This window comes from Orcinus orca, chromosome 14, assembly GCF_937001465.1.
Source record: "Orcinus orca chromosome 14, mOrcOrc1.1, whole genome shotgun sequence".
Taxonomy (NCBI): domain Eukaryota; kingdom Metazoa; phylum Chordata; class Mammalia; order Artiodactyla; family Delphinidae; genus Orcinus; species Orcinus orca.
This window is the reverse complement of record NC_064572.1, coordinates 28910031-29405347: the sequence shown is the minus strand read 5'-3', so window position 1 is coordinate 29405347 and position 495317 is coordinate 28910031. Positions and strand designations below refer to the sequence as shown.

Here is a 495317-nt window from a genome sequence, read left to right as displayed (position 1 = left end):
CAGTATTATTTATAATGGCCAAGATATGGAAGCAACACAAGTGTCCATCAACAGATGAATGAATAAAGATGTGAAATTTTATACAGATATATATATACACACATACACACACCACGCACCCAATGGAATACTACTCAGCCATAAAAAAGAAGGAAATTTTGCCATTTGCAGCAACATGGATGACCTTGGAGTGTATTATGCTAAGTGAAAAAAGGCAGACAGAGAAAGACAAACACTGTACGATATCGCTTATATGCAGAATCTAAAATATAAACAAACTAGTAAATGTAACAAAAAAGAAGCAGGCTCACAGATACAGAGAACAAACTAGTAGTTACCAGTGGGGAGAGGAAAGGGGGAGGGACAAGACAGGGGCAGCGGATTATGAGATACAAACTACTATGGATAAAATAAATAAGCTACAAGGCTGTATTGTACAACACAGGGAATACAGCCAACATTTTATAATAACTATAAATGGAGTATAACCTTTAAAAATTGTGAATCACTATGTTGTACACCTGAAACATATAATAGTGTACATCAACTATACCTCAATTTTAAAAAAGCAATGAAAAAATTGTTTTTTTATTTCTCATCACTCATTTTAGACTCATCTTCCCACTTTACACCACATAGACCTACATTGATGCCAACCTGATCAAAGCAATGTGTTAATAACGCAGGCAAAGGTCTCAGTTCTAGCCAAATGAGGGGAACAGGTAAAGTAGCTCTAATGAGGCCCAGAGAGGTGACACCATGTGTTCAGGTCACACAGAAAAACAGGCTTGAATTCTGAAGAGGAAACTCTTCATCATAACCCCCTGCTCCAGCCCCAGCCCCTTAGTTCCTCTTAAAGCCACAAGTGCAATTGTATTTTTCCAGGTAAGCTGAGTCTGAGAGGGGCACCTTAGGGTCCTGTCTCCACACCTGCGGCCTGGCCCCTCCTGCAATATTCATCTGGTTCTTATCAATGTTTCATCTGCTTTCTATCCCATATCACCCCTGCTACTGTCTTCTCATATTCGAGCTTGGGATCATGAAAAATAGATGTGTTCACTCCACCCGCTTTTTCCCAGGTTTGGGCCTTAACAGGAAGTGATCTGTTCAAATGTTCTCCCAATCATCTGGATTCCCTGCCCTCCCTCCCCCACCAGCACCCCCTGCCCCAGCTGGGCTCAGCAAAGGATACTAAATGTATTGATACCTTGCTTCTGGACCCGGCTTTCAACTTTTCAAAGCACACTTCTGCACGCTGTTTATATTCCGGGCAGGCAGGAGAGCCATCTTTGAACACTAAGCTCAGAGACGCTAACCCACTTGCCCAAGGCCACACAGAAAACTTTAATGATGGTGAAGGGGCAGGAGTCAGCTCTGATGGTTGCCATCCTCTGACCTCTTGGTTTGGAGTGTCCCTGCACCCTGTTAGCTGCATCCGCTAACAGGACGGGCTCCTGAGGCCCGAGCCCTTTCCTTTTTATCACATGATAGAAACAGTAATGTCTAGGAGGGAGAGAGGAGGCCGGAGGAAGCTGAGGCCGATTACTCAGCTTTCATTACATCGTGCCCCTCCTCAGAGATTTTCGGTGGCTCCCCGCTGGCCATGAAGTAAACGCTGAACCCTTCAGTTTCTCAGGGAAGCCCCTTTGCAAAACCACCTTTCCACCCTCTCTCCCTCCTCCCCACTCCAGTAGTCATACTGGGAGGTTCACCTTTCCAGGTCCCCTGTCTGCACTGCCTCCCCTTGACCGGAACTGCCCCGTCCCTGCTGGTCTCTCTTTTCTTCCTAATCTAGGCCAGTGATTCTCCAACCAACCAAGGGTTCTGAGCAGAAAACCTCCTGATGCCTGGGTCCTGCCCCCAGAGAGCCTGCTTCAATTGGTCTGGGATGGAGCCTGGGCCTCAGTGTCTTAACCTCCAAGACACTTGGCAAACTAAGTTTGTATAAACGATAAAACACTTCGCCCGCAATCTGCCTCAGAATTAACCTCACCAGGGCAGGGAGGAGAAGTTTTAAAAGCTTGATTTTGCATCTAATTTAAGTATCACCTCTTACCCTGAAAGCTGGTGAGCTTGTTATCCAGAGCTGGGGAGACAGCTTGCCTCAGAATGACTGGGCCGGCCTTCCCCTCTGGCTGCCTTTCCTTCTCTTCAGGTCTGTGGGCAACAGGAGGGGTCTCCCCACTGCTCCCAGTGTTTTCCTGTTTTCCTGTCACTCCCCCACCAGGCTGCAAACTCCTCCCGGCAAAAGGTCGTATATTTTACTGCACCTCCCAGCACGCAGCAAGTGCCCACCACACAACAGGTGCTCAATAAAGCTGAACCAATGACAGATGTGGTCCAAGCCCAGCAAGTGACTTACCGGTGTCCTTGAGGGAGCTGGTGGCAGACCTGGGCCTGAGACCCAGCTGCTCTGATTCCCAGACGTGCTCCCCACACTCCCCATACCCTCTTCTTCTCCCTACTATCTTCTCCCATCTGCTGTGAATCCACTCCACGAAGCCCAGAATTAGGAAAGATACAGGTTCATTCCCAAGAGACATCAGTACCCTGCTGTTTGCTGACGCTAGGGACCCCAAAGGCCTTCAAGACCAAGGCAGGCCACTCTCCTCATCCAATCCTGAGGACCAACCCCAAAGCACTAAAACTATTCAGATAAACCCAGCTCCACCTGCACCTTCATTCAAGGGGGAGGCACAGGTCCTTTTCATTTCTGACAACTCTAGAACAGTGGTTCTCAATGTGTGGGCCTCACACTAACAATATTGGTACCACTTGGAAACATCTTTAAAATGCAAACTCTCCAGCCTTACCCCTGACCTACTGAATCAGAAACTCTGGGGATGGGGCCCAGCAATCATGGTTTAACAAGCCTTCCAGGTGATTCTAATGTATGTTAAAGGCTTGAGAACCACAGTTCTAGAAGCAGCAGCAAGATCAGGGCCGTATAAAAACCTTCACGCCGAGCCTTAGCTGGATTGCCAGACGCGCCTGCTGACTGCCGCCATGCCTCCTCAAGGCCTAGCAGAACGCTTGCGGGACACATCTCCACTCACGCAACTCCAGACCAAAGCAGGCCTCCAGTGAGGGGTTAAAGAGATCTATGTGAAGCCAGTAACCCCCTTGGCCCATGGCCATGGGCAAGGAATACTGCCTGGACTGGGAGGTGGCCATACCTGGCTGGGTCTGGAGGGGACTCCTGACTCTAGGAGAGCCATGATCTAGGGAACACATGCACACTGGTGACTGATGAAGATGAAGGTCTGATTGAAGGCTTGGACCGCCGGACTTGGTATCCTGATTGCAGGGCTGAAGGTTGCCTCTCCAGGTGATGTGCTTGCTTTGGGCTGGGAGAAGATAACTGGCCTGTGACTGGCTATGCCTCTCTGACTTGGGTTTGAGTTAAGGGCTGTGTGGGAACTCTCAGAGCCAGCCTGACCTCAGCGTGGTGTTATCTAGCGGCCAGTGCTCAGGGTGGGAGGCCGCTGGCCTGGGTATACATCCTGGATCCTGCCTCTGCCAGCACTCTGCCCCCACCCCCTTCCTGCTTCAGTTGGACAGGGCCTGGCAACCTTCCCCAGGGGAAGAAGTTCTCAGGCAGTCCTGGCTAGAGGAGAGAGAGTAGATCTGGTGCTCAGCCCAGCAGCCTAGTTAGGGGACTCCTGACACTTAGGTGGAAAGAACTGGTGGGGTGAGAAGCCCTCAGGGCACAGCTGTGCACGGTTTCTACCTGACGAAGAGTGGAATCGGGGGGAGAAGGGAAGCTGAAGCTTGGGCCAGCACCTGTGGCCTGGGCTGGACGGGAACCTGATGTTGGCCTTGGAGTGTGGCTGGAACAGACGCACCATGATAGAGGGAGTGGCTGCTGAGTGCAGTACCTGGTCAGCCCTGGCCTCCAGGTGCTTGGGGAAGACTAATCTCCTATGGAGGCCTGGGCTTGAGTTCCTGGGCTGGGCAGACCCTGGGTGGTTGGCTGGGGAAAGAGGCAGTCTTTGCCTTAGTGGGCCAAATGAGACTGATGCTCCCAGATCCTGCATCTCTGCTCTTGGGAGGGCTGCCTTGAGCTGCTGCTTCAGATGTCCAGGTAATGTAACAGGCAGGATCCCAGAGGAGGACACTGTTGCACTCAGATCACATGCTTTGGGCCCAGCTGTTAGACCTGAGGGCCTTCTTTGAGCAGGGCTGGGTTTTGGGAAGGAGACAAGGGGCTCTAAGTAACTGCCTGCCTTGCTAGGGAGCCAATGGCCAGGTGGCCGTGAAATCCCCTAGCAGCCTCTGTTTCACCTGAACCCCTGGGGTCTGTCGGGAGAATCTCAACCTAGCATCAGTCTGGCTTGGTCTGTGGCTCAGGAAGGAGCCGACGGGTGAAAGCTCGGTGCCTGTGTGCTTGACACAAAGGGCCCTGCAGAGGCCCAGGTCCTGCGTGCAGCCTCCTGTGCGGGACCCCCAGTCTTGCACAATCTGCTATTCCAAAATCCAGGTAGGCAGAACCTTCTTATCCTGTCTTCAGGTGCCACCTGGGGAAAACGAGCTTGTGGCCAGTGGGGCCCCGAAGCTTGGAAGCCTGTACTAGTGGCCTGAGGCTTTCCTTATGTCTGGGCTGAAGTCAGGAAACATCACCTCAGCTGGATACACTCAAGACCTGCTCAGACAGGTTCTTAAGCTGTGGCTCCCGGTGAAGGAACTAGAACCAGAGGGCCTGGTAGAGGGGAGGCCAGGCCACAGGATCCCTCATGCGGATACCTTACTGTTGCCTTAGCAATGCTCTGTCACTGCCCTGGGCCATGATGTTTGTATATGCCTCCTTGGCAGGAGAGCCCTCAAACACCAGGTGGGGTTCTCTGTCCCCTACCCCAATTGTCCCCAGCACAGAGCAGGCCCTCTGACTCTGGGGAAGTTGTAAATGGTTCTAGATTCCCCGGGCATAACATGTGAACCAGCTGTGGCTGGGTGGGAAAGGACTTGGGAAAACTCACAAGCTGGGCTGATGGTCTTAAGCAGAACTTAGGTGACCTGGCCCCCTCCAACCAGTGAGCCGTGTGGTGGGAACACATCCTTCTCACTACCCCACTGGGCCTCCGAGGTTCCCTCATCCATGTAGTGGGATCCTGGCTCTACGATGGGTGCCAGTGCCAAGGATGAATGGGATGGGTCCTACTCTGCCTTGAGGCCTTTAGTCTAGCAGGAGAGGCTCCTGTGAGGAGAGACCAGACACTGGCTGATCCCTGGGGGCAGGGAGGGCCAACGTGGCCCTGCCTCACTGAGTGGGGAGGGGGTGGGTAGTAGTAGGAATACAGGCTGCAGGTGGGAAAAGGGTCTTCTCTCCATCACAGCAACGCAGGATGTTACTGTCCCCCTCTTTGAGGAGAGGCCAGGCCATGTTAGATATGAGACTGAGGGCTGAGGTCAAGCTGAGGAGGCTGGAGTCACTCTCCCTTGAGCAAGAACTAAGGGCTACGAGAGTGGGTGGACCGTACGTGTAAAGGACAAGATACCATGATAGGCTGGAGTGCGGCTTCCACCAAACTAAATGGAAGCAGCTGGTCTGGTCAAACGGTATGGGGTGTTGTGCAGGCACCCCTCCCCAGCTGGCTGTGGAGCAGCCTCAGTTGGGCTGCCCTGTCCCTTCCAGGTCTCCGGCCAGCAGCTAGGGCCCCGAGGGCTGGGAGGGAAGCAATTCTGGCACCACCACCTCCTGTCATCTCTGCAGCTGTGACAAGGAGTTGGGGTGCTCCTATCATAGCCCAGGACAAGCTCCTCGGACCATTGTGTGGTTGTGATGGGCCCTCGCTCAGGGGTCTGGATGCTGTCCCCACTGCAGAGCCAGGGTCCCCAGCTTTCCCTCTGTACTTGGAGAGCCACCCTCCTAGCTCCCTTCTCTGGAAGGCCACCTCCTCAGAGCCTGGCCTCACTCCTCTACCCACACTCACTGTAGAGTGAGTGTGACTCTGGTCTGATGTGACATGGCTTCCTCTAGCTTTTGACTCTAGTCTAAGAAGACTCTGAAGTGTAAGACTATCAGAGCCGACTCTTGCAGAGCTTGATTTCCTTACCTCTCCCTTCTCTATGGGCCTCTTCATTCTGTCCTCAATATCTCTAGACCTTGAGAGTTCGCTTCAGACATTACTGCCTCTAAGACTCCTTCGTCATAGCCATTGGTTTGTCCAACTTGCACATCTTGGCTTTTTTTTTTTTACCTACTTTTGACCTTTCCTTCTGGGAGGTTTTTCATTCCAGACTCCAAATAAGTTTGCTTGTTCCTTAGCTAAGTCCAGTCTCTTAGACATATCCTTCATTTTAACTATCTTCATGCCTAGGTGAACACTTAATAGAACAGACCAAAGACTTTAACGGTATTGTTTCTACCTCTGCAATCTGATGCAGTTAACTGTCTTGAAATAGTCGCATTCCTAACGTCTCACTTGGCTTGAGCTCATTATCCCTGGAGGTATTGGCTATTTCCAGCAATACCTATGCAGGGAGGCCAGACACCAGTCCTCAAAGGGCTCACTGAGCTCAGGGTGGGAGGGAAGATGAGCTCTAGGGTGAAGCACTTGGATGCTGAGAAAGCAGCTAATCACTCTTGACTCCACAAAAGGCTTTCTTAGGGCAGAGCCTGCCCTTGCCCGCCAGCCATAAGGGGCAATAGAACAGTCAAACTGTAAACCCCCAGCCATGGGGGAGAGAGTAGCAGAGGGGGGATGGTCCCTTGCCAAGCAGTTCCCCACCGATTCTTCCTTAGCCCGTGGATTCTGCCAGGTCCTGATTTTATTCCTGGAGACACCTGGCCTAGAAAATTGAGTTGCTGCAGGTATGACACAAGCTCCCTCCCAGAGTAATAGTGGAGAAGCAGAAAAAGGATTCCAACTACCTTGATTCCGAACTCCTCCACAGACACCAGTCTGCCTCCTATTCTGGAAGAGCCACACCCTCTCCAGGTCACATCAGCCCCCACCCTGTGGCTGCCCGGGTCTTCGGTTAGCTTATTCTTCCTGGGCCTGATCCTGATGGAGGGAGCTAGCCACTGGGAACACCACTGTAAGAGCAGGAACTTGACCCAATCCCTGTATCTCCCAAAGAGCTCAATAAAGGGTATCAGTTGATTACAAATTTAACTGCGCTGGTTCTGGCAGTCCTAACAAATAGCAGCTAAACAAATAATAATGTACTAAGTCCACTGTGGAGTTCCTAGGTCTTTGTTTTCCTGTACTGTCCTTTTAACGGTGTTTTTGGAAAGTACTGCTTGCTTTCCCTGCCTCACTGGGAAGGCTCTCTGCCCTTGATCATAATGCCAGTCTTTTCCTGGCTCTCTTCTTTACTTTTTCTGATGTCTTAGGTCACTGGAGTGTTTGAGAAGCTGTGAGGACAACCAGCCCCACTCCTGGTGTCATTTCCTGGTCAAAGACAGGTGGTGGGCCAATGGCAAAACCCAGGGCACAGTATAAGGACTTGCCTGTACAACTCTTCCTTGGAAGATCCAAAGTCCTTTTTGCAGGATCCAAAGGACTAAACTGCCTTTACTGCTGTGGCAGGCTTTCAGTCCTCTGTGTTAAAAGACATGAGGTTTGTTATAGTGTTTAATCCTGGGGTGGAAAGTAGCTCTAGTAACTGACTACTTGAATATGCAGCTCAACCTCACCCACGGTTTGCTGTGCTCCAACTAGGTTCTTATAGCTTTGCTTACACGTTCCTACCGCTTCCTCTGAATCTTGGCTTTTCTGACTATACCTTTCCTGGGGACTTCACTCCTTCTACGTATTTGGGATTCCATCTGGAATCACTTGCCTTCTGGCCAAATTCAGTATTTACTGTGAGTCTGCTGGTGACATTTCCAGCTTTGTCTTAATATCTTTATTTCATCTTTAAGTTTAGAAGGATGTCTTTGCCAGTAGAGCTCTGGGTTTACTCCTGCCCTATACACTGTCAAATGTTCCAACTACCTCTTGGCTTCTCTCACTCTGGGAAGTCAGCTGTGATCCTTAATACGGTTCTTGGCTGATTTTGGGGGGGATTTATACCACTTGCCAAAATTGACATGCCTACATTCTTAATCTACTTAGCTTGAAGTTTGTACTTCTTAGACATCTGGGCTTGTCTTATTTGGGAAATTCCTGGCCACCTTAACTTCTGTCCCTTTCTCTCTTCCTCATGAGTTTGACTATGCTTGACACGATCCCACAAGTCCCTGCCGTATGGATGAAAGGAAGTGACTTGAGTCATGAAGGTGGTTAATGACCCCTGGATCTTGCTAATAAACCTGTTACCCTGAGAAAGGAGGATGGTCAATGTCCTCCAGGGCTGGAGGCTACAATACTGGGGAGGACAGACAGGAAGCATGGCTGTGAGCTGGGGGAGCTGCTTTGGGAATTGGAGGAGACTGTTACCCAGCAGGTGTCTCCCAGTGTAGGACAGCATGGAGGAAGAGGGGTAGGGTCTAGGCCAGGTGCCAGTGTCTCTGGAGACTATGGAAGGATTGATCCCCTATCTGCCTGTTTCTCCACCTAACAACTCCAAGGGAACAGGTAGGACTCAGTCTTGCCATGGAGAAGGAAGGTCAAGGCTAGTTTAACTAGACCTTGTGGGCTTTTTCCTGATGCTGCTGGGGAAGGGGGCAGAGATGATCAGTGAATAAGATCAGAAAGACACCCTAGATCAAGTCAGGGTAGACTAATAGAAAAAGTTTGCAAGCAGTATGAACATCCCTGGTCCCTATTGGTGGGTACCTGTGTCTGTCACAGAAGATGTTCCTATTCCCCAGTCCCTTCTAGGCTTGGGTTACATTAAGCACTCGCCCTCACGCTTACATGTATACTAGGCACTGCCTGGACCTCCTGGTCCTGTTCCTGAACCCCACATCACAGCACCTTGATGCCTACTCAAAAGACCTGGGTCCCTTAGCTTCTCTCAGTTCTGTCTCTTCTCAATCCCTGGGGGAGAAAAATCATTTGTTTTTTTGTAAAAAGACTGAGCTCTAACTTCCAGTGGTACTGAAACTTTCATTCTGAATTCTCACCTGGTTTCTCCTGACTCTTCAGGATGACTAGCTTTTAAAGTCAGATCAGGGACTTCCCTGGTGGTGCAGTGGTTAAGACTCTGAGCTCCCAATGCAGGGGGCCCGGGTTTGAACTTGATCAGGGAACTAGATCCCACATGCATGCTGCAACTAAGGAGCCCACCTGCCACAACTAAGACCTGGCAGAACCAAAAAAAACCCCAAAACAGTCAGATCACAGATGAGTCTAAGATGCTGCCCTACTGACAAGGGCAAACTCCTGTTGCGGAGCATGGGTGTTGACTTGGGTAGGGAATCCAGGTTAAACTCGGCCAACTAAGACTTCTGGCACCACTCCTGGTGACTCTTGACTGTCTAGCCTGATCTTGCTTCCACAAGAGGCTATGGGAAGTAGTAGCATAAGGTCTATCCGGGGCCATCTTGGACAGGCAGGGCTTGGAGCAGAAGAGTTACTTGGCTTATGTGGGGATAACTGCAATGGCTTTCTAAAATGCAGCAGGGCCTTCCATACTTCAGCTTGCAGGGGATGAAGCTTCAAAAATGGACTGACAAGGCTAAGGCGGCTGGCCACCTAGAATATGCTCCCGTGTAAGAGTTCTCACGACGGAGAGGAGCAGATCTATGTTTCTAACAGCTCATCGCCTTCAAGAGCTCTTAGGGCATCAGAACATGCTGGAAACTGGGCAGCAGCATAGGATACTAGGAAATCAAGAACATGCTGCAACTATGGGGAAAGTGACAAGGACATGGATCCAGGGCCTGCGTACCTCCTGTGCCAAGAAAGAAGGCTGGCAGAGAGGCTAGCACTGACCTGAGCCAGAACCCAGGCTTGGCAGTGTAAACCCAGCCTGGTTCCCAGGTGCAGCCAGCGAGGTAGTGATCTCTGGAGGACAGGGGAAGGCTCTGCTGTTCTGCCCATTGTCCGCAGGCAGGACTTGGAGGCCTCGGGGACAGAGAATCTGATGCACAGTTAGTTGGTCCAGGAAGCTTCTTACTCAGAATACTTGCTTCTGGATCTATGGGGGAAAAGACTAACTGAAGACCTGCTGGTCAGGGATCTCAGTAAATTTTTCTTTTTCCTCATTGCATTTGAGAAGCTTACGTTGACATATCTTCAAGTTCTCATTCCTATCCTCAGCAGTATGTGATCTACTGATGAGCCCATCAAAGGCATTCTTAACTTCTATCAGTGTGTTTGATCTCTATCATTTCCTCTTAGACCTTTCTAGAATTTCCATCTTATGTTACCCCTCTGTTCCTGCATATTGCCTTTTTCTATCTGAGCCCTTGACATATTAATTAGTTATTTTAAGTTTCCTATCTGATAATTCCAAACTCTGAATCTGATTCTAGTGCTTTCTCTCCCTCCAGACTGCTGAGCAATGACTTAAGCTCCTCACATGATAGAGCTGGTTTTCACCTGAATAACTCTCTTCAGCTGGGCATGGAACATCCCTGCATGCTGCGTTCTCACCCTGGGTTGCATGGACCTTTAAGTAGCGTAAAGGACCCTAAGTGCTCCAGGCTGTCTTTGGGCCTCCTGGGGGTGGAGCCTCCCTTTCAAGCCTGAGACAGAGCTGTAATTGTACGTGTGATAGTCGGGAAAGGCGGGGCTCGCTCCTTCCCCAGCCCCAGTGTAGACTGCAGGCTCTAACTTGGGCACACCAGAGTTAAGACTATTGGAGCCCCAATAGTGCTTGGCTTGTTCCTAAGGTGGAGGCTCCCCACTGGGGCAGCCGAGCTGTCCACCCCCCAAAGCCTCCCCCACCCTGACTCTGTAGAGTGCCTGGCTCCTTTGTTCCCCTTACTTTTAAGAGAACTTTTGGATATGTTTTTGCCCATGACCTTTTGTTTGGGATTAAAACCTCTCAGGTCAGTGTAGGGAAGATCGTCTCTCTCTTGGATAGAGCTGGCCTCAGGTCGGTTTATTCAGAGGACGTGGTGTTCCCTGCTGACCCTGTTTACCTGAGTTCTGGGTGAGACGTGAAGCAAGGTACCAAATTAGTAACTCCAGGGACTCTGACTCGAGTTGAATTTAAAGGCAGGTGAGTTCATGAACATGTAGAAGGCCAGTTCTTGCCCATGGTACATATGAATTTGGTTTGGGGTCTTGTTACTACAAACTAAGTGGCCTGATCTGGATTATTCCTGCTATGTCAAAACTTGATGTCTAGCACTTCCTAGACTCCTATAGAAGCTTCAGGAATGTGTGGCCATCATAAGGACATCAAATGCCAAACTGATCTGAGACAACATATGGCTTTGGAAAGCTGGGTCAGAGTTTGCAGTGTGTGCTGTGAATCTAGAAGAACTCTTACCCAGAGCTGATGAGGGGGGCTGGTGTGGGCCCCAGGCAGGGCTGTCTGGCTTGCGTTTAGCTCATGGGCTACCCCAGCAGCAGCACTTGAGATTTGCAGGCATTCCCACCCCATTCTGGTGCAGGGTGGGGACAGAACTAGAAGCTCACATCTGGGGGAAACTCCTATGCTAGGGAGAGGGAGCTTATCTGGGAAACGGTGGTTAGTGTGCTGACCTACATGAATGACATTACGCTCCTGTCCCAGTCAGACTTCTGAGACTTAGCCACACTTCTGCTGAGAGTCGAGGCAGTCCTAGTGGCAGGGCAGGCATCCATTGCTGATCACATCTTTGCCTATGCTATGAAGAACCAATGGCCTCTCAATGCCTCGTGTCTGGGGTCTAAGTGGTCTCCCTGGACACAGGTGCATTGCACGTTACTAAGTACAACCGCTCCTCACAGCTGGCAGTGTTCCTACCTCATCTCCATCAGAATGCAGACTTGACAGTGAACGATGATCACCCTAACATTGTATTTCTGATTAGTAAAACTGTATAAATCATTCTCTCCCTTTCCTGAACTACCAATTGATGCATTTAATCTCCCATTGGCATTCTCCTCCCATTGGTAGGAGTTCCCTGTGTCTTACAGATGTCCCTTGTCACTTTCTAGTGCTGATCTCCTTTCCAGTCACTAGTCTAGTTCTGATATGAAAAAACAAGCCTAAATATTTCTGCTCAGTCCTTCTCTAGTCTCATCCCATTATGACTTGTGATTTGGGTATTAATGATTTCTTACCCTCAAGGTTGAACATTATCCCTTTTTCTACTCTAACACTTAGTTTAGACTTTTTTTTTTTTTTTTTGCACTACGCGGGCCTCTCACCACTGTGGCCTCTCCCATTGCGGGGCTCCGGACGCGCAGGCTCAGCGGCCATGGCTCACAGGCCCAGCTGCTCGGCGGCATGTGGGATCTTCCCAGACCGGGGCACGAACACGTGTCCCCTGCATCGGCAGGCAGACTCCCAACCACTGCGCCACCAGGGAAGCCCAGTTTAGACATTTTGAACAGACATAAAAGTGGGAAATTCTAACTTCTGCAGTTGTACTTGCAGAACCACTGCTGGTGGTATTACTCCTTCTATCCTGACCATAATCACTGCTGTGGTCAAATGCTGGGCTTCCAATCTCCTGGCCTCAGATTAGACATCAGTGACCTTGTAGACTCTCCTGAATTCTCTACAGTCTCGAGAATATTAAATCTATGCTTCCCTGACCTCTCTGAAATATCATCTTTGGGCTACATATTTGCTTTTGTTTCTGAACTTTAAGAACTTCCTGGGTATTCTAGGGGCTACAACAATCTTAACTAGACATGTAATCCATCTGTAGTGAGGGATATATAAATCTGACTTCTCAAAGCCAACTTCTGGGGATACTTTGCTGTGTCCAAACATCTAAAAATGATGGCTCCTTCTGTCATATCTATGCCTTCTCACTGATGTTCCATGAACATAGGAGGCTACAACATCTGTAACTTGCAGAGTGGAGTAAAAGGTGATATGGAATTGAATCCGCCTTTTTAAATCAATGCCATAGTATCAAGACCAAACACCCAGTCTCGTGGAGAAAGTCTGATCCGTTGGTTTCTTTGAGATGTACTTGTTACGTTCACTGTCAGTCACTAAGTCTTTTTTAAGCAAGTCTTAATTCCTACCACCTGACCTGTCAATTCAAGTAAGCTAGTCTTGTAAGTAACTAGCGTAGCTAACTTTTGGAATTAACACTTAAGCTGAAAATACAGTTGTGCTAGTGAATAAGGCTGCAGGGGCAGTGATATGACAGTATCTCCCCTGCCTGTCTGCTCATTCACATGTGGTGTCTCCACACCTGCTTAATGACTGAATCTTCACTTTGGAAATGGTTAGTGAGGAGAGGCTTAGGGGAAACCACAAGAGACCACTTAATGGCAAATGAAGGCAGCCGGATTAGCTAAGCATGTTGAGCTTTGGGCTTACAACTCCTTCCAGCCTGAATTGCCTCTTGCCAGGTTTTTGTTCTTTAAGTTTAAATGGCCTTACTTTGGATTTGGCTTATGGTCACATTTTCAAATGCAATATTCTGCCTGCCTGGGTTTGGGTGAGATCTTATACTATCTTCTAGAGGTGAAAATTAGATACTATATCTAATGCAATACATTGCTAATATCGGAGCAGGCTTAGAATTGTTCCATGGTTTTTTCCTCTTAGAAAAGAGGTCAGCAACCCTTTCTACAAAGGTCCAGGTAGTAAATACTTTAGGTTTTGTGGGCTAAGAGGCCAAATGGAGGATATTATAGAGGTACTAATGACAAAACTTCGTAAGACTTAGTTATAGAAGTAAAAATTGAATAGGTCATACGAGTTTACTAATAAAGGAAATAGCTTGTTCTCTGAGAAATCTGTGGTTCAAAGTTAGTGTTCACCGTCAGATCACAAAAGGTGACTTTTCAGTGCTGATCTACAACGAAACAAGGCATCTAATTTTGGAAAATCTTTAGAAAGGTGCTGCCAAATACTAAATTTCCTCAGTAGACCTGTATTATAAGACAGCACCTGATTAGCTTTAACTGCTACCAATAAAAGCATCAGGCAAACTCCTAGGAGTAGCGTTCAGGGCACGGTTGATAGGCAGTAAAGACAGGGATAGAGAGAAAGGGCCACACATACCATTGAAGGACCCAAATGAACTGACATAGGCAGTGTGCAAATATCACTTATTAGGTTGACTATAATGAAGACAACAAGCGTTGAGGTAGAGAAACTGGAACTTGCATACACTGTTGGTGAGAATATAAAATAGTACAACTGCTGTTAGCTTGGCAGTTTGTCAATGTTAAAACAGTTGCTACATGACTAGAAAGCATCCATATGTCTGACCATGAGGTGCAATGTTCTCACACTTGCCTTCCCATCTATTGGCCACAAATGAGAAGGTGGGTGGTAGGGATGGGAGAAAATGATCAAGATGCACTATACTGCTCCATCCAGGAGGCTCTTTGCTCCGTCTTTCCTAGAGGCTTGGGCATATGCCTTACACCCTTACATGTTTTGTTAGGAGGTACTTTACTCTTACGTTGGGGGAAGGGGGATAGGATCTTACTGCTGGAGGTAGACAGGGCAATAGGTACTTAGATGAAAGAGCCAGACTTGAGCTCAGCCACTTTGACCTTAACTCAGACAAGGCTGTGTTAATCTTCTGCTGGAGATCAGGGATGGGCTGTGACATTCTAGATCTGTTGCAGGAAAGCTTCCTCCCCCACCAATAAGGGACAACAAAAGGACTTGGGAAGATGTATAATTGGCTATCGTGTCCTAGTGGCCTAGAAACAGATGGCTGAATAGTCCTACTTCCAAAAATATCTGTCCCTTAAACTTTATATAAATACCTTAGTATTTCTCAGACAGGGAGTTGGAGCGGGAACCCTAACAATACTACTCACACCTAAACAAAACTAGGGTATCAATTATACTGAGTTCACATTTTACCAGTCTAGTTCATTCTAGTTTTAATGGGACCTAGAATCTAATGGTTGGAATCTTATGTCTCAACATATTTCTTTCCCTAATTCTTTTTTGTTTTAATTTTATTTTTTTATACAGCAGGTTCTTATTAGTCATCAATTTTATACACATCAGTGTTTACATGTCAATCCCAATCGCCCAGTTCATCACACCACCACCCCCATCCCCCGGCTGCTTGCCCCCCTTGGTGTCCATACGTTTGTTCTCTACATCTGTGTCTCAATTTCTGCCCTGCAAACCGGTTCATCTGTACCATTTTTCTAGGTTCCACATATATGCGTTAATATACGATATTTGTTTTTCTCTTCTGACTTACTTCACTCTGTATGACAGTCTCTACATCCATTCACGTCTCAACAAATGACCCAAATTTGTTCCTTTTTATGGCTGAGTAATATTCCATTGTATATATGTACCACATCTTCTTTATCCATTCATCTGTCAATGGGCATTTAGGTTGCTTCCATGACCTGGCTGTTGTAAATAGTGCGGCAATGAACATTGAGGTGCATGTGTCTGTGAATTATGGTTTTCTCTAGATATATGCCCAGTAGTGGGATTGCTGGATCATATGATAATTTTATTTTTGGTTTTTTAAGGAACCTCCATGCTGTTCTCCATAGTGGCTGTATCAATTTACATTCCTACCAACAGTGCAAGAGGGTTCCCTTTCCTCCACACCCTCTCCAGCATTTGTTGTTTGTAGATTTTCTGATGATGCCCATTCTAACTGGTGTGAGGTGGTACCTCATTGTAGTTTTGATTTGCATTTCTCTAATAATTAGTGATGTTGAGCAGCTCTTCATGTGCTTCTTGGCCATTTGTATGTCTTCTTTGGAGAAATGTCTATTTAGGTCTTCTGCCCATTTTTCGATTGGGTTGTTTGTTTTTTTAATAGTGAGCTGCATGAGCTGTTTATATATATTGGAGATTAATCCTTTGTCAGTTGATTCATTTGAAAATATTTTCTCCCATTCTGAGGGTTGTCTTTTCGTCTTGTTTATGGTTTCCTTTGCTGTGCAAAAGCTTTGAAGTTTCATTAGGTCCCATTTGTTTATTTTTGTTTTTATTTCCATTACGAGGTGGATCAAAAAGGATCTTGCTGTGATTTATGTCAAAGAGTGTTTTTCCTATGTTTTCCTCAAGAGTTTTATAGTGTCCGGTCTTACATTTAGGTCTCTAATCCATTTTGAGTTTAATTTTGTGTATGGTGTTAGGGAGTGTTCTAATTTCATTCTTTTACATGTAGCTTGTCCAGTTTTCCCAGCACCACTTATTGAAGAGACTGTCTTTTTCCATTGTATATCCTTGCCTCCTTTGTCATAGATTACTTGACCATAGGTGCGTGGGTTTATCTCTGGGCTTTCTATCTTGTTCCACTGATCTATGTTTCTGTTTTTGTGCCAGTACTGTATTGTCTTGATTACTGTAGCTTTGTAGTATAGTCTGAAATCAGGGAGTCTGATTCCTCCAGCTCCGTTTTTTTTCCCACAAGACTGCTTTGGCTATTCGGGGTCTTTTGTGTCTCCATACAAATTTTAAGATTTTTTGTTCTAGTTCTGTAAAAAATGCCATTGGTAATTTGATAGGGATTGCATTGAATCTGTAGATTGCTTTGGGTAGTATAGTCATTTTCACAATATTGATTCTTCCAATCCAAGAACATGGTATATCTCTCCAACTGTTGGTATCATCTTTAATTTCTTTCATCAGTGTCTTATAGTTTTCCACATACAGGTCTTTTGTCTCCCTAGGTGAGTTTATTCCTAGGTATTTTATTCCTTTTGTTGAAATGGTAAATGGAAGTGTTTCCTTAATTTCTCTTTCAGATTTTTCATCAGTAGTGTATAGGAATGCACAAGATTTCTGTGCGTTAATTTTGTATCCTGCAACTTTACCAAATTCATTGATTAGCTCTAGTAGTTTTCTGGTGGCATCTTTAGGATTCTCTATGTATAGTATCATGTCATCTGCAAACAGTGACAGTTTTACTTCTTCTTTTCCAATTTGTATTCCTTTTCTTTTTCTTCTCTGATTGCCGTGGCTAGGACTTCCAAAACTATGTTGAAAAATAGTGGTGAGAGTGGACATCCTTGTCTTGTTCCTGATCTTAGAGGAAATGCTTTCAGTTTTTCACCATTGAGAATGATGTTTGCTGTGGGTTTGTCGTATATGGCCTTTATTATGTTGAGGTAGGTTCCCTCTATGCCCAGTTTCTGGAGTTTTTTATCATAAATCGGTGTTGAATTTGCCAAAAGCTTTTTCTGCATCAATTGAGATGATCATATGGTTTTTCTCCTTCGATTTGTTCATATGGTGTATCACACTGTTTGATTTGTGTATATTGAAGAATCCTTGCATCCCTGGGATAAATCCCACTTGATCATGGTGTATGATCCTTTTAATGTGTTGTTGGATTCTGTTTGCTAGTATTTTGTTGAGGATTTTTGCATCTATATTCATCAGTGATATTGGTCTGTAATTTTCTTTTTCTGTAGTATCTTTGTCTGGTTTTGGTATCAGGGTGATGGTGGCCTCACAGCATGAGTTTGAGAGTGTTCCTTCCTCTGCAATTTTTGGAAGAGTTTGAGAAGGACGGGTGTTAGCTCTTCTCTAAATGTTTGACAGAATTCACCTGTGAAGCCATCTGGTCCTGGACTTTTGTTTGTTGAAAGATTTTTAATCAGTTTCAATTTCATTACTTGTGATTGGCCTGTTCCTATTTTCTATTTCTTCCTGGTTCAGTCTCAGAAGGTTATACCTCTGTAAGAATTTGTCCATTTCTTCCAGATTGTCCATTTTATTGGCATAGAGTTGCTTGTAGTAGTCTCTTAGGATGCTTTGTATTTCTGAGGTGTCTGTTGTAACTTCTCCTTTTTCATTGCTAACTTTATTGATTTGAGTACTCTCCCTCTTTTTCTTGATGAGTCTGGCTAATGGTTTATAAATTTTGTTTATCTTCTCAAAGAACCAGCTTTTAGTTTTATTGATCTTTGCTATCGTTTTCTTTGTTTCTATTTCATTTATTTCTGCTCTGATCTTTATGATTTCTTTCCTTTTGCTAACTTTGGGTTTTGTTTGTTCTTCTTTATCTAGTCCCTTTAGGTGCAAGGTTAGATTGTTTATTTGAGATTTTTCTTGTTTCTTGAGGTAGGCTTGTATAGCTATAAACTTCCCTCTTAGAACTGCTTTTGCTGCATCCCATAGGTTTTGGATCATCGTGCTTTCATTGTCATTTGTCTCTAGGTATTCTTTGATTTCCTCTTTGATTTCTTCTTCAGTGATCTCTTGGTTATTTAGTAACATATTGTTTAGCCTCCATGTGTTTGTGTTTTTTATGTTTTTTTCCCTGTACTTCATTTCTAATCTCATAGCGTTGTGGTCAGAAAAGATGCTTGATATGATTTCAATTTTCTTAAATTTACTGAGGCTTGATTTGTGACCCAAGATGTGATCTATCCTGGAGAATGTTCTGTGTGCACTTGAGAAGAAAGTGTAATCTGCTGTTTTTGGATGGAATGTCCTATAAATATCAATTAAATCTATCTGGTAAAGCTTCTGTTTCCTTACTTATTTTCATTTTGGATGATCTGTCCATTGGTGTAAGTGAGGTGTTAAAGTCCCCCACTATTATTATGTTACTGTTGATTTCCTCTTTTAGAGCTGTTAACAGTTGCCTTATGCATTGAGGTGCTCCTATGTTGGGTGTATATATATTTATAATTGCTATATCATCTTCTTGGATTGATCCCTTGATCATTATGTAGTGTCCTTCCTTGTCTCTTGTAACATTCTTTTTTTTTTTGCGGTACACGGGCCTCTCACTGTTGTGGCCTCTCCCGTTGCGGAGCGCAGGCTCCAGACGCGCAGGCTCAGTGGCCATGGCTCACTGGCCCAGCTGCTCCGTGGCCCGTGGGATCCTCCCGGACCGGGGCATGAACCTGTGTCCCCTGCATCGGCAGGCAGACTCTCAACCACTGCACCACCAGGGAAGCCCCCATTCTTTATTTTAAAGTCTATTTTATCTGATATGAGTATTGCTACTCCAGCTTTCTTTTGATTTCCATTTGCATAGAATATCTTTTTCCATCCCCTCACTTTCAGTCTGTATGTGTCCCTAGGTCTGAACTGGGTATCTTGTAGACAGCATATATATGGGTCTTATTTTTGTATCCATTCAGCAAGCATGTGTCTTTTGGTTGGAGCATTTAATCCATTCACATTTGAGGTAATTATCGAGATGTATGTTCCTATGACCATTTTCTTAATTGTTTTGGGTTTGTTTTTGTAGGTCCTTTTCTTCTCTTGTGTTTCCCACTTAGAGAAGTTCCTTTAGCATTTGTTGTAGAGCTGGTTTGGTGGTGCTGAATTCTCTTAGCTTTTGCTTGTCTGTAAAGCTTTTGATTTCTCCATCGAATCTGAATGAGATCCTTGCCGGGTAGAGTCATCTTGGTGGTAGGTTCTTCCTTTTCATCACTTTAAGTATATCATGCCACTCCCTTCTGGCTTGTAGAGTTTCTGCTGAGAAATCAGCTGTTAACCTTATGGGAGTTCCCTTGTATGTTATTTGTCGTTTTTCCCTTGCTGCTTTCAATAATTTTTCTGTCTTTAATTTTTGCCAGTTTGATTACTATGTGTTTGGTGTGTTTCTCCTTGTTTCCCTAATTCTTAAGAGTCTCTTGTCCTACAGAATCACCCACATCTGGGAATCTAACTGCATCTCTGGTTTACCTTAAGTTCTCCTCTTTCCTGTTTCCTGTCAAGTCTGTGGTTGGCTCTAAAAGATGTTTCAAGTTTACTTCCTGGCAAGACTACCTCTTATGTAGCTGTGTAGTAGCATCAAGAGGTATATACCCTCTACCGTTTTCTTGTTGAGATTAACAGCCACGTGACTATCACCTCGTTCCACTTACTAGCATGCTGCCAAGTTGCAATCCCTATCATTTACCTCTAAAGGACCATCCTTTTAGAAAAGGCATCAGAAACACATGATTCTTTCTCTCTATCTCTTCCCATAACTTAACCATGAATGATTTTATTAAATTGTTAGCTAATGATAGAAACAGAATGGAACATCTTCATGGAGGTCAGATTAAGAATATAGCATCGTCTATTGGAGACGATTGTTCTGTAGCAACTAGAATGCATAGCATTACAGGTGCTTAAAAGTGAGTTCAAAAAACAGGTTCTATACAAATCTGTAAAGCAGTGTTAGTATGTATAGGTCAAAGCTGTCTGGGAGCATAACTGTTGGCGTTTGATAAAATAGGCAAGAGGTTGAAACCTGACCAAAAGAATACTGTCAGGAAACAGAACAGAACCTTGACACTGGCTTTCTAGAAGTTCTTATGATCCATGCCAAGAAAACAGAGCCAGTTCTAAGGCACCAGGGACATTTTGGTACTGACTCCTAAAGGCACTTAACTTCACACTTGTACTGATCAGATCAAACAAGCAGTCTCTCTTAAAAAGATCCTACGGATGCATATCCATAAAACACAAGTCTCTTAATAGCATAGATTCCATGATGGTTAAAACCTCTTCAAAGAAGATTTAGTGTGGTATATTAAAGATCCTTGGCTTTGGGAAGATGTCAGACTTCTTAAACACACACCTTCAGAGTATACACTTGTGGTAGAGATTGCTAGTGTTTCCAGCATGCGTGTTCCCACCTGGCTACCAAGCTTGACCAGCTCTTAGCCTCCCTTACATCTAGCTATGGTCGTGGGGCAAGTTCTAGCCAGTAGAACATGACAAGAAATGCACGTCACTTGTAAGTCTGGCCCATAATTTTCCCACGATCTTTTTCTTCCCCATATCCACCGGTTTAATGGAGACGACTCCAGCGAGGGTCAAGCCACAATATGCAAGAAGCCCCAGTCCCTGAACAGGAACAAGAGAGGTCAACCAGGAGCACCCACATTGAGTAGTGATGTGATGTGAGAAACCTCTCAGCCACTGAAGCTGAGCTCTGTGAAAACGCCAGGTGTTACTAATACAACCTGCCATGCCGTTGAACATGAAATGCTGCTTACTTTGTTTTCCTAACTTTCTAAGCTGACCATCTCAGTCTTAAACATTAGTGGTTAAAAGCAAATTGGATATCTTAAAGGGGGAATTCTAGTCACTAGGTAGTTTCAGGCTGAGACACAATCCATGTAGAAGTGTCCAACTGGGTCAAGTACACTTGTGGGAGAAGGCTAGGTAGGGAAGTGATGTAGCAATTGTTAGCTGCCTTGCTCCATCTGAAGCAGGAAAGCAAGCTGAACTGTGATGGTCCAACTCGTACCCATCAGCCATTTCAAAGTTGTAGTACCCCTGCGTGCAAAGTGGTCATGGAACTGTGGGTAAGAGAGCCCCATGGCTTCCCAAAGTTAGCTCTCTAATAAGTAGAAGTCACACATTATAACTTAAACTGCTTGTGAAGACTGAGTAAACAATCTCACAAAGCTGACTACACGGAATATCAGTACCCTGGACTTCGAGACTCTGACTCCCTCTTAGTGGTCACACAGCCTGACTCTTACGGAAACTCTTTGCTTTTTGTAAGAGTATGCCTTGACCTATAGTTTCATTTTACTTTGGATATGGCTTCTATGAGCATCCTTGGAATGCTGGAATATGGAAAACACACATGAAGAAATGTGCACAAACCCAGTATACAGCTGGATGAACTTCCAAAGTAAACGCTCATCTAACTAGCAGTTAGAGCAAAAATTACTGCTAGCATCCCCAGAAGCTCCCTAAGATCGTCTCTTAAGGGACAGGTAAAAAATATCCCTGGTAAATAACCAAGGTAAACTATCCAAGATAAAGTCTTGCCCATTTCTTTTCCTGGTATCATGCCCAGGTGTTTTGGGGAATACTCACTTCATAGAACTAACGCTGATGGAGCTCATGTGCCAGGTGTTAACTAGCATCTGAATGCAATTTACATGCTAGAGTGAATAGTAAGCAATTGAAATGTCTAACAGCTTATTCTCTACTCCTTTAAGGTAGAAAGTATAACTACTTCACACATGAAAACTGAGGTGGTGTGTCAGATGTTTTAAAGACTAAACTAACATCCCAGGGATCGTAAACACATGTATATCTACCACTTTTACAGTTAGAGAAACTGAAGTACAAAGGTTACTTACCAAGAGTTGCTCCTCTCTCCCCCATCAAGGGCCAAATCCTGCAATTTCCACGGAACTGCACTATTCTTACATTCTGTAGAGGGAAGCTCTTAGTCATGAAATGACTGAGAACCTGTAATGAAAAAGACAAGTCAACCAGGTGTGTCTTCCTGGTTACTCAGGACTAAGTATAAAACTAAGGAATCCTGCTAGCTGGCATAGTCTCTCTAAACTGAGAGTAACCAAAATAATGCCCTAACCGTAAGTACTTTTTAAGAAAAAAATAGTATCTTTTTTTTTTTACATCTTTATTGCAGTATAATTGCTTTACAATGGTGTGTTAGTTTCTGCTTTATAACAAAGTGAATCAGTTAGACATATACATATGTTCCCATATCTCTTCCCTCTTGCGTCTCCCTCCCTCCCACCCTCCCTATCCCACCCCTCTAGGTGGTCACAAAGCACCAAGCTGATCTCCCTGTGCTATGCGGCTGCTTCCCACTAGCTATTTTACGTTTGGTAGTGTATATATGTCCATGCCACTGTCTCGCTTTGTCACAGCTTACCCTTCCCCCTCCCCATATCCTCAAGTCCATCCTCTAGTAGGTCTGTCTTTATTCCTGTTTTACCCCTAGGTTCTTCATGACATTTTTTTTCTTAAATTCCATATATATGTGTTAGCATACGGTATTTGTCTTTCTCTTTCTGACTTACTTCACTCTGTATGACAGACTCTAGGTCCATCCACCTCACTACAAATAGCTCAATTTTGTTTCTTTTTATGGCTGAGTAATATTCCATTGTATATACATGCCACATCTTCTTTATCCATTCATCCGATGATGGACACTTAGGTTGTTTCCATCTCCGGGAATACCTATAGCTTTTACTTGGTATGACTGAAAGTACCGAAAACAAAACTGCTGTGCTCTACTTAGTTTTGGAATGGTCTTTTATCTTGACCCTTGAGCCAATTTTGTATAACTCTCTAGTTTGGGAAACTAGAAAAATACTTGTTTGGATATTAACAGTGACTAATGCTGATTTGGATATTAATAATGACTATCATGTGCAGACATATTTGTCCCCTTCCTAATGTTTTTCTTAACCCAGCAGTTCAGTGATTTAAACCGTGTGCCAGTTTAGAAGGAACAGCTCCTGAGACTGCCTTCTGAATAGGAAATCTAAGCAAAGAAGGAAGCGCCTACTCTTTGATTCAATGATGCTCAGCTGGAGATCTTCCTGTCTGAGCTGCTGAATTTGCCCCTACTTCAGAGGCACAGTTAAGATACAGGCTGTGCAACCAGCCTGAACAGGAATGAATGGCTAACTGCAGTTTGAAAAAACAGTCCATTTAGTGTCTCCTCTATACCAGCTCACAAAGCGGTTGTCACCACAGGGGAACTCCAAGTGGAGGGCCCAGAGAAAGTGTCATCTGTCACCCTCCTGTGGCCAGCAGGGTGGAAGGCAGCGGTTCTGGGTGTGAGCCCGGAGGCCCTGGAGCTCCTTGGGGTCCTTCACTTTTCTTGAGGCAAGAAAGTGCCCTGGTTATCCTCTTGTGGTGGCTTGTGTCAGCTGGAAGCTTCTCAAGTTTGTCTATCCCGAACATCTTGCCTTCCGTGTAAGGGTGTTTGCAGGCAGGCCATGGATGTTTTTCTTCCCATGGTTTCTAGGGTCTGTCCAGCAAGAAAGTGCAGGTGACTACTGAGTGTCTTCAGGGTACAGGGTTGACAGATCAAATGCAGGATCTGGGGCATGATCAGACTAAAACACTAGCTGCTGTCTGTCTGAAACTCAAACTACCAGACTTTCCCTCGTAAGTCTGGTAACTCTAGCAGGGGGACATCCCCCCTGTTACCACTAGCCACCTGACACTTAGGCTTCTGTGTGGCCCTTGGAAGTTAGAAGGCAGCTGCCTCAGCCTCCTACACTCCCTACAACTCCTCCCCATGTGGGTCAGGTGACACTTAAGGCTGCAGTAGGTACTACAACTGCACTAGCCCTTTAGTGGGAGTAACACCCTCAGCTTTCTACTTCTACTTTGTAGAAATGTACTTTGCTGTAACCATCTTGATCTTGGTAGGAACACTTTGACTAGAGAAATCACACTGGTAGAGCGGCTTAGACTTCTAACTTTATGCCATGGATGTCCAGTTCACTCTAAGCTGCTAGCACAATCCCGTGGAATTCCGGATACACAAAATTGGCTGGGGTCGAAGGATGTACAGGAGTTCCCTCCCTTTTCTCCAGTTTTGCTTTCTGTGGTTTCAGTTAACTGTTTTCAACTATGGTCTGAAACTTACATGGGAAATTCTGGAACAAAGCAATGTATAAGTTAAGCTGCATGTTTTGTGTAGCATGATCACGTCCCAAGCGTGACTCGTCTTTGTCCAGCATTTCCCACCAGTCATTCGGTAACCTCTTTGTTATCAGGTGAACTATTGGGCTATCACAGTGCCTGTGTTCAAGTAACACTTATTTTAATAACGGCCCCAAAGAGCATGAGTAGCGATGCTGGCATTCAGATATGCCAAAGAAGCCATAAAATGTTTAAGTGAAAAGGTGAACGTTCTTTACTTAAATCCTATGCTGAGGTTAATAATCTATGGTAAGAAAGAATCTTCTCTCTGTGAAATTGTGAAGGAGAAAAATTCATGGTAGTCTTGTTGTCGAACCTCTAATTGCAAAAGCAATGGCCATAGTACATGGTAAGTGCCTAAGATGGACAAGACATTAAATTTGTATAATACATTGAGAGACCATACTCACAACTTTCTGACAGCATACTAAAATTCATAACTTACTGTGCTAATGGATTATCTTATTGGTGTATATATAGGAAAAAACAGTGTATATAGGGTTCAGTACTAATTCAGTCTCAAGCGTCCACTGGGGAACTTGGAACGTATCCGTGGATAAGGTGTGCAGACAACTGTCTTTATGCCTCGGCAGTCCTCAAGCTGTACCCTCTTGAGAACATGGGGCTTTGCAGTCTTGAGTGTGTTGTCCAACCGCTCCCCCGTCCCCAACCTCGGTTACTTGGTAAAGTGGACACACTTGGCTAGCTCTAAGCCCACCAAGGCCTTCAGGTTCTAGGATAGCCTTGGGTCTGATGGTAGGGAGTCTTTCCTGATTCCTCTGGAGTCCTGCCCATTTTGTCTGAGCCTCTCATGCTCAGGAACAGAAGTTCAATTGAAAACATAGATCGTTTCAGTCTTGCCTCTTTGAATTTTACAAGAACTTATAGTACTTAAAGACTCAAGCATTGGCGAGTTATCTGCGATACAAGTAGCAGTAATTTGTGTCTACTTCTGTAGACTAATCTGGAATAGTCAATCATATAGCCCATCTATTAGACTCTCAGGTTTCTTATTTTGGGCTGTTATAAAATGCTGGGGACTGAGTGAGGCTGGTTATATAGGTAGTGGCACTTGTCTGCCTGAGAGGTTCCTCCCAAAGTATTGGGGGTGCTCTCCTAGTAGTCTAGGAAAGAGCAGGTATGAGGTAGATCCCCGAGATCAGAGGGAGGCCTCTGCTGACATCTACCACTGTGGTCAGGTGTTCAGGGTTGATTACATTTGCTTGGAGTTGCTACCTGGGAGTGATGGGGAAGTAGGTGGGATAAGGGCAGATCTTATCTCCTGAGATCTACAGTGTACTCTGTTCTTTATATTTTCTAACTCTTTGTTAAAAGCTTGAAACGTCACACTCTGTGCATCTGTCTTGCTCCCAAGTCCTTGGATCATCTTTATGATTGTTACTCTGAACTCCTCAGGTAGATTGCCCCTCTCCACAGCACTTAGCTGCTTTCTTCTGGGGTTTTATCTTGTTCCTTTGTCTGGAACGTATTCCTCTGTCTCACTGTGTAAATTTCTATTTTTATTTTTATGTATATGGAAGGTTATGTTTCTCCACTTTGGAGAAGCGGCCCTCTGTAGGGGATGTCCTATATGTCCCAGCATATATGTCCTATATGTCCCAACATGTATGTCCTATATGTTCACTCCCCTCTCATCACCCTAAGAGCCAGGGACCAGCTAGTCCCAGGCCAGGTTCTGATGTGTTTGCAGACTCAGTTACACAGGCTAAGGGATTGTAGTTTTCTTGCTTCTGGTGGGTGAGGCTGGTCTAGAGGCTTATGCAGGCTTCCTGGTGGGAGGGGCCAGGGCCCACCCACTGGTGGGCAGGGCTGTGTCAAGGGGTGTGTAGGCTCAGGAAGTCTTTAGGCAGCCTGACCACTAATGGGTGGTGGGACTGTGTTCCTGCCCGGTTGGTGGTTTGGTTTGAGGCTGAGGCTTTCTAGCACTAGAGCCTACAGGCTGTTGGGTAGGGCCAGGTCTTGGTGCCAAAATGTCGCTCTCTCCAGGAGAGCTCATGCCGATGAATACTCTGATACCTCTGCCACCAGAGACTCTCCGAGACCAGCAGGTAGGTCTGGCCCAGGCTCCTATGAGGTCACTGCTTTTGCCCTGGGTCCTGGTGCATGTGAAATTTCGTGTGCGCCCTCCAAGCGTGGAGTCTCTGTTTCCCCCTGTCCTGTGGAGCTCCTGCAATCAAGCCACACTGGCCTTCAAAGATAAATGCTCTGGGGGTTCCTCCAAATGCCAGACCCCCAGCCTGGGGAGCCTGATGTGAGGCTCAGAAGTCTCACTCCTGTGGGAAGACTTCTGTCATATAATTATTCTTCAGTTTGTGGGTCACCCAGCCAGGGGTGGGGGAGGGTACAGGATTTGATTATCTCATGAGTGTGCCCCTCCTAATGTCTCACTGTGGTTTCTTTATGTCTTTGGATGTAGAAGACCTTTTTTGGTAGGTTCCAGTCTTCTATCGATGCTTGTTTAGCAGTTGTGATTTTTTGGTGTGCTTGTGAGAGGAGGTGAGCTAAAGGTCCTTCTACTCCACCATCCTGTCCCTTCGAGAATATCCAGTGTACTCGGAACTGAAGGGGGTACAGGGGCCCATCAGCTAAAGAATGCCCTGCCTCAGCCAGGCAAGGTACAAACCACATTTGGATGTGGCCCAGTGTGTGCTCGTGATGTCTTGGGGCATGAACATCTAAGGACTCCTGCAGGTCCAGGATACCTGCTCTGGGGCCCACTTATACCTCTTAGGTGACCTTCAGCTCTACCATTTTTCAGAGGAGCAGGAAGGAAGAAGTTCCTGATTTGGAGGCTGTATAGGAAGTATGATTGGGTAGAAAATGATGCTTCCATGTGATGTCAGAGGTACTTGCATTTGAGGCTAGCCTTTCCTGGGCCTGGGTGGAGTTGAAGGCCCTGTATCCTCTAGCATGGAATCCCACAATAATTCCATGCTGCTTTGTGTCCCAGAGTGTGTAGAGAAGGAAACTCCTCTTTCATAAGAGAACATAGTAGGTCTTCTTATAGTACATAGTAGGTCTTTCCATAGTACAGAGTTTTCTTGTGGCACTTTACTAAAGATTGAATACTTTTCACAAGTTTGTATATAATCCTAAGAACCAAAATCTTTCCTACCTATTAAATGTCACCCTTCACATGAAAGCATAAGAGATGCTTGGTTCTGTTTAATTTCAGAAACTTTAGACAAGGTTACAGAAGAAACTAACACAACTGTTGCTGTACATACTTTCAGGCTCAGTCCTAAGCCTACTCAAGTACATGACTCCCCTTAAATGGGATCTCAAGCATCCAGCTGCTACTTCTCTCAGTTATAATGATTTTAGCCGTGTTGGTGGAATTGGTAGTATTACCCATGGTGTATCTCACTACTTATGACTGGATGGATGGCCTGGGAACTAGCTGGCTGTGAGCCTCCCCTGGGCTGAACAATCCTGGAAATTCTCTCTTAGAGTCTTTCTGAGGCTGGCTATTCAGGGGTCCCAGTGCTGTAAGTCTCTGAGCATGTAGCTTGAACCTGTGGTCTATGTTGGGGGCCCTTCATCCTGGGTACCTATCGCCCTTAGGATGCAGGCACATGTCAAGCTGGGCTCTTCCGTTGCTTGTGGCTAGATTTTATGCCATGCAGTACTTGTTCTCAAAGCATTCTAGGATCTCTCACTTAACAAGTAGTACCATTCTACCCAATGGCTGCAGAAGATGGATTCTGGTACTCTTACCACATTCTGATTCTGATTCTGCTTTAAGTCTAACCTCAGAGTCCTTTCCTACTCTAACACCTCTTATCCATCCCTCCCTACCTGGGATGGCTTTTCCTATCAACTAGAGGACAGCATTATGGTGTAGCAACCACCCATAGTCAAAAAGCAGCTTGTAGCATCCTTGCTGTGCCCAGAGTCTAGTCTTCCAATGAGGGCTTGTTTCTGATCTGACCTTTCGACACCTGATAGGGTCAGCTGTATCTAACCATACATAAAAAATGGCCAAGAACACATGGGTTTGGCCAGCACTGGTCCTGAGACCTAAAGCTTGACTTTCTTTCCATATCTAGGCATATGGGAAGGATCTTGGTTTAGAAAGAGGTCTGGGCTACTTCAGACACTGAAATATCAGTGTGAAGGTTCTTGATAGCCTGTGGTCCCGTATTAGAGCCTGGTGGGGCCCCTGTAAATAAGACAATCTCTCCTAGATGTACTGTTTCTCTTTATGGTTTCTCTTCTGATGGCTGTCTGTGGCTAAACGGGCAGGCTTACACGATTCTGAGGGCCTCCTTCACCCTAGAAGATTGGAAAATTACTAGAACCCAGCAGCTGGAGAGTCTCCCTGAAGCTGGCTGCCGTCTTGCAGGTGCCAGGCAGAGAAGCTAAGGTCTGAGGTCATTGCTGTGGCTTTGCGTTCTCTGGCACCAGTAGTCCTTGGTGTGAAGGTATGAGCCATGTTAGGACCTTCTAGCCCATCCCTAGATCTAAGGCTGTGTATATGGAACTTGGTTACATCTAAGATCTGCCATGACTGCTTTTTCTTTTTCTTTCTTTTTTTTTTTTTTACTAGGGACACTACCTCTAAGTCCCTGGCAGCTATAAGTGGGACATCCTGGGTGTCTCTGCTTCTGCCCCAGCTCCTGCCCTGCCCTGCCCTATACTGAGGTTAGAGAGAGGCGCTTTACCTGGTCTAAGTCCTATTCTTCCTCCCTGGGACGTCCATCTCTGATCTTTAGAGAACCAGGACAGTGGCACTTGTAGCCAATGGCATCAGGAGAATTAGAACCTCAATCTGCCCCTTACTTGGCTGACAACAGGACCTGTCTACTCCTCCAAGGAAACCTCTCCCAGGTTCTGATAAGACGGTTTCTTGATCTTCCAAATATGGAGTTCTTCTTGGGACCTAGACCCCATTTAAACATGCCGTGATATTTATAGAATGGGCTCTTGGCATCTGTGGTCTCTCAGAAAAAAAGTCAGGTTCAAGGCCTGGCTTCTCCACTACCACTACTCCATACCCAGGAGGCTGGCCAGTGCCCTGGCTGAGGGATAGGTATAAGCAGAGCTTCTACTTGCTGTCCCGGACTTTTTCCTGGCTGACCGTGACAGGCACTCTCCCTTGCTTCTTGGGTCATTTCCCACCAATTTGAGCTTGAATTTGGAAGATAACATGACTGCTAAGCTATGGTGACAGGTTTCTGCCAGGACACCTAGAGGAATTTGGTTCTAGCTAGCCCTTTGAAACGTTCCTTAACTACTTTGCTGTAGGTCTTGCCTCAAAACTGAGGCAGGGCTGCAGGACACACTAGGAGTTGGAGGCAGAACTGGGATTCTGGGGGAGCGAGTCCCTTAAACTGGGAAAGGGGCATTCAAGGATCATGCTTTAATGTCCTTCTCAGGGGCCAGATATAGAAGGCTGGCAAGAGAGGAGCTGAAACTAGCCCTTGGTGGGGAGCCAGTTATATAGAGAGATGGGGGTAAGACTGAGGTCTTTTGCCAAGCCTGCTTCATAGCCAAGAACAGAACTTTTGTGCTGTTCCAAGACAAGACCCTCTGCCCTACTTGGGAGCCCTATAGCAACCAGATAATGAAAAAGGAGCTTAATTCTAGATACTTTCCCTAAACTTGGAGTGGATCCATTAGTCAGCTTGATCATAGACAGCTCTTAGGTGAGGTGGTGTATGGAAAGATGTCTGTCTGGTTTAGGTGTTAGGATAATACTGGCCTCGGCCTTAGTATTCCCTCTGCTTCTATCGTAAAGATTATAGAGAACTGACCTCACTTCCTTAAATGTTTAGTATCCGTAGTGATGCCTCCTCTTTCACTTTCAGATACTAACTTGTCTTCTCTTAGCCTGGCTAGGAGTTTACTTTCTTGATCTTAAAAAACGAGCTTTTGGTTTCACTAGATATTTTTTCCCGCTTCGTTGATTTCCTGTTACCAATTTAAGATTTTTGCTAATTCTTCACTAACTTTGGACTTAACTTGCTCTTTCATTTAAGTTCTTACCTTAGGAAGCAAGATTTTTAGATCTTTATGCATTCAATGCTGCAATTTTCCCTCTAAGTACTGCTTTTCACTACAACACATTTTAATAAATTGTCTTTTCATCTAGTTAAATAGTTCTTTGACCTCTGTTACTTAGATGTATGTGCATGACCTCTGTTACTTAAAAGTATGCGCAATCTCCTAGCATTTCAGGGTCTTGCAGCTATGTGTTACCGACTTCCAGCTTAATTCCATTGTAGTCTGAGAGCAGAGATTATGATTTCTATTTTTAAATTTGTTAAGGTGTCTTACGGTCAGTTATGGCCAAAACGTGGTCTATCTTGGTGAATGTTCCATGTGAGCCTGAGAAACATATCTGCTGTTATTTAATGAGGTAGCCTAGACATGTCCTTTTATAGCCAGTTGATACGGATTGAGTTCAACTATGCCTTAACTAACTTTCTGCTTCCTGCATCTATGTTCTGAGAAAGGTGTTGGTCTCCAACTATAATAGTGGATTCATCAGCTTTCTGCCTCATGTAGTTTGACAATGTTAGGCTTATGCACGTTAAGAATTGTTATGCCTTCTTGAAGAGTTGACCCTTTCATGTAAAGCCCTTCTTTATCCCTCATAACTTTCCTTACTTTGAAGTTCTGACTGAATAGCTACTCTTGCTCGCTTCTGACTAGTTTTAGCATGGTATATCTTTGTCTACTCCTATGTCTTAAAGTTTCTTGTAGATAACCTATGGCTGGGTCATGTGTTTTGATCCACTGTGATCTCTTATTTGGTACATTTAGACCACTGACAGTCAATGTAACTGATTAGATTAATATCTACCACATTATTACTGTTTACTATTAGTTGCCCTTGTTCTTTTCCAATTCTTGTCTTCCACTCTTGTGCCTTCTGTGGTTTTAATTGAGTGTCTCATGATGCTAGTTGCTCTCCATAAAATACCAGTTATACTTCAGCTTTTTAGTGGTTGCCCTTGTCAGCCTGATCATAGGCAGCTCTTAGGTAAGCTAGTCTAAGTCCACTTGCAAATAACACTATATGGGTAATGAGTACTTTATAAACCCAAATTCCTTTGCATCCCTTGTATCTCTGTCAGACTTATATATTATTCACAAGTAAATTATGTATACATAAGCATACATAATCAAATTGTTACAAATAAACTCATATTACAATAAGAAACCAACCTTCACTTCCCATTCTTCTCTGTCAATATAACGACAGATCTGAGTCTCTGACCTATATCTTTTGAAAGAACGTCCAACATTTCTTGCAAGACAGGTCTATTGGCAACAAGTTCGATTTGAGTCTTCACTTCTGAGGGGTATTTCTGTGGAATACAGCATTCTACAGTTCTCAACATCTCAAATACTATACTCTCCTTCTTTGTATAGTTTGAGAAGTAGGATGCGGTTCTTTGTTTCTATATAAGGTGTCTTTTCTTGCTGCTTTCAGGAATTTTACTCTTCTGTAACTCAAAGTATAGCTTGTCATTTCCCCTGCTCAGTGCTCTGAACTTCCTAGATCTGTGGTTTGGTGTCTAACATCAATGTGGGGATATTTTCAGTCACTATTGCCTCAAACACCTCTTTCCTCTGGTAGTCGCATCATGTGTATGTTACACCTTGCCCCCAGTCCTTACATATCCTAAAAAAGTTTTTATTCTACTTGTCCTTTTGGTTTTTGAGGATTCTATTGATAGATCCTGTAACTTGCTTCTTCCCCAGCCATGTCCAGTTTAAGCACATCAAAGGCCTTATTCATTCCTGTTTTGTAGTTTTTTCTTTAGTGTTTTCTTAGGATTTCCATCTGATTACATAACCACCTGTTCTTTTTTAAAATGTATTTATTTATTTATTTTTGGCTGCACTGGGTCTTCATTGCTGTGCGCAGGCTTCCTCTAGTTGCGGCGCACGGAGGCTACTCTTTGCTGCAGTGCATGGGCTTCTCAGTGTGGTGGCTCCTTTTGTTGCGGAGCACAGGCTCTAGGGCCGTGGGCTTCAGTAGTTGTGGCACGCGGGCTCAGTAGCTGTGGCTTGCGGGCTCTAGAGTGCAGGCTCAGTAGTTGTGGTGCATGGGCTTAGTTGCTCCGAGGCATGTGGGATCTTCCCAGACCAGGGCTCGAACCTGTGTCCCCTGCCTTGGCAGGTGGATTCTTAACCACTGAGCCACCACGGAAGTCCATGACCATCTGTTCTTACAGGCGCTCTACTTTATCCATTAGAGCCCTTGGCATATTAATCACAGTTAAATTTCCGGTCTAATTCCAACACTCCTGCAATGTCTGGTTCTGATGTCTGCTTTCTCCTGAATGTTTTCTGCCTTCCAGTATGCCTTGTAACTTTTTCTCGATAGCCAAACAAGGTATACTAGGTACAAGGAACTGCTGTAGATAGGTCTTCAGTAACTTGGTAGTAAAGTGCAGAGGGAAGGGTTCTGTAGTCCTGTGAAACTTTTTCTCTTAGTGAAGTTGTCCAGAGGCATAGGCTCACAATTATCTTTCCTTTTTTCCTCCCCCCTTAGGTGGGAAAGGCTGGCTAGAGTGGGCTGGAGTTGAGTATTTCCCCTTCCCCAAGTCAGCTAGGCTCTCATACCCTAGCAGGTGAGGGCCTAGTTAACTAGTTTCCCCTGAGGGTAGGCCTTGTTAAGAAGAGTGCACTGGCATATTTCACAAAGGTTTCTTCTCCCTTTCTGCCAGAGCCAGATGTCTTTCCTCTATTCAGTGGGGGAGCCTGGTAGAGTTCTTGGAGGGAAATGCCACAATACTGTGGGCCCCCCATGACTGTGTCCCCCTGGAGCATTTAACTCACAGGGCTGTCTGCACTAAGCCTCCAGCAACTTAACAGTTACACTTGAGGTTGTCCTACTCCAGCACTGGTTCTCATGGCAGGCTCAGCTCCTGAGTCTCTGCTGCGGTAAACTGTGGCTCCTTGTATTAATCTGTCTCCCCAGTCCTGGGACACAGCGCTTTGTCCTATGTCCTCCCTTCTTATGGGTCCAAGAACATTTTACAGTCTTCTCAGCTTAACCTGTCAGGACAGTGGCAACTTCCAAGCTTTTTACATGTAAAACCAGAAACTAGAAGTTGACTATACTTTACTTGGCTGTGAGTGACCATATACCTTGGGGTGGTCTGTCCCTGTTCCCCCATCACCTACATAAGGAAGGAATGTTTCAGGAGATAAGTCTAAAGCTTTCAGAGCTTCTGTTGTTTAGGTACTGTCCTTAAAAACAGACCTGGAATTATGGCAGTGACAGGCTAAGCATGTGGCTCATGGAGGCCAGTTGTACAAAGAACTCGAAAGCATGACATGGCCTAAAATCTCCTCCTCTAGGGTCACTATTTCCTCTCCCTCTGTCATGAGGGTTTCCTATGGATTTGTTTTTTCGTGACACAATGACATCTACCTCTTCCCTAGAAGCTTTGTCTTGAGGTAGAATTGACCAAATGATAAAACATACACCATGACTTCTACTGTAATCATCACAGCTTACCACATCCATCACCTCACATAGTTGCCATCTTTGAGAACACACTGTACTGTATACTGGAAATTCACTGGGAGAGCTAATCTTAAGCTGATTTCTTACCAGCACTTCTCCCTGCCGTTCCCCTGCTGATTGTGGGGTCCATCCCACCAGACTCTTCTCCTTGGCTGGCAACATATGCTTCTGTTCTCTACTTTCTGTGTTTCAGTGGTCCCAGAGATGCAACTTCTCGGTATTTTCTTCACTTGGACTGGCCTCTAGGCTGCCCCATCCCAGGTCCTGTAATCTGTTGCCTCCAAAGCATCTGACCCTCTGTCCTTAGCTCTGCCTAGGTCAGTCCAGCTGTAGCTCTTCTTGGTTAGGTTGGCATGTTTCCCAAGCTGTCTTTCCTTGTGCTGGCCATGGGATCTACTGCACTGGGATCTAGGATTTTGTGAGGTCCTTGATGTGTTCTAGAACCATTTTATGCACAGTTGCTCACTCTTCACTTTCTCTTGGTATAACTGCAGCCTTCTGCAGAACTAGATGTATCAGTATCTCAACCAGATTCACGACCACTGAGGACTACTGGCATTCCCCAGTGTGATCTCAGGTTCCCATCACTTTGGTCCTTCCAACAGACAAGTAAGCCCAAGAACATATCTTCTTGCTATATTTTCTCCTTACCCTGGACTTGGAGGCCTATGGGAACAAGACCAGCTCTAAAGTAGAGCTGGGGGGTTAGAGCAGAAGCTTCAGCAGGTCAGTGACTGCTCAGCAGTACAGCATGCTATTAGGTGAGTGAAGGACACTTCTGCTATTGAGGCCCTGAAGGTACTGAGTGAGTGGAGAGGGCTCCAGGAGCCCTGTCAGTCCTCCAGGGCATCTCACGTAAAATGGGAAAGTCACTTGGCTGTGCTAGTGTCAACTCAGGTAGGGTATCCTTGGGACTCTCATAGGCTTCTGAGATGCCAATATCTCTGGGACACCTAACTTTTAGGTAAGTCTTTTAGCATCTTCAGAAAGGCAGAAACATGGAAACTCCTAGATATGGGGCTTGACAAGAAAGGGTCATATGTATCCAGTTACAGGCATCTTCTGCCTCTAGGAGAAAAAGTTTCAGGTTTGCCTTCTTGTTGAGAGATGAGTTGGTATCCTGGGCCCCAGATAGACTGGACCGACCTGGAGATATGTCACATAGATCCCTATGTGTTCCTAAAGAAGACAGCCATCACTGGCTTTGCCTCAGGCTAGGGACTTGCCCATGTCTGCCAGACTGTTTTATGTGCCCTGATGTCTTCGTCTTCCATGTATGCTCCCTAGAGTATATGTTCAGAGGTAAAATACAACTGGATATTGGAACCTGGGACTTGAGGCATGAGGATGAGGCTTAGCTTGCAGTATCTCTAGTCTGCTAAGTACAGGGTGATTCTTTCCTGTGGTCAGTTTCTTTTAGACCCAAACCTGTTTTTTCTTGTAGAAACCTGGCACCCCTGTCCCTGGGACTTGAGGCATCAAGATGGAGTGTAGCGTGCATTGCTTCTCTGGTCTGCTGAGCCCAGGATGATCCTTTCCTATGGTCCAACTTCTCTGTTGGATCTAAAGCCTGGTTTCTTAAACTGTAGAAACCTGGGAACCCCTATCCCTGTCACTGGCACTTGTGGCATCAGGATGGAGTATAGCTTAGATTGCTTACCTCTAGTCTGCCGAGCACAGGTCTGATCCTTTCCTGTGGTCCAACACTTCTGCTGGATCTAATAAAACCTGGCTTCTTTTGTGGAAACCTGTAGAAACTTGGGACCCCTATTCCTGGGACTTGAGGCTTGACGATGGAGTGTAGCTTGGACTGCTCCTCTGGTCTGCTAAGCACAGGTCTGATCCTTTCCTGTGGTCCAATCTATCTGCTGGATCTAAAACCTGGTTTCTCTTGTAGAAACCTAGCACCTCTGTTCCTGAGACTTGAGGCATGAGGATGAGGTATAGATTGGATTGCTTCTCTGGTCTGCTGAGCCCAGGATTATGCTTTCCTGTGGTCCAGTTTCTTTTACACTAAAACCTGTTTTTTCACGTAGAAACCTGGCACCCCTGTCCCTTGTGGCCTTAGGATGAGATGTAGCTTGTATTGCTCCTCTGGTCTTCTGAGCACAGGTCTGATCCTTCAGTGTGATCTCTAGTCCTGTGGATGGTTATCTGTGATTCTCAATGTAGAATTTTGCTTTCCATAGAGCATTTCACAATATGTATAGAAAAGGCCCTTGGCACAGTCTGTCAGGATAGACTGTTGGTACACGTGCTTAGTTTCTTTGCTTCACACCTACATATGTGGCCAGTTGCCGGGCAGGCAGGTGTGGATGTGAATACAACTCTAACAACTTTCACTGACTTCCAGGATATATGTGAGAATCGTCTTAATCATGAGATCTTCACGCTTTCATCTGTGCTCTAACCTGAGAATGAGATTTAAATTCAGAGCATAGGTATGCCCCTGGGCCACCACTTCTCCCTGAAGTTGAGCTGACAGGTACAGGAGGCATACTAGATCATAAATTGTTTAGAAACTGCTGATACTACAAGGCCAGTGGCCAGAGATCTAGATGTGATGGCATGTACTTTTCTAGGCATCTCTGGTCTCTGGACAATGGACTTGGCCTAATAGTCCTAGGGCTAAGTGGCAAGGGATCTTAGGAAGCAGTGTAAAGTGTTCTTCCTGATATATCTCCCTCTCTGGCAGAACCTGGGTGGGCCAAGCAGTACAACCCCTGGAGGACCTAAGCATGACTCGAATGGTCTCATGGGAAGAGATTAGGTTTTCTTGGACTATGCTGGCAGGTCAGGGGTCTAGACTTGAGGATGCAGAAGGACTGACTCAGCTGGGGTGGCTAGCTTCCTTGGGAACACCTTGGAAGGTTTATACTTACCATCCATTAAAGGCAGCCTTCATCTTCATGGATGTTGCCTGAAAGCTAAGGCAGGAGAGCAGGACCTCCTAGGAGACAGGTAGCAGCACTGGGATTCTGATGGGAGTGCTGTCTGTGTGAGTTGGCAACTAGGACAAATCCAGACTCTTGCTGTAGCCCTGCAGAGTGCCATTGCAGGAGGATTTACAAAGTCTGGTGAGTCACTAGAGGGGACTTATGCTAAATGAGGTAAGAGTCCCATGGTATCAAGGGAGATAGCTGTGTAGAGCCATGGCCAGGAATGGGACCTGGGGCTGTCCGACTGATAGGGACTTACATAGGTACATACAAGACACTTCCTGGGTCTATGGAGAGGAAAACTCTATTTCTAAAAATCCTTTCAAGCTTGGCTGTTGGGTCCATTGGTCATCCTGGTTGAGGTGAAATATCATGGGAGTTTCCTCTAATACCTGAAGGACTCTTCTAGAATCAGCATCTAGGGATGATACAGATGTGTTATTTGGGATCCTTAAAGTCCAATCCAATCTCTTCTCTTTGAAAGACTCTTACCTATCTTAGGTAAAACACACAATACACTTGGATATGCAGCTATGTGGGGCTAAGTGACTGGCTTATGAGGGCCAGTTGTATGTCATCTCTAGCTGGTCTGCAATGTTACTTCCTCCTGGGTTGTTTCTTTCCTGTCACAGATGCTGTCACTGAGCTGTTGAGTCTCCTAGCAGGTGAGTTCTCCTTGCTGGGAGCCCTTGAAGAAAGCTCTGTTCTCTGTCTGTGACTCAGGGTGTTCTTCACTCTGGGACCCTCCTACCCACAGTCTGCTGCCCTGTGAAATGGGTCCTTTTGGACTATTGTCCTAGTTCTCACCCTTCTGACTGACTCTAGAATTTCTGGGGCCATCAGCTGGTTTGGGATAGCTCTGTATTGGTATTTCCCCTTATTAATGCTTGGTTGTTGTTTCAACTAGGCAGCCTCATCACTGCTTCCCACGAGCTAGATGCAGGCTCTTGGTTAGGTAGGTTAGTGCGACTGTCCTTGGTCCTGCCTGACCCCCACGTAGTGCCGTGGCAGGTGCTCCCCAGCACTGTCAAAATTAGTCTTTTCTCTTGTTCTGACCTGGCTCAGGTTCAGGTTGGGTTCTTACCTAGTCTCTTAAGACCCTGTTGTCCTTAGCTTCTACCATTGTTCCCCGGGACCTTATTCCTGCTGAATATGCATATGTAGTAAGGAGCTCCATCTCAAGAGAAACATCTTGTACTTTGAGTTGTGTAGCACTTCCTGTGATTGCTTTTTCCACTATCTTGACCACTATCTCAAGAACGTAGTAAATGGCTCTTCCCATACTAGAAACATCTTTACCATGACGAGCACATATAAATGGTCAATTTCAAGAAGTGTACTGGTTACTATAGGCATTCAATAATCACGTACTAGTACAATGAAAGAAAACAGGATGCGACCCTTTCCACGTAGAACATATAACTCCAGATCTAGTCCTAAATCTAATTCATAAATTCAATCTTTTTTTCAGTAATCACAATATTTACTGTTACTCTCTCCACCTTTCAGAATCAGGACACAACTTGGAGCTTGCCTCCGTCTTGGATAATATGTGCTTCACATCAGCAGTGGCTGAGCCGCTGTGAATAATGACATTTCCACATAAACTCAATATCTTAAATTAGGACCTTATTTTGTGGTAGTATAGTACAATATGTACATGTTAGCAATATGAAGTCCTTGAATTGACAGTTGACATTGTCTGTTGGCACTGTTCCCAGTGATGGGATAAACATACTTAAACAACGGGTTTAACAGCTACACTTGAGGTTGTCCTACTCCAGCAATGTCTTTAATGGGTTTCATCTACTTTGATCATTGTCATTGACTAAAGAGATGGCCTGGAAGCTGGTCACAGGCATCACTCATCCTGGAAGAGTCCTAGGATCGGGTGTTGAGGTACCTAAAGGGCTTTTATCTAGTTCTCTTGTCATAAGACCTGACAGAACTTCCTTTCACTTCCACTGGGAGTTTTACCTCTTTTCTTCCTGGGGGTAACTATTCTCTGCAATGTATCAATGCAGGAGACAATCTAGGCATCCTTGCTACTTCTGTTCTGGAGCCTTGCTCTTTAGTCTGTCTTTCTGTAGGGTAGTGTTTTCCTGTTCTTTTCTATCTGAGGCCTTGATTTTCAACAACTGAGAACAGAAATGGTAGTGGCAGCCATTCACATGAAAACGGGCAGGTATATGCTATGCTCAGCTGAGCATGGGACATGGCCTTTCTCCAGGAGAGTCTTTCCTTGGTCCTGATTGGTCTCCTAGACTTTTTGAACATGGCATTGTACATACCCTTTTTCTTAGGGTCTGAGACTCTACCTAAACACTTGTCCATCTATAAAGAACAGACCCTTCGTCAAAAAGGCTGTTGGATATGGCAACTAGACATGACATTTCTGGCTGACAGAGATATATAAACCTTTATTACTTGTTGCCATGGTCAACATTACCCGTCCTTGCTTAACTGGATCTTGTCTGCTCTTTTCATTCCTAAGTACAAGTATGTCCCCAGGCCCTCCCTTCCACTGAATTGACCTCACAGGACTAGTAGGGACCACTAGACCTGACCAGGGCCTTGGAGGTCAGAGATGACCTGCCCTGATGTCTTCCAGTTGACTCTGATTTCTACTGGGCCTCCTAAGCGGACAGTTGGCTTTAGTTTCCTGGGCTCATGGAGCAAGGAAATCATACAAATAGTATCTGTCTCTGGCAGAGTTTGAGGTCTGCCTAGCAGCAAAGTCCAGGTGGCTCATGGCTTGACTTGGATTTTCTGTACCAGATGGTGAGGGCCTCAGGCTATATGGGCATGTAAAGGACTTGTGCTTAAAGCTGCTGACCAGGTCATGGCACCTGGTCACTTGATATGGAGGCACTGAACTTACCAATGGGTGAGTTCTGATTTAGGTTTCTCTACCACAGACTGCACTACGTGGAAACAGAGGTAGAGGCACCACTGGGATTCTAAGCATGGTCTGGATCAATCTGTATCTGTGAGACAGTGACTAACCAAAGATCTTGCATTGGCTCTTCCTAGGAACCAGGGCATAAAGGCTGCTAGGAGAAAAGCTGGCATTGGCCCTCAGAGTGTACTCGTGCAAACAGAAGAAACTAGCAGGCTCAGTGAGCCCTAGGGTGGGAACTTAGCTCTGGCAAAGCCTAGTTCATGGCCAAGAGCAGGTGTTCCTGAACCTCACCCTGATGAGAACCTATTGTTTATATGTATATATGACCCCTTCCTCATCCAGGACTGTCTTAGTTCTGAATCTAATGGGATTTAATTCTGGATACCTTAAGCATGGTTACTGTCTGCTGGTCTGAGCATGGCCTATGGGAGTAAGCATGCTTTATCATACCCAATAAAAACTCTGCTTCAGGATACCCCTAAAATAAATGCTAAGATGACAGACCAAAGGGGCATCATGGTCTTGGAAGTAGTGCTTAATGTCAGGGAAATACATGGAATTCAACTCTACATGGCAGTATGAGTGGGTACATGGTCATAGTGATTACATGGTCAATGAATCCAGACATAGAAGAGCATGGAAGCCATGTAGGGTACTTTGTAGACATTCATAATGGTGCTGATAGCTTACTTCCATTACTATAAAATGTCTCATGTGCATATATTAATGGGTCATCCTGTCTCTTACCTACAAGGTCTTACCTGATTCACATTATACATACACCTAGTGTTTTTGTTATATGATACTGGGCTGTGGCCACCATATCTTTCCTCGCTGTTCTCCCAGGAATGAACACTAATTGCCCCTGTCACCACAAACACCAAGAACATCCTTATACATGTGGCCTTAGCTACCTGTAGGGAAAACCTTTTGGGTTTTACCCCAGGAACAAAACTGCTTAATTCGACTAAATGATAGCAGATGGTTCTCCAGAACGACCATCCCAGTAAACACTGCCATGGCAACGCATGAGTATTTCTGTATTCCTACATCCCTGTCAATATTTCATGTAATCCAGCTCTCCGGCACTTGCTAGTTTAATGGGCATGAAGGGATCTCATAGTATCATTTGCATTTCTGAGTTTGGACATTCTTATGATAGGGTCTTGGGTATCCTTGACTTTGCCTTTTTTGGAGTTTCCATAGGTCTCATATTTAAGGGATTCTTATTCAAAGAGAATAGTCCCTCATTGGTTTTATATTACATTCTAACTTGTTTTGATAACTTTGTTCTCAGTATCTTCTATTGAAGAGAAATTTGATCAACCTCAAGTCTTGCCTTATGGTTTATGCTATTAGGATCTAACAAAATTGTTTCCTATCCCAAAGTCACATAACCTGTTTTCTTCTATTATATTAGGTCTCTAATCAGTCTAGGCACCATTATAAAAATATGGCTAAAGAGCTTTCTAAAAGACTTGAAACATACAGTGGTATTGTATTCAGCTATCTTTCTCACTAGAGTAAACTGGTTTTCCCCCATACCATTTAAACAAGTTTATCCTTTACCATTAACCTGTGGTAGCGACTTTGTCATAGTTCCTTTGCACACTTGGGCCTTGCTCCTCTGTCCTTGTGCAAATACCATGCTGCCTCTCACTACAGCAATCTATTGCTAGGGCAAGTCCCCTTTATACTTTAAAGTTGACTTAGCTATTTGTAGACACTCTTCTCCATATAGGTTTTAGAGTAAACGTATTCTTCAAATTAAGGATTTGGGATTACTTTGAATTTATAAAACGAATTTAGAGAGAACCAAAATCCTTAATTCTTTTATAGAACATGGACTATTCATTCACTCAGAACCTTATTAGAACCTTAAGTTAATTCCTAGAAACCTTATAGTTAAGTACATTCCCTCTTCCTGGCTTGCTAAATTAAATCCTAAACAGGTGTAAACTACCTTTCTTGCTAGAAGAAAAAGCACTTGACTTTTTTTTCTTCCTTGTATTAACACGGTAAAACACCTTTAGACTTCTGAATCTGAACTCTTTTTTTCCTGGGATAAAACCTACTTGATCGCATAATCTTACGTACACCATTGGATTCAGTTAACTAACTTTTCAGTCTTTTGCATCCATAGTTATAGGTGGAATGGGCCTGTGACTTTTCTGGCTGGGAACTAAATCTGATACTACATAGCAATAAAATCATTCTTCCACAGAGTGCTCCAAAATAAGTTATACCTTTGAATGCCCAGAACATATTCAAGCTAGGAAAGAAGGCTGTCTGACTCCTCACACTGGCCCAGAGGCATTTGCCCACCGTGGTGGGCTACTGGTCAGCAGAGCTGGTGTTTCCACGCTGGCCTGCCTGAAGCCACTTTGGGGGTTGTCTAGCCAGTGAACATCTGCAGTATTATCTCCAGAGAGCTAAGTCAGTTCTTCACGTTCATGCAGATGTAGCAAGCTTGAACTTGTGGGATCATTTGAGAATTTAATGTCAAGTCTTCAGCTTTAGTCAAAAAAGATGTACCACATTTTTCCAGACTCTCCTGTATTTACAATAACTCAGTTGTTATGAGAAGGAGCACATTACTCCAGAAAGACAAGCAAAAATGTCTTTCAGAGATCACTACTGCAGTGGTCTAGTACTTACGCAGATATTTCTCTATGTATGAAATGGGACCAAACCTGAATACAATCTTATAATTCTTTCAGTCATCTATCTTCACATCAGTAAGAGCTCATTGAACTCATATTTCAGATTTTTCCATTGACCCCAACGTTCCCTACAACCTGTCCAAACAGTTCTCAATCCTACCATGCCTTGTCTGGTTATACATCTAGTTTCAATCTAGTATAGTCCCTTCTGATCTTTAAGAGACCAGGTAAGTTCTAGGACATCCCACATTCTAGATTGGTTTGGTAGCTGCCTTTTACTGTTCTCTAGCTTGTACTTCTATCTTTTGTATATCCTGGAACTTAGAACTTGCATCTAAATGTTTGAGGTTTAGTGTAATGTTGAACTCAAATTTATTTTGGGTAACACTCCATGTTGTATCGTCAGAAGATGCGATTAGTGAATTTAAGTGGTTTAAGGTGGCAGTCTGATGCCTCATGTCTCTCTCCTTGTGATTAGGAAGAAATTCAATGTGTCATCACTTCAGCATTAGACAGACATTCAACGTCCTGCCGCCACATATTAGCTATCCTGACACACACTGACAGTCCTTGCCTGGATCTGGGATGCTGTACTTAGAGGCAATGCTGCCCTCAGTCTCCTCTGCAGAGGGTTTGATACACTGGCAGACGGAGCTCCAACCTGGTCCTCCTGGGTGTCCACCACTCGTTTTCTCCCACCTCCTGGGATTGATGCAGCTGTTTCACATGACGGTACCTCTGTTCCAACAGCGAGTTTTCTCAGATTTGCTCTTTACTAGCAGAGACCTTGTGAGGACCTAGTTAACTTTCAGTAGCTTCTCTTTAAAGAGCTTTTGTGTTCTCACTGAAAGGTTCCCAGGGGTGTTATCCTGGGGAAAGCAGGCACTTTGAAATAGATGGGAGCTTACAGTCGGTTGTGCTAGTGAACACCCTCTAAGCGTGCGTGAGCCCTTCACACTGCAGCATCACCTTGGGCAGCGGATATGGTAATGAATGGGAGGAAGGCCTCTGCCCTCCAGGTGAATGAGGCTGTATGGACTTCACAGGCTGCTACGACGAGCATGCCACTGAGACTAGGGTCAGGCGAACTGCTGGAGGCAGACCTTAGAATCTTACTCAGACCTCCTGTGGCTTATGCGGGTCTGACGCTGACAGCACCCATGAGGCATCCAAGGCTGACCCTTTTGACCCCACCTTCACGTTCTGATGTTGTGGTAAGAACCGCAGTCATGGAGATTGCTGAGAGCAGATGCTCCTGGAAGACGAGGTAGCATCTTAGACTATGCCAAAGCCTCTGGTAGGCCTTGCCCTGATGGTGACTTTGTGCCCAAAGGGACGGATTGACTTTTTGAGCCATCCATATTCATGGCTGTTCCTGAATGTTGCTGGCCCCCAAAGGTCCTTCTGTGCTAATATGTTTAGTAATAAAGGTAACAGTAAAATTCAACATGTGAGGCCACTGCTGGCATCTATCCTCCACTGGCCAGGGAGGGGGATGGGACAAGGGCTGTTCTCATTCAAAGAATTCTTCAGCCAGTGTGGTAGTGATGCTGTTTCTGTTAGTGTAACACGCAGTGACTGTGACAGGCACTGGGCATCTTGCTGTCAGTTATGTTCAGTGACTCTCTGCCCTCTTTCCCTGTCGCCGTGCACCAAAAGTCACGAGTACCTCACTGACGTGATGGAAGAGGAAATGATGTCACTTCTGTTCCAGGGCATTAGAGGGGTAGGTGTGCTTTCCCCATGTTCTTGTGTGGAGGTGACCCTGAACCTGCCATTCCTGGGCCTGTACTAAGAAGAGAGCCTTGCACAAACCACCTTACTCTCATGAGACTTGAGCCAGACGTAAACCTTTGTGTCAAGCCATCTAGAACTGAGTTACGAGACCATAACTTAGCATTACCTGGACTGATGCATGTACCCCATGGACTGGGAAATACTCTCCCAACCAACTCCATCACTGCCCATCTCTGCCTCAGCTGTGACAGCCATTGCTGCTCCTGGGGCAAATCCAGATCTCCAGAGCTGTCACCCTAGGGCCCAGGCTGCGTTCAGAGCTCAAACGCCTTGCTGTTCCCTCTACTTCTGGTAAGATACCATGTGATCTTGTTCTCCCAAGGGCTCACTTCTTACTTCTTTAGGCCACCCCCTGGAAGAGAGTTCAGACTGTCTCTACTCTGGTACAAACTGAAGCTAGAACACCACTGATTTTTTTTCCATAGAATTCTCAAGCTAGTAAGAGAACTCTTTTCCTACACTTAGCAGATGAAGATGACATCTTATTAGAAAGTACAAAACTAGATCTTGGACTAGAACTTTAAAGGGAAGCATTTGAACATTCTACCACAAGAATACATGAAACAAAAACAGTGGGAAACCAAAACTCAGTATCCACTTCATGTTTTGGTGTTGCTGCTTCTACTCTTCTGCAGCATATGGGGCTTTAGCCAGGTGTTGATCTGGTTCTCTGGCACTTACATAGACTTGTGGACTCTTCCAATCATAGAAGCTCAAACCGATCTGTTGCCCATTTGTATTGGTGGCTTGACCTTATCAGGGGTGAAGACTCTAAATCTCTCCTAGCTTGCCACTGGGTCTCTTTCTATCCCCCTGGCCCACCTGTAAGCTGGCAGAGGTGCTTTCCTGGGGAGAATTCCTGAGACTCAGAGTGGCTGAGGTTTGATAAGCCTACCAAGGGGTAGGCTTCTGCTGCCCCAGAGGCCACCCTAGGCCAGTACAAAGCAGCCTAGGAGGTAAGGAATTGCAGTGAGGCTCCTGGGGTTATCACTTGGGGACCTCGCTGGCCTAGAAGACATGGCAGCCTGCAGGGTCAGGGATACGTGCTGGGCTCTTGCCTCATTCTTCCTACCCTGTGTGCGGAGCCCTGCTCCCTCAGCATGTCTTCTGTGGCCTGTGGGGACAGCTTTTCACTCTTCTCCTTTGACTCTGTTATTTACCCCAGGTGCGGGGGGCCGGGGGGTGGGGGGCAGGAGAGGACACAGTAGGGGAGCCTCTGGACACCTGGTTCTCTGCCCTGCTCTGTATGTATGGGAGCCAATTGTCCTGGTCCTTCTGGCCTTTTCCAGGTAGCATTTCCTGACACCCCCTGAATCTGAGTTACCTGACTGGTGACCTGCTCAGTAGTACAGAGCAGGGTGTCTGAATACTTTTCTCTACTGTATGTTCTTCTGGGCTCCTTTCTTCTAGTAACTCCCAGGCTAAGGGAGCTGGGCAGCCTGGGTGGGTTCCCAGGGCTCAAGCCTGCTCAAATATTGTCAGTTTATCATCCCTTGCTTCCATTAAAGTCAGGTTTGACAGTTATCATCCAGGGGGGCTCCAACTCCTGAGTGGATCTTGAGGCTGTCGAGGGTGTCGAGGGCATAGGTAAGGTCTGAGGCTACCCAGCAGGTACCTGGCCACAGGCATAGTTCTGGAAGTCTTCACAAGGAGTCTGTTTACTAAGTTGTCAGCTCTTCTATAGTTCTGGCTGTAGAGTCAAGGCAGCAAGAATTGGACAGGTCCATCTAGAAACTTCCATCTGGAAGTCAGCTGGCAGCCCTGGATTCTGGAAGATGCCTTCCATTACAGGTGCTTCTGACTAAAAGACAAGGAGCCTGTCCCGGGGTTGGAGATGAACAGGAGAGAAGCTGGAGCTGATATTAGCTAAAAACCGCATTAAGTCAATGGCACACAGGGATCTGAGGGGAGAAGGAGCTACAGCCCCACAGCAAAAAAAGGAAAAAAAAAAGAAAGAAAAAGGCAGCATTGGGGGCTATGAAGAAGAGACTCAAGGCTGGCCTGGGATAAGGACTGAATGTACAAACAAGTCCAGAGGCATCGCCACCTGCTTCCCACCACTTTTATATATACCTGACACCTCAGGTGCCATGTCTGAGAATAAGACTTGGCCTGATTGGGAGGCCTGACATGCTAATCTCTCTGGGGACTAAACATGGTATATAGTAGAATAATTATATTTATCTTGAATGACTACATTTGCAGTTGGCTTATTGGGGGTGGGGTGGTATAGTGCTGACTGGGGAAGATGAACTGAGTTCAAGGGATTCCCTAGTGTCCCTGTTAGGCCTCGAGGATGGCCCCAAACCAACTAGGTAGGATTCATAAACACGTTCTAATTGTTCACCTGTGGCCACACCATGGTACCTCTAAGCCAGCTGCCCATTGGACTCCTATAGCTCTGAGGCCCCAGCTCACTTAAGAAATAGAAAATTTCCCGAAGTCCAGGTAGAACACTATGGGATGCAGAGAAACTAAAGGTGGTATTGGGGAAGGAGCTGTCTTAGTCTCCTTAGACCCCAGGACTCCCTGGAAGATAGGGCTGGATGCTCAAGTGCCTAGTCTTGTAAGTTTATTTGAAGAAATGAGGACAGAGTATATTGTAGCAATTCCATAATTTCCAAGTGTTTCTCAGTCAGTGCCTTGTCAGAATTGGGTTGCTAACTGTTTTTGACTTAAGGTTAAAGGTATCTAGGCATATGGATTCCAGATAAAAAACTGGTATGACCCCAACTTGGAAAAGATGGCCAGGGTTGACAATAGAGACTTCAGCCAGCGTCAGACCTTGCTGGGACTCTTAGGCTGAGTTGAAGACTCCATTGTGTGCCCTTGGAAAGTCAGGATCCCATAAAAGGGATTTAAGCAAGGGCAGGAGGCTGGTGACTAGATCAGACCATCTTTAAAAATAACTCAGGCCTACAGACAAAAGCCTGGCTGGGACTTCGGCATGAAGTGCTAGTGACCTCTTAGAAAGTTGTAGCTCCTCAGGTGAGAGGGTGGGGGTGAGGGAAACGGGTCTGGGGAGTCAGAGTGAAACAGATGGGTTCAAGAAATTCTTAGGAGATAGAACCAGGTTAAAGGAGAGAAGCAGAAAAAAAGCTTTTGGTCATCTAGTGGTTGTCTTTAGGTCCACAGTGTGACATCACCTGAGACATCCTTCTAGTTCCTTAGAGGCAAAAACAAATTAGACTACAAGTCGAGAAGCAGGACTAAGAAGGAATCCTGTAAACTCTGTCACTTCTGCTGTCCAGGGTTTATAGCTGGAGACAGAGCAATAGAGATGACGACAGAAGTGTCCGTAAGGGATAAGCTACTTGTAGGCTACTGGAGGCCTTAGGAAGAATATCAAGATAGGGGTGGACTATCAGATTGGGGCAGACAAAGTGAGATGGAGAATGGGCTGTTCAGTTGAGGGTTTTTCTTTTTTTTTTTAAATCTAATTAGAGAAGGTCAGAACGTAGAGATGGATTCTAAATTCTAGAGAAACTAGACTCTAACTATGGAAAGTGTCCAGCAGCACATAAGCTGAAGATAGTGAATGATGTCTGATAAAATAAGTCTCCCGAGAAAAAAGTGTTTGCATTCACCTTTCCCTTCTGTCTCTCTTGTTCAGTTCCTGTCACTGTGTTAATTGTATAGAGGGTCTAGTTAGAAGCTGGCTGCTGACCTTACTCCATGGAAGCCTTCTAGGATCTGCCTCAGTGGCTACCTGAGGCCAGGGAAGGATGCCACAGGCTGAGGAAGGTATCCCCAGGATGCCTGGGAACCACCTTGGATATCCCCTTCAGTTTACCTCCCAGGTGTGTGGCTCCCTGACAGCCAAGGTATGGGGAGAACTTGCTTGTTCTAGAATCTAGATGGAAAACAGGGCCTTATTTCAGTTGTGGTTCAGGACTCGACCCAATGGCTTTTCTTGCTCATTTCCCATCTCTCCAGAATTAACTGCAGCAGGTAGTGGCATCTGGGGACCCCAGCTATGAGCGTCCTGGCTCCTGACCCACTCAATGCTGTACGTGGAAACTTGTCTTCAGAGCCTGCTTCCTGGTTCTATCAAACTTGTTCGCCTTCCCTTCTACCTGGGGCCTCTGTTCCTGCCAACCATGGAAACGAGGGTAATGGCGGCCACAGCTCTTCGCATCCGGGCACTCTGCCTGCTTGTGTGTTGTCTCCCAGCTATGCCAGGCACTGGAACTTGCCTGGTGAGGTCCATTAGGGTCCCAGCTGGGCTGCTGGTTTCTCTTCAAAGCTGTTTTGCTTCTCCTGCCTCTGAGCCCTAATTTTCACCTATTGCAGTTTGCTCATAATCCAGTGGATGGGGCAGTCTGAGGTCTAAATCTGCCTAATATAATCCCAGTTTTCCCTTCACCCTAGTCATGTGGGTCAGGTTCTGGCTGATAGTAATAAATGTGGCTGGAACTTGTCCGGGCCCACCCCTCCGCTAGATTCACTTATGTAAGTAAGTCTTTCTCCTTCCTGCCTCTTTTCCCAGGTCATTTCTCCTAAGAACTCTTGGCCCCAGCAGTTACTTTAGAATTCTTACGTGGGGAGGGCTTGTCATATTTGTCACGCAGCTGTGTATGTGGACTATCAACCTAAGCAGAAGACCGTGCACACGGCATGCCTGGTGTTAGCAGAAATCACGAGGAGGCCAAAGCCCCCTTAATACTGTTGCTTCTTGGTCCCATTAGAGAAGATGGGACCTCAAGGATACCCCTTGAATAGGGGTCTTCTAGATCACAGCAGACAAGCACTTCGTCCTCCCTTGGACAGAGACCAGAATTGGCCCATGGCCTGGTCACCATTGTCCTGCCATAGTTATCCCAGGAGCTGTTCTGTCCTGCCTTACTCTGCTTAGGATCTGTCCTTAGAACAGCCAAGGTCACTTATGAAGCCTCCTTAAACATCTGTCCCACAGACCTTCCACGTCTGTCACCCTAGAACACATCACCTAGGGTCCTGCCTGTCTCTTCGACATGAGAAACTTCCTGGGGGGTCTCTCTTCTATTAAAAACTCCACACACACTACTGGACATCAGCTTTGTCATGGCCTGGGATGTAAGAGAGCCCAGTCTCTGACTTTACGGAGCTCAGTGTAATGAATGACAGGTCACAGTAGTATGTGACATCCCTGGGCTGTGCCAGGTAAAGCCTACACTTGGCATGGGAAGCTTACCAGGAAGCTCTGACTCTGATTCAGAGCTCAGAATTGCATTTCTCCCCAGGGAAGAGCATCTCTTAGCAGAGGTCCTGTGCAGAAGTTAGGGCTGCAGGCACCTTGCAAAGCTTCTTTCGGGGCTGGGTGCCCCCCCCCGCTGAGCTGATTAGAAGCAGGTGTACTGAGGTACCCACTGGCTCACAGGGCTGTGTCTGCTCGACAAATGCACATTGTATATGGCAGGATCTCTCTCAGAGGGGAAACATGGCTTAGGTTTTCATCTTCTACACAGCCTTGCTGGTTCCCCTCCATTCTCTCCCATACATACTTCCCCTTTGAACTTGCCCTTGGGTTGCTAGAGGTCCATCCAGCGTAGGTTTCTGGATCCCGCCTGCTTTGGGTAGGAGCCCTGACCCTTGGATCAAGCCTTGGGCTGCCTTCCTGTACCTCAGTGTTCTCTCTATACCAGGGCCCATCCCGATTCCCTGTTGCCCATGAGGTATGTTCTCCAGGGCCTCTCATCTTTCTCTTCCACCCTCCTCTCTTGGTCCTCAGACTTGCCTAACATTCTCTTTGTGGCCCAGTACCTGGGCTGTTGACTATGTCCTACCTGTTGCCTCTGACCTTTTGGTGTGGCTGCTGCCCCTCAGGCTGCTCTGGCCCCCTTGTTGGCGGTCTACACCTCTGGCTTTGCTGCCAGCACCTGTCCTATGATGGTATAGACCTCAGGACTCCTGCTTGAACGAGGGTCTCTGTTCATGGGTGAGTCCAATGTACTAGTTTCACATCTAGACAGCTTTCCTTTCTATCCAAGAGTGAGACTGAACTTCCCTAAATTTGCAGGAAGGGAAAGTTGTAGCCTTGCTGGGGGCACTGGCTCTCCAGGAGTGGCGTGTGACTCTTTCTTGTGCCCCTGGATTAGGCAGTGCCTGGGGCCCTAGCAGCTGGGTCTCTTGGCCTGAGCTGGCAAGGGAGGCTAAGGCCAGATGTAGAGGGTGCTGGGCTAGTATGGCGGCTGGTCTTGGCCCAGACTCTAAGGGTGTCCTAAGCACATCACGCATAGTCGGGGCAGCGGGTACAGACTGGTATCCCTTCGAGTCTTATACCCTCCCCACCCTTTCCATATCTCCAAAGGAATGGTCTTGGAAGTATAAGAGAACAGACGCTGGGAATGCTGAGCATGGATCTACTTCCAGGTACAAGCTGGCTTGCCTCTGGCCTTCTAGACTCGCATCCCCAGGAAGCAAGCATCACAGGCCTGGAGAGGCCTGGGGAGACAAGACCTCCACACACTTCTTGCAATTCTAGCCCTAGGATGTGCTGAGGCTGAGGTAGAAACAACGACCCAAGCAGGAAGGCATCAGCGGAGTGTAGGTGATAAGCAGAAGGAAGGGATGATATATCTGGGATCTGTCTGGACCCAGGCAGCATTTCTGGGGATGGGAGAATTTGCTCACAACTGGCAGAAACTGGAGAAGGGAGGGCAAGAGGCTGAGAGGGTACCAATATACTAGAAGTTCTAAGTTTCCTATATAGGTCCGAGGTCTGGCTGAGCATGGAACAGAACACAGGATAATAGAATCAGCATAATCCATGGTTGCTAGAGTGAAACTCACCTTGGAGGGCTTGAGCCAGGGGGCTCTCGTGGCCAAGACTGGGCCAGTCAGGTCTATCTAAGCATCTCATGTTCCCCAGCAGAGATTTGCTGAAGTACTTGGTGTCCTAGTCATACTTCCAAGCACTAAAATGTAATAGTCTAGGAGGTGGAAATAGGCTACCAGCATTAGACCTTTGTAGAGAGAAGTCTCGAGGCATTTCTCCTGGGTGCTATGGCCTCCTGACCTCTCTACCTCTGCACAGGGAGATCAGTGCTGCTTAGAAACTCTGCTCTGATACAGTGAAATCCTAACAGTGGGGGTCTAGAGCAGGGACTTTTTCTAGCAAAGGGCAGCTCTAAGTGTAAGCCTGTCCAGGCCGTCACTCACTCCTGGCTTCAGTACCACCTGAAATCAGGCTGAGGCCACAAGTACAATAACCCTCAAACACAGGGGTGCCTTTCTCCAACCTGAGGCTTTCAGAGGGGAGAAGTGGGTATGTGGGGAGGGTAAGCAGGAGGCAAGAGATTGGGGCTGGGAGAACCAACCCTCTACGGCGGCCAGACCCAAGGATGGTGACCAAGATGGTGGAAGGAGGTGCTGCCATCTTCAGCTTGTATACCCCCAACTTGTGGACTTTCTTTGGAACCCAGTAAAGATCACTGGGTGGACTAATCTGGCCTGAAACACTGGCAGCGATGAGAAGGCACCAGAAGCAGAATTTCCTAGAAGTTTTGTAGAAGGTGTTTTAAGTCAACAGTCTATGTTTGAACTAGAACTTGTATCAGTAGCTGAGCTCGAATCGAAGCTGGAGACCACTGGCTTGGATGCGGGCCCCTGGTCCACGTGCTGGCAAAGCTCAATACATCAGTTTGACCTAGTGGTCGTCCTGCAGCTGGTTGTAGCATCAGGATGCCAAACGATCATTAGATTCCACAGTCACTACCATGGAGCAGCCAAAAGATCTTCCCAGCAGGCGTGAAACTGCCACACGAGAACCAGGGATCTCTTCCTTTATTTCTTCCTGGGAGCATCAACCTTCCCTGTGAGTGGCTCCTGACTTTGTTCTTCCGGTAGAATCTAGGACAAGCAAGCGACTGAACAAGTAGAGTTCAAGCAAACTCTGTACCCATCCGACCAGGCTGGTGTACATAATGGCTGAGGCCATCAGGCCCTAGACAGATGTGCTGAGAAGGCCAAGCCACGTCCGCCCACGGGACTAGCAGCCCTAGTGTGGGTTCGCACCTGACCACACACACGGCTCCTGACCCCTCTGAGAACCTGCAGTAGTTTCACATAGACTGTGGACCTGGTGCTAAAGCCAGACTCTGACACTCAACAGAAGTGGCTTCTCACCTGTGGCCCAAAGCTTTCCCTGTGTCCTTATTACAGCTCACGGACGTCTATTCAGGTAAAGAATTCCATCTGTACACTGGAATTTGGGTCTCTGTATATATCTAACTGGTCTGCCCTGACCTCCATCATACATTGTCTTCCATTCACCATATGTAAGGTCCCAAGGGCACCCAGTAGCATCACTAGGGGCTGGAGTCTTGCGCTAAAAAGACAGAAGACCATCTCAGCACAAATATCACCATGGTGGGAGGCTTGGACTCAATATCCAAGACCACTGCTCTGACCTCTGCTTTACCGGTATAGGTTCCAGAATTCTTGGGAACATGGAAGGAAGACTTGGGCCAAAGCCAATGTGAAGGACAGAAAAATCTAGCAATTGTGTTTGGCTAGAGGCCAAGAATGAGTAGATCAGGGCCCGGACTACACGAGCCACCTGTTCCCCATCCACGAACGCATGCCTGGAGGGCATGAGCCAGCATACCGTAGCCTCCAGTTGCAGGAGGCCATGTGAACCCATGGCCTGGGGTGGGGAGAGATGGGACCCGGGAGTAGCAGATAACATATCACGTAGCCCTGCTTCTGCACTAGCACGGGGCCGTGGCAAAAGGATTGCAGATGGAATGGGAAGCGCTATGGTCACGAAGGGCAGGGGTGAAGGGGAATGAACATTGTAGTCTGGATCACTGGGTATCATCCTAACCAGGCTGTTAATAGCACTTTCTTTTCTCGCTTACCCTGTTTTCTGCCCAGAGCCAGGCACTGCCCTGGCACCCTGGTGATGGTGGCCTTGCAGCCCAGGCCCTAGGCATGGAAGCTGCCTTCTGATGGTGGCTGTGATTTGGCTTCAGGGATGTTCCCTCGGTGGCTCTATGGACAAAGGCATTCTCAAGGGCAAAAAAACCAGTAGGACAGCATCTGTCTGAAGCCTGGACTGTGGCCCTCCCTGAGGAGTGGCAGAGACGGCAAGGGACTTCCATCCTGTGCGAACAGGTGAGAGCCAAACCTGGGGAAGTCAGGGTTGTGTGGATGAACCTAGCCATGCTGGCTGACTCTGACCACCTCTTGTCTGAGTACTTCTGCCTGTACCTGGATTTTTACCATTTTGGTCCTAGAGGGAAGCAGCACCCACTTGTCATTACGGAAGCAAACTCGGATACCCCCTCTTGCAGGTAGAATGTAGACATGGGACCAAGGCTCCATTGATGTGCCCTCCCTGGATTTGGAATAGAAGCCAATGAGGCGAAGCTTCAAGGACTCTGGATGATAACCTTCTCTCTGCTAACTGTGACAAATGCAACAAGATCAGGTTCCAGGCAGCACTGGAGATGGCCACATCTGTCACATCAGCAGTGTTGGCTAGAGCATCTAGTACTCAGTGGTGGGGCTGGGGTGTCCTCACCAGACAGGTCTGCTGTGTGCCAGACTCCAGCTCTCCTGAGGATCCTGCAGGCGACTCCCAGTCTTCATGAGTTCCTTTTTCTGCTTGTCTGAGTCCCTCTGCCTGTACCTGCATTTTTACCGTTTTGGTCCCAGTGGGAAGCAGCACCCACTTGCCATTATGGAAGCAAACTCGGATACCCGCTCTTGACTTATAACCAAGAACCCTGCCTGAGAGAACTGCAAGCTGGGCTGGCTGGCAAAGTTTTTGTTTTTGTTGCCTTATAACCAAGAACCTTGCCTGAGAGAACTGCTAGCTGGGCTGGCTGGCAAAGAACTAGACCTTAAAGGAAATGGACTGCATTCTGGCCCAGTTGGGGCTGAAGGCGGTGATAATGCAGCTGGTATGAAGCTATGAGAGTCTCACAGCCTGTGGCATGTGGAAACAGAACAGTGGCTGAGAACAATGGGCTTTAAGCTGACAAGCGACCACTCAGCTTGGTCTTGTCACATCTTTCATGCTGCTCAAAGGGAGTGGTCTGTCACCCAGAGCCGTGCTTCAGTGGACACACTGCTGCTGGGCCTTCCTTACATCCTTTCGGTAAGAAGCATTACACTCGGTGGGCTGCTTTTGGTTTCTGAAGACAGCATATGCCATATTTGTTCCGGTTTCAGTGGTGACCTAAAAAGGCTGGCTTTGAGTGGCGCCCAGAGCAGGATGTAGCTCTGCCCCTTGGCTCCCAGGACCCAGAAGAATGTTGGTGTACAAGTGTCTGTAGCAAATCAGGATGCATTATGGAACTCCTGGCAAGCCCTGACAGGGGCATCCACTGAGATTCTCCTGAGGTTTTAAGGCAAAGTGAGGCTGCCTTCTGCAAGTTACTGTTCTTGAAGTAGCACTTGACTTGCTATTTGGTCCCTGGTAGAAAGTGGATACTGTCTACACAAACCAGCTGTGATGTACCCAGCCGTCACTGGGCATGCCCAGTGGTTCATCAAATGGAAGTTCTACATAAGAGCAGGTCCAGGTAGGTCTTAAGAACACATGTAAATTACACGAGTAGTTGGTTAACATAACGAGTACACATGCCACCTATCCCTCGATCCATCCTTATCTCATGGAGCGAAACCTAAATACAAGTCTAGATAGTATACCAGTATCAGCTGGATAGACTGCTATAGTGTTCTAGCCCCACTCAAGGTGACCCTGAAGGACCACAGAAAAGGAAGCCTTTCTGACAGGCAGGACTTTGGGCAGGCCATTTTATCTCTTGCCTGGAAGGGCACATGGTCTAAAAAATCTACACAGACCTGTAAAGGTTAAGGCGATGACTGCCAGTCATGGACTTGGGAGCAAGATTATATGATTAGCGACAAGGAGGCTTAGGGAAGAAGTACACAGGTAAAATTCTGTGGCGCTATCCCTTGCGAACGCTCACAAAGGCCCCACTCTGGAGACGGCTCTCAGTTACATGAGCTAGGTGGTCTGCCCTCTGACTGGTCAGCCTCCTTCCTCAGGCACCCCAGTGCTTGCTGGACTCATGAATGAAGTGGTATGGGGGCAAGATCGAGGCCATGCATGGATCAACTTCTCATATGGACTGAACTATGAGAAGTTCAGATACTGAGACCAACTTGCCAGCAACAATGACGCTGAGCCCCCCGATAAAGTACATAAACCTGGGAAAGCAGTCAGCTACCTGATGGAGGGTTCCCTTCACTGGACTCATATAGAGCTATCTGCCATCACCAGAACAGATAAATCCAAGGAATTATACCTTTCCCTGCCCACCCAGTATATTAAAAGCATCCACGAACTTGAATATCCTCCATCCATCTGATGAAGGTGCATCTGATGAAGGAACTAGTTTCTTGGCGTAAATCAATAGGCCGAAGCCCATGGAATCCTCTGGTGTTCACATGCATCCCACCTCCCAGAAGCAGCTAGCCTTACAGGACTGTGGAATAGTCCATGGAAACTTCCATCATTGTGCTACCTCGGATTCACTGCCTGGGAGGTTGCAATACTATCAGAAGCTGTGGTATATGTTCTAAACCAGAGACTAATGGGGTGGTGGTTCCCTCATAGCCAGACTGCTGGGATCCAGTTACTGAATGGTGGAAAAGAAGGTGGCGCCTCCCACTGTAACAAAGGTTCTATTCATTAAATTTCCCCTTCCTAGGTTTCTGGCCTCTGCTAGGTTAGAAGCGTTAGTAGTTAAAAAAGAAAGGATCTTAACAGAGAATACAAATATCGTTGAACTAGAGGTAGAGACAAGCTCTAGTCATTTCTCTGCTACTTTGAACAGCAAAGGTGGGCTGGGGGCAGGCTTACAATGTTGGCTGGGGTGATCTTCTCTAAGAAAACAAGATCACTCGATGCAATAGAGGCAGGGGGTGTGCAGGCACAATCCAGGCAATCCCCTGCCAAAGCGCCTTGTGCTCGGGTGGGTTAGCAGGACCACAGCAGCTCCTACTAGCAGGGCCACCAACAATATGGTTCTCAGTAATGAAGGTCTGGATCATCCCTCCATCTAAATAACTCAATCAGCTGAAGTTTCCTGAAGGCAAAGGGAACAAGGAAGTCTGTCTTGGAAGATGGGTCACAAGTAACCATGGCCTTGTTCTAGTAAAATGTCCTTACGATGATCGTAGTGACTTATATTTCCCCCCTTCTGTAAGGGGGACAGTTGACACTTTAGTCCATAGGTCACAATATGACAGGACTGGGATAAAACTGAGTATCACCTTATATTGGATTACAGTAGAATATAGCTGACTTGGATACTCCCCTTGCTAGGGGGACCAGAGAATGGGTATCTAATAATTGTATCACACTTCCTTAAAGTATAGGAAGAGTGGATGTTGGCGTTAGGTACCAAAAAGGGGTGGACTGAAGTGAACATTTAAGGATGACTTGCTGTGAACTTGGCCCTCTGTCTAGATATTTGCCCTTTGGATATGTCAGTGTCTTATATGAAACTATAATTTCCCTCAGCTAATCTTATAGCTCATGCCTGAAGGTGAAAGCAGTGGGATCTTGAAGCAGTTCTAGGCTGTGATTTTTTTGGGGGTGGGGTGGGGAGGAAGGAGTGTTCTGGCTGATCCCTGTTATCTGACGGAGTCATTACACGGGCTATATATTCTAATTTTTGGCTTAAATTAGTGTTTCTGATCAATACAGCCATTGTGTGACAACACTGAAGATACTCTAATGCGTGTTCTTTGGCCTTGGTTAAGGCACTACCCCAGGCTGAAGGCCCAGCCTGTCCCTTTAAGCCTGTATGACCTGTCACAGCTCCTACCTTTTCAAAGCCAGCTCCTCTTCATTTGCTGTCTAATCTTGATACCTACACACAGGCAGCATCTGTCAGAGCATGGTTAGATCTGCTCATGAGCCTTCCTTTATGGGAAAGTGGTCTTAACTGGTCTTGGAAGGTCTAAGAAAGCTATCTTCAGTAACCCTTGTCCTGCTGACCTCACACCCTGGTTATGCTCGGAACCCCTCTTGACCACCAGGCTCAGTGCCCTGACTGCCCTTCACTTCTATCCTAGAGAAACTCCACCAGGAGTTAAACCAAACCAATGTCCCTCTTGCCCCTGATTGTTCTGTGTCTCTAACTCCTCTGACCCAGAGGCCTTATTCTCACCTGTGCTTTGCCTGCATGGCTCAGAGCTTGGGTGCAAGAGGCTCAACCCTTCAACCCTTTTCCAAACCCAGAGGAGAGGAATGGTCTGATCCTGTCCTTTGCCTTGACATCTTCCTTCTAGGGCTCCTGGGGGCTGTAAGCAGCTTGAGCTGTAAGAATCAGTACCTTTCCTTCCCTCCATCCCTCTCATGAGCACCAGGACCCCACCAGGCTTGTCCCCCTCTCACTCTAGCAAGGGTTTGCTTACTCTCTAAGTACCTATTTAGGTTTGTGGGATGTGGATGGATTTGACATCACCCCTCTTCTTAAGGACCTCAGTACGAGGTGGGGGTAAAAGGCCCCTGACTGAATTTAATAGCAGGTGTGAACCGGATGTGCCAGACGTGGAGTAAAGGCTAAGAATAAGAATCGTTTTTGTAGACCAGGAAGCGGAGAGTCATACATAAGTCCCCCATCTACCACTGCCTCTGTCTACCCTGGATTGCTGCAGAAGCATCCTAGTTGGTCTCTAGGTTTCCATTCCACACCCCCATTCACTCTCAATATTTCAAGTAAAACTGTTCCAAGCACACACCAACACAGTTTTTCCCAACAGAGCCCATGGCTCCTAGTAGAAATTCACATGCTCTGTTCAATAGGGCCGTGGTTAACTCCACTGACTGCTGTTACTTCCAGAAGCCGCTCCGATGCATTTATACGTTGCTGGGCTGTTCCCTTTGCCCAGAACTCCAAGGCAGCCCTGATGCCCAGGAGGCAGCAGCAGTGTCCAGCATGTGCTGGGCATGAAGGTGGGAAGGACTCAGTCTCCTCATTCAGATTGAAAATACGCTGACTGGCAGATACTTTTCTCACCCCCCTGTCCCCAGTCCCAACAGAAACTCTTCCTGGGCCACCAAGGTGCTGCGAAGTATCTGCCATGCCACTTGGTGACCTTTCTAGGGTGGCAAGGAAGGAAATGTAGGGCTTATCAAGGGATGACCACACTAACTAAGGTTTACTGGGCACTCAGGGTGCTTCTGAGTGCTTCACAGGCATTAACTCACTGAGTCGTCACGCTAACACCATAGAAGGTGCTGTTGTCTCATTTTATAAATGAGGAAAAAGGCCTGGAAGAGTTAAGTAATTTGCTTAAGTTTATATGGCTGGGAAGTGGCAGAAGCAAGATATGATCTTAGACTGTCTAGGTCTAGGGTACTGGGGTTCTCGGAGAAACAGAACCAATAGGATATATATAGATCCTTATTATAAAGAATTGGCTCACATGATTATGGAGGTTGAAGAGTCCCATGATCTGCCACCTGGAGACTCGGGAATGCTGTTGGTAGAGTCGCAGCCCAAACTTCAATCCCTGAGAAGCAGCAGCAGGTGCTGCTGATGTCAGTCCTGGTCTGAGTCGAGGGCCTAAGCACAAGAAGATGGATGTCTCAGGTCAGGTGGAGAGCAGAGTAGCCCTTTTTGTTCTATCTAGGCCCTCAGGGGGTGGAATGATGCCCACTATAATTGATGAGGGAGATCTTTACTCAGTTTACCTATTCAAGTGTTAATCTCTTGCAGAGACACCTTCACGAATACACCCAGAAACAATGTTTTAACAGCTCTCTGGGCATCCCTTAGCCTGGTCAAGTTGGTACAGAATTAATCATCATAGGTGTATACGTTTTTCCCCAGTGAAAACAATTCAAACATAGCCCAGCTGACAGACTTTTACAGGGAACGTCGATACACTATTAACATTTCACTAAGCTTGTTTTTAACACTTATCTGTGCATTCCCATCTTATATATACTTTTCATTTTGGCTGTGTCGGGTCTTATTTGTGGCACATGGGATCTTTAGTTGCGGCAGGCAAACTCTTAGTTGCGGCACGTGGGATCTAGTTCCCTGACCAGGCTTCGAACCCAGGCCCCTGGCATTGGGAGCGTGGAGTCCTAGCCACCGGGCCACCAGGGAAGTCCCCCATCTTATTTTTGATGTGTTTAAAAATAAGTTGTGCATATTTGTGTGCTTCCCCGAAGTACCTGAGCACGGGTAGTTAAGGTTTGATTTTTTCACTTGACAGAACACTGGCATGAGCTCATTTTCAACCAGCTTGCTCTGCTGCTTCTGTATACGGCACGAAACCGACCAGGCCATCCTACAGTTGTCATTTTGTGACAGTTTACTGAACTGCCGTGTGTGAGAGGATCAGGTCTTATGAAGGTGGATAAAACTCCCTGCTAAAGGAGTTCACACTGAATGCAAAACTGAGCAGCACGCAGTGAGAGGAATGTGCAAGTACAATGGAGGCACGGGATGTATGAAGCTGTCCACACAGAGGGAAAATCAGGGAAGGCTTCACAGAGGAGGTGCTGGGTAGAAATTCGAAGCAAGACTTTGGCAACCAGCCAGGGATGGCTCCTCAGGTGGAAGGCACGGCATGTGTGAAGGCAGGGAGATGTGAACTGGGGTGGCTTACACAGCTGTAGGCAGAGCATAGGATGGGCATAACGGGTGTTAACTCTCCTACTTCTGCAGTGACAAATGACCACAAACTTGGTTTAAAACAAAAATTAATTTTCTACGGCCCTAGATGTCAGAAGTCTGTAATTGTTCTGTCTGGGCTAAAACAAAGGTGTTGGTGGGGCCACTCCCCCAGAGGAGAATCCGTTTCCTTGCCTTTTCCAGTGTCTAGTCTTCCTGCATTCCTTGGCTTGTGGCATCCTATCTTCAAGGACAGCAATGGCTGGTGCAGCCTTTCTCACGTTGCACATGTCTGACACCGCCTCCACTGTCACATCTTCTCTGTCTTGCTAGTCTCTTTGTAAGGACCCTTGTGATTATACTGGGCCCTCTGGGATAATCTAGGATAATCTCTCCATCTCAGATCCTTAAATTAATCTCATTTGCCACGTGCCTTTTGCCGTGTGAGATAACAGTCATAGGTCCCGGGGATTGGGATGTGGACATCTTTGGAGGAGCATTATTCTGTGAGCCAGTGGGGGACTGGGTGGCCCGGACCATCAGGGCTATGGGAGCTGAGCTTGGCCCGACGCTTCTAAGGGGGAACAGCCTTGGATGGACTTGACTTGCTAGAGGAAGGGCTGGGTTGAGCGTGGAGTGCGGAGAAGGGGCAGTCCAAGCCTGGCCATGGTCTTCTCTACCTGTCAGCTCGGTGCAGAGGAGAAGCCCAGGAGGAATTTGCAAAATGAATAAAAAGTGAGGTGCGTCTGTCTGGCTGCCAGATGGTGGAGAAACAGCCTCTCTGGTGAGCCAAGGTCAACCTGGGAGGGAGCCGTGGACCACGGCAGGAGGGTGACTCTCCTGGGAGACCCTAGCGTAATGCCCCCTCTCCACACAGCGTGAGGATTAAGACAAGCCTATTACTGTTTCCTTGTCACTCTATCACCCATCTAATGGCCGTCAATAGTAGCTGAATGAGAATTGATGGGGAGAAGGATTTAATTAACCCGGTGTCAGCAGCTGCAGGCCACCCTTTGTGTGTTAATAGAGCGGCTGCTGGTCCTCTCCCACGCTTTGCTGGGAGCCCAAGGCCAGCGGAGCAACTGTGCATGTCAAGCCGAGGTGGCCAGGCAGAGGGGAAGCGGGGGCTCAGCCTGGGCCAGCTGCTCCCCTCCTCCGAGAGCAGGCGGTCACCTTGTCAGCCTGACCGTGCCACCTGGCTCTGCTCTCTTGTCTGGAGATCTGAGCAGGGCGAGGTTGAGGGCCCAGAGCCCACTACAACTCTCCCCCGCCCCCAGCCTGAAGACAGGCATGCCGCCGGCCCAGCCTCGCTTCCAGGTTCCCCCGGCTCCCGCCCTTTCTTGCTGGCCTCCCAGAAGGATGTGCCTTCCTCACATCTCTCTGCCCACTCTTTCGTTTCCTGGGCTCCACAGGCCACCCAGGCCGACAGCCTGCCCCTGGGGTACAGCCTCCCATCCTACTGCCCACCCACCCCCTCCTTAGCTGCCTCCATGTGCCAGCCTAACCCTCGGCCATGTACGAGCAGAGAGCAGGCCCACTGCTACCTCATGGGCCAGGGGACCCGGTGGGGAGTGGTGCCAGGAGGCCTCAGGACGCGGCCCCGCTCAGTTGCCCACCTTTGTGTGCAGCAGACCCCACCTTCTCCTGCTGTAAAATGGGATCTTGGACAAGTGGTAATCCAGGTGGGCAGCTAGTAGCTGGGGCCGACCATCTGGGCTTCTCTGATGCTGTGTCCTGAGACACTGTCCTGAGACACTGTGTCCTGAGACACTGTGTCCTGAGACGGCGTCCCACCGTGGGGAATTGGTAATGAGGAGACACGAAGGGGAGGACTCAGTGCTTTATACTCTTCTAAGTGGTAATGTCCATGGGGACAGGACTCTGTTGCCTCCACTACGGCTGTGTGCCCAACACACAGTAGGAGCTCTGTCAGTATTTGTTGAGGGGAAACTGTGCTTGGGCCTGCTCTAGGCACTGAACGTGGAGGGCCTAGCCCCTCAGGAAGACCTGGACAGTGGTCGTGGCCCAGATGACACCGGCTGCCTGGCAAAGAGTCTATTCCAGCGACCCCCAGCTTCCCACTCATTGTTCTGCCCCTCCATGGTCTGTGACCTTGGGCAATCACTTTAGCACTGGGAGTTCCAGTCTGTGGGCACAAAAATTCTCTCTCACAGGTGTGACACTGGACTCAATGAAAGTGGACCGGGCCCAGGACACGTGCTTGGTCGGTGTTCACCACCTGTTCCCTGGACCCGGTACCCACACAATACCCACCCCTAGCTTTGATGGGGAGGGAGTTTTGGAGCCTGGAATCCAGAGGCCCCCCCAGACTCTGTCTCCGAGAACCCCAGATCACTCCTGATGAGCGAGGATTGTCTCAGCCTGGGTATCACAGCAGGGAATATCTGGGTACTGACTTTGAGAGGTGCCTGAGGGTTGACAGACTAATAAATACAGACATTTTCTCCCACCTTCCCTTGTCACTCCAGTCCTGGGCTGGAGACCTCTTTAGGTTGAGACAGGCAGGTCCACGGTTCCCACTGGCCACCTCTTCTTAGAACGGCAGGTCACCGAGGAGGGCCCACATCTGCTGGGGGCAGGCGTGCGGGCAGCAGCTACCCGACTGAACAGGCCACAAGCCACCCAAGCGTCCCATCTGGCAGTCTCCATTCTCGCTTCACACCTCCACTGCCTTTCATTTTCAGCTCTGATTGGTTTTCTTGTTATAACACATACCCCAGGCCCCGTCTTTGACCCGGGTGATGGATTCAGCCGCTCCCTGGGACTCCAGCTGTCCGGTGCTGCTGGGGGTGCTGGGAGAGACGGTGGAGGAAATTACCCTTCAGGTTCCAGGCTCAGCCAGGGTGGGGGGCGCCCTCCCCAGAGCCAGGAGGCAGCTTGAGGCTGAGCACAATGGCGGGCGGGGTGGTGGTGGCGGTGGGGAGGAATGTCAGGCTCTGTCATGGGAAATGGACTGTCCCTCTCTGGGCCTCCAGTTTCCCTTCTAAACAAGGCAGTCTGGTGGTTGTGGAGTGCGCAACTCTAAGACGTGGGAAGTCTGAGTCCTCGGACAAATGGGACATTGATTTTCCTTCATGCTTCTGGATGTACCTGCTCCAAGCGTCTGCCTGTGCTGGCTAGGCCTCCAGAGAGAACCAACCAAAAACTAGCAGTACATGGTCCTTGCCCTGCTGGACCTGGAGTGGGAGCAGGGCAGAGGAGGGGCCACAGGATGACCAGAGCCTTCTTCCTCTGAAGGGTTGAAGGGAGGCAAGGGTGTACCACGTGTGTAAAATCCTTCCTAGACCTGCAGCCCTCAGGACCCAAATGGAGCCCCCCACCCAGGATCTTGTCACAGAAAATCATAGATGACAGGTTGAGGGTGGCTGTACCCCAGCCATGTGGATGGGGTAGTTCCAGCCATCAGATGTTTGGGGTGCCCAGTGCTCAATAGCTATTTGGAAACATCTGGACATTTGGCTGAAATTTCACTTTTCAGACAGGTGTCTGTCGGCCAAGACGACGGAGAAGGGAGACCCTGAGCTCACGTCCTCCCACGAGCACACCAAAATCACAACTCTCTGCAGAACAACCATCAATGAAAAAGACTGGAACCGACCAGAAGAGATCTTCTACAACTAAAGACATGAAGAAGGAACCACAACGAGAGGGGTAGGAGGGGCGGACTCGTGATATAATCAAGTCCCATAACCCCAGGGGGTGAGCGACCCACAGACTGGAGAATAATTAGGTTGCAGAGGTTCTCCTACAGGAGTTAGAGTTCTGAGCCCTACGTCAGGCTCCCCAGCCTGGGGGTGGGGGGCGGGCGTGTCTGGAACCAGGAAGACAAGCCCCCAGAGCATCTGGCTTTGAAGGCCAGTGGGGCTTAATTGCGGGAGACTCACAGGACTGGGGGAAACAGAGAGTCCACTCTTGGAGGACGCACACAAACTCTCACATGCACCGGGACCCAGGGCAAAAGCAGTTATTTGATAGGCGCCTGGGCCGGACCTACCTGCTGGTCTCGGAGAGCCTCCTGGGGAAGGGGTGCGGTGCAGGGCAGTACAGTGCCGACACTGGCGGCAGCCATTTTGGGGAGCTTGTTCCGGTCACGAAGCTGGTGGGCGGGGCCATTGCGCGGGGCGGGCTCCTCCCTCGCTCGTTAGCGTTGGACCGGCCCCGCCCAACAGCCTCAGGCGCCAGTGTTCAGACGCCTCAGGCCGAAGCAGCTGCTTGGCCACACCTGTCAGCATACAGGCTGCCTACAGACTAGAGAGCCCACGCCCGCCTCAGGACGTGGCCCTAGACACGGCCCAGCCCACCAGCCGGCCAAATATTTACGGTGTTTCCCTGAGAGGTGGGTACTTGCGAGAGTGTTTCTCACAGGTGAGCTGGGCCCGACCTGGATCTCAGGGATGAGGGCCTGGCCATGAGAGCTATGTGGCCATGCAGGGGGGCTCCTGACAACTCCAAGCGACCGAGGAGGGAGCAGCCAGCCCCTTGTCTCACGTCAGTCTGAAGGACAGGTGGCATCCTCTTCTGCACGAGTCGGCAGCTGCCCTGAGCAGCCTCCGTTCAAAACCCACTTCTTTGTGGGGGGCTGGGGCTGGACGGGGCCCTGGGACAGAGGAATGAGTTCGAGGACCTGGCCTTCGAGGCCCGTTCTGCGCCTTCCAGCTGTGGGGCTTCTGAGCCTCATTTAATTCATCCTTCAGGTTGGAATGATGTCGATGCATCATGCGCAGGGTGGTTGTAAAAGTGCTGTGTAAACTGTAAGAGGCAATTTGGACGTTTGATTCTTTTCAGAACCTCAGGCAGCAGAGCAGGGGTCTCACCTCGGGTCTAGCTGACTCCCTGCTGCAGGGCCTCTAGGGGAACCTGTGATAATCATCACAGCCAAGTGTCCTGAGCCCTCACATGTGCCAGGGGCTAAGCTCAGGAGCGGGGATGCCAGCGAACCGTCCGGTTGCTGCTTCCTAGGGCCTTGGAGAGAGACGTGCTCTTGGAGTCGTGGAACCGTGGGTGCCTCAGGCTTGGAAGGCGGTCGCCTGCCCCTTAGCACGGCTGCCCCTTAGTCATACAAAATACAGGCCATCCCTAGGCCCGGCCCCTCAACCCTTCTCTTCTAGGAAAAGGCATTCTTCCCTGCCTCCCACCGTGATCCTGGGGCACTTGTGTACATCCTGTCAGAAATCTTTGGTTTCTGACCAAGTCAATAGAAAATGGCTAAAATCAGAAAGAAATAGCTGCGAAAGCATTTCATCTGGAAAGATGAAAGAACGACCTGAAGGGACAACTCGAAGCATTATACGTGGCAGCCTCTGGGCAGCTGGACTGAGGGCTGAGGCTCAAGGACAAGGCTGTCCTCAGCACAGCCGATCGGTACTGATTGTTTAACTTCAACAAAAATGAAAAATCGTTTTTTTAAACAAAACTTCTTGCCTAACCCGAATCCCTCCCACTGCACAGGAAGACCATCTCCTGTTAGCCTGTCCTTGGAATAAATTGGGGTGGGCAGTGGCTTTGGGGGGCTCCTCAGAGACTTGGCTGACAGTGTGGGGCGTCGTCACTCCTCTGAGCTTGGAGCTATCAGGGCAGAAGAGTTTTCTTTATCCCGTAGGCCCCAAATCCTGATCAGCACAAATAAGGTGGAAGCCCAGAGCTCTAGGATCTTCAGATCCCACACCACCACCTGGCTTCAGTCCTGGCTCGCCATGGACCAGCTCGCTCACCTTGGGTGAGTTACATAACCTCTCAGCGCTGCCTCGGTCTCCTCCCCTTGGGCTAACACTACCAGGTCCCAGTGTTTCCAGAGGCTTGAACGACACACAGAGCCGGGCATGTGGTAGGCTCGTAATACATGCAGACCATTTTTTATTTGGATTTTGGAATTGCGGAAGTGTATAAAATGCGAGGTTATTAGATGCTGGATGCAGAAGAAATCTGAAAGATCATCATTTTGTGTAGAGAAAACTGAGGTTCTGAAAGCTTGAGGCAAAGGAGTCAAGGAAGAACCTGGAAAGATCCTCAGCACCCTTCCCCCCAGCTCACAGGTTGTGGGGGGGGCACTGGGAAGTCACTTCAGAGCTGGGAGCAGACCTGGGTCTGAAGGGACAGGAGCAGAGAGGGAGGGTGGGAGTGAGGGAAGGAAGCAGGAAGCAGAGGCCAGCGGAGGATGCAAATGATGGTGGGAGATAAGGCAGCTGGGCTGCCCTTCCACTGAAAGGGCACTCTGGGCTGCTGAGTGTGGCAGGAAGTGGCTGTGTGGCCGGAAGTGACTGGAGGTGGTGTGTGTTGGGCATGTGAAATGCAGGGCCAGAAGCTAGCTGGGCAAATGGGACCTTCCTCAGTGGCCATGTCCTCAAACATATCTGTGAGGGTGATGGGGGTCAGGAGCCCCAAGGCCGGCATGGTGGACTGAGCGTGTGCCCAGGTAGCTGTGCCTGGGGGTGACTTGGGGAATCTGTGGTGTTTGGTTCCTGTGACCAGGTAATTCTGAAGGTCGTGATGTACCCTGGACACTAACCTTTTCTGTAGCCCCGACAGTGTCATATGATGTGAGTAGCCCACAGCCACAGAAAGGGGTGCCTGAAGGGACAGAAGATCAAGTTTTTTCAGAAGTCAGCTCCCCTCCCAGCCTACCCCGCCCCAAGGCCTCCCCAGTCCAGGCTCTGCTCAGGGAGGGTCTGGGCCCTGCTTCTCCTGAGGAATTCAGAATTCCTAAAAATGGGACCTCGTGCCAGCTGTTGGGGACCTCTTCTCTGTGACTGAGCTAGCACCAGGCCCTGAAATGTTTTGGGGACTCCCAAGACTGGGGTAAGGAGGAGAGGGTATGTCTAAGAAGCACAGTGGGGGGGGGGGGTCCAGGATTTCTACCCCGTAGGGATTTAGGGATGGCAACCTAGCAGGGATGGGTACTGGGGCTTATCTAGAAGCTGCTTTTGCATTTGAAAGTGACCTTGAACTTTGGTAGAATCCAAAGCTACAGCAAAGCGATCTGTTCCAGCCTTGCACCTGAGCCAGAAGGTGGCCAGGGAGCTCCCAGCTCAGGCATGGATCTCTGACTTCTGAGCTGTCTGCTGTTTAGAGAATTCTTCTCTTTGAGCCTCAGTTTTCCTCCTTGTCAATGTACCAGCTGGATCTCATTCAGCCAGCTGGAGCCAAAAGGCATCCATCTGCTCTCTCTTCTCAGGACAGCCCTGCCATGGTTAGTGTCAGTAGCTTGTCCTTTTGGGTTTTCTTCAGGTGAATGTCCTGATCTTGGAACCACCGCCCGCCCCCATGAGGGCAGCATGGAGCCCAGCGGAACCAGTCCCTGCAGGGTCCCAAGACTTTTCTTCCAAACCAGGCACATCTGGAATTTGTCTGTCTTTTTCCACATAAATTACTGCTTTTAACCCGTATCTCTCCCAGGCTCTACTTATTCACAACATTGCCCCACCCCCCCCAACCAAAAAAGCACAGCATTTTACATTTACCCCTCTTAACGCTGTTTCAAGCTGGCAATATCTTTTTGTATCTTGATTCCAATGTCCCACTGTATTTTCTCTCCCAGCCTGAGTTCTCTGTAAATCTGATAAGTGGCCTTCTGTGCCTTTATCCAAGCCACTGATAAAAGCATTAAACAAGACATGGTCAAGTTCAGAGAAAGCTCTGTAGCCTCTAGAGTGCCCTCCAATTTGATATTGATTAATTAATTCATCTCTTTGGATATAGTTCAACCAGCTATGGATCTGGCTCACATCCTGTCCACAGGGAAATCCTGAGAGACTTTATCAAACGCCCTACCCAGAAGTCTTAGGTCTACAGTAATCTTCTGATTCATCTGTCCAGGACCCTGACAAACATGGGAACTGAGTAGGTTTAGCATGACGTCCTGGGGAACCCATGCCAGCTCCTGATGCCCGCACACCCTTTGATAATTGACCCCAAATTACCTGCTTAATGGTCAGTTCTACAATTTTACTTGGAGCTAGCATAAAATTAATTTGTCTAACATTTCTGGAATCTTTCTCTTCTTTGGAAAACTGGGACATTTATTGACCTCCTTTTGCCCCTCCTTAGTTTTCCATGATTTTTCAAGGATTGCTGTTTCAGCTTCTGTAAACATATCTGCTGGTTCTTCCAGAAACTTCAAAGATAACTGGTACATACTAGAAGGCAAACTTGTTTAAAGCAGCTAGCTGCCTGGAAACCATAGGGAAAAAGTCCTCGCATTTGGCTATATAAACGTTTAAAAACATATCTATGGAAAAAAAGACCTCTCCAAAGTAAAAGCCAATTACAAAACTGTTTGCCACAAATATGACAAGACTAATTTTTCTGTCATACAAAAAGGTCTTAAAAATCAATAAGAAAAAGAGAAAAATGAGTAGAGGATTTAAACAGGCAGTTTATAGAAGCGAGAAATACAAAAGGCTAATAAACATGAAAATGTGCTCAATCTCTCACCATTAATGCAAAACAAGGTTAAATCTGTATATTATTAGATCAGCAAAAATTAAAATTTGATAAAACCCAGTGCTAGCGAGGACATGGAGAAATGGGCACTCACATATGTGGTTGGTGAAAGTATAAGTTGCTGCAATATGTTTGAAGGATAGTTTAATAATATCTATCAAAATATTAAATGCATATGTCTTTGCCTTTAGGGATTTGATCACATAACTGCAGGTGTTCACCAACAGCCTGTGTCAGGCTCCTGATCATTCTTCTTGTTGGAGAAGGACACCAGACAAGACTCAAGGGTCCTCCTTTCTCCTGGTTTAACTGTACTGCCTGGACTTTCCAGTGGTTATAAGTCCTGCTGTTGCCTTCATTTTTTTTTTTTTCTATTATTTGCATGAAGTTCTTTTCCCCCAGTTTATCTTCATTCAGAAACTATCCTATGAACTACAGGTTCATTTCAAACCTATTGTTTTCTTGTTTGGGCTATGTTTCTCCTTCCATCCTCTGCCTGGGTCCCTGGTAAACCCTAATTGACACTTTAGAAGCCGTTCCTTTTCTTCCTTGATGTCAACAGTTTTCATGGATCAGAATCAGGGCATGGGATGTGGGACCACATCCATCTTGGCTCAAAGTTTTCATCTCCGCCTTCCTGAAACCCAGGATAGCTTTATTCAGCACACACCCAGTGAGAACCAATGTGATAGGGAGCTAGGGTGGAGATTAAACAGGAAGCCAGCCCTCAAAGGACTCCACCAGGAGCAGAGTATATGTGATGACTTGTAATGCAGATTTTTTAAAACTTCATTGTGTCCAAAGTCCCAACATAGCCTGGACTTTCCTGGCAGACATTGGAGTCTTGTAGGAGGTAGAGGGGCAAGGAAAATGGATCGTCTGGCCTGCTTCCCCTATCCTACCCTTGATCTGATTATACTGCTGTGGAGATAGCATTTGAAAGGAAAGGGTGTTCCAATTCTACTTCTTGGGCAACCTCAGGGCACAAAGGGAGGGTAATTTGTAGGAACACGATTGTTCCTTTTCAGTTGGGGGTTAGAAAACAAGAGTCATTAAAAGCTCTCTGAGCTTGGGAGAAAGCGTGTGTGCATGCATGTGTGCATGCATGTATCCCACATGTGAGGAAGTTGCATGTGAGAATGAGGACGGAAAGCACGTGCACCCTCATGAAGCAGCAGTGTGGAGGGTGATGTAGGAATGTGGAGAGAGTTTGGGTCCCTTCCCCCACTGGCATCAAAATTGTAGTAACCGTAGATTAAGTGCTGCTGACCCCAGGGGACAAGCAGCTCTGTTTCCAAGGGAACCACACGGCTCAATCAAGGACCCTGAAAGGGAGGGTGAGCCAAGATGCAGCAGCCCTTCAACCTTCCAGAGCAGCAGTCTGTACAGCGGAGCCCTCAGCCCTGCTTCAGCCTGCTGAGGGACCCTGGGCAAGTCACTTAACATGGCCTGGTTCCTTTGCAGGCCCTTGATCTTAGGAGAGGTAGGCAGGTGGCTAAGGTACTTGGCTATCCACCTGCCCCCTCCCTGCCCCTCATGGACTCTGAATGACCTTGGGATAGTCCCTTTGCTTCTCTGGGCTTGGCTTCCCCATCAGCACAATGAAAGCATTGGACAAAGAGTCTCTAATGATACACCCCCCGCCCCCCCCCCCCCGCGCGAATTCTATGACTTTCTCCTGAGACCACTCCCCTCTCCTGACACATCCAGACACCCTGGCCCAAAGTGTGAGGGGAATGGAGGACCCAGGGAAGCCATCCTCCCTGTCCCTCTGCCCCTACCAAATAGCTCCAGCCGTGCCATCTCCATAGCAACTGATGCCTCCCCATCTTTAGGGAGTGAGTGGGGAATTCAAGAGGCTGATTGTGTTTTTATCAGCAGCTTCAAACAGGAGCAGAGATGGGAGTTGAATCTCAGGAGGGGCTCTGAGCTGAGGAGAAGGTGCGAAGGGCCACCTCAGCCCACAGCCCTTCAGTGGGGCCACTGGAAAGTCAGGAGCTGAGCCCCACTGCTGTTCAGGACATCCTGGCACATGGGTTGGTCCAACCTCCACAGAACCCAGCATAAGGCAGCCCAGACTCTCATGATCAGATGAGAAAGACATGGATGTGCCATGGGGTGGAAAACCTTGCAGTCAGGCTGGCTGGTTTCACTCTCCAGCTCTTCCAGGTCAGTGGCTCTCAACCCTGGCTACACATTAGAACCACTAGGAGCGCTTTTAAAAATGCCCAGGTCTGCCCCCCAGGACATCCTGGGATGGGATCCGTGCTTCAGTATTTAACATGTTCCCCCAGAGACTTCTGTTTCTAGCCATAAAGGTGTAATGGGAACTGAATTTACCTTTTTATTTTAAACAACCAGAAATCTGGACAACACACAGGATACGATGGTTTTCTGACATTGAACAACTGGCAGGACAGGACTGTAATTGCTTAGAGAAAGGAAACAAACAAGATGAGTCCCACAATTTCGCTAGCTTACCACTCTGGATTGAGGAAACAGAGATGGAAGTTAGGAGAGACCAAGGTAGCTAGAATTTGTGGGGAAGGGTACTGGAGAGGTGAGAACTGCAAAGAGAGAAGAGTTCCAGAGCACAGCAGACAGGTCCTTTTGGGTCTTTGGCTAAGAACTCACCTGAGCACATGTGAAAAAAACCACCAGGAAAAGAACTACTAGAGAGCAACAGACTGAACAATTTCCAGAGCTCCAACACGCCTGGGAATTGTTCTTGTTCACCCCAGTCAGAGTGGGAAAACCTTGTAGTACAGGAGACATCAGCTAGAGTCCCCAGAAGTATGTCCTGAATAGTAGGGCTAAATTATCTCTAGAACAAAAGGTGCTCTGGAATCACCCTAAAAAAAGGTAAAATAACAAGCCTTGAAAGGATCCAACTATTTTTTTTAAAGATTTATTTATTATTTTTAAAATTTTATTTTTGGCTGAATCGCGTCTTAGTTGCAGCACGTGGGATCTTCGTTGAGGCATGCAGGATCTTTCGTTGTGGCGCATGGGCTTCTCTCTGGTTGCGGCGTGCAGGTTTTTTCTCTTCTCTAGTTGTGGTGCGCAGGCTCCAGGGTGTGTGGGCTCTGTAGTTGTGCCACGTGGGTTCCAGAGTGTGTGGGCTCTGTAGTTTGCAGCACACAGGCTCTAGTTGAGGCACATAAACTCAGTAGTTGTGGCACATGGGCTTAGTTGTCCCATGGCATATGGGATCTCAGTTCCCCAACCAGGGATCGAACCAGCGTCCCCTGCATTGCAAGGTGGATTCTTCACCACTGGACCACCAGGGAAGTCCCGCGACGCAACTATTTTCAAATAACTTGTGTTCCAGAACAAAGCCTAAAAATATTTATGGGAACACATAAATATCTAGTCCCCAACAAGGTACAATTCACAATGTCTGGCATCCAACCAAAAGTTACCGGATGTATTAATTTTCTATTGCTGCCATAACAAATAAGCATAAACTTAGTGGCTTCAAACAACACCCAATTATTATCTTACAGTTTCTGGGTCAGAAGTCCAGGCACAGCACAGCTCATCAGGGCACTCTGGTTATGGTCTCACAAGGCTGAGATCAAGGAGCCAGTTTGCTTAGCTCTCCTCTGGATCATCTTCCCAGCTTAACCTCAGCTCTTGTGGTTGTAGGCCTGAGGTCCCATTTCTAGGCTGGTTGTCAGCTAGGGGCTGCCCTGAGCTCCTTGAGGCTTTCCCACATTCCTTGTCACGATACCCACTCTACCTACACATCAGCAATGGTACGTCAAGTTACACTCATGCTCTGAATCTCCCTGATTTCCTATTCTGCCTCTGCTTTAAGGACCCATGTGATTATGTCACGCTCACCCTAGATAATACAGTATAATCTTCCTATCTTAAGGTCAAATGATTAGTAAAGTTAATTACATCTGCGAAGTACTTTTTTTTCTATGTAAGGTAGTATATCCACAGCTTTCTAGATTAGAGCATAGGGTGTTCTTAGGGCCATAATTTTGCCAGGTATGCAAAGAAGCAGGAAAATATCCATTCTGGGCGAAAAACTCAAACATTAGAAATAGACCAGAAATGAGAGAGATGCTCGAATTAGTGGACAAGGATGTTAAAACAACTATTATGGATATGCTTCCTATGTTCAAGAAAATAGAAGAAATTATGACTGTGATGCAGAGAGAAATAGAAGATATATTGATAACAAGCACTCAAGTGGAATTTTTAGAAATGAAAAATTTAGTATCTAAATTACACTGTATTTTCAATATCTGGAAATACATTGGATGGGATTCACCACAGATTAGAGCAGAAGAAAAGACAGTAAACTTGAAGACACAGGAATAAGAATGATCCAAATTGAAGTACACAGAGAGGAAAAAAAAAATAGAAAAAAAATACGTAAAACTGTGGGACATTTTCAACCAATCCAATGAGTCACACACACACACAAAAAAAGGAGACAAATATTTTTTTGAACAAATAATGACCAAAACCTTTCCAAATTTGCTGAAAACTGTAAACCCACAGATCCAAGAAGCTCAATGAACCCACAGCAGGAGAAACAAAGAAAACCACAGCAGGACACAATGCAATAAAATTGCTGAAACCAGTGATAAAATAAAAAATTTAAAAGCAGCCATAAGAAAAAGACACATATAGAGGAACATAGAAATGGTAATAGACTTCTTGTGAGACATTATTCAGTCCAGAAGATAATGAAATAATGTCTTTAAATACTAAAAGAGAAATTATCAACCTAGAATTTAATACCCAGAAAAAAATTTGTTTTTGAAAATGAAAATAAAATTAAACCTTTTGGTCCCGTGAGAGCTAAGAAAATTCATCATCAGCAAACATCCACTACAAGAAACATTAAAGGAAATTGTGCAAGGAGGAAATAATACCCGGTTGAAATTTGGATAGAAATAGAGAAATCAAGAGTGGTGGAAATGCAGAAATGTGAATAAATATAAAAGACATTTTAAAAATACTTTTTGATCTCTTTAAAATATAATTGACTTAAAATATTTTACAGCTTGCCATTTGTGACAATATAGATAGACGTAGAGGGTATGATGCTTAGTGAAATAAGTCAGACAGAGAAAGACAAACACTGTACGATTTCACTTATATGTGGAATCTAAAAAACAAAGGAACAAACATGACGAAACAAAAACAGTCATAGATACAGAGAACAAATAGGTGGTTGCCAGGGGGAGGGGGTGGGAGAGAAGAGAAATAGGTGAGGGAGATTGAAGTACAAATTTTTAGTTACAAAATCAATGTCATGGAGATGAATTGTACAGTGTGGGGAATATAGTCAATAATTGTTATATCTTTGTATGGTGACAGGTGGAAACTAGACTTATCATAGTGATCATTTGAATTGTATAGAAATATTGAATCACTATGTTGTGTATCACGAACTAACATAGTGTTGTAGGTCAATTATACTTCAGAAACCAATCAACCAACCAAACTCATAGAAAAAGAGATCAGATTTGTGGTTACCAGAGGTGGGGAAGTTGGGGGAAGGGGAATTGGAGGAAGGCAGTCAGAAGGTACAAACGTCCAGTCACATGATAAGTAAGTACTAGAGATGTAATGTACAACATGATAAAAATAACACTGCTGTACATTATATAGGAAGGTTGTTAAGAGAGTAAACCCTAAGAGTTCTCATCACAAGGAAAAAGAAACTTTTTTTATTTCTTTAATGTTGTATCTACATGAGGTGATGAATGTTCACTAAACTAATTGTAGTCATTTCATGATGTGTGTAAGTCAAATTATTATACTGTATACCTTAAACTTATATAGTGCTGTACATCAATTATATCTCAATAAAACTGGAAGAAAAAATATTTTACAGCTTTATTGAAATACAATTCACACACAGTACTACACATATTTAAAGTATTTGATAAGTTTTGACACATGTACACACCAGTGAAACCATCACCACAAATAAATTCAACATATCCCTCATCTCAAAAAGTTTCCTTGTGCTTCTTTGTAATCCCTTCTTTCCACATCTCCCCACATCACTACCTAAGCAGGTTAGTAAACACTAATCTGCTTTATGTCAATATAGATTAGTTTGCAGTTTCTATAGTTTTATAAATATGGAATCATGCAGTATGTATTCTTTTGTGACTGGCTTTTACTACTTTTTATTGTTAAGCAGTATCCCATTGTTTGAATACACCAAGATGTGTTGATCCATTCACCTGTTGAGGAATGTTTGGATGTTTGAATTGTTTCTATTTTGGGACTATTACAAGTCTGCTATAAATATGTATGTACATGTTTTTGTATGGACATATGTAATGTGTTGGGTAAATACCTAAAAGAGGAATGGCCGGATTAAATTACCAGTGTACATTTAACAACCAGATAAACTACCAAATTCTTTTCCAAAATGCTTGTACATTTTGTATAACCACCAACAATGTATGTGAGTTCTAGTTCTTCCAAATCCTCATCAACATTTTGTATAATCAGTCTTTTTAATGTTGGACATTCTGATAGGTATGAAGTGGCACTTAATTTGTATTTCCCTAATGACTATTAATGTTGAACATCATTTCATGTGCTCATTTGCTATTTGGATATCTTCCTTAGTAAGGTATCTGTTTCACAAATATCTTCTGCAAATTTTATATTGGATTGTTTGTTTTCATATTATTGAATTTCAAGATCTCTTTATACATTCTGGATACAAATTCTTTATTAGTTATATACTTTGCAAAGATTTCTCCAAGTGTGTCTGTCCCTTGTCTATTTATTCTCTTAAGTGTAAGAACAGACATTTTTAATTTTGATGAAGTCCAGTTTATCAATTTGTTCTCTTGTGGCTCATGCTTTTGGTACCACATCTACCAAATCTTTGCTTAACTGAAGGTAACAAAGATTTTCTTCTCAGTTTTCTTCTAGAAGTGCTATAATTTTAGGCTTTACATTTTGTTACATGATTCATTTTGAGTTAACTTTTGTATGTGATATTTATATATGATATTATATGAATCAAAGTTCTTTTTATTTTTGCATATGAATATCCAATTGTTCCAGTACCACTTCTTCAAAAGAACATCCTTTCTCCACTAAATTGCCTTTGTGCCTTAGTAAAAAATCAGTTATCCATATATGAGTGTTCTATTTCTGATCTCTCTATTCTGTTCTACTGAACTACTGTCTGTCTTTACTCCAATTCCATGATATTTTAGTAATAGATTTTAGAATCAAATTGTGCTTTTTCTTCAAATAAATGAGATTGGATCTTGATTGGGATTTCATGCAACCAATGGAACAATTTGGGGAGAATTGATGTCTTAATGATGTTGAATCTTCTGATTCATGAAAATGGTACGTCCCTCCATTATTTGGTTCTTCTTTAATTTATCTGAGAAAGGTTCTTTTGTACAGGAATTGTAAATATTTTATTAAATCTATTCCAGAATATTCAGTATTGAATATTTTCCTTTCTATTGTAAATAGTATTTAAAATTTTGAATTTCAAATGATTTATTCCTAGTGTACAGAAACACGATACATTTTTATATCCTGTGACCATGTCAGTTATCAATTCTAGTAGCTTTTTTTTCATCCCTTAGGATTTCCTTCTTAGACATGATCATGTCATCTGTGAAGAAGACAGTTTTAACTTCTCCAATCTGTATACCTTCTTTTATTCTTGCCTGCTCACACTGGCTAGGACCTCCATTACAATGTTCAGTAGAAGTGGTGAGAGTGGACATCCTTACTTTGTTTCCAGTATTAAGAGGAAGGATTCAGTCTTTCACCATTAAATGTGATGTTAGCTGTTGGTTTTTCATAAATACCCTTTATCAGATTGAGGAAGTTTCCTTCTATTCCTAGTTTGCTGAGAATTTTCTTTTTAAAATTATGAATGAGTATTTAATTTCCTCAAATGCCTTTTCTATATCTGTTAAGATGATCCTATGGTTTTTCTTTTTCAGTCTATTAAGCTGGTGAAATACGTTGATTTTTGAAAGCTAAAACGACTTTGAATTTTTGGAATAAGCTACACTAGTCATGTTGTACTACCTTTTTCATATGTTGCTGGATTTACTTCACTAGTGTTTTATTAAGGCATTTTGCTTTTTGTTGTTGTAGAATATTGGACTGTAGGTTTTCTTTTTTTTTTTTTTTGCGGTACTTGGGCCTCTCACCATTGTGGCCTCTCCCGTTCCGGAGCACAGGCTCTGGACGCGCAGGCTCAGCGGCCATGGCTCACGGGCCCAGCCGCTCCGCGGCATGTGGAATCTTCCTGGACCGGGGCACGAACCCGCGTCCCCTGCATCGGCAGGTGGACTCTCAACCACTGCACCACCCGGGAAGCCCCCGGTTTTCTTTCTTATAATGCCTTTGATTTTGATATCAGGGTAATGCTTGCCCCACAAAAGTAATTGAGATGTATTCCCTCCTCTTCTACTTTCTGGAAGAGTTTCTGTAGAACTGTTATTATTTTCTTCATAGATGTTTAGTAGAATTCACCAGTGAAGCCACCTGGGCCTGGAGTTTTCTTTATGGAAAGGAATTCAACTGCTTTCATAGATATAGGGTAATTCAGGGTGTCTATTTCTTCTTACGTGAGCTTTGGTAGATCATTCATTGTAGGACTTGAATCATTTCTACTTAATTGTGACTTGTCTTATGAGCCAGAGTATGGTCTATCTTTATAAATGTTTTATGTTCACTTGCAAAGAATTGATATTCTGCTATTGTTTGTTGGAGTGTTCTGCAAGTGTCATTCAGGTCAATTTGGTTGGTAGGGTTGTTAAAAATCTACTATGTCCTTAATGATTTTCTGCCTACTTTTCCCTCTATTATTGAGAAAGGAGTATTGACTGTTTCAACTATAATTGTGGATTTCTCTATTTCTCCTTCCAGTTCTAACAGTTTTTGCTTCTTGTATCTTGAAGTTCTGTTATTAAGGGCATAATGTTTAGCATTGTTAGTTACTTCTCCTTAATTGACTCATTTATCATTTTAAATGAAGTTCTTTATCTTAGGTAATATTCTTTGTTCTGAGATATTTGTTTGATATTAAAATAGCCACTACAGCTTTCTTTTGTTTACTGTTAGCATGTTATATTTTTTAACCTTTTACACTTAATTGTCTTTACAGTTAAAGTGCATTTCTTGTAGGCAGCATATAATTGAGCTTTGCTTTTTTATCCACTCTGATGAACTCTGCCTTTTAATTGGGGTGTTTTGACCATGTACATTTAATGTAGTTATTGATATGGTTATTTACTAAACCTTTTATCTATTCTTTCTTTTTTCTTCCTTTTTTTTTGATTTATTGAGTATTTTTTATGAGTCCGTTTTATCCTTGGCTTGTTTGTTATATATCACTCTTCGTTTTATTATTGTAGTGTTTGCTTTAGGGTTTATAGTTACCTCTTTAACTTATCACAGTCTACCTTCAAGTAATATACCACTACATACATATTACAAGAATCTTACAATTATACATGTCTATTTCTCTCTTCCTGGCCCTTGTGCTATTGTAGTCATGCATTTTACACAATATATTATCATTTTGTTCAAACAATAAATTATCTTTTAAAGATATTCACATAATTAAAAGCTTTAAAATATTTGTATTAATGTAGTTACCAGTTCCAGTGCTCTTTTTTTCCTTTGTGTAGTTCCATATTTCTATCTGGTGTCATGCTCCTTCTGTCTGAAGAATGTCCTTTGACATTTCTTGGAGTGCAAATCTGCTGGCAGTGAGTTGTTTCAGCCTTTGAGTATCTGTAAATGTATTCATCTTGTTTTCATTTTTAAACGGTATTTTCACTGAGCATAGAATTTTAGGTTGAGAATTTTTTCCCAGTAATTAAAAAGTTGTATTTTTGCTTTAAGTATTCTGACAAGAAATCTGCAATATTATTCTTACCTTTTTTCTTCTCTAAAGTGTCTTTTTTCCTCTGATAAGATTTTCTTCTTATTACTGATTTTGAGCAATTTGATTATGATATGCCTTGGGGTCATTCTCTTCATGTTTCTTGTGCTTGGAATTCATTGCATTTCTTGGATTCATGGGTTAATAGTTTTCATCAAATTCAAAAAAAGTTTTGGCTACTATTTCTTCAAGTACTTTTTCTCTTCTCTCCACCCCCCAACTCTCCTCTCCTTTGGAGATTCCAATTACTTATACTGTATCAGTCTCCTTGAAGTCTCACAGTTCAATGATGCTCTGGTATAAAAAAAATTTTTTTCTATGTGTTTTATTTTGGATAGTTTCTAGTGCTATGCCTTCAAATTCACTAATATTTTCTTCTGCCATGTCTAGTCTGTCATTAATTCCATCTCAGACACTTGAGATTTTTCATCTCAGACATTGTAGCTTTCAATTCTAGATGTTCATTTTTTAAAAAACTATTATCTATGTATCTACTTAACTTTTTGGACATATGGAATATAGTTATAATGACAGTTTTAATGTCCTTGTCTGCCAATTTTAACATCTGTTGTCAGTTCTGGGTTTGGTTCAGTTCACTGATTATTTTCCTCAATATGGATCATGTTTTTCTTCTTTTTTGTATGGCTGGTAATCTTTAACTGGATCTCAGACACTGAATTTTACCTTGTTCAGTCCTGGCTATTTTTACATTCCTGTAAATATTCTTGGTTTTTTTCCCCCCCTCTTTGGGATGATGAAGCTGAATTACTTGGAAAGAATTGATCCTTTTGAATCTTTTTTTTATGACTTGTTAGGCAGATCTGGAGAAGTACTCTCTAGGGCTCATTATTTCCCATTATTGAGGCAAGAGCTTCCTGTGTATTCTACCCAATAACCCATGAATTATTAGCTTTTCCATTCTGACAGTGGGAAGAGGCACTATCTCTGGCTCTGTGTGAGCTTTGGGCACTGTTTCCTAATCTTTTTATGGAGTTTTTATTCCCCCAGCCATGGGTAATTTCTTCACATACATGCACTTATTCATACTCTGCTGAATTTTTACAAGGGCGCCTCTGTAGATTTCCAGGGTTCTCTCTCTCTGCAACATTTTCCTTTTTGCTATTCTAACTTGAGAATCTGAGCTGCCTGTATCTCTCCAGATGCTTAGCTTTACCCCCTCAACCTGAGGAATCCACTAGGCTCCACCTGGATTCCTCCTCCCTGCATTGAGGCCTAAAAACTCTTTCAAGGCAGTAAGCTGCAGCAATTGCAGGGCTCACTTGGTTTATTCCCTGTTTCCCATTCTCCTTAATTGCCCGGTGTCTAGTGTCTTTGAAAGTTTTGCTTCTTACATTGTGTCTGTTTTAAAAAATTACTGTGTTGGATGGGAGGGTAAATCTGATCCCTGTTACTCCTTCTTGGGCCTATAATTGACTATTTCAAGATAAAATAATAATAATGTATTTGAGGTTTAAAATGTATGTATAAGTAACATGTATGGTGACAATACACAAAGGATGTGAGAGGAGAACTGGAAGTATACAGTTATAAGGTTTTTACTGTATATGTGAGGTGGCATAGTGTTACTTGAAGGTAGACTTTGATAAGTTAAATGTGTAATGTAAACCCTAGAGCAACTAAGAAAAAAAATTAACAAAAAAGCAAAGCTAACAAAAGAAATTACAAATAAAAACCCACATAGGACAGATTTTAAAAAATAGCAGGATGGTAAGTTTAAACCAGTGATATAAATAATTACACTAAATGTAAAATCATCTAAATACTCTAGTTAAAAGACAGAAATTTGAAGACAGGGTAAAAAGGCAAGATCCAACTATATGTCATCTATAAGAAGCCTATTTTATATGTGATAGGTTAAAAGTAAAAAAATGGACAAATATATACAGTGCAAAGCTTAATTCAAAGAAATTTCAAGTGATTATATCATACAAAGTAGACTTCAGAACAAGGAATATCACCAGGGACAAAGAGACATTTCATGATGATAAATGCGTCAATTAATCAAAAAGACATTACAGTCCTAAATGTGTATGCACTGAACATCAGAGCTTCAAAATATATGAAACAAAAACTGATAGAACTAAAAAAAGAAATAGGCAAATTTACAGTTATAGTTGGAGATTTCAACATTCCTCTCAGTCCAGAGGAATGTTGACAGAACAAGTACACAAAAAATCGGTAAGAATAGAGAAGAATTCAACAACACTACCAATCAACTTGACCTAATTGACATTTATGGAACACTCCATCCAACAGCAGCAGGATGTACATTCTTTTCAAGTGCTCATGGAACATTTACCAAGATAGAGCATATTCTGGGCCACAGAATAATTCATATTCTCTGAATACAACAGAAATAAATTTGAAATCAGCAACAAAAAGATATCTGGAAAATACCCAAATATTTGTTAATTAAATGGCATATTCTTAAATAAACAATGGACCAAAGAAGAAATCACAAGGGAAATCAGAAGATGTTTACATTGGATGAAAACGAAAACAAAACATATCTAAGAGTGTGGGGTGCATCTCAAGCAGTGCTTAGAAATTTATAGCATTAAATGATTGTATTAGAAGATGAAGAAAGCTCTTAAATCAATTATTTAAGTTACACCTCAAGAAAGTAGAAGAAGAAGAGCAAATTAAAATCAAAAGTAACCAGTAAAAGAGAAATAATAAAGAGGAGAAATTTTTAAAAATAGAAAAAGGGTGGGGTGGAAGGGAGATTGAGAGAGAATGAGAGACAGAGAGAGACCGTGAGAGAGGCTGACTTCAAAAGCTGGTTCTTTGAAAATATCAATAAAGTTGGCAAACCTCCAGCCATATTTTTAAAAATTTATTTATTTATTTGGCTGCGTTTTGTCTTCGTTGTTGCGCACCGGCTTTCTGTAGTTGCGGCGAGTGGGGGCTACTCTTTGTTGAGGTGCGTAGGCTGCTCATTGTGGTGGCCTCTCCCATTGCGGAGCATGGGCTCTAGGTATGCGGGCTTCAGTAGTTGTGGTACACGGGCTCAGCAGTTGTGGCTCGTGGGCTCTAGAGAGCAGGCTCAGCAATTGTGGTACACGGGCCCAGTTGCTCCTTGGCATGTGGGATCTTCCCGGACCAGGGCTTGAACCCGTGTCCCCTGTGTTGGCAGGCAGATTCTCAACCACTGTGCCACCAGGGAAGTCCAACCTCCAGCCATATTAATGAGGGGAAAAAAAGGAGAGAGAGAGAAGACACAGATAACTGAAATCAGGAATAAAAGAAGGACTATTAAAATAGATTCTGTAGATATTAAAAGGAAAATATAAGAATATTATAAACAAAGTTCAACCAGTAAATTTGACAACTAGATGAAATGAGCGAAATAGTTGAAATGCACAAACTACCAAAGCTCACTCCAGAAGAAATAAAAATTCTGAATAGCCTTTAACCTATTTTTTACTGAGCTATAATTCATATAACAAAATTTCACATAACACAAAATTCACCATCTTAAAGTGTACAGTTCAGAGATTTTTAGCATATTCACAAGGTTGTGTAACCATCACCTCTATCTAATTCCAGACTATTTGCATCACCCCAGAAAGAAACCCCATACCCATTCATAGTCACTCTCCATTCCCTTCTCCCTCAACCCCTGACAATATTAATCTATTTTCTGTCTGTGGAGTTGCCAGTTCTGGACGTTTCATATAAATGAAATCATACAATATATGACCTTTTGTGACTGACTCCTTTCACTAGGCATAATTGTTCAGGATTCATCCATGTTTTACCATGTATCAGTACTTCATTCTTGATTATAGCTGGATAACATTCCATTTTATGGACATACCACATTTTGTTGACGGACATTTAGGGTGTTTCCACTTTTTACTATTATGAATAGTGCTTCACTGAACATTCTTTTACAAGTTTTTGTGTGAACATATATTTTCACTTTTGGTTACATACCTAGGAGTGGAATTGCTGGGTTGTATGGTAACCCATTTTTAACTTTTCCAGGAACTGTCAAACTGTTTTCCACAGCAGCTGCAGTATTCTACATTTCTACTAGCAGTGTCTGAGGGTTCCAGTTTCTCCACATTCTTGCCAAGATTTGCTGTTTCCTTTGTTCTTTCTTTTTTTAAAAAAAAGAGCCATCTGGGACTTCCCTGGTAGTGCAGTGGTTAAGAATCCACCTGCCAATGCAGGGGACACGGGTTTGAGCCCTGGTCTGGGAAGATCCCACATGCCGCAGAGCAACTAAGCCCTTGTACCACAACTACTGAGCCTGCGCTCTAGAGCCCGTGAACCATAACTGCTGAAGCCCGTGGGCCTAGAGCCCATGCTCCACGACAAGAAAAGCCACCGCAATGAGAAGCCCATGCACCACACGAAGAGTAGCCCCTGCTCACCGCAACTAGAGAAAGCCCGTGCACAGCAACAAAGACCCAACGCTGCCATAAACAAACAAACAAATAAATAAATAAGCGAGCCATCCTAGTGGGTGTGAAGTTATATCTCATTGTAGTTTTGATTTGCATTTCCCTAATGACTAGTAATGTTGAATATCTTTTCATATGCTTATTGGCCATTTGTTTATCTTTGGAGATGTGTCTGTTCAAATCCTTTGCCCATTTAACAAAATAGATTGTCTTTTGTTTTTGTTTTTGTTTTTGCGGTATGCGGGCCTCTCACTGCTGTGGCCTCTCCCGTTGCGGAGCACAGGCTCCGGACGCGCAGGCTCAGCGGCCATGGCTCACGGGCCCAGCCGCTCCGCAGCATGTGGGATCTTCCCGGACCGGGGCATGAACCCGTGTCCCCTGCATCGGCAGGTGGACTCTCAACCACTGCACCACCAGGGAAGCCCTAGATTGTCTTTTTATTGTTGAGCTGTAATAATTTTTTACGTATTCTGGACGCCACACCCTTATGAGGTGTATGATTTGCAAATACTTCCTCCCATTTTATGGCCTGTCTTTTCACTTTCTTGATAGTGTCTCTTGATGCACAAAAGTTTGTCATTCTGATAAATTCCAATTTATTTTCTTTGTTTGTGCTTTTGGTGTCATAACTAAGAAACTGTTGCCTAATCCGAGGTCAATCACACCTATGTTTCACTCTAAAATTCCTATAATTTTAGCTCTTACATTTAAGTTTTTGATGCATTTTGAGTTAACTTTTGTGTATGGCGTAAGATGGGGTTCATTCATTATTTTCCATGTGGATATCCAGTTGTCCCAGCACCATTTGAAAAGACTGTTATTTTCCAGTTGAGCGGTGTTCATACCCTTGTTGAAAATCAATTGACCACAGATATGTGAGTTTATTTCTGGACCCTCAATTATATTCTATTGATCTATATGTATATCCTATGCCAGTACCACATGGTCTTGATTATTGTAGCTTTGTAGTAAGATTTGAAATTAGAAAGTGTGAGCCCTCCAATTTTGTTTTTCTTTAGCAACTGTGTGTTGACTTTTCTGAGTCCCTTACATTTCCATGTGAATTTTAGGATCAGCTTGTTCATTTCTGGAAAAAAAAAAAAAAAAGGCAGTTTGAATCTTGATAGAAATTGCATTGAATCTGTAGATCAGTTTGGAGAACGTTGACATCTTAACAATATTGTCTTCCAATTCATGAACGTGGGATATCTTTTCATTTATTTAGGTTTTCTTTAATTTGTTTCAGCATTTTTTTGTCATTTTCAGTGTACAAGTCTTGTACTTCTTTGACTAAATTTATTCCCAAGTACTTTATTCTTTTTGATGCTATTGTAAATGGAGTTTTCTTAACTTTCTGATCAGTCTTTGCTAGTATACAGAAATACAGTTGATTTGTGTATATGGATCTTGTATCCTACATCTTTGCTAATGTCACTTATTAGCTCTAACAGTGTGAGGGGAGGATTCTTTAGGGTGTTTTGTATATAAAACCATATAATCTGCAAATGGAGATAGTTGTATATTTCCCTTTTTAATCTGGATGAATTTTATGTCTTTTATGGTCTAATTTCCCTGGGTAGACTCTCCAGTAAAATGTTGAAAAGAAGCAATGAAAGTGGACGTCCTTGTTTTGTTCCTTGGGATCCACATCTATATATCTATATCTATATCTATCTATCTATCTATCTATCTATCTATCTATCTATCTATCTATATATATTTTTTTGGCGGTATGCGGGCCTCTCACTGTTGTGGCCTCTCCCGTTGCGGAGCACAGGCTCCGGACACGCAGACTCAGCGGCCATAGCTTATGGGCCCAGCCGCTTCACGGCATGCGGGATCTTCCCGGACCGGGACACGAACCCGTGTCCCCTGCATCGGCAGGCAGACTCTCAACCACTGCGCCACCAGGGAAGCCCCACATCTATATTTTAAAAATTAATTATGTAGTTAAAAACATTCCCATAAAAAATTCCAGGTCTCTGATGGCTTAACTGATTAATTATATCAAACTTTTAAGAACAAAATAATAACAACTCTACAGAAGTTCTTCCAGAAAATAGAAGAGACGGGAACACTTCTCAATTCCTTTTACGAGGCAAGCATTACTCCAAAACCAAAAACCAAAGATATTATAAGAGAGAAAAGCTACAGTCCAATATCCCATGTCAACAAAAAGCAAACAAAAATATTAGTGAACTGAATCTAGTAATAATTGAAAAGTTAATACACCGGGACTAGGTGGAGTTTATATCAAGAATACAAAGTTGAGATCATGTCTGCATTTTCTCCAGGGGCAGAAAGCTCTAAAGAGAAGAGTGCTCGGCCAGGGAAGAGAGATCAAGATCCGGTTACCTTGGACAGATCACTTCCCTTTCCTGTGCATTAGTGTTCTCATCTACAAAATGAGGATAAGGAGGATTCCTGCACAGCATACCTAATATAGAGAGAAAAGAAAAGGTGAGTGTGAAATCATTTGGGAGCTGTTGGCTGCTGACACACACTGCCACTATCTTGCCTGCCCCTGTCTCTCCACCACATGGTCTGCTGATTTCTATTCTTGGCACACACTGTCCTCCGGAGCTCTCAGCTCAGGCCCAGATCCACAGTGAGTGCTCAGCAGATCCTTGTGGCCTGATGGTGGTTTTACAGTCATCTGGCCTCCCTTTCACATTTCTCTCCTTACTGGTTCCTGAAGGTGTATAAGAACAAGGAACCCCGTCCAAGGTGTGCTAAGTGGAGGGGAAGAGTTGCAAACAAGGATAGTTTGTGGGACGCTGCTCTGGAATGCACATTCCTGGGCCTCACATCCTTGGGCATCAGGCACCCGTGAATCTCCTGGGATCCCCCATAGTTTGTTCCCGGGACAGTTGACCCCCTCTGAACTGGGACCTGTCCTTAGGTACATGGCGATGGTCCCAGAGACAAGAGGGGTCTTTTCAATTCCAGCTTCCTCTGAAGGGGGAGGACTCAGGTGTGAGGCAGGATTACAATAGCCCTGGACTCTTGGAGCCTGAGTGCTGGCTCGCCCCGACCTAGCACTGGCAGCGAGACCTCATTCCTGCTGCATGAATGGTTAATCTAACAACATACGGCCTGTTACATGTTTATTCCTTGGCTCCTTCAGTTCCACCACGTGACGTGTGACTCCCCTGGCATATGCAGTCACTCTCTGAATTCATTTTCCTCCCTCAGTGTATCAGTGTTGCCCCTTTGGAACATGCTGTTAATTCCCCCAGCCTATGTTATCTCTCTTCTGGCATGCGTTTCTACATGTGCATCATCAAATTAACTGGCCTTGCATTCATCGCAATCCCCTGGCACTAACTGCTATTTCTGGAATTCCTGGGGACACCCCTGGCATGAGCTGGCATTCACTGGGGCACAGGGAAACATTCTCTGGGCACGTACATGCTCACTCAGTATAAACTGGATAAGGGGTGAAGTATCTTTTCTAGCTCTCATTCCACATGGAAACTGAGAGGCATTGTCCCCATGGCTTTTTCAACGTCCTGAGGAGCAGTTGGCATTGGAGTTCATTTGGCTATCATATTCTTCGCTGCAGTGATGTTTGCATCCTTCTCAAGCCTAATATGGCTAAAACAGAACTTTTGATCCTGGTCTCCAAAACCTGTACCCCATCTCAGTAAGTGTCACCATCATCTATTCACTTACTTAAGCCCAAAACACAGGTATCATCCTTGATTCCTCCTTTTCCTTCATTCCCCACATTCAATCCCCAATGACTTCCATGTTTCCAAATCCAGTGATCACTTTTCTATCCAAATCTGTATTAGCTTCCTGTAGCTGCTGTGACAAATGACCACCAACTTGGTGACTTAAAATGACAGAAATTTATCCTCTTACAGTTCTGGCGGTCAGAAATCTAAAATCAATTCCACTGGGCCAAAATCAGGATGTTAGCAGGGCCATACTCCCTCTGGAGGCCTTAGGCGAGAACCCCTTCCTTGACTCTTCCAGCTTCTGGTGGTGGCTGCTGGCATTCCCTGGCTTGTGACGCGTCCCTCCAAGCTCGGCCTCTCTGGTCATGTTGCCTTCTCTTCTGTCTATGTCAGATTTCCCTCCGCTTCCCTTTATGAGGACACATACATTTGGGGCCCACCCAGATAATCCAGGGAGATCATTCCATCTCAAGATCCTTGATTTAATCACACCTGGAAAGGCTCCCATCCTTTACCATGTAAGGTCACATTCACAGGTTCTAGAGATTAAAGTGTGGACATCTTGGGGCAGGGAGCATAATTCAGCCTGCCACACCATCTTCCTCCACAGTTAGCCCCTGTCTTTGAAGCTTTTTCTTCTCTTGGTTTCCATGCAACTCCTCCCTCATTGGCCATTCCTTCCCAGTTGCCTTTATTTGAAGACTCTACAAGCAGAATTTCTACCATCTGCTCAGTTGCTTAGGCTGAAAACCCATGAGTCATTCTTGATTCCACTTTCCCCTTATGCCCTTCCACAGCCAACCCATCAGCCAGTCCTGTTGGCTCAGCCTCTAAAATGTAGCCCAATTCTTCCGTCTTCACTTCTCCCCAACTCACTTCTGTCTGCACTGCCGCCATCTGTCCCTGTAGCCCAAACCACCCTCCTCCCTCACCTGAAACAGACTATGTGGCTAAAGGAATGTACCAGAAGCTCCAAGTACCCACTGAACAGTCCTCTCAGCCTCTCTCTGTTGCCAGGCATGATTGCAGTGAACATTTCTAGCATGGTTTCCACTGAGAGTGTCTTAGCTCAGTTACACACTGTGATTTTTGCTTCTGCACTTCTCTGATGCCACACAGGGCTTCTCTGATGCCTCAGTGTGGGACACCAGCAGAGGTCTGCATAGCATGGAACATGTGCAGCCTGGAAGCATGGCAGGGGGGAGTCAACACCCCCAGGCCAATAGGGGGATAGGAGTCAATGTAGAAATGCTTCTCCCTGTGGACCATCATGTGGAAAATTCCGAAAGGCATTCAGTGTCCTCCTCAGAAGGTCCCAGTGGGATAAGCTCTGGTTTTATATGGGTGGGAATAACTCAGTAATGCACCCTTGTATTGGCTTTTTCTCCTTCCCTTTTTTACTCTCCCTCGTCCTTCATCCTTGATACCTAGGATCACCTTCCAAATAAACTGCCCGCACGTGAGTCCTTACTTCAGGTCCTGCATTTGAGTGGAACCCAGGCAAAAACAGTAAACTTTACAGAAAGCAAATTTGATCATCCATGATGCCAGGCCCTTCTCCCACTCCCCTCAAAACCTTTCAATAGCTCCTCAGTGTTCTTGTGCTAATGATGAAACTCTATGACTGACAAGAATCTGAAAGTTTTGTCCCTACCTGACTCTTCAGTCCCATTTTGCCACTCCCACCCCAGCCTCACTTGCCTCCTTTAAGTGTCCTTCCCTCTCTGGAATTCCTCCCTCCTCAGGCCTGTTGCATAAGCAGGTGCTTCTTGGGGCTCTCTTCCCTCCCTGCTCCTCTTCTGGATGACTCCAGCTTATTCCTCACCTCTCAGCTCAAATATCACCTTCTCAGGGATCTCCCTTACCTACAGACTAGCCAACACCCCCCATTGTGCATTCTTTTTGTGTGTGTGTGGCATGTGGGATCCTCCTGGACCGGGGCACGATGCCATGTCCCCTGCATCAGCAGGCGGACTCTCAACCACTGCGCCACCAGGGAAGCCCAATTGTGCATTCTTTTAGCATACCTTTGGGTAACTTTCCTTCTTGGAAATGTTTGTTATGCTTGCAGTTTTCCTTTTATTTGTGTTATTATCTGACTAATGTCTGTCTCCCTCATTTAGATGATATCCAAGAGGATAGAGACTGTGAATTTTTGTTCCCTAGTTATCCTCAAGGCCACACCCAGTGCACGGCACACACCATAGTCGTTCAATATTTGTTGAGTAAATGAATGAATGAATAAATTAAAGCATAGTTATTCCACAATGCTCAAAGTATACATAGTGCACATTTCTTTATTCTTTCTGAACAAAGTAAACTCAGCTTCAGCACCCACTAAGCAGTATCAGTAACTCTCCAGGCTTCTCCTAGGCCTTAGTCTGAACAAATGCCCCAGGCTTAGAGTCCTGGACAGGTCCTGATGCTTGCTAGGTGTAGGGAGTCACACCTCCCCTCTGTTCCTCCGTGTTCAGCCTTGACTGAGTGTACAATCCATTCCTCTAATCGAGGCACCACCCCTTCCCTGCCAGCTCACAAGGACCTTCACCTTGCCATTCAGTGACAGTCTTCACAGCCACCCAGATAGCCAGCCCATTGGGTGTCTTACTTCCTGGGAACGGGCTTGGGTCTACACACCCTCCCTTCCCAAGAAGCCTGAAATGCTGTTCTTTTCACAAGCTACAGAGGCTCAATAACACTCAGGTGCCAGGTTGTTCTGCTCTTCTCAGTTCCAACATACCTTTTTCCTTCCCGCTCCCCTTTTCCTTATCAAAAGATCTGGTAGTCCCAAGGTCACAGTCAAAACCTAGACCCTCAAAGGAGCTTGTTTTCCTTTACTCAGGGTTGGTGCGTGGTATAAAAATACAGTGGTCTGTGGTAGGGGTGGGGTGGGCAAGCTTTCTGCTTTCAAGGTTATCCTTTCCTAAGGATGGATGGAATAATATTAAAGCACCTACAATATTGAATTCCTAATGACTCAGCCTGTTACATCTGTGCACAATTGTAGGTGGTTCACAGATCTCTTCAAGTCCCACTGTGCTTCATGACTACATTTTTTGGCACCTTCCTTGCTATGTTGCTGTCCGCGGTGCTGAAGCCTCCTTAGGATGAAAGGTGAGGTAATTTCTCCTATTCTTTCATTCCTATCCAACCTTTTCCAAGACTCATACTTTTTATCACTTGATAATTTTAATGAAAGGTTTTTTTTTAAATGTTGCAGCAGAAAAAGAATCATGCCTCTTACTTCCCAATGTATGTAGCTGATTCTTGTACTTTTGGCAATTCTATCATGTTTCCAAAGATTAAATTTTTTTTAAATTGAAGTGCAGTTGATTTACAATGTTGTGTTAGTTTCAGGTGTACAGCAAAGTGATTCAGTTATACATATATATGTATCTATTCTTTGTCAGATTCTTTTCCCTTATAGGTTATTACAAAATATTGAGTAGAGTTCCCTGTGCTATACAGTGGGTCCTTGTTGGTTCCCTATTTTATGTATAGTAGTGCGTATATGTTAACCCCAAACTCCTAATTTATCCCTTCCCCCATGCTTTCCCTTTGGTAGCCATAGGTGTGTTTTCTTTCTGGGATGCTAGGGGAGGGTTGAGGCTCTGCCCCATCTGTGCCCCGTTTACCAGTATCAGTGTGTTTGGGAGAGATGCTGAGACTTGGGTGTGGGAGGCACTGCACACTTGGCCAGTATGAAGCATGACTGATTTCATTCATTTTCTTGAGCAAAATGCTGAGTATATCCCATCTATTGGTTGCCTGAGCTAGAGACCTCTGAGTCATCTTCAGCCCCTCCATCATTCTCACCCCCACAGCCTGCAAGACACCAAGCCTAGTTCAGAACTGTGTTCATGCCCTTCTTTCTACCACTGTGGCCTTTGATCAGACCCTCATTTCTGAATCACAGCTTCTCCTGGGTCTCCTGCCTCCACATTATGCCTGCTAATCAACCCTCCACACCAGTTGGAGGGCTCCCAATTGTACTCAAGCGACAAGTCCAAACAGTTTAGCATGGTCTCTCAAAAATCACCACACTCTGTCCCTCCTCCGTGCCTTTGTGAATGTGGTACCTCCCACCTTCACTCTCTTCACTCCACTGGCCGGCAAGCCCCTCCACAGTCTTCCATGCCCAGTTCAAATGGCCCTTCTTCCCTGGAGCCTTTACTGACCTCTGTGCATCTCTGGGCTCCCACAGGTCCACAGCCCCACACCACCCAGCTTCTCTATCCTCCTCTCTCAGGGCCAGGATTTTGGCAGCTGCACCTTTCTATCCCAGACTCTTCACACCAAGCCCAACAAATGATAGGCGCTCAATGAGAATTTTCTGGATGCATAGTTGGTTGGTGGCTTTTGTCTGTCTTATTGGCTGAACCTCCCTCAGAGATCAACATCTCCCATTTCTACCCACCAACCATTTTGGAACCTTCTCCTGCCCTCTCTCCCTTTCACTTTAATTCATTTAATTCATGTGCTCAAGATCACATAGCAGGTGTCATTCACCTCTCATCTCCTGGCTTTCAGAAGCCTGAAGCCTATGTTTGCATTACCTCCCAACCCCCTTCAGTTTCTCTCTCTGAATAAGAGGGTTTCAGTCCCTTTTGCTTTCTCGTAGGTTACTTTATTCAAGAGTGATGCTTTGTTTTAATATAGGAGTCTGTGACCAGAGAGGGTAAGATACCCATAGAGTTCACAAGGCCTAGAGACTAAAAATACTCTTTCCCAGGCCAATGCTCTGGTCCCCCCACCTCTCCTTCTCCTGGCAGCCAGGAGCTAAGATCTCTGAGCATCTGCCCAAACCTCAGCCTGCCTAAAATATTCCATGAACCAAGCTCAGGATTAGGAAACTAAGAAAATATTTACCTCATACACAAAGGAGAAGAAAATCCCCCCCGCCACACCCCCAGTTGGAAGTGATTCCTGATATCTCCCTGCAGGTGTGTCTCATTCACTCAGACTATAAAACTATAAAACTATGAGCCTGAAAGCACTTTTCCCCTAGGGCAGGGGAAGGACAAGACACTGCTAAGGGTGGAAGGCAGGAAGATAGTGGGACCTCAGAATTCTCCAGACTCCTATCATATGTCTGTGTGGGAGGGTAGTATTCCTCTCATGTTATGGGTTTGGGATTTGAGATGGGAACTCTGTGTGGATGTAGGGGCCAGATGTGCGTATAATGAAGGGAGAAGGAGATGTTACAGATGTAGGGTGCAGCACTACAGGAGTGAGGAAAGGGGACGCTTTCCAAAGCAATGGAGAGTTAGTGAGGTGGGGCAAAGGTTCCTGTTGCATAAGGAAGAATGGAATGTCCTAGACATGGGATCAGAATTTTAGGTATGGGTAGAGGGGAGCTTTCTGGGTACATGTATTGGGAACAGAATTCTAAATGTGGGATATTTGTGGAGAGGGCAGAATTCTAGGTGTGATGGATAGGGGTACAATGGTCTGTATACCTGTGTTTGGGCGTCTCTGTATATGTGAATGTATGTATATGAGTGTGTGTGTGTGTGTGTGTGTGTGTGTGTGTGTGTGTGTGTGTGTGTGTGTGTGTGTGTGTGTGTGTGTGTGTGTGGCTTGAGGGTCACATCGACCAGGAAGTGGGCTGGCCAGCAGTGTGGAATACTGAAACAGGTGAGTGCTAAGATAGGAAATGTTTAAGAGGGGGCAGAGGGTAGTGCTCATGGCAGAAGTTTGCTGCCCCGAGAACATGAGATCATCCTGGGGCAGCTCCCTTCCCACATTGCTCTCTGTGCCCTGTCCATGGCTCTGCACACCTCTAACAGCGGGATACCAGGCAATCTCTCAGCTTGTACTATGTTCCCATTCTGGCAACTTGCTTTTTTGAGATAAAGAGTAAGTCCTTCCCAGGATGTGTTTTAGAAACCCAAGTAAATAAGATGACCCCAGGAAGGGAGTGACTCCAGGGGAGCCCAGGGGGAGTGCCCCAGGAACATTGTGGGTGGGGCTTGAGAGGAACAAAGACACTGAGGTCCCAAGGCCAGAGATGATGGCCTCCTAGAAATGGACCTTAAAGGACCAGTGGGATTTGAGGGAGTGTGTTTTGGGGGAGGTGTAGTATAGCAAAGGTGTGAGGAGTGAGGAGGCTGAGATGTGGTCTAGGGCCAGTGGAGAGGCCAAATCAGCTACAACATATGGTTTGGATGAGCATGCGGGGATTGCAAACTCATGACTGACAGAGCCAGGTAGGTGATGTAAGTGAGTAAAGCGGGCCAGCTTCAAGATGAAATTAGGAAAAGTAGGGATGGATAAATGGAAAGAGTACCCAAAACAGCCAAGGGCATTCAAGACAAAAACAAAACAAATCAAAACATGGGCAAGCCAAAAGAAATGAGGTCCATGGGCTACCAGTTTGCGACCCTAGGAGAGCAGCAAGTGTTTTGACTGACCAATGGTGTATGGCAAAAGCCTTGAGTGCCCAGCCAAGCTGAAGAAGGGAATTCTGCAATAATGCAGAAACAGGAGATTGCCAAAGGATCACAGGGTAACAGTGGTTTCTGAATGGGGCATGCCTCAACTTTCCCCTACAAGAAGCTAACGATTTACTGTCGGCTCAGCAGAGTTGGCCTTGGACCCATATTTTGCTTGCTAGATGACCTAATCTTCCTCCCCATCAAGGCCGTCCAGCTTGAGGAACCCTCAGCAAAGCGCCCCTCCCCAGCTGCCTCCCAAGCTGGTCTTGCTTTGTGTACAGATCTGTCATCTCCCAGCCCTCTACAACACTCCAGCATGCATTTCAGAGCTGGCCCGGCTTCCACCTGCTTCCTTCAGGCTTGGTCCTTTGGGGTGTGATCCCCCTCCCACCGCTTCCCAGAGTCACCTAATCCCTTTTCATTACCCTCTGGCGAGGTAGGCAGAAGAGGGCTACAGGCACCCCAGCTCCCATTGTCTGTGCTCCTTGAAACGTTTAAAGGGATTAGGGGCTGGGGGCTGGGTGCAGGTTGCCTTCAGAGATGTGTGTTCAGTGGTGGAGAAGATGAGATTCCGTTTTCTTCCATCCCGCCCGTCCAGAAGGGCTGGTGAGTGCAAGATAGATGGCGTGGATAAGGGAGCATCCAATTAATTCCAATTTAAACCCAATTTGGTCTCCTTTATAATTAGAATAGCAGGCATGTTTTAATAGTGGATTATCTCTCCCAGGCAGTCGTTTGTCATCCCTTTCTCTGCACTGGGTCTTCTGGACCACCCCATCTGAGTGGGGGAGATGAAGCTGGGGGAGCAGGGCACGGAACTGGATGGGAGATCAGTGGGCAAAGGTGCACAGAAGAGGGGTGACTGCAGAGAATCATGCCCCACTTCAGCCCAGGTCTCACCTAACAGAGTCCTGCTCTGTGCCTCAGTCTCCCTGTCCATAAAATGGGAGAGGGGTGCGTTAGTTAGCCTTCTTTGACAAACACAGGAGAGAACGGAGAAGGCACTGATGGTAGATCTAGAAGGTGAGGCCATAGGGTTCAGAAGGAGAGTCAGAGACATAGGTACTGCTGTGTGACCTTGGGTGAATCAGCGACCTCTCTGTGCTTCAGTCTTCTCACCTGGCAAATGGGGACAATGAAAATGATCATCATAATAGAAAATGTCATTTGATAATAATGTCTTAAAATGGCCTCACAGCTAAGTGTTTTCAAGTGAACTCTCACACAGAAGGCTTTCCAGTTTCTCTCCCTGCCCCATTCCCTACAGAGGCCCTTTGGGGACACACTAGTCAAAAACCACAGTCAGAAAACAGGACATTGATGGCCCCAGCATGGCTCTGCAGAGGCTCAGGAGGTTCAGTGGGACTTCAGTTATGATCCTGAGGATTCCAAAGCCCTCCTGGGAAAAACGAAGTCCCCCTGGCAATTGCAGAGTTAATATATTGAGTTTGAGTTGAGTCACTCAGGTGGGCTGCCTGGGCCAGCTGCCACTCACCTGTCCCAGGGGTGTGAGACCTTTGTTGTCTGGTGAGTACATCTCTAGTCCATGTCTCTTTGGGCCCTGGACCCCACCCCTCAAATTGATCAGGTAGTCATCATCATTATGGCCACTGACAGGTAGGGAAACTAGTGTCAGAAAAGAAAAGGTGATGTTTAGGGCCAGCTTGTTCATAGAGGCCTTTCCCCATTTTTCAGAGGATGCACCTCAGGCAGCCAGCTGCAGCCCTGGACTACTGGCTTGTGGCTCTTTCCCTGGGGCTGGCCTCTGTCTGCAGGGGTCAGAGCCTGCTCCATGCAACAGGGGGCCCCTGGCCCACAAACCCAGCCTGCCACACTCTCCCTGCCTTCCCCTCAGCCCCAGGACCTCAGCTTCTGCCTGTGGCCTCACAAATCCTCCCAGGGACGTCTGGGTAATTAGGAACTTCTTCATTTACGGCTGACACTTTTCATTACCTAGAGTGAACGCACACTTATTCCCTCCCCACTGCCCAGGCAAGGCTGTTCCTCCTGTTGGCAGGATTAATGGGCCAGGTTGGGACTGGTGCCTCCCCCCACAGGCAGCCGCCCTTGCCTCTAGATGCTAGAGCCCGTGGCACTGGCTCTCTCCCTCTCTCAGGGTGGGTCAGTGTGCTTGGCACCTCTGCACTAAACCCACATAGCCACCCTCCGGCCCTCTTATTGCCCTCTCTTTACACACGGAGGAGGCTCAAAGAAGTTAAAACACTTTCCTAAGGTCACAAAGCTGGGGGGCGAAAAAAATCTAGGTTCCTCACCACTCACCTCCCCAAAGCCCTACGCACATATATACACACAGTTCACTGCATCAAAGAATTTGAGAACCCCTGGTTATATAACTAAATGCAAAGGGAAAGCCAAAATACCTGATTCGGGAACAGCTGACCTGCCCTCAGCATCTGCACGAGGGCCCCCTCACAAGGGGCCAAGTCACACCAGTACAGGACTGAGTCTCAGATTTCCCCAAGACAGGGGCTAGCAGGGCCCCTGAGCTACAGGGCTCTTCATTGTCACTTCCCAGGCAACCTGGCTCGGTGAGGTCTTCATTTCTGTTTCTGACCTGTCAACTACATTTTGGTGCCTGGAAACAAAGGGTGGGGCTGGATGACCCATGAAATCTCCCTCCCCATGAGGACTCTTAGACTAAACTACAGGAAGTTCCTAAATTTGGGGAGAGGGCTGTTGGGGAGTGAAGAAAGGGGTCTTAACCTGCCAAAGCCTCAGTAAGGCTGGAAAAACAAGGCTCTTGCCAGAAAAGGTTTTTCTGTCCTGAGGGAATTGCGTAACAGCAGGATAGTTTATTTATATATACAAATATATGTATGAATGTATGTGTGTATATAAACACACATATATATATATACACTTTGTGATATTTGTGCGAACTTCACACACAGCATGAAAGCTTAAAGCTGACAAGTGAAATTTAGTTAGCACGGCGTCTCTTATTCCCGGTTTATTACTTCACCAGGGACTCATGCAGGCTGCGGGACTGGAGAGCTGGTGGCAGGGAGAGAGCCGGCGACCCAGGCACCAGTTGAATTATGAGTCGCAATTTATAAACCATTCTGTGCTGTGGATTTCAACAATATTTATGCCATCTGACCCCTCTCGTTTCAAAATTTGGTTTCGTTTATGGGGAGGAGAAAGGGACATTATAAATGTGTTTTAGAGCTGGGCCCTTGGCTACAGCAGGAGGTTGGCCTGCAGACCTGGGAGTAGATTGACACCCTCTCCCTGGCCTCTCCCTTCACACACCCTAGTGGCCCTGACAGTGGCCCTAAGAAGCTCAGTCCATTTTGTTGGAGAAGACAGGGGTAAAGACTTCATCATATTTTTAAGGGCAAGATGCAAAAGAAGGATAAAAGAAAACTACCATTTGTTGGCCTCCTGCTATGTACCAGGCACTGTGTGGGAGGACTTTCTTCCTAACAGGGCTAAGAAAGAAGCATCTGTATTCCCCCACTGAAAGCTGGGGAAGTCGAGGCCCAGAGAGATGTATTATTTGTTTCTAGAGGCAGCACAGCATAATGGTTAACAGCGTGGAGTTTGGAGCCAGGCCACTGAGGTTCCAACAATGTGTGTGACATTGGGCAAGTGACTAGGTCTTGCTGAGTCTCAGTTTTCTCCAAGTGGGGGAAAAAAACCCCAAAAAACAGGATAATGCATGACAATGTGTGGGAGGGACATTTAGAAAGATTCAATGCATGCTAACTGCAGGTATCCCCTGCTCTTCAAGAGTTTGCTTTACACCACTTTGCTTTTACAAAGGACTTACATTAATACCTGTTTCTGTTAACCAAAAGAAGTCCAAAGAGGATTTTTGTTTTATGGGAAAAAGGAGGACAGTGAAAATAGTGTTTGCTTTTGCCAATGCCGTTATGGAGGCAGTGCACCCCGAGCAGAGAGAGTGGCCCTGCCAGGCTCCTTCCTGGGGACCACACTCAGCATCTCAGCATCAAGCCCCAGAGCTCTGAACTGTGAGTGTGAGCATCTGTGCTTTCTCTTCATTTATTTTGTGCATCTGTTAGCAAGAGGTGTCCTAAGGTAGTTGCTTCTTCGCTTTTTGCTGGTTCACCTTATGAAAGTTTTCATAGGAACGCTCTACTTTCTGATAGCGGGGGAAACCTGTATTTCTTGAGATTATTATAGTTGGTAAAGCAAATGGATTTGCAACCAGGTTTGTGAGGTCCAGAAACCCCAGAATTCTTTCACCCCATCACCCTGCCTGTTGAGCTGAGTGACTAACTCAAGCCAGGGAAGGTATCGCCAGGGAGTCCAGCCCCAAGCTTCCAGCTTCTCTCCCCTTGGGGTCATTACCCAGGCATCCCTTTCACCTTGCCTCTTACCAGATGCACGTGTGTGTGTGTGTGTGTGTGTGTGTGTGTGTGTGTGTGTGTGTGTATGGGGGGAGGTGGGGATCTCAACTTGCCCCTGCACAGGTTCCCCAAAACCCAGTGAGGCCTAGGGTCTGCAGGACACAGTGAGTCTAGACCAGTCTGCCATCAAATAATTTGGGGCACCCTAGGTCAGTCACAGCTGCACAGGTTTCTCCCCTGCAGACCTTCTCTGTAAAGGCTCCAGCCTTTATACACCCTGAGGCATGTGTGGCTCTGTGAAAAGGGTTATATGGTTTGAAGTGTTTCCTAACCTATTGACCAGGGGTGTTTGGGGGGAAGGAACTGCTAAAACATGTTTATATTAACAGGTACAGAACTGGGAAACACTGGCCTGGTGGATGAGCTGTTTCTTGGGCAATCCCTGCTTTGTGCATCACTTGCTTATGACTTTGGAAACCCCACTTGACCTCTTGTGACTCGTAGGGCATCCCCTGGGTGTATATGGGTCAGATAGAGCAGAGAACAGAGGACACCAAACAGAGAAGACAGTGTCAGAGCCACATAGCAGACTTATGATCAAGTATCCTGGGATCAGCTGAGCACAGACCACCCTGTGTCCTTGGCAAGTACATTCCCCTCCCTGGACCTCAATTTCCCCTCCTGTTAGATCTGATGATCTTGAAGGGTCCTCTAAGTCAGGCTTTGTGCACTTGAGATGTCTGCAGGGCAGAAGGAGTCCCGACTCCTCTGGGACTGTCTAATCTAGCTTCCTCTAGCCCCACCCGCTGCTTCCCCCAACCTACCTCCACCCCAGGGAGAATGACAAAGGAGCCAACAGACCGACCCAGGCTTAATGTAGCTGGAGCAAATTAATAATTGATGCATAAAGAGACAAGATCTGCCTCAGAGGGATGTAAGGAAGTGGGGGTGGAGAGCAAGAGGAGGGGTCAGGGCACATGAAGGAGGCCACTGCTGCTCAGGCCAGGGCTGGGAGCAGAGTGGGCTCTTGTGGCCACGTGACACAGACCAGACACCTGGATGGTGGCTTCCCTGGGGCCCTTGTCAGGCTCTATCCAGTAAGACCTGAAGATGTGGCTCTGGGGCAGAGCCCTGCCTTGGCTGTCAGTGAGGAGAGGGTGTTAGGGAGGTCTGACTTGGGATGGCGGGGGGCGAGTGTTAGGAGCTGTGTCTGCTTTGTTAGGACCTGGGCTGGTTGAAACCTGGTCCTGCCCCATGGATTCTTCAAGTTGGGTGAACCTGGCCTGATGTCACCAGCACATGGAGCAATGGAAAGCAGATGGGCTCAGGGGATCCTTGGGGTAAGGCTGGCCTGGGGTGCCCAGGCTGCCCCTGGATGGCTGCCCGTCTCCCTGGCCTGGGGAGTCTGAAGTCCTGGGCTAGCCTTGACCTTGCCAGATGACCGAGGCTAATCTCTTGTCCCTCTGGGCCTGCAGCATGTGGGGGGTGGAGCAGATGATCACAAGGTTCTTCAGGCTTGTTCACAGCAGCCATCCCAGGTAAATGCAGGTGGAGGGTGCGGGGGAGCAGCAGAGCCTGGCCCATCCCAGAAGGTCCCCTCTCAGCCAACACTCAAGCCACCTTCCTCCTTGGTGCGGGCTGGGGGAGCCTTTGGGAGCTGGTGAGCTCTCACATGCTCAACACCCTTGCTCCCAGGATCCCGGGAGTGAAGGGGTTGTCAGGACGCATCGGCCCCAGCCCCAGGCTGTCACTATCAGACAAATCAGCACAACACAGGAAGAGGCCCTGCATTCATTCCCTGCGTTGCATCACCTGCCCTTGTGAATGTGTGCAACCTGCCTGTGGCGGCAAGCAGAGCCTCTCCTTGCTCCGCCTGCCCTCCCCGGGGCCCCTGCTGCCCCTCTGTGTGAGGCACCCAGGACAGTTCTACCATCCTCATGGTTAGGCCATATGACAGTCAGATCCACCCGGCGGGGATGGAAGGAGTCTGCCAGGCTGAGAGGAGACGGGAGGCCAACAGCCAGCAGTAGTGTTTGCCTGGCTGGCCAGGCAGGTGGCCTGGGCCAGGAAGGTGATGCTCATCATGGCTGCCATTAACTAGGCCCTACTGTGTGCTGACAGGATGCCAGAGGATATGGATCACCTCGTTTCATCACAAGCACCCCAAAAGGTGAACATTATCTTTCCCATCTTATGTGATGCAATGGAGACTCTGAGAGGCCAACTTGTCCAGGTTGGTAAGGTAGAGGCCAGGATCTGTCCGGTGGGAAGCCCTGTCCGTCTGATTCTAGAGCTTGTGTTCTTAACTACTAGATAGGCTACCTCTTTCACCCTCTCATTCAACATACGATCATGCATTATATAACCATTTCTTAATGTCTGTTCCACATATATTTGTGCGCTCAAGTCTATAGATTAGAATCTGGGGTTGTTAGGAAGCCCTGATGCCCAGGCATTCAAAGGAAAGGAAACAGCATGTGCAAAGGTCCATAGGTGAGAGGATGCACAGCCCTTTCAGAGAAAGGAAAGGTGCCCTCTATGGTTGGAGCCTTGAATTAGAAGCAGGAGGTGATGAGAAGGAAGTTACAGTGACTCATAGGCCATAGCAAAGAGCTTGAACTTCATCTTCAGTGGTTAGGATGTCATTGAAGGGTTTTAAATAAGAAGGGGACATAACTGGGATGATGTTTTGGAAAGATCTCTTTAGCTCTCATGTGCTGCATGGGTTGAAAGAGAGAGGGAACAGCGGAAAAGCTGGAGCTGGATGGCATTCATTGAGTGAAGATGACAAGGACCTGCACTAGGGGTGTGGTCGTGGAGGTGACAAGTGAGGACAGACATTTAGTGAGTGATATATGCACTTCATGCTTGTTTGGCTGGGGAGCAGGAGGGAAAGTCATGGGTGACCCCTAGGACTCTGCTCTGGGTACCAGACTGGTGGTACATGCAGTTAGTGTACTTCAGAAAAGGAGAAGCTGTGGGCACTTTGGGACTGGTGGCATTGCAGTCCCTGAGGGACCTCCAGACAGAGGTGTCTGCCTGCCACCCAGTATATGGGGTCGGAAGCTGAAGAGAGAGAGGCCGGAGCTGCAGATGGAGACTTAGAAGGCAGCAGCCTAACGATGGATGGTGAAGCTGGTAGTAGATGGCTTCGCCAAAGAGGAGGGCAAGCGAGAGAGAGAAGAGGAGAAAGTTTGGCCTGGAATCTTGAGAAGAATCGTGGGGTGAGCAGATAGAAGGAGGCTGAGAAATCTTGGGCATCCATGCAGTCAGGCAAAAACCCTGCTGAACCCCCAGCCAGGGCTCGAGTGAGGACCAGGACTTTTCTTTTCTTTTTTTGGCCAAGCCATGTGGCATGCGAGACCTTAGTTCCCCGACCAGGGATGGAACCCATGCACCCTGCAGTGGAAGCACAGAGTCTTAACCACTGGACCACGAAGGAAGTCCCAGGGATGTTGTTCTTAATGCAGGTGGGATTGTCCTAACCAGGGTGGGAGGCAGTTCATGTGCCTCTGCCTCCCCCACCAGATGGAACCTCAGCCCCTCTGACTCCAGAGGGTCCACTGACTCTCCTCACTGGCCCCATGAGGACGCAGGGTGCAACTGAGCCCAGGGCCACCATGAATTCCCCAGGGGAGAGGCAGGGGGAGGACGTGTCCAGCAGAGGGGTCAGCCTGAGGGAAGAACAGGGACAAGAGGAGCCCGGCGCTGGGCGGTGCCAACATCTCCCTGGATTTGGGAGCTAGGATTCTTTTGCTGCAGCTGGAGAGCAGGGCCAGTGGCCTTAGTTCACTGTTGTTTTCTGCAAGCCCAGAGACCACCCCAGAAGGTGGTGCTGAGTCAGCTTATGGACAGTTGCTTGGGGAGCCCGTAGCAGAACTGCCCAGGCCTGCCCGCCAGGCTTCCTTGGAGGTCCCGGCATTCAGGGCCACACATGCTGTTGACAGGGCTCTGCCTCCCCTGTGCCCAGAGCAGCCAGGAGTGCGGGAGTCTCCACACCTCAAGAGTGGCCCTGGGATAAACATGCAGGCTCCCTCGCTCCCCTGTGGGAAAATTCCAGGTCCATTCCACACCATCTCTCAGGGGGACCCTGCGAGGCGGCTGCAGTTGTGAGAGCAGTGACCTGCCTCTCCACGCGCTCTTTCACGGGGCTCTCCCACCCCTTCCTGCCTCCCCTCTGTCCTTTCAGATGGTGTTTCCTGGGGCTGTAACCTAAACAAACCACTTGCACTCAGATCTTTGTCCCAGAGTCCACGCTGGGGAGACCTTGCAGTAGGACAGAGCCTGAGCTTCGCGCCTCTGCAGGGTCTCTGAGGCTCCTGCCCGCACCCCTGCCTGCCCAGGTGCCTTGTGCCTATTGCCTCGGTTCCCCCTTTTGCTTTCCTTCCTGCTCCTTGAGCTTGCTCCCTGTAGGGCGCCTCAGGGGCCCCTGGAAATAACAGGCAGAACGTGAGAGCCGGGGGCTTGGAGAAGCTTGTCACTGGCTGAGTGCCTGGGAGCTGGGCTGGGTGGAATGGCAGAGTCGCTGTGGTAGTTAATGCCGGCTGATTGCAGAGGCGCGAGTAGGGCTGGAGGAGGAGTAGCAATTAACTGCTGCGGTGACAGCCAGACAGGGCTGCTAAATGGGCCCGTTAGAGGGCATTAGTGAAACGCCAGGATGGTGGCCTGAGCAGAGACGCACAATAGCTCCCTTGATGGCTCACTGGGGCTGGGCCTGGGGCTGGGGGAGGTTTACCTGAGACACATCAGGGAGGTGTGCCCCAAGGTGAGAGCCACTTTAAAAGGGGAGTGCCCCTTTCCACACAGCCTCTGGAGGTGGGGTGCCTGTCTAAGGTCATTGACAACCAGCCAGCAGATAATGGCTTTAATGGGGCCATAGACAGAGAGCACTTAACGTGCTTCCCAGAGCGGTCCCAGCCATTAGCTCATTAGCTGAAGGCTCTGAAGCCCATTTCACAGATGGGGGAGGGGAAGGAAAGACAAAGTGTTGTGTTAATGGTTAACCACATGGTTCTTTATCCAAAACCCTGCCTCTCTGGCCTCACCCCTGGGACTCTTATGCCCCTTGAGACTTGGGACTGGGTTTTATTCATCATTGTATCTCCAGGATTTGGTGTTAGGCCTGGCACAGAGCAGGAGCTTTTAAGTGGTTATTGAGGAAGAAGATGAGGACCCAGCGGCAGCTGTGACCCCCAGCCCAGGCTCCCCAGTGCCTTGGTCACATGGGGTGGTGGTCATGGAGTCCAGCAGACGTGGGCTGGAATGCTGGTTGCATCACTAACTGTGTGGTGTCTGCTAAGTTATGTAACCTCCCAGAGCCTTGATTTCCGCATCTATGGAACGGGGATAATAATAGGACCTGTTCATGGAGCATCATGAGGGATAAATGAGACATCCTGTGCAAAGAATGTAGAGGGTACTTAGCTCAAAGGTGTGCTGGAAATGGTGTGGTGGTTTGCTTTCATCATTACCCATTTATTCGGTGAGTGACGTCAGGAATACTGGTCTAAACAACAGCAGCTGTGGTTGCCGGGAGGTGACCCAGGGCTGGACTTGCAGAGGCCGCAGGAAAAGAGCAGGGGAAAACCCCAATGGAAAACCCAGACCAGCCTTATAGCAAACTTTCGGAGCCTGGGGTTCTCCTCTAGACATGCCAGGGGTGGGGCTCAATAACCTCTGAGGGCACTTGGGGCTCTCAGAGCCTCATGGCTGTCCAGGGAAGGGCTATTGTGTGACACAGGCAGGGCTGGCACTGCTGGGGAGCAGGCCCAGGAAGGGGACAGCCCAGAGGAGCATATCTGCACAAGAGTGGGCCTGAGCCTGGGCTGATAGCTGTCAGTGGTTCTAAGAACATCCCCTGCTGACACCGTGTGCCCAGCCCATCCATCCCCAGGCGGAGCAGTGGGGGTTTGGGGACAGGGGCACCAGTTCAGAGAGAGGGCCCTGCCTTGTCCTCAGCTGTACCCACTGGAAGGGGGCTGCCTGGCTAGGGAGGTGGGGAGGGTGTGGAGGGTGTGCTATCTTGCCGCAGTTGGGTTGGGGTTACAGCAAGAGCACCTCTCCCTCTGGGAGCCCAGCCCCCAGCTCCGCCGCCTTGCCCAACTCCAGAAGGAGCCACTCAGGCTCTGAACATAGAGGGGACCCACCAACCCCTTACTAATCTCCTCTTCTTCCTCTGCACCCATCATTGAGTGCTGCCTGCATCTGGGGAAATAGAGATAGGCAGTCTCTCCTGTACACAGAAGGGGAAACCAAGGCAGAGGAAAGCTGAGTGACTTGCATTCTCCTGATAGTCTGTGGTTCTGTGGAGCTGAGGAGGGAAAAGCACATAGATGAATAAGGCATGTCCTTGAGAACAGAGTCAAGTGCACCCGTGCCCCACAGTTTCACTCACACTCTACCTTCCTGCATCTCTTCTCATCTGACCCTTTTAGCAGCCCTAGGGAGAAGGCAGGACAGAATTAATAGGCCCGTTTTATAGATGAGGAAATTGAGGCCCAGAGAGAGGCCACACTGCACTGAATGCTTTCATTGAACACTTTATTTTTAATGAAAATCAAGAATATAAAACCACAAAGATAATATCTCAAATGCCCTGGGGCTTAAAGAGGGAGTTGTTGTTTTTATTGGTATTTGACTGCCTTCCAAGGTTGTGGAGTTTCCAGAATTTGTCAGCGCAGGGTCAGGCCCTGGGCAGGCCTCGGTGGCTCCTCTGCAGTGGCTCTGGCAACCATGGGCCTGTTTAGGAGCCAGCAGTGGGATGAGGGGTTGGGGCACCCTGCTGGGCTGGCCCCACGTGACTCGACATGCCTTCCTGCTGTCTGACCCCTAAGACCAAGGGGCAGGTGCTGGAGCTCCCCAGTCACCGTGTGGCTCTGCCACCTTCCCCTGCTGGAGCTGGTTCATCTTGCCTGCTGTGGGGTGGTCCCATCTCATCCCCCAAAGCCCCCTCCCCACCTCCCTCTGGGCAGGTTGTAATAGCACCCTGTGGTTGTCCAGGGCAGGCCACACCTGGCACCCTGCAGGCCACGATTCCCACCTTGCTTTGATGCCATTTGAGCAAAGGAGTCTACTGTGCTTGAGGCAACATGCCCACCCACCCTCAGATTTCTCACCTGCCTCCTAGTCCCACGGTCTGGCAGTCTCCTATCCCTGAGCACCTAATTCCCCCATCCCCGCTAACGAAGGGTGCGATGCAATAGCACTTAATCCTAGAGTTGCCGTGAGATTTGGAAGGAGTGCAGGTAAAGCTCTTCACCTGTGCTGGTCCAGGGGGAGTTCTGGGGGAAGGGTGGCCGTGTGTGTTGTTCCTTGTCATTAGCATTATCATGCTGGGCCAAGGCACCGGAAAGTCCCCTCCACCCACCTTAGCCACCCTTCCCAGCCTGCAGACTGAGGTAGTTCCGCATCTGCCTGCTCCTCCAGGCGCTGAGGCCTGTAAGCCAGGGGAAAGGCATGGATTTTGGAGTGTCCCCACCACATAGCCCAGAGCGGGAGCTGAAGAAGTGAGTATGGAATAAATGAACATCGAGCTTCCTCCAGCTCTCAATTGCGCTGCTCTGCATATGTCAGGCCCAGTGCTGCATGTTTGTAGTCATTACCTCATTTATTCCTCATGGTAGCTCTGCACTTTACAGGTGAAGAAACAAGCTTGGAGAAGCCAAGCCACTTGCCGTAGCAGTCAGGCTCTAGCGAGGAAAAGAAAAGGGCCCTCAAGTGTTTACAACAGGGAATCTGTTTCACAGGTGATGCAGGAGCTGAGAGGCCAAACAGGATGTGCAGCAATGCAGGGATAAGAGGTGGCACGAGGCTGCTGCCATCCTAGGCTGCGGGGACACAGGGAGAGGCTGGGGGCTCACAGGCATGTCCTGCAGGAGCTGGAGTCACAGAGAGGGCGGGAGCAATACCCTGGGCTTTCCTGCCTCCTGCCCTCAGCCTCCACCAGTGCCTCCCATTGGCCCCTCGGGTCCGAAGGCCGCTGAGCCAGGGCCTGGGAGACACAGCCCGCAGGAGCCAGTCCCCCTGAGACACAGAGCAAAGCCTGAGGGACGGTTCTCAGGACGAATAAGGCCAGTGCACTTCCAACCAGTCGCAGGGTAAGAAGTGGGGCTCTCTCTGCTCCAGGCCGGTCTCACTCCCATGGGGCTCTGGACTACCTGCTCTCTCCCACCTAGACTCTGCCCTTCCTGATTGCCCCCACCATCCCCCACGCCCCTATCCCCAGAGGACCAGCCCTGTGCGCACCACTAGCCCTGCGACCTCAGGATCCAGGGTCCCAGCAGGCCCTCTTCTCTTCACTATCCACACTCTCTTCCTAGATCACCTCACCCAGGTTGGTTTTAAAGACCAACCACTTGCTGATGGCTTCCACATTTCTACCTGCAGCCTAGCCATGCCAGTTGGCTCCACACTTGTTCCATAATGCCTGCCCAGTGTATTCACGTGGATAGATAACCACGCAGGCATCTCAGTCCATCATGGTCGAAACAGAACTCTCTTTGTACCCCTAACCACCCAAAATCTTATCGGCAGTTCCTCCCCTCTCCCTCCCCGCTGCATCCAATCTGTGGCTCATCTCTTGAATTTATCCCCAAACCATCCTCTTACCTCCATTGTCACTGCCTTCATCCCAGGCCAGGCCATTGCCATCTCCCCTCTTGACCGTTGGAATAACCTACTCATGGTGTCTCCACTTATATCTATTCAGACGGTGGACAGAATTATCTTTGTAAAACTTGAGTCAGGGTATGTCACCCCATCCTTAACATCCTCCCCTAGCTTCTCACTGCATCTAGAACAAAATCCAAACTCTTCACAGGGACCTGTTAGGCTCTCCTGGATCTGGGCACTGCCTGCCTCTGCTAACTGGCCCCCTCGCCCCCTTGCTTATGGGCTCCAGACACAGAGGCCTTCTTGTGTCCCCTGAACATGTCCCATTCATTCCTGTTCAGGGCTTTCCTCTGCCAGGAGTGCTCTGCCCAGGTTCTCAGGCCTGTCCTGGCCCCAGTCTAAAGGAGCTTCCCGTCCCCAAGGACATAACTCTACTCCCCACATGACAGATGTACATTTCATGAGGATGGGTTTGCCCATCTTGTTTCCAGTTATATCTTCAGCACACAGTAGGCACTCAGTCCATATTTGTTAAGTGAATGAAAGATACCATTGTGAGAAAACTGAGTCCCCAAAGAGGGCTGCTGTTTGGTGATGGTTACAGAGCTGGGGGCAGCTGACCCATCCAGGACCCATCCCCAGGGCCTGCCCTGTCTCCACCTTGTCTGAAGGGGCTGGGGATGTTGGCTGGCTCTGTGAGCTGAGAGGAAGGGCTGGGGGACAGGAGGCCTGACAGGCCCACTGATGTACCCATAGACCCTCCCTCCTCCTGCCTGTCTGCCCGTGATGGATGCTCAGCTCTGAGATTTTTTTTCCTTTATTCCTCCTCTCTCTCTCTTTCTCCCCACTGGGTCTTTTTAGGTGGTAATTACAGCCGAAGTGGACAATCTGTCTTTTTATTTTTAGGCTTTCATGCTCAGACACCAGGCCCTGGACAGCAAGTGCTGCCTGGAAATAGGTATCTGAGACCCAAGCGGGGCTCTGCTGGGGCTGCTGGTGAGCAGGGGTGATGGGGGTGGTGTGAGGTGTTGATGTGCACACCCCTGCAACAGGCTGGGGCGTGGGAAGAGAGCCAGGAGACCTGGGTCTGGCTACTTCTGCTCTGTAACCCTGGGCAAGTCCCTGGCCCTCTCTGGGCCTCACCTTCCGGCCTGGCACAATGGTGAGCTCCACCGGCCCTGAGGTTTCCAGGGCGGAGGGCCCCAGGCTGGCCGGGAGGGACTTTCCTGGCATCACTGTGCTGAGAGATAACGGGAAGGATGAGCCAGCCCCAGAGAGACACCTGGACGGGGGCTATCCTGCCAATGAGTGATGGTCCTGCGTATTGTCAGAGTTTTCCTCTCCCTCTCTGTTTCTTCCTGTGGCCCTCCTTTCTCATTGTCCTCAGTTATATCTGGCTCATCCTTCCTCCTCAGGCTGCCCTCTCTCTGCTCCTGTGTTCGTTTAGGGCTCAGGGGACCAAACCATTGCCTGCACAGGCTGACAAACAGGAGGCTCCAGTTGCAGGGCCTCTGGCTCCAACAGGCTCAGCTGTTTCCTCTAGGTGCCCCCGCCACAGCCCAGCTGGGCTGACCTTCTCCTCCCCTGCCGGCTGCATCGGTGACCATATCCTCAGGGGTTCATCCAGATCTCCACTCACTCAGTCACTTACTTATCTAAAAAATGTTCAGTGGGTGCCAGACACTAAAGATGTGCCCTGAAAATATGAGGAACTTTCTTTCTAGTTGGAAGAAGCAGACCACAAACTTGTAACCAAATAGAGAAGTTGTAGATAAAGTTGAGTGCCATGAAGACAAAATAAAAAGCGAATGGTAGGGCTTCCCTGGTGGCACAGTGGTTGAGAGTCCGCCTGCCGATGCAGGGGACACGGGTTCGTGCCCCAGTCCAGGAAGATCCCACATGCCGCGGAGTGGCTGGGCCCGTGAGCCATGGCCACTGGGCCTGCGCGTCCGGAGCCTGTGCTCCGCAACGGGAGAGGCCACAACCATGAGAGGCCCGCGTACCGCAAAAAAAAAAAAAAAAAAAAAGCGAATGGCATAAGAGACGGGCAGGGGTTGGCTGCTTCTGACCGTGTGGTCAGAGAATGCGGACATTTGAGCTGAGGCCTGCTGGACAGAAGGAGGGTGCCTTAGGAAGATTGGGCCCCTGCTAACTGCTGGAGAACGGGCGTGGGCCCCCCAGGGGCTGGGCTCTGGTGAAAGGGGCCAGCTGCCAGCTCAGGCCATCAGGAACTTGGCTTCCATCAGTCTTCCCTCTGACCTGAGGGGGCCCTGGGTGCCTTAGGAGGAATCTGAGTTCAAGTCCAAGACCTCACACAGCCGAGTCCTCCCAGAACCAGCTGACTCCTGGACAGTCAGATCCCAGCCTGTGATGGTGGCTCTTCCCTCTTTGCTCTTTGGGGACCATGTTTGGAATCCTGGAGGACTGAGCTAGAAAGCTGCATGCAGACGAGTCCAGCCTGTGTGGACAGGGCTGGACATGGCCTAGGTCACACAACCTGTTGGTAACAGAGCGGGGACCATGCAGGTCTCCGGCCCCACAGGCTCCCTGCCTTCTGCGAACATAGGCTTAGGAACATGGAAAGGGAAGGGTTGTGAGGGATACAATTCCAGGCTGCCTTCACCTCCATGAGGAGTTGGTGGCCTATTCTCCCAGCTCGGCCCAAGGGCAACGAGGACATTAGAGGTCTTTGAGGCCAGAGTGGTGGAAAAGAGGCTGGGAGATTGGGGGTGGGGCATAGTCCAACAGCCCCAGGCCGGCTCTATCGTGAGGAGAGGAGCCGCAGCCATCCCCAAGCCCCAGCTGCAGGGCTGAGTCAGAACTTCTCTCTCAGGCAAGTCCTCAGACCTCAGGCAGGGATTGGGGCAGCTGCCTCTTAGCAAGAGAAAACAGCCCATCCTGGGGGCTCAGCTAGGGGAATCCTAGGCGAGGTGGCTCCTGAATCTCCTGCCTGGAGTGTGTTGGGGGTGGAGGCCCAACTGGGCCGCCTATAGGCTGGTACTGCCCAGGTATCTGGGAAGCTTAGGGAAGGAGGCCTCTTTGCTCATGGCAAGCACTCCTCTCTGCACACCACAATGACAGGGACCATATATCCAGTGCCCTCGTTCTGCTAGGCAAGCAATAATAGAGCAAAGAGTTATGGGGCCCGCACCATGTGCCAAGTACTACTCTAAGCAATTTACAGGTGATAACCCTGTTAATTCACAAAACCTATGATGCTCCTGTTTTACAGATGAGTAAACTGAGGCACAGAGCTGTAAAATCACTCGTGCAAGGTTGCAGAGCTGTAAGTGGTAGAGCCAGGATTTGAGCCCAGAGAGCCAGTCACTAGTCCCTCCCCTGTTTCCCCACTGCCTCAAGACTCAGTGCTGCAGCCACACACCCTGAGGGTAAGAGAAGGCACCTTCGTAGCATCATAGCATGAAACATACAGTGAAGCAGCTTCTGCCAGCACCCTCATTCCTGGGGTCCCAGGGCAACCCCTGGAGGAGGGTGGGGTTAGGCTCCCATGGCCCTGCCTGCTGGACGGGCAGAGCGATTGGCTGGACCCTCCGTCCTCCTTTGCTGCTGCGGATTCTGGCTCTGGCTCACAGCGCCCAGCTTTTGGTTGGCTTCCTTCCAAGTTCTTTTATTAATTCCCTCACTCTCCAGCAAGAGAACTTTAATTAGCCAGGCCCCTTTATCTATATAAATGCAAACGGATGGCGCTCACGGTGGGGCAGGGACGTAAAAGGGGAGCTGGGCCAGCGGGTTGCCTAGGGCAGAGGAAGTGACAACTATGCCTTCCCAGCAACCAAAAATATGACTTTAATATCGTGTGCACGTGCGTGTGTGTGTGTGTGTGTGTGTATTCCGGGAGGATGGGTGGTCCACAGAGCCATGGCTGTGGGCGCTCTGTGTGCTGACACTTCATGATGGGAGGAGAGGTTTCCAGAGCTGGGCTGCTTCTGCTTTCCTGGAACGTCTACATCTCCCTTACGTAGGTGCCCACTCATCGGCACTCCCCTCCCTCCCATCCTGCCCCAGGAAGACAGGGAATGCACGACAAAGCACCTTGTTCAAGAAGGTCACTTTCAATTTCAAGGACTTCTACCAGGGCTAGGGGCAGGGGGATGAGCCGATGGCAGCTGACATCCTGATCCAGCCCTGAGAGGCTCAGTATCAGAGAACAGGTCCCAAGGATGCACCTCTGTCTTGCTTACCTGTGGACCCCCAAAGGTCAAACCTTTCTCACTGAGTCTTGAGGTGGAGGGGACACAGGCAGTTAGGAGCGCTGACTCTAGTGACAGCCTGTTGAGGCTTAAATCCCAGCTCTGCTCCTTATAGCTGTGCCACCTTGGGTAAACTGTTTTACAGCGTGGTGCCTCAGTTTACTCATCTGCAAAAAGAAAGCATTATGGGTTGCAAGGATTAATGGGGTTATCACACTTAAAATGCTTAGGAAAGTACCTGGCACACGGTGAGGGCCCCATAACTCTTTGCTCTATTACTGCCTACTGGCAGGATGAGGGAACAGGATGTAAGGTCCCTGTGTGGTTGACTCATTTATGTCGTAGTTGAGATCATGGTAGATGGTGATGGTGAGGGAGAGCATGACAATGGTAATAATAAGAATGACAGCATTTCTTGTTATGATGGCTGACATTTACTTATCACGGGCTGGGCACTGTTCTAAGCACTTTCTCTTTGTCATCTCATTCAGAACCAAGGCGTGTCTAGCTGGGGAGACAGGACTCGTATGATGAGAGGTCTGATGATAAACAGAAATGTTGTGAGTGGAGGAGACAGACAGAGGAGGGGACAGCTCAGTGGGCCGGGGTGATCCAGGACGGGTTCCCTGGAGAGGGAGGGGGCTGCGGCCAGCCCGCTCCATTCTTTCCAGAGAGCTGTATTAACTTGGGGCTTCCTAGGTGAAGGGAAGAGGGGAAAGCATAGGGAAGTTCCTTCTAATAGCCAGAACTTCTTACAAGGTGACAGACTGCCTTTGGTGGAACACATTTCTTGTCATGGGAAGCAGGCGGGCAAAGCCTAAGATAACACAGGTGAGAGATGTTCTGGAGGAGGTTTCTGAACTGGGTGTGGCGGAGGAAGTTGATAGGATGTGAGTTGTATGCCCCTTCTCACTCTAGGAGTCTACCTGTCCAACCGTGCTTACAGGCACACGCACACATACATGCACTGCAGGCTAGTACTGCCCAGGTATCCAGGAAGCCCAGGGAAGGAGGCTTATTTTGCTCATGCCAAGGCCCTCTCTCTGCACATCACAACCACACAAGGACCTTACACCCAGTGCTTTCATCCTACCAGGCATGCAATAATAAAGAGTTATGGGGCCCTCATTTTAAGGATAACAATCTTAATCCTTGTAAACTATGATGCTCCCATTTTACAGATGAGTATACTGAGTGGTTAAAATAACTTGCCCAAGGTCACACAGCTATGAGTAGTGGAGCCAGGATACAAACCCAGGCAGCCTGTCACTAGAATCCGTGCTCCTAACTGCCTTTAACACACACCACCACCACCATCGTCATTATCACCATCTCACACGGTATTTCTCTGCTCTTGGCATCAGTCAAACCTATCCTTCATCGTAGGAGGCAAAGGATGAGAAAGGCAGTAAGAAGACAGCAACTGGGTAGGGGAAGTGGCGAGAGGAGACCTGTGTCATCCTGGGGATGTTGTGTCCAGGACAGGAACAGGCTGTGAGATCAAATCCTGGCACTTAGCAGCCGTGGGACCTCAGGCAAGCCTCTTTCCCTGTCTGTCTTAGTCGTCCGGCTGTGAAATGGTGAAGATCTGATGCACAGGGTATCAGACGGGCCCAGCATATGCAGAGGGGGACCCCTCAACAGTCTCTGTGAAGTAGAGTCTGAGTCACAGGATTTTCTGGGGAAGTGAGTTCCCCTTCGCTCCTCCTCTTGCACCCCATCTGGGCCACAGAGAGGGGCTAGCAGGGTGCTGGCCCTCAGCCACCCAGCCTAGTGGAGCCCAGGAAGAGGCACCAGGGTCCCAGGCCTGGAGCGTGGTGGCCCAGCAGATGCAGAAAACTCTCGTGTCATGGCAGCTTTTCCAAGCAGAGCCCAAGAGCGGCAAACTCTATTCTTAGCCATCAACCCATCATGTGGAGAGAAGCGTGTCATTAGTGGGGAGGGAGGGAGGAGCTGCCAGATTTAACCCTGCAAGGGCCAGAGAGCCACAAAGAACTGGAGGAGAGGGCTTCCCTGGTGGCGCAGTGGTTGAGAGTCCGCCTGCTGATGCAGGGGACACGGGTTCGTGCCACGGTCTAGGAGGATCCCACATGCCGCGGAGCGGCTGGGCCTGTGAGCCATGGCCCCTGAGCCTGCATGTCCGGAGCCTGTGCTCCACAACAGGGAGAGGCCACAACAGTGAGAGGCCTACGTACTGCAAAAAAAAAAAAAAAAAAAAAAGAACTGGAGGAGAAACTCCTTGTAGCTGGGCAGGGGAGCAGGTTGGAAATTTAAGTTGGAGTCAAAGGAGCATCCCATAAGGGGCACCCTGGATGGACACTCACTGGACAGATGCAATAACCAAGGCCCCAAGGAGAACTTGCAGGTGAGGTAGGTGGCCCTAAGAGGAGAGGGGCTGAGAATTCCATCCGCTGTTACGGTTTCCTGAAGCAGACAGTCTAAGAGATTATGTGAAGAGCCCTGCAGGAATCAGGAGACCAAACCTATTCTCATCTCTACCACAAATATGTGTGGCTCGGGATAAGTCACAGCCCTTCTCTGGCCCTTGGACTACATCTGAGGCGTTCAACTCAATGATCCCTATACTCTGGCATTTTGTGACATGAACCCAAGTGGGGTCAGAGCTGAGAACATCACCCAAGACTCTGGTCAAACCTCTCACAGGGCCTGAGGGCGGCCAAGTCATTTTCTTGCCCACTAGAACCCTATGGTTGTAACAGGACATTTATCCCAGGTTCTTAGTTCATCCCGATGTGCCCTATGTACACTATTCTCTTAATGTAATTTGTCAGCAGATCTAGCCACAAGGGACTGGGACACAGGTTAGACTAGTTTGACGGCATTGAATGGGGCAAAGCTAGATGTGAAGGGGAGGGAAAGTCCCAGAGGAGCTGTGGGTAGCCTGAGTGCTTCCCACCTGGGTGGGAAGCAAGGGGACATCCTGGAAGGCGGACTCCTGCACTGACTCGTGCCTTGGGGGAGCCAGACATCCAAACACGCTTGCTCCCTGTGTGGCCTTCTGCCTCCTCTTTTCAACCTCCCTCCTCTGTGCCCCTAGCTTGGTCTTGCCTCCTCAGCCGAGCTGTAAGCTCCAGGAGGGCAGGCAGCCTGCCCTCTCCTCCTCCCGCCAGGGGCCATGCCGGGCACAGCTAGTGCTTGCTCAGGGCTGGGCTCCTTGTCCTGCCAAGCCCGCCCTGAGGCCACCCTCCGCCTGCTCGTTCCCGCCTGCCTGGCCCCTTGCCCCTCAGCCCCGCTGTGCTCTCTGCAGACCACTCATTTCCTTTCTAATTAATCACTGCTGGTCTCCAGCCATGTCCTTCCCTCTCCAGCTCATTTGCCTAAAGAAATGAGTTGCTTTGTTGAGGAGAGGCGAATGCTTCCCGGGCTGCAGAGGCATGGGGGCCAGGGGCTTTTCTGAGGCTCCCCGGGACCAAGAGGAGGGAGCACTCCTGCAGGGAGAGCAGCCTCAGTTTCCCCATGTAGATCAGAACAAGCAGTTCCCCATGCGCCCTGCAAGAAGAAAGTGCTTGGAGGCCCTAGTGGGGGTGGGAAGGAAAAGGTGGTGAGTGCCAGGCCTTCTGCATACCCCTGCCCCACCGGACTGCAGCAGCTAGGATGCGGCCGTGCTGTTTCATGAAGCTAATGAGCTTTGGATCCCCAAACTGGAGGACAGAACTTGTCAGCTGGCCTCTCGCGAACAGCAGATATGGAAACCCCATGGTTCAGGACATGACTCGTCATGTCATGAGGGGAGAAACAGGAAGGAGACAGTATTGGAGGGTTCTCAGTGGGTGAGGCTGCAGGGGGGAGAGGGGCTCCACCATGGAGGGGCTCCTGGGCTTCTGACGCTGCCCATAGAATTGTGGGGTGAGCTAAGCTTTCGGCTGTCGCCCTCCCTTCTATCCAGACCCACTGGACCCCTCCAAGTACAGCACTTGCCCGTGGGGACCAGGTCAGGCATGGTTCCCGGGGTGGGCTTGACTCCATCCAGCAACTGACAGGGCTTGAGGTCAGACAGGCGTGGGTTCAAACCCATACCAGCTGCACAGTACAGGACAGGGCAATGTCTCTGAGCCTCAGTTTTGCCATCTAAAGAATGGAGTTAACAGTAGCCCCAGTCTCTCAGTGTTGTTAGAGAAATAGCAAAGGTCCTGCAGATAGAGCACTCAGCATAGCGCCTGGCACACAGTAAGTACCCTGTAAATAAAATATTAGCTATGATTTATTATCATTATCAGAATCTCCTCCTTCAGTATTGGGATGCAAGCAATTGAGAGAAGCAGCATTACAGGGGAGCCTTGAGTTGACTCACTTATTTTTCAAAGTAAATTATGTACAAACTGCTATTCTGTTATTGCTGGTGAGTGTGGCACTAAGACCCCCCCTGACTGATGGAGACCCGGTGTGGGGTCCAGAACCGGGGCTGAGGGACCCACCAGCTGTCCCAGGCCACCAGACACCCAGGGGTCATGAGCTGCAGAGAGGAAACTCCATCTGTCAGTCCTGGAATTCAGTCTTGTGAAAGCCGTGCCCTCGCCAGGGGCCTGTGTCGTATTGGCCATCCCAGCTGGGCCTGTGCTAGAGCAAGCTGTGCTGGAAGACCCCAGTCCCCAGCTGGGAGGCCACCAGCCACACTCCCTGTTCTGAGCCTGAGGTGCCCCCTCTGCCCCCCACTTACTGCCTAAGTTTGAGTCTCAGGGAACAGCCTGGGTCCCCAGTGGCTCGGGGCTGAGTTAAGGTAAGCAGAGAACCTCAGAGGCTCTGGACTTAGACCAGGAGACATTCAAGCAGACAGATTCCTGCTGAGGAAAGTTGCATCTCCCAGGCCACTGCCCATGAGGAGCTTCTGAAGCTGCAGAAAGAGCAGTGCTCGGGGTCGGGGTTCTGCGGCGGGACTGGCACTCTCCCTCCTTGCTCTGCTTGTTATTACCTCCACCCTGGAAGGAAGAACTGGACTAGAGTTCCCCGTGATTTAAGATCCCGTCCGAAAAGCCGTAGCAGCAAAGGCTGAGAGAGGAGGGGCGGCAGATTTGAGGTGGAGACAGCTGGCCTGACAGGCCCTGGCTTTCCTGCCTGTGAAATGGAACTGTTCTCTTCCTTCCTCTGGTGTGCTCTAAGGTAGGGGATGACATGGGGACTTCAGGAACCCTGCCAGCCCTGGCTTCTATGTACTAGGTGACCCTGGGGTGCTGACAGGTGAGACCCCGGCTGGGCTGGGATTCTCTCTGGGGAGAAACCTGGAAGACACAGCCTGGGATGCAGCAGGTTCGGGCTTGAGAAGGAGAGTGTGGGTTACCGGCTCCAAAAAGCAACCTTACGAAAAAACAAAATTAAGATTTACGCAGCACTTAAAACACAGTTACAAAACACAGTAACATCTAGTATTTCATTAAATCAATCCAACTTCTTCACAGGCTCTTATCACTCCTTGCTTACAGGTGAGAAAACTGATGCTTGAAGAGGTTAGGTGCATTCCCCAGAATAGGGAGGACCTTCCTGGCTTTACCATTTTGCCAGAGGTCTAGCTGAGAGAGACCTCAGGACCATCCTAGGCAGTTAGATATGATAGCAGGGCTGCCACATACAGCTGGGCAGGTTGTTTACTGCACAAAAGTGCCCAGTTGAAGGGGTGATAATGGGGCAGGAATCCAGCCTCACTCTGCTCACCAAGCCACACTCTCCAACATGGGGCTGTATCTGCCCAGAGCACAAAGCAACCACATGGGCCAGTGGCACCATGAGTGGACTGCACTGTGGGCTGCTCCCAGCCTCAGTTTCCTGAATTGAAACACAAGGCTAATCCTCCATCTTCCAAGCTCCCCATCTCTCAGGGGAAATGAGGTCAGTGAGTGGTTGAGAAAATCAATACACTACAAGTGCTTTGAGCTCCTTGGAGATAAGCTTCTTGACAAAGAGGGAGGTGATTAAAGGCAAGAGCGCTTTCTCCGTGGCACTGATATGGATCCTTGCAGAGTGGGTCAGGATGTCTGGGATGGGTGTGGGTGTGACAGATGCTGGCCTGTGGACACTGGCTTCTGCAGCCATCCCTCCCTTGTGCCTCCCTGGTTTCTGAGCTCACTGTGTCTCTCCCAGTGACTTACACGCTGTGGGAGATCAATATACATTTGTTCTCACTGAATTGAATTGTCTGTATATTCCTATCATCACTTCTCCACTCTGCTTCCTCTACAAAAATGCAGTAACCTACTAAACATGCCCAACACTGGACTGGGAATCTGAAAACTGGGTTCAAAACATTCTCTGCCACCAATATACTGCTACCTCTGAACTCTGCCCCTCCCGGGACCTCAGTTTCCCATGTGCAAAGCAAGGCATTGGATAAGATAAGATGGCCAGTGGGGCTCCCTCCCTCACAATGCAGTCTGCAGCTGTGGATGTACATGCATCTACACAGAGCCCCCTCTTTAGTCTCTGAAGGCAGCCAAGATAAAACGGAGCCTAATCCGCACCAGGGAGATGGGTCCTCTGCCCGAGGGGCAGCGGGCACAAATTGGGCCGTCATGTTGCATTACTTCCGCCAAGTTGGGCCCCACCATCTCACCTCCATCCCCCGGCGAACAGGGACAGTAACGGGCAGACAACGTGGTGGGGGCAGGAGGCCCATGCTGCCACCAGGCCCCCTGACTCCACCATCAAAGGTGACAGGCAAGGGAGGGGGCCCAGCCAGAGAGGATTTTTAATGACCCCAAATCCTGGCAACTCATTATGTCTCTGATAAGGCAGTGGGAGCTGTCACTCCGAGATGTAGCCAAGGAGGCTCCCTAGAGAAATTTTGCCGCCTTCTCGCTAATCTTCTTATAAACATTGTTATTTATTTTTTCTTATTTTATCCGACATGTGTCAAGCAGCCCCTGCTAAGCCTGTGACATCTCCAGGGAGGTTGGAGGACGTTTGAGGATGGCCTGTCGCTCCCCCTCCTCCCCCGGCTCTGCTCCTTCCCCAACCCTCAGCAGCACAGCCCACCCCCACCCCCCCCCCCCCCCCCCCCGTAGGCCTGTTCTCTGGCCGGCCAAGGTTCTGCCCCAGGCAGGCAGCTTTGCAATACCCGCAGGAGCTGGTTCTGGGCTAGGAGACCCTGGACATCTGGGAGCTGGTCATCAGTTAGGAGATTGCAGGCTGTGCCAACTGGGGCTGCTTCCAAGGAGGAGAGGAAGGGCTGCATGCCACTGCTGGCATCTGGGGTACCACACAGTTGTGCTGGGAAGCCCGCGGGCTCACTCTGAATGTGTCTGGTTAACACCCAGGTAGCAATCACTGCATCTGCCACTGATTACGACTCTGTACCAGGCACTGTGCTCGGTGTCCTTCACACATTAATGCTAACACTCTCCTTCACTCCTCACAGTAAAGGCGCTGTGAGGTTGGTACTAGCAACAGTCCTATTTTTAGGGGAGGAAACTGAGGCCCAGGGAGGTTAAACCACTTGCTCAAGGTCGTTCAGGCAGGAAGGGCAGTCTAGGAATTTGAACTCTGGTGCCCAGATGCAGAGCTAGTACAGTGCTCACCCACACTTTCCATGGGTGGCTTCCTTTGAATGCTCCTATGATCCTGGGAGAGAGGCAAAGCCAGGAATTTCCTCCACATTGCACAGATAAACAAACAGGCTCAGAGAGGGCACGTGACTTGCCTAGAGCCCCAGCACCAGGACAGGAACCCAGGTCTCTGGCTTCTGGTTCAGAGTTCTTTCTGGAAGACCTCAGGACAGCTTCTCCTGGATTTTGTCCTATGTTCTGGGGTGCTGAGATCCGGGGGGGCTGGAGCAATGCTGGGGTATGGAGAGAAGACCATAGAACTTCCACAGGGCACAAGGAAGAGCCCAGAAGTTCTGGGAGACCCCTCTCAACTGTAGTTCCTGGCACACATTTGTGATAAGGCTTTTGGATCACTCACAATGGATTACTATAAAGCAGGCTATAAAAAATGGATACAGCACTATTTTTAGTAACTATATAGTTATATGTGTGCATATGTATGCAATATATCTATATATTGCAGAGGGAACAAGAGGTTGAATTTGCTGCTTTCAGAATAGCCTAACTTAAGGCCAATGTTTTAACATTCCATGTCTGGGGGATCCTGAATCCGGAACAAGGCATATGGTTTTTAAAAAATTTTTAAATAACTTTGGTAGCACAGAGAGTTCCTACGACACTTCACCCACCTCTCTCTTATGCTAACAATGTCAACATCTTGCTTAACTTCAAATTTCACCAGTTTTTCTATTGGTAAAAGCTGGAGTTTCATCACATTACATCAGGGTACATGACACACGACATCAACAGGACTTCTCACTGGTGAGGTTAACCTTGATCATAGGTTCAGGTGGTGTCTGCCAGGTTTCTCCACTGCTGTGTTATTTTTTCCCTCTCCATATTCTATCCTTAGAAGCAAGTCTCTAAGTGCAACCCTCACTCAAGAAGAGAGGAATTGAGATCCACCCCCTGAACATCAATGCATTTGTGGACATATGTTAAAACCACCATAGTAATTAATAAATTTTGGGGGGGTGGGGAGCTACTTTGAGGCTATGCACATGTCCTATTTCTCCTTAAAGTTTTGCCAACTAATGTTAGCATCCATGGCTGGGTCCAGCCTGCAGCAATTCCTACCTTGATGTCCTAATGGTGATTTTCTGCTTTACTCACTCCTTCTACTCTAATAGCTGGAATTCAATATTTTTGTTGTTATTTACCGTGTTGCTCAAATTGTTCCAGCTTTAGCTGTTGGAAGCTCTTGCAGTTTGACCCTTCTCTTCTCTTGACATGGCCCTATCAGGTTTTTGTGTTTCGTTTTTTGGCAGATTTATTTTTTTTTTTAAGATATAAGTCTGTTGTGACTTTTTGGATTTTTTTGGGGGGTGGTGTTTGTTGTTTTTAACACTATCTTTCTGGCACCACAAAATGCTCCAGGATCGTTTTAACTTTTCTTGGCCCAGCCCTAGAATCAGCCATTTCTTCAAGGATCCCAGTCCCTTTTACTGGAAAATGTTATTAGTAAACAAGAGTTGGGTTCTAGGAAACACACATTTTTGATGTCAACTTTTTCATGAATAAAGCATCCGGAACTTGATATCTGGAAATGAATTGGCATCCTGCATAACTCAGGGGTCGTTAACACACTGCAATTGTATATGCTTATGTAACGTGCCTGGACTGCCATGTCTCCCTTGAGTCTCACCTGTAGAATAACCTTGAAAGGTCCTTGTGAGGGTGAAGGATGTTACTCTGGGTTCAAATCCATACCACTGTTTTGATGGTATATAGCCTGATCTCCAGCTAGCCTCTCTATAAACACTCACTTTTCATCCACATGGTCAGGATGTACAAGACAAAGAGTTTGACACGTCTCCCAAAATGTCGATGAACCATCTGGGAAATATTAAATTGCGATTTAATGATTCTTCTCAGGTTTTACTCAATTATAAATTTAATATTCTTGACATTTTCCTTCATTCCTATGGAACCTCTGAGACTCCAGAGACAGGGGAGAGAGCCCCAGAAACAACGGTGTGATTGCAAAGGCGCTAAGGCGGGCAAAGTGCCTCACCTCTCTTGCTAGCTTCCCACGCATCAAACGGGAACAATGAAAACAAATGAGAGAGTGATGAGAAAATGTAATAGAAATCGTTCTGAATCATTACTGTACTGTTTGCATGACATGAAGAGCTCAGCCTCAGGATCCAGACAGACCTGGGTTCAAAACCTGGCTCCATCACCACCACCTGTATAATGGGCAAGTGGGCTCACTTCTCTGGGCCTCAGTCATTTTGTCTGTAAAATGGAGTACCAGTTCCTACCTCAGGGGGTTGTCATGGGATCAAATGAGATCATCACAGTCAAGTGATTAGCACAGATCCTGACTGATACTTAATGACCATTAGTAATAATAGTAACAGCCACACTTAACAGTAAGAACAGAGTCCCAGTGACCAGTCAGTGGGAATGTGATCCGGGTCATATTGCATGAATTTACGATCAAAACAGGCATGAAATTTAAGTATTTGTCATTCATATTTTTTAAATGCACTTTATCTTTTAGAGCAGTTTTCAGTTAACAGCAAAATTGAGCAGAGGTTAGAGTGACTTCCCACATACCCACTGCCTACTCCCCAGCCTCCCCCACTATCAAAATCCCTCACCAGAGTGGCACATCTGTTAGAACTGATGAACCTACATTGACACATCACCTCTGAAAGTTCATAATTTACATTAGGACTCACTCTTGGTGTTGTGCATTCTACAAGTTTTGACAAATGTATAATGACATGTATCCACCATTATAGTGTCATACAGAATATTTTCACTGCCCTAAAAATCCTCTGTGCTTTGCCTATTCATCTCTCCTTCCCCACCCCCAAATCCCTGGCAACCATTGATCCTTTCATTGTCTCCATAGTTTTGCTTTTTCTAGAATGTCATGTAGTTGGAATCATACAGTCCGTAGCCTTGTCAGATTGGCTTCCTTCACTTAGAAATATGCATTTAAGTTTCCTCCATGTCTTGTTATGGCTTGGTAGATTTCTTTTTAGCACTGAATAATATTCCATTCCAAACTGAATGTACCACAGTTTATTTATCCATATACTTACTGAAGATATCTTGGTTGCTTCCAAGTTTTGGTAATTATGAATAAGGCTGCTATAAACATCTGTGTGCAAATTTTTGTGCAGACCTAGTTTTCAACCCCTTTGGGTAAATACCAAAGAGTGCAGTTGCTGGGTGGTATATGGTAAGAGTATATTCAGTTTCGTAAGAAACTACCAAACAGTCTTCCAAAATAGCTGTACCATTTTGCAATCCTACCCGCAGTGAATGAGAGTTCCTGTTGCTCTACATCCTCACCAGCAACTAGTGTCGTCAATGTTCTGGATTTTGGTCATTGTAATAGATGTATACTGATATCTTACTGTTGTTCTGCTTTGCAATTCCCTGATGACATATGATGTGGAGCATCTTTTCATGTGTTTATTTGCCATCTGTATATCTTCTTTTTTCTTTTTTAATTAATTAATTAAATTTTGGCTGTGTTGGGTCTTCATTGCTGTGCACGGGCTTTCTCTAGTTGCGGCAAGCGGGGGTTACTCTTCATTGCGGTGCACAGGCTTCTCATTGCGGTGGCTTCTCTCGTTGCGGAGCACAGACTCTAGGCACGTGGGCTTCATTAGTTGTGGCATGCGGGCTCAGTAGTTGTGGCACACAGGCTTTTGTTGCTCCGTGGCATGTGGGATCTTCCCGGACCAGGGCTCGAACCCATGTCCCCTGCATTAGCACGTGGATTCTTAACCACTGCGCCGCCAGGGAAGCCCTGTATATGTTCTCGATGAAGGTCTTTTCAGGTCTTTTGCCCTCTTTTTAAATCAGGTTGTTTGTTTTCTTATTGTTGAGTTGTAAGAGTTATTTGTATATTTTGGAAAATCAGATATGTCTTTTGCAAATATTTTCTCCCAGTCTGTGGTTTTCCTTCTCAGTCTCTTGACAGTGTCTTTCATAGAGCTGAAGTTTTTAATTTTAATGAAGTCCAGCTTATCAATTATTTCTTTCATAGGTTATGCCTTTAGTGTAGTATCTAAAAAGTCATCACCATACCTAAGGTCATTCAGATTTTCTGAATGTTTTTATGTTATTTTTTAGGAGTTTTAGAGTTTTGCATTTTACATTTAGGTCTGTGATCCATGTTGTGTTAATTTTTGTGAACTGTGTAAGGTTAGACTCATTTTTTGCATGGGGATGTCCTGTTGTTCCAGCTCCGTTTGTTGAAAAGCCTATCTTTGCTCCATTCACATGTATTTTTACCTTGAGTTTTTCAAAGGACACCCCTGCATGGAGTCCCCCACGTCCCCCAAACACTCCCCTCATCCACGGCACTATTCCAGTAGGGAGAGGCCCTTTGGAGAGAGACCTTGGGCCTGACCACCAGAGCCCTGATTGGGGAGGACCCTTCAACCAGGCATCCGCTCAAGGTCAGGGACGGGGGCAACCTGCTGGGCCAGGAGACCGGTTTGGGGGAATGTGGTTCTCAGTGCAGGGCTCCTGAGGGGTGACTAGTCTCCAGGTTGGAAGGAGGAGGTCTGACCAAGGGGGCCTCATGGTAGGGGAGATGGCAGCCTCAGGCCTCCATGGAGATTAGGAGCAGAGCCCAGGGCTGGCCGACTCCACAACCAGGCCCGCAGAGACATTCGCACACGCTCACCTTCCCAGGAACCTGGATAGCTGCTTATCATACCACACCAGGCCCAATCAATTAAACTCTCCCATTGCCACCTCCCCTCCTGGGTTTAATTTGGGGCATCCAGCACATCAGCAGGCTGGAGGCGAGGATTTCTGCTCTGTGCAGGTCTCAAGAGTTTGGTGAGGAGGCAGGTTCTGTGGACACGGGGCTGCATCCTCCTGCCCCCGGCCAGCACCGTGGGCTGGCAGCACCTCAGGGCTTTGTTCCTGAGGCCCGGGTGCATGTTTCTCCATCAGAGGGCTCAGTGTCTTGGTCCTCTGAGCATGAGGTGGGGACCCCAGCCTGCCCCCCAACCCTGTGGCTTGGGGCTGGGAAGAATGGCTCCTGGAGACCCAGGCCTCCCTCCTCCCTTTCAGTGCCTGTCTCCTATATAGAGGAGCTAGGCTCACTCATGGCATGTTCACCACCGCGAGCTGGGCACAGTGCCGGCCCCTTCCCAGCCATGGGGCCTCATTTCATCCCAAAACAAGCCCACAGAGCTGGCGTCACCATTCATTCTACAGATGTGAAGCCCAGGAAGGTGATTCAGCAGGGTGGACAGGGCCACTTGCCAGCTCAGAACATGTCGTTGAGGCGTCTCGAGCCTCAGTTTCCTTACCTGTAAAATGGGACTAATCATACCTCCCTCACTGGGCTGCTGCGAGACATACATTAGTTAATGGAGATGAACACGGTTGCAGCTTGCATTAAATGGTGGCTTGAATTACTGTCACTGCAGTGGCTGCCCTGGGGTCTGAACCAGGAACATCTGGCTCTGAAGCTCAGGCTCTTTCCTCTACCCACACTCCTGGCCCCCAGTAGACAGCTAGAGCAGGTCCTAAAAATGGGCTTCCAGGCTTCCTTGGGAGATGAGCAACCTGTGGGAGTGTGTGTACCTTTCAGGAGAGAGCAGAAAGCTGGGAGAGGAGCAGGATGGGAAGCCTACTGCTGCGGTCCTGTCCTCCTGCCAGTCATGTTTCTCTGCATCGTTCTCTCACGTGGGCAAGGGCCAAGCCCAGAGAGAGCTGGGGACCAGGCCAAGGTGACACAGTGGGCTCCTAGGGCCCAGGCGGGTCCTTCCAGAGGAGCCATCCTCTGCATGAGCAAAGGCCTCATGTCTGCTGCTCTGTAACCACTGAGCACACCGTGTGCTTGTCCATTGGGTTGGACAGAGTGTCTCCAGGGCATGAAATTCATTTTCTTTATGTCATGGAGGATTGACTGCTTGGCTGAAATCCAACAAATCGTAGCAATTAGAGAAACAAGCATAGCCATGGCTCTGTTGTCTGTGTGGCACACACTAACACACACTCAGTCACACACTCACAGCCTTGCACACTCACATACATACACGAATTCACACACACACCCTCCCAGTCTTGCCTGCACAAGCATACTCACCCACATAATCTCATTCATTCACATTCACTTGTAGTTTCTCACACTCACATGCATTCACACTCATCGTCTTGCACACACACTTGTACTTGCTCTTGTTCACACATTCACAGTTTCACACTTGTGTGCACATCCTCATACATTAACGTAAATCACACACTTCCACACTCTCACACTTCACACGGCTCTTGGACTCCCAGTTCTGCAACATCAGTGATGCTCTCCCAAACACGGGAAGGTCCAAGCAGAAGCGACTGCCCATTCCCCTCCCCAGATCTCATCATTTGCCTGAATCCTTCCAAGCCCAGCTGCAGACTTGCCTTCCCCAGGAAGGCTCCCGACTTCACCCCTTCCCACTAGCCTGCTGGGCCCTCTCCTTCCTCTCTGGGCTCCTCTAAAGTTAACAGCAGCATATTTCTCTGTTCTTGTCTGGCAGCCAGTGTTTGCTGAGCACCTATTATGTGCCTGCCATGGTGGGTCCCATGGTCTGTTCCACTGGATGGAGAGAGCCCCTTGAGGGCAGGGAGGATGTCACACCATCTGTGCCCGAGCACTTAGGAGGGGCCTGGGCACTCTACCTGTGCAGAGTAGATGAAGGCGTGCCTCCCAGGGTCCTGTTGGCCAGTGTGCTTCCAGCGACAAAGCATTTCCCAAAACTAGCTCTTCCTCCTGCCATTCCCTCCTCCTAGCGCACCCTTCCCATACACGCCCATCTCCCCCTGCACATTTATGCAGGTCTGGCCCAAGTGCCATCTCCCCTGGGAGGGCTTTGCTCAGTCGACTCCCAGAGACAGTCTGCTCTGCCTGTCTCCCCACGGGACCCCCCGGCACCTCAAGGACAGGACTAGGTGTCCACAGAGCCCTATACAGAGCAGCTTCAATCAGGTTTTGAGTTGAGCGCTCCAAGTTGTGCTTTCTCAGTGGAAAAGGCTTTCTCTCCAGAGTGATGAGAGCCAGCCACAGCCTCAGTCCTCCCTCTTCGCTAAAGCCCAGGTCCCCACGGATGTTGCAGTTTTCAGAGATGGGACAGTCTCTTGCCCGGGGCTTGAGACTCCACCCACTTCTTCCTTCCTATCTCTTTGAATGTCACTTTCTTCAGGAGGCCTTCTCTGCTCCCCAGAATCTATTTAGGTGCCCTGCTCTGGGGTCCCCAGCCCCCATCATGGCTCTGTCCTGCTCTAGTATAATTTCCTGTTTGCATCTGTTGTCTCAGCCTGTGTGCACCACAGAGAAAGATGTTTTGTCTGTCCTCATCCCTGTCACAACTCCAGGGCCCAGCATGTACTCAGTACACAGCAGGCATTCAATAAATGCTGTGGGAAGGGAGGGAGGAGCAAAATATCCACTGGCTTGTCTTCCCCTCCATGGTCTTACAGACAGTAAAGGTGAAGGGAATCCTGGTTTTCCCTTTCTACAATGCAACCCCTCCTGGGTGAGGGTCCACCTTGGGCCTATGAGTCTCATCCCTTCTTTGGAACCTTCATTCCCTCACCAGATATCTCCTGCCCCCAGCACTTTCTCTAGTGCCTGAGTGTCCCCAGCTTGGTCATCTGTGCTGTAGGCCACATTACCCAGAGGCTATGCCCGGAGGTAAGGAGGACAAACCAACCCCACACCTGGGAGACCCCTGACCTGGGGAGAGCTGGCTCCAGCTAATTCCCAGATTCCCAGGCCGTTGCCACCCAGTGACAGTGCTGCATCTGCTTCCTTTGATAACCTGGGCTCTTGGTGGAGACAGTTGGAGCCTCTTTAAGCACTGTCCAGGGAAAGGAAGACAGAGCTGGCCTCTTTGCCTCTGAGCACAGGGAGGCTAGAGAAGACAGCTCTCACCCCTTCCTGGGTCTGTGAAGCTGCCAAAGGGGATGATGGGAACTGGGGGGGTAAGAGGCCACTGTGTCCTGATGGCATAGTCTGGGGCACATGGTCTGGCCCAGATCGGAGTCCTGGCTCTGAGTCTCCCTCAGTGTGTGACCCTGACTGAGTCAGGTAACTGTGCATCTCCTTGGCATGGTGCCCATTGCAATTGCCTCTGCCGGAGTGTCTCCCTCCCTCGCAATTCAAAAGGTGGAAACTTTCTCCATTCTTTGAGCCTGAGGACGAACGCCACTTCCTCCAGGGAGACTTCTCTGATTATCCCAATTGCCATAATTTCTTCCTCCACTGAGCTCTCAGAAGCTCTTCTCTGTGGGGCTTACATATGGCTCTACCCATACTTTGGTCTTGCAAAGAGGTACTCATGGCTGGGAAGATTGTAACCTGAACAACTCTAGGGGGTGCCTTTCACATTGCAGCTTATATAAGCGGCACCCTTGGGAGCTGTGCAGTGCCAAACCTGTGCGACTCTACATGGCAGGCCTCCTGGGTCCTGCCTCTAAGGACTGTGCCGAGGATCCCATGGGATTCTGAGCCTGGGCTCAGTAGGACAGACGAGGGTGCTCCTTTTCTTCTGCTCAACTTGCTTTCCTTCTCCAGCTACTCCCTTTCCTCAGGTGATCTCACTCAGGCCCATGGCTTAAAATACCATTTCTAAGGTGATGACTCACTCTCAAATTGACGTCTGTAGCCCTAACCTCTGCCCCGAGCTCCAAATTCATATCTCCAAGTGTCTGCTGGGAATCTACACCTAGAGGCATCACAGGCATTGCAAATTTAATTCGGCCAAGCCAACCCTTGATCCCTGCCACACACCTGTCCTCTCATTCTTCTCCGTTTCAGTACACCATCAACCCTCTGGCTGAAATCCTCAGAGCTATCCTTGATTCCCCCTTTCCTTCACCCTCTACAGCTAGCCCATCAGCTTGTCCTGTCACCCAGCTTACAGAATACGTCCTGGATCCATCTCCAGATCTCTGCTGCCTCTGCCATCACCTACTTACTCCAAGCCACCATCATCTCTCCCCTGTCTTATGGGGTTCCCTCAAGAGCAGAGCACAAGAGAAGGATTTGGGTACACGCAGGTCATTCATGTGGGAGATGAGGCAGGAAAGAGGAGAAGCCAATCCAGGGTGTCCTGCTGCTGCTGCCACTGCGGAGCGCCGTGGCCAGCCCTACCCTCAGGAGAGTCTCTCCAAAGGACAGCAGCCTGGGACATTTGATTATTGACTTGCATCCCCATTGATAGACATTCATGGCAGGAACAGACTGCCCTCCTGCCGCTCACAGACCCCAGGGCTAAAGGGGCCACTCCTCTTAGGCTAGGGTCTGACAGCAAGGGGATGGACCAGATGACCTCTGTAAGCCCCCTTTAACACAAGAATGCTACGCGTCCCACAGTGCCAGGAGAATGGTGCCCATTGGCCTAAATGGAGGCACTCAGCCAGGATATCTCAGGGAGCAGAAATCCCTCGTGAGTACTGAGTCAGGCTCCTGATGGCCCATTCCTGTCTCCAGACGCCTCCTTATAACTGACCTGCATCCTGCTTGCTGCCTCCTGAGTCCACTTTCTCTTTGTGTTTTGTCACTGGCTATGAGAACGGTGGGTGGGCATTTTCCTCAAAACAACCCCCAAAGTCCCCCGCCCCATCTGTAGATCTCTGAAGCTGTTTGGTCATAGCAGTGGATGGCCATCCCATCTACCCATCACCGACTACAGTAGTTTCTTACTGCAGCACCAGTTCAATCCTGCTATTTCCTGAAAAATTAAGGCCCAGGAGACAGTGTTCCCACAGCCAAAAAGTCTGAGGACACCTTGGGAAGATGCAGTGCCTCCTGGTCCCTCTCCTGGGTGCATCTAGGTGATGCAGAGAGCAGGCCAGGCGGGCAGAACTTGGCATTGACAAATGGCCCAGCCTCCCCACAACCCGCACTTTCCCTCGCCCCAATAGCTATTGACAGCTGGGGCACTTGAGTTTTTCTCTTCTCTCTGTCGGCTCTTTTAATTGAAAAATATAAAGAAAACGCCTATCGATTCTGTGTAACTGATAAGCTGTTCACTCCCCAGCCTTTTTAATCAGGAGCTGAGCCTGGCTTAAAGCCCTAGGGGAGAGAAGGGCTGGGAAAGGAGGAGCACAATTTGCGCTCCGGGGGGCTCCCCACCCATGCCAACAAACTTGTGCAGAGCCTCCAGGACTAGGGATAAACGAACAATTTAGGAGCCTTCTCCTTCCTAAGGATGTTTGCTGCTCCTGATTTTTGAAGCATATAATTATCCCCAACATTTACACAACACTTCGCATTTACAAAGCAATTTCCATTTGTAAAGCATTTCCACATTTATTGTCTTCTTTGATCAGGCTGTTTACTTCAGGGGGCAACTGGTCCAGGAGTCCTCCCTCCACTTACCAAGGTGTGCATCCAGGCCATGGAAACCCTGCTCCCCACAGTCCTGGGAAGCAACCTGAGCAGAGATTGCGGTCCCATTTTACAGATGAGGACATTGAGGTTCAGAGACATTGTAATCGCCCAAGGTTACACAGCAAGTAAGCAGTCAGAAATTGGTCAGGGTGAGAACTCTGATCCCCTCCAAGTGTTCTGCTCCTTAGAAATGAGCAGTTACCTGGTTGTCAAGGTATATGGGGCTTACCTGTCAGCCTCCTGCTCACTGTGAATCCCAGTAAGACTTAAAGAAGAGCTTCCTAAGAAAAAGGCAGTAATATGCTAACCAGAAGATTTTCCCTTCCTCAGAGAGCGCTCATCTCAGGCTACAGCCTGACAGCATGGGGAGGGACCAGACGACCTCTGTAAGCCCCTTTAAGCACAAAAAGGCTATGACTCCCAGAGTGCCAGGAGAGTGGATGCCCGTCAGCCTAAACGGAGGCACCTCAGCCTCCCTGTCTTCTGCTTGGCACACCAAGACATGAGCCATAGCGGGTGCAGGGAAATTTATTGCATCATCAATATTTAATATCTCTTGGGAGGTGGCATCAGCAAAATTGCCTGGCCTGGCAGAGCCATCTAGGTGGACAGTGGGATAGGCTCTTCATCTCCTGGACACCCCAACCTTCCCACACAGGGAACAGGTGAAATGCATGGGCTCCTGGATGAGGCATCTACGTGGCGGAGGGTGACACGTTCCTCCAGCGCCTGTGTGCTGGCCTGGGGGGGCTTCCTCCCTGTGACTCTTCACCTGGTCCAGAGTCTAGCAGGGCTAGAGGCTGGTGATTATTCGCTGGGCCTGGGACTTGGGGTCTCCAACTGTTCTGAAATGCCAGATTGAGTGTGGTCTGGTTGACAGTGCTGTGTGACAGACTGGGGTCCCAGACCACATGGCAGTTAGTCACTTCTCAGACAGATCATCTCAGGACTCAGGTGTCACCAACGTTAGTCTGAGCCCAAGAGAAACTTGGCAGGTGGCGGGAAGACATAAACTAAGGCAGGGAGTAAATGCCTCGTGGCCACCCTGCCTGGCCACACGGCTCCTCTTCATTAGCCACGTGAGTGAGCTTCTCTGGGCCTCAGTTTCCTTCTCTGTAAAATGGGGGTTATAGTCTCTGCCTCAGATTTGTTGTAAAAATTGAAAAGCGTTCCACTTGGTGTGTGCATGGCCCAGGAGGGGCCCAATCCACCTTCAGTTCCAGCCTCTCGCCTCTGCCCCAGGGGAAGGGGAGGACCCAAGGCACACCGGGAGCATGTGGCAGGGCGGGGCTGCTGTACAAGAAAGGGAAGAAAATGGATGTGAATGAACCTGTAGGTTTCTGGCTCTCTGGGTGCCTCATTTAATCGCCATCATTGATAGCTGGGGAAACTAAGTTCAGAGAGACTGTGATGTGTCCAAGCTGAAATCCGACCTTATGACCGTTTGGCTCTTTTTTGTGTGTCCTTAAACTGCTCCCGGTCTGGGTGAGCCTGGGACAACTGAGGCAGTGGCAGAGGCAGTCCCTGCAGCCATACAGGCTGACTCCAGGGAGCATCCCAGAGTCTGTCTGTCCCAGAGAGGACTCCTCTCCCCATGAGCCTCTGGTCCTGCCTGGGGCATGGTACCCACCCCCAGTTTGACCAGCACACCATGGATCTCCATCAGGAACAAAGGCCTGAAGTGCAGGAAGTCCTCTGGTACCCAGGAAGTAGCTCCCACGTCCCTCAGGGGGACCAGAAGGACTATTCCTGGATGCTGTTTCAATAGCAAGAAGAACCCTAGCCTTGGTCCTGGGTGGCTGTGTGACTTTGGGCAAGTTGCCTCTGCTCTCTGGGCCTCCGTTTCCTCATCTCTAAAGAAAAGGGCTGGGCTGGATTATTAGCACATTCTCTTATGTGACAAGCTTCCTGGAGAGCATAGCATGGTCTCTGCCCACAGGGAGTTCCATCCGGTAGCGGAGATCCCAAATGAACTGACTGTGATTATGCTACGATGCCGCATGTGACGAGCTGGGAACAAGTGTGACCCAGGGTCGTCCAGACAAGTGGTTCCCAGCCCAGCCTGCAGGGCCAGGCAAGGCCAATGAAGCAGGGCAGCTGCTGGAGAAGATGCAACATTTTGGAGCCTTGGTGTGACTCAGCCAGACAAGAAGGGGGCAGCCAGGACATACAGGTAGCTGTCAGGATGGGGTCCTCTAGCAGTTCTGGATCCCAAGGTGAAAGGGTCAAGCAGCGAGTCTGGGAGGGGTCAGAAGTGGTGTTTAAGGCAAAGGGAATAGCAGACAAGGGACTTGAGATCAAGTCTGGGGTGAGAGCCAGTGTGGCTTAAACTCATCTTGCTGGAGGGTGGGAATGACTGTGGTGTGCAGGGTAGAAAGAGGGTGGAGCTGTGCAGAGAGGAGTCTGTCATAACAAATTACTGCAGACTGGTGGTTTAGAACAACAGAAATGTACTCTCTCACCGTTCTAGAAGTCAGAAGTCCGAAATCCAGGTGTTAGCAGGGCAGTGCTCCTTTTGAAGGCCTCTGTGGAGGATCCTTCTTCGCTTCCTCCAGCTGCTGGTGGCTGCCTACAATCCTTGGCATCCCTTGGCTTATAGCCGCATCACTTCGATCTCTGCCTCCACTGTCACGTGATGTCTCCCTGTGTGTCCATGCTTCACCCAAATTTCCCTCTTCTTTAAGACATCAGTCATTGGATTACGACACACTCTAATCCAGGATAACTTCATTTTAATGGATTTTATCTGCAAACACTCTGTTTCCAAATATGGAATCATTCCCAGGTGTCGGGTGTACATGAATTTTGAGGAGACACCAGTACAGGAGGGCGGGCAGGAGCTGACCTGAGCCTATTTGAAAAGTGCAGGGCTTGGCAGGAATGGCTGGGATGGTGGATTGGAGCTTTATTGGGCCTTTGGGGCCCACTATTAGCAGGTAGTTTGCCTGTCTGTGTAACTTCCGGTAAGTGTAGGAAAAACTGAGCGATGGGCCAACTGGGCCAGAAAAGTGTGAAATTCCGCCTGCAGAGCTAGGTGGTGAGAGGCAAATACAGCATCCAGGAGCCCTCGTTCTAATCCTGCCCTCAGCTGCTTCTTTGTGTGACCCTGGGGAAGTGACTTTCCCTCTCTGAGCCTCACCTTCCTCACATGAGACACGAGGGCTGGGCCTGGCTGACCTCTGCAGGCCCTTACAAAGTGTGGAAATTTGTATTTTAAATCTGATCCTCCCCAGGATAAAGGAGTCAACCCCAGGGATGCTGGGGACCCCCCTGAGGCTGGCACTAGGAGATGACCACTTACTCTGGAAAAAGCTGGCCACTTGTCAGCCCCTGACTTGGGTAGAAAGTCCTCCTCCCCCACCCCCGCCATGACACACAGCCAAGGTCATTGTTTCATTTTTAGAGAGAAATCAGGGTGTCTGCTGTGGCTGAGTGATGCAGACGAGGGGTGGATGGTGGGGGCATGAAAGGCAGCCACAGAGATGGATATTGTGCTTCTCCTGGCAACCCTGGCTCTGCAGCTCCTGGGCTAGGGCGCTTGAGAGACGCCGTCCCCAGTCAACACAATGATAAATATACCCTGGCTTGGCCTGCCGGCACTGAGGGCAGAGTAGGGAGCCACATGACGACACGGGCACTCTGCAACACCCCATATTCATGTCCTCCCAGGAGGCTGGTCCAGTCTCTCCACCTTGAGGTGTCATGCCCTACCCTGCTGCTGGCCACCACTGGGGTCTGTGGGTAGCCAGTGGGGCAAGGCCAGTTGCCAAGACTCCCAAAGCCAGAAGCCCCTTGATTCTGAGTGTATATGGACACATGTGTGCATGTGTACACACACACACGTGCCTGAGTACAGGGTCATGTGCAATATCGCACATTTATAATATACAGACACACCCCCATCAACCCCCATTCACAGGTGTCTACACTAATATGTGGACATACACCAAGTCCCCCAACCATGGGTTCCCACCACCCCCAGGCCCAGTCACTGGTCAAGGCAGGCACGGCTCCATGTGGCCCCGAGTACATGCCCAGGAAACGAGGCTGTCATCCCCCCACCTACCGCTGGGAGATGGAGCCTGGCGTAGGCTCTGACCCCTCTGTGCTCAGGAAAAGTGTGCAGCTTGTTTCTTGGCTCTGCGCTGCCCCTTACCCCATGCAGGGCACACCACCAGGACCTAACGTGCCTCATTGCCATTTTGGTACTCATGCAAGCAACCCTGAGTTAAGAATTTGGGCACAAGTGGTTTATTTGGGAGGTGATCCCAGGAGACTTGGTGAGGGAGCGAGGGGTGAGGCAGGGAGGGAGGAAAGGGGCTGAAGTGTGTGTTCATGATGGGTTTGTGCTGGGAGCCTGATTCCACCCAGATACTTCTGGAAGACTGGGAAGCACACACCTCAGAACTGCTGTCCTTCTCAAGGGGTAAGGGTGCCAAGGTATCTATCCGTTGGTTCCCATCCCTCATTGCTTGAGGATGATCAGCTCCACGAATATCTGTCCTGCTCCCCTCAAGGGCCAAGCACGCTCCTCAACCAAAGAGCTCCTTCCAGAAGAGACACTGTGCATGGGCAACCCCGCCAGGGCTGTAGTGACTGCTGGGGAGGAGTGAGGGGGCATCCAACAGCCACCTGTCCCGTCCTACCCTGGCTGTGTGAATATCCATGTATAAGCTGTGCGCACACACGCAAACTCACACACAAACTCACACGCTCACACACACATATGCACCCATCCTAGTGGTTCTCCCCACCTTGGTCCTCTCTGCTCCTGCGCACCTGGTCACTATGTGGCCCACAGAAGTAGGGGACCTGGGCCTTCCATCACCCAGGCTGCCCCCCTTCTCCTGGCTCTAGGAACCCCCATCCCCAAAGCCCCTCTGCACTGCTGTCCTCTACCAGGCTCTCGGGTTTCAGCACCTGGCTTCAGCCCAATCTATCAGCCGCAATCTGGGCTTTGAAGCGGGAGACTCCCCAGACAGACAAAGGGGCGACTGCAAGGGGGGCCCTGGGGTGCCAGCCCAGGTGTGCGACGATTATCTTGGGGGCCTAATCAAGGTGCCTTGTCCCCAGCTTGGCTGGTGAATGACAGCTGCCCGAGCCCCTCCCACCACTCCCCTTGCTGGCTGCCAGGACAGCGACAGACACCTGTTAGACCCCAGACCCCTTCCCTCCCCTGCCTGGCTTCCTTTTGTACCAGCACAAAGGGGGACAAAGCCAGGCCCCACCTGGAGAGGGGGAGGCCCCAGGGCTCCCACTTCTCAGCTGTGGCCGTCTCTGCCTGTGAATGCCAGAATTTTGTAATGAGCTGGGAGGGGGGGCCCACAGAGAGACTGACAGGCAGACGGCAGCCCAGGATAAGCAACAGGACCAGGAGAGGACCCATCCCGGACAGCTGCCCAGACGAGGTGCCCCTGGGGGTGAGGGTACACAAGACAAAGACGCAGAGATGGGTACTGCTCCACCCTCCCCAGGGACCCTGTTAAGATCTCCTTTGTCCCCAGAGCCCATTAGGGGAGCAGGACCAGAACCAGCCCCATCTTTTACAGAAGTTGGGGAGAAAGAAAGCTCAGAGTAGTTGAGGGAGCCAGCCATATTCACACCAGCCCTGGTCCCCAAAGCCAGACCCTCAGTGCCTGGCTGGGCCGCCTCCCACAGACACCCGTCTTAGAGTGTACGGCAGGCTGCCCTCTACAGGGCGGGCACATGGATGTGGGGAGCGGGTGAGTTTAGCAGCAGCTGGAGCACACTGGCCCAAGCTGACCTCGAGCTGCCTCCTGTCTCCTGGCCAGTCACCTTCCCTCGAGGTTCAGGGGCAGCCAGGCCATCACCTCCCCTTCCTCTTCTTCCCTCTTCCAAACTGTTTCTGAACGCGCTACATGGCAGGGCTGTGACTCCCACATACAGTGTGTGCGGTGGGGTTGTGCAACATGGTGGCCCTCAGCTTTTCCTCGGAGGCTGGGGGAGAGGGAAGGAACAAGTGCGGAGCAGGTGGGGAGAGAGACAGAGAGACAGAGATCATCTTGGCCTCAGATCCCTCCTGGAAAAGAGTTAGAGGAACATGAGTGGGACAGAAACAGAGAGAAGCCCAAGTAGAAGGTGACAATCCTGGAGAGAGACCAGTCCACTGGACTCCTCAGTTTCCAGGCTATTAAGATGAGCAATAAGCCTCCCTAGGACCATCCTTCAGAGATGGGGGGAGAGGGGCTGCGACAGGAGAGAACACATTATTCTCAGCTAAAGAAAGACTCATTACTTTGCACCACCCTTTGGCTGGTATTGAATATACCATCGCTCCCCTCTTAACAAATGGCTTCTTGGGGGTTTAATTAACTTCTTGGTACCCTCAGGCAGGCAGCCTGGCCTCCACCACTGGGCAAAGCCTGAGTCAGCCATGTTGAATGCCAGAGACGGCCTTCAGGAGAGGCAGCTCCTGCCAAAGTGGAGGGGACAAGACGAGGACCAGTGCCCTGCTTGACCCGACTCCCTGCCCATGTTACAGATGGGAGGACTGAGGCCTTGAGGGGAGAAAGCAACTTGGGCAGCTTGCTCACGGTTACACAGTAAGATGGGGGCATAGCCAGGCCTAGCATTCAAGCCCTGAGCAAGCAGGAGGAGGCTTAACCTTCCAGAGCCTTACCCATGCCTTCTCATCATAAGGTGATTAAACCGCAATGTGTACACAGCACAGAGTGATTCTGTAATTACTGGTTTAACTTGATCAAGACTCAAGGCAAGTTGGCCTGAGACTAACAAGTTGGCCTGAGACTAAGTCCTTTCAGATCATCATTCTCATCTTTGTAAATAATCATCAAGCCCTTGTGATGTGTCAGATGCTGTGCTAAGCCCTTTCATGTATTATCTCATTTAATCCTTACAACACTCCCAGGAGGCTATCCCCACTTTTCAGATGAGGAAACTGAGGCTCAGAGAGATAAGTAACACCCAAAGGTCACCTTGCCTGAACTCCTAGGCTATACTGCCTCTCTAGAGAAGAACCCATGTCATTGGACCCAATCTTTGCACTGAAGGGGAAGCTGAGAACCTGCCCAAGGTCACTCAGGTCAGAAGTGGACTCATCGCTTCTGATTCTCTGCCCAGTGAAAGCCCTTGCAAGCATACCACGTAGCCCATCCTCTGCTTCATTCCACACTTCCCCTGCCCTTAGCCTCCTTTCCCTCTGGAGGGGCTGGGCCCCTGGCTTCATGAGCCACACTGAGAAGCCCCAGTGAGCAAAGGGCGAATCCGGGCTCAGGAGCCAGACCCAGGTTGAAATCCTGCTCTGCAGTTTTGCGCTGTGGTCCTCAAGCAAGTCTCTCCCTCTTAGCGGAGCCTCGGTTTCTTCATCTGGCAAATTAAAGCATACCTCACAAGACATTTGTTAGAATTAACTATGAGTTTAAAGCAGTTAGGCCAGTGTCTGACACATCGTGGAATGCACTCATAGCAGAATCACTGGGTAAGGGAATCCCTACCTCCCTCCGGCACCCAGCAACTGCAGTAGCTCATCCCCCACCCACAGGGCTGTCACCAGCCCCCTCCCCCATTTGAATTGGGGCAGAGAAGCCCTGGAGGATACTAGATGCCAGAACAGAGCCCTCCCTGCCTAGGGGGAGCAGGAAGACCGCCACTTGGGCTGTGGGCTAATTAATTGTAGTGGGCTGACAGCAGAGATGGGCTGAGCTTTTTGCCGACGAGTTCAGAGCAATGATGGAATAATGGGCTCTAATGCACTGGTCTTCTCCGGGGACCTGTCTTTCATCCCCAACAAAACTAATTAATGACAGCAATAAATAAAGCAGGCCAGCCTGCACTGCCCGGAGCAGCCAGGACTCTTGGAGAAAAGCCTGTTGCTCCCAGCCCAGGGAGTGCTGAAGCCCAGGGTCCTCTGTGCAGGTGGGGTGAGGGCCATATGATGTCTTGTGCGTTGGGGCAGGAGGGATCAGGCCCAAGAGGTCCACTCCATCCCAGGCTGAAAATTGGGCAGCTGTGAGTTCTAATCCCAGGTTAGCCAACACGTTGCTGTGTGACTTTGCCAGGTTGTGCCACATCTCTGAGCTTGGGACATTAACCCCATGTGGATAAAGTGTGTGTAGCCTATAAGCCAGGGAGAGTCACATTTCCTTTTATGGCTTAGAAAGTGGGATAAGGCCAGGCACATCACAGGAAGGATGTCCCACTCATCGGTCTCAAGTCAGTGAATGCTGTAACACAGAAAGCAGCTACGCCAGTGATTTTAAGCTTTTAGCATGGATCAGAATCCCTGCAAGCCTCGATGAGACCCAGACTATGGCCTTCCCCCAGAGTTTCGGAGCCAGTGGCTCCTGAGAATTTGCCTTTTCAATAAGTTTCCAGGGGATGTTGAGGCTGCTGGTCAGGGACCCCACTCTGAGAAGCTGTACTCTAGACTGAATGCCGAAGGCTTCAGTTCTCACCCTGTCTCTGCTTCTGGCTAGCTTGGGGTCCCTCACTTCCCCTCTCGGGGTCTCAGTTTCTCCATCTGTACATGTGAGTGTGTGTGTGTAGGGAGACTGACCTCTTATGACTCTGGGGTCTCTGCTCTGCCTTTGGAGGCAGCTCGAGACCTCCCACATGGCCTGTGACATCAGAGCCAACCTCTGTGCATGTCTCAGTCCTCTTGGGCTGAACTGGCTCAAAGCAGAGGGGGAGCACAAAAGAACCAGCATCTTTTCAGGAGCCCCCACCCCGATTTATACTGAACCACATGCCCCCAGGAGATGGCAGCCCCCCTTGTCAGTGTGGGAATCCCTGTTTCTCAGCACATCCCCACCTAGTGGCCCCTACCTCTTCTTGCACACCTCCACTAACGGGGAGCTCATTTAGTCCCATGACGCGCATTTCATTCTAAGGTCATAAGAAAGGGGTTTTTTTTTGTTTTTTCATTTGTTTTTAGTGCAAGTTCAAAATCTGCCTCCCCGTGATGGATTCCCTCGACCACTCCCTCCTGGGTCTCAGTTTCCTCAAAGGTCCCTTTCATCTTTGATATTAGAACGCCTGCATTGGAGACTAGTCTCTACGACTCATTGCTTGGGGACTTTGGGAAAGCCAGTGTGAGCTCTGAGCCCCCGTTTCTCCCTCTGTAGGATGGGCAAAAATGAGATAAAGAGGTGAGAATACAGAGCTCGTGTAAATGCAAGAGGTTCCAATCACTATAGTGTGGTGACATGGCCCTCTCGGAGTTTGGCTGGGAATCCCATTTCCAGGTCAGCTGACTTTTCCTGAGGCCTTTCTGTCTGCAGGTGAGAATGAGCTACAGCCTCCTCCCTGTATATGGGACATTTTTAACCTTAAGTTACCCCCTCTCTGCGGGACTTGCCCCCGACTCCCTTGGGCCTGTGGCCAGTGCTCTGGGGCGACGCTCCATGGAGTCTTCCACCAGCAGCGCTGGAGGCAGAGGCCAGCGGCCTGGGATGTTGCACACAGTGACGTGAGTCCTGGCTGCACTTCCCTGCGCAGCAGCACCTCGGGCCTGGCCCAGGATCTCACCTGTGTCTGAGCCGCGTAGCAGGTCCAACAGAAACTCCACCCTCCTCTCTACACGGTCGGGGTTCTACCTTCAGGCAGAAGAAGTACACACCTACTGAGCAGAGATGGGATCTACTGAATGGACACTGGGCATCACAGAATCTCTGGGAAGGGCTGGAAGACACAGTGCCAGACTGTAGGCTGAACCACCATGCCACCGAGCCAGTTTGAGGAGGGCACTGCCACAGAGCACAGGAGGTCACCCAGTGCTCTGCTTCCAGGCCCACAGGACTGTGTCTTGCTGCCTACTGCCTGAGCCACCCCAGACGCTCACGTAGCTGCCCTGCGGCCCCACCTAACACCAGAATGGTGTTCCTAGAGTCTTGCTTAATTGCATCGTGGCCCACCTCATTGGCAGACCTCAGCTAATGGGTCTGTGCCTGAGCTGCAAGAGAGGCTGGGAAAGTGACAAGCTGGGATTTTCACCTTCTATAACAGCAGATAAGCTCTGCCTTCCACCAGGAGTGGGAAATCTTCCAAACAGAAAGAAGGTTCAGATCTGGGCCGGGAAAAGCATGCTAGTGGCCACTCCCATTCAGTGCAACCCACCTTTGGCAAGCATAGATGTGCAGCAAGGTCACGGGCAGGATGCAGATAAAAATAACAGCTCACCCTGAGCACGTGCTATGGTCCAGCCTCTCTTCTAAGGGCTTGTCATGGATCATCTCATTGAGGCCTCTCAGTATCCTTAAAAGGAAAGTACTTTTATTATTATAACCATCCCCACTGTTTCACCAACAAGAGAACAAAACCAGAGAGGTTGCCCGTGGTTGGGCAACTAGCGAGAAGCAGACCCCAGGCTTGAGCTCCACTGTTTGGCTCCTGGGCTTGTGTTCCTGGCGCTCTCTGCTCTTCCCCTCTGTCTCACACAAGGGAGACCCAGCCACCATCCTCAGGAAGCAGGAGAAGCACACACCGCTGAATACAAGGCAGATGGAATACAAGGCAATGGACTGGAACCACTGAGCAGCCAGGGACTTGGGTGTAGAGAGTGTAGGGTTGCTGTGCAAATTTAATAACATGGAGGATGTAAAATGCCTAGTGTGGGTCATGGCACACAGAAAGTCTTTTTAAAAGTGCCAGCTACCATCATCACCATCACCACCGTCATGGTTATCATCTTCATCATCACTGCCACCATCCTCACCGTCATCATCACTACCACCACTGATGCCTTTGTTCATTCTGGCCCTTCCTCCTGGACCACCCTTCACTGCCTTCTCATTTACGAAGGGGTGTAACTGAGCATGAGGCCTACTCATCCTCCGTGGCCCAGCTCAAATGCAGCCTCCTGCATATAGCTTCCCTGATACCCACAGTCAAGGACTGCAGGAAGCCTCCCAGTGCCCCCAACTGCCGTGCGCGCATGTGTGTGTGTATGTGTGTGTGTGTGTGTCCTCTTCTCGCTTACACCGAACTACAAAACTCTCCAGTTCACCAGCCCCTGCTTCCCTCTCACACTGTCTTTCCCTTCATCTACCCCCAACTTCTCTGAGCCACTTTCTGGGTAACTTGGCCTCCAGCACAGATGATCAAATGGGGTACACTCAGGCTTCTGAGAAAGTGCTGGGGTTACCCACTCCTACCTCTCTGGACCCCATTAGCTGCCTCATAATCTAGGCCCTTCCCAAAGTCACCATCTACCAAGTTTAATCCACACGGCAATTCATCCTGTCCTAGATAAAGGCACAGGCCGGAGGCCTCGCCTCTGGTTTTGAGTCAGGATTCTGTCACTTTCTGGGCATGTGTCCCTGAATGAGTCACTCTCTCTTTGGGAGTTTGAGTTGTCCCTCCATCCACAGGCTGTGTAGGTGCAGGGATGGAAGATTTCTCTGTCCCTTTCTGAGTCTCAGCGTAGGTAGGAGAGGGGTTTGGTCCTTGCTCACATGGCCCTCCTCCCTTCTAAACTATAGGTGTTGTGTGGTGCGTAGAGGGTCCTTTAAGGTGGCTTTGCACAGGTCAGGCCTCCTTCTTGCCCACAGTGCCAGCAGCAGCCTCTCATCTGTTCGCAGTGGCTGGCTGGGCTGGGGGCTGAGGCAGGCCCCATGCGAGGGGCACTTGGCCCTGTCTCAGCTGAAAGGCTCAGAGCAAGGGGCTCCCAGCCCTGTTGCCTTCAGCTGAGAGTCTCAGAGCTCTTGGCCCAACACCCCAAGGGGAGGGATATTTACGGTTTAATAACTGGCCTATTGATTCTCATTTATTTGCCGCCAGCGGGGCTTACCCAAGAAGTGAAGGCGAAAGGGCTGTGTTTGTAAATAAGTCTCCAGTTGGCCCCATCACTCAGCCTGCCAGGCTTGCTTCTGACCAGGGAGATGAGCTGGGTTAATATAGCACAGTGCCCTCTGCTTCGCCGAGCTCTGACAGGCAGCCGCAGGGACACCAGCCCATCCAGGCCAGCCCCTGGGGCCCACCTGAGCCCAAGTCCCTTCCCTGTGCCCTTCATAGTTAGCAATGCACTTCCATATCTTTGATCTCTTTGGCTGTCTCCTTTGAAGGAGGAAGAGCAGGCTTAGTAGCCCACTTAACAGATGAGAACACTGAGACTGACAGAGGTGATATACTTTATTTGAGGACACGCTGCCAGGAAAGGGTGGGTGAGGCAGGATTGCAACTCGAGCAGTGTTGGCTGGCTGACTCTCTTAGTTAGCTATTGCTATGTAACAAACCAGCCCAACATTTAGTAGCTTAAAATAAGAACTTATTTCTCATGAGTCTCCAGGTGTCCTGAGTCTCTGAGTTTAGCTGATCTGAACTAAGCTTGACCAACATGGCTGGGCTCAGTCTGTGGTGAGGATCCACTTGGGCTTCTGCTGTAGGGCAGCCTCAGCCCAGACACCTGGGCTCTGCTCTGTGTGTCTCTTGTATCCGTCTTGCTGGCTGGCCTGGGTTTGTTCTCATGGAGGTGGCAGGAGTCCAAGAGAAGAAGCAGGGCCGAATGAGCATTTTAACTGGCCTCGGCTTGTGTCAAGTTGGTTACTACCCCACTGGCCAGAGCAGGTCACTGTTGGAGAGCGCTACTTAAAGCCATAGTTACAGCAAGGCATGACAAATTCAGGCCACTGACACCATCAGTCTGCTGCACTGCCCCAAGAGCATTGTACTTTCCACAGTTTTCCAGCATTCTGCCCCTTTCCCTTGCAAAGAATTGAAGCCTTGAACAAGGAGGGAATCCCGTGGTCTCTCTCCAAGTCTGGGTAGCAGGGCCAGCCCTCTTGAGAAGCATGACGGTTGGTCTGGGCAGCACCAGAATGAAGAACTGAGACCTAAAGGTTTGGGCTTAAGACATGGAGGGACTTTCCAAGGACCAAGGCTGTCCCACAATAGAAAAGCCTCCTTAGGTAGTGAGCTCCCAGTCACCGGGAATGTGTAAGCACGGATCAGATGCTGACTGCGTGGCTGCAGGAGGGATCCTGCCTCCAGTGAGACTAGATGCAGCCCAGGCAAGCTCCAGGCTCCCTTCTAGCTCCACAAATTTAGAAGTATATAAAAGAGTGGGCCAAGCACTGCCGACCCACAGCTGAGGAATGCTGCTATCCAGCCTCTACAGTCTCTCCCAGTCTGGCCCCAAACGTAGCGGGTCCCAAGTACCAATCCAGAGCAGAGTTGTTTTCTAGTAGCAAAAAATCACGAGAGACAGAGAAATCTCCCCTCCAGCCCCATGGGAAAAAGGGGAGAGGGAAACCTGGAGCAGAGAGACCCCCAGCCAGCCCCAGAGAGGCGGCCTGGCAAAGGGAAGAGTGTGGACTCTGGAGTCAGACACACCTGGTCAGAACTGCCCTCAGGTCAGTGCTCATTTCTCCCAGCCTCTTGCCCGCATCTGTAAAGGGATAACGCTGCCGTGCTGGATGGTTGTGGGGGTTACCTGAGACAATGTAAATGGAACTTCCATGGAAGTGAAACATAGATTCAGCAACGATATTTCTTCTTTTCTTTTTGGGTCATGGCAGATAAGAGCATGAGCTGACATGAAATCTGTGTTTCCTAAGGGCTAGTGTAGCTACTTGCCCCTGCCCCTCCCTGCTTGTCCAGAGGGGACAGCTGACGCCTGGGTCTGGGTGGGAGGATGTGGAGTCCCCAGGGGAAGGAGCTCCTGGTCAGGACACCCCCTCTCACACCTCCCACCCCCCATCCAGCAGTCAAAGCAGGGATGCCTGAGCAGCAGGCCCAGGGCTGACTGGAACACCTCACCAACCGCCTGCCCCCTCCTCCAATTCCGGCCTCCGCGTAAGCGCCCCTTCTCTGTGGCGGGAACCTCATTAATGGAGAGAGAGGAGGGGAGAGGGAAGGGGAGAGCAGTCAACTGACGGCCTTTTCCACTTTCTGGAGCCTTGGGAGTTTTCTCAGATAATAATAGTAACAGAACGTCACCTTTGGGCAGAGCCTCGGCGTTCTCCCCAAGGCTGTGTGGCCTTTAGTGGAGCGGGCTCAGGGCGGAGAGGTGCAGCTGTCCCGCGGCGGCGTGGCTGGCTGACCGCCTGACCACAGTCACCCGGCCCACTGACCCACTGACACAGGCAGTGACGGACAGACACAGTGAGCGTCCGACGGACAGACTCGAGGGTTGGCTGCTAGTGAATGGATGACACACATATGGATTGACTGACGGAAGGCTGTCTCGTGGACTCACCGACTGATACAGCATCTGGCAGGCTCACGGGCTGCCTAACTGCCCATCTCACTGGCTCTGCACTAACAAACCCACCACCTGACTATTCTGCCTGACAGACTCAGGGATTCCCCGACTAAGCATTGTCTCCCCAGCTAACTGGCCGACAGAGAATGTCCATCTGACACACTGATTGCCGGGCTGACTGTCTTATCACTGACTGTCCTATGACTGACTCACACTCTCACTCATTGACATTATGATTGACCAGCTACCTGACTGACTACCAGTCGACATGCTGATGCCTGGCCACTCCACGTCCCAGCGGGCCTTTCACACTAACCCTCACAGCAATAGGCAGCAGACGCACTGATTGACAGTAGGGTTGACCTAGTCATAATTAATGGACTGCCTGACAGCAATGACTAAAATATTGCCAGACTGACCACCATACTAACAGCCCAATTTGCTGGCTGACTTTAAAGCAGACAGGCAGCCCACTCAGTAATAGTCGGCCCGACTTGCTAGCTTGATGGACTGACCCACTGCTTGACAATTGTGCTGCTGCTTGGCTGACCCTGGAACTGACAGCTGGCTAACCATCAACACGGCCACAGCCTGCTGTGCTGACTGACAGGCCCAGTGGGCTGACAGGCTTCATGGTTGATGGGGGAGAGCATTTTTAGGAATCCTTTTGGGTTCTTTGCTCTTTCTCCTCCCTTATCTCCCAGCTCAGCTTTTTCACCTCACACTCTTTTTAAATTTTATTTTTTTATTTTCTGCATGCTTCATACATACAAAGGAATATAGATAACATACACAAAAACCGAAAGAATGAAAATGAAATGAACATCGGTGTGCGCCCCTTAGCTCCAGGGCTGGAACAGTGGCCCTCCACCTGCTGCACAACAAAACTACCAGGGGAGCTTTTGACAAATGTCCATGCCTTAGCTGCACCCCCAGAGATGCTCAGTTAACTGGCCTGGCATCACTGTTTTTTTCCCAGCTTTATTTTGATATAATTGACAAATAAGGATTGTATATATTTAAGGTGTACAACACGATGATTCATATACATTGTGAAATATTGCCATAATCAATCCAATTAACATCTCTCTCACCTAACAGTTACCATTTGTGTGTGTGTGGTAAGAACACGTAAGATCCACTCTCTAAGCAAATTTCAAGTATACAATACAGTATTACTAACTATAGTCACCATGTAGTACATTAGATCTTCAGAACTTATCCATCCTGCATGACTGAACTTTGTACCCTTTGACAAATATCTCCCCATTCCCCCCTCCCTGCCCCTGCGCCTCTGGAAACCACCAACTAGAAACCACTCTCTGTTTCTATGAGTTGGACTCTTTTAGATTCCACATATAAATGAGATCAGGCATTATTTGTCTTTCTGTGTCTGGTTTATTTTACTTAGTGTAATGTCCTTCAGGTTCATCCCTGTTGTCTCAAATGGCAGGATTTTCTTCTTTTTAAGGCTGAATAGTATTCCACCATATAGATACAGATATAGATCACATCTTCGTTATGCATTTACCTGTCAATAGACACTTTGGTTATTTCCATACTGCATATGGAATATTTCCATATTCACAGTATTACTGTGCTAATACTGCAGTGAACATGGGAGTGCAGGTATCTCTTGGAGATCTTGATATTATTTCCTCTGGATATATAAACAGAAGTGGGATTGCTGAATCCTACGGTAGCTCTATTTTTAGTGTTTTGAGAAACCTCCATGCTGTTTTCAATAATGGCTGCACCAACTTACATCAGTGCTTTGGAGAAGCTCCTGAGGGAGTCTGATGTTTTGACAGGGTCGAGTGACCCTGGGCTAGACCATCATGGTTACTGGGCTTGGCTTCACTACCTGAAGTGTGGTCCGGCCCTGCAGCATCCGCCTCACCTGGAGGCTTGTAGGAAATGCAGCCCCTCAGCCCCCACCAGAAACCCTCTGAATGAGTATCTTCTTGTTAACAAGACTCCAGGGGGATCCCGTGTGCACATCAATGTATGAGAATCCCTGCCTTACATGGTCCCTACATCCTCCTCCCCAGCTGCTCTCCCTTCCCCCCACCAGAGGTCTCCAGCCTGCTCCTGCCCTTCTTTGTGGTTTCACCTGAACCATCATGTTTAATTTGTCTGCTTTGGTTCTTTATATCAGTGAGATCACTCTGCACATATTCTCCTGCAATATTTTCTTTTTTTTGCCCTTCATTTTATTTTAAATTTTTTTATTTATTTTAATTTTTGGCCGCGCCACGTGGCATGCGATTTATCCTCTCCCTGTGCCCACAGCCTTCTCCTCCTCTCTTTGCCCCCGCCTCCGTCTTCCCCAGGGAGCAGAATAGCAGAGCCTCTTCAGTAGCTGCTGCTTCCCACACTGGGGCCACCATGCTTCCCTGAGGACAGGTATCTGGGATGTGTCATTTACCCTCTCTGCCTCTTCTCTTCCCTTCTCCTCTGTCTTGGCAGCCCAGGCAGCTGCCAATGGAGGAGGAGTGTCTGGATTTTCCTGGCTCCAGCCTGGCCTCAGGCAGAGGGACTGATGGGAGTTTGAGGGACTTGGGGGCTGATAAGGGGAAAAGACTGTATTAGTCGGGATTCTCCAGAGAAACAGAACCAGTAGGATATAGATATAGATATAAAAAGAGAGTTATTATAGGAATTGGCTCATGTGGTTATGGAGGCCGAGAAGTCCTACAATCTACTGCCTGAAAATTAGAAAACCAGGAGAGTTGGTGGCACAATTCAGTCAGAGCTCGGAGGCCTGCAAAGGGGGACTGCTGGTGAAAGTCCGAAGGCCTGAGAGCCAGGAACTCTGATGTCCAAGGGCAGGAAAGATGGATGTCCCAGCTCAAGAAGAAAGAGACAAAATGCACACTTTCTCCACCTTTTGTTCTATTTAGGCCCTCAAAAGATAGGATGGGGCTTCCCTGGTGGTGCAGTGGTTGAGAGTCTGCCTGGCGATGCAGGGGACACGGGTTCATGCCCCGGTCTGGGAAGATCCCACATGCCGCGGAGAGGCTGGGCCAGTGAGCCATGGCCGCTGAGCCTGCGTGTGCAGAGCCTGTGCTCCGCAACGGGAGAGGCCACAACAGTGAGAGGCCCGTGTACCACAAAAAAAAAAAAAAAAAAAAAAAGATAGGATGATGTCTGCCCACATTGGTGAGGGTGATCCTCTTTATGCAGTCTCCTGATTCAAATGTTAAGCTCCTCTGTAAACACCCTCAACGATGCCCCAGAAACACTGTTTTACTGGCTATCTGAACGTCTCTTAGCCCAGTCAAGTTGACACATAAAATTAAGCCTCACAACTGCATAACCATGAAGAGCAGTAACACAGGCTCTATTGAATGGTACTCGAACAGGGTTGCAAGAGAAGGGAAACCCTTCACAGCATGAGACCGTCCAAAGTTTGTGGCAAGGGGACCGCCATCCAGAGGCGAAGAGGACGAGGGAACTCCTGGGGAGAAAGGGGGGCAGGAGGGAGGGCTTCTGGTGTCTGGGTGCTGTCACTCCGTAGCAAGACGGGGACTCTCTGGGTCGGAGAACTCTGTTCTGTCAGTGGCCAGCCGCTGTGGGGTAGGCAAAGCTAGTTAGGCAGGGCCTAAATAGTTAAAAATCTGCTCATCTGGGCTACTTTTTAAACTGCTGGATGTGTAACAATTTGAGATGAGCACTGGCAGTCTTTTGAGCTAGCAGGTCTCGGCCTGCAGGGAAGAGATAAATAACCTAGGGGCCAGTCCACGGAGGTCATCTTTGGCTCATTTATATATATATATAGCAAGGACTCCAGGAGACAGAGCCAGATGAAGGCCTCTTTAGTCTAGAACCCACAGCCCCTACCAGGTTCAGGGTGGGTCTGAGATGAGTCACACAGCCTGACAAGCCTCCATTTGCATTGGTGTAAAAATAGTTAGTAAGAAGCAGCATGCACAGTATTCCCTCCTTTCGCTGCAAACACCTCCTCTGCACCAGGTCCTGTGCTGGTTCCCGTGTCTGCCTCCTGAGGCCCTGGGACCACTGGGCACCATCCAGGGCTGCAAGCGGAGCCCTGAGGGGCTCTACCAGCCTACTCCCTCCTACAGCCCCCCTGAAACCTCTACTGGTCTCCGCTCACTTACAGCCCACGACCTTCTCAAGGGTTGTCCGTGAAAATGCCCTTTCCAGAAAGGCATCAAGGCGGAATGGGAAGGAACTTGGGAGTCAGTTGTCCAGTGTCAGCAACAGCAAACACGAATGGAGCATTTACCACGTAACAGATACCACATCAAGCATTTCCTCCAAACATGGTCTCCATAACAAACTTCAACTGAATTAAGTCCTATTCTATGTATATATAGGGATGTGTGTGTATTTGAACACAGAAGGTAGCATGCTATGCATGCATTCTGCACCTTGATTTTTTTTCTCTCAACAATGTACCTTGTAGATTATTCCTTATTTGTCACATATAGAGCGTTCCAGTGTATGGCTGTACTGTAATTTAGCAAACAAACCTCTCTTGATGGAGATTTAGATTTCTTCCAATATGGCTTTTACTCGGTTCATTTTTTGGAAAAATTCCTAGAAGTTGAACCTCAGCGTCACTTTAAGTAACTCAAGGAATTGGAGCCACTGGGGTGGGATCCAGGTGGGAAGGAAACTCAGACTGTGGTTCTTGGAGGAGGAAGAGATGAGAAAGAAGGGGGGGGCGGCGCTGAGAGGGGAGGGAGGAGGGAGAGAGGAAGAGCGGATGGAGGGGTCCCATTTCCGGAGGCAGCAGGATGGAGCCGGGGCTGGGCAGAGCTGTGGGCTCCATCCCCAGGGATGCTCTTGGGCTGTACCGGTGGATGGCATCAAGGAAGCAGTGGTGGAAGGCATCTGTCCTATGTACGTTTCCATCTTCCCAAAGTCTGTTCCAAATTGCCCTGCTTTACCTCTCCCTGTACCTCCTCCCCCTGCAACCCTCCCGCTGCCCCCCGCTACCCTCAGCCTGGGAAAATCCAGTCAGTTAATGAAAGCAGCAGATTGCTTAGAGATGAAGGGTGAGGGATGGAGACAGTTTGGGGGCCTGATATTTCCCTCATATGCAATAATCTGGTGATGAGATCTTTTCCCTTTCCTGGAGCCTTTATTAATATTAGCTCCTAATGCATAATTAGCTGGCAAGCCCAGGGGGCTGATGCTTGGGTCCCCACCCTCTCTCCTCTCCCCTGGGACGGACCACCTGCTCCCCGGGGCCCCAGGAGGGCAGAGGCGCTGGTGGAGGAGGTAGGGCTGGCTCTTCTCACATGGGTGGAGCCATTCTGGTGGTCTGGGCTTCTGAGCTTCTAGCCTCCTGCTGACCTTGAGCGTTTCACTGCCCTCCATAACCCCAGAGGGCCAGAGTCTGCTGGGACCCATGGAGTCCAGGGCCAGGCTGGGGTTCTGCTGGAGGAGCTAGCATCAGACTCAGCTGGGTTGCCCTTCCCTTTCAGCTCTCTTGACTATTGAAGTGGTCATCGTGTGGTTGTGGGGCTGTGACCAGCACAGCTGGGTGGCTGTGAACTCTGGCTGGCCCACATCTCTGCAGGGTCACTGCCACCATATCCTCCTGACTCTGACCACTAGAAGCTTCTCAGGCCTGGGAAAGGGCTGGGGAACAGCCAGGTCCTGTCCTCTTCCCTGGTTGCAGGAGGCTTGTCCCTCTAGGCCAGAGCTTCAACTCTGCGGAGGAGTTGTTCTGCGGTGGTGGGCTGGGTTGCCTTTGGCAACTGACTTGCCTTCTCTGGTCTCGGCTTCCTGAGCAGGACAGTAAGGATGCCCCTGGGACTCCTCCCCTGCTGCTTTATGTTCTGAGTCTGGTGCAGGTGTCAGGAGTGCCAGAGTTGGCAAAAACAAAGTCTGAGTACATGAAAGACCATGGACAGGAGGGTTTTGAGCGTCCCACTCCCCTGGATCCCAACATTAACTGCCAGGAGCTGCACTGGCTGAGTCCTGGCTTGTGGTAGGATAAATAGGAAGTTTGCACCTCATTATTCCCTCCCTCCCACCAAGCTCCCACCTGCCACAGGGCCTTTGCACATGCTGTTCCCCCCCGCCTGGAATGATCTTCTCTCCACCCCTTTTTCCTACTCTTCCTTCAGAACTCAGCCCAAGAATCATTTCCTTCAGGAAGCCTTGCCTGACTTCCCCATTGAGGTCAAATTTATGGCGGCCCATATGTCTCTTTCACAGTGCTTCTGAGTCAGTAAAATCGGGGCACAAAAATGTGACTGTATTTTTCTGTAACTAAGCCTAATTTCTGCTCTAAGCCCCCATTCTGCCAGGAATCTGAAACGTAATATGCGGCAGTTCAGGGTCCTTCTGCTTGCCCTGGCATTCTGTCACAATCCAGGGAGGGCCTGGATGTCGGGGAATGGAGGGTGGGTCCCCCAGTGCTTCAGTGTCAGGGAAGGACTGTCGTCTGTCCACTTCTCACATCCTCATTCCAGTGCCATCTCAGCCTCTGCCACCCCTACCATGGTCATTGCATCACAACAGCCTGAGCCCATGGCCCTTCCAGGCCCACTGCCACTTCCCACGCTGCCCTGGAGACTCCACACAGACATTTCTTTTGCTCCATGTGATGCCAGGCAGAGGGAAATTTGGGGGTCCCACCAGGTGGCTAGGGGGAAGGGCAGGCACAGATCCTCTCTGCCCTGGGAGTTCTCACACGAAGTGGGGGTAGGAGAGGCAGGGAAGCAGCAGCAGGACCTGTCCTTGGGGACCCAGCGATTCCTGTCTTGCCCTTTCACTCTCCTCCCCTCCTCCTTGCCAGGCGTGGAGACTCTTGGAGTCTGGGGAGAAGGTGGGGCGCCATCTAGCAAAGGTCTCCAGCTACACCTGTAACGTGCTGCTTCTGCCCCAAGTCGTTCAGGAATTGACTTTGTTCTGTTGCATCATCCTGGTGGTCAAGGAGGGGGAGGGAAGGGGGAAACCAGAAACACAAGGGAGAGATCAGCCATGTTAAGCACATAGAGGCAGAAGAGCTTAGTGATTACATTAAGTGGGGGTTCTGGAGTCAGACGGCCTGGGTTCCAATCCTGCTCTGCTGCCTGCTAGCTGTGCTGCCTCAGGCACGTTACTTCACCTCTCTGGTCTTCGGTTTCCTCTTCCATAGACACCGACAGTGTTTGCCATAGTCAAGACTAAACAAGGTAATACGTACAGAGTGCTTGGCACAGTGCCTGGCATGTAGGAAACTCTCAGAGATCATTGTTACTCCCCGCTGCCCCCTCAGATAAAACTGCAATGTTTGATGAGCATTTCATTAACGTCTGTCTCCCCTGTCACACTGCAGGCTCCAGGAGGGTAGGCACAGCGTTGCTTTGTTGGGTTGCTTGCTGGTTTGGGGGTCACAGTTGTGTAGCCCCAGTGCTGATACTCTGTGGATCCTGCTGTGCCTATTTGCCTCCCTGCCAGCTCTGCACACGCCTGACCATGACCTTGCCCACCATCCTGTTCATGTCTCTTCCAGGAAGCTTTCCCTGATACTCTCATTTAGATAAATCTTCCCCCACCAACACCCCCCCCCGGGTCCCCACAGCCCCCATTGAAAGTGTGGCTCCACCATCCATACCCAGAGCAAACCCCATGAGACCAGGAGCCCCATCCAGCTCACCCCTGTCTCCCGGACTGGATCCAGCTGAGGAGCTCCAAGTAAAGCTGACCTTTTCCCTTTATTTGAGCCCCACAATAGCTCAGAGAAGAAGACAAAGCAGATCCTATCCCCATGTTGTGGGTAGAACTAATTCTCAGGGAGATTAAGTGACTTGCTCAATATCACACAGCTGCCGGGGGCGGGCGTGCAGGTTGGGCTGAGTTCCTGGGGGTCTACCCTTTGCACATCTCCATCACCCCTCACCTTCCTCAGCCTTCACCATGATGGCAATCGGATGCTGAAGGCCCTGGGAGGAGAAGGGACTCATCAAGTCCGCACAGCAAGCCTGTGTCAGAGCCCTGGGATTGGGGCCACCAGGAGTCAGGAGCCCCAAAGGCTCTGTCCTTAGCTTTGAGACCATGATCTCAGGGTCCCGGCTGGACCTCCCCTCTCTGGGCAACCAGGAGCCAGGATGCAGTTTCAAGCCAGGACCTCAGTCCCACGATGGGCCAGCCTACCTGCTCTTTGCCGCTGGACTGAAAGGCAGCTCACGCTGCCCCCTGGCTAGGCTGACCTAGATCAGCAGAAAATAACTTGCTGCAGGAAAAATCATCCAGATGCACCACCGGCTCCCTGCCCTGTCCCCTAAGCACAGCCACTGAGCCCAGCCTGGGCCCAGGCCCTCAACTCGGTGGGAGCTGGGAGCACAAAGAGGACGAAAACCCCTGTGTGGGGACCATGGCCTGAAATGGGAGGCACACCTTTCCTGTCTCTCCTGGAGCCATGAAACTGTCATTTAGTCTCATTTCGCCCTCACAGTAACCAGGAGGTGGGCATTATTGGCCCCGTTTTTCTGAGGACAAACCTAAGGCCCAGAGAGGTGAAGTGATTCAACTGAGCTCACACAGCAAGTAAAGGGCAAGAACAATGCTGGTCTGGCTGTCTCCAGAGTGGGTGCTGGTTTCATGGTCTGCACTGTGCCTCCGAAGGTTCTGGAAGTCCTGCTTAGGCCCCCTTCCTCTAGGAGAGCCTGAGCCCTGGCCTCACGGAGACTTGGCCTCCTTGGGCACCTGCAACCTTGGTTTTATCTCCTGCCTGCCCCCATACTCACTCTGCCTGCTAGGCTAGGGGCTCAGGCTCTGCACTCCAACAGCCCGCTGATGGATCCTAGCTCCACTCCTTAGGAACTGATTTGGGCCAGTGACAGCCTCAGTTTTCTCATCTGTAAAATAGGACTAATAAAAGCCCCCCCCCCCCACTTCCTGGGTTGTTGCAATGTGGCTGTGCGGTGACTTGCAGAGCCACCGAGGGGTACAGTGAGTGCTGGTTGCTACTGTTGGCACTCTTCTCATGGTGGTGAGCTGGCTTTAAAGCAAGGTGACTGGTATCCAGGGACTCCCCAGTCATTTCCCCTTTCCCGCCCCTTCCCAGCTGGACTGCAACTTCCTTGCATCAGGGCTGTGCCCCCCACATCCCAGCCCCATGTTGAATCTTCTCAGCTGGCATTCATCGAGTTGGCGGGTGGTGCTGGCCGCCTTTGGGGGAAGGGAGGGATGCCAATGGCTGGAGTGGGAGGGGAGCCGTGTCCACAGCAATCTCCTCCCCCTGGTCTGATAAGGGAGTTCTGGTTGTTGAGTAAGGAATGCACAAATGAATGAGCAGATGGTGGGAACTCTGGGCCCAGTGGTGGGTGGGGTGATTCTAGAAACCAGACTGGTCAGCTGGACTGCTTCCCAGTGAATATTACCCAATAAACTCTCTGGCTGGCTTTGGACAAGCCATCTACTGATGTTAGGGCAGAGGCTTTGCATGACACTTCGGCAGATGGCTGGCAGTTACCCACTTGCATACCTCCTGTGATGGGGAGCTCCTTTTCACCTCCCTGGCAAGCAGCCCTTTTTATCCTGGACACTCAGACAGTATGGGAGGTCTTATTTAGCTTAAGCTAAATCAGCTCCTTGTCACTTCCATCCTGTGCTCTTAGCTTTGCCCTTGGAGCCACCCCGGACGTAGCTGTCCTTTCTCCCACACATCTTCCTTCAGCTGGGTAAAGAGCTTGGGGTCTGGGCCCGAGTGCATGAGTGTGATTCCTGTATCAGACACTTCCTAGCAGCATGGCCTTAAGTCAGCCATCTTTCCTCTCTAAGCCTCAGTTTCATCTCCCACAAAATGCATATTTAAAAAAAAAGACTCTTCAAAGAATGTTCTAGGCTCAGGAGCTCCTCAATACCAGATTTCCTTCACTATATGTGAGAGGGAGTGACAGAAGCTGGCCTCAACCTACCAGGACCCTGCCACCCCTTTTTCAGAGGGCAATGGGGAGCCATGGAATGCTTTAGAGCAGGGGCGTGGGCTGCCATGAGGCGATCTCCATCTGTCACTTCACCAGACTCTCAGTCAGGGATAGAGGGGCTCAGATGGGGCAAGAGTCCTGTGATCAGGGGCTCAGAGGAGACTTCCTTGAAAGTCTGAGGGGACCCAGAGCTCGCTGATGTTGGCATGGCTCCTGGATGCTGCACACCCCAGGGCAGCTCTGTCTTTAGTGTCGAATGCCGTCTGTATCTGCTTCCTGGTGAAAGGCAGAGTCATCTCCAATCCCAGCCACACCAGTGTGTCCAGCAGGTGTCCAGCCAGTGGCCCATGAGCCACCTCCTCCCGAGAGCTTGGAGATGACAGGCCAAGAGCCCAGCAGTGGGCAGGGCAAGGCTGGGCAGAAACCCCTTTGTAGCCTCCCGGGGTGAGGCAAGACCCAGCTCCCGAGGGGATTCTATTCCAGACAATCAAAGACTTCTTTTGTTCACAGAGGATCAGAAGGAAAGAGAAGGACCAAGGTACACATCCTGCATTTCCTGGCTGAAGCCAGATCCTGGATACCTGGGTCTCAGTCCTAGCTTTCAGTGACATTCAGCAGGTCGCTTAATTTCTGAGCTTCGGTTTCTATATCTATGTCATCTCTACATCTATCATCTCTATCTATCTATCGATCTATCTATCTGATTAAAAGCCCTTATTTATCTCGAGGGATTATTATTAGCATCCAATAGGAGAATAGATTGAAACTGTAAAGCCCTTTACCTGTAAATGGAGTTATAATTACTGTGCATTTGTATATGGAGAGAGTTGCAGTTAGCATTTCAGTGAGACGCAGGGTCTTGGGGAATGCCCTCCTCTCTCTGAGCCTCAGTTTCCCTGCCTCCACAGATGCTCTCTGGGGCTCACCCAGCTCCAAAACGCCAGGCGGTGGATTCCTCCATGGGAAAATGGACGTGCTGACAGACCCCTCTGTGTCTGCAACATGATCTCCTGTCTCCGGGGAAGCAGGCTCCCTGCCGGCGCTGCTGGTGATTAATACGCCCTTAGTGGGGCTCCTGACCCGCTGTCAGGCACATCAAGGTAAGTGCCCATCCGCAGGCTGAGGGCTCCGTTGATGAATAAATAATAACAGCAGTGAAGTAATGGGATCGGGGAGGCCGCTTAGGATAATGGAGCGACAGACGACGTGGCATCGAGCCCCAGGGACCAGAGCTGCCGGATGAGCTGGCAGGAGGCGTGGCAGGAACACGGTGTGTGCACATGCCAGCAACGGTCTGTCTGCTGACCGTGACGGCGATAACCCCCTGGCTGGTCCCGGGTGACTCTGCGGCACAGTGGTTCATGTTACAGCCACGAGTGCGGGCTTTGGGGGCACACAGACCTGGTGCCCCTCTGCCTGGCTGAGCCATGGTTGGTTTCTGCATTTGCACAATGGACACGATAAGGGGGTGGGGTGGGAGTGAGGAGGGCTGTGAGGTGTTCACACGCACTAGTGCATCGTGAGCCCCTGCTAGTGCTGGCGTCGCTGTCCCCAGAGTGATTGTACTCCATTCAGCTCGCTGAATCCTTAACTCAGAACTGTCCTGTGAACCAGCCAGGGCAGGGATGGTGTGCATCCTGCTTTGGGCCCAGCTACCTGCTGGTGTCTTAGGTGAGACTAGGGTGTCAGTCCATGTCCCAGAGGATCTCACAGTCAAGAGGGAGGGGTGGGTGAGACAAAGGGTGGGTCCTCAAAATAGACCCCTAAATGAGAACCACGAGATATCACTATATACTTGCACAGCCCATAAAGCCAACCCTACTTTTTGTGTTGGCAAGGATGTGGGTCACCTGGAACTCACACATTGCTGGTGAAAATGTAAAATGGTATAACCACTTCACAAAAGGTGTGACAATTTCTCCTAAGTCCAAACATATAACTGTCCTTGACCCAGCAATTCCACCCCTAAACATTAGCCAAGAGAAACAAAAACACTTGTCTACACAAAGACTTGTACATAGCTTTGCTTATAATGGCCAAAGCCTAAAAACAACCCAAACGTCTACTGATAGGTAAAGGGATCAATACATGGAAGTATATCCATGCATTGGAATACTACAAAGCTACCAATACATGAAACAACACTGATCGATCTCCGAGATAATATGCCAAGTGAAAGAATCCGGACACAAAAGAGTACATGCTGCATGATGTCATTGACGTGAAATCCTAGAAAAGGGAAGTCTAGTCACTAGTGACAGAAAGAAGATCAGAGTCGGCTTTCTGGGGCCAGGTTAGGGTGGGGAGACTGACTGCAAAGAGCAAAGGGGACTTTCTGGGGTAATAGAAATAGTCTCTATCTGGACTGTAGTAGTGGTTACATGAGTGTGCACATTTGTCAAAACTCATAGAACCCTACCTTATTGTGGGTGCATTTTATTGTCTATAAATTTTACTTCCAAAAAGTTGACCGAAAACCAAATCCAAACAAAAACACAAGCACCAAAAAAAAAAAAAAAAAAATTACCAACCAGAGCAATCCAAACAGCTGGCACTCCCCAAAGAGCATGTGACCTCAAAGAATGGCCAGCTAGAAGCTGCCATTTAGCATGAGGTTAGTGGCTGGCTTAGAGGGAGGGAGAGACTGTTCCCTCTCTGAGTGGGCTAAGCCATGGCACCATGGGGCACGGCCCCTTCCTGAGCTCTGGTAGAAGGGAAGGCCCGCCTCATGGGCCAGTCTGCTGCTCCCTCCCCTCCAGCTAAGGACCGGTCAGCTCAGGGCTGCCAGTAGCCCACACAACTTCTTCATGAAAATTCGAAAAGGCTCCTCAGCTGAGGTCTGAGTTTGGCAAGATGATGGTGCCGTTGTGCAAAGAAAAAGACTCCCCTTCCTCCAAGCAGACACAGCTCCTTCCCGCTTGGTGAGCAGAGCGTGGACTGGATTTCAGCCCCCACCTGCCCCATGGTTCAGGTTTTTGTACCTGACTCTGCCTGGAGACTTCGGGCTGAGCCACCATCCTGGAAACTACTCTGTACTGTCTCCCCTTGAGCAAACCCCTGCCCATCTCTGGGCCTCAGTTTCTGCATTTGTCAAATGTGACCAAACAGTTGTGGAGATAGATCTAATGAGATGAGAGAAGGGAAGTTGCTTTGCAAAGTATGATATGCTTGACAAATGCCAGTGTCTCTCTAGCCCGTTGGATGGATGGGTGGGTGGGTGGATGGATGGATAGATGGATGGATGGATGGATGGATGGATGGATGGATAGATGAACAGACAGATGGATGGATGCGGAATGGGTGGGTGGATGGATAAATGGACAGATAGATGACAAGATAATCTCTAAATTCTAGTTCTAGGTTCTCTATGCTCTCTGGGGCAGTCAAAGGCAGAGAGTAAGATTTGGGGCCCATATATCAGTGTCTTCTGACCTCCCTTTTGGTGCCCCCCACCACTGCCTCCATTCCCAAATATGTCAATCCCTGTCTCATGACCATTTGGACTCCAAATGCCTTGGGCAGTCCCCCTACTCAGGCTGGTGGAAAGAGTTTGGCATGTGAATTGCAGGGGTTGAAGAAATAAGTCTGCTCCTCTCCTGACCAGGGCGCCTCTTTGATGGGGTGGAGGGCCCTGGCTAAGGAGCTTCCTTTTCTAGGCTCTGCTCTATAATGAGATACTGATTATTCTTGCCCCTTAGTCTCTTTCTTGGATGGACAGAGATGAGACAATTAAAAGGCGTGTTCCCAGCCACCCTGGAGAGATTCAATGAATAATAACAGACTTCCAGCTGCAGTCTGGCTCAGATCTTGGGAACAGCCAGCTCCAAAAAGGCTTACAGGGCCCAGTGGAATGACTTCATTTTCTGGAGGACAATGGCCAGGAGAGAGCAGAGGGCTGGCCCTCCCCTTAATAGGCGGGGTGCTGAGTGTCTCCTACCGGAGGGGCCACTGTTCTCCGGCTCACACAGCCTGCTGCCCGGTGTCAGGCTGGAAGAGTCGGGGCAGGGGATACAGAGAGTAGGGACTCTGTAGTCAGGAAGAGCATGGCCACATCCTAGCTCTAGCGCTGCCCAAGCTGTGCGGCCTCGGGATGAGTCTGAGCCTCTCTGACCTCCTGTTTCTGCACGTGTGAGATGGGGTGAAGACGAAGTGAACTTCGCAGGCCCACCCCACCTGAGCACTGGTGAGATGCTGTTGTCTGTCTGGAAGAAGCCCATTTCGTGCTTCTCAGTGTCACAGGAGTGAAACCAGAAGGGAGAAGTAGCTCACCCATGGTCACTGGGCCCTGGAACTCAGGTCTCAGGACTCCCCAGCTGGAATCTTTGTCTGATAGAGCCCCCTCATCCTTGTACGCTCTGCCCATGTGCCTGTCCTTGGGAGAGTTCCTGAGCCCCTAGCCTAGGTGAAGTCCCTCTGCCCCATCCTGCATGGATGCTGGAGCACATCTCATATGAACTTAAGTTTGTCTTGAACATCCGTGTTCCAGGAAACGGGGCGTTCCGCCAAGGGTATTTTGGAGGTATCCCCCGTGCTTAGCGCAGTGCCTGTGCCTAATACATACTACCTGAACTAGATTGAGCTGTGCTTTGCAATGCCCCCACTCCCAGCCTTTCAGCTCCCAAGGGTGGGGCAGGAGTTCCTGCCCTGGAGGGTGGGGCAGAGGAGTGGTCGGAAGTGCCTGCAGGCAGGCCGGGGACTTCCAGGCGGAGGTGATCAAGCCCCAGCCCTAACTCTAGCTCTGCCCAGGCTGCACTGGTACCCAGTGACCAGCCAGCCGGTGTGCTTGCTGGGAAGTGCAAAAATAACTGCACGCCAGAGTCCATGGCAGCAAGGTGAAGACAGATGGAGAGCAGGGAGAGCGATGAGCTAATTAGAGGAGGTGAGTGATGAGCTGATGCCAGGTGTTTACTTAGTGAGCAGGAGTCTGGGGGCTGAGGACAGGCCTGTGCATCAGTCTCACTCTGGCACATGGCTGGGGCTCCAGCCTCCCCCGCCTCTGTCTCTGCCCTGGGCTAGGGGGACGACTTCCTGAGGCCCCTGTGGCTCGGGGAACTGGCCGGGGAACTAAGCCCCTTTCCACTGAGGCCAAGCATCCCGGGGCTCATCTCCCATCAACTCCTATCTCCTCCTTCCTCACCCTGTTCCTCATCTCCTGGGCCCAGGCCTCCAGGGTAGAGGAAAGAACACTGTGCTGAGCGTCCAGAGTCCTTGATTTCAGCCCTCTGTCAGGCTTCAGCCAACACAGCATTTGACAGCTTGCCAAGGTCATGCAAACAAAACTACATCAGGCCCCAGACCCTGCTCATGTTAGGCAGATCAGAGACAACAATCTCCATTTCAGAGACCGGGAACGTTCAGGCCCAGACAGCACGTGAAGGGGCTGGGATACAAACCTGGGTCTTCTGACTCCTAGGTCAGTGATTTTTCCTCATCTGAGCACTGCTGCCACATTGCCTATCCCCTCGGGGCCTCAGTTTCCCCATTTGCACAAAAGAGGGTTTCCTGAAGGAACATCAGCTCCCCTCGCCGTGCCTGTCACCAACTCCTCAACGATGTGGCCCAGAAGAGCCATGGCTGTCAAGAAGGGCAGGGCCACAGCTCATCCCATAGGTCCATCCGTAACTTTTTCCCAGACTTCCTGGTACCCAGTCATCCAATCTTGCACCTTCTGTGACCTTGATCAACCAGCTAAGCTATTTGCCACTGCCCAAGAGTCCATGTATATGTGTATGACAGGCTGTCTCCCTCCTACAGAGTGGATGGCCACGTGCACCGCATGCAGATCTGCCCATGGGAGGATTTGCCCTCAACACTGTCCTTCAGGCCCGCTGAGTGGGGCTGTAGTGCAGGGCTAGCACTGACTTACTGCACTGATCTGAGTTTTTCCTAGCTCTATCAGTTGCGCTTACAGATTGCTATATGCAAACGTAAGTCTGAGTTGAGAGAAATGCATTTTTGATGCCATGGAAGTTTGGGCCACCTTGTCATGTAATTTCTTGGGCATCTTAGGACGTGTGATGCTCCTGCAAGCCAGAGGATTCACCACCTCACTTGGCAGCCATGAGCTCCTGTGGCTGACTGACGAGTGACCCAGCTCCAGGTGCCTTCCTCGGGCTTGGCTGGCTTTCTAAGGCCAGTCTGCCACTTAGTCTGGGTTCTCCTGGAAACAAAACCTGGGGCAAGTCTTGCTTGGAGGTGGTTTGGGGGAAGGTGGTCCCAGGGAGCAGGTGGAAGGAACAGAATGAGCAAACCAGGGAAGGAGGGAGATGATAAATGCTGTGTTATCAGATTGGCAACTGCTACAGATGATTGGGGCTCCATCTGAGAAGCCTTATGAGATGGTTCACAACTGTCTCAGAGTGCAATAAACGCAGGGAATATTTATCCATCAGCTCCCAACTCCCAGCAGTCACAGGTTGCCCTACATGTGTTAACTGCCCCTTAAACACACACATGCACACACGCACACACACACGCGGTTGCACATGCAGGAGTGCCACATGGGTTTTTGCGGGTATCCCATGCATGGCGAGTGGCCTTGCTCATACCTGGAGTAAGGGGGTCATTGCAGGTTGCACCTGGGGGAAGCTGGCCAAACTTGTGCAGAACAGGTCACCCCAGCAGTGGCTGGAGCAAGAGGTATGCTGAGTGAATCAAGGTGTGTACACAGGAGCCTGCTTCAAGGTGTGAAGGCAGAACTCAAACTAGACATTTTCAGGGCGAACAAAGGCTGGGGAGCTGCCAATCGACCTCAGCCTGCAACCCCAGGCCTTCCTGGGGCTCTCCACCCCCAGTGACCATGACATCTCCGTGCAAAGATGCTCCAAGAGTTACTCATGAGTAGGGGGAGGATAGCCGGAGGCTGACCAGAGGGTCTGCGCTCACCCTGGCGTAGGGGTGGGGGATCATAGTGAAGCCCATGGGGAGGGACCTGTGTCTGTCGTGAAAAATGGTCTTCTTGTACCTGTCTCGCCATAATGAATGGAGCCTGGTCAGGAGCTTCTACTGAGGCCTGCACACATCAGCCATGAAGCCAGGAGACGCCTAGAAAGGCTTTCCCGTCTGCCGAAGCAGACCTGTCCTGCTGGCGTAATTAAGCTGCACTAAAGGAGTGAGCCCACGGCTCACTGTGAGGCAGGCTCTCAGGACTGCTGGGGCCCAGGGAGGATGCCTGGGCTACTCCCTGCTGTCCCCACACCAGCATCCCCTGATTCATTGCCCCTGCCCGGCCTGGGCCACACTGGCAGTTCCTGGTGGGGAGGGGAAGCAGTGAGGACCCCAGGGCGTCTTGGGTGTGGCCCAGAAAGCCCACAGCAACCCCTGCCTCAGCTCTGATAAACCTGGATGGGAAATTCTTTTTCATTCTAGCCTAAATGTGCCCATGGCATCTCTGGCACAGAACCCAGAGAGTCCGATTTTTGTTCTGTTGTTTTTAGGATAGAATGAGTCTCAGGCCCACAACCTTTGCTCCTGACCCTCCTGGGAAATGAGGGCATTGGGGGCAGATCTTGGCTCCCGGAGGACCCGATAAACTCCAGCCCTCTCAGACATGCAGAAGCAGCCACGTGCTCAGCCATTCAGGCTTCTAGGAGCAAAGGGCCTTGGGGGCGACAGACTGGTGTACAAATCTGGGTTCTGAGAGGCCCTGATCCAGTGCTGCACTTCCCTGAGTTTCCATCTTCTCAGCTGTGATGGGTATGAACACAAGTGTCTCACAAGGTTGTCACCAGAAGGAGAGCTCAGGTATGAACAGTGCCGGGCACTCAGTGAATGATGGTCATTACTATGATAACGGATGGAGATAGCAGGACGGGGCTATCCTGCTGGCCAGAGAACGATGTCCAAGGCCCACAGCTGAGAAGAGAGGTCAGAAAGGGCCCACATTCTGACACCAGAGAAACTGCAGCGGGGAACCAGCTCCCGAAGGGCCCTCCATGACATGCCGGGGCAGCAGACGCACCACCACTACCACCACCAATGGCAGAGGAGATGGCGATCTAGAAAGAAAGGGGGTGTTTTCCCTCCCAGATACCAAAAATGCAGAGGACTAGACTAATATTGAATTAAATGGGAGCTGCAGGTTTTAAATGAACAGAACTGGCTTTCAAACAGCAGGAGTGAGGCTATTTAACAATCAAGTCAGAAGGATGTGGTTAATGGAGCTCGCTACTCCGGGCTGGGGTGTAACGGAGCACAGTTATTGGGGAAAAAATTAAACCATTCCATGTTCCTATCCTTATGAGCTGAGACTCTTCACCAAACATCATTATCATCATTTATTAATTAATGAATCAGTATATTCAAGTCCCTGCTAGGAACCATCCCTTTATCTGGTGCGCTGAGGATGTATAGTCAGGGAACTTGGCCCAGGCATCTCCCAGCTCCCCGTCTACCTGGGGAGGGGATCTAGCCCTGTGCCCTCAGATAGAGGCCAGGCAGGCTGGGTGCATGAGTGTCCTTAAAGAGTGACGGGCCAAGGACCCCCACCAGAGTGGCTTCCTCTGGTGCTAAAAGCCAGAGGCCCAACAGAAGAATGATGCGGGCAGTAAAGGGCCAGATCTGCAGCCACTTCCAGCTTGGCGATGGGAGGTGTGGCTGAGCTGGGCGGGTCCCCATATCTCCATGGTCCCTGGTTCAAGCACCTTAGGTGGAGCTGGTCATGGCAGTGAATTCAGCCCCTGGCTTAGTCCTGCCTCTCTCTCTCTCTCTGTCTCTCAGCCTCCAGAAGTAGGATGGTGGGTGGGCATCTCTCCAAATTCATGGAAGCCAGGGTCTGTCTCTGTCCTACCTCCCGTTCCTGCCTCATAGCCCCTCCAGAACAGGGCCATTGCCTCACCTCCAGCCACTGCCAGCTGACCATCCATCACTCCCTGCCACAGTCAGTGGGTGTCAGGTGGTTTAATTCATAACAATGCACTTACCTTCCTGTAGGAAAATGGTGCCTGGGAGCTACTCTTGGCCTAAATTGACCTCAACTCTAGTTCTATCTGTACTACTGACTGGCTCTGTGACCTTGGCAAGTCACTTTGTCACTGGGCCTCAGTTTCCCCATCTGGCCCATGAGATTGAACTAAGTAACCTCTAAATTCCTTTCCAGAGTTGAGCTGTCCCCACCCAGGGACCCTCAAAAACAAACAGCAGGAACAATTCTCTCCCTTCTCTACAATGTCAGCTCCACCAGGGGACAGGGACCTGTGTCTGTCTTGGACAAGACATTCCAGGGTCCTAAGGGCCTAGAACAATGCCTGGCACATAACTGTCACTTAAGAAATATTTGTCCAGTGAATGGACAACTAAACGACTACTGTTTACTAAGTGCATGTTACAAGCCAGAGGCTGGGCTAAATGCTTACATGTACAATCTGAAGACAGGCTATTGGAGGGGGTGAGAACTGGGGGGGAGGTCCGCTGGGAGCCTCGACCTTACTTCCTCCTGCTTCTCACCACCCCTAGCCTAATGAACCCAGACAGAGACTGTGAATGGCCCACAGTAACTCCCTTTAGAGTTTGGAGAGTCCTGCAGCTGAAGTGTCCGTCCTAAGTCAGCATTAAATCTTCTTTGTTTCCCTTCAATTTCATTTTTCTTGTTTAATGCTCAGCGAAAGGAAAAAGTTCCACTTTGTATCAGATATTATATAACCAGAAATCCTATTATATTCTCCCAAGAACACTGTAACAAAGTCATAAGGCAGAAGACAAACTGGGAAAAATATTTGCAACAAATATGAGAAACAAAGAGTTAATAGTCTTACTAGAAAGAGCTCTTCAAATCACTGGGAAAAAAACAAGAATTCAGGGCTTCCCTGGTGGCGCAGTGGTTGAGAGTCCGCCTGCCAATGCAGGGGACACGGGTTCGTGCCCCGATCCGGGAGGATCCCACATGCCGCGGAGCGGCTGGGCCCGTGGGCCATGGCCGCTGAGGCTGTGCGTCCGGAGCCTGTGCTCCGCAATGGGAGAGGCCACAACAGTGAGAGGCCCACGTACCACAAAAAAAAAAAAAAAAAAAAAACAAGAATTCAAAGACTGATGGCCAATAGACTAGAAGGAAATTTAAAGAAATCATCAGCTCCACTAATAATCCAAGAAACACAAATTCAAAAAATAATAAGATGCAATTTATCACTTAGCAAACTGGCAAAGAGTCTCTAAACCCAATGTTGGTTGGATGTCAGGAAAATATCATCGTGATGGAACATTGTGGGTATGAGTGAAAACTGGCACATACTTCCAGAGAGTAACTGAACAGGAAGATCTGAAGATCTTTGAAATGTGCACACTTTTTAACCCAGTGATCCTATTCCTAAGTATTTATCCAAAGAAATGCCTTAAGGATGCTTATGTAAATGCTGATGAAGAGTTATTAATAAATGCCTGGTTTTTCGACAATGAAGGATTAGTCAAATGAATCATGGGACCTCCCTACACTGGAATACGATGACCCATGAGGAATGATGTATAGATGTTCACATCTTTAGGCCATCTTTAAAAAGACTCAAGAAATTGGTAACAATGGGGGGCCCCTTTGAAGGAGAATAAGGACTGGAGGGACAGGGATGGGAAGGAAATTTATTTTTCATTCAATCCTCTTTTGTGTTGTTTGAATTATTTATGTGCATATATTAACCATTAAAAATAAAATCAATTAAGGTTTAAAAGACAAAATGATGTATAAATATATTTTTGTCAGGAAAATAATTAAAATAGACTTTGGACAGCTATCCACAATAATAACCATGGCAATTGCTGGGAAGGGAACTCCCACACTTTCCCATGCTTTGGCCCTTCCTCCCACTGCCTTTCCTCTGTTACATCCCATAATGGAAGAGGAGTTTCTACCAGGAATGGTCCAAGCCCAGGATTTGAGGGGCCACCCTCACTAGAGGGCAAGTTCATGGCACTGAAAAGCGCTAGTGTGTGAATCCACTGTTCTGCTTCCTTCATTCCTGTCCCAGCTTCAGAAGATAGGCTGGTCCTGCCCTGAAGAGACAGCTATCTCAGATTTCAGAGGGAAGGAGCAGAAAGCCCCTCTAAGTCTTCCAGGCCTGGTTCTTCATCCCAACCCTTATCAGAATCCCAGATCTATTAATAAATTTATGAGTAGAGTAGCAGTTGGAGTCCCATCCAGCTGTTGTTTCTGAGACATGACTTTCTTGGTCAGGAACTCTGCATGGAGCATGGGTGAGGGGATAACGACCTGGGAATTTCTGCATGCCTGGCTCTATCTGGTATCATAATACACCAGAAACTTCACTTGGAACTCAGAATAATTCTCTCTGGGTAGTGGGACTATAGGATATTTTAATTTTCATGTTTCAGCTAATCTGCATTTCCTAATCTTTCCATTATTTAGTAATTTAAAAATACTTTCCCCACCCCCCGAAAAGGAATAGCAACCCCCTCTTGGACAGCCTTACTGAAGACAGGGCCTTGGCAATGTTTTTTACGAGATAGACACCTGCCCCCAAAACTTCCTTTTTAATCAGGTCATCGAATTCTCCTAAGAAGTCTTTTGTGGACATCAAATTGCCTCCATGCTTGCAGGGGATTAGGAAATGCCAGTTCTGATCCCAGGGGATTGGTTTTTGGAAGAACCATGATTCTGAAGTGCAGAGGGACTGTGAGAGAGGGCATTCGAGTCAACACATATTAATGCCTGATATTTGTACAGCATTCTGGGATTTACAGAGAGCGTCCACATCCATTATCCCCTTTGATCCTCCCAGAAACCCTGGGAGAGGCAGGGAAAGGAATTATTAATAGTCCCATTTGACTCATGGGGAAACTGAGGCACAGAGAGGTTAATTGCCCATGACAGTAGAGCCAGACCATAAATGCAAGTCATCTGGCTCTGCATCCCACACCCTTACACTAGATTCTTCCCCAAGTTTGAACCACAGTTTCCCCATCTAACAAATGGGGGAAAAAATAACCTACTGCCCTAGGTAGCTAGGATTAATTGAGTTAATACATGGCGTGTCTGAAGTCCGTGTCTGGCATACAGCAAGTGTTGACTAAATTAACTGTTATGAAAAGTGGCGCATAACAGGTTTGTGTCACACCAAGTCCTAGGCTCACTCTACCAGTCTGACTCCTGCACATTTGCTGAGAGCCACCTCTGCAAAGGGCTCTTGGAAGGGAGAGCACTAAATGAGATAGAGGGGCTGCCTGCATAGGGGTTTGCCCTCTAGAAGGACAGAGAGACAGGGACACACTCCAGCCCAATGACAAGGCATAACCATGGCTTTGAGATCTCAGGGAAGGGGGCTTTATTCTTCCTCCAGTGGAAGCATTCTGGGAAGACTTCCTAGGGGAGGTGCTGGGGCTCCTGGCTGATGTGGCCCTGCAGGACGAGGATTGGGTTCCAAACTGGGATGTGCAGAGTGGCCTGACAGAGACTGTTTATTTCTGGCCATTGTAAGGACGCCCCATCCTCCCCACCCAGCACAAACCAGGTGGCAGGCTGGTGTAGTGACAGAGAATCTATGTGGCCAGATAGAGAGGACAGGAAAGGCACAAGTAGCCTCTCCCTGCCCCCTCCCGCCCCAACCTCTGCCTGCACAGCAAGCTTTCCAAAGTCAGGGCTCCCGTTTGAAACCACTCAGTGCAGAGAAAGGACAACGAACTGGTGGAGTCTGCCTTCCCCTTCCTATGTCCTCGCACCCCGTTGCTGCCGCCTCACCACAGGCACTCTGTGCCACCACCCTTCAGGACTGGCTCTCAGGAAAGACTCCAAAGAGCAGAGTGCCCACACCCCTTGTAAGTGACTGCTGAGGAGTCTTTAGATCTGGGGAGACACACAAGCCACCCTTAATCACCCCAAGGTCGCTGCTCCTCTGTGAAGCCCAGAGTAGCACCCCATCCGGCTTGCTGTGTGTGACCTTGAGGAAGTCAGCCAACCTCACCCGCAGGGTGTATGGGAAGGACCCATTTCACTCCTGTTGTCCTGGCTTGACAAGTACCCCCTGCCTGTTACAGAACTCTCCTGGGTTGGATGATAAAGTATAGGGTCTTCCTGTGCTACCCGGGAAGCGGGACTAGTCAGGCTACAGTGCCTCTTGGGGATCCAACAAGATAACTCATGTGAAGGTACTTTGTGCTTTGTCAGCTGTGATACGTTCTGTCATGTAAGGGATGAAAGATCAGTATTTTTTAAAAATCACTGTTTTAATACCTTGAAAAGGGGTGCTTTTAATAGGATGAGTACTAAGTTTCCTTTGGCTTTGTAATTCTGCTGGCACATTTTCCTTCACAAGAATATTCTATGCTCTGTGGTCAGTCCTACTGGCAACTCCTTCATACTTCAGGCAAAGCTAGACAAAATGCCCTAGAAGCAAAGACTCCACCACGTGCCCTAGGACCTAAGAGGCTGTCATCTAGCCACAGCTGCATATTTTTCAATGGCCTTGCAGACAAATTCCCAAACCTACTAGCATGTGGCATGTGAAAGTCCCAGTTCCCCTCACCAGGGCTTCCTGCTGGAGCCAGCTCCCCCAACTGTTAAATTTTCAGAAATTTTGAGAGCCAACTGACCTTAGGCTGATAGCAGGAAATGGGCCATGGTGAGACATTTACACCATGTAAATCAGTAAATACTGCAAAGCAGGGCTTTTTTTCTTCTTTTCTCTTTCCTTTTCTCTCTTTTATTTTTTTCCTAGAGAGCCAGTTGTTAAATATTTAGCAGCACACCACTGCTGAAGGCTTACAAAATTTAGCAGTCAGTGAGGAGACGCTAAGAAGAAGGTCCCCTTTTAATCCCAAGGCTAACATGTGTGCTGCCTCATTTCATTTCCTCTCCTGATTTCTTTCCAGCCCTGGGCCAGTGAGGCCCAGGAGATCCCCTTTTGCTGTAGGATCAGGAGGAAGGAAACTGCAGTTTGATGTAAACATGATGCCTACCTGCAGTTTGGGAACTTTCCAGGGCTCGGAGTCCTGAATTAATGGGCCAGGCGTCTGGAGTGCCCCGTGTCTGGCTCGCTGACCTTTCCTCAGCTCTCCTGCCTGCCCATGTGTCCGCACTATCCAAGATTTGCAGTGCGTGTCTGCAGATGCAACCCCTCAAACGAATGAGCCTGGGTGTGGGCGCTGGGGCATTTCCTCCCCGTATGCAAAGCTTGGGCAGCCACAGCTGCAGCCCACACCCCACTACCGCCCCACGCATGGCCCCGGCCCTGGAGAGAAGGCGCACTGGGCGGAAGGTGAGGAGACCCTGGTTCTGTTCCCATCTCTGCCAAGGCCTCACCTTCTTGGGGACTGCGTCTGCCCTTCTGTAAAACAAGAGGAATGAGGAGACACTTTTACTCTCTCGGCAGTTCCTCTTGGAGACAGCACTGTATTTAGCTGGAAAAAATATGTTGGTCTGCCCCTTGGGGTGAGGAATGAGACTCCGAGGAACAGGTTAATGGTACAAACTGTGGCCACAGAACTGCCTTCCCATGGAGCCTGGGTCCTGTCCGTGAGTCCCCCGTCTGTGAGTCTCCCGTGCTGTGGTGTGTTGTGCCTGTTGGTGGAGCTGAATTGGGCGGGGCAGGGCTTGGGTGAGGCTAAAAGCTCTCCATGATTAGGGGTGGAAATGCCAGGTCTTGGCGGAAATGCAGGGGGCGAGGCAGGCTTTTGGGGAGGAAGCTCAGGGGCTGACCCTGCATGGGGAAAAGAGGAGATAAAGACAAACCGTGGGACCCAGTAGTGCCAAGACAGAGGAGGGCCTTTGGGGAGAGAAGACGTAGGTAATGCGACTTTTCTTTTAAATTTCTATTGAAATGTAACACGTGAAGAGAAAACCCACAAATCACACGGTTATAGCCCGATGGATCTTCACATGGTGAAGACACTGTAGAGCTAATTCCAGATCAAGATACAGAACATGACAAGCACCCAGAAGCCCCTGCGGCCCCTCCCAATTAACTCCTGCCCTCTGAGACACCACTGTCCTGGTGGCTAGCACCAGATTGGTTCTGCCTGTTTTCACCATTGCATAAGCGAACGCACAATGTGCTCTTACCTCTGGCTTCTTTCACCCCACATTCTGTCTGGGAGATTCAGCCTTGTTGTTGCGCGTAGCTGCAGTTTTATCATCGTCATTGCTATAGAGCATCGGTCCCCAACCTTTTTGGCGCCAGGAACTGGTTTCATGGAAGACAGTTTTTCGCGGTAACGCGAGCGATGGGGGGGACGCGGAGCTGCAGGTGAAGCTTCGCTTGCTTTCCCGCCGCTCACCTCCTGCTGTGTGGCCCGGTTCCTAACAGGACTGGTAGCGGTCCCCGGCCCAGGGGTTGGAGACCCCTGCTGTAGAGTATTGCATGGGATGGACAGTCCACAGTTCACTTAACTATTCTACATGGAAGGACATTTGGTAGTTTCCATTTTTGACAGCTTAGTGCCACTCTGAACAGTCTTTGTTTGAACACATGTACACGTTTCTGTGGGGTATACACCCAGGGGTGGAATTGCTGGACCCGTGCGTGCCCGTGTTGAGCTTCAGTAGATACCGCAGAACAGTTTTCTAATGTAGCCGTTCAAGTTCACAGCCCACCAGCCGGGAGGGAGAGAGCCAGCTGCTCCACATTCCAGCCCACACTGGTATTGCCTATCTCTTTGGTTAGAGTCATGCTGGTAGGTCCCAGGGAGTGACTTCTGTCACCTCTGTAACATCTCCAGGGAAGTCCATGTTGCTCACTAGTGCAACACTTGGACAAGGGGTTTTTTGGGGGGAAGTCAAAGGGATGCCGTGCTCAGCCTAAATGGGCCATCGAGGGAAGACAGAGGGTGTTCTCGTGGAGGCAGAAGAGGGAGCTGACCTCTGCAGTCCAGAAGGGAGCTGGTTCCATGACCCCCTACCACTCTCAAAGGGCCCAGAACTTCCTGCCCAGCTCACAGTTCGGCTCTCAGAAAACTGTCCCCTGTCTGCCTTAACTCCCACCCAGTCTGAGTTATCGCCTCTCTGTATCTCTTGCCCCCTCCTCGTTACCCCCAGTCCCCTCCAGGACTCCCAGCCCACTTCCCACCCACTAGACTGCACCAACCCTCTCCCCACTATCAATCTCCCACATAATTTATGGGAGCCATCAAAGTTAATTAATGCTGTAGTTACAGAGCCATCCCAATGTAATTATTGTGTAATTGGATTATAACTTAGGTAATTTCCCACAAAGCACCTATTGGTTATGCAAGAAAGCCAGGGATTTTTACCCAGTGATGGATGGGGGTATCAGAGCCAGATGGGGAAACTGGGAGACTATGGGAGGCTGGGGGATGCCACCATGAGGAGGGCACAGCCTGTGGGCCTAGGTGCCCTGTCCGAGCCTGGGAGTGAGAAAAGCAGGTCTCCGAGGACGGTTCCTGCCCTCTGAGCCTCAGGCCTTCCATGTGCATAACTGGCTTGGGCCAAGCCACAGCCTCCTCCCCACTCCTGGATGCTTCTGCCTCCACCTAACAGATAATTTCCAGCTAGTCCCACTCAGCACCACTCTGAGCTCTCGGTTCATTCAGTCTGAACTGCCCAAGTCGCCTGCCCCACCCCAGCCCCAGGAGCAGGGGGGTATATTTTCGTACCGCAGAACTCTCTCCCCAGCCACCGGGCCACAATGGATTGGACAGCCAGTTAGCAACAGGTGGCCCCAGGTGGCCCCTCTACCCATGTGGTAACTCCCAGGCCTGCTGCGCCCACAGCTTCTCTCTGTAGGTGTATAACCTCTCCTCCTTCTGCCCCTCAGGCCGCCATGGAAATACTTCCACGGTGGATAGCCAGGTATTACATCACCCTTGTCGCCTTTCCTTAGCCCACACTGTTCCCACTAAACTCCCCTCAAATAACCCCTAGGCATGTGCCGTCTGTTTCCTGCAAGAACCCCAACTTACGGGGGCTCCCCACCACTGCCCTGAGGACATCATCCCTCCCCACTCCTGCAGCCCAGCCTCACCCACTGAGGATCTGAAGTGGAGAGAGTGTCTCCCTGGTGGCTTGGATCTTGGCTCCCCTCCTGACCGTCCCTACCTAGAGTGAGAAGAGGAAAGATTTACCCCCTCCAGTGTCTGACAGTGAGTGTCTGGAATTGTCCTTCCTCCAAGACTTGACACAAAAGGGGCTACTGGGAAGGGGGTTGGATGTGAGCACTAACCATGCTTCCTCTTATTCTCTGCAAATGTAAAATAGCGCGTATAAAACGCTCAGCCCAGTTCCTGGTGCACGATAAGCAATAGCTAGTGTTATTGGGCCTATTCAAGTGGAATCCTGGCCTCTGTCATGGCCACAGATATCCTCATGCAGACCTCATTCCTTGGGGCAGCCCAAGTGAGCCTCTGTCCCTTTTCCCCGGGATCCTGGCTCTGCTAGGGGCAGGCTCACTTTGCAGGGCTCTTCTCACTACATGCTGTTAGCCCTGCGCATGTGCAAGGAAGATACGGGACCTGCCTGCATGGAGCGTCTATCCTTGAACTCAGTGTGGCCACTTCTCCAGAGACTCTTTCTTTCCACAGGCATTTACTGAGCAACCTCTGTGTGCCAGGCTGTGTACCGGGTACTCAGATAGAGCAGAGAACAAGACCGACAGAGTTCCATCCCTCAAAGCAACAGATGCTACATGTGTGGTGGTCACAGGATGGTGACTGATATGTGGTAACATCTACACTGTGACCTGGAGGGTGAATAGGAGTTTTGGGAACCATCCAAGTCTGCCCACCCTGAAAGGTATATATTTCTCCAGTAACTACTTCCTACTGTGTGCCCATCCTGTACACACAGATGAGTTCAAAAAGTGTCCTGTCCTCCAGGCACTCCTGTCGCCAGCTGCTCATAACTGAGCCAGCTGAAGCCTGCTGAGAGTTGGGGCTGGACATGCTTAAAGAATGGAGCATTCCCTGTGGGCTTCCCGGAGGATGCTGAGATTTGAAAGGTAATGGGTAGTGACCAGGCCAAAAGGATTCCATTTGGCACTCCCTGATCCACCAGGGGGATTCCCTGTGGGTTCTATGAGCACAATCTGGAAGGAGCCCCTGGGGTGCTGGCTGGGCGAGTGACCACCAGAGGCTGGATGCAGTCTAGCCTAGCACTTCCTGTTCCACGGGCTAGAGTCCAGTAAGGGCCACGTGGACCTGCCATGCCAGAGTTCAGTTGGTGTTCTCTGCGCGTGCAGCACACACACCGTCAGACCTGGTCCTCCTCGTGTGGGCACCTGCCGTAAATGTGTTAGCTCCCACCAGGTGTGTTCAACCAGTGAATTTCTAGGCTCTGCTTCCAATCCAGTCTTTACTAGGCTTTCTGGTACATTTGAGTTATTTTCTCTTTCCAGAAACAACATGCCTTGATATTGTTCTATTGAAGTGCAGAGCCTCCATGGGTAGTGTTTACGCGGTTATATTTAGATATATTTAGATACGGCATGTCTCTGTCCCCATCTTTCTCATGTCAGCTTCCCGCCAAGCACAGCCTGAGGCAGGGATTCAGGAGCACAAGATTACAGAGGGGATGCTTCTTCAGGAAAACCCGCGTGAGGGGCTGGAGCAGGATAGGAGGGGGAGGGAAGGGTCTCAGGGAAGGACTGGTCTGGCCTGACTGGGAGGCTCTGGAGAGTAAATCATCTCTCAGCAAAGTTATCCTGCCTGAGGCAGAGGCCAGGCTCCTGTCCTCCCGTGGGAAGGCACTGGAAAGAGGCACTGGAAGGAGGAGGGGCTGTTGCCTTCCCAGCTCTGTCATCAGCAGTCCTGGCTGGCCCTCGGAAGTCTCTGGAGTTGTAGGCGCTGGTCACAGAACAGCAGCTGGGAAAGAGGTGGGCCTTTGGACACAGGGGCCCTGGGTGGGCCCAACAGCACTTTCTATAGCATTTTGTCACCACACCGGGCCCCTTTAATCATTTTCTTCCCATGTGCCTGAAAGATTTTAACTGTCCATCCCTCTACAAAAAACAACAAAAACAAAAACAATTCCAGCCTCTAGTCTGGAGCCAGCACAGAGTGGAAACATGTAAACTCTGTAGAAAGAGAACGAATGCAAAAAGAAAATGTGAATGCACCAGCTGTGCCCTCTGAGCGCCCACAAGAAACCCCTGGTTTCTGGCTGAGTTGCCTGCAAGTCCCTCCTCTGCTGAGGGTCTGGGAGGGGAGTGCCAGTGGGAAGAGCTAGGCCTGGGGTCTGGTGTTCGGTCAGCAACTGCATGATTCAGGGCAGGTCGCATCCTGTATCTGGGGCTCACAAAACTCAGAGGGGAGGTGTGGCTGACCCGTCCTGCACTGTAGGAGTCAGGACGAGGCAGGCCCAGACTGGGTCTGGCCCAAGGCCCCCAGAGGTGGCAGGCAGGTACCCCTGTAGCCCAGCAACACCCATACTGCTCACAGCCCAAGGAGTCGGAGAAGGGGGCTAAAGCACTCGGGGGTGCTGAGGACCATGGTCTCCCGGCTGGGCCCTGGCCTCCAAGCCACTCCTGATACACCCTCTGTACCAGACAGTGACCACTCCCTGGTCCTGCAAGGACTGGGGAATGGGGGTGCTGGGAACACCCCCAGATAACCCCCAGCACTCAACGCACCCACAGCTGCAACCTCGCTCCCCGTGGGTGATGCTGAGCCCAGACCCAGGGCGTACAGAGATGTCCAGAAGGTGTGGAGGGGAGAGCCTGGGGTTTCAGTAGGGGGGTCCACCACATTTCTGTGCACATCCGTGTGTAAGGCACTGTGCTGGCTGCAGAGTGACAGGGAGGAATGGTACCTCGTGCGGCCTTCATGGAGTCCTCAGTTTAATTAGGGAATAATATATCCATTATACAGCTCCATATGGTTTACCAAGGCCCTTCACACACACACACACACACTATCTTTGAAATCCTTTCCACATCATTCAAATGGAGGACTCTTATCCCCATTTTATAGATGAGGAAAACTGAGGCCCGTAGCTTCAAGGTCACCCAGTGAATAAGTAGCACAGACTAGACTCAGAATCAGACCTCCAGACGTTAAATGCTCATGCTTTGCGCTGAGCCACACTGAAATAAGAATTAATGAGGCTGGTGTCTTGGAGGCAGTGAAACAGTATCATAAATAACCGCAGGGGCCCTAAGCTTTCTTTTTTCATAATGGTTTTAGCAAAGTCAGAGGCATATGGAGCATGCTGTTTTGCAACTTGCTTTCTTTATTCCTTAACAGTATCTTGTGAACATTTCCCCATGTCGTTAAATATTCTTTTACTGGGCCATCATTTTTAATGGCTGTATGGTATTCCATCACATGAATGCGCCATAATTTATTTAACCAATCTGTCTGTTGGAACTTTAAGCTATTTCTAGTTTTTTGCCGTCATAAACAAGGTTGTGATGAGCATCCTTGTACATAAATCTTTGCACCCATTTCAAATTGCATCCTTAGGCCAGAAAGGATACATTCTTTATAAAAGGTTTTGATGTCTATTACCACATTTCCTGAGGTTGTTCATTTTCCCTCATCCTCAAAGATGGTTTTTTTAAAAAAAGAAACTAACAAAATGAAATTTTAAAAACCACAAAATTTGCATCGTTGACCCAAATCAGTAGGTAATCAGTTGTATGACTTTGGCAGGTCACCTCCCCTCCCTGGTCCTCTGCAAAGCCATGTATGAAATGAGGGGTTAGACAAGCTGGTCCCTACATTTCCTTCTGATTCCCTCCTTCACATAGGACACAGGGAGAGCCCCAGACTGCTCAGCTCACAGGAGAGAGCAGGCCCTGAGGGCTTCCTAGAGGAGGCAGGGCCTGAACCAGCCCTGAGAGATGCATAGATATTAGGAAGAGGGCATGGAAGGAAGAGTGAGTCCAGGTGGGGTCCCGGAATCCTCTGCTCTGCTGAGCTTGGAGATGGACTCGTGGAATCTTGTGTCCATTTCAGGGGCCAGCCAGAATGTCTGCTGCACAGTCTTCCCGGACAGCAGGTCCCAGTTATCCAGCACAAAGGACAGGAGAGATTTTAGGGACATCCGGACCTCACGGACTGATGCATGAATAACACAGGGCCTCCACCAGCTTCCTCTGTTGCCCTTCAAGGGAGTAAAACTCCTGTCTTTGGAAGCAGGTAAGCAGAGATTAGTACCTGTGAGCAGGGATCCTGCCCTCAGGGAGGGGGTGGAACCAGGTGGCACCAAGCACTGTAACTTTCTGGTTCTAATAATTGAGACTTTGGCCAACTGATATCACCTCATTATGCCCCAATTTCCAAGCTGAAGAGCTGGAGTAACACACACCACATTCATTCACTGAAGCATTCACTAGCTGGCCAGATGAGTCCCTGCTTGGTGCTGGGCACTGCGCTAGATGCCAGGCATTCAACAGGGAGTGGACAGTAAGCTCTCCCAGAGCTGACAGTCTAGCGGGAGACAGGGACTAGAGAAATGATCACTAAATGAACAAACAGATACGTACAAATTCGGACAGGGATTCTAAAGAAGTACAAGAGCTATAAGAATATGAAATGGGGAGTATGAAATGATTCAGCCTCTGGAGAGAATTGGAAAAAGTTTTCCAGAAGAAGTGACATATATGATGAGATATAAAGAATAAGGGGTGAGTGGATGAAATCTGGGGAGAAGGGAAAGGCATTCCAGGCAGAGGGAATAGCATGTAAAAGGCCCTGTGGCAGGAGGGAGCGTGGAACCATTGAGGTCTTCCCAAGCCAGTGGCTGGCACACAGAGCACAAAGGGAGAGAGGAACCGGTTTGTGGAGAGGCTGCCGGGGCATACAGGCAGATAGCCACGGAAGGGCTGTGAGCAGGGACAGGTACCCTAGCCAGCCAAGCTCACGGTGGAGAAAGAACAGGAGGAGGGGAGACCAGGGGAGTAGAAGCTGGGAACATATTCCGTGATTCTCACTTGCTCGGGTGTGCAGCCAGGGGGTTGAGTCTGCACAGGTGACACTATAGGGGCACAGCTCCTCCTCCTTCCTGGAGCCCCAAGGAGCTGGAAACAGCTGCTTCACCACGTGGGCTGGGGACCAGGGGTCTGAAGGGAAAAGGGTCAGCCTTCGCTTTACTCATCACTCAGCTTGTGGCAGGGAGTCGGGGACAGACCAGGGTCCCAACATGGACCAGCTGTCATACTGCTGTCACCTGGGGACCTTTCATGTAGGATAAGACTACCACTGGCCTTGGCCAGACAGTACACACACACACACACACACACACACACACACACACACACACACACACACACACACACACACACACATGCTTGCTTGCTTCCCTTGCTTGCACATGCAAAGGGAGCTTTTGCAAAATTGTCACTGAAGGCCATGGGTGACTTTTCAGCCCAGCTCAAGTGAAGAAACAGTCTTCCACCCCTATGTGCTGAGTTCTGACCTGAGGGAGAGACACATGGGTGCAGCTCAGGGGCCTGGACAGCATCCAGTTCCCGAGCTTGAACTTCCAACAACGTCCTTAACCCTCACCACGACACCAGCAGGATTAGGTGCCCCAGTGTGGCAGATGGGGAAACTGAGGCCTGGGGTGGCGGGGACACAACTTGCTCAAGGCCACACAGCCAGCAAGTAGAGAAGGTTGCTTCAACCCAGGCCTGTCAGCCACCCAGTCCAGGGCTCATCAGATTAAGCCCAGCTGCTGATGGGGACACACAGGAAAGGACTACAGGACTCGAATCAAACGAGAGAGGGTGAGAGCTGACAGCTGGTTTGGGGGTGAAAACCCTGGGCTGGGAATGGATAGAGCTGGGCTCCCTCCCTGACTTACTCACTGACCTTGTCTAATCAGTCACACAGCAGCTCTCTGCCTCAGTTTACTCATTGGTACATTAGGCTGTAAAACCTTGCACCCACAAGGAGGGGTGAGGATCATGGAGGGAGTATGTTTCGAATGAAAACAAAAACCTGGTACAAGCAGTGGATGGTGTTGTCATCGTCATTATTAATGTCATTAATAATAATGCCTGTAATAAATCGTGAGGCTGCCAGATCACGTGCTAAGTAAAAGGGTGACTACTAATTTCCCCTTACACTTGTCTGGCGCTCTGGGCTCCTCCAGGCTTCTCCCATCCATCATCCTTTTAATTATCCCACAGCCCGCCTTCCACCCTCTGAGGGAGGCCCGGGGTAGGGGCTGCAGGAGGCCAGGCCTCAGGGATCAGTCAGTGCCACCCCCTGTAATAGATGCAAAGCTGAGGCCAGGGAGGGAGGGACTCACCCAGGATCACCCAGAAAGGGGGAGGAGGAGCTGGGACTGGGGCCCAGCTTCCTGATTCTGAATGCAAGCTGCCCATCCCCACTCCCACCCCGCCCCACCCCCGTTCATCCAGAAGAATCGGTACCTTCAGCCTGGGCTCTGGTGGAGACAGAGGCCGTGCTGTCCAGCTCTGCAGGCCTCGCTCCGATCACTCTTGTTTCTCCCCCCATCCTCCCCACTCCGTCCATTCCCAGGTTCAGACTTTGTTAGTACCCCTCCCTGCATCCAGCATCCCCCCACAGACATAACCCCCCCCCGACAGTCTTCCCCAGTAGACTCCCCTGTCAGAGGCTCGCAGTGGTCTCCCAGATCCCAAACTCCTAGGCCTTCGTGATCAGCGGTCAGACCCTAACTAGCACGCTCTGCCCCACCCAGACCCAGTTCTCCAGCCAGAAGGCGACACTCACTTTTCTCCAAGTTCGCTCGGTTTACCTGCCTCCACACCTTTCCCTTGCAGTCCCCTGCCTGGAAGCCAGCCCCTCATCTCTGTGGTCTGAAATCTTTCCCAAGTCCTCCCAATGCCTCTTCCTCCAGACTTGCCCATTTCCCCACACAGATCCCCACATAGACAGGTGGCCCCTGCACTGTGAACCCCCAGGGCTCTTGTTCTTTCTTCTCTGCTGGCACCTCCATTTCAGATCTGGTTTTTGCTGAATGTGTCTAGTCCCCACTCCACCCTCCTTACACACCACCCACCTCTTCCAGGCTGGGAGCTTTTTGAGAGAGGAGTTTTATCCAGTCCAGGGAGTCTCATTCAGGAACTCATACACCAAAGGGACTCAACAACTATCTGTTGCATCAAAACTGCGTTCAACAATCCCCACACCCAGCAATGTTACTCTCAGGCACACACCCAGCAGAAATGTGTGCATATGGTCTCCAAAATCTCTGTTCTTGTATATTCCAAGCAACAGTATGCAGTAGCTTAAAACTGGAAACAAGTCACATGTCCATGAATGAAGAATAGATACACTGTGAAATAGTATACAGCAGGAAAAATGAATGAAATACTGCCATACACAGCAGGCTCACGTGAGTGTCAGAATGCTGGGACAGAGGCAAGACATAGATGAGAACACATTATATGATTCCAGTTATATAAAGTCCTAAATCAGCCTAAACTAAGATGACAGAAGCCGGAATAGTGGCACACTTTGTGGGGAAGGAAAGCAGAAGGGGAAATTTGGGGGTGGTGGAACCATACACTTTCTTCAACTGGGTGCTGGTTTTTAAAAATTGAATTGAATGATGTCAAGCAAATTACCTGACCTCTGAGACTTTTGTTTTTCCAAATGTTAAAGGGACATGATGCCCACCCCAGCTCCCTCCAGCTATCCCAAGGCTGTATGAGAATGCTCTGGGGGGTGCCCCAAAACCTGAGAAGGGTCCCGGGAAACCTCCACCTTTCTCTGGACCTGAGATCCTCAGAGGGCTCCCAACACAAACCAGTCGACCTTGGTATTGTTTGTTCTGGGCAGGCAGCTGGTGCAGCTCCATCTGGCCTCAGACGGGCAGATGTTTGCTGGCAAATGACCTGGTGGCAGAGACACTTCACAGCTGCCTCCACTCTCTGGTTCAGAGGAACACTGATGTTTCACAACCTGCAGTCGAAGGGAGGGGATGGAAATGCCCTGATTTGTAGCGTCTGCCAGCTTCCCTGGTGTAAATACTCCCACCATGGCTGATTTCAAGCTGCCAACATAACATCACAGAACAGGTGTGAGGAAGACATAGGCACAGTTGGTTCTGTGCTGGGCACCATGTGAGACATCGTATATGTGTGATTCCATCTAATACTCGCCACAGTCCTATGACATAGTTACCACTAGCCCCACATTACAGGTGCAGAAACTGCGGTCAGAGAGGTTGAGTACTTGCCCAAGGTCCACAGCTAAGAAGTGCAGCTGTACTTTCTAAGAAGTACAGGGATTCTGACCCCCGGAGCCTAGGCTCTCCCCCACCACCAGGCTGGCTCACCAAGTTGCCTCCTTGCCAAGGCTGCTCTGCCAGGGGTCCAGGGGCCTGGTTCCTCTAGGGCCGTTCTCCCCACAGCTCACTCTCAGCCTCCCAGTTCTAGGACTTTGCTCTCCCAGAAGGGGGGCTTGGGGAGAAGGAGGAACCATCAGTGAGATTCTCTGACTGGGACCCCTCTGAACCAGCCCTGCCCCCAGCAGCCTAGCCTCTAGCGCCAGTGCCCCTGAGGAGCCCGCGCCCATCCATAATCCCCTTGTGACCAACCTGGTTAATTCCCCTGCACTCACACCTCGGGTGGACCACAGGTCACAGGCCTTTTCTGCCCCCTTCCCCTCTCACCCTAGACCCCCAGGGAGGGGACTTGTGAGAGCCTGAGAACTATCAGGGCTCACAGCTGAGAGCTGAACGCGTCCCCTGGGGAAGTTCCCAGGCTCTCAAGAATCCCTAGAGAGCCACTGCCCCCAGAAACTGAAACTTGGTTCCAGCTGCAAGTGACAAAGAAAATAATCACTCACCGGGGTAGTGAACTCACTCAGTCTACCTGCCTACTCCTGGATCTGGGGCCAGTCGCCTGAGAAAACTATTCTTTTTTTTTAGCATTTTTTTAAACATCTTTATTGGAGTATAATTGCTTTACAATGGTGTGTTAGTTTCTGCTTTATAACACAGTGAATCAGCTATACATATACATATATCCCCAAATGTCCTCCCTCTTGCGTCTCCCTCCCACCCTCCCTATCCCACCCCTCTAGGTGGTCACAAAGCACTGAGCTGATCTCCCTGTGCTATGCGGCTGCTTCCCACTCGCTGTTTTACATTTGGTGGTGTATATATGTCCATGCTACTCTCTCACTTGAGAAAACTATTCTTGGGTTGGGGAAGGAAACATGAAGCCAAGGGCTGACCACGAGCTCCCCCTCCCACCCTGTCTCCATGGCCTCATCCCCTTGAACCCCAGCCCCTTCCCCCTCAGCCAGGGCCAGGGAGGCAGGATGTGATGAGGGTACTTAAGGGCCAAAGCCAGGTTTAGGACCAGGAGTTCTGTGCTTCCAATCCAGGGCACCAAACAATCAGCCTGGAGGCACACAGCTGATTGTAAAATAAAAGTGATGTCCCTCATTTGGGTAGCTAACCTTGTCAGTGTGAAAAACAATAACAATGCAGTAGTCACACTTTCCAAGTCCTACTGTGAGCCAGGCCCTTCACACCCTTCTAATCATCCCTGCTAATCCTCACAGACTACAGGATGGGTATTCAGTGCCATTTGGCCAAAGAGGAGCCTGAGGCAAAGAGGGTGAGGTCCCCAGCCTCGGGGAAAGTGCACCGCCTGTGTTCCTTTCTGGTCTCCGCTGTGCCCTCAGGCAACCTCAGCCTTTGTCTAGCTACTCACAAGAACCATGAGAGGGGCAGAGCTGGCATCGGGGAGACTGAGGCACCGGCCCAAGCTCTCCTGGCAGGTCAGGAGCAGAGCCAAAACGGCTACCTCGGCTTCCTGGCCCCCGAGAGTGACCTCTCTGCCCACACGTAGGAGTGGATGGGGTTTTGTTGTTCCTGGAGAGGCTGGACCTTCATTACAGAAGCCAACGGTTTAAAAGGGAACCAGCATTGTGCTGGCTTCACAGACAAGTGCTTTGGGAGTCACTCAGCGCAACCACCTCTCACAGGGACATGGGGATGTCAAGCACAGAGCCCTTGCTCATGCGTTGTAAAGTTTGATCCAAGCCAGGCAGGGATTTTTTTACCCATTTTACAGATAAGGAGCCTGAGGCTCTGAATGGTGGTATGTGGTTCTCTGAACAACAAATATCCCATATGCAGCCCTAAGAAGAGGCGTGTTTGCAGGCAGCCTGATGACAACTGTCACAGGGCCACGTGCATCTGAATGCCCTTGGTCCAAAAGGCACTAATGAGCTGGGGGGCAGGGTAGGCACTTGGGCACGGCCAAGTTCTCCGGGTCAGGGCTGACGCCAGGATGTGAATGAGCTGAGGTGTGCAGGGAACCCCAGGAAGCTGCGGCTGGGAGGCCACCGCCAGGCCTCTCTCCCAGCACACTAATTGGAGCTGAGCTGGGTCAGAGGGGCCATGGGGCCCCACCAGAGCTGATGTGTGGAGCCAGGCATGGGGTGAGCAGCCTTTGTCTCGCCTTTAGGCCTGTTGTCTCTGACCTCAGAGCAGAGACTTGCATGAGGTTGCCCCTGGGGGCCTGGAATCTGAGCTAATGAGGCAACTTCTGGGCCAGGCCAGTCCACTGTTAATAGTATACCAGGGTGACAGGTGCAAACCAGGACTGTTCCAACGAAATAAGAGGCACAGTCACCCGCCTGTACAATCAGCTTTGTCCCCATTTAAAAGACAAACCAAGGGTCAGAGAGATTGCAACTTGCCCAGAGGCCGAGGGGGCCAGAGGCAGGACACAGAACCAAGTCAGATCTGACTCCAGTTTTGCTCCTGCCCCTGGTAGACCCTCAGCCCTTGCTTGCGTAGTAATATCTCTCATTGATCACCACTCACCCCAGGCCAGACACTGTGTGAGCACTTTACAGTCATTAACTCATTAAATTCTCATAATCAGCTTAAGAAATGGGACAACTAGCACCCCCTTTAAAGATGAGGAAATGGGGCACAGGAGGGCTAATTAATTTGCCTACAGTCACACAGCTCAGAATGTTAGAGCAGGGAGGACAAACCCAGACAGTCCAGGAAGTGCATGAAGGAGGCTGATGTGGGAGACCCAGAGCCAGGCCACCTGGGAAACATGCCACTGTGAGGTGTGGTGGAGGTAGGGGAAGAGTGGGTGACACAAGGAAAAGTGTTAATCTTGGAGGACTTCCTAAAAGAGGCAGCCATCTTCTAAAGGAGGAGCCGGTGTGGAAGGCCACAGCACAACCTCCAAGCTCAGCCGCCTCTCTCCTCCCAGTACTTCCAGGCCCCCAGCAGCTTGCAGAAAAATGCATGTTCCAGGTTTGGCATCCAAACCTGGAGGGTCGAGATCTTGTGTTTCCACAGCAACCGTATCCTTAACAGCATCCAATAAGGACATTATTTGGCTGCAGTGAGCACACATGATCTTTTGATTACCGCTGAAGGTATCAAGAGGCAGCCCTCTCCAAGGGGCCCCACCCCTCCTTGGGAAAATGGATGTTGCCCCCCAAAAAGTGGGCAGGATGATAAAGGAGGAAGAGTACTCACACAAGAGAGGGAGAAGTGGGGGAAAAAAATCAATGTTTGCATTAATGGAGTTGCCTGTTCAGCGTTTCTCCTCTTTTATAGATTGAGATAACGTGCTCGTCAGGGATATCTTCATTTCCCAGGGCAAAGAAATTAATTACACACTAATGTTGTGATTCAAAAATTAATTTGTACTACCATCTCAAATATGTCGTTATTAATCAATTGACAGTGTCGGACTGCCTGGCAGAGGTGTCCATTACGGTCTGGGATGCTCAGGCTGACCTGGGGCTAGACTCACAGGCTGGGGTTGGAGGTCACAGGCCTGAAAGGAGGGCCTGTGTATGGTGTGGAAAGAGCACTTGACCAGGACTGGGGTGGCTCTGGGCAAGTCCTCGGAGTCTCAAGTCTCCTGTCTGCACACCAGGAGGTTTGGACTTGAGCGGTATTTCTCAAACCTCTCGTAACTGCAGAGTTTCTTCAATATAACAGTAAGCAGAATCCAGCATCCGCGACACATGTGCTGGGGCCCAGAGCCCCTTGGCTCTGCCCCCGACTCTCCCTGGTTATAGTTCCCAAGCTCTGCAGAGCACAGTTTGAAACCCTTGGGGTTTCCCCATCACTTTACAGAGGGGGAAACTGAGTCCCAGAGAGAGAGAGAATTGACCAAGACTGCCCAGCAAAGGAAGACGGGGATTCCCTAGGGATTTCATACCCCCGAGGATGGCACGTCCCTAACCTTTCTGGTGGCACAGTGCCACCAGGAATTTTCTTTTAATTAATTAATTAATTAATTTTTGGCTGCGTTGGGTCTTCGTTGCTGCATGCGGGCTTTCTCTAGTTGTGGCGAGAGGGGTCTACTCTTTGTTGTGGTGCACGGGCTTCTCATTGCAGTGGCTTCTCTTGTTGCGGAGCATGGGCTCTAGGCATGTGGGCTTCAGTAGCTGTGACTCATGGGCTCTAGAGTGCAGGCTCAGTAGTTGTGGCGCACGGGCTTAGTTGCTCCACGGAATGTGGGATCTTCCTGGACCAGGGCTCGAACCCGTGTCCCCTGCATTGGTAGGCAGATTCTTAACCACTGCGCCACCAGGGAAGTACCTGGATGGCACCTTGCTAAATCAGGAGTGGGTCTCACTAGAATCTGGAGGCTGGACAGGATGACTCTCAGGTGCTGTAAAGTCAGAGGATGCTACGAGTCAGAAGTGGAAGCAGCAAGTGAACTGGCTAGGAAATAGCAGAGTTGAAGATGGTTTTCCAGATGATTTGTGGTCCTCGGGAGAAGCAGTGAAAAGAGCTGCATGGTGGAGGAGCTACTTCCCCCCATCCTGGCCTCGCCCCTGCTGGCAGGGAAGGAGCCTTGTGCTCTTTTAACAAACCAACATTTATTGAGCATCTACTGTGTGCCAGCCATCTCCCACCTGTCATTCATCTTAGGCTTCAGCACCACCCCATTAACAGGTGAGGAAACTGAGGCCCAGAGAGGGAAAGGACCCCTCAGAGTCAGCAAGCCTGGCACAGGGCCCAGGGTGCCTGGAAGCAAGGGAGCTGCAGAGCAGGTATGAAAAGGGATGGGGAGAAGAAAGAGAATGTTCAGCTTGGTTTCCCTGGTGACGCTGACTGCCCACAGCCACTGTCACCCAAGGCAAATAATAATTATAATCCACAACATCGATAGACACTCACAGCAGCTCTCCATGCCCAGGGCAGGGGGAGGGGACGAGGCAGTCTGCTTAGGCTTTGAAGGCAGCAGTGCTGTGCCCTAGCCCCAGCTCTGCCCACTGTGGAACTTTGGGCAAGTGAGCCCCTATCCCTTCATCAGTAAAGTGAGTTAAGCCCCTCAGGTTTGGTGTTGGGTTGGTTCGGGTAGAGCTGGGTGGGTTTGAGCGTAAAAGATGGATTTAAGCTACAATGAATGCCAATGGAGGGTGGTGAGCTTGTTGAGTTGGGTTGAGTTTGGACTGAATTGGACAGGAGAGTTGCCCCTGAGTGAGAAGTCTTGGGAGCTCAATTTATGTTTATGGAGCCATAGCAGCCCTGGGGACCTCATGTGTCTGGTTCCCTGTTCCTTACTCAGTGCCTATTACAACAGAACTAGGCTCAACCCCAGGGAAAGTAAGACGTGATTAAATGTGTGTTGCTTCAACTGCCTTGGGAAACCTCTGGTAATCCTCCCCGTGAAGCCCCCTCAAACTGCACAGGGCTTGGCTCCTCTGTCTATCCAGTCATGTCCCCTCTGCTTCCTGAGGGTCCCCCTTAAACGATCACACCTGGCAGCTGAGGGACCGATGGGAAATGGTTTGCCAAGGATGGAGGGTACTAGGTATCATGGGGACTAGTGGCAGGACTTTGGGGCCAGGTCAGAACAATGGTAAGATAGATGAGTGAAGACCACTGTGGGCTGGGGTATTCTCTCTTCTGCACGTTTCAACACATACCTGTCCTGGGGGCCCAGTATTTAGAAACTTGGGGAAGTCTATCTAATCCAATCCTTAGTTCCTGCTACATGTAGTCCCCCTCATGATGATGTTGCCTTTCCAGAGGAGCCTTCTGGATGTGATGCTCTAATGCCAAGATATGAGCTCTTTGGGGGTCTCTGTCTCCTTGGTAGTCTAGGAAGGGGTGAGACATTTTGAAAATTCAAGGACTTTTCGTCCCCATCAAGTCACAAAGTGAAGGGAACTGCTCACGCCCTCTAAGTCAAAGCCAGCCTCAGGTTTGGGGATGTGCCCCCAACATCATGCCATGGTTATGAGAAGTTACCTCAGGGAAGGGTTATCTCTAGAACCCATTTACCTCTATGTACAATGTGGCCTCTCCACATGGTTAGCTTGGGCTTCCTCACGACATGGCAGTCTCGGCATACTCACATTTCTTACATGGCAGCTCATGGCTCCAAGAAATCAAGGTAGGAGCTGTCCATGCTTTTTTTTTTTAGTTGGAGTAAAATTGCTTTACAGTGTTGTGTTAGTTTCTGCTGTACAATGAAGTGAATCAGCTATATATATACCTATATCCCCTCCCTCAGGGACCTCCCTCCCTCCCCCTGCTCCTACCCATATAGGTCGTCACAGAGCACCAAGCTGTGCTATACAGCAGGTTCCCACTAGCTATCTATTTTACACGTGGTAGTGTATTTATGTCAAACCTAATTTCCCAATTTGTCCCACCCTCCTCTTCCCCCGCTGTATCCACATGTCTGTTCTCTACATCTACGTCTTTATTCCTGCCCTGCAAATAGGTTCATCTGTACCATTTTTCTAGATTCCACACATATGTGTTAATATACGATATTTGTTTTTCTCTTTCTGGCTTACTTCACTCTGTATGACAGACTCTAGGTCCATCCACATCTCTACAAATGACCCAATTTTGTTTGTTCCTTTTTATGACTGAGTAATACTCCATTGTATGTATGTACCACATCTTCTTTATCCTTTCATCTATCATTGGATATTTAGGATGTTTCCACATCCTGGCTATTGGAAATAATGCTGCAATGAACATTGGGATACATGTGTCCTTTTGAATTATGGTTTTCTCAGGGTATATGCACAATAGTGGGTGTGCTGGGTCATATAGTAGTTCTACTTTTTGTTTTTTAAGGAACCTCCACACTGTTTTCCATAGTGGCTGTATCAATTTACATTCCCACCAACAGTACAAAAGGGTTCCCTTTTCTCCACACCCTCTCCAGCATTTATTGTTTGTAGATTTTAAAATATTTATTTATTTATTTATTTTGACTGTGTCGGGTCTTTGTTGCTGCACTTAGACTTTCTCTAGTTGCAGCGAGCAAGGGCTACTCTTCGTTGTGGTACATGGGCTTCTCATTGTGGTGGCTTCCCTTGTTGTGGAGCATGGGCTCTAGGCACGCAGCCTTCAGTAGTTGTGGCACACTGGCTCAGTAGTTGTGGTGCACAGGCTTAGTTGCTCTGTGGCATGTGGGATCTTCCCTTACCAGGGCTCAAACCCATGTCTCCTGCATTGGCAGGCAGATTCTTAACCACTGCGCCACCAGGGAAGCCCTTCTCCTGGGCGTTCTTGAGCCCTTCTTCCCACTACTATGGATCCAGATAGGTCCTGGCTATGCATACTTTCATTTAGTCCATCCTCACCTCTAAGCCAGGCAGGTTAAGAAAGGTGGCACATTTCACTTGTGTTGTGTGACCTTGGGTAAGTCAGTAACCCCCTCTGGGCCTCAGCTGAATAAGGCAGTCAGAAAGTTCTTGAAGGCCCTGGAGCTCAGTCTATGACCTTGTACACCCTGTTTTGGGAATGCCCTTGCCTTATTCTAATCTCACCCAACAGCAGAGCAAAGCAAGCCGGACCTGCAGGGGAAGAGGGGAGACCAGGCTGTGACCTGGTGGGCTGCGGGAGGTGAGAGTGGCAGCCTGCTCCCCACCTTCCAGCACAAACCCGCCACTAATGAGGCCTGTCTTTGGAGTAATTAGCCACAATCCCAGCGCAGTGCATTAGGCAGACAAGGCCTTGGTGCAGTTGTGACTCCCAGGTCACAGGAGCCCAGGGCTTTGAGCACTGCATTACAGCGGGGGATGAGTCCTAATGTCACTTAATTACCCCAGACAGCCTCAGAAGTAATCGAGCCTGGATGGGCTGGCAGGAACGGGTGCAGACGTCCAGAGGAGGCTGATGTGTTTATAATGATGCCACTTTGCAAGACAAATCTGGTCTTAGCGGGCTGAAGATGAGGAGGACGGGGTGAGGGTGGGAGGGAAGAGGCTGCAGTGGCATCGAAACGAGGGCCCCTTCATTCCCCAAACCCTAGGAAATGTTGACCCTAGATTGGCTGGATGTCTCCATTCATCTGCCTGAGGCAGCAGGAATTTGGGGGGATGGGAGGCGTCTTTACTTCCTATCCTTCATTCAAGAGCTGTAAGGGTCACTGGCAGGAGGAGAGCTGAAGACAGAGTACTGGCAGGGGGTCAATGGACGCTTCAGAGAGAGTGGAAGTGGTACCCTCAAGGATGCTGTAGATGAGTTTGAAAGAAAGCCCCAGGGGCAGGAAGACAAGCTCTAAAATACAAATCTGGACCCTGAGCTTCAAGGGCACACTCTCAGGACAGAGCTCAATGTGTGTCCTTCCAGAGGCCAGAGACCCAGTGAGGCAGGAACCTGGGGTCTCTGAAAGGTCCTTGAAAGCAGGGACCATGTCTGCTTTGCTCACCTTCATATTCCCAGCACCTAGCACAGGGCCTGGCCATAGTAAGTGCTTAAGAAATATATGTCATCATGAATAAGTGAACGAATGCCACTCACCCACTTGTCTCCTTGGGCTAGTCATTTCCCTGGCTGGACCCCAGTGTCCTCATCAAGGAAATAGAGCTAATGATTCCCAGATCACCTCCTGGGGCTCCAGTGGCACCGGCCAGGTGAGCTAATGACCACCAGAGCACTTTGAATGAGAGGGAGCCCCTAACAGAGGTGAAGGAAGCCACCACAGCTGGGGACTGCTCTCTCTCCCGTCTCTTCAGCCAAACCCCACAGGCCCATCTCAGGCCAGACTGACCACCTGGACCAGTGGAAAGTGAAGTTCCCAGTGACTAAGACTGTGGTAAAACTGCTCTGAGCTCAGAGAGGCCAAGGACTCACTTGCCCTTTTCTCCTTCAATCTCTCTCTCCTTCTTGGGCCTGTCTTGTCCCCCACACATCAGGAAAGCGGGCCTCTGGCATCTCGAGTAGTCACGCTTCCAATAATTTCAGGAATGGCTGCCATGGAAGAGACAGTTCTCTGAGGAGGTTCTCCCTGAATAATAATGGAGGGGGTGATGCTGTTCCAGTGGGGGCTTGTGCAGGGTTTAGTTCCACATGCCAAGTAGAAAGTGCTACTATAAAAGGCATTTGGGTTAATGCTTCCCATAGGTTATTAGACAGACAGGAGCGGGCTTGGAAGACAACCTGCCCTCGTGGGGTGTAGGCCGATGGCTTGGGCTGCAGTGTGAGGAGGAAGAGAAGGGGCAGACAGATCATCAGGGCCTCCAGTTCTGGGCAAGAAGTTGGGACCATACCCTCCCACCCACCCTCAGCAGGTGAGGACAGAATCATCTTTTCCTCTTCTCCCTCTCCCGGACCACCTGGGACACCTGGCTTGCTGTGTGAATTTGGTCAATTCACTACTCTTCCCTGGGTCTGTACATCTCCACTTAGACAATAAGCAGTCTGGACTATATTGTTGCTCTGTCCCTTCTAACTTTGACATTCATCTACCTGTCACACAAAGGGGGCTATGGGAGGCACTGGCTCTCCCGGGGATCCCTGTCATTGCACCCCAGAGCCCACACATCTCCTCCCTGGGGACCCAGCAGTCACTGTGACCCACAATGACACTGAGGGACGTGCTGCTCTCTACCCTGCCCAATGGGCCATGTGCCAACACCTGCCTTCTCCCCATGAGCCATCCGTCGCTGTCTCTGCGCGTCGGTGGGAAGACAGCTTCATTAGCTTCTCCAGAGCCGCCCATCCCCTGGTGCAGAGACAGTGAAGCCCTCCCACCCACATCAGGCTGGGAGGGCTCGGAGCCCTAAGAGCAGTTTCTAAAGGGCCATCCTGCTGTCCCTGCTCCCTGTATAGTTCTCCTGCCTGAGGTCATGGGCATTTTCCACAAGGCAGGAGGCACCAGCCCCTCAGGATGTATCCCCAGCAGCTGTCTCACCACCGGTCACCATGCCTGGAGTCCCACCATTTAGATGGGTCACAGAGGCACTTCCGCCTCCACAAGTCTATTACGATGCAAACACCTCCAGCATGAGGAGGAAGAGTGCAGGACAGGAGCCAAGCATTGAAGGGGCTCCTTTCTCTGCTAGGTGACCTGGGCAACTGGTTTCCATCTCCTGGGCATCAGTTTTCCCATCTTTAAGTGAAGGAGTTGATCTAGAATCTAGATCATCTCCAAGCCTCTTCACATCCGATATTATGAGGTGACATGGGGGAACCCTGGGGTCCTGAAAAGATGCCAGTATTTCTGGGGGAAAGGCAGTGCTCTAGCCCACTCCCTCTGTAGGAACTGAGGCCACAAAACATATGGCTCAGGTTTGTGAGACAAAATCATGTCAGTTAATGAGCATGGCTCTCCCCTCTAAGCCACTTCTTGCCAGGTGGTCCCCAAATAGCACTTCCAGTTACCAGTCATGGCCTCAGGGACTCTACCAAGCAGTGGGCAGAGCGTCACACACCAGTGCCTTGGTGTCTGGGCTGATAATAGACGCAGGAAGGAGAGTGATTTCTTCCAAAGGGTCTCCTAGACCCACAGGAAATGATTCTGCCTTCCCTACTGAAATGGAGAAGGGATGCATGATGTCCACTTTTGGGCCATCTTGAGTTCCTCATGGGTTTCATGGAGCAAAGAGAGTCACCTCTCTTTTCTTCCCACCTTTCCACCTGCTTGTTCACCTCAACAGATGGAAGCCCTTTGGTTTTCAGAGGGCAGGGGGAGAGGCAACTCATCTGTATTGCAACAGTGTACAAGCACATTCCTATCTCCACAAACAAAATCACGGTGGACCCTCCAAGGTTGAGTTCCAAAGAAAGAGCCTCTCTCCATGGAACAGTCTGGGCTGTCCCAGTGGGGTGGGTGAATAGGAAGCTCCCTGAAAGGTTCCTAAGATTAAAACTGATGCAGCCATGATAACTGTGAGGATGTTGGGTCAACTCCCAAAGGCTCTGAGCAAACAGGGAGATGAAGACTTGTGTACATGATCTGGCATGTCTCCGCCACCTCAGGGGAAAGGAGGCAGGGTCCTGTGTCTACATGAATGCAACCTTGCCCACTGAGGCCGACGTGGAGTGAGAGCCCCAGAAGGATTCTCTCTCAGAGAAGGGGACACAAGCCTCAGCTAACTCTTCCTTCATTGATGATCTTGAAAGACCAATAGTGGTTTTATTAAAAGTGCTTGGTGGGTCAAAGTACCACAAGTAGTCACCCATGACCCATTCACACAGTCATGAGAAACTCCAGCGAGCCACTGATCGCTGACTCAGAGCGTAAGTCTGAGTCAGCATATGGCCCTGTAGAGCCATATGAGACATAGGCCCGCTCTCAAGTCTCTGACACAAAAGGCTGGAATCACACTAAGTGTAAGGCTATGGTTGCTTAATGAGGGGCCCAGAGAGTCAGCTCTTTCAGAGATTAAGAAAGGAGAGAGCCAGAGGAGAGGGTCAAGCTGTGGGGATGGCCAAGTCTCAGGGGAGAAAAAGAAGCTTGTGTCTGGGAATGGAAAGAAGCCTCTTCTGGCTGGAATGAGGATAGTGTGAGGAAGTAGAAAGGGATCAGAGAGGGCCTTCAGGGCCTGGTCAAGGAATTTACAACTTGATCCTATAAGCAGAGGGAATCTATTAAAGACTTTTAGTAGCAGAAAGGGCTAGAGCTTGGAGGGCCCTAAGGGGACACCTAATCCAGCTCTTCATGTTACAGGTGGGAAGCCTGAGACCCAGAGAAGGGAAGGACGTGCTTCAAATCATCCAAGGTGTTTAGAACCAGGGCCAGGCATGGTAAATTTAAGCCACTGTTCACTCTGTGCTGGAAGTAATTGTGTTCTATGCCAAGAAGGAGCACTCCTGCCACTCCAGCCCTGAGATCTCTGACCCCTCTGGCACTAGTGGATGCTTCCAGCAGTATACAGGTCATGTACAGCTCCCAGCCACCCAGCCTCCCCCTGGAGCCACAGGGTGCAGTGGGATTTCAGCACCACTCTGATCGTGGACAGTTCCCACCCGCGAGCTTCCCACTAGGTTGTTTGTAGGTGCTTTCAGCTTCAGACAGCTCCTGGCCATTCAGTTTCCCTGCCAAGAAGCCCTAGAGAAGAGGTGAGGAAGCAGCGGGGAGAGAGGCTGTTGTGTTGACTTCTATTATCAGGGGGCCCAGATGTAAAGTGAATGCCTGTGATATTTATCCCTGTCATCGCTAATAATAAATGGCCTGATTTGTCAAGTGAGGACAGATTCAAATATGTCAATTAAGAAGAGAAAAAAGCCCAGCTGTATGGTATTTATCTGCTGTGCAGATGCTTGGTAGAGAAAAGGACTCCAGATCTGGGGCCTCCATGTCCCTGCCCCTACCCTGCTTTCACTTCCCTTCCACCTCCCCTCCCCTGCCTCACCTTCTTCATCCCCCTCTCTTCTGCCTCTCTCTTTCCCCCATGTTTTTTCCCCACATTTTACTGCACCTTTTTTCTCCCTTTTCCTCTTTTCTTCTCTCCTCTCTCTTTTTCCCTTCTCCTCTCAATTCTCACCCCTCCCTCTCCCAGCCCACTGGATGATTCACCTTTCACTGTTACTCTTTTGCTTACCGATACCTTCTCTTTGCCTCCTCCACTACATTCCTGAATCTCCTCTCCCAGGTCCCCCTCCCCTGAGCCTCTGGCTGCTACGGCCCTCGTCCTTCCAAACTGGCCTCCTTCGTAATCTCAGTTCACAAAGCATATTCTGGATTCAGAGTGTTAAGTGGATGTAAGCCATAGGAGAAAAAGGGGAAAAGCCACAGATCTGAAGGTTTTTACCTAAACTACAAAGTGAGCCAACCTTATAGAGGTTTATGCATTGAAAAATAATAAAATAAAATATCAGGGAATCAGTTTGACTGGGTCCCTGAATACAGATTAAAACTGAAAACTAGCACCCACACCTAAGCAAAATCTTCTCAATACTGTATTCCCTGGCCCTGAACCAGTCATGTCTGAGACCTGGGATTCCATGATACAGGACTTTCTCAGGAGGCTGAGGGGCTCTAAATAGCACTAAGAATCCTCCTTCTATATCTTGGATCTCTTCAATTAAGAAGTCACAGAGAAATACCCCCAGGGTGCAAACCAGCCCTGCAAGGGCTATGGTATTCTAAGTGGGGTCCAGGAAGGATGGCAAATTTGTCCACTTTGGTACTTTTTATGGGACCAAGGGAGCTCAGAGAGAGTGATGATGCATCAGCCTGGTATTCTCCACCCCCTGGCATTGTGGGAAACTGTTGGCCTCTTCTAGAGAATACGTCCCACCCAGACATCCCAAGCTGGGGCATGAGCTCTTTCCTGTCTCTGCCCCCACTAGGCCTGTAACCTTCCTTCTCTGAGCAAAAGTGAAAATGGTTCCCTGAATGGTTCTCTGGAAATGGGTCTAGAGCTACTTGTGTAAGCAGAGAACCCTCTTTCTAGGCCGCCATCCCCAGCCCTATATCCTCTCCAGCCCACTGTGATCTCCCATTGCAGAACACCAAGACTGACCTGGGGCTAGAGCTGGGTTCACTCTGGCTGGGATCAAAGGCTAGATCCCAGCCAATCCCAGGGTGGGTCTATCTATGGTCAGGGAGATGGGGGAGCCACATGGCTTCCAGCAGACCACTAGTGTTGCCTACCTGGCCAGAGCCAGCTTCCCTGGGCCTCACTGACGGGGTGTGGACAGGAGGCCCTTTAGCCACATCCTGAGAGGTCCCTGCATCCATAGGGAAATGAGGAAACCTGTCCCCAGTTGGCTATAACTCTTCCCAGATAACCACACCACCTCTTGGTTTAATAACTGCCAATCCCATCTTCCTCCTTCCCATCCTCTGAGAGCCAGCTGAGAGGATCCCCCACTGATGTCCCTGAGCAAGAAATTCAAGCCCCTCTTCCAAGGCCCAGGGTTTCCTAGGTACCCTTCTTCTTCTCTAGCTGCCTGCCCCAGAGGTCCGGCTGAACCATCCTCGTTGTGGCATTGACGACATCTGTGGCTTCTCCAGTGGCTGTGATTACTAAGACCCTTAGAAAAAGCCTAGGGTCAGGAGTCAAGTCACCTGGCTGTAGTCCCAGTTCTCTGCCACTGGTAAAGACTTTGGATGGTGATTTGTAGTTTTCAAAACAGTTCCATATTCATGACCTTTTTTCCCCTCATAATCTTATTTAATTCTTAAACGACCCTAGCTGGAGACAGAGACAATTTGGTTTTAGTCCCGCATTCCAGGTGAGGAATCTGACATTCATTCTGGAGCCTGTATTAGAATCCAGGCTCCTTGCCCAGTGTTCCTTCCTCTGCTCCACATCTTCAAAGTCAGCTTCAGGGACAGTCTAAAGATAATAAAATGATGACAAGATAATGTCTGAAGCTGATCTTTGAGTTTTTGAGGAGACAACAGGTGTCATGGACAAAGAAGTGATTGTCACAGCCAGTAGCTACATTAACAGATATATAAGGTCACTTGCCAATGGCTCAATTTGAGCTCACAAAGTCCAGGAGTGCTATGGGGATCTGCTCTTTCACTCCCAAGAAGAACATGGGCCACTAAAACTTGCTCTGGCCTGGTAAGATGCAGTGTTTTCTGCAAGGCTTTTCTTGTCCCTCCCTTATTTATGTATCACTGGAATAATAATAATATAATAATGATAATAAACATTTATCTGGCACGTAATGTACTCAAGGCACTGGGCTAAATATATCCCATTCATTGTTTACTGATAACGACAATCCCATGTATAGGTACTATTATCTCCCCTTTTTCAGAGAAGACATCTGTGGGGTGATGTCTTCTCTGATGTTCAAGGGGGTTAAGTAATTTGCCCAAGGACACAACTTATAAATGGCAATCAGCTCTTGAACTCAGATCAATTTCTCCAAAGCTGGAGCTTAGGACCAAATTTTCCCCTCCCTCCTGTCCTGAGAGAAAGCAAGCCCCCAGGCTGATGTCTTGGTGAAGGTGAACATGGAGGCAGTTCTTCCATCAGCGGCTGACCCTGGGATCTGTTCAACCAGGCAGTTGATGACTGAGGTTTAGTGGAAACTAACCTCTGCCCTCCTTTCTAGGAAGTTCTCCCTGCTCAGCCCCGGCAGCAGATGCTGTTGGTGCCCCATCCATATGCTGTCATCCTTACCATTTCAGAGCACATTGGCCCAACTGCCAACTGCCAGCATCTTCATTTCTTTGCCTGAGGATTTCTCTCACAGCTGGGGTCCTCTTTGTTGACTGTGTAGGGAAGACCAGATATGCCAGGGAATTGATGTCTCCTGGGAGCAGCCCTCAGCCAATGACTGATGGGAGCTGGTGGATAAACACCCCAGCTCCCTCCCTCCTTGGGTGGTCCAGCACTGGAGCGTGATCTCTTCCAGCTCTCAGAGCTCCCCAGCTCCACTCACCTACATGGTAACTGGCTCAAAAGTGGTCCCACTGCCTTTCTTTTCCTACTAGCGTTCCTGCATTTAAATACTTGCTTCAGGCTCGGCTTCTGGAGGAACCCAAACTAACCCCCCTCATCCCCACTCTCAGCAGTGTCCTTGGTACCCAGAACAGGAAAGTGGCAGGGTGATCTGATCAGGGTGCAGATGCCATTTTCCTACTCAGATCCCCCAGTGGCTCCCCAGTGCCCTTCAGATGAGGTCCAGAGTCCATAAGCTGGCACGCGATGCCCTGTGTGCTCTGAGCCCAGTCACCTAACTGTTGGGCCCCCTTCTTCCTACTAGGCTTCAGTCTAGTAGTTTCACACTTGCAGAATTCTACCCACACAGCTCCCTCCACATGTCTGGCCCATCTCACAGTCCTACCCCTCTACCTGGTGAACATCAATTCATTTTTCAAGACTTCACTCAAGGGTAACTTCCTCTAAGGAAGTCATCCCTGACCACCTCCCTCAGGAAAGTGATCCGTCCTGTCAGGGAGCCTCCAACAGACCTGAGCCTGCCTCTATCCCAACCCCCGTGATCCATCGTGGAATTATCTGTCTACGGGGCCTTCTCCCCACTAAGTGTTGAGCTCCTTGAGGGCAGCAACCAGTCCAAACTCATCTTTAGTTGTCAGGCCAGCCCCCAAATAAATGTATGTTGAATGAATGACAGTCTGTCTGTGAGATGAGAGGAGGAAGGACAGAGAGAAGGCAGCTCAGGTGGTTGGCTGCTGGACCTTACAGTGCAGGCTGTGTCTGGTTCCACGATGGTCTCAGACCTGTCTCTGCCAGGCTCCAGTAGCCTGACAACTGGGCCTAGTGAGTCACATAGGGCGCTCTGTCTTCCTTTCCCTCAACCCTACCTGCCCTGGCCAGTCAGCCAACATCTAAACTGTGGTCTCCTCTGTACCCATCCCACCCCAGGTGATCAATGGAGATGGTCTGATATTCTGGAAAGAGCACTGACCTAAACTGAAGACCACTTGGGAGCTTGAGCAAGTCACTTAGCCTCTGTTTTCTCATCTTAAGCTCAATTTTCCCAACTGTGATGGGGGACAATACAAGTATCTCCCTCCCAGGGCTCTGTAAGCATTCAAGATGATAACCACAGAAGGGCCTGGCACACCTCTTAGAAGGCGGCTGGTGCTCTCCAGAAGTGACTGTGTGGGATACGGGAGCTGTGGGTTGCATCGGGCATCAGAAGGGACTGCTGCCAATTTTAGCCCAGTCACTCTGTTTCACAGACAAGCAAACTCAGGCCCAGAGAGCGGTCACAGAGCCTGTCAGGGACAGACCTGCGGGTCTGAGCTCCTGGGCTGTGTTCTTCCCATTGCACCAAATGGCTTCCTTACAGCCATTGCTGTTTACCTAAAATAGTTTAAAATCGGGAATTCCCTGGTGGTCCAGTGGTTAGAACTCAGTGCTTTCATGGCCGAGGGCCCAGGTTCGATCCCTGATCAGGGAACTAAGATCCCACAAACTGCATGGCGTGGCCAAAAAAAAAAGTTTTTTTTTAACCTCTTTTTGGGACTTCCCTGGCAGTCCAGTGGTTAAAACTCCACGCTTCCACTGCAGGGGGCATGGGTTCGCTCCCTGGTCAGGGAACTGAGATCACACATGCTGCACGGCATGGCCAAACAATTAAAAACAATTTTAAAAATTAAAAAATCTCTTCTTTTCCCACCTGTTCCCAGGGGTGGGGGAGGGAGGTCCTTGCACAGAGTTTACTGAAGTTTCCCCAACAACCTAACTACCCTAACCCTGGCAAGCCTTCCCCACACCTGCCTGCCCACGCCTTCATCAGCAAAGATCTATCCACTCCCCAGGTGTTGAACTCCGGGGCTGCAAGGCTGAGGGGTCTGAGAGGGGATGGAGGGCTGGGGGAGTCTCTCTGCCACAGTTCCCTCCCCAGACCTCAGGGTCTCTCAGCAAGAAGTAAACGTCTGCCGACCTCCCATGATGCCCTGAGCTCAGTGCTAAGCTTTGGGGATCCAGAGCCAACCCTGTCACTATCTGCACCCCAAGATGCTCAGGGACGGGATAAGGAGGGCAAGCAAGCAAAGAAAGACCTCTTTGTGTGAGAGCAAACACTCCTCAAGGCAAACACCAGAAATGAGGTAGCGTGGGCAGCAATGGGCCGGGGCTGAGCTCTTGCAGGCGTGCCTCCCTTTAGGACCGCAGTCCACTTACCATCTCAGAATAGTCTTATCTCCACCAACACATCTGAACACCACAGGGCCCAGCAGGGAACCCCAGATCTTCCAGGGAATGTCTGCAATGGGATGGACTTGCAGAGGGAAGCCCACTTGTGGAGAAGGAAGTAGGGGACCATGCTCTCCCCTCCCCCAACCTTCTCCCTCCCTCCCATCCTCCACCGCCCCAGCTCCTGCCCCCTCCCCCTCTTTAATTGTTCTATTAATAACTTGTGATACCATTAGCTTTTGCTGTCACCAGCACTGACAACTCAGAAGCCCCCGAGAGCTGTCTGCAAAGACACAATAAAGGAGAACTCTTAATTAACACCTTCCTTAACTAAATAAATTAATTTTATGCGGTCGTGATGTCAGTGATATGACTTGCTGATGACTGAGGCAACTTGGACAGACGTGGCAAGGGCTGCAGGGCAGGCACGCCTTGTTAAACTCTGCAGGGCATCAGTGAGCAGCAGGGCCATGGATGTGAGTGCCTGGGGATGGTATCCCGTGCAGGGAACACAGGACCAGGCAGCAGTCAGGCAATCGTGCGGTAGCGCGCCAGATGGGAAGTCAGAGACTTTTGCTGTTTTGCCTCTTTGCCTCTACCTCCTGAGTGGCCTTGGGCAAGCTTCTTAGCTTCTCTGGGCCTCTATTTTCCTTATCTGTAAAATGAGCATCATCTCTTGGCATGCCTGTTTCTTCACGTCTCTGTGAAGATGATTAAAGGGTGCTGGAAAGGAAGGAGTTTTATAAACTGTAAGTTGCTGTGCACATGTGGAAATCATGATGCCATCCCCTTCAGCTGCTGGAGAGTCAGTGCTAGCGGGGCAGTTCTCCTGCACTTCCCGTCACAATGCATACACAGGAAGAAATTGTCCTGGGTCCCTGGGCAGCCTTGAGGTTCCCTGAGAACACCTTTGGGACAGGGAAGACACCTCGAAGGCCAATGCCCTCAGAAAACCTCCTGTATCCACCCACTCAGCTGACTGCTGCTTAGAGCAAATGAGGCCAGGGCAGCAGAGCTGCTCCTAGCAACTCCCATCAAAGAGAAAATATGCTGCGGCCCCAGGCTGACCCTGTCCCTACTTGAGGGAGCCTCCGATCCAGCCTTGGGCTGAAGTCCTAAAATCAGCCCCAGGCCCGACCTCTACTCTGACTCTGTCTGAGAACTCAGCCCAGCTCTGCCCAGGCCCTGACCAAGTTCTTCACTGAGGATCCAGTGTGAGCCCCCAGCCATTGCTAGAGCCAGCCCCTGACTCCAAGCCCTGGCCAAGCCCCCAATCCAGCCTGCTCTGGACCCCCTAGTCCCAGTGCCTGCCCATGTGCTGGCACTGTGCCAGGCCCGGGATTTCCTCCTCCCCAACCCCTCAGGATCTTGCTATGTTCTAACCTGTGTCAACCTTGCCCTGGGGGAGGGGGAGAGGCCCCCAATTCCCCTGTGGTTCCCACTGCAGGCACCTTCTACAAAAGGCAGAGCCCTCTTGTCCACTCTATCCCCCCAACACTTGTATGTCATTAGCCATTCTCCCCAGTGAGCACCATTCCCAGGGATCTGAGCACAGAGATATCAAGCTGTTCACCTAGGGCCATACAGCACAGCCATGACCGAGCAAGCACTGAGGTTGTCACCCAGAGATTTCCCTCTGAGAGGGAGGAAGAGTTCACTGTCCTCGCCTTCCTGAGCTGGGGGATCAGAGTTCTAATTCATTCACTCAGCCCTTTATTCACTCAGCAAATATTTACTGAGTACCTACCACATGTCAGGCACACTGTGGGAGAGAGGGGTCCAAACAGACATGGCCCTGCTCTCATGAGGCTAACAGGCTGAGCAAAGACCCTTGGGAACTGCACCAAACTTTTCACAGTTGCTGCTTCACTTACACGTACACACACGTACACACACACACACACACACAAACACACACACACACACACACACACACAGCAGGCTGGCAAAGTAAGGACACACCTTGAAAGGAACATGCTGACCTCAGGGAGCTCCTCCAGCGACTTACTGGGCACAGGGGCTGGGGGAGGATGTCTCTGTCCATCTGTGATGCTACCAGGAAGAGGCCCTTGTTGATGGCTGTGGGAACACAGAGTGCTGTATTAGTAATCAGGTCCACGCAAAGAGGGGATGAGCAATGATGTCATTTCCCCAAGTACGAGAGCTGACCCAGAGTGGCCCTGCCCAGAGCCCGCATCTCTAAGGCCATGAAAGAATAGCTGTGAGCCGAAGCTGGGCTGAGGCTGCAGAGCTCCCTCCAGCCCCTCCCACCCGTGGGGCTCTGAGCCCCCGCAGGATGTCACAGAGGCTGAGGCCAGAAGCCCAAGGCTGGGTGTGCCTGGCTTGTAACATCAACGGATTGAAGAACCTCACTGCCTTGGCTTCTTGGCGTTGCGGAGTGCTTGAGCTCAGGTCCGCCTTTCAGCACGTCCACCTCAGTCCAGCTCTCCTGACTTCCTAGAAGCCTCCTCAGACTTGAAGTAGTTCCTGGAATGCAGCAGACCCAAGCTTGAGTCCCAGTTGTGTGTGAGAGCCACGTGACCTTGGATGAGTCACCTGACCTTGGGCACGACAGTGTCCCAAACCAGGAGATGGGGCTAATAGTGCCCTCTCACAAGGCTGTGCTGACGTTAGAGAATGTCACTGTGCTTGGCTCAGGACTGGGACACAGTGGCTGCCCAGCCATTCGATGTACCTACTAAGTTGGTATGTACCTCCTTGGGGAACAATAACATGCCCTGCATAGACTGACCCTACCCGGCTCCTGGTGGCCCCTTTGCCTGCAACCATCACCAGGGTCTGGGCCTGAGTTCAGCCTTCTCTGTTCCTTCTCCTGTGCCTCCACATTTTGGACTCCTGGACTGTTGGCCTAATTCATCCAAAGGAATGACTTCCTAATGGTGGAATTATGGACATCAGGGCATCTCTGTAAGATGGGGATTTGGGTAAAAGGGACTTCTTTTTTTTTTTTTTTTTTTTAATACAGCATGTTCTTATTAGTTATCTATTTTATACATATTAGTGTATACATGTCAATCCCAATCTCCTAATTCATACCACCACCACCCCCACCACTTTCCCCCCTTGGTGTCCATACGTTTGTTCTCTACATCTGTGTCTCTATTTCTTCCCTGAAGACCAGTTCATCTGTACCATTTTTCTAGATTCCACACATATGTGTTAATATACGATATTTGTTTTCCTCTTTCTGACTTACTTCACTCTGTATGACAGTCTCTAGGTCCATCCACGTCTCAACAAATGACCCAGTTTCTTTCAAAAGGGCCTTCTTAACACCCTTCCAATCACACCCTATGGGCTACCATGCTTCCCTTCAGGGTAAAACTTTTCCTACACAGAACCCTGGACCTGCTTTGGAACCCGAAGCCTGCTCTTCAACAGGGGGCTTAACCAAAGCAGCTGGGACAGCTGTGGTTTTAAGGATAACTCCTGAGCCCAGAGAAGGGAGGAGTGGAGGGATGGATTTGGGGGTCTTCCTGGAGACTGGGATCTGAAATCAATCTGGCAGTTAACAGGCAAGGTGTGAAGTGGCTGCTGGATTCCAGGCTCCCCCATACCTCCCAGGATCGTCTCCTTTCCTGGAGGAGGGCCTCTGCTGCCTCTGTGCTACCTCCGCCCCCTGCCTCGTGGGGTCCTGGCGACAGCTTCTGAGGAGTCCAGCTGGCTGCACCTCTTTCAGGGCCTTGTCACCTCTGCAGGGCCACAGGAGGGAGCCCGGCCAGCAGGGCTGGGCCAGGGAGCAGAAGGACCCTCCCCAGGCCCACAGCACAGCGTGGGGGCAGCCTGGGCTCCTGGGCATCTCCCTGGCCAGATAAAGGGCAGCCTCTAGGGGCCCTTTCCAGCCCCACCACCTCTATCTCCACACCTAGGTAGGGAGGAGGATGTAGCAGGGGCGTCCAGGGACGCTGAATTTCCTGAGGGCCAGTACAGCGGGAACAGAGGGCTGTCCTACATACTCCGCCCGCTCTGCCGACCAAGCCTGCGGGACTCTGGCAGTCGGGGTGATTTAGCTCAGCGTCCCCCGAACCAGCCTCCACTCCAGCCCTCCCACACCTGGAGAAGAGAGTGGTTCATGGGAATTGCCTAAAAGAAGAAGGTGTGGGATTTCAGAGAAGTGGCGCTGTCCCAGGAGAGCCATGGCAGTGCCTTAAGAAAGCTCAGGACAATGGGGGCTTTGTTTCCCCTCTGCCCCTCTCCTGTGCTGTGTGATTCTCCTCCCCTCCCTGGGCCTCCGAGCCTGCCACTTCTTAATTAGTTTCCCCTCCTGGCCCCTGCTCCTAGAGTTTAGCCCCCTTCTGGCAGAGGCCAGTGGCAGCAGCCGTGGCGCCTTGACCTGGGGAGAGACAGGAAGGGAGCCTTCCTCTTCTTCGGGGCCCGTAGTTCAGATTTGAGCTCGATTATCCAATTCCTCCTTCCTTACCTCCTCCCTGCTTCCCCCTCCTCCTCTCCCTCCACGCGCCCCACCCAGTGAAGGATAGAATCCTTCTAACACAGCTAACTGTGCCCTCTGCCAGATGGCATACAGGTGGTCCGATTGAATTGCTCCATCCATCTATCCAGCCAGCCAGCCACCCTCCCCCCAATCCTCCACACCCATCCATCCATCTATCCATTCAGCACACCCTCTGCCCTTGGGGCCAGACCAGGGTCCAGGCATACCAGAAAGAATCCAACAGAGCCTCTGTCTCCAGGGAGCCACAGGCCAACTGCCCTGGGACAGAGCAGGGTAGGCAAGGCCCCAAAGCACCAGCATCTACTCTTCCCAAAGAGACAAGGGTGAAGGCAACTTAGTCACCCAGGGAGTGACTCGGGCAGCCCCTCTACCCACCATTCAGGAGGCCAAGCAGAAGGATCCTTGGAGGTCATTCAGGACAAGTCCCCCCACTGGACAGAAGGAAAGCGGCCAAGTGAAGAGATAGCTTGAGCCGAGGTCGGGGATAGGAGAAGTATGTCAGTGCATGGTGCCTGAGGGCAGGCAGGGGACACAATGGCCCGGCTATAGAGCCTTGCAAGTGCGGGTAGGAGGTGGTCGCCCACGTTGCTGTCACCCGCATTCCATCACCAGCTCCTCTCTGCCCTGCATGGCATGTAGGAGTCACCCCAGACCCACTGATCTGCACCTCTTCCTTGCTCTCCAGGAGGACCCTCTCTCTGGCCAATTGGCTGGCAGCCGATAGATGCATTCACAACCTCCATTACATCTCCATTGCCCAAATTTCTCTCCCTCATTTTTCTTGCTAAAAGGCAGTTTTTAAAAATGAGTCCCTGAGCTCAGCCCTTTCCAGCCTCGTTAATTTCATGCCCCACCTCATTTGTTCAGGGGACCTACTTTCCCCTTGCCCGCCGCCGCCTTCCTCCCGCCAGCTATATTGGGATCTCTGCTCTGTCCTCGGTAACCTTGCGCGCCTCTCAGAGTTCTGTGGGTGTTTTTTTCTGCCAAGGAGCTCTGGACTCAAGGAGCCACAGAGGTCATCCAACTCCCTCCTCATGCCCCAAACTGGAATCCCTTTCCTGCACCCCCTGCCCAAGGTTACCCCATCCCAGTTGCATTCCTCCAGGGACAGGCTGCTTACTGTCTACGAGACAGCCTGTGCCAGTGCAGGACAGCTCTAACTGGGCCCAAGTTCTTCCTGAAACATGGAATGGACCTGACACTCCTTGACGTTCCCCTAATTCCTTTCGGGTGTTTTGTCCCAGTCAAGTTTCCCAGATGATACCATCAGCCCCCAAGAGCAGAGATCATGTCATGAATTTCTTGGGTGTCCCTTGGACCACATATTCTTTGGGTACCTCGGATGTGCAAGAAGTATGACAAAGCAGCATCCTTTGCTTGCCTTACTGCCAGTGACAGGACTCTCACAGCTGTCCCTGTGCCCCCAGCAGCCAATGGGGGACACTGCTGACCTAGAGACTTCCACATTTGAGCTGAAAATTACCTCTTGACTCTCCCCAGCTCTGGAGCTAGCTCTGCCTTCAGGAGTTGCCCTGGGCAGGTAGAATTCCTCTTGCTTGAAGGGACAGACTTTCAGACATTTGAGAGCAATCATCATGTTCCCCTCCAACTCCAGAATTCCTTCAGTCATCCTGCCCCCAGCTCGGTGTTTGTGGCCCGGGCACCACCACTGCCCTCCAGGGGACATATAGCAGTTTGTTCGTGCCCGTCCAAGGAAGAAGGCCCTGGGCCGTGGTCTGAGCAGAGCTGGCAGATGCCACCTGTTAATGCAGCATGAGCCCTAGAGCTTTGACAGCTGCTGCTGGCACTGTTGTCTCCTGTGCCCCCGCTTCCTCCCCCAGAAGAGCCAGGCACTGAGCAGCAAGCCCACTGTTCATCTCAGGGGTGCATAGCAGGCAGGACTCAGGGCCCTCTCTCACCCATGAACCTCCAAAGGCATCTATGCCTGCTGTCTCCACCCCTCACCTTCCCCTCACTCCTCACCCCTGCAGTCAGGCCGTGCCCACACACACACGGAGCTGCTCTGACCAGGGTCACCAGCAGCTTCCCAATTGTCACCCTGGGCCCCTTTACAGCAACTGACGTTGCTACCCCTCCTCATTGCTTTGGGGAGGCACAGCCCTCTTCTAATCCTCCACCACCTCCCAAGCAACCCTTGTCCCTGTCAGCCACTCTGGCTCCCTCTCCACTCCTTCAGTGCAGATCCTCCACCCTCAACCCGCCTTTCTCACCCTGCACTCGCTCTAACTCATTCCATGGCTGCGGAGGGCCTCTAGGCGGGCCATTCCCCAGCCGACATTTCTAGCATCCCCTGAACTACGAACAGAACTTCCACCACTCTTTGGAATCCTGCTTCTCCTTCGAGATAGGGCCCTGACTCCCTGTTCCAGGAAGCCTTACCCAATGTCCCCGTCAAGCTGTAATGGTCCTGCCCACACCCACCAGATGGCACTGATTGGACCGGGAGTGAACACGTGGCAGCCTGGGGCAGATCACGTGGTCTATCATCAAGGGCGGCCCAGTGGGGCGGTAGCCCCAGACAAGGCTCTTTGGGATTTGGATTGAGGCTGTGGCCAGAGCTAGAGCAAGAGTCTAGAGCAAGACAGATGAACAGGTAAGCGGGACCGGGAGATGGGAGAGGGGAGGAAGATGGAGAGACCACCGAGGGAGAAGCAGCCGGAGCTGTGGGCCCCCGGCTCCGCCTGACCTTCCTCCCAGTGGGCCCCTGGATCTATGGCCCTTTGGAGGAGCCTCTGGCCTTTGTGAGTAAAATGTTCTGGTGCCCCCAGCAGGTGAAAGCCCGCCCTCCTGCAGGCTCCTACACAACCTTTGCGTGTCACATTTCTAGTGCATCTCGTAGCCTCTGAGGGGAGATCTGGTTTCCTTCCTGGTTTCTGCGCAACCTTGGACCAGTCACCTCCACTCTCCCACCTTGTTTCCTCCTGCATTTTAAAGAGGCTTAAAGTTTGGGGTCAGGGATGTGGAACTGAGAGCGCCCAGCCGCTGCCGGGAACAGGCTGTGAGGTGGGGAGCAGGGCCCCCTGGCACCACCGCAGGGCTCGGTCGGAGGGGACAGGGCGTGGGTGCCCTGCTGACCCACCTCCCCACCCTGCTGCTCCCCAAAATCTCTGAGTCCCACCTGTGCTGCAGAGCAAAGCGTCTCCAGCAATTCTTCATCCTGACCTGTCATCTCTCTCTGTTGCTTCCCCACCTTCCCTGGGAAGGTAGCTCTGGGGATGGGGGTGGGGTGGATGTGTGTGTGCATGAGGGTGTGAAGGCATGGAGGGCTATAAAGGTGCACGGGAGTGTCTGAAGGGGTGGATGTGTGGCTGAAGGGGATGTGGGCGCCTGGAGGTGGGTGTGGGTGGGTGCAGAGCCGGATGTGGAAGCCATGAGGGAATTTGCATATCGCTCAGTGTGTGTGTGATGAACAAGACTGTGGGTCCACCCCCCGCTAAGTTGCGTAAGAATCAGGCCTGTGATAGGGTGTTCGTGTTAAGAATCAGCCCCTGCATCCCCTGAGGTGTCAGAGCTACAGATCCTGCCAGCCGGGCCACACAGCAAATGGCAGGAAGGGAGGACTTGCTCCCACCCCCATGAGGACACCAAGGCTCAGGGAGAGGCAGTGGTTTATGCAAGGTCAGTGGTGAGGTCAACACAGGGTCTGAGCTTCCTGGCTCCTTCCCGGGGCCATCTGCTGCCACCCCGCCTCTGCCGAGCGCCAGGCCACACGGAGGGCTGAAGCCCAGCTATGGTGAGCTTCGGGGCCCCAGCCCAGCCCCACTGAGGACTGACACCTGAATGGCAGCTCCGTTTCTCCAAAGGGGCCTGGGGGCCTCCACACTCTAGGTCTGCCCTCCAGCTGTAAAGAGCAGACTTGAACAGGGGGAGTCTCCCACCTCAGCCCACCCCAGTCTGCACCCTCTCCACCTCCGCCTTGCAGGGAGCAGGCAAGCCGGGGCAGGAGGAAGCCGGCAGGTGACAGACAGTGGCCAGGGGCCTGGCTGGGGACAGCCTGACAGACAGCTGGGGCAGACAACACCCAGGAAACTGGTGGAGGGCAGGTCCCTCATCTCTCTGCCCACCTGCCAGAGAAAGAGGAACAGAGAGAGTCTTTCCTGATTTTAGCCCTGAGAGTCCCACATCCTTGGAAATCCCTTAGTCTTGGGCAAACTAAGTTGATAACCCCCGTCTAGCTTCCTGGCAGACTCTTTCAGTGGCTTCCGTGTATGCCGGCGCCAGGCTGGAACCAAAGAGGATGAGGAAGAGTCTTAGAGGCCATCCAGCTTAATCGCCTTGCCCCTCAGCTCATTCTTACAGCCTCTGCTTGAATGCCCCCAGCTCTGGGGAGCTCACCACATCAGGCAGCTTGTTTGTTATGGAGCACCCCTGATGTGCTGGATAAAACAGAGGGGCCTAGAAGGCATTGGCTGGAGAAAACATGACCCAGATGCCCCCCGGAGTGGGGGTGAGCTCAGCCTCAAGGGTCTGAAGGGTGGTGACCTAGGAAAAAGGGGCAGGCGCTGCAGGGGCAGGCACAGGGGCAGCCTGTGCAAAGACAAGCTCAGTGCTTTGGGGATGGGGTTGAGGCAGGGGAAGGGGAGGGGGAGAAACAGCCACAGAAAGGCACCTGTTGGCCTCCTATCCAGAGAACTTTCTAGCACCCCACCAGACTTCACCTGCCAGCCTGTCACACTCCTGCCTGAGCCCTAGACCGAGACAGCCCTCTCCCTCCTGCGTTGCATTCCTGGTCTCCTCCAGGCTGCCGTAAACCTGTCTTGTAGAAATCGATGGAAGGCCCGGCCACAAAAGACTTCTTGGGCCTCCTCTCCGGTCACATGTGGGTCCTGGAGAAAGCGGGAGGGGGCAAGATGCTGGCACTCAGCGGCTCCGTAAATCTATCAAAGATATTTTTTTTATCACTTCCCGACATTCCTCTGTAAAAGCCACTCAGCTGCGTTTACAAATTATAGAATTCATTTGATGTCAGGGACCTGGCTAATGGCCTGAGCAAATCCAGCAGGAGCAGACGGGGGCCCTCCCAGTACTGCTCCTGTCTGGCTGTGCAACTCTTGGCGACCGAGTCACCGTGTTTTAGCCTCTGCCTCTCTGTAAAATGGGGATGCAGAGGGCTGTGAGGATTAGTGAGATCACGACCCACATGCCCAGCTCAAGGCGTGGCAAGAGTGAGCCCTCAGTAAAGAATGGTGGTGATGACCTGCATTGGAGCCTGTTTGGAGCCCAGGGTTGGGAAAGGGCAATGGGTGCAGAGCCCAAGGCCTGGGGTTCCCTGCCCCCAACCTGTACCTGCCCGCCAGGCAGGCCCTCTTATATCTCAGGGCACCCTCTGGAAGCAACAGGTCTTATGCTTACAGAGGGATTATCATCTTCCTCCCCCGCTTCCCCTCCACCTCTTCTTTCTCCTCTTGTCACACTGCAAGCTCTAGGTCCTCTCCCCTGTAGAATCGTTGAGCCTTCCCATATCAAGACTGTTCTAGCCCTTAGAAGTTCAAACCCTGCATGAACTGATTGGTTGAGGTTTCCTGGATCCTAGGTTAAGAAGGATTCTGTGGCTGCTTCCAGTTGATTAGTGATGTCTGCCTTGCCCCTTGGAGAGTGTGGGGTAGCCCCGAGAATGGCCTCATGCCTTGCCATCCTTTCAAGTTCCAAGCACCTTATCCTGTAGATGAAGAAGCTGATATTCCAGAAGGGGAAGACTTAGGACTGGGGAGTTGAGAAAGGGGGGCGTACTATTTCTTAAGCACCCGCTGTGTGCTACATGCCAGCCTCTATGTCCATACACCATCACACTGGACCCTCCCAGCAACCCCAGCCGTTTGACAAAAGCCCTGAGGTTACAGCAGCCGCCCAGCAAGCTGGTGGTGTCATGGCTTCCAGGAGCCATCGTACCAGATCCCAGGGTCTCAAAGATACAACCAGGATCGGATCCTCGGAGCAGAGAGGGCTGGAGGTGCGGGGTGCAGGTGGAATGGTGCTGCAGCAGGCTGCGGGAGCTCACAGTGTGGGGATGAATCATCTCGGGGTGGAAGCTTCCTCTGGCAGGAGTCTCTATCATTTGAGAGGTGAAACAGAGTAAATTATTGGTAGTACTGGAAACACCAATCGTCCTCTGATTTGAGCAATGCTGGGAACTTTTCTGAGAGCTTTCACATCTGTGACATAGTTCAAGCTGCTGGCAGGCCCTGGAAAGGCGGACGATGGTGGCTCAGCCTGTCCCATTTCATAAAGGCAGAAAGGCACCTCAGGGAGGGAATCTGACCCCACATCCCTAGCTCCAGGCCTAGCACATGGTGCCATTGGCCTCCTCCCTCTGGCTGGGAAAGCTGGGACCAGGAATTTCCGGGGACATTTTCCCACGCTTCTTAGCTTAGCTTCTGCAGCAAGGGAGTCACTGTCTCGCCCCCTTTCCTCTCTCCTCATCCTCTTTTATCCTGACCTACTCTGTGCGGGCACTGTACCAGCGGCGGCGTTACACACACAGCATCTCACTTCATCCCACAAGAGCCACGTGGTGGGGGGGGTACGCTCTCATTAGCCCCAGAGGACTTGAGGCTTCAATGCCAAGACTGTGACTGCAAAAGTTTGCTCTTCCAGCTACAAGCCTCTGCCGCCTTCAGCTTTCCTGCCCTCCACCCCGTATCAAGTGAATTCTGGCCAAATTTTGGCACAGAAACACCCACGGGGAAAAGAAAGTCCTTGCTCAGTTTCCTCAGCTGACAATGGGCGTGATGATAAAAGGACCTCCCTCCTTGGGTCATTGAACAAAATGGGATCAGGGATATGAAACCGAACCTGACACAAATAAGCAGCTTTGTTATTGTATCGGCCTTGCTGCCGCTGCTTCTGCTGTGTTGATATAACACAAGACGACAAAAAGGTCTTGAGAACCTCAACCGTGCTGTATCCAAGGCAGGAACCAAGGGGGCTGGGCTGCTACCGAGAGGACTGGGGAGAATCAGGGCTCAGGAGAGGCAGAAAGATAAAGGACTGTTGAGTTTTTCCATTTTTAGGCAGGATTTTGTGGGAGTGAAGCATGCGAGGGTGGCTCGGGGCTGGGACCAGACCAGGGCTGGATTCCAAGCATCTCCGGGCAGTCCCAAGTGGCCCTGTCTCTGAGCTGTGACCAGACCAGCACCCCCAGGACCCCATCTCCCTGCAGTGTCATCTCCTTGGTTTGTGAACCCAGCCAAGCCTCAGGCTTCTATCAAGCACCTTTGCAGCACCTCCTTCTGAGCAGGAGTGACGCAGGGAAAGGCCTGCAATAGAGCAAACGACCAGGTCTAGTCCCAGCTGGGCTGGGTTCCAGGCCAGTTCCCTCACTTCCCGGCAAGGACCCAGCACACAGTGCGCCCGCCATAAAGATTCTGATGAATGCGTGCGTGCATGAATGGGTGAGAGCGAATGAAGCACCCTGGCCTCTCTGTTCCTTCATCTATAAAATGGGGCAGCAACAACTATGCCACAAGGTTGTTATACAGTCCAGAAGCGATACACATATAACACTCCCCACAGAGGGCTCACTGAGTGCCCGATAAGCAGAAGCTATCGTTACAAGGAGAGCCCTTTGCCCTCCCGGAGATTACGAGCTAATTGCCTCTCCATGGTCAGCCTTCACCCCCAACTTCTGAATGAACCACAGGTCAGCCCTGAAACTCAATCACTGTCTAATAAAATCCAGGGGCTTTGTGCACATACACAACACACACACACACACACACACACACACACACAAACACACACACTATTGGGAGCTGATGTTACAGAAACCCAGGATGGCCTGGATTTGAAAAATTCTGCATACATTTCTGAGTTTCGTCTCAGAAAATGAAGGCCTCATGTGTGACACTGATCAATATAAATATAAATGTCCACCAGCCTGGCCAGCGTGCACTGTGAAGCAGGTCACAGTGGTGGCAGCCCCCGGAGCGTGCCAGCTCACCATCTCCACCTGCAGCCCCACCTCACCCCAGGAAGAGCTGGGGAGGCTGGGAAGGGAAGGGGGCTCTCCCGTGTGCTCATGCCCCAGCCAAACCAGTGGCCCCACGAGAAAGGAGCTGGGGTGTCAGATCTGATCCCTTCTTGGGGCCAGCCTGGCTGGTTCTCAGCATCACAGAGACCTCTGGGTTCTGGGCAGACGTGGACTAGGGGTGCTTCTGGCCCCAGGTCTGGGCCATGCTGCATCACCAGGGACCCAAAGCAGCCCCTCTTGGGAACTCTGTGTCTCCAGATCCCTTCAGGGAACCCGCACCCTTCCCTCGACGCGTCTTCTCCTTTGGCAAACTTTCATCACGGGTCTGCGCTGTGCCAGGCAGAGGGGCCCAGGAGCGAACCGATCGCTTCGGTCCTCCCTGTGAGGCCAACAGCCCCACCAGGTCCCTGCCCAAATCAACTCCAGTGCTGCTCAGGCCTCTGGGGGTGCGCACAGTGCATGGGGGGGTAAACGCGGCCTCATCTGGGTGATCTGTGGTATGAGATGGGTGGATGACCCCAGTAGACATGGGGGTGGAGATGTGCAGAAACAGCCTGTGCCAAGGCCTGGAGGTGGAAGAGTACGGAAGGAAAGTCATGTGCTAGGGGCAGGGGCGGCAACCCACCCCAGGTTCCCAGCTCCCCGGGTCCCCTCACCCCATATCCCTGTCCACCACATCCACACATGGAATTTCTTCTTCACACGTGCACCCCCTTGCAGATCAACCCCTGCCACCGGTGCCTGGGGCTGCTCCCAGGCCAGCATGCAGCAGGTGTGGTGTGATTTCGAGTCCCGGTTTAGACCTACCCGGAAGCTCCACGTGAGACTTCCTGGGCTCCCACCTGCCCCCACGCACACAAAAGCCACAGGCCAAGGGAGCCTGCCATCCGTGCCAGCACCTGTGACTCCAAGCAACTTTGCACAAACTGTGGCATCTCCAAAGCCATGACGCTTGTGGTGTGACCAGCAACTCACTGAACTTGGCAGTGGACAAGGGCTATGATGGGAAGAGTCTGTCGAGAGCTGAGTCTCAGCACCTCATAGTTCACCCCCAAAAGAGATGAGACAGGCACTTGAGGCCTAGGAGTTAGAGCCTGGGGGCCAGGGCAAGGCAGGTTATGCTCCAGGCCCCAGCTCTTTGCAGCCTGACCCGAGGCCCCATCGCCCCATCCTCCAGGCAGGCCGCCCTCTTCTCTCCATGCCCCTGGTTGCCCTTATCCCCATTAGAGGCTGAACCAAGGACCTCATTCATCCTCAAGGGCCTGGGAACCTGGGCTTAGACCACTCTGCCCCAGGGAAGCTGGCCCAGGGAGAGTCACGGTGAGCAATTCAAGATGAGTCCAGGGCCACTACCTCCGGTAACAATCCTGCCTCTCACTAGAAAAGAGAGCCTTGCTTCTCTGGTTTGAGAGACAGAGACAGAGAAAGACAGGGAAGGGGGGACCTGGAGGCAAAGAGACGAAGAGAGAAATAAATGTAGTGTCATCACTCACTACTTGTCTGTATCCCTAAAAGGTCTCTCATCCATCTTGCCCTGCACGGCACCCAGAAGAGACAGCGACCCACTGCAGGGCCAGTGAATGTTTGTTAAATGAAGGAAGGAGAAAATCACCAAGCAAAGGATGAAGAGTAAGAGGAAAAGGTAAGCCGCAGGTCGAGAAAGCAGCTCAGTCAGTCTCTCTGTCCCTTGCTTTCCTTTGTATTTTGTTGGTGAGGGTCGCGGGTGATGTGTGACAGGCCTGGCCTTTCTAACCCAGGACGTCAGGTGTCCCTGGTGAAAGGGGAAGCCCGATGCTGAGTTCCTTTCTCTCCTACTTCCCACCCACCCAGGCTACCCCAGCACTCACACCCCCAGCCCAAACTCCACCCAGCCGGGGGCCACACCCACTTGCTCCTCTCCCCGGCCTGGACAGCAGAGGGTCCCCAGGCACCGAGGAAGCCAGGGCAGCACACGGCCCAGTCCTCCGGGTGGCTCTACGCCACCGTGTGCCGACAGAAAGAAAGCATCCACGTGTGCGTGTATGACTTAGGGCTTTAATCTCCCTGATAGAAGGCCTTTAAAGATTATTTCAGGGATGAAAAAAAATAATCCTGGGTAATGAATCACAGCCTTAAGAAGCTGATAAGCAGCAAGGAAGCTGGCGGGGCCTGAGTTCCTGATTTAATTAAAGTCTTACAGATACTCCCTGAAACAAAATCCATTGTAGCCATCAAGGTAATAAAAAGACTGCAGGTTCCTTTAAACTAACTCACCTGCCTCATGAATCTTCTTCCCGGCGAGGAGGGCTGATGAGGACAGCTCTTCAGGCACCAGGCTGCGTCACTGCAGATGGCCTAGTCTAGGGCCTGCTGGGGACTCCTGGGGACACAAGGTGCCTCATGGAGCCCGAGAGCTAGAGCAGATCAGAGACTGGAGGACACGCTCAGTCGGGAGCAGGACACTGTGTGGCCTTGGGTCACTCACTGCCCCTCTCTGGGACTCAGTTTCCACATCTTCCATCGTGGGAGCAGGAGATGAGGCTGGTCGCCAGGAGGCATCCCTGAGCTGGCCTTCTGAGTCCTGAGCCCCCTGTTCCCCAGGGAGGTGAGGAGAGACAGACGGTGTCTCCACATGGACGTTCCCTCCTCTGGACCTGCCCACAGAACGGGCCTCCCTCAGCCCTTGTTTCCCCCTCCCCTTCCCTGATCGTTATGGCGCCACTCATGCGCACGACTACCCGGTGAAGGTGCAGTTGCCAACACTCCGAGCCACCCCAGCCCTCTGAACACCCCAGTCCAGTGAGGGGGCAAGTGGAGTGTATGTGTCCAGCCAGAATGGTGGGCACAGCCCTCAGCGCAGGCAGGAATGGTGGATGCCATCTGGCTCCACCACCAGGCTCTGCAAAGGCTCCAGAAAGAAGCTAGGTGGGCTGGAACTAGAAAGACGGAATTAGAGCCCATGAGAATGTGAGGACGGTGGCTGGTAGCCTCTATGTCCTCAGAGCCTAGCCAGTCCTCAAGGAGTGACTCAGAGATGTGGGCGGATAGATGGATGGGTGGATGGATGGGTGGACAGATAGATGGAGAAGCATCCGGGGGAAGGTGACTGTGACCTAAGCTGGGTCTGGCCCACCTTGTGTCAGCTCTCTCTCTGACAGCCCTCAGCCCTGTGCTCAGTGCGGATGTGTGAAATGACTGGGCTTGTCCCCCAGGATGGCCGGTGCCACAGGGCCAGGGTTGCCAGACAAATTTGAATTTCAGATTAATGATGAATAATTTTTAGCATAATTATGTCCCAAATAGTGTATTTATTTGCTACATCTGGCAACCCTACACAAGTTGTCCCCTGCTCTCTGTGCCTGGCACAGAGCCGTCCCATAGAGAGGCTCCCACATGGGCAGTGTGGACAGCAAGTTTCTCATTCATGGCCTCCCCTCTGGGCCCCAAGGCCCCCGAGGCCTCCGTCTGGACTGGAGATGGTGGGTGGGTAAGGAGAGACGATTCCACCAAAAAACAGCGGGCTGGGATGAGGCAGCTCTGAGCCCAGTCCCCTCAGGGGGAAAGCCCCCCAGCCCAGGCTTGGGGCTGCAGGTGGGGCTCCTGGAAGCTGGCTGCCACCTAGCGGCCAGTGTCAGAATTGCAGGCCATGGTGTCCAGAGAAGATAAGGCCGGTCAAGGCCCACATAAAATGGTCTCTTTCCACAAGGTTAGGATGATTACTCACCTGACAGAAAAGGAAACTGAAGCCCAAGGTCACCCCCAAACCTAAATCCATGTTCAGACCCCAGCGTGGACATAACCTAGTCTGCACCTCCGGGTCCGCCCCTCTCCTACTCGTAGCCACTAAGTGACCCCCAAGGCCTGCCCTGTCATGTCCGTCTCCTGCTCATCAACCTTAAATGGCTCCCAGTGGAATGAAGCAACCCCTGTCTGTGCTGACATCCAGAGCCCTCTACAACGCAGCCCAAACTTCATTTCCCGGACCTTCTCTCTGCCTTTCCAAACCCTCCCCTGCTCTGCCTCCCCGCAGCCCTCCTCTCCCTCCTTCCCCCCGGGAGGCCTACGACCTCGAGCTCAGAAGTCATTGTGCCGCCTCCCCTTCAACGCTGAGGCTGTGTTTTCTGGAGGAAGAGAAGATAGGGAGAGGTGAAGGTGGGGGGAGCTTGGGGAGGCAGCCTGAGGACGGGGGAGCGGGCCCAGAGGTGGGGTGCGTGCTATGAGCCGAGACTGAAGGGTCAGGCAGGGGTAAGACCCTGTTGACCTCACAGGCCTCTGGAGGCGGTCAGGATTTTATCCTGAGGGCTACCAGGAGCCCCTCTTCTGTGGGAGCTGGGGGTGAGCCCACCCATTCCTAACTCTGGCCAAACAGGGGGAATGATGGGTGAATGAGACACCAGAAACAGAAACACTAGGTCAGGCTGGTGATTTGGGTGCAAAAAGTCCCACCCATAAAGACAAGGCTCAGATGGCCTGTCTCTCCACGGTCCCCAGGTGCTGCTCTGTCCTGCACAACTGGTGGGTGTAGAGACCCCTGTGCCAGCCCTGGCCGGCCCAGACAACACGGGAGAAGGGCCTTTGTTGTGGCCTCGATAGCAGTGCTGGCCTTCCCAGAGGCAGGGGATGAATCGAAGGATCTCAGCCTGGAGTGGACCCAACTCTCACATGGACCAGAGTGTTTCCAGACCCATCCATCCTAGGAAGTGATCTGGGGTTGCCAGGAGGGCACCCAGTGAGTGAGGGAGCTGTTTTCAAGGGGGCCATGTGAGGCAAGGCTTCCTGGAAGAGGGGTTGAGGAGAGAGTCTTGCACGTAGAGGGAGTGGCAGAAGCAAGGCTGGAGTGGGTCCAGGAATTGCAAGTTGCAGGCAGACAGGGGCGGCATCTGCCTGGCGTACACAGCACCCACCCTCAGGAGGGGCTCAGGAACTAGGTACTAAAGGACGAATGGAATGAGTGGATTAGATTGGAGGAAGGTGGGAAGGACAGATGTGCCCAATGGGGAAGATGGCTGAGGGGTGTCCCTAACTCAAGGTATGGGTAGCACTTTGAGGTCAGCACTGGCCTTCTCAGTGGTATCAGGGGCAATGATGCTGCTGTCGCTGTATCTGGCCAGCACGATGTGGCGGCACCCACAGGGCACACCTGCTGGAGGGAATTCTCTCCCAGCAGGCCTAGCAGAGCCCCAAGAAAGCAGGCCCTCAGTCTGGGGCAGAAGGGAAGTTACCAAGAGAGGGGACACAGTAGCTCTGGCCTTGGTGCCCCGGGGGAGGCAGAGGAAGTTGGACCAAGGGCAGAGGGAGGTCACGTGGACAGGCATTCTGAGAGGTGCCACAGAGTCTAGGAAGAACTGGCATCAAAGCTAGGGGCACCTGGGACTCTGTCCTGACTCTTCTCCTCTCAGAGCCTCAGTTGCCTCATCTGTCAACTGGAGAGATGATCCTCCATGCCCCCAAACCCTGCGTGGCCCGGGGTGATGTTGGCTGGCACAGAGCTGTGCGTGAATGCCAGGCCTCCTTGAGGGTATGGTTCCTGGTGAGGCTGCGGATGGAGTCAAGTCTTAAATGAGGTCCCCACCTTCCTTCTGCAGGAAGAGTCGGGAAGGTCAGGGAGCCCTCCTCTTGCCTGTCCTCCGCAGAGCCCACCATGGCCCCGCTGTCCCTCAGCTGCCCAGCCCAGTCCTGCCTGCCCCCCACAGGAGGTGGCCGGGCCTCCCCCTCACCCACGAGCCCAGGAGGAGGCTGGCTCTGGTCCTCCTGAGGCCCTTTGAGGTGACTGCTCCCCACCGAGCTCCAAGTTCATTGTTGACCTCTGGTCGTTCTCATTTATCAGAAGGAAAACTGAGGGCCGCTTTCCCACCACTGAAAACTGGGACCAGAGCTCTTATCCTTGTGCTTGTCTCCAGGAGAGGAATGAGGACCCCCTCAGGCCCTGCAGGTGAGTCTGGAACAAGTCCCCGGGGTAGCCCAGAACCCACAGGTTATGCTGGAATACATGTGTCAGCCCAGGCTAGCCTGGAGCTCGCTCACAGCTTAGCCCAGACTCACCTATTAACCCAGAGTACACACATTAGCCAGGGTTAGCCCAGAGACACTTGGTAGCCCAGAGTACTTGGGTTGGCTTGGAACACCCGCTAGCCCAGGATAGCCCAGAATCAGGGTCAGTTCAGGACACACACGTTAGCCCAGGTTAGTCCATAACATGTAGGTTTCCTTGGCACACCCAGGACAGATGAAAACGAACAGAATGTTCAAAACAATGATTTTCAAAAATTTTTTTAAACCTTCCTTCAAATGAAATCTCACCCAGAACCAGCGTAAAGAACAGATAAAGTGGAGCTGCGTGTTGGAGGGGGATGGGGCCCAGGCAGTGGTGTGCTGGTAAACGTGCAGCTCAGCATGCAGGGAACCACTCTGCCTTGGACCACTCGTCGATTTCCCTGGTGTCAGTACTACCGTCGTGGCCGATTTCAGGGCACCAACCTCTAGGCCCTGACTGGGGAGCTGGGGAGAGATGCTGATCATCGTATCCGGAAGCCAGGTGACCAGCGCCGGCACCGCAGAGGCCCGCTCGGCCTCCCAGACTCCCCATGACCCCGAGGCTCTCCGTTCAGGGACGCCCAGCGCCAAGACACAGAGGTCGCCCCACGTGTGTGGGTTTACTAGGTAGCGTCAGGCTTCTGAAACCTGAGCAGAACTCAGAAAAATGCCTCCTGGCCCCGGCAAGCGTGGGGCAGGTGGGAATTGGAGTCAGTGGAGAAGTCTGGCCCCTAGAATTTCCCATGTGACGTGGATCAAGTCCTGTCTGCCCTCTGGGTCTCGGTCTCCCCATCTGAGCAATGAGACTGGGACCTCTAAGGGGCCCCACCCTGACTCTGACCCTGGAAGTCAGCCGAGCTCGCCTCTGCCACTTCCCACCTCCGCCCCCTCCCCAAGCCTTGGCAGCAGCGCCCAGGCATGGAGTCACTGTCCCTCAACCCCAAGCACACCTGTCGTCAGCCAGGCGGCATCAGAGGGGGCGTGCGGACTAATCACACGGGGCGCGAGTCCTCCTTTGTCAGAGCTGAGTCCTACCCGTGGTGCAGGTGGCAGCCCCTCACGGTGCCCGGCCCCATCGATAGGTGTTGCTCCAAGGAGCGACAGAAGGGGCTCCTCACAAGCACCCGCAGGACTGGAGGGGCCCAACCTATGCCTTTATATTTTAATTAAAATTTTTTATGATTATGAAATGTTTTGAACAATCAAAAAAGGACATTTAGCCACCACCTGGATCTAACTGATGTTAATATCCCGCCAGGTTGCCCCCACTGCGACATGCCTCTGCTGCCTCTGAGCGTGCTCAGTGCCCCTCTCCCAGGGCCCCTCCCTTCTCACACGACTGCAGCGGGGCTGGGGTGCCTGACATCTCCCCTCCCAGGTAGAGGCTCCCCGAGGGCAGGAGTGGCTTCTCGGTGCACCTGCATTGTGCTCCTGTCACACGCTCATCTGGCATCTCATCTATCCTTATAACCACCCGGTGAGACACAGGGGATGAAAGACTCATTCTCCCCATTTCACAGAAGAGGAAGCTGAGGCATAGAGGTTAAGAGATTTACCTGAGAGCACATAACATAGTGGCAGCAGGTCAGCACTAGACCTAGGTCTGTCCCTGAAACAAATGTTCTCTTCCCCATCATTCCCTTGGCGCCCCCTCCTGTTCCCCTCCCCTCAGGGCTTCCAGGAGGGGCTATCATAACCATGCTGTGTCAATAGGTATAAACTGGGACCGTTGCAGGCAAACTGGGCTATGCCTCCATCCTACCTTTGAAAACCTACTACAAGAGTTGATTGAGAACCAGCATCGTGTGAGGTATAGGGCGGCTGTGACAAAGAAGACACCATCCTTCCCCAGAGATGCACACAGAAGCCAGGTGCCCCTCAGCATACATTTATTGCCTCCAATGGGCTACGGGCTCTGATGTATACAAAACACAGGGGATATTAACTATGGAGCAGGGAGCAAGAAGGGCCAACTTCCTAGAGGAGGTGGAGTTTGACTTAGGTCTTGAAAAGCAAGCCCCAGTGAGGCGGAGAAGAGGGGGAGATTCCACCTGTCAGAGGGCACCCCACATTCAAAGGCTCAGTGGTGGCAAGGCGAGGGGTTCTGAGAGGACGGGAAGTGGGTGATGAAGATAGAAAAGCACATTTCCTGTGCATATAACCAATAGATTAATCAAATCCAGAATTTTAAAAGGAAGAAAGAAAAAAATCTCCACATCAAGAAAAACACAGACAGCCCAATAAAAAAAACACTGGCAAAAGACTTAGTGCACAAAAGACGATCTCTGGCTATCCAATAAGCATGTGAAAAGTTTTCAACCTCATCAATCATTAGGGAAATGCAAATTAAAGCTGCATTTAAATGCCATCATTCTCCCACCAAAATGGCTAAAATGAAAAAGGAATGATAACTCCCAGGGTTGACAAGAATGTGGAACTACCAGAAGGCTCATACATTGCTGGTGGGAGTGTTAATTGGTTCAGCCCCTTGGGACACTGTTTGGCAGTATTTACTGAAACTAAACACACGCCTGTGTGATGATCTAACTTCCACTCACAGGTATTTATTTACCCAAGAGAAATGAAAGCCAATGACCGCCATGGATGTGTACAAAAATGGACATCACAGCCAAAAACTGAAAACAACTCTAATGTCCATCTACTGGAGAGTGGAGAAATAATTGATGACATGCCCATTCAGTGAAATACTACACAGCAATGACAAAGAACTAATTCCTGATACAGGCAACTGTGTGTCTGGACCTCACGGATGACGCTGAATGCAAGGCAGACAGAAGGACTGTATGCTGTGTGCTCCCATTTAAACGAAGCTCGAGGATAGATGAAATTAACTTTGGGAATTAAAGTCTGAATACTGGTTACCTCCAGGGAGATTATTGACTGGAAAAGGGACACAGGGAACCTGCTGGGCTGTTGGAATTGTTCTGTATGTCAATCAATGGGACATTTACATGGTGTATACACATGCAGAAATCCACCGAACTACACATTTAAGATTTGAGCAATTTATACTAAGAAACGCTCCAGGGCTCCCCTGGTGGCGCAGTGGTTGAGAATCTGCCTGCCAATGCAGGGCACACGGGTTCGAGCCCTGGTCTGAGAAGATCCCACATGCCACGGAGCAACTGGGCCCGTGAGCCACAGTTGCTGAGCCTGCGCGTCTGGAGCCTGTGCTCCGCAGAGAACAAGAGAGGCAGCGATAGTGAGAGGCCCGCGCACCGCGATGAAGAGTGGCCCCCGCTTGCCACAACTAGGGAAAGCCCTCACACAGAAACGAAGACCCAACACAGCCATAAATAAATGAATTAAAAAAATAAAAATAAAAAAAAAAGAAATGCTCCAATAAAATGCTCTTTTTTAATCTTTCCAGATGAAGATGGAGAATGGAGTGGAGAGGGCAGGGGAGAGCCAGGACAGCCACTTGGGAGGCTTTTGCGACATCCCAGGTGAGAGAGCATATGAGCAAACCAGCAGGAAACAGATGCCAGGTGTGGGCTTAGGCAGTCACGCTGCAAGAGGCCAGAGGAAGAAGTCAGCGGCGTGGGCAGGTGGGGGAGGCTTCTGGAAGGAGAAAAAGGACAAGTAGGCAGAGGCAAGGATTCCTTGGGGCCCTGAAACATTTCAACACACCAAGGCGTCATCTAGAATGGGCTCCCCCTCCTATCCCATCCCAGCTCTCTGAGCAGTCTTGGGCGGGGTGGGGTGATTTGAGCTCCCTGCCCCTGGCGGAGTTCAGCAAGAATAAGCAGCCCCATTTGTTGAGCTTTCTGATGTCCGCAGAAGGCCCTATGCCGAGGGCTTTACAGGAGCTCTCTCATCAAGTCTGTGAAGGGTGCTTTGTTCTTCCTATTTTACAGACGTGCACTGAGGCTGGGAGAATTGAGTCGAGGCCCCAGGATCCCAGTCTGTTAGCCTAACCCTGTTAACCATCATGACACACCAGAGGTAGATGACAGCTTTTCAGGGACAACTTGGCAGGGTTACAGCATGGTGGAACCAACTGGGCACAAGTGAGCTGGGAGAATGGGGCTTGGGAATTTGTACCTTCTCAGGGCTGCCCAGGAGTCCTGGGCACGTCCAAGTTGGGGAATGAGCAGGTTGGATGACTGTGGCAGTAACCCTGAACCCAGCTGGGAAGAAGAGGGAGCCTTGGAAGGTGCCGGGCACTGTCCTCAGCCCCACAATGGCCCTCTGAGGTGAGAACTATTATTCCCATTTTACAGATGAGGAGATGGAAGCTCAGGGTGGTCAGCCAGGGAATGGCAAAGCCGCCAGCCCTGCAGTCCCCAAGCCTGGCCTGTCACGCTCGACTCTACACCTCCCCCCGGGTCCTGGGCACTGGAGAGTTTGGCATTGCCCAGTGGATGGGGCAGAGATGACCAATCCTGAGGGACTCAGAGAATGAGCAAGGGAGGAGAGAGAAAGAATCAGAGACACAGAGAAACTGAGAAAGCTATAGAGAGAGGCAGAGCAGGTGGGGTGGCAGAAGGTGTCAGGGTGGGAGACGGAACAGGTATTCGCCAGTGGCTGTGAACTCATGAGACAGATGCTGCTGACACAGGCTTGTGGGGCAGGTGCCTGTGCCCGCCTGCCCTCCTGCACCCGCTCGGTGCCCACCTTGTTCTTGGTGGCTAGAGCTATACATGGGGGGAGGGTCAGCAGAGTCCAGGCTGGACTCTTCCTGGGAGCCTGCCACCCAGACTGTGTGACCTCGGGCCTCAGTGTTCTTATCTGGGCAATGGGCCTCAAGGACCCTGCCAGGTCCATCAGGCTCTGAGCTACCAAGGCTTGTCCCCTGCACACAGTCCCACTCCTGCAAAGATGCCACTCTGCAGAGCCCCACCCCTTGCCCAGCCTCCTGGCTCCCTGTGGGAAATGTGGCCAACTTGGGCCACAAGGGTCTCCATCTTCCTCTCCAAAGGACAGGACCAAAGGCTGCCTGCCTGCAGCATCTCTGTCCCCCAGGGTCCTTCCTGTTCCCCTGACGCAGACCTTTTCTTCCAGCTCTGGGGAGGAGGGAGGTGTCTTGTGACTGACTGGAGGGGCTGATGTGGCAATAGTGGGGGGAGAATGCCACGGGAACAACATCATTGTTGTTCATCATCAACATCATTGTCACCCCTCCTAAAACTGGCTGGGCTCAAGCCAAGAAGTTCTGCCACTTAGGAGCCGTGTGGCCTGCGGCAGGTAACTCAACCTTTCCTGAGTTGCTCATCTCTAAGGTAGGGATGAGGCTGCCCACTTTCCAAAGCTGGAATGAGGACTGGCTGACCCTGGAAGTGTGAGAATCCCCCAGCCCAGTGCCTAGCACTCGTGGCATAAGAACAGCTCCCTGGGCACAAGAGGAAGGACGACCGAGGAGTTAGAAGTGACCTCAGATAATGCTGACTCCAAACTTTACTTACATCCCGAAAGATGGAGGCCGGGAGAAGGCAGCTGGGAGGAAGGCCACACGGTCCCCCTGGCCAGAGCTCCCTGGTCAGGGAGGGGTGAGGAGCGTGGAGGTCATTTAAAGTCACTCCTGCCTCTTCTGCAGACACAGCAAATGCCTGCTCCACGATGGCATCTGGAGATGCCAGGCAAGACTGGGCACGGGGAGCACGCCACAGGCCTCCGGAACCACGGCTCCATTTAGAGGACAAAAGAACAGCCTTCCCGGGGCGCTGGGCGGGGCATCTGCAGGAGGAGGTGCTGCTGAGCTGGGGCCGGGGCTCACTCTGCCCGCTGTCCAGTGAGGCCCCGTCTCTCTGGCAGAGGCTCTGGGCTTGATTAAGCTGTCACTGCCACTTGCGTTGTCACTTCTGATAGAGTCCAAAAGGGACAAAGGTCACAAGAAGCACAGGTCCCTGAATCAGGCTGCCCTGATATCAGCAGCCTCCCTGGGTCTCTAGTGCCCGTCAGCCGCCCTGCAGGTGCCCGGCCCAGCCCCTGCCCGGCTCACTCCACGGAGGGGGGCGCTGCTTACAGCCCCTGTTTAATGAAATCAATAAACTACCAATGCAAATCTGGCTGAAGGCCAGCTCTTCATGGTGCTCGACGCTGAGGGGAGGACTGAATTAACAGCTGCGGCAGGAGAACAGAGGAGGCGAGGAGAGACGGAGGGAGAGGAGGGAGAAGAGGAAGGCCAGCCTGGGAGGAGCTCAGAAGCAGGGAAGTGTCTGGCCCCCAGACCTGTTCTCTGGACCACATCATGACCCATATCTCAGAACCCCAGCACCCTGTTCCCGCCTTCAGCCTTTCCCTCCCCCTTCCTGCCAACATGGCTTCAGGAAAGGTTCTACTCTCAGTCATTTGTACCATAGTGAGAACTTGAAGCTGGACTAACCTGCAGAGGTGCCCTGATCCCGCTTCATTTTGGGGATGAGGTAGCAAGGCTCAGAGACCGGGTGCCCCAGGCATCCCTTCTGAGCCCCAGTCCTGTAGCCTGGTCTGTATGCTGCTTGGCCTCCCCAGGCCTAGGGCTTGCTCTCCTTACCCTCACAGGATGGGAAGGATGTCAAAGTATCTGACTTGGTAGAAAAGCAAGGCGTGTACTAGTGCCACGCAGGCCAGGGCAGGCTGCCAGAGCAGTTCTGCGGGTCCCTCTCTTCAGTGTCTTAGGGTCTGGGCAGAGTGAGACCCCAGCAAGGGCCCAGGCACACAGCTCGGCTCACCCTCTATTCTGCATTCCTTGTGAGACCTGGTTGTCTGGAATGGACAGGCTGTGTGGCCTGGGGTCAACCCCTGACCTTCTCTGGGCCTCATTTTCTCCATCTGGATCACAAGGGGCTCAGAACTAATGGCCTGTAAGTGGCTTTCTAACTCACCCTCTGCATCAGCGTCCATAAGAGGAGACCTGCCTCTTTGACCAGCCTGGGGACAGGCCTGAGCTGAGACCACCTATGTTTGGAACCAGAGCCACTCCAGCCACCACCAACCTGCTGGGTGGGCTGGGCCCTGGGGTCCAGCCATGAACCCCACGCTCCTTCCATTTTCCCATCAGTAAAATGGGGATAATGACAGGTGTGGCTCCCACATGTGGGAGGACGTTGCACTAATGAATGTTCCCAGAGTCTCAGATGAGAAAAAGAGGAGCATCTACAGGGGCCAGGGAGGCAGCCTAGGGGTCCCGAAGCCTGGCTGGATGCTGGGCCCTGCCCCACCGGTCTAAGAAACACCCCTCAGCAATACAGCAACGTCTAGTGCCCAGCAAAGACCTTTCCAGAACTCACTCCCTCTGGGATCTTGAGAAAATGCTTTCCCACTTTGGGCCCCCCAGGTCTCTCCTCTGTAAATGGCTCTGATGCCCTATGACTTATTTCCCAGCTCCAGGGAAAATGACAGCATTTTACTCACTGCCCCTCCATCTGTCTAGGGTTTGTTGAGTCTTCACGTGTGCCTAGCACTATGAGGGACACAGAGAAAGCATGGGCAGGGTGCCTGCTATCAAGAACTCATGTCTCCCCTGGGTAGACAGAGGGTAAAGAAATGAGAGAAGTTTAGTGTCAACACGTGCGCAATTGTTAAGATAAATGGCCACATGGCCCAGGTGCATCTGCAGGGAAGCAAACTTGAGGGACTAGTCTTCTCTTCCCTGACCCTGGCAGACATCACTAATCAATCACACACCTCTTTCCAGCTGCGCCTGGATGTAGCCTCCCCAGTCCTTGTGTCCTCATGCTCCAGACAGCCCCCAGCCTGGCCACTGGCGTTAGCAAGCAAATGGGGATCACCTCCCCAGAGGTCTAAGGGTTATGGCTGGGCTGGCCACAGGAGGTTTCCTGAAGGCAGAGGTCTTCACCTAGGCCTTGAAAGAGGAATCTGGATAGTTGAAAGGAAAGGAGAGGTGCTCCGGGTGGCAGGAGCACTGTGAGTGGAGATCTGGAGAGGAAAATCCACACAGCATATTCAAGGACAGTGGGGTCAGCTGCCAAAGGGGAGAGCTGCCTGGAGTGCAGAGTGAGGCAAAGTGGGAAGTGGGTGGCGTGCCCAAAGTCAAGCCAGGTCCACCTCTCTCCCAGGTCTGGTTAGTTGGGCTCGTGGCCCCGTTGCCTTTTGCACCCACTCCCTGGAGGGGCCTGGGATAAGCCAGGTGGTGGTGGCCATGTCTGTCAAACTCCCGGGTGACAAGGAAATTTGCAACCTCGTTAAAATGACGTGTTACTGCCCATTCTGAGTTGCAGGGTAGATGCCTGAGATGCATAAACCATCTCCACCAGCCCGGCTCCATGGGTGATTTACAGCCGCGTCCAGCCCAGTCCAGCCCGGGCCCAGGGGCAGCCCACAGCACAGGGAGAGGTGTCTTCCGTCACTGCACACCAGGGACCAGGTGCAGAATGGCCAACTCAGACACCAGCCATTTCCCGGGCTTCTAGAACCCCAGGATGCAGGAGGCGCACAGGCCAAGGACAGGTAAACAATCCAACCCCTTTCCCTTCCCCTGGAGCCTCTCCCTAGAAGACAACTCTCCACTCACACTTTCTTTTGGAGCCTACCTTAGCTTTCACCTCTATCAGGGAGCCCACTAGGATTTACCCCTAAGACCCAACTGACTGCACAGAGCTGCAGGAGGCCTATTTTTAGTTCCTACCCAAGGCTAATATGCAGAGGGACTTGGGCAAGCCACCCCTGTACCCAGGCCTTGGTTTCTCTGTCTGTCACCAAGGGAGGCAGACAAGAGAATCTATAGGCCTCCAGCTCTAAGATCTGGCCCATTATTTCTGAATGGAGGAGTCTGGTTGCCTGGCTGGCCTAGGGCCACTGGGTCATCTGGAGTCCATCCACCTTGTCCTGCCGCACTCAGAGCCTAGCCCAGGTGCTGACTGGCAACCCAAGGAGGGTCAGAGACCCAGAACTTTTGATCACCACAGCTGGAGGGGCCTTCAAAGACCATTGGTCCAAACCCTGCCTTACCCAGGTGGGCAGTAGAGGCCCAGAGAGGGCAATGACTTGCCCAAGATCACACAGCAAGCCACCCACAGCCAGGACTCATAACTTGGTTGGGGTCTTGCTTGGTGATGTGGTTCATGGGTACAAAGGCTGTGCTTACTGTTCCATCGCTGCCACTCACAGGGAGGTCCCTGGGTGAGGGCAGAGGGGCTCACTGACCCTGATGGGGGACAACGAAGAAACAGAAGAAATGGCCCCCACCTGCCAAGAACCTCCAGTTAAGATAAAGAGGAAGAGATTCCAGTGGGAAATGGGAGCCAGAGAGAGCACCTCCCATCTAAATCTCTCCCCACCAGCTTCCCACTGCCTGTCATTCCACCATAAGTGAAGTGTCCCTTTGGGTTAAAAACTGCCCTCTTTAGAGGAAGTTACAACGTAATTTCCTAGCATCTCAGTATAAACAAATCTGTCAGAAGTCTCTCTGGGGCGATAGAGGGCTGAGATCAAATAAGGGATCCAAAGAGACACACTCCTGCTTCCCTTTGGGGCGTGGAGAAAAGTTCCTAGAATTCTCTCCCCACAGGCAACCCTGTGACCTCATGTGCTAGCTTACAGCTTACCCCAGCACACGTGTGCGCACACACACACACACACACACCACGGCCAAGACCAGAGGGAAAGCGTCAGCCTAGCAAAGCCCTTCTCAGCATCAGAGCAGGCTTTCTTGTTTGGGGGTTGGGGGGGCTGCCTGACCCTGGAGGCACCCAAGCCGAGGCGGTAGAATGATGAGAGGGGACTTTCCCATCCCAGAGAGACTCAGACATTTGGTCACTCACCCCCTCCTTCTCCCTTCACCGCGGGGCTGGCTGGCTGTGTACATTCACAAATGTCCCTTCTGTGCGCCACCTCAGCCCTCCCACCAGGGCTCCAGCACTCAGCGGTGTTCTCTGAATGGCCAGAGGACACGGGATGTGGCAGGGGTGGCCCCTCTCAGGGGCTGGTAGCCCCGCTTGCCACGAAGCTCCAGGGCCCACAGAGCCCCCATCCATCAGGTCACAGCCCACTGCTCGGCTGCTAGCCCTGGGTTGCAGGCTCCCTAGCCAGCCCTTGTTAGGATCATGAATGGGTATGGCCTTTGACCAGGAAAATGACAGCCTCAAAAGGCCTTCACTCAAAAGGAAGTCTCCCACTGGCCCTCTGGAGATTCGCTCTGTCAGGGGACAGGGGACCTGGCCGGCACCTCTCTCTCTCTCTTTCTCGCTTTCTCTCTCTCTCTCTCTCTCTGTCTCTCTCTCTCTCTGTCTCTCTCTCTCTCTGTCTCTCTCTCTCTCTCTCTCTCTCTTCTTTCTCTCTCTCTCTCTCTCTCTCCTCTCTCTCTCTCTCTCTTTCTCTCTCTCTCTGTCTCTGTCTCTGTCTCTGTCTCTGTCTCTCTCTCTCTCCATTTCCTGAGCGTGCAGCCCTCTCTCCTGGCTCTCTGCTTCTCTAAACTCTGAATTTCTCTCCATCGCTCTGTCTTTGTTTCATTCTCTGCCAGTCTCTCCCTCCGGGTCTCTTTCTGTATCTCTCATCTCCTCTCTCTCTCATCCTCTATCCCTCTGCGTCTGTGTGTCTTCTTTCCCTCGTTCCCCCACCGCCTCCCTGCTCCCCTCTCCCTGGCTGCACCCCAGCCGCCCAGCCCCACAGAGCTTTGCACTCAGAAGTGTGTGCTGAGTGCCGTTGAGAGCTGACATAACTATCACTGGCTCCGAGGCAGAGCCCACCTGGGCAGCCCCCTCCTGCTATTTCCCCATATTTCAACACCTGGATTTTAAACATCTCCTGGGTGCTCAGCCCTGAGCCAGACCCTCAGTCGGGGAGGGGAGGGGAGAGGCAGCTCAGATGGCCAGGGAAAGCCACGCTGAGCCGGACGCTGTCCCAGGCACTTTCCATATGTTTTCCTGGGTCATCCTCAAATATCCAAGGTGGGTTTTAATTTTCCCATTTTATGTACAAGGAAACTGAGCCCCAGACTCAGCATAGCCCAGGGACCATCTTGGCCGGGATGAGGGGATCTCCAAGCAAAGACCACCCAATGGAGGGGTGCTGCACTGGGAAAACGAGGTCCAGGTCTAGTACCCTCGACGTGCTCAGCCATTAGCTGGGTAGGCAGCCTGGGAGAGGAAGGCTGGGTGAGATGCCGCAGCAGGTCCTGAAGATGCAGTGCCGGGAGTGGTGCGCCAACCATGTCCCTCACAGGGACATGTGACCGGTGCACCTCTGTGGCCACTACGCTGGCCTGTTGGGGCAGAGCCCTTCTGGGTGTTGGCAGATCCCCCACACACAGAGGAAGGGGTCTCCTCCTTTGCCTCAGCCCCTCCTGGGCAGCCCCAGCACGTACTCAGCATCCTTATCTCCTCCCCAAAATGGGACAGTGGTGTTGGCCCAAAGGCAGTGTTGCCGGCTGGGGCGGGATGGCCTGACTCAGAGCAGGACCCCGGCTCCCAGGCCTGCCCTGTGCCTCAGGCCCGTGCTCGCCCAGGTCCCACAGGAGCCCCGAGTCCACCAGATGCCCAGAGACTCATCACTGTGGACCACAAGGTGGGCTCCGGGTCCCTGGTCCCCCTCAAGTTATCCCCAGCCATAGCTTCCCGTGGTGCATGCGCAGATGGGTCTCTACCTGGGGGCAACCACCTGGCGTGAGGGGTGGCAGCGGGCACCGGGAGCCCCCCAGCTCCCCCAGGGCCAGGCTCTTTGCCCTGAATCGTCGGGGAGGGAGCAGCGTGGGGGCCTTCAGACTGTCGAGGGTAAGTGGGCAGAGGTGTTTAGCTAAACAAAGGCTCTCACGCAGCCGAATGTGTGTGACACGCCCCCCACCCATCATCCAGAATGGCAGGAGCCGTCCCAGAATGGAATGGACTTACGGGAGTGAGCGCCCTGTGGGCAGAGGCATTCAGCACACGCGGGGACACCCCATCCTGAAAACCAGCGGCCACTCCCAGAGTGCCCAGGACATGCAAGACAGCTCCCAGGACGGTCCTGAGCAACAGGGAAACCTGGCTCTCCACTTCCTCACTGTCAATCACTTAACCCCTCTGCCTCAGTTTCCTCATCTCTAGACGGTGATAATAATACTAACGTGTCATAAACTTGTTTTAAGGATTAAATGAGTACCTGTACCTTGATGAGAACAGTACCCGGCACCAAGTAAGCCCTCCCTAAACATGGGCTATTGTCATCATCATTGTTGTAGCTATGAGGAGGAGGTGGATGGATGGATGGATGGATGAAAGAAGGAAGGGAGGGAGAGAGGGAAGAAGGAAGGAAGGATGGGTGGGTGGATGGATGGAATGAAGGCAGCATGAATCCCCAAGTCAGAAAGTCCTAGAAGATGGACAGAGCATGAGTCCAGTTTGGGACAGGCTGCATTTCAAGTGCCTCTGCAAGGCTTCGCATCCAAAGTGTCAGGGCAGCTGAAGATACATGCTGAAGCCCAGCAGTGTGGTGTGGGCCGAGGGTGTGGGGATTCTCAGCCACAGGGCGGGAGGGAGCCTAGGAAAGGGTCAGGGAGTGGGACGGGGGTGAACTGGGACAAGAAGCCAGGGTAGCGGGCCAGTCAGGACCCTTGCAGTTACAAGTACCAAAAAACAAACTCCAGGGCTTCCCTGGTGGCGCAGTGGTTGAGAGTCCGCCTGCCGACGCAGGGGACACGGGTTCGTGCCCTGGTCCGGGAGGATCCCGCATGCCGCGGAGAGGCTGGGCCCGTGAGTCATGGCCGCTGAGCCTGCGCGTCCGGAGACTGTGCTCCGCAATGGGAGAGGCCATGGTGGTGAGAGGCCCACATACCTCAAAAAAAAAAAAAAAAAAAAAAACTCCAAATGGCTTTAGGAAAAAAATATACATTGGCTCATGTGATGGAAACATCAGAAACAGTTGGGTCCAGGTGCTCAGTTGAGGGCTTGGGACTCTCTTCTCCTTCCATCATGTGCTTCTGTTTTCCTCCCCCTTGACGTCTTCCTCCCCCTTGACGTCTTCCTCAGGCAGCCTCTTCCTGTGGCGGCCAAGGCACCCTGGCAGTTCCCACTGGACATCCCACATTCCTGCCACGAGGAAAGACCCTCCTTCCCGGTCCAGGTAAAACCCAGGATGGGCTCCCACTGGCCAGGCCTGGTCACACATGTGTCTCTGAAGCCCAGAGCTGGATCAGACCTACTCAAACGACAGGGACTGAGACGAGGTAAGGGGTGGGAGGGGTCCAAGGAAAATCCGCGTGTTGGTGGCCAAAGAAGGTGGGCGGGCGCTGGGCAGAGACCTCCACAGCTGCCTGCTTCACCGCCACCACCAGCAGCTAACAGCAGGGATGGAGTGGCACCCACAAAGCTTGTCTAGAAGAGGGGGAGGAGACCTAGAAGCATTCAAAGTCTTAGACACCAAGAAAAGACCAGGTTTCCAGAAGGAGGGAGTGATCACTGTGTCAGCTGCTGCCACAAAGGGGCCTCTAGATTAGCCACCAGCAGTCAAGTGTGACGGTGACAAGACGGGGCACTACCCGAGAACTGCTCCCACCCAGGAGAAGCCTTGGGGGGTGGGGGGCCCTAGGAGGGGGGAGCAGTTAGTTGGGGGGAGAAGGACAGAGCGCTGGGAGGCAGAGGCCGAGAGGACAGGACAGGAGGGCTGCGGGGAGGGCAGAACAGGCGGGGACCCTGGGAGGAGGGCCGGAGAAGAAATGAGACAAAGAAAAAGGAGAGGAGAAAAACACCCTGCCTGCGCCCTTCCTCCCCTCCCACAATGCTGAAAGTTAAAAATAGGCTGTGTGGTGAAAGGCAGACAGAATGAGAGCAGTCGTCTAAAGAGAGAGGAGGTAAAGGAGCTGGGGACCCCAGGAAAGTCCCCGCAGGCCTCAGCGAGGATGAGAGGAAGACAGCGGCAGGGAAGACGGAGGCGGCTGCATCTCCCCACAGGCAGAGACCCGAGCCTCACGTTCACACATTCGGTCCAGGTTGGAGGGGCTGAGCCCTGCGGGAGGGCTGCCCGGTCATAATGCCCGCCCGGCTCACTGAGCCCAGGGTCTGGACATCCACAGCTGGCAGGATGGGAATTACAACCCCACTTGGCAGGTGAGGCAACTGAGGCTCAGAGAGTCTCCCGGCAGGCCTACTGGCTCCTGGGCTCCACCAAGAGGACTTGGCCATAGAGGATGTTCGGTGGGACCCCGGGTTTAGAATTACAGCTGCAGGGGCCCTGGGTGCCCTCCCGGTGCTGGCACCTGGCATCAAGGTGGGCAGAGAGGAAGGGCGGTGGGCAAGCCAGCAGGCGATCTGGCCATGTACCCCATGATACCTCACCCCTTCCTGCCCTGGCAGCTCTGGTGAGGAAACTGAGGCCCAGAGAGGGCAAGCTCTCTGCCCAGCTGCTCACTTCACCAGCGGCAGAAGTAGGTGCTGAGAACCGGAAGATCCTTCTGTTCCCAACCCAGCCCTTCCCTAACCAGCTGGGTGGCCAGGTTATACCCCCCTTCCCAGAGCTTCAGCTCTCATCACCCCATGCCCTTCCTGCCTGCCTCCTGGGCACGCCCATGGAGGGACTAATTAGTCGTTGGTTTGAGGAGGCAAAGCACCACATAAACACAGAGGGTTATTAGCCCTCAGAGCCCGAGAGGAAGACCAGCTAGGAGCTGCCTCCATGCTGACTGGGCTGGTTTCCCTGCCTGACTTTAGGGCGGCATTACTTTTGTTAGCAGACAGCGTGATTATTGGATGCTGTTAATAATCTCTTACGTTTGTAGATGGCCTTTCTTCCAAGGATCTTAAAGCTCTTCTGTATTTAGCTTCCCCTTGCTGCCAGGAAGTCAATACCACAGCATGGAGGAACATTGATCTCCATGTTTTTATGAGGCACAGAGAGGTTAGTCCCCTTTCCCAGGGCCACACAGCAAATCAGCAACAGAGCTGGAGTCAGTATTCACAGTCTTCAGAGGCCCAGGAAGGAACCATGTTCTGGACACTCACTGATACTCTCAGCCTCTCTCTGGCCAGCTCAGAACAGGCCCACCCCTTACATTTGTCTAGTGTTTTCTTTCAGATTTGACCCCCTTGATCAAGGCAGGGCAGTAGAATTATTACCATCGTTCAGGTGAAAACACAAAGGCTTAGAGAAGTGAAGTGACTTACTCAGGATCACACAGCAATGGGCAGAGAGAGGACTTGAATCCAGGTCTCTGGACTCCCCATCCAGTGCTCTAACCAGGGCAGCAGCTGCCCACATCCACCCCAAAGCTGAGCTGGGAGTGTCCAGGGGGAGCACTGAAGTGGGTCCGATACCTAGAGGGGGAGAAAGATGCTATCCTGTTAGTCCTTCCTGCAGGAGGAGGGGGAGGGGGCTGAGCCAGAGGCAGCGGGGGCAGCTGTCTCCCTCCCTCGACCTACAGGTGCTTCTGAAGGAGGACAGAGAGGGGGAGATCCTCAGTGGCCTGGTGACCAGGCAGATGGCTCCCCTCTCTGTGCCCTATTCCACAATTGCTATATGAGGATGGGGTTGGGCTAGGTGGGCCCTAAGGATCCCCAGGTTCTGAAGTTGCAGGGGCTTCTAAGAGCCCAAGGTCTGCCAGCAGGGTCCAGCCCCGCAGAGCCCCACCAGGATCTTTGGGTGGGGGGCAAGCCTGCCCAGCTCCTCCCATGTCTGGGTGGCCCACTGTAAAGGGAAGAACCCAAGCAGTAAAGCAGAAGACCTGGGCCCTGGCCCACTGTACCACCAGCAGGCAGTGACCTTGGGCAAGTCCCTCACCTGTGGTCATCTATGTCATCTATCTCTTCATCTACTGAACAAATAAGGCAGCACCCTAATGTCCCTGTGGCCCTGGGGCAGCCATGACTGAGGCTCCTGGGGGAGCAGCCCTGACGATTCAGGCTGGTTTGGGCGTACAGGAGTCTGATTCAGACATCGATAAACATGGATTGCCTGGTCTCCCTGGGCCACCAGACTACAGAGAGACACCAGTTAGGCTGTGTTCATCTTCCTTCAAGCCACTGGCCCCAGAGCTCCAGCCCAGGGTGCACAGGCCTTGGGCGGCTTATAGGTCAGGAGGGTTCGCTCCTCGCAGGCCCCAGCTCTGGACCACACTGGCAGCCAAAATCTCTGGTTAATGAAGACAGGTGGGCTTCCCTGGGATGCAGGGCAGGTAGGAGGTAGGAGGGCTGGGACTAGTGGAACTGTTAAATGGGCAGGAGCTGCACGGAAGGGTGATTATCATGAGGAAACGGAACTAACGTGGGGAAGACGATCCTCAGGCCTCCTCCTGAGAAACCTGTCCATGGAGTAGGTGGGGCTGCAGCCCCAGAGGGCGGCCGTGCAGGGTCTCTGGGTGGACGCACCCAGCCCCCTCTACCCACCTGACCTTGGGGTGGGAAGGAAGAGCAGATCTCGGCCCCAGAATCCAGAGGCAACGGAGGAATAAAGCTAGCCACGCCCTCGTCATCACCAGGCAGGGTACTTCGGAGTTTGCCTGTGAGTTTCCAGAGATGACCTCCCTGGAGCGTCACAGCCACTCCATGAGGCAGGCACCACGCATCACTTCATAGCTGGAGAAACCGGGGCCCAGAAAGGGCCCGAGACTCACACCGTGTCAGCCAGAGTGGGCCTGACCATGGGCTCACTAACCTCCAGCCCCGGAGGCTCCCCACACACCTGGCTTTCCGATCTGCAATCTGAGGTAGGCAAGAGCTCTGTGTGCCCGTTGCTCCCAACGGCAAGCCCTCCTGATGGCTGCCGCCCAGGAAGAGGGATGCTCCATGGACGCCCCAGTGCCCTCTGTCACCCACCCTGATAACACACAGGGACTCTGTGGGGTGGCGGGTGGGGAGGGAAGTATGGGGGAAGAGTGACCTTTACCTAAGGATGTGTCATAAGGTCAACCAGAAGTGACTGTGGCAGCATCAGTGACCTGGGTATGGGATGAAATCAAAGAATGGCTATTAACTTTGTTCAGATGTGAACACGGTAGTGCAATTAGGTATTCTTAAAGCGTCCCTAACTTTTAGACATGTATCCCAAAATAGTTATATATGAAATGATATGTGATTTGCTTCAAAGTAATCTGAGTGGGCAGCGGGGGGGTCGGGCCAGAGCGGACATGAGCTCGGCAAATTGTTCACTGTTGAGCTGGGTGGTGAGTCTGTGAGGGTCATTATCCTAGCTCCCTGCTTTTGTGTGTGTTTGAAATCTTCTCTCATAAAAAGGTTTTTATTTAATCTGGAGGGAGAAAAGATGAAAAAATGGAAGAATGTGATCATTGTTGGAAGGCACATGGGGGTTCATTATATGACGTTACTTTGGTATATATTTGAAAATTTTCATAATGAAAACTTTTTTTTTTTTAAGAAAATTCTGTCTCATCCTCCCTGTTGCCCCAGGATGGAGCTTCTTAGTACAGCTCCAGGGCCCTCCAAGAGTGCTTCCCACAGCTGCACCACGCCTTGCTGGTCCCAGCACCCCTGCCCCTTGTACCTGACGCTCCAGGACCTGGGACTGCCGTCAGCAACCAGACACTGCCATCTCTGCCACACCTCATGCGTCGTGCTCTGTCCCCTTGGGATGGCATGTCTCCCAACCCTGGCAGCCAAGAGGGCAACTTCTCATCTTGGTTCAGCTCAAGAGTCGCCTCCTTCAGGAAGCTGGGCTACTTCTCCGGCCTCCACCCTAGCGGAACTGACCACGGCTGTCTTGCAGTCCCCACAGTCCATGTGGCCTGGGACACTGCAACGGGTGGGGTTTGTCTTAGTGCCCTCAGAGCCCAGCACGAAGCCTGAGGCTCAGTAAATGTCCACTGACATTTGAAAGGTCTCACCTAATATAGGACTTCACCTGGCTGCCTAAAACCCAAAGAATGGGTATCGTTTCCTGAGGTCGTCCTGCCCCCTGTTGTTAGAAAGAAACGTTGCAGGGGTGGCTGGAAGCAAAACTGATCCCCTCCGCACTACCCCAGTCCAAGTTCAGCATCCCACTTGCCCTCCCCCGCATTATTGAGCAGAGCTCTGAACTAGGCTGTAGGAGGGAAGCCCACCACAGAAACATGCAGAGCCTGTCGCCATCAGCCTCTCCCAACCCCTCCAAGCCCAGCTTTTACAGGGCTCCCATGGCAGCCTCTTTGAGGACTCCTCTTAGGAACAGGCCACACCTGGACTCAGGCCACCTGACCTTTGCTCAGGCTGCCTTCTCTGCCTGAAGGGCCCATACCCCCCCCCCCCGCCACCCCCCCCCCACACACACACCCTGTCTCTGCCTGGCCAATTCCTAGTGAATCTTCAAGGCATCCACTTCACCATCACCCACATGTGGAGTTACTCTGAGTCACTCTATTGCAGCCCGGCCACATCCCTCTAAGGTAGCACTTGTCACCGGCATTAGTGGTGTGACCATATCCTTCTCTAGACCAAAGGGTCTTTGAAAGAAGACACTGGGTCTCAGTATGGCAGAGACTCGTTAAGAACTGAACTGTTTGGTTTCTACTACTGTAGCCAAAAACTCCCTTCTGTCCTTGGGAAGGACTCATCTTATCTAGATGACAGGTTTTGTCCCCATAAAGAAGAAACTAGGACTTTCTATATCTAATGTCTAAACCTGTGCTATCCAATATGGTAGCCATTGGTCACACGTGGCCCTTAGACAATTGAATGTGTCTAAGCCCTCGCCCATCATTGAGAACTTCTGCTCAGATGGCTGGAGCCATCCCAGAATGGAGTGGACTTAAGGGAGTGAGCGCCCTGTGGCTCACTGGCCAGCACACCCTGGGGGACACCTCATCCTGAAAACCAGCGGCCACTTCCGATAGTACCCAGGACCCCTGGGTTGCTCCTAACCTGTCTTTCATGCTTCATTTTATTTGATAACATTTACTAAGTGCCCGTCTGAGCCAGGTGCTCAGCTGACCTGGGATGTGATGGCAAAAGACCAACTATCCCCTGGGGGAGAAAACTGCTGTTGTCACCACCATCCCAACTGAGAACCCCTAAGGGGACAGACTGGGGGAGGAGCTCCCAGAGTATATACTGCCCTTCCAGTCATTTGGGCGTGAAGAGCCTCCACCACATTCTAAATTCATTTGAGAATATTTTAAGTGACACTGCTTGCTTCCCAAGGATGTGAAGCATTTGATACCTGCAACCATCCCCTCAACATCTCCTTCCCTGCCTTCCTGGCACTTGGCACAGTGCTTGGTTTGTGGAAATCAAACAAATACAGGGAGGAAGGAAAGGAGGGAGGGAGGGAGGGAGGGGAATTTGCCCTCAATTAGCATGCAACTGGAGAGACAGTGCATGAAAACAGACACAGGGACCAGAATTATGGATTCGTAAAAGCTTAGATTTGGAAGGGAGGTAAGGGCCATCTGCTCAAAAGCTCTGCTCACACAGCAGTCCCCACAGCAGCCCTACAGGGTCAGTGCATTCAACTACTGCCATCCAGGTACACAGAGCCTTCGGCTCTTAAGGAAGGCCCATCCTGTCCCATATGGGACAGGCGTGACTGCTTCAAAGTTCTTCTAAGCCACAGAAAAATATCAGAACTAAATAAAGAGCTCACCAGCATGGCTGGAGGCAAGATAGCATCAAAATTCACACCTCTCCTATACACCCAGCAATAGCCAATTAGAAATGTAATGGGGGTGGGAGGAGTCAAGACGGCGGTGGGGGAAGACGCAGAGTTCGTGTCTCCCCGCAACTAGGGCGCCTGGGGACGCAGGTGGGGGACCCCGACGTCCAAGGAAATGGAAAGAACCCCCAAGCGAACCAGTAGGACGTGGAGGGACTGAGGGGGGAGGAGAAGTGGAGGCCAGAGAGGACCTGCGCCACTGAGGGGTGGCTGAGATGGGGGAAGTGTTCCCATGCCTGGAGGGACCCTCAGGGGCTCGGATCAAGGGGGAGCAGGCCCAGCGTTTCCCCTGCCCAGTCGGCAGGGGAAGTCAGCCTGGTCCTAGCCCTCAGAGGACCCCTCTGGGCCGGGTTGGTCCTGGGGATGTAGGAGGGAGGCCAGGAGAAAAGAGAGAGGCAGGTGGGAGGGGCTCTCCGAACCGGAGGAGCCAGAGAGGAGCAGAGGGCTTTGCCCCGCCCATTCGAACTCGGGAAGCCTGCTGGGCTCCCAGGTGGGGTCCTCCACCCTCTGAGACCACAGGTGGGAGGCACACCTGGGCCCCTTCTGTTCTGTTGAGCCTAAGCCCCACTCCCTCCACCCCCCAGGGCCTTTTGCAGCCCTGTGGGTCCTCAGCATAGGCCCCGCCCACCACCCAAACTTTGTCCCTGCTTAGGTCCCACCCTCCACAGCCAAGGCCTTTTCCACCTTTTTTTTTTTTCTCCTCCTCTTTTTTACTATTGTGGTTCTGTTTTACCTTCCAGTTGTTATTTCATCTATATTTTTATTTTTATGTTTTTTCTAACATATTTTTTAGTTTCCTAGTCTATTTTTATTTTTTACTTTGTTATTCTCCTTTTTTATTTTTTGCCACCCTGCGCAGCTTGTGGGATCTCGGTTCACAAGCTGGGGGTCCAGCCGAAGTTCCTTTGGTGGGACCTCCAAGTCCAAACCACTGCACTAATAGAGAACCTCAGACCCCAGAGAATATTCATTAGAGTGAGGTCTCCCAGAGGTCCTCATCTCAGCACCAAGACCCAGCTCTACGCAACAGCCTACAAACTCCAGTGTTGGAGGCCTCAGGCCAAACAACCAGCAAGACAGGAACAAAATCCCACTCATAAAAAAAAGGAAAAAAAAATGAGATGGCAAAAAAAATACGTCACAGATGAAAGAGGAATGTAAAAACCTACAAGACCAAATAAATGAAAAGGAAATAGGCAATCTACCTGAAAAAGATTTCAGAGTAATGATAGTAAAGATGATCCAGAATCTCAGAAATAGAATGGAGGCACGGATTGAGAAAATACAAGAAATGTTTAACAAAGATCTAGAAGAACTAAAGACCAAAGAAACAGATGAACAACACAATAACTGAAATGAAAAATACACTAGAAGGAATCAATAACAGAATAACTGAGGCAGAAGAACGAATAAGTGAGCTGGAAGACAGAATGGTGGAAATAACTGCCAAGGAGGAAAATAAAGATCAAAAGAGTGAAAGGAATTGAAGACAATCTCAGAGACCTCTGGGACAACACTAAACACACCAACATTCGAATTGTAGGGGTTCCAGAGGAAGAAGAGAAAAAGAAAGGGACTGAGAAAATATTTGAAGAGATTATAGTGGAAAACTTCCCTAATATGGGAAAGGAAATAGTCACCCAAGTCCAAGAAACACAGAGAGTCCCATACAGGATAAACCCTAGGAGAAACCCACCAAGACACATATTAATCAGACTAACAAAAATTAAATTCAAAGAAAAAATATTAAAAGCAGCAAGGGAAGAACAAAAAATAACATACAAAGGAATCCCCATAAGGTTATCAGCTGATTTTTCAATAGAAACTCTGCAGGCCAGAAGGGAGTGACAAGATATACTTAAAGTGATGAAAGAGAAAAACCTACAACGAAGATTACCCAGCAAGGATCTCATTCAGATTCCACAGAGAAATCAAAACATTTTCAGACAAACAAAAGCTAAGAGTATTCAGCACCACCAAACCAGCTTTACAACAAATGCTAAAGAAACTTCTCTAGGTGGGAAACACAAGAGAAGAAAAAGACCCACAAAAACAAACTCAAAACACTTAAGAAAATGGAAATAGGAATATACATATTGATAATAACCTGGAATGTAAATGGATTAAATGTCCCAACCAAAAGACACAGACTGGCTGGATACAAAAACAAGACCCAAATATATGCTGTCTACAAGAGACCCACTTCAGACCTAGGGACACATACAGACTGAACATGAAGGGGTGGAAAAAGATATTCCATGCAAATGGAAATCAAAAGAAAGCTGGAGTAGCAATACTCGTATCAGATAAAATAGACTTTAAAATAAAGACTGTTGCAAGAGATAAGGAAGGACACTACATAATGATCAAGGGATCAATCCAAGAAGATGATATAACAATTATAAATGTTTATGCACCTGACATAGGAGCACCTCAATACATAAGGCAAATGCTAATAACCATGAAAGGGGAAATTGACAGTAATGCAATAATAGTAGGGGACTTTAACACCCCACTTACACCAATGGACAGATCATCCAAACAGAAAATAAATAAGGAAACACAAGCTTTAAATGACACAATAGACCAGATAGATTTAATTGTTATTTATAGAACATTCCACCCAAAAGTGGCAGAATGCACTTTCTTCTCAAAAGCACACAGAACCTTCTCCAGGATAGACCACATCTTGGGTCACAAATCAAGCCTCAGAAAATTTAAGAAAATTGAAGTCATATCAAACATCTTTTCTGTCCACAATGCTATGAGATTGGAAATCAATTACAGGAAAAAAATTGTAAAAACCACAAATACATGGAGGCTAAACAGTGCGCTACTAAATAACCAAGAGATCACTGAAGAAATCAAAGAACAAATTTTAAAAATACATAGAAATAAATGACAATGAAAACACAATGACCCAAAATCTATAGGACACAGCAAAAACAGTTCTAAGAGGGAAGTTTATAGCATTTCAATCTCACCTCAAAAAGAAAAATCTCAAATAAACAATCTAACCCTACACTTAAAGCAACTAGAGAAAGAAGAACAAAGAAAACCCGAAGTCAGTAGAAGGAAAGAAATCATAAAGGTCAGAGCAGAAATAAATGAGATAGAAACAAAGAAAACAATAGCAAAGATCAATAAAACTAAAAGCTCATTCTTTGAGAAGATAAACAAAATTGATAAACCCTTGGCCAGACTCATCAGGAGAAAATGGGAGAGGACGCAAACCAATAAAATTAGAAATGAAAAAGGAGAAATCACAACTGACACCACAGAAATACAAAGGATTTTAAGACACTACTACAAAACAACTATATGCCAATAAAATGGACAACCACGAAGAAATGGACAAATTCTTGGAAAGGTACAATTTTCCAAGACTGAACCAGGAAGGATTAGAAAATATAAACAGACCTATCACAACTAATGAAATTGAAACTGCAATTAAAAATCTTCCAACAAACAAAAGTCCAGGACCAGATGGCTTCACAGGTGAAGTCTATCAAACATTTAGAGAAGAGCTAACACCGATCCTTCTCAAACTTCCAAAAAATCTCAGAGAGAGGAACACTCCCAAATTCATGCTACGAAGCAACCATCAACCTGATACCAAAAGCAGAAAAAGATATTACAAAAAAAGAAAATTATAGACCAGTATCACTGATGAACATAGATGCAAAAATCCAGAACAAAATACCAGGAAACAGAATCCAACAACATATTAAAAGGATCATACACCATGCTCAAGTGGGATTTATCCCAGGGATGCAAGGATTCTTCAATATACTCCAATCAATGTGATACACCATATTAACAAATTGAAGAATAAAAATCATATGATCATCTCAATAGATGCAGAAAAAGCTTTTGACAAAATTCAACACCCATTTATAAAAACTCCCCAGAAAATTGGCAAAGAGGGAACCTACCTCAACATAATAAAGGCCATATATGACAAACCCACAGCAAACATCATACTCAATGGTGAAAAACTGAAAGCATTTCCACTAAGATCAGGAACAAGACAAGGATTTCCACTCTTGCCATTCTTATTCAACATAGTTTTGGAAGTCCTAGCCACGGCAATCAGAGAAGAAAAAGAAATAAAAGGAACACAAATAGGAAAAGAAGAAGTAAAACTATCACTGTTTGCAGCTGACATGCTACTATACATAGAAAATCCTAAAGATGCCATCAGAAAACTACTAGAACAAATCAGTGAATTTGGTAACGTTGTCGGATACAAAAGTAATACACAGAAGTCTCTGACATTCCTATACACTAACAGCAAAAAATCAGAAAGAGAAATTAAGGAAACAATCCCACTTACCATTGCAATAAAAAGAATAAAATACCTAGTAATAAACCTACTTAAGGAGGCGAAAGACTTGTACTCAGAAAACTATAAAACACTGATGAAAGAAATCAAAGATGACATAAACAGATGGAGAAATATACCATGTTCTTGGATTGGAAGAATCAACATTGTGAAAATGACTATACTACCCAAAGCTATCTACAGATTCAATTCAATCCCTATCAAACTACCAATGGCATTCTTCACAGAATTAGAACAAAAATTTTTACAATTCGTATGGAAACACAAAAGACCCCGAATAGTCAAAGCAATCTTGAGAAAGAAAAACGGAGCTAGAGGAATCAGGCTCCCTGACTTAGAACTATACTAGAAAGCTACGGTAATCAAGACAGTATGATACTGGCACAAAAACAGAAATATAGAGCAATGGTACAGTATAGAAAGCCCAGAGACAAACCCACACACATATGGTCACCTAATTTACAACAAAGGAAGCAAGAACATACAATGGAGAATAGACAGCCTCTTCAATAAGTGGTGCTGGGAAAACTGGACAGCTACATGTAAAAGAATGAAATTAGAATACTACCTAACACTGTACACAAAAATAAACTCCAAGTGGATTAAAGACCTAAATGTAAGACCAGACACTATAAAGCTTTTAGAGGAAAACATAGGAAAAACACTCTTTGACATAAACCACAGCAAGATCTTTTTTGACCCACCTCCTAGAGTAATGGAACTAAAAACAAAAATAAACAAATGGGACCTAATGAAACTTAAAAGCTTTTGCACAGCAAAGGAAACCATAAACAAGATGAAAAGACAACCCTCAGAATAGGAGATAATATTTGCAAATGAAACAACGGACAAAGGATTAATCTCCAAAATATACAAACAGCTCATGGAGCTCACTATCAAAACAACAAACAATTGAATTAAAAAATGGGCGGAAGACCTAAATAGACGTTTCACCAAAGAAGACATACAGATGGCCAAGAGGCACATGAAAAGATGCTCAACATCATTAATTATTAGAGAAATGCAAATCAAAACTACAATGAGGTATCATCTCACACTGGTCAGAATGGCCATCATCAAAAAATCTACAAACAATAAATGCTGGAAAGGGTGTGGAGAAATAAAAGAATCCTCCTGTGCTGTTGGTAGGAATGTAGATTGATACAACCACTATGGAGAACAGTATGAAGGTTCCTTAAAAACCCAAAAATAGAACTACCATATGACCCAGCAATACCACTACTGGACATATACCCTGAGAAAACCATAATTTAAAAAGAGACATTTACCACAATGTTCATTGCAACACTATTTACAATAGCCAGGACATGGAAGCAACCTAAGTGTCCATCGACAGATGAATGGTTAAAGAAGATGTGGCACATACATACAATGGAATATTACTCAGCCATCAAAAGAAACGAAATTGAGTTATTTGTAGTGAGGTGGATGGACCTAGAGTCTGTCATACAGAGTGAAGTAAATCAGAAAGAGAAAAACAAATGCCATATGCTAACACATATACATGGAATCTAAAAAAAAAATTTTTGTAATGGTACTGATTAACCTAGTGGCCAGGCAGGAATAGAGGTAGACGTAGAGAGTGGACTTGAGGACTTGGGGTGGGAGGGGGAAGCTGGGGCGAAGTGAGAGTAGCATCGACATATATATACTACCGAATGTAAATAGTTAGCCAGTGGGAATCAGCAGCATAGCACAGGGAGATCGGCTCGGTGCTTTGCGATGACCTAGAGCGGTGGGATAGGGAGGTTGGGACGGAAGCTCAAGAGGGAGGGGATATGGGGATATATGTATGCATATGGCTGATTCACCTTGTACAACAGAAACTAACAGTATTGTGAAGCAAGTATACTCCAATAAAGATCTATTTAAAAAAAAAAAAGAAGAAGAAATGTAATGGGAAAACTATCCCATGCACAATGGCTAACCCAGACTTTAAAATTCCTAAGAATAAACTTAATGAGAAATGTCTAGGTCCTATATGAGAAACACAATAAAACTTCACTGAAGGACGTAAAGAAGGCCTGAATAAATGGAGTGATATATCATGCTCCAGGATGGGAAGACTCAGTAATACAAAGATGTCAGTTCTTCCCAAATTAAATCTATAAGTTCAGTGCATTCCCAATCAGAATCCTAAAGGGATTTTTATAGAACCTGACCAGCTGATTTTAAAGCTCATCTGAAAGAGTAAACATGCAAGAATAGCCAAGAACATTTTGAAAAAGAAGAAAAATGAGATGAGACTTGACCTACGAGATATCAAAACATGCTATAAAGCTAGAGTAATTAAAACAGGGTGGAGGGCTTCCCTGGTGGTGCAGTGGTTGAGAGTCCGCCTGCCGATGCAGGGGACATGGGTTCGTGCCCCGGTCCGGGAAGATCCCACATGCTGCGGAGCAGCTGGGCCCGTGAGCCATGGCCGCTGGGCCTGCGCGTCTGGAGCCTGTGCTCCGCAACAGGAGAGGCCACAACAGTGAGAGGCCCACGTATGGCAAAAAAACAACAACAACAAAAAAAAACCAGGGTGGAGTGATGGATCAAAGGAACAGAACAAACAATCCAAGAACCAAGCCACAGGGATTATGGGAATTTAGCATAATACAAAAGTAGCAGTCAGATTAGTGGGGAAAAGATGGACTAGTTAATGTATTTTTAAAATAATATGGGATGGTTGTTTATCTGCTTGAGAAATAAAGTAATAAGTTGTTGTTGTTATTTCACATGATGCCCAAAAGTAAATTCCAGAGAGATTAATAATCTAAACACTTTTTACTGACTGTCAAAGCATTAGAAGGCAGTAGAGACAAATATTTGTTCATCTTGGGTTGAAAAATGTCCTTTGTAAGCAAGGCCCGAAACTCGGAAACCATAAAGGAAAAATCAGGAGGATTCACCTAAAAATTAAACATTTTTCTACATCACTGAGAAGAAAAGCAAGTGGGATTCAGAGAAAATAATTACATATGTGATAAGTGATGGGTTATCATCTTACAACTCAACAAGAAAAGGACAGCCTTGAATGAAGAAAGATCAAAGGAGGCAGCAGGCAGGTTAATGGAGAGGAAGGAAAGCCAAGAACATGTGCAGTAGTGAACAGGATATCACTTAGGGCTTTGGGCCTGATCCCTCTGGGGACCCCTGAGAGACTGGCATGCACAGAATGGTTCCACCAAGGGGTGAGTGAGTACATGGATATTTTTTACCCACTGAGCCCGGCTCCCACTGGTTGAGAGGAGAGTATCAACACCTCTCACTTGCAGAACAGAGTGCCATCTTGGGCAGAGAATGTCCTCAGGTAGAGGGAGGCAGAAAGGCATCGGTGGGAAGAGAAACTGTATGCAGGTGACCTCCAGCATGCAGTTGGGAGGACACAGGTAGCAATGCCAGGCACTTGTCATCGAGTATCTCATTTAACCGTTACAAAAGCCCTACAAGGTGGCTATCACCCTCATCCCCATTTTACCATTGGGGAAACTGAGGTTCCAAATGGTTAGGCATATTGCTCAAGATCCCATAATCAGTCAAATGGAGGAGGCTGACCTCAGCACAGACACTGCCCTAGTTCCCATGGTTGCCTCTGTGTGGTGCCCTGAGCGGGTGCAGAAGGGGATGAGAAAGGTGGCTTTTTTTTTTTTTTTTTTTTTTTGCGTTACGCGGGCCTCTCACTGTTGTGGCCTCTCCCGTTGCAGAGCACAGGCTCCGGACATGCAGGCTCAGCAGCCATGGCTCACGGGCCCAGCTGCTCTGCGGCATGTGGGATCTTCCCGGACCGGGGCACGAACCCATGTCCCCTGCATCGGCAGGCAGACTCTCAACCACTGCGCCACCAGGGAAGCCCGAGAAGGGTGGCTTTTATCTTCCTCTTTATGCCCAACCATATTATTCTCGTTCTTATTGTTGTTGTTTTTTACTATTAGCATGTTTTCTTTCTAAAAAAGTTTTTGTTTTTGTTTTTTACTTTTGAGATCCTTAGCCTAGGAACTGGCAACAAAATGAGTTCTACATTAATGTTAGCGTCTCCAAATTGTCATTTTAGATAGTTGAATATGGTGTATGTGTTGTTCGGTAGCCATCTCAGCTACCAAAAACCAATACACAAACATGGATTTGGGAACCATCTGTTGAGAGGGTATTATGTACAGAGCAGAGTGCCAGACACTGTAGGAGATTCAGAGATGCCAATTTTCATCTTTCAGGAGCAAAGGAAAGGAAGAACAGGAAGTATTGAGGAAAGAGACCAAATAAATGATGGTCAGGAGCTGGGTGGGTTCCTCAGGGAAGGCTCCCTGGCAGGGGTGGGTTTATGGGGAAGCAGATAAAACCTGAGCCTCATGGCCCTTCTTTTGAAGGGGACCTACCCAGGGACCAACATGGTCACATAGTTTTGCAAAATTTGCAAAAGATAGATATTTTAAGTGCAATAGATTAAGCCCCTTGTCTTTTGTCACTCCAACTTTCCCTATGTCACACCCCTCATGTTGGGTTGTGTTAAACATTGGGCATGTTTGGGGATCATACTAAGGGCAAGTTGTATTGGCGATAGAGTTATTTTGGGTTTAGATGGATACATGAATGAATGATTCTAAGTTACATCCATGTCTAGATTAGTTATTGCTAGCTGTTCTGGTTATAAGAATTCCTTCCAGAAATATCCCCAACTCCTGCTGTGCCGAGTCACCCAGCGTTGTGTGGTGACATAGAGGTGCAGGGCCAGAAGTTGTGATGGGAATGCATCCCACAGCCCCTGGCGGAGAAGCATGTGGTTAACGGAGGAGCTGGGTGGGTTCTGTACACAAGGCTCAATGTGTACAGAAACAGCATCTAATGTGTGGGAATTTCTTCCTATCGTCAGATGTGCAATATTTGTAAGCAGATGATTTCTTTTTTTTTTTTTTTTAACTTTCAGTGTGGCTTCTGTCACTTAGCATGCTTTTCAGATTCATGCATATTGTTGCAGGGGTCAGCAGTCATTCATTTGTATTGCTGAGTAGTATTCCAGTTCATGAATGGACCACATTTGTTTATTCATTTCTCTGTTGATGGACATTTGGATTATTTCCAAATACAGCTGTTATACACATTTGCATATGGGATTTTTTTCCCCCGTGGACGTGTTTTCATTTCTCTTGGGGTGGGATTGCTGATTCATAAGGTAAGTGTATGTTTAACTTCACAAGGAATTGCCAAATTGTTTTCCAAAGGGCTGAACCATTTTGTATGTCCACCAGCAACGCATGAGAGTTCCAGTGACCTCACATCTTCATCCACACACATGGTATTATCAGGTGGCATTTTTTCCTAGTCCTTCTAAGAGGTGTGTAGTGGGATCTCATTGTAGTACCAGTTGGCATTTCCCTAACGATCCCACAGGAAGAAGGCGTCTCTCCACATACTTTCCACATTCTTGCCCTTATCCCAGTGGTACGCTACTAGTGCTAGGTTCATGGTAGGGGGCTGGAAGTGGGCTCTCTGTGGCCCTGGGTCCTGGAGCTTTCTCAGTGTTCCTGCCCATCCCCGCCCTCCCTCGGCCCCATGGCAGCCAGACTGCCTTATATCTGTGGCTGGACTTGTGTGCAAGTTTCCTGCTTCTCCCCAGAGGTAGCCGACCTCCAGTTGTATTGGTATAGGATCCCAGGCCCAGAACTGTTTCCTGCCCCTACCCCAGGGCAGAGGGATTTTCTTTTTTCCTCCGAGTGTTTGTATGGATATATGCTTTCATATATATCCATATATATATGGAAATGAAGCCACAATGCATATTTATCTGGGTTCCGGGAGAGACAGGATTTGTTGGCCCTCTCCTAGCGATTTACAGCTTTTGCTCCTTTAAGACAAGGGTCTGGAGAGGACTTCAAGTTTGGCCCTTTTCTCACAGCAGCAGCCAATCCCCTGCTTGGCTGGGGGGGAGGGAGGGGGAAGGGGGGTTTGCTCCCATCTTTTGCCCTTCCCCCACTCTTTCTCCTGAGCTCTCAGTGGAGGTCCATAAATAAAGGCTGTTCGTGTGTGCAAACTCTCCCCGTGGTGTCTCGGGGCCCCAGCTATTCCAGACTGTATGCCAGCACACACCTGGCTTCCAACAATGTGTTAACATTGCAGCTGATTTCTTCTCACCCACTTTTATGGAGGCTGTGTGTCTTCCCCCTCCCCTCCCCGCCCCACGCCTGGCAGGCACGCCTGGCACAGGTGCATCCTGCCTCCCATGGAATTCAGACTACTTGGTTGCCCTGTGACCTCAGCTCCCCGGCCAGCTGAAGAAAAGTGATGATTGTATATTATCTCCAGGCTTTTCTCATTGCTACTGTGGAACACTCTTTCCAGCTGTCTACACCGTAGCAGAGCCCAAATCCTCCTTTCTGTCTTTGAAAACTCTCATCTGCCCTCTACCCACCAGCGTTGCCAAGCTAATGCATAAGTCTTATTATACCAAAATATAAGATTTCTGCCAACAAAGGACATCATACAAGAAGTTAGTGTACATATGGCTGAACGGGAGGAGATATTTGCAATATCTAAAACTGACAAGCAATTAAAGTTGAGATATATAGAGTTCCGAAAACCAACTTTAAAAAAGCACTGTAAATTCTAAAAAGTAAAACTAAAAACTATAAAATATAGAAGAAAACATAGGAGAAAAATCTTTGTGACCTTGGGTTAGGCAAAGATTTCTTAGTTACAACATCAAAATACCAATTCATAAAAGAAACTTTTGATAAGTTGGATTTCATCAAAATTAAGAACATTCGCTCTTTGAAAGACATTGTGAGAAAGCAAACAAAATATTTGCAAATCATATATCTGATAAAGTGCTTGTATCCAAAATGAAGAACTCTGAAAACCCAGTAAGAAAACAAAAAACTCAATTTTTTTTTTTAAACGGGCAGGAAATTTGAACAGGCAATTCACCAAAGACTGACCATTGGCAAATAAGCACATGAAAAGGTATTTAATATCATTAGTCATTTAGGAAACTCAAAACCACAGTGAGATACCACTGCGCACCAATTAGATTGGCTAAAATTAAAAAGACTGACACAGCAAGTATTCGTGCAGCTGGGGGGGGTGCGGTGCAAGGGAACTGGAAGTCTCATACACTGCTGGTGGGGATGTAAGATGGTCTGACCACTTTCAGAAGCAGTTTGGCAGATTTCTAACAAGTTATAAGTATATACTTGCCATATGGCCTAGCCATTCCACTCCTAGGTATTCACGCAAGACAAGTGAAAACATATATCCATACAAACACTTGTATGCCAAAGTTCACAGCAGCTTTATTTGTAATAGTCAAAAACTGGAAACAACCCAAACGTCCAACAAATTGTAGCATATCCATTACAATATAATACTATAAAATAACGTCTACTTAGCCATAAAAAGGAAGAAACTATTGATATGTGCAACGACATGGGCAATCCTGCTGAGTGAAAGAAGGCAGATATAAAAAGAGTATAATTTGTATGATTTGCATTTACATAGCATTCTAGAAAATGCAACCTAATCTATAGTGAGGAAGCAGGTCAACAGTTGTCTTGAGTTGGGAGGACGCAACTTAAGGGTTATGGTTATGTTCTTGATCTTTATCGTAGCGATGGTTGCACAGATGCATACATGTCAAAACGCATCAAACTGTACACTTTAAACATGTGCAGTTTACTGTGTGGGTCAATTTCTCAATAAGGTGTTTTTAAAAAAGAAAAAGTAATCTCGCGCCCAGAGTCACACAGCTGGTAAGTGGCAGAGCGCGATGCAATTGCTGGAGTCCGCGTTTGGAGCCTGGGTCCTTAATCCCCGAGCTCCCTGCAACGTCGGCACGGAGGAAAGTGCTGGAAGGCAGCCCCAGCTGTTGTTAATGATTACCAGTGGGCGGCCCCTTCCCGGCTGAGCTCCAGCCCCGGGGCGGTCCGAGCGCCGCCCCGCGCGACGGCTTCCCAGTGCGCCGGGCGTCTCGCTCGTCTGCTCCGCCGCCACCAGCTGCTGGCCGCGTCCGCGCCCGGCATGGTGAGCGAGTGGGGGGGATCACCCGTAGGGACGACCGGGTTAGGAGGGGGCGCGCGGGAGGGGCGGAGGAGAGCCAGGGGCCGCGCTGGGTCCCCGCCCAGGCCAGAGGACGGCGCCGGGAGGTACGGGGCGGGGGGTTCCTCCGAGGCCTTCGCAGAGCAGCCGCGCGCCCGGCTGGGCGAGTCGGGGTCTCTGTCCCACCCCCGCCCCCGAGTGGTGCCCCCTGGGAAGCTGAAGCCGGGAGAGGGGCGGTGGTAGGTCCGGGTTACAGCTAGGCGGGAGCCCCGGCCAGAGCCGCGCGGGGCCTCAGTGCCGCGGGTGGGGTTTAGAGACCTTTCTGGGCGGGGGTGGGGAGGGGCGGCATAGTGAGCCCAGGGCATAGTTCCTCTCGGTGGCGAGGTTCTGTCCTGTATTGGGGCGACTGAATTTGCGTGTCCCTCTGTCTGCCTGTTTACTGCCCTTCTCGCTTGCTCTTCTGCTAAGCCCTCTGTGCTGTCCCCCGACCTCGGAGCCGGCCCCTGGCTCCTAGTTTGAGGCCTCTGCCCAGCAATGGGGACCTGGCTGCTCAGGGTCACCCGCCCTCCAGGCTGAGCTTTCCCGGGAGTCTCAGGCCCTGTGCTCAGCTGGGGAGGTGAAGGTGAGCCTGCGGAGAAGCTTCTAGACCCAGGAAGCTTTACTAAACAGCAGAGTGTTGGGCCTCAAAGCGTTCGGAGCGGTCGGGACTGCGGTGCCACCTGGGAGGGCACCTTGAAGGCTACGGGTCAGATGCAGGGGAGGTGGTGGGTGAGCTGATTGTGAGGTACACTGAGGCCCAAAGCCGCAGGGCGTGGGTAATCAGTAACCCCTCTGCACACTCCCAGAGGCCCAGGCTGAGTCCAGGCCTGACCTGTGATTTACTAAGCAAACACCACCCCTGCCCCCTCTCTGATCCCAGATTTCAGAGGGACTTGTCAGTTCAGCCCCAGGCTGTGAAATGTAGGGGATTCCAGAAGACTAAAAAGGAGCCTCCTAGGAGCCCGCTAGTACCTGCGCACTCCTTTCAGAGCCAGAGAACTAAATGGTGGGTTCTGATGCCTTGGCTGCCATGTGGTCACCTGGTTGCCTGGATACACGGACCAGGCTTACCAGCCACTGAGACAGGGTCAGCTGTCTGGGGGTTGGGCGGTGATGCAGATCTCGACTGCCCTCACTGGCCTTCCAGAGCCCAGTAGAGGAGACAGAGCCAGCCAGATTGGTCCAGAGAGAAACCGCACTTTCAGGAGGGAGAAAACGGTTATCAGAGCCCTGAAATGTTTTTCCAGTTCTGCCCCAAACCTGAAGGCCTGTCATAAGCTTACTTGCCCCAGCAAGTCTCTTTTTAAAAATGCAGATGATATTCCCTTAATTACAATGGAGTTTATTAAAGTGTCTCCTGGCTCCTCTGGCTGATTCCTTAAGTGGAAGTTCTTGGGCCTTTATACCCATCAGGCCAGGGGAGATGAGTGCCCCAAGGCCACCTGGCTTCCAGTTTGCAGGCTGCCTCATAAAAGCTAGATTAACCTCCCTTGCATTCTCTTCCCAGACCTAACTGATTTAATTTAGCACTCTTACTTTCCTACCTTGGGTAGTTCTACTTCAGGGGCCTAAATTCTGGGATCCCTTAAGCTCCTCCACCTGGATCTTCTTAGAGGCTGGAACTGACCTTTGCTTTCTTCTGTTCTCCAAGAGAGGGTTCCACTCACGGCCTGAATTAACGCCAGTTTGGGCTGCCTCGAGGGCATTTTGCACAATAGGAAAATAGGCCGAGGCAGTGGCTTTGCCATTTGCCCTTGGCCAAGTTACTTCTGCTTTGGGGACTGAGCTCTGCGGCTCCAGCTTCCCAAGCTGACAGAATAGAAAAGAAGGTGGAAAACGGAGAAACGTAGGCCTGGCAGCTGGGAACCAGAGGCTGCCTGGGAGCGTGGTGGGATACCCACTAGGAGGTAGTGCCAGTGGTTGTTGACCGCGGTGTGGCTAGGGATCGCCTGGACCATGCTTTAAGTGCTGGTTCCTTTGCCCAACCCCAGGGATGCAGACGCATGGACCCACCTTGAGAAGGATTCCTGTGCTTTTGCTGACTGAGGGTGGGGGGTGAAGGAAGAGAGGTCATTTCCCCTCTCTAGGCCGCAGTTTCCTCTTCAATACACAGCAAGAGTGGGCTTGATTTACCTTTGCTCCCCCGTGAACAGAAGAGACATAGGTTTTTACGGAGGGGTGCCCTCTGTAAGGCTTTGGGGGCAGGGGTGGGGAAGGAGTGTTTCTCTGCCACAGCGATTTGCATTACACCTCAGGACTCTCTGTTGCCTAAGAACCTATCAGTGCACCAGACAGAGCCCCTCCTCCCAGTCTGTTGATTTAGACCAGCTGCCCTTTGCGCCACCAGAACTGCCAGTGGAGGCTGGCTAAATTTCCCCAAAGGTCCAGAGCCCTCTCTGTTGTCCTGTGAAAAAAAACGAATGTCCTTGGTCTTCTGTGTTTTCCCTCTCCTAGGCTGGCAAAGCGCACAGGCTAAGTGCTGAGGAGAGGGACCAGCTGCTGCCAAACCTGCGGGCCGTGGGGTGGAACGAGCTGGAAGGCCGGGATGCCATCTTCAAGCAGTTCCACTTCAAAGACTTCAATCGGGTATGACGTCAGGTGGGACAGAGCGTCCTAAGACTGGGGCTGATGGGGTCACGCTCCAGAACGTGCTCCTTCCCTTAAAGTTCTGTTAGCCAGGACTGTCAGATGCTCCGCTAATCCCTTTTACTTGGAACGTGTTCTCCTTGGGGATTGGAGAGGGCGGAGATGGGTCTTGGGCTCTCCACACCTGGAACTTTTCGAAACGATCCTTAGAGAAGACAGTTCAAGTGGGAAGCGGATGCACATTTGAAGACATTTTAGTAGATAACCAAAAGATTGGCGAAGACTCAGAAGCTCTCTGGGGTTTCCACCTTGTTGGTGGTCCTGGTAACAAGACTTCCTACTGCAGAAGGACCACCTCAAACTGCAGCCTCAGAACCAGTGGCAGGGTGCTAGGCGGAATGCTGAAAGCTGGAAGGATCACCTTGTAGGGAGTGAGGCAGTCCTCCTGCATCTGGGCCTTACGCTGGCCATAAAAGGGAGCCCAGCAGTCCTCTCCTTCAGGACACTAACCTGGGTCTCACTTCATTAAACAGGCTTTTGGCTTCATGACAAGAGTGGCTCTTCAGGCTGAGAAATTGGACCACCATCCTGAATGGTTTAACGTGTACAACAAGGTGAGTGATACGTGCCTAGAACTCCACCTCATTCTGAAGGCCACTTCCTTGGACTTGCCTGTGGGCTCTCCTCACCCATAGGTCGACTGTCCGCTCCTGTTCCTTTCATCTCCTTCCTAGGATTGACATAAACACCCCTAGAAAATATTCAGTCTCACTACAGATTAAAGAAAAGCAACTTGAAACACTAGTGAGACAACATGTGGGTTAAGGAGACATTAAGAAGGCAAATCCTAGAGAAGGAAAGGCTGTGGGGACCAGGCATATTCACTGTTAATAGCTCTAAAGGGGTGACATTTTCTGGAGATATGGAAGAATGAAAAGGCAATAAACTTGAACTAAGAGTACCCATGCACACCAAGGAGATCAGCCTGTCTGCTGAATGAATGGAAACAGTCATTAAATGCCTGTCGTGAACCAAGAGCTATGCTGGACTCTTTCTAAAGGCATTAAGGCTGGAAGTGATGTTCTGTAAATGGACCGTGTTGAGGAGTTGGTTTGGGGTCTTGTCTCTGGCCTTGAGGTTGCTCTTGATATCTGGATCTTTCTTTTTTTATCCTATGCTGTGGTTACCAGTGTTTATGGAGGTGTAATAGAAGACAGTTTTGCACTGATGTTAGAGACTCGTCAGGAAGGCAGCCCCCAGGAGAGGGGTTAGTGTCTGGTTACACTTCTTGGTGTGGCTGAGCCCGGGAGCTGGTGACTCTCTCCTGCTCTTAGGTGCAGTCGGTGGAATCAGCTGGCCCCGAATCTCTGGTTTTGTTTCAGGTCCACATCACCCTGAGCACTCATGAGTGTGCGGGCCTTTCAGAACGGGACATAAACCTGGCCAGCTTCATCGAGCAAGTAGCAGTGTCCATGACGTAGACCCTGCCCTTCCTCTCTGAGTTCTTCAGGGGAAAGGGGGGACTGAACTGGGGATCCAGAGAGGGAACTGGGGAGCCCTGAGACGTTGGTGCAGTCAGAAGGGCCAAGTTGACCCCGCTGCTTCCATTTAGGGGCAAGTCCTTGCCTTGGAAGGAGAGGCCAACATCATGGCCAAGACGAGGGACTTAGACCGTTTTTCCCCACACCACTCTCGTCCTCCTTGGGGCCCTGTGACATGTGCATTGATTTGAATAAGTTCTTCTCTTTCTTTACAACTTCCCAGCAACAGTAATGACTTTCTTTCCTGGCTGCATCTTGTTCTCTGATTCATTTCCCAAGAAGCTGTGAGAGAAGCTGTGTTTAACATAAACAAAGTCTTATCTTAAAACCAGTAACTAAAGCCGTCCTCATCCTGTGTGACAGAAACCCATGTGCTTTTATGCCTCAAATAAAAACACTATTTCACTTGGCCTCAGGCTCTAGAATCTTCTTTTCCACAAGTCAATCCAAATCGGAGTCAGTAGGCATCTAAAGCACCTACTCTGTGCAAGACAGAGTTCAGGCCACTAGGGGGAAAGGGGACCAGAGCACCCTACCTTTTAAGCTCCTTATTGCCTCAGGGAAATAACTAGAAAAATAGTTAACTATTACTAGGCAGCATGAATGAAGTTAACGCCAGATGCAAAGATAAGAAATTGAGTTAACGAACACAAAGTGATTCACAAGGGTGAATGAGAAGGCTTCATTTCAGCTCTGCCTCCAAGACCTGAGTAGGATTCTGGAGGCAGCGGTGACTGAGGGAGCATCTTGAAAAGATAAAGGTTAGCCGGACATTTATATGCATGGTGGGACCTACGACTAGATCTTCTTCCCAGCCTGCAGGATCCAACACATGGAGATCTCTCTTTTATTTATTTATTTTTTACTTGAAGCATAGTTCATTTGCCAATTTGCCACACTGTGTAAATTTCAGGTGTAGATCAAAGTGATTTGGTTACATATATGTGTATGAGTACATATGTATACACACACACATATATACAGTATAGATATCTTTTTTATACTTCTCCATTAAAGGTTATTACAAAATGTTGAAGATAGTTCACTGTGCTGTACATACATCCCTGTTGTTTATGTATTTTTATATATGGTAGTGTGTATCTGTTAATCACATACTCCTAATTTATCCCTACCCCACTTTACCCTTTGGTAACGATAAGTATGTTTTCTATTACTGTAAGTGTTTCTGTTTTCTAATAAGTTCATTTGTACTATTTTTTATATTCCATATGTGATTGATATCATGATATTTGTATCTGTCTGATTTCAAGTAGCAAAATAATCTCTAGGTCCATCCATGATGCTGCAAATGGCATTATTTAATTCTTTTTTATGGCTGAGTAATATTCCATTGTGTGTGTGTGTGTGTGTGTGTGTGTGTGTGTGTGTGTGTGTGTATCACATCTTCCTTATGCATACAGCTATCAATGGACATAAAGGTTCCTTACAAGTTTTGGCTATTGTAAATAGTACTGCTTAAATATTGGGGTGCATGTATATTTTCAAATTAGAGTTTTCTCCAGCTATATGGCCAGGAGTGGGATTGCTGGATCATATGGTAATTCTGTTTAGTTTTTTACGGAACCTCCATACTCTTCTCCATAGTGCCTGCACCAATTTATGTGCCCACCAAGAGGGTAGGAGGGTTCCTTTTTCTCCACATCCCCTCCTGCATTTATTATTTGTAGCCTTTTTGATGATGGCCGCCCTGCCTGATTGTGAGGTGACAGCTCACTGGAGTTTTGACTTGCATTTCTCAAGTAATTAGTGATGTTGGCCATCTGTTCATGTGCCTATTGCCCATGCGTATGTCTCCTTTGGAGAAGTGTCTGTTGAGGTCTTCTGCCCATTTTAAAAATTGGGTTGTTTGTGGTTTGGGTATTGAGTGGTATGAGCTGTTGGTATATTTTGGAAATGAAGCCCTTGTCAGTCACCCCGTTGCAGATATTTTCTCCCAGTTCGTAGGTTGTCTTTTGGTTTTGATTATGGTTCCCTTTGCTGTGCAAAAGATGAGAAGTTCGATGAGGTCCTATTTGTGTAGTTTTGCTTTTGTTTCCATTGCCTTGGGAGGCCGACCTTAGAAAACATTTCTAGGATTTATGCTAGAGTATGTTTTACCTAAGGTTCTCTCCTAGGAGTTTGGTGGTGTCATGTCTTGCATTTAAGTTGTTAAGCCATTTTGAGTGTATGTTTGTGTGTGGAATGAGGGAGTGTTCCAACTTCATTGGTTTACATGAGGCTGTCCAGCTTTCCCAATACCACTTGCTGAAGGGACTGTCTTTTCTCCATTGTATATTTTCGCCTCCTTTGTCAAAGACTAATCGACTGTAGGTGTGTGAGTGTATCTCTGGCTCTCTGTATTTTGTTCGCTTTATCCCTATGGCTGTGTTTGTGGAGTACTATGCTGTTTTGGTTACTGTAACTTTGTAGTGTTGTCTGAAGTCTGGGCGGGTTATGGCTGCAGCTTTGTTCTTTTTCCTGAGGAGCGCTTGGTAATTCTCAGGCTTTTATGGTTCCATGTACATTTAGGATTATTTGTTCGAGTTCTGTGAGAAATGTCATGGGTAATGTGGTAGGGATCGCATGAAATCTGTAGTTTGCTTTGGGTAGTATGGCCATTTAAATGATACTAGTTCTTCTACTCCAGGAGTATGGGATAGCTGTGCACTTCTTTGAATCATCTTCAGTGGCCTTTGTCAGTGTGTTGCAGTTGTCAGCATATAAGTCTCTCACCTCCTTGGTCAGGTTTATTCCTCTGTATTTTATTTTTCGATACGATTTTAAATGGGATTGTTTTGTTTACTTTCCCTTTCTGATATTTCATTGTTAGTGTGACGAAATGCAACAGATTTCCATATGTCAGTCTTGCATCGTGCTACCTTGCTGAATTTGTTTATCATTGCTCGTAGTTTTTGTGTGGGGTCTTTACGGTTTTCTATGTATAGTGTCAGGTCATCTGCATACCAAGAGAATTGTACCTCTTTCCTTCCAATTTGGATACCTTTTATATCTTTTTCTTGTCTGAGTGTTGTGGTGAGGACTTGCAATACCATGTTGAATAAAAGCAGTGAGAGTGGGCATCCTTGACTTGTTCCAGATTTTAGTGGGAAGACTGTCAGCTTGTCCTCATTGAGTATTATGTTGGCTGTGGGTTGGTCATGAATAGCTTTTATTATGTTGAGTTGTGTTCCCTCCATACCCGCTCCGGTAAGAGTTTTTATGATGAATGTATGTGGAATTTTATGAAATGCTTTTCCTGCATCGATGGCGATGATTGTGTGGGTTTTGTCTTTTCTTTGGTTGATGTGCTGTGTTGCACTGGTTGATTTGTGTATGTTGAACCCTCCTTGTGAGCCTGGAATGAATCCAACTTGATCGTGGTGTATGAGCTATTTTTGTTTGTTTGTTTGTTTGACTGAAGTATGGTTAATTTACAATTTTGTGTTTCTGGTGTACAGCCAAGTGATTCAGTTAAACATTTATGTATCTCCATTCCTTGTCGAACTTTTTCCATTATCGTTCCTTATAAGATATTGAATAGAGTTCCCTGTGCTATACAGTAGGACCTTGTTGTTTATCTGTTTTATATATAGTAGTCTGTATCTGCTAATCCCAAACTCCTAATTTATCCCTCCTCCGCCCTTTCCCCTGCGGGAGCCATGAGTTTGTGTTCTATGTGTGTGAGTCTGTTTCTGGTTTGCAAATAAGTTCATCTGTGTCATATTTCACATTCCACGTATAAGTGGTACCATATGATATTTGTCTTTGTGTGATATCGTATGATCATCTCTTCTGCAAATGGCATAATTTCTTTCTTTTTTATGGCTGAGTAGTATTTCATTATGCATATATAGATATACATACACACATCTCTTTATACATATGTCTATATATATAGCACATCTTTATGAATTCATCTGTTGATGGACATGTAGATAGCTTCCATGTCTTGGCTATTGTAAATAGTGCTTCCGTGAACATTGGGGTGTATGTATCTTTTTGATTTAGAGTTTTCTCCAGCTATATGCCCAGGAGTGGTTTTGTTGGATCATATGGTAACTCTATTTATAGTTTTTTTAAATTACTTTTTATTGGAGTATAGTTGATTTACAATGTTGTGTTAGTTTCTACTGGACAGCAAAATGCATCACTATACATATACATACATGTGTACACACACACACACACTCACTCACATCTATTTTGGATTTTGTTCCCCTTTAGGTCACCACAGTGCAATGAGTAGATTTTGCTGTGCTATACAGTAGGTTCTCATTAGTTATCTTTTATACGTAGTAGCAGTAGTGTATATATGTCAATCTCAATCTCCCGATTCATCCCACTCCCCCTTTCCCCCTTGGTATCCTTACATTTGAACTCTACCTCTTTGTCTCTGTTTCTGGTTTGCAAATACGATCATCTGTACCATTTTCCTAGATTCCACATATATTCGTCAATGTACGATATGTGTTTTTCTCTTTCTGCATTTCTTCAGTCTGTATGACAGTCTCTAGGTCCATCCACATCTCTACAAATGACCCAGTTTCATTCCTTTTATGGCTGAGTAATATTCCATTGTATATATGTACCACATCTTCTTTATCCATTCTTCTGCTGATGGATTAGGTTGCCACCATGTCCTGGCTATTGTAAATAGTGCTGCAGTGAACATTGGGGTCCATGTGTCTTTTTGAATTATACTTTTCTCTGGGTGTGTGCCCAGTAGTGGGATTGCTGGGTCATATGGTAGTTCTATCTAGTTTTTTAAGGAACCCACATACTGTTCTCCACAGTGGCTGTATCAATTTACATTCCCACCAATAGTGCAAGAGGGTTCCCTTTTCTCCACACCCTTTCCTCATTTCTTGTTTGTAGATTTTTTTTGATGACGGCCATTCTGACCAATGTGAGGTGATAACTCATTGTAGTTTTGATTTGCATTTTTCTCATAGTTAGTGATGAGCATGTTTTCATGTGTTTGTTGCCCATCTGTATGTCGTCTTTGGAGAAATGTCTATTTAGGTCTTCTGCCCATTTTTGCATTGGGTTGTTTGTTTTTTTGATATTGAGCTGCATGAGCTGTTTTTATATTTTGGAGATTAATCCTTTGTCAGTTGCTTCATTTGCAAATATTTTCTCCCATTCTGAGGGTTGTCTTTTCATCTTGTTTATGGTTTCCTTTGCTGTGCAAATGCTTTTAAATTTAATTAGATCCCATTTGTTTACTTTTGTTTTTATCTTCATTACTCTAGGAGGTGGGTCAAAAAAGATCTTGCTGCAATTTATATCAAGGAGTGTTCCGCTGGTTTTTTTTTTTTTTTTTTGCGGTACGTAGGCCTCTCACTGTTGTGGCCTCTCCCGTTGCCTGTGCTCTGGACGCGCAGGCTCAGTGGCCATGGCTCACGGGCCTAGCTGCTCCACGGCATGTGGGATCTTCCCAGACCAGGGCTCGAACCCATGTCCCCTGCATTGGCAGGCAGATGCTCAACCACTGTACCACCAGGGAAGCCCCCGCCTGTTTTTTCCTCTAACAGTTTTATAGTGTCTGGCCTTACAGTTAGGTCTTTAATCCATTTTGAGTTTATATTTGTGTATGGTGTTAGGGAGTGTTCTAATTTCATTCTTTTACATGTAGCTGTCCAGTTTTCCCAGAACCACTTATTGAAGAGGTTGTCCTTTCTCCATTGTATATTCTTGCCTCCTTTGTTGTAGATTAATTGACCATAAGTGTGTAATTAATTGACATTAATTGATTGTTTCTGGGCTTTCTATCCTGTTCCATTGATTTGTATTACTGTTTTTGTACCAGTCCCATACTGTCTTGATTACTGTAGCTTTGTAGTATAGTCTGAAGTCAGTCTGAAATCAGTCAGTGTAGCCTGATTCCTCCAGCTCCTTTATTCTTTCTCAAGATTACTTTGGCTATTCGGGGTCTTTTGTATTTCCATACAAATTGTAAAATTTTTTGTTCTAGTGAAAAATGCCATTGGTAATTTGATAGGGATTGCGTTGAATCCGTAGATTGCTTTGGGTAGTACAGTCATTTTCACAATGTTGATTCTTCCAATCCAAAAACATGGTATATCTCTCCATCTGTTTGTGTCATCTTTGGTTACTTTCATCAGTATTTTATAGTTTTCTGCATACAGGTCTTTCACCTCCTTAGGTAGATTTATTCCTAGGTATTTTATTCTTTCTGATGCAGTGGTTAATGGGATTGTTTCTTGAATTTCTGATTTTTCATTGTTAGTGTATAGGAACCTAACAGATTCCTGTGTATTAATTTTGTATCCTGCAACTTTACTAATTTCATTGATTAGCTCTAATAGTTTTCTGGTAGCATCTTTAGGATTTTCTATGTTTACTATCATGCCATCTGATTGATTTGCATATGTTGTACCATCCTTCTGAGCCTGGGATGAATCCACCTTTAACTTGGTCTATGGTCTTTCTAATGTGTTGTTGGATTTGTTTTGCTAATATTCTGTTGAGAATTTTTACATGTATATTCATTAGACATATTGGCCTATAATTTTCTTTTTGCTAGTGTCTTTGTCTTTTTTTAATATCATGGTGATGGTCACTTCACCAAATGATTTTGGGAGTGTTATGTCCTCTTCAGTCTTTTGTAAGAGTTTCAGAAGGATTCGTGTAAGTTCTTTGTATGTTTGGTGTACTTTCCCAGTGAAGACATCTTGTATTGCTCTTTTGTTCACAGTAAGCTTTTTTTATTAGATATTAATTTCACTTCTGGTGGTCAGTGTGTTTAAATTATATATTTCTTACTGATTGAATTGTGGTGGACAGTAATTTTCTACAAACTTTTCCATTTCTTCTAGGTTGTGCAGTTTGTTGGGATATAATTGTTCACAGTATTGTGTTATGGTTGTTTGTATTTCTGCAGTTACCGGTTATTATATCTCCTCTTCCTTTTTTTTTTAACATCTTTATTGGAGTAAAATTGCTTTACAATGGTATGTTTCTGCATTATAAAAAAGTGAATCAGCTATACATATATATATATGTATATATCTCCCCATATCTCCTCCCTCTTGGGTCTCCCTCCCACCCTCCCTATCCCACCCCTCTAGGTGGACACAAAGCACCAAACTGATCTCCCTGTGCTATGCGGCTACTTGCCCACTAGCTATCTTTTTACATTTGGTAGTGTATGTAAGTCCATGCCACTCTCTCACTTCGTCCCAGTTTACCCTTCCCCCTCCCCGTGTCCTCAAGTCCATTCTCTATGTCTGCATCTTTATTCCTGTCCTGCCCCTAGGTTCTTCAGAACGTTTTTTTTTTTTGGATTCCATATATATGTGTTAGCATACAGTATTTGTTTTTCTCTTTCTAACTTCACTCTGTATGACAGACTCTAGGTCCATCCGCCTCACTACAAATAACTCAATTTCGTTTCTTTTTATGGCTGAGTAATATTCCATTGTATATATGTGCCACATCTTCTTTATCCATTCATCTGTCAGTGGACACCTAGGTTGCTTCCATGTCCTGGCTATTGTAAATAGAGCTGCAGTGAACATTGTGGTACATGACTCTCTTTGAATTATGGTTTTCTCAGGGTATATGCCCAGTAGTGGGATTGCTGGGTCGTATGGTAGTTCTATTTGTAGTTTTTTAAGGAACCTCCATACTGTTCTCCATAGTGGCTGTATCAGTTTACATTCACACCAACAGTGCAAGAGGGTTCCCTTTTCTCCACGCCCTCTCCAGCATTTATTGTTTGTAGATTTTTTGATGCTGGCCATTCTGACTGGTGTGAGGTGATACCTCACTGTAGTTTTGATTTGCATTTCTCTAATGATTAGTGATGTCGAGCATCCTTTCATGCGTTTGTTGGCAATCTGTATATCTTCTTTGGAGAAATATCTGTTTACGTCTTCTGCCCATTTTTGGAGTGGGTTGTTTGTTTTTTTGATATTGAGCTGCATGAGCTGCTTGTAAATTTTGGAGATTTATCCTTTGTCAGTTGCTTCATTTGCAAATATTTTCTCCCATTCTGAGGGTTGTCTTTTCGTCTTGTTTATGGTTACCTTTCCTGTGCAATAGCTTTTAAGTTTCATTAGGTCCCATTTGTTTATTTTAGTTTTTATTTCCATTTCTGTAGGAGGTGGGTCAAAAAGGATCTTGCTGTGATTTATGTCATAGAATATTCTGCCTATGTTTTCTGCTAAGAGTTTTATAGTGTCTGGCCTTACATTTAGGTCTTTAATCCATTTTGAGTTTATTTTTATTTTTTATTTTTTTTCATATTTCAGATTCTTTTATTTTTTACAAATTAATTTTACATCTCTCAGTGAACAATCATCTTAAACTTAATTATTTTCTTAGTCTCTTATATGCTTTATTTTTTTTAATTTTTTTTTAACATCTTTATTGGGGTATAATTGCTTTACAATGGTGTGTTAGTTTCTGCTTTATAACAAAGTGAATCAGTTATACATATACATATGTTCCCATATCTCTTCCCTCTTGCGTCTCCCTCCCTCCCACCCTCCCTATCCCACCCCTCCAGGCTGTCACAAAGCACCGAGCCAATATCCCTGTGCCATGCGGCTGCTTCCCACTAGCTATCTACCTTACTACGTTTGTTAGTGTGTATATGTCATGACTCTCTCTCGCCCTGTCGCAGCTCACCCTTCCCCCTCCCCATAACCTCAAGTCCGTTCTCTAGGAGGTCTGCGTCTTTATTCCTGCCTTACCCCTAGGTTCTTCATGACATTTTTTTCCTTAAATTCCATATATATGTGTTAGCATACGGTATTTGTCTTTTTCTTTCTGACTTACTTCACTCTGTATGACAGACTCTAGGTCTATCCACCTCATTACAAATAGCTCAATTTCGTTTCTTTTTATGGCTGAGTAATATTCCATTGTATATATGTGCCACATCTCCTTTATCCATTCATCCGATGATGGGCACTTAGGTTGTTTCCATCTCCGGGCTATTGTAAATAGAGCTGCAATGAACATTTTGGTACATGACTCTTTTTGAATTTCGGTTTTCTCAGGGTATATGCCCAGTAGTGGGATTGCTGGGTCATATGGTAGTTCTATTTGTAGCTTTTTAAGGGACCTCCATACTATTCTCCATAGTGGCTGAACCAATTCACATTCCCACCAGCAGTGCAAGAGTGTTCCCTTTTCTCCACACCCTCTCCAGCATTTATTGTTTGTAGATTTTTTGATGATGGCCATTCTGACTGGTGTGAGATGATATCTCATTGTAGTTTTGATTTGCATTTCTCTAATGATTAATGATGTTGAGCATTCTTTCATGTGTTTGTTGGCAGTCTGTATATCTTCTTTGGAGAAATGTCTATTTAGGTCTTCTGCCCATTTTTGGATTGGGTTGTTTGTTTTTTTGTTATTGAGCTGCATGAGCTGCTTGTAAATTTTGGAGATTAATCCTTTGTCAGTTGCTTCATTTGCAAATATTTTCTCCCATTCTGAGGGTTGTCTTTTGGTCTTGTTTATGGTTTCCTTTGCTGTGCAAAAGCTTTGAAGTTTCATTAGGTCCCATTTGTTTATTTTTGGTTTTATTTCCATTACTCTAGGAGGTGGGTCAGAAAGGATCTTGCTGTGATTTATGTCATAGAGTGTTCTGCCTATGTTTTCCTCTAAGAGTTTGATAGTGTCTGGCCTTATATTTAGGTCTTTAATCCATTTTGAGCTTATTTTTGTGTATGGTGTTAGGGAGTGATCTAATCTCATACTTTTACATGTACCTGTCCAGTTTTCCCAGCACCACTTATTGAAGAGGCTGTCCTTTCTCCACTGTACATTCCTGCCACCTTTATCAAAGATAAGATGTCCATATGTGCATGGGTTTATCTCTGGGCTTTCTATCCTGTTCCATTGATCTATCTTTCTGTTTTTGTGCCAGTACCATACTGTCTTGCTTACTGTAGCTTTGTAGTATAGTCTGAAGTCAGGGAGCCTGATTCCTCCAGTTCCTTTTTTCGTTCTCAAGATTGCTTTGGCTATTCGGGGTCTTTTGTGTTTCCATACAAATTGCAAAATTTTTTGTTCTAGTTCTGTGAAAAATGCCAGTGGTAGTTTGATAGGGATTGCATTGAATCTATAGATTGCTTTGGGTAGTAGAGTCATTTTCACAATGTTGATTCTTCCAATCCAAGAACATGGTATATCTCTCCATCTATTTGTATCATTTTTAATTTCTTTCATCAGTGTCTTATAATTTTCTGCATACAGGTCTTTTGTCTCCTTAGGTAGGTTTATTCCTAGATATTTTATTCTTTTTGTTGCAATGGTAAATGGGAGTGTTTTCTTGATTTCACTTTCAGATTTTTCATTATTAGTATATAGGAATGCCAGAGATTTCTGTGCATTAATTTTGTATCCTGCCACTTTACCAAATTCATTGATTAGCTCTAGTAGTTTTCTGGTAGCATCTTTAGGATTCTCTATGTATAGGATCATGTCATCTGCAAACAGCGACAGCTTTACTTCTTCTTTTCCGATTTGGATTCCTTTTATTTCCTTTTCTTCTATGATTGCTGTGGCTAAAACTTCCAAAACTATGTTGAATAAGAGTGGTGAGAGTGGGCAACCTTGTCTTGTTCCTGATCTTAGTGGAAATGTTTTCAGTTTTTCACCATTGAGGATGATGTTCGCTGTGGGCTTGTCATATATGGCCTTTATTATGTTGAGGAAAGTTCCCTCTATGCCTACTTTCTGCAGGGTTTTTATCATAAATGGGTGTTGAATTTTGTCAAAAGCTTTCTCTGCGTCTATTGAGATGATCATATGGTTTTTCTCCTTCAATTTGTTAATATGGTGTATCACATTGATAGATTTGCGTATATTGAAGAATCCTTGCATTCCTGGAATAAACCCCACTTGATCATGGTGTATGATCCTTTTAATGTGCTGTTGGATTCTGTTTGCTAGTATTTTGTTGAGGATTTTTGCATCTGTGTTCATCAGTGATATTGGCCTGTAGTTTTCTTTCTTTGTGACATCCTTGTCTGGTTTTGGTATCAAGGTGATGGTGGCCTAGTAGAAGGAGTTTGGGAGTGTTCATCCCTCTGCTATATTTTGGAAGAGTTTGAGAAGGATAGGTGTTAGCTCTTCTCTAAATGTTTGATAGAATTCGCCTGTGAAGCCATCTGGTCCTGGGCTTTTGTTTGTTGGAAGATTTTTAATCACAGTTTCAATTTCAGTGCTTGTGATTGGTCTGTTCATATTTTCTATTTCTTCCTGATTCAGTCTTGGCAGGTTGTGCATTTCTAAGAATTTGTCCATTTCTTCCAGATTGTCCATTTTATTGGCATAGAGTTGCTTGTAGTAATCTCTCATGATCTCTTTTATTTCTGCAGTGTCAGTTGTTACCTCTCCTTTTTCATTTCTAATTCTGTTGATTTGAGTCTTCTCCCTTTTTTTCTTGATGAGTCTGGCTAGTGGTTTATCTATTTTGTTTATCTTCTCAAAGAACCAGCTTTTAGTTTTATTGATCTTTGCTATTGTTTCCTTCATTTCTTTTTCATTTATTTCTGATCTGATTTTTATGATTTCTTTCCTTCTGCCAGCTTTGGGGTTTTTTTGTTCTTCTTTCTCTAATTGCTTGAGGTGCAAGGTTAGGTTGCTTATTCTAGATGTTTCCTGCTTCTTAAGGTGGGCTTGTATTGCTATAAACTTCCCCCTTAGAACTGCTTTTGCTGCATCCCACAAGTTTTGGGTCGTTGTGTCTCCATTGTCATTTGTTTCTAGGTATTTTTTGATTTCCTCTTTGATTTCTTCAGTGATCACTTCATTATTAAGTAGTGTATTGTTTAGCCTCCATGTGTTTGTATTTTTTACAGATCTTTTCCTGTAATTGATATCTAGTCTCATGGCGTTGTGGTCAGAAAAGATACTTGATACAATTTTAATTTTCTTAAATTTACCAAGGCTTGATTTGTGACCCAAGATATGATCTATCCTGGAGAATGTTCCATGAGCACTTGAGAAAAATGTGTATTCTGTTGTTTTTGGATGGAGTGTCCTATAAATATCAATTAAGTCCATCTTGTTTAATGTATCATTTAAAGCTTGTGTTTCCTTATTTATTTTCATTTTGGATGATCTGTCCATGGATGAAAGTGGAGTGTTTAAGTCCCCTACTATGAATGTGTTACTGTCGATTTCCCCTTTTATGGCTGTTAGCATTTGCCTTATGTATTGAGGTGCTCCTATGTTGGGTGCATAAATATTTACAATTGTTATATTTTCTTCTTGGATCGATCCCTTGATCATTATGTAGTGTCCTTCTTTATCTCTTTTAATAGTCCTTATTTTAAAGTCTATTTTGTCTGATATGAGAATTGCTACTCCAGCTTTCTTTTGGTTTCCATTTGCATGGAATATCTTTTTCCATCCCCTTACTTTCAGTCTGTATGTGTCTCTAGGTCTGAAGTGGGTCTCTTGTAGACAGCATATATAAGGGTCTTGTTTTTGTATCCATTCAGCTAATCTGTGTCTTTTGGTGGGAGCATTTAGTCCATTTACATTTAAGGTAATTATCGATATGTATGTTCCTATTCCCATTTTCTAAATTGTTTTGGGTTCGTTATTATAGGTCTTTTCCTTCTCTTGTGTTTCTTGCCTAGAGAAGATCCTTTAGCATTTGTTGTAAAGCTGGTTTGGTGGTGCTGAACTCTCTCAGCTTTTGCTTGTCTGTAAAGGTTTTAATTTCTCCATCAAATCTGAATGAGATCCTTGCTGGGTAGAGTAATCTTGGTTGCAGGTTTTTCTCCTTCAACACTTTCAATATGTCCTGCCACTCCCTTCTGGCTTGCAGAGTTTCTGCTGAAAGATCAGCTGTTAACCTTATGGGGATTCCCTTGTGTGTTATTTGTCGTTTTTCCCTTGCTGCTTTTAATATGTTTTCTTTGTATTTAATTTTTGACAGTTTGATTAATATGTGTCTTGGCGTATTTCTCCTTGGATTTATCCTGTATGGGACTCTCTGTGCTTCCTGGACTTGATTAACTATTTCCTTTCCCATATTAGGGAAGTTTTCAACTATAATCTCTTCAAATATTTTCTCAGTCCCTTTCTTTTTCTCTTCTTCTTCTGGAACCCCTATAATTCGAATGTTGGTGCGTTTAATGTTGTCCCAGAGGTCTCTGAGACTGTCCTCAGTTCTTTTCATTCTTTTTTCTTTATTCTGCTCTGCAGTAGTTATTTCCACTATTTTATCTTCCAGGTCACTTATCCGTTCTTCTGCCTCAGTTATTCTGCTATTGATCCCATCTAGAGTACTTTTAATTTCATTTATTGTGTTGTTCATCGTTGCTTGTTTCATCTTTAGTTCTTCTAGGTCCTTGTTAACTGATTCTTGCATTTTGTCCATTCTATCTCCAAGATTTCGGATCATCCTTACTATCATTATTCTGAATTCTTTTTCAGGTAGACTGCCTATTTCCTCTTCATTTGTTAGGTCTGGTGCATTTTTATCTTGCTCCTTTGTCTGCTGTGTGTTTTTCTGTCTTCTCATTTTGCTTATCTTACTGTGTTTGGGGTCTCCTTTTTGCAGGCTGCAGGTTCCTAGTTCCTGCTGTTTTTGATGTCTGTCTCCAGTGGCTAAGGTTGGTTCAGTGGGTTGTGTAGGCTTCCTGGTGGAGGGGACTAGTGCCTGTGTTGTGGTGGATGAGGCTGGATCTTGTCTCTCTAGTGGGCAGGTTCACGTCTGGTGGTGTGTTTTGGGGTGTCTGTGGCCTTATTATGATTTTAGGCAGCCTCTCTGCTAATGGGTGGGGTTGTGTTCCTGTATTGCTAGTTGTTTGGCATAGGTTGTCCAGCACTGTGGCTTGCTGGTCGTTGAGTGAAGCTGGGTGCTGGTGTTAAGATGGAGGTCTCTGGGAGATTTTTGCCGTTTGATATTATGTGGAGCTGGGAGGTCTCTTGTTGACCAGTGTCCTGAAGTTGGCTCTCCTACCTCAGAGGCAGAGCCCTGACTCCTGGCTGGAGCACCAAGAGCTTTTCATCCACACGGCTCAGAATAAAAGGGAGAAAAAGTAGAGGGAATTAGTAGAAGTATGAGGAAAGAAAGAAGGAAAGGAGGGAAGGAAGGAAGAAAGAAGCAAAGAAGGAAAGAAGGCAAGAAGGAAAGAAAGGAGGGAGGGAGGGAGGAAGGAAGGAAGGAGGAAAAGAAGGAAAAAAGACAGAAAGAAAGAAGATACAGTAAAAATAAAATAAATATAATAAAGTTATTGAATTAAAAAATTCTTATTTAGAAAAAAAAAGAAGGGACGGATAGAACCTTAGGACAAATGTTGGAAGCAAAGCTATACAGACAAAATCTTACACAGAAGCATACACATACACCCTCACTAAAAGAGGTAAATGGGGAAAAATCATAAATCTTGCTGTCAGAGACCACCTCCTCAATTTGGGATGATTCGTTGTCTAAAGGAGGGAAGGAAGGAAGGAAAGAAAGAAAGAAAGAACGAAAGTAAAGTATAATAACGTTATTAAAATTAAAATTGATTATTAAGAAAAAAATTTTTTAAAAAAACCATGGACGGATAGAACCCTAGGACAAATGGTGGAAGCAAGACTATACAGACAAGATCTCACACAGAAGCATACACATATACATTCACAAAAAGAGGAAAAGGAAAAAAAATCATAGATCTTGCTCCTAAAGTCCACTTCCTTAATTTGGGATGATTGGTTGTCTATTCAGGTATTCCACAGATGCAGGGTACATCAAGTTGATTGTGGAGCTTTAATCCGCTGCTTCTGAGGCTGCTGGGAGACATTTCCCTTTCTCTTCTTTGTTCTCACAGCTCCCAGGGGCTCAGCTTTGGATTTGGCCCTGCCACTGCGTGTAGGTCGCTGGAGGGCGTCTGTTTTTTGCTCAGACAGGGCGGGGTTAAAAGAGCCGCTGATTTGGGGGCTCTGGCGCTGATTCGGGGGCTCTGGCGCACTCAGGCCGGCGGGGAGGGAGGGGCACGGAGTGCGGGGCGGGCCTGCGGCTCAAAGGCCGGCGTGACTTTGCACCAGCCTGAGGCGCGCTGTGCGTTCTCCCGGGGAAGTTGTCCCTGGATCCCGGGAACCTGGCAGTGGCGGGCTGCACAGGCTCCGCGGAAGAGGGGTGTGGAGAGTGACCTGTGCTCGCACACAGGCCCCTCGGTGGCGGCAGCAGCAGCCTTATCGTCTCCCGCCCGTCTCTGGGGTCCGCGCTTTTAGCCGCGGCTTGCGCCCGTCTCTGGGGTCCACGCTTTTAGCCGCGGCTCGCGCCCGTCTCTGGGGTCCACGCTTTTAGCCGCGGCTCGCGCCCGTCGCTGGGGTTCGCGCTTTTAGCCGCGGCTCGCGCCCGTCTCCGGAGTTCCCTCAAGCAGCGTTCTTAAACCCCTCTCCTCACGCACCAGGAAACAAAGAGGGAAGAAAAAGTCTCTTGCCTCTTCGGCAGGTGCAGACTTTTCCCCGGACTCCCTCCCGGCTAGCCGTGGTGCACTAACCCTTTCAGGCTATGTTCAAGCCGCCAACCCCAGTCCTCTCCCTGCGCTCCATCCGAAACCGAAACCCGAGCCTCAGAGCCTCAGCTCGCAGCCCTGCCCGCCCCGGCGGGTGAGCAGACAAGCCTCTCGGGCTGGTGAGTGCCGGTCGGCACCCGATCCTCTGTGCGGGAATCTCCCCGCTTTGCCCTCCGCACCCGTTGCTGTGCTCTCCTCCGCGGCTCCGAAGCTCCCCCCTCCGCCCCCCCCCGCAGTCTCCGCCCGCGAAGGGGCTTCCTAGTGTGTGGAAACTTTTCCTCCTTCACAGCTCCCTCCCACTGGTGCAGGTGCCGTCCCTATTCTTTTGTCTCTGTTTTTCCTTTTTTTCTTTTGCCCTACCCAGGTACGTGGGGAGTTTCTTGCCTTTTGGGAGGTCTGAGGTCTTCTGCCAGCGTTCAGTAGGTGTTCTGTAGGAGTTGTTCCACGTGTAGATGTATTTCTGGTGTATCTGTGGGGAGGAAGGTGACCTCCACGTCTTACTCTTCTGCCATCTTCAAGGTCCCCCCTTGAGTTTATTTTTTTGTATGGTGTTAGGGAGTGTTCTAATTTCATTCTTTTATATGTAGCAGTCCAGTTTTCCCAGCATCACTTAATGATGAGGCTCTCTTTTCTCCATTGTATATTCTTGCCTCCTTTATCAAAGATAAGGTTGACCATATATGTGTGGGTTTATCTCTGGGCTTTCTATCCTGTTCCATTAATTGGTATTTCTGTTTTTGTGCCAGTACCATACTCTCTTCCTTACTGTAGCTTTGTAGTAGAGTCTGAAGTCGGTGAGCCTGATTCCTCCAGCTCTGTTATTTCATTCTCAGGATTGCTTTGGCTATTCGGGGTCTTTATGTTTCCATACAACTTGTGAAAGTTTTTGTTCTAGTTCTGTGAAAAATGCTGCTGGTAGTTTGATAGGGATTGCATTGAATCTGTAGATTGCTTTGGGTAGTATAGTCATTTTCACAATGGTGATACTTCCAGTCCAAGAACATGGTATGTCTCTCCATCTGTTTCTATCATCTTTAATTTCTTTCATCAGTGTGTTATAGTTTTCTGCATACAGGTCTTTTGTCTCCTTAGGTTTATTCCTAGATATTTTATCCTTTTTGTTGCAATGGTAAATGGGAGTGTTTCCTTAATTTCTCTTTCAGATTTTTCATCATTAGTGTATAGGAATACAAGAGATTTCTGTGCATTATTTTGTATCCTGCTACTTTACCAACTTCATTGATTAGCTCTAGTAGTTTTCTGGTAGCATCTTTAGGATTCTCTATGTATAGTATCATGTCATCTGTGAATAATGACAGTTTTACTTCTTCTTTTCTGATCTGGATTCCTTTTATTGCTTTTTCTTCTCTGATTGCTGTGGCTAAAACTTCCAAAACTATGTTGAATAAGAGTGGTGAGAGTGGACATCCTTGTCTCGTTCCTGATCTTAGAGGAAATGCTTTCAGTTTTACACCATTGAGGATGATGTTGGCTGTGGGTTTGTCATATATGGCCTTTATTATGTTGAGGAAAGTTCCCTCTATGCCTACTTTCTGCAGGGTTTTTATCATAAATGGGTGTTGAATTTTGTCAAAAGCTTTCTCTGCGTCTATTGAGATGATCATATGGTTTTTCTCCTTCAGTTTGTTAATATGGTGTATCACATTGATTGATTTGTGTATGTTGAAGAATCCTTGCATTCCTGGGATAAACCCCACTTGATTATGGTGTATGATCCTTTTAATGTGCTGTTGGATTCTGTTTGCTAGTATTTTGTTGAGGATTTTTGCATCTATATTCATCAGTGATATTGGCCTGTAGTTTTCTTTCTTTGTGACATCTTTGTCTGGTTTTGGTATCAGGGTGATGATGGCCTCGTAGAATGAGTTTGGGAGTGTTCCGCCCTCTGCTATGTTTTGGAAGAGTTTGAGAAGGATAGGTGTTAGCTATTCTCTAAATGTTTGATAGAATTCGCCTGTGAAGCCATCTGGTCCTGGGCTTTTGTTTGTTGGAAGATATTTTTTTTTGAATTTTTGAATTTTATTTTATTTTCTTATACAGGTTCTTATCAGTCATCCATTTTATACACATCATTGTGTACATGTCAGTCCCAATTCATCACACCACCACTCCCACCCGCCGCTGCTTTCCCCCCTTGGTGTCCATACGTTTGTTCTCTACATCTGTGTCTCAATTTATGCCCTGCAAGCCAGTTCATCTGCACCATTTTTCTGGGTTCCACATATATGCGTTAACATGCGATACTTGTTTTTCTCTTTCTGACTTACTTCACTCTGTATGACGGTCTCTGGATTCATCCACGTCTCTACAAATGACCCAATTTCGTTCCTTTTTATGGCTGAGTAATATTCTATTGTATATATGTACCACATCTTCTTTATCCATTTATCTGTAGATGGGCATTTAGGTTGCTTCCACGACCTGGCTATTGTAAATAGTGCTGCAGTGAAGTTTGGGGTGCATGTTTCTTTTTGAATTATGGTTCTCTCTGGGTATATGCCCAGTAGTGGGACTGCTGGTTCATATGGTAATTCTATTTTAGTTTATTAAGGACCCTCCATACTGTTCTCCATAGTGGCTGTATCAATTTACATTCCCACCAACAGTGCAAGAGGGTCCCCTTTCCTCCACACCCTCTCTAGCATTTGTTGTTTGTAGGTTTTCTGATGATGCCCATTCTCACTGGTGTGAGGTGATACCTCATTGTAGGTTTTTTTTTAAATAAATTTATTTGAAAATTTTTTTTGGCTGCATTGGGTCTTCATTGCTGCATGCAGGTTTTCTCTAGTTGTGGTGAGCGGGGGCCACTCTTCATTGTGGTGCGTAGGCTTCTCATTGTGGTGGCTTCTCTTGTTGCAGAGCACGGGCTCTAGGCGCATGGGCTTCAGTAGTTGTTGCACACGGGCTTAGTTGCTCCACGGCATGTGGGATCTTCCCAGGCCAGGGCTTGAACCCGTGTCCCCTGCACTGGCAGGCAGATTCTTAACCACTAAGCCACCAGGGAAGCCCATCATTGTAGTAGTTTTGATTTGCATTTCTCTAATAAGGTGATGTTGAGCAGCTTTTCATGTGCTTCTTGGCCATCTGTATGTCCTCTTTGGAGAAATGTCTGTTTAGGTCTTCTGCCCATTTTTTTTTTTTTTGGTACACAGGCCTTTCACTGTTGTGGCCTCTCCCATTGTGGAGCACAGGCTCCGAACGCGGAGGCCCAGCGACCATGGCTCACGGGCCCAGCTGCTCCATGGCATGTGGGGTCTTCCCAGACCGGGGCACGAACCTGTGTCCCCTGCATCAGCAGGCGGACTCTCAACCACTGCACCACCAGGGAAGCCCCTGCCCATTTTTTGATTGGGTTGTTTGTTTTTTGTAATATTGAGCTGCATGAGCTGTTTATATATTTTGGAGATTAATCCTTTGTCCATTGATTCGTTTGCAAATATTTTTTCCAATTCTGAGGGTTGTCTTTTCATCTTGTTTGTAGTTTGCTTTGCAAAAGTTTTTAAGTTTCATTAGGTCCCATTTGTTTATTTTTGTTTTTATTTGCATTACTCTAGGAGGTGGATCAAAAAAGATCTTGCTGTGATTTATGTCAAAGAGTGTTCCTCCTTTGTTTTCTCTAAGAGTTTTATAGTGTCCGGTATTATGTTTAGGTCTCTAATCCATTTTGAGTTTATACTTGTGTATGGTTTTAGGGAGTGTTCTAATTTCATTCTTTTACATGTAGCTTGTCCAGTTTTCCCAGCATCATTTATTGAAGAGACTGTCTTTTCTCCATTGTATATCCTTGCCTCCTTCGTCATAGATTAGTTGACCATAGGTGCGTGGGTTTATCTCTGGGCTTTCTATCCTGTTCCATTGATCTATATTTCTGTTTTTGTGCCAGTACCATATTGTCTTGATTACTGTAGCTTTGCAGTATAGCCTGAAGTCAGGGAGTCTCACTCCTCCAGCTCCATTTTTCTCCCTCAATACTGCTTTGCCTATTCGGGGTCTTTTGTGTCTCCATACAAATTTTAAGATTTTTTGTTCTAGTTCTGTAAAAAAAAATGCCATTGGTAATTTGATAGGGATTGCATTGAATCTGCAGATTGCTTTGGGTAGTATAGTCATTTTCACAATATTGATTCTTCCAATCCAAGAACATAGTATATCTCTCCAACTGTTGGTATCATCTTTAATTTCTTTCATCAGTGTCTTATAGTTTTCTGCATACAGGTCTTTTGTCTCCCTAGGTAGGTGTATTCCTAAGTTTTTAATTCTTTTTGTTGCAGTGGTAAATGGGAGTGTTTCCTTAATTTCTCTTTCAGATTTTTCATCATTAGTGTATAGGAATGCAAGAGATTTCTGTGCATTAATTTTATATCCTGCAACTTTACAACTTCATTGATTAGTTCTAGTAGTTTTCTGGTGGCATCTTCAGGATTCTCTGTGTATAGTATCATGTCATCTGCAAACAGTGACAGCTTTACTTCTTCTTTTCCGATTTGGATTCTTTTTATTTCTTTTTCTTCTCTGCTTGTTGTGGCTAAAACTTCCAAAACTATGTTGAGTAGCAGCAGTGGGAGTGGACAGCCTTGTCTTGTTCCTGATCTTAGTGGAAATGAATTCAGTTTTTCACCATTGAGAATGATGTTGGCCGTGGGTTTGTCATATATGGCCTTTATTATGTTGAGGCAAGTTACCTCTTTGCCTACTTTCTGGAGGGTTTTTTTCATAAATGGGTGTTGAATTTTGTTGAAAGCTTTTTCTGCATCTCTTGAGATGATCATATTGTTTTTATTCTTCAATTTGTTAATATGGTGTATCACATTAATTGATTTGCGTATATTGAAAAATCCTTGCATCTCTGGGATAAATCCCACTTGATCATGGTGTATGATCCTTTTAATGTGTTGTTGGATTCTGTGTGCTAGTATTTTGTTGCCAATTTTTGCATCTCTGTTCATCAGTGATATTGGTCTGTAATTTTCTTTTTTTGTAGTATTTTTGTCTGGTTTGGTATCAGGGTGATGGTGGCCTCATAGAATGAGTTTGGGAATGTTCCTTCCTCTACAGTTTTTTGGAAGTTTGAGAAGGATGGGTGTTAGCTCTTCCCTAAATGTTTGATAGAATTCATCTGTGAAGCCATCTGGTCCTGGACTTTTCTTTGTTGGAAGATTTTTTTTTAATTAATTTATTTATGGCTGCATTGGGTCTTCGTTGCTGTGCGCGGGCTTCTCATTGAGGTGGCTTCTGTTGCGGAGCACGGGCTCTAGGCACGCGGGCTTCAGTAGCTGTGGCTCGAAGGCTCTAGGGCACAGGCTCAGTAGTTGTGGCACACGGAGTTAGTTGCTCCGTGTCATGTGGGATCTTCCCGGTCCAGGGCTCAAACCCATGTCTCCCGCATTGGCAGGCAGATTCTTAACCACTGCGCCACCAGGGAAGCCCTGTTAGAAGATTTTTAATCACAGTCTCAATTTCAGTGCTTGTGATTGGTCTGTTTATATTTTCTATTTCTTCCTGGTTCAGTTCGGAAGGTTGCACTTTTCTAAGAATTTGTCCATTTCTTCCAGGTTGTCCATTTTATTGGCATATAGTTGCTTGTAGTAATCTCTCCTGATCCTTTGTATTTTTTCAGTGTCAGTTGTTACTTCTCCTTTTTCATTTCTAATTCTGTTGATTTGAGTCTTCTCCCTTTTTTTCTTGATGAGTCTGGCTAATGGTTTATCAATTGTATCTTCTCAAAGAACCAGCTTTTAGTTTTAATGATCTTTACTATTGTTTCCCTCACATCTTTTTCATTTACTTCTGATCTGATCTTTATGATTTCTTTCCTTCTGCTGACTTTGGGTTTGTTTGTTCTTCTTTCTCTAGTTCCTTTATGTGTAAGTTTAGATTATTTGAGATTTTTCTTGTTTCTTGAGGTAGGCTTGTATAGGTATAAACTTTCCTCTTAGAACTGCTTTGCTGCATCCCATAGGTTTTGGATCATCGTGTTTTCATTGTCATTTGTCTCTAGGTATTTTTTGATTTCCTCTTTGATTTCTTCAGTGATCTCTTGGTTATTTAGTAACGTATTGTTTAGCCTCCATGTTTTGTGTTTTTTACGTTTTTTCCCTGTAATTGATTTTCTAATCTCATAGCGTTGTGGTCAGAAAAGATGCTTGATACGATTTCAGTTTTCTTAAATTTACTGAGGCTTGATTTGTGACCCAAGATGTGATCTATCCTGGAGAATGTTCTGTGCATGCTTGAGAAGAAAGTGTAATCTGTTGTTTTTGGATGGAATGTCCTATAAATATCAATTAAGTCCATCTTGTTTAATGTATCGTTTAAAGCTTGTGTTTCCTTATTTATTTTCATTTTGGATGATCTGTCCATTGGTGAAAGTGGGGAGTTAAAGTCCCCTACTATGATTGTTTTACTGTTGATTTCCCCTTTTATGGCTGTTAGCATTTGCCTTATGTATTGAGGTGCTCCTATGTTGGGTGCATAAATATTTACAAGTGTTATATCTTCTTGGATAGATCCCTTGATCATTATGTAGTGTCCTTCTTTGTCTCTTGTAATAGTCTTTATTTTAAAGTCTATTTTGTCTGATATGAGAATTGCTACTCCAGCTTTCTTTTGATTTCCATTTGCATGGAATATCTTTTCCATCTCCTCACTTTCAGTCTGTATGTGTCCCTAGGTCTGAAGTTGGGTCTCTTCTAGACAGCATATATATGGGTCTTGTTTTTGTATCCATTCAGTCAGTCTGTGTCTTTTGGTTGGAGCATTTAATCCATTTACATCTAAGGCAGTTATTGATATGTTCCTATTACCATTTTCTTAATTGTTTTGGGTTTGTTATTGTAGGTCTTTTCCTTCTCTTGTGTTTCCTGCCTAGAGGAGTTCCTTTAGCATTTGTTGTAAAGCTGGTTTGGTGGTGCTGAATTCTCTTAGCTTTCGCTTGTCTGTAAAGCTTTTAATTTCTCTGTCGAATCTGAATGAGATCCTTGCTGGGTAGCATAATCTTGGTTGTAGGTTTTTCCCTTTCATCACTTTAAATATGTCCTGCCACTCCCTTCTGGCTTGCAGAGTTTCTGCTGAAAGATCAGCTGTTAACCTTATGGGGATCCCCTTGTATGTTATTTGTTGTTTTTCCCTTGCTGTTTTTAATATTTTTTTCTTTGTATTTAATTTTTGTTAGTTTGATTAATATGTATCTTGGCGTGTTTCTCCTTGGATTTATCCTGTATGGGACTCTCTGTGCTTCCTGGACTTGATTGACTATTCCCTTTCCCATATTAGGGACGTTTTCAACTATAATTGCTTCAAATATTTTCTCAGTCCCTTTCTTTTTCTCTTATTCTTCTGAGATCCCTGTAATTCGAATGTTGGTGTGTTCAGTTTTGTCCTAGAGGTCTCTAAGACTGGCCTCAATTCTTTTCATTCTTTTTTCTTTATTCTGCTCTGCAGTAGTTATTTCCACCATTTTATCTTCCAGGTCACTTATCCGTTCTTCTGCCTCAGTTATTGCTATTGATTCCTTCTAGAGAATTTTTAATTTCATTTATTGTGTTGTTCATCAGTGTTTGTTTGCTCTTTAGTTCTTCTAGGTCCTTGTTAAACATTTCTTGTATTGTCTTCATTCTATTTCCAAGATTTTGGATCATCTTTACTATCATTACTCAGAGTTCTTATTCAGGTACACTGCCTATTTCCTCTTCGTTTGTTAGGTCTGGTGGGTTTTTATCTTGCTCCTTCATCTGCTGTGTGTTTCTCTGTCTTCTCATTTTGCTTAACTTACTGTGTTTGGGGTTTCCTTTTCACAGGCTGCAGGTTCATAGTTCTCGTTGTTTTTGGTGTCTGCCCCCAGTGCCTAAGGTTGGTTCAGTGGGTTGTGTAGGCTTCCTGGTGGAGGGGACTAGTTCCTATGTTCTGGTGGATGAGGCTGGATCTTGTCTTTCTGGTGGGCAGGACCATGTCCAGTGGTGTGTTTTGGGGTGTCTGTGACCTTATTATGATTTTAGGCAGCCTCTCTTGTAATGGGTGGGGTTGTGTTCCTGTCTCGCTAGTTGTTTGGCATAGGCTGTCCAACACTGTAGCTTGCTGGTTGTTGAGTGGAGCTGGGTCTTAGCGTTGAGATGGAGATCTCTGGGAGAGCTTTTGCTGTTTTGATGTTATGTGGAGCCGGGAGGGCTCTGGTGGACCAATATCCTGAACTCGGCTCTCCCACCTCAGAGGCACAGGCCTGACACCCAGCTGAAGCACCAAGACCCTGTCAGCCACACGGCTGGTTTCAGTTCTGGTTAGAATTTGACAATCATGATGATGTTCAGTGATTTTTTTTTTGGCTGTGTTGGGTCTTGGTTGCTGTGCATGGGCTTTCTCCGGTTGCGGCAAGCAGGGGCTACTCTTCGTTGTGATGCAGTGGCTTCTCTTGTTGCGGAGCACAGGCTCTAGGTGCATAGGCTTCAGTAGTTGTGGCACGTGAGCTCTAGAGCGCAGGCTCAGTGGTTGTGGCACACGGGCTTAGTTGCTCTGCGGCATGTGGGATCTTGCCGGGCCAGGGCTTGAACCCGTGTCCCCTGCATTGGCAGGTGGATTCTTAACCACTGCGCCACCAGGGAAGCCCCTCGGTGATTTTTTTTTGTTTAGTTTCCAAAACTCCTGAATCAATTTCCAGGTTCTCTGCATTCAGTCAACACTGATGCCCAGAGAGAGACCATCTCCTTTCAGTGGATGAGCATTCTTTTATTCGTAACCTATTTCCTGTTTCCTAAAAGAGAAATTTCCATTTCACCCTAGCCCTTGTGCATCACAGTGCACTGACTGGTGATAACAGCACGTGCAGCAAAGGAGACAAAACAATTCAGAAGTTTGTTTCTCCTTCTCTTCCATTTCTTATTTTTTTAACTCAGGTCCTCTTTCTTTTCTTCTTGGTGTTCCTGGCCAGAGGTTTGTCCATTATGTTTACTCTTTCAAAAAACCAACTCTTGCTCTTGGTTTTTTTGAATTTTTACATTTTTCTTCATCTCTATTTTATTTTCTCTCTGATCTTTATTATTACATTTCTTATGTTACCTTTAGGTTTTGTGTATTCTTTTTCTGATTTTCTTAGGTGGTAGGTTAGGTTGTTTATTTGAGATTTTTCTTATTTTTTAGGAAGACTTGTATGGCTCTATACTTCCCTCTTCGGACTGCTTTTGCTTCGTCCCAGAGCTTTGGTATGGTTAGATTTTCATTGTTGTTCGTCTCATGGTTTTTAAAAATTTGCTCTTTTATGTCATTGTTCACCCATTGGTTTTTTAGTAGCATGTTGTATGGTCTCCATATAAGTCTTGTCTTTTCCTTTCTCTCTCTGGTTGATTTCTAGTTTCATGCCATTGTGGTTAGAAAAGATACTTCAAATTTCTGTCTTAAATTTGTTTAGGCTTGTTTTGTGAGACAGTATGTGGCCTGTTCTAGAAAATGTTCTATGTGCACTTGAATAGAATGTGTATTCTAGTTTTTTGGATGTAATATGCTGAAAATATCTATTAAGTTTAACTGTTCTACTGTGTCATTTAGGATCTCTTTTCCCTTATCAATTTTCTATCTAGAAGATCTCTTTATTAATGTCAGTGGGCTGTTAAAATCTCCCACTATTATTATATTCCCATCAGTTTCTCCCTTTATGTCTCTTAACATTTGTTTTATGTATTTAAGTGCTCCTATAATAGGTGCATATATGTTAATGAGTGTAATATCCTCTTCTTGTATTGATACCTTTATTATATAGTGTTTTTCTTTGTTTCTTTATGGCCTTGGCTTTAAAGTCTATTTTGTCTGATATGAATATTGCTACCCCCTGCTTTATTGTCATTTCCATTTGCAAGAAATATTGTTTTTGATTACCTCACTTTCAATCTATGTGTGTCCTTCACCCTAAAGTGGGTCTGTTATAGCCAGCATATTGTAGACTCTTGTTTTATTATCCAGTCTGCCAGTCTGTGTGTTTTGATTGGAGCATTTAGTCCATTGACATTTAAGGTAATTATGGAAAGATATTTTTTATTGCCATTTTAAATCTTGTTTTCTTATTGATTTTGTATTTCTTTCTTTTTTTTCCTTTTGTGATTTGATGGTTTTCTTTTGTATTATGCTTTTTGTTCTCTTCGTTTTTTGTGAATATGTTTTTGTTTTGTGATTACCCTGTTTTCAAGTACGTTTACCCATTACTGTATCTACTTGCTTTAGACTGGTAGCCATATAGGCTCAAGCATAGTCTAAGAAGAAAAATCTACATTGTCTTACTTTCTTCCCCCACATTTTATGACTCTGATGTCCTCTTTTACATCTCATTTATACTTTTGCTGTTCAATGTGGCTATCATCACTTTCAGAAAAATTTTTTTGATTATTTTTCCTCAATCTCTGTACTGGTTTATTTAAGTGACTTTTTTTTCCAATTGTGTGATTTTCTCTTTCCTATAGATTCTTCTTTTCTATTTAGAGAATACCTTTCAATATTTCTTTTAGGATAGATTTTAGTATTACTGTATTCTTTTAGTTTTTTCTTCTCTGAGAAATTCTCCTTCTATTCTAAATGATAATCTTGCTGGTTAGAGTATCCTAGGTGGCAGGTTTTTCCATTTCAGGACTTTGAATATATCTTGCCACTCCCTTCTGGCCTGCAGTGTTTCTGTATTGCGGTCAGCTCATAGTCTTATGGTGGTTCACTTGTAATTAATTCCTTGTTTTTTCCTTGCTGTCCTTAGAATCCTCCGTTTATTTTTCACTTTTGCCATTCTAATTATAATGTGTCTTGGTGTAGTTCTCTTCAGGTTCATCTTGTTTTGGACCCTCTGTGCTTCCTATACCTGGATATGTTTCCTTCTTTAGGTTTGGGAAATTTTCAGCTATAATTTCTTCGAATACATTTTTGATCCCCTTTTTCTTCTTCTACTGGGATTCCTATTGTGCGTAGATTGACATGCTTTGTATTATCCCATAGATCTCATATATTGCTTTTTCTTGTCTTTCTGTCTGCTGTTCTGATTGGGTGATTTCCATTACTCTATCTTCCAGATCACTTATTCATTCTTCTGCATTATTTAGTTTGCTATTTATTGCCTTTAGGTTGGCTTTCATCTTGGCAAGTGAGTTTTATAATTTTAATTGTCTCCCCTTTATAGTTTCTAGGTCCTTTTTACAGTGATTTGTATTTGTTGATAGCCTTTCTTAATTCTTTCAGTATCTTTATTACCTCCTTCTTGAACTGGGGGTCTGGTAGTCTGTAGAGGTCTGTTTCATTGTTTGCTCTTTCAGGGGATTTTCTTATTTTAATTGGGAGTAGTTCCTCTGCCTTTTCATTTCACTTAAATTTCTCTGACTCTATGGATTTAAGACAAAGTTATATACTGTGGTCTTGAAGGGCTGTTTTTATGTGGGAGCATCCCTGTGTGGCCTAATATTTTTGGTGCGAGGACTTTTTAGTGTGGACGCCTGCCATGTCTGTCTTCAGGTTGTGCTGGATGTTATAGGAGGTACGATAGGTGTTGTGGTGACCAGAGCCTGCACTGGATGTTCAGCAGGGCCTCCTCTTTGCTCTGTGGTTGTCACAGCCCTCTTTGGGGCGGGTCTGCTCCCCAGTTGTTGGAGAAGAAGCCCCAGATCCATTTCTGAGCTGTGGTGTGAGGTAGGCAGGACTGGAGCACTCCCGCTGAGAGAGGAGCCACTGAGTATTCTTCCACCGGAGCTGTCCACTAGGAAATGCACTCTGTGGTGTTGCCTGTCACCTGTTGTGCGGGCTCACAAAGTACCCTGTTGTTGGCACTGCCCTCGGCCCCGAGTCAGCCATGGGAATGCAGGCAGTCTCCCAGGTGTACCTCAGGTGCTGTGCTCACAAAGCCACTAGCACAGATCCGCCAAAGTCAGGCATGGGGACTGCTGTAGTTGCACACCTGGACCCGCCTTGGGAGCTAAGGAGTCATCTCAGGCCCTGACCATGCATCTGCATGCACGGGGCCCACAAAGCCTGCAGCTACTAATGCCGGACCCGCCATAGCTACAGGAGCACCAGTAATCTGCTCAGGTGTCCCACAGGCAATGAAGGTACAAAGCTGCCTGCAGCACATAAATCCACTGAAGTCACACGCCTCAGATTTCAGCCCTGCCTCTGCACATGGGCAACCCGCCAGCACTCGCAGGCCCCCAGAGCTGTAGGGGGGGAGCCGTGCCCACTGTAAGCCCCGAGAACGAGGCTGCTATGGCGAGTCCCCCCACTCCCTTGGTGTGCACGTTAATAACGGGGCTTCTGTGACCAACCCATACTCTGTCCTGCACACACGCCTGGTTGCAGCCTGGACCACACTCCAGCCCCTTTGGGCTATCTCTGTGCAGCCAACCCGTCCTCTCCCTGGGTCTATCTGCTGAAGCCCAAGTTTCAGCACCCAGCCCCACGTGCTCCAGCAGATGCGCATCTGGGCTGCAGAGTGCAACGAGGTGGCCGGGACTGTCTGTGCTGGTCTCTCTCTGTTCTGCCTGCTGCAAGCCGGCTGGCTGCACTCTCCTCTGAGCTGCTGAAGCTCCCTGTCCTGGCTGATCTCCCAGCTGGTGAAGGGGGTTCCTGGGGTGAGGAGACCTTTCCTCTTTCACAGCTCCCTCCAAGGGGTGCAGGTCCCATCCTGATTCGTTTTTTTTTTTTTTCTTTCATCCTACCCAGTTATATGGTGATCTTTCTTGAAGCTTTGGTTGTATGAGATCTTCTGCCAGCCTCCTGTAGGTATTCTGTGAGAATTGTTCCACATGTACATGTATTTTTGATGTATTTATGGGAGGAGGTGAGCTCCATGTCCTTTTATATTCTGCCATCTTGATCTCTGTCCGATACCTTTTTTAGTAACAAGTTCTCAGTAAAGCTTAATGTCGAACCAACAAGGTTCAGACAGTGGTTCCCCCATCTGCTTCACTTCTGACATAAATTCTTCTAAATGTGCTTTGACCTAATGACTGGATCAGGGGACAAGCCACTAGACATGGCAGTATGGACTGTTATGTCACCTTTCCGCCTCTGCTTACTCATGGATCAAAGACTGAAAAGTGCCAACCTGGAGGGCACTACAGTTATATGAAGCACCTTGATGTGGTACAAAGACACAAGGAACACTTTTTGGAAATAAACATGTTTATTCTAAAATTAATGCAAATAATTGAAATTATAGCGGAGGATGTTAAGGAGCTATTATGGACCAAAGAAAACACAAGAAAAAGTAAGGCAATTACAACTCCAGCTCAAGAAAAGGCTCTCAAACACATGCCTTCTGCTTACAGGCTATAGCTGGTGGCTACCAAGTTAGGCCTCTGTCATTACTTCTGTCAGTCCTGGGTCTAGCTAAAAGCAGCTTGTTGCTGTCAAGACCCACAGAGAAGGCAAAGGGGCCCACAGCTGTGAGCATCAGGACACCACTTCTTGGGTGGACCACGCCTCCTCACCAAACATATCCTGGCTTTCTCTAGGCTTTACCCCAAAGCAAGTAGGGGCTCAGGGAACCAAGTCCTTTGGCAGAAACCATATGGCAAAGGCGGTATTCCTTGGCTTGATTCTGGCAGTGTGAATGGGCTGAGAGCCAGAATGAAAAGCTGGGTTACCTGAAGGACAGAACTTCAGAGCCTGAATAACCCTTCAGAAAGACTTCTCACTTCCTATTCATAATGGGACAAGAGGCCCAGTGGTTACGTGTGCAGATATCTGAGGAGTTCCATCAGCTCCCAAACCAAATGTAGGGCTTGAAATCAGTGTCCTTTGGTGAAATGGATCCACACTGCCCAGCTGGGTGGAGACCACCCCAGATGGCTCAATCCATCAGTAAGATGTAAGCAGGTGTGGATGAGGGAGGTGACTGAAAACTTACGAGAAGGCCCTGGCCCTGAGGAACTGAAGATGTGAGTTCCAGACCTTTAAACAGGTGTGGCCACCACTCCTGGTGGAGCTACCAGGAAGGTGCTTGGAACTGAGCAGAACTGCCGCTCGTCCATGTCTGAACTGGTTCTGGTGTCAGTGGTCACACACAACCATTTTGACACAAAGGGGCGCTTCTCACCAGCCGCCACCACCCCAGTAGGTGTCTTCCCTGTGTGCCTAAATAGACAAACGAATATAGTCATCCACAATGATTAAAACTGGGGACATTTTATTAACTGCTTCTTAAGTGATTATTGCTGCAATTAGGAAGGGAGCCTTGAGATGGAAAAGGGGGAGGTTAAAGACTGAAAAGATCTAAAAGAGGCCAGTACCGTTTTCCAGGTATAAAACTGGTCATGTTAAAAGTGACATGGCAGTATATTCATGCGACTACTTAATTCTAACCCAGAAAAGAGAGTACAGTTTTTGCAGAGGCCGATGTGTCACCTGCTAGCAACAAGACGTCATCAAGACATTCCACCCACCACTGCCAGACTGTTACTCGTGCACAGGTGTACAGAATAGAAAGCCCACAAGTGGTGGGTCAGACTAATGCTCGTGACCATAACCTAAAGTGGCAACAAGCAATGTCACAGCACAGAGGAAGGTCCTGGGAGACACCGGAAGCAACAGCATACTCTGCAGGACACGTGCTTCTCCATTTTAGCAGCTGACAAACCACAGTGGTGCCTGCCGGGTGGTCCTGGGCCCCTGGACTTCCTCTATCCAACCTGCACACACTGGAGATCCAGGGACGGTTCATGCACAGTCTCTCTCTCAGGAGGTGCCCAGCAGTTCAGCCACCAGGGGGAACGTGACTCTCACATCCGAAGGATCTGAGCCTCTAAGAGAAACATAACCCAACCATCCTTGGAACCCACAGAAGACAGGATGAAAGACACCACACCAGCCTTGCAACGACATGGCCAGCTGGTCACAGTTAGTGTGGAGGAAGTACAGAGCTAAAGAACACTTCAGACAACCGTGCCAAGGAGCCGGCGGGAAGTCCAGGCATCATGGCTCTCCCGGCCGGCGTTCCCAGCGAAGAAGGCTAGAGGAGTCCAGCCTGAAGAGGCTGAATATTCAGGAGTCCCTGAGAGGGGTAGGGGACAAAGGAAAGTTCCTCCTGACTTACCCCTACCCAGGTGAAAGCCTCAAGGACCAATCCAGTTGCCCTCGGCCCGGGTCAGGAGTAGCCCGGCCCCGCTGAGGAAGAAGGCACATGGGGTGTCAGCATGAGAGCAGGACTGCGGCTCAGCCTAGATCAGGGCCCCGTGCGGGAGGCGGAGCGTGGGGAGCGGGCGCAGGGTTGGGTCCTGTCCCTGCGCCACCCTGAGCAACTAGTCTGACGAAGGAATCCCAGGCCCTGGGCCACAACTGACACTTGCCATCATGTCTTCCTATTCCAGAAGGTTTACCTCATCCTAGCCAGGGCCGAGGAGCTTGCAGTACCTGAGGCTTAACTGCCGTCGTACCTTTGGGAGCTGAATAAAGGGGGAAGAGGCAGGAAGAACACAGAATGGAGAGAGATTTTCCCTGCCTTGGGGGCTCTCTCATGCCCACCTTGGGTAAGTCGAGGCAATTTGTGAAGGTGCTTTGAGCTGTCCTTCAGGCAAGCAAACATGCTTGACGGCTTAGAGCAGCAGGGAGGGGAGGACTGCTGCCCACTCTGGTGACACATTTGAATTTGGGTGCCCATCCCACCCCGATCCTCAGGAAAGTATAGAAAAGGGCCCAGCAGAGAGTTCAGGTGTGCCCCAACGCTGCCAGTTCAGGGAGGCAGCCCCAGAAGGCCCTAGATTCTCTGAAACCGAATTCTTTTCCTCGTCCATGGAAACAGGAACAAACCAGTGGGAGCATAATTTCCAACAACAGTCTTCAAAGATGACGACAACCAAGTATCAAGTGGGAACTGCAGGCACCGCCGAGGACCAGCGACTGCTCCAGACCCTGCCGTGGTGGACTGAGCAGATCTGCTGGACCGCGCCGGCCCCGCATAGCAAGAACGATGGCTGGTCAACCTGTGTCCTCAGGAGACAACACAAGCTGCAACAGAAGGGACCCTGAGACAGCTAACCACTCACAGAGGAGGACTGGAAAAGCCTCCTGCTTAGAGCAGACCTCACCCCCACTGAAGGAAACATCGGTTATGGAACACTTCCCGTCTGACTAGCTCACCTGCCTGAGGTAACAAAGCAAGCCTTTTCCTATCTCGTAAACTGTAGCCCACCTTCCCTAAGGAGTCAGGACAGGTCAGAGCTGCCACACTGTAATTAAGTGAAGCTGAAAGCAAGAGAGGTTAGAGAAGGAAATGGTTAAAACAATTCCCAGGGTAACATTTAGAACAAGGGCAAAATAATGACGTCACGGAATCCTTTAGAGTCTTCACGTTAAAAACCACAAAGGGACAGGAACAAGAATCCTGAGGATCAGTCTGTCTCATGGTCTGCCGCGTTGTGCTCTACGGAGCAAAGACCAGATGTTGAAACCACGTGGCCCGTCCCACACCCCGAGAACCTTCTGAAGGCCAGATGCACCTTGGGGCCACGGAGGATCCCAGCTCAGCGGGGTTTTGGAGAACCATTCATCTGGCTGCCCTGAGTTACAGTGTCTGTGCTGAAAAGGCTGTCCAAGAAGACGGAGGACAATTCTGCCACCAGGTTCCTGTCGACTGTAGCCTGGGCCATGCCGTAGATCGCACCCTACAAACCCAGTCAAAGAGTGTCATTAGAGACGAGGGGTCCGGAGCAGCCTGCGCTGCGGTCGTGCACTCCTCCTCCCACCATGCCCGCCTCCCCAGCCCAGGCATGATGCGAGCAGAAAGGCATAGGATGTTTTTCACAGGCATTTGCCAGCCTGCCGTTCTGCCTAAAGAACTGTCCTACGGGATTTGGTGTAGAAAATTCCGGAGGCTTATTGCCTTTCCTGTGTCAAAATTTTCTTTTTAAATGGACACTACCACCACCTGTCTTTGTACAGCACTTTCAAATTTACAAGGTGCTTACTATATCTAGCATACCTCGATTGAGACTAAAACAAACCCTGGGAATGGGTGAGCAGAGATCATCAGTTCTGACTAATAAGGAAAGAGGTTTGTGGATAAAGGGACAGAGGCAGGAACAGACTGGAGATCATCTGATTCTTTCAAGCCCACCAACACCACCTGAACTTCCACAGGAAGAAAAAACCCCAAGTGTCCCTACCATTCCTGTGGTCTTTGCTTTCGGATTCTTCATGATTTGAGTGACGGATTCCCGGATGTCCTTTAGGAACTGTGTCGCTACTTGCTTACGGGTGTGTACCAGTGTGATGCAGAAATGAATGCTATGGGAGAAGAAAGACAAAGTGAGATGAATCCTGGAATAAGACGGGGGGAAAGTTCTGAAATCAGGCAGCCCCCAGTACAGGAATTTATTGATTGCTTCTTCATGTTGCTCGTGACAAGTGTAGTCAAAGTGCTCCCAGCTGTGGGCATCAGGGCTCTCAAATACACGGGCTGTCAAGAGGGCTTCATGCCCTCAGCGTGACCAAGAACCACCCTGACAAGATGAATACAGCTGGCTGTCCTGTCCTCCCCCTCCACTGCTGTTCCTTCAACCATGTGACGACCCACAGGACGCTTTTATCTTAGGTGGTGAACCCTCATGGGCTGGGGTCTCGAAGGTCTTCAGGGCAGAGAAGAAACTGCCCCTGGAGGGAGACTGGGGTACAGCGGGATTGTGAAGAGGAAAACACGGAATCCAGATGGGACTGGCAGTGGCACGACACATGACAGGATCGGGGGTGTGGAGGACACTAGGAGACCTACTCTGTTGAAGCAGAGTGTTTGTTTAAAGGCGTCCTGGAAGATTAGGTTAGCAATGCCTATGGAAGGCGACAGCAGCAGGCCTGAATGACTACAGGCCCTGGATTAGAGGCCCTCCGTTACTCAGGTCATGAGAGCACCTGCGGATGGGACAGAACAGAGCCCAGAAAGAGAGCAAGTGTGTGTGGGGCGGTGGGAGACGATCTCATGACCGACCGCTCGTCTCAAGGCTGCCACCTAATTTGCCAGACGTTAAAGCTAACAGTCTTGTTCTTGATATCGAATAACTCCAAATGGCAAGAGACATCCTGAGATACTACAGTTGCCACTAAAGTGCTGGGCTCTAGCAGTCACTCTCTATACTTCAGGTCATCTTGCTGCCCAAGTCCTTCAGCAGTCATGGAGCAAAGGAAAGTCTTCAAGCTCACCTGGGTGGGAACTGCAACTGGTTCAAGCTCCAGCCCTTGGCATTCATCAGGTTGAATAGTCGGTAGATGTCAAAATCATGGGAGCCCAGAGCAATGACTGACAATTGAGGATTCCCAAAAACAAAGATGCCTTTGATATTTTCCAGCCTTAAAAGGAACAGAAAGGAAATTCAGGCACGTACATTCTTCTGGTCATCTCATGTCTCCATTATAACGAATCTAACCTTTGGGGGCTTAAGTTTTCTCATAAGGTGGCTAGACTGAGATCAGTGGTTCCTAAATATTAAAAATATTTTAAGGCTCAAGCCCCACTAGATCCAATGAATCAAGACTGTTGGCTCTTAACCTGTCTGCCCAACCCCCGAATTATGATATGCCCCCCAGGGGTATCTGAGGGATAAACAATGTACTTTTTTGTAAATCCTGGAAAAATAATCCATCTCTCTTTAAAAAAGTCATCCATGTAGGGCTTCCCTGGTGGTTCGGTGGTTAAGAATCCGCCTGCCAATGCAGGGGACACGGGTTCGAGCCCTGGTCCGGGAAGATCCCACATGCTGTGGAGCAGCTAAGCCCACGTGCCACAACTCCTGAAGCCTGCACACCTACAGCCCGTGCTCCACAACAAGACAAGCCACTGCACTGAGAAGCCCGTGCACCACAACCAAGAGTAGCCCCTGCTCACTGCAACTAAAGAAAGCCCACGTGCAGCAACAAAATAAAAAAATAAAAAGTCATCCATGTAGTCCCTAAAACAAGAAATGGTGCAGCACTTCTCAGCAGACGGGTGTACCAGGGCCACATGCAGGCCTTTTTCAAGTGAGCTGTGCTTTCATTCACCCTCAAGAGCGTGAAGAGGCCTCCCCAATCCTGGTGACACACGGAGAGCCAGGCAGGTGACACACGGAGAGCCAGGCAGGTGACACACGAAGAGGTGTGTTAGACAAAGCACACAAGCTGCTTCTAGCCTTAACCCCGGATTTCACCACCCCTTCCGCCCTCCCCCTCTCCAGTTCTTCTCTTACTCCAGCGATCCTCCAAGTGTGACTCAGACCAGCAGCATTAGTGTCCACTGGGAACTTTCAGAAATGCCAATCTTCAGACTCCCGTTCCAGACCTACTGCGTCAGAATTCTAGGAGTGGGCCCCGGCAATCTGCATCTTAACAAGCCCTCCACGTGACTGCTGAGGATTCAACCTCACGTTCTGAGAAGCTCTGTCTTAACCATTAAGATGTACACCAGCACCTGGTAAGAGCTGCCAGTTGTCAGGGAGACAACACGGCCCACGGATGAAGCCCGGGTGTGGCCTCCAAGTCCCAGCACGCAAGGGAGCTTATCTCCCAGGCCAACACCACACTCCGGGCCTGCAGACGGGCTGCAGCCACGGCACTGGGCCTAGCAGCTGCCTTGAGCCTACAGCAGACAAAGCAAGCAACACGGCGGAGCCCCCCAACCTTCCAGACATACTCTGACTTGAGGAAGCGAGTGGTTTTGATGATCTGCTTGGTAGCTTCAACGTAGCCGCTCTCACCGAAGTACATCAGGGCGGCCCAACAGGCTGCACTGATGCCACCAGGCCGTGAGCCCGCAATGGTTGGGGAAGCGTAGATGCCGCCCTGCCAATCTGTGTCAACGAAGAACTGATAGTGCCTGTACTTCTTGTCAGAGTATAACACCACCGAAGAGCCCTTGGGAGCGTAGCCGTACTGAGGGGGAGAAGCAGACAGGTGAGTGTACAGTTCCATGCGGCAGGCCTCTTCATGCAGATTCCCCCTGTCTGTCAGTTTCCCTCTGTTCCCACTCACATTAAGATTTCCAACTTATTTATTAAAAAGTATAAGAAACTTCAGGGGGGGTTCATGGGGTTTAAATTCTCTATTTTAGGAATGAGGAATCTGAGGCCCAGGAAAAGCAACGTCTTGTCTAGTTAATCGGTTTGCTTCCTATCTCTCACGTAGCATAGAGTTTTCCTTATTTAAGACAGTACCCCAGGAAGGTATGTCAGGATGGAAGCAAAGATAAATTTATTTTATTAGTAGTAGTCAAAATAATCAACTGTCTACTTTGATTAACATGTGGTCTCGTCCCTCACTCACCTTATGAGTATCAGCTGAAATGCTGGTCACACCTTTCACCCGGAAATCAAATGGGTGCTCCAGTGGGTATCCGGCTTTCTCCATAAAGACGATGAGGAAGCCCCCCAGACAAGCGTCCACGTGAAGAGGTATTTTGTATTTGACAGCCAGCTAGTTCCATAAACCAAAGACCATAGACAATATCAGTTATAGCTCTACAATGAAAACCTTGCAAGACACGGGTGGAATGGTGGGGTACAGGCCCAAGGCATTATGTACTGTCTTCCGTGTATTAAAAACCTGGCTATTTTTGACATTTTTAATAAAGCTTGTCTTTCAAATGTAGTTAGCCTTCAAAATAATTCATCTGAATGTGGTTTCTATTTTATATTGAAATACGCGGGGCCTCAAACTCACCTGCAAAATCCAGCAAGAAATGAGACGCACTCTGCCTTAGGCTGGGGGCGGGGAAGGGGGGGGGGTGCTCTGGGGCAGCACGGTGAGCTCTGACAGGCAAGCCCTAAATGCAGATTATTTCCTGATCTGAATCAAAACGTCAGGACTGCTTCAGAATGTCCAGTTTAAACAAAGGCTTCCTCCCCGTGTTATCCCTCCCCCATAGCAGAAGCTAGTCACTTTCAGAGGCTTCGGCAGAGCTGTGCAGCTTATCACAGGGCGGACGAGAGCTGTTCATCACCACTGGGCTAGAATCTAAACTCGAAATCGCTTCTTTCTGCCAAGTACTGCACCATTAGATGCTACTTTAAAATCTCCGTCTGCCTGCCTAGTCGTCCATTCTCACACATACCTTGGCCACCTCAGGGACAGGATCTATCACACCGTGAGGAAACTGCGGGGCAGAACACACGAGCATGGCAGTGTTCCTGGAGATGGCTCTTCGCATGGCCTGGGGGTTGAAAGTTGAAAGGAAAGTGAGAAGCCACATCACAATTCCTCCTCTCTTCTGCCGCCAGGAGCAATCTAGGCTACCAGCCTCGAGTTCCAGTTCCACTAGCACCCCTGCTTCACCTCTCCAACCTGGCAGAACACCACCGCCCTGCTGTGCTGGCCGGATACAAACATTTGGGGGGAACAGTCTGAGAGCACAGTACAAAAACAGCAGAATCACTGTGAGGGTAAAAAAGAATATTCGGCTAAGAGGCAAAAGAGCCAAATGTGAGTCCTCGCCCCGCCTATTAGCAGTGAAGCCTTGAGGAAACTACGTAACCAGCCAGTGTGTTTCCTCGGCTGCAATAACACTAACAGCTTCTACGACCTCCCCAGGTTGTCATGAGGCTCAAATGCGATTCTGATAACACTGAAAACTACAGAGTGCTTCTGTGTAAATGCAAGGCATAAAAGTAATTACTAAAAATAAGCCAGACACAGAAGGACAAATACTGCATGATCTCACTCATATGAGGAATCTAAAACAAACTCATAGACGCAAAGAGCAGAACTGTGGTTGCCAGGAGCTGGAGGATGAGGGCAACAGGGAGATGTTGGTCAAGGAGTACCAAGTTCCAGTTCCGCAAGATGAGTAAGTTCTGGAGCTCTAATATACAGCCACGTGACTATGCTGAACAATACTGCACTGTATAGCTGACATCTGCTGAGATCTGCAGGGTGGTCTTAAGTATTCTAACCATGAGAAAAGAAAATGGTTAACTACGTGAGGTGATGGCGACGTTAAATAGCTTGACTGTGGTGATTATTTCACAATGTATACATGTATCAAAACACCAAGTTGTATACCTTATACACAATTTTTACTTATCAATTAATTAATACCTCAATTAAGGTGGGGGGAATAATGCTACTGCTAATAAATTGTACAGTTTACTTCTGAAAAAAATTACTATTATAATGGCAATGGTACTAATTCAGGCCAATCGAAAATGACAGTGAGAGTCTTAGGGCAAGTTAGTCCTGGCTCATTTTACAGACAGAAGAGAAAGTGATGGTGCTGAAGCAACACCCAGGTCCTTAAAGTCTCAAGTTAGTCTCATCTTCCTATTCGAGTTCATGAAAAGACTGGAGCTGCAGTGACTCACCACCGCCAGTGGCAGTTTTTGCAACTCTGGCTACTACAATCAAAGGCATTTTGAGCCTATCTGTGTGTGACGCTGGAAGAAGCACTTCCTGCTTCTTGCAGCCCAAGACAGACAACAGCCCTTCAGAGGAACTCACCTGAACATCCACCTCCATCATTTTGTTCAGTGGAACCCGTTTAATCTTCATCCCAAAATAGTTGGCTGCTTTGTCAAATGCAGCATGGGCACTCTGGGGGGCTACACTAAAGGACAGGGAAGAAGAAAACAGTGAAATTCAAGTCAAAACAGTGTTCAAGAGATAACATGGTTAGCAGCTAATCTAAATCACCAGGAAGAAACTTCTGATTATTTTCAGTACAGTTTTTAAAACTGTTTATATTGTTTTATTTTTCTTTTTAAGCATAGACAAAAAGAGGTCACCTGATTTTCTAGAGAAACCTTCTCCCTCCTTCTTCCTGCTACCAAACCATTTTGGCAGCAGGAAGAACTTGGAAATAATGCCACATGGAGGGACCCCAAGCATCAGTCAGGGCTGACGGGGAATCTGGATCAGACCAACATGCGGTCAAACCCTCAGGTGGCTGCCTGCCCAAAGACGGGGACCTCAGTAAGGGGCAAGCTTCCTGACACAACACATGTTCAAGCACGAAACATTAAGACTGCTCAGCAGGGCTACTAGCAGCAGTCAAGCGTCAGATCAGTGCTCTTCTCCATCTCTGGAAGACCATGACCCTATGAAAAACTACAATCCCCATTTTTCCTACATATTTGGGAGCAGCATTTCAAACAGTATTGAAAAAGGAAACCAAGTCATTTGCTTTCAGACTTCCCTCAATCACTTCTCTCTTACAATTAATCTGTTCCCTTTAAGGCAGAAAAATCGCTATCACTGAATAAGTACCAAGCATCAAAGATTCATGCATGAAGAGAGATGGCAGCCTGACCTACTCTCTTAGGCTAGGTATGAATCACAGCATGAGATCGTGTACAACAAAACCCTTAGTCACTGACACTCGTGGAAAAAAATTAACCCAAAAGATGTGGTATAAACACACTGTACAAGGAGGGAACCTAGAGGAAAAAAAATGCAACCAAATATCAAAATTATGTCCATGGGGTGGCAATATGGGTACATCTCAAGAAGATTTTTTAAAATTTTCCTCCCAGAACACAGCTGTCAGGCTGAAATTTTCTTAGGGAGCACCCCGAGGCAGCCTATTATATTTAAGTAACTTTTACTGAACTGAGATAAGTAGAGAGCTTTCCTTAGGCACGAGATAAACTTATAGCATCACAGAATTCAAAGATGTAGTCCTATAACTCTGTCAACTTTTAGAAAAAGGATCTCTTGCAGTATACACCATGTATAAATCTGGGTGGTTGGGGAAGGGAATGACCTTCAATATTAACTAGCAGATCCACTTAGGATTTTGCTGAATGTGAAGGATAATGGTCAAGGGCACAGGATGGGAGAGAAGAGGACTGGAATTACCAGAGGAAGACAAGAATCAGAAAACAGATTATCAGGCTGTTTCACACAGCAGTATTCCACACAGACAAACCTAACAGGGGAAAAAACCCAGCCACACATACAGTCAAACCCTCCGTATCCGTGAGTTCAGCCACCCAAGGAAGGAAAATATTCAGGGGGAAAAGAGTTCCAAAAAGCAAAACTTGTATTTGCTGCATACCGGCAACCATTTACATAGCATTTACACATTAAGTATTCCAAGTAATCTAGAGATGATTTAAAACCATATGGAGGGGCTTCCCTGGTGGCGCAGTGGTTAAGAATCCGCCTGCCAATGCAGGGGACACAGGTTTGAGCCCTGGTCCAGGAAGATCCCACATGCCGCAGAGCAACTAAGCCTGTGCGCCACAACTACTGAGCCTGCGCGCTAGAGCCCGTGCTCCGCAACAAGAGAAGCCACCACAATGAGAAGCCCGTGCACCGCAATGAAGAGTAGCCCCTGGCTCACCGCAGCTAGAGAAAGCCTGCGTGCAGCAACGAAGACCCAATGCAGCCAAAAATAAATAAATTAAAAAAAACCCACAAACCACTATATGGAGGATATGCATAGGCCATATGCAAATACTATACCACTCTATATAAGGGACCTGAGTATCGAGGATTTGGTATCCATGGGGGTCCTAGAACCAATCCTCCATGGATACCAAGGGAACTGTACATACATTTCTGGAGTTTTGATCCCATTCTCGAAGGCCAGTTCCCGATAAGCTTTACAGGCCATCAGAATACTTTCTGTCCCCCCGGAGGTCACCTGTAATAAAAAAGAGAGGCCATCTGTGGAAGGGAGTTAGGGACAGCTATCAGCATGCACTTCCTGCCTTGGACTTGAGGGTATCTGATGCAGAAACAGGTGAGCTCTGCATGCTGCAGAGCAAATGCTTCTGTCCACCAGAAGGAAAATTTGACTTTATTGGCTAAGCCCAATCTTGGTTCAGGAGAAGAATAAAAACTACTAAATGATGAGAAGCTCCACACTGTGCGAACAAATGTACATCTGCCCAGATCCCATCTGTGCACAGTCCGCCTACATTTCTGTTGTTCGTCCAGCTGCAGATAGCACAGGGCATTTTACCCCATCCAAAAGCATCAGGATTACTGACTTTGATTTAAATTTTAATGCCCATTGAAGAATGTGAAACTGTGAAGTTACAGCTCTAGTCAGCTATGCAATACATTAGAAGACCAAAAAGAGACACTCAGATATTCCAAAGTAAACTTGTGGTTTTGACAAGTTTGAAACACAGAAAAAAGCAGAAGCCTCTACTTAGAAGTTTGTTAACTTATCTGAAATTTAAAAAAAAAATCCTAATGTTTTTAAAGTGAAGAAAAATGTTCTCCTGAAGCTACTAGGCCTAGCACCTCTGATACAGGTGAATTTCTTTACCAGAGTTGATACAAAAATACTCAGAGGTCATTTCATTCATCTTGTCTTCCTCACTGGACTACAAAACTCATGAAGGTGGGGACCGTTCTGTTCATGACAATATTCCTGACACCTAGCTAGTAGCTGACACCTACCAGACCCTCCATTAACATTTCTTAATGCCTGATTTGACTCTCAGTAAACCATGACCAATACAGGTATGTCATACCCATCTGGCTATCCTTTGATAACATCTAAGAATGAAATAATTTCAAAACAAACAGGGGAAAAAAAAAAGCCATAGCACTGAGCTAGGTGGATATTTCCTTAGATTTATCATCTCCAAAGATTCGTGTAATCTTAGAAAGCTTTTCCATTTTACAGGTAAGAAAACTGAGCCCCCAAACTGAGAGACTAAGTGATTCATCCAGTGTCATCCATCTTTTGATAAAAAGTAAAACTTTCTATATTTTCATATTTAGTGTAACTTAACATGAGATGAAATGAGAGCAGGCAATGACTGAAATTTCCTAAAGTAATATCCACATATAAGACAAAAATACCACAGGATACAAAATCCCAGTGGAGGGACTTCCCTGGTGGCAGTGGTTAAGAGCCCACCTGCCAGTGCAGGGGACATGGGTTCGAGCCCTGCTCCGGGAAGATCCCACGTGCTGCAGAGCAGCTAAGCCTGTGCACCACAACTACTGAGCCTACGCTCTAGAGCCTGAGAGCCACGACTACTGAAGTCTGTGCTCTAGAGCCCGTGAGCCACGACTACTGAAGCCTGCACTCTAGAGCCCGTGAGCCAAAACTACTGAGCCTGCGCTCTAGAGCCCGTGAGCCACAACTACTGAAGCCCACGCGTCTAGAGCCCGTGCTCCGCAACGAGAAGCCACCGCAACGAGAAGCCCGCGCGCTGCAACAAAGAGTAGCCCCCGCTTGCCACAGCTAGAGAAAGCCCGCGCACAGCAACAAAGACCCAACGAAGCCAAAAATAAAAATAAAAAATCCCAGTAGTCAGGAATTATATGGAAGATTAGCTGAGAAGAGTCAGTCATTTTGTAACTGAGGAAGCCTTCAGGAAACGTGACCGTCATCCACACAGTAAGTCACTGCACTCAGGCACAGGACACTTGTTTGTAGGTCTCTGCATTTCTCTGCTTACAGTTGAGGTCAGCGCTGCAAATCACGGCATGTCCTGTGGTCCAGCATAAAACCTCAGAACATCACATGAGGAGCCAAGCCAGTTGTGAAGGAAGTCGAGAAAGGATCAAGTCCTCGGCACACTCATCTCTCACTAAGGTCCAGTAATGACCTAAGCAGAAATATTTCCAAACCCCTAGGCACTCACTCACTTCACATGTCCTATTTTCAGTCCAATAACTAATCCAATCAACATCATTATCGGTTAGGCAAACACCAGTGTACTTTGGATTGTAAAAGCAGGAACACCTAAATTTTACTTCCAATTTTTATTTCTGATCCCTAAATTCTGTGTTCAAATATGCTGCTACTCTCCCATTTCCCTCTACCCCTGGCACCACCCCTCCAAAAATGGAAATCTAATTCTGAAGTAAGAAGACAGAGGCCTCAATGACTACTTATTACGTTAGTCAGCATCTTTCAACATTTTTAAAACCTCTCACTCTAATATATGACATCTAAATCAGCAACAAGAGAACAGGTCCTATTTGGAAATTTTTCTTTTAGATACTCTTGGACCTGATGGCATTTGCACAAGCCAAAGCTGTTTCCCATGGCAACAATTCCTTTCAGTAAATAAAGTCACCTCTCACCCATTCTAACTGGGGCAAATGAAGCTAATAAAAGGACAGTTTAAGGCTGAAGAAGAAAGAATGAGAAGAGCTTAATACCTTAGTTGGGAACAGGCTAAAGAGTGCCCAGCCAGTTGGCCGTGTCTTCTTGTTTCCCACCTCTGAACTCTGAACTGTCTTCACCAGAGGGGGCTCATCAAGAGAGAGACAGACAGACAGACAGAGACGAAAGAGAGAGACAGAGACGAAAGAGAGAGACAGAGACGAAAGAGAGAAACGGAGACTCACATAATCCCAGAGGTAATTAGTTCTCTTATAAAAGTCTAAGTATCAGAAGAGACTGTGGATCTTAGACTCTGTCTTTCCTTCTCCTGACCCCTGACACAGCACTAAAAAGGGTCCTAATGGGAGAGGCATGGTTAAACTGTAGCAATGCAACCCCCCCCACCCCGAGTTGGATTTCTGGATTAAGATGGAAGACTGAAACTACTTCACAGATTTTCTCTCCCCCAGTATGTGCAAGAGTAAAGGAAAAAAGCATTAAAACCCTGCAATAACAACAACCAAACAAAGAAAGAGGGAATCTAACACAATCAACTTCCAATACTGATGATGAGAAAAAGAAACAAGTTTCTAAAGCACAGCAAAGAGTAAAACCCAGTTCTTCATCCCTCCTCCAAGACATGGAAATTGTCCGGGTAAGTCAGCAAAACCCTGAGAATTCTCATTAACACCCCCAAACCTTCAGAGAAGCAACTGGAGGCGGATTCTTTATTGTCAGATGAGTGGGTGATAGACATAGCGGCTGGGGAGAAACAAGCAGCCTGGGGAGAGAGGACACCAGGACTGACACTTTAAAAGTGAAGACTCCAGGGATACAGGATGAGCTAAAGAAATAAAGCCCAAAGAGTATTATTCTCTTCCAGCTAGGCAGAGTGAACTCTGGTAGGTAACTTTTAACAAAATCTCAGAAGAGGCCTAGATATTCTAATACAGGTGGAACAAAGCTTCACCCAAGCCTTGCCTCTCAGACAAGAAATGACCCATCGTGCATCAGAACAAACAGAATGTCTAGAGACAATCACTGAAGCACGAGCCAAGATGAAAGAAATGGCATGGTAACTATGCAAACATATAAAAAGAAAAAAAGGTAGCCTGCAAAGTAAAGGCCAACTCAGAAGGAAATTCCTCCTGTTTCTCACTGTAGGACAATATCATAAGAACATGAATTCAAGAAAAAAGCTGAAAGACTGGCCACTGAAACAACAGAATGAGACCACAGACCTGAAAAAACCCCCAAAGTACCAAGTAGCATGATTCCAGAATTACTGAATACATTAGGAACAGCAAGAAACAGACTAAACACTGCTGAGAGTAAAAATATTGACTTAGAGGAAAGGTTTAAGGTAAATTTAGTGAACCCAGATAAGAAAGAGATTGAAAGCTCAGTGCTGCTCTACATTTGCAGAACTGCGTCCACCTGGCTGGTCATAGATAACCAAAAGGCGTGCAGAGAGGAAGGACGGGCACGGGTGGAAATCTGTGAAATCACATTCTCTAAGAAAAGCGGAGAATCCTAGGAAAACTGTGGTGAAGAGAAGATTCAGGGGGAAAGAGGCTTTCAAGTATACAAAGGTCTCCCACATGGAAGAAAACAATCATGGAACTTCGATTTCCAGCAATATACATTATATACCTTGGGCAACCGTCCTAACTAGAACAACTAAAAAAGCTTGATAAAACATTAAAAAATATTTTTACATCCACCACTGAGTTAACATAAAGGAACACACTGAACCCCCAAACAAAGCAAAATCAAGAATCCTACAAGATAAGTGAATGTCAAAGCTGGTTTCAACTTTGAAGGTTATTGCCAACTCCTAGATCTAGACCTCAAACTCCCACTTTGACAAATAAACAGGAAATAAATGTAGGGCCTGCTCAAGATAAGGAATCTAAGAGGCGATGGCTGAAAACAGAGACTTCACCCACACTCTTAGCAGTACAAGAAATAAACCCCGCTGGTACAGAAGAGAACAGCAAGAAAAATTACTTTTCTCAACCCAGATGCTCAGGGTAAAGAAAAATAAGGATCTCTCAAGAATGTATGCCACGACAGCTTTTATTTGAGTTTGTGGTCTGAGTTCAGACTACTTTCATAGTACAGAACTGTGAGCTGAAAATCAGACTTAAATTGGTTCCAGTGTGGCAGCACTTCACAGCAAATCCCCAGTAACTGGCAGAAGTATATACAAAAATACAAATCTTCTCTGGAAGAACTTAACTTCAATCTAGGCCTCCAAGTTAAGTTTCCAAGAAAATGAGTGACTCACAGAAAAAAAAAAAAAAACACACAAATATAAGGATACAAGACAGCATAAGTGAAACCAGCAGAAAAAGACAGGTAAGGCTCATGAATAATGGAATTATCAGACATAGACTATAAAATAATTATGTGTAATATATTTAAATAAACAAAGCATAAGACAAGGAAAGGGACTACAAAGAACAACCAAGCAAATTAAAAAAAGAACCAAACAGAATTCTCAAGAATGAAAAACACAGTAAATGAAATTTAAGAACCCAATGGAAGAACTAAAGAGTGGATTATACACAGCTAAAGGGGGAATTAATAAAACCCCTGCATGTATCACCCAGCTCCAACAATTCTCAACTCATAGCCCATCTTTCTTCTAACCGCAACTGCCCCAGCCATTGTTGCTATTGAGAATATCAGTCGTTCTAAAAGTTAAACCTTTACAGGTTATCTATGTCTTCTGGCTGCTTTTAAACACCAACTAGAGGTGTGTTAGCCTTTCTCACTCTGTCATTCATGTCTCTTAACTTTCTATTTGTCTCTCCAGGTTTTATTCTGGTTAATTTTTAAAACTGTCTTATTCCATAAATTTGACTTAGGAACCATGTAAATATTTTACGTGGCTATAAATGAACTAGGGCTCCTTGAATGAACGGCTGATTCTGGTCTGGAGCAGGAAATGTAAAAGGTAAACCTGGAATATCTCATCAAATAAAAATATTTTGTCCAGGGCTTCCCTGGTGGCGCAGTGGTTGAGAGTCCGCCTGCCGATGCAGGGGACACGGGTTTGTGCCCCGGTCTGGGAGGATCCCACATGCCGCGGAGCGGCTGGGCCCGTGAGCCATGGCCACTGGGCCCGCACGTCCGGAACCTGTGCTCCGCAGCAGGAGAGGCCACAGCAAGGAGAGGCCCGTGTACCGCAAAAAACAAAAAAATTGTCCCAAAAAAAAGAAGGAAAGAAGGGAAGTTTGCAAAGACTACTTGAATCATGCAAAAAGACCCAGGAGCCAAAATTAAGAAGTTCCCACTGGCCAAAAATGGAGTAATTTGAGTATCATTCTGAGTGACAGCTACAACAGACTGACACACATACACTATTCTATGATTCATCCACCCCACTGTTGATAAGCATTTGAATTATTTCCAGTTTTTAGCTATCATGAACAATGTTGCTATGAATATACATCCTGATACACACATGTACGTTTTTCTAGAATATATCCCAAGTAGTGGCATATCAGGGTCATAAGATATAGGTATCTTCAACTTCACTGGATAAGGCCAAAGTGTTTTTGTGCTTGTTTAAACTGTGGTCTCTTAAAAGTTCACAGAGCCTGTCATACAGAGTGAAGTCAGAAAGAGAAAAACAAATATCATATATTAACGCATATATGTGGAATCTAGAAAAATGGTACAGATGAGCCTATTTTCAGGGCAGGAATAGAGACACATATGTAGAGAACGGACATGTAGACACAGAGGGGGATGGGGAGGGTGGGACGAATTGGGAGGTTAGGATTGATATATATACACTACCACGTGTAAAACAGACGGCTGGTGGGAACCTGCTGTATAGCACAGGGAGCTCAGCTCGGTGCTCTGTGATGACCTAGATGGGTGGGATTCGGCGGGGTGCGGGGGTGGAAGGGAGGTCCAAGAGGGAGGGGATATAGGTATACATATAGCTGATCCACTTCGTTGTACAGCAGAAACTAACACAACACTGTAAAGCAACTGTACTCCATTAAAAAAAAAAGTAAACTGAGCAACTGATCTTCAGAAGAAATTATTTAAAAAAATATTTAGTGAGGCTTAAAAAAAAAAAGTTCATAAAGAGTCTAATGGCACAGAAGAATACCCACGTACTGTACGTATACTGGCATCTCCCCTCTACATCATCCCATTCAGCTAAATGCCATAAGGGAACCCACTGCTAGATTATGGTTGGTTTGTAACAGTTTTGGAACTTTTGGGGGGAAAATGAATGCCAGGAATACCAGTTTTGTTAGCTACTATTTGAACATGTTGATTTTTCATGGTGCCAACTGAAAAGTAAATGGAGAGATATACCATGTTCTTGGATTGGAAGAATCAACATTGTGAAAATGACTCTACTACCCAAAGCAATCTGCAGATTCAATGCAATCCCTACCAAACTACCACTGGCATTTTTCACAGAACTAGAATAAAAAATTTCACAATTTGTATGGAAACACAAAAGACCCCAAATAGCCAAAGCAATCTTGAGAAAGAAAAATGGAGCTGGAGGAATCAGGCTCCCTGACTTCAGACTATACTACAAAGCTACAGTAATCAAGGCAGTATGGTACTGGCACAAAAACAGAAAGATAGATCAGTGGAACAGGATAGAAAGCCCAGAGATAAACCCACGCACATATGGTCACCTTATCTTTGATAAAGGAGGCAGGAATGTACAGTGGAGAAAGGACAGCCTCTTCAATAAGTGGTGCTGGGAAAACTGGACAGGTACATGTAAAAGTATGAGATTAGATCACTCCCTAACACCATACACAAAAATAAGCTCAAAATGGATTAAAGACCTAAATGTAAGGCCAGAAACTATCAAACTCTTAGAGGAAAACATAGGCAGAACACTCTATGACATAAATCACAGCAAGATCCTTTTTGACCCACCTCCTAGAGAAATGGAAATAAAACCAAAAATAAACAAATGGGACCTAATGAAACTTCAAAGCTTTTGCACAGCAAAGGAAACCATAAACAAGACCAAAAGACAACCCTCAGAATGGGAGAAAATATTTGCAACTGAAGCAACTAACAAAGGATGAATTTCCAAAATTTACAAGCAGCTCATGCAGCTCAATAACAAAAAACAAACAACCCAATCCAAAAATGGGCAGAAGACCTAAATAGACATTTCTCCAAAGAAGATATACAGACTGCCAACAAACACATGAAAGAATGCTCAACATCATTAATCATGAGAGAAATGCAAATCAAAACTACAATGAGATATCATCTCACACCAGTAAGAATGGCCAGCATCAAAAAATCTAGAAACAATAAATGCTGGAGAGGGTGTGGAGAAAAGGGAACACTCTTGCACTGCTGGTGGGAATGTGAATTGGTACAGCCACTATGGAGAACAGTATGGAGGTTCCTTAAAAAACTACAAATAGAACTACCATATGACCCAGCAATCCCACTACTGGGCATATACCCTGAGAAAACCGAAATTCAAAAAGAGTCATGTACCAAAATGTTCATTGCAGCTCTGTTTACAATAGCCCGGAGATGGAAACAACCTAAGTGCCCATCATCGTATGAGTGGATAAAGAAGATGTGGCACATATATACAATGGAATATTACTCAGCCATAAAAAGAAACGAAATTGAGCTATTTGTAATGAGGTGGATAGACCTAGAGTCTGTCATACAGAGTGAAGTAAGTCAGAAAGAAAAAGACAAATACCGTACGCTAACACATATATATGGAATTTAAGAAAAAAAAATGTCATGAAGAACCTAGGGGTAAGGCAGGAATAAAGACGCAGACCTCCTAGAGAACGGACTTGAGGTTATGGGGAGGGGGAAGGGTGAGCTGTGACGGGGCGAGAGAGAGTCATGGACATATACACACTAAGAAACGTAGTAAGGTAGATAGCTAGTGGGAAGCAGCCGCATGGCACAGGGATATTGGCTCGGTGCTTTGTGACAGCCTGGAGGGGTGGGATGGGGAGGGTGGGAGGGGGGGAGACGCAGGAGGGAGGAGATGTGGGAACATATGTATATGTATGGCTGATTCACTTTGTTATAAAGCAGAAACTAACACACCATTGTAAAGCAATTATACCCCAATAAAGATGTTAAAAAAAAAAAAAAAAAAAAACTACAAATAGAACTACCATATGACCCAGCAATCCCACTACTGGGCATATACCGTGAGAAAACCATAATTCAAAAAGAGTCATGTACCAAAATGTTCATTGCAGCTCTATTTACAATAGCCTGGAGATGGAAACAACCTAAGTGCCCATCATCAGATGAATGGATAAAGAAGATGTAGCACATATATACAATGGAATATTAGCCATAAAAAGAAAGGAAATTGAGCTATTTGTAATGAGGTGGATAGACCTAGAGTCTGTCATACAGAGTGAAGTAAGTCAGAAAGAGAAAGACAAATACCGTATGCTAACACATATATATGGAATTTAAGAAAAAAAATGTCATGAAGAACCTAGGGGTAAGACAGGAATAAAGACACAGACCTACTAGAGAACGGACTTGAGGATATGGGGAGGGAGAAGGGTGAGCTGTGACAAAGCGAGAGAGAGGCATGGACATATATACACTACCAAACGTAAGGTAGATAGCTAGTGGGAAGCAGCCGCATGGCACAGGGATATTGGCTCGGTGCTTTGTGACAGCCTGGAGGGGTGGGATAGGGAGGGTGGGAGGGAGGGAGATGCAAGAGGGAAGAGATATGAGAACATATGTATATGTATAACTGATTCACTTTGTTATAAAGCAGAAACTAACACACCATTGTAAAGCAATTAATACCCCAATAAAGATGTTAAAAAAAAAAAGTAAAACCTAATGCTGCTTATTGGGAAAAAACAAAAAAGTAACTATAAAATGTTCTCGTCTTGGGATGGGCCCTTCAAAGTTAAATTTGCAGACTTTCTCATGATTACAAAAGTATTTGGTATGATAGGATTAGCACCCCTAGGTTACCATTACAGCACTCTGGGTTAAATCTAACTATCCTGATAAGATGAAATTGACTTTTTTCTAGCGAAGGCAAGATCAGTTTGTGGTACCAAACCTCAACAGAAGTTTATCAATCACAGTTTAGGAAAACTAACAAACATCTACTGGAAAGAATAGTTGAAAGAAGGAATCCTCATGTGCATCTTTAAATACAATGACACCCTCTTCCTTTATTCCTAAACCAACTGAGATTCACTTTATAGCAAAATAATAAACCTCCAGCTCAAGCAAAACAAGTATATCAAAAAACTATGGGATGGTTTGAAAAAATTATATAGATAAGTGGGTAGGTAGGTAGGTGGGTGGAAGAAAGGGAGGGAGAGAAAGAGGAGAGAGCAGATATGACAAAATATTTATATTTAGTGAATCTAGGATGTTCTTTAAACTATTCTGACAACTTAATGTAAGTTTAAAGTTTTTCAAAATAAAAGACTGAAGAGAAAAAATATCTAGAAGATATTTACCAAAATGTTGATACTCCATGAATTACAAAATCATAACCTTTAAAAATCGCTGTTAATCTCGATCTTCCTACAATAATCATGTATTACTTGTGTAATAAAATGTTTTGAATAAACTCTTCCATTTTAAGCTAAAAAAATCAGATTATAGGATGCCACCTGCATATACTTACACATCCACAGGAATCTGGTCCCCCATTGAATAGGGAACAAGCCATCCTCACAATCTCTGCTTCTATCTTACGTAGTCCTGGGAAGATATCTGGATGCAGCGGATTACTCCATGCAAAATCTCCATAAGCCTGCAGAGAAATGCAAGCAGATGTGAAGACGATTACATTGTATAAAAAAAAGAATCATGCAACAAACAAAAGTTTCTAGGTATCAGACACAACACTAGAAACTGGGAAAATGGTAAGATATGTTCCCCAATCTAAAGAAGATCAAAATATACTGGGGGAGACAGGCAGGCATAAAAATTATTTTACAATGTGGTAAGAGAGGAAGTATAAATGCGGTTAAAAGCACAGACTAAAACACCAAACAGCCCCAGTTTGAAATCTTAGCTTTACCTGTCACTTCTAGCTGTGTATTCTTAGGTCAGATAACCTCTCTGAGGCTCAGTTTCCTCATATGCTAAAGGGGATAATCATAGTACCTACCTGATGGGGTTCTAGCCATAAGTAAATAAGGTAACGCATGCGAAGCACTTTAACTATTTAAGTGCGATACCAGATGTACATACGTACATGAGGGTAAGGGGCCTTAAAGAGGGAATAATGAACATCCTGAGTGGTCTGGAGGTTATCTGTTCAGTGGAACCTTGAGACATGAATAGGAACTCATCACTTAGAACAGGAGAGAAAGGAAAACAACATAGGAGCAAGGTGTACTCAGTAAAGAGAAAAGGCAGTGGTTAGTATTCATGAGGGAAAATAACAGGAATGGTTGAAAAAAACAGGTGGGAGCTGGCTCACGAAGGGACTTGTATTTTCTGCTGCATGGGCAGCCTGACTTTTGTCCTGTAGATAATGGGAAGCCACTGAAAGATTCTTAAGCGTAGAAGTAAGGTCAGGGTATTCTGTCAAGATACAGCTGAGCAAAACCTATAATATTTAGTAAGGTCTGCACAGTTTCATAGTTACAATAATCAAACACAAAGACCTTAGAGACCAGCAGTCCAATGCCAATTTTATACGACAAAGTGGGGTTTAAAAAATAAATCTCATTAGAAGTGGAAGAAGCTAAAGGCAATTTTAAAGGCAACAAAAAATGAGAATTATTTGAATTATAATTGAGACCACTGCTCATTCTCAGATCATGTGATTTGAGACTCATGTAGTACAGGAAATTATGACCCAGTTTCCATCCCTTGTCTCTTCTGATCCAACAAAATATACCTTGTCATTAATAATCTCAAATGATGGACTACCTTCCCTAGTATCTGCCTTCTACACAGGGCGTCTGTGAAGCCTGGAAACACAAGTCACATTTTACTTTTTTACAGATTGAAGATGTCTTTGATCAATATTATGCATATTCGCCTATGTCTGGGTAAAGAGACACCTTCTAAACCTCTTTAGTTTTATTTTAACAATAAACTTTCATTAAGTAATTTTTTTTAATTACAAAAATAAGGAGGAAAAAATGCGGTAATCTAAAGTGGCAGGGCCACACACTCCCTGCAAGTACGGGGCACTCGCTCACCTTCACAAGGAGTTCAGTGAGCTCCTTCTCCCCACTGTACACCGCTCCGGAGGCCTTCCCTTCTTGCCACAAGACATCTACAGAGAAAGGGAAGACCACTGGATCAGTAAGCACGAGCCTTTGGGAAGACAGGTTCTAATAAAGTTGGAGTGGAAACCCAAAGGTGTTCTTACATAAAATCAAGAAAAAGAACTCCAATAAAGAGCTATCACAGCAAAATAAAGATGAAAGGTCAACAATTACCATCAACAACAGTGTGAAAAAGGTATTAACAGCATCTAGGTACAGTAAAGACAGTCCAATAATAATGTCACCATCCCCAGCTGCCTTCCAGCAGCAGAACAATTTCCCTTTATCTGTACTCCTTTTCTGTTCTCTGTATGGCTCAGCTTGACCTGTTTTGGCAGTGGCTTCCTTCTTCTCCCCCTTCCTAGCCAGTCAAAGGAAGTATGGGAACTGCTATGAGCAGAGTTAGCAGAAAAGAGTAAGGCAAAGGTGCAGAATTTCCGTAAACTAACTATCACCAGAGCTGGAGCCAGGGAACTGAATCCCTGACTAGACAAATCGTGGTGAGATATGAACCACTGGCATCCTGTCCTCAGGGACCCCTCCTTCAGACAAGCCTGGAAACCCATACCGAATTAGCCACCTGCTTCCAGCAACCTCTGCTGCAGCACTCAGCATCAGGAACACAGCCATCACTGGGAGAAGGCTCAGAGGACAGGTTCCTGACCAGAATGTAAGGTCCGACTTTCCACTTCCTGTCTGAGGTGCCCCCCCCAAGAGACACTCTACAATACCAACAAATCTGTTCATGTGGGTGTCTCAGGTCCTTTTAGGACAACATGGCTGTGCCCTATTGAAAATGGGTAGTGAGAATTACAGAAGCTCCCTAGCTGAAAACTGTTGCCACGGGCTCTACAAAGCCAAGATCTGCAGTTCCAATGAGAGCAGAAGACTGAGTAGTGAATATCCCGACAAACCCCTCATTCTCACGTGATCTGCCAGCTTGTGGCCAGTCTGACCTTCCCTCTTTCTTTAGAGGACACTGGTCTGTGCCATGTATGTCTTCAGACCAGAGGTCACCAGCATTTCAAAAGCAGGATATATGGTTTTATTTCCTGTTATTTTACTGGGGCTGCAGAGTGTGGCAATGGACAGTGACTTAAAAATGGAAGGGAAGGAAATATGGGGCAGCTAACCAGCCCTCATAATCATAGAAATCTTTAATACACAGGCCTCAGAGAATGCTAATCCTTGCTTTATATCATATATAAATCCTGCACTGTATCGAGTTTTGTACCATCTGATGTCAAAAATTCAACAGATTTCAATTAGAAATTTAAACATGTAATATGGTATCCTGGACTAGATCCTAGAACAGGAAAAAGGACATTATAGAAAAACTGGTGAAATAGGAAGAGAATTTGTAGTTTAGTTAATAGCACTGTACCGATGTTAATTTTTTAGTTTTGACAAATGTACCATGGTTATCTTAGATGTTAACATCAGGAGAAGCTGGGTAAGGGGCATGTGGGAAATCTATTATCTTTGCAAATTTTCTATAAATCTAAAATTATGCCAAACTAAAAAGCCTATTTTTAAAAGGTATTTGTAATATGATCTTAATTTGTAACAAACATGTTTGTGTTAATAATAGTTAACACTTATCGAGCACTTATTATAAGCCAGGTATTATATATTTACATGCATAATCTCATTTAATCTCTACAATTATCCTTTCAGATAAGTATCATTGTTATTATCCTCATTGTAGAGAGACAGAAACAGAGGCAGAGAGAAGTTAAGTAACCAACCCAAGGCCATATTTTAAGTGGCTGAACCAGATGTGAATCCAGGCTGAGTGAATCCGGGCTGTACTCTTAAACATTAAGCTACTTATTAGTTCTTTTATCCTTCCCACACGTGCTCATGCATATATGTACGTGTGTGTGCTTATTACACAAGACACTATTAACATTCTGAGATGATACATATATATCATCTGTGTTTCTTTTGAGGATGAAATTATACTGACTTGTTATTTTCTTCTGTGCCTCTTTACAGATTTCACAATTTCTATAATGAATCTGTATTTCATTTTATTAGATACTTTCTCTTTCCAAAAAACAAATCGGTCTATTTTATTCCGGCTTAGAAAAGAAAATGGAACCAAGTTCCACCATCTCCGAGATTTGTTTGCTTTATGGGTGAAGGATGAATCTATATAAATACAGTTTTTAAAATCCGAAATTCAGCCTTTGAGACAGGGAGTGGGCCCTCCTGAATATAGAAGCACCCGGGATGAACTCTTCTTAACCTCTGCCAACATCAAATGATGACCAAATAAGCAGCCACATTAAGGAAGCAGGGAGCATATGTTTGCTGAGAATCGTACCCATAGAGCTGTATTCTTTGAGCTTCTCCAGAACTGCAGCCGGGCTCATTCCTTGAGAGGGCAGGGCTTTCACGTAATCTTTGTCCACTTTCAGGAATGACATATTCTTGCTAATATCTTCCTTGGTCTTGTTCAACTTATCTTGGATCTCCAAAGATAAGAAAGATAAAGTTAACAGGGAGCTAGAAGAATACGGCGCGGAGAGTAGAAGAACCAGTTACAACACCAAACCAACTGCTCAACGCTAGGCACTGCACAAGTGCTTCAGAATAAGGATGGTATTTTTTCTTAAAAAGGTGTGGTGACATTTTGACCATTCAGCTATTTTCTGGCCTGGGCAATAGCCTCTAAGAAGTCTGAAAAGTCAGCTTTCTCTCTGAAGGTCAAAGAGACACTCAACTCCCTACTCCACCCCCACCCTTTTCCTCTGCCACGACGACCTCACCAAGTCAGCACTTCTCTGAGGGCAGTATTTGGACCTTGTTCGACCCTTGGCAGCAGCTACAGTGTGTGCACCAAAGAAACTAAGGTAGAACCATGAACAGTAGCCAGAAAACAGGCCAAGCAGCAGTAAAACAGATTCTGGTACTTGAGCAAGGGATGAGCTCCTTCACCAAGGCACGCCCAGAGCACACCAGGCATCTGGAGGCCCTACACAAATCCCCACACACAAGCCCGAGACATGCTGGGAAGAGCCAGGGAGGCTGCCACCTGTCTCCTCGGGTTGACAGCTTTGCACTGCTTGACTCTTAAGTGCTAGGAGGAGCTGAAGTCCTTTCTGCTACATCACTTATCAGCTATGGTTATTTCGTTTCCATCCTCATCAGACATTTTCTTTCATTCATGCACTTACTTACTTAATAAATATTTGTTGAACTACTACTGTGGGCCAGAGATACACAGTGAACAAAACAAACTTAGGCCGGGAATGGGGTGTGTGTGTGTGTCCTGTTCTCCTGAGCTTATTTTTAGCATCACAGTCAGAAACTAAAAGTCAGGTAATGAAAAGTGCCATGGATGATTAGAACCCAAGAGGGTCTTCTCAGACGTGGCCCTCAACGGAACCACAGGGAAAGCCTCTCCTTTAAAACACGTCTGCAAAGTCTAACACGCAGACATTGGCAGGAAGCAGGGTCCACACTCCTGGGCAATGCCAGGGCATGTGATGGACATGAAGGTATTTTTTAAGTTGTAAATAAAGAATTATGCTGCATAAATGTAACCAGAACTATGAAAGCTGAGCTTCCATGCACAGATGCTGCTGCTGTAATGAAGCAGACAGAAATGATAGAGAGGCAGGTCAGAAAGCACAGCAAACACATCCTCACCCCAATTCTTGCCTCAGAACCTCCACTGCATTTTAATTTCTTCACAGCATTTATTTCCAAGTGAAATTCTTATGTATTTGTTTACTCACTCATTTTCTGTCTTTCCTTAGTACTGAAATATAGATTCTATGGAGGAAGGACTTGGCCTTGTTCACCACTGTGTCCCCAGCACCCAGAATAGTACCTGACCCTGAGCAGGTGCTCAATGAATGACAGAGGGACACACACACTCACTCAAAACAAGTAACTTTTGTCTCTCTGCCTCAAAATCTGCATCTAAAAATTGAAAGGTGATTATACAGTTTCTAAGTACCTTCCAATTCTGTTATCATATACATTTAATGGGTTCTGGAACCCCAGCATGTATTTGTCTCAAAATCTGAAACTGAAGGAGAAAAATGTGATGAATAAAGGCAGAAAAAATACAGGGAATAATATGGGGAAAAGCTATTATCCTTTGTGATCAGTCCATCCTTTCTATCTTCCCTCTCCCCTACCCTTCATTTTCTAAGGACTAAAGTAGATTTAATTTTAGGACTTAATATGATTAGAGGTCAAATAAAAGCCCTCATGCTCCTTCTCCACCCCAGTTATTCCTTCCACTTCCCCACAGGAAATGAACCTGAAAATACAAAGTTCTGGGAGACTTAGCACAGGGGTCTGAATGGACTTCAGTCAAAGGCTAAAAGGTAACTGCCATCTTTCCTGGTTTGGTCAGGAAAGGGGAAAAGGAACTGAGAGCCAAAAGTGAAAGAAAGCTTGCCGCAAAGCTGAGGGGCAGGGCAGGGAAGCAAGGAAGATGAAGCCAGGATCATGTGTGTTCCTTACAGCCTGCAGTGGGGCCTGCCCTGTTTATTTTCACCTGTGATAAAGAATCTGCGGGAAGGGCACAGACGTGACTGTTGTATCCTGAGCGTGGACGAGGATAGAGAGGATCCAGTGAAGGGAATGTACTAGACTACAGACATGAACAAAGAGCAAGAGAATGGCTCTGCTCTAAGTTTCTAAACCTGGGATCAGCAAACTACAGGCCAAATCAAACTATAGGCTGAATTTGGCCTGTGCCTGTTTTCGTAAAGAGAATCTCACTGGAACACAGCCAGGATCATTCCTCTACCCATCGTACTATCACTGCTTTCTCTCTGCAAGGGCAGGGGTGAGGAGCTGTGGCAGACATGGCAGGGCCTGCAACGTCTAAAATGCTTCATACCTAGCCCTTTACAGGAAATGTTTGCCAACCCTGATCTAAACCATGTAAGCACTCAATCCCTGGTAAGTATCTAAATTCAGCCAAATATTGCTCCAAAGCTTCATGTCACTTCTGTCAGGTTGTCGAATTTCAAATTTCTCCTGAATAGCATCTTTCTCCTTCGGTCAGATACGTTGGAGAAAGGGCTGGGTCAGCCTTCTCATTCTTGGCACTTCTGCTGTTTTGAGTCAGCCAGTCCTCTGCTGTGGAGGCTGACCTGTGCACTGGAGGGTGTTCAGCAGCGTCCCTGGCCCCTGTCCACTAGATGCCAACAGCACCCACCTCCTCTTGTGATATCCAAAAATGTCTCCAGACATTGTCGAATGTTTCTTGGAGGTGGGGGACAAAACTCACCCAGCCCCCTTGAACTTCTAGTTTCAGTGACTATACAGAAAGAGGTCTGATGACCATGGGGGTAGGAGGCGGTAGGGAAAATCTACAGGATTCTGCTTACCTTACGACCAATAATAGGCATCTTCCGGATAAGCTTAAAACATCTCTTTTTAAACCTTGACCATAAACCTAAAAGAAACAAATAGTTCTATTATCCAAATAAATTTCCACATATTATATGACCTGATAGTCATAATGTTTGAACTATTCAACATGTCCTCCGCAATCTCACCTGCCCTCAGATGGCAAAGGTAGTTTCTTTCCTTTTTTAAAAAACCTTTTAATTTTTGAATAAGTAATACATTTACATGGTTCAAAAATAAAAAAATAAACACACACACTCTCTCATCTATCCCCCAGACCCTCATCCTACCCCCAGGTTAATATTACTACTAGTTTCTAGATATCCTTCTAGAATTTCTTTATGCATATACAAGTAAGAATAGAGGTATGTTCTTATTTGTCTCTTTTACACAAAAGGTAGCATACTCCAGCACTGTACTAGACCTTGTTCTTCTACTTAGCAATATTCTCTTAAAGATCTGTGCTTCCTCATTCATTTTTATACCTGTAGAGTATTCCATTAGATGGATGTACCCTAGTTTATTTAACCTGCCCTTTCCTGATGGAAACTTAGGTTGTTTCTAATATTTGCTATCACAAACCATGCTGAAATTGCTAACCTTGTAACACACACCGTATGTGTACGTGACAGTATACCTACAGGATAAATTCCCAGAAAGAGAATTGCTGGGTCAAGTATATTGCAGAGCTCCTTACCTTCCCAAGGTTTCCGGATGCCCAACATTTCTCTCCCCTCCCTCAAAACAAATGCCCAACCCGTGCTTTTCTTCAGGATCTATGCTCCAGTCTCTCATCCAACACACATCCCAACAACATTTTCTGGACCTAAAAAGGCCTTCAAATATCATGGACATCAATCAGACTCCATTCTGTTGGGCAGCACACAGGACAAATATGGAATTCTGATCCTATCAATTACAATAGTTATAAATACATGGCAGCTAATTAGACAGTCGTGCCTTTTAATGAATTCACTTCAGTATATCTCAACTGACTCTGACAACAAGATTCTGAGGTTGGCAAAGAAGGCACTACCTACTATCCAAGGGCAGCTAAGGATCAAAGCATTAACTTGCTCAAGGCCACAGATCAGATCAGTGATGGGGCGGGGATTTAACTGAAGTCTTTGTTTTTCTAGTCCTAGACTCCCAGGCCTCTACACTGCTTCAGATGCACAACAGGAATTTTCAGTTATCCCAAGTGAGTTTCTAAGGAATCTACACGTAGGCTTTCTGCAAAGATACAAGGCATGAACTGAATGAACTTCACTGCTTTCCTAGGAGATCTGGGAAATCCAATTTCCTTGGCCAGAAGGTGCTTTCAACAGCCAAAGAATGTGTCTGTACCTTTTTTGGGTATTTATCATATGATGCCTTGCATCTTTACTAGTTGTTTTTGCTTAGGTTGCATCCCTAAGTGCCTAGCACTGAGGTCAACACTCTGTAAATGTCTGGGACAAAACCCACTATCTAAGACACAGACTGACTAAGACAAAGGGACTGAAACCACTGTTACTTTCTGTTTAAATTTTGGAGTATTTCCTTTCAGTCCTGGGATCTTACTGTATGTACAATTTCATACCCTCTTCTCATTTACAGCATTTTCTACATTATTAAAAATTCTTCCTAAACGTATTTTTCAGTGTTACCACAGTAGTCCATCAAATGAGCATAACTTAGTGTTGGATAGTTAAGCTGCTTGTTATTTGATTATTTCTAACAATGTTAAAGCTGTAAAGATTCAGAACCACTTCCTTATTTAACAGATGAAGTAATTAATTAATGAGCTAGAAAGAGGTCTAGAAATCAGCAAGCTGAATCAGGTGTCCAAAAGTACATTGATGTGACCACAGGTGGAGGAGAAAAGAGTAAACGAATTTTGTGGAAGTTGTGAGATAATATGGTACAGGGTAAAAAGAACAGAATACAGACCAGAGATGGAGAAATTGAGAATGAAAAGATTATGTGGTCAAGACCTAAAAAGATAATCTCAAAAGCAAAATTTCCCAGAGGTACAGGAAAAAAAAGTAACGAGAATGTTTTAAGGTAATACAATAAGAAATGCCAGTGTAAGAACGACAATGCTTGGCTCTTTACAGTTTACAAATTCCTTTCACACCACTTATGCCACTCGATCCTCCCATCACTCTTTGAGACTGGGTAAAGCAGTATTATTATGCTCATTTTACTGTGAGGAAACAGGCCACCAGGCTTACGGGTGTTGCCCAAGGTGCCATGGCTAGAAACCTCCTCCTACCACAGAACTCAGATTTCTGTTGATGAACTGCAGACAGTCCCACAGTTTAAGTCAACATGAGTTAGTAAGGATGGAGCAGGATTAAAGGAGAGATCACATCTTAGAGGGCTCCAGCCCTGCCCGGCCCCACCCTCCTGCCACCTCCAGTTCTTATCTACCCGTGTCTGTCCTGTGTTCCGCAATTACCCTCCCCCCTCAGAAGGGTACCCGGAATTTGAAGATCAGCAAAATTTATCACTAGACGGACCTTAGACTCCTCTAAGGCAATATACTAAAAGTGACTGGATGTTCAGTAATACGTGGAATACTTCTACATGAGCAAGGTGCTGAAGAAATCGGCAGTTCTATCAAAATTACCTCCGATCTCTGGCCGGAAGACATCTCTATCTGTGTCTAAAATTCAAGTTGGAAGTTACAAAATAAAAAATGTGTTGTTTGTGTATATGTATTAAAGCAATATGAAATTGCCAATATTCAACAATTTTTGACCGACAAAAACTACATTTTATATGATTCAAGCAGGAGATACAGATACATAAACGGTGGTTGTCTCTAGGTAATGAGATTTGAATTTTTTTCTTATGGTTTAGCTACATTGCCTAATTTTATACAATGAACATGTACTGCTTTTATAATAAGAAAAAATGTTATTAAAAATAAAACAACCACAATGGCTTGGAGTTCACAAAGATTCAGATGCCACATACCATTAACACACTGCTCCTATTAATTTTCTCATGGTGTACTCAGAAGCCAGCACATTCTTTTTTGAACGCTAAAGGCAAGTAAGTACCTGAGACCTAAGACAGCCTTGCTTCAACTACCGGTTAAGCAAAATGCACACGGGCACCGAGGGCTGCACAGTGGAAAACAGAAGTGAAAACCTAAAGCTAATACTAATCACAGTAAAGAAACATAAACCTCAAGGTCTCTGGCCTTAGTTTGGATTTACAAATGCACCATCTTAAAAGGAAAGGTACACAGAATGGTGGCTGCCAGAAGCCGGGGAGAGGGAGTCGTGGGAAGTTTGTGTTTAATGGGTACAGAGCTTACAATGATGAGAGAGTTCTAGATGAGAGAGCTCTCTAGATGAGAGAGTTCTAGACAAGGATGGTGGCGATGGCTGCACAACAATGTGAATGTACTTAACGTCACTGAACTGTCCACTTAAAAATGGGTAAAATGATCAATTTTATGTTATGTATATTCTATCACAATAAAAAAAAGAGAAGTACAGTTACTGCTACTCCTTAGAGGCCTCTGGAATCGGACAGGACGGTGGGCAGCACTGAATCAAATGCTTCCCAGGAAAGGAATAAACCTGAGCAGAAGAGACAGGGGTTGCGTCCGTTTCCAAACCATGGAGCAAACGAAGCACAAGGGTTAGGTCTGTCTAATTTGTCAGAGTTTATGAGAAAATCTTGCACGGACTAGGAGCAGAAATTGAGGACAGGGTTTTTAAAGCTGGAGTGAGCTAAACTTCAGACAGGGCAGTCACGTCTCATTTCCATTTTAACTAAGTGCAATGTTGACTCCGCCATAACCCGGCAATGTTACTAGAACAGCTGGATGGCTGTCTGCATGGTAAAGAGAGGAAACAGAATCTGGCCTCTAAGTTGACTTTTCTGGGGGAAGAGGAAGAAAAGCAGAAACAGTATTCTGTTAAAGAGCCCCTTCAAACAGATGTTATCGGGGAAGCAAATAGTTATGGAAATTTTAAACAAATGAGAAATGGCAAGCAACTCTCATCAATGTTATTAACTCAGATACCCTACTAAGGGTGAGGAAGGGGTGCAGGGGAGTGTACAGAGCACCCACCACCTCTCCTACTATTTACTTACAAAACACAGCCTGCAGGGGAAAAGAATTTGTAAGGAGGTACCACACAACCAGGCGGTTGGGAGGTTGGGAGGGGTGCAGGGAGTGTGGGCAGGATCTGAGGAAGGATGGAGGATGTTCAAACTGATCACTAATAGCCATCTCATCTTCCACACTCCCTGAGAAGCAGCCTCCTCTTCCCACGTCAGTCTGGCTCCCAGAGTCACTACCCAGGAAGCTCAAAGTGTACTGTCCCCTTACAGCAGAGGTTCAACTCCAAGAGGACACGGACCCTGTACTACTTGTATAGATCCCTACAGCCTGGCAGTGCCTGACACACAGCAGACATTCCAATGGTCACTGCATGAGTGCTGTTCCAATGTCACATAATCTTTATTGAAACAATGGCCTAAAATGAAAGCAATAAACTCATGCTTGGGGAACTCCAGGTGACACAATTATGTTCTAGGCAAGAAGCTGAAAGTGAAGAGAGTTTAAACCATACTCTGTGGATCCTTACCAGGACTAATCTCTCAGGGGTTTTAATGTAAACTGCAAATCCAGAAAAAATCAATGTAACAGTTACAGTTACACAAGTCCTATTAAAATTTTACCAGTCAGAAGGCAATGTCCTTTCTATTTAAACAGATTTTAAAAATCACAACCAAACCAACCAGACAAGAAATTAGTACAGTCCCTTAGCCATCAGTTCCAAAGCTAGTGTAACTCCACTGTATCTTTACAGGGGGGACAGTATACTTACTCTCTGGCTGGAAGATAAACTCGTATACCCAGACTATCAGCAGAGTCCACACGACACTCCATGCAATTAGCTGCCAGGGCTCATACTTGCTGCAATGCCCGTTTACATAATTCTTGGCCTTTGTGGAATACACTTCCAAAATCTCGAGGTAGGGCTCAAAGGCCTTCTAGAAATACAAAAGAAAAAAGAAATATTACATTCAAAGAGAGAAAGGAAGTCTATTCTTAGTTTGCTCTTCAACTCATTTTTCAAGGGCAAGGCCACTCATGATCTGGCCCTACCCCAGCAATAATCTTATCATCCTGCTTCTGCGCTAGGAACTCCAGTGCACACTGCCCCTTAACAGACAAGTGGACTTTGACAGCGTTTTTGATCTTCTATCTGTAAAATAAAAGGTTAATTGGACTTCCCTGGTGGTTCAGTGGTTAAGAATCCACCTGCCAATGCAGGGGACACAGGTTCGAGCCCTGGTCCGGGAAGATCCCACATGCCATGCAGCAACTAAGCCCATGCGCCACAACTACTGAGCCTGTGTTCTAGAGCCCGCGAGCCACAACTACTGAGCCCATGCACCACAACTACTTAGCCTGCACTCTAGAGCCCAGGAGCCACAACTACTGAGCCCGCATGCCACAACTACTGAAGCCTGCGCACCTAGAGCCCATGCTCGACAAGAGAAGCCACCGCAATGAGAAGCCCGCGCACCGCAATGAAGAGTAGCCCCAGCTCACCACAACTAGAGAAAGCCCGCACACAGCACCGAAGACCCAACGCAGCCAAAAATAAATAAAATAAATAAATAAAAGGTTAAGCTAGATCATCATTTCAGCTCTAAAGTTTCTAGATGACTGCAGTATTCACTGTCCCACTCAACTAATCTTCTCAATATGAACGTCTTTCTCTTCTTCTCTACTTGAATCTTTCCCCACCTCTAACACAAAAGGCAGCAGACTGTTTCCGTAAAAGGCCAGATAGTAAGTATTTTAGGCGCTGCAGGCCAAAAGTCTCTGTCACAACTACTCAACTCTGCTGCTGTAGCGCAAACACAGTCACAAAATAGTGGGTAAAGAAATGAACGTGGCTGTGTTCCAACAAAATTTAATTACAGATGCTAAAATTTGAATTTCATGTAATTTCACATATCACAAAATATTCTTTTTATAAAAACAATTTCAAGTTAAAATATCATTTTAGCTCATGGGCTATACAAAAACAGGCAGCAGGCCAGATTTGGCCCGTAGGCCATAGCCTGCCAATCTCTGCTCTAAGGCCCTATTTGACGAAAACTCTTATAGCCAGGAACCATATCTTATCACTATGTGTATCCCTCACAATACATAGCACAAGCAAGAAAAAATCCTCTCCCCTGAAGTTACCAGAATACCCAACTCATGAGAATTAATCTCCCCCATTAAATTCTCGTCAAACATTCATTTGTGCCTCTACACAGAGCTGATCACAATGCGCCTTGCAGTCTACTCATCTGTTTCTCATCTCCTTTACAACATGATTAGGTCCCTGAAGACTGACCGGATCCCAGTCATATTCATAAGCCGCCGAGTGCCCTGTACAAAATAAGTTCATCTTCAGTCTGCCATTCACTCACTTATTCAACATTTATGAAGCTTCTCCAGTGTTTAAGGCATTCAGCTGGGGGAACATTAAGGTATATATGCTAAGTTCTTGCCCTTACTGAGCTTACAATCTAATGAGAGAGGTTCATACATACACATGCAGACACACATGGGCACACACATATATAAACAAGTAATTGGAACTCTTCAGGATAAACACTATAAAAAGGTTGTAAATGAAGTGCTAAGAGAGACCACTAAGGAAGGCCTATCTAACTCTACCTGAGGGGAGATAAGGAAGATATGACAGAGGATAAAATCTAACAATGATCAAAAAAAATTCTCTAGGCAGAAAAATTAAAAGAAAAAAAAAGTCATACCAGGAAGACAGAATAATAGCTGCAAATGCATAAAAAGAGTCTGAGAATGGCAAAAAGGTCTGTGTAGTAAGAGCACAGGCTAGATGAGGGCAGAGACCATATCTGTCTTCTCCAGCACTAAATCCTCAACATATAGCATGGTGCCTGGCAAACAATTTGTACTGAATAAAAGCTTGGAGAGTGGCTTGACAGTGACCAAGTAAATGAGTAAACACATCAAGTTACAAGAGAACTGAGGCTGGGAGAAATACACTAGGTCCAGATTTTAAATGGTCTTGGGGAAAAAAACGGATAGAGATTGGAAGTATAAATTGATAGGTACTTTTTGTAAAGTGATTTATCAGTATCTATTAACATTTTAAATGTATATTCATTTTTACCCAGAAATTCTTTTTGGTATCTATATAATTGCACCTATGTACATGTTCAAGGGCTTTCACTTCAGTATTCTTTGTAACAGCAAAAGAAAAAATATAAATAACTGTCCATTGATAAATGGTTAAATAAACTATAATATATACATTTTATGTACCCATACTATGCAGCATTAAAAAGAAGACAGATTTATGGACTTCCCTGGTGGCACAGTGGTTAAGAATCCGCCTGCCAGTGCAGGGGACACGGGTTCGAGCCCTGGTCTGGGAAGATCCCACGTGCCGCAGAGCACCTAAGCCCGTGCGCCACAACTACTGAGCCTGCGCTCTAGAGCCCGTGAGCCACGACTACTGAAGACCGCACACCTAGAGCCCATGCTCCACAACAAGAGAAGCCACCGCAGTGAGAAGCCTGTGCACCACAACAAAGAGTAGCCCCCGTTCGCCCCAACTAGAGAAAGCCCGTGCGCAGCAACGAAGACCCAATGCAGCCAAAAATAAAAAATATATACATAAATAAATAAATTTATATATTAATAAAAGACAGATTTAAATGAACCACATGGAAAAATTACCAGAACACGATGTTGAGTTAAAAAAAAACAAAAGAAAAAAGCAAATAGCAGAACAACAAAAACAAAACGAAAGGTATGGGTATTAATCAGCAGAGCAATTTTTTTTTTTTAAAGATAACTTCATGGGAAAGGAATAGAAGGAGGACAGAAATTAGAGACAAAAATTTTAGTTAAGAGGACTGTTGAAATAGTCCAAGGGAGGGGCTTCCCTGGTGGCGCCGCGGTTAAGAATCCGCCTGCCAATGCAGGGGACCCGGGTTCTAGCCCTGGTCCGGGGAGATCCCACATGCCGCGGAGCAGCTAAACCCGTGCGCCTGTGCCACAACTACTGAAGCCCGCGCACCTAGAGCCTGTGCTCCGCAACAAGAGAAGCCACTGCAATGAGAAGCCCATGCACCGCAACAAAGAGTAGCCCCCGCTCACCGCAACTAGACAAAGCCCGCACACAGCAACAAAGACCCAATACAGCCAAAAATAATAAATAAATAAAATTAATTAATTAATTTTTTAAAAAAGTCCAGGGGAGAAATAAACTGGGTTTCACCTTAAGCAGTATGGTATCTGGGCCAAAACATGGTATGGATTTGAACAACATTTTTAGAACAGTGTTTGATAACTTATTAGATATAGAAAGTATGGAGTGGGAAAAATACAGATAATTCCAGATTTTCAAGTTTGAGAGACTGGCTTAGTGGTGACAGCATTAACCATGGCAGACTAGAAGAGGAAGGGAAGCTGAGGATGGCAGAGGAGATTCTGAGAACAAGATAATGCTGTAGGTTTATGTTCCTGATGGATATCTACATGCAATGTTCGAGGACAGCATGAAAGATCAGAAGGAGGACGGGTGCTCAACTAATGTTTGTTGAAAGCATTTATACACTTAGCAATTAGGCTGCAGTATAAGGTAATTAGCATTAGACAAGTACTGGGTTCCCAGAGGGCTATCCATGGAAACACAGTTTATCTGCAACCCCCTCATAGTTCTTGGTGGCCATTCCCTAGAGCCCACTGTTGCTATCAACAATCTCAATCCTGCACAGCAGTGGCAGTGCTGGTCAAGACCAGAGAAAGACCAGAGGAGTCTACCATCATTGAAGGTATGTCATAATTTCAACTATTATAGAGAATCTTCTAGTGTTAAAGCTGTGATCAAACCAAATGGTTGAATGGTGTGTATGAATGGGATGACGGAAGAACAATCATACAGATCAGCTTTTCCTCTGGTGATTCTAGTTCCTGGTTCACCCAGAAAATAGAGGTTACCAATTGCAAAAGATGACTGTAGATATTATCACAGCACTGACTAAACAAACGAGTAACACAACTAGTATTAGGGAAAGAGCAAAGAATCAGCACATGCAAACTACTTCCATTTTTAAAAAGCCTATTAAGATATGAAGGCATTCCTTGCTAACATTTACAAAATTATATTCAGCGAAAGTATATTTTCTTTGTAATTGCTATGAGAAGATAATGGGAGTCCTTGAATATATCTCCTTAAGAGGAGATATAGAGAAACACCTCTCAAGGAGATCTATTTCTATATTCTCTTACTCCAGTGACAGAATGATACTGTACTTGGAGGGGTCCTAGCAAGCTTTTTGAATGGGCAACCAGTGGGTCACAGAAATTATATCTCCTGGCCTCATTCCAAGGTTCTTCTAGGTTACTACAAACAACCTAGGCTCAGTCCCAACAAAGAAGCACCTCACAACACTGACAACTCGCTGCACTATAGGGCTCTGTGGGGTATCGTGTGCTATCTCCTTGGAAAAAAGGATGAGGCAGTTCCTTGGGGCCTTGCAACCAGCAGCAACCCCAGGCTGGGTTCTGATGCAATAGTCCAGCCCTGGGGAAGTATACAATCTAAATGTTGAAGAGAACTTTAGAGATCAAGCCCACATTTTCATTTTACAGAGGCCCCGAAGCAGCACGGCGTACCTCACTCAGCTCATGCAGACGGGCTTGTGTCAGAGTGGAGAGTAGGAACCCACGCCTCCTGCCAGTATTTAGTACTCTTTCAATGCTTCATTCTCAGTGTCACAGGCAGAGGATCACTAAACACATTACAATCCAGCGCTATCCCAAGAATTTTCTTTCCACAATTTATGCTCCTGGCAGAATATACCTTGGATATATGGTAACATACAACAAACCAAAATTGTACTGCTAGGTCATGACTACAGAAAAAACATCCAGACAGAGATGGCACGAGAACGTAATATAATTATAATTACTATTTCCCACCGCATCTTTCTTCTTATAGAAATATATTTTGTCTATATACACTTGCATATTTATTTATAATTACAATACTTAGGCTTCTGTCTATTTCAACTTAATCTCTACATTGTGTCTCTGGAAATACAAGAACCATAAGTGGTCATCTATGAAGGCCACTAGCTTATTGTGCAACTCCAGGCAAATTATTTCACCCACCTGTGCCTTCATTTCTTTATCTAGAAGGGACACAGAATATTCACAAAATAAAGTGTCTGTGTACATGTGTGTCTGTGTACATGTGTGTCTGTGGGTATGTGTGGGTGTTTGTGGCTGTTTATCTCTAATATCTGCTTAACAGAAAAGTAGTTTTGGTAAAACTTCCACAAAAAAAAGCATTCTTTCCTTCACACTTCTATAAAATTGGAAATGTATTCCCCTAGAGGAAAAAAACAAAATACTTTGCCCAATGAATGTATATAAAATGATAGTAAGAATACCATAAATCTTTTAAAAGTATAATATTAAAGGAAAAAATATCAACTTTAGTGTGAAGATTTAAAATATTAACTACTTTGAAGAAGCTACTGTCAAATAAGGATGAATAAAGTAACCAGACTTTCTCTTTTTATTCATCCCACTTCAATCTAAAGATTTAGGTTTTAACAGATACCTAAAAGACATCAAAATAGTACTCAATAATCCTAATCATTACTAGACAAAAGGCAGCTGGTGGAATGTATGGGAGCTTGGTAGCCTACTATTCTCATACTGAACCCTCTCACCCCCCAAATCACTTCAAGGGAGCAAGACACTTCCGTGAACATGATAGTAGCAGTCTACAAATTTGGTAAATTTGGGGCCTGCCACTTTTTTTTTTTTTTTTTTTAAGCATATGGTTTGGGCTTTTTTGGCTGTGTTGGGTCTTCATTGCTGCGTGTGGGCTTTCTCTAGTTGTGGCGAGCGGGGGCTACTCCTTGTTGTGGTGCACGGGCTCCTCACTGTGGTGGCTTCTCTTGGTGCGGAGCACGGGCTCTAGGCACACAGGCTTCAGCAGTTGTGGCTCACGGGCTCTAGAGTGCAGACTCCATAGTTGTGGCACATGGGCTTAGTTGCTCCGCGGCATGTGGGATCTTCCTGGACCAGGGCTCCAACCCGTGTCCCCTGCATTGGCAGGTGGATTCTCAACCACTGCGCCACCGGGGAAGTCCCAGGGCATGTCACTTTTTAGACCAAAGAGTTTCAAACTTTTCCAATACAGTCCCACAGAAATGTATTTTACAACACAAACTAGCACGCACAGCAACAGAAAGATATAAAACCAAAACAAAAATTTCCAAAATAATACTTAACACCTTATTACTTGTGATACACTTACATTTCTTTTCTATTTCTTCCTTCTTTTTTCAAAGGCTTGGCCCACTAAATTGATTCTGCATCCCTCTAAATGGATCATGACCTTCAGTTTTAAAACCAGTGTGTTACAGTGGTTTCACTCCTGGCTTCCTTAAATTTAGAATGCGGTTCTGTAATGCAGTGAAGGGAGTTAACACTAAGGTTATTTTCCACTCAACACAATCTCAGTGCTTTTTATACTTAGGATTTATTCTCTTAACATTTTTGTGAGGCCAGGATTATGACGTGATGGAGTGACTCAGTCCAGGAAACTCAGAATTCTCCAATCACAAGATACTTTCCTATCAGTACTAGCCCACGGTTCTCCCCAATGATAATAAACTCTTTCAGTCCTTAAATCACTTCAAGAGAACAAGATTCTGTAAGCAGACTTCCCATAATGGCACTATCCACACCCCCATTCCCCCGAAAAAAACTTCTTTGAGAACTATTACTGTACTTAACCAACTGCCAATTAGGCAGTGATAATTTTCCCCCATTAAATGTCCTTAATTACCAACTTATACCAGAAGAAACATTGTAAAAATGACTATCACTGAAAGAAGACATTTCCAGACCCACACTGGATGGTGCTTCTTTCCTCAATAATAACAATCCCTTCACCATGATTTAATGGGGGCTAACCAGTAGAACGCATCAAAATCAGCCAAGGAGCTTTCTCCAGAACACTCCACCCCAGAGGTTTAGTAAGTACAGAGTGGAGCCCAGAAATATATATTTTGGAAAACTTCCCCCAGGTGATTGTGACAGACATCCTTGCTTGGTTAAGAACCCTTTCTCTACACCACAACATGGCCCCTACTCTCCCCATCCCCTTCTTTGATAAAAGAATTACCCAATAATTGAGTTAACATATTACTAGACGGGGGTAAAAAGACATCCACCAAGTTTTACTGTAAGTGTTAAAGTTGGGGCCCAGCCACATCAATCCACAGATCAATGCATTACTCATGGCTAATATTTATTCTTTGGCCAGATACTAAAGAAAATCAAAATCTTCCACTCTGCAATGCTACAGAGAAAAAAAGGATTTTGTTTTCCTCTTCCTTCCACTTTCTTCACCTCTAATACAAGTGCACAATTCAACACTCAAAAGAGTTTTTCCAGAAGAGTCAGAAATCTGAGCTTTAAAGCAGGAATGGGCTGTTGAGGAAAAGAAAAACCTGTTTTACCCAGTTCATCCACGCCTGAATGTCTTCAAATCAAATGGTACTCTAGTGACTGAGACTCAGGTAAGGGAGTGAAGTTAAAATACAGAAGAAAGCCTAAAAGTTAAGTATTTATTCTTACTCTACTTCTGCTCTAAAAATGGGAAAAAAATGAACTGAATCTGATTCTCTTTCATATTACATTCTGCAGAACTTCAAAGTGCAAAGCAAACAGGTAAGAAAACACTATTGTCTTTAGAGCCTCAAAAGGCATTAAAGTTTATCAGCAAAAACAGATCACAAGCTCAAAGGGAAAACTCCCTTGGGTCATTAAAGAAGTAAGAATTGTGCAATAAACCAAACAGTCATTCCAACCAACCAACGGTGACTGTGTGATATAGAAATGTTTAAAGGGACCGAGTCATCATTTCTTAGGAGGTAAAGAGCAAACCATATACTTCCCCCAAAATTCTACTATGTAAGTCAAAAGATCCAGTATCTGAGAAGCTCATCTCAAAAAGCTTAACTGTCCACATTTCCCTTCCAGCCATGCCTCGAGTCAAGTATACATGCTCAGTACTAGTTCACAAGCACTTACAAAGTCTAACTGCTCTACACTTAACACTGGAGTATTTGGGCAAAGCACCCGGTCACTGAGACACAATCTTGGCCTCAGAAAGGAGAGACAGCCATGCAATGTTCTCCAGTCATTAGGCGTGCACTCACAGAAAATCAAGCTCCTGGGTTCATAAAAGTGGGCAGCCCCGAAGACTGCCAAATGGTTGCTGAGAACTTTTTATTCGTTTACTTATGGTCAGGACCATAAGTCTGTCTTCAAGTGAAGACAGATGCTGATTCTGTCAACTAACAACTCTGAGCACCTCTCTTCTGATGTCTATCAAGAAAGGCACTACAGGGAGCTTAACCTAGCAGAGAAGACTGAAATGCATAAAACTAAGTTGAACAAGCAGAGGAACAGGCTGAGGGATGTAGAGCTAAGGGCAATCATGGGTTTTCTTGGTAAATACATTCTCAGCCTGAAGGAAGTAGGGAAGATGTGGGGAAAAAGTACTCTGCAACCTGAACATGTCATGTTGCCAAATTTGCTATGAACTCCCAGAGTCTCTTAAAGTCAGTAGCTAAATGACTTACTGTACACGTGCACAGAAGTTACCTTTCAAAGTAAAAGAGGTTCATTATCCTCTGAAGACTGGAAATGAGAACCCCCTGGAGGATAAGCAAGGTCTAGTGGAAATAATCCTACGTTCTTCACACACAAAGGAGAAGTCTTGACTTCCCTGAGCATACCACAACTGGGGAAGAAGTTGTCTAGGCTTCTCCCTTCCTGTACTTCTTTTACTAATAGGATTATCTAGCTACCCTTGTCAGAGTTAAGATAGCTAGACTTTTTTTTCTAGAAAAGCTAGACTTTTCTAAACTAGTTATAGAAATCCCCTCCCTTCAATAGTCATGCTGATATTAGAGATGAGAAATACTGAATATATGCCCAAAAGTGTAACCTAAGTTAAGATGCAAAGCCTACTTCTCTGGAGATTTCTAACAAATAATCCTGTTCAAAAGAATAAACCAGAGACCTATCCCTGGGTCTCCGACTGATACTCAATGGATACAAACATTTTTCTAAATCTAGTCACAAAGGAGATGCTTTTTAAAACTGAAGTAAAACTCTAAATTTAAAATTAACACTTGGAAGACTTTCAGACTTTTTGGATAATCTGTTGAAAGTGCAGGCAAAAATGTGTGTTTCCAGTGGAAAATCATACATTGTCTAGGACATCCCTCTGATTCTGATTATATAGCAGTTATTTTACAAGTCTGGAAGTTGTAGATAACTGATAGCAATGCAAACTGATCTTAATCTATAAACATATAAAGTCTGCCAAGTCCAGTAAAGGTTCAAATGACCTCCCTCTCCACTATGAAAGAAACTAGTTTTGCCTCCATTTGCATACTTATTTTAATATTCCTGATCTATAAATGTATCTGTTCTTTGGACTTCTCCTTTGAACACTGTAAGTAAAATAAAGTGTGTATTCATTTCCTTACTGTATGAGTGTCATGATTTTATCTTTTTTGGGAAATTATCTTTTAACAAAAGCTAAATCTTCTCAGTCCCCTAGCCTCCCCCACCAAAAAATGCCTGGGAATATAAAATCTTGCAAATAATTACAAAGGGTTCAGGACATCCTGAAGGCCAGTCATATATGGGATCCATATTTCTCAGATTAACAATGCCTTCCCTAAAATGAATCATAGAAGTAGCCTTAATATGTCAAACTATCCTATTATATATAAAGCAAACAACATTTTTGAGAACAAAATAGAAACACTGGATATATCCATCACTTACAATTCTTCAGGAAAAGCCTCATGAGTATAATAAAAAGGAATGAAGTTCTGATCCATGCTACAACATGGATGAACCTTGAAAACATCACGCTAAGAGAAAAAAGTCAATTATAAAACACCATGTAGTATTTATATGATTCATTTATAGGAAATGTTCTGAATAAGGAAATCTATAGGCAAAAAGTAGTTTGCTGGTTGCCTAGGAGTAGGAGACGGGGAGGAAGTGACTACTAATGAGTAAGGGGTTTCTTCTGAAAATGTTCTAAATTGTAGCGACAGCTGTACAACTCTGTGAATACACTAAAAACCACTGGATTGTATACTTTGAAGAAAAAAAAGCATTATGACTCAGCAATTCCATTTATGCTCACCAAATGTTCTCTTAGCTAAGACCAACCACCTAAGATTGTTTGGATTCAAAGACTTTCTTTAAAAAAGTCTTTCTGGAAAAAAGTTTCCATATGGCCAAAGATAGCAGAAACTTTGCAATTCCAGAAACAGAGATTAAAGCTTTGGACTCCAAATGAAAGCAACCCTAAGTATCTTAAAAATAACGTAGAAGTTTGTAGAGTAATTATGGGTAAACTAGACAAAAAGGGTCATTATTGTCCAGAGGTATAGTTTTTAAGAATCTATAAACAAAAGTACTAACTGCTAAAATGACGAAACTTTTTCAAAACACTTTTTGTGTTTTTTCATGAACACATACTCCAGCCACTACCCAGGATATCTGAAAAGGACCGACACCTCTGAGTATTGTCCTGAACTGACACCTCATCATGACTCCTGTGAATTCTTTGAGAGTCGTGTTAATAGTGTTTTACAGGCCACTGTGGTGTCCTAGAAAGTCTGGATAGTGTCAAAGGCTTCTACTCTAGTTTTAGCTCTCACTTAGAAGCTGTGTGACCTTTGGCACTTATTGAACCTCTGTGCAACTGGATTTCGCTCATCTGCAAACAAAACTAGATGCCATTCTTATAGTTCAACAAAAAAAATCACAAGAAAAAAACAATTCACAGGGTTGTGGTGAATATTAAATGCAGCAAGGTAATGAGCAAATGACTGCAGATAATAAACACTTCACAAATTATTTGATGAATCTGAATTCTCTGATAAACATTTTCCTTTCCTTTTCAATTAGCAGCAAGGAAAAGTGACCTTTGCAATGTTCCAGGCAAAGCCACAAAGGTAGAGCTGCGAGAGGCTTTAAGTAGTTTGATTTCCATGCCTACGCTGTATTTTACTACAGATGATGGTAATAAATGCAGGTAAATAGTGAGCTGCTCCTCAATTTTGTAAGACAGATGTTAAACCAACTCAGCTTCCCACAATCTAATTCAATCAGAAGGTTGCAAGTGTCCCCTTACCTACTAACAAAACAGGATTAAACCGGTTACCTACTTATGTTTACAGATCATAAACCTGATTTCAGTCATCCAGATAGACTATTGTTGATTGCTGCAGGCATGACTCATGCGAAAGCATCTGAAACCTTAAGCTTATCAAAAAGGGCTGGGTAATATAGTCTAATCCTAGGCTTTCTTCCACCCTGGCTGCAATACAGCTCAACAAGGAGCAAGTCCACCATGGCATTCTCATATTTGTCCTCAATTCCTCCCCATCAGAATTTGAAACAATTATCAATTTCCCTCAACTGTCTCAAAGACTCAGCACCATTAAGACTGGAACTCAAGGCAGGACTAATGTATTCCCTTTTAGCCTCATCTACCAAAATGCAGTTCAAAGGAGTGAACTCAAATGCCTCTCAGGAAAAGTCTCCAAAAAGAAGGTCTTCCCACTACTGAGCACAAGGTGTAAATATACAACTACTTAGGTTCCAAAGAGTTCCAAAGGATTATGATTTCAGCCTTGGAATTAACTGCTACAAATGGTGTTTTACAAATCTAAACTCTGCTCTTAACAGAGCCCTTTTAATACTCAGAAAGAACCAAGGTTTTTTTTTTTCCATCAAATGTTTATTAATAGTTATAGACTAGGTAAACGAGAATGCAAAGAAAAGGGCATTTCACATTTTAGAAGTACCTACACTACTTCAGGAAAGAGTTCTTAAAGCTCCCTCCACTGTGCAGGTAACAAAATGTTAAAACTTGTTGCCCAAAGCTAAATCCAAAAGTTATATACTAAGAAAACCCTATAGGAGTATAAACTGGTACAACCACTTTAGAAACCTGTTTGGCAGTATACCTCATGACCCAACAATTGTATTTACGTTTACTAAAAGACATGTTCAAGAATGTAGCAATGTCATTCATAACAGCCAAAAACTAGAAACATAAATGTTCATCAACTACAGAATGAATAAATTTTGATATTTTATATACCATAAAACTACACAGCAATAATTCTTAAAAATATTGCTACATCAGACCATGGCTGAAACTCACAGATACAATCAACATTCAGAACAAAAGACATTCACAAAAGAAAATATATTGTATGCTTCCATTTATATAAAACTGAAAAATAAGCAAAACTACAGTGAGAAGAATGACAGCCTTTGGTGGGTATCAACTGGGAGGGATATGAGGAGCTTTCTGGGATGCTGGACATTTTTCACATCTTGATCTGGGCAGTGAGTACGTGTATCCATATACAAATATTCATTGGCCTGTACAATTAAGATTTGTGCCCTTTACTGTACACAAATTATCCCTCCAAAAAGAAAATTCCACACTTTTTTTTTTAAATTTAAAAGTGCTTTGTTCACTTCGTAGGATAACAGGACATGTAAATAACAATGTGCCAGGAGAACAGGCTAGGACGAGTGCTCTGCAGTTTCTGCCTATACAACAGGCAAGTCATTCATTCATCAAACACTTATAGTTTGCCTATCTCATGACAAAAAGCTCATATAGCTATGTTATATTAAGTCAAAAAGCATTATTAGATAAAAATCACAACTCACTAGATAAGATGTAACAATTTTAGATCTGGATGCACCTAGTAATAAAATATCAAGTTATGTACAATAAAATCTAATAGAACTACAAGAAGAAATAATGGAAACAGTCCAAATATCCATCATCAGTGGAATGGCTAAATAAATTGTAGTAATCATATAATGAAATGCTATATAACAATGAAAATGAATGAACTAAACTATAAACTACATGCAACAACATGGATGAATCTCGCAAATACTGGGCAATATAGGAAAATCACCAAAAATACATATAAATCGTTCACTGCAATCCCTATCAAATTACCAATGGTATATTTTTCACAGAACTAGGACAAAAAATTTTTAATTTGTATGGAAACACAAAAGACCCCAAATATCCAAAACAACCTTGAGAAAGAAGAATGGAGCTGGAGGAATCACACTCCCTGACTTCAGACTATACTACAAAGCTACAGTAATCAAAACAGTATGGTGCCGGCACAAAAACAGACATACAGATCAATGGAACAGGATAGAAAGCCCAGAAATAAACCCACACACTTACGGTCAATCTACAACAAAGAAGGGAAGAATATACAACGGAGAAAAAATAGTCTCTTCAACACATGATGCTGGGAAAACTGGACAGCCACATGTAAAAAATTGAGATTAGAACATTCTTTAACACCATATATAAAAACAAACTCTAAAAGGATTAAAGACCTAAATGTAAGACCGGATACTATAAAACTCCTAGAGGAAAACATAGGCAGAACACTTTCTGACATAAATCGCAGCATTATTTTTTTTGGACCTCTCTCCTAGAGAAATGGAAATAAAAACAAAAATAAACAAATGGGACCTAATTAAACTTAAAAGCTTTTGCACAGCAAAGGAAACCATAAAATGAAAAGACAGCCTATGGACTGGGAGAAAATATCTGCAAACAATGCTACCGACAATGGATTAATTTCCAAAATACACAAACAGCTCATGCAGCTTAATATCAGAGAAAGAACCAACCCAATTAAAAAATGGCAGAAGACCTAAACAGACATTTCTCCAAAAAAGACACACAGATGGCCAACAGACACATGAAAAGATGCTCAATATCACTAATTATTAAAGAGATGAAAATCAAAACTACAATGAGGTATCAGCTCTCACCAGTCAGAATGGCCATCATTAAAAAGTCTACAAATAGGGGCTTCCCTGGTGGCACAGTGGTTGAGAGTCCACCTGCCAATGCAGGGGACACGGGTTCGTGCCCCGGTCCGGGAAGATCCCACATGCCGCTGAGTGGCTGGGCCCGTGAGCCACGGCCGCTGAGCCTGTGTGTCCGGAGCCTGTGCTCCGCAGCGGGAGAGGCCACAACAGTGAGAGGCCCATGTACAGCAAAAGAAAAAAAAAAGTCTACAAATAATAAATGCTGGAGAGAGTGTAGAGAAAAGGGAACCCTCCTACACTACTGGTGGGAATGTAAACTGGTGCAGCCACTATGGAGAAGAGTATAGAAGTTCCTTAAAAAACTAAAAATAGAGTTACCATATGATCCTGCCATCCCACTTCTGGGCATACATCCCTAGAAAATTCTAATTCAAAAAGATACATGCACCCCAATGTTCACAGCAGCACTATTTACAACAGCCAAGACATGGAAGCAACCTAGCTATCCAGCAACAGATGAATGGATAAAGAAGATGTGGTACATATATACAATGGAATACTACTCAACCATAAAAAAGAATGCAATAATGCCATTTGCAGCAACATGGAGGCACCCAGAGATGATCACATTAAGTGAAGTAAGGAAAAGACAAATACCATATGAAATCACTTGTAAGTGGAATCTAAAAAAATCATACAAATGAACTTATCTACAAAACAGAAATAGACTCACAGACATAGAGAACAAACTAACAGTTACCAACGGGGATAGTGGAGGGGCAGGAGGGGGGATAAATTTGGAGTTTGGGATTAACATATACACACTACTATATATAAAATAAACAACAAGGCCCTACTATATAGCACTATATTTATTATCTTGTAATAACTGATAATGGACAAGAATCTGAAAAGGAATATAGATAGACACATATATATCTATATAGATAACCAAATCACTTTGCTCTACACCAGAAACAAACACAACATTGTAAATTAACTATACTTCAATTTTTTTTAAAGGTTAAAAAAATACATATAAATCCATTTGTATCAAGTTGAAAACAAACAAAATTAAAATTCAGGATGTAGAACTAGGTGGTAACACAATTTTTTTTCTTAAACAGCAAGGGAATAACTATCCCCAAAATTAGGATAGTAGAGTGATATCAGTAGAGAAAAGGGAAGGAGATGTAACCAGGGTGGGGCACATGGGGTTGGTGGTGAACGCTCTATTTCTTAACCTGGGTGGTAGATATATTATTGTTTTCTTCATTGTTATTCTTTAAAATGAGGATATGTGCTTTATACACTCTTCTGTATGTACAATAAATTAAGAATGCAGGCAAGCTCTTTTCCTTCCCATTTCCTCTTCCCGCTGAATGAAACGTGAACCTGACAGCTCAAGCTCAAAGCAGTTATCCTGACCTGGAGAGGATGCACTGAGCAGTGGAACCTCCTCAAAGACCTAGGAATGGCAGTATCAGCACCAACCGTTGACTCTGGATTTCTTTTACTTTAGAAAAATGTATTTCTACTTTTTAGAAATCTCTATTTCTGTAGATTTTTCTCTTATATTCAGCCAAACCTAATCCTGATACATTCAGTGATTTGGACAAATAAAAACTTTCTAACATTTAAAGCTGTCCAACAATGGAAAGGACTCCCTGAGAAACTATACCGCGCCCACTCCTGGCCAGGCATTGTGGAAGGAATTCCCACATGGGAAGGGAAGTGGCACTGCAAGATTTCTAAAGCCCCTTCTGGCAATTAAGATTCTAAGGCTACTACGGGAACAAACTAGCTCTGAAGCTGTGGCAACTCTGCCTCTGAACCTATCCTTCTGTTATCAGCAAGAACATTCCTTTTCTATAACGTTCCATGACCTACATCCTTCAAGACTGCTCCAACACTATCTTCTCACTTGTACATTTCAAAACTAACTTGACCTTGACTTCAGTATACTCCTCTACCGAACCTTCCTCAACTCTGTTATGTGCTTCATGGGGCTGTCCTATAAATTAAATCACCCAGGTTCCTGTAACCTCTGGTTTCCAGTTGGGTTTGACCAATGAAAAGCTCCAGTAGACCAGAGGGTGGGAAAAGAAAACATGTGAGGTGTTTATTCCCCTTGATTCCCTTGCTGCTAGGCCACTGGTTGGAAGTGGTTGCATTCCCAGAGGTTACCTTCTCTTTCCGCTAAGCTCTCTCAAGTTCCAGAAATTACTCCCTCTCTTGCTCCGTCAGGCCTAAGGGCGCTAATTGCTCTTAGCCCTGAAGTGTTTCACCAAGCCCTGTTGGTGTTCCTTAACTCTGGGCAATCACACTGCTGGAGTGCACCAGGAGATAACTGACAGACCCAACAAACTACTTTCAGCCTGCACTGTTCCGTCATCCCTGATGGCTCCCATCTCCCCTTACCCCATAGCATTGTTTTTCTCTCAGTAATTGCATTCTGTATGCTTCCACATATGGACTGATTCACTACAAATCAGTTCCCTATGGAAAAGTCTTAATCCCAGGCTGATTCCCATTTCTGCCACCAATGCATACAAACTACATGTAATACTAGATTGGGCAATGCCTAATTAAGAGGTAAATGTTACTAAAACTTCCTGACACACAGACTGCAAAGCCAAGCCAAAGACTGGGATTTGGGGTTTATCTATTTATAACTTTCCTTTCCTTTAGACCAAAAGCTGGAGAAATTATCATACTTGTTATTATATTTTGCTTTATTTACAAGAATGGAACAAGGCCAAAAACAGTGCTCATCCTACAATGGCCACTCAAATTGTCAACAAAAATTGAAATGTCCTACCAGTTCCAATGAATCCTCCCTTTCTTACAGACAAGCCTACAAGTAAGACACCAGATTCAAATAATAGAAATGAGCTTTTAGTGTCAATCTTTCAGTTTATTGGTTAAATCCCATTTGAGAGTCATAAAGAAAGCATCCCTGAAAAAGATTCAAGGGTCAAAGATAAAGCTCTCATACCTGGAAAGATGTGATTTTTGCACCCGAAAAACAAAACCGAGACAGGCTTACCGTTTCCAAATCAACAGTGCTGCAGAAATGTTGCAAAAGACAGCACTTCTTAGGACTTCTACTGTGCTTCAGAATATCATGCTGCACACTCTCCAATATATATTCCAAAGTAGCAGAGCTTGATCCATGGGCGACACAACCCAAGTATCACTGTAACAGACCCATTAAACTCTAAGAAAAGACCTACTGCCCCATCCACATGAATGCCAGGGCTGCACAGATACTGTTACTTATGTTAAGGAACCTAGAGCAGGGTTTCTCAACCTGGGCGCTTCTGACATTTCGGGCCAGGTAATTCTAGGTTGTGAGGGACTACACTGCAGAGTAGGGCAATCAGTTGCATCTCTGACCTCTAGCACTCCTCCAGTATGACAATCAAAAGTATCTCCACACATTGCCAAACGTCCGGGGAATGGGGGTTGGGGCAAAAACTGCCCCTGGCTGAGAACCTCGACCCTAGATCAACTTTTATCACTCACACCCCACCCAGCACTACCACAGTGCATACGGTAACTCTGAGTCATCCATCTGGATAGTCTATGGGAGTAGACTTAGCTTCATAAAGTACCTTTTTTTTTTTGTTAAAGCTAGGAGTATTTGGCAACTCGCAAAGCGATACAGACCCCTAGCACTAGGAAGGAGGAGAAGATGATGAAAAGAATGGTTGCTAAAGTGGAGAAAGACTGCTAAAAAATTTCCAGACTTGAATTCCCTCTGAAAGCATCACAATTCTCAGATGAATGAATACACTCACTCACTTTATTCTCTCTGAGACGTTACGTGGAAATATCACAGTCCATGGCATAAATGAACAAATGGAAATAGGCAGGCAAAACCCTTTAATCAAATGAGGACAAAGCACTGAGGGCTGACAGCCCAAGAACCTTTGTCTGGAATCCAAAGTTTGTCATATATGGACTCCAGTCCATCTTCAAGTTTTATTGCCATAGCATACTGTCCACAAAAGTGGCTTTCTACCCTATCAGACCCAACGTCCCCTTCTGTAACAAATATTTTGTAATGCTCTTTATTCTGAAATGAAATTCAAAGATTATAACATTATACCCATAGACATAACTTTTAAAATTTCAATATAGCGCCCCAACTGCAATGTAAGGGAAGAAAAACAAGAAGATTTGTATAATAAAACGTATGTTCCGACAAGACGAGACTGCAAGACAAAAGCATCCCCACCACTCTTCCGAAGTGTCCCCTAGAGGGCAGAGCTATCCCACTCCTGCTCCACACAAACCTGCTCTCAGCAGTCACACAGTTCAGCAACCTCCATCCCTTTCGATGAATATGACACAGAGGCAGCATCACAAATAGGTAAGAAAGAGGGCTTTGGGGCTTCCCTGGTGACGCAGTGGTTAAGAATCTGCCTGCTAATGCAGAGGACATGGGTTCGAGCCCTGGTCCGGGAAGATCCCACATGCCACGGAGCAACTAAGCCCGTGTGCCACAACTACTGAGCCTGCGCTCTACAGCCCATGAGCCACAACTACTGAGCCCACGAGCCACAACTACTCAGCCCGTGTGCCACAACTACTGAGGCCCACGCGCCTAGAGCCCGTGCTCTGCAACAAGAGAAGCCACTACAATGAGAAGCCCGCGCACTGCAACGAAGAGTAGCCCCCGCTCGCTGCAACTAGAGAAAGCCCACGCACAGCAACGAAGACCCAACGCAGCCAAAAAAAAAAAAAAAGAGGGCTTTGAAGTCAAACCAGCTGTGGCTAAAACACAGCTCCGCCACTTCACTGCTATGGTACCCTCTAAGCCTAGTTTCTCACCTATAAAAAGAGAATGCCAGCATATTTTTCAGAGTTTTTGGGAAAATTAAATGAGCATGTAGAATATCTATTTCTGCACCCAACACATAATATGTGCTCAATAAATGTTAGCTATCAGACCTAAAGTATTATTCCTGAATCCACCTCATATTATGTCTTAGCTTATGCCATCTTACTCTCCCAGGAGAAAGTATGGATGACTGGATATTCATTTAGCAGAGATAGTCTAAAAAGGATTCAGGTACAATATAAGAAAGAAGTTGCATCATATGACTTGTAAGGTTGTTTCTAATTCTGAGATTCTACCATATGCTGCCCTACACTGAAGTTATCTTCTATTAACTGGGGTCCTTTTTTCCCAGTTAGAGGACCAAGAACATGTCTAATGCATCATACTGTACAAAGCAGCTACGGAGAAACACCTTGAACTCAGATCATGACAGTTTAGGGTCCCCCTTGAAAGCCCAGCCCTGGTCATTGGTTCTTTACCATTTAGCACAGGACAGTCAAAGAAAGAAGGACAACTTTTCCAGAGAGAGCACCTCAAGCAACATGTACAGTGTCTTCAGAGAGTGATGATTCAAGGGCCAGCTGTTATCTATATGAATTTATTCCTTACACCAAGGAGCAAAGCAACACCCCTAAACATCTAGATTTTCAAACAAGGAAGTGAAAACTAGTGGTGACAGCTAGAGAAATACTTCAAACTGATTCCAGAGTTAATATTCTGAATAAAAGCACTCACTGCTCAGGCTGTTAAAGGGAGCCCACAGGCCCAAGAAGTAATAAGCACATGGCTGGGCATGCAGTTATATCCTACTGACATACAGGAATCTTAATTTACATACACATACTGCTTCATAAAACAGAAAACAGAAGTTGCCAATTATTGCAAATCATTCTGCAAGGTGCTAAGAGTGGTTATTTCTGAGTAGTGGAACTATCAGGGGTTGCTTCCTTTTGCTTATTAATAGTTTCCAATTCTTCTAACACATTGCTCTCGTAATGAGAATTCAAAATTACACAACACAATTTATTATCTACTGACAATCCATGAAATCTGGGGCAAAAAAAACTATTTTAGGTGAACTCTTCATCTGAACCTGTGGATAAACCAAGTATTGATCTATGTCTCTAAAAATCATCTTTGTTCCCCACCTCAAACCAGAACCAATCACAACTTTGTTGCCCTCTTAATCTCTCCTGCAGACCTTACAGGTTTTGACACTACAGGACATCAGCACTGGATATTAAAAAAAACCTCACTATTAGTTTTCACCAATTTCCCAGTGACAGCTACCAACTACCAATTGTAAAGAGAGGGAAAGGAAATGTTTTAAATCAATGTGTTTTTTGCACAAAAAGATATCAGATTCAAAGAAGTAACTTATTCAAAACTAAACGCAGACACTTCTACATCGCTATTTGAAAACCACGGGCTCCTCACAGTAACAAGCCTCTATGAAAAAAATAAAAATCAATAAAGAGCCTCCATGGAATCATGAATGTCCCAAGAATAAAACGTCATTTTGGTAAACACTCATTTGGCAATTGTATTTTCCCTGCTCAGGGAAAAAACAGCACAGAAAGATCTCAAGAGGAGAGGGGAAATAAACAGCCTTTACCAAAACAGGCATACTCCTCAGCACAGCAGAAGAAAGTAAATTCAAACCAGCTCAATTCAGCAATTAAGCAATTCACCATATACGAAGCACCATGACAGGTGTTTATCATCTCTAAACAAATAAGACAAGATATCTGCCTTCCAGGGAATCAAAACCCTAGTCTGGGAAACAAACACTTATAAACTAATATACGGCAGATCCAGACAAAATTTAATAGAAGTTTGAAAACTGTTCTGGTAGTATAAGAAAGGAGAGATTAAAATCAACTGCAAGAATTTTGAAAATGATTCTTCATATTCATTATATATATATATACACACATACACTTAAATCAGTCACTTATCCATCTTAATCATTGAACCCAAAATAAAAGGTGGCAGAAACTCTCAGCTACCAAAAGCAAGCATCAGAGGTGAAATCTACACACTCATCCTTCGGACTAAAAATAAAACGTAAACGACAAGTGACTTACAACAAGGAGAATAGATGCAAAAAGGACTCACCAACATCAGAAGGTCCGTACTCGGCATCTTCCTCTTCCAGGCGTCCTTTCAGTGCCTCCCCTCTGCAAAAGGGAATCACGTTTGTTTACTTCTAACGCTTTAAACGCTCCCGTCGGCCCGCCGAGATTCGCCAGAGCTGCAGAGAAAGGGTTCTATCCCTCCTTTAAGAGCTCAGATTTCACTCCTAGCTTTCACACTCCACCCCAGCACCCCAAACCAGCGAATCAGAATCCTGCTGGCACTCTGCTTCCCTCCCACAGCTGCCCAAACGCTTCCAGAGCCACCCTCCCACAAAGCAATCCCCCCCAGGTAGCTACCGGGGGAAACGCCCAGCCTGCAGTGGACCAGGGCCTGAAGGCCCGGAGCCCCGCCCATTCAAACTAACCCGGCCAAGGAGCGGACGCTACAGGCAGTCCAGTCCCAGGGTCCAGCCTCCGGTGGACTCCCTTTAGAAACAGGTAGGCCTCGTTCTCGACTTCATCCCTCCCTCCCCACAACCCTCTCCTCGCCTGCGAAGGACCAGCAAACCTGCCCACCCCAAGACCACTCCTACCCCGCCAGCGAGTGGAGTTTCGGACCCCGCTCCTTCTCGGCCCTGGCGCCCTCCCCCACCCACTCGCGAACCCTGCACTCACTCAGACCTCAGGTGGTCGGCGCCCCTTCCCTCAGCCCGAACCCGAGCCCGCCCCAAGCTGCTAGCCCCTCGGTCCGGCCTGGCCCTTCCTCCTCTCCTCACCCCTCCGCAACAGGACCCCTCCGCAACAGGACCCCCCGCAGTCCAGACACTCCTCCCTCTCCCCGGCCAGGACCCGCCTCCCATTCAGTCCCGACTCTCCCCTATCCCAAGCCGAAGCCCTCCTCCCCAGCCCGGACCCTCCTCCTTCCTCCGGGTTCGCCGCGGCCCCGTCCACCTCCTCAGCCGGGAGCAGCTTCTGCGCTCCTTCCCTCGGACACTGTCTCGCCGGCCCTGCTCCTCTTCACCGCGAAACCGACTCGCGGGCCGCTGGGCGAAAGCTCCCCAGGCGGCGTCTACTGCTACCGCTGCTGCCGCCGCCGCCGCCGAGATTAGAGATCCTGCCGCCGGTGGCCCCGCCCCTCCCCGCCCCGTCCGGAAACGGCTCCCACGGTGCCCGCCCCCTTCCCCAGCCCTGGCGTGCGCGGCTCCGCCGCCGGTCACGCGCACGCCCCGGCCTGGGCGGCAGGCCCACTGTCCCCTCCGGGCCCCACGGCGCGTGCGCGCCGCCTGCTGGCCTGGCGGGGGCGGCGCCCGGGCCTTCCGAGAAGGTGGAACGCGCCCGCCCCAGAGGGTACCCAGCTTCTTCAGTCTCCGATTTTAAAAACCAACTTGCTGGTCACTTTTGACCACTTGGAGCCCCTGAGAGAGTCAGCCTGCAGAGCACTGTGCAAACTGATCCATAACAACGACTCAAGATGGGTCTCCAGAGAGGCCTTTGCGATTTTGAGTGACTCAGAGATTTGCTCCTTGTCTCCTTCCTGGAGACTTCCATCGAGGTCAACGATGCCTGAAGAAAAGCGACAGGAAAACGCCCTTATTGGAAATATTATCCCCATCCTCCCCCCTCCCCACAAAAATGGATAACAGTGACTATAGTTGTTGGGCAAAAATGCTACCAATACTACTTTATTTTCGTGAGCAATGTTGGGAGTCATCTGATATTCAAGTGAGAGCACCCACCAGGATCACAGAGGTCACCCTTCATTTCCAGAAGAACTAACTCTTAAGTCAGTTTCATGACTTGCCCATGTTGTCGTGGCACTAATTAAGCAGAAGCAGAAGACAGTGTAGTTACTTGTAACTGATCGGTGATCTGCATACAGTATTTTTTCCCAACAAATTATTTAAATGACACCTACATGGCATCTTGAAATCTTAATAAAAATGACACTTATGAGTGTACCCAATTCCATCCCTTTGCAAAATGTCATGACACTAATTTGGGGTGTCATCACTACCATCGTAACCCTCATCTAGTGCTCTTAGGATGGAAGTCCTTGTTATCACATCTGCCCTTCTCTGCACAGCCCCTTTAGCACTTCCCAGTTTCCCAGCCAGAATGGTCAAGACTATGAAAGAGTCAAACAGGTTATCTCTGGGCTTCATTGCCCTCAGCCCTACGCATCAGAAGTCCCAGACATCTCTACTATCCAGAGCTCCTGAACCAGGCACTAACACCCCCATACCCTTAGTCCTCTTGCTGTTCCCCAGCAGACATGCATCCTCAGTGTTGAAGGGTCAGAAAATGTCCTGGGCTTCCTGCCAATGCCTACTCATCAAGAGTAAATTTGGGATTCCAGCTATGTCCTCCCCAGCCCTCATCCCCAACCCCTCTGCTTTACTTCTTCTCAGATCCTAGGATCTGCTCTCCCTAGCCTCCTTAACTGCCACCTCTCATCCTTTAATCTAGAATTTCTGTGGAGCTGACTGAAGGGCAAGGTCCATGTCTGACTGCTCCCTAAACCTGTTACAACTTCTCTGCTCCTCACACTGCACAGTAGGGGGTCTGTTCATTCTTCCCAGATGAATAAATTCAACCATATTGTCTAACCTTTATTGTTATGGACTGAAGGTTTCCCCCTCCCAAATTCATAGGTTGAAGCCCTAACCCCCAATGTGATGGCAGGGCCTCTGGAAGGCAGTTAGGTTTCAATGAGGTAATGAGGGTGGAGCCCTGTAATAGGATTCATGTCCTTGCAAGAAGACCAGGCAGAGCATGCTCCCTCTCTCTCTCTCCCCCTCCCTCCCTCTCTCTCTCCTCTCTCCTCTCTCTCTCCTCTCTCTCTCTCTCTCTCTTTCTCTCTCTCCCTCTCTCTCTCTCTCACTCTCTCCTCTCTCTGTCTCTCTCTCCTCTCTGTCTCTCTCTCCTCTCTCTCTCTCCTCTCTCTCTCTCTCCCTTTCCTCTCTCTCTCCTCTCTCTCTTCTCTCTCTCTTGCTCTCGCTCTCTTCTCTCTCTCTCTCCTCTCTCTTCTCTCTCTCTCTCCCCCCCTCTCTCTCTCTCCTCTCTCTCTCTCTCTCTCTCTCTCTCTCTCCTCTCTCCTCTCTCCTCTCTCCTCTCTCCTCTCTCCTCTCTCCTCTCTCCTCTCTCCTCTCTCCTCTCTCCTCTCTCTCTCTCTCTCCATACACAAAGAAGAGGTCATGCAGGCACACAGTGAAATGGTAGCCATTTGCAAGCCAGGAAGAGGACCTCACCAAAACCCAAATTTGCCAGCACCTTGACCTTGGACTTCCCAGCCTGCAGAACTGTGATAAATAAATGTCTATGGCCACTCAGTATGTGGTATTATGCTATAGTAGCCTAAGCTAAGATACTTACTTTGCCAAGACCTATGCTAAGGCAACTTTACATCCAAGGCCATATTTATGTCCTAACTTGCCCAGATCAGGTGACTCTCATCATCTCTCAACTTGTCAACAAGGACATTAAGGCCCAGAGAAGGTAAATGGTCATCCCAAAGACACACAGGAGAATGGAGTAGAGTTTGGATGGGAAGTGAAGTCTTCAGATTTTGTAGGAAGGACCTAAGATATGTTTGTTAATGAATTGGAATCAAAGAACGTTAGAGCTAGAGGGGCCTTCAACTATTTGCAGTTCAACCCCATAATACATGCATGAAGAAACCAAGGCGGGGAAAGGAACATGACTCCTGGCAGTTCCTGGCGGAGCCCAAGGGCCCTGGATGAGGGTGTGTGCGGGGAGGGGGACAGGGGCCGAGACTTCTGGCACACTGTTCCTGTCCCCACACTCCCTCTGACTGCAGCTTAACATCAGGGATGACAAGAGAAGCATCAAGTAGAAAACGACCAGAGGTAAAAGATGCATGAGGATTAAGAAAGAAAACTTCAGCCTTCACAGGGGGAATCACAAAATGGAGCAAAGTCCCCACTGACTATCGGACTCACATGTCCTAGCGCTCTATTGGTGAGCCCTCGGGAGAAAGCAAGAGAGCAGAGAGCAAAGGGGATATAAATGAGAGAGAATTACAGTTCAGAGAGAAAAGAGATGTGCCAAAGCAGGAGTGATGGCTAAGGAGGGGACAAACGTCCACCTCTTTCCCCTCTCCCCCCAGATGCTTGCACAGTAGGGGCTTCAGAAGTTCTACAAAGGAGGGGCTCAGAGGGCTGGTGGGAGGCAGAGGTGGGGTGCTGGGGCTCCTATACTCGCGGCGTGGTCTCCCAGTGAGCGGCCCTGGCATCACCTGGGAGATGATTAGAAATGCAGTTTCCTGGAGCCCCACTCCAGACCTACCAAATCTCGATCTACATTTTAACAAGATCCGCAGGTGAGATATATGCGCAATAAAACTTGAGAAGCAATTCCCTCAACACCCTGCTTGCAGAGAAAGCACGGTGTTCTTTTTAAGATTGTGCATTTGTTTGGGACGGTTTAAGGAGGTTGATGAAATGTATGAGGGTGAAGAGGAGAACAAATGCTCCCCAAATTGGCCTTTAGCACCATCATGGTGCCTTCCAGGATAAAAAAAAAGATTGGGAGGGATTAGAAAGGCCTATGGGGGATGAGGGAGAACTGAAATACCTGCTGATGACAGAGGGCTGGGGATGGCAGGGGGCAGAATGTGGAGGAAGACAGTCTGGACTTTTTTCCCCATGTGGCTTCTTTGAAAGTAATCCACGCTGGCAAATCTGGTTCTGCTTACAATGGCAGCTAGCCATGGCCAAGTCAGTGACACCCCTCCCTCTAGACACAAGCACACAGTCCCTGCTCTAAAAAGCATGAACATGCTATCATGCCTCCATTCCTGACCCTGACGCCGCCACCCCCAACCCACCCAACTGGGACTTTCTATGGAAGCTCAGCTTAGGACAGGGCTGCGGGAAGATCTCAGGGCAGCTGCAGCTTCTAAACCACCCCTGGGAAGGAATGGCCCACAGGAAAGCCCCCTGCAGGACATCTGGTCATGGAGCCTAAAACGCCCTGCCCAAGGAGGGACAGGAAACCACCCAACAGCAGCAGGCTGGGATGATCATGACAGAACCGGCCACTGGGGAAAAGGGTGCTAAGAGCCGCCCAGGGCAGGGAGCATGTGCCCAGAGGTTGCCACACTGGGATAAAGAGCAAGGTGCAGTGGATCACTGAGCTACATGTCCCAGGTGCCAATTCAGCCAAAAGTCAGAGCGGCCAGGCCAGATCCTGAGAAACAAGTTACTTCCCAAGGAAGCCCACCTTTCCTGAGGAAGCCCCCTGTTGCTAACCAGGCTACACAATCACTCCTAGCAAAGCATCAAAACCAGAGAGTGACTGCTTATCAAAAACCAAATAAATACAAACTTCCTTGGGCAGAAGGAAACCAGCTGGGCCTGCGATGACAGAACAGCTTTGAAGGCAGACGAGCCTCTACCCAGAGATCACTGTGTGGGCTCAGGTGAGTGGGTTTAACTGAGCCTGGGCTTCCTTGGTTGAAAAACAAAGGTTAATAGCATCTACCCTGGGACTGTGAGGGCGGGTGGGTATGTGTACCCAGCACAGGGCCCGAGCCACAGTAGGCACTCAAGAACTATTAGTGTAACCTCCTCCACCATCTGCATGATGGGGTTCAGGTAAGATGCCAATCTAGGCTCTGTGACCAGCTAAAGCAAGCCCAGCTCTCTCTCATCTCATTGCTCTAGGTCTGGCTCAATCCCCATCAGGACCTGATCCTGACAGTTGGTTAGCCTTTCCAATGTGCCCCTTGCCCCATTGAGTGCACCCTAGGCCTTTTCAAGGCTTACCCAAGAGCTACAGATCTATCATATTCCTGCAGATTTTTGGTGTTTGTAGATCAGTAAGACCCAAACCAACTAAACCCAACACCCCTTGTTTATGGGAGTTACAAAATATACGTCGTAAACAGGGGTGAGTACCTACCTACATAGCAATATAGTCTCCTAACTTTAAAACTGAAAGCCATCAGAAAAAAATCCTACGTGAAGTTAGCAGATGCGTGAACTTATGATGGATACGTATGCATTGAAGAGAAGATAATATTTAATATTGTTGTCATTTTTTTCCTTTATATTTGCCATTTTGAAATAAGGCTAAATTAGTATTTTTATACAACTACACACAATTGTTCTGAATGGGAAAGCTACAAATGCAGTCCAGTACAGAGGTGTTGTCTTGTTGACTCTAGTGCTATGTGAGCAGCATTACCATGGGTGATGTGATCTTCCAAAATGATGGATTAAGAGTTGATAAAGTTCCAAACAAAATGAAGGATAACCTACCTGCAACTTTCAACAGGGTAGATGTGCTCCGGGAAGAGTGTACGATAAAACCATGTTTTTAAAGAAATCCACTTTTTCTTGTATGAAAGTGAAACTGAGGTCTTGGCCCATGTGACTATGAACTGGTTTTTCTCCTACATGATTGTTCTGGCAGGATGTTAAAAAAAAAAAATGTGTAGGACTCAGGACAGTTCTTCACTGTGAGGGACTGCCTTCGCAATGTCTGCATTATAAGACATCTAGCATCCATCACCATTACCAAATGACAGCAGAACGACCCCCATCATTGTGACAACCAAAACTTTTTAAAATTTTGGGATTCCCCCTAGGGAGCCAAACTGTCCCACTGAGGACTGAAAACAGGAATGCACGCTAACACAAGCCTCATGTTAATATCTACAGCTGAATATCTGTCAAGTTAGGAGGGACTCAAGCGTCATCCGGCCCATCCTTCCCTTCTAGCAGGCACATCAGAACCTCCAAGGAGCTTTTCCAAATCCCCATGTCCGGGCTTTCCTACATTCCCTGGTGAATGAGGGGTGGGGCCCAAACATCTGTATTTTCTATCCATTCTCATCAATTTCTATGCCTTGGTCCCACAGCTAGTGGAAACCGAACCTAGAATTCTGCTCTAGAAGCCCAGGCCCATAAAACATGATGAAACTTATAGGTTCTCGTGCTGGCTTTGAGAATCACATGCTGTGTGGCTTTGGATTCACCCTTTACCCTCTCTGGGTCTCAATTTCCTGAGCTCAGAATTGGATAGAGAGGGGAAGCTGCTCTCCAACTCTTTCAGTTTAGAATTCTCTATGCCCTACTTGGCTTGCACTTCCCAGAAGCCTCTGTTTAGAAACTCTACCTCTCTGTGCTCAGGGTCCCAGGAGGGGCCCTTGATCACAGAGTTATTTGGTTGGAGAGGGTGTCTTCCCTGGTCCTGCGCTGAGGATGCGTGGTGTGGCCAGAATGCCCTGGGAGGCCAGTGCCTTCTCCCTCTCCCTCCCCTTCAGTGTTGACACAGATGGGATGCAATGAAGAGTAATATAAGTCCTGTGTAAACAGAGGACCAGGGGGCCAATTAGTAACCTTGACCCATGGTTACTCCTTGCCTGGCCCTGCAGAACCGGTTTCCAGGACTGACTCACTCAGAGGAGCTGGGCTTCGGGCAGCTGGGCGGGCAGCAGCTATATCCGGAGCTCAGGGTCAGGGTAGAAGGAGAGGGCGTCCATCTCTGCAAGCAGATGGAAAAGATTTTATGTCTTACAAAAGTAAAGAAATTTTCCCCAGTTTTTTTTTGTTTGTTTGTTTGTTTTTTAAACTAAGGGCAGTTGTTCTCCATGCTCCATGCTCGGGGGAATGGACCGAGGCGGAGGGATCAAGGACAGCGTGAGCTGAGAGGGCAGGCTGAGCAGCAGTTAACCAGGCAGAGAGATGCAGGAAGAGTGTTCCAGCTGAGGAAACTGTATATGCCGAGGCCCAGAGGTGGGCTCAGGAAGGCCAGCGAGCCTGGCAAGAGTTAGGGGGAGGGGAGGGAGAGGCAGGTCAGTAGGGACAGATGTGTGGTGCAGGTGTACAAATGCACATGCCTTCAGGGGCCCAAGCAGGTAATGGGAGAGTTACCATTTGGGAATGTAGACCTCAGGCTCGTTCATTCATCCATTCAACTATTTAATGTTAGGTTGCAGCATCCTGGGTGGGGGAATGAATCACTGAGCAAAACAAAGATCTCTGCGTCATGCAACTTACATTCTAGTGGAAGGAGACAGACAAATAAACAGAATAACTAACTATATGGCAAGTTAGAAGGTGCCAAGGGCTATGGAAAAAGACGCAAAGCCCAGTATGGGAAATAGAAAGTGTGGGGCATAGAGCAGGATGTCATGGGTGCCACAGTTTTAAGTAGAATGGCAGGCAAACGCAACATGTGATGACTCTTCATCCTTAGTTAGCAACAGGAAACAGCAAGCCAGCATAATTTCTGGACAAAAAGAGCACAAAAATATCGTAGGACCATGTTGTGTTCTTGTTGCAATTTGCATAATCTGTCTTGTGACCATGATGTAACTTGCTGAATCAACCCCTCTTTGTTAATTCCATCTTTCTCTCCCAAGAGAGAGAAAAGAAATTCATAGTTGCATAGTGATTGTCAAGTGATCTAAAAGGTCATAAAGAAGAATATGACTAAGGAACTCCCAGAACTTTGGGCAACTTACTCAATTGTTTTGAAGTTTTGTTTTTTCATCAGAATATACTATATGTACAGACCAGTCCACAAATCAAAGAGTAGAGCTTGATGAATACTCATGGCGTGAACATCAGTGTTCAGCACCCCTATCATGAAACAGAGTATGGCCAATTCAATTGTTTTTAAACAAATGCAACTGAGAACTAGATGGAGATGGTAAGTGTCCTGAGACCTCAGGGCCCTGTAGGATATAGTATTTCTAACTTTATCGAAAGAGCAGTAAGCAACCATTGAGGTCCTTTTAATCAAGGAGCTGACCGTATCACATTTGTTTTTTAAAACAATTCCTCCGCATAGTATAGAGAATGGCCGGAAGTCCAAATGGCAGACTAGGTACAGGCTTTTGCTTTCATCTCAGCAAAGAGTGAAGACAGTTGGCTCTAGGATAGAACAAGGGCGTGAGCTTAGAAGATGGACTCTTGGAAAGTGAGATAAACAGAGTAAAAGGAGCTTCCCAGAACTACAGTCCACCCTGTGCCCTGACCAGCAGGCTGCCATGTGTGACCAAGCTAGCAGCCCCAGGGGAAAAGTCACATTCATAGCTCAAGACAAACTAACCCATGTCTAGTGGGCTATATCTTTAACCTGTTAGAGCAGGATTGAGGTACCTCTCCCTTAACCACGGGATTCTTTCTGACCTGATCATTTCCCACAAAACAGAGTTGGTTGTAGCAGTAACCAATAGAGTGGTTACATTCATGCTGAGGCTACTTCTATCTACCCTAGTGTTGTGGGCTGAATTATGTCCCCCAACAATTCATATGTTGAAGTCCTAACTCTCAGTACAGTACCTCAGAATGGGACATTCTTTGGAAGAGGGGTCATTGCAGATGTAATTAGTCAAGATGAGGTCACACTAGAGTGAGGTGGGCCCCTAGTCCAATATAACTGGTGTCCTTTAAAAAGGGCAGATGTAGACACGTACATGCACACAGAGAGAATGCCACGCGGAGATAAAGGCAGAGATGGGAACTATGCTTTTACAAGTCAAAGAACACCAAGGACTGCTAGCAAACCACCAGACTGGGGCAGAGGCATTGGGCAGATTCTGTCTCACGGCCCTTAGAAGGAACCGGTCCTGCGACACCCTGATCTCAGATTTCTAGTCTTCAGAACAGTGAGACAATAAACGTCTGCTGTTCAAGCTACCCTGTTTATGGTCCTCTGTTACAGCAGTCCTAGCAAATTAATACACCTAGATTCTCAAACTAGCCCCACACTTCGATAGGTTGACAAAGGAGGAATGGGAAGGGCAGGGTGACACGACCACTCCTAGTTGCCTTACATTCCCTCTGAGCGTCCAACTGTTGGAGCAGTGACTGGGGTCGGGAAGCCTCCAGAAGCCCTGGGGTCCACCGCTGACTGGCTTCATGGTGGGCAAAAGCAGCCTGAAGCTCGTCCTTGTGGATGTGCTTGAGGGGCCTGCTACACTCAGTTTTGGGGTGCAAAGAAACACCTGCCACTTAGGGACAGGTATTGCAGGGGGCACTGCAAAGGAATCCACCCATTCAGACATTTCAAATACCCACTCTTACTATCCACTTCTCATGTAATTCATGTACTCCAAATGTTTAAACCATTTCCACTGGCTGCCCAGTCAAACATCTAACTCAACACTGCCTTGTTATTGCATCATCTTAGACTCAATTAAAAACTCGTTTTGGTCAAATATCCTTACCAGTCCCTCCAATATACAAATCATTTCAGTCCTTTAAAGCAAGTCGTTTATCGCTATAGGCCTGCTTCTGATCCTGGCTACATCCCCCCCGGGGAAGTCTTACAAAGTCTCTGGTTGACAGCAAAAGGTCCTGAGGGGATTGCTCAATGTTGTCTCTGGAAACAACCTCACAACTATAAAAACAAGTCAAAACCAAGCCTTAGCGGCAGAGAATCAGTTACAGAAAATACATGAACCAGGGTCAGCAGAGATTGCCCGGGCCACACCCCAGGCTGTTTGGAAAGCACTTACCTGATGTCTTCCATAAATGACAATCCGTAGCAATAACCATCTATCAATGGATGTACTGATCTGCCTGTGAACTAGATCATATCTGGAGAGGATGCCCTCCAAGGGAAGGTACCACACAAGGCCCAGTTCATCGAATGTTCCTCTTGAACTTGGTCCACAAGGCCCCTTATGATCAGCCCCTGCCTCTCTCTACCTTCATCTCCCCCATCTCTACCTCACCCTCAGACTTTATACCCCAGGCATCGTTAGAGTAACTATGTAATTAAGTATCCAATCTGGGACACTTTTGAGACTGAGGACATAACTAACAAGCTTTCTGGGACTGCAGGCATAATAACCCGGGCTGTGTTGCGCCATCTGGGATTTCTGGTTTCCCTAGTCATGCGGAATTACTTAGAGTCGCATAGCGTGCCATGGGCTCTCACAGAGTTGTCGTCACAAGGCGGGCCGAGGCCTGATTTATGTGACCATAAGAAAAATCAAGAATATAGACTGGAAGCTTCACGGAGACATATTTTAGTTCAGTAGCAAGAAGAACTTTCTGGCCAACAGGACTACACAGAAAATGAACAGGAACCTTGGGCAGTAGAGAGCTCCCTGTCACTAGAGCTGCTTTGTTGACAAATACTAGCATACAGTGGGTAGGACTTCTGAGGCGAGGACGCAGGCATGTAAGGGGTGAATACGAAGAATAACTACCTTAGACTCTGTTTCATCTATTCATTCATTCAATGAATATTTATTGGGCATGAGGCATTGCACCAGGAGTTTGATGAATTAGTACAAAACAAATATAGCCATGTAACCACCATGCAGAACAAGGCCCTATGCTTGGTGATAAACAAGATAGATGTGGCCTCTAACCTCTTGGAGCTGACAGGCTTGCAGAAGAGACACATGAGATTGTAAGAATTATTGGGTATTCAAAGAGAGTATGAGGGAAGAACTTGGGATGGGAGTCAAAGAAGGGACATGTAAGTCGAAAAGGGATGAATGTAGGAAACTTGTCTGGTTCCATGATCTTGGATCTTTCTGGAGAGCTCAGACTTATTCTCTCTTCTCTGATGCCTGCTCTTCCACGTTGGGTAACCTTCCTGAGTGCTGACTTAGACCAGTCTATAGCTGCCAGCTCCAGAGCTGTGAGTCCTGTTCAGATGACACGTTACCAGGTAACTGACCATCCTAGGGGAGACAGGAGGGGTGGAGGAGCCATGTGGGGTCGTTAGTCACGCCTCTTTCTTTCCTCCTTTATTCTCTAAAAGATCATCAGAAGGCTACTCACACAGACTTCAGGACAACAGAGGCACAGGCAATGCCATGGCAGGTAAACCCCAAGAGCCTGGCAGAGACTCAACTTTCAGAGCAGCCAGCTCTCATCAAAGCACCCAGTGATACTGGCCACAATCCAAAATCTCATGTATGAAGCAGAAGAGACAACAGGTGAGATAAAGGGCATGTGATCACAGGATTTGCTCCTGTACATTGATGGGAAATAATACCAGGATAATACAGCATATAAATAAGTAATAGGGATGTATGGTACAACACGATAAATATAATACACGCTGCTGTATGTTATATATGAAAATTGTTAAGAAAGTAAATCCTAAGGGTTCTCATCACAAGCAAAAAATATGTTTTTTCTATTTCTTATATTTTGTATCTATATGAGATGATGGATGTTCACTAAACTTATTGTGATAATCATTTCATGATGTATGTATATCAAATCATTATGCTGTACACCTTAAACTTGTACTGTGCTGTATGTCAATCATATCTCAAACAAACTGGAAGGAAAAATAAATCAGTTAAAAAAAACAAAGTCCCATCAAAAATTTTTGTAGATGCAGATAAATTATTCTAAAATTTGTATGGAAAGGCAAAGGAACTAGAAGAGTAAGGACAACCTTAAAAAACAAAGCTGGAAATCTGCAATATTGTGAATTAGCATAAGAAATATGTATCCATTTAGTCTTCATCTTCATTCCTAGCTCCTAAAACCCTTGGAATTTCCTAAGGGATGAGACAGCTAAAGGTGTCTTTTGTTATTCATAACTGGCTCTTTCAATCACACACCTGACTTTATGTTACTGAGGTAATATTTGGTTGCCAGGGGAACCTTTCAGCCCTAACCCCCTGACCTGGGGCTGGTGGTGGACTCAATCGCCAATGGCCAATGATTTAATCAATCACCCTTACCTACTGAAGCCTCCATAAAACCCCAGAAGGATGGTGTTTGAAGAGCTTCCAGGTTGGTGAGAGGTCCACATGTTGGGAGTGGCACACCCCAGTTCCAAAGGGACAGATGCTCCTGTACACGGGATCTTGCCCTAGGTACCTCTCCATCTGGCTGTTCATCTGTATCCTTTATAATAACCCTTTACAATAAACTGTAGACATAGGTAAATATTTACCTGAGCTTTGTGAGCCATTGTAGCAAACTTTCAAACCTGAGGAGGGGATCGTGAGAACCCTAATTTAACACTGGTCAGTCAGAAATACAGATGACACAAAGCGAGAGAGAGGCATAGACATGTATACACTACCAAACGTAAGGTAGATAGCTAGTGGGAAGCAGCCGAGTAGCACAGGGAGATCAGCTCAGTGCTTTGTGACAGCCTGGAGGGGTGGGATAGGGAGGGTGGGAGGAAGGGAGACGGAAGAGGGAAGAGGTGTGGGAACATATGTATATGAATAACTGATTCACTCTATAAAGCAGAAACTAACACACCATTGTAAAGCAATTATACCCCAATAAAGATGTTAAAAAAAAAAAAAAGAAATACAGATGACAACTTGGACTTGTGACTGGTGTTGTTACCAACAAGGGCTCATGTGCCTGCGGCCACAGAAAGCCAAATTCTGACAGCAGGTGTTGGCAGCAAAGTAAGGGTTTTATTGCATCACACCCAGCAAGGGAGTGGGAGACAAGTCTCATGCCCACTCCATTTGGTCTTTGAGTGAGGGATGTTTTGAAGGGTAAGAACGAAGAGGCTGGGATTAATCATCATCAGGTGACATTTCTGTGACATTCAGGTTCCGGGGCTCAGGATGTCTCTGGTTTTGGATTCTCTGGCCAGGTGGTCCATGGCTCAAGGGCCTGTTATCTCACCTTGCCCTGGAGAGACAATCTGGGTTTGTTCGTTAATGATGATATCTATAGTAGCAACCTGAGTACATTAACGATGTTATCATGTTATCAACAACAGCAATTTTAGTCATCTGACCCTGGTCGATGAGTGTTCAGTTAGCACAGGATTGAGGTCAGAGGGAACAAGAAAGGGAATAAAGTTTTGGATTGAGAGATTAATCATCAACTCAGTAAGGGAACTTAGTTTTAGCGGGACTCTCAGTTTCAGTGTCTGAAATGGGGGCAGCCTTGTGGGACTGGGCCCTTAACCTGTGGGGTCTGATGCTGTCTTCAGGCAGACAGTGTCAGAATTAAGTTAAACTTGTAGGACACCCAGTTGGTTCCTGCTGAAATGGGGAAATGCTCGGTGTGGGAAAAACCCCATACATCTGGTGTCAGAAGTATTGAGAATGGAGGAAAAAAATAGTTTTCTCCAATGAAGTTTTATACCACTAGATATCAAGATGTATTTAAAACTACAGTTACTAAGAGAGTGTAGTATTGGCAGAATGCTAGACCCATAGTGCGCTCGAAAAGAACGAGTCCAGAGACAGACCCACACGTATATGGACACTTGAATTTTGATAAAGGTGATACCAGAGAGAAGCAAGTCAAAGACAGTGTTTTTAAAAATGGTGCTGGTCAAATAGATATTTGTAGGGGAAAAAATATGGCTCTTGACGCCTATCTTACACCTTACACAAAAACCAATTCCAGACTGATCATAGCTCTAAATGTGAAAAGATAGTAAACTTTCTAGAAAATAATGTGAAAAATATCTTCATAACTTTGGGTAGGCAAAGATCTCTTAAGTAGGACACAAACACCATTCATCACTAAGGACAAAATTAATCAACTGGGCTAAGTTAAAATTAGAAATTTCTCTCCATCAAAAGACTGCATTTTGGGGCTTCCCTGGTGGCGCAGTGGTTGAGAGTCCGCCTGCCGATGCAGGGGACACGGGTTCGTGCCCCGGTCCGGGAAGATCCCACATGCCGCGGAGCGGCTGGGCCCGTGAGCCATGGCCGCTGAGCCTGCGTGTCCGGAGCCTGTGCTCCGCAACGGGAGAGGCCACAACAGTGAGAGGCCCGCGTACCGCCAAAAAAAAAAAAAAAAAAAAAAAAAAGGATTAGCACAGTGCCTGGCACATAAGAAGTATTCCATAAAATTTTATAGTGCTTCTCTTATAACTGACGCATCCCAGCAGGAGGACTGTACTTCAAACCATTTACAGGCAGACAGAATCTCTCTCCTCTTTCTGACGCTCCGTAAAGAGCAGTCAGAAGGGTCTCCTCTCAATTCTCTCATAAACCTTATAAACCAGTGTCGAGGGCATTCCACACGGTACCCCCTTCAATCCCAAAGCGGCAATGTGCACGGAGGCCCGGTGTTCAGTTTTAAACAACACAGTGGTAGGGGTAAGAGGTGCAAGGGGAGGATGAGTGGGTTTTATTCTCGGCTGAGTCAGGTCACATTGTGGGAAATCCCCCAGGTGAGCTGAAAGCAGCACAGCGGGGCTGGCAGGAGGGGAGAAAGCTCTCTCTCCTTTCAAATCCAGTCTTATTTGTCATAGTAGCCATCAGGATTCCCAGAAGCATGCAAGAGCGGGGCTTTCAGAATGGTTTCAAAGGGGTCACCTCATTCCTGCAGAGACAAGCCCAGGAGAAGCCAGAGCCTGAAGGGAGAACATTCTGACCCGTGTGGATGGAAAAGCCCTGGAGGCAAGGCCAAGCTCAGAGGGCCCCCCTGAATGGGGCACTGCAGTGCTTTGTGTCCCCACCCCTCAGTGGGGAGGGGCAGAACTTTTGAAGAACTTGGGTTTGCCTCTAGCTATCCTCCTTCCTGCTCTTCCTCCCCAGCAGAGGACACAGAGTCTAGAAGCCTTGGGCCACTGATATGAAGCCAGGGGTGCCGAGAAGGAAGACCCTCGACTAGGCCCACCCCCACCCGTTCGGAGGCCCAGCAGCCTCACTCCTAGGACGGCACCAAGCATCGTCTGCAAACCCTTGCACTGTTTACAGACTCTGTGGACACCCCTCACAGCCTCTGATCTCACGTCAGCCCTGTGGACAAAGGATTATCCTGGTCCCCTGTTTCAGCGGTCCAAGTTGAGCCTCAGAGAAACAAAGTAAACTGCCCATGGTAGTTCTCAGGCTCAGGACTCATCCCATCCCCCTCCATCTCCCCTCCACCAAGATACCAATTACAGATCATCTATACTTCAATTAAAAAAAAAAAGATACCAATCACAGTGATGATTATTACCACTTTTGAGCACCTCTTGTGCACCAGGCACATGACTAGGTGCTTCGCTTCTATTAGTTTGTTTGTCCTTCAGAACAACCTGAGAAGTAGGTGAGGGTACCCCACTGTATTGGCTCAGAGAGGGTAATAACATAAGTTATCATACTTGGTGTCAAGCACTATTCTAAACACCTTCATGTGCATTACGTCATGCAATCTCAAAACTCCCGTGAGAATAAGTGCAAGTATCATCTCCGTTTCAGAGACAGAGGAACTGAGGCTCGGAGACATCAGGTGAATTGTCTGAGGCCTCATAGCTAGGAAGTAGAGCTGGAATCGGAACCAAGTATTCTTACCACTGTTCCACACCTCTGGCAGTACAGACAACTTACTCAAGGTGGCACGTCTAGGGAGTGTCAGACTCCCACGGAAACCCCTGCCGGACTGAAAGCCCAGGGTCCTCCCACCCACCTAACCTGCCTAGAGTAGGGCTGCAGGGACGCTTTGGATCCTGTTGGCGGCCTCCTCCTCTCCATCTAAGAGACAGCTCTCTGCCAATCAATCCCCAGAAATAGGACGCATGGAGACAGACCCCCTCCGTGGTGGCAGACAGCCCGGTCAGGCTGACAGAGCTGGCACCCAGCCCAACCGAACTCTTTTGCCAGGTTTTCTCTCTCTGCCTGATGCTCGCTGGCTGAAACCAGCCCCTGATTCTCATTTTCTCCCTTGGTCCCCATTGAAAGCACTGAATGGGAGATAGAAAGGGAGCTTGGACGGAGGGCAAGCAGGTCCTCGAGCGAGCCTTCCTGACCCTCCAGGAAGGGTAAGAGGAGCTGGATGGGGGTGAGGAGAGGGGTGCCGGGCTTCTGGAGTTGTGGGGCAGAGGTAACCTAGCAACCACTGGCTCATGCAGTCACAAAGCGACAGGCTTACCCACAGAACTGACGAGCCTTTCCATTGACGTGTCCTTTTGCTCTTTCCTGCTGGGGCAGCAAGGGCTACTCACCCACATGCTATAGCGGCCACTTTTCTCCGTGAGTCCAGGGATCTCCACAGGGCAGGAAATGGGCACTCCAGACAGCCCAGGGCCTGGGGGAGGACCCAGAGGGAACAAGAGGGGAAAAGGGAAGCTCTGTCTCTGCATTGGTGTCATCAGGCCCCTTGTCCCTGGCCAGCTGGGGGCCCAGGGAGAGAGGGAAGGAAGGTCAGGGTCAGATTCAGTGGGGCCCCGGCCTGGCTTGCTCTGGAAAAGGCAGGCCTGGCCCGCTAGAGGCTCTGTTGACCTCTTCACAGCAGCTGTGGGCTATGACCCAATACTGGCTTATAAAATCAATTTAATAGTTTGCATCTAACACTGACAAAATGAAAACAAAAAATAGGATGAAACTATCAGTATGCATCATATATAACAAGGGTAAGAACTGCTTCAGTTTCACACACACACACAAATGCATGCACACTTGTGTGCGTGAATTGGGTTATGATGTAAAAATGAGTTTCTTACTATGGTCACAGTCAAAAGTATTTAAAAGTCTCTGCTCTATCGAGTCTTTCCTGTAGGCAGGTGGGTATGGGGCATCCCAATGCCCTGTCCTCAACCCTGCAGCATCTAAGTGCTCTCGAGCCTAGCCCCCATCATTAAGGATGTCCAAACTGCCTTCAAAGGAAGCCGTGCCAACTGGTTTTCTCTGTAGGCAAAGACCAGGAGACTTTGAGTCAGGATGCCTGGCTCCTTGCTGTTTGATCTCCAAGTCTCTCCTCTTACCCGATCTCAGGCAGTGCTGTCTGCTCCCCTCCACCCTAACCTTATGGAAGGCTGGCCCTGGGCGATCTCTGGGGTCCCTTGCAGATTCTATGACTCAGATGGTTAATTCTCAGAATGCACTGATTTCCTGCTTCAACCCCATCCTTGGCACCTGCAACCCCAGCACTATATGTACAGATCCATAGATTTAGATTAATCACAATTCTTGGCTTTAACACCTATTATCTTTCATTCATGTCATCACCAGTAAATGCACTTCTCAAACCAAGAACTAGAATACCACCATCAACACATCATATTTGCTCCTCTCCTCCCCGCCTCTTCCCACCTGCCCCCAGAAATAGCCTCTATCTGAATTTTGTGTTTAGCGTTCATTGCTTTTTTTTCTTGTTTTATCATGTTTATGATAATTTTCCTTGCTTTTTGTTTCTTTCTTTCTTTCTTTTTAAATTTTGGTTGTGCCGGCTCTTAGTTGCAGCAGGCAGGCTCCTTAGTTTTAGCTCGCCGGCTCCTTAGTTGCAGCACGTGTACTCTTTAGTTGAGGCCAGTGGGCTCCTTAGTTGCGGTTCACTGGCTCCTTAGTTTTGGCATGCATTCTCTTAGTTGCGGCATGCATGTGGGATCTAGTTCCCTGAACAGGGGTCAAACCTGCGTCCCCTGCATTGGAAGGTGGATTCTTAACCACTGCGCCACCAGGGAAGTCCTCTAATTTTGCTTGCTTTTGAACTTTATCTTTATTATTATTTATTTATTTATTATTTTTTTGCGGTACGCGGGCCTCTCACTGCCACGGCCTCTCCCGCTGCGGAGCGCGGGCTCAGCGGCCATGGCTCATGGGCCCAGCCACTCCGCAGCATGGAGGATCACTCCGGGATCCTCCCGGACCGGGGCACGAACCTGTGTCCCCTGCATCGGCAGGCGGACTCTCAACCACTGTGCCACCAGGGAAGCCCTGAACTTTATCTTTAAAAAGCATCTCAGGCCATATGGTCTCCTGCAAACTTGCTTTCCTGGACTTAGCATCACATTTGTAAGATTCATCTATGTTGTTGCGTGTAGCTGTGGTTCGTTCATTGTCGTTGCAATATAACGTTCAATCGTCTGAATGGACCACAGCATATTTATCTATTCTTCTGCCACTGGACATTTAGATTGTCACCAGGTTCTTGCTAATTTGAACAATGTTGGTTTGAATATTCTTACACATAGCCCCCTTTGCACGTCTGCAAGAGTTTCTCTGGGGTATATTTCTGGGAGAGGAACTGCTGGGTGATACGGCATGCAAATGTTCAATTTTATAAGATATTGCCAATTTTTTCCCCTAGAGTCTGTTCCGGTTTACACTCCTACTACCAGTCAACGAGAGTTCCCGTTATCCATCTTCAACACTAGTATTAAATTCGCCGGTCCTTACTCTGTTAGAGGCCCTACAATGGCTACGGAAGTGAGGACCCAATTGGCGGAGCACCCACTGACGAGGTAAGGTCCCAAATGCCTTCCCTGCTGACCAAGGAGGTGGAGGGGGCCGGGGTGGGCGGAAGACAAAGGAACTCAGCAAACTGAGGGTCCAAGTGGAGATCACCTTCCACTGCCATCAGCCAGGCCCCCAGTGGGTTCTCAGGCCTGAGTTAGCAAATCACAAGCAGGGCCCCTCCTGGGTAGGGACAGAGTCACAGGCAGGGGGCAGGAGCACAGAAATTCCAGGGGTTTTCAGGGGCTGACTTCTTCTGTTAGTTGGGGGTAGGGGAGGCCAGCTAACAGCGACTTTCAGAGAAGGTTTGCTTTATTTCTTTAAGTCCCAGACCCCTTAGAGGCGAATGGAGGACGGAAGAGGAAACTCAGGGGCCTGGTCAGCGAGATCCGCAGAGATTCCTGGGGCAAAACGCCTTGCTTAGCATATCCAGAGTCCATCTATACACCTCCAGAGGGATTCCCTTCAGCCAGGACCACCGGAAGGGAAAGCAGACAGTGAGCAGGCAGGTGGTCCCACCAGGCCCCTGGCGGACAGCAGCCCACCTTTGGATCCTCGCTGGACCTACTCCATCGCCTCCTCCGGGGGCAGAAGCACAGCGTCCTCAGGAGCGGGAAGGGGTGCGGGTGGAAGACAGAGAACCTGAGACGCTTGTCTCCAGCGAAGCGAAGCAAGAGCTTGAGGCTTCCCTGCAGCGACGCAGCCCTGACAGCCGCCCTGTCACCTCTGCATCTCCCGGGAGGGGCCCCCACGGGACAAGGACTCACTGGCCTAGTCTGGCCTTGGCGCCAGCTTTGGCCCCTGGACGCTGAGTCTGGGCCAAAACTGCCCCCGAGGGCAAGGGGGGAGGGTGACAGCCTATAGCTGGCTTCTCTTGGGCTGCCAGCAGTTTGGCTTGGGGAGAGGCCCATGCTAGGGTCAGCCCCCTGGCCCTGGAGGTGTATATAATGTACCTTTGCTCCAGTCCAGGTATTTGGATGAGTAGGTGGGTCTATGGCTTCTCTTTCTGGCTTTAGAAATGGTTTCTGAGAGAAAACTGGGGTCCTGGCTCCCTGCTCAGGCATCTTAGGAAGACAGAAGGGTCCCTGGGGCCGGATGGCATGGCTGAGAAAGGAGCCTGGGGGAGGCTCAGCTTTGGTGTCACGGGGGTGGCGGTGAAATCCCAGAAACCAGACTTCAGAGCATCTCAGGAATGGATTCTAATAAGCTCGGGTGGGCACCGCTGCCGGGGGGCTCCATTTGCTTCTCCCTGACCCTCTCCTTCAGGCCAAGGACTGAGCCAAAACCCGAGAAGTCAGGGTGCTGGCCAAGGAGCCACGCGGACGGCGGGCCACAGAAAGAACTGAGGATCCCAGGGATTGTGGATTTCAGGCTGATCCGAGAGGAACTGAGGACCTCCAAGCCCCAAACGCCCGGTGCCCACCGCTTCGGCCACCTCAGCCATCACTCCTTCTTCTCCCGGCACCACCCCCATCCCCAGCACGTGACCCACATCCAAGGTAGGGCTGGGGCCGGCCAGAGCCTGGCCGGAGGTGGGGACAGGGGAGGGCGTGCTGGAAAGGGAGGACCTGAGGCAGGGGCAGGGTGCGGGGGTCCAAGGGCAGACTGCCTAGCCCCACAGGATTTACGTCATTGCCAATTCTCCCATTTTACAAATCAGAGAAAGGGATGAACGTTCTGCTGCAGAGCTGCACTCTCTGGTCTAACTCAGGCCATTTCAGCCACTCAGCTATCCATCCACCAAATATCTAATGAGTGTGAACTATGGGTCAAGCAGTGTTTTAGGTCCTGGGGTTATGAGAGTGAGCGAGACAGACAGTGCCTGCCCTCACGGAGCCGACTCTTTGGTGGGAAAGAATAGGAAATAGATAAGGTGTCAGATGTGGTAAGTGCCAAGGCTATACAGGGAGGCCTGACCAACAGCATGACATTTGAGCAAAGGATAAAGGAAGACAGGGCATGACCCGTGTGGATCTCAGGGGGAAGAGTGTCCCAGGCAGAGGGAACAGCAAGGACAGAGGCCCTGAGGCAAGAGCATCCTGGCTCTGTTGGAGAAACAGCAAGGAAGTCAGTGTGGCTGGAGCAGAGTCAGGAGAGGAGAGAAAGGAGATGCATCAGAGAGGCAGCTGGGCCCACAACGCGTGGGCCTTGGAGCTCACCATGGTCACCCTTAAGCCATCTCGGTGAGTCAGGTGGGAGCCACTGGAAGGTTGAGAGCAAAGAGGTAGCAGAAGGGATCTACTGGCTTTTGAATGGATGGTGGCTTGGACCGGGGAGGTAGCAGTGGAGGAGTTAGTGTCCCTGCTCTAGAGATATACAGAAGGTAAGGCCAACGGGATTTGCTGATAGATTCAAAACAGAGTACGAGACGGGAGAGGAGGCAGCCCGACTCCCAGGTGTTTGGCCTGAGTAACTGGAAAACTGGAGTTGCACTGGCTGAGACAGGGAAGCCCACAGAAGGGGCCAGTGGAGGGTGGGGAGGGTCAGGGGTTCGGTCTGGGACGTGGGAGATGCAACATGTGCGATGCCTCTTAGAAGTCCGAGAGGAGGTATCGAGTAGGCAGTCAGGTCCATTTGGGGCAGAGATGCCAACGTGAGAGCCGCTCAGATGGGGGTGGTATTTATGGGATCATCAGGGGACCATGTAGATGCAGGGGAGGAGAACCTGGCATGAGCCTGGGGACCCCAAGGCTAAGGGGTTGAGGAGATGAAGAGGAAGCAGTAGCCGAGGGGCTGGTGAGCCAGGAGGACCCAGGAGAGTGAGGGGTTCTGGCACCAAAGGAAAGTGTTCGGGAAGACAGAGTGAGCACCCACGGTAAGTCCTGACCAGGCTGTTCCCCAAAGCTGAACTAATGATGCTATAGCATCACACAAACCTTAGACTGGAGGGTCCTCACGTGTAAATGTCTCTTACCGCCTCCAGGCTGCCACGCACTCAGCCCTGGAAGCCTGACAGATGGCATGACGTTTTATCCAGAGGGTCTCGCTCCCTGTGATTTGAGCCCAGGCCCCTCTCGTCACAAACTGTGGCTTAATGCCCCCGTCCCCACATCCTCTTCTTTAAGCTGCCTGCCTCTGTGCTCACACCTGCACTTCACTGCCCTGTCGTAGAACACCGAAAGGACCCCAGGACTAGGGTCTCAGGAAGCCCGGGTTCCTGTCTTACCTCTGCCTGACTCACTGCGTGACCCTGAGCACATCCTTTCGCTGCCATTCTAGGTGTCCCCAGGGGTAAGGTCGCAGTGGTTACAAAGGCCCTCCCAGCTCTCGCCATCTCTGGGCTTGTGGTTACTGGAGGAAGTGGGCCAAGTGCAGCCCCTGCTCACCAGCCTCCTCCCAGCCCCCCGGAGTTCTTGGGGTCCACTCAGGCCCCCCTTCTCACAGCCTCTAACCCTTCACAGATCTCACCGGGAAGCCTGTTTGTGTTGTCAGGGACGAGTTCTCTCTGGCCGCCTCACGTCAAGCCACACTCTTACCCCGCTCTCTGATCGGGATGCCCACCATCTCGGTCCCCATTGGAGACCCGCAGTCCAATCGGGATCCCTGGCTTGCTTCTGGTGGGTACTTGGGCCACAGCCCCTCTACCTTGGGGTTATACGTGTGCCTGGCTTGGGTGGGTGCCTGAGAAGGAAAGGGCCATTGCTCTTAGGTCAGTGGGGTCTGGTGGGGAACCCCAGTGTTTTCCTTATTTCCTCAGGCAGCTGCATTTGCATTACTCCCCAGCCCCAGGTCCTCAGAAATGCACCCCTGCTTGGCTTTGATGTGTCTGAGGAGTCATAACAAGCAGATGTGGGCAACAGTCATGTGACTTACAGCTCTAGCCAGGAACAGGATTGGAAATACTGTATTTCATAACTTGTGTGCTCAGGCACCAGCCAATCAGAACAGCCAGCCATAGACAGTGCGTTGGGGGGCGGAGGGGGAGGGCAGCATTTCAGAGGCCTCTGCGCTGCCAAGCCTTTCCCTTTCCCTTAAGGGCGGGGAGGACCCTGGGGAAGGGGCAGAGGGGCTTGGAAGGCTTGCTGCAGTGCTCGTCACCAACCTCGCCAGGAGTCACTCAGTATTTTAGTAACTGCCACAGCATATCGACTGAATCTCTGTCCTGGCTTTGGGCTCCTAAAAGAGGCAAAGCTAGACTAAATCACAAACATCTTGGTACATGTAGCCAAATGTTCTCCAGCATCTCCCAGTAAAGCCACAGGCTAGGACACCAGTATCAGTAGCCACCATACCCACCAACCCACCAGTGGTGTGATTCCTACTCCTTCCCTCAAGGGCACCACCTCCCCGGTGAAGCTACCCTTCCCGTTAAGATGCAGGGCAGGAAGACGGGGAGGAGGGGAGGCTCTTCCACCTACAGTCCTCCCCACACCCAGTGTACAGGGAGGGCAAGGAGGAGAGCCCCAGGTATCAGTTGGCCGGATCTCGTCCCCTCCTTCCAGAGGCCTGGAAGAAGGAGTTGAAAGACCTGGCTTCCCGGGTGGCCATCTTCACCAAGGAGAACGTGCTGAAGAGCAAGGAGGTGGGTGCAGAACAAAGCAGCTGCCTGAGAAGAGACGAAATGGACTCACTCCTTTGTAACTAAATCCCTCCCACGTGGCTTCCAGCAGATCAGTGTAGTGCGAGCCTTCCTGAGAGGCGCTACTGCTGGCACAGGGGAAGGGGCCCATGAATTCAACCCAAGGGAGAGGGTCCCAGTGAGGGTTCAGAGGACAGAATGTACCAGGTGGAGAAATCCAAGAAGGGCTCATAGTTTAGAAGCGGATGGAGAGAGACGTGCCTAGTGGAAGCACACAGCATAAAGGCTCACAAGCTGGAAAATGCAGGGCATCTTTAGAGATCAGAGGGCTGAGGAACAGGGTACAAGTGGGCAGCAGTGAGGGAGAAGGCGGGAGAAGGGCTGACTTTGGACGTAGGCAAGATCAGCTTGTTTCTCATTTCTGAACTTAGTTTCGTGTCTAATCTGAGAAGGGGTGGAAAATCCCTGAAGAATTACAGACAGAATGGGGGTGGCCTCCTGGGTGCTATTTGCTGATAAACCAATAAGGACAAGCGGGAGGCAGCTTGAAGGTGGTTGAAATTGGTCCTAGGACAGGCCCGGAACTTTGTGGCCGAGTCTGGTCCCGCCCTTGTCTTGGGCAACAGAGTTCCCGTCCCTGCTCTGCAGCTAACTCACTGTGACACTCAGGGCAACTCAGCTAAGCTGTCTGGGTCTCAGTTTTCTTATCTTTAAAATGGGGAGAAGGATACTACCAGTCTTAACTGGAGTTCCAGGGGCAGGAGGTCCTAGGCCTTGTGCCCACAGGCCTGGCTCAGGAAGGTTTCCCAGGGCAAAGAAAGGATGGCAAGCTGTGGGGGACAGTATCCTACACCAAGGCAGGACACTGTTTTCAAATCTCTGATGGGCTGGGGGGAGGGACATGGGGCGGGCCTACCCAAGAAGAAGTACAAGGACCACCCGAGAACCATGGCGGGGAGCCAACATTCAATGAAATTCCAGCAGGAAGAGCAATAGCTATAATGGAAGGGCCACCCCACTGGCAAGAGGGGTCTAGGACAGGGTCGGGTTGGCCTGGGTGATATCCTGGGTCCCCGGCCTCCTCCTCTTCTTTTCCCCCTTGTCCCCTCTGCTTTCTCCTCTTTCTCCCTCTCTGCCAAGAGTCTCTGGCTGCTTTTTTCCCAGCAGAAGGAGGAGCCTCAGCGGGAGAAGGGGGCAAAGTACTCAGCAGAGACTGGTAGGCTCATCCCTGCTTCCTCCCGGGCCACGGCCCGCCGCCACTCCCGCCAGGGCGTACGAAACCACTCTCCGAGCACAGGTGGAGGAGACCAGACCTTCATCCTACAGGATCAGGAGTTGCTGGTGAGGTGCTGGGAAGGTTGGGGGCTGTGGACCCTACAGAGGCCCTAGTCTGAGGGCAGAGAACATGGTGGTACCTGCTCCCAGGCTCACAGGGATCCAACTAGGACCCTTGCAAACTGCTTTCAAGCCTGGCTTCTCCCAGGGAGCCTTGCACCTGAGACCACAAGGCTCAAAAACCCCAGACCTGGGAGTCAGGAGCCTGGATTCCAATCCCCAGCTGCCTCTAGCTTTCTGTCTGAGCCTTTCCCTCTCTAAGTCCTTTTCCCTCTCGGGACCTTAGTTCCATGATTTAGCCAAACTGGGAGCACGGACACGTTGTCACACGGTCTGGTCCAGCTGTGGCACCTGACGTGTTAGTGAAGGGAGCCACGGCGGTGGAATGAGAAGCCTGGAGGTGGAGGCCCTGCCTGGCGTGTCCTCACCACGCCCAGCCTGCTGCCCCCCCGCAGCCTGCAAGGCTGGTCGCAGCCACCTCCCCACACCCTGGAGCCGTCTGGTCTGTGCTGCAGCGAAGCATAAAGCCCCCTCCTCCGTGTTCGAGTGTCCCATGGGGGCCTGAGAGGCACGCAGGAGTCGTGCTGGCGGGCGAGGCAGTGAGCGTCTCTGTTCAAAGGCGCACCCGTTCTCCAGGAGAGGCCAGACCATGACAGCATCCTGACACCTGCCCTGTGACCAGTGCTTTAAAGCACGCAGTCCCCTTGGAGCCCTAAGACAGTTCAGGGAACAGAGAGAGCAGACAGGACCCCATTCCACAGACGGGGAGGCTGAGACCCTGCCGGGTGACAGCCCACGGCGCAGGTCCCCGGAGAGGGCGCAGCATAGCAGGGGCTAGAACACAGTGCTCTCTCCACCATAGGGCGGCCTCACCTTCCCTGGAAGTAGGTTCTTGGGTCCTGTGGGGAGGGGGCACAGGGCAGGTAAGTTGGATGTGGAGAATGGAGAGGGACCCCGGGCAGATGGGGGCGGGGGTCACCTCAGGGGGCGGGTACCCGGGGGTGAGGGTGGGCAGCCTAGCAGTCGCAGGCCTGGGGAGAGGCCCGGCCCAGTTCCCGCTCTGCTAGGGATGAGGCAGACCAGCTGGGCACTGACAGCGCACCTCGGGTCCTGGGGAGACTGACCACCAAGCGCTGAGGGAACCCCACTTTCCTAGGACCCCGGGGGCTCCGCCTCCCCCCGTGGGCCCCAGCTCCACACAGGCACAGCCGCCAGCAGCAGCCTGGCCCAGGAAGCCCCCATCGCCCTTCCAAGACAGAGCTGGATCTCTTGCCGCTGATCCCTGACTGGAGGACGCCGCAGGGAAAGGGCCCTGAAGTAGCCAAGATGCTGGAGGCTGAGAAGGCGGCTGGGAGTGAAGAGCACAGGGCTCTGGGCGGGAAGGAGCCCCCGGCCGAGCAGGGCACAGAACCAGCTGACTTCGACCCTCAGGCCGCCCACAGGGATCACCCCACCTCTTTGCTAACATCTCCAATCTCTGAACTTGGGAACTTCAGGGAGGGGAGGCCCATGGGGTCCCTGAAATCCCCACACCAAGGACCCAAGCATTTGGGAGTTGGTGCATCTCTGAGGAGCTGACGGGCCAGCCCTGACCTTGCCTTCCCCGTGAGGGACTTTGGGGTACAACCAGCCCAAGTAGGGCTCAGGGACGAGGGGTCCAGGTGTCTGATTCTGAGGCTTCGTTCTGCCACAACAGCTCTGCGAGGTGTCCCTCTCTCGAGGCCTCAGACGCCTCATCTGCCCAGTAGGGAGGTTAAGAATCTTCCTCCAGGGCTGTAGGCAGAGAAAGCTTTCTACAAAGTGTAAAGTCCCGTGCGGAGGGGAGGCAGGGACCATCGTGGGGACCCGTCTAGCCAAGCAAGGGCTCTGGGAGACCACCTTGCAGGGGAGGCAGCTGTGCAGCCAGCTACATGCTGTCCAGCCACGCCGACCCAGGCCTGTCGTCCTGCCCACAGATCCTGGAGCTGCTTTCTCAAATCCTGCAAACAGACTCCTTGAATACTATCCGGTTCTGGCTACTCTACGCGCCCCCCAAGGGTGAGGACACAGTCCCGGGCCCAGAACCTCGTCTGAGTGGAGACCGCTGAGGGCTGTGTCCACTGTTTCTGCAGGACTCAGGTGTCATTCGGCTCCACCCCAGGGCCTTACACGGGGGCCTCTCCTCCTTTTTGGAGCCCCAAACTAATCTCTTCCAGCTAGACGTCACTGCTCCCTCCTCCACGACGCTGCTCCTTAGAGGGGACCCCCTCCTCCACACTGACCGCAGGCCTCGGCCCCTGGGAGGGAGACACTCAAAGACCATACTTAGCAGACACGGCCTTTAATCCACCACTGTGGGAAATGCACACGCACAGAGATGCAAATACACGTACATAAGAGCACACACACAGGTGCACATGGACACGTAAATGGACGTACACATACTCACGTGTATGTGGGTGTATCTAAGTGGGCGGGTGAGGAGTGATGAGAACCAGAGAGCTGATTGGACGGGAGAGTGGAGGAGGAGGGGGGGGAGGGGGGGTCCCCAGCAGGCTTCCCAGGGGGCCAGGGGCCGAGGTGGCAGGTGAACCAAGAACCAGGGACACTCGAGAGAGGTGTGGAAGGCCGAGGCACGCTGCACACACAGGGGCCAGAGAAGTGTGGCCTTCCCCACGGGCCCCCAAGGACAGAATGTGAGATGGTTAGAGAGAGCCGTCTGGACCCACTGGGCAGAAGAGCTGGAGGGCCCGCTCCCTGACGTTCCCACCTGGTGGCAGGATGGGGGCCGAGGTCTCGCCCCTGAGGATTCTCCCCCGCTTGTGCTTACAGAGAAAGACAGGGCACTAGGCCTCCTGCAGACAGCAGTGGCTCAGCTCCTTCCCCAGGCCCTAGTCTCCATCCCATCAGAGAAACTCCTGAACCAGCTCCAGGAAATTCAAGAACCACTTCAAGAGAGGCAACAGCTACCCTACAGGTGGGCTTCGCACCCCTCAGCTGCCCCTCTCCTCCCTAACATTCAGCCACCTGTCCTCCCAGGTGAGGCCAGTGGAGGCCAGAGGAGGGAGCCCGGTGCTGGCCAGAGCCTGGGCTGCCTAAGCCTGTCCTGGAGGAAGAGGCCCATGCTCTCCCCCGGACCTCCCCCCGTTCTACCTATGCGGCTTGAAAGCTTACTCTACCAGACCAGACTCCAGGGGCCAGCTGTGGGGATGCTAAGGGGGTGACCTGTGTCACTCATAGCAAGACAGGGCCAGGTAAGCCACATCTAGCTCTCCAGGAGCTCTTGGTCTTTGGGAAGACACAACAAGCAGAGAAGGAACGGTGACACAAGGCAGGCAGAAGTACCTTTATGCGGGTATTAAGTCCTCTGCATGGCTGGAGAGAAGGATTAATGATGAGCTGGGGAAAGGGAAGATGAGGGAAGTCCGCACACAGCAGGGGAGTGGGGCCTGAGTGTCAGCCATGGGACCAGCAATCCTGAGTGCCCACTATGTTTGCCTGACACCGCTGGGTGTTTCACACGTTTCTAGTCCATACAGCCACCCACGGAGGCAGTATTACCTCCATTTTACAGATGAGAAAACTGAGGCTCAGGAACAGTTGAATGACAGCCCCAAATCACGCAGCTGGGCAGCAGAAAAGCTGGGGTTCAGACTTAGGCTTATCTGACTTCCAAGCCCAGCAGCGCTCAGACCCACCAGGGAGCTTATTGAAAAGGCAGATGAGATTGTCACACAGTAGGGTGGGGGTGAACGTGGAGATGTGTATTTCCAACAGTCCCCTAAGTATGTCTGATAGCGCCTGGGGACACTGCTGGGATGGATAGGATTTGAACAAGCAAATGAGAGGGTGGGAAAAGTCAGGAGTGGAAGTCAGAAATGGGAAGCGTTAGGGAAGTTAAATTTGGGAGTGGCTGGAGCGCGGGTGGGTGGATTGGTGAGAAGGGGGCGGCATGCTGTGCTGGCTTGGATGTGCTGAAGGTGTGGGTGCTTGCTCTGGCCCTGGACTTGGTTTTCTTTTCCACTTTGAGACCAGGGGTGGCACAGTGGTAAGGCAGCTTCACTGTGACCTTAGGCAAGCCACCTCCCATCTGTGAGCCTCTGTTTCACCTTCTCAAAACACCCTCTCCTGGAATCATAGGGAGGAAAAATTACATCGGGTGCATCAAAAGGCTTGCTGAGTGCAAAGCCAATACAAGATATGAATGTCATCCATGCTCATCAGTAATTCATCAGGGAAGCAGGGTTTCTGTCTTCTCCACTCCCACAGGAAGGCTTCCCGTCTGCAGGGAAGCAGTAAGCCAGGGGAGGGCAGGTGCAGTGGCCTCCCTACGGCTCCTTACAGAAGGGCCTTGGTTCCCTGTGGCCACAGCGGGCGATGGAGTCACAGTTGTTGGGGTCCTGCTTGGGGTGGGGCCATCCCTGCACAGACACCCGCTGGCTCTCAGGAGGGGTGGGTCTTGCCTCTCCCTGGGGCACCTTCCCCACCTCCCTGCCCACCCTGCCACTCGGCTGGCTGCACGGCTCCAGCCTGACCTTCCCAGCCTCTCCTTGTGTTGGTTTTAGCCAATCCCTGAAGAAGACAAAGACGCCACCTCTATCAAAAAGCGAAAAACCAGGTAAGAGTCCACATAGCAGGTCACTGGGGGCTCAGAGAGGCCCACCATGGCTAGATTCCTCAGGGGATACAAGGACCCCCTGGAGATGGAGCCCTGCCCAAAGAAGCGGCTCATTTCATCCATCCATCCATCCATCCATCCATCCATCCACTCATTCGTTCAGCAGATCCTTAATTAGTACCTAAGCGCTAGCTTCTGGGATCACTGGGGGAGAATCTGGAGACGAGTTCCTGCTGCCGTGCTTCATCCTAGGGAGAGGAGTGCAGACCACAAAGACACCTGAGGCAGATGGGTGCCCTACGGAAAATGACAGGGCGATGGCAGAATCAGGAGGACTGGCAGGGTGGGCAGAGGGCCCCTTGAGCCAAAAGGCAGGAAGGATCCAGCCCTCTCTGGGTCAAGGGAGAGCCTGTGAGCAGGGCTTCCACCTGCCAGGTGTGTTGGTGAAAGAGCAGGCAGGCCAGGGTGGCCGGAGCCTTGTGGGTTGGGGACAGTGGTAAGACATGAGATAGGTGGGCAGAGCCGGCCTGTGGGAAAGGCCAGGCATGTGGTCTCATAAAGAGAGCATGGGGTTCACTGGAGGGCTATCAGCAGGGTGTGGTGGGACCCCTCTGGCTGCTGTGTAGAGAATGGACTGTGGGGTCCCAGAGGGGATGAGGGAGACCAGGGAGGAGGGGGTACCTTAGACCAGAGCAGGGGTGGGGGGGAGGGGAAGGAAGGTTGGAGGGGAGAGGAGAGGACAGGTATTCTCGATGTACACTGTTCTCCCCCACTAGACTGTAAAGGGTCCTGTGTGCCGGGCAGCGTGTCTGACACAGAGTAGGTACTGCTCAGACATCTGTGACCTGGATGTAGAAGAGGGCGGTGAGGCTGGGGGAAGGGAGCCAACCCCTCCCAGGTTGCCAGGAGGGCCCAAGCAGAAGCCTGGCCTGACCCAGGCACACACACATCCACCAGGGCCTGGCGGGGAGAAGGGGTCTCTCCAGATCTCCTGGGCAGCTCCCAGGTAGGGACCCGGCCCCTCACGCTCTCCTGCCTGCTGTGTTCCACCCCCCCCCAGAGAACCCTGGGAAAGCACAACTTCTTCGCGTGCACTCCAGCCAGAACCCAGAAGAGAAGGCGGCAAAGCCAAAGGTAGAGGGTTGAGGAGTTCGCACCACTTTGCCCACCTTGCTCAAGAAGAGCCCCTGAGTTCAAAGATTCGGCCTGCACCTCCTCAACAGCAGTACCGGTTTTCCTATCACATGGAGCCTATTAAAATACTGTCTTCCCCTTAAGAGGACAGTTCCGCTCTCCTACCAGGAGGTCTGTGCTTGGGTAGTTTGCTCCAGGAGGGGGGATGAGCTGTACCAAACCATCCCGACTCCCTTGGAGAAAGCCTCCCCACGTGGGGCTTCCCTGGTTCTGTTAGGTTCCAGAGAACTGAAGGGCAGGTGGTAGATGGGGCTCTGCTCATCCTTGAGCCAAGTCTCCCAGGGTTCTGGGTAGATAAGAGCAGAGGGTGGGAACTCACAGGCCACTTTACAACACTGACCCATACCAATTATTGGGTCCCTACCAGGCACTGAGGCAGATACTAGCTAATTCATATAGAACACTATATGAATTGTTGTACATATTTTATATATGGTACTATGTTTGATGTTCCCCAAAGCTCTGTGAGGTAGAGAATCACTCCCATTCTATAGATGAATGAACTGAGTGAGGCTCAGAAAGGTGAATTAGCTTGTCCAAGGCCACACAGCAAGTGACAACCAGGATCCAAATGCAACATGTCTGGATCTAGAATCCCTGCTCCTATCTGCTGTATTCTGCTGCCTTACGAACAGCAACCCTCACCAAAAGTTGTGGTCACATCCCTGAAGAGCATATGGTTAGGAAAATGGCGGTTGGCAAGACCAAGAAGGAAAGGGACATTATATAAGTGTGACCCAGATGCAACTGGGGTGTCTCTATCCTTTAAGATATAGAGAAGACGGCTTTGACCCTCTGGGAAGTCCAATGTCTTCCTTGAGATTTCTGCAAATTGCTTGGGGTGGGGTGGGGAGGTCGGCATTGAGTATTTACAATTTCATCGTCACCTATGGCTCTGAGCTCCTACTTCTACTGACTTAGTTCAGTCCACGGATTGTGGCTCCACTCTCTACTTCTAGCACTGCCCCCATTCCCCCACGTCAGTTCATATGACCCCTTTCACACAAAACTTGTGCACGGCAGGCTTCAATCAAGATCAGGGGCTGGGGCTTCCCTGGTGGCGCAGTGGTTGAGAGTCCGCCTGCTGATGCAGGGGACACGAGTTCGTGCCCTGGTCCGGGAAGATCCCACATGCCACGGAGCGACTAAGCTCGTGTGCCATAACTACTGAGCCTGTGCTCTAGAGCCCATGAGCCACAACTACTGAGCCCACGTGCTGCAACTACTGAAGCCTACGCGCCTAGAGCCCATGCTCCGCAACGAGAGAAGCCACTGCAATGAGAAGCCCGCGCACCGCAGCGAAGAGTAGCCCCCACTCGCCGCAACTAGAGAAAGCCCGCACGCAGCAACAAAGACCCAACACAGCCAAAAATAAATAAATAAATAAAATTTATAAAAACAAAAACAACAACTATGCCCTGGGAATTCCCTGGCTGTCCAGTGGTTAGGGCTCCACACTTCCACTGCTGGGGCACAGGTTAGATGCCTGGTCAGGGAACTAGGACCCCACATGCCGCGTGGTGCGGTCAAAAAACCCAAAAAACCAAACCAAAACAAAAACCTATGCCCCTTGCCATCTCACTGAATTTCCCCTGCCCTGTCCTCAACCCTGCCACCAGTTTGCCCCCAGAAAGCCCACACTATTTTAATTTTTTCCAATTTTTTTCTTGTAAAATATACGTAACACAAAATTAACCATTTAAACCACTTTGAAATGTACACATCAGTGTCATTAACTACATGAACATTGTGTGCAACTATTACCACCACGCACCTCCAGAACTCTCTTCATTTTGCAAAGCTGAAACTCTGAAACCCATTAATAATTTCCCATTCGCCCCTCTTCCCAGTCCCTGGCATTCCACTTTCTGTCTCTGAATCTGACAACTCTAGGTCCACCATATTAGTGGAATCATACAGTCGTACGCATTATCCTTCTGTATCTGGCTTACGTCGCTTAGCGTGATGTCCTCAAGGCTCATCCATGTTGTAGCATGGCTCAGAATATCCTCGCACATTTACTCTTTTAATCGATGCAGCAGTTCAGCTCCTCCAGCCTCTGTTCCCAAACCCTCCAGCTCCACCTTGCCATCTAACCTCATTTAGGGGCTGAGCTGAACAGGAGGACTGTTCATGGAATAGGGTCCTTGCCCCTGGGCAGCTGTGGTTACAAGAGTATATCCCTACTCCATTATGAATAACTTGTTGAAATCCAGACGCTGAAAAATTCTAAAAGCTATCTGTTTCCAAAATATACCATACTTCTTGGCACAAAAGCCCTGGGTCCTTAGGTAATCCTTCTACCCCTCCTCTAATTTTTTCAGGAAAAATTGCCATGAGATTAATATCTGCCCCTGCAGATTCTCAGACTTTCTTATTCCCTGGAGCGTACCTCTCCTTTAAGTTCCTTAGCCCATCCTTCCAATCTATTTATTTTGCTTTCTCCATCTCGTGTTTCCTTTTGCAACTCGCTGCAAAATGCTCGTGTCACTGCCTGGCTTTTGCACCCATTGTCACTGCATTGAAAGACAAGATGTTTCAGGCCTGGCTTCTTACCTGTGTATTTTGCGGGTAGACTGTGAACAGATGAGATCTTTCTCAGCAGCTCTGCAGTCTGTTAGGAGAAAGATAAGGGGACTGAGTTGAATCATGTGCACATAGAAACACTGTGGAAATAAACATGTGCTATGCAAATGGGAATGGGAAACTACCATATTGCAAAAACACAGATGGCTAACCTATGGTTGCATGGGATGATCTGACCTCATTCAATGCTCACAGCCACCCGTAAAGTAGGTCTTATAGGTGGAAAACCCAAGGCTCAGAGCAGAAGCAACATCAAAATTTACACAGCTCATAAGCAGTGGATTCAAACTCAAGGCTGTGGGCTCCTCTGTCAGTGCCCTTTACTTTCTGCCAGCTGCCATCTTGCAGGATCACCCCAAGTCCCACTTGTCTCCAGACAGAGAAGTGGACCCTTCTCTCACTTCCAGCCACTTCACCCGCTCTTCCTTCTGCTTCCTCTTCTTCCGTCCCTTAGGTATGGAGTTCGGCAGGGTTTGCTGTGACTCCTTGGCCCTCTTTAAAGTCCTCCAACAGGCCTGCATCCTTTCTCCATGTTTTAAGGGAGTCACTGCTGAACCCCAGGGGGACAGCCAGCTGGGAGAATTGGAAGGTTCCAGACATCTCACAAAGCACTGGCCAGAGTCGTCACTGGCCTTCCTGGAAATGCAAGTGATGTCTGGCCTGCCTTCCTCGTCACCTGCACAGGGCCATCTTGACCTCAGGGCCATCTTGACCTCAGATCCTGTGCAGGTTGGAGGCCAGGCTGGTTACTGGGCTGTGGCCTGTAAGCTCTGCTTGGCTTTGCAGAGTTTCTGTGCCCTGCTTAGCAGCACTCCCTGTCCGGGCCCCCTTTTGGGCAACAAGGTGACTTCTGCTGGGTGTCAGGACCCCATGACCACTCCTGAGTCACTTCTAAATTTTCCTTGGCTCAGGCCCTGGAATTTCTCTTCTCACTTCCCTCTGCTTCTCTGCCTGCCTGAAGCATGAGGACAGATTTTCCCTTCCAATCTTCTCTCTTATGGCTCTAGGTCCTCCTTGGGATCCAGTCTCCTTAGTCACTGTGAAAGCCATTGTTGGGTTTGCCCAGATGCCCCCACCCCCTTCCAGGTGGGCCTGAAACTCAGCTCCGTCCAACCAGAGTGCCCCATTCCTGGGCACAGTGACTGGTTCAAGGATTGGATAAGCATGTGACCCAAACCAGGCCAACCAGAGTCCACCCTTGGGATTGTTTTGTTGGCTGGGAAGGAATGTTGGCTTTTGAGATGATGCCATCATTGGTCATCATTGCTCCAAGAGACAAAGCTGTGGATTCAGTCACACCTGATGGTCCTGATTCTTCCCCATTATATGAGACAATAAAATTATTTCTTAATCGAAGTGTTGATTTTTATGCACTTTTAACATAAAGCTTACTATTTTAACCATTGTTAAGCATATAGTTCAGTGATATTAAATACATGCATATTGTTGGGCTACCATCACCACCATCCATCCATAGAACCCTTTTCATCTTGCAGAACTGAAACTCTATACCCATCAAACCATAACTCCCCATTCCCTCCTGCCCCCAGCCCCTGGCAACCGCCCTTCTACTTTCTGTCTCTATGGATTTGACTGTTCTAGGTACGTCATATAAGTAGAATCATACAATATTTGTCATTTTGTGACTAGCTTACTTCACTTACCATAGAGTCCTCAAGATTCATCCATGTTGTAGCACGTGCCAGAATTTTCTTCCTTTTTTAGGCTGAATAATATTCCCTTGTATGTATATCCTCCATTTTGTTTATCCGTTCATCCATCGGGGAACATTTGGGCTGTTTTGCTTTTTGGCTATTGTGGATAATGCTGCTAGGAAATTGAGTGTACAGAAGAAGTTGATTTTTATGTTACATGTGACCAAAGGGATCCTGGATAATCTAAGGTCACACAGCTAGTAAGCAGAGGCCCCAGAACTAGCATACAGGCTCATCAGACTCCAGAGCCACTGACAAGAGCCCTCGGTTCCCAAACTTGAACCATTCTCATACCCCCGTCATGAACATGTTACAACTGTTCACCACCTGTACTATATTCCTTCATATTTCTTTAAATTTACCTTTTTACTTTTTTTCACTTAACTATAGTTTTGACCTCAGCGATAATATCCCTGGCATCATGGTTTGGAGGTGTTATTTATAAAAGTTTCTCATACACACAAAAATAAATAGAAATAGAAATGTTTAAAATGATAATGTTCCTCCGTGTGCCCCCTAAGTTCCACTTGTACCACCAGAGTACACTTTCCACACCTCGGGAAACGCTGACTAGAACAGATAGCAGTTTGAAGATGAGAGAACCACGCTTGGGACCCTTGGCTAAAGGACACACGCGGGGGTCAGCTTCTCCATGCCCAGTTTGCTGGCTCAACAATCACCCCGCTGACCGCCCCCTACTTGATGGGTGAGATGAGAATAGGCTGGAGACCCCTTTTCAGCAAAGGCAGGGGAAGGTGGTACCCTCCCTCCTGGAGCCTTAGGAGCTCACTGTTGGGACATCCCTCAGACGCTCCCAAGCCCCCTTCCCAGCCCATGGCAAACCCTCATTGTAGCACCCATGACATGGCGTCCAACTTCAGGTTGGACAAGGACAGTAACAGAGATCCCACCACCTTTCCTGACTGCTCACACCTTAGTTCTGTCCCCAGAGCCACAGAGATCAGGTCTTTCCTTCTTCCTCTGGCTTTCTAATTTTGCCCTTGTCAGAACTCTTTTAGGTCTCAAACCACGCCTCCTTTCAAATATTTATACCTTAAAAAAAAATTATTTTTGGTCTGATTGCATTAGCTAATACTTCCAGAGAATAATGTTAATTAATAACTATGATAGTGGGCATTTTAATAGTATTTAATGGGAATGCCTTTCATTTTTCACCATTGAGCATGAGTTGACTTTGTTTACATATCAAATATATATAAACTGAAATATTCACATATTCGTAAAGTTAGGTCAAGAAGTATCCTTCAGCTCTTACGTGTTTAATCCACGCTGGAACCTTATGAGGTAGATACTATCGTTAAAGACAATTTTACAGATAAGGAGCTGGAAAAAAAGAAGGAACTTGCTCAAGGTCGTATAAGCAATAGGAAACCGATTCAGGATTCAAATCTTGCAGCTTGAATGGGCAGAGCCCATCCTCTTAACCCCATTCTAACTCCCCATAATAATTAGCACAATTTTATAGACGAGAATTCAGAAGAGAGGTTAAGTGATTCGTCCAAGGTCAAACAGCTGACAAGTACATCCTTCTCACAGGTCAACAGGGTCGTCTTAGAGTTTATATCTACTGCACATTGGCTTAATTTCTTCTGCGTGCTGTGTGATTTATTTCCCTCAAATCTGTCTTCCATTTCACTGTCTTGTGTTTCTATCATGTCAGCTATACCCTTGATATTATTCTACTACATTCATTAATTCTGTAGTGGTATTATTTTTGTCCTTGTTTCTTTTCTTAGTCCTTTTCAACTCATTCTATTGCCTTGTCTGAACTTCAATCTCTTGTTTCAGAGTTCAAGTTGTCTTTAATTTCTTGAGAATGCAAAACAGTTTTGTTTTTTTAAAATTTATTTGTTTTACTTGTTTATTTTTGGCTGCATCAGGTCTTTGTTGCTGTGCGCGGGCTTACTCTAGTTGTGGTACGCGGGCTTTCGTTGCAGTGGCTTCTCTTGTTGCAGAGCACGGGTTCTAGGCGCCCGGGCTTCAGGAGTTGTGGCTCCTGGGCTCTGGAACGCAAGCTCAGTAGTTGTGGCGCATGGGCTTAGTTGCTCCGTGGCATGTGGGATCTTCCTGGAGCAGGGCTCGAACCCGTGTCCCCTGCATTGGCAGGCGGATTCTTAACCCCTGTGCCACCAGGGAAGCCCCCAAACAGTTCTTATCTAATATTTTCTTCTGTTCCTGGGTGTATCTTCTTCCAGAAATGTGCATGTCATCTTTCTTTGCCATGTTCTCCTTCCTCTGTCCCACTCCGTCCTCTTCTCCTGTGGAGTTTTTGCACAGGTACCCTGTCAGTTTCTTCTGGTTTCGCTTACGTTGGATCTGGAGTACGTCTTTCCAAGCCCCTTATTTGCACAGATGGTGACTTCTTGATTCTCCTCTTTGTTTACCTGGGCCCTGTGTGCACCCTCCTCTCTGAACATTAGCTTGAGGTCTGACTGTCATTGGTTTATATTCTTCCTGTTTCCCTCTTCAGCTTTCTGGGACAGAGGGGTTGGAGAAAACTGGGTCCTGGGAAGCCAGCAAACCAACTGCGTCTCTGTTCTCTTCATCTGTAACTATTAAAAAATAAACTTTTAACTTTAAAACTGTGTTAGGTTTACAGAAAAACTGTGAAAAAACAGAGTATCCATATATCCTACATCCAGCTTCTCCCACTCTTTTTTCTTTTTAATGTAACAGCTTCACTGAGATCTAATTCACACACTGTGAAGTCCACCTATTTCAAGTGTACAATTCAATAGTGTTTAGTATTCACAGAGTTGTGCAACACAATCAATTCCAGAACATTTTCGTTACTCCAAAAAGAAACTCCAATACACATTGGCAGTCACTCTATTTCCCTAAAAGCTCCCCCTTCCCTATGCGGCCACTAAACTATTTTCTCTCTCCATGGATTTGCCTATTCTGGCCTTTTCATATAAATGGAATCATTTAATATGTGATTTTGTGACTGGCCTCTTTCACTCAGCATAACATTTCCAAGGATCATCCATGTTGTCGCATGCGTCAGTACTTCATTCCTTTATGGCTGAATAATATTGCATTGTACGGATATACCACATTTTGTCTATCCATTTACCAGTTGATGGACATTTGGGTGGTTTCTATCTTTTGGCAATTGTGAATAGCACTGCTATGAACATTCATGGACAAGCTTTTTGTGTACATATGTTTTCAATTATTTGGGGTCTCTACCTAGGAGTAGAATTGCTGGGTCCTATGATAACTGTGTTAAACTTTTTGAGGAATGGCCAGGCTGTTTTCCAAAGCAACTGCAACATTTTATATTCCTACCAGCAGTGTATAAGGATTTGAATTTCTCAACATCCTGTCAATACTTGTTATTGTCTTCTTTTTTTAATTATAAGACTTTTAGTTTAATTTTATTTTTGTTTTTAACATCTTTATTGGAGTATAATTACTTTACAATGGTGTGTTAGTTTCTGCTTTATAACAAAGTGAATCAGTTATACATATACATATGTTCCCATATCTCTTCCCTCTTGCTTCTCCCTCCCTCCCACCCTCCCTATCCCACCCCTCTAGGTGGTCACACACCAGCAAGCTGATATCCCTGTGCCATGTGGCTGCTTCCCACTAGCTGTCTATTTTACATTGGGTAGTGTACATATGTCCACGCCACTCTCTCACTTTGTCACAGCTTACCCTTCCCCCTCCCCATCCTCAAGTCCATTTTCTAGTAGGTCTGTGTGTTTATTACCGTCTTGCCCCTAGGTTCTTCATGACCTTTTTTTTTTCTTAGATGCCATATATATGTGTTAGCATACGGTATTTGTTTTTCTCTTTCTGACTTACTTCACTTTGTATGACAGACACTAGGTCCATCCACCTCACTACAAATAACTCAATTCCGTTTCTTTTTATGGCTGAGTAATATTCCATTGTATATATGTGACACATCTTCTTTATCCATTCATCTGTTGATGGACACTTAGGTTGCTTCCATGTCCTGGCTATTGTAAATAGAGCTGCAATGAACATTTTGGTACATGACTCTTTTTGAATTATGGTTTTCTCAGGGTATATGCCCAGTAGGGGGATTGCTGGGTTGTATGGTAGTTCTATTTGTAGTTTTTAAGGAACCTCCATACTGTTCTCCATAGTGGCTGTATCAATTTACATTCCCACCAAGAGTACAAGAGTGTTCCCTTTTCTCCACACCCTCTCCAGCATTTATTGTTTCTAGATTTTTTGATGATGGCCATTCTGACCGGTGTGAGATATCTCACTGTAGTTTTGATTTGCATTTCTCTAATGATTAATGATGTTGAGCATTCTTTCATGTGTTTGTTGGCAATCTGTATATCTTTTTTGGAGAAATGTCTATTTAGGTCTTCTGCCCATTTTTGGAATGGGTTGTTTGTTTTTTTGAAACTGAGCTGCATGAGCTGCTTGTAAATTTTGGAGATTAATCCTTTGTCAGTTGCTTCATTTGCAAATTTTTTTTCCCATTCAGAGGGTTGTCTTTTGGTCTTGTTTATGGCTTCCTTTGCTGTGCAAAAGCTTTTAAGTTTCAAGAGGTCCCATTTGTTTAATTTTGTTTTTATTTATTTATTTATTTTTTTAACATCTTTATTGGGGTATAATTGCTTTACAATGGTGTGTTAGCTTCTGCTTTATAACAAAGCGAATCAGTCATACATAAACATATGTTCCCATATGCCTTCCCTGTTGCGTCTCCCTCCCTCCCACCCTCCCTATCCCACCCCTCCAGGCTGTCACAAAGCACCGAGCCAATATCCCTGTGCCATGCGGCTGCTTCCCACTAGCTATCTACCTTACTACGTTTGTTAGTGTGTATATGCCCATGACTCTCTCTCGCCCTGTCACAGCTCACCCTTCCCCCTCCCCATAACCTCAAGTCCGTTCTCTAGGAGGTCTGCGTCTTTATTCCTGCTTTACCCCTAGGTTCTTCATGACATTTTTTTTCTTAAATTCCATATATATGTGTTAGCATACGGTATTTGTCTTTTCTTTCTGACTTACTTCACTCTGTATGACAGACTCTAGGTCTATCCACCTCATTACAAATAGCTCAATTTCGTTTCTTTTTATGGCTGAGTAATATTCCATTGTATATATGTGCCACATCTTCTTTATCCATTCATCCGATGACGGGCACTTAGGTTGTTTCCATCTCCGGGCTATTGTAAATAGAGCTGCAATGAACATTTTGGTACATGACTCTTTTTGAATTATGGTTTTCTCAGGGTATATGCCCAGTAGTGGGATTGCTGGGTCATATGGTAGTTCTATTTGTAGTTTTTTAAGGAACCTCCATACTGTTCTCCATAGTGGCTGAACCAATTCACATTCCCACCAGCAGTGCAAGAGTGTTCCCTTTTCTCCACACCCTCTCCAGCATTTATTGTTTCTAGATTTTTTGATGATGGCCATTCTGACTGGTGTGAGATGATATCTCATTGTAGTTTTGATTTGCATTTCTCTAATGATTAATGATGTTGAGCATTCTTTCATGTGTTTGTTGGCAGTCTGTATATCTTTTTTGGAGAAATGTCTATTTAGGTCTTCTGCCCATTTTTGGAATGGGTTGTTTGTTTTTTTGAAACTGAGCTGCATGAGCTGCTTGTAAATTTTGGAGATTAATCCTTTGTCAGTTGCTTCATTTGCAAATTTTTTTTCCCATTCAGAGGGTTGTCTTTTGGTCTTGTTTATGGCTTCCTTTGCTGTGCAAAAGCTTTTAAGTTTCAAGAGGTCCCATTTGTTTAATTTTGTTTTTATTTCCATTTCTCTAGGAGGTCGGTCAAAAAGGATCTTGCTGTGATTTATGTCATAGAGTGTTCTGCCTATGTTTTCTTCTAAGAGTTTGATAGTGTCTGGCCTTACATTTAGGTCTTTAATCCATTTTGAGTTTATTTTTGTGTATGGTATTAGGAAGTGTTCTAATTTCATACTTTTACATGTACTTGTCCAGTTTTCCCAGCGCCACTTATTGAAGAGGCTGTCTTTTCTCCACTGTATATTCTTGCCTCCTTTATCAAAGATAAGGTGACCATATGTGCATGGGTTTATCTCTGGGCTTTCTATCCTGTTCCATTGATCTATATTTCTGTGTTTGTGCCACTACCATACTGTCTTGATTACTGTAGCTTTGTAGTATAGTCTGAAGTCAGGGAGCCTGATTCCACCTTAAGAAACAGGAAACTTCTCAAATAAACAACCTAACCTTGCACTTAAAGCAATTAGAGAAAGAAGAACAAAAAAGTTAGCAGAAGGAAAGAAATCATAAAGATCAGATCAGAAATAAATGAAAAAGAAATGAAGGAAACAACAGCAAAGATCAGTAAAACTAAAAGCTGGTTCTTTGAGGAGATAAACAAAATTGATAAACCATTAGCCAGACTCATCAAGAAAAAAAGGGAGAAGACTCAAATCAATAGAATTAGAAATGAAAAAGGAGATGTAACAACTGACACTGCAGAAACACAAAGGATCATGAGAGATTACTACAAACAACTCTATGCCAATAAAATGGACAACCTGGAAGAAATGGACAAATTCTTAGAAATGCACAACCTTCTGAGACTGAACCAGGAAGAAATAGAAGATATGAACAGACCAATCACAAGCACTGAAATTGAAACTGTGATTAAAAATCTTCCAACAAACAAAAGCCCAGGACCAGATGGCTTCACATGCGAATTCTATCAAACATTTAGAGAAGAGCTAACACCTATCCTTCTCAAACTCTTCCAAAATATAGCAGAGGGAGGAACACTCCCAAACTCATTCTACGAGGCCACCATCACCCTGATACCAAAACCAGACAAAGATGTCACAAAGAAAGAAAAGTACAGGCCAATATCACTGATGAACATAGATGCAAAAATCCTCAACAAAGTACTAGCAAACAGAATCCAACAGCACATACATCATGATGAAGTGGAATTTATCCCAGGGATGCAAGGATTCTTCAATATATGCAAATCAATCAATGTGATACACCATATTAACAAACTGAAGGAGAAAAACCATATGATCATCTCAATCGATGCAGAGAAAGCTTTCGACAAAATTCAACACCCATTTATGATAAAAACCCTGCAGAAAGTAGGCATAGAGGGAACTTTCCTCAACATAATAAAGGTCATATATGATAAACCTACAGCCAACATCATCCTCAGTGGTGAAAAACTGAAACCATTTCCACTAAGATCAGGAAAAAGACAAGGTTGCCCACTCTCACCACTATTATTCAACATAGTTTTGGAAGTTTTAGCCACAGCAATCAGAGAAAAAAAAAGAAATAAAAGGAATCCAAACTGGAAAAGAAGTAAAGCTGTCACTGTTTGCAGATGACATGATACTATACATAGAGAATCCTAAAGATGCTACCAGAAAACTACTAGAGCTAATCAATGAATTTGGTAAAGTAGCGGGATACAAAATTAATGCACAGAAATCTCTTGCATTCCTATATACTAATGATGAAAAATCTGAAAGTGAAATTAAGAAAACACTCCCATTTACCATTGCAACGAAAGTAAAAAAATACCTAGGAATAAATCTACCTAGGAAGACAAAAGACCTGTATGCAGAAAATTATAAGACACTGATGAAAGAAATTAAAGATGATACAAATAGATGGAGAGATATACCATGTTCTTGGATTGGAAGAATCAACATTGTGAAAATGACTCTACTACCCAAAGCAATCTACAGATTCAATGCAATCCCTATCAAACTACCACTGGCATTTTTCACAGAACTAGAACAAAACATTTCACAATTTGTATTGTCTTTTTAATTATTGCCATCCTAGTGGGAGTGAAATGGTATCTCATTGTGCTTTTCATCTGCATTTCCCTGAAGGCTCGTGAAGTTGAGCATCTTTTCATGTGCTCATTGGCTATTTGTGTATCTGCTTTGAAGAAATGTCTATTCAGATGTAATTTTGTTTTTAAAAACAAAACTCCTGGGCTTCCCTGGTGGTGCAGTGGTTTAGAGTCCGCCTGCCAATGCAGGGGACACGGGTTCGTGCCCCAGTCCGGGAAGATCCCACATGAGCCATGGCCTCTGAGCCTGCGCGTCCGGAGCCTGTGCTCCGCAATGGGAGAGGCCACAACAGTGAGAGGCCCACATACCGCAAAAAAACCACAAACAAAAAAACAAAACTCCTGTTTTGTATATGAGGATTCTCCATCCTGTCTGGAACTCTCCTAGTTCTACAGGGGACGCCCTGAAAGGAAAGCCCACCAGCCACTCTGGTTTGCGGGTCTCAGTTATTTTTGCTTTTGCTATAGCCCAGCACTTTGTTAATTCCGTCCTGCTAAGCCTTTGTTTGACATCAGAGATTATTAACATCGGGTAATCAGCGCTTGCGTACTTTCTTCCCAGCAGCTGGGAGAGGGTAAAAGTTCATGCTAGCAGTTCTTCTGTCTCCACCTGAGAGACCCTTTCCACCAAACTGGGGGGCACCCATGACGTTTTAGATTTTTCTTTGCCCAACTTCTCTCATCGTACTACTTTTAGGGATCAAAGCCTGTGTCCATTCCTGGAGCCTTCATTCAGTCTGGCCTAAATTGTTGCCTCCCTAACGTGAATCTTCACGAAGCATGTGGTTTTGGTTGAGACCCTTCCCAAGTTTCTATGTGAGTAACCCATTCCTTGCAATTTTTTTTTCCTTTGGGCCATTTCAGTATGCAAAAGGAAATAAAAATAGCAACAGAGATGCCATAATAGTAATTGTGTTTCAATTTTTGCTGACTTGGCTGTGAAGGAATAAAAACCTGGACAAGATTAAAGGCATGAGGATCAACTCGCACTGAAAAAGCAGCCCTGCCGTCATCAGGCGGGGACAGACACAGACAAAGCCAGATGCAAAGTTAACAGAAAATGCAGCTCTTCCCTAGGTCATGCCACAGCTGTAAAATGCCATAATCACGCCCACTCTGCGTGACTGATGCTTTCTTGCCAATGAGACCCCCAGAGCTCTGTTGCTATTTTCCTTTATTCCTGGGGATACCCAATTGCCCCATGACAGCACCCAGCCCCTGGTTAATCGCCACTTCTCATCCTGCCTCAGAAACAGTCACCAATCCAGGACTGACCCCTGCTTCCCTGGGACTCTTCCAGAACCCTTCAGGGGGAGCCCAACCCTTAGAAAAGACACTCCCTGCTGGCTCTCTTTAGTCCAGCGGCATTCCACACTCCCTCACTGACCCAGGTCAGTCAGTTTTGATTTTGTCCGACCACAGGCTTGTCCTCTGGGTCTGTGGCTGCTTGGAGTGTAAGAGTGGGTATTAGGTTAGTGTCGCCCCGCTGTTGTTCCCATTCAGCTCAGCTTTTGTTTGCCGCCAGCAATAATTAACCCGGCGTAGTGACTGATTAGGTTCCTTCTTCCTGCCAGCGGGAAAGGAGAAAAATAGTACCTATTAGTGGCTCTCCCGGATCTGTTCACCACGTCTAGGATAGGGGTGGGTTCCAAACCCGGCTGCCCACACAGGAAGGTGCACAATCGTCCAGCCCCAACCAGGGACAGCATTTGGGTGAAGGGCCCACGATCAGTGTGCACACGCCAGGGCCTCTCCATGGAGCCAGGGAGCAACCTTCACGGCACTTGATCCTGCCCTCAACGAGCCGTCTGTCCCCACACAGTCCTTCCTCTCGTTGGGCCCCCGTTCACCGCTCAGCTCACTAAGGCCCCTTCTTCCTATCTGGACAGTCTATGATCTAAGTTCAAATGACAGAAATAAGTGGGGTTCCCAGTAATAAAAATCACTATCACTCCCCTCAGTCACGCCCCAAACCAGGTCCCCTGGCTCCTAGGCCTCTCTTTCTAGAGCAGCTAGGCATGTCCCCTCCAGACCTGTCTAGCCTAGGTAAAGTGAGGGCCCTCCGCCCTTTAAGGTAACTGGACCTGGAGCTGCACACCCTGGACTAGGAGAGCGAGGCAAATGGGGAGGAGAGGAAGGCTCCAAGACAAGATGCTCCCGTGGGAGGGTCCAGCCCAGCCCGCCTTTGCCCAGCTCAGCAGACCAGATTTAAAACTCAGGATCTAGGGTTCCTCTTGAAACACCAGAAGCTGTGGAAACCCAGGGTCCTTGATCTACTGGCATGAGCTCTCATTCACCATAGTCCCACCCTCATTTACAAGACTTGCCTCGTGTCTGAGAGCCTCACCCTGGACACACACACTGCCCCTTTGTTGCTACTCTAGCTTGCTCAGGTCCGCCCCTCAGCTCTCTAGCTCCCCATCCCCTAACTCGCTGCATCCACGCACAGTGGCCTCAAGGCCCTGAGACAATGGGACAAGCTCTTGGCTGCAACAAGTGCCCAAGGAGCATTTCATTAAATCACTGAGCCCTAGAGAGGGGAAGACTTTTTTTTTTTTAATTTATTTATGGGTCTTCGTTGCTGTGCGGGCTTTCTCTAGTTGTGGTGAGTGGGGGCTACTCTTTGTTGCGGTGCGCGGGCTTCTCATTGCAGTGGCTTCTCTTGTTGCGGAGCACAGGCTCTAGGCGCGCGGGCTTCAGTAGTTGTGGCACGTGGCCTCAGTAGTTGTGGCTCTAGAGAGCAGGCTCAGTAGTTGTGGAACACGGGCTTAGTTGCTCCGTGGCATGTGGGATCTTCCCGGATCACGGCTCGAACCCGTGTCCCCTGCGTTAGCAGGCAGATCCTTAACCACTGAGCCACCAGGGAAGTCCCGGGGAAGGTTTTGTCCATAGTCACGGATCAGGAAAAGTTCTGAGTGAAGTGTATTCTACTGCATTCTAAATTACAGAAAATTCCCAGAGGGACTCCGATTCCATTCACTGCAGTAGGTGTTGACTGACCCCCTATTGTGTCCTGACCACATTCCAGCTCTGCAGTTACTCACTGAGTGGAAGGATAGGCTTGGTGGCTTTAGAGCCAGCTCAACTGCTCATCGTGTGGCCTTCTGCAAGTACCTCGTGACTCTGAGTCTTGGCTTCTGATTCATATGAGAACTGTTCCCAGCTAGAGCATTAGATTAATCAGTAAGTGGATTTCGATACCAGGAGCCCCAGCCCTTCTCTTTTTGCAAAGACTGTCACTTACTGGATAAGTGAGGCTGTCCTGCATACAGAACTACAGGTGTGTGTTTTGTCAATTGCACGATCTCCCCTCAACTGCCTATATAGAGATTGTCTGTACCCTTTGCTAGCTGTGTGACTTTAGGCAAGTGACTCAACCTCTATGAGTCTCAGTTTCTTCATCTGTGAAATGGGAATGATAATAGCACCAACTTCATAGCGTTGCTGTAAAGATTTAGTGAGATATTAGGTGGCATGTCACAGTGCCTGGTATATAGTATGTGTTCAATAAATGTTAGCAATGTATTTCCCTACACTCAAGCACTCATTTCCAGAAATTAATCTAGAATGAAAGCCACATTACTAATACCACACCTACTTCCTTGATAACACGTTATACAAGGGACAGGCTAACACAGAAGGATCTCATGGCCACTGTCCCAGTCTTCATGACTGCCCTGCGGAAGGCTCAGTCCAGAGATGGCTTTTCCTGTCTTCTACATGATGGGTAAAGTGATACACTAATGGTCAGACACGAAGACGGCTGAACTAGAATCTGGGTCTCCTACCCCCCAGACCAGCATTCTGCCTCCTACATCTTGCTGACCACTTGGCAAGAGGATCAGCTGAGATGGTGATTTTTTTTTTTTTAGAAGTATTTTATTTAGTTAGTTTTTTTTGGAAGAGGGGCTACGTTGTCTTTGTCGCTGCGCGCAGGCATCCTCTAGTTGCGGCGAACGGGGGCTACTCTTCGTTGTGGTGCACAGGCTTCTCACTGCAGTGGCTTCTCTTGTTGAGGAGCACAGGCTCTGGGCGCATGGGCTTCAGTAGTTGTGGCACGAGGGCTCAGTAGTTGTGGCGCACGGGCTTAGTTGCTCTGCAGCATGTGGGATCTTCCCAGACCAGGGATCAAACCCGTGTCCCCTGAATTGGCAGGTGGATTCTTAACCACTGCACCACCAGGGAAGTCCCTGGGACAGTGATTTAGAAGGCTCTTTGAATGTCCTACGCTCTTGGGGACAACATTATGAATGTCAATTCTCACCATGCAGACAGCAAATTCAAAACATTCTGATAATATCATCTGTTTGGATGCCCAAGACTTCTTCCGTAAGATTTTTGAGAGAAGATGATGAAAACCAAAATTTTTAATATTTGGGCTATGGTGCTTTCACACCATTGGAGAGACTAAAATGTAAACATCCTTCTGGAAGGCACTGGGAGATATACATCAGGTGCCTTCAAGGTGTGGATTTGGTAGACTCTTCACTCCAGTGAACTTCTGGAAAGTTAACTTCAGGAGTTAACTGGAAATGTCTTCTGAGAAAAATGAGGTAAACATGAAAAGATCAACCTTGTATCCCTGTTTACAATAACAAAATTTAGAAACAACCTAAATTTATGGTACTAGGGGATTTGGTTAAATAAATGATCATTTGCCATACAATGGGGTACTACGTGTCATTAAAAGTAGATATGTAGCTTGACATATTTCAGGATGGAAAGCTGTCATTCTTATATTGTTGCAGGGGCAGTAGGGAGGGGAGAAGTTACTGATGGTACACAAAGTAACATCCTGTGTGTGTGTGTGTGTGTGTGTGTGTGTGTGTGTGTACAAACACCCTCCCTTACACATGCACTTCATAAATGCACACATCTGAATATGTCTGCTAAGTAGAAACACGAACTTTTTTTTCTCTCATCAGGTTTATAGATTTTTTTCAATAATGAGCCTATATGCCTTGTGCAATTTTTTCAAGGAGAAAAAGATCTGGGGTGCAGGCCTTGGGGATTTCTCCTCAGTGGAAGCTGGGTTCCTCCCCAGCCGTGATCCCACCCCCTAAACCTCCACCTCCACCCATACCTCCCCCTTCCCCCAAGCCCTCAGGCACCTGAAGTGATGCAGAGAGCAGGTGTTCCTCGGAGTTCCAGGTCAAGAGGCTCTGTGTCTTCCCCTCTTCCTCTGCCTGATTGGTCGTCTCAGGTGGACAGCCTGGAGGTCCACCAGGAGGTGGTTTCCAGCAAGAAAGGGACCAGAGGCCAGGCTGCCCCACGGAGGCTGGCTGTTTCCGGGAACGTGACAAGGCTCTGGCTGCTCCCCTAGAAGATTGGGAAGCTGAGTTTCTTGCCCTCCTTGAGATCTAGCCTTCTTCCTCCCCCTCTCCCTCCCATCTCCCTCCCCGTCTCTGCAAGAGCCCCAGGGCCAACAGCTGAGTCCCAACAGAAGTCACAGGCTGGAGCCCCAGGGAGGCCATCTGGGCACAGAGGACAGTCATAGTGAGGGCCTCCCAGGCCACATGGGCAAGAGAGTGAGGGTAATCTATGCAGATGATGGAGTTTAAGAAACGCTGCCCCCACATATGGCACCTTGGCATACTGAATAGTTTAATCTGAAGGAGTCTGAGGAAACAACAGAAGCAGGAAGGTCACTCTGCCCTTCCCCCGTCCTTCTCCTCTGAAGCAGGTCATAAACCCTCAAGGGAGAGGTGCCCTTATACGCAGAGGAAAGGAGCCTACAGCTCTGAAGACAAAGCGTCAGCGAGAAGAATCCTAACACACAGGCCTCACTACTGTCCCCAGTTTCCTACCCTCACCTCACAGTCCTGAACCTGTCACCCTCGCACAACTACCCCCCATCATCACCCCCGGCACAGAAACACTAAGGCCGGTTTCTTCAGGGCTTCATGTTCTTATGAAGGCTCCCATGACACATAAAACTTCTATCAAACAAATCTGCGTGCCTTTCTCCTATAAATCTGTCTTTATCGGTTTAATTTTCAGACCCAGACAGGGACCCTAAGAGTGTTGAGGAAAACGTTTCCCACCCCAACACAGACCTGTCCCTACCGCTCCAAGGGCAAGGAGACTCCGAGATCCAGGAGCCTTCCTAAGGTGACAGCTGTGGTGGCCCCTTGCAGGAAGGTGGCCATGGCCAGAGAAAGCTTGGCAGACCACGACAGGGCTCTGAGAGCGAGTGGGGGCGGACAGACCCTGAGCATCTGGTCACCCCATCAGGGCTCTGCTAAGCGTGGGGCAGGCGTGGACACAGCCGTGCAGTTGCACGGGCCCTGAGAACCGCCTCCGGGATAGAGACAGGCGGCCTGACACCTGGACCCTGCTCTCCATCATTCCTGTGCAAACTTTCCAAGCTAAAAGAAGTGAGGGATGTTTCCAACATTGCAATGGAAGGAGGCCTGGCCCTCGGTGCTAGTCCTAAGGCGGCTTGCTGTTGTTACTAATATTCACGATAATGACGATGAAGCTAGCACTCGGCAAGCACTTGCTGTGTATCAGGCATCGGGCAGGATCTCACTTAGTCCTCACCGACCTGTGATATGGGTACGGGTATCGTCTCTGGGAGGTTCGTCACCTAGCCACATGGTGCTTAAGGGGCACAGCCAAGACTCAGGTCCCAGGTCTGTCCTACTCCAGGTTCTTAATCACTAAGACCATCACAAACACTCATTCATTCATTCACTCAAAACACAGTGTTTTAGTCTCTCCCCTATATCAGGCACTTCCTATGACCTCCTGTTCTCAAGGGCTTCTCTGCCGCCTCCCCCTGGCCAGGTGGACACACTGTATGGAGACAAGGCTGGAGGCCCCCAGACCTTGGATCTGGTCTGTCTCCCTCAGGTGCAGCCCCAGTCTGAGACAGCACTGGGGCCAGGGTCAGGAGTGGCCAGCAACATCACGCGGCCCCCTGCCTGCCTGCTAGCTGGGAGATGCACTGCCACCCTTGGAAGAGATGGGAGCCACAGAAGAAGGTGACCTCACACAAGTCCCTGCCCTCTCGCTAGAGTCCTCAGATATAAATGGAGTGTCTGGACCAGGCGATTCTGAAGTCCTCCGAGAGCCCCTGGCCAAAAGTTCTAAGCTGCTTCACCTCTCTGGGCAGGTTGGTGTCTTTTTTCCTAAGATTCTGCAAGTGTAAGATTTTTATATTTTAGCAACTGCTTTTAAAATCTTATGTTTTAACACAACATTGTAAAACAGCTATACTCCAATTTAAAAAAAAAAGACACACACACAAATCTTATTTTCCAATATTTTTGCATGTGAGGAAAAAAAAAGGACTGACCCAGCCAACAGGACATTATTAGCCTCCACTCAGTTATAAGAGCCTACCACCTCTGGTAATGAGGGGCACCGTGCTATCTTTAAATGTTATTATTTTTCATTATATATATTTAAAAATCCATGCTCATTGCAAATGTTTGGAAAATAGAGAAAATTGGGAAAAGTAAAAAATAGAGTCAAGACCCCAAAGAAAACTACTAGTATTTTTTTTAACATATTTTCTCCTTCTCCAAGATATGATGGTAAATAAAAGAGCAAGGTGCATTAAAATGTGTTTTAAAATCTTATGCTTCAGTTATTCCTGGAATCCCAATATCAAGTATTTCTAGGATTCTATGATTCAAAAATTCTAAGATTTCCTTATTCTAAGACTCTCTGGCTGCAGGAAGGGAGACCAAAGTCCTCTTTTCATGCCCTTGTGAGCTACCATTTGGGTAGAAGGGAGAGAGAATGGGTTATTCCATCCTCACAGCTCCCTAGGACTTGGACAGGCTGTGTAAGCGTCTCATCCACGCCCATGCCAGCCCTCCAAGGACGCCCCCGCCCATCCTCTGCACCCTTCCCCGCGACTCACTGAGGCTGGGCTCTGGTGTTTGCCTCTGAAGATGTTTGGTGGGTGCTGGCAGCCCTGGAGCCTCAGCCGCCATGGCCTTGGTGGGGCCTGACCCATGAGGTGCGGGCCCAGGAAGAACACACTCTTTCCCTCTCCCTTTACAGTGGGGGCCAGAGACACCTCCAGGTGGGTGCTGCCCCACCAGAACCAAAGGTTCCAGGCCTAGAATAGGCTGGTGGGGCAGGGGCTCCCAGCACACGGTGAGGACTCACCCAGGAGCTCGGCATTTGGGCTTCCCCGACGTGGGGTCCGAGTGGTGGTGGTGGAGGGGACTCTGCCGGCTGCGACCCACCTCCCCACGGAATAACAACATCCTCTGCGGACGGGTGGGGTGGTAGAGCCGGGGCTAGGGACTGTGGGTGTGCGATGGGTGCCTTCTCTCTGCCCTTCTCCCTCCAGGCAACAGCCAGTGCTGGTGTCTTCATTCCTGCCCAGCTCCCCCGGGCACCTCCGGGCAGAGCCTGCGGGGAACCCTGGCAGTGGCTGGCCAGCTCCCCCACTCCCGTCACCAGCCAGGCCCTGTCGCCTCCCTGCCCCCAGTGTGTCTCTCCTGCCCCTGCCACTCCAGCCTCTTCCTCACTCTGGGTTTGAGACCCTCTTGACAAAAGGAGCCACCTAGCGCTGCCACAGCCCACCGTGTGACCCTGAGAACGTACGTACTTCCTCCCTGGGCCCATCTCCCCATTCTGTAAAGTTGAGGGTCCAGAAAATTTTCAGGCTCCTTCCAAGTCCAGACAGGCTCTGACTCCACGGGAGAGAAGTGGGGTACGCTTGCAGATGGGCACTACCCCAACTATCCCAACACAAATACGTGCCATGTCAACAAAGTCGCTAAAGCAGAGGCGATTTCTCTACTGAAACCCACACGTCAGCGTGGGGTTCCTGCCCCCTGAGGTCCTCAAGCGGCTAGAATCTCTGCGCAGAGTTTGGGGCCCTCCTCAGTATTTCTGTGACTTCCCGGAGTGAGTGTGTGCGTGGGAGGGACTGCCTGCTGAGCTCCGATTTCCAGGGCTGTGCTCACCCCTTTATCTTCACCCATGCATCAGTTCATTTCTCTCAATTTCCACCGAAATAAACAAAAATCCTGATTCATGCAAAGCCCTTAATTTGGACATTCCCAAAGGACTGAGGGGACAGCCACGCCAGAACAATTAAGTATTAGACGTATTAGGCAAATTGCATCCTAAAAAGCCCCCAGCCGCTCCCACCTGCCCCCGCTGCCATCTCTGTCTCTGTGGCTCCCCCCACCCCGTCTCCACAACCATTTTCTCTCCGCATTAAGGGTGCTCTCCGTGGTTACAAGGGGCCCCTGATGCAGCCTCACTTTTCTCAGCGCCCCCAGCAGCGCAGACCCACTTACTCGGTGATACAAATTCTGCCGCTCACTTAGAAGGCAAGAGTGGCTCCAGGCATTTGCTTTCAGTGACATTTCTTTTGTCAGTGGGGATTGCTCTATCAAAGCCTCCTGAGATTTCTTTAGTGAGCTCCCCTAGTTATGTTTAGAACAGGATGAGACTTTCATACATTTGAATCCCAAAGATTTTTTTCTTTCCTACAGCACAACGCTGAGATAAAGTGCAGTCCTGCAATTCGGGCCTCAGGGAAGCGTGAGATTTATTACCCCGCAACCTGGTGGAAGCCTCAGTGCCAGCCTGGCAGTGCCCGGTGTGGGTGGGAAGGTCAAGGAGCCACAGGAGGAACACCCTTCCCCAGGACAGCGAGGTGGGACCCGCGCACCCTGGAGCCCCAGCCCTCCCGAACCGGGGTGCAAGGCTGTCCCCCAACATCCCTCTTCTCCCCCACCCAGCTCCACCCCCCCCCAGCAAAGGGTGCCCTGGGAACCTGGGGAGCTAGCTGGAGGGGCTGCAGGCGGGAAGCACCCCCTCTCCTCACCGCTTACCCAGCAAATGCCCCTCGCCTGTCTCAGCCTGGCGCGGGGACTTAGGGCTAAGTCCCTTTGCTCACCGGCCTCCTAGGGGCAGGGCCCAGACGCTCTGGGGCTGAGCCCCCCATTGGGGCTCACGTTCCAGCTCTGGATGCCTCCCTTGGACAGGTCCCTTTATTCTCAGTGCCTCAGTGGCCACATCTGTAAGGTGGAATAATGAAACACAGAACGAGATTATTTAGTGAAAGCACCTTGCAAACTGGCCCAATGCCAGTGTCAGACCCAAGTACAGTATATATTAGCAAAAAATATCATCCCAGCCTCCTGGTTCAGGGCTCCTGCCCAGTATTTAGTACCCTGTGGCTCTGTGACCCTCCATCCCCCTGCCCATGGCATTCCAGGTGAGAAATCCTTGAACCCTCCAGGTTCCCATAGATTGAAGGTTTCTGGGGCTCCTGCAAACATAGAGACTTGGGGGCCCACTGCCTGTGGCCCCAGCTCTGCCCCTCATACCAACCCAGATGCAGAATTTGGTTCCTGCACAAATTGTCAGGAGGAATCCAGTCCTCATGAGCATCTGGGATTTCTGGAGATTTTGCAGGAGTCGTGTGGGTCCCAGGGAAGAGCTCCGCTGTTAGCCCCTGGCATTCAATCACCATTCCCCCCTTCCCCCATCTCTCTCCGCCCACTGCCACCTCCCACTCAGCTCTCACAGAGCCCCCTTGCTCACAAACCGTTGCCCCCAGCCTTCGGCAGTCTTTGTACTAGGGGACCCTTGCCTTGAACCAGCATCCCCCCAAGGGGCGTTACCAAGGGCTCACCCAACTGCCCAGAGATGAACACCTCCAGCTCCCTTTGCCTGGGATGGGTGCCTACCCAGCATCCCTGCGTGGCTGAAAGCCTCTCTCAGCTGCGCCCTCCTCCTATCCTCTCAGCCTCCACTGTGTGACCTGGCCTGCGCCCACCCCCAGCCCTCCCTGGGGGACGTGGCCACCTCCGCTCAGAGTCTCCCTGGCCGCACACAGACTTCCTGAACTTCAGTAGCCCGGAACAGGACAGAATGCTGGAGATGTTCCTGTCCCCTCAGCCATCCCCAGACCCCCTGCATCCGCTGTATGGGACCCTCACCACCACTCTCCCCTCGATAGGCTGTAGGAATAGCTGGAGGAGGGAGGAATAGGATGGAAATGGCAGCTAACACGTACGTAGCACTTGCCATGTGCACGCACTCTCCTAAGGGCTTTACACGTACCACAAACACGTATGCAACGCATGCAAAAATAAACCACTTAATCCTCACACTAATCCTGTGAAATATGTATTATTTCCATTTTATAGATGAAGAAACTGAGGCTCAGAGAGGTTAAGTAACTCGCCAAAAATCACACAGTGAGTGATGGAGTCAGAACTGGAAGCAAGGCAATCTGGTCTCTGCTCTTTTCCACAGGAGGCTTCTGAGCCCCCATCGTCTCCCTCACCAGGGCCTATGCTCCCCCCAACCCACATGGTAACACCTGGAGCTTAGATGGAACAGAGGGTGGAAAACCACTGGCCTAAGAGGAGATGTGAGATCTGTCAGGAACATTTTGCATGAGCACAGGCAAATCTTAACTCCTGGCCTGGACGCTGCTACCACTGGTTTGGTTTGGGCATAGTCATTTGGTCTCTCTGGGCCTCAGTTTCCCCATTTGCACAAGGGGGTCAGACATTTCTACACATTCTCCTGCTGCTAATCTTGTATGAACTGAAGGCCTAAGTGTCCTCTTACCGACCAGCCAGTGATAGGCTCCTCCTAGGAGACACGACCTCCAGCTGCAAGGCCCGGCGGGCTGCTCACCCCCTCTCCTGGCTTCCAGCTGCCTCTTGGTTTCCAGGGTGCGGTCCCCAGGAAGAATCTAGGGAGCCCTGTGGGACTTTGAAGGGAGGCAGGGAACCCACCACCTCTGTGCATCCCTGTTTATCCTGCAAATGCTGCATTTATTAAGGGCAAGTCCCGCCGTCATGGGCTCACGGTCTAGGGGGCAGACAGGCCTTATTCAGTCACCACGGAGATCAACTCACAAGTGCACCAAATTCTCTGAAGCAGAGGTTGGAGAAACATCCTCTGAGGAAGACCGGCAGGGCCTCGGCAGCTGCGGGAAGGATTCTGGCCTTCTCCCTAAGGGCAATGGAAGCCACTGGATGGCTTTTGGCAGGGCCCCTGTGAGGCAGAACTGAACCACCCCCCCCCCACAAAAGATCTCTTTAATGTTATTATTCATCATCAGATTTTCAGGAACAATAGTAATTCCTCACTTGCTAAGCACTTTCATAGACACTTTCTCCTTTGCTCTAAACCAACCTTGTGAGTCGTTCCATATTCCCATTTTGCAAATAAGGGAGCTGAGGCTGGAAGGGAGGCGGTGGCCGGGCAGGCTGCACGTGGGTCCAAGAGCTGGTGTGGAGCCAGGCCCCCTGCCTCCCTGAGCTTGTCCCAGGGGGACTCTGATCTTGGCGGGCACCCGGCTGCCTCCACCTCTCCAGGAGCGATGAGGCACCGCCAGCCCTGGTGGCCACCCCCTCCCAGGGAGTCCTGGCAGCAGGAACAGGACCTTCGCCCAGCAGCGGAGGATTTGCCGAGGCGCCTCTGGCTGTCCGTGCACGTTTCTTCCAGCAGCACGCAGCCAGGAGTCCCGGAGGCCTCTGCTGAGGCCTTTTGGGAGGCAGGGGGTGGAGAGAGAAAGATACAAATAAGAAAAGCATGCCTCTCCTCCAGCAGCCTACAGCCTAGGGAGGCAGAGACACTGCACTCAGCAGCTCAAGGAGTGATCAGCAATTCTGATAGGGAAAAAGTGTGCCCATTTTACAGATGGGAGTCTAAGGATCAGAGAGGTAAAATAACTTCCAGTTCCACCCAGCTGGTAAATGGTGATGCTGGGAGTCAAAAGAATCCCTGTCCAATTGGGGGAGGGGAGCAGTTTTCCCCAGGAAAACAGTGCAGCGTTTTCAGAGATCTTGGGTGACAGAGGTCTCCCATTACCCTGGTTATGTGATTAAAAAAAATTTTTTTTTAACTGAGATGTAATTTTCACACAGGAAAATGTGTGTGACAAATGTGTGCAACCACCACCAGAATCAAGGTACAGAGCATCTCCAGCTCTCCACAAAGTTCCCTCATGCCCACTCCCAGTCTCCTTCCTACCCCCAGCCCTGGCAACTAGTCACCTGTTTTCTTTCCTCAGGGTTTTATCTTTTCCAAAATCTCCTGTGAAGGGACTCACCTGGTGTGTAGTCTCTTGGGGCCTGGCTCCTTCACTTCGCAGAACGCTGTGAGTATCTGTGCGTGTTGATGCATGCATGTACACGTGAGTGGCTCACGCCTTTTTATTGTTGAGTAGTATTCTGTCCGTTGTATGGATACGCCAGTTTATTTATCCATTCACTATTTGCTATACGTTTGGGTTGTTTCCAGTTGAAGGCTATTTTGAATAAAGTTGTTAATGGACATTTGCATACAGGTCGCTTTGTGGACAAAAGTTTTCATTTCCCTTGTGTGAGTACATAGGGCAGTCGTTGCTGATTTGTAGGTAAGTGTATTGTTCAACTTTATAAGAAGCAGTCCAAATGTTTTCCTAAGCGGCTCTACCTCTTTGCATTCCCACCCAAATGTATGAGAGTTCCAGTTGCCCAGCATCCTCCCAATACTTGATGTGGTCAATCTTGTTACTTTTAGCTGTTCTAATGGGTAGGAAGTAGGATCTTTGTGGTTTTAATGGGCCTTTCCCTAATAACCAATGACGCTGAGCATCTTTTCCTGTATCTATTTGTCACTGTGTATCTTTAGTAAAGTGTCCAAATCTTTTGTCCATTCTTTGGGGGCGGGTTAAGAACGCTTTATATATTCTGGATACAAGTCCAATATCAGATATATGATGTGAAAATATCTTCTCCCAGCTTGTGGGGTTTCGTTTTTTTCTGTTTTTTGCCTTCTCATTTTTTCACCACTGTCTTTTGAAGAGTAGGAGTTTTTAGTCTTGACAAAGTCCAATTTGTCAAGCTCTTCTTTTATGGTTTATACTTTTAGTGTCATCTTTGTCTAACCCAAGGTCACAAAGATTTTTTAAAATGTTTTTCCTCGGTGTTATGGTTTTAGTTCTTACCTTTAAGTCGATTATCCATTTTGACTGAGTCAATTTTCACACATGATATGAGGTGAAGGTTGAGATGTATTTTTTTCCACACGGATCTTCCATTTTTCCAGCATCATTTATTGAGAAGACTACCCTGTCCTGATTGACCTACCTTGGCACTTTGTTGAGAACTAACCACGGTTGTGTGAGTCTATTTCTGGACTTTCTATTCTGTTCCATTGTTCTGTGAGTCTATTCTTACACCAAAGCCTTACTGTCTTGGTTACTATAGCTTCACAGTAAGCCTAGAAATCAGGTAGTGTAAATCCTCCCACTTCGTTCTTTTTCAGAATTGTTTTGGATATTCTAGATCTGCCATAAAAATTTTATCATCAGTTTGCCAATTTCTAAAAAACACGCAGTCTGCTGGAATTTTGAGTGGAAAAACATTAAATTTATAGATCATTTTGGGGAGAATTTGATATCTTAACAATATTGAGGCTTCTTTTAGATATTCTCATGTTTCTCTCAGCAAGGCATTATAATTTTTCATGTACAGGTATTTTATGTCCTGATGCACTGTGAACAGGTATTGCTTTCTTAATTTGCACTCTCAAACTTGGTTGGAGCCCCCGGGGATGCTGTCGAGGCTCTCCTGTCCTGCCCCAGATATTCCTCGTGTGCATCCGGAGGAGGCCTGTGGAGAAGAGGGGATGAGCAGGTGTAGACTCCCCTGCGCACGGGGCTCCCTATGATTCCAAATTGTCACCCTAACCTTTAAAAATCTGTTAAAATTTCAGTTGCATTTTCTGCTTCTCTGTTGACCACTTTCTTCCATGCTCTTCCATGTTCTGCCAGAGGTAGAAGAGTGCATGGGCCCTCTCTCTTCTAGGGACTTGTCACCCTCTGAAATTTAATCCACCTGGGGCTAAGAGGTATGACTCTGTAGATTATTAGCTTCTTCTCATCGTTAGGGTAGGACTGATATCTTTTTGTAGCGTTCTGCATCCTAAGCAGAGTGTAGGTAACTTTTTGGTCAGGGCCGTGGCCTGGGCTTCCAAGACCACAGCCCCCTCAGGGATGGGAGGGCCACCGGGAGACTGGAAAAGGGGAAGGATTCCACAGGTGGAGGCCTGGGGGCTTAGAGGAGCCCCAAACCCCTGACTCTGGCCCACTCCTGTGGCACGGCCGGATGAGCTCTCCTTTTTTTTTTTTTTTTTTAAATCTATGATCTTGTTGTTTGCAATACTCTAGAACTGACAACAGCAGATAAACCTGGTTTTCTCATACCAAAAAAAACTGTGTAGCCTTGTTAGTTATAACACTTTACATTGTGGGAAAGACGATAAAAACCCTCTTCCTTAGCTGCTTCCCAATCCTCCGCACTTCATCAGGGCCACCCCGCAGCTGAGCTTTCCCTGAGTCACAGCTCATTACTTACTATGACAATTCAGGCAGCAAAAGGCAGAACTACCAAAAGAAATGCTGCAAGTGTCTGTGGTGGTGGTTGCTGTTTGTACGTCTGGTTTTGTGCCCCCAAGAACGTTATTCCCCTGTTGCTGGACGCCTCATCAAAACCAAAGATGTTTCCATTATGATCACCCCGCCATCGGCATGAGCGGCACAGGCAGCCAAGTGTTATCCTACTTATCAGGATTCCTTGTCCTGCTGATGGCAGCTGATCAGAGGTCAGTACCTGGACCACCCTGTGAAGGACTCTTAGGGGGAGCATGCTCTGATGGATTGGCAATGTCTGCCACGGGCAAGAGATGGGGAAGCATCGGCGTGCACTTCCATGTGCTATCCCTGCCCCATGAAATGTGCCAGGACTGCTGTCAGAGCTGGGGTGCTGGGGCTCTTAGAGGGCCCCGCTCCACCCATACTACCCACCATGGCAACGACTGCACTGCACCAAGGGCATGTGCCCACCCAGGGTCCATGATCTCCCTCCTTGCAGGCTACACTCTGAGTACAATGGCCCACAGAATGCCCCGCCCGAACAGTCCCAAATCTAGGGCCTGTGGTAGCATCTCCCTAGGTCAGTCCCCCTAAGGTGTGGCTGGGTCACCATGTAGGCACCCCTAGGCCCAAGTGGTAGCTGTTTAGAAGGGGCAGTTTCCAAGGGGAAGCTGTTTGCACAGGGATGTAAATGGAGCTTGGACTTGAGGCCTAGACACACACAGGTGTGTGAGGTCCCTGGACAGGGGTCTCCTCTTGCCCTGGGCCCCACAAATGTCAGGGAGGGGCCTGTGATACACTCGTTGAAAGGGTGTGGTAAGGATTAATGATGTCTGTCATGGGCAAGGGGTAGTTTGAAATTATACAGCACCTTGCATGTCGGCCCTCCCTGCCCAGTAAGAGGCATCACATTCCTTCCACCTCCTGTCTGGCACCCTCAGCCTGCACGGACTTTTCCAGGGAAAGAGCGCTCACCACCTTCCAAGGGAGACACCCCGTGTGTTTGAAAGTTCATTAGAACGTCCTTCTCTATGCCGACCCCCAAATTACCTCCCAGGTGCTTCCACCCTTTGGACCAAGTTCTGGACGGTGACTTGCCCGAGGCCACACAGCTACTGGGTGCAGGAGCCTAAGTAGGACCCCCAGGCCCATTCTTGCCTCCCCACCCTGAGGTGATGTTTAGAGGAGCCCCAGAGCAAGCGGGGCCACGGCGGGGAGGCTGGGGCCGTCTTCTCGTGGCTCTGTCCCCTCCCTGTCCACCCCCAGCCCCAATCATCTTACCAGCCCAGCACATTAGAGCTCTGGCTTTGCTGGCCCTTTCCACTAAAACAGAGAGAAAAAGAAAAACACAGCACAACGTTCTGGGGTCCAAAACAAACACCAAGGACAATGTTAATAAATACATAAAATTGTAAGGATCTGGATCTCAAAGGCACTTAACACAGGCAGGCTGGGTCGCGCAGGAATGGTTCAGTGTGTGCCCCAGCCTTGCCGGGAGGGGGCAGGCAGCGGGTGGAGAGGGCACCTGGGGAGCCCCTCTAGGGCCTCCACTCTCCGGGGGTTGCCGCCCGGGGACCACTGCTCCTATTCCTCTAGCCTGGCTCAGAGTGGCCGCCTCGCCCTGGAACAGAAGAACTAGCCAGCACCTCTACGGCCTGCTGAGGAGTCTGGGAGACCCTCTGCATGACTTAGAGTGAGGAGCCCTGGGAGAGGTCCCGGGAACCGGGTGGCTTCCTGAGGGCCAGAGGGCCCAGGGAAGTTACCTGCCCTTGGAGGTAACATGGGTGCAGCTGAGGCTCCACAGTGCTGTCTCCTCCCCACCTGCACGAGGGGCACTTGGGGCCCTTGTCATCTCCAGGACCCGGCTATGAGTGGACTCCGGTCCTCAGCCCTGGAGCCTGGTCACCCCCGCACCCGCACCCAGTACCACGAATGGACCTCCAGTCCAGCTTAAGCCAGGCGGGAGAAGAAGACGCCTGACTCCAGCAGGAGCGGTCTCTGGTAGAGGGCAATGATTGGCAGGGCTCAGCCTGAGAACTCACGTCTCCTCTGTGCCCCACAAAGTCACCTTCCAGCCCGTGCTCTCTTCACGCACCCGAGTGACGACCACAGTTGCCGTTCCTGGTCCAGCCAGGGGGCCGAGCACCAGCTGGGGACCCCCTGGGTGATGAGGACACATGTTCCCGAGTGTCCAGAGCCCCCTTCTCAGGGGGGCCTGGGGTGAGGTTAACAGGCCCACCTGTAAACTGGAGGCACCAGAAGTAATAGGAAATGCCATCTTCAGGGGCAGAGGTGGCCACCAACATGGCCCTCCAGCCAGCAAGTGCAAGGTGGACTCTGCCCTTTGGCCATGGCCAGAGGAGCTGTCTGGAGCTCTCGCTATGAAGAGCTGGGTCTGAGATGAACTGGCCTCCCGCCCACCCTAGCCCTGCAGCTGGAGCCTCACGACCACATTCGGCCCCAGCCACTTCCTCTTGGACCACCCTGTGAGGGTTCCCCCGACCTTCCCCGGCCGGGCTTTGCCCCTCTTGGCAGAGGAGCCCGGTACTCGGGGTCTCCACAGGGGTCCCCACAATTTCTGGCAAAGGGAGGCAGTGTGAGGCCCGGTGGCTGTGTGTGTGTGTGTGTGTGTGTGTGTGTGGACACTGCCGCCAGTGGGTATGGTGTGTGTGTGTGTGTGTGTGTGTGTGTGTGTGTGTGTGTGTGTACACTGCCGCCAGTGGGTATGGGGTGTGTGTGTGTGTGTGTGTGTGTGTGTGGACACTGCCGCCAGTGGGTATGGTGTGTGTGTGTGTGTGTGTGTGTGTGTGTGTGTGTGTGTGTGTGTTGGGGGGACTTAGCTGGCCCTCAGTCCTGGCAGGAGAGACAGCCAGGAGCCCCTGAGAGGTTCGATTCGGTCACCTGGGCTGCTTGCTGAGGTATCTCCGGTTAGGGCTTTCCCTGATCTGTTTCTTCCTCATAGACCCACTTCATGGGGTGAAAAGTGTCACAGCCCCAAACTAGAACAATAAGAAGGCAAATAATTTAAAAGGCAGTCCGTGCTTGCCCCAGCCCCGCTGTGTGTCCTCTGAGCCGGGATGTCTGGGGCAGCACAGAGAGTGTAAACTTGACCGGAGGGATGGGCAAGGCGAGGCTCATGTCACCGGGGAGGTGGTGGGAAGGCTGGTGCCTGGATGCTTCGGGTCTTCCCTGAGCTGCCCCTTATCTTCAGAGACTGGTGTAGGGGCCCCAGCCCAGCCCCAGGGCAGTCCCCGGGGGGCACTAGGAGAAGTGCCCCAGAACACTGTAGGGTTCCGTTTCTGGGCAGCAAAGCGGCGCTGGCTCACTGGGGAGCTTGTGCCCAGAGGTCCTGGGAGCTGTGTGGCTCGGCCATGCTGATGGCCGTCTGATCCCGCTGGTCCCACAGTGGGCTCCACAGCCTCTGGAGGGGCCTTGGGTCCTCGGAAGGGGCTCCCAGGAGTGGAGAAGGGTGGTGGTGAGGCCAGGCTGGGGTCCGGGCTCGCATCAGGGCCCGAGGCCTTCGTGGTACAGGACTCACAGCACAGCCGGTGGTAGCCGGGGATGGAGCAGTAGCGACCAAGCACTTCCATCTGGCAGAAGATGGACCTGTCCTCCACACAGGGCTCCGCTGCACACACAGCACAAGGACCGATGCTGGAGGACGCCCATCAGCCAGGTTACAACTCCCACTCGGCCCTCACCTCCCGCCCTCACCACCTCCCAATCAACCCAAAGGAATCCGTGCCACTCTGGCCGGGGCCAGGCAGATGCCCGGGTTACTCACACTGTGACGAGCAGCTTAAACGTCCTGCCCCTGGTGAGCACGCATTTGGAACAGTAAGCCCCCCACCAACAAATTTGGAGTCAAGCAGATCTAGGTTCCGATCAAGGCTCTATCACTAAAAAGCTGCAAGGCTTTGGGCAAGTCATTTAAACTGTCCAACACTCAGTTTCTTCTGTGAAATGGGGATAATGCTGACATTTACCAATGAATAATAATATTATTATTGTAAGTAGCATTTGTAAAGTTCCTGGCATAGAGGGGTGCTCATTATATTAGTTTTGTTTGCTTTTGTTCAAATGTCATCTAAAAATGTTTTTGCATTTCTGTGATAACTTCAGGTAGGTCTCTCCAGACGATGTGAAGGCAGGAGCTTTGCTTTCTATTAATCTTTCCAGGGAAAGAGAAAAGGAGGGGGACAGGGAAGAGGAGAGGAGGGGGAGAGAAAGAGAAGAGAGAAAAGGTAGGGTGCTGGCTTAGGGGAACAGGAGAGAGACTAGAGAAAATGGAAAGCCAGTGGCCTCTAGATGGCGCTAGAATTCTAGGGTCAGAATCAGAGCTCCCCTTTGCTCCCAGAGGAAAAGGAAAGGAAACCCAAGCACTTGAACAGCCTGAGCCTCAGCACAGGAGCAGAACAGCAGCAAGACTGGAGCCAGAAGTTCCTTTGAGGACATTTAATCAGACCCCACTATTTTACAGATGAGGGTGCTGAGCTCAGAGAGTTTCACGAATTTGTACAAGGTCACACAGCCAACTGATCCTCTAACTAGGAGTTTGGGTCTGGGATCTTTCTGCTACTCATCTTGTCAGACCCTGGTCCTTGGGAAGGTAAGAAAGGGAAACAGAGAAGGAACCTAGGAAGGAAGCACAGAACATAGAGCCTGGTATATAGTAGGTGCTTAGTTAATATTTATTAATGGATGGAAGGGTGGTTAGATGGATGGGTGGATGGATGGAAAGATGAGAGGGTGAGCTGCTGGGCTCCTGATCATGAAGCAGAGAGAAATGGCTGCTACTATATTTGCTGTTGGCTGACTGCTAAGCAGGAATGCATGCATTATCTCATTTAATTCTCTCAACAGCCCTATAAAGAGAGCTCAGAACTACAACTGCTCATCCAAAAATCCTGGAACCAGATACGGTTCATAATTCAGAACTTCTGAGGTTAGAAGAGTAACATTCAGTGTATTTACATTAATGTCCCCAGTGGAGACTGGAGGTCACCTTGCAACCAAATACGGCAATGTTTCCGTAGCAAAAGAATAACTAATCTCTCGTTAGCTCAGTTCAGATTTTGCTTCCCAGTGCGTCTGCACCAAATTTAGGGGGACACTTGCAGCTTTCAATATTTTGGAACTGCAGATAAGGAGTCATGGACCAATATAAGCATCATCCCCACCTCACAGCTGAGGAATCCAAGGCTCCAAGAGGCTAAGGTCACGTGGACAGACGGGAAGCTGGGTCCACTCCACTGCACGGCCCATGCCCACGATGCCGTGAACACTGGAAGAATGGGGAGGGGGTGGGGTCCAGAGATACACTTACTTGATGATATCTTGTTGATGGGATCTAGGGGCCCCGACTGTGGCACCCACTCCCCGTCTGGGGTCACAAGTTCCCGGACGTCAGCCCCCACTGTGGAATTCTGGAGATTTTCTGTGAGGGGGAAAAGCAGCTCTAGTATTTGGGCTGGGAAGCCAGCCAAGCTGGGCCTCAGGTCTAGGCCAGAGGAGCTGGGCTGGACCCCCATCCTACCCGGCTCACCTCCGCAGGCGGGCAGACTGCAGACCTGGACCGTGTCCGGCTTGTCCCCCTCACACTGCCCCAGACTGCTGGCGTTGGCCCGGCACACCACCTGCCGCAGCTGGACGCCCTCTCCGCAAGTGACGGAGCACTGCCGTGGGGAGACAGGAGCGAGGGGTGTGGAGAGACAGTGGAAGGAGGCGGTGAGCTCTGCAGTCCAGCCAGTGCCCAGGACAGAAAGGGGACAGAGAAGGGTGCCAAGTCTCTGCTGGACCAGAGGGACATGCAAGGACTGCTCTCAACAGCCTCTCCAGGACAGCACAGCAACTGTCAAATACTCCTGTACCAGGTGGGAAAGAGCCACTGCCCTGATCTTGGAACCCCCTGAACCTTCCCACCATCTGGAGGGGGCCTGTGGGACCCCATTCCGGCACTACTGCTTGTGTTCACTCTGTCTGGCCTGTGCCTGCGTCCTTAAATATTTTGTGTATCACCCTGCCGCCATCCACTAGCCCAAGGGACCTGAGGCAGGTCCATGCACTTGATGATACCTTGTTAAGGGGATGTAGGAACCCAGACTGTAACAACGGCTAAGCTGAGAGAGCTGGGTGATGGGGTCGCCATGGACCCCTCTAGCTCTGACATTCAATGACTTTGTTTCCAACACTCAGCTTGTAGAGACATGCTCAAAAGTGTCTTCTTCTCTAAGAGGAAAAGGTGTGGGTACAAGGAACAGAAGGCCATTTGAAAGGGCTGCCACACACATCACGCCCTGGAACCCACATACTCTGATAAAGGGGTGGAGTGGCTTCAGGAAGAGCAAGGGTGCCCCACGTGACCAGGTCACTGGGTTTGTAGGCACTGAGCACAGCCTCTCCTAGCGGGATGGGAAGGACTTGCAAAGGTCCACTTCTCATGCCAGGGCAGGTGATGAGCAAGGGAGACACAAGGGTCACATGCCACACAGAACAGTGGGACAAAGACGGCTCATCTTCCCAGGAGGAATAATTACAAACAGCAATAGCTCTGGAATGCTCTGCCCATCTTACAGGGGCAACTATCTCCCACCAGCTGTCACCTCTCTGTTTTACGTAAGGGGCCCTTTATGGATCAGCGGTCTTTCTGGTTTATATTCAAACAAATAAAGCTATATATTATGGAGAAGAATATAAAATCTGCACAGGTTGTGTGGGGATTTTTAGTTCTTTAAAATACTCTGTATTATGCAATATTTCAAGCCTACAGGAAGGTATGAGGAAGTTGGTCATGAACGCCTGTTCAAACACCCCCACTCGCAACTTTAGTAGATCAGTATTCTGGCACATTTTCAAATACCGTGTTGTGCCTTTTTAAACTTTAAGTAATTGGTATCCCCATTGGTAGGGCTACTTTCTTCATACTTCAGTGCTTTTTCTCACCTATTTTTCTGCGGGTTATCTATATTGATGAGTACAGTTCAAGCTTATTCATTTTTCTTGCTGTATAGTATTTTATTACATGAATAGACCATGGGGTTTTTTGGGGGGGGGGGGTCCAATTTCCTATGGATAGATATTTAGAATATTTCCTGATATTCTGTTATTACAATAAACATCATTGTGCTTACTTCCATGATCGAATGAGGTTTTAAAAATTGTAATCAAATATACAGATCATCAAATTTACATCATAACCATTTTTAAGTGTACAGTTCAGTGGCACTAAGTACTTTCACATTACTGTGTAACCATCGCCACCATCCATCTCTAGAACGGTTTCTTCTTCCCAAACTGAAACTCTGTGCCCATTAAACATTCACTTCCCATTCCCCCCCCCGCTGGTCCCTGGCAACCACACTTCTACTTTCTCGCTCTGTGAATCTGGCTGCTCTAGGTGTCTCACATAAGTGGAATCCTACAGTATTTGTCCTTTTGTGTCTGGCTTATTTCACTCTACATAATGTCTTCAAGGTTCATATCAAACGCGTTTTTAAGAAAAAACCCCAAACTTGAAAAAACTTCCCTGTGGCCCCTGGACTATTCCACAACCTTCTTACTGTTTGCCTTTTTCTTCCCTGGCCTCCCAGCAATGAACTTGCTACAGAGCTGCCAGAGTGATCTTTAAACCTGAAATCAGAGCTGGTGACATACACGTTAAAACCTTTCAAGTTTCCCACTGCTCTTAGAATAACTCTAACGCCTCATAAAGCCCTGCAGGATTTGACCCCCTGCCCACTCTCCAAAGATGTCGTGTAAGCCCTGCCCCTCTCATTAAGCGCCAGTCCCAATGTCCTTTAGGTTTCTGGAACATGGCAAGGTTGTTCTTGTCTCAGGGTCTTCATATGGCTCACATCTCAGGTCTCAGCTCGAATGTCACCTCCTCAGAGAGGCCCTCCCTGATATGTTACCCTGTTTACTTCTGCTCAGCTCCAACTGCAACCTGTAAATGCTTTTGTTATTGGTACTTGTCTCTTATGTCTCCCTCACTAGACTGTAAGCACCATGAGGACAAGAATCAGGTCTGTCTGGTTGGTAGTGGGTTCCAGGCATTCTTAGTACAGTGTGCCTGGAACGTACTTGGCACCTTAGTTTCCCGACCAGGGATTGAACCCGTGCGCCCTGCAGTGGAAGTGCCGAGTCTTAACCACTGGACATCCAGGGGAGTCCCAGTAAATATTTCTTAATACAAGAGTGTCTTACAATTTGCTCATCTGTAACACAGGGATATTAGCCCAGGCCTCCTAACTCTGTGAAGGTCAAAGCTGATAGTGAATGGATATAAAGGCCAAGCCCAAAACCATGGCCCAGCATACCGTTGGACTTAGTTTTGAGAAAAATCAGATCAGATGTGGGGAGAGGGATTCAGCCAGAAACACTCGGCCTGCAGGGAGCGCCAGATCTCTCTGCAGCTCCTCCACCCAGACCCTCCTCTTCCTTGACTTTGCAAGGAAGGCGCCTGTCGGCCCAGCCCCTCCCACGCCCTGAGGACAGCTCACCTGGGACCAGGCTCCCGTCCGCCACTGGGCTGGACAGGGCACGCGGTGGCAGGGCCGGCGGGCCTCGGGCCGGTCCCCGGGGCAGGCCTTGGCCGGCATGGCCTTGTGGGTACCGTTGGGGAGGGGCAGCAGGCACTGCACTCCCCGAGTCTGCACCCCCAGCTTCCCACAACTCCGGCTGCAGGTGCCCCACTCCTCCGTCATCCACCTGGAGACAGACAGGGAGAAAGGTGGAGGAAAGGCAGGACTATGGGACACTTCCTCCCAAGGCCACTCCCACTCCCTGAACCACCAAAGGCAGGAGCCACAGAGATGGTTTGGGCTTCAGAATGCTTGGGGGCCAAGCCAGCCACCCACGTGGCTCTGCAGCTGTCAGGCGTGTGGCCTTAGGGAGGTCACGTATTCTCTCCTCTGTTTCCTCATCTGAAAAATGGGTATAATGCATATTTAAATCCTGACACCCTGCAGGTCCTTGGACAAGCTATTAACCCCTCTAAGCCTCAGTTACCCCATCTTTACATCAGGATTCTTTCAACACTTCATGAATATTTGCGTGTCTAGCATGTGCAGGCACTGTCCTAGGTGCTGACATTCAGCCGGGCACAAACAGATGAAAATCACAGCTTGCAGAGTAGAAGCCCCTACCATGGGGCTCTTGGGACAATTAAAGGACCTGTATATGTAAAGCACATGGCAGAGTGCACGGCATGCAGTAGGCATGTCATAAGTGCAGGCACTATTATCATCACCGTCAGTGCCTGCAGAGCTTTGGTGCTGATCAGCTAAGCCGCTAGTCTCCAAGCGTCTTTTAGCCATAGAGCAACTTCCAGCAGCATCTTAAGCAGGCGCCCACTGGAAGAGTTAGACAAAAGCAAAACTGCTCTGGTGGGGTGGAGGGAGGGGCAGCCCCCAACTCCCACTCCCCTCTGTTTCCTGAGGCATCATTTAGTAAACGACGGCTTTAGCCAACCCCTTCCCTTAACAAACAAAACAAAAAGCCCCGAAACTTCATTTGACATTTTACAGATAAGGAGACAAGCCGGGGTGGGGTAACCTGCCAGGGGTCATGGAAGAGTTAGCCCCGCATGCTCTGTGATCACAGATGTTTGTGGGCAAAGTGGCCTGAATAAAAAGTAATACATAAAAAAGAACCATGGAGAGCCAGGGGGCTGGGGATCGTGGCCTGGGCCGGGCACAGGGAGGCCATGGCAGCCTCTAGCACCGGTCAGCAGCTCCCGCCCTGGCTCTGAGGTCCCTCTACCCTGTGGGAGCAGAGCTGCTGTGGATCAGCAAGGCCGAGTTGGAACCCCCCAACCCTGGGAGGACTCCTGGGAGGCAGGAGGATGGACTCAGCTCTTCATGGTTTCCTACTGGCCAGCCACCCTCGGCCCTACCTGGGGGCCACTAGAGAAGCCTGCTGGGGCTGAGGACGAGCTGGGCAACAGGCCCAGAGACCAGACATCGATCCTCCACAGATTATAGCTCTCTCCTCTCCCCAAAGCCACCTCCAAGTAACCCCAAGAACATGACCTTGGGCTCAAAAAGAGCCTGTGTCCTCAGGCCAGGGAATCCCAATCAGGGCTAGACCACAGCTGGGCGCTGAAAGGCCAGACCGCATCCCTGGGCCCCACATGACTGGGCAGGGAGGAACTGGTAGACAGCGTCCTGGCCTAGGGCCTGGAAACACTGAAATCCTCTTCACCTGCATGGACCCCCTGGATCACTGAGGGAAAGCTGTGTCCCCAGATCGGGCCTCAGCTTCCCCATCTGTAAAATAATCCTGGGAGGAGCAGAACAAAGGCAGCATCTTCCTCCTTCTGGGAGTGAAAGTTAATGCAGAAATCCCAGAGGGGATGGACGGGCAAGGAAGGCCGCGCGGGCCATGGGCAGAGGCTGGCGTGTGGGTGCTCTCTGCTCAAGAAGTCCCGGCTGCGGGGGCTACGTGCCTCCACCCTCCAGCGCTGGCGGAAGCAGGCTCACCCGCCCCTCGTCCTGACGTCAGGGCAGAGAGAGGGTCTGCTGTCAGCTTCTTGTCCCTCCCCCAGAAAGCACTCACGCAGGCTGGGCACACGGGTGCTGGTTGCAGCGCCGGCGGATGGGCTTGGGCCTCTTCCTGTGGTCGCACAGGTGCCGCTGGACCATGTGGTGGTCTCGTCGGCGCCGGCAGCCGTACTTGGTGAACTGGATCCCTGAAGGGAGGACAGCCTGCCGTGGGGGTCAGTCTCACCAGGCCCCCACTGTCCTGCCCAGAGCCTCAGGGACAGTGAGCTCTGGAGAGACTGCAGCCAATCCCCCCTCCCTCTGTGCCTTTGCATCTTGCCATCCCCAAGTCACTTTCTGAAGAAGCCTTCCTTGACCAGCCCATCTCAGGTGTCACTGGTATAGCACAGGTGGGGACGTGGGCTGCTGTCTCTGCGCGCAGCTGGTGAGCCCTTACAGGGCAGAGGACCTGCCCCGGATACTGCTCTAGCACCCCCAGCCCAGCCCCAAGGCCCTGCCCAGGCACCCTGCCACACCCCAGAGACCTTCAAGGAGAAACTGAGGCACGAGCCGGGGACATGCCAAGTGGAGACGATGTCAGGCCCCCGACCCCTCCCGCTCCTCCCACAAGGCGTCTGCAGTCAGGCAAGCGAGTACCTCCTCCGCAGGCCTTGGTGCAGGGTGCCCAGTTCTTGAGTGCCCACTCGTAGGTGTCCGTCTCCTCCAGGAGCACGTTGTTGCTCCCGATAAGGGGCAGCAGGTCCTCGTGGATGACGTACTTGTAGGCCAGGCTGCTGCGGGGGCCACCCTCAGCTGGGGGGAGCACCTGAAGGGAGACAGACGAGGTGGCAAAGGACTGGAGAGCAGGGAAGCAAGGCCAGCATAGGGAGACCGGGGAGGAGGGGTCAAAGGGGAGGATGTGGGGTCAGAAGCAGAACCAGTGAGAGCCAGGAGGGGGCAGCACTGAGCACGCACTGGCGAGGCCTTTCAGACCTGTAGCCACATGGCAAAACTGAGGCTAATACAACCAACGCATGCAGCTCAATATCAAAAAAACAAACAACCCAATCCAAAAGTGGGCAGAAGACCTAAATAGACATTTCTCCAAAGAAGATATACAGATTTCCAACAAACACATGAAAGAATGCTCAACATCATTAATCATTAGAGAAACGCAAACCAAAACTACAATGAGATATCATCTCACACCGGTCAGAATAGCCATCATCATATATACACTACCAAACGTAAAATAGACAGCTAGTGGGAAGCAGCCGCATGGCACAGGGAGATCAGCTGGTGCTCTGTGACCACCTAGAGGGGTGGGATAGGGAGGGTGGGAGGGAGGGAGACTCAAGAGGGAAGAGATATGGGAACATATGTGTATGTATAACTGATTCACTTTGTTATAAAGCAGAAACTAACACACCACTGTAAAGCAATTATACTCCAATAAAGATGTTTAAAAATAACAACAGCAAAATAATATAAACTCCAAAACAGAAAAAAAAAAATCTACAAACAATAAATGCTGGAGAGGGTGTGGAGAAAAGGGAACACTCTTGCACTCTTGGTGGGAATGTAAATTGATACAGCCACTATGGAGAGCAGTATGGAGATTCCTTAAAAAACTAAAAATAGAACTACCATACGACCCAGCAATCCCACTACTGGGCATATGCCCTGAGAAAACCATAATTCAAAAAGAGTCATGTACCAAAATGTTCATTGCAGCTCTATTTACAATAGCCAGGACATGGAAGCAACCTAAGTGTCCATCATCGGGTGAATGGATAAAGAAGATGTGGCACAAATATATAATGGAATATTACTCAGCCATAAAAAGAAATGAAATTGAGTTATTTGTAGTGAGGTGGATGGACCTAGAGACTGTCATACAGAGTGAAGTGTAAGTCAGAAAGAGAAAAACAAATACTGTATGCTAACACATATATATGGAATCTAAAAAAGAAAATGGTCAGAAGAACCTAGGGGCAAGATGGGAATCAAGACGCAGACCTACTAGAGAATGGACTTGAGGATGTGGGGAGGGGGAAGGGTAAGCTGGGACAAAGTGAGAGAGTGACATGGACATATATACACTACCAGATGTAAAATAGATAGCTAGTGGGAAGCAGCCACAGGGAGCACAGGGAGATCAGCTGGTGCTTTGTGACCACCTAGAGGGGTGGGATAGGGAAGGTAGGAGGGAGGGAGATGCGAGAGGGAAGAGATGTGGGGACATATGTATATGTATAACTGATTCACTCTGTTATAAAGCAGAAACTGACACACCACTGTAAAGCAATTATACTCTAATAAAGATTTTTTAAAAAAAAAAAACAACTCAAGCTAAGCAGCTACTGTGTGCCAGGCCTGAGAACAGCCTGTGTGCCCATCGGTGATTCTCCTTCCCACACACCTAAGTTCCAATGAAGGCAGGAACCATGTCTGCTGGTCTGTCCTGCTCACCAGAGCACCCACACTGCCTGACTCTAGAAGATGGTCTACAATAGAGACTCTTATCACATATAGGATTGCCAATATTTTCTCCCAGTCTGTTCAGGTTATCTTCTCACTTTCTTCAAAACGTCTTTTTTGATGTACAAAAGCTTTCAATTTCCATGAAGACCAATTTCTCTCTTTTTTGTTGTTGTTGCTCATGCTTTTGGTATCATATCTAAGAATCCGAGATCATGAGATTTATCCCTCTCTATTCTCCAAGAGTTCTATGGTTTTAGCTCTTGTACTTGGGGCTTTGATCTATCTTGAGCTGATTTTGGTATACGGTGTGAGGCAGGGGTTCAACTTCATTCTTCTGCATGTGCATATCCAGTTGTCCCAGCACCATTAGTTGAAGAGATTCTTCTTTTCCCACTGAATGGTCTTGGTACTCTCGTTGAAAATTAATCAGCCATGGGTGTACGGGTGGACAACAAATATAGGGTGAGTAGGAAGCGCACGCTGGATTGAATTAATATGCTGACATCAATAGGCTTCAGACCCTGCCCTCTAGGACCTCCCTGACTAATGAGGGTAGCACCAGGAACAAAGCCTGTAGAAGGTCTCCCTGCCACCAGCCGGTGCCAATAGAGCCCCTCCCGGTCTGGTGTCCTGAGTTAACAATCCCTGCTCCATAAGCCCTGGCTTACGGTCTAGGAAGAGGGGGTGTGGGCAGAGGTGGGCCTCAGCTGGGACAGTGGCCCCATCCCCCTCTCAGGAGGCTGGCAGTGCCAGACGGCACTCCTGGGCCACAGGCCACTGGACTCCTGGACTCACTTGCTGGCAAAGCCATAATGCAACTGGATACTGGATGATGGCAGAACGATGGGGGAACCAACCCAGGTCCCTCCAGCTCCTCCTGGGCCCTATTTCTGACCCCGTGTTAAGGAGAATAGACACCCTGTGTGGGGCATCTCTGATCAGACAGTGACACAACCATTTCTTTTTTCCTCCTCACTTGCCATCCTCCCAGCCTCGAAGCACAGAGGGCATCTTGGCCTTGCCCAGGCTCCTGAAGACACCAGAACAGGAGGATTTCCACCAGGCCTGCGTTGGCTCAGCAGCAGAGACGGTGAGCTAGGGGATTGGGCTGGGGCAGCAAGCGGGGATGAGGGGCAGGGGCCACCATGCAGGGTGGGGACTCACCAGGACGGCAATGGCTTCCGGCAGGGGCCCACTGGTCTTGAGGCTCTCCTTGGCGTCCTCCACCGCGTACTCCCACTCCAGGCCCATTGCAGTGAAGGTCCGGCTCGTGGGTTCCTTGCCCTTGGGGTTGAGGATGAAGCTGCCTGTGACCTGGTTCTTCACCGCTGGCCATGGGGAGAGGGTCACACAGATTTCTATTCCCCTCCACAGGAGTACCAGCCACACCTCAGGGGTTTCAAGGCCGTCCCAGTGGGCCCCTAGGGGCTCCCTGCCCACCTGTCACTCCTTCCCACCTGAGCCTTTCTCCAGTCCGATGGATCATCCCACTGCCCCCACATAGCACCCCTGCCTCTGGACCCTGGTACACACCATTCCTCTCACTTTGTCTCCCCTTCTTCCTGCCCGACTAATCTCCACCCACATTTAAGGCTCAGCACAAGTCTCCCCTCCTCCAGGAAGCCTACTTTGATTGTCCAGTCCTCAGGGATTTGCCCTCCCTACAACTTTGACAGCAGAGCATAGAGGCTAAGAGTACAGGCTCTGGAGCCAGACTGATCTGGGAAAGTTACTTAGCCTCCCTGTGCTGCCTCAGTTTTACCATCTGTAAAATGGGAATGGTAATTCTACCTAGCTCATAGGGCTGCTGCCCCATGAGGATAATTGCAGTATCCCTTGCCCACCTACCCTGCCATGGGGCTCTTGGGACAATCAAAGGAGTTCATATATATAAAGAACTAGGCAGAGTGCATGGCATGCAGTTGGCACTTAATAAATGGTAGGCACTATTACTGTCATCAAATCAGCCCCTGACTTTTAGCACTGTTGCAATTACAGATATCCTGTCTCTCCCATAGCCTGTCAGTGTACCTCCTCCATCTCAGTGTCCTTGGCCCAGCACAGCGCCTGGCACAGAGCCGGAGTATAAAAAATATCTGTTCATTTTTCCCCCTTAAAGTCCCAGTCAGCGAGTAACACAACTTGTAACTGAAAGGCGCTGGGTGACCGGCGGGTGGAAGGTGTGTAGCTGCAGACACCCCAGCAAAGGCCCCCGAGTTACAGCCTCATCCACCCTGGAGGCATCAGGGGTCAGAGAATGGCTGCACCGTGGGACCCGAGCCCCCAGCCAGGTGGGGCTGGCAAAGGCTCTGGAGCCCCGGGGTGTCCCCACCTGGTGTAATTATAAGAGCTAAGGATCCAGGGATGAACCACATGCTGTTTACTCTGCTCCCGCCTCAGTGGGGTCCTCACACGCATCCTGAGGTTGGTGCTGTTATTAATCCAGATGGGGAATCAGAGGCCCTGAGAGGGGCAAGGGTTTGTCCTGGACACACAGAGGCTGGTAGCCCAGCTCTCCGGAGGGCCAGCCTCCCTGCTGAGTGGGAAGAGAGACGCCCCCTCCTTTCCCGCAACCTGATCTCTGCCAGCCCCCAGAATCACCAGACCCTCCAGGCTAGAGCTGAGCATCTCCTCAGGCCCTTGTCTGCCTCTGCAGCTCACGACCACTGCTGTCCCCGGTCCCTGGATGTACCCCCCGCCTTCCTGGGGGTGGTGGGCTGGAATCTCCACCACCTCCTACCAGCTCTGAGCCCAGGTCCTACCACTGACCCACTCGGTACCTCCAGCAACTCTTAACTTCTCGGAGCCTCAATTTCCTCAACTGCAAAAATGGGATAACAAGAGGGTTATCATGAGGCTCCGACGAGATAACGAATGAAAAGCGCCAGCTCAAAGCCCCCCACACGGTGGGTATTAACAGCACGGCTTGTCTTCCCTTCACTTCCTTTCAGAGTCCGTGACCCCGAATTCCAGGAGCGCCTCACACATTTGGACCAGGGCCTCGGCCTTCACTGCCAAGGCTGCCACCTGTCCCGGGCTTCTCCAGAGAGTACATACCCTGTTAGCGCGCGTGTGCACACACACGGGCACACACACACTCACTCCCACATACACACTCTGCACGTTTACACCAGGGCCGCTGCGGATCTCACACACGTGTAATCACACAACCTGTGCTGATGACAGGTCTCAGTGCTGCTTCCCTCTCCCCCAGGCTCCCGGAGAGCTCTAACCCTCACCCCATAAACACACAGCAAGTGTGCCTGCCCAGAGCCTGCCACAGGTGCTAGGAGCCTCTGCCCCGACCTCGAGGGAAGCCCATCTGCTGCCTACAAGCCCATCTAGCTCCTTGGAAGGGCTGGACATCTGAGCGGGGTTGGGGGGCCGTGGGTGGAAGGGGCTGGCCAGGGGCCCAAGGGGCTGCTGACATTATGGAATCATCTGTAGGGGTGCAGTAGGAGGAGTGTCTGTAAGCAACCATCCTCTTCCAGGGGTAAATGACCTTCTCTCCTTGTCCCTGTGCAGGCGTAATTCTCCACAGCCAGACAGGCAAGTGGGCAGGGAGGCGGCCAAGCCAAAGCCCTCCCGTCTCACACCCCCTGTGCAGAGGTGCAGTTGGCAGGGGCACGGGGTAGAAGATGGGAGACCCAGGCCCAGACTGGCTCACCCCGCAAGTGAATGAGGGCACACAGAGGGCCCACAAGCCACTTTGCGCATCAGTTTCCCCTTGTGCCTTATGCCTGCTTGGACTACACTCAGGTGCCCTCCAGAGCAGGTTAGGAATTTTTACAGCTGTGCTAATGCAGATGTATTCTCCAGGGAGTGCAAGTTCTCTAGGAGACTTTAAAAATGTTTTGTATTATTTTAATAATAACCTAAAAATATGAAAAGTCAGCACTTTTGTAATATACAAGCTTGCCCAGAGATGTTAGGTTCTGGGTTCGTGCTTATGACGAGCTGGTGACAAGCAGGGTGACTTGGTGGGCACAGTGGGTAAGAGCGGCCTCTGTGACATGGTGAGGCCCAGTGACATCACAGCCCACATGCCCTCAGTAAGGAGCCTGAGCACAGACGAGTGTGGGGGAACCCAGCCACAGCCCAGCGTGCGGGCAGCGGCCTTCTGCCCACCTGCTCGCCAGGAGCCTCCGCCAAACCATGCTTACGTGTTTTAAATTGAGATTAATTCACATACCAAACCATTCTGCCTTTCAAACTATGCAATTCAGTGACTGCAATCATCATCACTGTCTAACGCCGGAACATTTTCATCACCCCCCCAAAGAAATCTGCCCATGGGGGCTGTGGGCTGGGGGGGAATCTTCACTGGATCTTCTTTCATACCTTCTGATATTTGAACCATGGAGCAGGTTCCCATTTCAACATGAATAAAAATCAATCAATCAATAAAAAAGGGTTCTCTCAGGCTTCCCTGGTGGTGCAGTGGTTGAGAGTCCGCCTGCCGATGCAGGGGACACGGGTTCGTGCCCCGGTCTGGGAAGATCCCACATGCCGCGGAGCAGCTGGGCCCATGAGCCATGGCCGCTGAGCCTGCGCATCCGGAGTCTGTGCTCCGCAACAGAAGAGGCCACGACAGTAAGAGGCCCGCATACCGAAAAAAAAAAGGGTTCTCTCCCATTATTCGAACTCATGAAATGCCCTCTGCATTAGAATCCTCTCCTCTGCCCTCCCAGCTCCCCCCACACCCGAGGGCAGGTCCCAGGGCCTGGCTGCCCATCTCCTGGCACCCTGGCACTCACCAATGTGGTGGGGGACCTTCTCCAGCTCCTCAACCTGGATGTGCCTGGCACCTGCTGGGATCTGCACCAGCTTGAGAGCTCCTGCCACAGAGGAAGATCCAGAAAAACCATGAGCATCCTGAGCTGGTAGCCCCACTGCCAGCATCCCCCATCACCCCCTCTCCTCACAGATACCCAGGAACCTCAGTTTCTTTGTCTGTAAAATAGGAATGGGCCCTTCTCCATAAGGTGCTGAGAGGATCGCAGTTCATATCGCTTAAGATGCTCTATAAATACTACTGGGCTCTGTGTGTGTGTTAGTTCCTATTATCTGCCACTTTCTTGACCCTCCTTTTCTCTCCTGACTTTCCCTCCCCTCTTTCTTCTCACACTTTAAGCCACTGTAGGAATCTTGATGAAATAGGCCATGAAGATCCAGCATGGGGGGCCCCCGTGATCCTCCCAACCCGAGGCCTGAAAACTAACCTTTCTCAGAGCAATCAACTTTCCCCCAATGAGGAGAGGCACGGCAAAGGTGAAACACGCCCCAAGGGGAAATGAATCTAGTTCATACTAAAGTGTAAAGGACTAATATTCAATAGCAAGTGTGGCCAGATTGGAGGTGGGGAGGGAAGTCAAGGAACTCTAAGGCACCAGGAGTTCAAAGCAGGAAGCACTTCAGTTAAAAAAAAAAAAAAAAAAAAAAAAGTGAGAGAGAAGAGCAAAAAGGAAATTACCAGTCCAGCCTGGGCCTCATCTACAGATCTGTCTGGACCCTCATTCCCACTAACAGCCCCAGGCCAAAGAGATGGCTGAGTTCCTAGGACAACACAGTGCCAAGCAGGAAATGCTTCTGAGCTCCTGAGCCCAAGTGCAGGCGCAGCACGCCTGGAAAATGAGGAACCACAGCCGGGGGCAGCTGTGGTCTGAGACAGGCTCCAGGGCGCCCCCCCCCCCCACCACACCAGAACTGGGGCCCGGCTCAAGGAGGGAGGGCCCACTTAAGGGATGGTTCGGGCTCTAGGGACGCTAGCTGGGCCAGAACCCCAGCCCCTCCTGGTCGTCCCCCAGCCCTAACCTGCTCACCTGCCTGCTTGGAGGCCTTGCCCAGAGTCCCCTTCACAGTCCTGCAGTGGGAGTTGTCGCCGCCACAGACCCCACACTTGTCATCTGCCTTCATGGACCCCACCTCCTTGTCACAGCCGACGGGCTGAAGCCAGAGACGGGGTCAGCGGGAAGAGGCTTCCATGCCCCCCCACCATCCCCAGGTCGGCAGCCCCTGGCCCCCTCCTCAGTCCCCAGGCCCTGACAGGAGAGGACCCTGGACTGAGAGCCATTCTTGGAGTCACCGTGTGACACGGGCAAGGTCTGAAACCTGGCCACGCCTCTCCCATCGAATGGGGTTGGGCAGTAACCCTTTTCCAGCATCCCAAGGTCATGTTGAGGACCAAGGGGTGTCATGGGTGAGGAAGGGGAGGCAATGCCTGTCTTCCCAGGGAGCAGAAGGAGGCAGTGCAGCCCTCCAGTCTGCCGGGGCAGGCAGAGGGTGGGCAGCCAGGAGGGGGGCACCTACCACACACTCGCCGCGGGCACAGACGCTGTACGGGTCCCGGTAGCTGCAGCGAGTCCCGTCGTGGACCACCTGGTTCATGAAGACCACGTCCCCTGTGTCCTCTGACTGGCAGATCAGCTCACACTTCTGGGCGTCTGTGGGGAAAGGGACCACACTGAGCCAGCTGGGCTCGGAGAAGGTGGGTTGGCCTAGACCGACATTAACATGTGGCCCAAACAGGAAGCTCCAGGGGCCAGCTCTGGGCAACGGGGGGAGAACTAGGTGTGGAGCTGGGCTTAAAATGCTTGCTGTGTCACTTATGAGCCATGTGACCTTGGGCAAATTACCTGACCTCTCTGAGCCTCAGTTCCTTATTTATTACGCCTGATCAGTAAAATGCCACATCACATCGTTAAGAAACATCAAGTGATAAACCAATAATAATAACAATAATAATAAGCCCACACTTAATGAAAGCTTACTATGTGCCAGACTTCTAAAACCTTTTTTTTTTTCTTTTTAAATTTTTATTGAAGAATAGTTAATTTCCAATATTGTGTTAGTTTCAGGTATACAGCAAAGTAATTCAGTTACATATAAATATATATATATATATACATACATTTTTTTTTTCCAGAGCTATCTACGTTTTATTTTATTTTCTTTTTTTATTTATTTATTTTTTTTAAACATCTTTATTGGAGCATAATTGCTTTACAATGGTATGTTAGTTTCAGCTTCACAACAAAATGAATCAGTTATATATATACATATGTTCCCATATCTCTTCCCTCTTGCGTCTCCCTCCCTCCCACCCTCCCTATCCCACCCCTCCAGGCGGTCACAAAGCACCGAGCTGATCTCCCTGTGCTATGCGGCTGCTTCCCACTAGCTATCTACCTTACGTTTGGTAGTGTATACATGTCCATGCCTCTTTATTGCTTTGTCACCGTTTACCCTTCCCCCTCCCCATAGCCTCAAGTCCATTCTCTAGTAGGTCTGTGTCTTTATTCCTGTTTCACCCCTAGGTTCTTCATGACATTTTTTTTTTCTTAAATTCCATATATATGTGTTAGCATACGGTATTTGTCTCTCTCTTTCTGACTTACTTCACTCTGTATGACAGACTCTAGGTCTATCCACCTCATTACAAATAGCTCAATTTCGTCTCTTTTTATGGCTGAGTAATATTCCATTGTATATATGTGCCACATCTTCTTTATCCATTCATCCGATGATGGACACTTAGGTTGTTTCCATCTCTGGGCTATTGTAAATCAGACTTCTAAAACCTTTATACATTCTTACTGTACAACTGTAAATGCTTTTCGTGAATTAACTTAAGTTAAGCTTCTCAATACCCCCAAGGAAGTGGCATTACAGAGGAGGAAACCAAGGACCAGAGAGGTTAAGGAATTTGCTCAAGGCCATACAGCCACCCAGTAAGTGGCAGAGCCAGGATTCTAACCCAGGCAGTCTGGCTTGAGTCCTCCTGCTCTGACCTCTACATACACATCACCGTCACACATATGATGGTGAACCTTACCATGCTCGTGAACATGAGAAGGCTGCATGAAAGTAAGGCAGAACAGTGGTCTGTGCTTGGGTTTACAAAACGGAGCGGCAGTGAGGGAAGGAGGGAGATCCTTTCTAGTTCTAACAGTCAAATCAAGGCTATTAACGTCCTACAAGAGTAGGTTCCGGAGAACATATAAACACTTGCTGTGTTTCTTAGGAAAAGGGAGGTTGGGGCTTAGCTAACTTCCTGGAATTTGACTAAAAGTCCTGGGAAAACCCAAAGTCCAGCTGTCCCATTGGCCTTGCAGCCCTTCTCCACCCCTGTGGCAGCAGCTTGTGTGGGTCTGCATGGATGTGCAAGGCTTCCAAAGCAAAATTTGTAAGGAACCATCTGGCTCCAGGGTCCTCATCCCTGGGCTCCCGGGATACCTGGTGATGTCTTGCCCCAGCACTCAGGACTCAAGTCCGGAGCCACAACATCCAATACTACTTTGGATTTCATGCAGAGGGGGAGTCATATTCCTGGTGGGACCTGGGCCAGGGGCTAAGGGGTGGGGGGCTGCATCCCTCCCGAAGACAGGCAGGACCCTGATCAGTGCACCCCAGGCAGGTGGGTTTCTGGGCAGCCCTGGAAGCCAGCCGACAGTGGCACGGGAGTGGTGAGCTCCCCAGGCTAGGAGGAGTCTAAGCAGGGAGAAGACACTCCCTACAAGCATATTCTGGAGGGGTCTGTGCACTGGCGGGCAATACACAGGCCTCCAAGGTCCCTTCCAACTTGAAGGCTGTCATTCCAAACGTGAGCTGATCAATTGCAATTGATACTCTGGAACCAGGGCTACGAAGAGGTGGCCCTGGGCTCAGGAAAGGCCATTCTGATCGGCGCCGTCTGACGCCGAGGGCTACGTGGTAGGGGGTAAGCATCAGGCTACGGAAGGACCATGGAGAGGCCGGCAGGGGAAAGTAGACTGAGAGGACCGTGAAAGGCCCTTCCAGCCTGAAGGCATGAATCCAGCCCTTCACTGGGTTCTCTCTGCCGCTGCGAGAGCCATCCCTGGAAATGCTCCAAAACAGATAGGCACTGGCTTGGCCCCAGAAGTCAGACCCTCCGCTTGAGTCCTGAGACCTGTGTCCAGGGTAGCCTGTAGGGGGTCAGTAGGAGGATCCCACAGACTCCCATCGGCCTGACTTTCAAATCATTTTCCTTAACTACTGAAACAGTAGCACCATCAGTAAAACCTAAAAACGTGGTATGTAATAGGACAAACTTCTCAGGAGCAGAGCAAGGGGCACCCGCACCTGTACCGGGCCTTCCGCACAGGTAAGGACATGTCCGAAAGGCACCAACCCCGACAGCCAGCACTGCTGCCAGCCGGTACCTCTGGGCCAAGTAACCCTTGCTCAAGACATTGTCCTTGCATCTGACAGAACACGGTCAGCATAAGCATACAAAGCAAGGATGGTTGTGATGAAGATTGTGCCTCCCCCAACGCACACAGCGCAAAGGCCTGCACAAAGGCGCGTGGCAAACTTGCCGACTGCAATATCCCTTTTGGTGCCACCGCTGTCCCTCCACCTTCACTGGTGGGCCAGGCCTGGGAAGCCCTGCCTGGGAAGACACGGACTCAGCAGATGCCCAAGGCCACGGGGTGGGCGTGGGGAGCAGGACTCCACTCACCGTCGTCCGGCTCGTAGGGGATCCAGCTGTGCTTGGCATTCTGGTGGACGTAATAGGAGTTGCGCTTGGCGCACTGCTGGGCCCGGAAGTCCTCGTAGTGCCCCGGACACTCCTCGCCGTTGCAGACCTGGTACTGGAACGTGGGCCCCGAGCACAGGCGGCCTCCATAGGCTGGGCTGGGGCGAGCGCAGAGAGACCGTGCTGGCTGGAAAGGCTCGGGGTGGGGGCAGGCTTCCCACATGGTGACCTGGGGTAGCCCAGCCTTTTAGAGTAGCATAAAAAGGGGCTCCACTAACTTACAAACTAGAGAGGAACCCCCACTGTGAGGACTGCTGAGCTCAGAGCCTTGTGGTCCCTTCAGGCATATGCCACCTATTGTGTGTGTGTGTGTGTGTGATGGGGGAGAGGAGAGAATGAGCAAAAGAAAGGGGGCAAAGGATGGTGGGAGGGAGAGGGAGGAAGACAGGAGGGAATGACTAACCCCTCCAGCTGGGCTAGAAGAGAAATCAATCTGATTCATCTTTGTATATTCTTTCAGCCGTTACACAGCTCCGGACACATGGTAGGCCCTCAATAAATGACTCAGCTGCTCCTACTTGCATCCACTTCCATTTAATATCATAATAAACTGCGGAGTGGTAAAAAGAGACTTGGATTTGGAGTAAGAAGACCTGGCTAAATCTAACCCCAAGTCTTGCTGTCTTAACTTCTGCTTTAAAGGAGGGACCATAACACTTCTTATTTTACCTACCTCCTGGTGTGTCTGTGAAGAATACATTTTAAAAAGGTATTTAAATCTGTACTCTCTTCCCCATTAAATTAAAAGGATCCGGTAAGATTATGGATACAAAGTACCCAAGTGAACAAGGTTACTGGAACTCTGCTCAGAGATGCTGGGAGGATTACATGGGTTTATGCATGGAAGTGCTTAGCACCCCGCCTGGCACAGAGAAAGTGCTCCGTGCGCTGGGGTAATTATAACAGCAGCTGTCCTTTATTAATCTGTGCTGGGCATGGGCATGGTGCTGAGAGTGCATAGACTATACTTCATTTAAGCCTCATAAAATAAAAATAGTTATTATCGTAGACGAGTTCAGTAAATGGGGATAACTCTCTCTCATGACTGGGAGGTGGTCCATCCAGAGTGGGCATCACCGTGCCTTTCTTTAACCTGGCTTTCCTACCCCCAACAGGTTGAAGGCTGTTCATCTCGTCTCATATTTGTAAAGGGTCAGTACACAGGAATAGGCTGCTCCAGGGGGCACGGAGCGTCCCATCCCTGGAGGTACACAGCAGAGTATGAAGGACCACTCCTGAGGATGCTGGAGGGAGGGTGGCCACCCCCGAGCCTCTGTGATCCTAGGACCCTGCCATTCTGAGGTCCCCATCGCATCACTCAGCACTGTGAGGGCTGGGACCGGCCCTGCCCCACAGAGGTTCAGAATCACTGAACGTGGAGACAGCTGAGCCACACGGCCGGCCCCAGCCGGCCCCCATCTCTCACGAAGCTGTTCTAAGCAGGCTGCTTCAGCTTGGGAGACGGAGGCCATCAAAAGCTGGTGCTCAGAGGTTCCAAAACCATGGGAGGGGGTCCCCATAGAGGGGATAAATGGGAGAAAGAGATTATTCCCCCAGAATGCTGACATATGGGTAGGGGGTAGTGAGGGGGGGGACTTGATGTTAGAAAGAGATAAGTTAAGAAAAATTGAAGGGAGTTTTGCTTCAGGTAGTAGGAAACAGACTTGCGGAATTTATCCTCCCAAGACATGGCTAGTGAACATTTAGACCAGTGTTTTCTCAACGTTTAGCTGGAGGATGAGGGTCACAGGAGGGCTCGTTAAACTGGCCAAGCCTTGGGCCCACCCAGATTCTTCGCAGACGAGAATCTGAGAATCACTGGTTCGGACCCATTCTCAGATGTCAGTCAGACACAAAGGGAGATGTCAGACCCAGGTGGAAGTGGTTTGGCGCCCCCAACAATTCTGGGCCGTCATCCACTGGGATAGGTACACAGCCACCTGCAGGGGACCTTCTTTCTTGTGCCCTGCCCCCCAGCGACTCCCTCTCCAACCCCCTCGGGCCCCTGCCCTGCCCACCTCAGCCCAGTGCACTCACGGGGGATTGTCACAGCTCCGGCTACGGGATCGAACCCCGCCCCCACACGACCGTGAACATGACCCGAACTTAGTCCAGGAGCTCCAGCCTCCATCCTGGCCATAAGTCTGCTCCGGCGACTTCCAGATGCAGTGACCTTTGAAGCACCACTGGGATGGAGCAGAGGGTGCGAGGTCACCCTAGGGCCACCGCTGCCTAGCCTGCCATAGGAAGTGCCCAACCGGGCACACGGCACAGCTGGCAGGCACCACAGGTGAGCCCAGAAAAAGGAACGTTAAGAGCTCAAGCCTCAGGGTCACCTAGAATCCCAGCCCTACCATGCGCTGAGGGACCTTCAACAAAGGGCTCCCCTTTCTGACCCTATTCCTCGACTGTACCATGGGGATAACAGCACCTGCCCACAGGGCTGCTGTGAGCATTCGATGAGATAACACCTGGCACACACAGCCCTCCAGAAACGGCAGATGGTATTATTCATGGTGACAATAGCTGTGCAATTATTTGGTTTACCACCCCCAGAGAAACAAAGGGCTGATAAGGGAGAGAAGACACAATCTTCCCACACAATCTAGAGTTGATCTTGGCTCTGTACCTTGAAATCACCATCCAGGGACCCCAGGCAGGTATGTTCATGGGAGGGAAGCCAGCCACCCGGGAGGTCCATCCACGCAGTGGAGGGAGCATATGCCTCAAGTCCAAGAGGCCTGGATTTGAACCCCAGCTCGGCCACTACTAGCTATGTGTGGTTTTGGCATAGCTTCACCTTGCTGAGCCTCAGTGTACTTGCCTGTTAAATGGGACTGTTCTAAGAACTGAAGGCAGCAACACTCACAAAGCCCCCAGCACAAGGCCAGGCACAAAGGAGGGCTCAACCGAAGTCAACCCCCTTCCCTTTTCCTGTAGGGCCATAGGTAAGAAGTACAGCAAAGCTCTCTGGGTCTTTTTCGAGAGATAACTCAGTAGTTCTCAGTCTTGGAGTCACTTGGGGAACATTTAAGAACTCTGGATGCCTCAGCTTCACCCCAGACTGAGTCAGGCTCTCTAGAGGTAGGGATTTTTAAAAGAAATGGTAATTTTTAAAAGAAGCACTATACAGTTGACCATTGAACAACTCAGGGGTTAGGGGTGCCTGCCCTCTGCAGTTGAAAATCTACATATAACTTATAGTCGGTCCTCCATATCCATGGTCTGCACCCACAGATTCACCCAACCACCGATTGGTAGTATTGTGGTATTTACTGTTGAAAAGAAACAAATCCGCAAATAAGCAGACCCATGCAGTCCTAACCTGTGTTATTCAAGGGTCAACTGAAATTTACAGGCCATGAACTTCACTCATTTCAAGTGTACAATTCAATGGCTTCTCATAAACTTACAGCATTTGGCAACCATCACCACAATACAATTTTGGAACATTTCCACCATCGTAAGAGATATCTTGTGCCTGTTTGCAGTCACTCCCTGTTCTGGGGTGTGGGATTTTAAAGCTCCCCAAATGGTTCTAATACGCAGGCAAAACTGAGAGCCATTGATTAACTCTTATGTGAAATTGTGATAGGAGAGGGCCTGGAAACTCGAACACACCTGGAGCAGGTAGACCCGAGGCTCCAGGATAATAGCCCTCCAGGTCTGGAGCCCACAGGGCCTGTACAAGGCCATGGGAAGCCCCACACATCTGTGAAGGGACAGACCATTTATAGATGAGAATGGGAAGAACAGATAAGGGCAGAGGGTGAAGGGCAGAGGACAGGCTGCTGGGGGCAGCACCGTGCTTCTTCCCAGCCCTCTCATTTGCTTTGACATGACTCACAACTTCATAACAACCTGAGGAGCGGGAAGGATGCTTGGTCAGGGCTCAGCAGGGGTCAAAGAATGGACCAAGGTCACCACACAGAAATGGGGGGCGGGGAGCAGGGCCAGCGATAGAGCAGAGGTGGGTTTCAGACCTCAGTTCAGGGCTCTCAGATCCGGGGTCCTCCTGACACTCACACACACAAGAGGGTGCAAACACACCCCAGGAAGTACACGAAAGGGCCGGTTTGGGGGGGAGGGGTAAGAAACAGCATGGTGGGTGGGGGGAGGAGGCAGAACACCTGGAATCTTCCCTTCACCCCTTCTCAGCCAGTCACCCTCAGCCTGACCTCCACAAGTTCCCTAACCTCCCTGGGCTGCATTCTCCTCAGATGGCAGTAAGCATTCCTGCCGATGGGCTGGGAGACAAGGCCAAACTCTGCTGCTGTAGAAGCCAAGGACTGTGGTGCCAGGGAGGAGAGGGCGTGTGTGTGAGTTCCTGCGAGGACTCCCTGCCCATCTGCCCGCACGCGAGGCTGGCTCCTGTGCTCAGCCCTCCCCCAGCCCCCGCCACGCATTCATATCCACACTCAGCAGCAAGGTGGGTCTCCCGTGGGGCTGCGCCCCAGGAAGGCGCTCCTGCTGCAGCCCCCGGTCCGCAGGTACCTTGCCTGGCGCACACTCCGTCCCGTCCAGCGGGGGCCCCTTCTTGGTCTTGCAGAAGTAAGGGTTGTCAGGATGGCTGCACCACAGCTGCTTGCAGGCCTCGAAGGTCCTGAACTGCACGGCAGGTTCGGGGTCACTGGGCCGGACTAGCTCCCCAGCTCTGATAAGTTGTCCGGGGGCAAAGGACAGTGACAGAGCGAGGGGAGGGTGTGGTGGGCATTGGGGCCAGAACACTGCGAGGGGGGCAGGAGGGGCCCGTCTAGCCAGAGCCCCGCGCGCACACAAGCTCGACCCCACCACAAGAGCCACTGGCCTCAGCGACCCCTCCTCTCTCCAACAGGGCACCGAAGAGAAGGCACCAGCCACAGCCCACACGCCTCTGGTCTCCCTCCCCAGGCCTCCCTCCCTGCCTTTGCAGAGGCCACTCTGTGACTGAGCAGGGACCAGGGTTTGAGGCTCTGGGGAGGCTGGGTCCACTGATAGCCCCTGAGCTCTGTGCATGTGGAGGGCTTTGAGAGGGCTGCCAGTCTAGCCCAGGCCCTGCAGCACCCAGACAAGGTCAGGACTCCCACCTCCCTCTAATCTCACCCAGCCACACCAGAGGCTGGCACCCTTCTGCTTCACACTGTCCAGGAAAGCCCCAATTTGCTTTTCTCTCCTATCATCCCCTTCTGGCCAGACTAGTGTCCTACAAACACAGCATCTGGGCACTGAAATCCCATATCCCAGCTGTTTCTCCACTCCCAAAGCAGAGACCAGCTGTTCCAGTGTGGCCTGGGCAGTGGGCAAGGTGGCCACACACAGGGCCTTCTGGTCCTGCAGAGCTGAGGAGGGGGCTGCGTTCCTGGATGGGGGCGGTTTGAGGTACTCGAGGCATCAAGGCCTGACCCCCCAGAGAGCCCCCTGCCCTGGGATGTCCGCGTCTCTGAGGCTCCACCTGGGCCCTGGTTAGCAGCTGTTCAATTCTCTCCTAGGTGGCTCTAGCTGATCACCAGGCTCCAGGCTCTCCCCTGCCCTGTCCTGCAGAGCAGGGACAGGGCTCTGCTCCCTTGTATCTATCTCCTCAAGTAGGGGATGGGGGTGGGGGAGGGGTGGGGAAGCATGCAACTGACCCCCTGGAGAGAGGTTCTATGGGGCACACGAGAACTTTACCAGTGTGGGAAGTCTGCCCAAAACATCCTCCAAGTGCCCAAAGAGCAGAGGGTGGCAAGTATTTCTCCACCAGGCCAGAGCCCAGCACCTGATCTGACACATGGGCCACCTGACAGATAAACTCCCCCGGTGACCAGCCCAGCCAGGATCCCAGCGGTGGCCCACCCTCTCTGTTCTACTCTGTTCCCATCTTTCCAGGCATTCTCCAGCCACCACACACGCTGGCCCCCCACCCCTGCGTGGGGCGGGGATATGGCAGAAAGCGGCAGGGCCTGGGCCCTGGTCACCCTGCCTGGGCTAAGGTGCTCTGTGAATGACCAGCCTGCATCCCAGGAGGACCTGACCTGGCATCCAGCTGGCAGAGGCCGTGGGAACTCACCGCTGAGCAGGTGTGGTACCCAGTGCCGAAGTCAAAGCGGCACTGCTCGTCCATTGAGTAGTCAATGCCGGGCAGCTCCGGGGGCCGGGGCCAGGCAGGTGCAAAGGGATCATCAAGGAGGCAGTCATAGGAGCTGCCGGCAGAGGCAGGGAGGTGAGCAGGGTGGCGACAGGAATTCCCAAGCTCTCCCTTCCCAGAGGAGGGGGTGTTAACCAAGCAAGGAAGGCCTGCCGGAATCTGCCCCCGCTGCCCTGTGCCAGGAGCTGTGCTGTCCAGGGAGGACAGGCTGCCCTCCCCTCGCTTCCACCCACGACCATGTCTGGGAGCTCCAGGGCAAGGGGACCCAGGACTGCGGTTAGGCACTCAGCTTGTGGTTTCCTTACGGGGCCTGTTTTGCCCGCATTACAGAGTCACATCATGGCCCAGATTAAGGGTTGGCTCGTGGACAATTTGAGGGCTCACTGCACTGAGAGAAGAAGACAAGTCAGCCCGCCGTGCAGGACGTACACTGGGCGCTGGCCGGCTGCTGCGTGAGGTTAGAGACAGTATCTCTGCCGGCACCCATCCCGCCCAAATCCACTCTGCGCCCATTCTCGGCCTTGAGCTCCTGAATCCAATGCTTGTCCTGGGCCTCCACGTCCCCGGAGCCCCAGAAGCTGACCGGCAAACCCAGAATTGAGCATGTGTCAGGAGTAGGATGGTGTTAGGAGGGGAGATGACTTGGGGGAGATGGAGTGGCAGGCCGCTTGCTCCCCATCCGGGCCCAGAGGGTGGAGGTGACCTACGGGAGGTAGCGGCTGAGTTCCAGCTTGCTGCAGTGGGACCAGTGGAAGCGGTGGAAGGCAGCCTGCACCAGGGGCGCCATGACGCTGCCCAGGCTGGTCTCATCTGCGCAGCCGTTCCCCTGACCATCGTGCTCCATGCCGAGCCTGGAGGGTGGGGGAGGACAGAGGGGAGCCCTCAGTCATGCCCAGGGAGCCCACCCCTGGGGAGATGAGCAGGCGGGCCTGAGACCCTGCCCTGACCAGGCTTCAGACTGTGACTTTTGGCCTCAGTTTCCCCTCCATGCAGTGGAGAGGGCCACCCCTCTGGATGGAAGCTGAGACCCCACCTGGCCCCCCAATGGGGCTGGACTCATTCTGCCCTCCTGACCCCTCCTCAAACCCTACCCACGTCCTCACAGTTTCCGAGGTCAGCTCCAGCTCCACTCTGGCCCCAGGACACCTTTCCTGGCCGCCCTCCCTGTGGGCTGCCCTCCCACAGCAGGGAACGCCTGTACCACCGTTAACAACTCACACGCCATGCACTGTCTTCCCTCCAGACCCAAGGTCTCACGTGCAAGGATCGGTTTCATTCTGTTCAGTTCGACCTCCCTTACTGCACCCTCCCTGGGTGCCAGCCTCCTTAGCTTCTCCTAGACCCCGCGGTACCCAGCACAGAGCTTTGTGTATGGTACCTACCTGCCGTGATGATAGTTTAAATGTAAAAGTTTGCTCTTTCTAGTTAGTATTTAACACCAAAGCCCAAAGGTTCTAAATTCTTAAACACTCCCAGGAGCTGCATTTGGCCTTGACCACTAGACAGACACATGGGCCTCTAAGCTTGACCTTGTCTCTCCATAGGGAGGGGCTCTGTGAGTGAAGAGTGGACACGCCCTGCCCCCCCACATACAGGAAGACAAAATCCTGGCTCCAGGATATGTGGAAGCATTGGCTGCCAGGGCAGGAAGGGACCTCAGAGGTTCCCCTGGTGTCAGCCTCCGTGTTGCAGATGAGGAAACGGAGGCCCCAGAGAGGAGGTGCTACCCACCCAGTGAGGGGCAGGGCTGGGATGAAATCGCAGGGGCAGGCAGATGCAGAGAGGGGCATGGCCAACCACAGATGGCAGGCTCGCCCTCGGGACTGGCCCACTGCTCTCATTCCCATGTCCTTCCAGCTACAGAAAACAGCCCTCACTCTGTGTGGGCTGGGGGCGGGCAAGCTGGGGGCGGGTCCCGTAGCTCTGCCCTTGTGGACAGACAAGGCCAGGAGACGTGACCGTGACAGGTATATGTCACCACCAGACACTGGATGGTGGATTATTTGTTTTCTCCCAGCACGTAGCTTCTTGCGTGCTTTTCTGTCCCGTTCTCCACTGCAGTCCTATTTCTAGAACAGGGCCTGGCACACCTCAGGTGCTCAAGAAATACTGGTTGAATGAATGAATGAACATGCTCTAAACCAAATCTGGGCCCGAGGATCACACAAGCCCGCCACCCGCTTGGCCCGAGGCCTGGGTCTAAGTGCCCCTGTTTATGATGGACTCAGGCCAGGGCTCCATCACGGAGCACTGGGAGGGCCTTGAGGTGTGGCTGAGATGGAGGGATAGAGGCCACCCAGAGAGCAGAGCACTGCCTATAAGGCGACACTGCTACTGGCCTGCCAGAGGCAGGGCCACATCTGGTCTCCCAAGGCCCTGGATTTGGGGCTAGGGCCAGAATTGCTGTCTGGGCCCCAGGGCTCCATCCCCGTCGGGGCAGCTCCTCTGGCATCTCCCTGGACACTAGGAAGGGAGTCCCAACTGGGGCGAAGCCTCCCACACCCCCAGACCTCCGCAGAGCTCAAGGCACCGCTCGCCCCTCAGTGCCACTTACACGTGGCCGGTCTCGTGGGCCACCACGAAGGCCGAGGAGAAGCCGTCTTCGTGGTTAAGGGCACAGCTTCTCAGGGGGTGGCACATGCCAGTAACAGGCGCGTACCCTGCCAGGCAGAGGGAGAGAGGGCAGAGAGAGAGGTCACGTGCAGGTGAGGTAGGACTCGACGAGGTCTGTGCCGAGCCAGCCACCGCAGGGACGTCCAGACCTGGTCACCACCGGAGGGTCCCTGGAGGAAGAAGGATCCTTCCAACGCGCCCCCCGTGTGTACGCACCCGCAGTACAGCTCCTGGGCCAAGCTGCCCCCACGTCCTAAGGCTTGCCGCCCTCCCTCCTGGCCTGCAGCTGTCTGTGCCTGTCGGCCCCAAGCCTGCATACAGCCAACTTCCGAGCTGCATCCCTCCAGACAGTCAGTCCGCTGGTGAGTCAACAAACAAGCTCCAAATGTGTCTACGCGGGGTAGCAGGTGGCACCGTGTTAGAGACTACGGGGAACACAGGCGCGAGCCCGCATGCCCCCAGCACATCCACACACCGGAGGGGCAGACGGCTTAGCAGGGAGACTAGGGGTCACGAGGTCACGAGGTCAGCCTAGGTGTGGGCCGGAGTTCAAGGAGCACAGAGGGGTGTGTGGGGTGGCTAGGGGGAAGGCCTCTGACCGAAGGGGTTGAGCGGGACCAGGGAATGACTTACGGGGGCCTAGAGCTGGGCCTGGAGGACAGGCGAGAGACTCTGGCGAGGTGGGGGGCGGGCAGGGGGAGGGGAGGACACGGGCAAGGGGCAGACACAGCTGCGCAGGCCTCAGGAGCCGCGGGCAGTGCAGGGGGCCGGCACGTGGCACTGAGTAAGCAGCTTTGTGTGCGAGGCCCGTGATCTACGGGGGCTGCTTCCCCGCCTCCCCAGGGACCGTAATCAGCTGGGAGGGCAGCCTGGGCTGAGGAAGACATCTGAGGAGGGGGAGATGGTAGAGAGCGCTCCCTGCCTCGGGCTTTCAGCCAACCATGACCAGACAGCTATTCCCTGTCTTCGGAATTGCTGAAATCCTCTTATTTGAGATGGTTTTGGGGGTGTAACAAGAAGCTGTGGTGAGAAGGCTTCTTGGGTCCCGATTGTCCTGGAGGTCTGGATGTACTCTACAGGGCATGCAAGTACACACGTGTATGTGTGTCTCTTTGCACATGTGTCTGTGTGTCTGCACATGTGTGTCTGTGCATGAGTGTGCATGTGTCTGTACACGCAGGTGTCTGCGTGTAGGTGTGTAAATCTGTTTGTGTGCGTACAAGCCTGCCTTTGGGGCTTCAGGGATTCAGACAAGCAGCCCTTTTGGTAGAGGCTGCCTCTCTTCTAGCATCAAACCAGAAAACACTACAAAGCCCTCAACTTGGAGCCTGGAGATACAGTCTGAGTCTCAGCTTTGTCTCCTCTCTGCTGTGAGGCCTAGGCAAGCCTCGTTGCCACTCTGTGCCTTGGTTTCCCCATACAGAAACCTGGGGGTGATCAAAGCTTCCTATGTCTGCAGAGCGCTTTCAGCCATCCTCTGTCACAGACATGGGATGCATCCCTCAGCCCTTTTAGCAGCCCAGGAATGGAGGAAGGCAAATACTACTATTTCTCCCATTCCACAGTTGGGAGAATCTCAGGAGATGAATGAGTTTGGATCACTAGGCTGGAGAGGCATGGATCTGCGGGTAGAGCAGGGCCATCCTTTCTGAAGTCCACACCAGCCCCGCCCTAGGTGCCCCACGGCCTGCAGTGAGGACAGAAGGATACAATGTGGGCAGAAGCATCTTGAAGATCACTGAGGTCTTCGAGCAGCCAGGCTCCGGGATGGTGATCACAGGGCCTAGGGCCTGGCTCACAGCGACCTGCAGGCTCAACCAAGGCAGCAGGGACCAGGGCGGGGCCCCTTCACTTCCCCTGGCCCCCGAGAAACCATTCCAAAGCTCGCCTACCTGTCCAGCCAGGTCCTGTCTCCAAAGTCCCAAGGATCTTTTTGTTGCCAGAAGACCTGGCCCCAGAGACAGCCTTGGCCTCTGCCCTGCAGCCGCACACACCTGGCCACGGCAAATACAGTACCTTGCGTACCTGAGGGCCCAAAGTCCTGCCGGGTGAGGAAGACGACGTGGTCGTGGTGCTCCGCGTGGCCGGGGTCCTGGCGCTGCTGAGACTGCGCCCAGCGACACACCTGCTCCAGGCTGCGAGAAGGGTTCCCACGCTCGATCAGGCTCAGGGACTGGGGGGCCAGAGAGCAGAGTGCCGGTCAGAGCCCACGGACTGCAGCAGGCACCCTGCGCTGTGCTCCCAGCAGCAGGGGACACGGAGGCCCGCAGAACGGCAGGGCCTGCCCCAAGGTCACTGCTGTCCCGGCTCCGGCTGCCACTGGCACACAGCCCCGTTCCGTTTTAGGGAACGTTCCCGTGCCAAGCCCTGTGCTGGGGCACCTGTCTGCTGAGAACTCACATTATTGCTAATTCCTCAAGTAACCCACAGGCAGGTGCTGTACTGAGCATCTCCTCTATGCAGTCACTGTCATTATCTCCACAACAGCCCCTAGAGGAGAGTTCTGTTTTTACTCCCGTATGGGGGAAAACAAGCAACAGAGCCCAGAACCCCCGGCCACAACCCTAGCAGGACTTGTCTCGGTCACCGGCCCCCACTCTAAGCCCCACTTTCCCCACCGATTCATGGAGCAGGACCTCCAGCTGTAGGGGTTGAGGACTGTCCATTTACCCGATTGGAGGGAATTCATAAGTCCCTGCTTACCAACCCCAGATGCCTCCGCTAATGGTTTGGGGGTTCTAATTTTGGAAACAAAATGTTTCCTAGATGCTGTTATCCCTCCCCGATACCTTAGCTGGTCTGATGCTCTGGCCCCCCCACCCCTTCTCCCTCAAACACTGCCTGTTGACACAGGGGTTTACCTGTCGGTAGCCAACCATGATCAAGCGGACAAGGGCGATGTTTATGTGGACCCCCAGGGACTCATCGTGGTAAATCTCATCCACCTTCAAGAAGAGATGAGCGTGTGGTGTTAGGGGAAGCAAGAGTTCATTGAAGGCCCACCGCATGCCAGGTATCTGACACGCTACCCTACTTCACCCTTACCATGGCTTTATCTGGCAGGCATTCTATCCTCAGATGAAGAAACTGAGGCAGAGGGAGGCAAGACGACCTGCCCAAGGACACACAGCTAACAAGATACACAACTGGTTTTCAAATCCTGGCCCACCAAATTCCAACACTGAGCTCTTTCCACGAAGCCAAAGCATGAGGGGACCTGGTCTCAAACCCAACAACTCAGATGGAATCTTGTCTTTTTATATCTCTGAAGAGTCCTTCCAGAAATGTCACCCAGCTCAGGTCACTCATCCTCACAGCCCTGTGTACCTTTCCAAGTGCCTCTGGACTCATCCGTGTGCTCTGCAGTGCCTGGGCCCCCCTCCAGGGCAAATCCAGGAGGAAAGGGCTCTAGGGCCTTGGACCAGCAGCATCACCTGGGGCTCGTTAAAAATGCAGAGTCTTGGGCCCACCTCCTGAGTCAGAGTCTGAGTTAGAACAAGATCCCCAGTGATACTCAGGCACGGTCAAGTTTGAGGACAGGAGCAGTGCATTGGATTCTTCCCTTCTCCCACAGGCTCAGGGACCTTTGGGGCGGTCATGGCACAGTTCATCGATGAATGCAGTCCCCAGCCACTCCCCTGTTCAGGAAGTCCCGGAACTGTGTCCATAACAGATGGACACCACCTCTGCCTGCCCACCCCCAAGGACAGGCAGTTCACCCACTCCTGAAGATGCCTATCTCCTGAGTGGTCCCACTGGACAAGTCCATCTTTTTTGTTTTAAATAACTTTTATTCCTGGATATAAAATATTTTACTCTAAAAACTCTGAAAAATACCCCAAAAAAGTAAAAGAAAAAAGTCAGAGGCGATCAAGATGGCAGAATAGTAAGACGTGAAGCTCACCTCCTCCCACAAATACATCAAAAATACATCTACATGTGGAATGATTCTCATAGAATATCTACTGAACGCGGCAGAAGAGCTCAGAGCTCTGAAAGGGCCAGAAAATCTCCATGCAACTGGGTAGGACAACAGAAAAAAGGAAAAAAAAAAAAAAAGGAATCAGAACAGGACCTGTGCCCCTGGGAGGGAGCTGTCAAAGAGGAAATGTTCCTGCACCTGGGGAGTCCCCTCACTGGTGGGGAGATCAGCAGGGACAGAGGGGGGCTTCGGAGCCTCGGAGGAGAACTCAGCGACAGGTCTGCAGCAGCTAGAATGGAAAGAAACCTGCACAGATGGTCAGGGCCATCGCTCTGCACTCCCCAGCCTGAGACACGTGGCCACCAGTGTGGACGGGGGCTGGGTGTGGAAGCTTGGGCTTCAGAGATCAGACCGGGGAGAGGACTGGGGTGGGCTGCGTGGGAACACCCTGAGGGGCTGGAGTCTGGTGCGACCACAACTGTGGGTGTACACAGAGGAAGCCTGGGCCCCCTTAGAGGCCAAGCGCCACTGTGTGGGCGGTGTGTGCGGGCAAGGGGAGGACCTGCTATTCCAGCGTTTTTCCCTGTGTGAGCTCTCAGGCAGCAGGACACTGCCTACACGGGCTCCAGGAGCGGTGGCGAGCTGCCTCTGCTCCCATGGCATGTTCCAAGTGTGCGCATGAGCTGCCACCACTGCCAATAACCCCACGACCAGGCACCAGCCGCTGCATCGGCACACCTGTATCAAGGGGATAACGGCCAGCACACGCTGAGGAAAGACGCAACATGCATCCATACGAAAAACAGCCCTCGCACCAAAAATATTAAACCCACACAAGCTACACAGGGACACTCCCACATATAAATAGCCCTCCGAGACCACAGTAGATAATTGTTTCTCCTAAACTCACAGAATTAAGAGAAACATAAGTAAAACGAAGAAGCAGAGGAACCACTCCCAGTTGAAAGACCAAGGGAATTCCCCTGAAAGAACAAACAACGAAACAGACCTCTTCACTCTCATAGACACCGATTTCAAAAAGGAGATAATGGAAATACTGAAGGAATTAAGAAAGGCTATCGACAGAAATGCAGAGTACTGTAAAAAGGAACTAGAAACTATAAAGGGGAACCAAGGAAAATTAGAGAACTCATTTGCTGAGACAAAAAGGCAACTAAAGGCAATGAATAGCAGAATAAATTATGCAGAAGAATGAATGAGTGCCGTGGAAGATAGAACAATGGAAATCACCCAATCAGGATAGCAGACAGAAAGTCAAATGAAAAACAAATGAAAGCAATATAAGATATTATATGGGATAACATATTATAGGATAATATAAAGTGTGCCAATGGGATGATATAAAGTGTGCCTATGGGATAACATAAAGGAATAATATAAAGTGTGCCAATCTATGCATATGGGATATGCAATAATATCCTATGGGATAATATAATATCCTATGGGATATTATAAAGTGTGCCAATCTATGCATAATAGGGATTCCAGAAGGGGAAGAAAGACAAAAGGGGATCGAAAATGTATTTGAAGAAATTATGGCTGAAAACTTCCCAAACGTAAAGAAGTAAACAGATATCCAGGTACAGGAAGCACAGAGGGTCCCAAACAAGATAAAGCTAAACACACGTACACCAAGATGTATTATAATAAAAATGACAAAAGTTAAAGAGAGGGTTCTAAAGGCAGCAAGAGAAAAACAAAGAGCTAATTACAAGGGAACCCCCATAAGGGTATCAGCTGATTTCTCTACAGAAACATTGCAGGCCAGAAAAGAGTGGCATGATATTTTCCAAGTCCTGAAAGGGAAAAATCTGCAACCTAGGATACTCTACCCAGCAAGATTATCACTTAGAATAGAAGGAGAGATAAAGTATTTCTCAGACAAGCAAAAACTAAAAGAATACAGAAATACAAAACCTACTCTGAAGGAAATACTGAAAGGTCATCTCTAAATAGAAAAGAAGTAAGAATATATAGGAAAGAGAAAATCACAATTGGAAAGCAAATCACTTAAATAAGCCAGTCCACAGATTAAAAAAAGATCAAAGAATTTCTGTGAAAGTGATGATAACCACAGTGAACAGCAAAAGGATGAACGCAAAGATGTAAAAGGGCATCAAAATCATAAAAAGTAGGGGAGGAGAGTAAGCAAATGTAGATTTTTTTTCACTTCCTAGAATGTGTTTGAGTCTATATGATTATCAGTCTAAGGCAAGTAGAAACAGGATGGGGTTAACATACTTGAAAAACAGGGTAACCACAAATCAAAAACATACAAGAGATTCACAAAAACCAAAAAGAAGAGAACATAAGCATAACACAAAACAAAATCATCAAACAACAAAAGGAAATAGAAAAAGAAAGGGACAGAGAAGAAATATAAAATCAACAGGAAAACAAGGCTAAAATGGCAATAAATACATATCTATTAACAAGTACCTTAAATGTCAATGGACTAAATGCTCCAATCGAAAGACACAGAGTGGCAGATTGGATAAAATAAATAAATAAATAAATAAACAACAGCCTACAATATGTTACCTACAAAAGACCCACTTTAGGGCAAAGGACACACACAGATTGAAAGTGAGGGGATGGAAAAGGTTATTTCATGCAAACAGAAATGAAAAGAAAGTGGGGGGTCACAGTACTCATATCAGACAAAATAGACTTTAAAACACAGGCCATAAAGAAAGGTAAAGAAGGACACTATATAACGATAAAAGGATCAATACAAGAAGAGGACTTTACACTTGTCAACATTAATGCACCTAATGTAGGAGCACCCAAATAAATAAAACAAATACTAATAGACATAAAGGGGGAAACTGACAAGAATACAATAATAGTAGGAGACTTTAACACCACACTCACATCAATGGACAGATCTTCTAGACAATCAATAATGCAACAGAGATTCTAAATGATACAACAGAACAGTTAAGACTTAACTGATATTTTCAGGACATTACATCCAAAATAACCAGAATACACAGTCTTTTCAAGTGCACATGGAACATTCTCTAGGATTGACCATATACTAGGGCATAAAACAAGCCTCAACAAATTTAAGAATATAGAAATTATCTCAAGCATCTTTTCTGACCACAACAGCATGAAACGAGAAATCAACCACAAAAAAAGAAATGAGAAAAAAAATTACATGGAAACTAAACAACATGCTACTAAAAAACCAATGGGCCAATGATGAAATCAAAGAGGAAATTAAAAAACACCTTGAGACAAATGACAATGAAAACACAACCATACAAAATCTATGGGATGCTGCAAAAGCAGTTCTTAGAGGGAAGTTCATAGCAACACAGGCCTTCCTCAAAAAACAAGAAAAATCTCAAACAACCTAACCTACCACTTAAAAGAATTAGAATGAGGGCTTCCCTGGTGGTGCAGTAGTTAAGAATCCACCTGCCAATGCAGGGGACACAGGTTCGAGCCCTGGTCTGGGAAGATCCCACATGCCACGGAGCAAATAAGCCCAGACACCACAACTACTGAGCCTGCGCTCTAGAGCCCATAAGCCACAACTACTGAAGCCTGCACACCTAGAGCCCATGCTCCACAGCAAGAGAAGCCACCGTAATGAGAAGACTGCACACCGCAACAAAGAGTAGCCCCCGCTCGCCACAACTAGAGAAAGCCCATGCACAGCAACAAAGACCCAACTCAGCCAAAAATAAATAAATTTATTTAAAAAAAAAAAAAGAAATAGAAAGAGAAGAACAAACAAAACCTAAAGTCAGCAGAAGGAAGGAAATAATAAAGATCAGAGGGGAAATAAATAAAATAGATTTAAAAAACAATAGAGGGACTTCCCTGGTGGCACAGTGGTTAAGACTCCGCGCTCCCAATGCAGGGGGCCCAGGTTTGATTCCTGGTCAGGAAACTAGATCCCACGTGCATGCCACAACTAAGGAGCCCACGAGCCGCAACTGAGGAGCCTGAAAGCCACAACTAAGGAACCCACCTGCCGCAACTAAGACCCAGCACAACCAAATAAATAAATTAATTAAATTCTTTTTAAAAAATAGAAAAAAATCAATAAAGCCAAGAGCTGGTTCTTTGAAAGGGTAAAGAAGACTGACAAACCTCTGGCCAGGTTCACCAAGAAGAAAAGAGAGAGAACCCAAATAAATAAAATAAGAAATGAAAAAGGAGACATAACAATGAATACCACAGAAATACAAAAAACCCTAAGAGAATACTACAAAAATTTATATGCCAACAAATTTGACAACCTAGAAGAAATGGACAAGGATCTAGAAACATACAGCTCACCAAAACTGAATCAAGAAGAAACAGATAATTTGAACAGACCAATCACTAGAGCTGAAATAGAATCTGTAATTAAAAAATTCCCTACAGGGCTTCCCTGGTGGCGCAGTGGTTGAGAGTCTGCCTGCCGATGCAGGGGACACAGGTTCGTGCCCTGGTCCGGGAAGATCCCACATGCCACGGAGCGGCTGGGCCCATGAGCCATAGCCGCTGAGCCTGAACGTCCAGAGCCTGTGCTCTGCAACGGGAGAGGCCACAACAGTGAGAGGCCCGCGTACCACAAAAAAAAAAAAAAAATTCCCTACAAATAGAAGTCCAGGACTAGATGGCTTCATAGGCGAATTCTACCAAACATACAAAAAAGAATTTATACTGATCCTTCTCAAACTCTTCCAAAAAATTGAAGAGGAGGGAACACACCCAAAGACATTCTATGAAGCCACCATCACCCTGATACCAAAACCAGACAAAGACACCACCAAAAAAGAAAATCACAGGCCAATATCATTGGTGAATACAGATGCAAAAAGTCTCAACAAAATCAGCAAACCGAATCCAACAACACATAAAAATAATCACACACCACGACCAAGTGTGATTCATCCCAAGTTCACAAGGATGTTTCAACATATGTAAATCAGTCAATGTGATACGTCACATAAACAAAAGAAAAGACAAAAACCACATGACCATCTCAATAGATGCAGAAAAAGCATTTGACAAAATTCAACATCCATTTATGATAAAAATTCTTACCAAAGTGGCTACAGAGGGAACATATCTCAACATAATAAAAGCTATTTATGACAAACCCACAGCCAATATAATACTCAATGGTGACAAGATGATAGCCTTCCCACTAAAATCTGGAACAAGACAAGGATACCCACTCTCACCTCTTCTGTTCAACATAGTATTGGAAATCCTAGCCACAGCAATCAGACAAGAAAAAGAAATAAAAGGCATCCAAATTGGAAGGGAAGAGGTAAAATTGTCATTATAGGCAGATGACGTGATTCTATATTGAGACAACCCTAAAGACTCCACACAAAAACTACTAGAACTGATAAATGAATTCAGCAAGGTAGCAGGATACAAGATTAACATACAGAAATTGGTTCCATTTCTTTACACTAACAATGAAATATCAGAAAAGGAATGTAAAAAAACAATACCTTTCAAAATCACAACTCCCAAAATAAAATACTTAGGAATAAACCTGACCAAGGAGGTGAAAGACTTATATGCTGACAACTATAAATCATTAATAAAGGAAACTGAAGATGATTCAAAGAAATGGAAAGACATCCATGCTCTTGTATAGGAAGAATTAATATTGTTAAAATGGCCATACTACCCAAAGCAATCTACAGATTTTTAATGCAATCCCTATCAAATTACACATGACATTTTTCATAGAACTAGAACAAATAATCCTAAAACTTATATGGAACCATAAAAGACTCAAAATTGCCAAAGCAATACTGAAGAAAGAGAACAAAGCAGAAGGCATAACCCTCCCAGACTCCAGACAATACTACAAAGCTACAGTAATCAAAACAGCATGGTATTGGCACAAAAACAGACATATGGATCAGTGGAACAGAACAGAGAACCCAGAAATAAACCCACACACCTATGGTCAATTAATCTTCAACAAAGGAGGCAAGAATATACAATGGGAAAAAGAGTCTCTTCAGCAAGTGGAGTTGGGAAAGCTGGACAGCTGCATGTAAATCAATGAAGTTAGAACACACCCCCACACCATACACAAAAATAAACTCAAAATGGCTTAAAGATTTAAACATAAGACATGATGCCATAAAACTCCTAGAAGAGATCCTAGGCAAAACATTCTCTAACATAAATCATAGCAATGTTTTTCTTAGGTCAGTCTCCCCAGGCAATACAAATAAAAACAAAAATAAACAAATGGGACCTAGTCAAACTTACAAGCTTTTGCACAGCAAAGGAAACCATAAAAAAACGAAAAGACAACCTACAGAATGGGAGAAAATATTTGCAAACAATATGACCGACAGGGCTTAATTTCCAAAATATACAAACAGCTCATACAACTCAACAACAACAAAACAAACAACCCAATAGAAATATGGGCAGAAGACCTAAATAGACATTTCTCCAAAGTAGAAATACAAATAGCCAATAGGCACATGAAAACATGCTCAACATAGCTAATTATTAGAGAAATGCAATTCAAAACTACAATGAGGTACCACTTCACACCAGTCAGAATGGCCATCATTAAAAAGTCTAGAAACAATAAATGTTGGAGGTGTGGAGAAAAGGGAACCCTCCTACACTGTTGGTGGGAATGTAAGTTGGTGCAGCCACTGTGGAAAACAGTATGGAGGTTCCTCAGAAAACTAAAAATAGAATTACAAATGATCCAGCAATCTCACTCCTTGGCATATTTCCAGACAAAACTCTAATCCAAAAAGATACACCCCTATGTTCACAGAGGCACTATTCACAATAGCCAAGATGTGGAAACGACTAAGTGTCCTTTGACACGTGAATGGATAAAGAAGATGTGGTACGTATATACAAGGGAATACTACTCAGCTATAAAAAAGAACAAAATAACGCCATTTGCAGCAACATGAATGCAACTAGAGATTACCATACTAAGTGAGGTATGTCAGAAAGAGAAAGACAAATACCATATGATATCACTTACATATGGAATCTAAAATACGACACAAATGAACCTATCTACAAAACAGAAACAGACTCACAGATACAGAGAACAGACTTGTAGTTGCCGAGGGGGTTGGGGGAGGGATGAACTGGGAAGTTGGTGTTAGCAGATGTAAGCTATTATATACGGAATGGATAAACAACAAGGTCCTACTGCATAGCACAGAGAACTATACTGAGTATCCTATGATAAACCATAATGGGAAAGAATATTAAAAATGAATGTATATACGTATAACTAAATCACTTTGCTGAGCAGCAGAAATTGACACAACATTGTAAATCAACTATACTTCAATGAAAAAAAAAGCTCCCAAGTTATGAAAAGAAAAAAAAGTTGTCTCCTATTATATATTAGCCAGATATATAATAACTATGGTTAACACAGCTTCCTGCCGTGTGCGTGTGTGTGTGATCTTACAAAACTGGAATCATGCTGAATATACTGTTTGTGTTTTTCTTATTTCCTGAAACATCATTCTGTGGATTTAAAAGCATCACCTCTAATGTCTACAGGTGATGGGCCATCACTTACGTAACTACTCCCCTAGGAGAAGTGACTTGTCCAGGAGGAGAAATGACGTGGTCAGCAAGTCAGTGTCAGTACACAGCAGTGTAGCTGCCAGGAGCCAGAGTCCTGGGTTCAAACCCCAGCACTGCCTCTTAGGAGCTGGGTGGCTTGGGGCACATCAGGTAACTCCTCAGAACTCTGTTTCTGTAGACTGGGGATCATAATGGCTGCCGTGGGGCTGGCACGTGGATGCTCATGCCAACTCAACACCTGGGGATTATGAGTGAGCCCCACAGGCAGAGAGGCCCACGGGCACGGTCCGTGATGGAGGCAGAAGTGGAACCGGCCTCTGACTCCTGCCCACATGGCTTCCCGGGAGCGGGGTTGGAGATTCGTGCATGACCCTGTTCTCACCATTTCACCTCTCCACGCCCTTCAGCTCATGAGCAAAGGAACCAGCCTACAACCCACAAAGGGACTGCTGTCTACGCGATGGAGAGGGACAGTGTGGCCAACCCTACGTATGAGAGTCCCATGGGGAGGGGAAGGCCAGCTGGGGGACCAGAGGTCTGCTCCTGTGCTGACGCACCCCTCCTGGGACACAAGAACAGAGCCCCAGCCTACTCTCCCACACCTGGCAGCTGCCCCAACCCGTGAGCGTGCAGACTCCAGAGCAGCCAGCACCAGGCTTCCCCCAAGGGCCTGCCTGGCACCCATGTCTAACTCCAGCTGAGACCAGAGACCAGTGCCTGCTGGGGGACAGCAGGCCCCACGAACCCCATCACACATAACAGTGGAAAGTCCGATGGGTGGGAGCACCTCCCTCCACCCTCCTCCCCTCTCCTGCAGGAGCAAAGACATCATGGGAGCAAAGTGGCCAGATGCATAAATAGATGATGTCCTTCTCCACCCGCCTGCCCCGACTCATCCTAGGAGAACACGCACACATTTTCTCTCTCACAGAATTCCAACCTGAGTACTCTTTGCTGACCCACTGAAACGACACTCGATCTGCAGTAGGATGACTCAAATAAGCCCAACATCTCAGCCCCTCCGACACCAGTACATGGCCTTCCTTCTACGCAAGGGTGTGGCCAGTGTCTCAGACCTCCCTGATGGTGCCCTGTAAGAGTGCAGACCAAGGACAGGGTCACAAGCAATGCATGCTCCACACAGCCACATCTGTACACCTCGTATACATGTGTAAACCCACCAGTGACCCCAGGGCAGGGGAAGGAAGCGGTCACTGGGTACACGGGCGGGGCATCTGTGGGGCTTCTGGCCATCTAGAGTACCCAGGCCATTGCCTTCCTGCCCTCTTCTGTCTCCAAAGTGGACCAGGCAGATTGCTGCCAGAATCCTGCCACATTACTCATTTCTGTCCCACACTCCGCCAGCCAAACCCACGCTTCAAGGGCTGCAGTGACCCCTACTCTACACTGCATCTCCAGGCCAGGATGTTAGGAGGTCCTCAGAGAACTGGAAAGGGGGCTGCTGCTCTCTGAGCAGGAGGAAGAATCAGAGCCTGAGCGTCCAGTACAGTAGGGGGTTGAGTGGGGCCTCCTGACACCAACTCCCACTCCCAGGTAACTGGCCCAGATGCAAATACTGAGCAATTAATACTAAAAATTAATTTTGCCTCTTCTACAGAAATAAAAAAGAAGACAAATACACACTTCTTGCACAGTAATTTACCCTGAAATCAACCTTCATGGTTAGGGAAAAAAAGCACAAAACTCTTTTGATAATCAATGCTACACAATTATTCACTTTCACCATTAAATAACACATTTAATCAGCTAAATAGATAGATCCCTACAAAGACAGAAAGACAACCTTTTTATCTCCCACGTGAGACACCACAGGCTTCTGAAATAATCTGGACACCACAGGCTTCCGGTCACTGGTGTATCAATCTCTGTGGTGCAGACCCCCCCGTGCCCCACCCCAGGGGTCAGGGGAGAGGAAGAGGGTGCTTGTGGGAAGGAGGGTCAGGCAGGTCTTACTGGAGGAGCCAGAACGATCCTGGACTGAGAAGGTCATTGACCCTTTGGAGTTGGGGAGAGGCTCAATGCAGGAGAGAGGAACGCGGGAACCACGTGGAGCCACCAAGACAGCCCCAAGGTCACTGGCAATCAGGGTAACTGAGGCCAATCCCCACGTGACGGGGAGTTTCTTCCCAGCCCGTGCCCGCACACCTCGAGCAACAGGGCACTCTCGGCCATTAGAAAGCTCTCTGTGCCATGAGCCCCATTCGGCCTTCCTGTCCACCTCCCCCACTGGCCTCAAGTCTCCCTCTTGAAGTTTCACTGAGCGCATCGGCTCCATTCCTGGAGACAGATAGTCACCACTGACTCCCAGCGACTCCTCTCTAAGCTCACATCAGTCAAAGAGAACGTCTTACAGGCAGCAAGACAGAAGACAGATCACTCACCAAGGAAGGACCATTGCGTTAGAAGTAGGTTTTCAACAGCAACAAGGGAGACCCTGAAGTAACACCATCAAAGCACCATGACAAAGAAACCATCAACCTAGAATCCTGGACCCAGCAAACCATCTTTTAAGAACCATAATGAAATAAAGACATTATCGAGTGAAAGAAACCTGCGACTGGCACACGGACCCACTAAAGGATCTGCAGGTAAGGACGATGGAAGGCAACCTAAATACGAGAATGCATGAATAGTTTTGAGCCTGTGATAGGAGCACAGGATAGGTTCCGCAATGAGATAGTCTGGTCTCTTCTTATATTAAATAAGGATAATGAAAATGAAGCAGTTAAATTTTCTCCCATATTCCGCCCCTCCAAAAGTAGGGTTGGCCCTGCCACTCCAGGGGTCTGGTCTTCTCTGGGGCCCTGGCTCATCTGTACACACCCTTATTAGCCCTTGAGTGGGGACCTCAGTGGCTTTGATTCAGCTGGAGCTACGCTGACACTGTGCACAGGCCAAGGAGGGGGCTGGACAGGGCTGCCCTGTCCAGCAGAACCACAGAGGCCGTGGGCACGTGGGTTCCACCCACAGCCCTGAACTGGTGCCCCAGCAAGGAGATGAGGCTGCCTGAGAGACCCAGGACCCCAGCCCTTTGGAATAAACACAGAGCTGCTCCCTGACAGGCTCCAGCCTGGCTGTGCACTCAAGGCCTGGCTCTGTCAGCTTCTGCCCGCCACGGCTGTCTCCCAAATGCCAGAGGTGAGGCCAGCTCGCCAGCTCAGGGGAGATCAAGAATCGCTTCCCGTGGTTGTGGGAAAAAGCACGATTGCTGCAAGACACACCCACGGGGCAGGAAAGAACACTGTGTCTGGTCTCCCTGCTCCCGCAACCTCAGCCAAGTTCAAGACCAAGACCCCCCCGACCCAGGTTAGAGTTCCACATAACATATTGGCCTGGGATGGCTCTTGCCTGTGTATCAGAAAAACAAGCACAGGTCAGGACTCCCTCTGGCCAAGGGGAGACGAAACAGCAGAAGCGAGAGGATGGCTAGAGAGCACTAAGGTTGGAGGGTGACTGCTAGTCACTGAACACCTACAATGTACCAGGCACTGTGCTGAGGGCTTTGATGCAACCTCACGCAATCTTATGGAGGGAGGACCTATTCCTGTTTCATATGTGAGAAATCCGAGGCTCAGAGAGGTTAAGTAACTTGCCCGAGGCTACCCAGCTGCGAAGTGGGAGGGCTGGGATTTGAACTCAGATCTCTATGAGTCTTAGCCAGTACACACAGCTGCTCTCCAGAACCAGCTTCTGTGGCAGGCTGGCTGGGGTGGGCTTTCTCTGGCCTAGAAGAGAAGATGAGGAGAGTGGGATTCCATGTCCAGTGAACAGCAACTCGGCCAGGCAGGGATTGCTATAAGAAACCCTCCCCTCTTCTCCTGTAACCCTGTGTGGCCAGGCCTCCCGGGGGCCTTGTGGTCAAGCCCAGGGAGCAGGAAGAGGGGAAGGGGGGTCTACTGAGGTGGGAGCTCTGAATCTGTTCTCCTGCCCGAAGGGGGGATCAGAATCTCTGGGTACCTGCAGCAGCAATGCCCAGGCTTCAGCCCACGGCTGGCGGGGGAGAGCTAGGCCCCGGGGAGCCCATGCGAGGGCAGCTGGCAGCCTTCCCTTCTGGATCAAGGCAAGATGGGCTTCTCCTTGCTTCCAGCAGAGAACGGTCCCCCACCAACCCCAAGTTCCCTCACTCCCTAGGGAATGTTGCTTCTGTGGGGCTACGGAGCAGAATGTCCACCTACTGCTTGGCAGCCGGGTTCAGCAGGGCTCCACAGGGAGGGGCAGTGCGGAGAAAGCCAGGCCCTGGGGTCTTCAGCCCGCCCCTCACTCAAACAGGAGAGGGTACTTACTGCCACCTAAGCATCACCTCCCAGCATCACCTCCCAGAATCCTCCCAGCAACCTGCTCGCAAGGAAGTCATTGCCCTTCTTTCCTTTTTAATCAATATACTTTCCATTTTAGCTTTAGATTTTCAGAAAAGCAGCAAGGATAGTACAGAGTTCCCTGTTATTAATATCTGCCCTTACCATGGTACATTTGTCACAATGCATGAACCAATACGGACACATTAGTACTTCCTAAAGGCCATATTTTTTCAGATTTCCCTAATGTAAGGGTGTTGTCCCATTTTTTGGCTATGAGATCGCATCTGGGTCAGCACATTACATTTAGTTATCCTATCTCCTTCGACTGCTCCAGGCTGTTTATCCTCTCCGGTGGCCCTCAGACCTCCCTGCGTGTTGATGACCTAAACAGTTTCGAGGAATACTGGTTAAGTATTTTGCAGGCCGTCCTTCAGTTTGGGTATGTCTGATGTTTTCCTCATGGTTAGACTGAGGTTATGGGTTTAGGGAGGAAACACACAGACGTGAGCGCCCTCATCACATCATGTCAAGAGTGCGTGCTATGGGACTTCCCTGGCGGTCCCGTGGTTAAGACTCTGCGCTTCCACTGCAGGGGGTGCAGGTTCGACCCCTGGTCAGGAAACTAAGATTCCGCATGCCACGCGGCGTGGCCAAAAAAAACAAAAGGAGTGCGTGCTACCAACGTAACATCATTGGTGATGCTGACCTTGATCACCTGCAAGAGAGGCTGCTTGCCAGGTTCCTCCGCTGTAAAGTGACTACCTCCCCCCGCCACCTGGCCCTGGCTTCCATGCTCTGCTCTTTGAAGGATGTCACTATGCACAGTCCCCCCCTTCAGGAGTGGGGAGTTAAAGTCTACCTCCTTGAGGGCAAAGGACCTACGTCATTTATTTGAAATTCTTCTGCAGAGATTTGTTTCTTCTTCCCCATTTATTTATGTATTCAGTCATTCATTTATCAGTATGGACTCGTGGATATTTATTTTATACTCTGGGTTATAATCCAATACCTCATTATTTATTTTATTGCTCAAATTGTCCCAGCTTTAGCTCTTTCAGTTGGCTCCTGTCCTTCTAACACACTCCCATCGTTTTTGGCTTGGGGGTCTTGGGGGAGCACTTCCTTACTTTCTGACATTACAAGACGCTCATCTTGGGCAAGTCCCTGCCCCAGCTCTACAGTCAGCCACTCCTCTAAGGAGCTCCAAGGGGCATGGTATGTTATCTCTGTTTTCATGGCCAGAAAAGCTGGCCCAAAGTGATGGAAGCGCTCGTCTAGGGACAGCAACCACAGCTGGCGTTCAAGCGCAGCCTCCACTCATGTGCCTTCCCTGGCCACTGAGTGCCTCTGAACCTGAACAGAATGCGGCAGCATTGCTTGAAGGTCGGGGAATGGCTACAATGACGTCTCTGGCCCTTTCTCAATACTGGGCTCTGGGGCCAGTACTACTGTCCCCAATCCCTGACCCTTCTAGCAACACAGCACATGGCGACTCTGCAGATCAGGCGCTCCAGTGCACCCTCCAAGGCACCCATGAGGCCAGGACGCTCTTCCTTCCCCTTGTTTATGATTGCAGGAGGCCAGGTGGCAGTTCAGGTGTGTTGCCACTGCCTGTGCAAGCAAGATCCTCTTGTTATTCCTGGTGGCTTCACAGGATACCGCAATCCTTCAACATTTCAGGCAATGAACCGTTTAGGGACTATCTGAGGAAGGAATGTGAATCATGGGTGTCCCAAAACCTCCACTGCCACCTTCAGGAAGGACCAAGAAGGCACCGCATGGAAGCTTGCAGAATGGGTGTCCGTGGATTGGATGACGTCCCAGAGGAAGAGAGGAGCGTTCCTGCATCATCACCCAGGCTCCTGATAGCACAGGGGACAATACTGTGTGGAAAAGCACAGATTTTGATGACTCTATGCTGAAAGTGATTTGGACAAGTAATACTCTGTGAGGAAGTTATGGGAATACCTTAGTTCCCCACTTTGTCACATCTGTGTACATACAAGAGTAATATATGATCAAAATCTAAGCCTAAACAAGGCTAAAGAGCTCTTCCAATAAGTACAAATACACATGCTAAGTGATAAGAAAACATCATATCAGAATTTAATCACTAGCATTTTTTCTCTTTCTCGAGTCGATGAAATAACGGAGCATCTGACGATTGATGGGGTCTTAGATTTCATGAAATGTAGTAAATGTGTGTTCACACACATCTGAACTCATCTGTGTGTGCACATGTGCATGTATCCGTGTCACACGGATAGATGCGGGCATATGTATATGCACGTGTGTAAACACATGTACTGTAAACATGCCTGCATGCACACGTGCGGATGTATGTCAGCAATATACTGCTGCCTACAGCCTGGGGTCCCTGCTCTCCCCCGGCCCTCGGGCGCTGACCCACGCAGGAGCCAGAGCTGGGCCCTGCTGTGCCCTGGGCTGGGACACCGAGGCCTCACCAGGGAGCCATGCTGACTTATATGCCACGTTGGCAGGCCCTGCCTTTGAGGTCACCAGTGAGCTCTTGAATATGAGGCTGCTCTCTGGGTGGTGTGAGGAGGGTGCTGAATCTCCAGGTTCCTTTCTCAGCTGCCACAGGCTCACCTACTCCATCCCCTCCCCGCGAGTTCAGTTACGGGCTGGTGTGGGCTACAGGCCGGCACTTTAAGCGGCCTCTAACCGGCACACCTCTTCAGGTGCGGCTGTCCCTGGGGCTCCCAGAGCCTGCAGGCTGGCCCGTGCCGTCCTCCTGGGCCCGGCCACTCAGCCCACCTCACACCCGGGCTGTTCGTGCAGCCTGGTTCCAGAGTGCTCAGGGCCGGGCCTCCCAGCCCAACAGAGTCCCTTTCATGAGTCCACAATACTCAGCATTTATCCCCCGCGACCTATTTCCAAAATGCAGGAGCAGTTACAGCCCTGGTCAGCCTGCTTGTGTGTGAAGACAGGCAGTGAGCAGGCCTGGAAAGACCCGTGCTCCGCGCGTGATCTCGCCCTGCGCCGACCCTCCCCTGAGCCTGTGGAGGCCTGGGGACAGCAGGGGAGGCAGCGGTCAAGCGTTTGGCACAGGGCCTGGTACACGGCCTGCGCTCAACCAAGAGCAACGGCGAGTTAGTTTAAAGCTTATACCTCCCACTTCGGCGGCTGAGGAGCGGCCCATGAGGTCACCCTAGAAGCAGTCAGGAGTCTGACCTCCACACCTGCGAGGGAGAAGCCAGATACAACAGCCCTTGGTGAGCCGTCAGGCTCTCTTCAGCCCCGAAGGGTGTTGCTTGTTATCACCGCTCTCCTGCCAGGAATGCCTGCCGGGAATCCCAGCACCGGGCCTGTTCTCTTCCCGGTGGGCTCGCCTGCGTGGGGCAACAGGAGTGTATACCTTTTTTTTTGTTTGGCCCGTGCCACGTGGCTTATGGGATCTTAGTGCCCCGACCAGGGACTGAATCTGGGCCCTTGGCAGTGAAAGCACTGAGTTCTAACCACCGGACTGCCAGGGGACTCAGGAGCTTACACCTTAGGGCGGGGGTCACACGTGGTCACGAGGGATACTTTGACACTGACGATTCTGTCTCTTGGGGGCGTCCTGTGCCCTGGAAGGTGTTTGGCAGCATCCCTGAGCCCCTCCCATTAGATGCCAGAAGCACCCCAGCCCCTCCAGCTGTGACAACCAAGATATATCTCCAAACCTTCCCAAGTGTCCCCTGGGGAGCAAAATTGCCCCCGGTTAAGAAAAACTACCTTAAAGTAAATGAATTTTTGCTTTCCCTTTTTGGGGGGTGGCCTCTGAGTGTCATGAAGACAGTGGAAAGTTTCTAGGGGAGAGTCAAAAAAAGAGAAAGGACCAAAAGGAGAGGGGGGAGGGGATCTGCATCCTTCCAGTGAGCAGGGAGGCTGACCTGCTCACATATCCCCGAAAGGAAGAGGTCTGGCAAAGCAACACTCTGTCAGCAGGAAAGCAGTTTTCATGGTGTTCCAAACCAGCTGTTATGATGAATATCTAACACGTTTAGTGACAACAGAGAGCCACGCTCCCAGGCTGAGGCCACCAAGGTCCAGGTCTGACAGCCAAACCTCCTGGATCTAGAAGGGGAGCCAAGCTTTTCCTAGCAGGCCATCTAAGAGGTGCTCAACACCTTCGTAGTGTCAGCCGAGTGGGGCAGGTAAGGAGCAGGGTGGGCAAAGGGTCTACCACCCAGACAGGTGGGATGCCAAGAGGGGTCCGGCTGCAGGCTGGCTTGGTGAGGACCAATGAAAGGGCCTCTTTGCTCTTCTCACCTCCCTCTGCCCTGGCTCCAGGCCTGAGGAGGATCCCCATATCCTCACATCAAAGGGATTCTTCATCCCAGAGAAGATTCGGTGCGTCACCCCAGGCAAGGAGGGGGCTCCTGCCGGCAGCAGCAGGCCTGGCCACAGCCAGGAGCCAAGAGCAGGAAATGTGCCCCAGGGTGAAACGTCAGGATCCTGACTCTGCTATGGAGACGATCTCAGGAAGAGGCTCCTTCTGCAAAGGGGCAACGTTCTTCCCACCTCCTGGGCCGGGAGTCCGGCGACCCTCCTTCTCCCTCTTCAAGTTCTGCCACAGCAGTAGTGGAAGGAAGGTGCAAACTTTAGAATCAGACAGGTATGAGTTCGAATCCCAGCTCTGCCACTTGTTAGCTGTGTAGATTCTGAGCAAGCCTTAGCTTCTCAGAGCCGCAGAACGTTGCCTGCATAAGGCAGCAGTGAGGATTCAAGGACCCTGCCTGTAAAGTCCTCAGCTCTGTGCCTGATATGCGGTAGGTACTGGAATGACAGGATAGCTCAGGGTCCCCACATCCTGGGTCTTTCTGCTGCCCCATCAAAGCCTCAGCTGGCCTCTGGCATCCATCCTCTCCTGCCCTCATCCACCTGGGTACCACCATCAGGCAATGTTCTTCATGCATTCTCTCCACTCAAGAGCCCACGTTACTGCCTGATGGACCATCCTACCACAGCTATACTACCGAGAGTTCTCTGCAGGCCTCTGTCACCTCCCTTGCACACCAGGGCTGTGCAGCCCGGCTGCCACCACGCTTGGCCTGTATGCTCTTCACCTTGCCAGACCCCTCCCCGCCAAGATTAGCTCAGGACCAACCTCCTCCAGAAAGCTCTCCTCTCTCCCCGAGTCCACAGGGATACCACCTCCTTCAGCACTGCCCTCAAAGGTCCCCTAGAACAGGAGTCTGTCTGTCATACTAGGTACACAACAGGCACTCACTAAATGCTGAAAATTGCCCCTTATGTTTCAAATGTTTCCCTTGGCCAAAGTAATCCTGAGAAAGAAAAAGGGAGCTGGAGGAATCAGACTGTACTACAAAGCTACAGTCATCAAAACAGTATGGTACTGGCGCAAAAACAGAAATATAGATCAATGGAACAGGATAGGAAACCCAGAAATAAACACACACACCTAAGGTCAATTAATCTGCGACAAAGGAGGCAAGAATATACAATGGAGAAAAGACAGTCTCTTCAATAAGTGGTGCTGGGAAAACTGGACAGATACATGTAAAAGAATGAAATTAGAACATTCTCTGGGTTTCCCTGGTGGTGCAGTAGTTTGGAGTCCACCTGCCAATGCAGGGGACACAGGTTCGATCCCTGGTCCAGGAGGATCCCACATGCCGCAGAGCAGCAGAGCCCGTGCACCACAGCTGCTGGGCCTGCGCTCTGGAGCCCACAAGCCACAACTATTGAAGCCCATGCTCCTGGAGCCCATGCTCCGCAACAGGAGAGGCCACCACAATGAGAAGCCCGCGCACCATGACAAGGAGTGGCTCCCACTCACCACAAGTGGAGGTGGCCCGCGCTCAGCAATGAGGACCCAACACAGCCAAAACTAAATTAATTAATTAATTAAATTTTAAAAAAAAAGAACATTCTCTAACACCATACACAAAAATAAACTCAAAATGGATCAAAGACCTAAATGTAAGGCCAGACATTATAAAACTCTTAGAGGAAAACATAGGCAGAACACTCTTTGACATAAATTACAGCAATATCTTTTTTGATCCACCTCCTAGAGTAATGAAAATTAAAATAAACAAATGGGACCTAATTTAACTTAAAATCTTTTGCACAGCAAGGAAACCATAGACTAAACAAAAAGACAACCCACGGAATGGGAGAAAATATTTGCAAACAAAGTGACCGACAAGGGATTAATCTTCAAAATACACTAACAGCTCATGCAGCTCTATGCCAGAAAAAAACAAACAACCCAATCAAAACATGGGCAGAAGATCCAAATAGACATTCCGTGGGAATTCCCTGGTGGTTCAGTGGTTAGGACTCCGAACTTCCACTGCAGGGGCTACAGGTTCAATCCCTGGTCGGGGAACTAAGGTCTTGCAAGCCGTGCAGTGTGGCCAAAAAAATAAGTAAATAGACATTTCTCCAAAGAAGACATACAGATGGCCAAAAAGCACATGAAAAGATGCTCAACATCACTAATTATCAGAGAAATGCAAATCAAAACTACAATGAGGTATCACCTCACATAGGTCAGAATGGCTATCATCAAAAAGTCTACAAACAATAAATGCTGGGAGGGTGTGGAGAAAAGGGAACCCTCTTATACTGTTGGTGGGAATATAAAGTGGTACAACTACTATGGAGAACAGTATGGAGGTTCCTTAAAAAACTAAAAACAGAACTACCATATGACCCAGCAATCCCACTCCTGGGCATATGTCTGAAGAAAACCATAATTCAAAAAGATACATGCACCCCAATGTTCATTGCAGCACTATGTACAATAGCCAGGTCATGGAAGCCACCTAAATGCCCATTGACAGATGAATGGATACAGAAGATGTGGTACATATATACAATGAAATATTACTCAACCATAAAAAAGAATGAAAAAATGCTATTTGCAGCAACATGGATGGACCCAGAGATTATCATACTAAGTGAAGTCAGAGAAAGACAAATATCATATGATATCACTCATGTGGAATCTAGTTTTAAAAAATGATGTATATGAACTTATTTATAAAATAGAAACAGACCCACAGATTTCAAAAACAAACTTATGGTTGCCAAAGGGGAAACGTGGAGGGGAGGGATAAATTAGGAGCTTGGGATTAACACACACACACTACTATATATAAAATAGATAACCAACAAGGACCTACTGTATAGCATAGGGAACTCTACTCAATACTCTGTAATAACCTATATGGGAAAAGAGTCTGGAAAAGAATGAATATATATATGTATATGTATAACTGATTCACTTTGCTGTACACCTGGAACTAACGCAACATTGTAAATCAACTATACTCCAATAAAAAAAATTTTTTAATGGTTCCCTTGCCCTGAGATTTGAAGAAGCCTTAAGGAAAGAGACCCACTACAGATGGGTAAAGCAAGGAACGGCTTGGAAAGCCAAGTCCATCCAGGGCCCAGCAGCATGTGAGGGACTGCTGAGGAGGAGTCCTTGCCCACCATCTGGAGCTGCATGAATATTTATAGCACATGCCCAGGTTAATGCAAAAGTAAAGTGAGAGGCAAGGTGCCCCTGAGAGCTACAGTGACTGGGGCCTGATGGCCTGATCAGATCATTCCGAGTTCCACTAAGGGCTTTGTCGCCTCCTCCCTGCGTTAGCACAATGAGACCATCCATCCTGGGAACCAGATCTCTCTCTGATCCCACCAGGCCAGCCCTGGCCCCGGAAACCGGGATCAGAAACGGTCACAGGCAGGCAGGTGCTGCGAGGGAAGAGCAAAGGGACACCCTTTTTACCGGTTTCATGAAATCCCTAAGGGAATTAGCGCTTCAAGCATTCCAGCCAAATACAAGTTCCCACACGATGGACAGGATGTGCTGCTGGTCCCCTGGGAGCGAGAGGTTGTGGGCAGCCCCTCCACTCACTGCCACAGGAGGAACTCTGGCTAGCTGTCCACTGCACCTGGGAAAGTCCGAACCCCAAACCCTCACTTTCCCCCTGGGGCAGCCGCAGGTTTGCAAGGCAGCAGCTCCTTAGGCGTGGCCCATCTCAGTGCTGTGAGCCTCTCTTCCCCAGAGGAACAAGCCCTCGAGGGAAGCTCTGTCTCAGCTGCACAGCTCTGTTCCCACACCCACAAGGGCGAGGCAGCAGTGAGCAAGGAACCAGCCTCAAACAGCTCTCCAGAACCTCTGAGAGAAGACATTTACTCTCCTCCTCGCCTACTCTCTGGTAGGTTGTGAGAAGGAAGGTAGAAACAAGACTATGGAAACCGGCCTCCAAAGCAGGCCCTCCTGGCACGGCCTTCAGTGCTGTGTGTCCCGTAGGGGCCTTGCCAAGGGCACACAGTGGCGCAGAGCCCACAACATGTGGGTTTCTACCCTAAGCGGGGACCTCAGGGACTGGCACGGGGCCCTGGTCCCTCCAGGACACACACACATACAATCACTCACTTCCTGGGGTCACTCCCAGGGTCCCACTCCTGGCCTGTGTGGGGACCCACTCAGAACTGTAGAGTTGGTATAAATATTATTTTAAGCTGAAGACATTTGAGATTCAACAGATGCAGAAAGAAACCATCTCAGAAATTCCCACCTCTGACAAAGCAGCAACTTCTGGGGAAATGAGCTACTATAAATCCCCTCCCCAGGGGAATTTCATGGTCATTAAAAAAAAAAAAAAGGCAGAAAGCCCACTTGCACCTGCATAAACATATATTATCACAAACTTTCTTATTTCCCAGTTGTTCTCCTAAAGCCCATTTATCTTTCCTAAAGAAACCTATTTGCCCTTCCCATAGAGCCTCTTCTCCCCTCTCGTCCATTTATTAAGTTAAGCATATAAGCCCCAAATTCTAACCACCCTTTTGTGAGTTACTCATCACTGAGCACTTGCACGGACAAGCACGTTGCATACGTAAACAAACTTTCTTTTTCTCTTGCTAATCTGTCTTTTGTCAGTTTCAATTGCATGTCTCCAGGTACTGAACCTAAGAGGGTAGAGGAAGAGTTGTTTCTTCCCTGACATCTGGGTCACCAGCCATGGACAACACCACCTGGCTGAGGCTACAGACCTCTGCAGAGGCCGTGGGGAGAGGGTGGCTCTGAAGTCGACAGATTGTCACTCAGATCTCAGCCCCGTACCCGACCAGTTGGGAGACAAAAAGTTACAGCCAGCTCTCTGCGCCTCGGTTCCTGTGTAAGGACATCAGGGATACTCAGACCTCTCACAGGGTTATTGGGAGACTTGAGTAAACGAGGTCACGTTTATAAAGAGCCTGGCTCCGGGCGGTCGCTCAAAAATGATTCTAATGACTTCAAGAATTATGTAATTTGCAATTTTTTTTAATGTATTTTTAATGAATAAATGAAGGCCTTCACTATGGTGTCTTATTTATTTATTTTTATGTTTAATTTATTTTTTTTTGGCCGTGCTGTGCAGCATGCAGGATCTTAGTTCCTGGACCAGGGATCGAACCTGGGCCCCCTGCAGTGGAAGTGTGGAGTCCTAACCACTGGACCGCCAGGGAAGTCCCCAATTTGCAATTGTCTGTGGACATACAACAGTTTACGTGCTCTGAGGGAAGGGAGTACACATTTTCCACTCTTTCTGAGCCCTCCACTGTGGAAGCTATTCTTCTCTCTGCATGCTTCATCGCTTGGTTTCTAGGAACAGACACTGCTCCACCTGACCGCATTCACAGCAGTAGATTCCACCTGGGGGCCCAAGCCAACGCTCCAATCACAGCAATTAGTCCAGGATGACCATGTGACCCAACCCAGGCTAATCCTCCCTAGGAGGGCAGAAAGGATCCCTTTGCCTTTGGGTCCTAAGAGCAGGAAGTGTGGGAATCTGGGGTTGCCAGTGGTCCTGTTTCCTGCCATGGAGAGAAAACCTGGCTCCTGTTGGCTTATATCACCAAGCAGACAAGCAGGGAGGAAAGGAGAGAGCATCCTAATGGACCTGAGGCCCGAGTCCCTGGAGCTGTCCTGTCCCATAAATCCCTTCTTTGGCTTAAGCTAGTGTGAGCTGGGTCTCTGTCACTTATGACCATAAGAGCCCAGATCACACCCACCCCCATCTTGCCAAATGCCTGGCACAGGGGAGGTCCACTGAGGCAGCGTAGCACCTGGCTCTGAACAAATGAATGAATGACAGCCCAGACTGGGGCTCAGGCCAGCTGGGGAATGGGGCTCCAGCAAGTCTGTTCTACCCTTCCAGAACCTGCTGCCGTGCTCACACTTCAGTCCAACCAAGAGAAGCTGAGCAACGCAATCCTTAATGCAGGGGCCCAGACGGGAAGCTTTCTCTGGGAGATGCGAGAGAGAATGGAGCATGTGGCCCAAGAAAAGAGAGCTCTATGGTCTTCCTCAGACTACCCCACTCTCAAGCACTCCTAACTCTAGGCCTTCTCTCCACACCCTACTCCCCAACCAGAATCCAGAAAGGGAGGGGCGTTGGCAGGTCAGCTCTTGGGGAGGTATAGGGGGGAAGGTCCCACCATATAGTTGCTTAGTCCTCTCACACAGCCAGAATCCAGGGTGTGCCCTTGTGTCCTGAGGGAATCTGCCACTCCTCTAGCTCCAGGAGGGAGGATGCAGCCCATAAGTCCCATGCACCACCAGACTCCCTGCCATCCATGGAAAGGGCTCTCTACCTGCAACCCAGTCCAGGCCGCAAATTCAGGGAATAAAAATGTGTACTTCCGTGAAAACTATGCACCGTCCACAGCACACCTATTGGCCTTATCTGAATCTGATGCTACAGAAGCTACTTTACAACTGAGAGCAGTGTTAGGTAACTGATAGCAATGCAAAACTCTTGTCTACAGACATGTAAATTCTGTCTTCCCTTCCACCCTGTGAAAAAGCCAATTTTGGCTCTATTTGCACGTTTTCGTTTCAAAATTCCTGATCTATAAATGTCTCTGTTCTTTGGGTTCTCTTTTGAATGGCTTGTAACATCTGTCTGGTTCCCTCACTGATCAGTGAGTAGAATAAAATCTTTAACACAACGCCTGCTTTTATTTCTGTGTGAAGAGTCATGATTTTACCTTTTTCTGAGCATTTTCTTTTAGCAAACTCTGGGGCTGTGAATAGAGCCCAGCTCACATTCCTGGGGTCTTCAGGATTCAGGACCGAGGGTCCCAGCACCGAGCGCTTCCTAAGGTCTCCCCTGCCCCCTTCCCGTTCTCCCTCCTGTTCTCCACCTGCTGGCTCCAGGGGCCAGCCTGGCTCTGCCATTAATGGGATTAGTACTCAGCTGTGTGGTCTTAGGTTGGGCTAGCAATTTATAGAGTCTGGGTGGGCGGTCAAGTGCTCCAGTGAGGTGGGTGTGTTCATAGGCAGAGTCACCCTCCCCCCCTCCCTCTCTTTCTCAAATGGCTGCACATGGTAGCTTTTGCTCTTTGAGTGGCAAACCACATGCTACTTCAGGGATAAAAGAATTAGTAACCAAACAAAGAGGTGGCAAGGGGTAGACTTTCTGGCCCCCCTCCCCTCCCTGGGGCTCCTGTAGTTGGAGCTGATTTCTACCCCTGCCCTTTTCTTAACGCTGGCATTGTAGACAGAAATCTGCTGTTTTCTCCTTTTCCCATGCTGGCTCCCTGCTTCTCCCATAGACACCATTCACTTCCACATTTACCGATCACCTATCAGGTGTTGTACTAGACACCTATGCTGTGTGCTGTTGGGTTTCAAAACAGCCTAAGTCAAAGTTCTCACCCTCAAGGACCCCACCTTCAGAGACTTTGACAAAGAACCACATATACACACACACAAAGACAATACAGCTATAAGAACGCAATACACATTGCTTGAGTACTCTCTATGTGCCAGGTGTGTGCTAAATACTTTACACATATTCAACCCAAGAGCAGACGCTATTTTGAAAAACGGAGGCTCTCAGGGATTAAATGGTATAACAGACACAGAATGGGGTGTCTGGTGAGCTCAGAACAATTTCTCCAGTGGCCATGCCTATGTCCAGTCCCTCTCCTCCTTTGAAAAACTCTATCTCCTTCTCCAGCATATAGTGATTGGGCCAAAGTGTGGTCATGTGACCCAAACTTAGACCAATCAGAGCCCAGCCCCAGGAACTTTTGCCTGGGAACTTGAGGGGAAACTTCTTTTGTCTCTGGCCAGGGAGCTATGGCAATAAGAGTCAGCTTCACTGAAAAGATGCTCAATGTCACTAATTATTAGAGAAATGTAAATCAAAACTACCATGAGGCACCACCTTACACTGGTCAGAATGGCCATGATTAAAAAGTCTACAGGGCTTTCCTGGTGGCACAGTGGTTAGGAATCTACCTGCCAATGCAGGGGACATGGGTTCAATCTCTGGCCCGGGAAGATCCCACATGCTGCAGAGCAGCTAGGCCTGTGCGCCACAACTACTGAGCCTGCGCTCTAAAGCCCTTGAGCCACAACTATTGAAGCCTGTGCACCTAGAGCCCATGCTCTGCAACAGGAGGAGCCACTGAAATGAGAAGCCCGTGCACTGCAACGAAGAGTAGCCCCCGCTCGCCACAACTAGAGAAAGCCTGAGTGCAGCAACGAAGACCCAGCGCAGCCAAAAATAAATAAAATAAAATAAATAAAAAATTTTTAAAAGTCTACAAAACTATAAATGCTGGAGAGGGTGTGGAGAAAAGGGAACCCTCCTACACTGTTTGTGGGAATGTAAGTTGGTGCAGCCACTGTGGAAAACTGTATGGAGGTTCCTCAGAAAACTAAAAATAGTGCTACCATATGATCTGGCAATCCCTCTCCTGAGCATATATCCAGACAAAACTCTAATTCAAAAAGATACAGGTACCCCTATGTTTATACCAGCACTATTCACAACAGCCAAGACATGGAAACAACCTAAATGTCCATGGATCAATGAATGGATAAAGAAGATGTGGTACATATATACAATGGAATACTACTCAGCCATAAAAAAGAATGAAATAATGCCATTTGCAGCAACATGGATACAATTAGAGATGATCATATTAAGTGAAGTAAGTCAGAAAGAGAAAGACAAATACCATATGATATCACTTCTATGTGGAATCTAAAATACGGCACAAATGAACCTATCTATCAAACAGAAACAGAATCACGGACATAGAGAACAGACTGGTGGTTGCCAAGGGGCAGGGGGCTGGGGGAGGGATAGAGTGGGAGGTTGGGGTGAGCAGATGTAAGCTTTTATATATAGAATGGATAAACAACAAGGTCCTACTGTCTAGCACAGAGAACTATATTCAATATCCTATGATAAATCACAATGGAAAAGAATATTTAAAAAAGAATGTACATATATGTATAACTGAATCACTTTGCTGTACAGCAGAAATTAACACAACATTGTAAATCAACTATACTTTAATACAAAAATTTAAAAAAAAAAAAGAAGAGCTTCATGATGCTAATAGCCAGAATCTGTCTTGTAGAGATGTTGGTCAAAGAGAATTCGGATGTCACACAGAGAGAAGGGAACCTAAAAACAGAGTCCATGTAAGCCTCTACTACCGATTACACTTACAACCAGCTCCATCCTGTCCCTTCCACAACCTGGCCCATCTCTTTTAGCCCTGTTTTTCTTAACCTAGTTTGAATTCGTTTTCCATCACTTACAAGCTACACATTCCGAAGAATACAGGTCCCTTGCCTAAGGTCACACAGCTTACAAGGGTCTGGTTGCATGCCCTCCTAAGAGCCACCTTGCCTCCCGTGTGGCTGGATTATGGACCCCAGACAGCACAGGCAGCATCACACTACTTTATTTTCCTACAAATGTTGCCAGGGGGATTGGCATGACCATGGAGTTGACACTTCTGCTCATCAACTGTTTAGTTCCCAGAAATGTGTTACCACGTCCCTCATGAAAGCCATATTATTATCACCAACTACTTACTGGGAGCTTATGCCATGCGAGGTACCATGCTATGTGCTATGCGCCTCATTTAATCTCCCCAAACCCTTGCGTAGTAAGTATTGGTAGTGCTGGGGGGTTTTTGTTTTATTGGGTTTTTTTGGTTTTTTGCTTTTGTTTTTAACGTGGACCATTTTTAAAGTCTTTATTGAGTTTGTTACAATATTGCTTCTGTTTTACGTTTTGGTTTTTTGGCCACGAGTCATGTGGGATCTTAGCTCCCCGACCAGGGATCAAACCCACACCATCTGCGCTGGAAAGTGAAGTCCCAACCACTGGACCACCAGGGAAGTCCCCAGGTAATGCTGTTTTAAAAGTGGGGAGGGACTTCCCTGGTGGTCCAGTGGTAAAGAATCCACCTTCCAATGCAGGGGACGCAGGTTCGACCCCTGGTTGGGGAACTAAGATCCCACATGCCGCGGGGCAACTAAGCCCATGCGCATCAACTAGAGAGCCCGCGTGCCGCAACTGCAGAGCCCATGCGCTCTAGAGCCCACGTGCCACAACTAGACAGAAGTCCGTGCGCCACAATGAAAGAACCCACATGCTGCAAGTAAGACCTGAAGCACCCAAAAAAGGGACACTCGAGAGGGTTGGTGTTTTGGGGTTTTGACTTGCCCCCAAGGTCAAAAGACAGGAAGGGGCAGAGCCAGACTGGTTGATTTCAAAGCCCACGCTCTTGGCCAATCCACTAATGTTCCTCCCCACGCAGTACTGTGATCACTGTGATTGGCTGCACGTCCGTCTGTCACAGCCTCCAAGAACCTTGCACGTTAGACTGAGTGTAAGTTGATCTTATCGCAGCCCTGGCCCGCCTGCAGTCACCTTTGGGTCTCCGCGAGAATGCAGCCAGCCAACTTTCTTACAGGCCTCAGGTCAGAGGACCCTAACCTTCAGGCCAGTGGAGGCCCATGCAGGGGCTGGAAACTTTGGCTTTCTAAAGAGGCCCCACCTGGTACAAATGAACTTATTTACAAAACAGAAATTGAGTCACAGGTGTAGAAAACAAACTTATGGTTACCAGGGGGGAAGGGGGAGGGAGGGATAAATTGGGAGAATGGGATTGACACATACACACTACTATATATAAAATAGATAACTAATAAGGACCAGTAGGTCCTTATTAGCACAGGGAACTCTACTCAATACTCTGTGATGGCCTATGTGGGAAAAGAATCTTAAAAAAACTGGATATTTGTACACGTATAACTGATTCACTTTGCTGTACACCTGAAACTAACACCGCACTGTAAATCACCTACACTCCAATAAAAATTTTTTTAAATAAAATAAAAAATAAAGAGGTCCCACCATGTATATATATCTTCCTTCTCAGCTCTTATGTTCCGGATGAATGTTTATGATGAGCCGTCGAGCTGGGTCTCCTGCAGACTCCAAGCTGAAGGCCCCGCCCTGTCGTCTCCTGTTGATGGGGTGCTTGCCTCCTCCTGCCTGAACTCCACAGGACCCTAGTATTCTGAGCTGGGGCCTGACCCCCACGTCACCCCTCCACCTGGCTTCATAAAGGAGGGCCTAAGGTCCTGCCCCGTCTCTCCAGCATCCGGCCGAGGCCTGAGCAGTTTCCACCATAGGTCCCACTGTGCTTAGACCGGTCCCCATCCTCCCAGAGCCACAGCCACAGGCGCCTCTGACAAAGGCCTCTTGCCGGAAGAGAAACAGTGCAAGCCCACCCCTGACGCTTTCACCCTCCTTTCCCCTGGCCTCCCTCGTCTCTGCCCCTTTAGGTCAGAGGTGCCCAACTGTAGCCCACAGGCCAAATGTGGTGTGTAAATAGGTTTTGTTAAGCATTCACAGTGGGTTTCTTTATTTTAGCATTTTAAAAAATTGGGTGTTCCACTTGGATATCTCAATTTAAATTTTCCATACAAAAAGTTTTTTTAAAAAAACAAAACTGTCTGCATTTCTAACTTTTCTTTAAAAAAACTGGCCTTTCTGTGACAAGAGCCCTGCATCTCAGCATGAGAGCCTCCAGTGGCAGCTGAGCAGTGACCACCTGCTTTGGACAGTGCATGGCCTCTCTGCTTCACAGTCTCAAAATCTGCCCACGACCCTCATTTTCCCTGCCCGTCTGATCTCTGCGAACACCCAAGGCCCACCCTGGCGGCCTGGGATACCCCCTAGCAGACGGACAGCTCACTAGCCAGTCTCCCCAGCCTGGGATTGGGCATTTTCTCCAGATGATGAATCTCAGGGAAGTCCCTTCAACTCTAAGGCAAGTGAGGCCCCCGGCCGTGCCTGACCCAGGCTCTGAATGTGTCCAAGCCCAGAAGCCACTGGCCATGGGCTCTGGTTTGCCTGTAGGCACCTCAGCACAGGCATGCACAGCTGAGATCAGGCTGAGGCCTGGGATGGACGTCATGCCTGCTCAGGCCCATCTCACCACGGAAATCGCTGTCCAGCTGGACTAGGGAGCAGGCAGTGACTTCCCCGAGTCTACCCAGAAAACACCAGGCCCAGGAGAAACTGTCCATCAGACCAGCGCCGGGGGCCCCCACCCCAGCCCCTGCCCCCAGCCCCGGGACTCGGGGACACTCACGATGTTCATGAGGGTGAGGACGTAGTTCTGCACGTGCTCCTTCCCGTGGAAGCGCACCACCGAGTCGTCCACCGCCAGCAGCACCTCCATGCTGTAACTGCCCGGCTTGGCATGTCGCCGCTTCCGCTCTGCTTCTCCCAGCCGGTCCCCCACCAGGCCCAGCAGGTTGGGAAGGTCACCCAGGCCAAAAGCTGGAACCAGGACGGGAAGAAACCGAGGTCAAACCCACATAAGGGACTGTCACCATGACGCCGCCCCCGTCAAGCGTGCCCCTTTCCCTGCCTCTGAAAGCCAAGGCAGCATGAGGGTCTGTGCCATACCAGGTAACTGGTGGGCATGAGCCCTTTCCCTGGCACGAGGACACGGCGAGTCTCTGAGGCAATGAAGAGCAGAGAGGCGAGAACTGGCCCGGGTTCCATCTCCCCGTGCATCCTAGCCCAAGCGCCGCTGCTGCTCCAGGCTTCCCTCCCCCGCTGTGACATGGGGAGGGATAATCCTTGATCTCTTGCCCCACAAGCTTGCTGTAAAAATCAAAGGTGGCGCTGGGTGTAAACATCTTAATAAAGGAAAAAAAATTGTGATGTTACCGTGGCCTATGCGGGGCATTTTAGGGACCCCTGGAGTATGCCCTGTGCCCCTCAAATCCCTCCCAATCACCGCCAGCAACTCCAAATTTCACCATCACAGCTTTGGCCTTTTGGATGAAAGCAAAATATTTACTTCTTTAACCAGCATTTATTAACTTGTATGATATGATTTAAACTTGTATGATTAACTTGTATGACAAGGGCTATAATAGGACTGACTAGGGCAGGCTTCCACACCGAGACCCACACCAGGACTGGGGAGCTGGGGAAGGCTTCTGGAGAAGGGCGTATCGGAACTGGCTGGCGGAGAGCAGGAGACAACCCGCTGGAGTGCGGGGAACACAGGGCCCCGAGCAGGGGGAGCTGCGCCTGCAGCATCTATTGTGAGTATAAGGAGACCCCGCCCACTGACCCTCAGGAATGAATCAACGGACACCCGAGTTCTGCCTCTAAGCCTCCATGCACATAGGTACTTCAGGGACTGAAATCAGATCACAGGGCAACAGGGAACCACAGGGCTCCATGTCACTGTTTCTGTTTTCCCTTTGGTTAGTAGTGCTATCGTGCAAAGGAAGGAAAGCACTAGATTTAAGAGTTGGGAAAATGGGGACTTCCCTGGTGGTCCAGTGGGTAAGACTCTGCGCTCCCAGTACAGGGGGCCCGGGTTCAATCCCTGGTTGGGGAACTAGATCCTACATGCATGCCACAACTAAGAGTCTGCATGCCACAACTAAGAGTCCGCATGCCGGGATTCCCTGGTGGCGCAGTGGTTAAGAATCCGCCTGCCAATGCAGGGGGCATGGGTTTGAGCCCTGGCCCGGGAAGATCCCACATGCCACAGAGAAACTAAGCCCGTGTGTCACAACTACTGAAGCCCACATGCCTAGAGCCCGTACTCCGCAACAAGAGAAGCCACCGCAATGAGAAGCCCGCGCACTGCAACGAAGAGTAGCCCCTGCTCGCTGCAACTAGAGAAAGCCCGCGTGCAGCAACAAAGACCCAAACACAGCCAAAAATAAATAAATAAATAAATAAATTTATGGGGAAAAAAAAAGAGTTGGGAAAATGTATGGCCACTGGCCTAGTGGAGAAACCAGAAATGGGCAGCCGGCCCTCTGAACAATGCAATGCACAGCCTGGTGAGCAGGGCTCAGGCTGGTGTCCACCCTCCCTGCCCCTGAAGCCAACGCCTCTCTCTCTGCAGGTGACACTGCACCAGAGCTCCTGGTGGCCCTGCTGTCTGAGTCCAACAGTGAGTGCAGCAGCCCAGAGACAAATTCCTGGGAGGGGAGAAGACCCCCAGGAGGGGAGAAGGAGGGGCAAGGGCTCTATCCACGGAGTGAGTACAATCATAACAGCCACTTCCAACACATGAGCAGTGCCCGGAGGTTGCAGCAGTGCAAGTGAAACAGGGAACTTGACCCCTCACAGCTCTCCTTGCCAGGCCTGTCAAAGGGAGGCTCAGAGAGGTTGCCTGACTCATCTCAGGTCGTACAGCAAGTTCACGGCAAAAGGCCAGAATGTAAACCCAGACCTGCCACTCCCCATTATCACACCCTAACCGGCACCCAGGTTTCTCTCTCAACAAAAACAGTAACGGGCATTGGGGAGGGCCTGCTGACATCAGCTATAGACCTTGGAGATGTTCCAGTCACACCCTCTTTCATGGGCCAGATATAGGGAATCCTCAAAGCGAGGAGAGGTGAGGGCAGCAGGTCACTGGGAACGTTCACTGAGCCCACCCAAGAAGCCCCATGAGAATGGAAAGTGCTGCAGCTGCTTTGAAAACCAGTTTGGCAGCTCCCCCGAAAGTTAAACACAGTGTAGCCATAGGACCTAGCAATCCACTCTTAGGTATATATGCAAAAGAACTGAAAACATATGTTCACACAAAACCTTGTACAAGAATGTTCATAGCAGCATTATCATAATAGCGAAAAAATGGAAACAACCCAAATGTCCACCAACAGAAGAACAGATAAACAAAATGTGGTCTCTCCACAGGATGGACTATTACCCTGCCATAAAAAGGAGTAAAGTACTGATACATGCTCCAGCACGGATGAACCCTACATGCTAAGTGAAAGAAGGCCAATCACAAAGGCCACAGGCTGTATGATTCCACATACAGGGGATGTCCAGAAGAGACAAATCTCTAGAGAGAGAAGATCGATTGGTGGTTGCCAGGGGGTTGAGGAGAGGAGAACGGGAGTGACAGCTAATTCATGGGTATCAAGTTTTTTATGGGAGTGGTGGAAGTGTTCTAGAATTAGATAATGGTGATGGTCCCACAAAATTGTGAAGAGATATATACAGACTGCCAACAAACACATGGAAGAATGCTCAACATCATTAATCATTAGAGAAATGCAAATCAAAACTACAATGAGATATCATCTCACACCAGTCAGAATGGCCATCATCAAAAAAATCTAGAAACAATAAATGTTGGAGAGGGTGTGGAGAAAAGGGAACACTCTTGCACTGCTGTTGGGAATGTGAATTGGTTCAGCCACTATGGAGAACAGTATGGAGGTTCCTTAAAAAACTACAAATAGAACTACCATATGACCCAGCAATCCCACTACTGGGCATATACCCTGAGAAAACCGAAATTCAAAAAGAGTCATGTACCAAAATGTTCATTGCAGCTCTATTTACAATAGCCCAGAGATGGAAACAACCTAAGTGCCCATCATCGGATGAATGGATAAAGAAGATGTGGCACATATATACAATGGAATATTACTCAGCCATAAAAAGAAACGAAATTGAGCTATTTGTAATGAGGTGGATAGACCTAGAGTCTGTCATACAGAGTGAAGTAAGTCAGAAAGAAAAAGACAAATACCGTATGCTAACACATATATATGGAATTTAAGAAAAAAAATGTCATGAAGAACCTAGGGGTAAGACAGGAATAAAGACGCAGACCTACTGGAGAACGGACTTGAGGATATGGGGAGGAGGAAGGGTGAGCTGTGACAGGGCGAGAGAGAGTCATGGACATATACACACTAACAAACTTAGTAAGGTAGATAGCTAGTGGGAAGCAGCCGCATGGCACAGGGATATTGGCTCGGTGCTTTGTGACAGCCTGTAGGGGTTGGATAGGGAGGGTGGGAGGGAGGGAGATGCAAGAGGGAAGACATATGGGAACATATGTATATGTATAACTGATTCACTTTGTTATAAAGCAGAAACTAACACACCATTGTAAAGCAGTTATACCCCAATAAAGATGTTAAAAAAAACAAAACAAAACAACAACAAAAACCCAAACTGAATTGTATATGTTAAAATGGATTTTCTCTCGATTAAAAAAAGCAGCAGCAGCCTTAAGCCCCAGCCTGGCCAGGGGACGAGCTGCCCTGGCGTCTGGCAGCCCCGGCCCCCAGCCGAGGAGCCAGAACTCTGGCAACAGGCACGTATGTCCTGTTGGCATCCAGGTCCCAGGGACCTGGACAGTGGGAAGGCGGCTACAAAGCAGGACTGAGGAAAGGACAGCATTAGGAGCATAGGAACGTCCAGGGCACAGCCTCCAAGGTCAAACCTCTCATCTTAACTGAGATGTTAAATGGAGACAGCCGCACCCAGAAACACTTCACAAACTGGGCTCAGATGCAAAGCTGGCCTTAAATTAACAGTGAGTGAGTCACAGGTTTTCAAGGAAGTCCCCTATCACCCTTGTCTTTCTAAGGAAGGACCCACATGGGCCAAGGGCACGACACCACCCACAGGCCCACAGGAGGTTCAGCCGGGCAGCCTGATGAAAGGGAGTCAGAGCAGCATTCGGGGCCTGAACCCCACCCTGAGCTCAGCGGTCTCGGCCTCCCAGCCAGTGACCGAGGTGGTGGACTGTGTGGTCGGTTCCAGGCTCACAGCCCTGGAGTAGGACTTCCCCAAGGTCTCTCCCCATAAGGGAGGATTTACGGTCTTTTGATTCAGAACTGGCCTCAGATAAAATTGGAGCCCGAGGGAGACTTGTCATTCCTCCCAGCCATGGTGGTGGGAACGGTCACCACCTGCTCCTGAGACCCTCCCCAGCCCCCCGGAGGCTCCGCCCAGTCCCTCAGCTCCCCCCCACCCCGCCACCGCCAGGCCTCCACCATCGCAACGTAAGTGCAGCATCACTGTGAGCAACGGGGGGACAGCAGCTGGGGCTTCAGCGGAGGCATTATATGTGGGGACAACTGGTTTCCAGGCATTCCTTCACACTGGGCCCAACCCTGCCAGGGCCCAGGCAGGAGGGTGTGGTCACTCATGGCCAGATTCCACCCAGGGTCTCATGTCTTAGTGGCCAAAGGGGCTTCGAGACAAAGCTCAGTCCGACTATGAAGTCGGCACGGCCCCAGGACCAGCACGGGTTGCATCCACTCCTTCATTCACTTAACCACGCGTCCTGAGTAGGCGTGCAGGCCGGGGTGCAGGCTCTGGTGCTGGTCACTGGGGTGCAGAGACGCCCCTCGCAGGGCTCTCACCCTAACATGGCAGCAGTTACCTCAATAACAAGACCGTGATAAGAGCAACCATTCATCAAACACCTACTAGGTGCTAAGCTCCATGCGGGGATTTCTGTACACACTATAATACACACAGCCTTAGAGGTAACAACGATCGCCCCCACTTTACAGATTAGAAAAAGAGGCTCAGAGATGTTAAGTAACTTGTTGGGGTCACACAGTAGACAGTGGTGGAGGTAGGATTTTTAAATGGTCTGTTGGACACAGAGCTGACCCTGGTGGTCTGACCCCAGGCAGTCTCCCTACAAGTGCCCTAAGAACCTCCTTCCCGTGGTTCCCAGGGGCTGAGATGATTTTCGGGGGGGGAAGAGCTAACTGCAGCCATTCCACCTTCTGCCTTGGCAGAGAAACAGCCTTGCAACGCAGCACTGAGCCCCTCAGAGACACTGGAGTCCCAAGGAGTACAGTTCAGGGGACTCAAGTACCCTTCTGGGCCCCAACTCCAGCCTGTTATGGTAGCCCCTAAAACCCAGTGGCATTTCTCTGCTAGTGCAGTAGGTCTACATGGCCCAGTCCCATTACACAGCTGAGAAGACTGAGGCCAGGAGTTGAGAAGTTCAGGCCAGAAGTTACCTAAAAACACCCCTGAGGTGTGGACGGAGGTAGAGCTGGGGGCCCCGCCCACAGCCTACCTTCATTGTGAAGGTCCCCGAGAGGCTCTGTCCACGCCTGCTGGATGACTTCCCGGCGGTACACCACGTGCATCCTCCCGCTGGCCTCCGTCTCCTGCTGCCCCCGCTCCAGGGGCTCAATGAAGTAGTCAGTGCTGTCTGTGCGGATGAGGCCCGCCTGAACCAGGGGCACGGCGAGCAGAAGGAAAGAGGGGGAGAGAGAAGAGATGTGAACACACGACAGAACGGGTGAGCGTGTGCGACTGCAAACGAGTGCGACTAAACGAGTACAGACTCTTCCTCTAGGGGCTTGGGGGGCCCTGGGATGCCAGCAGGGACATGGGAGGGGGTGTCAGGGGGCCAAGCAAGGGCTCCCATGCCCATTGCAAGCAGAGCAGATCCACTTCCACTGTGTTGTACACTCACGGGGTTCCACGGAACATTTCACTTAAACAAAGGGTTCCAGTGCTTAAAATGGCAGGTCACTGTCACAGGGACTAGGTACACACACCAAAGCACCCCAAAGTGCTATCACTATCCCGCGGATTTGCCTGTATCTACAGACAGACAAGAAGGGAAAGTCCTATCAGTAAAGGTTAATTATCCCTACCTAAGGTGGGCACTGGACCCCAACTCCAGGACAAAGCGCTGTTATTTCAGATTTAAAGCATGTGCGCATACACACCAGGGAGGGCAGCTCGTGTCTGCTGACGATAAATGAGCCAGGACAGTGCCCCAGGAGTGTGCGCTCTGTTTTTACTCTAATTTTTCGCCTGCATCAAAACAGACCCTTAAAAAAAAAAAACCAAGTGTTGGCCTTGGAAATGAGAACATAAAAATATAACCTTGGCCAAGCCCAGCCAACATGTTATTAGGTCCCAATGAAGGCAATATTCACAGGGGCCAATGAAACATATAACTGGATGTGTGTGAATAGACGTGGTACAGGTCCCCTACCTACCACCCACACATCAGCTCTATAAAGCAGTAAGAGACACCCATCATGGTGCCTGGAAAACAGGAGGCAATCCTTTAAAAATATATACTTGTTGAATTCCTTCACTCATTCGACAAATACCTACGGAGTGCCTACGACATACCAGCCCTGCGCCAGACACTGGGAACGCAGCTGTGAACACAAAGCAGGGAAGGAAGGAGCCATTTTTATAAATCTTCCCCTTTGCATAGGAGCTGCCTCTTTGTAAAGCAGCCGCTACTGTGCGCAACAAAATTCCACCAACTGTCCCACCTCAGCCTGTTCTGAGCTGGCTTCTTAGGGAACCCCCTTCAAGGCTTCCTGAGCACACAACAGCGAACTCCCAGCAGCAGCCCATCTTCTTCCTGTCCCTTCCTGCTATGTCTCTCCATCAAACTGCAAACACCATGTTGGATCAAATCCAGGATGGCCTTCTGCTCCAATCAGGAGGCCAAAAAACGTTCTAGGGAAAATAGCCAGCCTGACCCGAATAAGTTTGGGGCTTCCCAAGGTAACCATTTGATCAGGTGACACTCAATTGTCTGCAAAAGTTCTGGTCTGCTTACTAAAATGACAACGTCAAACTCTATATTAAGCACACGTCCTTTCATTTAAAGCACTTTCCCTTTTTTTTACTTTTGCACCTGCCATGTGCCCAGGGCAGGGAGACACAGATAAATAAGGCCCAGCCTTTGGCTGTGAGTTGCTCATTGTCTGGTTGGAGGGGCCCACAGAGGAGCAGAGGGTATCCAACTTGTTGGGCTTGGCGCATTGGCAGATATACCTGAGGGACAGGTATCCATCAGGCTCTCGGTCGTAAGGGGCAGAAATTCAACTTGAACCCCCGTGGACCAAAGGGGAGCGTGTTGGCCCCTGGACAAACCATGGCAGGTGCAGGCACTGGAAGTGAGGGACCCAGTGCCCACGGCTCCCTCTCCACCCTCCTCATGGGCCACTCTGCATCAGCTTCATTCTCCCGGACAAGGCTGTGTTCTTAGAGGCACAGCTCTGCTCTGACACCACAGACAAGCAGGCTTTCCTTGCATAGTCTCATCTGGAACAGCCCAAGGGAGACTGTGGTTGGTCCGGCCTGAGTCACATGGTCACCCTGGGACTGGCAGTCTCCGTTCAACCTCCACGGCCAGCGGCAGGGTAATCAGCGCATCGGAAGAAGGGAGAAACTGACAGGGTAGCAAAAGAAACCTACGTGAGCTGGAAAGGGCACAGCAGGTAGGGGACCCAGGCACAGGTGTGGAAGCAGGAAGGGCAGTGTGGGGCTGGGGAGGCATCCAGGCTCGTGGGCAGAGACTGAGCCAAACCTGCATAAGTGATGGGCCTCCTACCTGCATAAGTGAGAGGCCCAAGTCGAAGGTCCTCTGCCACTGCGGACCCGCAGAGCCTGCCGAAGGAAGCTGTCTTCCAGGGTACATAGGGCTGCAGGATGGGAGGACCCAGGGCATTCCCCCCAAAGCTACTGCAGCTCGGCTGCCAAGAGAGACTCTCCGCCAGGCCCCACGCCCATCCATCCCATCCCAACTTCTGTACCCCCGTCTGATACCCAAGGACACTGTTGCCACCCCTCCAAAGACCCCTGGACCAAGCAAAGCAAGAGACCCTCACAGCACAAGTCAGACAACCTGTGCTTCCTCCAGGCCAAACTCACACAAACCCAGGCTCACTGAGGGCTATAGTCGCTCTGTTTCTCTCTGCCCATCACAGCTCTGCAAACAGCCCGGCAGAGGAGAATTCTCCAGACCAGGGGGCAGGAGACTCCATCCAGCTACCGCCCCCCGCCCCCGACACTGGGTCACTTGATCACAGCCTCCCCTGTTCTGGGACTTGGTTAACCCACTACACAGGAGGATTCTTCAGAATCTGGCATTCCCTGCCACATCACCCACTGGGTCCCTGTGGCCGCCAGACCTCAGTGCCTCACATGAGGGACGCAGGTTCCAGAATGATGCGCACAGCACAGGGCTGGGCTGCAAGGTACTACCTTCCAGCCCACCCCTCCCTTTCAGGATGGCCATGCCTGCCCCAGTCTGAGGCTTCAATACCCTGACAACATCCCCAGTCAGGGGACCTCTGACATTTGCTTGGATGCCTCCAGTGACAGGGAGCTCCCCCTCTCAAGATATAACCTGTTCTGGGTGGGGACACTCGTAATGGCTTACTGAGTTGAAACACACTTCTCTACATTCTGCCCTTTATGAACAGTCTTATTGCCACTGCTATTAATAACAGTACCTGCCACTTATATTTACACATCTTAATTCATCTTTACGACAACCCTATGAGATAGGCACTAATATTAGACTCATCTCGGGCTTCCCTGGTGGCGCAGTGGTTGAGAGTCCGCCTGCCGATGCAGGGGACACGGGTTCGTGCCCCGGTCCGGGAAGATCCCACATGCTGCGGAGCGGCTGGGCCCGTGAGCCATGGCCGCTGGGCCTGCGCGTCCGGAGCCTGTGCTCCGCAACGGGAGAGGCCACAACAGTGAGAGGCCCGCGTACCGCAAAAAAAAAAAAAAAAAAAATTAGACTCATCTCATGGATGAGGAAACAGAGGTTCAGAATGGTTAAGTAACTTGCCCAGAGTCACCCAGCAAGTAAGGGACAGCACTAGAACAACAGCCCAGCTCTGTGTGGCTGTTTGACCTAGGCTCTATTACCTCAGGCCGCTCGGGCCCTGCTCCTGCCCTGGGGGCCCACTTGGAGCATTCTTTCATAGTCCCGACTGCAAGTCCCTGGGCCTCTGGTCTGGCCTTGCAGAGCAAGCAGGATATTCATTTCCCACCTCTGGACGAAAACATTCGATGGAAGCCAGTCCACCTGCCACCACTGACGTGAGGATGAGGAGAAACTTCAGCACACAGCCTTAGGGGGAGCAGACCCCTCCCGCCGCCTGGTGACCACCCTCCATGCACACACCAGCCCTCCCCTACCAGCCATGGAAGACCCGGGATTCCTGGGACTGGACTAGCCCCCATACCCTCAGCCCTCTCCCCAGGGAAGAGTTAAAGGAACCCCTATTTTTCCACCCAGTGAACTGTTTAGGGCAAAGACCCAAGCCCTGTCATATGCAAGGGCTAGGAAGTAAGTTTCAAACCTCTTTGTAACTGCAGATCCCACCAGCCCCACCTCCACCCCACCCCCTCACTGACATCCAGATCAGAACCTCCCTAGTGATCACCCTCATCTATTTAGGGCATCATGTCCAGGCCTTGGCAGTTCTGGGCCACGTCTGGGCTCCCTCTTGGCCTCCGAGACCCTCCTCCTGGAGAAGGGATGGCAAGGCAGGCCCGGCCACCAGATCAGGAGGCGGCCTGGGCCAGTTCCTCCCCGCGGCCCTCCGTTTCCCCGTCTGCACCAGGAGAGGTTTGGCCCGCGCTCCCCTCCAGCGCTGCCCTGGCCAGGAAACCAGGCACCGCTCAGGGCAGACAGCCTGGCAACGGGAACCTTCTGGCTCTCTGCCTCCTCACCAAATTACTCCCGTCTCTCAATTTATGAGATGTTTATATTTCCGACAAGTGGTGGCTAATTTTAAGCACTAAAATCAAATCAAATTTCTGTATAAGAAATCAAGAAAGGGGGAGAGACTAAGTTCTGGTGGAATGGAAAATAAATGTCAGCTGTATCTGTTTTCACCCATAAGTTATTCTTCTGGAAACAGTAGATAAGTAGGAAATATATTCCAGAAAGATCCTTTGTGCAATAAAAATGACAACAAATAGCTGTTTATATCCAATTGAGCCACATACTCTATAGGCCTTCGGGCAATTTCTCCAAATGGAAACCCACCAGAGGGCAAGCCTGGCCCGCTCAGCCCTGCTCTAGACCCGTTAATACGGCTGCTCCTGAGGACTCTTTCCTGGAAGCTGTGTGGCTGAGGGAGGGGCCTGTTTGAATTTTCCAACACAGCTGTGACACCGTTCTGGTTGCAAAGGTGACAGCTTCTTCTGCGTCTTCATACAGAGGCCCTCAGGCCGTGCTAGCTAAGGTCTTCCAGTCCAGCTTCCCCTCAGGAAAAAACCCCAAACCCAGAGTGTAATTCCAGAGCACCTGAAGGAGACGGGTGACGACAGCGTAGGTGACTTGCTGCCTTAGAAGTCACCTGTGTCCTGCCATGGGTCATAACTGAAGAGCTCAGCTGGTTACCAGCAGCTGTCTAGCATCAGGGTGAGGTCCCAAATATTTCAGCAGATAACTGAAGTCATACTATTTTGAAATTCGTATGTATGTGGGAATGTGTATATATAAACATGTTTATTCTAAAACTGCATGTACTTGCACGTAAACTGGGAGGCACAGATAAAACGAGCCAACAAACAGATCTCCAGGGAGGCCAGAGATCGAGATCCCAAAGGACACCTCGGACAGTGCACAAGTCCAGACTTGGACAAGGACAGGGGTCCATCTGTGCTGAGTCAGGTGCAGAGACAACGAGCAAGGACCCAGCCCGGATCTGGGAAAGGGGAATCCCGAGCCCCCTTGCTGCCCCCTCAGATTGGCCAACCTTTGTCAAATGCCCAGAAGGAGGGCCCATTTCGAGATGGCGGCTGCAGTGCAGCCAGCTGAGGTGTGGGCCAGGTCTCCCCTTCCTCCTCCTTCCAAGGCCGGCCTATGTGGGGCTCCCCAGCAGGGAAAGAAGCAGAGCAGGCCACCCCCAACCCTACCATCCTTCCACCTCCCAAGGAGAGTGCATTCTCGGGCCTGAACTTGTTCTGGAAATTCCATTACGAGGGTTTGACTGCCAGCTGTGCTGTCTCAGGTTCTAGGCTTCCAGCAAATTCAGATTGAAACTGTTCCACTGGAGGAAACAAAAGTAAACCCAGCAAGTGGAGGCTGGGTGATGCACACCCTGGGAATGGCATGAGAATCAGAAGTGGCTTCCACTAGGCTCGCCCCCAACAGAGCCACCTACTTCTATCCCCAGCCACTGCCAGCCAGGCTGCCTCCGAGATCACATCACCTGCTACAACCTCAGAAACCTTGACTGCGGGTGTCTCCTTCCCTCCCCGCACCATCCTGCTCACCTAACTCTAGCACGCTGGCTCCAGCTACAATTAAACTTCATCAAGACCTCCAACACCTGGCCCCACCACTCCACCACTGTCAATCCCCCCTCCAAGTCCTCACTTCTCCTCTCACCACCTTGGACTTCTTGATCCAGACACATAATAGTTCTTGTGCAAACACCCATAACTCTCTCCTGCCTTTCCCTCCATCCTGCTCTCCCAGAGAAGCCTCTGCCCTCGTTCAACCCAAGCCGCCACCCACTCCACGTCTGCACACTGATGGAGAAAACGCACACGGTGCCCACTGGTCTCCCTTGGAATCAGTGTCCAGAGCTCTCATGTGAGCACGATGCAGGCAGGGGACTCTGCAGCACTGCCCTGTTACACCTGTGTTCCCGTTTTCCCATTGGCTTGGACATCTAACACTGGTCCCGCCCCCACCCTCTCCTGTTTTCAAGGAGAAAACAGACACCGTCCGGCAGGGCTCTCCCACCACCACATGAGCTCCCATAGCCGTGCCCTGTGCTCAGGACCACCCCCTTCTCACCGCCTCAAGACTTAACTCCTGCAATTAGCATCCCTCTTTCTGGCATCACCAGGCCCTCCCCCTCTCCTGATTCAGTCCCGTTGACACGTATTGATAAGCGCACTTGAGGATCTCCCATATGTGAAATTCCCTCCCAGCCCTGTCCAGCTACTGCCAGGGTCTCTGCCTCCCTCCACAGCAGAAAGAGTTGTCCACACTCACCGCCTGCACCTCCATGCCTCGCCTCTATCCACACCACAGGGGCTTCTAGAACCACCACTTCCTGGAAACTGCTCTCATCACAGTCACCTGTGACCTCATGTGGCCAGAGCCAGAAATCACTTCTTTGTCCTGGTCTCACTCAGCTCCTCCAGCCACACACACACATGCTCCCTGGGGATTTCTCCTGATCCTATGGGGATTATGTATTTGCAGGTAACTCCAAAATTACATCCTCAGCTCTGACCCCTCCCGAAATTCCATGTAAGACCGTACAACAGTCTCCCTGATAGAGACCCTGGGCTTCCGCTGGGCACCGCAAACTTTAAAGCAGACCTACTCCTCCTCCCCATGTTTCCCCCATCTCAGCAAATGACACTATCTTTTCCCCAGTTACTCAAGCCAAAAACCAAGGGGAGGGGTGGGCCCAGGGATTAGGTTTTTTTCAAGTCCTTCCACCTCCCCAGTGGTTCTGTTAAGTCAATTCAACTGAAAGACACACCCAACATAACCTGCAGGGACCAGACCCTCTGTGGGATCATCCTGGGCCATTGCCTCTGATTCACGACGAACGTGAGGTGGCCAGTGCCACCCCACACGCCCCCATAGCCTGAGACCATCGTTCCCTCTCTCAGCAGGTCTTTACGAAGCATCTACTGCGTGCTGGGCTTGGGGGTGGGGGTGGGGTGCAAAAAATATGAAACCAGCCTCTGCTCTCCTAGCGAGGGACTTGCGTCTAATATAGGTAAAGAACCCTTACCGCTCACTAAGAAGAAGACAACCCAATTTAAAAATGGGGAAAGAACCTAAGTAAACATTTCTCCAGGGAAGACATACAAATGGCCAATAAGCACATGAAAAGGTGCTCAACATCATCAGTCATTAGGGAAATGCAAATCAAAACCACAATGAGATACCCCTCATACCCACAAGGATGGCTAGAATCAAAAAGTCAGACACTAACAAGTGTTGACAGGGATGTGGAGAAATTGGAACCCTCATACATTGCTGGTGGGAATGTAAAACGATGCAGCTACTTAGGAAACCAGTCTGGCAGTTCCACAAAATACTAAACAGAGTTTCCATATGAGCCAGCAATTCCACTTGGTATAAACTCAAGAGAAATGAAAACATAAGTCTACATAAAAACCTTTACACAAATGTTCACTGCAGCATTACTTACAGCAGCCAAGAGGTGGAAACAACCCAAATGCCCATCGGCAGACGAATGGATAAACAAAACGTGGTGTAACCATATAATGGAATGTTACTTAGCCATAAAAAAGTAAGAAATGCCGAAAAATACTACAACAGAGGTGAATCTTGAAAGCATTATGCTAAGTGAAAGAAGCCGGTCACAAAAGGCCACATACTGTACAATTCCATTCATTTGAAACTCTAGAACCGGGCAATCTATAGAGACAGAAGATAGATTAGTGGTTGCCGGGGGCTGGAGTAATGGATCCCAGCTGGGGGTGGCGAGAGGGGGTGGAGAGAGGGGGCGGCGATAGCTAAAGGACACAGAGCTTCTTTCTGAGATAGTGAAAATGTTCTAAAATTGAACATGGTGATAATTACACAATTCTGGGCATATAATAAAAATCCACTGAATCGTACACTCTAAACGGGTGACTTACCTGGTACGTGAATCTCAATAAAGCTGTTAGATGACACACACAGGGAGATAAGCACGGAGATGCACATACGCACAGGAACAAGAGACACACATGCACCCAGATGACACACAGAGGGATGACACACACACAGACGACACACAGGCACTCAGACGACACACATGCATGAGGTGCACAGGCGGCCCGCTACCATGGAAGCGTGAGTCAGCACGGCTGGGATGAAAGCCTGCGGACGCTGAGATTCCACATAATTCAAACCTGATGTGGAAGCCCCAAGCCACAGGAGCTCTGCTGAAGGCTGGGCTGCCAAGGCCTGGGCCCAAGCCAAGGAGAGTCTGAAAGCTGATTCACGCCGAGCTGCAGCCTTGGGGACAGGCAGGAGGAACGAGCCCTCGGAGGATGGAGCCGAGAACCGCCAGGTTTGTCCTCAAAGGGCAACGCACACCCCACACGGGCGCAGCAGAAGTCCCAGAAGGCCCTGAGGCTCAGATGAAGCACGGGAAGAGGAGAGCCTCCACCAGCTGGAGGCAGTTACCCTGGATGAATGCTTGCTGTCTCCGCCCACTTCCCAGGGTCATGACCTCTGCAGGCCTCACACCCTGGGAGGTGCTGGGTGAAAGGCTACTGGGGCCTTGGTGGGCCCAGCCCATTTGTAGCAAAGATCCTTCTCCCCTGCATCCTTAAGGGAAAAAGTCCTTACCAAGAAAAGACTGATTCACAGGAATTGTAAATGTGAGACAGAACATGGGCAAACCAAAGGCTGGTGGAAATGCATCACCTGGGTGTGAACTTGTAGGCAATTTCCTTCTCTTTAAACATTTAGGTGTTTTCTAACTTTTCTATGATTCCCCTATCTGAAAAGGAAACCTGATTCCGCACAGCATGTCTGCCTGCTACAATGAGCAAGAAAAAATTGTATAACAATGACTTTAAAACAAAGTTTAAAAGAAGGAAACAAACCCAATGTAACCCTCCTTTTCTGTCATCCAACCTCCCTGCAAAGTGATGCAGCAGCTACACTTGGGAGTGAAATACCCGGGGCTCTGTCCCAGCCTGGACCCTTCCCAGCTGGGTGACACTCTCCAAGCCTCAGTTTCCATGCCTGAAACGAAATGAAATGATGTAATGAAGGGGACATGCCCCCTGCTGAGGCCTGGCCCACAGCAGGTGTGTGGCCTTTTCCTTTCTTTCCTTCATCGGACTGGCTCCCCTCGTCCCCCAACTTTTCCGTCAAACACAAAGTAGACTTTTCCAGGAGGCTACAGCCGTGGGTCTTACCCCTAGATGTCCATTAGGGTCACCTGGGGAATCTGCAGACCGACTGACGCCCAGGCCACACCCCAGACAAATGAATCACATCTGGGGAGATGGGGCAGTGGTGGGGCAGTGGGTGGGTGGGGGAGCGGCAAGCATCAGCAGTGTCTCAAAGCTGCCCAGGTGATTCTCACGTGCACCCAGGGCTAGGAAGCCCTGGTCTCAATTCTAGAAGCTCCCAAATGGTGCAATGGCACTAAATGGAACGTTTAAGTGATCATCCATGTTTCACAAACAGCAGTATCAGCATCAGGTGTCTGACCAGAATCAGTCGGTCATAATACAGGAAGAGGGCAAGAAAGACAGACAGGGGACAAGAGGACACTGAGTATACACCCGGACCAAGGTGGGGGCGGGGAAGGGGAGTCCAGACAGGCCGGTGACTGCACCCCTCTTACACTGTGCGCATCTCCCCGGGCTGAGCACGACCAAGGATCACCTGGACGACACGTGAGTTGTGCCTTAGGTGCTATCTTAGAACCTAGCCACCGCCTGCCCTTAAGGTGCCACTTCACTGCGAGTGAAGCGTAATTCGCCAAAATTGCCCTGAGCTGGGTGGGTCCGAGAGGTGGGGAGGGAGGCTGTGATCTACTGGGCGGCCAGTGGCCAGTCAATGTTGTCACAGCCCTCCCAGCTGGGAGCCCACAGTGCAGAGAGTGAGGACATTAACAGCGACATCTCTACGTTGCTCCTGCTGCTGCAGGCGGCGACCGAGTCTGTCCTCTGGCTCTGCGGGGAACAGAGCTGCTTAGATCTTCCTGCAGCTCTGCTTCAGGCTTGGCAAATGTTCTTATAGGAAGGGTGCTTGCTTTTTATGACACCCCTCCCTGCCCAGTGGCGGGGTCCTGGCCCAGCGGCAGGGCGGGGCCTCACATGCAGGTGCTCAGAGAGTCCCCCTGTGCTGCAAGCCCCCACCCTGGAGCCCAGCCAGAGTCAAGGGCAGACCTTGCCAGGCTGGCAGCCACCATTAATTTCCATCCCCTTCGCCCAGGAGCCAAGTGGCTCTGAGGCTTCCCCCCTCAGTCACCACCACGGACAGCCCACCAAGCTTGGGCTGGGAGCTCCACCTGGCTCCCTGCTTGGCCCAAAGTCCTGGCAGCAGCGGAGGCTTCAAGACAAGGAGACAGGAAGCAGCCCTCAAACGCCAGGAGGCGGTGTAGCTGCCAGGCCCTGAGCTGGGGAATGGTTCCCCGCCTCTAGGCCTGAACCCTACAGCTCAGAAGCAAGCCAGAGGACAGTGGGGTGGCTCCAGGAAAGGGTGCGGCCGGTCCTACCTGCAGTGGAGGGCTGGCCCCCAGCAGGTCACTTGTCCCTGCCAGGGCTCCCCTCTGATCCATCCTGACATCAGCCTGCCCCCAGAGGGCCCTGCAGAGGCAGGTGAGCACAGGAGAATGGAAAGATGAGTGGACCTAGACACCTGAACTCCTGTGCCGGGCCCAGGTCTAACCCCACATGGGGGTCCTGACAACACATACCCCTCCAGGCATCACCGCCCTCCTCTGCACAGTGGGGACAAGCGGACAAAACCACAGTAGCTGGAAAGCCACACCTGTGCACGCGGGCCTCCATGCCTGTGCCCTGCGGAGAGCTCTGCGGGATGCCCTTCCAGCCCAGCTCACACGTCACCCCATCACCGCCCCCTCCTCCACGTCCCCAGTGGTTCTGGCGGGTGCTCTATCCCACCCACATATGTCTGTCTGTCCCTCTTCCAGATGCGAGCTTCTCCACAAGAGGACAAGTACTGATCCACAACACAGGACCAACTTCAGAACAAGGCACCTTCGGCCAACATCCTCAGGTCCAAGCCTCCAGAATGAACCCCCTTGGGCATACCACCCTTAATGAGAGTCCTCTCCCACAAAACACGCTGTGGCTTAGGGGACAGCCTCGGGACTGTGAATTATGAGGTGAGAAAATATAAGCACTCAACAAGGCCTCTTTGGGCTGGAGGAGCTAATTCAGAGTGTGGGCTCCTGCCAACCTCAAGGGGCGGAAATTAACTTCTGCTGTGGGGCGGGGTGGCCTGGGGGGACGAATGTTTTCTGGACAGATCAAAGGTATAAATATTTGGCTGGCTTAAAAGCAAAAACTGACAAAGGGCTTCAAGTAACGCGTTGGGAACAGGGTTTGCATTCAGACCGACCAGGTCCTAAAAACACTCCCACATTCAGAGGTTTCTCTAAAAGGGCCTGATCTACTGCCCCCTCAGCCATGTTATGGCAAGAAGAAGAAAAGGAGAGTGCAGGGTTTTAATGTTCCACGTCAAGTGACGTGTGCATAACGGCAACCCACTGCCCTGCAAAATTCTGAAAATAGATAAAACAGCGGCAATGGCGACTTGGAGCTGAGATGCACCAGAAGGTTTCGTTTGAGCTTCAAATCCCGCTCACTGGGAGGTTGGCATTTGTTTTCTCTGAACGGGTTTCCCAGTCTTCAGGAGGACAACGACACGCAGAAGTTGAGCTGTCCACCCTTGCAGGGGGAGCCTCGCAAACACCTCCACTCGGCACCCAGGCCCAAGGACTCCCAGGACGCCCCCCACGAGGCAACTGATGGACCAATCCCTTCAGTGTTTGCGCTCTGAAGTCGTTGCCATGGCCACCGAGGCCCTGGCCGTTACAGGATTTAGGACCTCGAGGAACGATTCCCATCTACTAACTCAGGAGAAGCTGTGTGGGATTGTGGGGGGAGCACGGGACTGGGAGTCAGGGACCTGGACCCCATTGGCCCTGACAGTCGCCCACTGCGTGACCCTGGGTGAGTCTTTTCCCTTCCCTGAGCCTCAGCTTCCTTGTCTGGAAAAGTGAGAAGGGGACCGAGAGGCCCCCAAAGCCTCTTCCGGTCATAGCTGAGTTAGGGTGAACTTTGGCAGTGACGCTGAGCTGAGATTCACTGCCGGAGGTGTTCATAACAGGAGGGTTATTTGTGCTGATACGGAGCTCCCTGGAGCTGCCAGGGATGAGGCAGCCTACAAATACTACTGCTACTGTTCTTCTTATTGTTGTTCTTGTTGTTTCTAAGGCTTTATAGGCAGGAAAAGGCCCACATGCTGAAAACAGAAGGCCGGGCCTGGCGGATGATTTGGGAACTTTCCACTGCAGGGTCCGGGGAATGCGGAAATTCCGCAGGTCCTCACCAAAAGCCCAGCCCTGGGCCTGGACCGCACTGAGGCTGGAAGGCAGGTGGAAGGCAAGCACAGCCCCCACCCCACTCACCAGCCCACGGAGCAGCCCAGAGGCCACCCTCCCTCCAGCCAGCCTGAAGATGCCAGGGAAGTAAAATAAAACCAGCCCCTAGACCAGCCCTCCCTGGAATGGGAGGCCGGCTCTGCACGGAAGGAGCAGCAGTGAGGTGATGTCTGGCTTCTATTCCATATCATAAATAAGTTATTAACCCAGAGCAGACAACAAGGCACAGCCGTGGGGAAGCTCGGGAAGTGAAACTGCAAGATCAGACCGCCTCGAAGACTGGAGAACCACCCAGGATCCAGACCCTGGGCCACTCAGACAGAGGACCTGCTGGGATGGGGCCTTCTGGGAAGCAAGAGCACTAGAATGGGCGTCCAGGGGTCTGGAAACAAACCCACTGTGGAACCTGCCTCAGTTTCTATGTTTATTCCAAGAGATCAACAATAATAACAGCAAATGCTACCATTCATTGTTCTGGACACTGTGGCAGCACTTGTAAGTGCCTGATTTCTAATCAACAAAACTACAAGGTAGGAACACCCACTTTACAGATACAGAAACTGAGGCTCAGAGAGGTCGAGCCACTTGCCTAGGGTCAGTATGGGAGAACGATTGCAAAGATGGCTGCAACAATGCCTCCTGTCTCTGCTCCCATGCCTCTTTGAAATGAGGTAGGGTCCATTCCTCCACTCTTGGAAAATCTAGTCTGGCCTTGTGGCTTGCTTTGACCAATAGAATGCACAGAAGCAACATTATGCAACTTCCAAGACTAGAAGATCTTCCTTACGAGATCTTGCAGCTTCCACTTTTACCCTCTTGGAATGCTACCCTGAGACTGCCGTGAAAGAAGCTGGTCTTACCTACTGGAGGATGTGAGGCCACAGACAGGAGAGCTGAGGCTGCCTAGCCAACAGCCAGCGCCAATGCCGGATGTGTGAATGAGGTCAGCCTGGACCTTCCAGCCTCACCAACTGTCCAGGCAGCAACCGGCAGAGGAATCACCCAGCCAACCAACAGAATTGTGGAAAGAATATGCCGTTGTTTTAAGTTCAGCAGTTTTAGGCTGGTCTGTTTCACAGCTGTGGATAACTGATACAGTCACTCAGTTTCCCCACACTGCCTATCTCCCCAGGAAAACCTGCGCTCCCGCCTCCTGGGATTTGGTTGGGGTCAAGTCACCGCATGCCTGCAGCCCCCAGACCACAGCCCCACAAGCAGGAAGTGACCACGGGGGACATACTCTATGAAGTGTAAGAAGGGCTGTAGGCCACTTTCTACCTAAAGACCCACAGTCACCCTGATGTGGCAGGTCAGAAGCTCCCTTTTTCTCTAAAATGACAATTTCTTGTTTTCGTTATAGAAACATAAATTCTACAAAGGACTGAGGGCTTCTCAGGGAACTGTGTTACCTGAATAGCAAACGTGATGAAGCAGGTTGCACCCTCGCAGAGGATGCGAGCTCTGGAGACAGAAACTCGCCAGTAAAGGGCACACTGAGGGCAGGAAAGCAAACAGTCTCGCCTCACCCACTGGCTCAGGCCCACGGGGCATGGGTGCCTGGAGCGCACACTGGGACACGCACTCGGGGGCAGCGTGCACAGCTGACCTGCTGGGCTTGCCGGGCGTGCAGGAGGCCAAGTGGCACTGCGAGTGCCATGTGTCATCCATCGCTGGCCTAGGAGCAGACAGACAGCCACAGAGAGGAGGACAGGCCCGCTGTCCCTCCCCATCTGACAGAGGTGAGAAGATGCCAACGTGAGCTTTATGCCGCCTCTGAAAGGGAGCCCGCCACGTTCCCTCTCCCGGTCCGTCAGCTCACTCAACATCCACTGAGGGCCTGCCCTGTGGCAGGTGCTGGGGTCATAGAGACACACAGGTGACGAAGCTCAGACCCTGCCCTTTGAGAGCCCAATGGGAATGTTCCAGGGGAAGAATGTAGACGGGAGTGAGAAGTTGCAGCCTGAGAAAAAAATGAACAAGCCTGGAGGAGGTTGGGAGGAATGGGCTCTGCCTGCCCAGCTAAAGGCCCAGAGACCCCTCCGGGGTTGTAAAGCAGAAAACTGGGGTACTCTTGACTTCCTCTCCTCTTCTCTCCCGCTCCCATCCCCTCAGACCCGGTGGACTCAACCAATAAATCCACACCATTTAATAGCGACGGCTGAAGCATATCGGGTACTGCGCTAATAAAGCCCTTTGCACACATGACAACTCTTATGAAGTGACTAATATTATCCCCACTTTGCAGATGAGGAAACTGAAGCACAGAGAGGCTTAGTAATTGCCCAAGGCCACACAGCATGAAAAAGCCAAGGCTGGAATTTCAACCCAGGCAGTCTGGTTGCAGGGGTCATGCTCTCATCCCCTGCACTGCTCACTGGCAAGCTGAGGCCTCCAGCTAAGAGCCCTGCTGCATTGGGCCCACACACTGTCTTGAAAAATAGAACACTTTGCTTAAAAATCCATATTTCTGATTTCTCTCTTAAAATTCTCAAATGTGATACCAGATCGGCACTCCCTTTAAACAGGAATTTGCCGCTGTCCCACCTCTCCCCTAGTACCTGGCCCTCTTCCCTTGCGCTAATCCCTGCTCCTAGAGGCAGCTGAAGTCCCGACCTCCTGTGTACCGCGAACCCAGCCCTGTGCTAGGCATGCAGAGAAATGCAAACATTTAAGACAGTTCCTGACTTCTGGGAACTGGGTGGTCAAGATGGGGGATGCCTCAAGCAGAGGGAAGGGAAGGCACCGTGGGAGGCGTGAACAGCATGAGCAAAGGCATGGGCTCCAAAGTGAGGTGCAAACACACCAGGCTGGCTGGGGAGGGTGAGGGTCTGCAGGGCAGGATCCACCATCGGGGCTGGAGAGGCAGGTGGAGCAAGGCGACAAGCTCTGCACCAATGCGGGGCCAGACATCCCCCGCCCCTCCCAGGGTTGTTGGCACAGATGTGTAGGGGCAGGCAGCCCGCAGGCCACGATGTGTGGGGACAGGCCTGCAGGGCAGTTGGGTGAGGGCACCTCTGAAACTCCAGGCCTCACACTCCACATCCCAGGGCAGGCACAGACAGCAAGGCAGAGCTGGGTGCTTGCCAAGGAGCTGCCAGGAAAGCCCACTCACTCCCTAGACGTCATGGAGCAACCCCGGGGCAAGGACAGATATTGGCACAAAGACACCGATGAGCCCCAGGCAAATCTGCTACAATAGGACTGTGCCAGCCTGCAGCTGGAAAGACTAGCAGCTTCCCCAAATACTAAAGTGACTCCTGCTTACAAACCTCCCATGGCTCCCTATGGCCACAGGGGCAAATCTAAGTCCACAGTGAGGCAGAGTTTCTCCAAACTACATTTTCATCGCCCCCCTTTCCAGTGGAGAGTAGCTGAGATGACTCACCATTTCCTGAATCCTGCAAAGACGTAGGATTTCCTTCCCTGCGAATGCCTAAAATTCCTAGCTCTTGGCTTTAAAAGCTCCTATTGATGCTTTTATACCCAGGCCAAATGTCCCCTCTGCTGGGAAGCCTTCCCTGAGCACCTCTCCTTCTCAGTACTCACCTCTAGGCCACCTACCAAGTGCATTACACTTCCCTGCATTCCTACACAACACTGACGTTTAGTGTGATCAGTCTTGTTTCATGCTGTCTACTGTGCATATCGGCCTTCTTTAAACCATGGGTTCTGGAGCACAGGGAGAGAGGGGTGAGTTTCAACCCTGCATCCCCAGGAGCTAGTCAAGGGCCTGGCTGGGGGAAGGTGCCTACAGATTGTTAACAGAATGCTCCACTTGGCACCTCTCAGTACCCTCCTGCCCTGGAAGGCAGGTGGGGTTGTTACAGACCAGTCGTAATACACTCCCGCGCACTGAGCAAGCACCGTTCTGCAGAGAAAGCTGCCACGGCAGAGGGGAGGCAGGGCCTGGCCAACCCGGGAACCAGAGGTGGCCTCGGGCTCACGTCAGAGAGCACTGATAATCTACGTACTGTTGCAGTACGAGGGACTCCAACAATACTTTTAGTACTTCTCACCATTAATGATAGCTGTAATTACTGTAGTAATTACTATAAAAAAGTAATAAATATTACTATTAATAATCCCCATTTTTTAAGGCCCCACCATATACCAGACCCTTCACTTTTTTACATTTTCTTATTTAATCCTCTGAACAGCCCTATAGACGATTGTTCTCCTCTCCTCCTTACAGATGAGGAATCCCAAGCACAGAGAGATTTAGAAACTTATTCAAGGTCACACAGCTAGTCTGTACTAGAGTAGAGAGACTCCACAATTTCTGCCACCCTAGACTGTTTCCTAATTATGACTAAAAATGCCTGTCACGGGGCTTTCTATGGGCCGGGCCCTACGGGTAACAGCTTTACTGAAACATAATTCATGTACCGTACAATTCACCCATTTAAAGTGCAGAATGTCTGTATATGTATATCTGATTCACTTTGCTGTACACCTGAAACACAGCATTGTAAATCAACTCTACTCCAATAAAAAAAATTTCTTTTTTAAATTAAAAAAAAAAGAAAGTGCAGAATGTAATGGCTTTTCGTCTCTGCATAAAGCTGTACAACCACCACTGCAATCATCTTTAGGACGTTTCCTCACCCCACAGAGGAACCCCGGGCCATTTCAACTGTCAGTCCCAACACACACGCCCTCCACCTGGCATCTTAATACCATTTTAAAGACAAAAGGACTGAGGCTCAGAGAACTGCTGGGACTTGCACACCGTTGGGCAGAGGATAGGAAGCAGAGCTGGGACACAGCCTCCCCTGCCCTCTCCCCATACCGCCTGCCAGGGGTCTACTCTGTAACCCGTTAAAAATGCACGTTCTGCAGAGGGTGGAAAACAGAACCAGATGGTGACAAATCTTACACGTGCGGCTGCTTCCACGCCAGGCCCCTGACTCACAGAGGCACTGAGGGCAAAGAGGGGGGGACGTGACGCCTCCCAGCCCCCGTGACCCCAGTGCAGGGGCAGCGAGGCCCAGGAGCCCCGGAGACAGAGGCAGAAGCTGGGCAAGTGGCCTTCAGGAGGCTGGCAGCCTGGGCTCCTGATGGTATGCAGGGGTCCCACTCTGCTGATCTCATTCCTGCACCCCACAACCCCTCCAGGACCCACAAAGTAGTGGCCCCCCCACCCAGGCCTCTATGTGCCTCTCGGGACTTCAGAACCACAACTGCTAGCAAAGAGTCTGTTCTGCACCTGGCCCCAGCCAGGGGACCTGAGATGACCCAGGCCCTCCCTGCCCACAGGACCTGAGGTTTCGGGTCACAGGAGCATTCGGGGGACTGCCACGTTGATTGGCCAGGATCCCCAAGGGAGGCTCTGAAGAGTAGACCAGCAGGCTGCCACTGCTGCCTGGGCGCATTCCCAATCTGGGACCCCAGTGTCTGACAGCTGCCCCCAACCCCAGAGGAAACACTGCAGGTACGACTGGGCCTCCCCACATCGCCTATTTCCTTCCCCCAAACACCCACAAGCCTGCTCTGGGTCAGCAGTTCTCTGCTGGCCAAGGGCCTGGCACTTTCTTTCACGTTTATAATGTCTGAACCATTTTGAGCCAATGCCACCTCCTCCAGGAGCCCTCCCTGATCCCCTAACCAAAACAAACGGGTCCTCCTGCTGCTGACTCACACAGGATTGTAATCTGTCTGCTTTTATGTCTGGTTTCCCATTATCCTCCAGACTCATCTGGGGCAGGGGTCCTGGCTTCCTCATTCCTGGTCCCCCGCCGCCGACCCCCTCCCCGACTATGACACACCAGGCCTTCCAGCAGAGCAGGTGGGAAGTGAGATAAAGTGCCCATTCCTCAGTGTCAGGCATGAATTAACCGCCGTGCACAGAACCCGCCCAGTGTCTGTCCCGGTGCCCGTGGTGACTGACTCTGTGGGACGGCAGGAGACGTGGAAGAGATAATGGTCACTGCTCCCACTGCAGGTTCCAGCTGGAAAGGAGGATCGAGTCATCAGTTTAGACACAGCACTTCTCACCAGAGCAGCTAAAGTCCAAACGGCTGCAAGTCTGTCCACACAGAGGAGGGTTTGTTCCGACCGTCTTCCAACTGGAAGGTCTGCTAAGCCATGAGGGCCAAGCTCAGGATTGGTGTCTTTCCTCTCTGCACCTGCAGCCCCGCCCAGGCCTGGCAGGAGCAGACCCAGGACCCGCCAGGAAGGGGCAGTCGACTACACGTTTACAGTGGCCTGGCTTCAAACTCCTCCAGCAAGGGCTGCCCTGTGTCACAAGGTACCAATGCCAGAGCTAGAAGGTGCTCTGAGCTCATCCATTACAGGCTCCATGATACACCCAGGAGGCAAGGGAGGCCCAGAGAAGGAGGGCAGCTTGCCCAGGGTCACACAGTCAGGGCTCCCAACTCCCAGCCCAGACTCTTCTCAGATAACAGGCTGCTGCTTCCCTGCCCTGGGCCCCCTCTCCTATCCTGCCCTCCCTTCAAGGTCAGACCAAGGCCCACCTGCCCAGTGTCTTCTAGGATCACCTCCCCGGCCCCGTCCAGCATGGTACTCCCTCACTGGCAAGTTCTTTCCTCTGCCCAGAACGCCCTACCCACCCTCTGGCCCCAACAAACTTCTATTCATCCTTCAAGACCCAGTTCAAATACTATCTTCTCTAAAACAAAGATAATAATCACTCCCATTTACCGAGTAGCCCTCCCTGCTGTGCTACAGAAAACCAAAAAGTTACTGTTGAAACTATTTGTGGGGTACCCCCTGCTTAGCACCCAAGTTCCTTGAGGACAGAGACCCGAAGACCTGACTCTCTGCAAAGCAGGGTTACAACAATATCTGTGTACGCACCTCATACAACTGAAAGGCTTTATAAACTATAAAGTCCTGTGCCAATAGAAGCTATATGTATTGATATTATCTTCACACCTCCTCCCCATGACTCAGTTTCCCCACTTACACGATGGCTGAAGTTAATGAATGCACATGACAGTACGTGTGCTGTGCCCGGGCTGTGGCTACGGCTCATGACTGTTGCTGTTATTATTCGTGTCACTTTCACTTTCTCACGTCTCCGTGTGGACCCTGCCCATGGCCAGTGCTCAGTACGTATTTTTTTGGACGGAATGACTTCAGCATTTGAGACATGGAAGAAGATGGGGTTAAAACCCAGAGTCCACGTAAAGATGCAGGGTGAAATCTTATCATCAGAAGGGCTGCACTGTGGCCTTTGAATCCAAAGGTGGCTCAGCTGGGTGACAGTGAACAGCCCTTGCTCTCACGGGACACAGGGCCGTTTTCTGGAGTGGGCTGGAGGTGAGGAAATCCCTGCCCTGGACAGGGAGCCTCTGTGCTGGGCTGTGGTCCCTGTCAGGGACCAGGTCAGGGAGACCCCTGAGAACTGGCCTTAGGGACTGGACTCTGGAGCCCAGGGCACAAGCAGGGGCCCAGCCCAGGAGGTCCAGTTCTGCCTCTCACCAAACGCAGGGACCAGGCAAGCCACTCCCGGAGCCTCAGTTCCACCGCAGAACAGGCTTCCAGAAGCTCGTCCATGGAGCCTCCGAGACCTGACCCAGCTTCTGCAAATGTCACACAGAATCGAGTTCTGTCTGCCAGGGAGGCGTGAGTGCAGCCCCTCCTCGGACAAATGAGAAGAGTAAAGCCCAGAGAGGGGAAGTGACTTGCCCGGGTCACATAGCCAATGAGAACGTTTCCTCAGAAGCCGCCAAAAGTCAGCAACGTCAGCTGAGCATCCAGTGGCCACCTGTCGATGTCTGCTGAGCTGGTTCAATGATAAGAAGGTTTCCAGGGTGCAAAGGGTGTGGGCAGTTACGTATTAATGGCAATGATCAACCACTCACGCCTCTGTTTAGGTCCCCGTGGACACTGATGGAGGTTGTCAAGGAATGTCACCGAACAGCTTACGGCCCATTCGGCTGATGACTTCAAGTCACCACGTCATTCAGCCCAAGCCACTGACGTGCACTGGTGCCTTCTATCTCTCCATCTGCACAGACACTGCATCTCTAGGCGATTCCTCACGTCACTTTGGATTTTCAGCCAAAACTTGTGGCCACAGCATAGCGCTAGCCACAGGCTGAGGAGAGTCCCAGGACCGCTGAGCCAGGGCGGGATGGCGGCCAAGGCTCACCCTGGCACCAGGACAAGATCTCAGGCTTCTCCAGCTATCCTTACAATCTGTGTTCCTCAACGTCCGCTCCACAGAACCCTCGCATTCCAGGTGGTTCTGGTGCACACTCAACTCTGAAAACCAACCACTGCCTAGACCATGCCTCTCAATGGGGGCTCTAGTGCCTCCAAGGGGGCAAAAATTGGTTATCTGGGAGGCAGAAAATTTACTCTTTTCCTATATAAAGCACAGATATTCAGTATAGCTGTGGTATTAAGGTTTCATTGGGGAGCAATTAGGGAAAAAAATGTCTAAAAGGCTCCTCGGGGATGATAATGAAAAAAAGATTGAGAAACCCTGGTCTAGAGAAAGGCAGCCATGACATTCAGCAGGAAGATACCCCGTAAGGATGGGAAGATGGTAAGAAGTGTTCCCAGCCCTGCCAGTAAGGAAAGACTCCTCCCCTTACCATCCCCGCATCTGACGCATCCCTCTCTTAAAGCTCAAAGGCAGACGGGCAAGCAGGTCCTTTCCTGGACATATCGGCTCGTGCCTGGCAAAGCAGAGACCATGAAAACAGTGCCCATCACGGCCCTGGAGCTGCCACGCAGGCTCACAAGGGCCTGATATACAGCAGACTGGGCAGCAAGGGGAATGGGATCCAGCCTGAGTTGAGCACAAGAAGGAGAGAAGCCACCTGTGGCTTTCTGGTTTGCAACATGGAACCAACTAGCAGGGGGTTCCCTGTGCCTGGGAGGAGGGAGCAGGTCCTGAGAAACGGAACTCACATCAGAGAGCCATGGAAGAGCAGGCTGGCTTCGGGACCAGAGACAGTGGGGCACGAGGAAGGACACAGCAGTAAAAATAATAACGGCGGGCTTCCCTGGTGGCGCAGTGGTTGAGAGTCCGCCTGCCGATGCAGGGGACGCGGGTTCGTGCCCCGGTCTGAGAAGATCCCACATGCCGCGGAGCGGCTGGGCCTGTGAGCCATGGCCACTGAGCCTGCGCGTCCGGAGCCTGTGCTCCGCAGCGGGAGAGGCCACAACAATGAGAGGCCCGCATACCACAAAAAAAAAAATAAATTAATAATAATAATAATAACAGCAGCTGATACCGACAGCCCTGACCATGTGCCAAGCAGGGGCCAACCACTGGCCGTGCTGCCTGGTGAGGTAGGTCATATTTTCATCACCAGCACATCAGCTCCAAGAGGGCAGGGTCCTGTGTCTGTCTCAGGCACTGCCGTATCCCCAGCACCCGACTGGCGCGTGGAGCGCGCACAGTAGATACGTGCAGAATGAATAAATCCCACTTCACGGGTAAAGGAAAGGACCACAAGAGGGCAAGTAGCTTATCCAAAGTGACAGGGCCAGTGAGCGGCACAGCCAGGACCCAACCCCAGCAGAGCCGGCCCGCCTCACGCCTGCGTGTGTCTGCTCTCAGACCCCCGACAGGTGAGCTGTGGTCCCGTGTGTCCGTAGATGGTGAGGGGATGAACAGGATAAGGTACCATCCTATCTCGGCCACTTTACAGCTGGCACAGTATGAACCTGGTGGCCAAAGGGGCACGCGGGGCTCTCTCTGGAACGCGGCGCAGCCCCTGACTTGGCCCAGACTGCAGGCTGTGCCCACAGGAATCCCGAACGCGCGGGAGCCAAGGAGAAAACCATGTCGGTCTGGCTCGGTGAGGGGGACGGAGAGGAAAGGGGGAGGGTGGGGGGTGCTGCTTGATGAAAGCCTTGTCCCTTACCAATCCGTCACAGTTGCTGATGGCGACAGCTGCCCCTGGCATGCCCGTGACACCCCCGGTGTAGACACACTCCCTCTGCAAGGGCTGACGGAACAGCTCCCGAAAATCCTCCTGCCACTCCACCGAGGCTCCGGGCACCACCAGCCGCCGGTTGGGCCGCAGGTGTAAGTGCAGTTCCTCCCCAGAAACAGTGACGTTGAAGTAGAGGGAGGAGCGCCTCCCGCTGCCAGGCTGCAAGGTCACTCCTTTGGGGCGCAGTGGGCTTCGAGCCACCCGCAGGTGACCGGAGTGTGACAGTGGTGCGGGTGGTCTGTCCACCTCTGTACTCCCTGAGGAGGCTGCTGGTGGCCCAGATACCACGTGGGAGAGGAAGCGTCCCTGAGAATCTGTGCTGCAGGGCACTGTCACACCATAGTCACTGAGCTTTCTTGAGAAGCGCAACTCTGTTGGAAATAAAGAAAGAGTTACTTCGGTGCCGTCTGGGCAGAGCTAAGCGGGAGAAGCTGGAAATCCCATGGGGGCAAGGGCTCTGCAACCTTGACCGTCACCTTGGAGGAACCCCTTAGCCCAATTTCATCTATTTCTCATCCAGTGCTTCCAGAGCCCTTGGATCTCTGCACTTGGATGATCGGTGTTCAAGTTCGTAAACCGCTAGACACACGTTGCTCCCCACAGCCCCCAGGCCCTTGTTACAGCTGGCGGAGGGAAACAAATGATGCCAGAGCCCTGTCACTCTAGCAACAAACCTTCCAACCTTGGGCACTACAGAGGAAATTCCCCGAAAGCCCCCAGGGCAAAGAGGGATGGCTGGATGTGCCCAAACTCCCCAGTGCCCTGAAGTCACCAGCCCACCCCGGGGTAGGTAGGGCCCTCGTCGCCAAGCTCCCGGAACACAGCTGGCAAAACAAACACACCTAGAAACTCAGGGCCTCCTGGGCACGTGTCAAGGAGAAAAGAGGAGCTGGAGAGGGAAGGGAGGGAATACAGGTTCCACATTTTTCCAGGTTTAGAAAGAAAACTTTTTTAAGCAGCAGTGGCTGCCGAGATTTTCACATGGCCCAGCCCCAAGCTGGGTAAATATAGATCTTCAAAAATAAAAGTAGACACAGGGGTGACCTGCCCACTCGGACTGAATTAAGCGTGAGGTCATGGCCCCATGCTCCAGGCCGCATGCCAGCAGCCCGTCCTCACACAGCTCTCGCTAAGCCGAGCCAGGCAGGGCAGGAATGACAGCTCCCTGGCTTCTAGGCCTAGTGATTCATGGACAGGACTTAGGGAGGAATTTTCATTTCCACACAGCTCTATCTCGTGTCCCCAGCCCCCTTCACGGCACTGATAAAACCTAGAAAATGATGTGCCCTGAAAATCCCTCCTGCCCAAGGCAGTTATTGGAGGGCGGGGAGGGAGACGACGAACTTTCCTCTGGTTTTACCCTTTGCAGCAGAACACCCCCAAGACTTCAGCTGGGGGGATCCTGTTTGGTACGTGAACAGAGCTCAGAGACAAGCAGGCACCCTGCCTGGAACTGACCAGAGCCCCCTCCCCATGCTCAGAGCCACCAGGAGGGCACCTCACACTGCAAAGTGAGGGTGGAGTGTGTCTGATCTGCGTGTGAGAGGCTGTCTGCACAGCACAGAGTGTGAGAATGCTGGGGGAGAGGGATGTATGTGTGTTTCTGTGCAGCAGTGTGAGTGCCCGGTGTTCACTGGGGTGTGGGGCAACCACCTGCCAGCCTGATTCTGTGTGTGTGACAGACACTTGCACATACGTACACACATATGTGCACACATGCATACAAGCTGGAGACAGAGAAGACACTGAGGGAAAGACACACAGGAGCGAGAGACAGAGAGTGAGAGAGACACAGAGACCAAGAGACAGATACACAACCCCGAAGAAAAGGCTCCTATCCTCAAGTGCTCTCCTGGAGTCTCTCCCTAGTCTTGTGCCAGAAAGGAAGAGAAATCCCCGGACAGCGTCGGTGGCACTGGGGTAAGAAAAGAGAGCTCAGACCCAGCGTGTGCACAGCCTCCCACCCTCTCGAAAGCTGCCGGGCTCCTCGGGCACCCTCGGGCCACCCTGACCCGCGTGCACCCCGGACCCCGCGCGCCCCTGCGCGCCCTACCCGCACGCACCTGGGGTCCTGCTGCCCGCGTTGGCGCAGAGCGCACAGTGCAAGAGCAGCAGGCAGGACAGCCGCGCGCGGAGAGGAGCCATGTGGCCGCGCGGGCACGCGGGCCGGGAGGGCGCCGAGCCCCGAGCTCCGGGCTGCGAGCGAGACTGGGGCGCGCTCGGGGCTCCGGCCGGCCTCCGCCTCCTCCGCCGCCTCCCGCCTCGCAGCCTCCAGCCGCCCGATCCCGGCCCCCCGCGCGGCGCCGCCGTCTGGACCGCTGGCTCCGGGAGCCCGAGGTTGCCGGCGGGAGAGCGGAGCGGCCGACGCGCCAGCGCCCCCACTGCCAACTGCTGGCGGGTCAATCCGCCAGCGCCTTGACGCTCCGGGACGCTGCGGGAGCCGGGCAAGTGGACCGCGGGGCGGGCCGGGGGTGGGCACACTGGCGGGGCGGGGCCGGGCGCGGGTCGGAGCTGGGGGCTCAGAGCGCCCGTGGGCGGGGCGCAGGGCGCGGATCGGAAGTGCCACGCGGAGCCCGAGCTGGGGCTTCGGGCTCCCTGGGCGAGTGTCCCCTCAGGCTCATGGGCTCCCCGGGAGTGATGGCCCTTACTTTCCTCGGCTCCTCCGCCCCACCACCCTTTACTTGACTGCAGGGCCCAGTTTCCAGAGCTCCTGGGCCGATGGGATGTCCCACTGCCTTTGGATGGCGAGATGGTGAGCACCCGCCCCCCCCCAAGAGAGTGTCTCCTTTCTCTCCTAATGGTCTTGATGCCCCCAGTAATCTTCCGCCCCTTGAATCTACCCATTTTGCAGACTACAGCTCCCTGGGCCCCCAAGTGCAGTGACTGAACTGTGTCTTAGTCAAGAGCAGGGCTGAGCAAGGTGAGCCGAGAGCCCTGGCGTTACAGTCAGCCAGACCTGATTGAAATCCTAGCTCTGAGCCTCGGTTTCCTCGTCTGCGAAATGGGTGTTAATTATAGCACATAGTAAGGTTCAATAAACAACCATTCTCTGCTTCCACACCTGGCACCAATGTATCCACCACACAGCCTAAGGTGGGAAAAACTGAGTCTAAGAGATAAGAGTGGCTGCTGGTTTTGCAATGCTGCTGAGACCCGTTCAGTAGTCAGGCAAACAGGCCAACTCCTGCTTTCCTTTCCTGCTTTACTCTGTGAATGTGTTCCTAACAATTTTCGAATGCACTGTAAATCCAGAGGTGGGAATTGGAGAAAGGAGTTTTGTTATTTTTGGTTTGTTTTGTTTTTAAGAACTGCAGAGTAAAGAACCTTTCTGTAAAGTGTATAAAGACCCCTAATCTTTCTTTTGAGTTCAGACATTTTGTTGTAGGGCTTTCTTAAAGGGTGGCCAACTTGTGGGTGCAAATTCTCTGACCAGACTTCTCTTGGGAATCCCTGGGTCCCCTGCAAGAGAACTTGGGTTCCTGCCCTCTTCTCTCCATGTGAGGTTTCCCAGTCCACACCCTCCCTGGGCTCTGAATATGGTCCCACTTTGTGGGCAGAGAGCTGGAATCTTCATCCTCACGGCTCCAGGACCTGACTCAGGCCTCCTGGAAAGCAGCACTTGTGGAATGAATGAAATGACATCAGGGTTTTGGAGGGCCAGTACATTTATGAAGGAGGTTCAGAGAGCTGAGGTGACATGTCCCAGGTCACACAGCTCATTTGCAGCAGAGCTGGCATCAGGACCCAGAATCTAGTGCTGAGCAGGAGAGAGAGACAAGGGTAGGGGTCAGAAGGCTGTTGTAGGCTAGACTGCCAGTACAGACCAAGTGACCAAGGGCAAGTCATTTCCCCCTTTGGGCTGCAGTACCTCATCTGTCAAAGGGGAAATGGTGAGGATCACAGGAGTCACAGACGTAAACTTTAAAGTCCTGTGGAAATGCAGAGTGTGTTCTATTCCAAGCAACATCAGAGCATCCAGTTATTCGAAATGGCACCAGCAAACAGATCTATATTAAGTTTGGGAAGAACAGAGTTCTCTTTCTCCTCTTTCTGGTTCTTTAAGATCCGTGAAGTCAAGGGCCAGACTGTGGTTTTGTGTGTGAGGGCTGATGAAGCAAAAGTGTGAGGTGTCCACGTGTCAGTGGGAACTTGCAGGAGAGGCAGTGAACCGTCTCCATTCTGGCCCTCCGCAAACCCGCCAGATGAGCTCAGGATTAAATGGCCTGCCTCCCTTCTCAGGGGCTCAGTTTTCCCAACTGCAGAGTGGGGGCCCTGTGGCGACAGAAGGGAAAAGTCGTGGCATGTGACTGCTAATTTTCTCCCTCTGCAGGGCCATCCCAGAGGAGCTTGCAGTGCTCTCCCTGGACTCCACCCCATACTTCCTGCCTTAGACTTGGTAAGTCAAGAGGGAGAGACTACAGCTGGGACCCCAGCAGCCTGACTCATGAACTGTGGGCTGAGGCCTTCCCTGGAGCCAGTCTCGGCAAGCAGAGAGCAAAACCTTTCCCTGGCTCTCTACCCCAGCCCCCTTCCCTGGGGCTACAATGGTTGCTTTTGTTGGCAAATATTGTATGTCCAAGCTCTTTTCTACTGAGGAAGCCTTTGTTAGGAAGAGGGGACATGGGAGCAGAGCTCGGAGCCTGGGCCAGAAGGTGGAGGAAATGGCTGCGTGGCCGGCCGTGTTTCTGGAGATGATCGGAGCCAAAGCAAAGAAATCTCCTGGCATCTGCTGGAACCCTCCAAGGACGGCAGGTTCTGGGCTCCCAGTCTCCCGCCTGAGATTCTGCTTGGATGTTTCTCTTGCTCACAGCCCTCCGACACTTGTCCAACACTCCTCCCGCCCAAAGCCCTGGCAGGAGATGGGGAGATGCAAACAGCTTGCACTGCACACAGTCGGCAACCACCTGGAAGACGTGACAGGTGCAAGAGAAAGCCTGACAACCAGGAGAGACAGGGACGGAGAAGTGCTCACCGGATGCGGATGCGGGAGGAGGGTCACCCGTGAGCGCCCCCTGAGGAGGAAGACAGCCCCAACCACTGGCACATTCTCCTTTGAGCACAGACAAAACCCTAGAGACTGGAGCTGGAGGTGCCCTGAGACAGTCTCCAAGCCAGTGCCCCAACCCCATTTTACAGGTTCTGTCTAGAGAGGGAGGGGGCTCGCCTCTGGTCACACAGCTAGTTTAGAGTGAGACTAAACCCAGGTACCTGCTCTCTCACCTGCAGGAGCACAGCCTCTCTCCCAGGTACCAGCTCTTTCCCTCCCCTGCTCCACCTTCCAAGAGGAGGAAGAGGGGGTTTGAGGTTGAGACAGCAAAATCTCCCCACCTCAGGGGGCGTCACAGACGCCCCTAAGGAAGCAAGAGCCTCAGCCTGAGACAGGTGTGTGCAGCAAGAAGCCAGGAAGTCCCTGGCAGGATGTGGATGGGGGACACGACACACTAGTGGCATAGGCTTGTCACAGCTTGGGGGCCCAGCAGGTGGCTGTCATTTGTTGAGTGCCAGCTGCTGTGCTTTACATGTTACCCTGAAACACACACAGAGCGGCCCTTTCTCGTGTCTCCTGGTGGGACCAGTGGCCCTCTGGGCTCTGACGTACTCAGGCGAGGAGAAAGGGAATTCCCCCCTAGCTCAGTGACAGCCACACCATCCACCCAGTTAGGAAGCCAGACAGCCAGGCCACCCTAGTCACCAGCGCACCTCCAAGCCCTATGTGCTCAACTCCAAAGGACCCCCCAATACAGCTACTTCCATCTCAGATGCGTCCCCTGCCCCACCAGGTCACCAGCGTCCCTTCAATGGTCACTGCCATAAGTTTGTCCTAACAGATCCTCCCCCCAGCTCTGGCCCCTGACACCTCTTCTCCAACTGCATCCGAGGACATACTTGAATCACACCTTAGATCATGTATCTGCCTTTGCTATAAAACCTCCAAAGGCTCTGTTACTCTTGGGATAAAGACCAGACTCCCTAACACAGCCTATGAGGCTCTGCACAGGGTGGTCCTGCTGTCCTTCCTGCCTCCGTGTCCCCCCACTCACAGCCCTCCAGGCTAGCTCCTTGTATGCACCATGCTCATCTTGCCTCAGGGCCTTTGCACAGGCTGTCCACTCTGCCCTGAATGCTCTATCCTGCCTCTTTGCCCAGTCAATCCCTGCTCACCCTTTGGACAGCCTTCTAGTCGTCACTACCTGAAGCCTGTCTGGCCCGCCCAACCAGGGACACCATCTCTGTCCATCTCCTTCACAGTACTTCTCATTGTTGAGTTTCACCTGATTTTGTGTGATTCACAGATTAACATCTGCTTCCCCCCCTGGACCACACGTTCCACAGGGAGCAGGGACCTTGTCTGGATTTTTTTCCAAATTGTATCCCCAGTGCCTGTCCTGTGTTTGGCACCTAGTGGGCCCTCAATAAATATTAGTTAAATTAATAATCAAATGAATGGAAGCTGAAGAAGGAAAAGTTCATGGAAAATTTGGGGAGCTAACCATTTATAAAAACTGCCTAGCATAGGTAAATCTATAGAGATACTAATTAGGTTACTGGCTGCCGCGGCTTGGGGAGGAAAGGAATAGGGAGTGAGTGCTAATGGCTGTGGGGCTTCGATCTAAATTCAGATAGTAGTGATGACTGCATATATTTAGTATATATGTGACTATACTAAAGACACTGTGACTATACTAGAAACACTGAATTGTACACTTTGGAAGAATGAATTTTATGGTATGTGAATTACATCTCAATAAAGCTGTTTAAAAAAAAAGAAAAAAATTGGGTACAACCATTATGGAGAACAGTATGGAGCTTCCTTAAAAAACTAAAAATAGAATTACCATGTGACCCAGCAATCCTACTACTGGACATATACCCTGAGAAAACCATAATTCAAAAAGATATATGCACCCCAGTGTTCACTGCAGCACTATTTACAATAGCCAGGAACTGGAAGCAACCTAAGTGTCCATTGACAGATGAATGGATAAAGAAGACGTGGTACATATATACAATGGAATATTACTCAGCCATAAATAAGAACGAAATAATGTCATCTGCAGCAAAATGGATGGACCTAGACATCATCATACTGAGTGAAGTAAGTCAGACAGAGAAAGACAAATATCATATGATATTGCTTATGTGGAATCTAAAAAAATGATACAAATGAACTTATTTACAAAACAGAAATAGAGTCACAGATGTAGAAAACAAACTTATGATTACCAAGGGGGAAAGGGTGGAGAGGAGGGATAAATTGGGAGACTGGGATTGACATATACACACTACTATATATAGATAGATAAGGATAGATAACTAATAAGGACCTACTGTATAGCACAGGGAACTCTTCTGAATACTCTGTAATGACCAGAAAAGAGTGGATATATGTATATGCATAACTATTCACTTTGCTGGACAGCAGAAACTAACAAAACATTGTAAATCAACTACACTCCAATAAAAATTTAAAAAAAGAAAGAAGGAAGGAAGGGAGGGAGGGAGTGAGGAAGGAAGAAAGGAAGAAAGGAAGAAAGAAAATTTGGGGAGTTAAGCATTTCCCATTTCCAGGGGAAAGCCTGAGACATATACTTGCAAGTTCTGATTCCACCATCAACAAGAAGGTCACCAGTCTCCACAGTCAGGCAGAGATGGGGGAGAAGAGTCGCCTTTGTGTCCCCCCCAACCCTTGAAGAGATACTGAAAATAACAAAGCAATCATCACAGCAGCCACCTACTGACCAGGCACTTTGCATATCTGCATCCGTTCCCACAACAGCCCTAGGCATGAGTATCCTCATCCCCCTTGCAGGCTATGCAAGGTTAGGCGATTGCCCCAGGCAGTACTTGCAGCTACTTAATATCAGGCATATTCACTCCCAAGTTGGATTCCAGCCCACAAGCTTCTGAGTACACGTGGTGCCTGCATGAGATTCCCCCACCCTCGTCCCCTTAGAGGTCACCTAGTTCATTTTGTCTTCCTTTTTATTTTCAAAAAACCTTTTTGTTGTGAAAACTATAACACATACAGACAAGTGCCAAGTGCTCATTTTATAAAGGGCTAAACTGAGGCCCAGAGAGCAGAGGTGACCTTTTCAAGGCCACACAGTGAGATCACTCAGGAGCAAAATAATACCCCAAGACTCCTGGTTCCTGGTCAGGTGATCTTAGAGCATCACCACTCTAGGCTCCTCCCACCCAGGACCAGGCCCCTCTGGCCGTTCATCATTGGTTCCCACCTCAGCCCAAAGTGAAGATGAAGAAAAGTTTGGATCTCTTCTTCCTGATACCTGAGAGCCACTGTCCTGCCAAGAAGTCCTAGGCCAGTGGTTCTCAAATCAGGGTTTCCCGGAGCAACAGAATATCGGCATCACTTCAGTGTCTGTCATCAATGCAGATTCTCAGGCCCCACCCCAGACCTGCTTAATCAGGAACTCAGAGGAGGGGCCCAGTAATCTGTATTTTAACAAGTCCTCCAGGGCATTCTGATGCATGTTCCTATTTAAGAATCATTATTGTAAGCATAGCCTTGAAAATAGGGGCAAGAGTGGGACGGAGAACAAACTCACTGAGGATTTGTGACCTGTTCCTTATTGATGGCTGCCCCCCCCCTCACCTCCCATCCCGTCTCCAAAACCCGAGCTTGAGTTTATGTGAACTCTGAGTCCTTGGCAGAGCTCCGGGACATACAGAGGAACCAGGCCCTTCTCCACATCACCCTTCTCCCTTTTTCCCCCAGCATTCCCTCTGCACATTTTTTGGCAAATGTCTAATGACCGTATCTAGGAGACCCGGATGGGCTAAGTTAACCACAGTGATTTGTCATGCATTACAGAACAGCTGATACCCCCGAGACCAGCTGAACCATGAGATCAGTTAGAAACAATGCTGTCGTGCCCTGTGTGTAGACCTTCTGTGGTCGTGGTTACTGTGTGTTGAGGGTTCAGGGAGAGGAGGTCTCCCTGTCCTTGTAAGGAAGGATGCCAGAAAGGCCAGCTGTCCTTCAGGAACTCTCCTTCTGCCATTTCCTCTCCCCAAACTGTCGGTCTACAATTACAATACCAGCATCCCTCTAGCCAAAGTCCAGTGCAGCCCCTGACACTGGCCCTTTGGGGTTCAAGAGAGGTAGTGAAACCGAGCAGGACCCTGTGTCCCCTGTTTCTTGTTTGTAGGGAATAGGCTTCAGCCTCCATGACCTTCCCTGAGTTCCAAAGGGCAGGTTCAACGGGTTGCTAATCAGGGAAGTGAGGGGATGCAGAGACAAGGAAGGAGCAATCAAGAAACAATAGTGCAGGGCTTCCCTGGTGGCGCGGTGTTAAGAATCTGCCTGCCAAGACAGGGGACACGAGTTTAAGCCCTAGTCCGGGAAGATCCCACATGCTGCAGAGCAACTAAGCCCATGCACCACAACTACTGAGCCTGTGCTCTAGAGCCCACGAGCCACAACTACTGAGCCCACGTGCCACAACTACTGAAGCCCACATGCCTAGAGCCCGTGCTCTGCAACAAGAGAAGCCACCGCAATGAGAAGCCCAGGCACCGCAAGGAAGAGTAGCCCCCACTCGCCGCAACTAGAGAAAGCCCGTGCACTGCAACAAAGACCCAACGCAGCCAAAAAATAAAATTAATTAATTTAAAAAAATATATTTATTAAAGAAAAAAAGAAAGAAACAATAGTGCAGCCTTGTGGCAGGGTCCTGGTTCCACCTCAAAGGATACACATAACAATATCTTTGAGCTCTTCTGCAGAACTAAAACCCCCAACAAACGGAAGATGTTAACTACAGTACTTGATGAAGCATTCGTCATTCCAGAGAGGTCACAGTTTGATAACCTCGAGAACCACAGAAGCTCATCAGGAGACCACCTGAGTTCAGATTAAAGGAGCGCAGGCCCTGCACACACCCTGATCCTTAGCAGCGACCCCACCTTTGAACCAGTGCTATAAAACTCCGCACCAAATCCCCCAGGTTGGGACACACAGATTTTGAGGGCATGAGCCCGCTGTGTCCCCCTTTGCCTGTCAAAGCAATAAACCTATTCTTTTCTACTTCACCCAAAACTCTGTCTCTGAGATTTGATTTGGCACCAGTGCACAGAGGCCAAGTTTTCGGCATCACTAGGCAGAAAGCAGAGACCACTCCCATTTCCTGGAGCCCCTTGGGTATGACAGAAGGACTCGGAGAGATTTGGCAAGGACCCATTTCTCACAAGCCTTTCTTCCAATCCTGGTGTCCCCTCAGATGCCATGGTGGCACCCTGCAGCAGAGAAGAGCCAGGCCTCCATTCTGTTCCTTTCTCCAGATCAGTTGAGTTACATGTAACAACAACAAAATTAAATATAGCTTCATTTATTACCCCATGTAATATGGAATACTGGAGCAGGCCCATTCCGGCCTGGTTAATTTGGCAACCCAAAAGAATCATCCGACACCCCAGCTCCTTCCTCTTTCCATTCTGCCATGTTTGGTGGTTAGTCTCATCCTCAGGCTTGTCCCTTCTGAGTCACAAGATGGCTGCATTAGTGCCAGGCAACATGTGTTCACCAGATGCGAAGATCACCAGAGGCAATGGAAGAGGGAGTTCTTTCTTGTCCCCACTTTAAAAAAATTTTACTATGCAAATTTTCAAACATACACAAAAGATGACAGAATAGTATGAAGGCCCGCCTCTCCCCACTTTCACCCATAACCCAGCTTCAATCATTAGCAGCCCCTGGCCAATCATGTTTTCTTTACTTCCTCCCCTCCACACCCTGGGTTATTTGAAAGCAAATCTCAGGCATTATCTCCCATTTAGTATCAGTAGTTAATAGATAAAGACTCTCTCTTCTTTAAAAACAAAACAACATCAACAACAAAAACCGTAATGTCTCTGTCACACCTAACAACACACCTAACCACAATTCCTTCAGATCATCTTATATCCCATCATTGTTAAAACTGCCCCGACTGGCACAACTTTTTTTGTTTTGTTTAGTTTTAAGACTTGGTTTGTTCGAATCAGGGTCCAAACAAAGTCCACACATTGCATTTGGCTGTTGTGTCACAGAAGAGTCTTTTCATCTAAACCAGGGGCGGGCAAACTACACCTAGGGCCAAATCCCGCCACCGCCCTGTAAACACTCCCACCCACATCCACTTGTTTACATGTTCTTTGGCTCATTTCTTGCTACAAAGAGAGTGGAGTCGTTTCTCCAGAGCCAGCATGGCCCGCAAAGACTGAAATATTTATTACTTGGTCTTTCCAGAGAAGGTTTGCTGACCCCCAATCTAAACAATTTCCTCCTCTTTTTTTCCTCTCCATTTTTTGATTGAAGAAACCAGGACATTTGTCCTACAGAATTCTGCATTTTCTCGTGCCCCTTTTGACGAACAAGGTAAAGGCTTCCAGAGGCCCCCTTGCAGCAGTTTCCCCTCAGAGTCCAGAACTGCCCTCAGCCCATTCCTCAGCCAGTCCCCAACAAGGGCCAAGGCCCTCCTATGCAGCCATAGCTGCTCTGAAGAAGATGAACAAATCATGTTTCTATGAAAAAGGAGGGAGGGCAGTGAATGGTTACTATGTGGGAAGCCCAGATTGATTCCAACTTTCCAAAATGAGCCAACTCAGCAAAATGCCACAGCTGGTCCTGTCTCCCTCTGCGGCTCTAATGGTCAGGGTGGCCTCCTCACTCCCAGGACACAGATTCTCCCTGCTCGGGCTTCCAACTCGTGGCCAACAACTAACAAACTCCTGGCATGCCCCCGTCGCAGCTCTGTGCTGGACACCGGGAGTCAGAGGTGACCGTGGCAAACCAGTCTGTGTGTTCTGCCCTCACCGTCTAGTTGAAACAGGAGGGAAGGGGGCAGGGCACAACCTTTAAAAGAATGAAAGAATGACATAGCCCGAGGACACGACATAAACTGATTAGAACCAAGTAGGTCGGGTTCCCCTGGTGGCACAGTGGTTAAGAATCCGCCTGCCAGTGCAGGGGACATGGGTTTGATCCCTGGTCTGCGAAGATCCCACATGCCACGGAGCAACTAAGCCCACGCGCCACAACTACTGAGCCTGCGTTCTAGAGCCCCCAAGCGACAACACAGTTGCAGCCTGTGTGCTGCAACTACTGAAGCCCGTGTGCCTAGAGCCCATGCCCTGCAACAAGAGAAGCCACCGCAATGAGAAGCCCGCGCACCGCAACGAAGAGTAACCCCTGCTCGACGCAACGAAAGAAAGCCCGTGTGCAGCAATGAAGACCGAACGCAGCCAAAAATAAATAAATAAAATTTAAAAAAAAAAAAAAGAACCAAATAGGTCCAAGATGGCAGATGAGTCGACTTCCACTAGATCTTGAGCCTCAGTATACGCTCACTGTAACACATCAGCAAGCTAAATGACACACCCACAGGCGCCGTGACAGTCCCAAGGCCGGCCATAAAGGTCAAAAAGTGGGTGGTGGCCCAATTTCTGGAAATCTCCACCCCTTCCCCAAAATAGCTGGAATACTCCCCCCAATCATTAGCCTATGAAATTACCCACCCCTATAAACACTGACAACCCCATACCCTGGTGCCACTCTCGCCTTCTGAGATGGCCCACACTCTGTCCATGGAGTGTGTATCTCCCTAAATAAACCTTCCTTCACTTTACGATGGCTCGTTCTTGAATTCTTTCCTGCGCAAAGCCAAGGACCCACGCTTGGTGGCTGTCCCAGGGACTCGTCTGAGACCTGGGACGTGACCATCCTCTTGAGCCTCACTCTATTTCCTGCAACATAGTGAGGGTCACAGACAAGGGGGCTCTGTTGGGGGGGTGACCTGCTGGGAGGGGTGTAGGCGCAGGTGCTTGAGGGCACAGAGCAGGGACTCCAAACCTATAGGTGAACCGATGGAAGATGCTTCCTGGAGGACATGCCCTGTGGCTGGTGGAGAGAAGTGGGCAGGGATCCGACCCTGAGGTGCCTAAAAGGCCATGTCCAGGGCTCTGGC

The 495317-nt window shown here is 48.9% G+C and overlaps 4 protein-coding genes and 2 long non-coding RNA genes across 13 annotated transcripts; 3 read left to right on the top strand and 3 right to left on the bottom strand.

The window, feature by feature from the left end:
• The first annotated feature begins 244658 nt into the window (after positions 1 to 244658).
• PCBD1 (pterin-4 alpha-carbinolamine dehydratase 1) lies at positions 244659 to 320777 on the top strand. 5 transcript variants are annotated; one of them, XM_049697332.1, is made up of 5 exons: positions 244701 to 244846; positions 247355 to 247486; positions 248020 to 248100; positions 305074 to 305149; positions 313523 to 320777. In XM_049697332.1, the coding sequence occupies exons 1-4, from the start codon at positions 244844 to 244846 to the stop codon at positions 305122 to 305124; spliced, it is 267 nt and encodes an 88-aa protein (XP_049553289.1). In that variant the 5' UTR covers positions 244701 to 244843; the 3' UTR covers positions 305125 to 305149; positions 313523 to 320777. The 5 variants fall into 5 exon arrangements, with proteins under 5 accessions (XP_049553290.1, XP_049553289.1, XP_049553288.1 ...); XM_049697331.1 differs by lacking the exon at positions 313523 to 320777 and adding an exon at positions 307325 to 308941; XM_049697333.1 differs by lacking the exons at positions 305074 to 305149; positions 313523 to 320777 and adding an exon at positions 285740 to 286961 and having other exon boundaries at positions 244659 to 244846.
• Positions 277665 to 333171, bottom strand: SGPL1 (sphingosine-1-phosphate lyase 1). 3 transcript variants are annotated; one of them, XM_004280775.4, is made up of 15 exons: positions 333031 to 333171; positions 332120 to 332181; positions 311024 to 311189; positions 306164 to 306231; positions 303133 to 303280; positions 300735 to 300811; positions 299201 to 299329; positions 289013 to 289101; positions 286956 to 287061; positions 285574 to 285672; positions 284787 to 284936; positions 284158 to 284396; positions 282693 to 282839; positions 281663 to 281783; positions 277665 to 281161 (listed from the first exon to the last, which is right to left on the bottom strand). In XM_004280775.4, the coding sequence occupies exons 2-15, from the start codon at positions 332144 to 332146 to the stop codon at positions 281021 to 281023; spliced, it is 1707 nt and encodes a 568-aa protein (XP_004280823.1). In that variant the 5' UTR covers positions 332147 to 332181; positions 333031 to 333171; the 3' UTR covers positions 277665 to 281020. The 3 variants fall into 3 exon arrangements, 2 of the variants coding, with proteins under 2 accessions (XP_004280823.1, XP_033263439.1); XM_033407548.2 differs by lacking the exons at positions 332120 to 332181; positions 333031 to 333171 and adding an exon at positions 306883 to 307021 and having other exon boundaries at positions 311024 to 311150; XR_007471421.1 differs by lacking the exons at positions 277665 to 281161; positions 281663 to 281783 and having other exon boundaries at positions 282707 to 282839; positions 283715 to 284396.
• An 11115-nt stretch (positions 333172 to 344286) lies between these two features.
• On the bottom strand, positions 344287 to 386986 carry LOC117196979 (uncharacterized). Its single transcript, XR_007471438.1, has 6 exons — positions 386531 to 386986; positions 384901 to 384963; positions 380077 to 380284; positions 367080 to 367242; positions 365386 to 365443; positions 344287 to 349037 (listed from the first exon to the last, which is right to left on the bottom strand). It is a non-coding gene; the product is annotated as an uncharacterized LOC117196979 (long non-coding RNA).
• On the top strand, positions 350956 to 362933 carry TBATA (thymus, brain and testes associated). Of its 2 annotated transcripts, XM_049697306.1 has the most exons (10): positions 350956 to 351192; positions 352451 to 352683; positions 354586 to 354741; positions 355627 to 355706; positions 356871 to 357044; positions 358994 to 359075; positions 359850 to 359994; positions 361583 to 361635; positions 362412 to 362454; positions 362696 to 362933. In XM_049697306.1, the coding sequence occupies exons 1-10, from the start codon at positions 350993 to 350995 to the stop codon at positions 362910 to 362912; spliced, it is 1383 nt and encodes a 460-aa protein (XP_049553263.1). In that variant the 5' UTR covers positions 350956 to 350992; the 3' UTR covers positions 362913 to 362933. The 2 variants fall into 2 exon arrangements, with proteins under 2 accessions (XP_049553263.1, XP_033263440.2); XM_033407549.2 differs by lacking the exon at positions 362412 to 362454 and having other exon boundaries at positions 350964 to 351192.
• An 11-nt stretch (positions 386987 to 386997) lies between the features above and the next one.
• On the bottom strand, positions 386998 to 484692 carry ADAMTS14 (ADAM metallopeptidase with thrombospondin type 1 motif 14). The gene is made up of 22 exons (XM_004280777.4): positions 484416 to 484692; positions 482281 to 482723; positions 459583 to 459739; positions 453841 to 454031; positions 424428 to 424511; positions 423592 to 423739; positions 421508 to 421613; positions 419661 to 419804; positions 418876 to 419008; positions 417345 to 417458; positions 414888 to 415036; positions 412773 to 412948; positions 409601 to 409734; positions 409114 to 409237; positions 408049 to 408129; positions 404456 to 404619; positions 401465 to 401633; positions 400884 to 401016; positions 398828 to 399035; positions 395875 to 396004; positions 395656 to 395766; positions 386998 to 393957 (listed from the first exon to the last, which is right to left on the bottom strand). The coding sequence occupies exons 1-22, from the start codon at positions 484495 to 484497 to the stop codon at positions 393464 to 393466; spliced, it is 3675 nt and encodes a 1224-aa protein (XP_004280825.1). The 5' UTR covers positions 484498 to 484692; the 3' UTR covers positions 386998 to 393463.
• Positions 414244 to 417739, top strand: LOC125961116 (uncharacterized). Its single transcript, XR_007471441.1, has 3 exons — positions 414244 to 414331; positions 415014 to 415140; positions 417685 to 417739. It is a non-coding gene; the product is annotated as an uncharacterized LOC125961116 (long non-coding RNA).
• Positions 484693 to 495317: the final 10625 nt, after the last annotated feature.

Excerpts from the sequence above, each read along its gene's own strand:
- PCBD1 (XM_049697333.1), top strand. Across the intron at positions 247,487-248,019 it reads ACTTCAAAGACTTCAATCGG|GCTTTTGGCTTCATGACAAG; the intron begins GTATGACGTCAG and ends TTCATTAAACAG. Across the intron at positions 248,101-285,739 it reads GGTTTAACGTGTACAACAAG|GAGCAATCTAGGCTACCAGC; the intron begins GTGAGTGATACG and ends TTCTGCCGCCAG.
- SGPL1 (XM_004280775.4), bottom strand. The coding sequence starts at position 332,146 with ATGCCGAGTACGGACCTTCTGATGTTG. Across the intron at positions 303,281-306,163 it reads TGCCTATTATTGGTCGTAAG|ATCCAAGATAAGTTGAACAA; the intron begins GTAAGCAGAATC and ends TTATCTTTGGAG. Across the intron at positions 289,102-299,200 it reads GACCAGATTCCTGTGGATGT|GTGACCTCCGGGGGGACAGA; the intron begins GTAAGTATATGC and ends TTTTTATTACAG.
- TBATA (XM_049697306.1), top strand. The coding sequence starts at position 350,993 with ATGCAAATGTTCAATTTTATAAGATATTGCCAATTTTTTCCCCTAGAG. Across the intron at positions 351,193-352,450 it reads GCGGAGCACCCACTGACGAG|GCCAAGGACTGAGCCAAAAC; the intron begins GTAAGGTCCCAA and ends CCTCTCCTTCAG. Across the intron at positions 361,636-362,411 it reads ATCAAAAAGCGAAAAACCAG|ACTGTAAAGGGTCCTGTGTG; the intron begins GTAAGAGTCCAC and ends CTCCCCCACTAG.
- ADAMTS14 (XM_004280777.4), bottom strand. The coding sequence starts at position 484,497 with ATGGCTCCTCTCCGCGCGCGGCTGTCCTGCCTGCTGCTCTTGCACTGT. Across the intron at positions 419,805-421,507 it reads GCCCACGAGACCGGCCACGT|GCTCGGCATGGAGCACGATG; the intron begins GTAAGTGGCACT and ends CCCACCCTCCAG. Across the intron at positions 395,767-395,874 it reads CAGTCTGCCCGCCTGCGGAG|AAAATCTCCAGAATTCCACA; the intron begins GTGAGCCGGGTA and ends TCCCCCTCACAG.